Here is a 576,716-nt window from a genome sequence, read left to right on the forward strand (position 1 = left end):
GTCTCCTGTTACTGTCACCAGAGGGCACTCAAAAAAAGATTCTGAAGCGCGGTGCAAGATTGATTATCACAAAGCACAAATTCAACAGTAGAACTGTGGATACATGGAACTGTCTACCTGAAAAAGTGGTATCTGCAATGACACTGAACTCATTTAAGTCACGCATGAACAAGCACCGGCACAATGAGCCCTATAATTTTCTCCTTTACGTTTTTAATGTTACTTGATTGGACAACGATTGTATACAAGGACACGCCTCCAGAAGCCACTAGAGCTTACAACGGTGTTAATTTACATAATCATATAATAACATGATCAGTTTTCATAAAGTGTGTACTTCTTGTGAGCTACATGTACCTCCATATCTATGACGTCATTGTTATGTTAACTATTATGACGTCATAGACCCAATGTTGAATTGTTACGTCAACATCAAGCTGCTTCACAACCAGATTCTTGCTGCACGCTACTCATCTGCGGTATTGTTTTAATAGTGATTTATCAAGGAAATTGACAGCTACATCAAACTGTATCCGTTATGGAAGGTGAGTCATTGTGTCGAGTATTTGTACTGTGTAGTTGTAAGTAATTATTAAATGTATTAACGGATATCTGTCTAAAACAATCGACATATAGATTGATTGAAATACACTTACGGTAAACATACGTGTTTTGGCGCTAATCATATTTATCGCATTGCGCGCTGGAATTTATTCTTTTATAAAATATTGTTCATATATAAATAAGATAAGTAAATCTTTTATGCAGCAATTATAAATGAGTGAATACATTGTTCCACTAATTTTTTAAATACCGGTTTTGCGCTAAAATGTGATTTTGGCGTTTCGTTTACAGATATTTTCTTTCTTTATTAATTTCCTTGTGTTTTGTTTAGTTATCAACCAACCTACAGTGTATATTGTTTAGCCTATTCGAGATGTATTTTCCTCCTTTGAAAACCGTACATGTAGCTCCATCATGTAGGTCTGGAGATTGACAAACAACAATGAAATCTGGTCGAAATTGTTTTTTATTCATTACATTTATATATTCTGATTATCTCAATCCCAGCAATGGGTTTTGTTATATTTTGTAAGGTTTTATGACAAGTTCAAGCTACATCAAACTGAAGCACATAGCACCAAGCCCACAGAAAGGCTTCAACCATCGTAAGTAGATTAAGATCTCACCGAACATCTCGAGAAATCCCATCAATGCTCAAAACGAGATTAAAACAATCATTTTGATTTTGATAACACATCAACGCGATAGAAACTATCAATCACAATGAGTCGCTTCAATAAGTTGACGAAATTAAGAGAAAAATGAGTTTTGTTTTAGGTTTGAAGTTTCTGAACTGAATTCGTTGCCCCTGTTACATTACCGATATCGATTGTTTTCAGCTCCAATTGTTCCTCCTGCTCCCGCTACTAGAGAGGAAATGATGACTCCCGCCTGGTCAAAATATCTCCCGGATGTACCAGGTAAGGCTCAGTACATGTGCATACGCATCTCGGAAACTAATCAGTGATAAACTTTCACCCCTCCATCACACAAACAATTCTTTCATTTGTTCGCAATAATACCATGTCTGTTATAAATAGGGTTGTTTTGGAACTGCAAGGATAGTAATATTTTTGTTCTTTGTAAATAATAGATTAGTACTACAAATGTGAATATTTATTGTAAATTAATATATATTTATTCTAACAGAATCCAAATCGGCTCGAAGCAGTTCCCCGATCCTGGAAAAAGAGGAAACAGAACTAAGAGAGAAAAGCGACAATCGGAGCAAAATATGGCACCACCTCTTCTACAAGAAAGATTACTCTAAAACCCAAAACGGTATACAATTGTCATGGCAATATTTTACCTTTTGCGATTATATCCAAATGTTAGAGCTAGCATGTCTTAATTTAGAACATTCCTAGGTGTACCTCAAGGAGATGTCATCAGTCCTTCATTTTATAACAGTTAGAGCTTGATAATCAATTTTACTAAATGTATGGGTGTATTTGTAAAACATCGAATTGACGATATTAATTTTCATTATAGAAACTGGATGGTACAATGTGATGAAGAAATACAGGGCGACGAAATCGTTACACGACATTCTACTTTCAGTAAGTACATGTAACTTTGCCTGAACAACATTCCAGATAGGACTACTTGTTGAAGTTATTGAATTCCGGATGTAAGGCTGAGATATGTACGGTCTAGGATCTGAGTATGATTAGTGTAATTAGTATGATATATACATATCAACACTATATCTATAACAAGGAGATCACTATTGCACAATGTCTATTATCCACTCCATGTACCAAACTGAATTTAAATGCAGAGGTGAGTTTCTCGGGGTACAGATGGTCTTGATTTGTAACTATTTTAAATTAATAATGATTGATAGCGGATTTTGAAAGTGCAACATCCACTGAAATTTTAACTTGATATTCCTTACAATTTTGATTAAAGGTAAACTGGTCATGTATATATGTTCTATATGCAAATATTTACGATAATTTATTCATTTTCAGCGTAAAATAAGAAATGACGTCCCCGCTTCCCCAGCCATCGGCAGTTACAGCGCATGATCGAACAAACAGATACCATGGTGATGTTTTACGGACAATTCAAAGAGAATTAAAATATGTTGGACACATGATTTCTGACGTTCTGACGTTGAAAGTCTACAAGAGCAGAAACGAACGATTCATGGCACATATAATGAACTCTTTAAGAATTGTTTTTACATTTCTTGTCCGCCATTTTAATAAGAACCCCTACAGACACATTCTTTACATTTTGATAGGTATATATTAATTTTATAGATAACAATATTAAAGACAGAAATGTATTAGCTACATGTTGTTTCTGTTATATGATAATATCACGCATGTTCGGAACTTACACGAAAATCGAGGCAGTTTTGTAATAATTGCTCATTAAAAAGACATTTGCCGGGGTAAACTCATATATAGACCATGTCAAAGAGTTCGCTTCTATGTAATCTGCTAATTATTATTTTGGTTTTGGATCGCTACATTAACTTGTTTTTAAAAGAAGAACTTCCGGTTCATGATTGTTTTCTAATGCAGTTAAATTTAACAGTAGGGGTCGCATAATCAAACCAAAATTTCCGGGAATCACTTTTTGGGCACAAGATTTCATAGAGAGGTGAATGGTTCGAGCCTGCTGATTGGGTATTAATGGTCCATCAGTTTCAAATGTTTAATGTGTGATTAAGACAATAAATGTAGACGTGAAATATGTAAGGACATTTTGAATTCTTTTCAACCTCTTTCCGACAGGGGAAGGGAAATAATCAAAATAGCAATTTTATGAAAATTTTATTCAATTTTTAGTGCAAAATTCAACAAGATATGGAACCGCCACACAAACGTTTAGGAAGATGGTACTTTTTTAACGATTTTTTTTCACAGTTGTGTTTGATGACTCTCTTCAAAATTAATGTTGAATGACCTGACTTGAAAACTTCATCAAACCTGGACAGTGACAAACGTTAACATTGGCGTCTATGGAAAATCATTTGGTTCTGCGGTCTCTTGTATCTACCGTTAAATGCCAAACAAACACATTTGTAGAATTGTAGCTGAGCAGTAATCAATTTCACATTTCTTTTGAATCTAACCAGTAAGACATAAACGTATATGTTTTACTTATGTTAACACGACACAATTACTATTTACTCGAGTTAGTAAAATGAAAGTAAGGAGGGTTCACGGAGGGACCAAAACAGCGCCCTGCTGGATGAAATGTTTAAAATTAAATCCATGCAGTAATATAAAAATAATTATACGTAATATGCTCTTCAACAGGAATATGTTTTGACCCATGTAACAGTAAACTATTTTTTGTAATTGATAAATATGTTCAAATGCCACTGTTTATTGTGTCCATGTCCGTATTTGCATTCTATGTTCCAATGATATAACACCATCAACTTTACGACGAATCCGTTACAGGCCACACAACAAGGTTTTAATGATACTCGCAATTGGATCAAACATGAATCATGCTGTACAAACTTCAATTATAGTAATCCACATGGCGTCAATGTATCTTGGGTCAACAACTAGTTTCTAAAAGAAATTTGATAAGTACATAATTACTTGATAGATATTAACTCCCTTGTATATTTCTGAGGTAAAGCAATACAGAAGAGCGACCTAGCCCCGGGAAGTACTTTCATTACGCGGAAAGCCCCTGTTTATAATCATACATAAAGAAATAAAAACCAAATATATTCTAAAATTGGTTCATTCAATATGGAGAAATCAAGGTAAGTTTCAAATGTTTGAAAAATAAACACGGCTAAACTGGGTTAGAGATAAAGCTTTTGGGATCCTCCGGAAGCGTCTCTTGATCGGAAATACTAGAAGTAAAATCAATGGCAAAATTGTCGAAAAACCTGCAAGATTGACATATACAAAAATGGCTTATTCTGCTATTGGCATAGGAATTGTCAAGTTCAGGAAGGTTTAAAAAAGAAAACTGAGTAGAGTGTTTCGAAATTTTGGTCAAAAAATCATGCAAATTTCCAGGTAAATTGTAAATGTTGTGCAGATAAATTAGATGTATACTTATTACAGGTATTTATTACAGTTAAATGACTATACATGTACTTAGAATTCTAAAGCACGATGTAAGTGTTAAACTCGGTGGTGAAAATGTTTGTCGACGACGCTAAGCTGATGAAAGGTATTGGATGTGTCAGAGACAGACTAGACCTACAGAACGACATCGACAATATCAGTAAATGGTCTGAGGCATGGAACATGAAATTACACCAAAAACTGCAAACACAAGTCTATTGGAAATCCAAAATTAAAATGACAACATCTGCTACAAAATGGGCACAAATGAAGAAATAATCAAATGTAGTTCGGAAAAAGATCTTAGTGTTACATTTGACCCTCACCTCAAATTTAGTCAGCATGTGAATAATTCAGTCTCTTAAGCCAACCGAATTACAGGATTGATATTCAAAACATTTAGCTATATCAACAAAGACATGTTTTTGAACCTTTAAAAAACTCTTGTCAGGCCTCATCTGGAATACGGATCATGCGTATGGAACCAAATTTCTATTAAGGACCAGATTTTGATTGAAAATGTCCAGAGACGAGCTACAAAAAGAGTGAAAGTTTAAACAACCTGACATATGAACTACGTCTCAGATCACTAGGAATACCAAGTCTTCAGTATCGACGGAAACGAGCAGATATTGTCCAGGTCTACAAAAAATCAATGATATCGATATTATGGACAAGGACAAGCTCTTTACAATGTCTCCTGTTACTGTCACCAGAGGGCACTCAAAAAAAGATTCTGAAGCGCGGTGCAAGATTGATTATCACAAAGCACAAATTCAACAGTAGAACTGTGGATACATGGAACTGTCTACCTGAAAAAGTGGTATCTGCAATGACACTGAACTCATATAAGTCACGCATGAACAAGCACCGGCACAGTGAGCCCTATAATTTTCTCCTTTATGTTTTTAATGTTACTTGATTGGACAACGATTGTATACAAGGACACGCCTCCAGAAGCCACTAGAGCTTACAACGGTGTTAATTTACATAATCATATAATAACATGATCAGTTTTCATAAAGTGTACTAATCTACTTCTTGTGAGCTACATGTACCTCCATATCTATGACGTCATTGTTATGTTAACTATTATGACGTCATAGACCCAATGTTGAATTGTTACGTCAACATCAAGCTGCTTCACAACCAGATTCTTGCTGCACGCTACTCATCTGCGGTATTGTTTTAATAGTGATTTATCAAGGAAATTGACAGCTACATCAAACTGTATCCGTTATGGAAGGTGAGTCATTGTGTCGAGTATTTGTACTGTGTAGTTGTAAGTAATTATTAAATGTATTAACGGATATCTGTCTAAAACAATCGACATATAGATTGATTGAAATACACTTACGGTAAACATACGTGTTTTGGCGCTAATCATATTTATCGCATTGCGCGCTGGAATTTATTCTTTTATAAAATATTGTTGCATATATAAATAAGATAAGTAAATCTTTTATGCAGCAATTATAAATGAGTGAATACATTGTTCCGCTAATTTTTTAAATATCGGTTTTGCGCTAAAATGTGATTTTGGCGTTTCGGTTACAGATATTTCTTTCTTTATTTCTTTCCTTGTGTTTTCTTTAGTTATCAACCAACCTACAGTGTATATTGTTTAGCCTATTCGAGATGTATTTTCCTCCTTTGAAAACCGTACATGTAGCTCCATCATGTAGGTCTGGAGATTGACAAACAACAATGAAATCTGGTCGAAATTGTTTTTTTATTCATTACATTTATATATTCTGATTATCTCAATCCCAGCAATGGGTTTTGTTATATTTTGTAAGGTTTTATGACAAGTTCAAGCTACATCAAACTGAAGCACATAGCACCAAGCCCACAGAAAGGCTTCAACCATCGTAAGTAGATTAAGATCTCACCGAACATCTCGAGAAATCCCATCAATGCTCAAAACGAGATTAAAACAATCATTTTGATTTTGATAACACATCAACGCGATAGAAACTATCAATCACAATGAGTCGCTTCAATAAGTTGACGAAATTAAGAGAAAAATGAGTTTTGTTTTAGGTTTGAAGTTTCTGAACTGAATTCGTTGCCCCTGTTACATTACAGATATCGATTGTTTTTAGCTCCAATTGTTCCTCCTGCTCCCGCTACTAGAGAGGAAATGATGACTCCCGCCTGGTCAAAATATCTCCCGGATGTACCAGGTAAGGCTCAGTACATGTGCATACGCATCTCGGAAACTAATCAGTGATAAACTTTCACCCCTCCATCACACAAACAATTCTTTCATTTGTTCGCAATAATACCATGTCTGTTATAAATAGGGTTGTTTTGGAACTGCAAGGATAGTAATATTTCTGTTCTTTGTAAATAATAGATTAGTACTACAAATGTGAATATTTATTGTAAATTAATATATATTTATTCTAACAGAATCCAAATCGGCTCGAAGCAGTTCCCCGATCCTGGAAAAAGAGGAAACAGAACTAAGAGAGAAAAGCGACAATCGGAGCAAAATATGGCACCACCTCTTCTACAAGAAAGACTACTCTAAAACCCAAAACGGTATACAATTGTCATGGCAATATTTTACCTTTTGCGATTATATCCAAATGTTAGAGCTAGCATGTCTTAATTTAGAACATTCCTAGGTGTACCTCAAGGAGATGTCATCAGTCCTTCATTTTGTAACAGGTAGAGCTTGATAATCAATTTTACTAAATGTATGGGTGTATTTGTAAAACATCGAATTGACGATATTAATTTTCATTATAGAAACTGGATGGTACAATGTGATGAAGAAATACAGGGCGACGAAATCGTTACACGACATTCTACTTCCAGTAAGTACATGTGACTTTGCCTGAACAACATTCCAGATATGAATACTTGTTGAAGTCATTGAATTCCGGATGTAAGGCTGAGATATGCACGGTCTAGGATCCAAGTATGATTAGTGTAATTAGTATGATATATACATATCAATACTATACCTATAACAAGGAGATCACTATTGCACGATGTCTATTATCCACTCCATGTACCAAACTGAATTTAAATGCAGAGGTGAGTTTCTCGAGGTACAGATGGTCTTGTTTTGTAACTATGTTAAATTAAAAATGATTGATAGCGGATTTTGAAAGTACAACATCCACTAGAATTTTTACTTGATATTTGTTACAATTTTAATTAAAGGTAAACTTGTCAAGATTTCTAGGTTCTATAGGCAAATATTTACGATAATTTATTTATTTTCAGCGTAAAGTAAGAAATGACGTCCCCGCTTCCCCAGCCACCGGCAGTTACAGCGCATGATCGAACAAACAGATACCATGGTGATGTTTCACGGACAATTCAAGGACAATTAAAATATGATGGACACATGTATTCTGACGTTCTGTTGTTCTGACGTTGAAAGTCTACAAGAGCAGAAACGAACGATTCATGGCACATATAATGAACTCTTTAAGAATTGTTTTTTTACATTTCTTGTCCGCCATTTTAATAAGAACCTCTACAGACACATTCTTTACATTTTGATAGGTATTATATTAATTTTATAGATAACAATATTAAAGACAGATATTTATTAGCTGCCTGTTGTTTCTGTTATATGATAATATCAAGCATGTTTGGAACTTACACGAAAATCGAGGCAGTTATGTAATAATTGCTCATTAAAAAGACATTTGCCGGGGTAAACTCATATATAGACCATGTCAAAGAGTTCGCTCTATGTAATCTGCTAATTATCATTTTGGTTTTGGATCGTTACATTAACTTGTTTTTAGAAGAAGAATTTCCGGTTCACGATTGTTTTCTAATGCAGTTAAAATTAACAGTAGGGGCCGCAGAATCAAACCAAAATAGAGTTCCGGGAATCACCTTTTGGGCACAAGATTTCATAGAGAGGTGAATGGTTCGAGCCTGCTGATTGGGTATTAATGGTGCATCAGTTTCAAATGTTTAATGTGTGATTAAGACAATAAATGTAGACGTGAAATATGTAAGGACATTTTGGAATTCTTTTCAGTCTCTTTCTGACCGGGGAAGAGAAATAATCAAAATAGCAATTTTATGAAAATTTTGTTCAATTTTTAGTGCGGAATTCAACAAGATATGGAACCGCCACACAAAAGTTTAGGAAGATGTTACTTTTTTAACGATTTTTTTTTTCACAGTTGTGTGTAATGACTCTCGTCAAAATTAGTGTTGAATGACCGGACTTGAAAAGTCCATCAAACCCGGACAGTGACAAACATTAACACTGGCGTCTATGGAAAATCATTTGGTTCTGTGGTCTCTAGTATTTACCGTTAAATGCCAAACAAACACATTTGTAGAATTGTAGCTGAGCAGTAATCTATTACACATTTCTTTTGAATCTAACCAGTAAGACATAAACGTATATGTTTTAATTATGTTAACACGACACAATTACTATTTACTCCAGTTAGTAAAATGAAAGTAAGGAGGGTTCACGGTTGACCAAAACAGCGCCCTGCTGGATAAAATGTTTAAAATTAAATCCATTCAGTAACATAAAAATAATTATACGTAATATGCTCTTAAACAGGGATCTGTTTTGACCCATGTAACAGTAAATTATTTTTTGTAATTGATAAATATGTTCAAATGCCACTGTTTATTGTGTCCATGTCCGTATTTGCTTTCTATGTTCAAATGATATAACACAATCAACTTTACGATGAAGCCGTTACAGGCCACACAACAAGGTTTCAATGATACTCGCAATTGGAACAAACATGAATCATGCTGCACAAACTTCAATTATAGTAATCCACATGGCGTCATGTATCTTGGGTCAACAACCAGTTTCTAAAAGAAATTTGATAAGTACATGATTATTTGATACATATTAACTCCCTTGTATATTCCTGAGGTAAAGCAATACAGAAGAGCGACCTAGCTCCGGGAAGTACTTTCATTACGCGGAAAGCCCCTGTTTATAATCAAACATAAAGAAATAAAAACCAAATATATTCTAAAATTGGTCCATTCAATATGGAGAAATAAAGGTAAGTTTCAAATGTTTGAAAAATAAAAACGGCTAAACTGGGTTAGAGATAAAGCTTTTGGGGTCCTCCGGAAGCGTCTCTTGATCGGAAATACTAGAAGTAAAATCAATGGCAAAATTGTCGAAAAACCTGCAAGATTGACATATACAAAAATGGCTTATTCTGCTATTGGCATAGGAATTGTCAAGTTCAGGAAGGTTTAAAAAAGAAAACTGAGTAGAGTGTTTCGAAATTTTGGTCCAAAAAATCATGCTAATTTTCAGGTAAATTGTAAATGTTGTGCAGATAAATTAGATGTATACTTATTACAGGTATTTATTACATTTAAATGACTATACATGTACTTAGAATTCTAAAGCACGATGTAAGTGTTAAACTCGGTCGTGAAAATGTTTGCCGACGACGCTAAACTGATGAAAGGTATTGGATGTGTCAGAGACAGACTAGACCTACAGAACGACATCGACAATATCAGTAAATGGTCTGAGGCATGGAACATGAAATTACACCAAAAACTGCAAACACAAGTCTATTGGAAATCCAAAATTAACATGAAAACTTCTGCTACAAAATGGGCACAAATGAAGAAATAATCAAATGTAGTTCGGAAAAAGATCTTAGTGTTACATTTGACCCTCACCTCAAATTTAGTCAGCATGTGAATAATTCAGTCTCTTAAGCCAACCGAATTACAGGATTGATATTCAAAACATTTAGCTATATCAACAAAGACATGTTTTTGAACCTTTAAAAAACTCTTGTCAGGCCTCATCTGGAATACGGATCATGCGTATGGAACCAAATTTCTATTAAGGACCAGATTTTGATTGAAAATGTCCAGAGACGAGCTACAGAAAGAGTGAAAGTTTAAACAACCTGACATATGAACAAGTCTCAGATCACTAGGAATACCAAGTCTTCAGTATCGACGGAAACGGGCAGATATTGTCCAGGTCTACAAAATAATCAATGATATCGATATTATGGACAAGGACAAGCTCTTTACAATGTCTCCTGTTACTGTCACCAGAGGGCACTCAAAAAAGATTCTGAAGCGCGGTGCAAGATTGAATGTCACAAAGCACAAATTCAACAGTAGAACTGTGGATACATGGAACTGTCTACCTGAAAAAGTGGTATCTGCAATGACACTGAACTCATATAAGTCACGCATGAACAAGCACCGGCACAGTGAGCCCTATAATTTTCTCCTTTATGTTTTTAATGTTACTTGATTGGACAACGATTGTATACAAGGACACGCCTCCAGAAGCCACTAGAGCTTACAACGGTGTTAATTTACATAATCATATAATAACATGATCAGTTTTCATAAAGTGTACTAATCTACTTCTTGTGAGCTACATGTACCTCCATATCTATGACGATTGTTATGTTAACTATTATGACGTCATAGACCCAATGTTGAATTGTTACGTCAACATCAAGCTGCTTCACAACCAGATTCTTGCTGCACGCTACTCATCTGCGGTATTGTTTTAATAGTGATTTATCAAGGAAATTGACAGCTACATCAAACTGTATCCGTTATGGAAGGTGAGTCATTGTGTCGAGTATTTGTACTGTGTAGTTGTAAGTAATTATTAAATGTATTAACGGATATCTGTCTAAAACAATCGACATATAGATTGATTGAAATACACTTACGGTAAACATACGTGTTTTGGCGCTAATCATATTTATCGCATTGCGCGCTGGAATTTATTCTTTTATAAAATATTGTTGCATATATAAATAAGATAAGTAAATCTTTTATGCAGCAATTATAAATGAGTGAATACATTGTTCCGCTAATTTTTTAAATATCGGTTTTGCGCTAAAATGTGATTTTGGCGTTTCGGTTACAGATATTTCTTTCTTTATTTCTTTCCTTGTGTTTTGTTTAGTTATCAACCAACCTACAGTGTATATTGTTTAGCCTATTCGAGATGTATTTTTTCCTCCTTTGAAAACCGTACATGTAGCTCCATGATGTAGGTCTGGAGATTGACAAACAACAATGAAATCTGGTCGAAATTGTTTTTTATTCATTACATTTATATATTCTGAGTATCTCAATCCCAGCAATGGGTTTTGTTATATTTTGTAAGGTTTTATGACAAGTTCAAGCTACATCAAACTGAAGCACATAGCACCAAGCCCACAGAAAGGCTTCAACCATCGTAAGTAGATTAAGATCTCACCGGACATCTCGAGAAATCCCATCAATGCTCAAAACGAGATTAAAACAATCATTTTGATTTTGATAACACATCAACGCGATAGAAACTATCAATCACAATGAGTCGCTTCAATAAGTTGACGAAATTAAGAGAAAAATGAGTTTTGTTTTAGGTTTGAAGTTTCTGAACTGAATTCGTTGCCCCTGTTACATTACCGATATCGATTGTTTTCAGCTCCAATTGTTCCTCCTGCTCCCGCTACTAGAGAGGAAATGATGACTCCCGCCTGGTCAAAATATCTCCCGGATGTACCAGGTAAGGCTCAGTACATGTGCATACGCATCTCGGAAACTAATCAGTGATAAACTTTCACCCCTCCATCACACAAACAATTCTTTCATTTGTTCGCAATAATACCATGTCTGTTATAAATAGGGTTGTTTTGGAACTGCAAGGATAGTAATATTTCTGTTCTTTGTAAATAATAGATTAGTACTACAAATGTGAATATTTATTGTAAATTGATATATATTTATTCTAACAGAATCCAAATCGGCTCGAAGCAGTTCCCCGATCCTGGAAAAAGAGGAAACAGAACTAAGAGAGAAAAGCGACAATCGGAGCAAAATATGGCACCACCTCTTCTACAAGAAAGACTACTCTAAAACCCAAAACGGTATACAATTGTCATGGCAATATTTTACCTTTTGCGATTATATCCAAATGTTAGAGCTAGCATGTCTTAATTTAGAACATTCCTAGGTGTACCTCAAGGAGATGTCATCAGTCCTTCATTTTGTAACAGGTAGAGCTTGATAATCAATTTTACTAAATGTATGGGTGTATTTGTAAAACATCGAATTGACGATATTAATTTTCATTATAGAAACTGGATGGTACAATGTGATGAAGAAATACAGGGCGACGAAATCGTTACACGACATTCTACTTCCAGTAAGTACATGTGACTTTGCCTGAACAACATTCCAGATATGAATACTTGTTGAAGTCATTGAATTCCGGATGTAAGGCTGAGATATGTACGGTCTAGGATCCGAGTATGATTAGTGTAATTAGTATGATATATACATATCAACACTATATCTATAACAAGGAGATCACTATTGCACGATGTCTATTATCCACTCCATGTACCAAACTGAATTTAAATGCAGAGGTGAGTTTCTCGAGGTACAGATGGTCTTGTTTTGTAACTATGTTAAATTAAAAATGATTGATAGCGGATTTTGAAAGTACAACATCCACTAGAATTTTTACTTGATATTTGTTACAATTTTAATTAAAGGTAAACTTGTCAAGATTTCTAGGTTCTATAGGCAAATATTTACGATAATTTATTTATTTTCAGCGTAAAGTAAGAAATGACGTCCCCGCTTCCCCAGCCACCGGCAGTTACAGCGCATGATCGAACAAACAGATACAATGGTGATGTTTCACGGACAATTCAAGGACAATTAAAATATGATGGACACATGTATTCTGACGTTCTGTTGTTCTGACGTTGAAAGTCTACAAGAGCAGAAACGAACGATTCATGGCACATATAATGAACTCTTTAAGAATTGTTTTTTTACATTTCTTGTCCACCATTTTAATAAGAACCTCTACAGACACATTCTTTACATTTTGATAGGTATTATATTAATTTTATAGATAACAATATTAAAGACAGATATTTACTAGCTGCCTGTTGTTTCTGTTTTATGATAATATCAAGCATGTTTGGAACTTACACGAAAATCGAGGCAGTTATGTAATAATTGCTCATTAAAAAGACATTTGCCGGGGTAAACTCATATATAGACCATGTCAAAGAGTTCGCTCTATGTAATCTGCTAATTATCATTTTGGTTTTGGATCGTTACATTAACTTGTTTTTAGAAGAAGAATTTCCGGTTCACGATTGTTTTCTAATGCAGTTAAAATTAACAGTAGGGGCCGCAGAATCAAACCAAAATAGAGTTCCGGGAATCACCTTTTGGGCACAAGATTTCATAGAGAGGTGAATGGTTCGAGCCTGCTGATTGGGTATTAATGGTGCATCAGTTTCAAATGTTTAATGTGTGATTAAGACAATAAATGTAGACGTGAAATATGTAAGGACATTTTGGAATTCTTTTCAGTCTCTTTCTGACCGGGGAAGAGAAATAATCAAAATAGCAATTTTATGAAAATTTTGTTCAATTTTTAGTGCGGAATTCAACAAGATATGGAACCGCCACACAAAAGTTTAGGAAGATGTTACTTTTTTAACGATTTTTTTTCACAGTTGTGTGTAATGACTCTCGTCAAAATTAGTGTTGAATGACCGGACTTGAAAAGTCCATCAAACCCGGACAGTGACAAACATTAACACTGGCGTCTATGGAAAATCATTTGGTTCTGTGGTCTCTAGTATTTACCGTTAAATGCCAAACAAACACATTTGTAGAATTGTAGCTGAGCAGTAATCTATTACACATTTCTTTTGAATCTAACCAGTAAGACATAAACGTATATGTTTTAATTATGTTAACACGACACAATTACTATTTACTCGAGTTAGTAAAATGAAAGTAAGGAGGGTTCACGGATGACCAAAACAGCGCCCTGCTGGATAAAATGTTTAAAATTAAATCCATTCAACATTTCCGCCGGTTTGCCCAAGTTAATTTTACAAAGAAAGGTATAGTAACATTACCTAGACAGTTCCGGTTTTCAGAGTAGACAGATTCCGGATTATGCAGGTTTTGGGTACTATAGTTTATAAAGAAATTTGCCGGGACCAAACAAATTAATCGGTATAACATAAAAATAATTATACGTAATATGCTCTTAAACAGGGATCTGTTTTGACCCATGTAACAGTAAATTATTTTTTGTAATTGATAAATATGTTCAAATGCCACTGTTTATTGTGGCCATGTCCGTATTTGCTTTCTATGTTCAAATGATATAACACAATCAACTTTACGATGAAGCCGTTACAGGCCACACAACAAGGTTTCAATGATACTCGCAATTGGAACAAACATGAATCATGCTGCACAAACTTCAATTATAGTAATCCACATGGCGTCATGTATCTTGGGTCAACAACCTAGTTTCTAAAAGAAATTTGATAAGTACATGATTATTTGATACATATTAACTCCCTTGTATATTCCTGAGGTAAAGCAATACAGAAGAGCGACCTAGCTCCGGGAAGTACTTTCATTACGCGGAAAGCCCCTGTTTATAATCAAACATAAAGAAATAAAAACCAAATATATTCTAAAATTGGTCCATTCAATATGGAGAAATAAAGGTAAGTTTCAAATGTTTGAAAAATAAAAACGGCTAAACTGGGTTAGAGATAAAGCTTTTGGGGTCCTCCGGAAGCGTCTCTTGATCGGAAATACTAGAAGTAAAATCAATGGCAAAATTGTCGAAAAACCTGCAAGATTGACATATACAAAAATGGCTTATTCTGCTATTGGCATAGGAATTGTCAAGTTCAGGAAGGTTTAAAAAAGAAAACTGAGTAGAGTGTTTCGAAATTTTGGTCCAAAAATTCATGCTAATTTTCAGGTAAATTGTAAATGTTGTGCAGATAAATTAGATGTATACTTATTACAGGTATTTATTACATTTAAATGACTATACATGTACTTAGAATTTTAAAGCACGATGTAAGTGTTAAAACTCGGTCGTGAAAAATGTTTGTTAACGACGACGACTAAACTGATGAAAGGTATTGGATGTGTCAGCTGACAGACTAGACCTACAGAACGACATCGACAATATCAGTAAATGGTCTGATGCATGGAACATGAAATTACACCACCAAAAACTGCAAACACAAGTCTATTGGAAATCAAAAAATTACACATGAAACTTCTGCTACACAAAAATGGGTAACAAATGAAGAAATAATCAAATGTAGTTACGGAAAAAGATCTTAGTGTTTCATTTGATCCCTCACCTTCAAATTTAGTCAGCATGTGAATAATTCAGTCTCTTAAGCCAACCGAATTACAGGATTGATATTCAAAACATTTAGCTATATCAACAAAGACATGTTTTTGAACCTTTAAAAAACTCTTGTCAGGCCTCATCTGGAATACGGATCATGCGTATGGAACCAAATTTCTATTAAGGACCAGATTTTGATTGAAAATGTCCAGAGACGAGCTACAGAAAGAGTGAAAGTTTAAACAACCTGACATATGAACAACGTCTCAGATCACTAGGAATACCAAGTCTTCAGTATCGACGGAAACGAGCAGATATTGTCCAGGTCTACAAAATAATCAATGATATCGATATTATGGACAAGGACAAGCTCTTTACAATGTCTCCTGTTACTGTCACCAGAGGGCACTCAAAAAAGATTCTGAAGCGCGGTGCAAGATTGAATGTCCACAAAGCACAAATTCAAACCGTAGAAACTGTGGTATACATGAGACTGTCTACCTGAAAATGTGGTTTCTGCAATGACATATGAACTCATTTAAGTCACGCATGATACAGCGACCGGCACTGTGAGCCTAGTAATTTTGATCCATTGATGTTTTTAATGTTACTTTATGGGACAACGATTGTATACACGGACACGCTACAGAAGCACACTAGATACATTACAAACGGGGTTAATGTTACATTATTCAGATTATGACTTGATCAGTTTTCATCAAGTGTACTAATCTACTTCTGGGGTGTAAAATGTACACTCCATTTCTTTGAGTCAGTGTTATGTGTGTATCTTTTATTGACGGCATATTTACCCATGTTGAATTGTTACGTCAACTTCATGCTGCTTCTACCAACCTGATTCTTGCTGCACGTATCATCTGCGGCTATTGTTTTAAATAGTGATATTTCAAGCACAATTGATTCAGCTACAGTAGAACTGTATCCGTTATGGAAGGTGAGTCATTGTGTCGAGTATTTGTACTGTGTAGTTGTAAGTAATTATTAAATGTATTAACGGATATCTGTCTAAAACAATCGACATATAGATTGATTGAAATACACTTACGGTAAACATACGTGTTTTGGCGCTAATCATATTTATCGCATTGCGCGCTGGAAATTTATTATTTTATAAAAATATTGTTGCATATATAAATAAGATAAGTAAATTTTTATGCAGCAATTATAAATGAGTGAATACATTGTTCGCTAATTTTTTAAATATCGGTTTTTGCGCTAAAATGTGATTTTGGCAGTTTCGAGTTACAGATATTTTCTTTCTTTATTTCTTTCCTTGTGTTTTGTTTAGTTATCAACAACCTACAGTGTATATTGTTTAGCCTATTCGAGATGTATTTTCCTCATTTGAGAAACCGTTACATGTTGCTCCATGATGTAGTCTGGAGATTGACATACAACAATGAAATTGGTCGAATATGTTTTTTTAATTCCAGTTACATTTATTGTATCTGAGTTTCTAGAGATATCAGTACCTTTCCATATCTATGAACGTCATTGTTATGTTTAAACTAGTATGACGTCATAGACCTCCAATGTGTTGAATTGTTACGTCAACAGTCAAGCTGCTACACTACCATCATTCTTGCTGCACGCTACTCATATTCGGTTTTGTTTTAATAAGTGAATTATCAAGGAAATGACAGCTACATCAAACTGTATCCGTTATGGAAGTTGAGTACATTGTGAGGTCCAGTATTTGTACTGTTTAGTTGTAAGTAATTATTAAATGTCTTAACGTGTATAACTGTCTAAATAAATCGTACATATAGATTGATTGAAATAGCACTTAACGGTAAAACATACGTGTTTTGGCGCAAATTCACTCATCATTTATAATTGCTGCATAAAAGATTTACTTATCTTATTTATATATGCAACAATATTTTATAAAAGAATAAATTCCAGCGCGCAATGCGATAAATATGATTAGCGCCAAAACACGTATGTTTACCGTAAGTGTATTTCAATCAATCTATATGTCGATTGTTTTAGACAGATATCCGTTTAATACATTTAATAATTACTTACAACTACACAGTACAAATACTCGACACAATGACTCACCTTCCATAACGGACTACAGTTTGATGTAGCTGTCAATTTCCTTGATAAATCACTATTAAAACAATACCGCAGATGAGTAGCGTGCAGCAAGAATCTGGTTGTGAAGCAGCTTGATGTTGACGTAACAATTCAACATTGGGTCTATGACGTCATAATAGTTAACATAACAATGACGTCATAGATATGGAGGTACATGTAGCTCACAAGAAGTAGATTAGTACACTTTATGAAAACTGATCATGTTATTATATGATTATGTAAATTAACACCGTTGTAAGCTCTAGTGGCTTCTGGAGGCGTGTCCTTGTATACAATCGTTTGTCCAATCAAGTAACATTAAAAACATAAAGGAGAAAATTATAGGGCTCACTGTGCCGGTGCTTGTTCATGCGTGACTTAATATGAGTTCAGTGTCATTGCAGATACCACTTTTTCAGGTAGACAGTTCCATGTATCCACAGTTCTACTGTTGAATTTGTGCTTTGTGACATTCAATCTTGCACCGCGCTTCAGAATCTTTTTTGAGTGCCCTCTGGTGACAGTAACAGGAGACATTGTAAATAGTTTGTCCTTGTCCATAATATCGATATCATTGATTATTTTGTAGACCTGGACAATATCTGCTCGTTTCCGTCGATACTGAAGACTTGGTATTCCTAGTGATCTGAGACGTTGTTCATATGTCAGGTTGTTTAAACTTTCACTCTTTCTGTAGCTCGTCTCTGGACATTTTCAATCAAAATCTGGTCCTTAATAGAAATTTGGTTCCATACGCATGATCCGTATTCCAGATGAGGCCTGACAAGAGTTTTTTAAAGGTTCAAAAACATGTCTTTGTTGATATAGCTAAATGTTTTGAATATCAATCCTGTAATTCGGTTGGCTTAAGAGACTGAATTATTCACATGCTGACTAAATTTGAGGTGAGGGTCAAATGTAACACTAAGATCTTTTTTCCGAACTACATTTGATTATTTCTTCATTTGTGCCCATTTTGTAGCAGAAGTTTTCATGTTAATTTTGGATTTCCAATAGACTTGTGTTTGCAGTTTTTGGTGTAATTTCATGTTCCATGCCTCAGACCATTTACTGATATTGTCGATGTCGTTCTGTAGGTCTAGTCTGTCTCTGACACATCCAATACCTTTCATCAGTTTAGCGTCGTCGGCAAACATTTTCACGACCGAGTTTAACACTTACATCGTGCTTTAGAATTCTAAGTACATGTATAGTCATTTAAATGTAATAAATACCTGTAATAAGTATACATCTAATTTATCTGCACAACATTTACAATTTACCTGAAAATTAGCATGATTTTTGGACCAAAATTTCGAAACACTCTACTCAGTTTTCTTTTTTAAACCTTCCTGAACTTGACAATTCCTATGCCAATAGCAGAATAAGCCATTTTTGTATATGTCAATCTTGCAGGTTTTTCGACAATTTTGCCATTGATTTTACTTCTAGTATTTCCGATCAAGAGACGCTTCCGGAGGACCCCAAAAGCTTTATCTCTAACCCAGTTTAGCCGTTTTTATTTTTCAAACATTTGAAACTTACCTTTATTTCTCCATATTGAATGGACCAATTTTAGAATATATTTGGTTTTTATTTCTTTATGTTTGATTATAAACAGGGGCTTTCCGCGTAATGAAAGTACTTCCCGGAGCTAGGTCGCTCTTCTGTATTGCTTTACCTCAGGAATATACAAGGGAGTTAATATGTATCAAATAATCATGTACTTATCAAATTTCTTTAGAAACTAGTTGTTGACCCAAGATACATGACGCCATGTGGATTACTATAATTGAAGTTTGTGCAGCATGATTCATGTTTGTTCCAATTGCGAGTATCATTGAAACCTTGTTGTGTGGCCTGTAACGGCTTCATCGTAAAGTTGATTGTGTTATATCATTTGAACATAGAAAGCAAATACGGACATGGCCACAATAAACAGTGGCATTTGAACATATTTATCAATTACAAAAAATAATTTACTGTTACATGGGTCAAAACAGATCCCTGTTTAAGAGCATATTACGTATAATTATTTTTATGTTACTGAATGGATTTAATTTTAAACATTTCATCCAGCAGGGCGCTGTTTTGGTCATCCGTGAACCCTCCTTACTTTTCATTTTACTAACTGGAGTAAATAGTAATTGTGTCGTGTTAACATAATTAAAACATATACGTTTATGTCTTACTGGTTAGATTCAAAAGAAATGTGTAATAGATTACTGCTCAGCTACAATTCTACAAATGTGTTTGTTTGGCATTTAACGGTAAATACTAGAGACCACAGAACCAAATGATTTTCCATAGACGCCAGTGTTAATGTTTGTCACTGTCCGGGTTTGATGGACTTTTCAAGTCCGGTCATTCAACACTAATTTTGACGAGAGTCATTACACACAACTGTGAAAAAAAAAAATCGTTAAAAAAGTAACATCTTCCTAAACTTTTGTGTGGCGGTTCCATATCTTGTTGAATTCCGCACTAAAAATTGAACAAAATTTTCATAAAATTGCTATTTTGATTATTTCTCTTCCCCCGGTCAGAAAGAGACTGAAAAGAATTCCAAAAATGTCCTTACATATTTCACGTCTACATTTATTGTCTTAATCACACATTAAACATTTGAAACTGATGCACCATTAATACCCAATCAGCAGGCTCGAACCATTCACCTCTCTATGAAATCTTGTGCCCAAAAGGTGATTCCCGGAACTCTATTTTGGTTTGATTCTGCGACCCCTACTGTTAATTTTAACTGCATTAGAAAACAATCATGAACCGGAAGTTCTTCTTTTAAAAACAAGTTAATGTAGCGATCCAAAACCAAAATAATAATTAGCAGATTACATAGAAGCGAACTCTTTGACATGGTCTATATATGAGTTTACCCCGGCAAATGTCTTTTTAATGAGCAATTATTACAAAACTGCCTCGATTTTCGTGTAAGTTCCAAACATGCTTGATATTATCATAAAACAGAAACAACAGGCAGCTAGTAAATATCTGTCTTTAATATTGTTATCTATAAAATTAATATAATACCTATCAAAATGTAAAGAATGTGTCTGTAGAGGTTCTTATTAAAATGGTGGACAAGAAATGTAAAAAAACAATTCTTAAAGAGTTCATTATATGTGCCATGAATCGTTCGTTTCTGCTCTTGTAGACTTTCAACGTCAGAAACAACAGAACGTCAGAATACATGTGTCCATCATATTTTAATTGTCCTTGAATTGTCCGTGAAACATCACCATTGTATCTGTTTGTTCGATCATGCGCTGTAACTGCCGGTGGCTGGGGAAGCGGGGACGTCATTTCTTACTTTACGCTGAAAATAAATAAATTATCGTAAATATTTGCCTATAGAACCTAGAAATCTTGACAAGTTTACCTTTAATTAAAATTGTAACAAATATCAAGTAAAAATTCTAGTGGATGTTGTACTTTCAAAATCCGCTATCAATCATTTTTAATTTAACATAGTTACAAAACAAGACCATCTGTACCTCGAGAAACTCACCTCTGCATTTAAATTCAGTTTGGTACATGGAGTGGATAATAGACATCGTGCAATAGTGATCTCCTTGTTATAGATATAGTGTTGATATGTATATATCATACTAATTACACTAATCATACTCGGATCCTAGACCGTACATATCTCAGCCTTACATCCGGAATTCAATGACTTCAACAAGTATTCATATCTGGAATGTTGTTCAGGCAAAGTCACATGTACTTACTGGAAGTAGAATGTCGTGTAACGATTTCGTCGCCCTGTATTTCTTCATCACATTGTACCATCCAGTTTCTATAATGAAAATTAATATCGTCAATTCGATGTTTTACAAATACACCCATACATTTAGTAAAATTGATTATCAAGCTCTACCTGTTACAAAATGAAGGACTGATGACATCTCCTTGAGGTACACCTAGGAATGTTCTAAAATTAAGACATGCTAGCTCTAACATTTGGATATAATCGCAAAAGGTAAAATATTGCCATGACAATTGTATACCGTTTTGGGTTTTAGAGTAGTCTTTCTTGTAGAAGAGGTGGTGCCATATTTTGCTCCGATTGTCGCTTTTTCTCTCTTAGTTCTGTTTCCTCTTTTTCCAGGATCGGGGAACTGCTTCGAGCCGATTTGGATTCTGTTAGAATAAAATATATATCAATTTACAATAAATATTCACATTTGTAGTACTAATCTATTATTTACAAAGAACAGAAATATTACTATCCTTGCAGTTCCAAAACAAACCTATTTATAACAGACATGGTATTATTGCGAACAAATGAAAGAATTGTTTGTGTGATGGAGGGGTGAAAGTTTATCACTGATTAGTTTCCGAGATGCGTATGCACATGTACTGAGCCTTACCTGGTACATCCGGGAGATATTTTGACCAGGCGGGAGTCATCATTTCCTCTCTAGTAGCGGGAGCAGGAGGAACAATTGGAGCTGAAAACAATCGATATCGGTAATGTAACAGGGCAACGAATTTCAGTTCAGAAACTTCAAACCTAAAACAAAACTCATTTTTCTCTTAATTTCGTCAACTTATTGAAGCGACTCATTGTGATTGATAGTTTCTATCGCGTTGATGTGTTATCAAAATCAAAATGATTGTTTTAATCTCGTTTTGAGCATTGATGGGATTTCTCGAGATGTTCGGTGAGATCTTAATCTACTTACGATGGTTGAAGCCTTTCTGTGGGCTTGGTGCTATGTGCTTCAGTTTGATGTAGCTTGAACTTGTCATAAAACCTTACAAAAATATAACAAAACCCATTGCTGGGATTGAGATACTCAGAATATATAAATGTAATGAAATAAAAAACAATTTCGACCAGATTTTCATTGTTGTTTGTCAATCTCCAGACCTACAATCATGGAGCTACATGTACGGTTTTCAAATGAGGAAAATACATCTCGAATAGGCTAAACAATATACACTGTAGGTTGGTTGATAACTAAACAAAAACACAAGGAAAGAAATAAAGAAAGAAAAATATCTGTAACCGAAACGCCAAAATCACATTTTAGCGCAAAACCGATATTTAAAAAATTAGCGGAACAATGTATTCACTCATTTATAATTGCTGCATAAAAAGAGTTACTTATCTTATTTATATATGCAACAATATTTTATAAAAGAATAAATTCCAGCGCGCAATGCGATTAAATATGATTAGCGCCAAAACACGTATGTTTACCGTAAGTGTATTTCAATCAATCTATATGTCGATTGTTTTAGACAGATATCCGTTAATACATTTAATAATTACTTACAACTACACAGTACAAATACTCGACACAATGACTCAACTTTCCATAACGGATACAGTTTGATGTAGCTGTCAATTTCCTTGATAAATCACTATAAAACAATACCGCAGATGAGTAGCGTGCAGCAAGAATCTGGTTGTGAAGCAGCTTGATGTTGACGTAACAATTCAAAAACATTGGGTCTATGACGTCATAATAGTTTAACATAACAATGACGTCATAGATATGGAGGTACATGTAGCTCACAATGAAGTAGATTAGTACACTTTATGAAAACTGATCATGTTATTATATCGATTATGTAAATTAACAACCGTTGTAAGCTCTAGTGGCTTCTGGAGGCGTGTCCTTGTATACAATCGTTGTATCCAATCATAGTAACAATTAAAAACATAAAGTAAGAAAATTATAGGGGTGCTCACTGTGCCGGTGTGCTTGTTCATGCGTGACTGTAATATGAGTTCAGTGTCATTGGCAGATACCACTTTTTCAGGTAGACAGTTCCATGTATCCACAGTTCTACTGTTGAATTTGTGCTTTGTGACATTCAATCTTGCACCGCGCTTCAGAATCTTTTTTTTGAGTGCCCTCTGGGTGACAGTAACAGGAGACATTGTAAAGAGCTTGTCCTTGTCCCATAATATCGATATCATTGATTATTTTGTAGACCTAGGACAATATCTGCTCGTTTCCGTCGATACATGAAGACTTGGTATTCCTAGTGATCTGAGACGTTGTTCATATGTACAGGTTGTTTAAACTTTCACTCTTTCTGTAGCTCGTCTCTGGACATTTTCAATCAAAATCTGGTCCTTAATAGAAATTTGGTTCCATACGCATGATCCGTATTCCAGATGAGGCCTGACAAGATTTTTTTAAAGGTTCAAAAACATGTCTTTGTTGATGATAGCTAAATGTTTTTGAATATCAATCCTGTAATTCGGTTGGCTTAAGAGACTGAATTATTCACATGCTGACTAAATTTGAGGTGAGGGTCAAATGTAACACTAAGATCTTTTTCCGAACTACATTTGATTATTTCTTCATTTGTGCCCATTTTGTAGCAGATGTTTTCATGTTTAATTTTGGATTTCCAATAGACTTGTGTTTGCAGTTTTTGGTGTAAATTTCATGTTCCATGCCTCAGACCATTTACTGAGATTGTCGATGTCGTTTCTGTAGGTCTAGTCTGTCTCTGACACATCCAATACCTTTTCATCAGTTTAGCGTCGTCGGCAAACATTTTCACGACCGAGTTTAACACTTACATCGTGCTTTAGAATTCTAAGTACATGTATAGTCATTTAAATGTAATAAATACCTGTAATAAGTATACATCTAATTTATCTGCACAACATTTACAATTTACCTGATAAATTTAGCATGATTTTTGGACCAAAATTTCGAAACACTCTACTCAGTTTTCTTTTTTAAACCTTCCTGAACTTGACAATTCCTATGCCAATAGCAGAATAAGCCATTTTTGCATATGTCAATCTTGCAGGTTTTTCGACAATTTTGCCATTGATTTTACTTCTAGTATTTCGATCAAGAGACGCTTCCGGAGGACCACCAAAAGCTTTATCTCTAACCCAGTTTAGCTGTTTTTATTTTCAAACAATTTGAAACTTACCTTTATTTCTCCATATTGAATGGAGCCCAATTTTAGAATTATATTTGGTTTTTATTTCTTTATGTATGATTATAAACAGTGGGCTTTCCGCGCGTAATGAAAGTACTTCCGGGGGCTAGAGTCGCTCTTCTGTATTGCTTTACCTCAGCAATATACAAGGGGAGATAATATGTATCAAATAATAATGTACTTATCAAAGTTTCTTTTTAGAAACTAGTTTTGTTGACCCAAGATACATGACGCCACTGTGGATTACTATAATTGAAGTTTGTTGCAACATGATTCATGTTTGTTCCAATTGTTCGAGTATCATTAAAACCTTGTTGTGTGGCCTGTAACGGATTCGTCGTAAAGTTGATGGTGTTATATCATTGGAACATAGAATGCAAATACGGGACATGGACACAATAAACAGTGGCATTTGAACATATTTATCAATTACAAAAAATAGTTTTACTGTTTACATGGGGTCAAAACATATCCCTGTTAAGAGCATATTACGTATAATTTTTTTTTATGTTACTGTATGGATTTAATTTTAAACATATTATCCAGCTAGGCGCTGTTTTGGATTTATTTTTACTAACTGGAGTAAATAGTAATTGTGTCGTGTTATTGTCGATAAGTAAAAACATATACGTTTATGTCTTACTGGTTAGATTCAAAAGAAATGTTTAATAGATTACTGTCAGCTACAATTCTACAAATGTGTTTTGTTTGGCATTTAACGGTAGACTACTAGAGACCACAGAACCAAATTCATTTTCCATAGACGCCAATGTTAACGTTTGTCACTGTCCAGGTTTGATGAAGTTTTCAAGTCAGGTCATTCAACATTAATTTTGAAGAGAGTCATTACACACAACTGTGAAAAAAAATCGTTAAAAAAAAGTAACATCTTCCTAAACTTTTGTGTGGCGGTTCCATATCTTGTTGAATTCCGCACTAAAAATTGAAACAAAATTTTCATAAAATTGCTATTTTGATTATTTCTCTTCCCCGGGTCAGAAAGAGACTGAAAAGAATTCCAAAATGTCCTTACATATTTCACGTCTACATTTAATGTCTTAATCACACATTAAACATTTGAAACTGATGCACCATTAATACCCAATCAGCAGGCTCGAACCATTCACCTCTCTATGAAATCTTGTGTCCCAAAAGGTGATATCCCGGAACTCTATTTTGGTTTGATTATGCGACCCCCTACTTGTGAAATTTTAACTGCATTAGAAAACAATCATGAACAAGGAAGTTCTTCTTCTAAAAACAAGTTAATGTATAACGAATCCCAAAACCATATATTAATTAATTAGAAGTATTACATAGAGCGAACTCTTCGTACATGGTCTATATATGAGATTTACCCGGCATATGTCTTTTTAATGAGCAATTATTACATAACTGCCTCGATTTTCGTGTAAGTTCCAAACAATGCTTGATATTATCATAAAACAGAAACAACAGGCAGCTAGCTATAAATATCTGTCTTTAATATTGTTATCTATAAAATTAATATAATACCTATCAAAAATGTAAAGAATGTGTCTGTTAGTAGGTTCTTATTAAAATGGTGGACAAGAAATGTAAAAAAACAATTCTTAAAGAGTTCATTATATGTGCCATGAATCGTTCGTTTCTGCTCTTGTAGACTTTCAACGTCCAGATACAACAGAACGTCAGAATACATGTGTCCATCATTTTTTAATTGTCCTTGAATTGTCCGTGAAACATCACCATTGTATCTGTTTGTTCGATCATGCGCTGTAACTGCCGGTGGCTGGGGATGCGGGGACGTCATTTCTTACTTTACGCTGAAAATAAATAAATTATCGTAAATATTTGCCTATAGAACCTAGGAAATCTTGACAAAGTTTACCTTTAATTAAAATTGTAACAAATATCAAGTAGAAAATTTCTAGTGGATGTTGTACTTTCAAAATCCGCTATCAATCATTTTTAATTTAACATAGTTACAAAACAAGACCATCTGTACCTCGAGAAACTCACCTCTGCATTTAAATTCAGTTTGGTACATGGAGTGGATAATAGACATCGTCAATAGTGATCTCCTTGTTATAGGTATAGTGGTTGATATGTATATATCATACTAATTACACTAATCATACTCGCGATCCTAGACCGTACATATCTCACCTTACATCCGGTAATTCAGATGACATCAACAAGTATTCATATCTGGAATGTTGTTCAGGCAAAGTCACATGTACTTACTGGAAGTAGAATGTCCGTGTAACGATTTCGCTTCATCTTAGATGTCGCCCTGTATTTCTTCATCACATTGTACCATCCAGATTCTATAATGAAAAATTAATATCGTCAGATTCGATGTTTTACAAATACACACCCAGTACATTTAGTAAAATTGATTATCAAGCTCTATCCTGTTGACAAAATGAAGGACCTGATGACATCTCCTTGAGGTACACCTAGGAATGTTCTAAATTAAGACATGCTAGCTCTACACATTTGGATATAATCGCAAAAGGTAAAATATTGCCATGACAAATTGTATACCGTTTTGGGTTTTAGAGTAGTCTTTCTTGTAGAAGAGGTGGTGCCATATTTTGCACCGATTGTCGCTTTTCTCTCTTAGTTTCTGTTTTTCCTTCTTTTTCCAGGATCGGGGAACTTGCTTCGAGCCGATTTGGGATTACTGTTAGAATAAATATATAATAAATTTACAATAAATATTCACATTTGTAGTACTGAATCTATTATTTTACAAAGAACAGAAATATTACTATCCTTGCAGTTCCAAAACAAACCTATTTATAACAGACATGTATTATTGCGAACACAATGAAAGAATTGTTTTGTGTGATGGAGGGGTGAAAGTTTATCACTGATTAGTTTTCCGAGATGCGTTATGCACATTTACTGAGCCTTAACCTGGTACATCCGGGAGATATTTTGACCAGGCGGGAGTCATCAATTTCCTCTCTAGTAGCGGAGCAGGAGGAACAATTGGAGCTGAAAACAATCGATATCGGTAAATGTAACAGGGGCAACGAATTCATTTCAGAAACTTCAAACCTAAAACCAAAACTCATTTTTCTCTTAATTTCGGTCAACTTATTGAAGTCGACTCATTGTGATGTGATAGTTTCTATCGCGTTGATTGTGTTATCAAAATCAAAAATGATTGTTTTAAATCTCGTTTTGAGCATTGATGGGATTTTCTCGAGATGTTCGCGTGAGATCTTAATCTACTTACGATGGTTGAAGCCTTTCTGTGGGCTTGGTGCTATGGTGCTTCAGTTTTGATGTAGCTTGAACTTGTCATAAAACCTTACAAAATATAAACAAAACCCATTGCTGGGATTGAGATACTCAGATATATATAAATGTAATGAATAAAAAACAATTCTCGACCAGATTTTCATTGTTGTTTGTCAATCTCCAGACCTACATCATGGGTAGCTAACATGTACGGTTTTCAAAGGAGGAAAATACATCTCGAATAGGCTAAACAATATACACTGTAGGTTGGTTGATAACTAAACAAAACACAAGGAAAGAAATAAAGAAAGAAAATATCTGTAAACGAAACGCCAAAATCACATTTTTAGCGCAAAACCGATATTTAAAAAATTAGCGGAACAATGTATTCACTCATTTATAATTGCTGCATAAAAGATTTACTTATCTTATATATCTATGCAACAATATTTTATAAAAGAATAAATTCCAGCCGCGCAATTGCGATAAATATGATTAGTCGCTAAAAACACGTAGTTTACCGTAAGTGTGATTTCAATCAATCTATATGTCGATTGGTTTTAGACAGATATCCGTTAATACAATTTAATAATTACTTACAACTACACAGTACAAATACTCGACACAATGACTCACCTTGGTTTCCATAACGGATACAGTTTTGATGTAGCTGTCAATTTCCTTGATAAATCACTATTAAAACAATACCGCCGCAGATGAGTAGCGTGCAGCAAGAATCTGGTTGTGAAGCAGCTTGATGTTGACGTAACAAATCAACATTGGGTCTATGACGTCATAAATAGTTAACATAACAATGACGTCTTAGATATGGAGGTGGTACATGTAGCTCACAAGAAGTAGATTAGTACACTTTATGAAAACTGATCATGTTATTATCATGATTATGTAAATTAACACCGTTGTAAGCTCTAGTGGCTTCTGGAGGCGTTGTCCTGTGTATTACAATCGATGTCCAATCAAGTAACATTAACAACAAAAATGAGAAAATTATAGGTGCTCATCTGTGCCGGTGCTTGTTCATGCGTGACTGATATGAGTTTCAGTGTCATTGTCAGATAACCACTTTTATCAGGTAGACAGTTCCATGTATCGCTACAGTTCTACTGTTTGAATTTGTGCTTTGTGATAATCAATCTTGCACCGCGCTTCAGAATCTTTTTTTGAGTGCCCTCTGGTGACAGTAACAGGAGACATTGTAAAGAGCTTGTCCTTGTCCATAATATCGATATCATTGATTATTTTGTAGACCTGGACAATATCTGCTCGTTTCCGTCGATACTGAAGACTTGGTATTCCTAGTGATCTGAGACGTTGTTTCATCATGTCAGGTTGTTTAAACCTTTCACTCTTTTTGTAGCTCGTCTTCTGGACATTTTCAATCAAAATCTGGTCCTTAATAGAAATTTGGTTCCATACGCATGATCCGTATTCCAGATGAGGCCTGACAAGAGTTTTTTTAAAGGTTCAAAAACAATGTGCTTTGTTGATATAGCTAAATGTTTTTGAATATCAATCCTGTAAATTCGGTTTGCTTAAGAGACTGAATTATTCACATGCTGACTAAATTTGAGGTGAGGGTCAAATGTAACACTAAGATCTTTTTTCCGAACTACATTTTGATTATTTCTTCATTGTGTTTGTGCCCAATTTTTGTAGCAGAAGTTTTGTCATGTTAATTTGAATTTCCAATAGACCTTTAGAGTTTTTGCAGTTTTTGGTGTTCTAAATTTTAAATTTCATGTTCCACCCATTGTCTCCATGCCTCAGACCATTTACTGATATTGTCGATGTCGTTCTATGTAGGTCTAGTCTGTCTTCTGACACATCCAATACCTTTCATCAGCTTAGCGTCGTCGGTCAAACATTTTCACGACCTGAGTTTAACACTTACATCTCGGGTGGCTTTAGAATTCTAAGTACATGTATAGTCATTTAAATGTAATAAATACCTGTAATAAAGTATACATCTAATTTATCTGCACAACATTTACAATTTACCTGGAAAATTATATATCATGATTTTTGGACCAAAATTTCGAAACACTCTACTCAGTTTTTCTTTTTTAAACCTTCCTGAACTTGACAAATTCCTATGCCAATAGCAGAATAAGCCATTTTTGTATATGTCAATCTTGCAGGTTTTTTTCGACAATTTTGCCATTGATTTTACTTCTAGTATTTCCGATCAAGAGACGCTTCCGGAGGATCCCAAAAGCTTTATCTCTAACCCCAGTTTAGCCGTGTTTTATTTTTCAAACATTTGAGAAACTTACCTTTATTTCTCCATATTGAATAGAACAATTTTAGAATATATTTGGTTTTTTATTTCTTTATGTATGATTATAAACAGGGGCTTTCCGCGTAATGAAAGTACTTCCCGGGCTAGGTCGCTCTTCTGTATTGCTTTACCTCAGGAATATACAAGGGAGTTTAATATGTATCAAATAATCATGTACTTATCAAATTTCTTTTAGAAACTAGTTGTTGACCAAAGATACATGACGCCATGTGGATTACTATAATTGAAGTTTGTGCAGCAATGATTCATGTTTGTTCCAATTGCGAGTATCATTGAAACCTTGTTGTGTGGCCTGTAACGGCTTTCATCGTAAAGTTGATTGTGTTATATCATTTGAACATAGAAAGCAAATACGGACATGGACACAAGAAAACAGTGGCATTTGAAACATATTTATCAATTACAAAAAATAATTTACTGTTACATGGGTCAAAACAGATCCCCTTGTTGAAGAGCATATTACGTATAAATTAATTTTATATTACTGCATGGATTTAATTTAAACATTTATATCCAGCAGGGCGCTTGTTTTGGTCCCTCCGTGAACCTCCTTACATCATTTTAACTAACTCGAGTAAATAGTAATTGTGTCGTGTTAACATAATTAAATTAAATAAATGTCTTCTTTTGGTTAGATTTCAATACGTGTGTAATAGAATACTGCTCAGTTACAATTCTACAATGAGAAAAGTGAAATTGATTAACTGCGCAAATGTGAAAATTGATTACTGCTCAGCTACAATTTCTAACAATGTGTATTTGTTTGGCATTTAAACGGTAAATACAAGAGACCGCAGAACCAAATGATTTTCCATAGAGCCAATGTTAACGTTTGTCACTGTCCGGGTTTGATGGAGAAGTTTTCAAGTGGTGGGTCATTCAACATTTAATTTTGAAGAGAGTCATTATCAAACACAACTGTTGAAAAAAAAATCGTTAAAAAAGTAACATCTTCCTAAACTGTTTGTGTGGCGGTTTCCATATCTTGTTGAATTCCGCACTAAAAATTGAAACAAAATTTTCATAAAATTGCTATTTTGATTATTTTCTCTTCCCCTGTCAGGAAAGAGACTGAAAGAATTCAAAATGTCCTTACATATATTTCACGTCTACATTAATGTCTTAATCACACCATTAAACATTTGAAACTGAAGCACCATTAATACCCAATCAGCAGGCTCGAACCATTCACCTCTCTATGAAATCTGGGGTGAGGTAGCCCAAAAAGTGATTCTTTCGGAATTCCCGGACACTCTATTTGGTTTTTGATTCTGCGGTCCCCTACTGTGTTAATTTTAACTGCCTTAGAAAACAAACGTGGAACCGGAAATTCTTCTTTAAAAAACAAGTTTAATGTAACGATCCAAAACCAAAATAATAATTAGCAGATTACATAGAGCGAACTCTTTGACATGGTCTATATATGAGTTTACCCCGGCAAATGTCTTTTTAATGAGCAATTTATTACAAAACTGCCTCGAATTTCGTTGTAAGTTCCAAACATGTTGAATATTATCATACAAACAGTAAACAACAGGCCAGCTAGTAAATATCTGTCTTTAATTATTGTTATCTATAAAATTAGATATAATACCTATCAAAATGTAAAGAATGTGTCTGTAGAGGTTCTTATTAAAATGGTGGACAAGAAAATATGTAAAAAAACAATTCATTAAAGTTTTTTTTTTTTTTCATTATATGTGCCATGAATCGTTCGTTTTCTGCTCTTGTAGACATTTCAACGTCAGAACAACAGAACTTCAGAATACATTTGTCCAACATATTTTAAATGTCCTTGAATTGTCCGTGAAACATCACCATTGAATCTGTTTTGTTTCGATCATGCGCTGTAACTGCCGGTGGCTGGGGAAGCGGGGACGTCATTTCTTACTTTACGCTGAAAATAAAATAAATTATCGTTAAAATATTTGCCTAAAGAACCTAGAAATCTTGACAAGTTTTTTTTTATTTTACCTTTAATTAAAATTGTAACAAATATCAAGTTAAAAATTCTAGTGGATGTTGTACTTTCAAAATCCGCTATCAATCATTTTTAATTTAACATAGTTACAAAACAAGACCCATCTGTACCTCGAGAAACTCACCTCTGCATTTTAAATTCAGTTTGGTACATGGAGTGGATAATAGACATCGTAGCAATAGTGATCTCCTTGTTATAGATATAGTGTTGATATGTATAGTAGTCATACTAATTACACTAATCATACTCTAGATCCTAGACCGTACATATCTCAGCCTTTACATCCGGAATTCAATGACTTCAACAAGTAATTCATATCTGGAATGTTGTTCATAGGCAAAGGTCACATAAGTACTTACTGGAAGTAGAATGTCGTGTAACGATTTCGTCGCCCTGTATTTCTTCATCACATTGTACCATCCAGTTTTTCTATAAAATGAAAATTAATATCGTCAATTCGAATGTTTTAACAAATACACCCATACAATTTAGTAAAATTGATTATCAAGCTCTACTGTTACAAAATGAAGGATGATGACATTCCTTGAGGTACAACCTAGGAATGTTCTAATTAAGACATTGCTAGCTCTAACATTTGGATATAATCGCCAAAAGGTAAAATATGTGCCATGACAATTGTCCTTATACCGTTTGGGTTTTAGAGTAGTCTTTCTTGTAGAAGAGGTGGTGCCATATTTTGCTCCGATTGTCGCTTTTCTCTCTTAGTTCTGTTTCCTCTTTTTCCAGGATCGGGGAACTGCTTCGAGCCGATTTGGATTCTGTTAGAATAAATATATATCAATTTACAATAAATATTCACATTTGTAGTACTAATCTATTATTTACAAAGAACAGAAATATTACTATCCTTGCAGTTCCAAAACAAACCATATTTATAACAGACATGGTATTATTGCGAACAAATGAAAGAATTGTTTTGTGTGATGGAGGGGTGAAAGTTTTATCACTGATTAGTTTCCGAGATGCGTATGCACATGTACTGAGCCTTACCTGGTACATCCGGGAGATATTTTGACCAGGCGGGAGTCATCATTTCCTCTCTAGTAGCGGGAGCCAGGAGGAACAATTGGAGCTGTAAAACAATCGATATCGGTAATGTAACAGGGGCAACGAATTCAGTTCAGAAACTTCAAACCTAAAACAAAACTCATTTTTCTCTTAATTTCGTCAACTTATTGAAGCGACTCATTGTGATTGAATAGTTTCTATCGCGTTGATGTGTTATCAAAATCAAAATGATTGTTTTAATCTCGTTTTGAGCATTGATGGGATTTCTCGAGATGTTCGGTGAGATCTTAATCTACTTACGATGGTTTGAAGCCTTTCTGTGGGCTTTGGTGCTATGTGCTTCAGTTTGATGTAGCTTGAACTTGTCATAAAACCTTACAAAATATAACAAAACCCATTGCTGGGATTGAGATACACAGATATATATAAATGTAATGAATAAAAAACAATTTTCGACCAGATTTCATTGTTGTTTGTCAATCTCCAGACCTACATCATGGAGACTACATGTACGGTTTTTTCAAATGAGGGAAAATACATCTCGAATAGGCTAAACAATATACACTGTAGGTTGGTTGATAACTAAACAAAACACAATGGAAAGAAATAAAGAAAGAAAAATATCTGTAAACCGAAACGCAAAATCGCACATTTTAGCGCTAAAACCGATATTTAAAAATTAGCGGAACATATGTATTCACTCATTTATAATTGCTGCATAAAAGATTTACTTATCTTATTTATATATGCAACAATATTTTATAAAAGAATAAATTTCAGCGCGCAATGCGATAAATATGATTAGCGCCAAAACACGTATGTTTACCGTAAGTGTATTTCAATCAATATATATGTCGATTGTTTTAGACAGATATCCGTTAATACATTTAATAATTACTTACAACTACACAGTTGACAAATACTCGACACAATGACTCACCTTCCATAACGGATACAGTTTGATGTAGCTGTTCAATTTCCTTGATAAATCACTATTAAAACAATACCGCAGATGAGTAGCGTGCAGCAAGAATCTGGTTGTGAAGCAGCTTGATGTTGACGTAACAATTCAACATTGGGGTCTATGACGTCATAATAGTTAACATAACAATGACGTCATTATGATATGGAGGTACATGTAGCTCACAAGAAGTAGATTAGTACACTTTATGAAAACTGATCATGTTATTATATGATTATGTAAAAATTAACACCGTTGTAAGCTCTAGTGGCTTCTGGAGGCGTGTCCCTTGGTATACAATCGTTGTCCAATCAAGTAACATTAAAAACATAAAGGAGAAAATTATAGGGCTCACTGTGCCGGTGCTTGTTCATGCGTAGACTTATAAGAGTTCAGTGTCATTGCAGATACCACTTTTTCAGGTAGACAGTTCCATGTATCCACAGATCCAACTATAAAGAAGACAAACACGAACATTCGCACAACATACAGATGGGCATAGCTGTTAATGTTAACTTGTATCACAGTTCTATCTGTTGATTTGTGCTTTGTGACATTCATTTTTCAATCTTGCACCGCGCTTCAGAATCTTTTTTGAGTGCCCTCTGGTGACAGTAACAGGAGACATGTGTAAAGAGCTTGTCCTTGTCCATAATATCGAGTATCATTGATTATTTTGTAGACATGGACAATATCTGCTCGTTTCCGTCGATACTGAAGACTTGGTATTCCCCTAGTGATCTGAGACGTTTGTTCATATGTCAGGTTGTTTAAACTTTCACTCTTTTTTGTAGCTCGTCCTCTGGACATTTTCAATCAAAAATCTGGTCCTTAATAGATATAATTTGGTTCCATACGCATGATCCGTTTTCCAGATGAGGGCCTGACAAGAGTTTTTTAAAGGTTCAAAAACATGTCTTTGTTGATATAGCTAAATGTTTGAATATCAATCCTGTAATTCGGTTGGCTTAAAAGAAAAGACTGAATTATTCACATGCTGGACTAAATTTGAGGTGAGGTCAAATGTAACACTAAGCTTCTTTTTCCGAACTACATTTGATTATTTCTTCATTTGTGCCCATTTTGTAGCAGAAGTTTGTCATGTTAATTTTGGATTTCCAATAGACTTGTGTTTGCAGTTTTTGGTGTAATTTCATGTTACCATGCCTCAGACCATTTTACTGATATTGTCGATGGTCGTTCTGTAGGTCTGAGTCTGTCACTCTGACACATCCAATACCTTTCATCAGTTAAGCGTCGTCGGCAAACATTTTCAACGACGAGTTTAACACTTACATCGTGCTTTAGAATTCTAAGTACATGTATAGTCCATTTAAATGTAATAAATACCTGTAATAAGTATACATCTAATTTATCTGCACAACATTTACAATTTACCTGAAAATTTATCATGGATTTTTGGACCAAAATTTCGAAACACTCTACCTCAGTTTTCTTTTTTAAACCTTTCCTGAACGTTGACAATTCCTATGCCAATAGCAAGAATAAAGCCATTTTTGTAATATGTCAATCTTGCAGGTTTTTCGACAATTATTGCGCATTGATTTTACTTCTAGTATTTCCGATCAAGAGACGCTTCCGGAGGATCCCCAAAAGCTTTATCTCTAACGCAGTTTAGCCGTTTTTATTTTTCAAGACATTTGAAACTTTACCTTTATGTTCTCCATATGAATGGACCAATTTTAGAATATATTTGGTTTTTATTTCTTTATGTTTGATTATAAAACAGGGGCTTTCCGCGTAATGAAAAAAAAGTACTTCCCGCGGAGCTAGGTCGCTCTTCTGTATTGCTTTATCTCAGGAATATACAAGGGAGTTAATATGTATCAAATAATCATGTACTTATCAAATTTCTTTTAGAAACTAGTTGTTGACCCAAGATACATGACGCCATGTGGATTACCTATAATTGAAGTTGTGCAGCATGATTCATGTTTGTTCCAATTGCGAGTATCATTGAAACCTTGTTGTGTGGGCCTGTAACGGGCTTCATCGTAAAGTTGATTGTGTTATATCATTTGAAACATAGAAAGCAAATACGGACATGGCCACAATAAACAGTGGCATTATGAACATATTTATCAATTACAAAAAAAATAATTTACTGTTACATGGTCAAAACAGATCCCTGTTTAAGAGCATATTACGTATAATATTTTTATTTTTATATTACAGTATAACTTGTCTAAACCGAACCCTGTATAAACCGGAAACTTTTATATATACCGATTAATTTGTTTGGTCCCGGCAAATTTCTTTATAAACTATAGTACCCAAAACCTGCATAATCCGGAATCTGTCTACTCTGAAAACCGGAACTGTCTAGGTAATGTTACTATACCTTTCTTTGTAAAATTAACTTGGGCAAACCGGCAGCAATGTTTTCACAACATGGGACTGATCATGAGGCGCCTAAGGGGATTTACCTGTACCGGTATACAAAGGGTTAGATGATGACAACTTTTCACTTTTCATTCGACGGTTTTGTTACATGTACATTGTATTTGTGAATACTTTTCACGGTCAATTCTAACAATTGTAGCACACCGAGAGAAATGGATCGTACATGTATACACCTCAGAAACCAAGAAAAGAGTAGGATGGAATTCTGTATTCTACCATGTACATATGTGAGAATAAATGTTTGTGCTGTAATAAAAAAATTCTTCTGGTGATTTTCATGTGAACATATTGTGATAAGGTTCTATCCTCTATTAACCGGACACCTGTATAAACCGAACAAATAGACTGGCCCTGTTCACATCCGGTTTAGACAAGTTATACTGTACTGAATGGATTTAACTTTAAACATTTCATCCAGCAGGCGCGCCGTTTTGGTCCTCCGTGAACCCTCCTTACTTTCATTTTACTAACTCGAGTAAATAGTAATTGTGTCGTGTTAACATAAGTAAAACATATACAGTTTATGTCTTACTGGTTAGATTGAAAAGAAATGTGTAATTGAATGATTACTGCCTCAGCTACAATTCTACAAATGTGTTTGTTTGGCATTTAACGGTAAATACTAGAGACCGCAGTTAAAACCAAAGATGATTTCCATAGACGACAATGTTAACGTTTGTCACTGTCCGGGTTTGATGAAACTTTTCAAGTCCGGTCATTCAACACTAATTTTGACGAGAGTCAACACAACACCAACTGTGAAAACCGATCGTTAAAGAAACCATCTATCATTAACTTTTGTGATGGCGGTGCCCCTAAACTTATTCGTTTTGTTGAAAGGATTCCTTACCTTCACTTGAATTGAACCATTTAAAATTTAACTCGAAAATTTTAATTCAATTATGTTGCGATAATTGTCGTGTTTTTGACCTAATAGTACAGATTTCATACATATACGTAAATTATTGTTAATGTCCTGACTTTTTAACTTAGGTATAAACGAAAAATTTTGAACAAAATTTTCATTTGAACATCTATACTTATTGTTACCCAAATTTTTATCAATGAAATTACAACTAATTGAACAGGCTGTCATACTGTACTTTTACATTTTTGTGTTTCATTAAAGTGATTTAACAAAATCTATTGATTAATTGAACGTTTTTCCCAAGTAATTGATACATTTTAAACTGTTACAGCAGGGCGCCCCGTAATTGTTTTTGGTCCTCATAGTAACACGTAACCCTCCTTACTTTCATTTTACTAAAGTAATTTCAAACTTACGAGTAAATAGTAATTGTGTCGTGTTAAACACATAGCAGTAAAAAAACTCGATATTATTGTGTCGTGTTTATGTCTTACTGGTTTTGATATAAAAGAAATGTGTAATTGATTACTGCCTCAGCTACAATTCTACAAATGTGTTTGTTTGGCATTTAACGGGTAAAAATAGAGACCGCAGAAACCAAATGATTTTCCATTTAGGACGACAATGTTAACGTTTGTCATGTGTCCGGGGTTGGATATTTTTCATTTTCAAGTCCGGTCATTCAACCACTAATTTTGACGAGAGTCATCACCACACACAACTTTGGAACAAAAAAATCGTTAAAGAAGTACCATCTTCCATAAACTTGTTTGGTGTGGCGGTTCCATATCTTGTTGAATTCCGCACTAAAAATTGAAATAAAATTTTCATCATAAAATTTGCTATTTGGATTATTTCCCTTCCCCTGTCAGAATAGAACGACTGAAAGAATTCAAATGTGTCCTTGATATTTCACGTCTACATTTTATTGTCATATTCACATCATTAAACATTTGAAACTGATGCACCATTAATACCCAATCAGCAGGCTAATTTTAACACCTGCATATGAAATCTTGTGCAAAAAGTGAACCGGAAGTTTTCTTGGTTTGAAAACAATTTAATTTGAACTGCTTAAAAACAATCAATGAATTAGCAGATTTCTTCTAAAAACAATTTTAATGTACGATCATAAAACCAAAAAAATATAATTAGCATTATAATAAAACTCGCCTCGAATGGGTGTAACAATTTAACAAAATACTTGATATTCTAAGTTCCGATCATACTTATAATAGTCAAACAAAACAACACGGTACATGTAGCTAACTAAATATTTGTCTTTAATATTGTAATCTATAAAATTAATATAATATACATCAAAATATAAAAAAAAATATGCCTGTAGAGGTTCTTATTAAAATGGCGGACAAGATATGTAAAAACAATTCTAAAAGAGTACATTATGTGTGCCATGAATCGATCGTTTCTGCTCTTGTTGACTTTCAACGTCAAAACAACAGAACGTCAGAATACATGTGTCCATCATATTTCAGTTGTCCTTGAATTGTCCGTAAAACATCACCATTTTATCTGTTTGTTCGATCATACGCTGTAACTGCCGGTTGCTGGGGAAGCGGGGACGTCATTTCTTACTTTACTCTGAAAATAAATAAATTATCTGTATAAATATTTGCATTATAGAAAACATAGAAGAAATCTTGACCAGTTTACCTTTAATCTAAAGTTGTAACGAATTTCAAGTTAAAATTTCAGTGGATGTTGTACTTTCAAAAAATCCGGTATCAATCATTATCAATTGAACATAGTAACAAATCAAGGCCATCTGTACCCCGAGAAATTCACATCTGCATTTAAATTCAGTTTGGTACATGGAGTGGATAATTAGACATCGATTGTGCAATAGTGATATCCTTGTTATAGGTATAGTATTGATATGTATATATCATACTTCTTTATTACACTAATTATACTCAGATCCTAGACTCGTACATATCTCAGCCTTACATCCGGATTCAATTACTTCAACAAAAGTAGTCCTAATTGGAATGTTGTTCAGGCAAAGTTACATGTTACTTTACTGAAAGTATAATGTCGTGTAGCGATTTTGTCACCCTGTATTTCTTCATCAACATTGTACCACCCACTTTCTGTAATGAAAATTAATATCGTCAATTCGATGTTTTATACATACACAATACATTTAGTAGAATTAATTAACAAGCTCTTAACTGTTACAAAATGAAGGACTGATGACATCTCCTTGAGGTACACCTAGGAATGTTCTAAATAAAGACGTGCTAGCTCTAACATTTGAAATGTAATCGCAAATGGTAAAATATTGCACATGAAGATTGTCATACCGTTTTGGGTTTTGGAATAGTCTTTCTTGTAGAAGAGTTGGTGCCATATTTTGCTCGAATGTCGCTTTTCTCTCTTAGTTCTGTTTCCTCTTTTTCCAGGGGCCTGCAGGTTCGATTCGATTTGGATTCTGTTACAACATAGTATATATATCAATTAACAATAAATATTCACATTTGTATTACTTATCTATTATTACATGAAGAACAAAAACATTACTATCCTTGTAGTTCCCAAACATATTTATAACAGACATGGTATTATTGCACGAACAAATGAAAGAATTGTTTGTGTGATGGAGGGGTGAAAGTTTATCACTGATTAGTTTCCGAGATGCGTATGCACATGTACTGAGCCTTACCTGGTACATCCGGGAGATATTTTGACCAGGCGGGAGTCATCATTTCCTCTCTAGTAGCGGGAGCAGGAGGACCAATTGGGGCTGAAAAATCGATATAAGTAAAATGTATCAGAGCAACGCATCCAATTAAATCAAACTTCAAACCTAAACCAAATCACATTTTTCTATTTATTTCGTCATAGAATTGAAACGATTCATTGTGATTGACAGTTTTCTTTCGCGTTTTTTTTGTGTTTTTCGAATTAAAAATGATTGTTTTAATCTCGTTTTGAGCATTGATGGGATTTCTCGAGATGTTCGGTGAGATCTTAATCTACTTACGATGGTTGAAGCCTTTCTGTGGGCTTGGTGCTATGTGCTTCAGTTTGATGTAGCTTGAACTTTCAATAAAACCTTCAAAAAGATAACAAAACCCATTGCTGGGATTGAGATACTCAGAATATATAAATGTAATGAATAAAAAACAATTTCGATGTGAGATCTTCAGGATTTATACATATGATAACAACATGTCCATCCGTATCAAAGACTATTCGTAAAATTATAAAACAAAAAATGTAGATGAGAAATATAAGTTAACGATACTTAGTTGTTCACTCTGGACCAAGCCACAAAATTGGTATGATAACCAATTATTGAAACGCGCGTTCGTTGGTGTCCGCTGACTACAGTGACACTGTATAAATAACTATATATAACGAGGATTTAAACTCGTACCCGAAAACAAAGATATATTATTATTCATGAAGGTACGTTAAACTCTTAAAGTTAATGTTACAGTTAAAGAGGGTTTAAATAGGCCTACCTGGTAAGTAGGGAAGATGTCGTGCCCATTCTGGGGTCATCAGGTCATTTCTACTGGCCGGGGGAGGATGGATGATGACATCTGGAAATATAATTAATCAGAATATTTTATATCATTTATGTGAATTACGAAATTATCTGAAATTTAAAATAACGCTTATATAATTTGAACAACACTTTTATGTCCCTATCCCATTAATAACAAATTGTGTAATGTACTCGTATATCAATATTGTAAATCATACAGAAACTACGAACACATGCAAGTGTCTTACACATTACTTAGCTAACTATATATAAATGTATGCTTTCCTATTAGATCGTTGTGTGTATGTACCAATCCAGACAATAAATGACCTTATTATTTTCTATTTCTTTTTTTCTTTTTTTTCTCTCTCTTTTTCTTAATTCTTTTATTTGTTTATTTATTCATTATTATTAATGTCCATAATATCCACACACAAAGTGTAAATACAATAAAGTAATAACCTTTGAATTCAAACTTACCAAAATTGTGACCGCTCTGCGGGTTTGGCGCAATCTGCTTCAATTTGACTCTCTCCAGAAAATCAGCTTAGAATAAAAAAAATATCAATCTCCATAACAATGAAATTATTAAGTAAATCGTAAATATCAAAACGTTTAATAATACAAACAAAATATCCCACATCTGTTGTATACATTTAGTATTATATATTGGTTCAAGAACATATATATATAAAAGTTTGAATTATGTTTTCAATTATCTATATAATCGCCCATGTTCTAAACAATGCCCTTTTGCGTTGTGATTTGTAAGTGATTCAACTTCTCTCATATTTCGATTTGACAGTAACAAATGCATGCCAGCATTTTCGTCGCAAAGTCGACCAATATATATACGCAAAACAAAATCGAAGCGAGATAGTATGTCGGTCAAGGGAGAGATTCAAACAAGATCTTATAGTCTTAGATCACATAATAAGGGTTACGGTAGATTGACCTGTGGTCCAAAGGAGGTTCAAATGATACAAGGCAAATGAAAGACTTCTATATGAAATAACTAACGAAATATTTGTCTGATTCCAATCTCGAGATGATCTAGCAACGAAGAGACAAACTTGCCTACTTGAAAAGGGAATCAAAAAAAGAAAGTCACGGGTCATTATCACGATTTGTTTGATTGTGATTATAATAAGCTTGATGCGACGTATGCTGTTCCGATGTCATTAAAAGTATCCTTACTGAGATAGCACTATGAAATTGAGTTCCACTTTTACAAAAAGGGGACTGTTGAAAGGGCATGAAGCAATATAAAACTAAAAAGAAACTTAATTAACTTACCTGCGCTGATTCTGAATGTTTTGCCCTTCGTAATAGAGCCTAAGAAAACTCTAAGTTGTTCGTCCAGTATTTCTCTAGATTTAACAGTGTCGATTTCGGTCCATGCCGTTTTGTTAAAATCTGTAACGAAAATGCGGAATATAGTACTTAATGTAAACGCACACTTTTTACGTCAATAGTTGCACACTGTACACGCGGCAATCTACATTTTACATACAATAACTTAATCCATCAGACGAAAGATCTCGAGTATTTTGTCCAGTATACACGAAAGCTTAATAAGAGTTTGTTCTTTGAAGTGGTAAAACTCTCTTAGTAAAACCGGGTTAAAAGTAAATTGTGTAAGAATACATATTTACATATCTTATTTTCTAATCGCCTATTTATTAATCAAGACTATGAAAATTTATACATAAAACCAAGTTACAGGTCTACTGATAACAAAATAGGGTATATCCAAGACAATGACTTACCTGCCATGACTGGTATGGCTGGCTGTAGTTGTAAACTATTTTCGTAAAGTACTATCAAAACAACACCGCAGATGAAAAGCGTGCAGCAAGAATCTGGTCGTGAAGCAGCTTGATGTTGACGTAACAATTCAACACGGGGCCTATGACGTTATAATAGCTAACATAACAATGATGTCATGGCTCTACGGAGGTAGCTCACTACAGAAGAGCTGTACAATTTCTAAATTTAATTAATGAGCTACTCTGAATTCTGAATATAGGATGTAAGTAAAAAGTTTTCTTTTCTGCTTATGCCGTTTTCGTTTATGCAGTTGTACTTTAACTATACCTATAGAATGTCTGAAAATGGTAGGTGGGCACTTTGGTGATCCAATTGTAACTCAGACCCATGTGAAACATCCTAGGTATTCGGTGACACCTATGTAGAAACATCTTGATCTTCTGATTTTCTATTCAGAAAAATACTTTTGTAGTCTTTTAAAACGGTATTAACTTTAAAATTATATATAAATTTTAGTAAGTATGTATTTTGTAAATGGTTTAAATAATTTATGATAATTAAATAATAGATAAATGTACTCTTTGTTGGCCAATTTGGACTGTACATTGACCTAGATGACGATCGCTTACTCTGCTGTGAATGACAATGGTTTTGGGCTTTCTCGTACGCATTTTCAAACGCTCAATTTATGTTATACATTTTTTTTCAACTTGATACTGCTATAGATAAAACACTTGAAGAAAGAAATGACATTGCCGTGCATTGATTGTCACAGTTTGAGGCCGGATAATTTTACTGTCGATCTTGACCAACCTCGGATGAGTCGAACACCTCGAACTATTGACCTGGTCCTCTGCTGTTCAAGTTGAAGGGGTTTTACTGTAATTACTGTACCTAAGCAGTAAAGTATATGTCTTCCCAGGAAAAACCTAAGGAGCGCTTAGAAATGCTAGCGGGACTTAAAATCTCCCTTTTTTCCCTTCTATTACACTAAATTAGTGGGAAACATATTATCTCTCATGGACTACAAAACAAACCTCTTAAATTCCATTTAAAGGTAAGGGGATAATTAGTAAATAGTGTTCTTATGACTTAGTTTCCTCTTGTATCACTCAATTTGCCTTTATAGAAGCAAGTGGTTTTAAATTAGGGCTTAGAAACAACTTAAATTCATCACTGTGTCGCTGTTTGATATTTATTTTCCACTTGGAATACTTAATTGGCCATTATCCTTGTTGCAATTAAGAAAACACATTACAAATCCAAATGAAGCATCATTACATATAATGGTTTATGTATTTCTTGTTTAGGGGGCCGCGGTGGCCGAGTGGTTAAGATGTCCCTACATATTACCATATGCCCTTACGTCTGGGATGAGAGTTCGAAACCCATGTGGGGGAGTTGCCAGGTACTGACCGCTGGTTGATGGTTTTTCTCCGGGTACTATGGCTTTCCTCCACCAACAAAACCTGTCACGTTCTCACATTACTCTGGCTGTTAATAGGACGTTAAACTAATAAAACCCTGTTTCTTGTTTAGACTCCACTGTTTGAAATCTTCTGAATCTGGTTTACCAAATGTAGATTTCTACTTGACAGTTCAGCAGTGTCAATACATCCAACAACAAATATGCCTCGGTGATGTTCTCCTTTTTTGAAACTGTTCTTTTCGGTGCCATGGCCACATATATCTGTGCAGCTTTAGCTGGGGTTACAAGGTCTTCTGCAGGAGAGGAATTTGTTGCTGAATTGACGCTGCTAACATCGCCTGATTTTGAACATGTGTTGTCCTATGAAATAAGTTCGTTGAAATCCTCAAAAAAAAAAAAAGAAGAAAGAATGTGCCCACATTGGCCCCAGATCTTCAACTTAATCAGTCCAATGTAGAAGTGAGTGGACATGAAAGTCTGATATCTTGCATAGTAGAGCACTTCAGCTTGTTGACAAAATGACTGGCACAGCCAATATCAGGGCGGCACCATAAAACTATTCTCAGACAGATTTTTTACTCAAGTATATGACTTAACATAGACTTGAGTAAAAAATATGTCTGAGAAAGTTTTATGGTGCCAGGCCCAGACATGTCTAAGGATTGTTGCAACTGGAGGAAAATGGCTTGTGAAGGTAAAACAAAAACGAGAAAAATGTATCAATGGCAACAATCCGCTCAAAACTGGATGCCAAAAAACAGGAGAAATGTTCAAAACTCTGATGCTTTCTACTGCCATCGACATGTTTTGGTATCCTGTTTAAGATTTAAGGAATTTGGTTAAACTCTCGTTTACAGTTACAAGATGTATCCTGATTGAAAATGGCGGGGCTCTGTGCAAAACGTCAAACCATGATGTAAGTAGCATTTTCATGACACCAAGAAGGACACGTACAATGTACATGTACCTGTACAATGCATATAATCCTGACCGCACTCGTCCCACGGACAAGGTTATAATTACGTCCTTTGATACAATACCAGGAACAGGGAACTCTTTCCGTTTTAGGTCATCTGACACGAAGGGTCATGACCTATTGTCATCATGCTTTGTCCGTCGTCGTGCGCCGTGGGCCGTCCGCCGTGCGTAAACTTTTCATTCAAACAACTTCTTCTCAATAACCAAAAGGTCTACGGTACTGATATTTGGCCTGTAGCATGCCTGGACAAATGGCTACCAAATTTGTTCAAATGAATGACCTTGATCTTTATTCAAGATCACAGGGGTCAACTAGGCTAAAATCTTTAAACGACTTATTGTGAATAACTAAGAGGCCTAGGTCGTTTTCGATTATACGGTTTAACTGGTTGGACCAAGTTCGTTAACGGATTAAAGACGGACCTGGTGATTTAATGTTGTTTTCAGACGAGCCTTGACAAAGCTCTCACAGGCCTGTAGCAAAACCTGCAGGTCCGTCAGGATTTATCAACACATGAAATATTAGTGACTTTAACAAACGGTCCAACCGGTTATTCCAAATAAACGAAAACGGTCCTAGAGACATGATATTAAGCCTCTGGCATGCTAGGACGAAGGGCTACAAGTTTGCTCAAATGAATGACCTTGACCTTCATTCAAGGTCACAGGGTAAAACAAGCTAAAATATCTCAATGACTTCTTGTGAATAACTAAGAGGCCTAGAAATCTGATATTGGGCCTGTGGCATGCAGGGATGAAGGGTTACCAAGTTTGTTCAAACCTTGACCTCCATTCAAGGTCACATTTGGGTCAAATAGGCTAAAATCTTTAAAACGACTCATTTGAATAACTAAGAGGCTTAGAGACCCGATATTTGGCTTATGACATGCTTGGATGAAGGGTTACCAAGTTTGCCTGCTATGCTGTGTTACGTATATCCTATAGAATGGCCATGTTCACGAGTTTTACGTTAACGTTGCTCCCCATGGCCAGCTGGTGTGTAACAACATGGACATCCAAACTTGTCATTCACCTAGCACTATCATGCGGACAATCTTTGCACCCTGTTCTATTTGATATGAAAAGCCTGCAACATATAAAAAAAATCGTTCTAGAATGTATATGCATAGACTACAAGTTTCTAATATAAAAACAAGATAAAACCACAACTAAGCAATGATGTGACCTAACCTCCATTTAAAAAAAAAAATGTCAAACACCTTTCTAGCGTTATATACATGAAGGTATATTCCAACGTTTATAGTACATTATTGTATTATGTAATAGAATACGAAGCTATATAGGCATAATGGTCAAGTTATATAAGATTCAAATTTCCACTACATATGTACTTGGTACCACCTACATGTACCACGTTTTACGCAACCAAAAGTTTAGTCCGTTAAACCTGCCTATATTATTAGGTTTTTTTATTGTTTTTTATTTGCCTAGGCCTAATATATATATTTGGCAAAAGAATGCCTAACAATATAGGCAGGTTTAGCGGACTACCAAAAGTTATTCTTGGTTTATTTCTGTCAGTTAAAAGTGTTTGAGATGGCCAAATTAATTGGACAACTGAATTGAGTTTTGAGATGGTCCCCCTATGTCCATATACATGTACAGTGGAAAGCTTGTCGTTTAAAAGTAAACGATATAACATTGCAAGCATTAGATAGACGGAGACAAAAACAAAATATACAGCACGTAGCCGATTTTCTGCTAACTTGCATTGCTGTTAGTTCTGTAAGGGACTCGATATTATTATATGTAGCCTACCAATCATGTTAGGCTTTGCAATATTTGCCGTGACTTTCTTAGTGGCATTACTGGGACTCCTGATATATCTGTATCCGGTAGGTATAAAGTTTAGACAAGTGATAAAAGATGCTGACCAAGTAACGAGACCTGAGCCTTTGTACTCAAGATAAAAAAATATACCTTGCTAGCTTACTATCGCTGTGTCTAATGGCAGCCTTTATTTTTTAATTCTCATGCTTATGTTTCTCCTCGTGCAAAACAATGAGACGGCAAAAACGATGTAGATCGTACTTGGTCCTACAGACAGATATGTATATCAGAAGAATTTTGGGTTTTGTAGTAAAAACTTTTTGCATGAACATAGAGCATCACCACCCTAACATTTTCACATCGGGCAAAGCAATTTTTCTCAAGATGGCCGCCAAATCCAATATGGCTACCAGGGAGTTAAAAATCCAAGATGGCTACCAAATCTAAGATGGCTGCCATGATTTTTAAATATGTGGGTGCACAATTTAGAATTTCACCAATACTTTGATAGAATTTTCACCAATATTATCACAATCACCTCAACATTTGCATGATGCAGTACTGGTGCATTTTAGGTTGTTCTTTTTACACTTGCAATGACCTCTACAAAATACTGTTTTTATGCCAGTTTCAGGGTTCTCACGAAGTTTTTTAATAGATGGTTGAAAATTAAGAATAAGGTGGTTGAGGGCCACAAGCCCCCATGGGGGCCAATACTTATTTCTGACAAAAAATAGCCGGTTGTAAACAAGGAAATACACGGTAGTTTTTGGCGGCAACCGGCTTTTAATGAGAACCCTGCAGTTTGCTGTAATCCATGTAGGCCTATTTTATATGGCATTCAAGTTAGAGTATTATTGCAGTCGGTCATATTTAAGAAAACAAGTCAATGTTGATTCTAAATGATCAAAAATGAAAAACAAGTGTTTAAGAAAAAGAAGAAGAAGAGTGCATAAGCATTTGATTATTACTTCTTTTTATGTAAATGGTAAATAAGTAATGTACCAATTTTTCAATTGGACCCATGTATATCTGAAATTGATCAGCATGTAACCACCTGCTATCATGCAAAAAATCAGGCTTTTACTACGGACAGACTAGTGTTATTATTATGACATAGAATCTACTTGTGAATATGTACATCATCATCGCTAGACAATTATAGGCTCCTGATAACATTATACTCCATGAGTCATGAGTGTAATGTAATTGAAAGCCTTGGCTAGCGAAGATGCATGTACACGTACATTATTGTTAATATTTTATTTCTTATTATTTTCACGGTACATGTATATGTATACATAACGTGTATAAACATATATTAAGTGATTTAGCTTGATATAAATGTTCATGCCATATTACACACACTATATATATATATATTTACACAGTTAAAATGTACATGTACAATGTATATATATATATATATAGTCTCCAGCTGCAGGCTTACAATTAATACAGCCATCGTCAGCCAAGCATGAAGTGTCCAGCAAGAGCATATTTAGTACCAATTTGACATGGTTAGGCTATCTATCAACAGCTTGTAATTATAACTGTACATTTGAACTAAATATTGATTATTAACTTTATACAGTAAATGTGTTTAACCATGCTATATATCATAATTTGATATTAATTAAGTTTTATCTGTTTATGGGTATCATATACCACAGGCTCCTAAAACTAAATTGAGCTTTAGAAAATTTAAAAGTGCAAGTCAGGTAAGCTAAGGAGAGAGCCAGAGGTCAGGAGTATATAGTTTAGTACGTCCCTAGTGGAGCATACAGATGGGATATATGTGATATGATAACATATATACAGGTATATAGGCCATGGACGCCTCCAGTGTCGACCTTGTGGTCTTTAGCTATTGATATATGATTGTGCACTATATTTCATGACATTTTAATTCAACCCTCATGTTCAGTCCAGTGAAGCTCTTAGAAAACAAATGACCATGCAGGTTCTATTTTTGCACTTCCTTAATCATGCATATGATACCATTATTAATTAGTCTGCATGCAAGATTATAATACAATTGTATATTTATAAAATGTAGTTTTAAAAAGGAAGAGTTATTCCTCTTAGCTTGATTAAAGGCTTTATATAGTCCACATGAATTGTCATGACCATGCAATAAACCACGATGTTTATCTTTACCAATTGGTATGCATATAATTGTACAGTAATCAGTGTCTGATAGTTACTCTACGTGTCCTGGAATTCAATTACACATTTTTTATCCATATACATGTACAATGTATATCCTGCATTTAATGTATAATAGTTAATATTGAATTCAAAATTATTGAAAATCATCAATTGTGCTTCTATAAAAACCAAGTTATATTATTAAGGATCAAGAAAAATGATTTTATGATGGCAAAATTAAAGTTCTGAATTAAAACATATAATATTTAATTTGCTGCTTCATGATAACTATGCCTTGACCACAAGTGTTCCAACCGATATATATATATATACATATACATTAAGATATAACAGACGATCCATAGGATAGGTTGTTTAGCTGACAATGCAGCTATAAAGAATGCATTATTTATATTCATTGGATTGCAATAATAATTTGCAAAACAAAGTATTTGACAGTAATGTTTTAATTTTGCATATAATTTCAGGGGTCTGCTAAGCCGAGCACCATTCCTGGTTTGGAACCAACAACACAAGAGTAAGTTACAAATACAGTGAGTCAGCTTACAGCTGTTTCCCAACATCAGGTCACATTAATGTACGTACACTATATATAGGCCAAACAGTATAAACATACCAGTACTTTCCTATTGTCTCAAATATGTGTAATAAACAATATTAATTTTAGCAGTTGTCTTAAAAGGCTAGCAGTTCCTGTATATTGTAAATGATTAGTTTGAGATTTATAGACTATGAAAAAAGTTTATTTCTCAAAGACATGATTATAAAATATAACAAAGAATATATTAGAATAGATCAAAATTCAGATTGATATGGCCCTGCAGGTAGGGCGTTAGAATTGTACCTGCTGCCCATATTGCATGATCGTAAAAGGCGAATAAATTTAGGATCTGATCTTTTCTCTTCTTCCTAATTGACTTTATCTTTCCTAATGCCTCCCTTTAATTGGCACCGCCTCACTTTTGGCCTTGAGTTGAGTTGAGCGTTCGCCCCTGTGAGGAAGGCTCTGGGTTATGTCCCCTGGTCAAGACTAAAGTCTATAAAAGTGATAGTTTCTGCTCCTGCTTAGCGCTCGGTATACAGGGATTGGGACGAGTGGAGGATGTTTCTTGGTGTCTTCAGCGGCATGCTTCAGTGAATTAGCATTATAAAAAGGGTAACAGTTCCCCTATACAAGAAGACACAACACATTCATACTGCAGTCTCCAAAAACACGCACCTCGCACTTCACACTCGCTACACACTGCATACATTGGAGGCCGTCCTTAGATGACCCTGCTCTGGCTGTTAAAAAAACGTTAAAATAATCAAGCAAACAAACGAATCAGATAGATAGTAAATGGCTGGTAATGAATTGAATATTAAAGGAAAAATAAGTAAACAATATTGCGAAAAAACAATATGTGAAACAACAGAATTGCATTTATAATTATGTATTTACATTTACTTGTCACTTTTCCTACATAAACTAAACAAGGCAAAGTGAAGAATATGAAAGTATAACTGACACCCAAAACGTGACCATTATGACGTCACTAATGTTGACGTGGTGACGTCAACTGATCACCGTCAAAATGGCTGTTCCATCTTGTTGATTAAATCGTCGTTGGTAAACGGTTTTCCTAGTCTAGCTTAAACAATGTTAATGCAGAGACCCTAAAATGAGTTGATAATGTAAATATAAGCATTAAACTATCTTCCTATGGCATGTATGGTCTATGTAGATGCCAGAGCTTTGCAGACAATCATCTCATAATGCGCTAGCGCGCATTATGAAGATTGTCTGCAAAGCACTGGATCTATATAGACCATAGATGCCATAGGAAGATAGTTTAATGCTTAAATAGATAGTTTATTTTCACTGGATGAGAAGACTAATATCATATTATATGTCATTGCTATATTTTTATCATACATTTTGTTTGTCACCGTTATAATTGTGATCTTCTTGGTATATAATATTCTGGCTTTGTATATCAATTCTGGTAAATTAATTTTTTGTTAAGTTATCTTCCCTCGAGGTTAGGGATAGATTGTGTTTTCAATATTAGTTTTAGTGCAAAAAAACGTGATCTTAATTTTCTCTGAAATAATTATACATGCATTACATTGTTTTCTCACAAAATACTAATGCCACAAGTTCAGATAACTCTTTAATTAATATGTAATATTGCAAATATATATTAAAATTTTTGCTGATACATCACCTCACTACTATAGGGCCTAATTTTTCTTTTCAAAAATCGGATGATAATGGTCCATGTTTATGCTGAGTAATTTCAGATTTTGAGAAAAAGATTTTTGATCACATTGCTTTTGATAAAACTTTTATGTATTTCGTGTCGCTTTCGTAAAAGTCAAATTCTAAGTCCCAATGAAAAAAAATAAAAGCAATTGACAGGTTTTACAGTAATAATTGATGGTATACTACGGTGTTAAATGATACAAGCTTAATTGCCACCTTCTTTTGAATAACTGGATAGATATAACATGTAAAACACTCAACAAATAGTGAGATCTTACATTTATAACAAAATTATTCTTAATATCTTGTTGATGAGCATGTGGTCCTCAATTACATACATAGATTTATGTTTTATATACAGTTAATTGTTTTATATGCAACCAATTGTAAATTATTCTTTTGTAGAATTTTAACTTGGAAACGTGTGAGTGGAGAAAACTTCAAATTTTGGGCGAAACTATTAAGGAACATTGCATGTGCTACGCAAATACAAAATGTAGTCTTTCCTTTTGTTTTCAAAAAATACAAAACATACATATGTTGTTTTGAGTCCTGCTTATTGATGATTCTACTTTCCATTCTAAGATATATTTGTTATTATTTTAGCTGCTTAAATAGGTATTTCTACAGTACTTGACGATAAACTTTATTTTATCTAATGATGTTCAATGGGTTAGTGCTCAGTTGTCCAAAGAATGGTGCTTTTTCACATAATAAACTTCTCAAATAGATAAAATCTTTAGAGTTATTATTTTATCATCCTCGATACTCCAGGGGTAATACTATTACTGATGTTATATAATCCACCCTCGGACTATCTCATAGTAAATCTGAAGGCAGTTCAAGAGAAATAACCTGACCAATCACAGGCCTGCAAAGACTTCCTTTGAAGCTTACAGATAGAATGATGCCCAATCTCAAAGCCACACAGTCAACCACAGTGTAATGTTACCTGATATATATACAATTCTTTTGATGTACATCTAAGGACTATAAATTACCTGTTCTGTTGCCTCCAGTTTTACTATGAGATAGTCCAGAGGTGGATATAACCCCTGGAGTATCGAGGATCTTGTATCAACATTGTGTGATATTTCGTAAAAAGCTGCTTTGAAATCATGTGAAATGTTGTTTTGATTAAGTAATACTAATTGTATAAGCTGAGGAAAGTGAATTATTAATCCTCTGCCAGTGATACCAGAGGGGACTTCAATCTTATCCATCCATGCATCTACCGGACTTTTCTTGCATCTCCATTAAATTGCTTCCTGTATCATCACCAAATGAAATTTCAGTGTGTGTGTTGAATCTTGGTGGGTTTACAGGGTTATCAGGTCAAGGTCGGTTATCAAGTCAAGGTCGGTTATCATTTTAGAACATGATTGTCAACTACTCTAGTGGCTTATACCGTCTTCATTGCCAGGGGAAATACCCTGACCGATATGGTGTTTGTAGTAGAGCTGTATATTGAATACATTAATTCGGAAGAAGGTTGTTATGGTATTGCAACTGAAGTTTTGAAATATAGGTATGAAAAGAAAAACAATTCAGACATCAAATATTCATTTATTGAAAATTTTGATTGGTATCAAGACAATGTTTCGAAATCACTAATGATAGTATTAATAAGAAATAGACTCTTACTACATTAGGATTACTATAAATATATAATTGTATATTTTATATATTTTGTGCATCAGCTATCTTTGCAGATAGATCATATGAATGCATTCCTGTTTTGGAAAGATTATAGGAATTTTCAATATCCCTTATTTTTTACATTTCATTCTTGAAAGCTTGTCAGTAAGTATGTAATTGCAAAAAAAAAATGCTGATAGATAATTTGAATGTTTGGTTACACTTAAATCAAATTCATAAAAAATAGAACCACAAAATAAAAACTATCACAGAGGTTTTTATAGTGCTATAACACAGAAAAATCAATACAGGGCTATACGCATCCCAAAGGGATATGAGTGCAGTAAGATCTAGATTTACTATCGATTAGTCCAACCTCCCGGTAATTGTGACATTATATTTAGACCGGATTTTGATGACATCATACATGTAACCACTGGAAATTGGGACTTATATATAATCGATGGTAAAAGATGCTTTACCTATGGTACATGGTTTTGGAATTTCTGAACCCCCATAACACACTGTATGGGAACAGATAGGTACATAGATACTGTACCATGCCTGCAATTAATGGTCACATCTTACTAATAGGTAGCCAGTTATTATAAGTAATAATAGGTCTACCATATTTATATCCTTTATTGCCATAAGCTAAACTTTGAAAGAACTAGATGACAAAGTTCCAATTTTAAAGACTTTGAGTTGTCTTAGCTTGAGAGAAAGAGACATGTATCTAATTTTAAAGACTTTGAGTTGTCTTAGCTTGAGAGAAAGAGACATGCATCTAATTTTAGAGTTGTCTGAGCTTGAGAGAAAGAGACATGTATCTAATTTTAAAGACTTTGAGTTGTCTTAGCTTGAGAGAAAGAGACATGTATCTAATTTTAAAGACTTTGAGTTGTCTTAGCTTGAGAGAAAGAGACATTCATCTAATTTTAGAGTTGTCTGAGCTTGAAAGAAAGAGACATGTATCTCATTTTAAAGACTTTGAGTTGTCTTAGCTTGAGAGATAGAGACATGCATCTAATTTTAAAGACTTTGAGTTGTCTTAGTGTTTATGAGAGAAAGAGACATGTGTCTAATTTTAAAGACTTTGAGTTGTCTTAGCTTGAGAAAAGAGAAAGATATTTAAGACTTGAGTTGTCTTAGCTTGAGAGAAAGAGACATGCATCTAATTTAAAGACTTTGAGTTGTCTTAGCTTGAGAGAAAGAGACATGTATCTAATTTTAAAGACTTTGAGTTGTCTTAGCTTGAGAGAAAGAGACATGTATCTAATTTTAAAGACTTTGAGTTGTCTTAGCTTGAGAGAAAGAGACATGTATCTAATTTTAAAGACTTTGAGTTGTCTTAGCTTGAGAGAAAGAGACATGTATCTAATTTGAAAGACTTTGAGTTGTCTTAGTTTGTGAGAAAGAGACATGTGTCTAATTTTAAAGACTTTGAGTTGTCTTAGCTTGAGAGAAAGAGACATTGTATCTAATTTTAAAGACTTTGACTTTTGTTGTCTTAGCTTGAGAGAAAGAGACATGTATCTAATTTTAAAGACTTTGAGTTGTCTTAGTTTGAGAGAAAGAGACATGTATCTAATTTTAAAGACTTTGAGTTGTCTTAGCTTGAGGAAAACAGGCAGATTTATTTTAAACCAACAGCTGTTCAACTGTATAAAACTTTAGCTCGCTAGCTACGATGATTCTTCTGGATTCATTATTCCGATCATTACTACCTGTTTTTAAATATATATATATATATACAGCTGGAAACAACCCAGAGCACCTGAACAGGAAAATGAAACTATACCAGTATGGGAAAACCCAGTAGTCAAAAGGTACTATATAATGTATATGGCATGCACCAGGTAAGTAAATGTGCTGCTGTTAACATTTTACTGCACCTTTTGTGCACCGTAATTCGGTATAACCTACATTTACTCTTGTGTAGGGAGATTATGTTGATGTAAAAATTTAAGACGGTTCCAACAGTCATATGAACACTTGATAGATCAGAAGATGCTCTACCAATGGCGCTAATAGGCACCAGGTTGCTTTCCAGAAGCACTCAACATACAGTGTACTGTACCTATCAAAAGCTTAATGCCCTCACATACAAAATAATAGTACATTTATATCAAATTTGCACCTCACAATCAACTATTCAGAAATAAAACAAAAATAAAATTTTAAATAAAATCAGTTATTCTCTTTTGTCAATTTAAAGCACAGATATCACAGTCAAGTTGACTATCAATTTTGATTTAACCCACTGGGACTTGGCACAATTCTAACCAATGGTTAATATATTAAAATGTATATAAAGATACATTTACATCTATTGTTACAGTAGAATCTATAATATTACATATTGACTTTTGGTTGGAAATTTGTGCCAAGTTCCTGTGATTTTACCATGAAGCCAAAATACCCAAAGAAAATATTTACATAAACCTTCAAACAATTATTGGCTAAAATTATTTAAATTTCATATGATTGATTAATCATTTAAAGATGCTACAGCCGCTGACGATTGGTATGTTTTCTCTATCACATAAAAGAACAGACAAATTAGTATTTTTCTTCAGTTACAAAAGTTACCTACTTTATACCATTACCACCATTAAAAAGTTTGAGCTTCTTATTTTACTTCAACATAAAAAATGTGTCTTGAAAAAGAATTGATGGCACTATGCTCTATAGGGAATGAAGTATTGATTGTCCATGCATCAATAGCAAAATAGATGATTTTATATGTATTTTTGTGTTAATTAACACATATATATACACACGATTAAACATCAGTTATAGTTCAAATGAATAGTATCGTTTATGCTTTGTCGGCGGGTGGAGCATCTTTAATATTCACACACATAATTAATGTCAAAGAGTACATATAATATGAGCACTTACAGTAATGTATATCAATTTAAATCACTGATTTCCAGAATTACTATAAAACCACAATATCTCAAAATATAGACTAAGTGAAGGTAGTATACACACGAAACTATCCATTTGTAATGTGTTAATAATGTACGTACCATGCTGATTAACTTACTCATTCTACCCTGAAGTCGCCTTTAGATTGTTTTAGATGAAAAGCCGGACTAGTCCATTTTCAAATTTCAGGGGTGAAAGAGTAAATCCTCTAACATTGCTTGTGCAATTCAAAGATAAGTATTCGATAGACGTTACATATCATATAAATGTTCTGCCTCATCTGATCACACATGGGATGAGAAACACATTAAATACATACAATTTTATAGCTTATCATCTTCTTTAATATACCGCAAACCAACTTTCTTTTGCTGCTATTAAATTTCATGTTTACTATTTCAAAACAAGTTTGTGAATATTAACATTCACAGATTTTAAGATTGAATGGAGTCATTCTTATCAATATAAATGATACCAATGTTTCATTGGATCGTAAAATTCACAAAATTAAATTGCACACGAAAGTAAGCTGGTTAACAATAATATGAGATTTGTTAAGAATGTTTAATACTATGGGAAAAAATCTATGTATCACAATAATGATTTAATTGACCTAGCGTCCAGTTTGATTCCATGTCATCAGCATTTTATATACATAATGTATAAATCTGAAATGAATACATGCATGTACAGCACAGTAGGTCATGAAAAATGAAACATGATTATATATCTAAAACTCTCTATATATCGTCTTTTTTAAAGGCCCACTACCTTTCCGGAGGAAAACATAAAGGTTTCTTAAAAACATTAATAACATCAGAAAATATATACCAATGGCCTAAGATGAGGTTACAACACCAAACATATGCAAGATTTCCTGTGTAATGTTTGATAACAGTGGAGAGTTATTTCACTGTTTTGCTGTCTGGCGCAGTGATAGTCAACTACTGCGCGGTATTTAGGACGACGGCGGGAAACATAAGACGACCCGCGTTATGAAAATTAACATTTTATTTATTTTAATCAAATTGTTTAGAATGTGATGACACGTGTAGTATTAACGGTAAGTTAATAACTTTAGCGACTATACAAAAATATCGATCTCGTTTTACTTTCCCATTTTAGAAACTAAAAGCCGTTTTGGAAAGGTAGTGAGCCTTTAAAGAAGACTATTCTAATATATAAATGATGAATGTAATATTTATTTATTTATCTATTTATCTATTAAAAATTGATTTAATTTCTGTTTCTGATATCACAGGAAAATTAATTGCGAAAGCAATTTGTTTGAAAAGCAACTAGTTTAACATTTACATTTCTTAAAATATTTAGCGTATATTACATGTATAGTACTAATATAGACCACAAATAAAATTGATATGTACCTGCCAGTGTATCTTATGTCTTTGCAAATTATAGAGTTACCTGCCCTTGAGAGTAGGTATTGATTGTGATGTCATGTGTTTGCGACCATAACATCATACATTTCAGAGAAAATGACGTGAATTTTGCTAACAAAACAATGACATCACAACTGATACCTACCCATAAGCAAGGCAGCTATTTAATTAACAAAGACAGAATGGATATACCAGGTATACAGCTAATGTATGTGGTGTATTGATTTTCTGAATACAAATTAAACATTAAAGCTGGAGTAACAAGCATGAAAGTTCTGATACAAAAATGTTTTTGTTACCACTACCAAGAACAAGATAAAAATTCAAAATGCATATGTGATTGCATTATCCCAGGTAAAGATATTTCAAGTACAGTCAAACCTGTCTATAAAGACCACCCAATGGACAGTCAAACCTGTCTATAATGGCCACCCAAGGGACAGTCAAACCTGTCTATAAAGACCACCCAAGGGACAGTAAAACCTGTCTATAAAGACCACAAGGGACAATCAAACCTGTCTATAAAGACCATCCAAGGGCAGTCAAATCTGTCTACAAAGACCACCCAAGAGACAGTCAAACCTGTCTATAAAGACCACCCAAGGGACAGTCAAACCTGTCTATAAAGACCATACAAGGGGGAATCAAACCTGTCTATAAAGACCACTCAAGGGCAAGTCAAACCTGTCTATAAAGACCATCCAAGGGCAGTCAAACCTGTCTATAAAGACCACCCAAGGGCAGTCAAACCTGTCTATAAAGACCACTCAAGGGAAATGGATGTCTTTATCACAAAGTGGGGTCAAATTGTGTTATATTAAAAGGATCATTTGGGACCCTAAAATAATATGATCTTATCTATAAATTGTCAGTCTTTATATAGAGATGGTCTCTAAGACAGGTTTAACTGTACATGTTTCATGTTATAGATAATATTTACCATATCAAACTGATAACAGGGTACATGGATGGGACCGCTTATATCAAGCTCAAGTCAATGAAAGCAATGTAAGATTGTAAATCATGATAACATTTATATGTTTCTATCAACCAAGTACATCATTGACAGGAATTTCAAATCTAAACCTTCAGATCAACATCACAATTTAGTCACATTGTAATACATTGGGATTTAGTAATCACAAATTATCCCAGAAACACAAGAGACGAAGGATAACAATTGTATGACACATGCCTTCACCGGGCCTCAGACTCACAATCTACAGCACCATAACACCTAACCAGACATATCTGCAGTTTACATCACTGCATCACATCCATGTCCTCTATATGTATGACTGAAATAAATCTGTATTAAGTAGATTCCTTTAAAACTTTGTTTTATGTATGATATGGCAAACCTAACACATGTGACACAGCTGTGCAACACTTTTGACACCAGTACATTTATGAACTATACTATATATTTTCCGCATTATACCAGTGTATGTGTGGCAGTTAGGGAAGGTATACTAAATATAAAAGACAGGCATAATTTTAAGCTGATTAAAGAACAGAATCTTCTCATGTCATTTATGTAGTAACTGCCTGTGTGTTTCTTTCAGAAATGTTTCATCTTCATCCATCACCAGACTATCCACATTTCTTGGTACACTCGCGTCAGGATGGTCTTGATCGTCAGATCTGTATACTGGGACAGAATTCTGAATGTCTCGGTAACTGTTCTGGTGGGGTACAGAATTCCCGCCCTCTCCTGGACGGGCTCCTGAAACAACAATCTGATGTGACTGATTAATACTCTCCTCATCTGCACTTCTCTGTGTCTCAATTTCCCTTTGAAATTTCTGATGATCAATATTTGGAGGAAGTTCACTTTGTTTGAATAATTCATCATCTTCTGCTTGGACAGCAGTCGCAGTGACATCACCACTTATTCCATCAGAAAATCGTCCACCAGCGGCAGAAAGTTCTTGTGGAGCAAGATCTGGAATTTGTTGATTCTTTTCTGACATAATGTTTTCTTTAGTTTTGTTTTCAGATAAAGTTGATTTTCCATCAACAGTCCCTTTCAAGCTTATGTCTGAGCTTTTGACATCACTTTTCTTATCCTCCTCAGAACCGCTGGCAGCAGCACTACTTATATTCCTCTGTTGTTGCGAAGCAGATAAAGTGCATACACTGTCACTTCCATAAGTGGGTACACTTCGCTGAAGGTTACGGAAACTTGATAGATTTGGCTGTGTTTGAATTTCCTGTTGGAATTGCAGCAATTCCTGATTCAAAGGCTTTTCACTTCTGGAATAGTTAGCATCTTCTTGCACTTGTATTCCAGATACTTCACCATGTTGGGTTTGAACTCTCTGCTGGAGATCAAGGCTGCTGTTGTGCTGTGTCCTAATTTCCTGTTGTAACTGTACTATTTCATGATTCAATGGCTTTTCGCTACGAGAAAAGCTGGCATCACCTTGCGCTTGTCCTACATTTGTATCAGGTTGCTCCCCCATTGAGTCAGTCAAATTTAAGTTTTGAATTTTGTTTGAAGCGTCTGAAAGAGCAGTGGAGGTCATCGTTGTTTCAACGTTTCCTTCTCTTAAATTTGCTGAAATATCTCTAGAAAGACACTCTACATCCATTTCAGAACCTTTCTTTTCTTTATCTGATACTGCTTCTAGTATTTCATTACTTGGGTCCATTTCAGCACTGCTCATATCCGCCATGGAATCATACTTGTCATTCTTTATGGACTTCGAGCTATATCCAGACATTGTTGAGAATGTCTCTAAATTAGCTTCACATTTTAACTGTTCATGTTCTTGGGCCTCTCGACACACTGGAGCAGATACATTCTCAATAACTTTTTCTTGATTTTCCTTTTCTAGGCTCTTAGTATTGATATCAAGTGAGGTTTTGTCTTCATACTGGGGCGATTCCCCTCCTAGTTGGTTTAAAGAATCCATTTCAACGTTATCATTATCATACGCCTCAATGTTCGGCTGTAACTCTGTTCTTCCTATGATAATAAAAATAAACATACTCAATGAAAACATATAAAGAACTTGATAGGATCACATTGCAATTAAAAGAAAAAGCAGTACAAATATTGAGTAAAACACCTATATATCTATCTGATTTTAAGTGCAAAACTAAATAGGCTTTTTTATAACCATTTTTATCTGAGTATTTATTTAATTTTCAAATCTTATATCATACCTTCAAGTATGTGTAAAGCTTCATTGCATCCAAGTTCTTGTAGAATATCACATAACTGTTTTACAGTCATCTTTTTTTCGTCATTAAGCATATCCAATAATGCTTCTGCACAGTTTGTTTTGTTTTCTAAAGTCAAGAAATAATTTTAAACATTATATTGGTTTCTAAATGGACCCATAGTAATCTTGGACGCCAATAAATCGGAAAATTCACGATCAGCTGGACAGAAATGCTTTAGGAACAGATTTGATTAATGACAAAGCGAGGAATGCAGCATTCCAGGAAATTCTGAATCTGGATGGTTTGGGCTGAGAAGCAGGCATTAATACATTTTCATTTTTTAAAACTTGAAAAACAATTAACAAATTAATACAGATTAACACTTCAACATTAGTCACATAATTATTTTATTATAATTGACTGATAAACTTGCACATATATTCTCACCAATTGATCTTATTTCTTTTCTTATTAGCCCAGCTTTTTGTCCAACTCTCCTCCATAAAGGTTCTTCCCTTCCACGAGACAACACTGCTGTTAGCTTACTGAAAACTTCATCCGGTAGGTCCTCTATAGCTTTATCACCTACAGAAGAGTTTTTTTTATTTGTTTCGATTTATGATAAAATGCATGCAGACACAAATCTTCCCAATCAATTGATCACAAGAATTTAGCATGATTAGTAGTAATTCATATTGGTTGGTCACCAATAAATATCAATTGTGTGTTTTCAATCTTTAACTTTTCTTTATATATCCTAATTGATTATATATCCTTTTATTTCTTTTCTTCATCTTTAGGTATATATTATATATCTTGATATCTTTATTGCTCTTTCTTAACAATTTTAGCTATAATGGTAAATAGAAGTTATAAATGCTAATGCCAGCCATGCATTCCAGTTAGTGGATACATGAACATATACAAATGTATGTGTATATATAAATTAATATTGTTTTTGTTATATACATTACCTTCGATAATTGTGGGCACTTGCTGATTCAGAGGCTGAGATTGATCTTGCACTGCTGACCTGAAATTTTGTCTTAAGTTGTTCTGGCCCATTTCACCTATTCCAAGTCTCTGTTGATGATCAATATGTTGAGGCAGCTGTCTTCTGGACTCTACTTCCGGAAGTATTGAGTTTCCTCTGAGAACTTCTGCTATGCCTTGTCCAATTAATGAATATTCCTTTTGTGCAGCCATGCCATTAGATTCAATGTACTCTTCATTAACCTGTGTATCTGGTGGGTTTAATGGAGTTACATCTATATCAAGTGCATACTTGGTTTTGTTTGTGGAATTACCCCCCCTGAAATTAATTTCTCCTTTTCCCGGATCAGGATTAGGATGATATCCATGTCCTGGAATTCCTGGGATTACACATGGTTGTCCTGGAAGGAACTGTGGACCTGTTTGTGTAGGAATCGTTGGTTGGTAAGGTTGTGGCCATGTATATGTATGCGTATGTGGTGAATGTTCATAAGTGGGCATATGAAGCACAGATTGATGTACTGCACCAGGTAAATGATATTCATGTTGTCCATTTCCTGGCATATGATGCGCTTCATTAAGCTGGTGGTGTCGCTTTCTTGCTTCGAGTAATTCTTGTGATGAAGACAGATTTGCACTCTTTATCACATATTGCGATTGTTCTGCATATTTTTCATTTTCTAAAATTACTAAGAAATCAAAGAAACATCTTCTAGAACGTTTACTAATGCAATCCAATAATTTGTCCATTCCTGCAATTCCACCACGCTGATTTGTTTGGCATTCTACCTGCTGTCTGTCACTGACTGACAACTCCGATAAATTATGAATTATATTTAATGGATCGATTTTCTTTCGTAAATATGGCGTATACTTCTCTAGTAATTTGCTTACATCAATTTGCCTCTGATAAATTAATTGGGCGTTCATCGCTGCGATCGTTGATGCTTCAAAGATCAAAATAGTTTGGGAACTCCCTCAACTGATAAATTCCCAACTTCTTACTTTTACTTTCGGTTTACTTAGAAAAGGGAGCAGTTAGTATTTCAACCAAATTTTTTTTTTTACTTGTCTTACAGTAGATATCTAGTAATAAATTATATATTTATTAACTTTTCAAATATAATCAAACTTAATATTGCCATATGTCAAAAAAAAAAAAACTTTTTTTCTGAAGGGGGAAATAACATATTACAGTGATGTTTACATTTACGTACTGTGTGCTCCCTGTTTAGGAACTCTTCAATTGTGAAATCCAAAAAGTGTGTATGGGGGAGTGATCACCTGTTTCAGAATAATATGGAGCTGTCACCAGCTGTAATCGACAGTTTATCCGTTGTCGGTGACTCTGCACATGTTCCCGATAAATGTTACCAGAAATTACTGGATGCTGCATTTAACGGTATTGTGGATTCGGAACAAAGAAATCGAATATCAGTTAATATGAATTTAAGGCAAAGCCTCAGAAGAGCGCAGCTACATGTAAAAGATTATAATATCATAACTTTATATTGTCTATATTTTTCTACGAAATTAACAATAAAATATTTCACTGACATGCACATACTATCAATAGTTAGAAAGAATTAAAAATAATCCAAATGAAATAGTTCAATATACTTCAATCTTGTTTTTATACTTCAATCTTGTTTTTATCAGATGCAGAGAAAACTTGGCAACATGCCATGCTATCAAAAATACGCGCGAATCTGTGCCGTCATCTTTGGCGTCAGGTTTTGTGACGTCACTGCTGACGGTGCTGTGCGCTTGAAAACATACACAGTATATATTGGACCAGTACATTTATTGCGTTGTTCTTGTATATGTGTAAATTTAGACTACTTACAGTAATTTTAAGGCGTATACTGATAAAACATTTAGTCTAGTACATAATTTTCAAATCTCGTCGTGCTGATAACGAGAATTAAAAGATGGCTGCCTACATGGAGGCGGGAGACTTTTCCCGCGGGACACAATTTCAAAGTCCAAGGGGTACTGGAATATATTGGAATCTATATGCACACACACGTGTTATGGTTAGTAGAGCTTCGCTCTACGCGGCCTTCGGCCGCGCAGAGAGCTGCGCTCTTAATAATGACTGTCGACAGCCGCTCTCGGCTCTTACAAAAATACCATTGATAATTATGTGCAGTAATAGTCCGCTAAAACTGACCAATGGTATTTTCGTAAGAGCCGTGACCATGCATGCCTGATATTCACGTTACATTACAAAGAACCATAATCGCAGGCCGCAGTTTTAGCGGACTAGTGCAGTAAGTCACGTGAATCTCTGGCATGCATGGTTCTATGTAATGTAAGCCGGTTATTTTGCTAACCTTGTAGTACACTACGAAATGTTTCAAAACTCTCATGTAGCTGCGCTCTCATTCTCGTCGTGTTAATTAGGATTGTTATCTCAGAAGGAGATTAAAACTGTTTAAACTTGAAGTCCGATCATCGATTTTTACTAAATGCTATTCTTCAACATTTGTGTCTAGCAGTTGTCACATACAAGTCAGAAAGAATTATTCGATTGGATTAGTTCAACTTTTTTTTGACTTGGTTCTCTCCAATGTAGAAAACTTGGCAACATGCCAAAAAAAGCGTGGGAATGTGCCGTCATCTTTAGCACCCAGCTTCCTGATGTCTCCGCTGACAGTGCTCTTGACAACACACAGCCATTATATCATTTTGACCAGTACCTTTATTGTGTCGTTCTTGTCTAAAAGTTATCTAAAACTACTTACAGTAATTTCAAAGTGTATCCTGATAACAAGTTTTGTATTTAGAGAAAATTTCAAATCTCTTCCTGCTGATATCGAGAATTAAAACATGGCTGCCTGCATGGAGGGGCAAGACTTTTTCACGGGACACAATTTCAATGGTAAGTAGTGTTGTATAATCGGCTAAAAATGATAATCGATCATCGGTTGGAATCGGAAGACTCATCCGATCCGATAATCGCACAAAATGATCGGTTCAATTTTCTATTCAAATTGCCTATAATCTATATATTAAAAGCTTGTTTTGCACTCTCTGTTATGAGCAGTGGATAGAATGTTGAAAACAAAAATTTCTGGCCTGTTTTTGACTGTATTTGGTGAAAATTATTGACATGGAGGAATGTTAGGGAGTTTTCAGTGTATTTTAGGTTTTTAATAGAAAAATATTTGATTCCCAATGAGTTTAATTTTTTTCCCGATGATCGATTATGACATTTTCAATCGATCATCGGATCGGTTGAGGGTCATCTAGCCAGTTAATCGATTATTGCCGATCATCAATACAATTTCAATGTCCAAGGGGTTCTGGAATGTATTGGAATCTATATGCTTACACACGTGTTATGGTTAGTAGAGCTTCGGTCTATGCAACCTTCGGCCGCGTAGAGAGCTGCGATCTTATGAATACTAAATGTGATGAATAGAATCTTACACTTGTGGATATGAAAGTTGAACTTGTTTGATACAAACTCAGATAATTTGACAAATTAGCTTTATATGAAATATTTCGCTGCATGGTCCTAAATGAATTCCCCCTTTATCTTTATTTTAAAAAACCAGAATATTTGAATCTTGAAAACTCAAATAATATGATGTAAATTTTTAGTCCAAATGCATATGACAAAAATAATAGATATAATGTTAATATCGTTTTGGTTAATATAACTCCAAGTGACATTTCTTGGACTAATAGATTGCCAAAAATGCTGATTTCTTTCTTCATACTTCTGTTAAATATTTAGCAATTATCCTGAGTTATATTGTAGCAACAATCATCAGTGATCAGCAGCGTAAAACTGCGGTAGATGTACATGTACACTCTACTAACATAAACATTATTCCGACTGACACAGCGACATGGTCCACAGGTGCTCTCAGACAGTTGTCATTTGTGTGATCACTCGAGTCGAACTAATTGTATCTTTGGCTGTAAACAATATTGATTTAGTGCTTTGAACTTTTTACTCAGCAAAATAGACCTTACGCTGTTCACAAACCACCAGTGATCATGATAAAACACTATTGTTTGAGACGACATGTAAAGATCAAGTTACGTTTTTATTCAACTTCATGTGAACACACATGCCTCGGTTACATATAAATTATATATGATGTCTGCTATTTATATCATTCTGTTACATCGTGTGTGAATAAATCAATATTTTGTATATATAATAAAAAATTACGTATATGGTTTTATATTTATAATATTGCATCCTTCGTCGATGATTTTGAATTGACATATTACTTGCCTATATCACTTTACAACACCGACCTATTATATACTATAAAGTACCTAAGGAGATTACCAGTGTTTACTTGAGAGCTGGCTTAATTTGATGGCTTAATTTGAACACTTGGATAACTTGAAGTTTTCTTGCAGTGCCTTTAAGTTTGTTTTAACCGAGTTCCACTCTACATAGCCACTCATACAACATCCTCTATAAACTTTATTTAAAGAGATTAAGAGAAAATGAAAATAATCCTTTTTTTATATCAGATTGCTAAATCATTTTCATTTAATCCAAGGAAGACTGCTACAGGTAAGCTGCAGCTTCCAATAGACACACTAATTATAATGTATTCCTTTTAATCTTTGAATGTAGGAGAAGCAGCATTCAGTGGTGTTGACCAGGCAATCTTAAAAGAGGCATATGCGGGCCTAGTGTCTTGTATTATTGAGGCCACTAAACATGATACAGAGGCTGCCTCACTGGAGTAAGTATTCCCACTATCCTATAGAATTAGGTCTTTATAGACATGTATAAGCATATTTAATACTTGTTTATATCAAGCTGAATGTGTTCCATGTTCATGGGAACATTTTAAAAACATATAAACTTTTACCCAATATTATTAATAGGGCCAATTATCAAAATATATAAATTGTAATGCTTGTACGTTTGTATATTTATAATAATCTACATGTTGTATTTGTAAATTACTCTAGATTTGTGCAGATTGTTGTATTTGAGTTAAATGCAATTCAGATTTATCTGAAATTGAAAGCATCATCTTTCATAAAGAAACTGTTATTGTTTTGACCTCATTGTTTCAGGGCTGTGTTAGAGGACTGTAAGTTTACCGCTGACAGAACAAAGGCCTTTATAGCTAGTTATCAGGTAAATTCATCCTAATTCACTCTGATCAAATTCATCTGTTCATGACTTGTCCTTACCTCCATTATTAAGTAATACTGTAAATGACACCATGAACAGATGATTTTAATCATGAATGTATTTTTGTCTGATAGTTATGCTCTGATTTAACTTCTATAAATAATAGTTACATTTGTCTGTGAAACTTGTATTTCAACTACATCACACATTATGATGTTTTGTATAGCACATCAATGAGACAATCTGCTGCTTTTTCCCTACCGAAATTTACACTTTAATTGTCAAACATTTATAACACATGTACATGTATACTTAACCTATAATAAAGTGTTAAGTTGTTTATTGTTGTTAATATCACACAGATATCAAGTGTTATTTTCCTGTTGTAGGAAAGAAAACAGATCTTGCAGATCTTACTCGGAAAGTAAGTAACAGTAATAAACAATGTGTTAGATAAGTACACAGATAAGTCTGTACAGAAGGTAATGTTTCAATCTCATTAAAATCATCAGTTTATGACTTTTTCATTACCTTTGATGTTTTGGCATAATAATTGTTTACTATAGGAGACGAGGCCATGAACAGGTGATTTTAATGAGATTCATAGAGTTCCAATGAAATATTGAGTTATCTCCCCTTGTTGTGTAAATACTTCCACAATTTGATCAATTTGTTTGTATTTTATTCCTAAAATTATTACCCAATAATATTTATGATCTATGAAAAAGATGTCAGGTTAAGGTTTTGATGATAGTGAAGCCAGCTAGCTCACCTAAGGAAAACTACCAACCATTGACTTGTTTTCTTGCCGACTGCATGGCCGTTTTTGAAGGCCTAAACTTAAAACACAGTGAAAGTGGATTTTAATATCAAATACAATTGAACTTGTTAACTAAACAGATATACAACTTGATTAATTTATTTAATTTGATAAGAAGCACTTTGTTGGTGTGGACTAACAATTGTAACTGTATATTTTATGTAAACGTAACTCCAATACTCGATTAACTCAAAGTGTTTATCAAGGCTTGGCTGTACCTTGGTGGTCCTATTTTTGATTTGATTAAATTATTGTCATATCAAGAGTCAGGGTCGTTTAAGGACATGGTTAGTTTAGATGGTGAAGGAGAACTGGAGTACCAAGAGAAAAAACACCAACCAGTAGTTAGTATCTGGCAACTGCCCCACATAGGTTTCAAACTTGCTGGCCAGAGGTGGACTGGAGGGCTTGTGGTAATATGTTGGGACATTGTAATCACTCGGCTATCATGTGCATGTCTAGATCAATATACTTTGACCTCAGATTTCTATCTCCTAGCACCCAGATAATTGTGTAGTGGTATCAGAGTTACTCCCCATTACACTTTGTACAGTTTTTGTGATATTTCATTACAGCGTCGGAGTAACTCCCCCACACATTGTACAATATCTGTGATATTTTGTTACAGCGTCAGAGTAACTCCTCCACACATTGTACAATATCTGTGATATTTTGTTACAGCGTCGGAGTAACTCCCCCACACATTGTACAATATCTGTGATATTTTGTTACAGCGTCGGAGTAACTCCCCCACACATTGTACAATATCTGTGATATTTTGTTACAGCGTCGGAGTAACTCCCCCACACATTGTACAATATCTGTGATATTTTTGTTTTGTTCCCCCACAATTGTACAATATCGGAGTAACTCCCCCACACATTGTACAATATCTGTGATATTTTGTTACAGCGTCGGAGTAACTCCCCCACACATTGTACAATATCTGTGATATTTTGTTTACAGCGTCGGAGTAACTCCCCCACACATTGTACAATATCTGTGATATTTTGTTACAGCGTCTGAGTAACTCCCCCACACATTGTACAATATCTGTGATATTTCATTACAGCGTCGGAGTAACTCCCCCACACATTGTACAATATCTGTGATATTTTGTTACAGCGTCGGAGTAACTCCTCCACACATTGTACAATATCTGTGATATTTTGTTACAGCGTCGGAGTAACTCCTCCACACATTGTACAATATCTGTGATATTTTGTTACAGCGTCGGAGTAACTCCCCCACACATTGTACAATATCTGTGATATTTTGTTACAGCGTCGGAGTAACTCCCCCACACATTGTACAATATCTGTGATATTTTGTTACACAGCGTCGGAGTAACTCCCCCACACATTGTACAATATCTGTGATATTTTGTTACAGCGTCGGAGTAACTCCCCCACACATTGTACAATATCTGTGATATTTTGTTACAGCGTCGGAGTAACTCCCCCACACATTGTACAATATCTGTGATATTTTGTTACAGCGTCGGAGTAACTCCCCCACACATTGTACAATATCTGTGATATTTTGTTACAGCGTCGGAGTAACTCCCCCACACATTGTACAATATCTGTGATATTTTGTTACAGCGTCTGAGTAACTCCCCCACACATTGTACAATATCTGTGATATTTTGTTACAGCGTCGGAGTAACTCCCCCACACATTGTACAATATTTGTGATATTTTGTTACAGTGTCGGAGTAACTCCCCCACACATTGTACAATATCTGTGATATTTTGTTACAGCGTCGGAGTAACTCCCCCACACATTGTACAATATCTGTGATATTTTGTTACAGCGTCTGAGTAACTCCCCCACACATTGTACAATATCTTTGATATTTTGTTACAGCGTCGGAGTAACTCCCCCACACATTGTACAATATCTGTGATATTTTGTTACAGCGTCGGAGTAACTCCCCCACACATTGTGGATGTGGATTGGAGATTAGACTATTACATAAAGGTCAGTGTACAATTATTAAAAAAGGAAAAGAAGAAAAAAAACCAGCAAAATCATTTGATATTGTTTTGTTAAAGAAATATAATTGTGTCCTAGGCTCTGTTATGATGTTAATTAAGCCCCATCAACCAATCAGTGAAACAAAATTACACTGTACACTTATTAGGTATGTTCAATGAATAATTGTTCATTAATATTGTTTCCTGTTTTAGAACAACCACTTAGAAAAAGTAAATGAGGCTGTCTACCTGATATCATTAAAGACAGAGGTAAGAGAAAATAGACACGCAGTATGTGTTTAGTACATTGATTAGACAGTCTGGATATCAGTTTTATACCCCTACAGTTGAAATTCTATGGTTGTATACTAATTACTTATCACTGAGAAAAAAATTGCTAAGAATTTTTTAAGAGAGCTCAGTATCAGTATTAATTGGAATTACTGCCTTCATTGTGGATTAAACCCAGGACATCTACTCCTATAACGCTTATTAATAAAGCTAAAATGAACATTTCTCTAGCCTTACAGTATATTGCAGTAACATGGACCTGACACAGTGTATGCCCAAGAATAAAACAGTATTCATTGACCTGACCCTCAGACAAATTTCACAAAATTATTATGTCATGTCATTATTATAAAAGTGATCCAAGGCTCGGGTCAGTTGTTTTGTTCTGAGTAATAGGAAATGTTGAGTCCCAGTGGTTGAAGCTAGTAATTATAATGTACATCTACAAGGATAATAAGGGTCACATATCTTATTCTGATATTGACAATAATTTACCGGCGGACTAATTACAGGTACCAGGGAAGCCAGGTATCCAGGATGTACAATTCTCGTGTACACAGGAACAGCTACAGGTGAGAACGCTTTGTCGTAATGTCACCTTAAAGTAGATCAGTCGTCTTCAGGTGTTTCAGCAAATGAGAAATACTTTTTTTTTTAACAATCAAGATGTTAAGCTATAAATATAAAACCATTTTAACCTGTCCAGCTGAGATTTGTACTATCAATTCAGATGCTTTGGCATTTCATAGATCTACAGCCCTTATTTGAAATTTCTTTTTTATTGTTAATGGAGGGGAGGGGCCAGTTTTTGGGTTTTCACTATTAAATCATTATTCCTTATATTTTCAGGATTTTGTTGGAAAGTTAAAAGATGCTACCAAATGTCTAGAAAAAATCAGTTCATCACAATAGAGGATAATGCAAGGAGCAATTTGTAAAGATCCTTAAGTACTGTCTGGGACCAAATAACAAGTATAGAATGTGTGTGGAAATGGAGTGAAAGGTGTGCTTAAATACACTGATATTTTTCATAATATTTCCTGCAGACATTTTAAGTTTGATATTAAAATTTTTTTTTTAGTAAAACAATCTAAAAAGTTCAATATGTGTAAACACAATTATCTTACGGATAATAGTATTTTGCTAAATACAATACTTAAACATTTAAATACCAGGTATGTAAGTTTGAAATCCAGATATGCTGCTGAAGGAACATAATAAGAAATTCTTTGGTAGATCAATGTCTCTAATATTGTATTTCTTGCTCAGAATATGCTAGAAAAATGAGTTTAATCACAGAAATTTGAAAATCATGTTTTGAATTGATAATAAAAAAGAACAATAACTAATAGCTTACTGAAATATGAAAAAATACATATTACACTCTTTTGTAATTTTATCACTACTTATACATAATATTTTTGTTATTCAACATCGAAAATGTTGTACACTAGCTGGTATACCATTTTGAGTAGAATCAAAGATTTGAGAGGTGTTTTAGCAGAGTGAGAATCTTTCATATATGTGTTTCTAGATAATAGAATGAGAGAGTAGATGTTGCCGCATTTTTAAAATGAATTCAGATGTGTATGATATACATTAGGATGAATGAAATACGCTGCTACAATGCAGCTGTATAGGAAGTTCGGTATAATGTTGACTATCACAATATTCCTGTGGCATTGTTCATTGTACGTCTCTTACATGTATGTTACAGAAATATTTATGTACCAATCTATTGCAACATATTAAATCCAAAATGAACAAAAATAAAGTTATTAAATACCCAAATACTATATTGTTGCTTTCTTTTCTTTAATTGGAACTATCAAATCTAAAATGCATAATAGTTCACCTTTTAGATATATGTATTAACTCTGGAGTTTATGTGTCACTAACTCAGGTCATTTTGAGGTTGGGGTCAAATGCGCCCTGTACAGTTTTAAAAAATTAGTAAAGAATATTACATGTAACTATGAGGGAACATAGGTTGACGAAATGGCCTTTAATTGTTAGAAGTGTTACACACCACTTCCAGTTGACTGTACATACTGTATATAAAGTGATATAAGTACCAGGATGGTAGCAAAAAATCATTTCAAAATGTATCCTAGTTTTTGTAGAAAAAAGACAATTGTGCCCTGCATGTTACCCCCATATTTGAAGATTTTAATCTGGTTCCTTTGTAGATTTCTACAACGTTCACGCTATATATGATCGATATTTGCGTTGGCATCAATGAAGCTGTGACCGCTTTCTCTTCCGGACCACGTGGCTTTGTCTTCATTTGCTGTTCAATGAACATTTTTGCGTACCCATATACTATGACGGTACTTTGACCGATGTTTGATGGTTGGTGTGCTTTAATATCACTTTGGAATGAGAATGTCTTATACAGACAGTTTAGCAGGTTAATGGCAGTCAAGGACGTACAATGAGTGTATTTCTTACAATCCCACTTTGGAATGAGAATGTCTTATACAGACAGTTTAGCAGGTTAATGGCAGTCAAGGACGTACAATGAGTGTATTTCTTACAATCTTTGGGTTTTTTAGCAGCATATGTTAGGTAAAACATGATTCCTGACTAATAAATTGCGATCGTTAAGGTTTATTGTCTTAGAACGGGAAAAAAACTGAACGATATGTTACAATAAAACGTTAGGTGGCGTTTAGTTTTGTCTCGTATAAGGAACACAAGTTAGAAATTGTCTTATGAAACTGATTTTCCATTCAATGAAACCTTAGTGGCGTTTTACTGATTAAAAGCACTTAATATTTATATTCCAATTTAACTACCATGGAAGGATTTGAGAATGTGAATTGTCTTTCCATAAAACATTGTTATTCAGTATACTAGCCAATCACGCACGCCGAAACAACATTTAATTTTATAAAAATCAGGAGTAGAAAATTAACGGAATGGAATTTAACATGAACACATTAGCATGTGAACCAAATTCCTCTCTCATACAACATTATAAATAATCAAACATAAATTGATGAACTAGTACTATTCATATATTGATTCATTACGCATGTGCAATTGTTTGCTAATGTATCGTTACACCTTGTCTTCTTATGGAAGGCCGTTTCAGGATAAAATACCAAAACTACTTAAGTGTCTTTTTTTACCACTTAAGTACTTAATGACTTTTAGGTCATTATGTGTTGTATTTACTTAAGTATTGTTTAGTTTTACTTAAGTGTAACTTTGGTTCTTGTTACTTAAGTACATTTTACATAATCATCTAGAAAACACCCACGAACCAACTCGCCCCGTGCAAAAGTAATGAGAAGCAGAAGTTGGTTGAATTGAATCGTTTCTGGGCACGCGTGAAGTTGGTTAAAACAACGAAGTACTTAAGTAGATATGTTAAACTACTTAAGTAGACATTGGTTAAAGCAATGAAGTACTTAAGTATATATGTTAAACTACTTAAGTAACAGTTGGTTAAAGCAATGAAGTACTTAAGTAGATATGTTAAACTACTTAAGTAGACATTGGTTAAACTACTGAAGTAGAAATTGGATAAAACAATGAAGTACTTAAGTAGATATGTTAAAATACTTAAGTAACAGTTGGTTAAAGCAATGAAGTACTTAAGTAGATATGTAAAACTACTTAAGTAGACATTGGTTAAACTACTGAAGTAGAAATTGGATAAAACAATGAAGTACTTAAGTAGATATGTTAAAATACTTAAGTAAAAGTTGGTTAAAGCAATGAAGTACTTAAGTAGATATGTTAAACTTGGGACGAAATGGCAGAGCATATTTGCAATTATGTGATGTACAATATTTTTCATTATGTTGACATGGTACATGTAATGGCAAAAGGCAAACACATAATGAAGTTAAACAATTATGTCATTATGTAAACTTTTTACTTAAGTGCTTAGATTCAACACTTAAGTGCGAGAAAACCTGACCATTATGTACATAATTGACATTATGTACGTATTTTAGCACTTAAGTACGAAAATTATGTACTTAAGTGTGAAAAAGAGACACTTAAGTGGACATAAAAGTTACTTAAGTTTTTAAAGTTATGTACTTAAGTAGTTTTGGTATTTTATCCTGAAACGGCCTTCCATATCTTCTTTATTGTCTTGATACAAATGCGCCCTGTACAGTTTTAACAAATTAGTAAAGAATATTACATGTAACTATGAGGGAACATAGGTTGACGAAATGGCCTTTAATTGTTACAAGTGTTACACACCACTTCCAGTTGACTGTACATACTGTATATAAAGTGATATAAGTACCAGGATGGTAGCAAAAAATCATTTCAAAATGTGTCCTAGTTTTTGTAGAAAAAAGACAATTGTGCCCTGCATGTTACCCCCATATATGAAGATTTTAATCTGGTTCCTTTGTAGATTTCTACAACGTTCACGCTATATATGATCGATATTTGCGTTGGCATCAATGAAGCTGTGACCGCTTTCTCTTCCGGACCACGTGGCTTTGTCTTCATTTGCTGTTTAATGAACATTTTTGCATACCCATATACTATGACGGTACTTTGACCGATGTTTGATGGTTGGTGTGCTTTAATATCACTTTGGAATGAGAATGTCTTATACAGACATTTTAGCAGGTTGATGGCAGTCAAGGACGTACAATGAGTTCTTACAATCCTTGGATTTTTAGCAGCATATGTTAGGTAAAACATGATTCCTGACTAATAAATTGCGATCATTAAGGTTTATTGTCTATGTTACAATAAAACGTTAGGTGGCGTTTAGTTTTGTCTGTATAAGGAACACATGTTAGAAATTGTCTTATGAAACTGATTTTCCATTCAATGAAACCTAAGTGGCGTTTTACTGATTAAAAGCACTTAATATTTATATTCCAATTTAACTACCATGGAAAGATTTGAGAATGTGAATTCGTCTTTCCATAAAACATTGTTATTCAGTCTACTAGCCAATCACGCACGCCGAAACACATTTAATTTTATAAAAATCAGGAGTAGAAAATTATCTGAATGGAATTAAACATGAACACAATAGCATGTGAACCAAATTCCTCTCTCATACAACATTATAAATAATCAAACAAATTGATGAACTAGTACTATTCATATATTGATTCATTACGCATCTGCAATTGTTTGCTTATGTATCGTTATACCTTGTCTTTATTGTCTTGATACATATATGTAGTTCTGGTTCATCTCGTACAATCCACTCAACTATGTCGTCCGTATACAGAATAATTTTAACTGTCTATGCTAAGATATGGACGTCGTTTTCAGACTTTACTGTAAAGGACGACATTATCTCACAATTTTCATGCATGGAGAATTTACTTCCAAGTGATTCTCTCCAACATCGGTTGATGTTCCGCAATGCCACCTGAAGAAGTGGCTACTGAACTTCACATAACAACTAACTTACTTCGTAAATCTATTCATCGTCACAGTATTCCACAATAGCCGAGAACATACCAGCGTATCCTTGCTATATGTAGAACTTGGTAACACATTTCCACATTTGCTACATGCCACGTTTTGCGGTATCCACATGGAATTTTAAGAACAAATACTAAGATACACATACATCATGATGGTCTATAATTTGTGCCGTGCATCTGTTTGTATACCTTAGAATGTGGCTTTAGTTTCTTCGGCCCAGAATAAACTCGTTGAGACGATGAGTTATTGTTTGGGGATAGCACACGCATCGCATCTGAAAACTGCTGTGATGATTGCGGAACCAATGTCTTCCTTTTAGGTGTACCTTTATAACCCCTTGCCTTTCCCGCCATTTTTCTGTCAGCAGACGATACTTCACCGAATACAACATTTGACGGAAGAAATTCAGTGAGATCTACATCATCCGACACTGAAACGAAACTTTGATCGGATTCTAACCCCACACTTCCATCGGAATCGTAATTCTTTGTTTCTTTCTGCCAGTAATCGGTTTCATCATCATCCGATATTTCGCCGTTTTTCTTAGATTCTTCTTCTTCACCGTCTTGATCGTCTACTTCTCCTGCACCCGCTAGTCGTACGGCAATCTCCATGTCCGCGTCGTTTGGTTCACGGCCAAGATATTCAGCCATGACGGCCTTAACCTTATCTGTGTTAGACATCATCGATGTTAACTGCTTCTCAAGTTTTTCTTTCTCAGTCTTCTTCTGTTTGGCATCTGTCTTAATGTCTGCGATTTTCCCCTCGACATCACCGACAAAATGAATAAAATTTGGCCTCAATTCTAGCTCTAATAGAAAATCTTCCTGAACAACAGATTTCTGATATTCTAACAAACCTAGTTCGATTTGTCGTTTAGTAAGTTCCTTATCAAGTGTTTCTGCCCTTTTAGACAGTTCTGAATGCTGCAAGCTACCAGGTGGTATTCCCGCAATTTCATCAATTGTCTTCTGTCTTTCGTTGAGATATTTTGAGAACTCCTTCTGTGCAGTTTGAAGTTTACTATCAGCTTTTTCGAAGTTTGCATTGAGTTTATCAACCCTATCTTCCCTAGCCTTCAATGTCTGCATTTCCTTGGTCAGTTCTGTCATTTGATTGTCGTGGGATTGAAGTAACTCTGTAACATTGACAATCCTTGCCTTTATTTTTGCCATGTGGTTGTTATAAGTTTTTGTGGTAGCCTCCCTCATTTTTCGTTCGGCTTCCTCCATTTCTCGGGTGTCTTCTTTCTGTTCTTCCGCATCAGCAGGTGCTGTTACATCTTCGTCTTGAGTTATCTTGCGACGAAGAGGAAGTCTGCCTTTGTAAATCCTTTCTGCAATTTTGATCCATTCTCTGGACAAATCGAGTGCTCGATAACATTTTATAAACACATCGGGAACAACTCGGAACACAAGTTCGAATGGAGCACAATGTAAATAATGTACGACCTCATGGTGACTGTCCTGGTCAAAATATTCTAATTTCTGATCATCTTCCTCCAATAGTCCTGTCCATTTAGACATTGTTTCTTCCAACTCACTAACAACGTTTTGTATTCGTTTCCTCTCATTTTCTTTCGTAGCCTCTGGTTTCCTTTGATTAGTTTTTGGAAGACGATTGGAATTTTTCACTTTTTTATTTTTCCGTGTTCCTGCCACAGTAGAAGAATCCGTGGATGTATTGTTTTTGTCGTTGTCTGTTGGGCTGTCACTACTCTGTGATTCGGTCGGTTCATTTGGATCATAGAAGTCTTGGAGTAGAGATTGGTAAACGTTATCATAGAAGTAAGTCTTTGACTCACGTAAATATGCCACATCCTTTGCAAACGTTGCATAGTGCCGCAAAGCCACAATTTGCCTATCCGTCAGTTTTTTCCACCTCCTGCCTCAATCACTTCTAGTCCTTTAATGATCTCACGAACCTGTTTAAGAGAAGTAATGTTCACAGTTTTAGTTACTTGTTTGGCTTTGGAAGAAACATGCTCAGTTTTCTCGTTAGAGCTATCACTACTTTTTGACGACTTCACGGAGGCACGGTCTGAACTTTTATTTGACTTGTCACTTTTTACGCTTTTATTATCGACGTCCTTTTCTGAAGCACCTTCGCTTCCATCTTCATTTTCACTTCCGTCCGCTTTGCCTTTCTCCGAGTCATTTCCATGATGATCTGTTGTTTCTTCATCCTCTTCTTTTGTTGCGGCAGCCTCCGCTAGCGCAGCCGCAGCAGCTGCCGCCTCTTGTGCTGCTGTTTGAGTTCGTAATTCCGTCGTCACTATTCGGAGTAGGTCATAGACACGATCCATAGAAAACCTGGAGATGGCATGACGGATAAGTTTCTCGAAGGCCGAGAGTTTCCCTGGAAGTTCTCCACGACCAACATAATCGTCTCCTGGCGGACTAACCACTACCGGTTGTGTCTGAAAATACAAAAATGAAAAGAACTGTTAGTCTGTAGTTAGATGGATTATTTAAATTCAAATGTCGACTCAAACATGAAATTTACTTCTGGAAAATTGAACTTCGTGATTACAGTGTATTTAAGGGACTGGATCGATGCAAGCATAATTTTTAAAGAAAAATATATCGGTGAGGTATTGTGATGAATATATATTTCAACAGTCGATATTATCAGTTTCGTCAAAGTTTCTTTAAACATTTACCCGCCTTTGTTTAAATTACTTTCACATATCTAGTCACAGTCTGTTGAAAATTACATCCTATTAGGTATATACCATGTTCTCCAAAGACATTCTTGTAAAAGTGTCCCATAGCCTGTTTAACACATACTGATATATGAACGTATGCGGACCTTACGAAGTGCCACACGAGTGTAATTGTCGTAACAATCTAATAGATAGGACCATGTGATTAGTAGATATTTAATATCGAGTTACCAGGTCGTTGCTTTTGACTCGGTGCCATGTATTGTCTTAGGGTCTAGCCAGTCATACCCATGACCATATCGAACTATCAAACGGCCCGTGTGAACCATGATATCGGTCTATACTTCGTGTGAATCTATACTAGTGTGACCCGTGACAATCTTTATACTCCTTACGATCCCGCTAAGATGATAATTGTATGTCACGCGCCTGTCTGTTGATACATGTTTAATTCATTATTTTGTCCATACATAAACAGTTGGAAGCATTTGCTGTTTGTGTTTAGAGAGATGGACATGAGTGTTAGAGTCATATTCCAGATATCGATAACTGTATGTTATCAAGAGTTGCATTTGTAACTCGCGCTTTAGTTCGTTCTGTAAACTTTGTTATACATTAATTTGAATGAAACTCAAAAAAATAATCGTTCATTGAATGCTCTATCACTGACACAGAATAATACAGACAGCGGGTTTTTTTTTCAAAATAAACCTCATTATACTAACATCATGTATTGTGAGACATATGTACAGTAATGGTCTCTCAAGATAATTTTTGAGAACGTGAATCTAATAAAAACCTAATAAACAGCAACAAAACGGACTTTGAACGTGTCAATTTGTTCTATATATAACTGTGAATAAAAGAGAATTCAGTCTTTTAATCTCAGAACGACTATATACATTATGTCTTTTTAATAGCCTTACCGAAGGTCATACCTATTTATATAGCTACTTATGTATTCTAAAAATACCTCACTTTTATATACCCCATGTACTGATCGTGTAAGTATCGATTACGCAATTAAGTGGTTTATATGAAAAAAAAATGTTTTTATACATCCGAGCAATTAAGTTCAGATTACAAATATATCTATAAAATGTAGAAGGTCATCGGGACCAGAGAGTCCGTTAACTATGACTGTATGGGATATCTGTTAAAATTGAATTTGGAGAAATCTTTTCTTTGTCAACATACAGTTTTCAAAATAAGCCAAATCTATATAAAACAAAACAAAACAAACAAAAAACCATGAAAATGTATTCCCTACATCACGATGTTTTAAGGTTCCATTATCACGAGAAAAAAATCAAGTGATGCAATGCAAGTGATATTATTATTTTTCTATTTTGTACGATATCGAATTTCTGAAAACAAAATGTAGATTCAACGATTTTCTTCACTCTTTGCATAAAATTTAGAATTGGAAATTAGTATATTTGACCTACATCAAATTTTTCAAATGAAAATATCACTGATACAGTATTAAACTGCTTTAATACTCTCAATGCTATTTGTTTTTTAACAACTGAAGCAACGAACAATTTTCGGAAATATGTTTCAACTTTTCAACTAAAGAGTAAGCAAATATCTTCAATATTCTAGCTTTCTTATTGCAATTTTTGAAGTTTGGAAGAAATTAGCAAAGGTGCACGCTATCAATGGCAATGTATCGATCGATAGATAAGTTTATAAAATGTCTAGATAAACAAAACATTTTTAAGGTAAAGTATGGACTGTTTGTCAATGTGGTTTTTCTCACTTAGATGATCTTCCCAATAATTGCGACTCTCTTCCCCACCACTTGACCCAATTTGTATGAATACGAAACACTGACAAAACGTATTTACAATTCACTAGAAATATAATAACCCTCTCCTTTGGTGTATCCGAATCACTTTCCTGACGTACTTTAGATCAAGTTGTGTCAACAGGTGTTGTTTGGTAATAAAATATTTGTTCTATGTGGAATATATTAAGGTGCTAAGCAAGGATGGGTTTCTTACCAGGTACTGACCAGGCTAATTGACATTTTTTTCAAAAACTAAACCTGAACGTTATATAAAACTTTAGATACCATTTTGTATTGGCGATATATGTAACTTAATACTTATACCTACGGGTGCGGAAGGGTTTCAATTTTATTTTATTAACGTACTTCTCCTAACATACAGTAAATTGGTATGGATAATGTACATATGCGTTTTTATTGACTGGTATTATGTACTTTTAAAAATATTTTCTACAGGCTTCCTTCCCTCTGTTATATCAAATCACATTTGATAGCTCTATCGCATGATATACAATGTGTTATTTTTGCCTAGTGCTTTTTATTATCTATGATTCTCCATTGTAAAAGTGACCACTTATCCAATACACAAAACTGTCTGTCGTGCACAGTCTTTTAAAGAGCCCTGCAGGTAGGGCGTTGTATAGAATTGTACCTGCTGCCTCTATTGCGTGATCGTAAAAGGCGACTAAATTTAGGATCTTATCTTTTCTTTTCTTCCTAACTGACTTAGTCATTCCTAACGCCTCCCTTTGCACCGCCTCACTTTTGGCCTTGAGTTGAGCGTTGGCCCCCGTGAGGAAGGCTTTGGGTTCTGTCCCGTGGCCGAGACACACCAAAGTCTATAAAAGTGGTAGTTTCTGCTCCTGCTTATCGCTCAGCATACAGGAAGTGGGACGACTGGTTCGCCTGTTGTCAGTATAATGTGACCGGGTGGGGTGTGTTGCTTGGTGTCTTCGGCGGCATACTTCAGTGATATAGCACTATAATAAGGGCAACAGTAGTTCCACTATACAAGAAGACACTACATGAATATACCGCAGTCTCCCAAAACTAGCACCTCGCACAACATACACGCAACGCACTGCATACATGGAAGGCCGTTCTTACATGACCGTAGCTGTTAATAGGACGTTAAATTAATCAATCAAACAAACAAACAAACAAAACCATTTAAAGAACTGGTGCATTTCGGCATACAGATATCATCCTAAAGAGATATCGTCATTTTAATGGCGAAACCTATATACAGTATGATATTCCTTCCCTTACTTTAAAAGATACGGAAGATAATATGTATCTTTATAATGACCACCTGCGTATTAAGAACATTTAATTGGGGGTCCCACATGACCATTTATAAAACAATTTGCCTGTATATTAAGATCATTTGGCTATAGAGACCGATTTTCCCTTGTCCTCTAGGTTGTCTTTATAGACAAGTTTGACTGAATGGGCCTACGCTTTTGTCTGATTTAATTGTTGATAACTACCTCCTCTTCTATAACTGAATGTGGTTTTATTGTTTATTGGAAATAAGATATTTAGATATGAAATGCTTGCAAATTGTGTGACATCTGGAAAAATGATATAAAAAATGATGTTGAAAACTAATATACATATAGCTTATCAAAGAAACGAAATACATGATTATGCATCATGACCATCCTCGGTCCTAGGTGTTCGTTGCACTATCGTTTACTAACCCCTGGGACCATAGGCCACATTTGTACTGGTAAATGAATAATTCATTACCGAAATCCTGATCATTTGATTGGCTCCGCTAAAACCAGACGGTTGCATTCAAATTTCGTGTTTCAAAACATACTCTCGATATGATTTGGTACACTTTGTTTATATATTTCAAGGACGTAGATGATATATACAACATATGAACGTTCTTTACAATTTGTAATACATTTAATACTATTCGCGACTTCTACAAAACTTTACATTTGGGATTACTTTTAAATTCAGTTTTGTTAACCATGTGCATTGTTTATGTTTGTTTATGATATATGTTTGATAAGATATACTTGTTTCTCAGCTCAAAATAGTCGTCTGCTACCCAGAGCACTGTCCTGTCTTTATGCACGTGAAGGCTGACATACCTGTGTCATGATTGAGTGCATTTTCAGACCGATATCATATAGTTTTTCACTTGATACACAGGTACTTGACTATTTATATAAGGACGAACTCTATATATGTGACCCAGTATTACATATTCATGTGTAGAGGTGTCATTATATCGATACACTCAAAAGCCTGTTTATCAATAGTGACAGTTATTGATTCATATCAATAACTGTGTATTAGTGGAAGTATCAATTAGTTTAATCGTTTAAAAACTTACCCGGAATTAAAAGCAATAATTGAACACATAACACGTGCTTTGAGCATGGTCTAGTTGATCGTGTGACCACATCTCAAATAGTCAATTGGACGAGTTACGCGTGCAGTGAATTATTGATAAGTAGATAAGTGATCAACTCGACTTACAAAAGGGCGCTGATAACTTGAACACGCTTGTTCATTGGTAAGTAGTTTTATGAATATTTAAAACCACAGCAAATGCTGCCTATGGTCCCAGATAGTGGGACGTACACCTGGGACCGAGGATGCACTATGACATAAACATTACATTACTGTTTATTAGTACATATGTGTCGTTGAGTACACATGAATATTTATGCATACTTTTATGGAATAATATATTTTGTATTACATACAGATATTGTATCCAATGGTTGCACTGTCAGATATAACGATTAGGATATACTGATAAATAAATGTCGTGATAATTTAGTATGTATATAATGTTATAACAACACAACAACATGTTGTACTTATATCGGTTGGTTGATTAGGTACAACGCACTAAACAATATTTACATTTATCACATAACTGGCCTGTCCAGCTATGTCATACGGTCATGTCATTAATATCGTAAGACTTATGTGTAATAACACTATTGTGACGTCAAAAGCAGTTTTGACGTCATAATCTATATATGACGTCGCATGATTGTCTCAGTAGACGGAAACGTTACACCCGAGCCGGAATTCTACTATTTTATATAGAGACGAAATCCATTTTTGTTTACTTTTATTTCTATTGTTGAAAGTTATGTGATAAATAGAATCTTACACTCTTGACTATGTGATATGAAATTTATCAAACTCGTTAAATAATCGGATATTCCACTCGCCTAAAGGCTCGTGGCATATTGAATTATTGAACTCTTTTGATAAACTCCATATCACATAGTCACGAGTGTAAGATCCTCTATTTAAATAGATTTGTACTAAAGAACAAAATGTATGCCTTTTTTATATGAAATATCGATTTTTATTTGTCGAAACTCGATGCACAATCTCTAGTCGTAATACCTTTAACATGATGATTCAATTGTTTATGACTTGTTAAGGGTAGATTTACGATACATGTAACATGAAGTGTTGTTTACTATCCCAATACTGGATACAATCATGGATTTTAATGAATATCCATTTAGCCTTGAGTAGGTCCCCATTTAAATAACCTATGCCATCTCATAAGACATTGACTTATAACATTAATATTGTTTATTAGTTTCTTTTTACCATCTAGCAAACCATACCTATGCGCCATAATTTGATTTTAATTGCTAAATGTTAGCTAGTATCACGTTTCATCACGATTTTACTATATTTGAACACCCTATATTTTCTACTCCTTTTACTGTCCACGTTTTTCTTTTTTTATTGTAGATGATAACTCTTTACTATATACGCTAGTTTTACTCGTCAGTAACGATTTCTTATTACAGTACAATATTGCACACTTATTGCACAAGATTACCTTTTTGCACATGCTATCTGCTTACTGTAATGTGCATGTATATATAGACTTTTTACATGACGTTTTATCACATAATCCGCCTGATATCCAGTGACTTTACCAATGTAATATTATTGCATATGACACTAGTATGCTATAACCTGGACCATTGTTGATTGACTGGAAATACATTCTGATGTCATTACATGACAGGAAACAATGGCGTGACGTCATAATTCGAGGACGTCGTGACAAAATGGCGGCCTCCGATTAATTTTTGCAACACATTTAGACGTTGAAATGTAGGTTGGCATAATTATGTGATAAAAAGTATATTAAGTTGTAATTTTGCTCACCATGTCGCGCAGAAATAAGAACTTCTAAACTCATTTCATACATATGTAACATGCCTTATGAAATGAACCCTAATTTCATATCATATATTTATTACTTAGTACTTGCCTAGTATTATAGTACATGCATATAAACACCAATTTCCATAGTGTTAAACGATTACATTATAATTTTTGCATTAATAATGAATACTTTTATATTTTATGTAATAACTTATTCACGAATACGATTATGTAATTCTTATTGTTATATCCTATTAGTATAACAATATGCTTATCTTACCTTAATGATCTTCTCTATATCACTTGATACGTCATTGGTGAGCATATTTCCCTTTAGTTGTAGTTTGATTCCATTAAGAACGTTAACACCTTAGTCTTTGATCTCCTTAAGTCTTTACACTGTACACGTGTTTTAATCAGTCATGTACCCAGATAATGGCTTGTGAATCAACATTCCAAATAATCCATATTCAGAACATTCACGTTTTTGGTAAGTGTTATAGTACACTCCATGAAATACTGGATGTAAATGTTTGTCACTTTCATTGTTCGGTTTCACTAGTCACGGTTCTGTTTGAATTCCATGATTGTTTAGCCATCGATTAACCTGAAAGACCAAGACATTAAAATTTAACGACATATATCCCAATACATAATGGAAATAACAAAACTATCGACCAAATATTGAAAGGTAACAAGCTTGCATAGTCTACACGTACGACCAGAGCATAATGGCCACACAGCGTTGTCAGACGAAGTGTCAAGGCCACTTTGGGGTAAAACTCTAGTGGGTACATAAGTCTATGTTCAGTCGTACAATTGTATATGGATCTATTTACGTTCAGAATTAATTCGATAACAGGGATTTAATTTTCTGGTATGAAGGCTCTTACACTTTACTGAGGTGATCAGGAGTTTTAGGGCATGCTTGGTGGAGCGTTTGATTTGACTGTGTACAGTATTTAAAGTGTTATTATATACATATCAACTGTGCATATTTGTGACACACATTATCATATATCTTGCTTGCTGGGCAGGAATTAGTTTTAATTAACTGATATACATTGCTTTTTATATATTTAGTAAATGCAACTGTATATTTACTATAATAGGTTATAAGCTATACAAATCAAATTTTGTTTATGGTATGAATTATAGATAAAGCTTAAACGATTAAACGGTTGCAACATTAACAAGAGGCCCAAAGGGCCTTGACGGTCATCTGACTACCTTGGCAATGGTAAAATTGTCAGGACCATGTCAGGATCATTTTCAATTTCTTTCAACAAATTTTATTTCTAACAAGAGGCCCAAGGGCCTTTACATGTAGGAAATTAATTAGACATAGTGTCATGGTAGCCATCTTGGATTTCGGATCGACCCGAAAAATAACAACACTTTGTCGGGACCATGTCAGGATCATTTCATGCAAGTTTCAGTCAAATCGCACCGGTAGAACTTGAGAAGAAGTTGAAAATGTATTTTCAAGATGGCGGCTGTGGCGGCCATCTTGGATTTCGGATCGACCCGAAAAATAACAACACTTTGTCGGGACCTTGTCAGGATCATGTCATGCAAGTTTAAGCCAAATCGCACCAGTAGAACTTGAGAAGAAGTTCAAAATGTGTTTTCAAGATGGCGGCTATGGCGGCCATCTTGGATTTTGGATCAACCCGAAAAATAACAACACTTTGTCATGACCATGTCAGGATCATTTCATGTAAGTTTCAGCCAAATCGCATCGGTAGAACTTGAGAAGAAGTTCAAAATGTGTTTTCAAGATGGCGGCTGTAGTGGCCATCTTGGATTTCGGATCGACCCGAAAAATAACAACACTTTGTCGGGACCATGTCCGGATCATTTCATGCAAGTTTCAGTCAAATCGCACCGGTAGAACTTGAGAAGAAGTTAAAGATGTATTTTCAAGATGGCGGCTGTGGTGGCCATCTTGGATTTCAGATCGACCCGAAAAAATAACAACACTTTGTCGGGACCATGTCAGGATTATTTCATGCAAGTTTCAGCCAAATCGCACCAGTAGAACTTGGGAAGAAGTTCAAAATATGTTTTCAAGATGGCGGCTGTGGCGGCCATCTTGGATTTCGGATCGACCCGAAAAATAACAACACTTTGTCTGGACCATGTCAGGATCATTTCATGCAAGTTTCAGCCAAATCGCACTGGTAGAACTTGAGAAGAAGTTCAAAATGTGAAAAGTTAACGCACGGCGGACGGCGGACGGCGCACGACGACGGACGAAACATGACGACTATAGGTCAAACTGACCCTTTGGGTCAGATGACCTAAAAACCGAGATAGAGTTGCCATCGAAAAATCGTTTGATAATCATAGTACGTTTTCCTCTTGTTTATCTGATATCTTGCTTTAGTTTGACGGAAAGAAAGAAAACTAAGAATACAGTCCGGTAAGGATATCCCACCCGAGTAAATAATGCTGGATTAATATAGCAAATGGTTATACTTGTACTTACCACTAGCTTAAGCAGGTAAATTCCTGATAATTATTCCGTATGCTATTTTCGGTATGTCACTCCCAAGCTCAGACCTGCACAACCGATATGATCCTATCGTCAGCAGCAAATTTCATCTGGTTGCGCGGGGTTTGTAATCTTTGCCTAGCTCAGCAAACATCCACACCAAGAACAGGTTTAACATCGCAGCTTGTCACAAGAAAACATTTAAAAGAGAAATGTACACTTGTTATCGTGTGTCTATAAAGACATTTATCAACCCGCCGACACAGTGTCAATATGTGTTCGTACCTAGAGGTCTATAGAAATAATTGTCCTAGTCTAACAACACCAGTAAGGTACCTCAGAAACGTTACCCTATATCAATACCCAGTGTTCACTGGTCAGTCTGCACAATTTTAATTACTTTATAATTAACGGTCTGTAAATTCTGGTGAGAGACGAATCTGTAAGTATCAGTAAAAGTGCAGAAGGATGTCGACATCCAAGACAAACACTCCTGTTACCGATAATGGTCTGAAGAGCAAAAAAGTTTGAAGATTTTGTGTAATTGTCTTTGCTATTGAAATCGGTTATTGAATTTTAATTTTTAAAAGAGTCTTTTATTTGCTTTATGATTTATCAATAAAAATGTTTGTTTGATAAAAAGTATTTCATTTTCTTTTATTATTAAATTGTTATACTGTTTTTCAGCATCATGATATTATGATATCATTCTTTTTGGTTTTGTGTTGCATTTTTGGCTTTTATTAAGTTATGTTTTTAACTCATCATCGTTCTCTCATGAATACATCCCTATAATAAGGTTTTTGTTCCACCATACTACGTTAACTTTGCCTAGGAGTGCATATTACATATTGAAAAATTCAATATATTTTTTTAAAGATAATGTGCGTGCATAAAGCCTGTGTTTATATTAATTCCTTCTGCACGAGTATCTCTGTACTTACATTCATTTTTATGTACGAGTTGTTTTACCATGAAAAGAACCTTTGAGTCAATACACCTACAGATAGGTTGTTTCTCACTAATGTGATTGAGTATTATGGAGGGCTGAAGTTGGTTGCGAGTTCCTAGTTCCGTTTAATAAACGGAACTAGGAACCAGACCCGAGTTCCGTTTAACTTAAACGGAACTAGGAACTAGGAACTCGCAACCAACTTCAGCCCTCCGAGTATTATAAGCACGTAGAGATATATAGCACCTAGATATGTAGTGTTTATCAGGCATGCTATACTGATATAAGGATCTAATACCTAATAAGTGTCGATAACTAACTAGATTTTAATATTTGATATTGCGAATTGACGGCAGAATGGTTACACGTGTGTATATATAAATATCAGTCTCCGAAAGAATGCACACTAAGGCAGTCGGTGTTTAGTTTGATAGTGACGTATCTTGTCTAGATATACTTCTAAAATATTAGGTTTAGCGTCGGTATGAAATCATATGATGTGTATTTGGTATGTATGGCGGTTCAATAACTAGTGCTCTGAACTTATGTTCACACACATTAAAATTGAATCTCATGATTTCGATACATTATTGTTATGATTTATACCGAAATGTTCAGCAAACACTGGTTTTATAAACATTGATATCGTCGGGAAAATGGAAAATAATAATACTGTTATTTTTCATGGTTAATACCATTTTGCTGGGTAAGGGGAGATACATGTAATTTATATAACAATTCAGCTAGAATTCCAGACACAGTCTTTGGCTCAGATGAAAAACCAGTTCTGTTACGTATTTTTGTTCAAAAGCGAAATTACTTTGAAATACATGGGATGTGAATAAACGTGGTACATGCTGTATTCAATGGAGAGCGCAAAAATAATAATAACAAACGAAAAACTTCAATTTTAATTTATGTATTTTATGCATAATCAAAATCATAATTGAGGATAAAAGGAGACTTAACAACTCTACTGAGATAAATATACTTTCATTACAACAAGTAACACGTTTTACAACTTTTAAATAACATTTACATTGTACAATTGACATAAGAACTTCTACTTCCAGAATGATTTATTGGAACAGTTTTCACATCCCTTAAGATAAATACCAAATTAAACATTTCTTAAGCACAAACAATAGAACAATAAGCATAAAAAAACATTGTTGTATCCAAGTTTTAATTCACAAAACATTATCATTTATTATGAAATGACTATTACTCTATCCAGGAAGCGTGAAATTGCAGGGGAAAGCATTCTCAGTATTAAGAGGTCAAAATAAAACAATAATATTTGCAAAAAATATACAGAATACACTCAAAATGACCTTTATTTTGATCTGGTTATGACACATTTTTGTTATGGGTTTAATGGTCCTCAACTTTAAACAATTAAGCATTACCATGACATTGTGTCGTCATATTATTTCGTCAGATATATATACAAAAACGCACTTGTTATATATTGTAATTTAGATAAGAGGCGACGAAATCCGACACAGTCCAAGCTTATTACTCACATCATTACATCGTCCCAATTTGTTGACGGCAAAATTAAAGGAAGTCTAAAGATATTTTTGTCTTGGCCATTAGTCAAAACATGGTATTTTTATATAAGCTTAAAGTTATCATATAATGATATGGTTTTATCTATTTTTAATGCAATTTTTTAAATATTATTTTTGAAAGCACCAAATTAAGTAATTTTACCTGGTTTTTTCCCGAAAATCATACAGCACATTAAAAACTTGAAAGACATTTTTGTTTGTTAACAAAATATATCAAATTAGAATGCATTTGTCTTTTAGGTTCTCATATCAAATGGAACAAATGAAGCGAATTTGAACGATCAGATAGGCATGTTTTTTTATTCCTTTGTTTGGAAGGTGACACGTGTAGTATTAATGATAAGCTTTTAACTTTTGGTCTCTAAAAATTATCAATATCTTTTTACATTCCTAATTAAAAAAAATAATCAAAACCTGTTTCGGAAAGGTAGTGGGCATTTACACTGTACTAAGTTTTTGGCACTTGGGCACTTCTTTGATTATCCTCATGTATTGGCTCACCAATCAAATCTCTAACATCTGAAAGTTCGTCACAAACATCCATTGCCTCTTGAAAGGATGGAATCATGTTTTTCATCGCTGAAATTAGTTTCTCTTCCCTGCGTTTTTGAATTTCTAATTCGGCCGTCTTTCGATTCAGCTCTTCCTGTAGAATTCTTATATCTTGCTCCCTTTTTTCAGCTTCTCTTTCTTTCTGTTGTAATTGTTCTTTTAGGTCTTCACATTCGGTCGAAAGTGTATCAACCCTCGAACGTAATTCAATTAGTTCTATTTTGAATTTTCTCTCTGTCCGTTCTTCTGATTGCTGTATCTCTGCTTTAACTGACCGCATCAATCTTTCCTCTATTCCAGCCGTTGCACCTTCCTACAAAAACAAGTTCTTAAGTACATATGTATCTTCTCGTTCACGTTTTAATTCAAATATTCTATTCTAATTCTAATTAAACTGTATGTTTTTGAGTTTCTTATAGGCCACTATCATGAGTCTTCACGCCAAATTCGAATAAAAACTTAAAGCACATGGGGAGGTGTAAATGGCCTATCAGGGGTTTTCTTACCTCAAGTCATAATGCGAACTAAAACAGGAAGAATAGAAAATGGCAAATCTGTTTCAGGCGAATGAAAAACATTATCCGGTTGTCCAACACAATAGTAAACACATCAACGGTGCTTTATGAGCTCGTCGATAATATTCTAGCGAAACATTATTGTGGTCAGTCAAAAATATCTTATGTCATAGAATTACAGTTTAAACTAGTTCAAAGTCGCGGCGACATAATGCCACGTTTTCAGCCTTACGACAATTTCATGACGGTTTGACTTTATGGAACAGTTTTCGCGGCGCAAAATAAGCGAAATATAAGTTGGTTTAAAGTGTACAAATTTATCAACCATTGCGAAAACATCACTTAAAGACAGTTTCGTTGTATACATGTAAAAGCATTCATGGTTTCAAGGTTGCTGTGGGAACACGAATACAATTACAGCGAAATATGCTCAATAATCTAAGCATCACCGTAACAAAATATCCTAGAGGGATCTTGGCGCCCACCAAAGATGATCTATATCTAGATGAATCTTTTCTCTGCGTTTCAAACTTCAAATGTCGAAATCCAAGATGGCAGCCTGTCGGCCATCTGGCTCACCAATCGGTCTCAAATCGAGGGCATATGTAAAGCCTATACATATGAAATTTTAAAATAAACCCTTCATTACTTTCTAAGAAATAGCGGTAACAATCTTCAATTACCAAAAACCAAGATGGCAGCCGGTCGGCAACACCGTCGACCAATCGGTCCCAAAATGTGATATGTACGATAACGGCCTTGGGAAACCTACGTGTATCTATGAAATGTGAGACAGATCAATTCAGTACTTTTTGAGAAATTGCGGTAACAAACTTCAAGTATCAACATCCAAAAAGGCACTCTGCAGCTGTCGGCCATCTTGCTTTACTGATATGTCCCAAAATGCAATATATATAACCAGGGCCCTAGCGAAACCTACATACATTGTATGAAATTTAAGAAATATCCCTTCGATTCAGTACTTGTTTGAGAAATAGCGGTAACAAGAATTGTTAGCGGACTGACGACAGATCACGGACGAACCGCGATTTGAAAAGCTAACCATTTGATGATGGTGGGCTAAAAAGATGAACTACGAAAATTTCAACAAACACAATGAAATGTTTTAAAATTATTAACCATGAAAGAAACTGTCTACGAATATTTCATGTTATACAATAATTTATGTCACACTTCTATAAGTATGTGATCATTACACATTTTGTAAAGATATACATGTATGGGATGAAGGGAAATTTCATTTCATCATAGTTATTCACTTAAGCATTGAAGTCACTATTTTTTAATTTCATCGGGGTATGAAATTTTGTTTGCAAACTGTGTGAATCCGCGTAGCGGATTCTCACAAAAGTTTTCAAACAAAATTTATTTCATACCCCGATGAAATTGAGAAATAGTGACTTCAATGCTTATAATTAATTTTCCAGGCTACTTTATACGTACGATTCCATTAATTTTTTTACTAGGGATTATTTTTTTCCAAATCAATACGCAACGTCAATGTTTCTATTTTGACGTCACGATAACGTCGAGTTTCGGCGCCATTCTCGAATTTTTTTTTCATCGTGGAATGAAAAAAATGAAAAGGCCAATCAGAAAGCCAGAAACAAAGAGAAAATTAATTATTACACTATATTAAGTTGTAATTAAAATATTGGTTTCTCCATGTGCCTCGGTGGCTGATTGGTTTAAATGTATTGACCTATTACCACAAACCCTTCACCTCTGAGTCGCGAGTTCGAATCCCATGTGGAGCAGTTGCCAGGTACTGCCCTCTGGACATTGCATTGAACGTTTTATACAACTATCAAACGAATAATACAGAACATTACATTTAGATACCCTAGCATCATGGAAAAAATTTTGATATACATGTATATCGGAAATGCGCAAACCGATGATATTGAAATAACGCCAGGAGACAATCAATAAAGCAAATGTCAGGTATATACATTGTAAGTCAAATCATGTTATACGAGGTGGGTTAAAATCATTAAGATAGATTTGAAGAAATATCTAACCAAGATCAGTTTTGGAAATTAAAGATTATAAATAAAATGCAAAGACTGTAATCAAGTAGGGAGTGTGAGAGGTAAACACAAATATTGTTGATAAAATAAGGTTAATTGTATATAATTAGTTGCCATATTCGACCATATAAGCGATTCTCCCCCTTTTTTATGCCTCAGTTTCATTGACTAATTGCAGACTGAACATATGAAAGTCAATGGTTTCTTTATTTGATTTATTTTTAAAATTGATTTATGACTTGCTTTGTGCAATAATTTGATAAAAATCTAAATCCAAATTTGACCTTTTAGACGCTCTCTTATAAATATGTATATATGTATATTTTTTCATTTGTCGAATACGGTAATTACAACTATTCAATCAAGACAACTTACATTTGTTACACTCATATTAACGTTAACGCCATCACCTGGAAAGTATAAAGCATTTAATTAGTATCAATTAGTATCACGTACTAGTGTTTTAAAAATCACGCACGCATGATCATCAATGATCAAACAATTCAAGGTTTATGTATTAAGGGTATGAACTCGGCGGTACAGAAAAAAGGACCTATTTTTTTAAAACCATGAATTCGTTAATAAATTGTGACGCATATCTAACCTTAAAGAGAAATAATTTATCATTTCAATGAGTTCTTGATGAACAAAATTGGCCAAGTATTGATCAAGTTATGGCCTGATGAATCGGGAAATTTATGAAAAATATACTACATTTTGTAGGTAGACATTTTCCTGTCCGCTTGAAATGTCGTCTCACCTCTAATCTCAAAAATCAAGCCGAAATCACAAAATTTACGCTACGCTTATGAACAGAATATGGAAATGAAACAGAAAAACAGAAGAAGGGGGAGTATATGAAGTTGCGGAATGACCTGTAAGAACGAGAGAAGATAAAAGTTCCACTGCACAATGATGGGCTGCGCTCCAATTGTCAACCTGGTGCGACGTCCAAAGCAATCTGGTAAAACGGAAGAGGAGGTTCCGGGACACAAACGCAGAAACTACAGTCTCCAAGCATCAGAGGGGGACGAGGGGAGCAAGGTGGGGGAGGTAAACTCGCAAAGGGAACTGGCGACGGACCAGACTGTGTAAGGAGAGGAGAGAAGAAAACGTGAAAAATGGTCTGGGAGTTTCAAAAAGGTAGTAAGTTATCAAGAAGGCACGAGCAGGATCAGCATATGGACTCAACGGAGTACCATATAATGTTTACAAGAACTGCTGAGAAGGTTATGGGTTTTTATTTTGAAGGTTTGGACATGAGGGCGTTTGGCAGAGCGCTGGAATAGAGCAGGGCGGTGCTTCATACCAAAAGAAGATACCTCTAAAGACATAATCCAGTTCAGGACCATATATACGCTGAATACAGAGGGAAAGGTCATGCTAGTCATCTTAGAAAGACGATTGATGAAGTACATTCTGGACAACAAATACATAGACATTTCAGTGCAGGAGGCAGGCATTCCTGGCGTATCTAGATGTTTGAAACACACCAGCGTAAGAACTCAGAGAAGCATGGGAGAATATTGTGGTGCATTGGCTCGACCTGGCCAACGCGAACGGTTCCATACCCCATAAACTAGTAGAGGTGACGATTGAATGGTATCATGTGCCCGAGAAGTTTAGAATTCTTCTACGGACTATTTTGACAGTTTCCAGATGATTTTTCACTGTAGGAGAATCACAGCAGTTTGAACTTGATCATTAAAGCTGTTGAGAAGATGAGTAGGGATCCGTGCCCGTCAATAGGCATTAGACAACCACCAACCAGAGCTTTTATTGATGACATGACGACAACAAGAATAGAAATAGGTCTTGATGATCACTTTGACCCGCATATAATTCAAACCAGCTAAGTCCCAGAATCTCAATCTCCTCCTAAAAGCAGGCAAGGTGAAAGAGGAAAGGTTTAAGATCGGAGGAGTGGACATCCCAACAGTCACAGAGAAGCCAATGAAGAGCCTTGGCAAGCGGTTTGGTGTTCCACTCAATAACAGGAGGAACAGAGTGGTAGAGATGATAAAGCAGGCAGAGGAATGGATGAAAGCAGCCGAGAAGTAAAGTAGACTACAAGATAAATTCAAGGCTAATACATGCCAGTACAGTGCACTTCCCAGACTCTTAAGGTCATCGCACGTCTACAAAGTACCACTTACATCTGTAGAGGCAATGGAGGGGATGGTCAGCGAACACCTTCCCAGATGGCTGAGCATTCCACGCAGCTTCAGCAGATAAAACTCCAGTTTCCACTGAAATCGGTTTTGGAGGAGTTCAATGTTACTAAAGTGTGTCAGGTTATTATGTTGAGGAATAGTCAGATCGCACAGTCAGAGACGCGAGGGTCGCTACGCGACAAGGAAGGAACGTAAAAAGGCTTTGAGAGAAGCAGAGACAAGACTTCGACACAAAGGTATCGTAGGATCAGTGACATCAGGGCGTTTTGGCCTGGGGATCAACAAATGGCGAAGACGTGGAAGTGCAAACCGACGGACACATAGGGATATTGCCCAGGCAGAGATTAGATCAATGGATGAGAAGGCTAGGTAGGTGAAGACAGTGAGTATGAGACAGCAAGGTAGCTGGATTCACTGGGAGAAAATGGGACTGGGGAAAGTATCTTAGAATGATATTTAGAAGATGGAAGGTCTCGGGCTGAGTTTACTGCTGAAGTCGACCAACGATTTACTGCCAAGCCCAACCAACCAATTCACCTGGGGAATCAAGGACAACGCCGAGTGTGTACTTTGCAAGAAACCAGCAACATAGTACATATCTTCACACTATGCCAAGTGACACTTTTAGATGGCGCCGGGTCAGTAAAGTTGTATTTCTTGTAATTTTCACCATCATAAACTCTAAAAAAACATGTATGAATATGGATGCTTATAATTGATGGTTCAAATCCATGAAAGCACCAATATTCTATTGACATAGCGGTAAGTGTCGCATGAAATATCACATGTTTTTAAAGAACCACCACAGTAAACGCCATGTTTCAAACTTTCGGGTAATATTGGAAAAACAAGTTGCATCACGTGATCGACATCGGCGATACCCGTATAGATCGGAACCTTCCGAGCCGTACCACGTGGTCAATAGCGGCAATACCTGTACAGATCGGAACATTTCGGATACTTCCGAGCGATTTTAAACGTGTACACCTTAAAAATCAATATTTTAATTTAATTGTTTAATAACTTTGCGAATACGAACTTTACAAAGGTCGGTAAATATCGAAAGTTTAAAACTTAGAGAGGCAGAGAAAAATATGTAGAACACTTTAAATACTTTTACTATGCAAAAAATACAAGTCACAGACCATACAACTTTAAGGTAGGTCCATACATTTGAAAACTGCCAATTCGCATGACGCAACACCTGAAGATGCGGAGGTTGTTTTGAATTCGAGATTGGTTCCCAATATACTACGACATTCCATTTTGATATTCTTTCCAAAGATCAAAATTGCCCACATATGCAGTAATATCAAATGTCTAAAATCATTAAATAAATCAACTGTCTCTGAGTTTCTGATGTCCATGTTGTATTTGGAATTGAATGTTCAAACACCGGAAAGATAAATAAACAGACATAATCCAGATCACAAAAAAATATGAACTGATGTGGATTTTTTTGCGGCTTGGTTTTCAAAAATTAGTCAATTACTGACGCCAAATTACCAAGGTCAATATTATAGTCACCGTCGATACCTCAGAGATTATAAACACGTATAATTACGATTTCTACATCCTAAGGGGCAGCATCCTGAGGTATAGTCCTCGCGAGGGGACACCGAAGAAAGCTACAAGACAGTCAAGAGGAACAACACCCCCAGAGTCTCCCTAGAGAGGGGAAGAATGAGAGGCTCATACGGACAGATTTGACGGATACAACTATGAACAGTGCACGTATAACGGTCGGACCATTCAATCAACACTAGATGGAGGGACAGCAAAAAACCAAGTGCAAATATGGAAAGGTTTACAAGAACATGAAGGGGCGAAAAATACATGTACATCAGTAAATGTCGTGATGCAATTAAGGGACCACTCAGAGATAGCGCACAACTTCGGTTGGTGAGAAGTAGGAGGCTGAACTGGCTGAGGTATTTAAACTCCGGGAAATCCAATCAGAACCTAGAGGGAGAATTTGATGGCCAAAGGCGGAGGACGTGAGTATATGGAAGAGTTTTGATGATGATGTTGGTGTCCAATAGCCAATAGACGGGAGAGGAATATTCGGCAGTGTCGTATGGAACTCAGGCAAATAAACAAAGAATTTAGGAAAGCAAATGAGTATGAGAAATTAAGAAATATAGGTACTGACAGATGATGTAAGATCAGAGTTGTTAAACTTAGAAGGACAGAAAATTTACGGAGGACAAAAGCAAAGAAGGAGAAGAGCAGAAGGGAATTTGTTAAAAATCCCTTCAAATTCACAAAAGAGTTGCTTGGAGAGGAAAAGTCTGGAAGACTCCACTGTTCAAAAGAGGAAGTGGAAAGACATTTGCGGGAAACACACTATGATCCACAGCGTGAGGAACCTTTAGGCAAATGCCCAAGAGAAGTAGATGTGTAACAACCAAGAATACTCATGAATGAAAAAGAACTCTCATGGAAGGTAACGTCCGAATTGTGTAAGTGTGAATGAAGTGACCACAAAGTGGCAACGACTGGAGAAGGGAATAATGGCAGGCTGTACCATATCGCCAATCATATTCATCATGAGAATGAGCCTGGTAACTAAGGCCGCTGAAAGGGAAGCGAGAGGTCCAAAGATGGAATCTGGAATATACCAACCTCCCTTGAGAGGCTTAATGGATGAACTGGCGTAACGACAGCATCCCACGTACAAGCCAGAAGGGTATTGACCGCACTGGAGAAGACTTATCATGGAATCGCATGAAGTTCAAGCCTCGCAAGTCATTGGGCCTTGTCTTGAAAATGGGACGCACTTGATGAAGTTGTAGGTGCAGGAAATCCCAACAATAGTCAACAATCCTATCGAATGCCTAGGGAAGTGGTTTGATGAATCACTGTCAGATATCAACAAAAATGGCTCTGTCACAGGCAAGATCATGAATGAAAAAGGTGGATAGAAGCGGACTACATGGAAAGTACACTCACGTAAAATATTTTTCACTCTACCTAAAATAAAATATTTTTTGTTTTACATAAATAAATATATGTTTCGCTCTACATTAAAAACTATATTTCTGTGTTTTCGTAGTGCTACTGTAAATATCACCAAAAATCATCATATTACGTATATCCATTGAGTTATAATGACACTTATTCTTCGATCCTATCAAAAATATCATCTTTACAAATAGAGTTCTCTCCCCTCTGCTCTACTTCTATCTCTTATTTTAACCGTAAGTTGTGTTTGTGTATGCTTAAATAGATCAGTTCTTAATACTAGTTATATGCAGCATATTTTATTTTCTAGCTTCAATATTTACTACATAACTATTGACTACTTATTCTATCCCTTTTAAATCACACTTTTAAAGTGTATATACAGTCCATTTTTTTCACTTTGCTACATGTATGTTGGCATATATGTACAATACACTCTCTAAGTGTTTTAAACCTGTTGTTCAGCAATACATGTGTGATATACTAGTATTTATTATCAACCTAAATAATAAACCTGCTAACTTTTCTGTGATACATATAGAATATGTGCTGCTTCATTTTAGTTCAGTATTTTGTTTTTAAAAATTGTCTTGTTACGCATGCTTGCTTTACTTACCCGCATGCTGCATTCGTATTCTTACTTTGCTTGTCGCAATAATAGCTCTACAGAGCTAATGTTGCTTGTTATTCAATATGCGAAGTTTAATAAAAATTCTTGTATCTTGTATCGATTAAATGTATTGCTAACCGGAGGGAAATAGCAAGCACAAATAAATCATTACATTTGTAAGGTGTAATCTTTCATACTACATGAACATTTTAAATTATAATGCAAATATTCCTTTGTAACAAATATACTAATTCTCCCTCTATTACCAAGTTTTACGAAACAAACAACTTCATCTTACCCAACCAAAGTTTCAATTGACACAGACTACAACTAATTTTTGCACAGGTAAATTTCGAGTAATGTTATATAGCATCAACAGCGCTTGGGCTGGGAAGTCCTAAAAAAGTCAAAATGGAGACTATAAAATTCTTTGAGGAAGTAAAAATATTAGCTAATTTACCTAAACATTGTATACAATTTGATATAGAATTTTTCCATGTATGTAATGGTACTGCTTATGATGCAGAATTGAAAATAAATATACAAACCTGCTCTGATCGTGTTTACGTAACTATTATACATGTTGATTTTGAGAGATTCACAAACACTTAGACTTCTCGAGTTTAACTTCTGACGGAATGCGTGTATGCTATATTTAGGCACTTGCGATCGCCGAATTGAGAGATTGAAAACCAGGTTACAATGTAGTTTTTTCATCATATTACATAGATATACCAGTGCTCACTCTAATAAAATAAGACAAATTTAATTAATGACACTTTACAATTTGAATTAAACTCAATTATAATCTTAAATAAATACGAATACAAAATAACAACAAACGTATACACGGAAATATATATATAGCCTTTACAACGATTGGTATTTATTAACGTAAGATATGTCGCAAGATACCACATAATGTGTATATATATTCATTGATTCGGTGGAGTGAACTTGTTGCACTCCGTTGGTGTTGGAACAGGCAATAGAACGCAAACTCCAGGGGCGTAGCTAGAGTCTTTTACATGTGCAAGCCCAGGCGAGGGGTCTGGGGGCCGCCTAGGCCCCCAGCGGGTCCAGGGCAGCGCCCTGGTTAGGGGGTTCAGGGGGGCGAAGCCCCCCGACGGAAAATCGTTTTAAGGAAATGTTTAGCACCGAAAATGATATTTGATAATGCTTGGTATTGCTAAACTATATTTATTAAAATCAAAAGTATAGGACTGTTTTCTACCTGTACCTGATAATTATGTGTTAATGTTTAGTACTTAAAAAGTATATGAAAATCTCATGATAAGTCCTGCATGTATCTTGAGTGACTCTAATGGGATTTGATGATAGATTGACGGCACTTTCTTACGTTATCGAATTTTTTTATGTGTAAAAATCGAATTATACATATATGTGAAAAAATGAATGAATATAAAAACAGCGCCTCATATTGTAAGGCATAAAAGTCGCACTGATTGAAAAAATAGTATTTTGTCTTCTTAAAGTCTTTCTTGACGGGAAGTTTTAATTCTCTATACAATGTATCGCTCCAACAAGAGTATGTGTCAGTAGATTGTGCATTTACTAAATAGAATCTTTTCCGCTAAGCCTGCCTATATTATAAGTTTTTTTTTTGTCTAATATATAGACTTTATATTTGGCAAAAAATAAATAAAAAGCCTAATAATATAAGCAGGTTTTAGCGGACTATCTAAGTAGAATCTACTCTGTGTCACTATAATTTGCGAGGTGTCACTTTCGATATTTCATCTGTCGTCCTTTGACTTTGCGTGTCTTTCGTTTTGATATTGAACAAGCCATCTTGTGTCTTAGAAGATTCATATTAACGCATAACGTATTTTTCAGTATAATTAATTTTAGATAAATCATCTACGTAAACGTTTAGGTTATTTTACTTTGATTTTAATTTACATTCAAGACTTTGACGGATCTACATAGATGTTTTAACTTTACAAGACAATGAGTAACCCATACTAGGATTTTTTATGTGCAAGCCCGGGCTTTTTTTTAAAGAGCAAGCTACGCCCCTGAACTCTGATAACATCGACGATTTAACGATCGATTTTAAAAAGTTGCTCGATCTCTGGCAAGCTCTTGTATTTGCTCTCGATTTATTGAAAATGTACATGTATGTAGAAACCGAACACGTGTTTGTACAGTGTTTCTTGAAGAGGTATCCCATGGGAGAATAAACTCAAACACGTCAGTTAGTTTGCACGGAAGTACAACTGAATATTCTGATTTCATTGCATTTTATAACATTATATGGACACATACATGCAAAATCTAGCAAAAGCGGTGCTGATAGCCCACTTAAACCTATCGATCATGTACAGATACGGTCGATAGTTTCTGAAGATTACGAAGGTTGTCACAAAATATTATATTTATATATATACTTTAACCTTTGATACTAGCTTATAATCAAATCAGTGCCAGTAGTGCTCTCTGTGGTCGATAGTCTCGCAAATTGTTCGAATAACTAATTCGTAGTTCATCTTTCAATTACAGTTTACTAATTTTCTCTCCGTTTGAGTATGCTTTATTTCAAAGTACTTCTCAGAGAAAGCATTCGAATTTTAGAAAACAGAATAAACAGCAATTACAAACAGCACCTTTGGACACGGTACTGTATGGCTTGTAGCGAGAAGACTGCATATCATGTTGATAGCGATTTTGGTTTTATATGTTGGATTAATCAGTTTGTCTGTTAGTGAATTAAGACCCTTTGTAAGCAGATGGATAACTTGGATAATGGAGTTATTGCCCAGAGAGTTTTTGATGACACCATTAACACTACATATATACAGGAGCATTTTTCTGAAAATAACATTTGTAAAAACATCTTTAGGAAGAGCAGTGAAAAAACAAGAGAATTTTCAAATAATTCCAGAGGAAATAAGCCTCCAGGGAAAGCATAAAGTCTCGTATGATAAAACCTGTGGTGTTTATGTACACAAACTTGGATCGGTATCCCTAAATCCCCCAATGTACCAATTCAATTTTCACTGAAAACAGACATTATCTGAATGTTGAACAATCAGAAACCATGGAACTTAAAAAATGATCCCCAACAACACGATCTCCATTGACTTTATCGTTTGATATCATTAAAAGTGTAGTGGATAAATCGATTGATCTGTGATCCCATGATCGGGTGTTCGATGCGCGAAGAGGTGATAATTATATTTATTGTCATTTTTAATCAAAGCGTTTCAATTTAATGAAAACTGAAACGTTACAGTCAAAAACCTAATTATTTTTAACACGTACATGTAGAAACTTCGAATTACATACAAACTAGGATTGAAATGATGAAAATATTGAAATGATAAAAATATAGCTAAACAGGTGGTATTTTACATATACAATGTATATAGTTCATCTTTATCGTGGTATATATATGTCTATATAGAATAGTATCAAGCTTAGGAACCCTCATATATGTTTACTCAACTTTTAGCCCGTTTTGATTTATTTCTTCTCGTTTCTGAGATCCCTAATAGTTTGAACCGTTCGTGGTGAGCATAGCTAAGTCTACGAGAGTCGAAATCCAGAGAGCTTAGGTTTAGACCTTCCTCTTTCTGTTGCGTACGCTGTTGTCCAGGACCATTTGTAAATCATCACTGGTGGACGCGTTGTCGATACCTATGTGATTTGATTGGAGCACGTTTCTCTTGAAGGGTCTCACGTCTCATAGTGAAGTAGAAAATGTTCTTTCTTTTCATCGGCCTTGTTGCAGAGCTGACATGTTGCATTGATCGTATGTTGCATGAAGGCTTTGCGGTTTGTTTGTAGTATATATGTGTCCATCACAAGCTTGAATGCCTTGTCACGTCTGTTGGGTTTCCTGGGACTGTCCTGAGTAGCGGATGAATCTTCGCGACCTAAAAACTAACTTTCTCACATGCTTTTTAGAGACAAATATTTCAATGCTTGAAGAAAAATCCAGTCCTTCCAGTACTAGTTGATGACCTTCTCTACCTGAATTTTCCAGCGAGATCGTGGAATGGACTTGTCCATAATATAAAGTGGGTCCGGTTAATAGTTTCTATCACTTTCACATCTCATATTGATGAACCAGCTGGATGAGTTTGTAGGTTGTACTCGTAATTGACGATACGCAAGTCATCTTCCTATGCTGCCGGCCGAGAATTTGGAGATAACGCCGACAGGAGCTAGGATCCGCTTGTGTATTTGGGCTACAACATGCAGGATTCCAGAGAGTATGTATATTGCAGCATCTGTGGTGTTTATTGGAGGCGATAACATCTATTTAAGAGTTTTCTTGAGGAAAATCTCAAACTTCGTTAGGTCGTTTCCTGTACGAGTGCGACTATCAGCCCGTCCTCCAGCAGATTTATCCTACGACGGAGAATGTTGTAGGTCTTTCATACTCATCGTTGGACGTTTCAAGCTGAGAAATGTATGTCCACAGTTGAGTCTCTTCATTCTCAACAGTTTGAGGCTTGCGGTATTCCTATTTTTTCAGGTCAATCTCCTTCTGCTTATCCCGTTTGTTTTTTAATTTAATTCTCGCCTTGGATTCTTCATTTCCGGATCTAGATGGTGTTTCCTTAGGGCTATACATATTGGCCGTTTTAACTGCATCAGTACCTGGCTTTGAAGTTGTCACGCTTACAGCAGGATAACTATCAGGCGCATCCTGAAGTCCTTCGGTGTTGTTCTCATCCAGGTCAATATCAACTATACCTCTACTGCATTGTTCATAGGAAATGCCACGTTGCACATCATTCGCAAGACAGCCTAAGCAATAGGTCTAATCGTTTGAGACGATAGCACAGTTTTTGTGGCACGAATATTAGCATATGCCAAATACCTCAGGAGTATGATCCAGAGGCTCGTTGAAGGTAACACATTGCGTGTCCATACATATTTCATCGGTAAGCGCAGACATGACGATACTCGGGTTACAAACAAGTGTGTTCTGGGAATAGTATCGGGCAGTGTGAATTTACTTGACGCAGTCGGGTTTGTCGGTAATAGCTCTGTTGATAAGAGACCAGATGGCAAGAGTAGTCGACTTAGTAGAGCGGTACGAGCATGTGTAGTCACCAGCATCACCAAGTTCCTCAATTTCAGTGAGATCCTGTGTTACAGTATGCTGGTTTGGTTTGGCAGTTCCTACCGCACTTAACACATGCAATGTTCTCATTAATTCTCACCTTTGTGGGGCCTAGTGAGGGATTACAGTTTGTTTTTGTCCGCTTTTTGTCCATCAAGCCGATAAAATGTTGTGATATAGATACTGTGTTCATCAAACGCAGAACGCGTTTGACGCATCGTACGGTTGAACACAGAGGTGTTCCTTTTATTTACAACGTCCAGCATGAGCGCGGCCATGTTGGAAAATGGCGTTACGGGAGACCCAGATCAAGGTTTGAAAACAAGTTGAAATATGATGTTCCTCACGTTTAAAAGGCATTATCTGAAGATACTGCTTAATAATGAAACACTTGTTGAAGCCTCAAATATCTTAAAAGCATAAAATATCACGATAAAAAACTCATAAAAGTTCAAAATGTTTAAAAGCTTATGGCCTGCGAATGACGTCACGCCAAATCTCGTTTTGGTAAAAAGTTCAAGTTCGTCAAGTGGGTACAGAATGAAACTCCTTCAGGGAAAGATATACAATAGCTAATATACAAGAGCTAGTAAATCAATTAGGGCCCCTGAACTGGGTCGATTTTTGATCTTTTGAATTTGATAAATAGGAATATAGTTTTATTTGTTATAGATATAGAATAGGACGAACAGTTTAAGGTTTCTTCGTGTCAGTAAACACATTCATACATGTGCAAGTGAAGTTTTTAATATTGTTCCTATTCCTATTTACCAATCTACTGAGAATGCTGTTGAGAGAGAAGGAAAAGAATCAAAGTTAATATCTTTATTAAAACCAAGTTTAAATAGTTCAGTTTGATTAATTTGTAAGTGTATGTTCAATGACTTCTAATGTGTATTTCATGACGTCAGAGTCTATTGTTAGCTGCGAGGTTGCAGATTTGTTTTAGTTTTGGTTTTTTTTCGTATATATCTATATATACAAAATAAATTAATGTAGAATATCCTCGTGATGGAATTATGATATTCAAAAGATTACGCAATACAAATCTCAGAGACGCCCACTTGGTACTGGACCTATCACCCACGGCAGAAAAAGCTTACAGGATGAGGACCGAGGTATTTCCGGGGAAGGCACCACCGTCGATCAGAGCATTTAAATTAGACTTTACGTCAATTCTGCTGTACGGTCGCTATCAACGCCAAGTTACTCGTGACGAGCGGAACATTCCTGCTTTTGGTATCGACACCACCTATCAGACCCTCCTACATGTATCTTTGAAGAATGGAACAATCCTCCGGGAGTAACCGAACATGAGACTCAACAATCAAAATACGAAGACGTTATGAAATCCGTTCCAATCAAGGTACAATCCAAGGCGAAAACTTTGTTAGAACATCTCAGGAAACCTACGGATCTCGTCCGAAACGACAGAGGAGAAATCAAAATCGCAGGAAAGAGTATTACCCGCTCTAACAACGTAGTGGATCTGATCAAAATGCATTTAAAAGATTATAAAGACTTCAGACGCGTTGGCGAAACTGCATTCACTAAACGTTCTCCGCAGTCTAGTCGTGGAGTCGAAGGGAGGACAGACGGGTGGACTCGCGTTACCATCCCTCCCGGAACCTTGGTGCTCAAACCCGTTAATCGAATCGAACTCTAATGGCAATGTGCGAGGACTATCTGAAAAGGATTATTTACGATCCCGAAAACCATGCCACCTATGTTCAGTTGGCATCGATACGTTGTATAGAGCCGTCAAAAGCGAGGGTAAATTTGTACTGGGAAAGGCAAAAGTAAGAAATTCGCTTCTGAAGCAAGAAAACTATGCAGAACAGAGAGAGAGGAAAGGAGGAAGTTTAAGCGCAGGCGCGTCGTGGCTCCCTTCGTCGATATCAACACATGGGCTATTTCGTCACACAGAATCTGGTCAAAGCCTATTTTGACTCTCAAATCTCGCATCACGCAGTCACAAACAAACTCCGTATTTCCTAAAGTTATAACCGCACCCATCATCGTAGCATCAAGAGGCCTCCGGCGACAGTGCGGAAACGTAACTCTGCCGAACTGTGGAAGATATAATACGAACCCAAATTTAAGCGTTCCTCCACCCCAAAGCCACTAAAAGTGTGTGACATGGTGAGGGTAATGTTTTACGCCGTCCTTTTGTAACAGCGACATTATGACGAACGCTGGAGCCGGAAATTATATGTGACCATGGATCGGTTTGCCGAAGAAGACATAGGCCAACCTCAAAACAAGCTGAAAGACTACTCCAGTGGAAAAAGTAATTCGCAAGAGAAAAAGAGCGAAAAAGACGGAGTACGTATCTTGTGAGGTGGAATGTACGGACATCGATATACAATTCGTAGATTTCCGAAGACACCTTCAATATCTATTGAAGGACAATCGATTCGGCATAGTCCACATAACTGTCCATGATGAGCGTTCGCATGGTTCTCAAGTCTACGGATATATAGTTCGAGGGTTCACTCATGATTTCAGAGTAAATCTACCGAAATCATTGACTTTGCTCGGCTACTGGACCGTATCAATGACAAAATTTACGCTTCAACAGTCAAAGACTTTTACCGATCCAGAATTGTTAGAATGATCGGACTTGTGTGATGCTTCCATCTTGGTAGAGAGTGAACTGCCATTATTGAGGCGTCTGTACCTGGATAACGTCATATATCAATCACCGTATTCCGTATCCTTGCGAATCGGACAATTCGGTGACGTTCAAATCTATTTAAGGGATGGTAACACAGAACCCGCTTCATTCCTCATAGGTGAAGTAACGGTGACGTTGTTACTGAAAAGATAGCCATTCCACTGATTTGTTACGTTGGGGTCGAGATATGTGTGGAATCCAAAACTTGGAAAACATTTAGTAAGAACATGCTGGAGTGGTCCAGTGTATCGATCCAGGGCGGTACCGTGCACGTGGTCGTCAGAGTGGACGAGGCATCGAGCTAGAGAGAGGCTAGGGTGTCTGATGATATCTGCGCATGCGCGTGGTAAGATGGACGTGTTAAATTCTCAGGTGCCATACTTCGAGGAAAATGTTTAAAAAAATGTGTTATTCAAGCAATGAAGAAAGCCTTGTGTGATGTGAATATGTTTATTAACTGGGTCATGGCGGACGGACTAAACGGAGGAAACGGAAAGACGGGTCAGGAGTTACACCACCTAGTAAAATACAGGTAACGTCTACACACATTCCGCATGACAATATGGCGTCTCCACGCGCCTCTACACCGTCCACATCAGTAGCCTCTTCAGTAACCGCGACACCGGTCAATCAAGTGTCAAGTCAAGTGTCGCCACTATTATCTCAAACGATATCCCATGCACACTCTGCTCTATTTGGCGCCAGCCCGTCAAATTCTGACTTTCCTATATCACCTCAAATTCAACAAGCGCCTGTGTCGCACCCCGGGCCCATCATGTACCCACCATATATGGCCGGACAACCTACCCGATTCCAGTTACCACCACCGACACCACCTGCTGTCCCAGATATTGCAATGCAAATGATATTTAGTAATATCCAAATACTCAGTGACAAGTTAGAAAAAATTGACAGTTTTATGGGTGAACAGTTACCGAAACTGGATTTATTACAACAAATTCACCAAAAATTTGAGCAAATGGAGAAAACGATTGTAAACATGACATGTGAAATAGAAAACTTAAAAGAAACTGTAACTAGACAAGACAAATTGTTACAAAAACAAGAAGGACACCATTATGAAGTGGAAAACAGAATAGCGCATGTGGAACGTGCAAATGAAAGCTTGGAATACGAAAATTTCACATTGAAAGAAGAAGGGTTAAAACAACAAACACACAATATGAAATACAATTTAATTTTCAATGGTATTCCAGAGACACAGGCAGAACATACAAACGATGGACGAGAAACAGAATTGGTGTTAAAAGAATTTGTGAAGACATATCTAAAACTAGAAGACGCAAATGACATTCCATTCCACAATGTACATCGACTCCGTCCCCGCTCCGATGGGAAGCCCAGGGGAATTATAGCGAAATTGTTAGGTTCGCGGACCGTGAGCGAGTGTTAAAAGCAGCGCCAGAAAACCTTAGGGATCTGCGACAGTATTCTGTCTTCCAACAATTCCCACCTGAGATCGCGCAACGAAGAGCCAACTTGTACCCTAAAATGAGGGAGCTCAAACACAATGGTAATCGGGTTAAATTGGTGTACGACACATTAATTGTTAATGGCACCCCGTATGAGGCCCCTTCGTCATCGAACGCGCCACCACCCGATCGACCAAATAGGCAAGTCCGTTGGAATGGACCCGACCATGACAGAGGACGACCTCGTGCACGTGAGGAACGGGTAAACCAAATGTAGGACAGTCGCCCAGACGACCCCGGGACGGGCAATACACAAACTGATCAACTTCACGTTGGTTTTTTGAACGTCTGCGGGTTAAAATCAAAGTTAAATAACCCTGATTTTCTGTCTTTGATTACAGAATATGACATTTTTATGTGTGTGGAGACGAAAACCGATAACCTTGATGAAATTGTAGTACCCAATGGTTATAATTATCATTTGACAAATAGGATGAAGTGTAAAAAAAAGTCCGGAGGAATTATTGTTATATATAAGCAGATATTGGCTGATGTTTTGCATTTTCATAAAACCGAATCGGAGTTTGTACAGTGGTTTGAAATAACTAAAAACAAATCATTAATACATAACAATGTTTTATTTGGATGTGTGTACATTCCTCCAGAATATTCCAAATATTCGTCAGAAAATGCCTTTACCGATTTGGAAGATGAATTGATAGCACTTTCTAAACATAATCATAACATAATATTAACTGGTGATTTTAATGCAAGATCAGCGACATTATCTGATTATATTGTACCGGATGAAAATCTTTTTGGTATACTAAATATTTCTGATAATAATAATGATAGCAATAACATGTATTCAATTCAACAGCTTCTTGATCAAAATGTTCCTTTAACTAGATATAGCATGGATAACAGTAATCCAAACAGGTAACACGACTTATTGAGTTATGTAAGCGATGTTCTATATTTATAGATAATGGACGTATAGGAAAAGATATATATATATAGGAGAAACGACATGTCGAGATGTAAGCGTGGTAGACTATCTTCTTTTGTCAGCTGCAAGTTTTAAGTTTGTATCTGACTTTGAAGTCTGTGAATTTAATCCGATGTTCTCCGATGTTCATAAACAACTTCACTTCAAAGTAAATATTAACTATGAAATTTGTTCGCAATCTAAAAACCAAGTAAGTAATTGTCCTAGTGTTAAATGGAATTCTATGAAAACAGACGATTTTGTATCTGCTCTTAATTTAAATTCGAATATTGAATTACAAGATATTAATGCAAAACTAAATGAAATAGTGACACTTACTGATGTAAATCATACAGATATTAACAATATTGTTGAGGACTTGAGTAAAGTTCTGACGTCTACAGCGTCAAATGTATTTGGTGTAAACCAGGCTCACAAAAGTAAAGCTTGTAGTAAACAAAGTAAGCCATGGTTTAACAAAGAATGTAAAGTAGCCCGTAACGCATTTAATTATATTAAAAATATCTATAAAAATAATAAGTCGAGAGAAAACAAAACACAATTAAATAAAAAGGGAAGAGAATATCGAAAGACAATTCATATTAATTTTAAAAAATATCAAGAGAAATGTGCGAAAGAACTGAGAACGCTATCAAGATGTAATCCTAAGGCTTTTTGGAAAACTTTGAATAAATTTAGTCAGTCGACAAAGAAATCCCCTTGTATTCCCTTAGATATTTTCTATAGATATTTCAAAAAGATTAATCGTGGTGATGATGATGATGATGATGATGGTGATGATGATGATGATGATGATGATGGTGATGATGATGATGATGATGATGATAATGGTGATGATGATTATGATGATGGAAGTGGTGATGATGATGATAATGATAATGATAGAAGTGGTGATGATGATGATAATGATAATGATGATGGTGATGGTGATGATGATGATGATAGAAGTGGAAGTTAGTTATGATGATGATGATGATGATGATGATAGCGACGATGATGATGAAGTTAGTAGTGATGCTGATGATGATGGTGACGTTGATGATGATGGTGATGATGGTGATTATGATGGGGATGATGATGATGATGATGATGATGATGATGATGATGATGATGATGAATGATGATGATATATTGAATAGTGAAATAACCGAACTTGAATTACGTAATGCTATTAAACAGTTAAAAAACAATAAGGCCCCTGGTATTGACATGATATTAAATGAATACTTAAAAAACTCTCCGCCTGAACTATTAACTATATATTGTAAACTTTTTAATGTCATTTTGGATACAGGATTATTACCTGAGAGTTGGACTATTGGTATTATAAAACCCATGTACAAAAATAAAGGAAGTGAGCAAGATCCGGATAATTATAGAGCAATAACCCTTATAAGTTGTCTTGGGAAATTGTTTACTTCTATCATAAACACAAGGTTGAATAAATACTCTATTCAAAGAAACCTCATTTCAAAAAATCAGGCAGGATTTAGAAAGAATCACTCCACGATGGATAATGTTTTTATTTTGCAATCTCTGATATCTCTATATCTCGCTAATAATAAAAAGCTGTATTGCACTTTTGTTGATTTTCGAAAAGCATTTGATACTGTGTGGCGTGTAGGTTTATGGAAAAAGATTAGGAAAAGCAAAATAAAGGGAAAATGTTTTAAAGTAATTTATAATATGTATGATAATATAAAATCTTGTGTACAATACAATGGTCAAATATCTGATTGTTTCCCGTGCCTAGTTGGTGTCCGCCAGGGTGAAAATCTATCCCCATTTCTTTTCTCAATATTCCTAAACGATTTAGAACAATATATGGAGGTTGCAGGAGTTAGCTCCCTTGAGACAATCGAACAGAAAATGTCTGATAAATTAAGCATATTTTTGAAAATATTCATATTACTTTATGCAGATGATACTGTGATACTTTCCGAAACACCAGAAGGTATGCAAAACGCACTAGATATTTTTCAACAGTATTGCGATACATGGAAACTTCAGGTAAATATTAACAAAACTAAAGTGTTAGTGTTCAGCAAGAGGAAAACTAAACAGGTGTATAATTTCGTGCTTAACGGTCATGTCTTGGAAACAACAGATACTTTTACATATTTAGGCATCACTTTTAAATATAATGGTAATTTTTCCAACGCTATTAACAGATTGGTTGACCAAGCCCAAAAATCAATATTCGCTATATATAAAAAGGTGCGTAACCAAGCTATTCCAATAGATTTACAACTAAAATTATTTGATTCGTTAGTTGAACCAATACTGCTATATGGTTCCGAAGTTTGGGGGTATGGGAATTTAAAGTCAGTCGAGCAAACACACCTGAAATTCTGCAAACGAATACTTAAAGTCAGAAGTAGCACTCCAGATTTTATGGTGTATGGGGAACTGGGAAGATTCCCACTCGAAATAAATATCAAACTGAGAATGCTGTGTTTTTGGAATAGACTTATACAAAATGAAAATAAATTAAGTAGTATACTTTATAAACTAATCTCGAAGTTACATTTCGAAGGAATATACACATTTAAATGGATATCTTTCATTAAAAATATTTTTGATGAATCTGGTCAGTCAAATGTCTTCCTCAATGAAATACAAATGAGTAACAGTTTTTATAAAAGTTTTATGAAACAGCGCCTTCAAGATCAGTTTATACAAAAATGGTTCTCAGATGTGGAAAATTCCTCAAGAGGGCAAACTTATCTAATATATAAAAAAGAATTTGGATTTGAAAATTATCTTATAAAATTATCGGAAACGAATAGAGTATACATAACTAAATTCCGTACATCAAATTTAAAAATTCCAATTGAGACTGGAAGATGGCATAATGTTGAGAAACGTGAAAGAATATGCCATTTATGCAATGAAAATATCGGGGATGAATTTCACTATCTTTTTGTATGTAAACACGAAGAAACAAAAAATATACGTATTAAATATATCCCACAGTATTATTATAGTAATCCCAGTCTTCATAAGATGGGTGGCCTTATAGGTATTTGTAATATCCAATTATTAAAGAAGGTGTCTCTATCCATTAGAAAAATGATGGTATTTTTGTAGATGTGAATAAAAGTTATGATAGTAGTACGGTATAAGTATTGTTAATTTCCAAATTAATTGTCCATATTTTAGTAATTGGTAATGATATATATTGTCCATCCTGCCACGTGCAGTTGAAAATGTAACTTGTAATTTTATAATCCATGTAACACATTTTAATGTGTCTGGGAGACTATTATAAAATCTTTAAAAAAAAAAATGAGTAGAAAAAATGCAGTCGTATAATGTGTAATATATGTAGTTCTACATGGACTATTTTGAAAATATCACTGAAATAATTGTACAATACTTGTGTTATCAACTTTTATTTCATTACAAATGGTTATGCTAAGGCACGAATTTAATTATATTCTGAATACCCAAAGCTGAATCTGCCAATTAGATCAAAACACACACAAAACAAAACGGTTCCATGGTAACAATTTAGAAAATCCCAGAAGACATTTAGGCCTAGACCTAAACACAGGGATATGAGAATTAGTAACAGATTACATAATCATGTGCCCACTAGAGTGACCTTAGACCATTTTAGACGTTTTAGAGGTCTAAGATTAAAAAACGATAAAAATCATCTACTCTACATGATACTATATGCGAGAAAGGTGGAAAGTCTTAGACTCCAAATATCTTACCCGCCTACATTTAGCGACTAAAAAACACACTTCCTAGATCTAGTACATCGTCATAAAAACGGTTTACTACTCGTTGGAAGAGCGGATACTTTTCCTTTCAAAATCAAGCTATACATCTATAGCTCCCAGTGCATAAGATAGGATGTGCACCCCAAAATAATTGCAACATAATTTTTTCTTTGTTTTTCATACAGATCTGACTTTGTTTTATACAAGAAAAAAAGTCGCCCAAAATAAAAACTTTGGGGAAAGTGTTTTTCTTGACCCCCAAAACGATTAGAAAAATAGGGATTAGTTTCAGCAGGGACTTTTAAAGTCACAATATGGGACAATATATATATATATATAAGTACAAGTCTCATATCAAATGTACACATATTCACCTTGGATAACCCAAGATTGCATGGCAAGATAATGAACTAGTACATTTCTACTGAACTTTATTTCTTATCAAGCTAAGTAAAATTGAACATGTACTATACATATGTGTTATAAGTGTTGAATGGAAACTGATCAAATCTTACCAGGGTGAAAAACCCTGCATTATATCCTTAGGGGATGAAATAAAAGTTAATGGGTATTGATTCATGCAAGCGCAAGAGAAAATGAAGTCGGTGAAAATTTTAATATGATTTCTGTAAAAAGTTTTGACGAAACATATATATATTGCTGTTAATACAGTTGAAGTCTTGTTTATGTTAAAATTTTGTTGAGATACAAGATTGACACATATATATAGAGGACACCTGAGTTTTACCAACCAACATGTGCTGACCCTGACCCCTATTTCTTACTTAGGTTTACCTGTCACCATAGTTATTGGTACAGTGGAACCTCCCGAAACCGAACCTTCTCAAAACCGATCACCTCTAGAAACCGAACATGGATGTCATGTACGGAATATATTCCTCTTTATTAATAGTAAATAAAACTTCCCAAAACCGATCCCTCCCAATTCCGAATACCGGACCGATTTTGAGATCGGAATAGTCAACTGTTACTAAAGTACACTTCTGAAAACCGGCCTTACCTGAGCGACACCGAGAGCTTGCATATTGAGGTCTGATCAACTGACCGTGAAATACACACATACCTGTATCCGGGGTATTCCCCGAACACCAACTCTGGGTAGGGTGGGGTGTTTTCATAGGGGTTAAGGTGTGTTGATAGGGAGTTATAGTCTATCTCAGAATTGTTCTCAGTGCAAGATCACAGGTAAATCTCAGGTAAATCAACTCACCAGGTAGGTGATCAGCAAATCAGTAACTGTTATTCTCAAGATGCTGCAGAATGGTGTATAAAACAGAGGCATACTTCAGAAAAAATCGTACTTGCCATGATATTTGAATATAACGTTAAATTATCAACTTGACTTGTATTTGTACACTTTCAAGCTTTATAAGTGTAAATATTTAATAGAAATACTATTCTAGATCATTCAATTTCATCATTTTCTTATACTTTTTATACTTTCTGATTTATTTTAGTTTTCAGATTTAGATTAATATACACTTTTTAAAACATCTGTACTAGAATTGTTGAATTTACAGTTTATTATTGATCTATACTTGACTGTGTTTTTTTCAGTTTTCAAGGATGAGAATCCTCCTCTTTAATTCAGAGGATTTCGTCTGATTGGGCAATATTTAGGAGAAACAAATAATGTCAGATATGATCTAAAATATCATAAATTGACCCTTTTAAACACTTAGTGGAGGGATTTCTCTTATAAGTGAAGATGTTTCCTCCCTTTGTTGATAGGATCGATCACTTTTTTCATCTATTTTCTGTGATATAAGCTTTTGATCGAGTAAGGCATTAAAACCAGAGACTTAGATATAATGTCATATATATATTATACCTAAGTCTCTCTTAAAACTTAATGTATAAGTTGAAAAAAACATATGGAATTAAAGGTAAACTGTATGATTGGTTTGAAGCCTACTTATCTGACAGAAAACAACTCGTATTCATAAACGAATATCAATTACCCGGTAATCTAATGAAAAACCGATAAATGCTTGAGTACCGCAAGGTTCAGTACTTGGTCTTTTCTTTTCCTATTGTTTATAAATGACTTAACAGATAATGTAATATCTTATATAAAAATATTTGCTGATGACACATCTCTGTATTGATAATGATGATGACCTTTTACTGACAGTAATACATGCAGAGTTTTTGGATGATGATCTATCGTCAATTTCTTCATGGGCTGATAAAAAAAAAGAGCATGGTCGGATTACATCTTTAATATTTGTGAAAAAGTTTCATCAAGACAGAACTTATTACGAACATTGTAACATTAAACATTAAACATAGAATATACAGACATTATTTGGGATACCAGAACGGAACCATTGACTTGATGACATAAGCCGACTCATGATCAGCATCACAGCTGCTGCACCTTGCTTAAATTGGCAGGAACTATTTTGCATATCAATTCAATCAAAAAAATATTTTATTTTATATAAATCATACAAAATGAAATTGGGTAACAGGCGGTGCCTATATCAACCCTTTCCCTCTTCCACTAGTGTACAACATTTTATACAAATTAAACATTAACAAAACTGTAGTACACAGAACTGTATAATAGTTACAAACGCAATTCGTTATATAAACCTTACTGGAACAATATCTTACAGGAGAATTGGATGCATTATGTTCATGTTCAACTGTAAAGCGTATTGTGATTAAAGGAAAACTTACATAATTGATAGAGTAACTGTTTTATGTGAACATTTTGAAAGTATGTCTTCTGATAATCAACTTATCTTTTTAATGAATTGTGATGTTTTACAAGCTAGTCTTTCTAAATATATCTTTTTAGCGATGAGGAGAACTTAACTATAACTTTAACTGATAATGTTGTTTTATTCACATATATTGTTCATAATTTTAGTACATTCGTGTCTCGTAAGCCAATTAACGGCTCAGCATTTTTACTAATGAAGAATATTATTTTAATTGTAGATGTTGTGTAAAAATGTGTGACATTATTATGCATTATTATTATTATTATGTATATTATCATAGGTATGAGTATAAAAATTACCTGGTTGAAAAGTTACCTGAGTTGGTGTTAGATTTTGAAACAGACTATAACTAAACTTCAAAGGGTTCCCTATATAAACACCTCCCTTTGTCTTTACCAGAGTTGGTGTTCGGGGAATTCGCCCTGTATCCATAGTTGTCGTATGCCATGTCCTGGGGCATGAATACAGGTGTGAAAGCTATAGGTATATGAACACGGTAATTATACCAGTGATGATGGTGTAATTATTTAATTATGTCAATTGTTTAGATATTTAACGAAGGTCTACCACGTGCACTGGCGATTTGTTTACTGTAGGAAAACAAGCAGAGATAGCCTAGTAATAAAGAGAAAGTTTTGTATTCATTTACATATGAAGTTGTCCTGTAGATAACGTAAATAATCTGTATGAAGAAGTCGAAGCCATGCATGTTTTAGAAGATGATCATGTCAAATAATGACCGGCATCGACTGATCATCGTGTAATTAGACCATATTCAATTAATTTGATTCTTGACGTAACCGGAAGCGATCGGCCGTATGTAGTTTAGTGCAGACGAGAACATCCCAAAGAATATTAACGTAACTCACTACGTTTATAAGCAGTAAAAAGGTCGAGATTGCTGTAATCCACTCTTTTTGAACGTATGTTTCTCTCTTTTGTGATAACATTCACATTAACAATCAATATCGGACGGTTATAACGAAAACTAGGCATACAGGCAGTACAGTATAGTGTAGAAAACGACTTCCGATCAATTAAATCCGGATCGTAATGATCGATATTCGGTTCACTTCTCCAAACCGAACCCTCTCTAAACCGGCCAAAATTCTTTGCACCACCCATGATCGGTTTCGGGAGGTTCCACTGTACAAAAGGAAAAAGCCTTGAAACCATGTTTACTGCCTAGTGGCAGCTAGATGCTACATTTGAGGTGATCAATCTGATAAAATATTTATCCAGTCCCATCACCCTAAGCCTTCATTCTGACCTTCCTATCTTAATTACCATTTATACATATAAGTATAATCGTGTAAACTAACTAATTGATAAATTTAAGGGACAATTCACTGAAGTTAAATGCATAACCATCAAGCAAAATATTACATAAAGCTGTTGTTCTACATCCCTTAAAAATATGATAAAAAATATTGACAAATTCCATGATATTGTTTTCAATTTTAATTGCTATCGTTGAAATTTCAAATCATAAAGCTGAAACAAGTACAATATGTACACTTCTACACTCATACCTGATCTAGATTATGGTAAGGTATACTGATGTGACAATTAGCCATATCAGGGAGTGTTTTATTAAGTTAAGAAATAAAGTTACTTTTCAGATAAGATCATGCAAGCATCTGAAAACTGTTGGACCGATTTTAGTAGTTCTAGACATAAGGTGTTTTACTCCTCTGACGCGGGCTCAAATTCGCTCTACAAGACAATAATTACCAATTAAACTGACATATTGTACCGCAAATTTGAAATTGCGGTGATTGCGGTGATCGAGCTGTTCTTTGCAAATTGCAAACACCAAGACCACTGTAGACAATTGCTGACAAGTTGCAGTGATACTTGCAGCCACTCCAACTTTCATTAGAGCCCTTATCGATGATAAAAACACTACTTTTTGTGGATTCTCCATCCTAAATTATCCCTTTGATTAATATCATCATTCCTCTGTAACATCCCCTTTCTCTGTCCTGATATGATTATAGCTGTATATAATCAGACATTATATTAAGGAACAACTATTGTAACAGTTCCTGGTTATAAAATTATAATTATGGAACATTTGTACTGCTGTAGATTTTAACTGAATTCTAAAATGCATTAAATTGAATAGATTCATTTTAAATGCATGTTAAACATTTAAGCGTTCTCAGATGAATGACAGAAAATAAATCATTAAAATTCAAATGAATTTAAATCATACATCACAATTCCATTAACTATCCTGATTGTATGTTGAATGACACCTAACACCTATACAGCCTGTTTTTCATTTCCTGTCATAAAATATCATTTCCAATATATATCACGAGTCAAAACTTTACATAATAGATTTATGATTGTGATTTATCTTTTGTTTTTTCTGAAGTTTATTCACTATAAATTTTGAAGCCTTTGACATAATACATTTATCACTGATATTGATTAATGAATTAGGATGTTAATATGCTTTTATTTAAACACATATACTTCAAAAAATGAAAACGATAAATTAAGATTGTACATAGTGCTAGCATAATTATTTTTGGCCTTGGCATGCAATCTGTGTACATCAGTAATACACTAATTCCAACTGTTCATGAAAGATACTGTGATTACATTATTTGTCCGATTGTCTTTTACTTTGAACAGTCTAAACGTAAACACATTTATAATATCAAAAATTCAAATGCAAAATTAATACAGGAGTGGATCACCCATACCAAAATAAAGTACACAAAAGCATACTTATATGATGCCTTTAGCGACATATTTTAGTACTTTAAGAAGAATTGCGGAACCAAGAAATACTGAAATAACTTGCTAGCTGTTACCTTTTTGGTGCATTTTGTAGTTTTGCTGTATTTTTCAAATTTACTGGGAATGTTTTATCTTGTAATAGCAGAACTCTTTTCCCATTTTATAATGTTTTTTTTGCTGAAGCATATTATTGCCTCATGCCGCAAACAGAACACCACACTCGATCAAATTAATAGTGACAATTAAGGAGGGGCAAACTAGTTGTCCAACTCCTTTAATGCTGAGCACTTTTAATTAGCAGGAACAGAAACAATCACTTTTATAGACTTTTGTGTGCCTTGGCCAGGGGACAGAACTCAGAGCCTACCTCTCCCAAGGACGAGCGCTCAACCAAAGACCAAAGTGAAGTGATGTCAAGGGAGGTTTTAGGAAGGGAAAGTAAATTAGAAGGAACAGCAAAGATAAGATCCGAAAATTAGTTGCATTTTATGAGCATGCAATGGGTACAACAAGTACATTTCTTGTGAGTAATGGTTATGCCATTGGACAAATCAATTTCACATAACGGTTCTGGGTGAAATATAATTTGATCTTAAGATAAACAAAACAATAAACAAACAGCAAATATTCCCTTACCGAGTGTACGTATCTTTGTAATTATCCACCTTAGCTAATTTTGTTACTTTTTCAGAACAATAGCATATTCTACAAAATGACATGTATTAGTATAGGACTCTATGTGTGTTCTAAGGTGAATTATAACTGAATCATCTTTTGATACAGTTTGGTTATACAATTACTATTTGTACAATTTATTAAATACATAAAGTTCACACGTAATTTTATCCAATGCTCATTTACATTCATTTAACATTCAAAAACATTCTACTAATCTGCAGTCTTGTGGCAGTTTTAAAATAAGCAAGCTTACAGTAGATCACAAATTAAGAACTTAATTTAGAGGTTTGATATATACATGTTATATGATGTACAAAGTTTGGTTCCAGGACCAAGGTCACTGTGCCACATGCATATGGAGACGAAATTGACCATTTTGTGTGTGTTCTTCATAAGGTTTCATTTTAGAGGTCAATGAATAAGGTTTATAAATGTGTTTAATTTACATACTGGATTCTGCCATTGTGCAGGTGTCAAATAAGACATATCCTAAAACGCATTTGTTATATAATTGTTCCGTATTGTTCACATGATTTCTGCACCTGTGGTGACTGAGTCAATGTTTAAATTCTCATTTTATTCACTTAATATTTTAAAGGTAAATTTTCAATTTCATGTAGACCATTTATCTCTTCAAATCTAAATTCATAATAATATGAGTATACTGTAATTAACAATTCAATTCTATTTTCATTCTTAACATTAAAGAATAAGTATAGGCCTCTAATTTTTCAAGAATTGAATATAGTAGGAATCTAAAGGTGGAATAAAATAGGGTTTGAGGGAAGTAGGGATATAAGGACATTAATAGAGATAAGGATAAGGTGTTTTTGTTCTGAAGTTGGGCTTGGAAGAGGTTAAAGTGAATAGTCGGGTAAAAGAATGAAGACTAAAGTAGGTAAAAATGGTGTTGATATATCCAGTATCATTTCTTATGAAATAGAAAAAAAAAATCCTACCAAAATTGCTTTGCATGCAAAGAAATTAGAGTTCCCAAACAGCCCCACTTTCAGAATTTATTTTTAGAACTATGCTACATTTACCCGGGACTATTCCATAATTTCAATGGTCCAAACTGGACAACATCAGCAGAACTTGACCGTCGTTTTGATATCTAATGACTTTTTGGAGGCCATGCAATGAACGCATTTAGACTGGTTTTCATTACCAGACTATTCACTTAAACGAAAATGAGATTGGATGTTGTTGGTTCTAAGATTGGGAATTGGAAACTGGAATCAGACATTCTCATCATAATTATTGTATGATATGTTAGGGTCTAGTGTTGCGTAAGTTTTTTTTAAATGTACTGTATAATATTATATAAAAAACATACACTTGCTTTTCATTATGAAGCATTACTTAGTTAAAAAACAAGTTATAGAACTTATGCAAATCACTTTAATGATGGCGTGGTCATGCAGGTGACACCTGACCTTTTCATATCTGTGCTTGAGATAAAACCCTGGCCGGGTAGGGGAAAGACGAGTAGTACTATAACCCCTACACTGACCACAGAAACCCTGGCCAGGTAGGGGAAAGACGAGTAGTACTATAACCCCTACACTGACCACAGAAACCCTGGCCGGGTAGGGGAAAGGGGGAAAGACGAGTAGTACTATAACCCCTACACTGACCACAGAAACCCTGGCCGGGTAGGGGAAAGGCGAGTAGTACTATAACCCCTACACTGACCATAGAAACCCTGGCTGGGTAGTGGAAAGGCGAGTAGTACTATAACCCCTACACTGACCACAGAAACCCTGGCCAGGTAGGGGAAAGACGAGTAGTACTTATAACCACTACACTGACCACAGAAACCCTGGCCAGGTAGGGGAAAGACGAGTAGTACTTATAACCACTACACTGACCACAGAAACCCTGGCCGGGTAGGGGAAAGACGAGTAGTACTATAACCCCTACACTGACCACAGAAACCCTGGCCGGGTAGGGGAAAGGCGAGTAGTACTATAACCCCTACACTGACCACAGAAACCCTGGCCGGGTAGGGGAAAGGCGAGTAGTACTATAACCCCTACACTGACCACAGAAACCCTGGCCGGGTAGGGGAAAGGCGAGTAGTACTATAACCCCTACACTGACCACAGAAACCCTGGCCGGGTAGGGGAAAGGCGAGTAGTACTATAACCCCTACACACTGACCACAGAAACCCTGGCCAGGTAGGGGAAAGGCAAGTAGTACTATAACCCCTACACTGACCACAGAAACCCTGGCCGGGTAGGGGAAAGGCGAGTAGTACTTTTAACCACTACACTGACCACTACACTGCATGATCACAGAGTATGTACAGTATATCATGTGCAACGTGTGTGATTGTATTACGTATAAAAGAAACAAAAGAAGTTTGGATCAATAACATTTGTGAATGAAGAATAAACATTAACTTTAAAATGCTGAATCAATTCTCGTCATATTTAATATATGATAACAAACAGCTGTACAAATAATGGTGGTTTATACAAGTGGAGTTGTATTTCTCCCTGTTGTATTACATGTGTTACCGTCTAAAAATAACTTCAAGGATGCGTGACATACATTTTATAATAGGAAGGTATAGGTAATAGAAATAGAATAAACTCGTACCATATTCAACCCAAGAATGAAGCGCCCAGGGCATTTAAAATATTGAAAAGATGAAAAGGTGCTAATCAGACTAAATTATTGCAAATCTATACAGTTTTGTGTATAGTTTGTCTTTATATATGCCTGGGCATTGAAATCGAGCCCTCAAAAAAGGGAGGGGCGCTTATAGGGACATGGGCGCTTATTGGGTCGAATACAGTATCTGCTTTGAAGAAACTCCACACATTTATATTTAGAACTTGACAATTTGTAGCTATTAATATGCCTGCATGAACTATGCAATTTATACAACCTGTTGTAGGGAACAATGGTCAGCTTAATTAATGAAATTCAAACCCATTTCTTACTGGTTTAACTATTTTTTGGCTTTTGCATGAAGCTGCATGGCTTCATAATATATTTGAAGTCTCTTTATTAGATACAAATTCAAAGAATTATTTTCTAAGGTTTTTAAGAGCAATATTGCCCTGAAAACAATTCCATATTATCTTGTTAAGCTGACAATACTTGTATGTCAGAATGAATACAGTAGCTGATTTCTTGAGAGAACATTGTCAACTTTACATTTGTAACGTGAATAAAAAGTTTGAATGGACATTGGTTATTTTCATATGCTTTCAAATATTTGATTTGAAAAAATAACTGTAAGTTCTTTGTAAATTAACATGTTATTAATGTTGAAATTAATTCTGTTGACTTTTGTTGCATATACAATGTTGTGTAAATTTTATTTCATCGTCTTGTTAAGCTGACCGTACTTTTGTTAAGGATGACCCTTAGTGAAGGTCGCAAAGTAATAGTGACAACCACCTCAGTTAAAGCTGTAAAGTAAAGTGTTGACAGACTTAACTTATCTAAGAAACTGAGAATATGCCTCATAGGCACAACGTATAGGTCATTTAAAGTTTTTTCCTTCAATTTTCTGAATGAGGTAGTTTTATTGTAGGTACTAGTTTTAGTAGTAGTTGAATTGGTGTTGTTGATCTCGAAGATAACAGGTACTTGTATCTCAATTGGTCGTGTTCAGCGATAGTAGGTAAATACTGTATCTGTCGTTAATTTTACCTGTGTTGTATATAAGGTATAAAGCACAGGTACGCTACACAGTACACGTGTCATTGCGTAAAAAATATGTGTATTATAAATCTAAGAACTGCTACGGGATATAATTTGGCTCATCAGCTGGTTCTGAGTTAGACCGTCTGCTCTGACAGATAAGGTCGGAAAGCTCAGGATATATATAGTCCAGTGTCATATGGATTGTATGGGGAATTAAATCCTGTATATATAGGTATGTACTACAATACAGAATCTATTTATCAATACATGCTAGATTTAATTGAGTAGGGATCGTTAAAAGTTCTATCATTCAAGTTACTTTTGGTTGATTTAAAGTCTCTATTAGAAAGCTATAGTATAATTATCTCATATATGAGAAATACGTCAATCACTTATGGTTTTGCTTCTAGCGGTGAATTGACAGTGTGATTGTGACAACAAATGTCCTACATTTGAATTGATCATATATATAGACTAGCCCAGTACAATTGAGATTTAAACATGTATAACTTATTAAATAAAGCAAACATAGGTTGAGTACTTAGCTATATTGGATGACGTGTCTGTTAGAAAATTAGAATAATTAAACCAGTAAAGTATATTGGATGACATGTCTTTTATAACATTTATTAAACAATCAATTGATAACAAATATATTCATAGATTAAACTATATATATTAATCATAGATTCTCATTAACTGTCTGGAATGTAGGATTTAAAACACATGTACAAACATTGAAACATAATTAATATGTAATTGTAATGCATGTAGATTGATTGGATAATGTATGAATTTGTCTAAATTAGAACCGCCTTGATCTGTTCGGCCACAGAATATTTTATTATCCATATGCTATAGGCTATAAGTAAAATGTGATAGTTTACTCCAGGACAAGGCTATCATAGAGAATCTATGTATATATACCTACAGTACATAGCAGTGGGATGATGGGGAAGCTCTGAGTAAATATTTATTCATTATATCTTTAATTAGCACCCAGGGTCAGAGCGGTTTGTACTTGTTTGATCCATCGACAGATGTGTAGGAGTATCGCCCTGCAGTAGGCTGTAAACTCACAGTGCTATGTGTGCTGGACCTTAGTTTTCTTGGTACACATTTTCTTCTGGAACTGGCAAGTTTTCATGTATGTATATAGGTATAGAGTTGGTATATATATGAATTAATAGTTCATTTGTTATAAAAGGTCAATTAAGGTGACATTATGTATATTTTTTACATCTAATTATAGGTTGTTATCTAAAAATGACATATAGAACATATAAGTAGCCCTAGATTCTTGATAAGGTCATACAGAAGTTTAATGGGTCTAAATTATTGTTCTAAAATCAATTGTAGGGTCGAAATACAAAAAAATCTATAATTCTTAAGAGTTATAAATATATCATAAATTAACGCTCAGTTGATTTAATTCAGCAAGTAGGACCTTGTGTAACATAAAGAATTCTTTTTCAGCCAGAAAATTGATTGCAAAATGCATTCTTAGTCATTCTTTTTCTAAATACAGTGTAACAATAAATGAACCACTTGTGCTAATATTAATTGAAATCTAGGGTAAAGTTCATCATTTTTGCCAAGTTAATTCCAGGTTTGAATAGAGCTTTTAATAGTCGGTACAAGACGTGTTATTAACTAATATTGATCTTGTGCAAATTGAATTGCAGATTTAAATTGGAATCTGTATAATAAGAATATATTAAGCTAGCGTTGATCGTTACCTTGGGTCCAGCATATAATCTGTTGGAAACTTATGGTCCATTATTTACTTCTGTCAAATTCCTGATGTGAAATGTTTATTTTTGATAAAAATTACATATCCAAAGTTTGTTTTACTTATCAATTCCATAGCAAAAAGTGAGGCAAAAACAGATTTTTTAGAAGGATTTATGTGAAATTGAAGATTATTCGTTGGATTATTCATACCTCTTTGGGATTTACCTGGATTTACCTGGAGTTTACCCGTGGGATTTACCTGTCATTTCTGACGAAGGCTGGCATCATGAGTTCGGATACAGCCTCAGATTTTGACTGTGGGCAGCTGTCTCCTCACCAAGTTTTGAAGCACAAGCAGCGCTTCAAGGTCGAAACGGTAGGTATACAGACCCCACAGGACTTCTAAAATTGTAACCAGTAATAATTGATTTCCAATCAACCTTCTGGTGTTTTAGATATGTATCAGTGTAATATGATGTGTAAATATGCCTGTAGTCAATTTTACAAGTGATGTGGAACTAAAACAGCTGAATAACTTAAAAATAACAGTGCAAATTTCAGATTGATGTTAAGAGGTTTTCTTGTTTCATCAGAAATTGACCCTGTTTTGGAATTGAGACATTTTAATGCAATTTCCACATGTTGTATTAAGATAGAGTCAGGAGCTCTAATTCTAATGATCTTAGAAGAAGATCAGGTTTAGCCTGGATAGTGCATTATTATTCACAAACAGTTTTGATATTTAAGATCCCTAATATCCATGTGAATACATTAATGGGACTTAATTTAGCTAATTTCCCTTTGGGATGTGATGATATTAGTCCTGTTTTGAGTCTGACTCCCAAAGGTCCGCCTTATAATGTAAAACACTGGCCTCATCATATCATTATCCCAGTCTCTATACTGCTGATCTGTAAATGTCCGAGCAGCTGTATAAATAAATACAGAAAGCTTGGAAACATCAAGTACAATACTCAGGATACCAGACTCACGACCATTCTGGTCCTAAATACGACCATTCTGGTCGTCAATGTTCCTGTTCTGGTCCCCTAGTTGTTAAATGTTTCCTAGTTTTAAGGGTTAATTCCTTAGTTGTTATAAAAGGGTCGAGAGTTGATAAGGGTCCCCTAATTATAAAATGTTCTCTTAGTTTTAAGAATTTCCAGGTTGTTAAGGGTTCCTTAGTTGTAAAAGGTTTTTTGGTTAAAAGATATTTCCAACAGTGATAAAGATGTACCCTTGTTTCTATTAATGCATGTTTAATTCCCAGACTGTTTCAAGCTTCTTCTATTTGTAAACGCTTCATTACTTTATAAAGTTCCCAAATTTGTAAATGGTTTAGTTGAAAACGCATCCATTTCTCCTTTGGCTGGCTCATTGATTAACTACTAACTGTTTGAGAAGATATCTTTGAATGACTTTGTATTTCAGTGGTTTTACACATTCTATCGTTAAACTTTTATATGGATAAGTGATAGGGTATGCGTTGAAATGTGAGATATCTAATATCTATATTGAGATATCATCAATAAATATGTACAAGCAGGGAACAGCTGGTTAAGGCTCCCGGAGATTAGATATATACTAGGAAACAACAGACGACCTTGGAATGAAACTCAAGGTTATGGGTCTGATTGGGAGGTGTGTAATGGGTAAAGTCTGATAAATGTAGATATCATTGGTGTTAGGGGTAGGGGATACATCCAGGTAAACAATTAATTAATTATTACCTTATCAGGTAAATATTTATTTGTTAGTATCAGGTGATTCCTGACAGGACTTTAGTGCTTGTCTCCATCTGTCTGTATAGATGTTTGTTTCCAGATGATAACTTGAAAATTGATTAATGGATTTTATTGAAAAAAAAAAACCACAACATGATTGCATTTAGAGTCAAAAGGTTGACTACAAAGATCACAGTTAATCATAGGTTATTTTGCTAGATGGTGTGCATGTTTTTTGGATGATACATTTAAAAAAGGTGATGAATATGTGCAAACTTTATATACAAAGTTTGGTTCTGAGGTAACACATGCTGGGATTAAGGTTGGAGTCAAAAGTTCAACTATCAAGGTCACTCGGCTACTAAACATTTTTTTTATCAAACTGATTCTAGATGATATCTTTTTATAAAGAATCTCACGCATGTATAAAGCATTGAATTATCTTTGATAAAAGTTTCAGAGTTGTTATGATAATAAGGTCAAGGTCAATGTTGCTTTTTATAGAAAATCATTGTCAGCGCTCTGGCGGGTAATTCATTTCTGTATTGATTTCAACCAAATTATCAGGTGATAACCATGGACCAGTTTGAAATGATTATAGAGTTAAAACTCAGATATCTCAATGAATATGTAGGCAGCTGAATATATAGTGGTCTAGCTAGAATATGAACTATCACTATGGTAACATAAGAATATGAAAGGGTAAAAAGGTAAACATTTTTAGGTTGTATAGTTAATTTAGTTGCACGTAATTAAGTCTACTCTATGAAGAAAACAAGATGGTACATTAGTTATAATTGGTTGTTTTGGTAATGGTTCTTGACTTCTTGGTCTTCTGACTTCAGATAATTTTGTTTATGATTTTGTTGGAAATGGCCAAAGTCTGAAATGAAAACTGCACTTGCGTTGCAACAGTCTTGTTCTTGAGGTCAACAATCAAAGAAGTGCATCTTTTTCAACAATTATTGCTCAGGCAATAACATTTAAAATGTTATACATTTATAACGATGAATTTGTGTTGGTACTTCAATCACTTATAGATGATGTACAGTACGTGTAATGATAGGAGGTCTAGCTTTTTGACCTCAAGTCGAAGTTGAACTCATTAAGTTCATTGAGTCAAAGTTGAAACAGTAAAGATGCAATACTTTTCCGTTGGTCCCTCTATTTTCTAAAATTTAGAGGAGGCTCTGGGACACAACAATACAATTTTAAAACAAAAATTAAATGTCTCATGAATAGGTTGAAAACATTTCTATCGTAGTGTCATGTAGCCATAAAGTTCAAAACATTTATATGTTATCATTACTTCATTGTCCAAAGGTTTATGTCAAGAAAAAAATGTTTTAAAGTATAATCGGAGCGAGGTTACACAAAATGTCATAGCTTGAAGATTTCTGGAAGTTTATAAAGTTCATGTTTCTGTCAAATTCACTGTCAATAAGTCTTTGTCACCCTTCAGTACAATTTAGGTCAAACTTTAGGGTGAAATATAAACATTTATGTTAAAAAGTTTCTTATTGTTTTAAATTACGAAAAAAAAGGGTTAGAAAGAAAGACCAGTTACTTAAAGTTGTGTTTGTTAGATTTGATTAGCCTACAAATAATAATAGGAGTCAGCATATTTGACATACAGTAGAACACTACGCAGATCAGCATGTAATTATGATATATATGGCTACATTACACTGCCTATGATAACTTAACGACCATTTTATGACACCCAAGTGTACTTTAGGGGGCCAGAGAGTCTACAGATGTCAGCTTCCTGGAAACGCACTGTTCCTCGGATGAAAAATTGTGTGTCCCATATACAATTCATATATTAGCTCATCTTAATATGAATTTAGTGCCCTTTGGTTTGAGATATATTTATTATACATAATACAGACTCATTTTTCAACCAGACTTGATGTTTAAAATATTCTTTTGATAAAGATATACCAGCTTGCTTTACAATTGTACCTGGACATGTGTGAAGACTGTGGAATGTAAACCTTGCAATCATAAAAATTAGCCTAGACCTTGAAACATAGGACATATAATAGATGTATGAGATGTTAAGGTTATCTGACCTTGACCTTGAAACATAGGACTTATAATAGATGTATGATATGTTAAGGTTGTCTGACCTTGCCTTGATACAAGGGACCAATAATAGATGTATGAGTTGTTAAGGTTATTTGTGACCTTGACCTTGATACAGACCTATAATCATCAAGCCTTCAATGAGAAACATCTTAAGAAACGTGAACAGCAATAGATGTGGAAAAAATCTCACTTTTTTGTTTGGTTGTGGTGTGTGAATGGTCAAGGTATCCTGTTACTCTATCACTATAGTCCACCACCTCTGTGTAATGTGAGCATCAGTTTGAGCCCATCAGGGACAGTTGTCAGGTTCTGACTGAAATTTGGTGGTTTTTCTCTGGGTAATCCAACTTTCTTCAACCTAGCTCCTAAACCTAGCTGGCACTGCATCCTTAAATGACTGCCTGGCTATGAATTGAAGTTAAACAAATACCTACAAAATGTGTAAATATCAATGTGCAATATTAGGTCATTAATAAATATTTCTTTTATGTATTTGAAGGTATTTTCCAACAGTCCACCTCAATCAAAAAACATTTGAAAATAGAAGATACCTGTATAGTGTACTAAAATAATACAAGTTTCATTTTTTTATTCAATATATATATACCAACCATGAAATCAACACAAATTTTTACACAACACAGAAAATAATGTTTTTTTGTTTACAATAAAAAATTGTAAAATCGTGACTTAATTAAGTAAGATTTTATTATTCGAGCCTAAAAAATTAAAGGTATGTCTTTCTTGAGCTTTAGAGCAGTTCAACGACCTTATGATAATCCCTCAAGTATACTTTCAAGGTTTTTCAACTTTGATGTGGTACTGTTAAATAAAATCACAGTATCACTTTAAGAAAGGAGTCTTTTATATCTTTGTTGACACGTCTGGCATTGGGTTCGTTTTACTTATCCGAGACAACAGATAGAATAGTACTGAGATTTGGATCTTTTATAAAAAGCTTTTTAGTAGTATTTATCCTTGAATGACCTTCAATAAACCCTCTAAATTATTCTAGATCAACACCTCCTCACAATTCCAAGGCCTTCCAAATTGATTTGTCTGGTTTTCGGACATTGGGTATATCAACGTTAAATGACAGTGGTTGTTTATGATTTTAAATGAATGTCAGTTTAAAGATGGAACATCTTCCAAAATTGTTGGTCCGTTCAGCTGCTTTTGATTTTTAGGACATGTATTAGTTTAAAGATGGTACTTTTGAACATTCTAATGAAACTATTGGAAAGTTATGTTAATAAATGGATTTAATGGTGTGCTATTTGTAAGAGGTTTCTGAGCACATCTTTATAGTAGTGTAATGATAGATGTTAAGTACATAGACACAATCAATTTGCATTGGATTTAATAAAACCAAAGTACTGTTTACATGTACTTTCATTTGAGGGGGATGGAAAACTGACATCTGTGGACATTATTGATTGGCACATTTACATGTTGAGCATATATATAGACGGCCATTTTATTGATATTAAGGAAGGTCGTAATTGATTCTAGATACTTGAACTATAATTAAACAATTACAGAATGTACCGTCTAAAATATTGTACAATAAATGCAGGGAGAACAACAGCTGAGCTGTGATGTAGAAATAATTTTATCACAACCTTTAAAGCATAGTCTTTTCCCTCGGAAACGATGCATTAGCTGAACAAATAATAAAAATAAGCTGTTAAATACGACTCAAAATAAAATCCATAAAGCGAAACAAAGAATTATTGTCTGTGTTTTGGACAGTCATTGCCATTATAAATAAGATATATCTCTTCGGGTTTAATACTTTCCATTTAAAAAAATAAATTGGTGAAAAGTTAAGACTGTTGACATTGTGTTACAGCTGTTTATAGGATTATATTATCTACATGTGAAGAATGTCTGAAGGTGAATTGTAGGTGAAAACAGATTTCCAAAGATATCCAATGATCGTGTGTCACCAACAGATAGTGCTATCTGGTTACCTGTGGGTTAGTAGTAGTGAATGGACATCTTAACTGTCTTTTGTTTGTGTATAGATCCATGTATCTGACTCGTGTTTGAACTTTTATCATGGATATATAAGTACCTAAAGTTTATATGTTATTTCCACTAATCAACAACACTTCTGATATATATTTCTGTTTTGTATGTTAAGTTACGTAAGCACTAACACAAACATATTATTTATTGACATTAGTATTCAGTATCCTCCATTTAAAGTTTCTAATTTGTTAGAACTACGATTTGATAATAATAATAATTGTTTTGCGACTAGATGAGACCTGGACAGATGTTGAACTTTAGCTCTAAACATGTTTGTATTCCAGACATGTTATATTTACATGAACATTTTACACTTTTATATACTCAGTAGATAGGTAGAAAGTGTTATTTAGTAAGCAGCATGATTGGTTGAAGTGCCTTATTGAGCAGATCTGAATTGCTGATGGTTGAAATAAAACTTGTTAGAGCAGATCTGGACTTTGATTGGTTGGAAGTAAAACCTAGTCAGCAGATCTGGAGCCAGTTTCATGAAACCATTATCATGCTCAAACTCAAGATTTTTTTACTCAAAATTCAAATATTGTATCTCACCAGTTTAGTACTACATGCCTCAGGTCGTATTCATGAAAAATTTATATGCCTCAGAATCTTGAGCACGTTCTCAACTTCCCCTTGAGTATAGTTCTATCCCATGCTCAATAGTTCTATCAATAAGTTCGCAAGATGGCCAGGAGGTTAGATTTGTGCAACGTGAATTAAGAGGAAACGTGTTCTCCAAGACCAAGGGATTATTCGTGGGACAGGACAAACCCCTTATGAACTTTTCTCTAAACGAGGACGATAGTGACTTCCGCTCGGTTTAGGTTTAGACCAAGATAACGATCATTGTGTATTGTAGGTTCTAATAGAAAATGTTTTGTAACATATGTACGAAACGCAAGCCTCGCGCTTCCGCATCTATTGCACGGTGCTAGTAACATTAAGATTTTTAGCAACAGTGCGGCGTTCCAGCAGTGATTGGTTGATTCTTTGAACAGGATTTCACAGCACTCCATTAGCAGGTTTGTCGCGGAGTGTCACAAGAGCTTTGACCAGTCTTGTGAAAGTTTTCATCAATTTCCCGACTGGCAAGGGCTGGCAACTGGCGGACAAAAACAGTCAAACAAAGAGTTTGGTCAAGAAGGTAAGATCGTGCATGAAAAAATATTGTTTTCTAACAAAAAAAAGCTCACAATATATTGAAATAACAGACAGTTACACCACGCCCGTCCTTTCAATACTAACACTGTCAATTCCAAACTTCAACGGTTAAGCGGAAGTGACGTCAGTTGATGACGACGCGGTGGTAAGTAAACAAGCACCTTGGTGACAACAGCTACATGCTAACTTGAGTTGAACACTAAAGTTGTTCATGGTTGTTCGTTTGCACTATTCACATATTACATTTGATGTAATTAAATTATACACATTCAATGCGACTACAGTATATGGAACTAATAAAAATGTGTTAATATTCATAAACTAATTAATGTCAATTATAAACGCAACTAAAAAGAGTTTGCATTCAAGTGTCAAGATCATTAGTCCGCAGTCTTATTAATGTGCCGACACGACGTTTGTTTGTGACTTTAAATACAATTGGAAAGGGCCTCAAATTATGATCAAACATTTTTGAAAATTCAAAGTATATTTAATATAGACAAATAACGAACGCAATATGGACAAATCATAGCAAACTTTCGATACATTTTTTAGAATAAGAGTGGAGATTGATAAGGCTGAGTACATGTAATACAGTAATGAAATACAGTAGTTAGTTTGATATTTTTCAATTTGCCTAAATATCGCGTCCGATTTGACGAAAAGGACATATGTTTAAAAACATTGAGCCAAAAATCGATTGAAAATAATTTAGAATAGATAGAAAAAAATTCTTAACCCCATCCCTCCCCCTTATATGTTTGTACAAAATATTGGTTGCTATATTTACTCTATATTCATAGAACCCTGGTAAAATAGTTAGGAGTTGTTGTTTTTTTTTCTATACCTGTGACGTTATCGTACTTGCTATAAAAGAAGTTAATATTGAAACAATCACAGGTGTTTGTTTGTATAATTGAGATAGCACCTACCTGTGTTTGAGTCTTGAACAAAACAATCTGACATACATTGATGTGAAAATTTGGTTGATGTAAAATTAAACGCCCCTACACAGAACGAAGCTACTTCCTGAATAGAAAAGGGTAATCACGTACAGGTTAAATTACGAAATAAAGATTTCTTCGATTAAATGTATGTTCATAAACAGGTCACAGTGAGGACAACTCCTTAATGAACTGTCTTTCAAATAATAAATATCTTACCTGTGTTGTCTTGAAAAGGTTATGGAATGTATTATTACTGATTACAGTTTTTTTATATGCAGGAAAAACTTTGATGAAATAATTACATAATAAGCTATTAAATTTGTGATTATTATTAAATCGTGCCTTTTTTTTTTTTAATTATGGTAAGTCACTATATTTCACTTTCTTTTAGTGAAATTTTCACTTTTCATATGAAATGAATTATAAACAACATATTGTAAGTGTTAATGTGAGTTTCTATTACAATCTTGTAATTCAGCATATAATAAATATGATTTCACTGTTACATGTAATGTGTATTATGAAAAACAGGCAATCTGTGATGGCCAACTTGAGGATAACAAGCTTTCAATGCATACACTGGCAAGCAGTGTTCCATGACTCCAGGATTTGGAATTACTCTGCATTGAAAGACCAATTTGAAAATGGCTAATGAGTCAAATTATATCTTTAGCACAGTTGATTCGAAGACGTTCACATAATTTTTTCTTACACTTACAATATGGTGATTTGATATCTCTACATAGATAAAGTTTGATAATGATAACAAGATGTTTATGTAGGCTAATTATTTAAGTTTTGTTTGATTTTACAAATAATTGAAAAAGTGGGGTGTCATCTTTTAATTACATAACAGGAGGTTCATGATGCTGGGAGACTCTTACGCATTGCCAGATGGTATATGATGACAAAATACCTTCAAACCGGGTCACAGGAACGGTTCAACAGCAGCCTGTGTAGGACCAGAGTTACCTTCGGAAGTATTGGAAGGCCAGATTTCTTGCCTGAGATGAATGCAGTGACTGTGACATAGCAAGTATTATATTGCACCAATATAGGTTCTCTAAGGATCGGACATCTTGGATGTGGAGATTGATAACAACAATCAACTCCATATCAAGATCAGGGAGAGTGTACTTGCTCAGCCAGATGGAAAACTTTTAAATCATTTTTGCAAGACAATACTTTTTCAAAAATAAGTCAAACTCTGTTTTATGTATCACTTCTTAGGTGTACTTTAACATAACTATAGTTGATAAAAAGTGTGTTAACTGTTGAGTTGAGATTGTTTTGTAGCCAAAATTTACAATACAACACAAAATTCTGTAATTATATATAGTCAACAGTTATACTAATAAGACCATGCTTAGCAATCTAATTAAAATTATGAGAAATTCTGCTCCCACTATGCTGTTGACGTTACGGATCTAAAAATTCCTTAAAGGGTCCATGACAATGTAAGAACTTTTAGAGGCGTAAGGTAGAGAGTATTCGTAGTGGAGCGGATATTACAAGTCTAATTTTCAAATTGCATGCAATGACACTTTGTATAAATTATTTGTGTTAACAGTATACTTTTGACATTTTGAAGACTGTCGCTTGTTTTAACGAAGATATAAGTTAAATTCATGTACATTATAAACTTGAAATTCGTGCTGTAAACTTCAAGGTCCAGTTGGCAAATTTTATGTCAAGCACTTGATTTCTTTTTCCAACTTTTCACTTTCCGTTTTGATTCTTTTTCTGTCCTTCCTTTTATTTTCTCTATTTCTTCTTGTAAGCTCGGGTTGTCCATGAAGGAGGTTTTTTTCCCTGTGTTATTCTGAAAAGCAATGAACCTCTATCACATAGGTTGAATTCAATACAAAAGCATTGCAAATTGATGTGCAGAGTTTGATCTCTATTATTTCCTAAAAGACTCACAGATCAGGCGATTTCTGGGATTTTGTTACATGAATCATAAGTTCAGATGTTGTTTTTAAAAAATACCAATATACTAACTTTTTTTGAGATGGCTTCGTTTAATGTTCAATAATCACAGCAATTTATGTTCTTGATTTAATCTCATTTGGAATATTGATTGAAATGTTTCAAAAATTTTTTATTACTACTTCTGGATTATCATCATTGTGATGGTGACAAACGTTTTCCTGGAAAAAAATAGGAGAAACCAATTCATTACCTCTTACCAGTTATTGCAAAATTAAATTTTAGTACACAATAAGAAATCAATTAACTTTAATAGACTTACCAAAATTAATTTATCAGATCCTTGCTTTTTCCACTGGTTGAGAGAACTTTGAAAGATGATTTGTTTTTAAAAGAGTTGGGGGAGTTATTCAATATTAAATACTGGTAACATGTAATTCATGATACAAAAATAATGAGTGAGCAAATTGTATTGTCCGTTATAGTTAATTGATTATCTGAGTGTGTTTGTTGATACAAAAAACTGCGAACTGTATATAATTACCACTGTAACTACATGAGCAACGTTAAGGGCATCGCCTGAACATGATGGGGACATCCCATGAAAACATGATACAGTGTCAAGCCACGGGAAAACTTATGTAGGTCATGATTCTGATTAAACACATTTTTCCACGACTCTTACCCCAGGAGCCCGAGAGGTGGGACAAAAATGCGTACAAAAATGGCTAAAATTAAGAAAAAAAACTCTTCATAAGTTTCATTCTGTATCCGAACTCAGGTGGACCATAAGGCCCATGGGCCTTCTTGTTTTAACAATTGAATGCAACATGTGGAGATTAAAACCGTTCAGCAGTTCAACGCTTTCACAGTTCGAGATCCTTTATTTACTTACATGTAGTATTTCCTGATCCATTTGTTGATGGAAGTGCATGATGGAAAAAAATGAGATAGAAGTCAATATAATCTGGGTGACTTGTCTATTTTGGACATATAAAATCAATATGTTGTAATTGTTTTGCGACTAGAATTTTGACCTTGTTTTAATTGTGAACTTTAGCTAAAACATGTTTGTTTTATAACTTGAAATTCCAATTGGTGTAATAAGTCTGACGTATTAAGTAGAAATCTAAATAAAGATTGAATTTAATTCAGGTTACATGGCTATTTGACATGGAAATTACACTATTATTATATACTCAGTAAAATAACTTATCTTTGATATTCTTGTGATTCTTATAAATAAATTTCTCATAGTACTTTTCCTGTATTATACATAAGAAACACATCTTCTTGGGCTCTGTTATTGACGAACTAAATAGTAAGCAGCTATGTACATTGTGTTGGTATGTATATATATTAAAATATTATACCCCACCTAATTTGTGGACTTACCCTCTGTATCTATCCAACTAGGGAATACCACATCATTCCAGGCCTTGAGCCCTGTGCAGCTAGAATTTATCTCTTCAGACTCAGCAGAAAGGGCTTTCTGGTGGTGGTCCCGACTCACCGTCCCAGGGTGTCTGGCACTTCATTCAATTTGGCCTTGGCATACAATATATTGATGAAAACTATTAATGACATACAAAATTACAAAAGTCATCAATTTTGTATTTCACCATTTGTTTTAATGACTTTCTGTTTAAATCAAAAGCGCTTTATATTGTTGTGTTCTTTCTTCAATATGTTCAAAGTAGTTCTGTACACCATTTTGCAAGAAATTCTGCATGAAAGTTTTATTAAGATAAAACAAGTCACACACTTTTATTTTTAGTTGGGATAGTAGTTGTTTAGTTAATTAAAAAAAAATAATACTGAAGGTACCACAACTGTTTGATATTAAAGAAACTATTTATGTTTACTTGAAAAAAGATATATATTATTAAACACTTCATGTGTTGTCATTACAATCAGCTGAGTTGTAGGTGTTTTTACTGGATATTTTTAATTTAGATTAGTTAAATAATTACCTCTTTGTTGGCTCGGTATTGTAAATACTTTTTCTTTAGTCTTTAGTCTCTCTTCTACTAGTTCTGGAAATTGCCACTTAAATTACTTTTACTTGAAGTTGCATTATTTATTATGTTCAGTCTGCAGGTTCAACAATACAATTTATGGCACTTACATTTTTTAACAAAACGAACCACTTTCAGCCCTATCATGTGACAACCAAATGTAAATTCTGAGTTGTTTTTCACACTCTTACATGGAAACAAATATGGAATGCGTGGTTTTTTTTTTATCCATTTTTCTGTAGCGGGATTGGGACTGGGTCGATCTTAGGTGACAAGGTAAATGTTATTGCTCAGTCGGTGTTGAGCACTCGGCTAGTATTCTGAGGGGGTCATGGTTTGAAACCTAGCTGGTCTGGCCGCTACCAATTTTCCTTCTCACTGTTACATTTCAATAAATACTAGTCACGTTCACTAACATGTAGCTTCATTTGTATACTATGCTGACTGGACAGCAGGGGCATTATATTATTTACGTGCTTATCTTACAGTACATATCCTGTTGAAATAAAAGGCTTATTTACTTACTTGTAACTTTCTCTATCACTATCAATAAGTCTTTAAGTTATGTTGAAGTGACCATTAGGCCCCATAGTTGTACAGGATGATTTGGCAGCTGTGAAAGCTGGCTGGTGCATGTGTGTTTTTATCATGATACTTACGAATTTTGGACCTGGGTGTTGCTGTCCTAGTTAGCAGTTTATTTGTGATGCACGGCCCAGACATTGATCCAAACAGTACATTTTCGTTAGAATGTACTGCTTGGATCAAGGCTGCCTCCTCCTCCGCAGTCAACTCAGTCTTTTTTTCTTTCTTTCCTGGCCCAACTGTTAGTGGTGAGAACATAGTTCTCAGAAGTTTCGTGATAGGAGTTTTGAGTACGTTCTCACCGGAGCACAGTTTGAGCTTGAGTATAAAAGTTGAGTATGAGAATTTGGTTAGCACGGATCATAGCACCTTTGACTCTGATTGGTTGAAAAGACTTTAATTGGCAGCTGTTGATAATGATTGGTTGAAAATAATCATTATCATTAGCAGCAGAGCTTGGGAATCTGAATAGATGATGAAATTTTGTTAATACCAGCAAATAAATTTTGTTGGCAGAAATATTTGTGTAATACCGAAAGGAAAAAATAAAGAAGAATATGTACTTTATCTTTACACATTAATCAAGTCCATTTGTCATGTACAGTTAACGAAGCTATCACAGGTCACCTCATTGAATCATTTATTTAAAGTGACCTCTGGGTACCTGGACACTACAGTAGCATGTCTGTAATGTAGACTATATGTCCTAAAGGCACCCATAACAGCTGATAAAACACTTCATTTATAACATGGAAAGCTGCATTGTGTATTATCCGCACTATATTATCTACATTAGTGTGTGTAAATATTACCTCGAATGGCTGAGAGGTCGGCCGAGGTTATCGCCAATGGCTTCATTTCAGACTGTAGGGCTACCTGATAATTTTACATGATGCTACAAGTTTTCATTTAAGAGAAGTTTTTAAAAAGCCATTTAGACTTTATATGTTCGATAAACATAAAATGATTTGAAGAGAGATATGAAGTGTTAGATTTTAGTTTGAAGAGTTTTTAATGGGAGATTTTATCTCAACCTTGTCTGTTTAAATGACTCTTCAGGATCGTGAATGGATTACTCGTTCAGGAAGGATGAGTGAATGCTTATATTCTTTATATTTTAAAACCATTTTCTAAATTCTTGTATGGTGCTCAAGAATTACAATTTTACTCAATAGTACATGATGATTAAAGTTTTGTAACTATTATTATAATGACTCTGTTTATTTCCTCTTGGAATAATTGTTTAAAAGTCCTGACTGACTCAGGGCATTTGACACAATGGGGACAACCTACGTCATCGGAAGTGATATCGGGCACACAAAAACAATGAAAAAACGCCCGCTTCAAGATGAAAATCGGCTGAAATTATGACATAAAAGCAATGCATCTTCTAAACCTATCGCGCGTCAAAGACAGTGTATTGTTAGAGACTCTGTGAAACTATAAGATATCGTGAAACTAGCTCAGATAATGCAAACACCTCGACACAATATTTTTCGACAGCAGGGATATCGGTCACATTTTATTCAATAAAACGTAACAAGTTGTAAAAAAATAAATTTTGCTGCCACAAAACCGTCCCATTTACTAATATGTAATATATGACTATTGAAAGAAAATATTTCATTCATTATATCTTCTAGTGGAGAAACATAGACGGTGCTTAATTAGAAATTATGAAAGTGATATCGGTCACACTTAGAACTTTAGGGGTAACGGTCACATCCAAAATTACGAAAACTGAATATTACAGCATTGTACATGTAGTCGTTATTTACGCATTCATGCAACTCCAGTGGAAAAGCGCCAATACACTTTTATTGAATTTATCTGATCTTGAAAGATGACTTTTTAACCGATTATCAGCAAATGGTTGGCGAGCTATAAAAAAAACCTTTCCCCCATTGTCATCCATCCGTCTTTTGTTTCTGTTATTTCTCTGAAAGTACTGGAGGGGTTTCATATGTAGATCCAGTTATGTATAAAATATTTCGGGATCAATCAGAAATCGAGATGGGAAACAAGAAAACATCATTTGTTTCGATACAAATACATGTATTTGCCAGAGAGTATTAAGGATCTATTTTAAATTCCATATTTAGAAAGTCATCTTTCTTGATTCTAATAGTTGAACTTGCTGCTATGGTTCAAATTCCACATGTGAGCATAGTTATGCATATTTCATTTTGGGACCGATCCATTGACACAATGGCCAACTGGTAGTCATCTTTGGTTTTCATATAGGAGTTATTACCAATATTTATGTACTTAATGGACCTTCTGGAATTTTATAAGTACTATCTCTCTCTTTACCATTGTTGTGCATAATGCACCAATTAAAGCACGGTAGTCGACAACTTAAAGTTCGTTGCCATGTAGACATACAATTATCAAATATCTTGTTTGATATAGATATTTTGATATTCATTTATGTCATAGGGTTGTATTTATTAATGCTCATTTTTGGGACAGATAATCTTGGAAATTTTTGACTTCCACGGTGCTTAATAGCATTCATATACATGTAGATATATTTACTTTTTCACTGCAACCCCACTATTTATACTTACCAAGTGCATTTGACATTCAGGGGTGCATGATCTGCTATCCGCCTATTTTCGTGTAACGTCATAATTTGTGTGCCATCGATCACATTAACTATAGTTGTTTCGTCCTTGACGATATTGCTTTTTTCCTTAGATATGCAAATATCTTTAAATGTTATCATACAATTGTTATCAAATGAAAATGCGTCCAGTTGACAATTAGGGGAGCATGAATGCCAACTGGACATCGGCTAATTCAACATGAAGCGCTAAAGATATTGGACCCACATATCAAATTGACAAATTTGCAAATACAATGGCAGACGTCACGATATTTCCTGGGCCTCTTGTTATCGACTGATTTGCTTTTATAATTTGTTTGCGTATGATCATTTGTGATATTGTTGTTAAGATATATTCTATTTACCTTTTCAACCGTTATAGTGTGTTTATTTGTATAAAGCAAATTATTGAGTTGAAAATCTATCAGTGAACTGTCATGAAGAACTGTACAAATGCTATCAGCTAAAAACCCTCAGTGATCCTGTCTATCATGTATTCACGTATCTCTGTTGCTTATAGATCAGTGTGGTTTTCCTTTTGTTTACATCGGATGCCTTTACATCTTTAAGTTTTATGTAGTTTCTTATATACTGTCACTGCGAAGTTTTTAAATTTTACTTTAACACAGAAACGTACTTCAAATTAGTACAATGGTACTACATGGAGATGTAATTTGTCTTGGTAAGGGTTGCCCCAGTTCCACTTTGCTTCAGCAAGCATTCCACGCAAAGGCAATGCAAGAACAAATGGGTATGTACAAATACATGTATAGACAAAAACAAAACAATATACAGTGTACGAATAACCAAAGTATTCAGCAAAAAAACAGTTACGATAATAGTTAATGATGTTTCATGTATCTCGGTGGTATTTCCTCTTGAATGATTAGATAAGGAAAACCAAGCTGCAATATTTCAGCAATCTTGACGAAGCGACAAACCATTTTAAAAACTTTGGATCTGACCGTTACCATGTGAACGACATTCTTTTCAAAAACAACAAAACGAATCGGATAAAAATGAACTATAGTTACTACTTGAAATATAAGGTAATTTATATCAGTAAATATCAATAAAGTTACGAAATTTACACTTGACATATTTTCAGTGAATAAATTGTGACCGATAGCCACGCTGTCAAAACAAAAAACGGACGGATGACGAGCAATGGACGAAAGGCGATTTCAATAGCTCGCCAACCATTTGCTAATAGTGGGTTAAAAGTCGTCTTTCAAGATCAGATAAATTCAATAAAGGTATTTTTTGCGGCGTATCCAATGGAGTCGCATGCTGCTTAAATTTCAGTTTTAGTTAATTTGGATGTGACCGTTACCCCTAAAGTTCTAAGTGTGACCAATATCCCTTTTATAATTTCTAATAAAGCACCGTCTATGTTTGTCCACTAGCAGATATAACGATTGAAATATTTTCTTTCAACATTCATATATTACACTTTAGTAAACGGGACAGTTTTGTGACAGCAATATTTGTTTATTTACAACTTATAACGTGTTTGTGAAAAAATGTGACCGATATCCCTGCTGTCGAAAAATATTGTGTCGAGGTATTTGCATTATTTGAGCTAGTTTGACGATTTCTAATAGTTTCACAGAGTCTCTAACAACACACTGTCTTTGACGCACGATAGATTTAGAAGATGCATTGCTTTTATGTGATAATTTCAGCCGCTTTTCATCTTGAAGCGGGCGTTTTTTCATTGTTTTTGTGTGCCCGATATCCCTTCCGATGACGTAGGTTGTCCCCATTGTGACAGTTATCATTTGACAGTAACATCATGTTTTTTGACTGTTCTCACTTTTTACCAATATACTATCCTTATAATGAAAATATCCTAATCTTTGCAAATCTTGTGCATTATAACAGCTGCCCTTAATTATTGACTGAAGAAAACTCTCTCTTTTCTCTTCTTTCTAATTGGTTCTTTTTCACTCGATCATATCTCTAGACACTGCAGTCTCACTTTTGGTCTTAATCAAGTCTTCAGTCTTTTTGAAATCTATGCCTTTAAGTTTAGATATTGGATTCAAATTCACAATCCCTAGATTTACCTCTGGTTTGAATTCTATGTGGGGCAGTGGCCAGGTACTGACTGCTGGTTAGTGTATTTTTTCCAGGTACTCTGCCTTTCCTCCACCAACAAACCTGGCACGTCCTTAAATAACCCTGGCTGTTAATAGGACATTAAACTAATCAAACCAAACAAAACCAATATCATATCCTGGCCTTACCAAAGTCTATGGCAATAGGGTGATCGGGTGGTGTAGGGGTTAAGCCAATCCCCTTCCATCATGCCGGCCGGGGTTGGATCCCCAGCACGGACATGAAAAGGTCAGAAGTCACCTACCCGATCACATGGGTTTCCTCCGAGCATTCCAGTTTCCTCCTTCTCTAAGGCTCCTCACGTGCTTTCATCCGGGCCATCGAAAATGATTTGTATAAGTTGTGTAACTTGTTTCGCAATTGATGTAAAATAAATAAAGTTTATATTTATAGCAATAGTAATCTTGCTACACTTGGGTATTCAGGTAATATCATGACTAGTTGGCCACTGTAAGTATATTTTGTTGGGATATGGTGTTCTGATTGGTGTAATTAGTAGTATGGTTCAGTAAGATTGCACTGTAAAGCAATATCTAACTATCGTAGCCGACTAGAGCAACAGTAGTTGTTGATGGGATAGTAAATATTGGTGCAATCATAACTGATCAGAATTAGATTTGAACTATTCAACAATTTTTTTTCTGAAAAAGTAAACCATGCAGATTTTTAGCTCACCTGGCCCGAAGGGCCGGTGAGCTTATGTCATGGCGCGGCGTCCGTCGTCCGTCGTCCGTCGTCCGTCGTCCGTCCGTCCGTCCGTCCGTCCGTCAACATTTCCTATAAATCGCTACTTGTCCTAGAGTTCTGCATGGATTGTAACCAAATTTGGCCACAAACATCCTTGGGGGAGGGGGAACAGAACTTGTATAAATTTTGGCTCTGACCCCCCAGGGGCAGGAGGGGCGGGGCCCAATAGGGGAAATAGAGGTAAATCCTTTAAATTGCTACTTGTCCTAGAGTTTGGCATGGATTGTAACCAAAATCAGCCACAAACATCCTTCGGGGAAGGGGAACAGAACTTGTATAAATTTTGGCTCTGATCCCCCAGGGGCAGGAGGGGCGGGGCCCAATAGGGGAAATAGAGGTAAATCCTTTAAATCGCTACTTGTCCTAGAGTTTGGCATGGAATGTAACCAAAATCAGCCACAAACATCCTTGGGGGAAGGGGAACAGTACTTGTATAAATTTTGGCTCTGATCACCCAGGGGCAGGAGGGGCGGGGCCCAATAGGGGAAATAGAGGTAAATCCTTTAAATCGCTACTAGTCATAGAGTTGTGAATGGAATGTACCCAAATTTGGCCACAAACATCCTTTGGGGAAGGGGAACAGAACTTGTATAAATTTTGGCTCTGGCCCCCCCGGGGGCAGGAGGGGCGGGGCCCAATAGGGGAAATAGAGGTAAATCCTTTAAATCGCTACTAGTCATAGAGTTCTGCATGGATTGGAACCAAATTTGGCCACAAACATCCTTGGGGGAAGGGGAACAGAACTTTTATAAATTTTGGCTCTGACCCCCCCGGGGGCAGGAGGGGCGGGGCCCAATAGGGGAAATAGAGGTAAATCCTTTAAATCGCTACTAGTCATAGAGTTCTGCAGGAATTGGAACCAAATTTGGCCACAAACATCCTTGGGGGAAGGGGAACAGAACTTGTATAAATTTTGGCTCTGGCCCCCCGGGGGCTGGAGGGGCGGAGCCTAATAGGGGAAATAGAGGTAAATCCTTTAAATCGCTACTAGTCACAGAGTTCCGCATGGAATGTAACCAAATTTGGCCAGAAATATCCTTGGGAGAATAAGAACTGAGTTTGTATAAATTTTGGTTCTGGTCCCGGGGGGCAGGAGGGGCGGGGCCCAATAGGGGAAATAGAGGTAAATTCTTTAAATCGCTACTAGTCATAGAGTTCTGTATGGATTGTAACCAAATTTGGCCACAAACATCCTTGGGGGAAGGGGAACAGAACTTGTAAAAGTTTTGGCTCTGGCCCCCCAGGGGCAGGACGGGTGGGGCCCAATAGGGGAAATAGAGGTAAATCCTATAAATTGCTAAAATAAATTGTCCTAGAGTTTTGCTTGGATTGTGACCAAATTTGGCCGCAAACATCCTTGGGGGAAGGGGAACAGAACTTGTATAAATTTTGGCTCTGACCCCCTGGGGGCAGGAGGGGTGGGGCCTAATAGGGGATTTAGAGGTTAATATCAAAATTCCTTCAGAAAAGAAACAATGAACCTGTATTCAGAACATTACTTGGCATTACAAACCAGGTGAGCGATACAGGCCCTCTGGGCCTCTTGTTTTTTGACAATTTAATGATGTGAGAATTGAGGTAGCTTGAGTTTGTTTGAAGGAAACTTTTAACCAAACATTTGCTTCAAACTGGAAAGTATAGTTTGTTAAGTGATATTCATTTTGAAGAGATTTGTTTTGTTTCACTAGCTTTAACATCAAATTGAAAACATTAACTGCCAGGGTCATTTAAGGATGTTGCTGCAGGTTTGTTGGTGGAGGAAAGCCAAAGTACCCAGAGAAAAACCGTCTACCAGCTGTTCATACCTAGCAACTGCCCCACATGGGATTCAAACTCAAATTCCAGATGTGGAGGGCTTGTGGTAATTAATATGTTTGAACATCTTAACCATTTGGCCACAGTGAATTTTTGAAGAGCTTTATACACTTTTTACCCCTTGCAAGCTGCCTGGTCATTTGCCTAATGACAGTGACCTAGCTAGTGTACACATTTCACTGTAGTCATCAAGACGTCACACATGAAACAGTTAATGGTTGTGTAACAAATATCATTACATAACTTTACCTACGCTAATGCAGATCTATTTCTGTTTGGAATGAATTAGAATGCCTGCTTTAATTACCTTTTGATTTCAGGAAATGTCATTTATGTTTGCTGTTTGAGGACTTGACTTTGCCAGAGGTCATTTTAGGATAAAATCAGTAAAAAGAAACTACAAAATGAAATAAAAATTACCCAAATTATTCTGATATTGATTCTTTAAATTATCTGAGATATTTGATGTATCGTTTTTATGAGATATGAATTGAAGGTTTATATTGTTTTATGAGATATGAATTGAAGGTTTATATTGTTTTGATGAGATATGAATTGAAGGTTTATGTTGTTTTGATGAGATATGAATTGAAGGTTTTACTGCTTTATAAATCCAATGTGTCAGAGGGTGATAAAATCATTTATTATATGACTGGTGCTTTTGCTGTATTTTGATTGGTCAATACGTTTCTCAGAAGTATTCATCAACTATGATATCAACCCCGCATTCGGCGGCAAAAAGTTATCAACCCTCGAAAATGATATAACCCTCGGCCTCCGGCCTCGGGATATATCACTTACTCGGGTTGATAACTCACCGTATCCACCTGAAAATAGGTCGATAATTGTATAATGTTGTGGTCCAGATTAAATCGTTTGTGGTTCATTTCTGGTTTGTCAAATAGTTCTGATGTTTTTATTTCATGAAAGTCTTCAGATGAATTTTCAACCTCATGGTGCAGTATTAATTAAAATGTCCTTTGATCACTCCCTCTTTAGTCCACACAATCTCTAAAACATTGGTTTTGACATAACATACAAATTCCATTTCCTTAATGTAGCATCATCCAGGAGGCAGTGTGGGGATCAGGATAACATTGGTTTGAGTCACAGACACTAATAGATGCAACCCTCATGATCAGTGCTGCCATTTGGAGACAAAATAAATTTGATATAAAATGAGGGTACATTTTATGTATTAATGAAATTTATCTAGAATCTGGATACCTTTTGGTAGGGTGTTACTTTATATACATGACACCAGGGACACTATTACCAGACCTGCAGCGTGATTTTTCTCTGGGTACTCTGGTTTCGTTCGACTCCTCAGAATGATACGTTTCAAAATTTGTTTGAAGTTATTGCCAGATAGATATTATAATTATGTTCATCTTATCTTCCTGATAGTATCACAGTCACACCTGCCTAACCAACCACCTCTGTATAAAGACCACTTTCTCAGGGTCCCGGATGGCTAATTTCAATACAATTCAACCTGTGTATAAGGACTTTTGGCTATAAAAACATTTTTCTTTGTCTCTTGGGTGGTCTTTATAGACAGGTTTGACTGTCTCTTGGGTGGTCTTTATGGACAGGTTTGACTGTCCCCTGGGTGGTCTTTATAAACAGGTTTGACTGTCCCTTGTGTGGTCTTTATAGACAGGTTTGACTGTCGCATGGGTGGTCTTTATAGACAGGTTTGACTGTCCCTTGTGTGGTCTTTATAGACAGATTTGTCTGTCTCTTGGGTGGTCTATATAGATAGGTTTGACTGTCTCTTGGGTAATCTTAACTATACAGGTTTAACTGTCTTGGGTAGTCTTTCTAGACAGGTTTGACTGTCCCTTGTGTGGTCTTTATAGACAGGTTTGTCTGTCTCTTGGGTGGTCGTTATAGACAGGTTTGACGGTCTCTTGGGTGGTCTTTATATACAGGTTTCACAGTCTCTTGAGTGGTCTTTCTAGACAGGTTTGACTGTCTTTGGTAGTCTTTCTAGACAGGTTTGACTGTCTCTTGGGTAGCTTTCCAGATAGGTTTGACTGTCTTTTTGGTAGTTTTTATAGACAGGTTTGACTGTCTCTTGGGTGTTCTTTACAGACAGGTTTGACTATATATGTACAGATACACATCTGTAAAAGATATCAATGTGTTTGAAAATATCAAGCTTGAAAAAAATGAATAAAATTAATTATTATCCATAAAAATTAGACATGAAATATTTCTGATTTTCTGATAATGGATTATGATCGTGTCGTGAAATTCATTTTATATTCTAATGTATTGGATGCTTATCATATGGTGATTTTGATTGATGTAATATTTGGAAATTAATGATTTCAGACTTACATGATAGATGTATAGTTGTTAGATGATACATAGACAGAATTGATCACTTTAAGAACAAGAGAAACACTCTTTTATCCTCCATTGTTTCACCAAAATCGGGATATTAATTAGCATGTGTCTGTTCACTTGGCTCAAACACACAAATTAATGTTCCCATAGGCCAATGATAAAGCTGAATATGGCGGTAAAGAACAGAGACGTGTGACTTTTTGGTCAAACAAGACAAGTACAGGTGTAAGAAAACAAATCTGCTGTCACTTTAAATTAGCCCCATAGGTTTTTGTTTGAAAAGGAACATTTATATTGTGTCTGACAAATGTCTGTACATGTTTTTTTCCACTGGGCTTAAGATCTCCGGACAATGTTGTCTAGACTGATGATAAAAAAAGTATTTGATAATGTAATCCTTTGAAGGCAGATGCCTGGCTCTCTCTGAATTATTGGTTTAACATATATATGTACACGTAAATTTTGATTATGAAAAAAATTGATAAAGTGAATTTTTGGAGTGAAATTAATCTTTTTGTTTCAGTTCAAGAATGTCTTCTTCATTTCATTAAACTTCAAGACTGTCAAACTGTTTGGAAGACTTTTTGGTTTTTGATTTAAGTGCTTAAAGATTAAAGTTGAATTTAATTTGAACAGAAACCATGAAAGTTTATAGTGTTAATAGCAGTACTCTATGTATAGGAAGCATGTAGCCTTAAACTATAAGTGGAAAGGGAGATAACTCTGGAAGCCTTATGTCTAAATCACATGCAATACTTGCACAAACACATCATACCACCTACATCATCCTATTATAATTTTTAGTCTTGTAGAACTGTATATTAAATAAAACAAGCCTTCAACACAGGATATCGACACAGGATAGATACTTTTCCCTTTGATTTCTGTAGAAAGCATATACTTAGTTTCTTTTAACCAAACATTCAGTTTCTGTTGACTCCCATTTATAATTAAACATCTACAGTAGTTTGCATGGAATGAAGAACTTTTCAAGTAAACAAAAAAATGTTCATGGAAACAAATGAATGCAAGATACCGTCATTAAGTCTCTACATGTTTGTTGTGTTTGATTAGTTTCATGTCCTGTTAACAGCTTAAGTGCCATTTAAGGACAAATAATTGCTTGGATTAGATGGTGGAGGAAAGCCAGAGTACCTGGACTGGAGGAAAAAACACCCACCAGTGGTCATTATCTGCAAAAGCAACGGCCCCACATGGGATTTGAACTCACAACCCAGAGGTGTAAGACTTGTAATAATTTTGTTGGGACATCTTGACCACTCATCCACCAAGGCCCCCAACTATGGGAGATACAACATATTTTAGAAAAACAATGTTATTTGGAAACTAACATATGTTAGAAAAACAATGTTATTTGGAAACTAACATTTTTTTAACAAACACTGCATGTGCAATAGAATTTACTTAAATGACAGAAATGTTTATTTTGACACAAAATGTCATGGCCCATGCAGATACAAAATTTGATTCAAGGTCTTGCTGATGCTGAATTTCTGTACTGATTAGCCCGTGGGAGTTAAAGATAATGTAATGCTCATGTCTAGATTGATACAGCTAGATTTTCAGCTATTGAATCTAATTTATGAAGCCTGAAGTTACGAAGAAAAAAGCACTTGCTCTCCTGGCCCAAAGAAAGTTTATTCAAATTGAAATTGATTATTCAACCAAGATGTGGGCCAAATAAATTTGCCTAAAAAAGCAGCGATTTATAAGATTTCTTCTTAAAAAAGTCGCCAGGCTTGTGTCATGATTTCCGACTGTCTGGCTTAAGATTTATAACAGATGATATAGAGGACAGTACAGTTCCATCTGTTATGAACAGTTAGCTTTATAAAGGTCCATAACAGTAAAGAAAGACAAAGACTAGCTAGTATAAGTATTTCAAGTTAACCATTATCTCTATAAGATGATTACTTAGCTTGTTTCATTGCAACGTCATTTGAAAATGAGATAAAACACTGGTTTTTCTTTCATTTATTGCTTGACATATTTTACGATTTTCGATGTCTGCTTTAAAAGAGTTGACTTCATTGTTGCCATTCTTAGCTGGACTGCTAGTAGTTTGTAGATTTGTAAAAGTGACCTTTCTTGTTGTTTTTGTCAAATAGACAATTCTTTAACAGGACCACCACGTTGATAGAGTCCTAAGACAGATCATCCAAAGCTCCCGGTGTTCACCAGAAAACAAGTATGTTAAGTTGTATTGTACCACCGATTTAAGGGCAATAACTCTGTCCAACTGTCAATTTCTTTTTCTTGTGGTGCCTACTTAGTCTGACAAATTTAGAATTGGACAATCTAAGCCACAGGAGAGCTTCCAGGAAAGGAATGGTCTGAAGAAGGCCAAGGACTACCCTAAATAAAACAATTTGTTACAGAGTATACTTAACAGCTTCAAGCAATGCTTATATTTGGTATACATTAGAACTAGTTAGGGATTCCTCTAAGGAGGTATGCAGGTGCTTTATTGTCACGTTCACTGTTGTTTTTATGCTATTGTTAAGCTTGCTTCATCGCTATTTATGGGAATTGTGTGTTTTCTTGTTCCATTTTTGTCTGAATCGGAATTAGGAGTTTAACCTTCTAATGTTACAGTCATAATAGAGATAGTTATAAATGTATAGCTGAATGGCTTTCTTGATCTCTTGGTTATAACAAAATTAAATGAATAAAAACCCAGAGGAAACTTGTAAAAGGAAAACAATTTTTTTTAATCAGATAGAGGACAAATTCCTCATTGCAAGTTTATTTCATGAATCTTCTCTCATCCACTATGTATATACATATCTAAACTCAACTTGAATGTCCTGGATAAATTAAAAACAAATTATTTTGCATGTTCCCATGCTAACTGATCTTTCCATTCAAACTGATCTATTTTAGCCAGAGTCATTATATATTATTTATGAACCACTGTAGGGATAAAATGGATTCTTGTAAATGCTTCAGAGCCAATGAGCTGTGCACTGTCTTTCAAAAGTTACTTAATTCTCAAAAGTCAAAGGTCAAATATAAGTTAAAGTCTTGGAGTAATCTAATGTCATATCATGATAAACATCTGAACTGTTTATTGATTATTGATTCCCCTGCAGCTACTAGATACCCCTTTAAATTACATCAAAATTACAATTGTATTCATGTTTCAGCCTTGAGAATTTGGTTTTATCAGTGCAACATACAGATTAAGAGATAGTATAGATAGCAAGAATGTATTGAAGAATTTGTATTTGTTATCATGAATGAATCAACAAAGCAACTATTTGAGCTTGTAGGACTAGTACAAGTTTGTGTAGATTAGATAATGTTTATCACCGATCACTATAAACTCATGTGGTCTTCTCGTGGAGTTTGATGTTCTCTTTAGGGGACAGCGACTCCATACATCTTAATGAGTTGTCATCAGTACATTAATCTCGAAGCACCTTGGGGAGAGCAACTCTAAGCGAGTTGTCACCATTACCAAAAACACCATGAATAACAGCAAAATTTAGTATTTCTGTAGGAAAAGGCTAGTTTTTAAAAGAAATATATTCTTTAGCTGATGATCGCGAAAATTGTGGTGATAGATTTAAGCTTCCCAGACTTTTGAAATAACAACACAAACAGTGTCAAAAGATGACACAGGTAGCTTAATCACTCATTAATAATTAATTACTTTTTGATTGCCTTTGTTCCTGATTAACGAACATGTGACACTTTGATACATGTTTGGGTTGAAATTACTCGCCTGTAACATTGATTTCATTGATGCCAATGGAGTCGTAACTCTTTCAATGCATAAACTGAATACAGATTTTTGTACTCACTACACCCTTTCCTGTTGTCCTTGTACCTTATTGACTGTGACATATATCACATGGAGCAGTATGTATAGTGTGGTATTGTCCCAAATCCATTTGTGAGTTGACAATATTTTTGAGACATGTCCAACAGTTCAGTAAATTTTAATACAGCTATTGCAGTTATTTGCATAACAGTTCGCTTATTCTCCTGTCCTATTTTTAGGTTTGACCAAGTGTTATTATTTCAAGTGATAGCGAAATCCAAGATGACCGCCGTGCAATATAACTGAAACTTTCCTGAAATAAATAACAGATCATGGTCCTGACCAGGTTTGTTATTTTCTGGGTCAATCTTAAATACAAGATTGAAAAAAAAACTTATTTTGCGTAGCTCTATTTAAGTTCATTCCATTGATGCTGAATATTTATAAGAAAAAAACATGGCCCTTGAAAATCCAAGATGATTACCAAAGTCACCATCTTGAAAAACATATTTGATTCTTTCCTATTCATTTATGACAAGGTTTTCAGTTGACTGTTAATTAAGGCCTTTTGTTTCCTTCTTTGCTCCATGTTCAATATCTTTGAATTCATGTCTTTAAAATTAGTGCTAGAACCGGTAACCGAATAACCGTTTCACTGTTCGGTTTAACCTTGTATCCAGTTAGCATTTTAGCTATCCGGCAACCGCCATATACATTTCATATGTCAAAAATACTTCTAAAGTAATCAAATTCCTGTGCTAATGTTCGTTTTCACCTATAGTATAAGGTATATATGCTTTCAGAAGTGTAATTTTGTAATGAAATTAAAAGTGTTACGACAACAGTGTTGTTATTGGAAACTGAGTAGTCAAAAAAACCGCTAAGGTTTGTTTTGGCTTCTATGCAAAACGTTTCAGTGAGTGTGATGTGCGCAAGTGCCATGTGCAGAAGAAATCATGTGCAGGAAGTAGGCCTACTATGACATTGTAAGTGTTTACACAGATTTCCATTCACCGTCATGGTTTTATTCAAAACAAACAAAATAATCTAATTGAAAGCAATTCATGATTGTTTCCTAAAAGATGTACGTGAGCCATTGTAATAGAATCCAGACAAATTATGACAAATTTATGGCATCGATAACAACTGTAACGTTACTTAAACAGCGACGGTTATCCGGTAACGGTTCGGTTAATCTGATCCGGTTAATCGGTTGGCATTTTTACTAACCATTCCAGCACTGGTATTTAAAATGGGGCATTTATTTGGACAAATCATGTGAAGTACAACACTGTGGAATATATCTCCTGTAAATGTTGCATTCATTATTTCAATATAAAAAACATTGCTCTGATTAGCCTCAGTAACTGTTTTCCCAAGTCCACTAATTGTTGTGACGGCAGTCATGAGAAATTTCCAATTGGAGTTACGATGAGAATGTCTGAGAGACTATGTAGAAGGTTAATGAGGGTAGAGAAGATCCATTCTGTGTTGGCGTAATATCTCCGATTATTACTGCCATAATGGCTGCTGCTTTAGATGTGACTTTGTTCGTTAATGCTGTTCTGTAAGGGCCAATTTTCCACAGTACTTTTCCTGTATCTTGTCTCCAAGTGATTTGATGAGGTGGCACAAATCTCTATCTCTATAGCCAGAGCACTTAATGCTCACATTTTCATTCCGTTTCTGAGAAATGTACATCTTCCATGAAAGCCTCAGTTGGTGTGGTTCTTCCATTGGAAGAGGCTAATACTGCGTTTTACTATCTTTGTTCACGTCCTGTTTTATCTGTCAGTATTCATGCCATATATGGACAAGTTAACAATTACACCATTATTCATGCCATATATGGACAAGTTAACAATTACACCATTATTCATGCCGTATATGGACAAGTTAACAATTACACCAGTATTCATGCCATATATGGACAAGTTAACAATTTTACCAGTATTCATGCCATATATGGACAAGTAACAATTACACCATTATATTCATGCCATATATGGACAAGTTAACAATTTTACCATTATATTCATGCCATATATGGACAAGTTAACAATTTGTAGAGTATTCATGCCATATATGGACAAGTTAACAATTACATCAGTATTCATGCCATATATGGACAAGTTAACAATTAGACCATTATTCATGCCATATATGGACAAGTTAACAATCACATCAGTATTCATGCCATATATGGACAAGTTAACAATTACACCATTATTCATGCCATATATGGACAAGTTAACAATTACACCATTATTCATGCCATATATGGACAAGTTAACAATTACACCAGTATTCATGCCATATATGGACAAGTTAACAATTACACCAGCATTCATGCCATATATGGACAAGTTAACAATTACACCAGTATTCATGCCATATATGGACAAGTTAACAATTACACCAGTATTCATGCCATATATGGACAAGTTAACAATTACACCAGTATTCATGCCATATATGGACAAGTTAACAATTATACCCAAGCTTGTGTGATGTTATGTCTTATGTTATACCACTTTCTTTTTTGTAAGATTTTTCATGTTTGTCAAAAACTCGGGTCAAGGCTAGCTATTTTACTCTGTGTAAAATATCCATTGCTGTTTTCAGAAAAACATTTTTGGTCAAAATGTTTAAATGAAACTGTTATACACATGTACAACATAAAAAAGATAGCTTGGTGCCATTTATGCCTTTAAAGGTACATTGTAGCTATTAAGTGTTATTGATGCATTTGGTCATGGTTTATTGGAGTTTGAGTTCAGATGTCATCATTTCTTTCATGCCTGTCCTCATCTGTAGAACATTACAATATTGCTATGTAGTTTGCTGTTTCTAGACCTTTACTTATCCCCAGCTACAAATAAGACGCGGTGACGTTGTGTTGGGGACAACTCACTGCCTTCGTTAGATTAATGCTTAATGATTAATTAAAATTAGGTTTTTATTTTTGATATAGTTCCTTCTGGTTATCTCCCTATCAATTTCACAGAGCAGAGAATCATTATCTGGGAATAAATATAAGGTGTTCTTGTCCACTCCGTGTAGACTATGATAGAAATCAAACTCCTATGTAGGTCAACATGGTAATAACATTGCACAACTATCCAAGACTTTGTGTTTTCCTTCGAAATGAGGTCATGGTCAAGACCGAATGTTTCAGGAACATAAAAGCAACAGCACTTTGAAGGCTTTGACCTTTAACAAACAGTACTTAATGGCAGAATATGCTGTTGATGTAGCAGTTGCCATGTTAACCAATATTATATAAGAAATGTTAAAGTTATAGCAAGAAAACTTGTACGAGTTTTCAAGGAAACACATAATACACATTTAGAAGCTATAAAATAAGGAGATATTGATAATATTGGCTTTATTTGGATGGAAGGCTTCGGGAGGAATTGACAATAACATATATGAATTATCTCATCAGTCTACAAAAGAAATTTTAAATGTCACTGAAGACTGAAATTGGGTAAAATCAAAAATTCACTGCTACGTATGATATTAATCTCATAAAAATATATCCCATCAATATCAATGCATTTGTATCAAATTCTTTCTTGTGATAATAAAAAATTGTCCCATTTGTCCTTTATTATCTGAATTTTAATTTAGTATTTACCTCCTGTACATGTGGATTTGGAAAAGGGTAGAGAAAACTGAAATATATTAGCAAAGCTGCTTTGTAGCAAGAAGTGATTGGAAAATTCATACAGAAATTCGCTGGTTGTTATAATTAAACAAGTATTTTACACCTGGAATGATTTGCAAACATAAGCCTTTTGACAAGTTGATAATTTATTTTTAGCTCACCTATTGGAAGAATAGGGGGAGCTAATGTTGTCACCCCGGCGTCGGCGTTAGCGTTGGCGTCCCATTTCACGTTAAAGTTTTTTAGCAAGTTTCTGTTTCGTCAATTGTTTAAGCTTAAGTCATCATAAATGTTTATGATTTTATTTTCCTAATGTGTATGGATGCTGAACGTGATAATACAACCAATTTGGGGCCCTTGGGTTTTTTGAGTATGTTAATTTGTCATATTTCCATGTTAAAGTTTTTGAGCAAGTTTCTATTTTGTCAATTGTTTAAGCATAAGTCATCATAAATGTTTATGATTTTATTTTCCTAATGTGTATGGATGTTGAACGTGATAATACAACCTATTTGGGGCCCTTTAGGTTTATTTTGAGTCTGTTAATTTGTCATATTTCCATGTTTAAATAGTAAATACTTCAACATCAACTTCTTCTGAATAGGCGAGCTTTGCTGTTCTCCAACAGCTCTTGTTTATATGTGAATCAAAAAAGGGCAATTAAGAAGTAGGCATTTGTTTATTTGGTGTTTTAATTCAATTGATCACATTTAATTTTTGTTGACAATATGTTACCCTTGCATTAGTTAGAATCTCAGGTGTGGTGTGTGAATGTTTTGTTGCATTGTTTACTGATATCTTATACCGAAACTATAAATCACAGATTTAAAAAAAATAGGTTGCAAAATGATTAACAGATTTTCTTATTTGTTTTTCAGGTAAGTGGCAATTTCTTGTTGAAGATGCATACAGTTTTCCTTCATTACCTGCAATACTTAGTCACTGAAAGAGGTTTTGGTAAGATGGACATTTTTAGCCCACCATCATCAGATGGTGGGCTATTCAAATCGCTTTTTGTCCGTGGTCCGTCGTCCGTCCGTCCGTCCGTCCGTCCGTCCGTCCTTCCTTCCGTCCGTTAACATTTCTTGTTACCGCTATTTCTCGAAAGGGCTGAAGGGATCTTTCTCAAATTTCATATGTAGGTTCCCCTAGGGCCCTAGTTGTGCATATTGCATTTTAGGACGATCGGTTGATGGCCGCCAGGCCGCCATCTTGGATTTTGATAGTTAAAGTTTGTTACGCTATTTCTCAGAAAGTACTGAAGGGATCTCTCTCAAATTTCACATGTAGGTTCCCCTAGGGCCCTAGTTGTGCATATTGCATTTTAGGACCGATCGGTTAACAAGATGGCCGCCAGGCCGCCATCTTGGATTTTGATAGTTAAAGTTTGTTACCGCTATTTCTCAGAAAGTACTGAAGGGATCTCTCTCAAATTTCACATGTAGGTTCCCCTAGGGCCTAGTTGTGCATATTGCATTTTAGGACCGATCGGTTAACAAAATGGCCGCCAGGCCGCCATCTTGGATTTTGATTGTTAAAGTTTGTTACCGCTATTTCTCAAAAGTACTGAAGGGATCTCTCTCAAATTTCACATGTAGGTTCCCCTAGGGCCCTTGTTGTGCATATTGCATTTTAGGACCGTTCGGTCAACAAGATGGCCGCCAGGCCGCCATCTTGGATTTTGATAGTTAAGTTTGTTACGCTATTTCTCAGAAAGTACTGAAGGGATCTCTCTCAAATTTCACATGTAGGTTCCCTAGGGCCCTAGTTGTGCATATTGCATTTTAGGACCGATCGGTTAACAAGATGCGCCAGGCCGCCATCTTGGATTTTGATAGTTAAAGTTTGTTACCGCTATTTCTCAAAAGTATGAAGGATATGTCTCAAATTTCATGTGCAGTTCCTTTCAGAAAGTACTGAAGGGATCTCTCTCAAATTTCACATGTAGGTTCCCCTAGGGCCCTAGTTGTGCATATTGCATTTTAGGACCGATCGGTTTAACAAGATGGCCGCCAGGCCGCCATCTTGGATTTTGATAGTTAAAGTTTGTTACCGCTATTTCTCAGAAAGTACTGAAGGGATCTCTCTCAAATTTCACATGTAGGTTCCCCTAGGGCCCTAGTTGTGCATATTGCATTTTAGGACCGATCGGTTAACAAAATGGCCGCCAGGCCGCCATCTTGGATTTTGATTGTTAAAGTTTGTTACCGCTATTTCTCAGAAAGTACTGAAGGGATCTCTCTCAAATTTCACATGTAGGTTCCCCTAGGGCCCTTGTTGTGCATATTGCATTTTAGGACCGTTCGGTCAACAAGATGGCCGCCAGGCCGCCATCTTGGATTTTGATAGTTAAAGTTTGTTACCGCTATTTCTCAGAAAGTACTGAAGGGATCTCTCTCAAATTTCACATGTAGGTTCCCCTAGGGCCCTAGTTGTGCATATTGCATTTTAGGACCGATCGGTTAACAAGATGGCCGCCAGGCCGCCATCTTGGATTTTGATAGTTGAAGTTTGTTACCGCTATTTCTCAGAAAGTACTGAAGGGATATGTCTCAAATTTCATGTGCAGGTTCCCTTAGGTCCCTAATTAGTTGTCCCTATTACATTTTGGGTCCGAACGGTCAACAAGATGGCCGACAGGCCACCATTTTGAATTTTGATAATTGAAGTTTGTTACCGCTATTTCTCAGAAAGTACTGAAGTGATCTGTCTCAAATTTTATATGTAGGTACTCCTAGGACCTGCATATTGCATATTGGGACTGATCGGTCAACAACATCTTTGATTTTGATTATTGAAGTTTGTCAGTGTTATATATCTCAGAAAGTACTGAAAGGATCTTTCTCAAATTTCAGATGTAGTAATATGTAGTAAAAAGTTGAAAAGCAGAGAAAAGATCCGTCTTTCTATTGTCAGACATAGATCATTCTTTGGTGGGCGCCAAGATCCCTCTGGGATCTCTTGTTAAAACTATCCTGCTGAATTATATGCAGTGACAGCACTTACTGTTGTATAAGGATACTTTGTCCCACTTTAAACATGTAACGTACCTAAAAAGGTCACACGCATGGCATTACATCAGGATTGCATGCTGTCGGCGACAGTGACTATAGTAAAGAAGGATGTTTGCCACATGCTTAACTCTTCTAGATATTGTTTATAGTCATGCATTTAGAAGATTCTGAATCGACTCCTTTAACTAAATGATTCGTGTGATATTCCAATAATTTGAGGGTTGACTGTCCTACTGATGGTATAGCTGGAGTATTCAAAAGAATTGAAACTGCTTGAATATTTTTAGTATAAGTTTTGGTAAACTAAAGTTGGAACTAAACATCTATCAATGATTATTCATTCTCAAGTTGAAAGGAATGGTTGTATATCTTGAACAAAATTTGTAGAATGAAATGGTTAAGACAAGATTACTGTACATGTATGTATAGTGCTTTAAAATTGCGGGTCAATATTTTGCAGTTTCTTATACCAAGTATTCGCTGTGGTTTAATTTTGGGGTTCACTAATTCCTATATGATTCTTTACACTTTTGCTCTTTAAGGTACATCGAATATTTTGCTGGTGTTAAAATTTTGCGAATCATTGAAAACCGGAATATATCGAAAACAAACAACTTGAAAGAATTAGCCACTAGTACTATATGCATAATAATTGTTGATTGAGTTTCTGCCTTTTCTTTTAAAAACAATCCTCATTGCTGGTTCTGAAACCATTGTGGTGGAAATTAATCCTGGGCATGATATACTTGAACTTTCAGTAATACTGTATGTGAAAATAACCCCTAGAAAAATGTAGTGTTCCTATTTCACCTTACTTAAAGAACATGTCTACGTTGTCACTTTAATTAATTAACTAGTTTTAGAAATCTAGATTATAAATATATATATAGTACTGTGGATATATACTTTCATGCATTAAACATATGACCTAATTTATCAACTAAGATGTATCAGTTGTAAGTTATATGGTAGTTGAGAGCTTATTAATTGCATAAGATAATTCATATGAAACAAAAGCCCTTTTCTGATTCACATACATAGATATTACGTTAATGCGGGACATGTTTTGTAATGTAATGATCAATGTATATACCGGTAAATGTATCCAATAATTAGCCATCTGAATGCATAATGATGTTTTAAATAATATTTGATATATTATCACTTCATTGCTAGTTAATGTATTCAGATGTAAATTTAAGTTAAAATGCATGAAGTATTTATTTGGAAAGAGTCTCTGAAGCTATTATAAAAAGTAAGATTTAATATTCCTTGTATGAGCATTTGAAGTGAAACCTGCTTTAGTGCATGATCACCTCTGTAAACTGACCACATACTTAAAATGACCACTTTATCATTGGATCCATCATAAAGGTCAGCTTGACCTTTGTATGTGCAGATGGATGACAATGTAAAATTGTCATTTTGGCTGGCTTTGTGCCACTCACATTTTATTTTGATATTAAGTCAATAGCTATATCATGTGTTTCAGAAAGGATAGATATCATACAAAATCAAATTTTAGGCGGCGCAACTTTAACAAGAAAGTGTGCCAATTTCTGCCACATATCTTTCATTGTGTTTCTTTTTTGGTAAGAATTAAAAACAGACAGTTTTAGCAGATGAGGTTGATTTTCTGTCAAGGATGGATGTTCGGTCATTGTGGCCTACAAATCTTTATTTAAAGACAGCCATTTTGTCAAATGTTTATGTAATCCTGCTGTTGTACTAGCTGTGCTTACTGAATTCACATTATTGTTTACTATCAGGAAGTTTCAATGGATATCTTGTCGGCCACTGCAGCCAATGAAATTTAGCTGCTCCAGGTTAGACCATACAACACTTAGGTGACATCTGTAAAAAAATATACATGGGCGAATTATCACTAGGTGACATCTGTAAAAAAATATACATGGGCGAATTATCACTAGGTGACATCTGTAAAAAAATATACATGGGCGAATTATCACTAGGTGACATCTGTAAAAAAATATACATGGGCGAATTATCACTAGGTGACATCTGTAAAAAAATATACATGGGCGAATTATCACTAGGTGACATCTGTAAAAAAAATATACATGGGCGAATTATCACTAGATACCAGACTGTGACGAATATCAATCAATTGATGGCACCAAATCTTTATCTTTCTATAATTCAGTATTTATCAGGGGAGCAATAGTGCAGGCTAGAGAAAAAAAAAGTAATGCAATTATCAGTTCCTTTAAGCCATTAGGTCCCTTGGAAGTTGTTTGTTCTACTGCTGTTTGAACGAAGAATTAAGCCTAGCAAGGATTTGACATTGGGTAAATAGGAAGCATAAATAATCTATGTATTTGTCCAGTATGGCTCAAACATTTGTCCGGTATGATAGTCAAACATTTCCTCAATCAAATGCTTGTATCAACAGTTATTAAGCAGAGCTGATGTGTTTATTTCATGCTTTAAAAAGGCCAACCAAAGGAGTATCTGGAGAAAATATTAAATATTTCTAATCTCAGATGACCCTCGCTGTTAATGGAATGTTTAAAAACAAAAATAAACCCAAACTAACCTTTAGATTAAAAAGACAGAAGAATTTAAGAATACAATTACTGAAACTTAATAAATGGTAAAGATCACAGAGGCAAAGAGTTTCAAAGTTGCCTCGCCTGATACAACTTTATTTTAGACCCAATATTTTTCTGTATTAGGTCAGTAACAAAATGTGTGACTAACAGTATTATGTATCCTTTTGTAGCAGACGGATTCAGGCTTCTAATCCAATCATATTCCACTTTGGAAACCTGTGAGATTATGTTGTAATTCGTCACTAGACACAGTGCTCACTGTGCCAATGTTTGTTTAGTAACATTTCCTGTGCAATAGACTTTTTAATGCTTCTGCTATCAGATGGGAGCCACCAACATCTGGTCCTGTCATGTACTGTCTTGGCCTGTCATGTACTCTCTTGTCCTGTCATGTCTCTTCTGGTCCTTTTATGTACTGCCTGGGCCTGGCATGTACTGTCTTGGCCTGTCTTGGCCTGTCTTTTACCGTCTTGGCCTGTCAAGTACCGTCTTGGCCTGTCATGAACCGTCTTGGCCTGTCATGAACCGTCTTGCCCTGTCATATGTACCGTCTTGCCTTGTTCTTTCCTTCTTTGACGTTCTATTCCTGGAGGCATTTATGTAATTACAGACATTTTTAGTTTCTGATACAAAAAAAGCACTGTGTGAATATGTCATCTGCCTTGTATCTAACCAATTGGATAATCTACTTTTTACATAGGCATTGATCTTGGCAAATACAGTATACTTTAATGTTGTTAAATTTTGTGTGTGTTAAATTTCGTGATTTACTTCTGTTTCACGAGGGCTTACTTTTGAGAATCATATTTGAAATCTTCATTCACACAACAATCGGGACTTGGCTGCTGATGAAAATTTGGGGTATTAATTAGAGATATTGTGAAATGGAGATACTCTTGTGTGTACAGACCAACCTATTGTCATGGTGACTTAATTTGACATTCATGACAATTTGTTTTCTTGATCTGCTGGTAGTCTCTTAATGATTTTACTCTACTTGTGTTTGAGACAATATTGTAGCAGTTTTATATACTTTTGTGATTTCCTATAGCCCATAAAATACACAAAAATAAGTTGGTTTACAGTATATGGTAGGGACATACGACGACACAATCTATTTTGGTGTAACAGTCTCAAGTCAGACAGATAATGAATGTCCTTAAGCACTGTTGACCTTTGAAGTTGATCCATGGCTTTTAAGTAAATAGATTTTTATTCTTGAGGATTTGCCGATATGATAAATAGTAATGAGGTTCATGACTGACAGTTTGTCTGATGTTAAATATAATTTTGATCTGTTTGAAAAGAATGAACAACTAGCACATAGTATTTTCTATTTTAGTTTTTGCAGGTTAATGTTATTGGTATATTATATGCATTGTGTACCAGTTCACATCAGTAGCTTGGGGATATAAAAGAACTGGTCACAACAGCTTGGTCATAGAAATCTTATTTTGTAATGGTGCTTTTTCTTCTCTCCGAGAGACTGTAATCATTATATAATTTGTCAATACCTCTTTTGACACTCACATGTGTGCCCAAGTTAATATTTTTTTTTTAAACTAATTTTTTGCCTTTGATAAGATGAAGCATAATTTGGTTCTGTCCAGAGACATGCAAAATCTATGAAAATTGTAGCTGCTCCACTTGTAATTATATTCCTAATTGCAAATTGCTATTGAAAATGGTCTCATTAGCTGTGGTTCTTTAAAACAATTAAATGTTTATTCTTTCCAAAACAAAAAAAATCACTACTAGTCGCCAGTATTTCTGATTAGAGAGCATTTAACTTACACACAATACCTTTTTTATGTATAATTAGAGATGCTGGTAAATACAATAACTTGGTTCAGTTTCATGCTCAAGTTTTGATTAGCTCTAAGTAGCCTTGGAAGAATTAATTGTCTGGGATGAACGTCAGATTGTGAGGTTTTTGTATGATCCCTCAAGGTTTTAATTGGCTTTTTGGGAAGCTGAGATAAAATTATGTGTTGTTTGTCCTTAGGGAAAAATGCCAAAAAAAACCCAAATAACCTCATTGGATACAAAACTAATACACAAAAGTGTCCAAATATATTACAATCAGACCTCAAGAATCACCTCTTGATTATGAGTTTGAAACCTTTAGTCATGGTGCAGTTGTCAAGCTCTGACCTTAAGATTGATTATCAGGTTTTCTCCATGTACTCCAAACGTCAACAAAACCATTATAGCAGATGTAAAGCAAAATAGAGCATAGTTAACCCTTAATTATAGATAGGAATTAATGGATTTTTGAAAAAGGAAGGTGTTCATCTAGTACCTGAGAAAGTGATTAATTAGACACTTGACATCAAGTGCTGTTGATTGAAGTTTAATTTGCAATATAGACTGTTTACAGCTGTAGCCTCTGTGAATGCATGCAGTCTTTTTGAATACCTTAAGCCACTGTGAATACCTGAAGCCTCTGAATACCTGTAGCCTATGTGAATACCTGTAGCATCTGAATTAACATGTAGCCCCTGTGAATACCTGTAGCCTCTGTGAATACCTGTAGCCTCTGTGAATACTTGTAGCCTCTGTGAATACCTGTAGCCTCTGTGAATACCTATAGCCTCTGAATTAACCTTGCAGTGGCTGTGAATACTTGTAGTCTCTGAATTAGCATGTAGCCTCTGTGAATACATGTAGCCTCTGCATTAACCTGCAGTGTCTGAATACCTGTAGCCTCTGAATTAAACTGTAGTGTCTGTGAATACCTGTAGCCTCTGAATTAAACTGTAGCCTCTGTGAATACCTGTAGCCTCTGTGAATACCAGTAGCCTCTGAATTAACCTGTAGTGTCTGTGAATACCTGTAGCTTCTGTGAATACCTGTAGTGTCTGTGAATACCTGTAGCCTCTGAATTAACATATAGTCTCTGTGAATACCTGTAGCCTCAGAATTAACCTGTAGTTTCTGTGAATACCTGTAGCCTCTAGTTTGTGTGAATACAGCTGTAGCCTTCGAATTAACCTGTAGCCTCTTTGAATACCTGTAGCCTCTATGAATACCTTTAGCCTCTGTGAATACCTGTAGCCTTCAAATTAACCTTTAGCCTCTGTGAATACCTGTAGTCTCTGTGAATACCTGTAGCCTCTGTGAATACCTGAAGCCTCTGAATACCTGTAGCCTATGTGAATACCTGTAGCATCTGAATTAACATGTAGCCCCTGTGAATACCTGTAGCCTCTGTGAATACCTGTAGCCTCTGTGAATACTTGTAGCCTCTGTGAATACCTGTAGCCTCTGTGAATACCTATAGCCTCTGAATTAACCTTGCAGTGGCTGTGAATACTTGTAGTCTCTGAATTAGCATGTAGCCTCTGTGAATACATGTAGCCTCTGCATTAACCTGCATTGTCTGAATACCTGTAGCCTCTGAATTAAACTGTAGTGTCTGTGAATACCTGTAGCCTCTGAATTAAACTGTAGCCTCTGTGAATACCTGTAGCCTCTGTGAATACCAGTAGCCTCTGAATTAACCTGTAGTGTCTGTGAATACCTGTAGCTTCTGTGAATACCTGTAGTGTCTGTGAATACCTGTAGCCTCTGAATTAACCTATAGTCTCTGTGAATACCTGTAGCCTCTGAATTAACCTGTAGTTTCTGTGAATACCTGTAGCCTCTAGTTTGTGTGAATACAGCTGTAGCCTTCGAATTAACCTGTAGCCTCTTTGGATACCTGTAGCCTCTATGAATACCTTTAGCCTCTGTGAATACCTGTAGCCCTCAAATTAACCTTTAGCCTCTGTGAATACCTGTAGCCTCTGTGAATACTTGTAGCCTCTGTGAATACCTGTAGCCTCTGTGAATACCTGAAGCCTCTGAATTAACCTTGCAGTGGCTGTGAATACTTGTAGTCTCTGAATTAGCATGTAGCCTCTGTGAATACCTGTAGCCTCTATGAATACCTGTAGTCTCTGTGAATACCTGTAGTCTCTGTGAATACCTGTAGTCTCTGAATTAAGCTGTAGCCTCTATGAATACCTGTAGTCTCTGTGAATACCTGTAGCCTTTGTGAATACCTGTAGTCTCTGAATTAACCTGTAGCCTCTGTGAATACCTGTAGCCTCTGTGAATATATGTAGTCTCTGAATTAACCTTTAGCCTCTGTGAACACCTGTAGTCTCTGAATTAACATGTATACGTAGTGTCTGTGAATACCTGTAGCCTCTGTGAATACCTGTAGCCTCTGTAAATACCTGTAGCCTCTTTGAATACCTGTAGTGTCTGTGAATACCTGTAGCCTCTGTGAATACCTGTAGTCTCTGAATTAACCTGTAGCCTCTGTAAATACATGTAGTCTCTGAATTAACATGTATACGTAGTGTCTGTGAATACCTGTAGCCTCTGTGAATACTTGTAGCTTCTGAATTAAGCTGTAGCCTCTGTGAATACTTGTAGCCTCTGAATTAACCTGTAGCGTCTGTGAATACTTGTAGCCTCTGAATTAACCTGTAGTGTCTGTGAATACTTGTAGCCTCTGTGAATACTTGTAGCCTCTGAATTAAGCTGTAGCCTCTGTGAATACTTGTAGCCTCTGAATTAACCTGTAGCGTCTGTGAATACTTGTAGCCTCAGAATTAAGCTGTAGCGTCTGTGAATACTTGTAGCCTCCGAATTAAGCTGTAGCGTCTGTGAATACCTGTAGCCTCTGAATTAACCTGTAGCGTCTGTGAATACCTGTAGCCTCTGAATTAAGCTGTAGCCTCTGTGAATACCTGTAGCCTCTGAATTAACCTGTAGACTCTGTGAATACCTGTAGCCTCTGAATTAACCTTTAGCCTCTGTGAATACCTGTAGCCTCTGAATTAACCTGTAGCCTTTGTGAATACCTGTAGTCTCTGTGAATACCTGTAGCCTCTATGAATACCTTTAGCCTCTGTGAATACCTGTAGCCTCTGAATTAATCTTTGGCCTCTTTGAATACCTGTAGTCTCTGAATTAACCTGTAGCCTCTGTGAATACTTGTAGCCTCTGTGAATACCTGTAGCCTCTGTGAATACCTGTAGCCTCTGTGAATACCTGTAGCCTCTGTGAATACCTGTAGTGTCTGTGAATACCTGTAGCCTCTGAATTAACCTGTAGCCTCTGTGAATACCTGTAGCCTCTGTGAATACCTGTAGTCTCTGAATTAACCTTTAGCCTCTGTGAACACCTGTAGTCTCTGAATTAACATGTATACGTAGTGTCTGTGAATACCTGTAGCCTCTGTGAATACCTGTAGCCTCTGTAAATACCTGTAGCCTCTTTGAATACCTGTAGTGTCTGTGAATACCTGTAGCCTCTGTGAATACCTGTAGTCTCTGAATTAACCTGTAGCCTCTGTAAATACCTGTAGTCTCTGAATTAACATGTATACGTAGTGTCTGTGAATACCTGTAGCCTCTGTGAATACTTGTAGCCTCTGAATTAAGCTGTAGCCTCTGTGAATACTTGTAGCCTCTGAATAAACCTGTAGCTTCTGTGAATACTTGTAGCCTCTGAATTAACCTGTAGTGTCTGTGAATACCTGTAGCCTCTGTGAATACTTGTAGCCTCTGAATTAAGCTGTAGCCTCTGTGAATACTTGTAGCCTCTGAATTAACCTGTAGCGTCTGTGAATACTTGTAGCCTCAGAATTAAGCTGTAGCGTCTGTGAATACTTGTAGCCTCTGAATTAAGCTGTAGCGTCTGTGAATACCTGTAGCCTCTGAATTAACCTGTAGCGTCTGTGAATACCTGTAGCCTCTGAATTAAGCTGTAGCCTCTGTGAATACCTGTAGCCTCTGAATTAACCTGTAGACTCTGTGAATACCTGTAGCCTCTGAATTAACCTTTAGCCTCTGTGAATACCTGTAGCCTCTGAATTAACCTGTAGCCTTTGTGAATACCTGTAGTCTCTGTGAATACCTGTAGCCTCTATGAATACCTTTAGCCTCTGTGAATACCTGTAGCCTCTGAATTAATCTTTGGCCTCTTTGAATACCTGTAGTCTCTGAAATAACCTGTAGCCTCTGTGAATACCTGTAGCCTCTGTGAATACCTGTAGCCTCTGTGAATACCTGTAGTGTCTGTGAATACCTGTAGCCTCTGAATTAACCTTTAGCCTCTGTGAATAGCTGTAGTCTCTGAATTAACCTGTAGCCTCTGTGAATACTTGTAGCCTCTGTGAATACCTGTAGCCTCTGTGAATACCTGTAGCCTCTGTGAATACCTGTAGCCTCTGTGAATACCTGTATCCTCTGTAAATACCTGTAGCCTCTTTGAATACCTGTAGTGTCTGTGAATACCTGTAGTGTCTGTGAATACCTGTAGCCTCTAAATTAACCTTTAGCCTCTGTGAATACCTGTAGTCTCTGAATTAACATGTATAAGTAGTGTCTGTGAATACCTGTAGCCTCTGTGAATACCTGTAGCCTCTGTGAATACCTGTAGTCTCTGTGAATACCTGTAGCCTCTGTGAATACCTGTAGCCTCTTTGATCATGAATACCTGCAGTCTCTAAATTAACATGTAGTGTCTGTTAATACCTGTAGCCTCTGTGAATACCTGTAGCCTCTGTGAATACCTGCAGTCTCTATGAATACCTGCAGACTCTAAATTAACATGTAGTGTCTGTGATTAACTGTAGCCTGAGAATTAACATGTAGCCTCTGATATTCTGAATGTTGCTTTTTATGGCACTCCTTTGGTAATATTTTTATAGCCAGCTAAACACCTGCTAATTAGTTATTGGCAATTCAGATTATGTGGCCAAATTGATAATACATAAATATTGATTAAGTTATTAAGGTCATGATATTATATAAAGACTACTTATATAAGCTTAGTATTTTACTTATGGTACACAACATTGTGGTTTTACTAGAGGGCACCTTATACAGATTAAACCGATGTCCTTTCACCTGAGGAGAGAACTTGTACATGCGACCATCAATATCATATGTTTGGTTCATGATACAAAAAGTCAGTGCCACTGCACCGAGAACTAAACTTAAGTTTGTAATTACAATGTTACAGTTAAAATCTGCAAACATTTGAACTAGCTGAATTAAGCCTGGAGTACCACAAGCAAAAGTAGTAATTAACATACTACAGACTTATATTAATTAGCAAAACCCTAAAGAAATGTTAAATATAGATATAAGAAAGTACTGAGCATTCAATTATAACTTGACCATTGTTAACAAGTGTTATTCTACAGCATAATGATGAGGAAGAGACTGATAATTAAAATGTTGTAATATGTTAATATGCAATGAACTAAAAACGGCTATAGAGCTGAATGAGCAAATTTGGATGAGGCATAACATTATTGTTAAAAGCCAACATGTTAATTAATGAACAAAGACCTATAGCTAATTAATGAGCATTAATGAGAGTGAGACTAATTAAGATTACTGTGAAAATTTACCAACCTGTTAATTAGCTATAGCATATCATAATGCAGAACGCAATTGACCAAAGATGGTACAGTTAAAGTTATATGCGCCATATTTTTCGTATTCAGGAATCAAGAAGAGCTTTTAATATGTTATTCATCACCAAAAGGTACTACCATTTTAAAAATTACAGTGCTTTTAATGCATTGGTTTTAATTTTACAAACACAAATAAGAGCAGAAAATGATTTTTACAAGTACTGCCAAAAATCATTACCGTATGCGACCCAATAAGCGCCTATGTTCCTATAAGAGCCCATCCCCTTTTTGAGGCCCTGATTTCAATTGTCCACGCATAAATAAAGACCAAAACCACAAAAAACTGTCTAGATTTGCAATATTTTCGTCTTATTAGCACCTTTTCATTTTTTAAATTTTCAAACGCCCTGGGTGGTTATTGGGTCGAATACGGTATATGTACATCTATATTGAAGGGAAATGTCTGTACCTACAGTCAGACCATGAAGCCAAATTGTGGTCTACAATAATGGCAATTTTATTTCACATTTTGACAGTGTTATTAGTAATTGTAAAGTGATTTCTGCAGGAAAGTTTCCATCTAAACATACATAAGGCATAAAAAACCACAATTTTACATTACGTAATGTCTGTGGTGTAACTAACGTTTTTAAGGCATCTGAAGCCATTTGGAAAATTTTCACGACTTAATTCAACAAACTGTATATTTTCCAATTGATTAATGAAGAAAAATTAACTTGCCAAAATGTTCGTCCAGTTACGGCAAATATAATTTTAAAATTTGTTGTAATTTTAGATCAAAAGCCTTGAGCAAGGATCAGTTTATGACATTTAGACTGTAAACATTGTAGCTAAACTTTATCAATATGTTTATGATGAATGAGAGGAACATTTGATAATTTTGTACAATTAACTGTCTGGTCCCTTCTGGACCCTCGTTATATTATATCATGACAACATTCCTTGAGAGCCTCCTATTGTCATCAAAAATAATCTTTTTTTTTTTTACAATGACTCTTGTGACGCAATTCATTGTGGAGTATGACTGCGTTAAGTGTCTGTTCAGTGTAACTAAAGAACAATGTTCCTTATCAGATCCTTCTAGTATGTACAAACAAATACAGCAGATTTATATGCTGTGTATAATAAATCGGTGGACTTTAAAATTTCCATTGCTCGGTGAACTCGTGTGGCTTTCAGGCGCGTGTTGGGTGTATAACAGATTAAAATAATATCTATTATACCTTCTGTATATCTTTAATCTGTTTATATATTCAATGGTAAGCAAATGTTATTAGATCATGTCGGCAAATGTTCACAGTTTAGAATCATATAAAGGACGTAGTTGTGTCCACGTGTTTGCCGTGTTGTAACGTCGCACGTTTTTATTGCCTGTTGAATACTTGTCTTATTTCAAAAAAATAAAAACTGATTTGAAACACTTGATATATGCTGAGATCATTCAGATTTTTTACCCCATAAGTCAGTATGTTGGCATCGGATCAGCGCATGTAATCATTTCCATGACCTGTATAAACAGTGTCCATTTTTTGTGCCAATCTAAATCGTATTGAAAAGATTTGACTTAAATCAGGAGAATACTATCAAGTGTTTTGTGATATATGTTTGAAGTGATTTGATAACAAGATAACAGATTGTTTGTATATTGATTTAAAGAGTCCAATGTGGCAGTGGAACTTTTTTATGTCTTGTCCCTGCATGTCCTGTTCTTTCGTGACCTAGTTCCATGATGTTTTCATGCGGAGGCAATATTGCATAATTTATTATTCATTCATAAAAACCAGAGTTTACATTATTCTCAAAACCTGTAAATGTATTCAAATACTTGAATGACACTGTCTATAGCTCTTTTCATACAATATTTTTCCATTGTAAAATTTTGAAACATTTTACGATCTGTGAGATGATATGCATGATATGTCCTGCGATGCATTCATAAAATTATTGATTTTGACCGTACAACAGATGTTAGTTACAGAGAACTTACAATAGGCCTACATTATACCTGTGATTTACTATCTAGGTATACATACAGAAGTTTATTGCTGTAATGCATTATGTAGTAGACTTACAATAAATCAAGCCATATATTGCACAATGAGCATTGTATGTGGGGTAACAATTTGTTGTTGTTACGGAACTACATTCACTTTTGAGTCATTACTTATGGACGTTTTGGGTCAGAATATTAAAGGCCAAAGCATCGGATCTTTTTAAGAGTATAGTAAACAATCAGGGGTTTTCAGTTCTCTGCAACTTATACAAGTAAAGTCATTTTATAGTTGTCTTTTGTGTCTTTAAGGTGATTGACATTTTTCAAAGTGAAAGAAGAATATTTAAAAACATTTGAACAGACAGAAAAATAAAGGAATTAGAATATCAATGTTTCTCTGAAAATCTCTCTGGATTTTGAAAGTTTCATTTGGTTTAAATCTTAGTTTAATAAAAAAAATCATTTTCAGTTTCCAATTCCATTATGTTTAACTGAGTGTGACATTCACCCCTGAAGACACCTTTGGATTCTTCTAGTTCAAGGACAGGAACAGTCTATTATTGAATCCCAAGGGTGAATGGGTCAAGGCACATTTTGCCAGTATCCTCAGAATCTGGATATCATTTCCTATTGTTTTTAAAAAACATTAATGGAGATCAATATCTTGTTGTAGTTGTTAGTTTAGATCCGTCCAGGGTCTCTTAAAGCATGACAAGAAACTGTTGCTATCAAATGATATTGCAATTGTCAGGGTACAAAACATGTTTTTAAGGTGAAAAATTGCAAAGAGAAGAACAAGGCAATTAATGTTCACAGATCAAAAGTTCCAGCGATCTTTGGAATGTTTTTTTTTTCTCAACTTCAAGGATAATTCTTGTTGGAAACTTTAAATTGGCAAAGATATCATGAAAAATGCATTGCCTAATAGATGTCCATCACTGCTTTTGAAAACCAGTGTGCAATGGTTCTTTTCTATTCTGATCTGGGTGATTTTTCACGGCATTTCAATGGCAGATGCCTGTGAGCCTGATCACCTCCGACAGTTGATCTCCATCTCGGTGACAGTAATCACTGTAAGAAAAGTCGTAACGACATTATTTGGACACCCAATGGCATATAAAATGACAAAACGTGTTGCGGTAATGGTCATGCTTGAGTGAATCTTGATGACGAGAAAGGGCATTAGGAGCCTCATAGTAAATACACTACACATTTGTGTGCCGTTGGCAGAAAACATATTTAGGACTATCTTCATGGTCAAGTGATAATGAAAAGCTAAAACAACTTAGTTGTTAAGATTTTACTTCAATTTTCTTTCATTCAAAATCATTGCCCCATGACTTTGCAATTTGGATGCAGTTGTGTAAGAATGATTTTGTGAAAAAGATGACATCTGGAGCCTCCGAGGTTATATCACTTTGACTACTAGTACAACTAGAGATAAAGCTCGAGTGTGTACTGAATTCCGGCCATTCAGACTATCTATATCACTGGAGATATATAAACACAATACTGCAGATTAAATCACGCTGGTCTCAACAGCACTGTTCTTTTGGATGAAGCCGAAAAAAGGACCAGCTAGATTTAAAATGTGTCGCACTTGATCGCACCTGACTGCTTATGAGTTAGCTACGGCTGAATTCACCTGGCTTAACATTTTATGTATATATATATAGGTTGATGTCGACCTTATTATACATTTCCCCCTTGGTAAAGACAATAGAATTAAATTATCTCGTTAACTCGACACCTATATTAAAATCTCTGTACTAAGTGTGCCATACTGTTTTGAATTTGGTCGCTGATAGTGGTGCCGGATTATAATACCACTCAGGGGATTAAAAGGTACAGGGTGCTCTCGGATTGTAAAGGACTACATTGGGAATTACAGAACTTTGAACAAACTCAAAGGACAAATCAAAACACACGTGGCATTTCCTTCAACAACCTATCACTCAAAAGTTACATTACAGGGAGTGAAAAGTGCCCATATTTCGGATTTCATGTTCAACAGGAAAAGCTTATGGATTTACACCGCTAAATTGGTTTTACTATCACAGGTCTATGTTATATTCACAGAAAGGAATCTAATTATTTGTTCTGTTTAGCACCAGAACGATATAGTAGAGACAAAAACACTGGACATTGTGGCTTTACGACGTTGCAGTGGCTGTGTGTTTGTGGAGTACATGGTTGTGTATAGTGTGTGGTGCCCCAGTCTGTAACGTTATGTCTGTTAGGAGTAGCAGTAGTAGTAATTCTACCATTGGTAAGATAGCTGGCCACCTCAAGCCAGTTCAGGTACGATCAGGAAATATGCCACCAGTGTTTACATTTACCGTAACGGATTGTAGTAACAATGACAATGTGTTTGACCAGGCTCTACCCCCGAGGGGTCGGGTGAGGTCCCACTCTAACCCCCACCCTGAGTCGCGGGATCAACAACAAAAGGTGGGTGCTTCTTTTTTTCCTTCTCTATTTCTTTACTTTTCATTTGAAAGCCAATTAAATCCAGTATCATTCTTTAAAATTTGAAATGATAATAAATTTATGTAAGATTTTGGGAAAAATCCAAACTTTTAAAGAAATAATAGTACTTATGTAGCCTGAAGTTGTGGATATTTTGGTTAAGGAATATAATGACATGCATAATATATTAAAGCCGTGGGAAAAGACTTCTGACTATATACATTACTAAGTGAAATGAAATAATACCCCATGGAGACTGTCTGAGGATTATGAACATGTAGCTAATCTGAGAGACCTTTCAAATATCTCAGCGACTATAATATTTATGGTCAGCAGATTTTAATGTCTCCATGATAAAAAAGGATACTGGAATCAATGAGATCAATGATAAAGGTCTATATATATTCATGGCCGTTATTTGGTTATTAGCATCTGAAAAATTACTGTCTATTTAATGTGCAACGGCTATCAGCTGTGATGAGCTTAACTTTATTGGATGGACTTAAGAAACCCAGCTACTGAAAAAATAACATGTAACCTTCATATGTGGTTACCTCTGGTCAATCAGCTGAGCCATAATGTGTAATAGAAATATTAAAAAGAAGCTAACAATATAATGTGTATTTCCTTGAAAGATTATGTAAATAACATGATCGTAAGATTTCATCTATGTGTAAAATTATTGTTTATGTTAATACATAAAGCTGACAATGCTTATTTGTTTACTGCATGCTATGCAGCACTTGTGGCCTTGAGTATGGTAAACTTAATCACAAAATGTGAAAGAAAAAAATACAAATGCAGAAAATTGTTTAAATTTGATTTAATACTTGCATATTAGAAAAAATTCAAAGAAATTGCACTGTGAATATTGGCATTGTGATAAATTCAGAAAAGATATGAGGAAAAGTTATTTAACATATTATGCTTTTGCTGTTGTAAGCTAACAAATCTGATGTCAATGCTGAAGGTTACCGTTCATATTAATAGTGTGAAGGAAATAGTCATTTTCTTTAACAATAAACAGCATCAGAGTAATGGTCTGGTGATGTTTATGGGTAAAACATTAAAACTATTTACTGTTTACATGACTGATGCGTATTGACTAATGATAATGTAAGAAAATACAGACACCATCAATGACTTTAACAGTTAACCAAGCAGTAAACATGATCAAGCATGCCAGATACTTTGGACAACTTTAAAGACACTTGTTCTTAACTTACACTTTCAAGCTCAAAGAGACTGTTATTTGAATTGAGAAATTTGATTCAGACTTAACTAATTCACAAATGGAGAAAATTAAGGACTACATTTGTAAAAGTTACTGTGTAGTGTTCATGATGCTCGTGCTAAAGTTTTACTGTAATGGTTTAATTCTAACGCTAGTCTATAGAACCTGTAGCTAATTGATACCAGCCCACCAGCCAACATGTGAATGATAACAAGGTAAATAGACTAATGTTTCAAGGTCGGGATCACCTCTGGTGTTCTTTTTGGTCCAGTTTATTTTTTCCCATCAAAAACACAAACTTCAAAACACACACCAACATCACCACATTGTCTATTAGACAGGTTTATGGAGACTTATGGGGTATTTTGATGCTCCCCTTCAGCTGCCACTTTTCAACTCCATGCTTTGGCACATAAATGAAGCATTTTAATTATTATTGATCATACAAAAGTACATATGGACCTTTTCTCAGCTTGCCAATTTTCCTTTTATAATTCATTAAATGTGATGTAACAGCATACTTGGATTGTTAAGTTGTTAGGCTTCATTAAGGATCATGGTTGAGATACAAACTAAAATCCTGCTTACAATTCCATGATGTTACAGATGTTCTAACCATGAATGCTGTGTAATTGAAAATATTATAGCTATGTTTAAGACATTTGATTTATTTTTTTCCCAAAAACAAAAACGCTTAAGAATTCATGTATGAGGTATTAAATGGTCACCTCTGAATTGGGGTTGTTGTTTAGATGACTTTAAATATGTGTATAACGATTACATAAAAGTTGTTGGTGAACAATGTTGCAAAATTATAAAGTAAAATGAGTTTTTTACTGAAATTACTGATATTTTACAGCTGTAAAGCATCAATCAAGCCTTATAGTGATGTACGGTGTTTGTCAGATGGCCATCACTGCTATATAGTACGCTCTATGTAGGACAAGGAGGTAACTAATCTGTATGAGGATTTGAAGGACACATTCAAGGTCAAATTTCATCATCTTCCTGTATACTCACCTAATTTGTGGCTGAGGTCGATGTGTTTGTTATCTCAGATGTTAATCGAGATTCCACATTATATCATCCATAAATTACAGCCATTTCTAGGTTGTTGTTTTTTTTTCGGGAAAATACAACCTGCTAATCTACAAAAGTAAAACTAAGAAATATGGAAGAAAGGCAAAGGGAAGCAACTTATGATAAAGGATTGAAATTCTCCAAAGAAGTATGGCCGAAAGGAAATAGTTATATATACAACATATATACAAGTGTAGCCTTTATGATAAAAATAATTACATGTACTAGGATTGCAGGTATAAGCTAAAAGGGAGATAGCTGCGAAACCTCACAAATATAATATAAAAGGGGAGGTAATTACCTTACCCCACAGATATTAAAAAGGGAAATAACTACTAAACATTGCAGGAAAATTGTATCCAATCATATAACACGTATAACTTTACTTCATAGATAAAGCCTGAAAGGGTAGATATTTAACTATTAAATCTCACAGGTATGATTAATCTCACAGGTATGATTTAAAGGGAGGTTACTACTAAACACCACAGGTATGACGGCAAGGAGGATAACTAATTTTCCTCACAAGTATCGAAGTTAAAAGGAGACTAGTACCAAACAAAACATTACGGATATAAACAGTACTTATTGCATAGGTTAATGACATTAAACTGACAAAACTATCAAATCTCACAGGCAAGATATAAAAGGAATCGAGATAACTATCATGCTTCACAGATATGATATTAAGGGGAAATAACTACTATTAAACTAACCTTAAGGTAATCATGACATGTAGGGGAGATAACTACCAGTCCTGTTTAGGTATATAGTAAGGTATAGCTTACGCAGGTATATCCTATTACTGTTTATGATAGATGTGTATTGTGTGTGACCTTGCTATCTAAACCCTAATCACCTATTGTTGTTAGAGGCACACCTGGGACGTCACAACATTCTATGACAGACGTCACAAAGATCTGACTGATATAGCCGTGAGAGCAATATTGTTTATCAAATCTATATATTGGAGAAAAAAAGTTAATTTATTAATCAATGAAGTTATTTATAGAGAGTTTGTTAGGATGCACTTTTAAATATGACAATATCGCAGAGAAAAATTAATTTTGATGTTTTTGTTTTATATTTCCTTTCTAGATGTTTTTGGTTTCTCCATTAATGATAAGCTTGCTGTATGGGAACTTTTAAAACACTTAAAACACTCCTAATAAACAGCTTTCCTGTAGGATAGCAATATAAACATTGTACTGAAATGACACCTGGGATTTCTGTCCAGGTGTAATACGTCTATTTTACCTGTGTGTTATGCTGATGTGGGGACAGTTGTGTGTTAAATTGACTTGTTCTAATTGTTCAGAGCATTATTTAGAAAATGAACTGCTGTTTTTTTTATCAAACGGTATATTTAGTGGTGTGTTATTGTGTTAATGCTCTACTGGAATCAGGGACTATAGTTATAAAGAAATCTTCATTATTGTGTTGATACAGGTATTGGAATGTCAGAAATCGACTGACTTTCATGATTAAAGCTATAATAAACATTTTTTTATTGGACACATGGTGGTGATATTGATTATTTTTTTATAAAAATAATCTTGGCAATTGAATCTGTCTTTTGAACAATTTGGGCTGTGCATATCCTGGTCATCTGTATTATGATACCTAAGATGTAAATGTAATCTTTCCCTGGTATCATGATACATAATATCAAATGAACAATTGGCCTACTCTAAAATTACAGATATTCTAAAACTTTCTTTTAAAAGTTTTCCATTAAATTGCATTTGTAACAGCTTTATGCTGAAAATTATAGTGTACACACTGAAGTACTTGGCTGCCCAGTTTGTTCCACTGAATGACCTTGACCTAATTTCATTGTAGAAGGGTACAACATAATGACCAAAAAAAAAAAAAAAAATATATAATTTAAATATAAAAATAAATGTTTTGACATTATTGTTGAGATTTTGTAACCTTGAATTTAAGTAGTAATAATGATATAGAGTCTTATAAAAACACATTACATTACAAATATTTTCTTGTAATAGGCTCAGTAAATGGCCCATTGCTGTTGTATTATTTCAATCTTTATTCTTGAGGTTATCTCCAACACTCATACACTACATTATTGCACAGTAGCCATGGTAACCTGCCAAAGTGATGGTACCTTATCTAATAAGTAGGGACGTTATATTGCTCTTATGACTGGAGTGACATCTTGTTGTATCAAACATCGTCAAGCTGTTTATTGTGTAGTGTACTTACGAAGCATTTAGAACTTTAATCTAAATTTTAATGGAATTGTCCCTGTTGTTGTGATGGTTTAATTCCATATAAGGGGCTGGAATACATATTTTGTGCTGACAATCTATCTAGACTTGAAGCTACCTGATCCTAATGGTATATAGACCACCAGGTATTCCGATCTGATGTATTGTTGTTTGGTTGTGTCTTCATATTTGTTTGTCATATTACCATATTTGATCCAATAAGCATTCATTGGGAACAGTTGTAGACCTGTCACAAAATCCTTGTCCAAATTAAGCCACAAATCAAAACATTTTCAAAGGAAATAAAATAAGAAATTCTATGCTAGTAATTCATTTAAAATCAATATAATTATAAGTAATTTTCTGAGACCTCAAAAATATGAGGGAAGCTCTATCGATGTGGCGCTCTTTGGGTCGAATACAATAGCTAAGGCTTACCATTGATAAACAAGATATCGCCAGCAGAGTGTATGATCAATGCTGGCAAGAACAACAAAAACCTTACAAGATTCGAAATTGGTTTCAATATTGAACACATATGGGCCTTCAAGGTCAATACAAAGGAAGTCAGTGAAGGGAAATGATGAAAACTTTTGAGATTTTGAGATTCAACACACTTGACATTTCAGAGCTGCAAAATTTCAATTATAAGATCATTCTGTTAAACACTAGGCTCTAACACAATACAGCATTACATGAAGCTCATATCTGGTGACCGACTTTTGACTAAAATTTTGTTGCTGAACAATCCTATCTCTATAGTGATGAATATATCCTTTTAACCATAGATTTCTACCAATAAGCCCATCTTTAGTGATGAATATATCCTTTTAACCATGGATTTCTACCAATAAGCCCACTTGAGTTATGAAGATATCTTTTTAACCACAATTTCTACCAAAAAGCCTATCACTAGTGATGAATATATTCTTTTAACCATGGATTTCTACTAAAAAGCCTATCACTAGTGATGAATTTTAACCACAGATTTCTAACAATACGCCCATCACTAGTGATGAATGTATCCTTTTAACCATGGATTTCTATCAGTAAGCACATCTCTAGTGATTAATATATTCTTTCAACCATGGATTTCTATCAATATGACCTGTATCTCTGTGTTTACAATCTGTAATAATAAGCCTAATGATAGCCATTGTTTTAAACTCCCTATCTTGGTTCATTATAGCTATCATCAGTTCCAGTGTCTGTGTACATGTTTTGTAGCCATTAATTCTCCCTATTCTGTTGGGTTATGTCGAGGGATTTATGTGTAAAGAGCGATGAAGGTGATGGATTGAGAACATTAAGTAGCCAATGGACTGGTCAACAGGATGGTCAGTAAAGGTGGACAATTAAGAGCTTTATGTATACACACCATCACATTGGCAGCCTGTTCTCATTACACAGAACTCAAAGTCTAGAGGAATACAACACGTTTCTATCACCTGTATTCATGTCTCTGTCTAATAGGTGTAGTAAACAGTCTCTCACACTAAGTTGTTAGGCTAGTTTCTTCTGCCTTAATTAGCAGCTCTCATGTGGTATATAGTATAGAATCCTTGTGTGTCCATCCCAAAAGAGTTGTAAGGTGCTGATATATAAAAAGATATTTTCTGCTTATAGTTTCTTTTGATGCACTGAAGCTCTAGCCTTTTCCTAGAGCCCTTCAAAACCCCATATTCCCATCCTCATTTCTCAGACCCGTTTCCTTTCTATTGTTTCCCAAAGTCTGTTACTCCATTCTGTTAACAAAGCCTATTAATACATCTGTAAAATATTTAAACATTTCTGCACATTTATTAGCTCACCTGGTCCAAAGGACCGAGGTGAGCTTATGGGATACCGCAGCGTCCGTCGTCCGTCGTCCGTCGTCCGTCAACAATCGACTTCTTCTCCATAACCGCTGGTCGGATTTCAACAAAATTTGACTGGTAGCATCCTTATGGGCTTCTAACTGAAAATTGTACAAATGATGGGGCTGACCCCCCGGGGGCCTGAGGAGCGGGGCCAAAAGGGGTCAATTTGGCTATTTCCATATAAACGACTTCTTCTCTGAAACCAAGTATGGGATAGCACCCATAATGCAATGGTAGCATCCTTATAGGGTGGGGATTCCAAATTGTACAAATGATGGGGCTGACCCCCCGGGGGCCTGAGGGGCGGGGTCAAAAGGGGTCAATTTGGCTATTTCCATATAAACGACTTCTTCTCTGAAACCAAGCATGGGATAGCACCCATTATGCAATGGTAGCATCCTTATAGGGTGGGGATTCCAAATTGTGCAAATGATGAGGCTGACCCCCCGGGGGCCCTGAGGGGCGGGGTCAAAAGGGGTCAATTTGGCTATTTCCATATAAACGACTTCTTCTCTGAAACTAAGCATGGTATAGCACCCATAATCCAATGGTAGCATCCTTGTAGGCTGGGGATTCGTCCGTCGTCCGTCGGCGTCCGTCTGTCCGTCAACATTTCCTTTCAATCGCTACTAGTCATAGATTTCTGCATGGATTGTAACCAAATTTGGCCACAAACATCCTTGGGGGAAGGGGAACAGAACTTGTATAAATTTTGGCTCTGACCCCCCGGGGGCAGGAGGGGCGGGGCCCAATAGGGGAAATAGAGGTAAATCCTATAAATCGCTACTTGTCCTAGAGTTCTGCATGGATTGTAACCAAATTTGACCACAAACATCCTTTGGGGAGGGGGAACAGAACTTGTATAAAATTTGGCTCTGACCCCTCGGGGGCAGGAGGGGCGGGGCCCAATAGGGGAAATAGAGGTAAATCCTTTAAATCGCTACTTGTCCTAGAGTTCTGCATGGATTGTAACCAAAATTAGCCACAAACATCCTTGGGGGAAGGGGAACAAAACTTGTATAAATTTTGGCTCTGACCCCACGGGGGCAGGAGGGGTGGGGCCCAATAGGGGTAATAGAGGTAAATCCTTTAAATCGCTACTAGTCATAGAGTTCTACATGAATTGTAACCAAATTTGGCCACAAACATCCTTGGGGGAAGGGGAACAGAACTTGTATAAATTTTGGCTCTGATCCCCAAGGGGCAGGAGGGGCGGGGCCCAATAGGGGTAATAGAGGTAAATCCTTTAAATAGCTACTAGTCATAGAGTTCTGAATGGAATGTAACCATATTTGGCCACAAACATCCTTTTGGGAAGGGGAACAGAACTTTTATAAATTTTGGCTCTGACCCCCCGGGGGCAGGAGGGGCGGGGCCCAATAGGGGAAATAGAGGTAAATCCTTTAAATCGCTACTAGTCATAGAGTTCTTCATGATTTGTAACCAAATTTGGCCACAAACATCCTTGGGGGAGGGGGAACAGAACTTGTATAAATTTTGGCTCTGACCCCACGGGGGCAGGAGGCGCTGGGCCCAATAGGGGAAATAGAGGTAAATCCTTTAAATCGCCACTAGTCATAGAGTTCTGCATGGAATGTAACCAAATTTGGCCAGAAATATCCTTGGGAGAATAAGAACAGAACTTGTATAAATTTTGGCTCTGGTCCCCGGGGGCAGGAGGGGCGGGGCCCAATAGGGGTAATAGAGGTAAATCCTTTAAATCGCTACTAGTCATAGAGTTCTGAATGGAATGTAACCAAATTTGGCCACAAACATCCTTTGGGGAAGGGGAATAAAACTTGTATAAATTTTGGCTCTGACCCTACGGGGGCAGGAGGGGTGGGGCCCAATAGGGGAAATAGAGGTAAATCCTTTAAATCGCTACTAGTCATAGAGTTCTACATGAATTGTAACCAAATTTGGCCACAAGCATCCTTGGGCGAGGGGGAACAGAACTTGTATAAATTTTAACTCTGGTCCCCGGGGGCAGGAGTGGCGGGGCCCAATAGGGGAAATAGAGGTAAATCCTTTAAATCGCTACTTGTCCTAGAGTTCTTCATGGATTGTAACCAAATTTGGCCACAAACATCCTTGGGGGAAGGGGAACAGAACTTGTATAAATTTTGGCTCTGATCCCCCGGGCGCAGGAGGGGCGGGGCCCAATAGGGGAAATAGAAGTGAATCCTTTAAATCGCTACTAGTCATAGAGTTCTTCATGGATTGTAACCAAATTTGGCCACAAACATCCTTGGGGGAAGGGGAACAGAACTTGTATAAATTTTGGCTCTGACACCCGGGGGGCAGGAGAGGTGGGGCCCTATAGAGGAAATAGAGGTAAATCCTTTAAATCGCTACTAGTCATAGAGTTCTGCATGGAATGTAACCAAATTTGGCCACAAACATCCTTTTGGAAGGGGAACAGAACTTGTATAAATTTTGGCTCTGGTCACCTGGGGGCAGGACGGGTGGGGCCCAATAGGGGAAATAGAGATAAATCCTATAAATCACTACTTGTCCTAGAGTTTTACTTGGATTATGACCAAATTTGGCCATAAACATCCTTGGGGGAAGGGGAACAGAACTTGTATAAATTTTGGCTCTGACCCCCTGGGGGCAGGAGGGGTTGGGCCCAATAGGGGATTTAGAGGTTAATATTAAAATTCATTCAGAAAAGAAACAATGAACCTGTATGCAGAACATTACTTGGCATTACAAACCAGGTGAGCGATACAGGCCCTCTGGGCCTCTTGTTTCTATGTACTCCCAGTAAAAATCCTTGACCCCAATCCTAACTTTGTACACCATGTGAATGTCCTTGATTCCAATCTTTTCTCTGTTGGCCCTGTGATTGTCCTTGACCCCAATCCTTCTCATGTACACCCAGAGAATTTCCTTGACCCCAATCCTTCCCCTATACTCCCAGTGAATGTCCATGACCCCAATCTTTTCTCTTTATTCCCAGTAAATCCCCTTGACCCCACCCAATCCTACCCCTGTACTCCCAATAATGTCCTTTACCAAAATCTTTCCTCTGTAATCCAAATGAATGTCCCTGACCCAAATCCTTTCCCTGTACTCCCAATGAATGTCCCTGACCCAAATTCTTTCCCTGTACTCCCAATGAATGTCCCTGACCCAAATCCTTTCCCTGTTTTCCCAGTGAATGTTCCTGACCCAAATCCTTTCCCTGTACTCTCAATGAATGTCCCTGACCCAAATCCTTCCCCTGTTCTCCCAATGAATGTCCCTGACCCAAATCCTTTCCCTGTTTTCCCAGTGAATGTCCCTGACCCAAATCCTTTCCCTGTACTCCCAATGAATGTCCCTGACCCAAATCCTTTCCCTGAACTCCCAATGAATGAACCTGACCCTAATCCTTTCCCTGTTTTCCCAGTGAATGTTCCTGACCCAAATTCTTTCCCTGTACTCCCAATGAATGTCCCTGACCAAAATCTTTTCCCTGTACTCCCAATGAATGTCCCTGGCCCAAATCCTTTCCCTGTACTCCTAATGAATGTCCCTGACCCAAATCCTTTCCCTGTACTTCCATTGAATGTCCCTGACCCCAAATCCTTTCCCTGTACTCCAAATGAATGTCCCTGACCAAAATCCTTCCTCTGTACTCCCAATGAATGTCCCTGACCCAAATCCTTCCCCTGTACTCCCAATGAATGTCCCTGACCCAAATCCTTTCCCTGTTTTCCCAGTGAATGTCCCAGCCCAAATCCTTTCCCTGTACTCCCAATGAATGTCCCTGACCAAAATCCTTTCCCTGTTTTCCCAGTGAATGTCCCAGCCCAAATCCTTTCCCTGTACTCCCATTGAATGTCCCTTACCCCAAATCCTTTCCCTGTACTCCCAATGAATGTCCCTGACCCAAATCCTTCCCCTGTACTCCCAGTGAATGTCCCTGACCCAAATCCTTTCCCTGTACTCCCAATGAATGTCTCTGACCCAAATCCTTCCCCTGTACTCCCAATGAATGTCCCTGACCCAAATCCTTTCCCTGTACTCCCAGTGAATGTCCCTGACCCAAATTCTTTCACTGTACTCCCAATGAATGTCTCTGACCCAAATCCTTTCCCTGTACTCCGAGTGAATGTCCCTGAACCAAATCCTTTCACTGTACTACCAATGAATGTCCCTGACCCAAATCCTTTCCCTGTACTTCCAGTGAATGTCCCCGACCCAAATCCTTTCCCTGTACTCCCAGTGAATGTCCCTGACCCAAATCCTTTCTCTGTACTCCCAGTGAATGTCCCTGACCCAAATCCTTTCCTTGTACTTCCAGTGAATGTCCCTGACCCAAATCCTTTCCCTGTTACTCCCAGTGAATGTCCCTGACCCAAATCCTTTCCCTGTACTCCCAGTGAATGTCCTTGAGTCAATCTGCATCCTCTTGTTATTTTGCCCATTCTTCTCGTTAAGCTGTTATTGTCTGATACACCCCATCATGTCATATTTAATTAGTGTGCCTGTATAACACATCTCTCTTTTCTGTAGCTGTTCCACATGTAACCCTTATTATTTATGATGATAATTAGATAAATAAATACTATCATATATTTTCTGTAAGGCACATTGTTTTTTAATGTCACATATGAATAAAAAACATTTGTTTTGTTGATAAATGGAACATTATTACCTAACTTGACATGTTTTTATATACGCAGGTCTTATAGCTATAACTCTCACTCACCCAAATGTAAGTGTTGTAAATATTTAATGTTTATTCTTACAAAGTGCTGTATAATAAATAAAAACACTAACAGTGAGAAGCTGTACCTCCAATATCTATGACATGTTCATGGGCTTATTAAGCTTATTAGTTAAGTAATGAAGATAGATATACATGACATCATCATATGTGGCATGGATTTATTTTTAGTGTCTTAGAAGCTCAGGCCTGAAGATAAATAGGATGAACTTATTTATATCATTTAAATGCAGGAATTATGTAGAGATTAGAATAAAACATGAAAATGTCATTATACTGGTGGTATATGGTACTATATACTAGAGTTATGGTAAATCTGAGGACAATAGTGTAATATTTTACATATATGTTGCAATAAGCATGTGTAGGTTCTGAACTTTAACTCATATTTTAATGTTTTTGAATGTCTTACTCTAAGTAAAGTTTTTGAAAATAATTAGTGGTGATGACGATGGATATGTATTAAATGAAGATAACATTTGTGATGTTTGTAAGGCAGTAAATCTGTTTTATGTATAAGGGAGACAATTACTTTTGTATAAGGGAGATAACTGTTTTAAGTGTAAGGGAGACAGCTGTTGCATAAGGGAGACAATCACTTTTCTACAAGGGAGATAATTGTTGCATAAGGGGGGCAATTTTTTTGTATAAGGGAGATAACTATTTTAAGTATAAGAGAGACAACTGTTGCATAAGGGAGATAATTACTTTTGTATAAGGGAGACAACTGTTTTTATTTATACAAGAGACAACTCTGTCTTATTTGATTACTCCAGTTATTTGCCTAATTTCATTCGGGAAAAAAAGACTATGCAAATGAACGTAATTCACTTTATATATCGTAGTTAAAAAACCTTCCTAATATGATAATATGATGTAACATCTGTTAGGCAGAATTTTTAGCATTTGGAAGGTGTAAATGTTAGGAATGATCTAATAGTGTGAGCTGGAGTGACATATTGATTTTAGTACCTGCCAGTACCACATTTCTAGTTTGGGTGTGATTCATTTGGGCAGTATTATCATATGGGCTATAAATGTAGACATGTGGAAATGCAAGTATTGATTTCCCCTTAGCAGTTTGCCTTGTTTCTATCTAAGTTGCTCCCTTTGTGTCTGTCCATCATCATTCATGAGATAAAAAAGTTGTTACTAACACTTTCACATTGGTGCCACATTCCATTAAACTCCTATTACTCCAGGAATATCCCCAGATGTGCACAAAGTTGGTGACTTAGAGCTGATATTTTGTGAAATCTCAAATTACAAAGTCAGGACTGTAGGATTTTGCACTTTACTGTGTTAAAAGTAGCGTTTTTGTGGTGAATGAAACGATGTCTTGCCAGGAAATATTGCAGCGTGGATGTGATGATGTCACAATGTTAGGGTTGTACAGCTTTCTAATTGATCAGAATAAGATGTCAGGATGAAGTTGTCGGTGAAAACTCCCTCAGGTTCGCTCTTGTCATTTATATCTGCTGGGAAAATTTAATGGTTATCAGTTGCGTGAGAAAGTTGCTTGAAATTGCAACCTCAAATATCCTTCTGAGGGATCTTCTCTAGCATAAATCTGTCCTTTGAATTGAAAGTAAAGTCTGTATGATGTTGCAATAGCAATTTTAACAAAAACTCACCATTCTATTAGTTAGTTTTACAGCCATGTGCCTTTGGATGCCAGTTATAGACCGACCTTCCTCTTTAAAGTACTTTTAGTACTGGTGAGCCATGTACTCTTCTTCTCTTACACCATAGCTGACATTCTGCAATTATAGTCACTAACATTCCAAATCTTAGTCCCAGCTATTGAAAAGCCCTGTTTCCCCCACTTTGACTAACCTTTTCATCCATACATTGATCTTATGTGTATATGTAAGCTTTAAAACATCATTCATGATCAGAAAATGTATCTTAAGTTTCTGAAAGTCTTGGATTACAATGTTAAGAATTTGCTTCTACCTAATTTGTTAGATCTCGAGCTTTTGTAGCTTGACCTGTTTCAAGAGTTTTGTATAACATCCTTATAATGTTTACAGGGTTGCTACAAATCATTCTTTTGAATTCGAACAACGGTTAATAAAACAGATGTAAATTCTAGCATTTAGTTTTAAAAGAATTTGTTTAATATCCTTTTAAATAAACAATCAGCATAGCTTTATGACCTTGATCTAAGCTCATAGTTGGCCACAAACATTGTATCCAATGACAGAATGTTTAGAAATTCTTTGAAATCTTTTATAGTTCCCCTTTAGTGTGTATTGACATGATCACTGCAATTTCCAGGCCTTTTGGGCCTCTTGTTTGAGAATGTGTTATTACACTTGTTGATAAATGTTCTTTGCAGCTGCATTAATTAACCTTTAAGTTTTCCGATTATAAAAAATTGTCAACCATATACATCTAGCCCACTATATTATTAGAATGAGATATTTTACTGCAAAAAAACATTCTATGCTGCTATTTAATCAATTTTTACCATGGAAATCTTGAAACCAATAGCAGTTATCCTAAAAATTGTTTACCATGTTCCTCTTAAATTTATTGTGTTGAGACATGTTTATTGCACATGAAGCAGATTTTAATGATTTTGGTTTCCATGGCAACTGAAGTGATATTGATATATATAAAATGAAGCTATTTTAATGTTCTTGCTTTTAAAGTGTACTTTTACTAACACCTTCATGCTATTACATCTATCTACCTCCTCTAATTCTGTTTTATATCCTGGCAAGCAATTACTTTTCATTTTCCTTCCTACACTGTATTAAGGCAATATATTTGAAATTGCCATCAGTAAAATCAAGAAAGTCATATCTTTGTGTATTGAAGACCATACATAAACCAAACTAGCTTTTGGAGTGCTAAATTAGTAATAAACATGGGTGTCATATTTCTATATTCGCCTCAATTTGTTTTATATCATAGTCATATTTTTGTTACTAAATCCTGCACCTGATGATAGAAATAAAACTACAAAAAACTTTTATAAATCATTTCAAAGTTTGATTTAAGATTTCTTATCAATCATTTCAAAGTTTGGTAAGATTTCTGATCTAAGAAATGAAAGAATATTGTGCTATCAAAGGGAATTGCAAGGTTCTAGCTTCCATTAATACAATTGGGAGACTGCGTGGTCTTTGAAGCCGTATGCGATGTTCATGAATGTCTTGTTTCTTCTCAAGACCATAAATATGTAACTGATTGGGAATTATTCTGTATTTCCATATTACAGAGTTATCTGTATGTTATAGCTTAACATGTCCAGTGTGTTAGGTCTATATACAAATTGCATCTGATATGAGGAAATAGTGATTCATGATGTTTGACTTTGACGTAAAAAAATATGCACTCCCAATTGGTTGTAGAATGTATTTATATATATGTTGATGTACATAAATTGTCATCCTTTGTTAAATTATGTTCTTTGATATGTTATAATTACTAAACACAATGTATCATATGCACTATGTGTTGTTGATCCAAAGGTTCAATTTGAATTTCTTTTTGAAATTGTACTCGGTTGATGTTATATATATGTATGTATACTACTCAGTTGTCACCATTGCTCTAACCTACTTTATGATTGGGTTGTAATTTGTCTGTCTGCTACTTGAGGGGATGATGAATTATATTCACCTTGTCATCTGAAAAAGGACCATATTTCACCTCGACATAGGTTTTATGGTCCGGCTCATGTGAAACGATCATTTCAGCAGGATCTGTTGTAGTTTGTCATGGCTTTGTCTCTGGAGTCTGGACATCAGGCCTGTCTAATAGGTGTGGATTGATGAACATGTTGGTATCAGACCCCTGATGTTGACTGTGATGGTACTGATGTGACAATCATCTACAGCTGTTTTTTATCTCGTATCTCGATTGTAAATATCTGCTGCAAACATGAAAATTTATGTGATATGGAAATTTTGCTAGTTATTACAAGAACGGTAGTAGTCTGAAAATTTCCCCCAGCGTAATATTAGATGTATAATGAAACTATATGTGTTGCGAAAAGATTAGAGCATATTCATCGCCAAAATAACAACACCATGGCATATTTACACACAGAGATAGTGAAATGTCGAAACACTTGTGAATAAATCATTAAGTTCACAGTACAGATATTGAGATTTTACATGAAACTTTCAGTGTGATCAAATGAAATAATCATAGATTTTAGGCTTTCAAGGCTTTGTGAAACTGTTAGAAATATTTTTGCTCTACTGTCATTAAATGATATTGCACAAGGCAATTGAATTTTGGCATAATTTGACTTTAAACATATTTCTTTTCCCAGTTATTATATTCCATGACACTATACCAGGTACCTGGAGAAATGATTTGGTACTGTTCTAGCTGAGATGTAAATTAACAAAGCAGTATTCCAGATTCAAATAAAATGTAGTTAATTACTTGCTAATCTTGCTATAAAAGCACTCGCCCCTAAATAAAAAACTAGGATGACTGGTTTGTCTGTAGTTGATGTAATGTGACCATATGAGGTGTTATTCTAGTTGACGTCAGTGGCATATATTAATTAATTAATATTAACTTATGTCACAGATATGCATAATTGTGGTAAAGATAAGAAACGTTAAGCCTCAAATTACCTGCATGTTGAATACATGGGAGGTATGAAAAAAGACTTGTACAATTGATTAGATTCATTTTGTCTTTATTCATAATTAGATGCATGAATATCATTTAAATACAAATGAGTGTCTAAAGTTCATTTTTTTTTTTTTTTTTCAATATTGCTTAATTTCTTAACTTTTGTCATTTGCTGAAAACTATATACTCGAAAGTCGAGTCATCTCCAGCAATCATACTGACACAAATTTTGCTTTCCTTTCAATTATCTTTGGTTCAATTTCATTTCTTGGGATAGCTATGAGATTTTTGTGCCATGTCAAAAATTTATCAAAAAATCCAGATTTGCGTGAATTGACAAAGAGATTGCATGTCACTCTCCAGAATATTGCGTCTTAGACTATTTGCTGTGTATAAACAAGAGATCTGTGATAGCATGACTGCCATATTGATTTGGTTTCTGGAGAGAGAAAAGTAATTGAGAAGTTCATATTGGTGTGAACGAGGTCTACATTAAGTTTTACGATGGTCCCGATGAAATGATTTTGGCCTCATTAGGTGCTGTTTCCTCCGTGAAAAAGATAGTAACGGAGAGACAGCTAGGATTCTATTGGATACGGTGCCAACACAGCAATATCACTACGGTGTAGAATGGGTCAACCACACCGGGAGGACCTTGGTAACAGGAAATGGAGCTCTGTATGAAGGATTGGATGTACTTAGTCTTACTTATGTGTTGCTTGTTACAATTACACCCCCTCCCCCTCTGGCCATTCAGTGTGGTAGGATCAACAATTTACTCGGTCTGCTTAAAGGTTGCTTGGAAAAGCTGTTGACTCTCCATGCCATTTGACATTTATCAAGGTTTCAAATATAAATAGGATCATAAATGAGTTTTTATTTCATGAGATTTTTGATTTTCATTTTTGTGAGCCTTAGCAAGCAAAACAAAAACTTTGAGATGAGCTTATTAAATTTTTCTTTGAAATGAACAAAAAACCTACAATATGAAGAATCTCAACTTCAAAATGTGTGGAAAAAATCCAGTAGAGGCCGCCATTTTGACATGTCCTTGAATCCTAATGTCACATCATGACAACACAATGAATTTTCAACCAATGAAAAGCAATCAAGCTTATATTACACCAGTGACATATGCAAAAATATTACACAGGTGAATTTACTGGATATCATCTGCAAGGCAGATTTTCTGATAAAACTTGCTACTTTTGACCTTGGAAGGAGTAAGAATGGTGAATGCCATCATCAAATATAACTATTACACTAGAAAAGAGAAGTAAACATAAAGAAGTACATAAAAAATCATTAAAACCTAAACAGTTTATGGATTTTATTTTTTTAAGATTTTTGTGCAAAATAAAATTATTGTAGTTGATTGTCCAAATGTCTTGTGTGAATACCAATTGAACCAATCAGAGCAGTAGCAGACGGTCGTTATAAACAATGCCGTGGCAGACAATTGCATTTGTGCTGCGGGTACTGTTGAAGCTGTTAATTATTCCTGCTCCCCTCCATTGACAAATTCTTCACATCCAGTTAATCAGGATCCACATATACGACTGGAAATTTCATTTTGGTTCTAGTTGTTAAGCTTGTTTTTCAGATGACTGCAATGCTCATAGACCTTTGTAAAATAAAATGCACTTGCTTGGATACACCAGTGCCTTATATCTTACAATGTATATATTTCATACAGGGAAGATGGAGCAACAGAACTGCAGTTAATTGAACTTCATTGCAGACAAGAGCTTATTCCCAAATTATAAAATGGACTCTCGATAATAAGAATCTTGCATTTGCAGCCAAAAACAGCTGTCAGAATTTCAATTGTTTTGGACTGTCAGATTCTGTTTCACTAAGTCAATAAATTCATTCCTTAAAATGATATTTTCATCCAGATTGTGAGTTTTGTGTATCAGTGTCCCGATTATCGCTGGTGCACTGTACTGTATGGGCTAGATACCAGACATAGTCTTATTATTATCAGTTAATACAAGACAAGGACGTATTATCATTGAGCTTATGATTAGAGCAGTACAGACATGGACATAAAGTACCAAACACTTTGCATCAAGTTTTGACAGGTATGGACTTATTACCAGACATGGACTTACCAGACATGGGCTTATTACCAGAAGTTGGCTGTTGGCTCATTACCAGACATGGGCCTATTACCTGCAGACATGGACTTATTACCAGACATGGGCTCATTACCAGACATGGGCCTATTACCAGACGTGGACTCATTACCAGACATGGGCCTATTACCAGACATGGACTAATTACTACACATGGGCTTATTTCCAGACATGGACTTATAAATAGACATGGACTTATTACCAGACATGGGCCTTTTACCAGACATGGATTTATTACTAGACATGGACTTATTACTAGACATGGGCCTATTACCAGACATGGACTCATTACCAGACATGGGCGTATTACCAGACGTGGACTCATTACCAGACATGGACTTATTACTAGATATGATCAGGTGGTGTAGTGGTTAAGCCACTCGCCTTTCACCTAGCCGGCAGGGGTTCGATCCCGGGGTTCGATCCCCGGCACAGACGTGAAAAGGTCAAGGGTCACCTGCCCGATCACATAGGTTTTCTCCGGGCACTCCGATTTCCTCCCACACGAAGACCCCTCGCGCGCTTACATCCAAGCCATCGAGAGTATTTGCATAAGTTGTATAACTTGATTCTCAATCGATGTAAAATAAATAAGTTTATATTTGTATTTATTTATTACTAGACATAGACCTTTTTGAAGCATACATGGGCTTGTATTTTTATGTTTAAACATTATCAAGATAAAAGTCATAATAAGTATGGATTCATAATGGAATATGATTTACAATGTAGCGGTTAGAACTTATTCACGCAAACCTAGATGCTGTTTTGTAAGCTAGACTAGATTATCTGTATAGAAAAGTCCCAATAGATAGGAAGCTATCACAACCAAGCACAAGTACATTTGACTCTGGGGATTTGAAACTGGTGAAAATTGATTTGTCCAGGACAACAAGTTTCCATTCCAGCAATTACCAAAATCAAATTTTGAATGTGCGTAATTTCATTAGTACTGGTGAAAGACGATAAAAACTTGTGGACATTAAATCATATTGGAAATTTACTCCATGTGTATACCCTATAGAAAGGCTTCTGATAATTCAATTGTAAGATTTTATATAGAGATATCTGTGTTCTTTGGAGGGTGGGTGGAAAATAGCAAACTATCAGGTTTTTTGGATATCAACATGCAAAATGTCCATTACTGTTACAAAATTTATTTTCTGTGTTTTTTCTCCTTATATATATGGTGAAATCAAAATTCTTACAAAAATATGCGAAAACAATGTAGATATATATAGTTTAATTACACTCCATGGACCTGTAGCTTTATATTATTTTGTTGTGTTAGAGACATCCAATCACATTTTGCCTCAAGTTGAGTCGTTACTTTGGCTCTGGCATATGTATATATCCCCCTGGCTGAAAAGCACAGTTCCTCAGCTCCTGCTTGGTGCTTAACATAAAGGGAATGAGAAGACTACATGGTATGCCATATTGTATAATGTGATTGACTGGGTTGTGTTGTTCAAAGTCTTTGGCAGAACATGTACAAGCTGTTTGCACTATTACAAAGTGACATATAACAATAAATTAGTAGTCAGTATTCCAAAATACACACATACTTCATGCATGCAATTTTTAATGCATCACCTATATGTATCATGCATATAAGTATACCTGTGCATAAAGAAGAATGTAGTCTACCCCTTTTTCTACTACCAACTGTCAAATCAAAGTAATATTTCCCATTCCTGTCAAGATAAACATTTGCTGAAGTTAAAATTTAGCATTTGAATAATGACTTTCCAGCAGATAACCCTATATTATCTGTGTGAGAATGCAAAAGTTTGAACATTCTTATCTTGAAAAAAGTTTGAAGAGTTCTCTAGAGATGTTTGTGCATTGATGCTTGCATGAGAAATTGGTAAATGGATCTGGATTCATTTAGTGTCGCTCCACAAAGAAACAAACATTTCATTTCTTTCTTTGACTGGAACAAGGAGAGAAAGTAATGTGATTGCAAGGCGTCAGATTTCCATTGGTAACTGTATTAGACAGTGAAAGAGATGTAAAATAGGGGCAGGGTGAAATGGCTAATATAATCAGTATTCACTTGTTAAACATAGATATTGATTGAAGACTGACACATTTCTGCTGTCTCATTTCACTCTATCATGCTCCTGTGTTTATTCAGGGAAATGTTCGGTAGGGTTTCCTCAAGGTGTTTCCGACTGTAGATATAAACACTGTCAACTTCACATCTCACCAACATCCATTATTTATGTATCCTTGTGTGTTATACAAACCAGTAATACAGATGATGCATTATAAATGTGTCTTGTTTGTTAAAAAGTAACTAATTATTCTTTTATGAACTTATTCTTCCTGAACTTAAAAATATGCTGAAGGTTTTAAAGAACCACTTTAAAGGTAACCTCAGTGACACACATCACAAATTATAATATTTTTTTTTACTTCTGTTGTCTATATATAATAAAACTGTACCTGTATAGTGTTTAGCATAAATGAAGTGGGAAGACTGGTTAGCCTGTTGTCAGTATAATGTGACTTGGTAGGGTGTGCTGTTTGGTGTCTTTGACATCATGCCTTTACATATAGTTAAGTAGTTATAAAGGCAAAGACAGAAAATACTTACCCCTATCCCTCCCCTCCTATCCCAGATGTTCTCTTAGTTTCTTTGTTCAACCATCCAAGATGACCATCACTGCCTCTGGTAGATTTAACTTCTGTTAGTAACAGCAGCATTATCTATATAAATACAGACATTAAATATATCTATAGACATTTTCTAGCCTAAAATTCGCTGTCAGACAGCTACCAAACTTCAGTAATCGTAAGGGACAAGGCTCAGAGATTATGTTTGTTATTTTTTTGACAATCGAGTTTGACAATTTTGGCCTCTATTTGAACTCCATCATAGTTGTGTGTTACTTGAATGTTGCAGTGAGACAATAAACTTACTGCTTGTTGTGAATGTTAAAGATGGGGCTGTGTCAGGGATTCGGAATATATTGGGGATTAAAAACAATAAATGTGTGTATCAAAAACTAAAGCAATGGTGGACATTATAAAAGATATATGCAGGCAGTAAACCTATTGTCTATATAAAAGTGCTAAATATTGTTTAAAAAATTATTATACAAAATGTCTATCTTGAAGTGATGTAACATTGGAATCAACCTGTAAGTTTATATCTAACAGTTCTCATTTATAGAATAATCTGGAGCGATTTAAATTTGCAATGGAGTGTTGATGCCAAAACCCAAAATAAACATCTTGCGAAATATGCAAGTATGTGCTGTAGTGTGATTCTATTTATAACTTTAATGTAACAATGAAACAATAGTTTACAGTGTTGATAAACTCAATGTTTTCAATGGAAGCCTTAAAATCAAGTGTTACGTTTTGGAAAATTTCAGTACACACAAATTCACAAGTTATTAAGTGTATAGGCCCTTATTTTATTACTATTTTCCTTGTATGTATTACATTTTAACTAATTGAAGTTTTTTTTTCTGTCTTTTCAGGTAAGTGCCAATTCCTTATTACCATGGTGTCAGGCCTGAAGAAGGCTGGGGATGACCAACCACTACATATCCTGGCAATTACATCGGGGGAGCTCGAAGCTTACTGTACAATCTATACAGTATTGTACAATACTCGCTTAGTAATATATCTGGCTAATGTCCCATTTCTCGTTTGATATTTCAGGAGACTTTAAAAATATATCCTGAAGCAAACATATACCACTGGCCCTTTTGTCATCTGACCAGTTGAAGTTGCTTATCGCATCCTATATCCAATGACATATACAACCCATACTACTGGCCCTTTTGTCATCTGACCCTTAATTTTTTATTGCACCCTATACAATATCATATACACCCCATATCTCCTGATAACCTAACCTGGATACCCATAATTCCTCTCTCTTCCTCTTTTCCATAGTCCTTCAATGTCTCCTCATGGGTTACAAATGTAACAGAAGAAACCCTTGAAAGTCAGTGTTTGCGGTATCAAATTTCAGTGATGTACCTCAATAGCTGTGCTTTACTAGCTGTGTGCTACATGCCTAATGTCGATTTAATGTCGCAGCAATATCTACTTGACATTTGATCATTAAATACCAGATAAAATATTGATGGACAAAACACAGCAAATCATGAACTTTTTAGGCACAGTTCGTAAAGAAAACAAATTGATGATGGTATTAAAAGATATATCTTGATGATCTTTTTCGCTAGATGAAACTTTTATCTCCAAATTAAATCTCACAGTATAGGACACATTGTACAGTTCATCTGCAGTACAAATGTCTCTGACTTTTGTAATTTGTACGAGCTATATCTTTGCAGGGCTCTATCTTGTGCCTATACCCGACAGTACTACTCAGACGATAAATAAAACCAAAGCAATAATAAATATTGATGTGTTCGTTTATCAATAGATGGATGACGATATAGATTAAATAACAATCTTGGAGAAAGAAGATATATGTACATATAGTATTATATCCTTGTTGGTATATCTCTTGTCCTAGAATTGACAAGCTCAATACTATTTGTAGACTTCAGTTCAAGTTTCCTTGACATTTTAACCATTCAAAAAGAACTTACAAAACATCTAAGATGAATGACATCCTTACTGAGATGTAGCTCGTGTGTCTGTGAGCTATCCGGCTGCACTTGGTCACTCACTAGGCTCTGACAATGCTCTTTTCAAATTTTGAATGTCAATAAACAAATTTTGATGCCTTAATGCCATGAGATTTGGGGAGGGGGGTGGTAGTGAGGGAGGGACACAGGATTTATTGTTATCCATAATTCTTCTGTACCACTAAGACCTGTCTGGTCTTGTTCAGATTTCATTAACCAGGCAGGGTGCATTTATATTTAACACACATGTCTAGTTTAATTTAGAATAAAGTAGTTGTGATATCATCTATTGGCACCAACAGTTCCTGGTTGGTAGAAAATAGAACAGCATATTTAAAACTTTATATTTATTTCTGTTCATTAAACACCAGGTTTATTTCTAGCCCAAGATGATTAAAAGTTTAATTACAAAACCAGACTCAGGAAAATTTTTATTACAAACTTTGTTAAGTCAAGTTGGCACTAAAGGATAATTGGAGATTTCCAAAGCTGCTGGGATTTCTCGACAAGTTCAGGAAGCTCCTGGTAATTAAACTCAAGATTTATTTCATCATTTACGGCTTTAATTGTAATGTGTCCAATCATCAAGAATTTCACAATTTATTTCTGACATTTTCATAGTCTTCTTGATAAGTGCACTTGACTCTCCTCTGTAGTTCTTCAGAGATTTAAGAGATTTTAATTTCTAATTTTTAAATTATCAATTACTCATTAGTTCCTGACAGTGCAACAGTGTTATTAAACAAAAGGAATGAAGGTGAGGACAATCATAATTAAAAAAAAAAAATTTAAATAACAAAATATTTTTTTTAATGTGTCCCCAAGGATGTAGTCCTTTTTTCTCTCTCTCTGGCAGTATCTTCCAGTCAGATAACAATATAAAAAGACCAAGAGGCAAAAAATATTTGATATGCTACAATCTCCTGAAACTGATATAATGTTATACATAGGGCATACTTTAATTGGATGTTAAACAATATCCTTAAACAGTCTTGAATCCACTTATTACTCAGAGCCCTTAATTATTTAAAAAAAAAATGAAGTGGAGGTCAATAAGACCCTAGTTTATAGATGAACTTGGCACTAATAATGACAGAAAGAAATAAAAGAAACTATACAGTACTGTTTGCATTTTCTGTCTTGCATTTCAGAAGCTTAACAAAACATTTGTACATCAGATTCACTTACTTTGAATAAGTATTGTAATGTCACATGTATCCATGCAGGTATGTGGTTTATGCCAAAGGAATCGCATGAGCTGCATTTTTATGTACATGTATGTAACAAGAAAAACTTATGAATTCTGTTTTCATTTGTCTACAAGAGTTATGCCTCTTCCCATGTAGCATGATTTGTCTGGGCTCTTGAATTTATAGCAGCAAAATCATCAATCATCACATGCACAGCTATCTATGTACATTCAGATAATTTTAAAACCAAAAGACAAAACAGGATCTTGCATATTTTGATTTTGTGTTATACTTAGATTTTAGTGTTGCACTTAAAGAAAAAAGGTAACAATTTATATTTATAGAATAATTATATATATATATATATATATAGTCATTATCAATGACTGTACTTTGTTTGATCTTTTCAAAACCAATATAGAATTAATTAATTGTGCCAAAAAATGACTCAATTTGAGCTAAAATTAAGAAAATGATGAAGATAGCTTTTGTTTTCCATGTGAAAAAAAAATAATCCAAATTTACTTCACACTGAAGTAAAGTTTCTATTTGGAGCATACCCAAAGCAAAGAAAAAATAAAATAAAAAAAAGACCCAGTATGTAGGTCTTCTTTGCCATTAAAATTTACATTGGCAATAAACATGGTCTTATATATCAGCCATTAAAATTTACATTGGCAATAAACATGGTCTTATATATTAGCCATTAACATTTACATTGGCAATAAACATGGTCTTATATATCAGCCATTAAAATTTACATTGGCAATAAACATGGTCTTATATATTACTATTAGCCATTAACATTTACATTGGCAATAAACATTGTCTTATATATCAGCCATTAACATTTACATTGGCAATAAACATGGTCTTATATATCAGCCATTAACATTTACATTGGCAATAAACATTGTCTTATATATCAGCCATTAACATTTACATTGGCAATAAACATGGTCTTATATATTAGCCATTGACATTTACATTGGCAATAAACATGGTCTTATATATCAGCCATTGACATTTACATAGGCAATAAACATGGTCTTATATATCAGCCATTGACATATACATTGGCAATAAACATGGTCTTATATATCAGCCATTAACATTTACATTGGCAATAAACATGGTCTTATATATCAGCCATTGACATTTACATTGGCAATAAACATGGTCTTATATATCAGCCATTGACATTTACATTGGCAATAAACATGGTCTTATATATTAGCCATTAACATTTACATTGGCAATAAACATGGTCTTATATATCAGCCATTGACATTTACATTGGCAATAAACATGGTCTTATATATCAGCCATTAACATTTACATTGGCAATAAACATGGTCTTAAATATCAGCCATTAACATTTACATTGGCAATAAACATGGTCTTATATATTAGCCATTAACATTTACTTTGGCAATAAACATGGTCTTATATATTAGCCATTAACATTTACATTGGCAATAAACATGGTCTTATATATTAGCCATTAACATTTACATTGGCAATAAACATGGTCTTATATATTGCCATTAAAATTAACATTGGCAATAAACATGGTCTTATATATTAGCCATTAAAATTTACATTGGCAATAAACATGGTCTTATATATTGCCATTGAAATTCACATTGGCAATAAACATGGTCTTATATATCAGCCATTAAAATTTACATTGGCAATAAACATGGTCTTATATATTAGCCATTAAAATTTACATTGGCAATAAACATGGTCTTATATATCAGCCATTAAAATTTACATTGGCAATAAACATGGTCTTATATATCAGCCATTAAAATTTTACATTGGCAATAAACATGGTCTTAATATCAGCCATTAAAATTTACATTGGCAATAAACATGGTCTTATATATCAGCCATTAACATTTACATTGGCAATAAACATTGTCTTATATATCAGCCATTAAAATTTACATTGGCAATAAACATGGTCTTATATATTAGCCATTAAAATTTACATTGGCAATAAACATGGTCTTATATATCAGCCATTTAAATTTACATTGGCAATAAACATGGTCTTATATATTGCCATTAAAATTTACATTGGCAATAAACATGGTCTTATATATTGCCATTAAAATTTACATTGGCAATAAACATTGTCTTATATATCAGCCATTAACATTTACATTGGCAATAAACATGGTCTTATATATCAGCCATTAACATTTACATTGGCAATAAACATGGTCTTATATATCAGCCATTAACATTTACATTGGCAATAAACATGGTCTTATATATCAGCCATTGACATTTACATTGGCAATAAACATGGTCTTATATATTAGCCATTGACATTTACATTGGCAATAAACATGGTCTTATATATCAGCCATTAACATTTACTTTGGCAATAAACATGGTCTTATATATTGCCATTAACATTTACATTGGCAATAAACATGGTCTTATATATTGCCATTAAAATTTACATTGGCAAATAAACATGGTCTTATATATTGCCATTAAAATTAACATTGGCAATAAACATGGTCTAATATATTGCTATTAAAATTCAAATTGGTATTAAACATGTTTAACTACTATTGAATTCAACGTTGCCTATAAAAATAAAGGTCCTCTTACCAATAAAAAATTTAAATTGGAAGAAAGCATGTTTATATGCCATTCAATTCAACATTGAAAAAAAATGGAAGGTTGCAATTATTTACATGCTATTCCAAACATATATTTCTCTATTACTATTGAAGTTTATACTCAGCATATTGTATAAAGTTTGTAAGAATACATCAATTACTTAAATCGTGGACCAAATGGAAAAGTTTCCAAAGTTTATAATCTATTAGTTATCTATAATGAGTCCCTCACTTACTTACTAAGTATCATGTAAACTTATGATTGAGCAAACATCCATGGGGAATAACTCTGTCAGCACTAGATCTACAACACATGTTAAATCTTTGAATTTCTTTTTGTTGAATATAAATGAAGTTAACCTGTAGATACACCCTAATAAAGTCAGTGGAGCTCGGGAATGTAGAGGTGAATATGTGGAGTTCCCTCTCAGATATACTGGTATAGTGTTATATCTTAATTCATTACAGATCTTTTCAGTGTCAAAATATAATGTATTGTATTCTGTAGAATTTGTTATTTTTCATAAACATGTTTTCTTTTACATTCTTTTATAATAAGTCATTATTATATAAAAGTCAGTATCTTTGGAGATAGTTAGTGTGATTAATCCCACAAACTGATCATTGTACATGATCATGTTTTGTTTTGGCTGTTATGAAGCAGTAAAATAATTGTGTGGTATTAATGTATTTACACTGACAGCAGAACAAGAACTAGTTTTCTATGAAACATCACCCATTGTAATTGGTGTATACATAGCCAGAAATATCCTGTGTGCAGTTTAACGAGAAGAAATCTTTCTCATTAATTTAACACCATTTACCACATTCAATTTGAACTTTGTTTTGAAAAATTTGTGTAACTTGAAATGAAAATTATGCCTTGCCACCATGGTTTCACACCTTTTATAATGAAATTTCAATAAGGCAAGGTATTTTTTTTTTTATTCTCTGAAGATATTTATGCTATGAATTTTTGAAGGCAGAAACAAAATTATTCAAGGGAGGTAACTCTTTTGACTCTATGCAACAAAATGGAAAGTTCATGACTGTGAACAGAACTACACATAGTGTGATTCAATTATTATATGCTCAATGAGATATACCTGAGTAACAGAGTTTACGCCCAATATTACACCTCAGGTAACATCTAATTAAGTTACACTCAAGATTACACCTGAGATACAACACCTAAGTTACACCCAAGATTATACATGCGGTAACACCTAAGCTACAACGAAGATTACACCTGAGGTACATGTAACACCTAAGTTACACACAAGATTACACCTGAGGTACAACACCTAAGTTACACTTAAGATTACACCTGAGTTACATCTATATAAAGTTTACACCTGAGGTAACACCTAAGTTACACCTATATAAAGTTTACACCTGAGTTAACATTTGAGTTAAATGACTTTGGCCATCTTTTCTTCCAAATCAAAGGAATAAATTAACTTACGACAAACAAGATTGAGGCCTATATATGTCCTGATTGGCATGTCAGCCCGTATTGGCTGTGATGAATTATTTTAGCTCTGTGTTTAAATATGGTCACTATAGTAGAGGAGAGTTATGGACCCAATCTCCACTTGGGTGTTCTGAAATGTAATTGGTATACTTAATTAATACCTATTCCAGGTGCCTATTTGACCACCTGTAAACTCAACAGGTAAAGAATGATCAATCAACATTTAAATAGAATAAGACAACGTACCTGGATTTAAAGATAAACTAAAGGTAACTATACATTTAAAAAACTATGGCACTTCTATCATGTCTGCCAAAATTTTACCTAAAAATAAATTTTTTGGCACATGATAAGGTATCCAACAATGATATTCCCTATTGTTATACAGATCAAAATAGTGATGTATTTATTTCGATGAACTGTAAGTAATTCCCTATATGGTATCGGGGTTATGAACTTCTTATAAATATAGCCCTGCACACAAACAATAAAAAATTAACAAAACGTTTAGATATTGAGATCACTTATACAGTGCATAGGAGTTGTTTGTATGATCTGTGTGTAAAACATATAAAGGTCATATGTAGGATACACCCTTAACTGATTTTACCACATAAACATATCCTTACTATAGGAAAGCACCAATTTTAATTTAGATCAGTATGTATATGATAAATTAAGAGTATTACCAACCCCATTTCCCATTTAATTGTCACAATCAGAAATGAAATAAAGCATTACAGATTTCAGAAGTTTATTGCGTCAATGGATGAAAATATTGTCGGTTTCTATGCACATTTGTACCAAGGGTATTGATTTCTGAATGGTTGGTGTTTTTAAAAACCAATTTTGTGAGAACCATTAAATTACAACAGCATCTTTAACATCTTTATAGAACTACATGTACCAGACTCAGCTTGTTATACCAGACAATTTCTGTTTATCAAGTTATAGATCTTTAACAGTAATGGCCCACATTGAATCTGATCTCTATCTTTATAGTTACCCTCACTCTAGTATTTTCCTGCAAGAACGGAATTGGGGAGAAATTGCTTCCTTATTTTAATTCTAAATTTGACTTGTTTACCATAATTATGATACTTCATCTTCATATAACAGTCCGAGTGTCATCAGCTGAAAATGAAACAAAACAGTTATGCTTGGTTTAGGGATAATTTCCTTTGATAAGAAATGAGTTACCTGGTATGGCAATTTTTGCAAGAGCTTGCAAGATCATGGACAGAATCATTTAAGATTGAAGCCATTCAAACTCCTAAAGTAAGTTTACCAGACCTCTATTAACCTCTGATTATAAAATCTTCATACCTCAAAAGCAGCAGTATTGCATGTAATATTTTTCAGCGCATTTTCTAGTCAGAAACAAGTTTTCATTGAAACAAAATACATGTACAATAAAACCACAAGTTCCATTTGGGATATAAAGTGACAATCATAACCTGATCATCCAACTCCGAAGTTTGAGTGACTAATCAGAAATAATTTACCTGGTTTGCCGTTGATTTTCATTCAATCTATAAAATGTGCAACGAAACAAAACTTAATGTAACTGTTTCGGGTTTGCCACAGCCCATTTGGGAAGATGCAGTATAAATAGCAAGAGATTTTAAAAATAAAACAGTATAGGTGTTTGATTACTCTTGGTAGACTTCCACGTAAACGATAGTTAGCATGCATGAGTTTACTTGTAAAGATTTAATTCATCGGGCCAATCTCAAGAACTTCCAAAACCGTTTCCAAATTTTTGTACCATTCTGATTTTCGTTGGAAAGAATCATTGAAGATATAGTTAGTTACTAAAAGTTAGTATGACCTGATTTCAAATGGAGGCAGGGTATTTATGTTTTACAGACATTTTCTGAGCTTTCAAAAAATAATCCCCCTCCTCTACAATCTCTCACAATTCCTCATTCCAAAGTCTGTTGATTTATTTCTTACAGACATTTTCTGGACTTTCTTAAAATAATCCCATCCTGTAAACTTTACTCTCACAATTCCTCATTCCAAAGTCTATACGTGGCAGAAAAATCATGAGTGGTGAAAAGTACATGTATATACACTCTTAAAATGATCATAAATGCTGATCGATGCCATAGATTATTGACATTGATTTATGAAATAAATTTGCATTTAATATATATTATACCAAATTTAAGTTCAATAATAATCGAATAAATCAAAATTCATTTTAATATGAAATTTTTAAAATGAGGACATCTCATTTTTCCATATCGGTATTGAATTTAAATCCATAGAAATAGCTGTGAATGCTTTTTGATATCCTGTGAGTAGTGAGGGCCAATTGAGATATAATTGAAAGGTAATGGCATGCAATTTCCAAGTAATTTCAATGTGAATAAGATAATGGTAAAGTAATTTGACTTCCTGCTGAGTGTTGTGGATCCCATTAAGTGCTGACAATACAACCTGGTGTTATACAGTTTTGTCAGTTGATCATTGAAAGTATAATACAACTATAGGTAAAGGGTTGTTGTCCTAAAACTAAAACAGAAATTGCACATATAAACTTGGAATAAACTATAAATTCAAGAAGAGTGTATCATATCTTACTGTAATTGTGAAATAATTCATTCCAACTTATATAATATATGCTTCTTTTGTATTTGTATGGAAGCTGCTAAATGTTCTTGCTGAAGGAGACAGTTGCAGAGGCACTTATCTAAGGTCTCGCACAAGTAAATAAGATCACATTATAATACATTCTTCAAATAAATATCAGATATGACAACAGTTCACCTACACATTGCAATCAAAACACTGACTTTCTAACCTCAAGCAGACTACTTTCACATGAAACATTTGTTGATATATTTGCGAGAGACTCCAATATGTTTGTGTTGGTCTGAAACACATATGCACTACATACGGGAACTAAACTGGGCACCAAAGGGAAATGGCGCTACTGAATCATTTTGCTTTTTAAATCAAATTTCACAGATTTATTGGTAGAAAATATGACATAATATAACTGCTTGACAGTATATATGATCAAGATGTATATCTATGTCTAGTTGGGGCCACGGTGGCCGAGTGGTTAAGATGTCTCGACATATTACCACAAGGCTCCCTCCTCTGGGTTGCGAGTTGGAATCCCATGTGAGGCAGTTGCCAGGTACTAATTGCTGGTTGGTGGTTTTTCTCTGGATACTCCGGCTTTCCTCCACCTACAATTACCTGGCATATCCTTACATGACCCTGGCTGTTAATAGGACGTTAAACTAATAAAACACAAACCTTATGTCTAGTAGTAGAATATTGGAAACCTTAACTTACAATACAACCGTTAGACACCCATGAGATTGAGAGCTACATGTATAATGGTAGATATAGAATTAATCTGACTATTTTAAAAACTCTCAAGATAAACATTAGAAATATTTGCATGTGTTGCATGACCAGTGATTCATGCTCTTAATTTGCTTTGTTTTTGTTATAATGAATGATGTTGAATAATGTTGTTTTGACGTGGTACGGGTTTAAATATTTGACATAAAGCTGATGATAGATACATATACCGGCTCCATTACATGTTATTCATTCCGTCATGCTCTGTGTACATATGTATATGTCATGTGCATTGTTTATTTTAAAGGGACACGCCACTTTGTCAACAAAATGTATTGTTGATGTTTTTTCCCAAAGTTATTTCAATATCGTGTGCTTTAAGCCAAACAATTGAACAGGTTATCTGCTTAGAATAATTAGCGATTATAGCTGGATTTAATGTCTGTTGGAAAATTGTTTTTAATCCAGACAACTCACTGTTCAATACACATCCCATAAAAGAGTTATCACGGTTGATTGGTTGCGGATTTAAGGACATTGAGCAGTAGGGTTGATATGAATAGCGTTAGATCTACCTTAAACGCTCTGTCCACAATACACAGAAACCATATACGTATGTAATCATTGGTAATTGTAGACTTGGGAAGCAGTGATTTTGCTGGCTACAAGTTTCTATCAATTCTTTGAAGTAGGTAATGGTGATCATCAGCATGTGGGAGAAGATCACAAGTTAAATGTGGTGAACATATAGACTACTCCACTGGCGTACCTTATTGTTTGTTTAAATACTCCTGCAGTTGTTTTGAATTCTATTTCTGTTTGGCATATAGAGTTATGCCACCGGAATATATAGGCGGGACGGTTTCTTCATGTGGATTAAATGTTTATCGGTCAGATTACGTCATGTTTTGGATCTATTTTAAAGCAGGATGTTCTTTTGACTAAGGATTTTTTTGATACATATATATAGAAGAAAAAAGTTGATTCAAGGTCATGAGCCATACTTGATGACAACAAATATATATCGCCGACAATTAGGCATATATCAACATTACCTACATGTGAAACATAAGTCGTTAGAATCTGTGTTTGGATTATAATCGGTATTTCAATAAACCCCGTCTGAGTCTCTGGGATAGTGACTGATACACTAATGCTGATCTCGACGGAATTCGTTCATCAATATCCAAATATCTCCTGCACTGGATTTTAGTTTCAGCATGGTAAAGTGAATTATATAGCCATCAAATCGACCATAGGAGTTTTGATTATTTTTTTCAGCTTCAAATAATGAAATTGCTTTCGTTTCACTATTAGGTATGTATTGCTATAATTTGAAATTGTCTTGTTGGAGCTATTTTCTTGTGTATGAAGTTAATCTTTTATTGATGTTCAAAGTATTGATTGTTATTGTAGAAATAATTGATTATTTAGGCTCCGAGTTATATTTTGTCAATTGCTGTAATGTGTTTTTGCTGTTCATATTGGTTAGTGTTTTTAAAGGTAAATATTTGGATAGATATTGACCTACATAATGGCACACGTTTAACTGTAACTAAAGGTATGTGTTGTATTGATTTTATGTGTAGTCCCAAGCTTTATAGTCTATTTTACTATTCTACCTGGCTGACGATCAATGTAATCAGAAATGCCAGGTCATATTTGTTTCAAAGACTAATTATTGGAAAATTATCAAATAGATTAGAACTTAGCTGTTACAATGTTTGGTATGAGGATGTTTGTACCTCTCAGAAATTCACTCTCTAATTATCCCCTAAACATTATTTCTAATCGATGGGAGGTTTACTGCTGCAATTGTTTGATGTAGGAATTTTATGTACAAATCTATGTAGTTGTACAGACATGCTGGTTGGTACTCCATCTGCTGTTGTTTCAATGACAAAGTCATTACCTATTTGTGTTCCTGTTTGTTATATTGACATCTAATATGTCTTTAATTAAATGTTAATGTGGTGAGAATCGACAGGATTCAAAACCACTGGCAACCAGGTGGCTTGATTGGTAAAGTGTCTAAGAGTTTAGAAAGGTTTCAAGTGGAATAACAAATCTGGCAGGAAAATGGAAAACTTCTTAAATCTTAATGGTTTGAACACCTAAGAGCATTCTTGTATTTTGGAAGCAAAAATGTACACCATGGGAGCAGAGTAATTGGGAAAAGGCTGGGGTTTCTATCAGCAAGCATGTAAGTGAAATTGTTTGTCTAAAGTTCCTAGCGTGTCATGCAGGTTCATACCACTTAAGTCTGGCTGTATCTGTTCTCCTACCCTGGTGATCTATGGTAAACAATTAAAGCTTCATAAAGTATTGTACTCATGAATATTAAGGCTTTAGATTGCTGTTACTGAATTACTCAACTATTTTGTCAGCTATGCTTTGTTTCACAGTGGTACAGTATTTTTGGTTTGATTTTATAGCCATTTCTGAGTTATCAAACTTTTGTTTTGAGTCAAATCTGAATAGCATGGTGATTTCATGGATTCTGTTGGGAGCAAATTCAGAGTTGGTTGCTTTGTTCTGAGTGAGCTCTGAGTTGATGGAGTGTTGCCTTGTTTTGAGACAGCTCTGAGTTGATGGAATATTGGCTTTTTTTGAGTCAGCTCTTAGTTGATGGAATATTGCCTTGTTTTGAGACAGCTCTGAGTTGATGATTTGTTGCTTTGTTCTAAGTGAGCTCTGAGTTGGTGGTTTGTTGCCTTGTTCTGAGTGAGCTCTGAGTTGATGATTTGTTGCTTGGTTCTGAGTGAGCTCTGAGTTGGTGGTTTGTTGCTTTGTTCTGAGTGAGCTCTGAGTTGATGGTTTGTTGCTTTGGTCTGAGTGAGCTCTGAGTTGATGGAATGTTGCCTTGTTCTGAGTGAGCTCTGAGTTGATATTTTAACTGATTGTTTTGTTTTGAGAAACATTGAGTTTCTTACACAATTATTTTGTTTAGAGATTTTGTTGAGTTGAAAGTTGAATTTAAACTTTAGAAGTCCATATATGTAACTGATATTTGTTGCAGTTATTGTGAAAAAAGACCAACATTGTTGTTAGCATGGATTTCGATAGCTGTCGCTATCGATGTCTCTGCAAGGTGTAGAAGCTTAGAAAGTCACCTGTATGTTTTATGTATCATTTTTGAGCTCACCTGGCCCGAAGGGCCGGTGAGCTTATGCCATGGCGCGGCGTCCGTCGTCCGTCGTCCGTCGTCCGTCCGTCCGTCAACATTTCCTTTAAATCGCTACTAGTCATAGAGTTCTGCATGGATTGTAACCAAATTTGGCCACAAACATCCTTGGGGGAAGGGGAACAGAACTTGTATAAATTTTGGCTCTGACCCCCCGGGGGCAGGAGGGGGCGGGGCCCAATAGGGAAAATAAAGGTAAATCCAATAAAACGCTACTTGTCCTAGAGTTCTGCATGGATTGTAACCAAATTTGGCCACAAACATCCTTGGGGGAAGGGGAACAGAACTTGTATAAATTTTGGCTCTGACCCCCCGGGGGCAGGAGGGGCGGGGCCCAATAGGGGAAATAGAGGTAAATCCTATAAATCGCTACTTGTCCTAGAGTTCTGCATGGATTGTAACCAAATTTGGCCACAAACATCCTTGGGGGAAGGGGAACAGAACTTGTATAAATTTTGGCTCTGACCCCCCGGGGGCAGGAGTGGCGGGGCCCAATAGGGGAAATAGAGGTAAATCCTATAAATCGCTACTTGTCCTAGAGTTCTGCATGGATTGTAACCAAATTTGGCCACAAACATCCTTGGGGGAAGGGGAACAGAACTTGTATAAATTTTGGCTCTAACCCCCCAGGGGCAGGAGGGGTGGGGCCCAATAGGGGAAATAGAGGTAAATCCTATAAAACGCTACTTGTCCTAGAGTTCTGCATGGATTGTAACCAAATTTGGCCACAAACATCCTTGGGGGAAGGGGAACAGAACTTGTATAAATTTTGGCTCTGACCCCCTGGGGGCAGGAGGGGCGGGGCCCAATAGGGGAAATAGAGGTAAATCCTATAAAACGCTACTTGTCCTAGAGTTCTGCATGGATTGTAACCAAATTTGGCCACAAACAACCTTGAGGGAAGGGGGAATGAACTTGTATAAATTTTGGCTCTGACCCCCCGGGGGCAGGAGGGGCGGGGCCCAATAGGGGAAATAGAGGTAAATCCTATAAATCGCTACTTGTCCTAGAGTTCTGCATGGATTGTAACCAAATTTGGCCACAAACATCCTTGGGGGAAGGGGGAAAGAACTTGTACAAATTTTGGCTCTGACCCCCCCGGGGGCAGGAGGCTGGGGCCCAATAGGGGAAATAGAGGTAAATCCTATAAATCGCTACTTGTCCTAGAGTTCTGCATGGATTGTAACCAAATTTGGCCACAAACATCCTTTGGGGAAGGGGGAAAGAACTTGTATAAATTTTGGCTCTGACCCCCCGGGGGCAGGAGGGTGGGGCCCAATAGTGGAAATAGAGGTAAATCCTATAAATCGCTACTTGTCCTAGAGTTCTGCATGGATTGTAACCAAATTTGGCCACAAATATCCTTTGGGAAGGGGAACAGAACTTGTATAAATTTTGGCTCTGACCCCCCGGGGGCAGGAGGGGCGGGGCCCAATAGGAGAAATAAGAGGTAAATATTCAAATTCCTTCAGAAAAGAAACAATGAACCTGTATTCAGAACATGACTTGACATTACAAACCAGGTGAGCGATACAGGCCCTCTGGGCCTCTTTTTTGAATATCTTGCTTGATCAGCTGTTTTTGTTGAATTTGTAATTAAGATTGATATGCTATATAGTCTATAGATTACCTATAGCGTTTATGTGTCATTTTAGTGTATGGAATCATGGGTAAACATCTATTGGAAATGTTTAATTAAATCATTCACCGAGAAATTAACCAGGGTTTCTTTGTAGGAATATTCTTTTCAAAGTTTTGCTTCTGGTTAAAGAATAGTGTCTTGCATTAAATGTTAGTAATGACTTGAGCATGTTTGGATTTGAATAAAAGCTTTGCTTTCAAATGTAAATGTCTTCAGTATAATTAATTGTAATGCTATATGCATGAATGCAGGCCTTTAAATTTCTACTTTTTGGTATTGGCATTGCTTGGGAAGTTTACTAAAGCCATTATTTCTTCACATTTCATAAATGTATTACTTGGACTATTTAGGTAAATAATGTATGCATATTAACAATCGTTTTATTGACTTATCAGTAGTCGTATTGTTCACCAATATTTGGTCTGTTTCACTGTAGGTGTTTTGAGTTGAGGAATATTTCAATAAAGGTTGATTATTATGAAAGAAATTTTTCATATTATATGTCAATACTATGGAGATAATTTTTCAAATATTTTATGATAGCTGATATTAAGGAAAACTCTTACAAGTTTAGTTGAAAAAAAATGTATTTTGTTCTTCATCTATACTGTCTTTGTTTATTTGTCAATAGTATTCTGTGGTTATGTATGACAGTTCTACATATCTATGACAGAAGAATATTTCAAAGTCTATGGAATTCTCTTCTTAGTTGTGACAATTCAATTTTGAAGTTGAATGGTTAAACTGGTTGACTGATAGCTATGATGGTTATTACTGTTGAAGAGTTGGGAAATGGTATCCAGCAGTTGGGGATTTATCATCTGATGATTTCTGAAGGAAACATTTAATATTAAACACTACATGTAACCAGCATCTAAAGATTAGCTTGGACAAATCGTTAAACCGGCTACTTTATCTACCAGTATTTATGTTTTATACTACAAAGCAGCTTACCATGTCTTTAGAGGATAGCTAACCGACTGGAACGCTCTATAATGTGCTACTGATAACACTGGCAGCTAGCAACATTGATTTGGTACAAGTTATGATCAGGAGGCAATGATCAGAATCCCATACATTCTAGTACCTTTTCAGGAGCAGCATGGCCAAATTGTCTGTCTGCATGTAACATATAATGGAACACACTTGAGTCATTATAGAAAACCAGGCAGGATTTCCATGTATAATTGTTTTGGCAAAGATGGACATAGTTTTCTGTAAAGAAAATATGTCCATATCTACAATTGGCAGAGCAGACTTTATAGACACCAGTTTTAAGGCTTCAATCAAATTCCCTTTTATAGTATGTCTTTGTGCCTACTGTCCTTTGATCTCCCTATAAGGTTTTGCCATTTGTGCCTTTTCTGGTACCAGATATTGCCTGTTGTTCAGCTTCCTATAAGTTCTTGTCATTTGTGCCTTTTCTGGTACCAAATATTGATTTTCAGCTTCATACAAGTTCTTGCCATTTGTGCCTTTTCTGGTACCAGATATGCCTGTTCAGCTTCCTACAAGTTCTTGTCATTTGTGTCTTTTCTGGTACCAGATATGCCTGTTCAGCTTCCTACAAGTTCTTGTCATTTGTGTCTTTTCTGGTACCAGATATGCCTGTTCAGCTTCCTGCAAGTTCTTGCCGTTTGTGTCTTTTCTCAGGTACCAGATATCGCCTGTTATTTAGCTTCCTAAAAGTTCTTGTCATTTGTGTCTTTTCTGGTACCAGATATGCCTGTTCAGCTTCCTGCAAGTTCTTGCCGTTTGTGTCTTTTCTCAGGTACCAGATATCGCCTGTTATTTAGCTTCCTAAAAGTTCTTGCCATGTGTGCCTTTTCTGGTACCAGATATGCCTGTTCAGCTTCCTGCAAGTTCTTGTCATTTGTGTCTTTTCTGGTACCACATTTTGATTTTCAGCTTCCTACAAGTTCTAGTGAAATGTGTCTTTTCAGGTACCAGATATGCCTTTTAAGCTCTGTTGAAGTTTCATTACTACTGCCTCTTTGGAAGTAAGGTAAACAATTAAGTCCAATGGCTCCCTTTATGTTTTTATTTGGCTGTTTGGCGAAGGAATGTCTGTATAGAAGCCTGCCATGTTATAAAGGCTGTAACCCTGCAGTGAATGTAAATACTGAACAGTTGTAAAATTTACTAATGTTTCTCTTACACCATTGTTATATTGATATGAACTTGGACTTGAACTCTGTTAAACAGCTTAAAGTCAGGATTACAGGTGATTTATTTTGAAGGTCCCATTGGCTCCATACAGCATTAGCATGTGTAATTATGTAAAAGTACTCATGAGGACAAAACAATTAGGATATTAAGGACCAATATAAGAACAAATGTTTACATTATGTAAGTGATCAACTACTTACCAGGTTATGTACATTAAATCTCCTTATTTACTGTGGTCTGCAGTAACCCATCTTACAAGAAAACCTTTAAGGTCCAAGTTCATATGTTCTTGTTCATTTGGCATCATGTCTAAGAATACTAAAATTAACCAGCCTTAATTGTGATATTTTATTGAGCCTTAATTTAGCATTTTAGGATGGTTTGTACAATAGCATTGACCTTCATTCAAGGTAACTGGGGTCGAATGAGCAAAAATTTAAATGACTTTTTGATAAGCACCTTGGACCCTAAATTGGATTAATATGTTGTACTGACTATACGGTGTATAAGGCTGTCAATATAAGATGGCAGAATCAAGTCCAAAAAGCTTCAATAAAATACCATATATCTAATATAAATCATTTAGGCATAATATCAATGACAAAGTTTTTCTGTTATGTATAATTTCATTTGTAACTGAAGGAGACAGGCCAATATCGGGCCCTTATAGTATTTGTTGATAAGGTATATTTTGTTTTTATTGGCCAACACCTTGGATATGAAGTTGTGTTGAAGACTTATGTGCACAAATTTTATCTCTGCCTGAGTTTGTGAGGTTTCTGTCCTATAAATGCATAGGACAGGTAAAGTTGACCTATTAAATGTTTATACGTATCTTATACAACATTGGCAATATATCATTCTTATATTTACACAGGGAGAGATATCTGTTTGAATTTTATGGCTGGCTCTTCTTACTGATACTTGAATTTGTTTGATCTGAATTTAAATTCTACAAGAACTGTGTTGCATGGTTGTTGTATGTATCAAAAGGGAAATAAAGTGTAATAGAATATTGAAATGTCAGCACCACATATATAGACAAATGAACCAAGCTGTTCTAATAGGATTATGTAGGAGATCTTATAATGGATAAATTTGGAATCGGAATATGCAGTATAATTACACTTGCATTAAATGAGAAATCATTGAGAATGATGTAAATTACACGATATAGTAAAACCTGCCTTACATGACCATTGCACCTCTGTATAATGACCACCTGCTTAGTTCAGAGCTCTTTTTTGGGGGTTTTCGATAAACAATGTCAACACCTTTGTATAAAGACAACTTGATTGTATAAAAAGAGCGCTGTAGTTAGAGCCATCCTACTATCCTGATTGAAGCTGCAATTCACAATTGAGGAGATTCTGAAATATTTTTCCTGGCATCAAATACAATACTTATTAAATAAAAGACTTACTCAGTTTATATTGACGTATTAAAATCAATAGATTTGAAGTGGTATTACATAATGTTTTGTTTACATTTAACAGGCTGTAACATGTGGTTCCCCTTGATGTGGTGAGGTTGGTATGATAATCTTAATCTGAATCATACCCTTATAGTATAAAGCTGGCCACGGCTATCTAAGTTCAGTTATCAAACAGCTGGCAACATATAAGGACACTGCTATCATATACCACACCAATACACCTTCTTATGACAGACCGATACGATATTGTTTCTCGGATGTATATACGATTTACTGGAATTTCGGAACTCTTCTGTCTTTACGGTGTGTTTGTATGAATCTAAATGTGTTTTCAAAGGATCTACATGGAACTTATATGTGAGGAGTTTGTATTTCGTAAAATTTAAATGAAACAATCTCTATAAATTGTAAAAGTGAAAAAAAATATGAAAAAAAACCTTCTGTTAGTTGTGGATTTCTTTTTAACCGAATTAATTATTTCACAAAGAATGTTTTATGTTTAACATGAATTATAACAGATGTGACATGGTTCTATAAATTTGGATGATATTGGATGAATTCTGATTGTATTCTCTTTTATCTATTTACATAGAAATAGTCGGAACAGTTTTGTTCATAGAGCTAGGTTATATTTCTATACATATAGTATACAGACTTTTCGTAGTTGCTCCCAGGTGTTTCGGTGCTCAGGTAATTTATACAGTTAGGTGATACTCAAATCGTTTGCAGATTTGCATGTATGGCATTTCGTGTTTTGTTTTTTCTGCCAGAGCTTTGAAGTTTTAAAAACAGTTGTGCATGTTGTTTGAGCACATAGACGTCGGAGTGCATTGTCTTGTCAGGGTTTTGACAAATACTGGATGCTACACTTGGACCCCTAGGAGGGCCATTCTAGTATATACCAACAAACATCACTAATGGGTATTGATGGCTTTTGCAGTGAGACATGAAATGGCAAAAAGGAAGAACTTGATGTGAGTGTTTCAAACATGAATGGTATAGCTGTGCATATTGCAGATCTTTAGAATCATGTATTTGGGAAGTCTCTTAAAACCTGATCAGACGCAGGTGTAATCAGTTTTTATATGGCGGGAGATTTTAGCTGGGGAAGATTCTGATTAGAAGGAGGGCAATAAATGAAAGGAGATTGATTGATGTTCTAGTGGTAATTCTTGCATATGGAGATATTCAGAACAGATAAGAACATTGAGTCACTGTGTATGATTCTGTTACAATTCTTTCTGTTCAGTTTTGGAGTTGCATGTGTCTCTTTAAAGATGTTATCTGGAAGATTCACAGCTGTTGAATTATCCTAATTTCATCAGGGATTGTACAGAATTTTTATGGAATATAGTATATGTTGAGTTTTACGTATTGTTTCAAAATTTGATAATTTTTCATTTTTATTTTTCAATATTCCAACTTTTGTTTTGACATAGTAAGAACTGTTTGTTATCTCATAATTCTTTTCTCTTATGCTTGCAGAGATGCTAAATTACTATTTGATAATTGTCATATGATTCAGACTTGTTGATTGAGTGTCTGTTGAGTTACAATAAATGTTGTTCGGTGATGCTCTATGTATTGAATGAAATCCTCTCTTTTGTTTGGTGATGCTCCATGTATTGAATGAAATCCTCTCTTTTGTTTGGTGATGCTCTATGTATTGAATGAAATCCTCTCTTTTGTTTGGTGTTGCTCTATGTATTGAATGAAATCCTCTCCTTTGTTTGGTGATGCTCTATGTATTGAATGAAATCCTCTCCTTTGTTTGGTGATGCTCTATGTATTGAATGAAATCCTCTCCTTTGTTTGGTGATGCTCTATGTATTGAATGAAATCCTCTCCTTTGTTTGGTGATGCTCTATGTATTGAATGAAATCCTCTCCTTTGTTTGGTGATGCTCTATGTATTGAATGAAATCCTCTCCTTTGTTTGGTGATGCTCTATGTATTGAATGAAATCCTCTCCTTTGTTTGGTGTTGCTCTGATTTCTTGAAGTATGTAAGCTGTGGTGTTAATTTGTGCTGCTAGTTTTATTGAAATAATCTCTGGGTGGGTGCAGCTTTCTATTTGGATTTGTACTAAAAAAAATTTTACCTGTCAGGTAATGCTTACTCCTATGAGACACCTGGTCTCATTTTCTATGTTCAAGGAAAATTAATACAAATCTATAATTTGTTTTATCTTGTAAAACTGCAATTTTTTAAAGAGGGCTGCTTTGTTTGACCAAACTTACTGATAAAGAAGCCTAGAGCTATATATTTGCAAATGATTTCAGTAAAACATGACACATATTTTCTAAGACAATCTTACAAGAGAGTTCCACAGACGGAGGAAGTGGTTTTTTTTGTTGACATAGATTTTCCGCACTAAATATAGGTTACAATGTATCTAATAATTGATTTGGATTCACTCCCTATTGTCACCAATGGGTAGTTCTCAAATCATTACTAGCCTATAGACAGAGACACCTAGTGTTGGTACATCCGCAGGTGCTGGTTCTGGGTAGAAGTTCTGACGGCTGATGTCTTCGTTAACGAACCTCGAAGGTTTAGGTGGTCTCTCCAATCAATACTGTCCTTCATTAATTGCATTAGATTAGATTGATTTATGGTCATGAGATAAGAGTCAATTAAAGCTTTAGCCTTCCTAACTGTGACATTTTGGGATTGTATTTAAAAGGTAAAAAAAATGTCTACAGTCGTTTGCGCTTTACGTTCTTCGAAGCTTCACATACTATTTTGATGCCTCGGTCATTATAACAAGATGGAAGGTTCTATGTAGCTTGTGCCCGTTTGATTGAAAGGCTCTAGAGCAAACAGTTTCATCAGCAATATAGAGTTCCTATGCTTCCAGCTTCTTGTATATTTTATAACACAGGACATGGTGTTTGGCAGGAAGGATGGATTTTTTCTTTCTCATGACATCATCAGTCTTTGCTGTTGGAACTGTTTGGAATATATGTTCTGATCTTTGACCTTTGAATGGGCATTCAGACATGAGGAAGTTATTATCAGTTGCCGAGATGGTGAAATAAATCTTTTATAAAGGTATTCTGTACAGTCTGTTTTAACACAATAATGGGATCGCTCATTTCCTTCGAGACTCTGTTACAAGTCTGTGTTACGTTGTTCAATATTAATGAAGTTTGCTGGAAAGAAAGTCCTTTGAAAGTGACCAGAAACACGTTCTTGGTGCTGTAATTTGAAAGTGTTTTATCATTTTAATGTGAAATACTACGCTTCATTGACCAGGGTCATTGGACTGTCAAGGTCAAGGTAACTAGTCTGGCCAAGGTGAGTCCTGAAGGTGTCCGTCTGAGGTAACAGGGCACTTAAGAGGAATTATGGTGCCAGAATAGGCCAGATTAATCCAGGAGCCTGTGTAATGGAACATATAAAACTTGGTAGATCTGTATAAGTAGTTTATATAGGCAGTGGAATAGCAAGGTGAAAACCATTTGTACTTTTAATTTGTACATATATTTTACATCATACCAAATGTACATATGAAAGTTAACCTTTCTGATAATGTTTATAAGGTTGGGAGAAGTAGTTTGGCTATACAGGCCCATTGGAGCTCTTGTTCGAGATAAACTGCATATTTAGCAAAGGATTTGTTTTCTATACTGCAGTAGATGGTGGATATAGAAGGACTGTAAGTGCTGTGTCTATACTGTTACTATACATGTGGTTGGCACCTGGATAACATCTCCGATAACATCACTGACAATGGAAATATTTAACTGTAAGGATTAATTCAGCATTCTTGGATTGATGTTTGTGTGCATATGATAAAACAGGTAACTTTACAGTAAATAGTGTGTAAATATTGACACCTGCAGTATTGCAGATTGACATATTAGTTACATTTCTATTAGGCTTTAGATATCAAATATAATCTGTAAGATGCCCAGTAACAATATAATATAACAGAACTGTTTTAGCAACTATTTCATTATATTTGGCTACATTTGACTGGTCTAATTTATTTCCTGCATTTAAATAAAATCTCAAAAAGGCCTTTGTACTGGAATTGAAAATGCAAATTGACTGGATGACACCTAAAGTAAAATTGAAAAAAGGGGTAAAAACATCAAAAAGAAGTATTTGGTTTGTTTCCTATTCTAATAATTTGGTTTCTATGGCAATGATTACATGTAAATGAATGGTAGGTGAGGAAGTCGATGTGAGGAGATGTATTCCAGGTGGGAGCTGAGGTGTTTTTCTCGCTCCAGATGTTTATCTGCTTGATCAAGCTGTATGCAGGCGGTGCCAAAATGTCAAGTTTACAAGTTGTAAGTTTGGGTCAGCTTGTAGAATAGGAAGGTTTCTGGGTTATCACAGGAAATTCATCAAATTGCATCAAAAGATATCTCTTGGAATACAATTACAGCAGAAAGGTGATACCCAAGAGGATGTGTATTGGACTCTGTTTACTGATCGATGTCTACAGTTTCAACTAATCCAATTGGGAATGGAAGGAAATGGTTCATTTCATGTCTGTGGGAACCTTGAAAATTAAGATATTATTGGATTTCATGTTATTTTCTATAAATGATTTAACAGTTATTACATTCATCATCAAATCGTCAAGGTGTATGGTCTTCAGAAAGTTATACAACTTCTTCAGAAGGTGTTATTGTTTATTCGGTCTGGTGTTTTTTTTTCTGAATAATAAAGATATGATTCTAATTCATTCTCAATTCGGCTTTTAAAACTTGCATCAGAATCCTCAACTTATCACTTATCTAAATCATTATGGTACCAAGTTTCTCCTCTGATTATTTAATCTGAACTATTATGCAGTTAATGGTTTTTTTCCCCAAGTTATCATCTTAATCATTATCAATGGTGTTTTTATCTACCTTAATTAACTGTCTTAATTTACTATCTTATTATCAGGTTCCTCATCTAATCATCTTTGACTTCTATGTTTAACAAAATTAATTGGATATTCAATATAAAATAGGAATTAAATTGTATGGTCAACATCAGATAGTAACATAACTTCATCAAAGTATTCATTTCATCACAATTTTCATTTCTATGATGTCAGTTTCAATGAAATATTTTGTTCTGTATATTCATCATTTCCTTATCATATACTCATCTCATTGTTAGACCTTCTCATCTATCTGTCACAGATCTGTGAATGAAATAGCTAAAAGTACCTGCTTCAGTTCTGATTACAAGTGCTAATATTTTGAGTGAGGTATCGTTGTTTCTCTTTTGACAATTAGCCTGCTAAGTAGATGAGGAGGGGATACAGGAGGGGAAGTAAGATGTTAGCTGATAAAGTATTTATAGAGTACGCTACAAACCTAGGTACTGTTGTTTTTACCTACTCTGCAGCTCAGTGTGTGGTTATGCTCGGTTAAGTAACGTACACTACTTGTTATTTACCCTCAATTCAAGTTCCGCTGCGTTATTGATCACAGTTTATATACTGGATTGTTTATTTATATGATACACCTATTGGATTTGCTGAGTTGGTGTCCGAGGACAGATAAAAGAAGACCTAAGGAGAACAGAAGTTGGTGTGAGTTTCCACTGAACATTGATGGTCGTTGTCGGGATCTACTGATCAAGATTCTATCATCACAATGCAGGATTACAGTGTTTTGATATGTGATTGAACATCGTCGTAGGTAGCTGGTGCCATAGTGTACGTAGAACAGCTAGTTCTTATGATTCAATGGATGATTGTTCTATCTATAGGAGTTTGGGATTTGAATGTCTGAGCTTTCACTGTTATCTTGTCAGAAATAAGCATTGTATGGCATCACCTTTTGTTTATCAGCAATATTTGACCATGGAATTAGTCATTAGCCAATATTTGACCTTGTAATTAGCTAATATCAACCAGTAATTGAACATGTAATAAAACAATATTTTACCTTTGAATTAGACTTTGATGTTTAACCATTTAAAGCACAAAATAATTTTATTCTATGAAATTGTATTTCGAAATTCATAATTGATAACTAAATAAATGGTATATTATGTTATATTCATCATTATTTGTCTTTGGGCTTTGTTATTGAAGTTCATATCTCCCTATACAAGTTCCATATTATGTCAGTAATATAAATCAAAATCATCCTAATACAAAATGATCCTTATATTTTATACATTCATTAATAGCAAATATACTGGGTTGTTAACAGTAGGCTCTTGACTCTACATATTCCTAATTGTAAAAATTAGTTGCCTTTCTTCATAGGTCTTTATAATAAGTGAATTATTAGGCTAATTGGTCCCAATTAATGTAGCTGAGATACAATGCATACTTGTTACTGGTTATATAGAGGAAGAATATGCTATAATAGAAGTTTCAATTCTATGGAAAGGCAAGTATATTGATACAAATTGATTGGAGATTTAACGGAAGTTGGAAGATTAATAGAAGCCAGGAATTCAATTTGTTGTATAGAAATAATTGATTTATTGCATTGCAGGTCTATATATATATATAGACTTGACCTTATACCCTATAGAGTAAGCTATAGAAGTTACAAGATTGTGATAAAGAGAACTTTATATGCTTCAGTTGCTGGGTAAAACAGGTTGTGTTTTATAGAGGGAGAATTTAGGTCATGCTGGCCAAAGTAATGGACATTTTATAATTATCTTGTCTGAAAATCAAGTGTTAGTGTGAAAGATGGTCTGTCCGAATTGTGTGAAGTGATACATATATATAGCAGTATAAACTCCTGCCTTGTATTCTGTGTTTTGAGGGGTATATAAGTTTCAGCAGGGAATCTGTTTTATTAGATTTGCTCGGTATGTGTGCCATTATGTGGTCTTAACATGTTTTTTTTCCGAGGCTAATGATAAAAATTGCACTATAAAGCATCTCTATATATCCAGTAGAGTTAATTAAGTCAGTGGTTATAGCAGAAATGTTTGCTGAATGAGTTTAGCTTGGATTAGGCAGGAAAATTAAGCAGGCATATCAATGGAGTTTCTGTGTTACTAATTTATGCTGTGTGTCATCAGTATCTCTGTAAAGCTGATTTTATTTAGGGTCATTCTGATACCAGAAGTTGTGCATTTTTTGAAAATTAGTAAATATTAAAATCTTAATGGTGAATTGAAAAAAATATTTATTCAAATTGCAGGACTATTTGAAATCCAGTGTTTATCTATGCAAAATCTCTGGCATGATATCTGCAACTGCCAAGATGCCAACTTGATCAAGTGATATCAATCAAGAACATTTAATGCTGACTATATATATATATATATATATATAGCCCCATTACTGCTACTCAGAACTCAAGATTTACTTCTCAACAACAACAACAAAAAACTCAACAGCAGTGATATTTTTTTCTAATTGGATTTCATAGCTTAATGTCGTTAATTAATGGTGGATTATTTCTTTACTTCGGAGTTTATGGACATGTAGATTGAATTGAAGCAAAGTTTATTGATCATTAGAAGGCGTCTCCAATTTGTGAGAAATATCAAATGTACAGATTCGTCCGGAAAAGTATAATTCTTGCCAAAGTTAATTTCAAAATGGATGATCAGAGCGGTAAAACTTAATTTGGAATCAATGTTATCTTGACAAAGGAGTCAGACCTCAGTGATACATACTTAAAGATATTCGTTGTTCTGTTGGATTAAAACCATCACTATGAACTACCTATCACCTCCAGAACGTGGTCAGAAACCGCGACGCCGATCCTTGGCGCAGCTGTATGCGCTACCCGTCATTCCCGATAATGACGAACCTGTGGATTTTAACCAAGAAGAAGTACGTCAGATGATGAAACGACAAAGTAAACGACGAGGCTCGTGTCCCGTCAACCCAAAGGTAAGACATGTGGTTCTGCACCAATGAATTTGTTTTGAGTTTCGATCAGCTCTCTTGCCAAAAGAGCAAGTGAAATTATGATGTGACATGAGAATTGCATGTCAACTCTACCAATTTTCTAGCATTAAATGGAAATTTATTTTGGTTTTTGCCTTAATTGTTGCTCTTCCTACCCAAATCCCAGCATTTCAAGAAAAGATCTAGCATTAGATACAGAGGCTATTTCATGTTGTTGGGCTTCTGTTATTTGGCATGAGTATAAATGTCATGGTTTTGTATCTTATCAATCTTAGTAGAATTCACCTTTTCTAGCTTAGAGGTAACAAGGTCATAGTGGGGAATCTACATGCTTCTTTTCAAGTTCCATTTAATCAGGATGTGCAACATTATGGTTATAAGGAAAATGCAAGAGTTTCCAGAGAAAAACCAAAATCATTTGGTCAACACCTGACAAAGATCTTTAGATTGTACATACAAGCTACAAACTTGCATCCAACTGTTGTGCGGTTAGCAGTAGATTAGCTAACACCGACTCTTTACTGTGATTTAAACTACACTGTAAAATCATTTTGTATGTTTGATCAATGTCACCTAAAGTTTGATTCAAAATCATATAATGCTTTAAATGTTTGAATAGGTATAGCCTGCATGTCCTAATGAGACATCTTTTAATACAGTTGTGTAATTCATGTTCACTTTATTGTTATATGTTGGAGTTCAATGGGTACTCTGGCATCTAGTTCCAGCCATAAAATGATTATTTGGTACAGTTTTTAAAGTCCAATGGAGTCTTGTCATAAATTAAACTTGGTACACATGTTAAGTATACACAAGTATAATTTGATTGCTTCATAATTTTTTTTTTTATTACGAACATACCATCTAAATTTTTATTGAAATGTTATGTAGAAGAACTTGGTAATGACCTGGTAGAAGTTCTGTTCTAGGTCATCCCAAGGTACCAAAATGGTTGACCTTGTCTGTCCTCCAAGGTCACAGGGGTTAAATACTTGATGAGTATCAAATGACGAGAACATTTAGGTCAGTGGACCAATATCATGTTTAGACATGATCAGAATGAGATCAGTTTGCTCAGTAGAATGACCTTAACCTACCTTCAAGGTCATACTGATCAAATTTGTTGGATAACTTAACTATTTCATTGCTCAGCTGATCAGTTTTTTATCAGATTATTGAGGCTGTTATACCATTATACAATATTTCATAGATGTAAAAAGAAGCTCGATACCCAGCACCAGGGTTTGTTTCATGTGGGCTACAAAAAGACCATCTCATTGATTTGAAAATTGGAATGGCAGTAAACCTGTAAACATTGTCGTCTGATAGATGTTGAGCTACAATAAAGAGTTCAGACCAAGGGCAAAGGGTGATATTAACATGGAGGAGTTAAGTCTAGGACATTGTGCAAGCATTGTAAATCTATACCAGGTGATAACATTACCCAGCACATATGGCTATAAATCACTGGTAACTCCTCTGTAGATGATATTAAAGTGAGTGAAAAGGAGAATTGCTCTTTTATTGTAGCAGGTTGTTTGTATGGATTTCAAATCTTGTCATTTAGGATTATATAACATGAATTATTTTTTTATTTGATATATAATAAAAAAATTTCTGTAAAACCTAAAAACTAGGCAGTAAAGTATTCTTAAATGATGTATCATCAGGGATACTATAGAACCTGTGTACACCGACAGCTAAGAGATACTTTGTTGTGTAAGTCAAATCTAAAATCAATGGTTAATTGTACTTTTTACTAATGTTGTTTTTGGTAAATCATATTCAGTGATACCAGTATTAAAAGCCTGTCTAATCTGATGTCAATACAGCCTGTCCAATCTGACATTAATAAAACCTGCCCAATCTGACACCAATAAAACCTGCCCAATCTGACACCAATAAAACCTGCCCAATCTGACACCAATAAAACCTGCCCAATCTGACACCAATAAAACCTGCCCAATCTGACACCAATAAAACCTGCCCAATCTGACACCAATAAAACCTGCCCAATCTGACACCAATAAAACCTGCCCAATCTGACACCAATAAAACCTGCCCAATCTGACACCAATAAAACCTGCCCAATCTGACACCAATAAAACTTGCCAAATCTGACCATCCTTTATGCCAATACTTGCATATAGCCTTCAGTACATTCTCATCCTGTTGCTTAAATCATATTATGTCAGCTTAGTTAAAAACAGATATTTTACAGCTGAGGCATAAAGCTTTTGAGGTCTTGAGAACAATCAGTAGTGTAAAGTTATACCTGTCAGTATAACAATGAGTGTCATATATGTGAAAGTAAAAGATACAGTAGTCAGAAACCTCAGCTGGCATCATTTCAGGGATTGAAATAGCCAATACTCCTTGTTTTGTAAAGACATACTTCTAATTGTTCATTGTACCAGAAATAGAAGCTTCATTAAATCTTTCTTCTGCAGCCAGAAAAGAATCACTGTCTGCACAATTAACCATTGTTTGTTTGCTCTGACTGACATGTGGTGGTCTTCTCCAACTAATGTTGATGCTGCTATATTGGTTACCAATCTGACAAGGGCAAAAAGGTGAAAGAATTCACCTTGAACTTTTACCTTTTCGCTGACCTGTCATGGAAATCATCTCTCTGTTTGACTTTCAAGACAACAGTTACATCATAGTCAAAAAGGATTTGCATAAAGAAAGAAACCCAATTTATATATCCACATTAAAAATTCTAAAACTTTGTCTAATTTTGTTAGTAACAATGAACACAACAAAACTCTTAAAAACCCTCTGTTGCTGTGGTACGTAATAAAAAGGAAGAACATTTCTCCTTTGCAAAAAACAAGATGTTTTCTTGAAATCAAGAAACAGACAGGAAGACTGGAAGATATGGTGCTTTACTCTAGTTATAGGGCTCCTGTACCGTATTTCACCGCAAATAAGACCCCCCTCCCAGAGAAGAAATAAAGGTCAAAAGTGGTGGGGGGTCTTATTTGCGGACAACCCGCCTGATAACATCGATCTATGAGGTCGCCATCTTGGATTTTTTAATGTCCTGTCATCGTTGTAACAGTCGTATGACAGATGGGTAATAGCAAGATGTTCAAGTATTTATAATAATAATGAAGACGCATGAGTAAAATTAAATCAAATGTTATGACAAATTAAAATATAACTTGTTAAACAATATTAGGGCAGTTGTAACGTAAGTCTGAAAGGAACGCACATTTTTGCAAGAGTCACGCGGACATTCACCAATGAATCAAAACGAAGAAACAGCATCATAAGCAATGTCATTTTAATCTAGAAGTTTTAATAATCGTATTGTTATTTTAAAATATTCAAATAGGTTATTGTTTACGATCACAACTACATCTCCGTCTTAGTAAACACGTGAATCAATCGCCGTGAATCGGAAGGACGATCGCCGTTCAGACTCAGGCCTATTTAAAATTCACTGCAAAAGTTTACATATCAAATTTGTTTATAGACAGAAGAATTTACGTACATTTGTCTCAGTCAAATGAGCAAACGATCGTGATTTAACTTCAACGTGCCGACATGCACTGATGCAGTTGTTTGTAACATCGTACACACATGTGTAGGAAAATGGCGCCGGGTTGAAGCCATACTTTCACATTTTCACACCGGGTCGTGTTTGGGAATTTGATCGGTATTGCTATTGATACGACGATAGTTTTTGATAATATTTCAGATATTAATCCAAGTATTAACTGCATTAAAACATCGTAGCAAGTATTTTTGTATCCAGAGTAAAATACGAAACTTTGCGGCTAATCATATTATACTGACTGCGTAAACAAAACATGGCGGCCGAAAAGTAAAGCATGGTTTCTCCAACTGATCGTGAACTACAGGTACGTTACGTTCACAAATAAACATATTTGAAACTGTAAATGTCTTAAGTAGATGTTTTAGGTAATGATTGTATTAAGTTAGAATCCACGAGTGCAGAAACGATCTGCATCAATGACGAATATCTTTGCCGATGCATGTAAAAAATGACAAGCCGTACGAACACTAAAACGTGTTGAAGTGTTCATGGAAACAAATATCGGCGTATTTTGTTGAAAATAGCCTCCGATTAAATATAAGCACTGTTCACATTTCGTAGTTATTGATAATTAAATCACCCGTGAATTAACTTGAATTAAATGACAAAAATAACAAGCACACAAACAGTTCTTTACTACGTGATTTTTCTATGCCGATAAAATAAACAAAAAAAAAGTTCCGATACAAAGTCATTTTGGTGATATTTTTAATTACTCCATTGCTCAAATCCATCATCCAGTAAACTGAAAAAATTGGTGGGGGGTCTTATTTGCAGACATCCCCCCTAAGTCTGAAAATGTGTCAAAATAGGTGGGGGGTCTTATTTGCGGGAGGGGTCTTATTTGCGGTGAAATACGGTATATTGTACGGTAACCAAACTGAAGCTTCTTATTTACTGGGATGAGGTGTGCTCATCAGGACACCACTATCAGTATAACAGTACAATGTAAACATTGTCGTATTGATCCCATTGTTTACACAACAGATACACAGTATTTGATTTTATCATCTTCAGTCAAATATCAAAGAACAGTTACTGTCTGTGTGTTGTGAACATGGTTAATACATCATCGTCATAGACTGATTATAGTCAATATGATGACGTGAACTACAGTCTCTTAAGGAGCTCGAGTATGTCGGTCAAGGAGTGATATGATGTAATAATTAGCCTGAAATGATATATACACATATAGATTCAGACTTTAGTCTAGGACTACCGTATCTATCATCAAATCAGTACCTCAATGTATAAGGGGAGGGCCATATATAGCCTAATACAACCAACCAGAGAAATCTTTAAGTTAGCAATAATGTGACTAGGTGTGGCTCAATAAATGTTTTAATTCTTTCAAGAAGGTTGAAGAAACATATTTTCATCTGATATGCGTATTACTGCATTATTATTGGGGCTTAAACTTAATTACTCTATCTCAATTATCCTAAACAATTGCTCTTTTCCTGAGTCTCTCCTTTCTCTTTCCTCCTAGTCAGGCTTCCTCTGCCTATATTAATTATTCCTCTCTACCATTCCTTTTAGTCTTGACTCTTTATCCCCTTTTCCCATCCATTATAAATCTTCTCACTTGATCCCTTCCCCTTCCATTGGTGGTTTCTCTTATTTGTCACCATTTTTTATCCCCTGTCTCTTTCCTTGCTTCCTTTTTGAATCCTTTGGGTCCTATCCATTTTCTTCCCATATTTTCCTTCTCTTAACTCTTTCCTGGCCCCTCCCCCTTTTGACTTTTATCCATCTCTTTGACCCTTGTCCTTCTGTGTCTTTGCTTTGATTGTCCATCGTAGCCTTTTGGCTCTACCATAACTGGACCGTCCTTAAAATAAAACGGCCTATTGGCAGATTTTTGTCTCCTTCAAAAACAGAATATGTCAGTCCAGTTAAATAGAAACACATTCATAAATCAGATACATTTAATTTATGATCCTTCATGATAGACATAATAGATGAACACAGCTCCAAGTATCTATACTGATGTAGCAGTGAAGATTTTTTGACCAATGCTAAAGGGGAAAATCTGTTTGACCAATGTAAAGGTTGAATTTATGCTTATTGCTGTAATGCATCACTATATATATGTCAATGTTTCATTGTGACTAAAACAATTTGATAATAACTTTAAACACCCATGTAGCCATTACCACTCCACCCCACTACCCTAGTATTACAATAACCCTACGATTGTGTCATTATATTAAAATGTAAAATGTGTATTCTCTTTTTCTGTATTTTCAGGTAAGTGGATTTATCTCATAGTACTTAATAGATGTGTTGTGTTTGACCATGAATGGACACCAGACAAGGCCATCAATCAAATGCTTGTATGTAGATGTTTTAATTTTAAGATCATTATTTTAATTTCAGAGGTTTTTTCAGATAACACATATCTTTACTGATTTGCGTTGCTAGAAGAATTACTCACTTGATTTTATCTGATGCAGCAAAGTGTCACATCAGCTGTTGACAGAGAGCTTTTTTTCTAAAGGCTAAAAAGCTGTTGCAAAGTTAAATTCATTCAGAATATGTCAGTCCAGTTAAATAGAAACACATTCATAAATCAGATACATTTAATTTATGATCCTTCATGATAGACATAATAGATGAACACAGCTCCAAGTATCTATACTGATGTAGCAGTGAAGATTTTTTTACCAATGCTAAAGGGGAAAATCTGTTTAACCAATGTTAAGGGTGAATTTATAATGCTTATTGCTGTATTGCATCACTATATATATGTCAATGTTTCATTGTGACTAAAACAATTTGATAATAACTTTAAACACCCATGTAGCCATTACCACTCCACCCCACTACCGTAGTATTACAATAACCCTACGATTGTGTCATTATATTAAAATGTAAAATGTGTATTCTCTTTTTCTGTATTTTCAGGTAAGTGGATTTATCTCAGAGTACTTAATTAGATGTGTTGTGTTTGACCATGAATGGACACCAGACAAGGCCATCAATCAAATGCTTGTATGTAGATGTTTTAATTTTAAGATCATTATTTTAATTTCAGAGGTTTTTTCATAGCACATATCTTTACTGATTTGCGTTGCTAGAAGAATTACTCACTTGATTTTATCTGATGCAGCAAAGTGTCACATCAGCTGTTGACAGAGAGCTTTTTCTAAAGGCTAAAAAGCTGTTGCAAAGTTAATTCATTGATTGTTTTACAAAAAAATATAGGTACAGATTACTAGTTTTGGTCTTAGGAATGCCCAGAATACAACTTTTATATTTTAATTTATTGAATGTTTTAGCAATAAAATATAGATACAGAATATTAGTTTTGGTCTAAGGAATCCCCAGAATACAACCTTTATATTTTAATTTTGCTGAAACTGATCAACAATGGCTGTATTGATAACCTTGAAATATGCCCAAAGAATTGTTGAATGATTAATAACGACGACCTAACCTATTAATTTTGCGAGTCTCATGTTTTTAGCCCACCATCATCAGATGGTAGGCTATTCAAATCACTTTTCGTTCTTGGTCCGTCCGTCTGTCCGTCCATCCTTCCATCCGTTAACATTTCTTGTTACCGCTATTTCTCAGAAAGTACAGAAAGGATCTCTCTCAAATTTCACATGTATAGGTTTCCCTAGGGCACTAGTTGTGCATATTGCATTTTGGAACCGTACAGTCAACAAGATGGCTGTCAGGTCGCCATCATGGATTTTAATACTTAAAGTTTGTTACTGCTATTTCTCAGAAAGAACTGAAGGGATCTCTCTCAAATTTCACATGTAGGTTCCCGTAGGCCCTAGTTGTGCATATTGCATTTTGGGACTGATCAGTCAACAAGATGGCCGCAAGGCCGCCATCTTCAATTTTGATAGTTGAAGTTTTTTTACTGTTATTTCTTAGAAAGTACTGAAGGGATATGTCTCAAATTCCATGTGCAGGTTCCCTTATATTAAGGTCCCTGGTTATGCAAATTGCATTTTGGGACCGATCGGTTGACAAAATGGCCAACAGGCCACCATTTTGAATTTTGATAATTGAAGTTTGTTACCACTATTTCTCAGAAAGTACTGAAGCGATCTGTCTGAAATTTTATATGTAGGTTCTCCTAGGACCTATATATTGCATTTTGGGACCAATCTGTCAAGAAGATGGCTGACAGGTAGCCATCTTGGATTTTGATAATTGAAGTTTGTTAATGTTATATATCTCAGAAAGTACTGAAAAGATCTTTCTCAAATTTCATATGTAGTAATATGTAGTAAAAGTTTAAAAAGCAGAGAAAAGATTCCTCTTTCTATTGTCAGACATAGATCATTCCTTGGTTGGCGCCAAGAACCCTCTAGGATCTCTCGTTAACTCATTCATCCCTATAGACACATTTAGGCTCTTCTAAATCAAAGACTAGACCAGCCCATAGCGAAATTTCAGAGATGATGTGCTGTCATGGCAAACTTGACCATTGGGTGATGTACAATAGTAACAACTAAATAAAATGTCTGACGTCCACACATAATACCAAACAGCAGTTCATCGGCCAGGAAGTCAATACCTAAATCAGGATTTACCATCAGATTCAATCGGATGTATATGACATATTACTGTAATTATAGAACAAAATATCAATATCTGGTCAAAAGTTCATAACTGACTTGATAACTTGCAAATATATAACTGATCAATAAGTATGTAATTATTCTTTCTTTTAGGTTATATACAGCAGTTGTTGTCAATTCATAGGTTTTTGTATTTGTAAATACTTTAAACAAGGTTTGTAAGCTAGGAGAAATTCATTTTTGCTCTGTTGATAGTTAGGAGAAGCATAATCTATATACATGAGATTCCTGGAAGTTTTATCCTTTATCACAGAAAAACAGATTCCCCGCTGTTCTATATTTTAGTCACTCAGTATGTATTAATTGATACAATGTTATGTATTAAATGATTAATTGTTATATGCCTATCAGCTGCTTGTTTCGGTACAAGATTTTGATAGTTTTCGGTACAAGACTTTGATAGTTCCCTGTGTAAGGGGCTTCTTTTTGCTTATTGTGGAACAACTGTGATGATGGCTACAAATATTCTTCTTGTTTCCTTCTCCCACTTTTCATCTCAATATTAATTGCCTCCATATAAGCATTAAACAAACCAATAACAAAAGCACGACACTGATTGTTGTTCTGCAGAAGGTTCCCTTCCTGTTAAAACATGTCAACAACACTATGAGTAAATATCAGTTTACTGGAAGAAATTAACTCTTTTTATGTATTTACTTGGATCCTTTGTGAAGTCACTGTATTCTTTTGGATCCACGACCGTTTCCATCAAGATCTTCACCAATTTCCACATTCTAGGACAATGTACCTTAACACCCCTGTAGTGATAAAGGCACCAAAAGTAAGAGACTAACATGATATGTGTGGGATGGTAATTCTGTTTGATGTCAGGCCAACTGTACAGTGGGATAAATAGCCAGTATGTAGTTTTTCGACTCTACAGTCAGATGGTGACCATGCAGTGAACGGCTACTGAACCTTTGATAACCATACACAAACATTAGAGAACTCTGACTGAACATCTGAAGCAGCTAGTATATAATATGTTTGACACTACAATGGAGAAAAGGTTTTTACCAATACAGTGATTGACTTCTTACAGCAGAACTATGTCCATGCAGAAAAAAGAAGCATCCATGTATAATTTTGGCACCAAGATATATTTTCTCTTCATGCTCCGTGTTTTGAGCATTTGGCACCAGTGACTAATTGTCGTTGGGTGGAGTTGTATGTATTACATGGCAGAACGATAATTGAAGGAGCATATATCTTTTAGGTTCTTCACAATTGATGTACTTTTTCTGAGGTATAAGGTCTTTATTGAAAGTGAAGTAATTAGTGCAGGTTATATGATTTTCAAGTTGCTTGAAATAGCTTTCCTGGAAATGAATAAAAGAGCCCTAATTATACATTATCAAATAAACAAATAATTAGATAGAGGGGCCTTGACGTAGGTTCTACTCAAAGAATCAAAAGTCTGATATAATATAATCAAATGAAAATACTATGTGTGTGGTATATAATCCTCACCAGGATTATTTCATTATTCCTTTGAAGTTCCAAAACTGATGTTATAAACATCAGTATGGGCTATGGAATATTATATGCTTAAGTTTCTTACAGCTTATGTAATATATTTTGCAATTTCAGTTTGAAGTTAATTTCGCATAAATAAATTTTCGCAGATCCAAAATCGAATTGAAACATCTTTGAATGTTACTAATTTGTGGAGATAAAATTTTGCGTAATCCGCACATTTGAATGAATACTTGAGTGAGATGCTGATGTGAGTTTCAGAAGATTTTATCCAGTACTGCCATGGCTTTGTCATCAGGTAACTGTATCACTACATGTTACATAGACATGTTATTTTGACATGGTAGATTGTTTATAGCTGGGAGGAATGATGTGTTTTATAATTAGGAGATTTCTTCACACCTTTTGGTAAAATATGAATTCCTGACAGAACATTTCAGATACAATTCTTAGATTGTTTTAGGACTACATGGAATACTTTCAATAAGAAACTGAGGGTCTCATACCATGGAAAGACTTAGTAGTTGATCATTTAAGCCTTAACATTTAGGCAATATGGTTCAACTCTTGAGATGCTCAATCTTACCAGTCAGATGATCTGAGATCCATTTTCTGTTTTCATTACAGGAATATGACACATAATATTAAATTTCAAGATAACAAAGTTCATGTAATTATGATATCTCCAGGATAAGCTAGATTGTTACTGATACACCATTCCTTGTTGTATATAACTTTCCTTGCTGTCTGTGTCGGTGTTATATCAGATAACCAGATAATTCACTCCTCAGCGCAATGAAAGATGATCCAAAAATAAAAGTAGAATACCTACAAATAACAGTGTTAATGTGTATAACAGGGGATGTGTTGGTATTGTGTTGATGTTGTGTTGTAAACATCATTTCTAAAAGTCTACCTATCTCTGGAATGGCTGGCTTCCAAATCACTGTCGGTCTCACTGACAAACAAACGAACCAGGTTGTTTACAGCATATGAGAGTAAAAATGTACATTGTAGGGGGATACTGGTTATAAAACATAATTTATTGGATGGTTACGATCTTTACCTCATATCCACTAGCCCTCCACCTCTGGTTTGTAAATTCCAAACCAACCTGGGACAGTTTCCAGGGACAGACTGAGAGGTCAAGGATTTTCCCCTAGGTACTCTGGCTTTCTCCCCTTCACTTTCTGTGTGTCTCTAAGTAACCATGAGTGTTTATGACAAAATGATCTCTTAGCTTTACCTAGTAACTCACCAATAGCAGTCGGCGACCAATTTATTTATACAATTTTGACCTATTTGAATCAATAAAATTCAAATATAAAGAATGGAGACATTAAAACAAAATGTACACATTAGACATAAATAAAATGCTTATTAAAAAGTTAACTACTTCTGTGGTTTTACTTACAAAATAATAAATGTATTTACAATCAATACCTCCCCATAGGGGAGATAAATCAATAATATGCCAAATGCAAATGATATTCTGATATTTTGATTTCCACAAGAAAATTAACACTTGTGATTTTTTTAAATTTCAATATGGGCTATAACAATTGAGGAAAAAAAACAAAAAAAATTCAAATGATCAATCTGAAATTATCATATTCTTTTTTACATTAACAAAGAAAAACTTATTGCAAGTAAATTTTAGATAAAAATTAAAATACATGCCAACTTTTCAATTAGAAGATATTTTGTTACACTTTTAGAATGATTTACTCAGCAGCTGCAGCTTGTCTACAACCAAACCAGCGATAAGTTATGTCTAAACTCTATCTGTTTTACATCATAAGTCACAGCTGCTGTCGATTCTGCTGACCCCCTAAGGCCCTAGAAAGTGTAGGAAGTCCTGGGTGTAGCTTGTTAAATCTGATAACAACATGCATAACTTTACTTACTATCTGATACCCGAGGTATTATTTATTATTCTACTTAGCACACAGATACAGTCAGTATATTACATCATATAGAAATGGTCTCTATGATAGCAAATTGTTAGATTAGAAGAATTCAATATATATATATACACTTTTGTATGCTACAATTACAGTGTGACTTGTATAAACCAGCATATTTGGTTGGTGTAGCCAGGTTTCTAGATTATACAGGTTTTGATTATTATATATATTAATATGATGGAATATAAGACTTTTTCATATGTGGATATGAAGGATAGGGATATTCTACCCGAGGGTCACAAAATGTAGTAAAACCCGAGGCTTGCCATATGCCATATAACTATGCCGGAATACACAGGGATCCGGAGTAGACAAGGGTTGGTTTTGTTATACTTAAGTATTTAGTATTTATTGGAGTTACTGCCCTTTGATAACCATTTCTTAATTTAGCCTGGTACACATTGTAGTCTAGCTGTGTCTGATAAATATTTCAGTAGCTCACAATGCACTTCCAGAATTTAGAAATGCTTTTAGAGAAAACATTTGACTCACATCTGTTCCTGAACCATGAGTGTTCAAACATTAAGCAATCAAATTTAATTTGGTCTATGAAGTTTTATAGCCTTTTCAGAATAAGTTGCTGTAATTGACCGGAACACCACACGTGTATTCTAAGGTTAAGTAACACAGTTAACACATGATTTACTTGTATGAATAATTAAATTAAATTCAAAAAAAAAAAAAAGAATATACTAAAAACAAAACTAAAATGAAACAATATGTGAGAAAATATTGAGGAAACAATGACGACCAAACAAAAATATGTTAATATATGTTATAATATCAAATGAACCATATCACCTTCTTCAATTAACAGTTGTGTAAGATAAAAATATGTTAGATTTTTTAACGACTTGGCTACAGCAACTAAGAGCATAAGAGCTGTGATAGATATGAAATGTTGTATTTGCCGGAATAAGGGCCCCTCCCCATTTCTGGAGAAGAGTTATATAAGCACCCCCATGCCATGGATTTAACAATGTTTTATAACATGTGATGCCTCTAACATCAGCCATGTATCTCATATTATATGAAATTGTGAGTCTTTAACATGTGACTCATGACATTATAATGTGTCTCAAAGGACAAAAAGCATATACAAGTTTACTGTAACAGATTAATGTACCATGATTACAGAAAAATTTAAAATATGACTGACATTTTTTCATCCACAACTTACATTTTGGTTCATTTATAAGCCCCTTCTCCACTTTGTTACAATTATTCAAGCACCCTGGGTGCTAATTATAGCGAATACGGTATCAAGACACCATAACCACTTAGCCTCCCCAGACTAGAGATAGAGCACTGTATAGTAAATGTCCAGACACTGTAACCATTCTCCATAGACTACCAGTGGACATGTTATAACTCTTGAAATTTGGAGAAAGTTTCTACCATCCCAACTGGTTTCATCATTCTTACATAAAACTTACATTTATCTCCTATGTAACCACTGATTTTGGCAGCAGTAGTAACGGGCCTATGGTAGGCCCACCCTGATTTACATCACTACACATCCAGAGTCTGATAGCCATAACTGTTTATTTTCCTATTAAATGTAAACCTGCCTCCCAGCGGGCTATAATTGAGAACACATCACAGTGGTTATAATATCTGTTTTCTACTACCAATAAAATTGAGAAATAAGAGAATTCGCAGAAATTAAAAACTATATCTCTCATAAATTCTTTGAACAAGTTTATAAAAAACAAGGTTATAAAGTATCTGTAAGATGTACGACTGATTCTTGTATACTTGAAAGTCTCCTGTAGCACTGGAACATTTAACTGATACAACAACATATAATATACGTTTTATCATGGTGTTTTATCAGGCTATATCCATTCATTCACCTTTTTTCAAGATTTTTGTTTTAATTTCCACTCACTTATAATAATACAATGTAATTCGCAGGTTTTCGGCCTCATTGGAAGTCAGGAGACTTATGGAGAGGCATTGATGGGCTCCGTGATTGCGGTGACTGATAGGGGTTTTTTAATCTATGGATCATAATCAACATTTTTTGGCTAAAGATATGTAAATAAAATATTGATGAACACATTTCTGTTCAACTTGTTAAATATTAATTAACATATTAGAGCTAACTTCATTTAAATACTGCATTGTAAAATATTATGTGTATTTAAAGGGACATAACTCTAACTTCTGAAGTCTTGGATTTTTACATTTTCTAGGGGAAGCAACTCTGGTTTCCATATGTTGTAATGAACTTGGATTTTTTTTCTGTGTTTTATTTCCAAAAGAAACATGGTTTGAATATTTATTGAAAATTGGCTTGATTACTTGTATTCTAAGAAAAAGGCAGAAATGGAACAAATGAATATTTGATTTGAAATGCCAATTAACACATACATCTGGACATTTTCGTTTTATGTGTCAGCAACAGACATTGATAAAATTGTGCCAGAAGATTTGTGGCTCAGTCTGATTTCTTTGTGTGTCAGTAAAGAAAAAAATCTTATTAATATCTGAAATCTGGTAATGGTTTTGTAGATTGGAACAAAGATAGAGGGGTTTCAATTTGTGAAAACATTTAGTAGGGATGTTGTTTAACCACGTTTTATAGCAACTTGTGATATATCTAACATTGAACTAATTGTATAGCTATATCTCTTGACATCATTATAATCTTTTTGAACTGTTTACCAAATGAAAGGCTTTTTCATTTTATTACTGATATTTCCACCCCAAAAAACACCCCAATAAATAAAAACTGTAAGAGAGAAAATTTAAGTAGTAAAATGCAAACATATTTTGAAATAAATACGTTCTCTCGCTGCCAAAAAACAAGAAAAACAATTCCATGACTAACAGATTCTGAAAAAGAACTATGTGTCATCCAGGATCGATTTGCTCCTATAAAAATGAGAGTGGTGGAATTGAAACCATGGACCGTCTGCCTCTTTACCTTGGAAAGTAGAGTGTTGGAAATTAAACCATGGACCGTCTTCCTTTTCACATCTGAAAAGGCTTAAACAGCGCTAATGTAGACAACAGTTTGATATCCCCGATCTAGTATATTTCACATGGAACATATTAGTTTCCCATTGGTGGATATTGATGACTGGGCTCTCCAGACTAAAATGTGTTTTATGGTCAATAAAGTAGAGGCTACTTTTCCATTGGTCCATTGGGTAACATTGTGTATAGGGGTCTGGAGTAAAGACCATCCATCTCCGTGATGGATTGTAAACACACGAGTATCTCACCACAACACTGTCGCTCCACCATTGGTGGGTTTTGGTCTTTTTGTTCTTTATTGAAAATCTAGGCCAATGGGCAATTCTACCAATAGGCAATCCTACCTTAGGCAATTCTACCAATAGGCAATCCTACCAATAAGCAAATCTACCAATATACCGACAGACAAATCTACCAATCGACAATTATCTATCAATATAGGCAAATCTACCAATAGGCAAATTCATGTAAGTGATTAATTTGTCACTGACTGAATTAGCATATTAAGTCCTCTGTCAGCTATTTTTTAAATATATATAGGTAACAGACATATGATAAGTGTCTCCTGACATCGAAGTCTGTGAGCCATTGATGCCCTACTGGACCTTTTTTAAAGATTTTGCTGTAGTGAGGAATGAAACATACCACACCGTAATGTAGGATATTCTGGAATTAAACTACAAAATATTGCAGTACTCATCATGCACATACATATCTCGTGCAGAGGAGATCATTTTTATGGAATTGCTAATGCGACATCAGATAAATCAAATCAAAGCAATTAAGCTACTAACAAGAACAATATGGCTTGCATTGACTCACTGGCCATCTTAGAATAGTTAAAATCCTGTGCCCAAAAGAACATTTACCATTCTATATCAATGCATAGTAGACCATGTGACAGAAAAATTAACTCTAAAAACACTTCATTTCATATATTGAGAACCCGATATTAACTAAACAAAGGTACTCTTGGCGTGTCAGTAATTGAAGAACATTTTATTTTTTTAATGTTTGCCTGAATCTAAATTTTCCTGCACATGTTGTGGCATTTAATGACTTGCAGATAGAATTTTCTTATTTCTTTAACGGGTCATTTATGTTGATTTACCCATTTTTTGTAACGCAAAGTAATAGGAGGACCGTACTCGAGTATAACAGCTAAAGTAATAACAGAAGTACTTTACAGTGGCACTTTATGTTTTATCTAAGTGAGAAGAACAAGTCATTAATGTTGTTTTTTTCCCTGTACTGATAGTGAGCCTAATAGAATCGGTAGATTTAGCTCTGACAGACGATTCTTTGTGAGACTCCGAGGAACCAAGGCAATTGTCCTGTCCAGCACGCTACATAAAATAGGTCTTTATAGAACATTGATGTAGAAAAAAAGGGGCAAGATATCTCTAATCAGAAACCAGCATCAGATGCATATTGTCCCCAGGGAGATGGTTCATCATGTTGGAAGGGAAGCCATGGTAAATGTCACATATAACCCAACTCCTAATGTACTGGTGCTTATACAGCAGGATTGATATGCTTTTTAGCAGATTCCACGGTTAAAATCTTAAAAGGTCCTAATTCATTGATTTCTGATTGGAGTTAATTGGAATTGGCGAAGGTTTTAATTGATTTTAGCTTACAGCAAATGCAACACAATACAGCTGAAATTATGGTGTATTTTACTCCAGTAAACATACTTACTCCACTGTATGATATCTTGTTTGTGATCAGATGCTATTGTCTACCGTCTGTTCAATTGTATGTAAGGCAATACTGTATCAGAAGACAGACAGTAATATATGTAGCGATCAAATTAGATTGCCAAAAAATCTAATAAGAAAATTGATTTTTTTTTCATTCAAGTGACTTTTATCACCAAAAAACAAGACAAAAACACCCAAAACAAAATGTAAGAAGAAAACTACACAGGAGAGAGTTAATCAGATTTGTCAAGGACCTGTAGCATGTTGATACACCATATCTGGTTATTTACCACAGAACAACTCCAGGAACTGGATAGATACATGGAACCAAATATCAGAGTCTCCGAGATTATTTCATTATCGGCATGTATAGTACTCCAGACTAAAGCAATGGACAAACGAAATGCTCGCACAGTGAGCAATCTGAATTTACCAAGTACCAGTTAAATTCAAACATACATGAAAAGCTTCCTAACAAAAAGTATGTGGTCGCTTTGTAGGTAAGAATGTCAAAGATTAAGGTCACATAAAAATAACCCCATAGTTAACAAGAGAAAATTAAATTCAAACAAATGCAAATTCAAACTAACATGAAAAACTTTGGAAAAAAAATGTGCAATTGCTTTGTAGGTGAGAATGTCAAGGTCAAGGTCACATCCAACAAAAAGAACCATTGTCTTCAAGAGAAAATTAATTCAAACAAATTCAAATTTAAAGGAAACTTCAGAGTCCTTTCTATCTAGGCCCAAAGGTCATTGTCACTGTTACTACAAATAAAGTTTGCACTTCTTTATGATAAGTTTTTGTCACAGAGTTATAAAAATGTTCTGATAACAATACGGGTACTACAGATTTAGCAAGAGCAATACAGATGTAGCAAGACCACAATATAACATTTACATAGGGTAGAATTGTCAATATTTCTGTCCAATATTGGCCATGGTCAGAGGTTTGTACCCAGACAGACATAGTATGTATGTAATCTTCATTTCCTGTGTAAACGCACATGACAAAGATAACAATGGTGTGTCCGTATCGTTTACTCGTCTAGAGCGGTATCATCTAGTCCCCAACGAGTCGGGAGATCAATATTCATTGTTGGCAATCGGTGGTAATGATTAGAAACTGCCACAACATCGTCACATTCTGTCAATATCTTATCTCATAGAAAATAATCATACAAGATCTGTTTGTTCTTACAATCTGTGACTGTACAAATATTATGTTTTCATATCCTATTTCAGATATTCTCTATTAGTGTAGAACTATGTGCTTTAAATTTACACTGAGCTTGCCTATAATCCATAAGGATTGTTTCATTTCTATAACAATTTAGATATTGTTTATAGACAGTAGTTTCATATAGTAGCTAGGGATCCCTAAATTTATATAGAAAAGTTTTGTTGCATCCATCATAAGTGACATAGCAACATCTGCATGGACTTTTTCTTGCAGGCATTTTTTTTTTGAGAGGGTCAAACTAAAGGAGAGGGGGCTTATTGCTGAGCAGGGTCCTCAATTGCTGGTAGAATACATTTACAGAACCAACTTTTAGCCACATAAATAAATAATATATTTATATATGTTACTTACCATTAAAGTTTCATTGGAACCACTGTGTGCAAACACCTATTTTCTAAGATAAGTTATTTTTTTCTTCATTTTATTTTTTTAATTTTCAGCACAATTACATGACATTTAAACACACCTACTACACAGTCTGCTGTTTAATCAGTAACAAACTGGAGCAGCTAGGTAAATACAAATCACTGTAGTTTGGTAGCCATTTCTGTACAGCTGGTATTGATATTTACTCTTCTTTGAAATATGATTTTTGAAGTGATGTTATCTATAACAATAAGGGCTGTGTAATCTGACTAATATTTACATCAGTTATTGGGAAACTGTCAGCTATTTCAGGATTGTGTATTTTGTTTAATCATCTAACAAAAGGCTATGTATGTAATTAGGTCTGGGAATGAAATATTACTTCATGCATGTTAATTTTCCTATAAAGGAGCTGATTTTGGAGATAAAATGATACAGTGTGGCGTCATGCCTATTTTAGTTCGGCATTTGTTGGGTTGAATATTTACATGCAGCTCTGAGGTTTCATGGTTGAAAGGCAGCTGAGTTTAATCAAACAAAGTCTTTCAAAAGGAAAGTTAATTAACAGGAAAGTTTCTAAAAAAACAACACTCACACAAACATAAGCAGGTTGTTAATAAAGTTTAGTAAACAATTTGTTCTGTGTAACCTGTGTTATATTTGTGAAACACATAGATGACAGGTGGTAGGTTGTAGACAGGCAGAAGTTCTAAGATGTTATAGACAGTTAACTGATTCTATCTATATATGCTATGTCCTGGTTACAGCTTAGTTACGTCATTTAGGAATGTGCAATTCAGATTGGTGACACAGGTAAGCCAGAGTTCCTAGAGAAAAATCGTTAGCTGTCAATTATTAACAAACAACTGCCCCATGTTTGTTTAGTGGCATATGAATAAGGAGTGCATGATTATAATTGTAGAATGTCAGACACCTTAACCACTTTGGCCCTGCTGCATTAAAACATGTGTTTTGTGTATTTAGATAGGAGACAATCACATATATCACAGGAGGTTGTATATATGTAAGTAATTAAGTAGTATTGAACAAATGATTTTAAATCACAATGTACTCTTATAACAAAACTCTCGCAATGAATCATTTGAGACTGAGCTAAGCTATTCTTTGATATTGCCATAATAAGGCATGAAGAGAAGCATTAACTTTAGTGTTGTGTGATAGATCTGACACAATCAATATCAATAAAAAGGAACTTTATACCCTGATTTATTCATAAAGTGCATGAGGCAAGAGTTTACATTACCTGTGGTGGGACCGATGATCCAGGTTCATACGGAGTTCTCCACATGTAAAACGGCCATACATCATATGATACTCGAAAAATGAAAGTACGGGGTAAAGAAATATATTGGTTCTATAACTGATGCCATGTACTTTATCAGAAAACAAATACTCTTGTAAAAATCCTGTTAATGGCTTGGTTGGATGTTTGTGTGATGCACTGAAGAACTGGGGATCACTATGATTTCATCTCAATCTTTTCAATTTTCTTTTGAGAGGGAATCATTTTATAATCATAAAACTTTACTGGGCAAATGATATGAATCATGTATAAAATGTGTTCATCTGGAATTCTTGACATTATTCAATGTGTTTTACTGGTTTTGCAATTCAATTTTAGAACAACAAAATCCAAGAAAGATGGCTGAAAACGGAAAGGACTTTCTCTGGTTTACTGGTTTTGCAATTCAATTTCAGAATGCCAAATCCAGGGAAATTGATTGAAAATGGAAAGAAATTTCTATCCTTAAAGAAAAAATCACAAAATGATATCAGGACTGTCAACATCATAAGCTACTATTACCTTAGGGGAGATAACTTACAGAGGATGTATATTAATGAGAGATTCTAGTGCAAATACTCCATTGCTGATACTAAATTCAAAATTCTGTATTTTCTGATTTAAGGGAACTGTCATTTTCAAAGAGATTTTATTCAGCATAAACGGACACTGCGAATAATAGAAACCAATTTCTCTGGTAACTCTAGATCAAAAAACACCTTTGCAAAAGTTGCTTAAACCTTTCTTTTTTCTTTAGCAAAAAAGAAATGTTTTTAGCAGAACACACCTAGTGCCCAACAAAGTCACTTTTTTGTCCCTTGAAAATTACGATATCTACAATAGCGCATACGGCAAAATTTGAAATGCTTTTAATTGCTAATAGTAAACAAGAAAATATTAAAAGAACATGATAGTTCTTCCACATATCCCTCCCTATTGCTCAAGGCCATAACCAGGCCATTATTTTTTCTGTGTAACAATTGGAATGACAAATGTGTAGGAACTTGAATTCCATTTTGATTCATATGGATTTGATAGCTCAGGTACCGTATTTTCCCTAATGAGGGCGCTGGGCGCGGGTAAATGGCCGAGAAGGGCGCCGTTATTTGAGACCTTTTTTATATGTTTTTTTCTGAAACAGACTATAGTCATCTTGCTTTTAGTTTCGTATTTTTCTGAAACTTACTATAACCAACTAACGTTTTGAAGTCAAGTAAGTATTGATATTACATAATTATGAAGAATTGTATGCACCAGAAGTATTAAACATTGGTTAAATATGCCTGTTTCACGGAATTTTGGCATTTCATGCTAGCCTGTTTGTTTACCATGCGTACACAAAATGACGGACGGTGCTTTTAATCGCTACTTTCATTTTGTGGCAGATAGGAAATGCCGACAAGAGCACACAATAAAATGCTTAGAAATGATAACATTCCTGTTATTTAGGAACTTTTATCATAGATATACAGTAAGTATTCATAAAACCTGTATAGACATCGCTAAAATGTTGTTGCCATTTAGTTTGCATACATGTGTGTGGGACATTCAAGTGACACGTTTTGTTTTGAACATGACGTTCTCGCTGTTTCTATGTGTAAACTTTGCAAAGATGTCCTAAGATGTCCAATGCAATAAATTTAGTGCTATACAAGCTGGTCGGATATCTGTTAAGCATCAGATTGATGTGAAACAGTATTTTATAGCGTCTGCAAAGACAAATCGTCACAATCTGGTACAAAAATTGTATGAAATTATTTGATTTTTCTCAGCAAAAAACGTGGGGGCGCCTTATTAGAGGAGGCGCTCTTAATAGGGAAAATACGGTATTTAGAATGAAAAAAAAAAATGAAATTACAAATTTATTTTCTTTCTTCAGCCAAAAAATGTGGCATAGCAAAAAAATGCTAAAATGAGTGCTTTTATTTTAGCAATTAGTGTCTTCCATTAGCAAAATACCCAAAATGCTGTCCAGTGAGTGAGCACAGAATTTTTGTACTGAATGGCTTCTGGAACTTGTACCAAGTGCAAAAGTCGAACAGAGAATGATCTAAATCTAGTGACAACTATAAATCAGCTTTCATGGATAGATATATGTAGTAAATTATCAGTAAACTAGGCTAAAGACATCCCTTCATTTATGTAATGGCTATAGGCATATGGTCTTTTGTTGTTTGTACAACAGATGTACTAATGATAATGTATTACATTCTTATTAAACTTGAAATTGCTTTATAATGATGCATTATACAACAGCTTGTAAACTTGTATCGAGCCAAAACTGGAAAACAACTTGATGAATGAGACAAATAAATAATTCAGTTTCCAAATCCGAGGAATATTGATTCAAAAGGCATTTCCAGAATGAAAACTGTTACGAAAATTGGAGGGTAAATTTTGGTAAATTTCTCGTTTCCATCGCATTTGATTGATGATCATTGAAAGAAAAAGTCTTGAAAGCATTTTGTTATAGTTATATTAATTGTACTCTATGGATATGCAATACTGCAACCAATCTTATAATCCAATATGATTTGTAATTTCTTCTGGTATGTGAAGTAAAAAGCATAGACAGGAATGTCATACAACATTACAAATCATCATGTTTTTGTCCAAATCTAAACCTCGCAAGTGCAGCATCTCTGTACTAATCTGAAATGACAATACATTATTTTTGTCCCGGACACTTGTATCCATACCCATGGCTGTTTTTTTGTGTTTGGATTATACATTCTTTAGTCTAAGAGCTAGCTAGCCGATGGCCGAAGTTTCAGTGGCAGCCTTGCTTCACATCCATTCTTCTTGGTCTTCTCAATGCTAACTTTACAGTCTTTATAAAAACTGAAATTGAGATACCGTATTCTATTCAATAAGCGTCCATGTCCCTTTTAGCGCCCCTCCCCCCTTTTGATTCCTCAATTCCAATTGCCTGGGCATAAATAAAGACCTAAAAAATCAAAACTGTATAGGTTTGCACTTTGTTTTTGCAATGATTTTGTCTTAGTAAGCATCTTTTCATTTTTTCAATTTTCTAAATGCCCTCAGGGCACTTATTGGGTCGAATATAGTAAGTAGAATTTTCATGGAAATATTACTATTCAGTTGAAATTGAACTTATCTGTGTGCTTGCATAGTGTGCTCTAAATAAGTCCTAAAAAATAAGACGTTACAATTTCGAGGTGTGATTGAGTTACCACGGTCTCCTGGGCATCAGTTTTAAGTTTGTCTGAAACTATTCTAGTGACAGTAATTATGTAGCATGATCTTCTATGTTGTTCGGTGATGACAAGCATATAATTTACAAGTTCCAGCCTCCAGCTACCTCCCGATTCAATGGTAATATTATATACAAGCTCTGATCCTGACATAAATACCTTGAGGACCAGGGTATTTACTGGTATTATCAGTATTGGATTATACTAATCTGATAGGTCTAGCTCTGTCAATAGGGAGCAGACTAGACCTTTCTGTACCAGTCTAACAGACTCGGTAAGCAGACTGGTGATGCAGGTAATAAAATGATGTAAGTTATAACATCATGGCCTTGCAAGCTATCAGCATGGCATTTATATTCTTTGTAAGACAGGATTGGTGTTGTCGGGCTTTCCATAAATTTGCAAGCTTTGAGAGCATCATTTCCTTCTGTCATGTCCTTCCTTAGTCTGTATGGTGTAGTTTATAAGGATAGGAGGTCAGAGAGAGGGAAAAAAATGTCTGTTTGGACAACATTGAAACCATTTTATGATCAAAACTGTCAATATCTGTTGTAATGCTCGCCTTGTCTTATGGGCATCCTGATTTTATGTAAAGGAAGACACATTTATGTTTTACCAGACAACAAGAGGAAGGGATCATTACTTATATGGCCCCAAGTTCATAGAGATATATCATAGAAAGGGGGAAGGGAGTTATTGCTAATATGGCCCCTAGTTCTTAGAGACATATCATAGAAAGGGGGAAGGGAGTTATTGCTAATATGGCCCCTTGTTCTTAGAGACATATCATAGAAAGGGGGAAGGGCATTATTGCTAATATGGCCCCTTGTTCTTAGAGACATATCATAGAAAGGGGGAAGGGCATTATTGCTAATATGACCCCTTGTTCTTAGAGACACTTCATAAAAAAGGGGGAAGGGCATTATTGCTAATATGGCCCCTTGTTCTTAGAGACACTTCATAAAAAAGGGGGAAGGGAGTTATTGCTAATATGGCCCCTTGTTCTTAGAGACACTTCATAAAAAAGGGGGAAGGGCATTATTGCTAATATGGCCCCTTGTTCTTAGAGACACTTCATAAAAAAGGGGGAAGGGAGTTATTGCTAATATGGCCCCTTGTTCTTAGAGACACTTCATAAAAAAGGGGGAAGTGGATTATTGCTAATATGGCCCCTTGTTCTTAGAGACATACCATAAAAAAGGGAAGTGGATTATTGCTAATATGGCCCCTTGTTCTTAGAGACATATAAAAAGGGGGAAGTGGATTATTGCTAATATGGCCCCTTGTTCTTAGAGACATACCATAAAAAAGGGAAGTGGATTATTGCTAATATGGCCCCTTGATCTTAGAGACATATCATACAAAGGGGAAGTGGATTATTGCTTATATGACCCCTTATTCTTAGAGACATATAAAAAGGGGGAAGTGGATTATTGCTAATATGACCCCTTGTTCTTAGAGACACACCTTAAAAGGGGGAAGTGGATTATTGCTAATATGGCCCCTTGTTCTTAGAGACATATATCATACAAAGGGGAAGTGGATTATTGCTAATATGACCCATTGTTCTTAGAGACATATAAAAAGGGGGAAGTGGATTATTGCTTATATGGTCACTTGTTCTTAGAGACATACCATTAAAAGGGGAAGTGGATTATTGCTAATATGACCCCTTGTTCTTAGAGACATATACAAAGGGGAAGTGGATTATTGCTAATATGGCCCCTTGTTCTTAGAGACATATCATACAAAGGGGAAGTGGATTATTGCTAATATGACCCCTTGTTCTTAGAGACATACCATAAAAAGAGGAAGTGGATTATTGCTAATATGACCCCTTGTTCTTAGAGACATACCATAAAAAAGGGAAGTGGATTATTGCTAATATGACCCCTTGTTCTTAGAGACATATAAAAAGGGGGAAGTGGATTATTGCTAATATGACCCCTTGTTATTAGAGACATATAAAAAGGGGGAAGTGGATTATTGATAATATGACCCCTTGTTATTAGAGACATACCATAAAAAGGGGAAGTGGATTATTGCTAATATGACCCCTTGTTATTAGAGACATACCATAAAAAGAGGAAGTGGATTATTGCCTGTTGATTATGTTAGTGTAGTTCAGTTCAATGAATGATTGGGTGGCTTTCAAATGAAGAACACACAGAAGTCTGTTTAGTCATGATCCAGGAGTTTCACAGACTTTACGAAAATGACGTGCTAATGATTCCTGTTGTAAACAGTCTGTCTTTGTTTAAAGAGTAGCAATTTGTGTGTGGTTGTACAAGTGTATCTTCAATCCAAACTCCTCATGTACATGTGTTATGGAAAGTGTAAGCAAATCACAAAAAGGACTGCCTGCAGTCCAATTAAATCAATTAACTGATACATCTTTCATTCAGGACAATGAACTAAAATTTAATAATGTAAATTGAAAGAATGCTTTCAGATGCAAAGAATCACATTTCACAGTTTCGGAAATTATTTCAAAGCCATTTGTGTTTTGAGTAATCAAAACAGGTCCTATAGTCCTTTTGGTTTCCTGTGTGATATACCACTTACAACTCCAACTTTTCTTTTGCAATATTATATTGATATTTGCTTAGGACAGAAAATACAATACCCATGCATATGAAAGTATTGACTGAGCTATGACTGTAATACCTGTCATTAGTAAAGAATTGAACATATGTACATTATTTATCCTTTTGCAAGCCAAAGCTTATAAATTGCTTTTCGTGGAAATATTCATTATTATAACTAGCTGTTTCTTTATCCTTGCTACATTGGTTGTTGATGTAACTTCGAACTTTGCTATTGGTGTATCATTGGTACCTTGGCTATTGTTGTATTCTTGGTACATTGGCTATTGTTGTATCCTTGGTACATTGGCTGTTAGTGTTCCTTGTTACATTGGCTGTTGCTGTATCCTTGGTACGTTGGCTATTGTTGTATCCTTGGTACATTGGCTGTTAGTGTATCCTTGGTACCTTAGCTGTTGCTGTATCCTTGGTACCTTGGCTGTTGTTGTATCCTTGGTACCTTGGCTGTTATTGTATGCTTGGTACCTTAGCTGTTGGTGTATCCTTGGTACCTTGGCTGTTGTTGTATCCTTGGTACCTTGGCTGTTGTTGTATCCTTGGTACCTTGGCTGTTGTTGTATCCTTGGCACCTTGGCTGTTGGTGTATCCTTGGTACCTTGGCTGTTGGTGTATCCTTGGTACCTTGGCTATTGTTGTATCCTTGGTACCTTGGCTGTTGTTGTATCCTTGGTACCTTGGCTGTTATTGTATCCTTGGTACCTTAGCTATTGTTGTATCCTTGGTACCTTGGCTGTTGTTGTATTCTTGGTACCTTGGCTATTGTTGTATCCTTGGCACCTTGGCTATTGTTGTATCCTTTGTACATTGGCTATTGTTGTATCCTTGGTACTTTGGCTGGTAGTGTATCCTTGGTACATTGGCTATTGTTGTATCCTTGGTACATTGGCTATTGTTGTATCCTTGGTACATTGGCTGTTGTTGTATCCTTGGTACCTTAGCTATTGTTGTATCCTTGGTACCTTGGCTGTTGTTGTATCCTTGGTACGTTGGCTATTGTTGTATCCTTGGTACATTGGCTGTTAGTGTATCCTTGGTACCTTGGCTATTGTTGTATCCTTGGTACATTGGCTGTTGCTGTATCCTTGGTACATTGGCTATTGTTGTATCCTTGGTACATTGGCTGTTGTGTATCCTTGTACATTGGCTGTTGCTGTATCCTTGGTACCTTGGCTGTTATTGTATCCTTGGTACCTTGGCTATTGTTTGTATCCTTGGTACATTGGCTATTGTTGTATCCTTGGTACATTGGCTGTTTGTTGTATCCTTGTTACATTGGCTGTTGTGTATCCTTGGTACATTGTGTGGTGCTGTTTGTATCCTTGTTACATTGGCTTGTTGTATCCTTGGTACATTGGCTTTTGTTGTATCCTTGGTACCTTGGCTGTTGTTGTATGCTTGGTACCTTGGCTGTTGGTGTATCCTTGGTACCTTGGCTGTTGTTGTATCCTTGGTACATTGGCTGTTAGTGTATCCTTGTTACATTGGCTGTTGCTGTATCCTTGGTACCTTGGCTGTTATTGTATCCTTGGCACCTTGGCTATTGTTGTATCCTTGGTACATTGGCTATTGTTGTATCCTTGGTACATTGGCTGTTAGTGTATCCTTGTTACATTGGCTATTGTTGTATCCTTGGTACATTGGCTGTTAGTGTATCCTTGGTACATTGGCTATTGTTTTATCCTTGGTACCCTGGCTATTGTTGTATCCTTGGTACGTTGGCTATTGTTGTATCCTTGGTACATTGGCTGTTAGTGTATCCTTGGTACCTTAGCTATTGTTGTGTCCTTGGTACCTTAGCTGTTGTTGTATTCTTGGTACCTTGGCTGTTATTGTATCCTTGGCACCTTGGCTATTGTTGTATCCTTTGTACATTGGCTATTGTTGTATCCTTGGTACTTTGGCTGGTAGTGTATCCTTGGTACATTGGCTATTGTTGTATTCTTGGTACATTGGCTTTTGTTGTATCCTTGGTACCTTGGCTGTTGTTGTTGTATTCTTTGTACATTGGCTATTGTTGTATCCTTGGTACCTTAGCTGTTGTTGTATCCTTAGTACATTGGCTATTGTTGTTATTCTTTGTACATTGGCTTTTGTTGTATCCTTGGTACCTTGGCTGTTGTTGTATCCTTGTTACCTTGGCTGTTGTTGTATCCTTGGTACTTGGCTTTGTTGTATCCTTGGTACCTTGGCTGTTGTTGTATCCTTGGTACCTTGGCTGTTGTTGTATCCTTGGTACCTTGGCTGTTGTTGTATCCTTGGTACCTTGGCTGTTGGTGTATCCTTGGTACCTTGGCTGTTGTTGTATCCTTGGTACCTTGGCTGTTGGTGTATCCTTGGTACCTTGGCTGTTGGTGTATCCTTGGTACCTTTACTGTTGGTGTATCCTTGGTACCTTGGCTGTTGGTGTATCCTTGGTACCTTAGCTGTTGTTGTATTCTTGGTACCTTGGCTGTTGTTGTATCCTTGGTACATTGGCTGTTAGTGTATCCTTGGTACCTTGGCTGTTGTTGTATCCTTGGTACATTGGCTGTTGGTGTATCCTTGGTACATTGGCTGTTGTTGTATCCTTGGTACATTGGCTGTTGTGTATCCTTGGTACATTGGCTGTTGTTGTATCCTTGGTACGTTTGCTATTGTTGTGTATTCTTGGTACATTGGCTGTTGTTGTATTCTTGGTACCTTGGCTGTTGGTGTATCCTTGGTACCTTAGCTGTTGTTGTATCCTTGGTACCTTGGCTGTTGGTGTATCCTTGGTACCTTTACTGTTGGTGTATCCTTGGTACCTTGGCTGTTGGTGTATCCTTGGTACCTTGGCTGTTGTTGTATCCTTGGTACCTTGGCTGTTGGTGTATCCTTGGTACCTTGGCTGTTGTTGTATCCTTGGCACCTTTACTGTTGGTGTATCCTTGGTACCTTGGTTGTTGGTATATCCTTGCTGTTGATGCATCAGCCTGTTGCCTATCTTAGGTATCTATCCTTACCCTATGACCATTGTTGTTTGGTGTTTCTTTGCCATCTGTCCTTATATGAACCAGATTGTTGACACCAAGACATCTGTACTCATATGACCTTCACTGTTGTTGGTGTCTCCTTGACATTTGTCCTCATATGACCTTGATTGTTGCTGTCTCTTTGACCTTATATGACCCTGACTTTTATGCTGCATCAATGAGATAAAGACAAAGTAATGTATTGGTCTGAAATGAAATACTACTGTCTATTTGAGTCCGATGTTATGTGCTATTTAAATTTTTCCTGTGCCTGTTTTAGGGTAAATATGGTGTATGTCTTGTGATCAAACTTCTTATTATACAGTATGCATGTTTCATCTGATCTAGTTACTACAGCAGCCAATGTAGCAATATCAAATTACTTAATTGTATTATGGCTGCACTCTGGTGCTTATATTCCATGCAGCCTCTGTGCAGATGAATAAGTCGAACAGCGGACAGTGGACTTATGCTACTCTCCTGGTATAGATTGGTCTTATTATAGAGTTATTTGTTAAATATGTATATAGTGATTGAATTGAGCTATATTGTTATTACTGCATTTTGACTCTTCATATAAACACTCATATTGAATTTATACAGCCATTTCTGATACGATATGGTGCAGAGACTGGCAGAAATAACAGGTTGGTGTCTTGAGATGGATGCAAAAAGAATGAATTGAGAGCACAATATATTGATATGCGAATGGATGTTACACACCTGCTGTTGTTACATGCTATATAAAACTGGAGAGATGTGGGCAAACTGGTTTGACCTTCAAACAGTTAAGTGTTGTTCATGCATACAGTACAGGTACGTGTGACCTTAAACAGCTGTTACAAACTCAGCTCTTCTCAATAAATGTACTGCAGGTATCACTGTACAGTATAATTTTGTGAAATGCTAGAAGACTAAAATCAATTTGGTAGTATCCAAAACTACTTCAAAGAAAACATGTCCTTCCTAATCATTTGAGTAAAACACATTTTGTAATCAATGGATTGCCTTGGAGAAAGGGCGTTTAAAATTATACCTGCTGCCCGCATTGCATAATCATGAAAGGCGACTAAATTTAGGATCATATCTTCTCTCCTCTTCCAACCAGACTTTCTTTTTTGACAATACCTTTTTTTTGGCGTTCAGCAGAGCTTGTTGTCTGAGGGAAGTTCTGGGTTCTGTCCCCTGGTTGATCTTAGGAGATACAACATTGTCTATAAAAAGTGGTAGTTTCTGCTTCATGTCTGAAGGTGGCTAAGAGGCTGAATATTTCTAAAATAAGAGACAGTCATATTGATTAAGTTCAGTTTGATAACTACTTAAAGGTTGAAATGGCAGGTCCATGAAGCCTTTTATAGTAGAATCTGTGTTGAAACTTGACATATTGGTTCTAGTTTTAACTCAGGTACGGTTGCTTCCTGTACAAAACCGATTGTGTGATAGAAATTGTATACCAGTGTTTACCATGTATACCAGTGTTTGCTGTACAGGGGAAGGGACCTTGCTCATTGTCACCTCTAACAATAAAGAACTCTTGGTACTTTGCTATTTATTATTCACGTGTCAAACGAACTCCATGTAACAATGTCTGACCAACAGATCTGGACCATAGATCTTGTAATTGTACAAATATCTGCTCTAATGACGACTGATATTATCTGTTCGTTTATGCAATATGATAGAAACAATATACCTTCAAGGCATAGTTCAAAAAGGTATCCGATGCCATTTAGCATGCGTCAATCCTGATGTTTTTCATGCAGGGCGGCCATAGCTCAGACTTTATAACATTTTGTTTCGTTTAATTGTGTTTCTTGAAGGTGACAAACGAACTGGTCTCTGCTGATATGTGAGTACAGCCATCAGATACTTAAAAAAAAGAGAGATACCTTCATCAATACATCTCTGCGGTTGTACAGTTAGAAATAACTTTCATAGATATTTGTAAACTTTTGAGTAATCTATGTTGCTATTTGGCATGAAATATATATATCAGAATTCTAGAAAAAAAAATCTTTAACTTTGATCTGCTAAAAAATTTTCTTTTAGCCCAATGGTAATGGAAAAAAGTTATATAGATTCTGTGATTTATCTTGTAATGATTTTTTCTCTCAAAAGTCATGACATATTTATCATACAAAAACCCATGGCATATGTTATAGTTTTATGATTTTATCTGTTTATTTTCAAAAACACTTATTCTTATTCAATGTACATTTAGGAGATTGTCCTTGACTCTCAATGAAGTAGGCCTCTGTCACGTATTGTATAGAATATTGACTAGTTTATGGTGCAAATAAAACTCATTTGAAAAAGTTTAAAACGTACCAGAGTTCTGCAATGATACAGTTTCACTGATAATAAAACTTTAATGATCCAATAAATATGTATGTGTGTATGATGACATCTGTCACCGAGTGCTATCGACTGCTTATATAACTGGGGTGTATCTACTAAACTGTCCTACTGAGAAGGAACAGGGAACTAATTGAGGAACACCCGGACTTTTAAAACACAAGATCAGGACATACTGCACAGTTTCCACTGATAGGAATCTCTGTGTGTACATGTACTAACATCAGTAGTACTGTGTATGAGATATCAATGAAGAGCTAACCAGTGGAGCAGAGCTTTGTTTGGTCTGGCCCTGAGAACTGGGTCATGTGTCCTTTGTGACTTCCATGTGCTCACACACAGCAGTTAGTAGTGTCTGCAGGGAACTATAGCCGGCTTCTGTACCACATGGTAAGTAGATACCTTATACCATCTACTGTTTTACTGTCCCAATGGTCATCCTAGGACCCTGTGTGGCAATGTCATTGTTGTGTGGTGATGTTACAGTGAGTAAACTTCAGTAAACTTCTGAGCATGTTACAGTGAGTCTGTGAAAGCTTTGTGTGTTGTGATCAAGTATGGTCCTACTGTTCTGTGCTATTTTGGTTTCGTTTTCAAATACAAGTTTTAAGTAAAGCAATTTCTATTTGGAATTTAAGCTTGTTATATTGAAAAAGAAAATTATTACATTCCTGGGCCAAAAGCACAAGGAAAATATCAACAGACATTGTTTATTTAGATTGTTTCTGTTTGTTTCTCTAGTTATGATTGATCAGATTTCACAGTTCAGAACTACTGTGTATATAGTCTTTACCATTAGTGAGAAATGTTGTATTCTACTATACATCAGGGTATAATTACAGTCTTTACTCTGGCTATGGATTGTTGACTTTGAAATTGTGAATTTAAAACCCCTAGTGGTTATGTAATATATGTGACATAGTGTTATGTGCAGGCTGTGCTGATGGCATGAGGTCTTTGTTAGAGAGATTTTAGGAGGGAAAGTCTTGTCACATGTGGGTGATTTTGTGTGTGAGAGATTGATCATACATGCATGTGTTGCAGGAATGGATTGTGGTCTGACTATGGGAGATGAGAGAAGAGATGGTGGGGGTGGGGATGGATGGGGGGGGGGGGGGGGGAGGTGGGCATGACAGGGTATAAGGATAATGGATGTTATCACTATATCATTGGATGAGAGTAACATTTCAAATATTTCATATTTAATACAGCGTGAATGGCTAGTGTATGATTTGAATGCAAAATGTTAATCACATGTATTCAGAAAACTAAATGACTTTTAGCAGGATGTAGTGTGTATGCAAGTTAGTTGAATATATCAGATTTATGAGTGTGTCTGAAACGGATATATTATGGCAATGATTTCGTGTGTAGGTACAAAGAAAACACATTAAGAAATTTTTGCCTATAATTTGGCTCTTTTGGGCTGGAATATTCCATAGATTACTGAAGTACCATTCACAAAAAGTATCTCAGATATTGAAAATTTAGTATTTAAAGGTTTTGGTTGCTATTTGGTAAATATCTTTTTTTTTTTAAAGAACCATGCATTACTTAATTAATTTGAATAAAAAAATCATACTAATAAATGGAGGATATGATTTAGTAAAAGGCTAAGTAACTTTAGTGGGTAGGAGACATAGTATAGGAATCAGACTTTCATTGCTGTAGAGATGGTCACCATTGTCTGACCACTGCATGGTAATTTACCTAGTGCATGTGGTATTGCTGTAGAGATGGTCACCAATGTCTGACCACTGGACATTTCCCTACTGCATGTGGTATTGCTGTAGAGATGGTCACCAATGTCTGACCACTGGACATTTCCCTAGTGTATGTGGTATTACTAAGTAAGATGGTCACCATTGTCTGACCACTGCATGGTAATTTACCTAGTGCATGTGGTATTGCTGTAGAGATGGTCACCAATGTCTGACCACTGGACATTTCCCTACTGCATGTGGTATTGCTGTAGAGATGGTCACCAATGTCTGACCACTGGACATTTCCCTACTGCATGTGGTATTGCTGTAGAGATGGTCACCAATGTCTGACCACTGGACATTTCCCTAGTGTATGTGGTATTACTAAGTAAGACCAAATTGTCTTCAGTTGGCTCCATCTGTACAAAATTAATTAAACTGTTCCTTGATTGACAGCCAAACTGTCACCAGTACCATAGGAAATTAAACTCATGTCAAATTACATGTCCTAAATAGATTTGAATTAGATAAACTACTGCTAGGCAGCTGCTGTGTCACCATAATGTCCAACATTATTCCTCAGGAATTACCTAAGCTCTATCTGTTGGAATTGAATTAAACGCTTCTGGAGCTGGTTTGAAAGTTATAGTCGTCATTTGGATCCACTTGGTCCTGCTGAGTCTCAAGATCTCATTAACCAAGGATGACATTTTATTGGAAGGGTATTATAGCATCCATTATAGGGGTTGTGATGGGGGTGTACTCAGTGAGGGTTTCAAGGTCAAGGTGGCATTACATAGACTTTCAAGGGGAAACTAACATAATATACATCTCTAATGTTTGATTATTAGCTGTCATGGAAACGATTAACCAATTATCAGATCTGAAATGAGCATGCAATGATACTACAAATGACTGAAGCATTGAATCAGAAGGTCCTGCATTTAAACAATTGTCTTTTGCTTTTGTCCGTTAAAAATGCTGAGTGACCCTGAATGTTTGCCATGGAAATTAACTGTATTATTGCCCTCCAGATCTGAACAACAACAACAGTAGCAAAAGCAACATAAAACATGGTCAACACTGTACTAAATTACTAATAGAATGTTTTAAGTAAGGTGTTACCATATATAGGATGGACCATAGTCAGAAAGTGTGGTGACAGAATTATTTCTCAGTGAGGTCAGTAAATCTTTGGTCATCTCAAGGTTAGGAGTATTCCAACTTAACCCCTCCTATGGTAGAGCTGCTTGTGTGGTGTTTTTCTGACAGTGTTCAAATGAGAACAGCTATATTTGTACTGTTCAACCTCAGATGCTGCTGACAGGAAGCTTAATATTACTTTTCACTTACAGCTAATTACAGATATTAATATTATAATGTACTAGTTGTAGAGAAATCAGGAAAATATTGTTAGAAGGTATGGAGATAATCATGATTTTTTTTTGTCAGATGCTGCTGACAGGAAGCTTAATATTACTTTTCACTTACAGCTAATTACAGATATTAATATCATAATATACTAGTTGTAGAGAAATCAGCAAAATATTATTAGAAAGTATGGAGATCATCATGATTTTATTGTCAGAAAGCAAGTGCTTTAATTGGTTTCATTAATACCAGAGATAACTATAGACAGGCTATCCTCATAATATTGGATTTGCAGCCATTAAATTAATGTCATATTAACAGCCAGGGTACATGCCAGGTATAGAAGATGAAGGAAAGCTAGAGTACCCACAGATAAACTACCGACCATTGGTCAGTACAAACTGCACCAAACTTACGGTAAGGTGATTTGATAGGCCAAGGAATGTTTGTAACCACAACAACTTAGACCTTGGCATTTCTCTATTACCTTAAGAATCATAAAAGCCTTAAATATCAAAACAATTTCAACTTCAATCAGAAGTTCCTTTAGTTTGGCAAAGCAAAATTTTCTTTGAAAAATAAAAAAAAAATTTGATGAGATTCCACAGGTGTCTGTCAATTAACGGCCTTGGTACACTGCAATAAACTGATGCAAAATTGCATGATGTCAGAATAAAAAAAAGAAAACTCATGAAAAAAAAACCACATGAAAATTTCAGTGTTAGAAAGTGCACAGTGAGCATAGGAGAATGTGTTAGGTTCAAATCTCCTTACAAATTCTACTACACGAACTTGTTGTTACGTACATAGATAAGTTTTGGCCTGTGAACAACGCAGTAGCGTAATTTTTTATCAGGAGTAAGATAAACTCTGTCTGGAGTAGTGTGGGCTACTGGCACCATGTGATGGACTTCTGAATAGATAGCTGTTCAACTGTTTAGGTCTCTGATCACTACATCCGACAGGGAATTAAACGGAAATATTACATAAAAAAAATATTTATCTTATTGAAGTAAATATTGACATTTAAAATGAATGATAAAAAAAACTTTTAACGCCCAAAACACAGTGTAAAAAGAGATTGGTCAAATAGTTAATCATGGTGAAAACTGAATAACAAATATAAAAATGTGAACAAAAATCTAGCCTTTTAAATAATGAAGATTATATCCCTGTAACATGTACTACACGTACATGAACATGTAATGGTGCTGTCTGCCTGGATATTGGATAGTTACATAGTTTTGACGTTGGGTTACAAGAAAGACTCTGGAGAATTTGTTCTTCTGTTTGCTTACCAAATGGTTTTGGCATGTGACAATACATCCAGTAGAGGTATGTTATGTAATCCTAAGGTTATCAGTTTGTTTGACAAGTCTGAGATTCACTCTAAGGACAAGAATTTGATAGGCGTTCCTCAAGGGAAACGCTGGCTATATGGCTTTTCCAGTACTGCACACAAATAACTAGCTGAGTGTGTAATAGTTGGCCAAGTTGTATGCTTTTCTTGACATCGCGTTTGGAATCAATGATATTTTTTGTTAGCTAGACCATTCCAGAGCTGACAAAGAGACAACAAGTCTATGGATTTGATTCAAATTCTGTTCATAGATATATATTTTGTTCAAATCTTCTTGCCTGAAGTTGTGTTGCAGAACCAGACTTTTCATCTAGCTGTAATTGAAGTATGGTGTAATGATATCTGAGCTTTTTGACGACAGTTTTCGTAGAATTCCTAAATTTCTACAAAAAGACTAATGAGATCTTTTTTCAAATGGAATTGCAATGATATAGTTGATGATAAAACACCATTTCGTTGTGCCTAGAGAAATTTAATAATCTTGCTGCATTAATTTAACTGTATGTGTGCTCACATCTAATAGGAAAAACAATTCAAATCCTGTGACTAATAAATATGTGCTGATTATCACATACATTGAATAATTACAAGCTAGCTGGAAGGATCACCAACCATAAGATTTGATACACATTCCAAGAAGTTCAGGTATATTTACTCTCATATCTGGACAGCACCTCCGGCTATTGTCAAGATGATATCAGGAAATCTACTGGACAGTAATCATAGGTCATACATATAGAACAATACTTAGTCAGTTATATAGTCAACTGGTGATTGGATATCTGGTAAAGGGTGAGTATACACTAAATTACATAAGTAAATAGACAAAGGTTTAGTAAAAATAAAACTTTAAATTTGTTACTTGATTTTCACCCTTGATTTAGAATCTATCTCTAATTTCTGTAAAATAGAACTTTACATTTGATCCTTGATTATCTCCCCTTGATTTAGAATATAACATTAATTATTAATTAATATAGACCTTTACATTTGATGCTTGATTATCTCCCCTTCATATAGAAACTATCTTTAATTTCTGTAATATGAAACTTTATATTTAATGCTAGATTATCTCCCCTTATTTGAACTTAAAATTCATGACTTTTCAGTACAAGCTGAATAATGTTAGGCATTAGTATTATATACAGAAAATCTATTTATAAAACTCTTGTAATTAGAAGTTTATGACACCTAGAGCAGCTGGGTAAGGTTTCTTCTGGGGTGAGCTCAGGTCACAAAAGTAAGTATTAGGTGTGAATATAGGTACTGGTTTAGGGTTTTTATGGGGATGTACAACATCTGATTCCTGTGTATTATAGCTAATGTGGTGTAGTTAAATATCTTGTGTCAAGCTTGTTAACCACAAAATCAATTTTTTCAGTTCTGTGAAAAGAAAACACAAACAGAATTTAAAAGAAAGGGAAGAATGGTTTTGAAGGGGAAATATAAAAACTTGATCATATTAAAACGATCCTTCTTTCAATATCATTCTGGAATTTCTTGAAGTTAATTAGCTACTTAAGATAGCAAAGCTTTGTGGACACATAGATGTTTCCTCCATAAATCAAACAAAGAGATTGAAAACCTCTTCAGTGTTGTTGTGATATAGAGTTGAGATTCTCCACTGTTAGCTATCATACTACACAGGAATTAGGGGTCAAAATGTTGTAGAAAGTACAGCAAAAGTAAACTAAACATAGGATTTACTTCCTGTGACTGCTTTGTGTACAAATTATAGGGCCAAGGCAGAGATACTAGTTCTCTATAGTTTGAAGCAAGGAATGAAGAATATTGGAAATTGGGTCAGTATCCAGAAAATGTTTTTAAGTATGATTGGTGTCCTAAGATATGATAAATAACATGTTGATAGCTGTGAGGTGAGAAAGCGTTATGAGGAAGAGATATGATGATTTGTGATTCTAACGAGGCCATGCAGTAGATATATATTGGCATTATATTTGTATTGTACGGAAGAGAGTTGAATGTCATTTATTCATTCATTTGAGAAGATGTGTTAGATTTTATATTACAGTCAAACCTGTCTATAAAGACCACACCCAAGGGACAATGGAAAAACGGTCCCTATAGCCAAGTGGTCTTTATATATATTTTATACATGTCAACTTGTACATATACATATTATTAGTGGCCATTTAGATAAGCAGGTGGCAAGTTTATACATAGGTGGTTACTAGGCAGGTTTCATTGCAGTTGGATTGCAAATAGAATAAAAAGACATTAAGAACCTAATTGTATTGTTAATTGACGTTTTAGGAAGGACTATTTCGTTCCATCTAACATCACCTTCCTCTCTGTAAGTCTATGTAGATGTATGGTTGTAATATGTATAGGCTATTAGCTTCCCTTTTATACACTATGTCCTAAAGCAAATGGTGGGGCCGCGGTGGCCGAGTGGTTAAGATGTCCCGACATATTACCACAAGCCCTCCACCTCTGGGATGCGGGTTCGAATCCCATGTGGGGCAGTTGCCAGGTACTGACCGCTGACCGGTGGTTTTTCTCCGGGTACTCCGGCTTTCCTCCACCAACAAACCTGGCATGTCCTTACATGACCCTGGCTGTTAATAGGACGTAAAACTAAACAAACAAATAAAGCAAATGGCAGAAAACTTTTAAGATTTGTGATTGCTGAAGTTCTAGAGGAATCAATGTAAGCTATAAGCTTTGATTTATATAAGTGGAATGCCCCAACATGGAGTAGAATTTCGAGTCAATAATCAATTAAAAATCAGAGATGCTTCACTGCTTTAAGGATTCTCGTATATGCCACTGGAGCAGATGTCCAGTAGAGTTTGGAATCTTGACCAGTGGTCATTTTGAGATTGATCAGATCTTGGGGAATCACTCACATTTATTGGACTGAATCTGATCTGTATTGGTGTGGTGCTAGGTACTGAATTACATCCGGGCTATGTAATTATCAGAAGTTGTCTAGGGATGGACACTGATAAGGACCTGCATATAGATTACCTAAAAAGAGGTGGGGGTAGGAGAAGTAGATACTATCTCATCTCATCAATGGGTGGATTGAGAGAAAGATAGATGGATGAAGAGATGAAATAGAGAACGAAAGATAGATAAAGAAGATACAATAACCTGAAGAAACTATCAATGATGCAATTGGGTTCTATCATTGATGATTGAGGGAAAGATAGCAAAAGGGAAAGAAACAGAATGGAAAGAGATAGAGGGAAAGTATCTCACGGCCTTTAAAAGTATAGGGTAAGATAAAATGAAGGTGAATTTTAGATGAAGGTATAGAAAAGTGAAAGATGGAAAGGAAGTAAAAGATGGAGAAAGAAACCAAAGTAAAAGAGAACAGTAGATTCACAAGATTAGGACTTACTTGAATAGGGGAAATTAGAATGAATGTTAAAAAAAAGAAGAAAAGAAATGATGAAACATTAGGTTGGAAGATTGAAAAACGTAAGATGGAGAAAGTGAGAGATTGTACAAGAAAAAGAAGAAAATAGGGAAGAAGAATGAAAAAAAGAGAAATGGAGAAAAGTTTGGGAAAAGAAAGAGTGGGAAAAGAAAAAGTGATCATTGATGATTGATTTTAGAATGTTACAGAAAAGGAATAATGAATAAGAGGTATGGAAAAGGATAAAAATTTAAGTACAATATGATAATAAGAGGATGAAAAAGGAAGAAGGAATTTCTTCTGAAAGTGTAAGGGTCAGTTAGAATTAAAGCTATTGTGAATGCACCCTATGTGGTTGTGAGAGAAGACAGATAGGCTTGTTTTGGAAGAATGTGCACTTCTTAAGTTTCTGTGTGGAAAACCAATTAGTATTTATCAATGTGTTTAAACTATTATGCATCAAATTAAATCTAATGAAATATTTATAATTTCTAATTGAGATAAATCGCTCCAATTATACATTGAGAATCAGAATTAACAGAAAGCTGCCTGTATGATAAATCAATGTTTACATTAGCAGATATAGAGCTGTTGTGTTCCAAATGATGATTCAGGTATTTCCAATTTCAGGAAAGTCTAAAGTGCCATTTTGAAGCTTGAATACACTGTTTTAGATATTTATTATTTCCAAACACCGGATTATCCTAGGCAACTCAACAGAAATTTTTGTTGATTTTCATTCAAGACGTCATGTGATACAAGCCTGTGGTGTTGATTTCACGGGATCGTGTAGAATCGCGGTGACGCAGCTTCGGAATTATTCTATTGTATAGATCATAAAAAAATTTCTCTGGGTACAAGAGGAATATATATATACCGTGGATTGTGTTTTCAAACCTTGGATTACAAGTGTGAATTTCTTTGGATCTCAACATCGCATCAGGATGGCACAAAAAATGGTAAGACTGCATATATGATATTTCCAATCATAATGATATTTCAATTATATTTGTAATAAAATTTTGTATCCAAACCATCCCCCTTCCTTCAAAGACTTGAAAAAAGCATCATAATTGTAATTTTTATGTTTGTGTTTTTTGCGCATCTTACATAAATGAAAGCGTGAACCGTAGGTTGGTGACTTTTCCCTGGGTACTCTATGTAGGTATACTTAAATGACTGACGGTTATTATCAAAATGATGGGTAAAAAAGATCAATGAGAGAGAGAAGAAATCAAATTGTTCTTGAATACCAGTATTTGACAATGATGTAATACTTGATTATGTATTGATTGGCCCAGATTGTGTTGTAATTTTCTGATCATTGCAATAAGAACATATGACCTGAAGTATTTTGATAAGGACTTGAGCTGTTTTATTGATTATTTCACACAAAAAAAATCCCAAATAAAAGTTATAAATACGTTGGGTCACGTTTCTGATCAATGTGACTTCATTTCCTGTATCTGAAATGACTCTATACTCTTTGGTAGGTATAGATATATAATAACACAATATTGTACGGAGATTACAGCAGTTCATCACGTAAGACTTTTCTTTTAATTCAAATGTGTGTCTTGAATATTAAACAACATGCCTCCATGCATACATTCTACAGGAATCTTCTGTTTATATATAGAATTAGAAATAAACAGGTATAAAAACGAGCACCCAAATTTTACAAATCAGGATATTAGGAGGCTCACTGTAAGTCCATGTTGTAGTATACTACCACATGTTTGTGTGATAGAATACAATTACAATTGTCATAGAGGTCGCGGTGGCCAAGTCTTGACCTTACATATTAGCCCAAGCCATTCATCTCTGGGTTACAAGTTTGAATCTTCTGTGGGGCAGTTGCCAGGTACTGACCACAGGCCAGTAGTTTTCGCTTGGTACTCCGACTTTCCTCCACCACATAAACCGGATATGTCCATAAATGACCCAATCTGTCAATAGGATGTTAAATAAATCAAACAGAAGCAATTGTCATATCAAAACTTTCTATCTCATACAAAATTAAAAGGAAAAACAAAACATATAGTAAAAATGAATTGTAGCTAAAGGCTCAATGTGTTTTGGCTAAAGATAACTTATCAGTGAATCTATTTACTCACTCAAACAATCAATTTAAAATCAAATTAAAAACTCAATTATTTTCCATGGTGTTGTCATGCAGAAAGACTTAATTTGATTGGTCTGCAAATTCTTGCTCTTGTTAATCAACAAATAATTTCATTTTTGAAATCAATCTTAAAATGTTGAAAAACTCTATGAGTTAGCTGTATTACAACTAATTCACCCCTGAATATCCATCATGAACTGTTCCGGCCTTTGTATCAGAAGAGTTTAAATGTGTCTTAAGGGGTGAAAGAGTTCAACATGAAATAATGTATAGCAGAATATTTTCGCTAGGATGATATTTTGGAATTTCTGTCTTATTTATAATTTTCAATGAACAGACCAACTACACTTAGTACAAAGTATTTAAGCCTAAGGATGATTGTCATTTAACAAGGCCATATAAACTCATGCAAAAGACTCAGAAAAGTTAGTGTTCTGAACTTTGTATTCATGTACAGACGTTTTGGATCAGGATAACATCAGTCCTTCCCCATGGATAAACGTTTATGTTATATATGCAGACAGAATTATTGATTCCAGGACAGATTAATGAGGCACTCGTCAATTTGACCCAATATTGGTGACAGTTTCCGCAGGTTATTGGGACAGTCCACACATTGGCATTTTTTAATCAGCTTGGAATGACATTTAGCATTTTGATATCAGAAGGGGACATGTTGTCCGTGGTGTTAGGAGGGACGTGGTGTTTGTGGTGTTAGAAGGGATATAGTGTCCATAATGTCAGAAGGGACATGGTGTCATATGGTGTCAGAAGGCACATGGTGTCCATGATTTCAGAAGGGGCATGGTGTCCATGGTGTCAGAAGGCACATGGTGTCCATGGTGTCAAAAGGGACATAGTGTCCATGGTGTCATAAAGGACATAGTGTCCATGGTGTCATAAGGGATATAGTGTCCATAGTGTCATAAGGGACATAGTGTCCATGGTGTCAGAAGGGACATGGTGTCCATGGTGTCAAAAGGGACATAGTGTCCATGGTGTCATATGGGACATAGTGTCCGTGGTGTCAGAAGGGACATAGTGTCCATGGTGTCAAAAGGGGCATAGTGTCCATGGTGTCAAAAGGGGCATAGTGTCCATGGTGTCAGAAGGGGCATGGTGTCCATGGTGTCAGAAGGGGCATGGTGTCAATGGTGTCAGAAGGGGCATGGTGTCTATGGTGTCAGAAGGGACATGGGTGTCCATGGTTTCAGAAGGGACATAGTGTCCCTGGTGTAAGGAGGGACATGGTGTCCTTGGTGTCAGAAGGGACATCAGTGTTCATAGTGTCAGAAGGTTGTGGTGTTGTATCACCACTAGGCTGGGGCTGATGTGACTTGAGTAGTTAAGATGTCCTAACATATTACCACAAGCACTCCACCTCTGGGGGGTAAGTTCAAATGCCATATGAGGCAGTGGCCATGTACCGACTGCTGGTTGGTAGATTTTTTCTTGGTACTCTGGCTTTCCTCCACCATTTAAACCTGGCACATCCTTATTTGACCCTGAATTTTAATGGTACATTAAACTAATCAAATAAAACAAAACACCAACACCAGCTAAGGACACCTATAGCCAGATAAGGTTTGTTACTGTCAACACCATCTGGGTCAGAAGTACTGTTTATAAAAATACTATTATTGTTTGTGACATTTGGAGACCATATCCTTGTGTTGTTTGTCAGTCCAAGTTTTCATCACAAATGCTTTAATTTTCTTCAAGTCTAAGTTTGCTTCCAGGTTATATCTAGTAAGAGCCGCAAGGCTAATGAGAACTAGAAAATGTCAGCTGAATTAATTGTCGGGATGCTTCCAGAGATACAGTTGATGTTGAGTTGTCAAGGGTAATTTTGTTAAAACCCTAAAAAAGATGTATTTTGCTTAAATCATTCATACTTGATAAGGTATTTCAATTAGGTAATGGGCTTTGATAATGGAACCAGCATGTCTCTAAGAGATTTGATTTAAATTTCTAGAAAAAAAAATTAACTTGTGGGTTGAGCTGCTGCCACTGCTACTGTAGCAAGGCCAGTTTGTTCTAGCAGTCTAGGGTTGTCACATCCTTTCTACATACCCAGCATCTGCCAGGAGCTGATTAATTCTAAACATCTTGGCCTTGACCAATTTTCAAGGTCATATGGCAATTAACATTAATTTAATTTTTGCATTGAATTATTTTTCAATAACCCAGAGCTTTGAGCATTATGATAATTGGCCAATAACAAGCTTTGGCATCTCTAGATTAATGACTTTGACTAATTCTAAAGATCATATATGTATAGTGATTCTTCTCTGTGACTTTGAATCAGACTGGCAACATGCATCAACTTTGATGCCTATATTATCAAGGATTATATACATTTAGCAGACCACACAATGAAAATATCTGACTTCATAATGCTATGTAGTGTAATGTATTCGGACAATACAGTATTACAACAAACTCTTCCTTCGTGCTGACCAATGTTATTTTGGATATAACAACAAACATCAGCTTGTCCAGAGATTCTATGTAGTATTGTACATTGTATCTATGTATTTGATTGAGCCTAATTGAGACTGACCATCAGCCTTTGTATTCACTACTGACCCTGTATGTACAACAAGATAGACCTAGATTGATACAGAAGATGTAAGGTGTAGTAAATAAGAGTGGAAAGATGATAGACTTTTCTGGTGGAGGATTAAGCTGCCATTAACCATTCTCAATATGTCTAGGCTTGGTAACGGTCAGTACCAGCTAGCTCCTTCAGAATTCATATATAATATTTTGTTCTTCAAATATGTGAAATTTCACAAATAGGTTGATAACACACCCCTCATAAAACTCATGCTAAATCTCCTCTTCTTTCTTCCACTTCTTCCCCAGTTTATCTCCCTCATAGCCTTACCAAATTCTTTATAAATGTTCCACATGTGATTTCCAAAGCTGACTATACATATTGAACTGACCTGTGGTCAGAAGAATGCCAGCTATGCATGTAGTGTCTGGTCTAGGTAAAGAATGATCAGAGGAAGCAGAACACCCTAACATTGAGGGAGATATTATACTGGAACAGGGTCAGTAACACCGTAATTATTCACAAAAACAGCCCCTCTTCTGGTGTAGAAGTTTAACAATGACTTATTGGTGAAATTGACAAATCATATTGCAAATATATGAATCTTAAGGAAGAAAATATCTAAGATCTGCCAAGGTCAATGACACCAACATACCTTCAAATATGCTATTAGAATCTAATTCATATAACTCAAGATAGTATATATATGTAGTAAAATATGTCTATACCGAATGCTTACAACAAAGTCATGGTTATAACACAGTAATTTTCATTGTCCATCAAGGATCCTTTAAGATATCAGTAATATATGTATATAATGAACTCGTATGCTTATAACAAAGTTATTTTGTAGATGACTCAAAAGATTTGTTATAACAATGTTTAACTGTTTTGTGCTTGGTTCAAATCCACCTCTTTCTACATTTCATTTAATCATAGCAATATTGAAACTAATGAAAAAAACTCTTTTATCTCTTTTTTGTTGCAGTAATGATGTAGAAGTTGGGAGACAAACAGGCAAATTAAAAATATCTTCGACAACTATCAGAGTCTTAGCTGATAAAACGTTTGAAACTGATCAGAAAGGTTGATTGAAACAATGATTAGTCAGAGGAAGTTGGATTTTTCTTGATTTGGTGTGAATTGTCTTGATCTGAATTAATTGTTTTTCTTCTCCGCTGTCTTAATTGCCATCTTTAGTACTCGACTCCATTCAAGTATGGATTGATGTGAAGCTGATTTGTAAATTGATTTGAAATCTGTATTTGAAGTAGTTCAACCCATGATTTGGTTTTGTTTCTCGTTATTTTTCTTGATGACTTGAAAGAGTTTAGATTGCGTCATCGTAACCATCACTCCAACGATTAAGCAACTGAATTTTGAATCTTATCTCTTTTTCATTTTGTTACTTTAATGTCTTCATTGACAAGAGCTCCACACCTTTAGACGAAGGCTTTGGGTTCTGCTTTCTGGCCAAGACATACATTAAGTCGATAAAAGTGGTATTTTCTGCTCTTGCTTAGCCCTAATTTACCATAAAGGCAATGGGACGACTGGTTTGCCAGTTGTCAGTATCATGTGACCAGGTGGTTCCAGTAAGATAGCACTATAAAATTGGAAAGAGCTCCATCGTTATATCGTCAAGCTGAACCTTACCAGTCTCCTAGCATCATTTGAATTCAACACAGTTAAAATCTACAATTGAATGTACTTTATATAAAATTGCCAATTATTGCAACATCATGACTGCCCTGAGTTGAATTCCTTCCGAGATATATCGCTTTCCTGTACAGTCATATGCAGATTATTACATTATCTATAAACATTGTATAATGATTCAACATTTAATTGGTTTTTGATGACCTATCTTTTTATGAACTGAGCAATAATCTGCCATCCAAAATCCATTAAGTGTGATATTGAATCTCAATTTTTAAAAATCTTGTTATCAGCTTATATGTGTAGATGTGTGTAGAATGGTTATAATTTAATCTGTCTCCAATTGCTGCACATATCAGTAGCACAAATGGCTTGATATAATGTGTTTTGGAGAAGATCTGTACAATCATGTTATACTCTTGGGGATTACAGAGCCCTGGTCTGATGACACGAGTAATTGTCATTAAACTGAAATAAAAAATAGAAATGATGCTGATGAAATGTTAGAATTGTACGACACATCATTCTATCCATCTGATTGTGAGCCTGTGCTATCTTCCTTAAGTAGAGAACATATGTCTACAGCTACTTTCCACTGTGATGAAACTGCTGAAACTTTTTTTTTTATTACCGTATTTGACCTAGTATGTGCCCAGAGCTTAACTAATTAAAGGGAATAAGGAGGAACTTCATAAGGCCAAATGTGATCTACCCTTTCACAAAATCATTACAAAAACGTTAAAGCCATAAATAAATTTGCAAAAGAACCTGTTTGTTGTCATATTTCCGGCATGCATTTACTTCGATGTAAGTATAATTAGTGCTTCAAAAAGGGATGTTGCTTCAAAAAGGGATGTTTACTGTGTCAGATATAGTATATCAAAGTTTATATAGTGTCAAAGGATAGCTGATGATAAAAATGTTAGAATTTTGTTTCTATTTGCTTTTTAGTCGAATCAATCATTCATTATTCATAGAAGCCAAAAATATCTGAAAATATGGTTTTCTAGTTCTATGTTTATTAAGTTTTCTACATAGAATAAATATTTCATAAAGATAAGCTGCCAGAATATAGAATAACAGAGAATGTTGGAATCTTGAGCAGTCAACCCGCATATGGATTGACAATAAACCATCTTATTCACTGTAGCGCATAGGGCTCTGTGATATTTTATTGCCTGGTAGCACGGGGGCCTGTCACATTTTATTACACACTGTAATGGAGACGTTCCTCGGGCTACTTTTCTCAGATTTCTTTTTATTTGCAGAAATTTCCCTGTTTGAAGCCTTCCGTTCAGTTCATTCTTGGTATCAGATTTATGCTGAAACACACCAAAGTTTTGCAGTTGTACTGAAAATAATCTGTACCAAGCAGCTTACTTTTTATGAATTTATTGATTGAATATTTGATATGTTGTTCCAGAATAACATAGGTGTTTTGTCCAGAGTTTATCTATAAACGCTGTCCAACATTGCATATACAACTAAGCTCTTCTAATTTAATTACTACATATGTAACTTTGGTGAACTTTGCAATGGCTATGTAATAGTCCTTGAACTTTGCAGTACAACATAACTGTGTAATGTGGTTAAGTGAAAGATGCTTTCTAAAGTTGTCAGTGACCTTCAAAGACCATTGTTGTGACACTGTTTATGTGTGACCTTTAAAGTATTTACTTTTTAGTCAGCTATGACCTTCAAAAGGTACATCAAAAACTAGAATTACCTCTGGAAAATTCAGTAACACATTCACTGTTATGACCATGTACGACCTAATGTATATAAACCTCAGGGGCTTTTTAACTTGTCCTGTATTCAGGTGCATGAAATATTGATGTACTTTCTTAATTGATTGAGCTTCATCCAATGTATTGTACGTGAAAAACTAATATTAGTCTATCGAACAAAAGTAGCAACAAGGTATTGAATAAATTTAATTGATTTTAAAATTGTGGTTTGATGGGTAATAATGAAAACAATAAATCTAAATGTATTATTTTCTTAACATAAAAAAGTTGTATCAGTAATGATTTTAAGCCCCACCTTAGTCTTATAGATGTTCTTCATATTATCCTGATCTTAGCCTTGTAGATGTCCCACTTATTGACCCTGACCTTACCCTTGTAGAAGACCCACTTATTGATCCTGACCTTAGCCTTGTAGATGTTTCACTTATTGATCCTGACCTTAGCCTTGTAGAAGACCCACTTATTGACCCTGACCTTACCCTTGTAGAAGACCCACTTATTGACCCTGACCTTACCCTTGTAGAAGACCCACTTATTGATCCTGACCTTAGCCTTGTAGAAGACCCACTTATTGATCCTGACCTTAGCCTTGTAGAAGACCCACTTATTGATCCTGACCTTAGCCTTGTAGAAGACCCACTTATTGATCCTGACCTTAGCCTTGTAGAAGACCCACTTATTGATCCTGACCTTAGCCTTGTAGAAGACCCACTTATTGATCCTGACCTTAGCCTTGTAGATGTTTCACTTATTGATCCTGACCTTAGCCTTGTAGATGTTTCACTTATTGACCCTGACCTTACCCTTGTAGAAGACCCACTTATTGATCCTGACCTTAGCCTTGTAGAAGACCCACTTATTGATCCTGACCTTAGCCTTGTAGAAGACCCACTTATTGACCCTGACCTTACCCTTGTAGATGTCCCACTTATTGACCCTGACCTTACCCTTGTAGAAGACCCACACTTACTGCCTTAGCCTTGTAAGACCCACTTATTGGCCTTGACCTTAGCCTTGTAGATGTTCCACTTATTAACTCTGACCTTAGCCTTGTAGATGTTTCATTTATTGACCCTGACATTAGCCTTGTAGATTTTCACTTATTGACCCTGACCTTAGCCTTATAGTGTTCACTTATTGACCTTCACCTTAGCCTTGTATCTGTTCCACTTATTGACCTTCACATTTAGCCTTGTAGATATTTCACCACCTATTGGCCTTGACCTTAGCCTTGTAGATGTTCCACTTATTAACTCTGACCTTAGCCTTGTAGATGTTTCATTTATTGACCCTGACATTAGTATTGTTTGAAGTTCCACTTATTGACCTTGACCTTGGCTGTGTAGAGGTTCCACTTGTTGACCCTGACTTTAGCATTAGGTTCCTCTTATTGACCCTCACTTCAGCCCTCTAAAGGTTCCACTAATTGACCCTGACTTTAGCTTTGTAGAAGTTTTTACTTATTGACCCTGATCTTAGCCTTGTAGAGGTTCCACTTATTAACTCTGACTTCAGTCTTGAAGAGGTTCCACTTATTGACCCTGACTTCAGCCTTGTAGAGGTTCCACTTATTGACCCTGACTTCAGCCTTGTAGAGGTTCAACTTATTGACCCTGACCATAGCCTTGTATAAGTTACACTTATTGACCTTGACCTTAGTCTTGTAGATGTTCCACTTATTAACTCTGACCTTAGCCTTGTAGATGTTCCATTTATTGACCCTGACATTAGCATTGTTTGAAGTTCCACTTCTTGACCTTGGCTGTGTAGAGGTTCCACTTGTTGACCCTGACTTTAGCATTAGGTTCCACTTATTGACCCTCACTTCAGCCTTGTAAAGGTTCCACTTATTGACCCTGACTTTAGCTTTGTAGAAGTTCCCACTTATTGACCCTGACTTCAGTCTTGAAGAGGTTCCACTTATTGACCCTGACTTCAGCCTTGTAGAGGTTCCACTTATTGACCCTGACTTCAGCCTTGAAGAGGTTCCACTTATTGACCCTGACTTCAGCCTTGTAGAGGTTCCACTTATTGACCCTGACTTCAGCCTTGTAGAGGTTCCACTTATTGACCCTGACCATAGCCTTGTAGAAATTCCACTTTTTGACCCTGACTTTAGCTATGTAGAGGTTCCAGTTATTGACCCTGACTTCAGCCTTGTAGAGGTTCCACTTATTGACCCTGACCATAGCCTTGTAGATGTTCCACTTATTGACCGTGACTTAGCCTTGTAGAGGTTCCCACTTATTGACCCCGACTTTAGCTTTGTAGAAGTTCCCACTTATTGACCCTGTCAAGTAGAGGATCATCAATCAAGGTCTCCACACCCTGTCTACTACAGAGACCATTATGGCATTACCTGCAATGGAGGTTGTAATTAAGTCTAGGTATAGACATATTATATGGCTGTGTCTCAATCCTAATGATGAAGGTAAAGGTCAACACTTTGCCTAGCACCAATGTTAATGACACTTTAATAAAGGGGTAAAGATGTACATGAATTGGTGGCTTTGGTCATGATTTAGGGTACAACCTCTACTCAGACTTTCTGCTTTATCAACAGAGACTAATGCGTCTGCAGTTACAGTGATGTTACAATGACTGGATATGAGAGACTCAATATAATCAGTCAGAAGGAGATGATAATTTTTTTATCGGCACTTTAAGAAATTGAAAATCAGAGACCATTCCTTTGAACATGTTAAGCTAGTGGAGATTTATTGTGTGATTAAAAATTTTGAGGACATTTTTCAAATCATGGAAACATTCTTTTAGTTTTTTAAACATAATATTTTACTCAAGAGGAGATAATTCAGAGTAGTAGACCAATTGTAAAGAATTTGATTTCTTGGAAGGTTTTATGAGCTTGACAATGTCTCTATTTTAAATTCTTAGATTAGTGTAATTTTTGCGATAATGTATGCAAACAAGTATCAGTAAAGAACTTGCTGCGATAAAGGATAGAAATTTTCTAAATGTTGTACTGAATCAATAAAAACCTGATTTAGAATCAATTTAATTTCTTAAATCAGCTACCACTGAATTTTATCAGGACTCTTCTATAAATTACTTCAGCAATTTCAACAAGAAGCAGAGCAAAATGACTCCTTTCACAATCTGAAACAGTTGATGATTGCAAGTTTCACTAGAAATTAATAGAATGAATGAGTGGAATTGCTATTGCATAAATCTTGACTTGAATGCAAATGATCAGTTTTTCCGTTACGTGCTGCACAATCAAAGATCTCCAATGGATTGACTGGGAAAGGGATGTACTGCTAGCTGTGCATATACCACCATCATCCCTTTTACATATCTATTCTGTATAGCCACAGTTTTCTTTTACAATCTGAGAGAAATAAGATTCTGACGATTTAAAATCTCACAATCTGGCTTGAGCAAGAACATGCATATTTATTTTACACATTTCTCATTTATTCATGTGTCAAACTCGATCCACCTCCCAAATCCTTTAGATATGATCCCACCAAGTATATCTGGCTGTATATTATCATATATATTAGTTGTAATTTCACATAGAGTGCTATATAAATATGATTGGCCTTGTCTGGTGTGTCCTTTCTTTTAGCATATTTTAACTTAAATAATGTTGGAGTTAGCTTACATGCTTGGATATAAAATTAGCAACTCTTCTAATTATTTGAAAATTTTTCATGGAAACATTTGAAATTCCACAAGTCTAAAGCTTAACAAGGCCTGAAGTTTTTGTTTCCAAGCTCGTGGCTTCAATTAGTAGTTTTTAGATCTAAAAAATATAATATGTTTATCTTTACTGTAAAATTGGCATTTTAAGTTTTTGATGTAAAATAATTATTTTTAGGTTTTCAATGCATTTGAATGTAATACTGAATTGCAGGTCTATTTACGTCAAATACGGTAAGATTGATGTGATGTAGTGTATCCCTAATCCTGGTAACATCTGCTTTCTCTGATACTTACGTTTGTTTCACATTTTGTCTTTACAGGTAAGTGTTGATTTCTCACGTTGTCACAAAGATCCTGTTGCTGTTTTCTCTGCCGGCGTTCTTAGCCGGATTAATTTGAGTGATGGCTTTCACCATTCAAACAGGTAGTATTATGAATAATTGTTGGTCATAGAGATTTTTCCTCCACTGACAAAATTAATAGAACTAATTAATGTACCATGTGATACCTTTATAACGTTTGTGCGTGTCTAGTATCTCCAGAGGTGATGGAACATAACTCTTCCTGCTGAAATGACATTGGCGCAGGATATCATCTTTTTGTGTCATTCCATCAGCAATAGAAACAAAAGTTCTGCACAAACATACTCGGGTATCACGTGCTATTCTAAATGTTCTTCATGATCAAGTCTTTAAAAAGGAAAAGTGTTCCACTCTCTAATATTTACACAAAATGACAAATACAGTTGGCAGTCACCAGAGTATGACTGCTACATGTTTTTTATGACATCATTATAATTATGACATCACAACTGCCATGCCAGTTATGATCCCAGAAGATGACAATTTGGATGGCTATTTCATCCTTGAATGATAATAACATGTGTATAGTCATTATAGTTGCAAAATCCTATGAGATGTTTCTAAGAATTTTTGTCAACAGTAGGTCTAAGCATTAAAATGTATTCAGTTGGCTGTTATAGGATCGTAATTGCCAACCAGATAAAAACAAATTCAACCTGAAGGGCTGCAGCATCCATTACTGCCAACTGAAAGTAGTTCAATGCTTATAACGACAGTGGTAGATAATAGCTAGGATATGTTCAGCACAATTCAGTAAAATCATGATATGGACCCTGTTATACTAAAAGCCTATTAGATTTGTGTTACAGAAAGATGGATGTCAAATGCCATCAGTAACTATACCCTTTATATAACTTGTAAATCAATCAGTAGATGGTAGGATACGATTCATTTGGTATCAATTGTTGTATGTTAGATTATTTTATGCAATGCCTATCAAAGCTAACATATACAACAAGCACCATTGACAACATTTGTTTACCCATTGTGTTACCAGATCATGGTACTACTTCTGTAGATATAATGTGGGGACACGAGAGACTCTCACCAGTAGGGTCGGGACAGCTGTCAGGTTCTATAGAATCTGAGATTATTATTGATCATCAGATTCTATTACTGCTATTGTTCAATACACTTTTGTCCTTCTCTTTTCCCTGTCTACGATATTTCCCTAAAAATATCTTTCATGTCTAAAGTTTTATTTAATGCTCTCCTGACTTACTAAGATTACTCACCATCAGGATTGATTGCATGGACAGATTTTATGTTCAAAATAGAGTAAGCAAAATTATCTTTTACCCAGTTAATGTAATTAAAAACATTAGTTATCTGTAGAAAACTTCAGAAAGTTCGATCTTGACAAGAAACACTTTTGAAATATTAGTGGGTATTAGAAACATAATTATACAACTTTTATATTTAAGAATTGGACCATTTGACTTTTTAACTTGACATGAAATACCTTATTTTGGAATTTTGTTACAAAAATTATCTTGTCCCATAAATTGCTTACTTTAAATGTATATATACTCTTTGGATTGCCACATAGATTTGACCTTTACTATGTGTTTGCCTTGAATGACCTTGACCCTTACTATGTGGTTACTTTGTTAACTTTTAGCCTTGACCTATTTATGTGCTTTAGTTGACCAATCTACATGATCTTTGCGAAAGTATGACATATTGCGGCCCTAAATGACCTTAGCTGCTGACCGGCCGTAAAACAAGTCAAACAAAGCATTAGAATTAATTATTTTAATTGTTCATTGTAATACTATGGTATAAGATACAATGATATCAGAAGTGTTCCTATTTGAATTTTTTACTCTGAAGGCCATCCTAGCTTCAGTGATATGCCCACTGGAATGAAGGCACACATTAATTATTGTTATATCACTCTAGGAGCCTGATTGACAAAAACACAAAGATGACTTTCAACTACTCCATTAAGAAGACAAGTTTTAGAAATTACCTGTTTTGGATTTTGACAACACTTGAATGATGAATCTATTAAAATTAGATTAGATTTGATGAAAATTGCTCTCCGTTTACACAGCCAATGTTTGTGTTCTGGTAATAGTCAGTGGTGCTAATGGAGCTTAATGAAGCCGAGGTGGTACCTGGTGAAAGATATTACTGTTAACATTAGACTGGTAGTTCTTCTCGGATGACATGGAATCCAGAATGGGTTCAAGAGGAACAGCAATTCAGCATCAATTGTTATGTGTAACAGAAGTTATTTCAAAAGGAATGGCAATCACATTAAGATGGAACAAACTATTCCTTTTAGAATTAATAATGTAACCGCAAGCAAAATATTCATAGGATTGGTTTGATAATCATATTTCTGTTTCTAAAATATCAGCAAATTTGTTCTGTGGTGATCAGGATTTGAAGACATTTGTACTGTAAAGTGATTGATTTTGTTAAAAAAAAGTCTCCGTAAATAGATCTTAAAACCTTTTATCAGATAAATGGATGCCATATTAGATGGAAGATTCTGAAGTTTCAACATTTAATGACATTAAACTTTGTATGTCCCTGTGAAGCTATGGGAGGAGAATGACCCATGTCTGTTCTATTCCGTCTTCTCTACTAATGTCACTTTAAGGTATTCAATGCTTACTGATATTTCTTGTTAAAATCTTAGCTGATAGTCACAATAAGACTACAAACTTTTAAATTCTGAACTCGGATTGAAAAGAACAAAATACATAGGTAGTGGAAATTTGGTACCTCAAATGACATAATAGGAAAGACTCTTGTTCTCGTAAAATGAGTAAGGAATTCCCAGACCTTGAACAGACGTTTTCACCTTAAAATCATGTTTGGATTTAAATTAACTTGTCAGCATCAGCTAATGTCATTTGACCAAATTAGAGGTGAAACAATTCCAAATGGCGTCTCTATAAATTTTAATAGCATCTCCCGTTTTGTCGTTTTTGCAAAGCCAATATTTAGAAAATTTATCCGGAAAGGTAGTTATCAAAGCAAAAGAAATAATTGACCTGTGTACAGTAGATCACAGCTAATATTAACAGCTATTATCAATGTCCAACCTTGTCCATTTGTATTAACTGGTATCGCTGTTTAAGCTGGTATATGTTCTCTGGAGATTGTTTTTTCTGTGCATGGCCACTCGTAGGAAATGATTACATGGAGTGTGATGTCGGGGGACGGGAGAGTAGTGGTTGACAATGAGTTCGTGGCAGGACCACCTCGAAAACTTGTCATTTGTCATCATCAGCATCACATCCTCCTGTGTACTGTTTCTTGTTTTCATGGCTGAAGAGTTCCCAGGAAATCGATAGAAAGGCCTTATATACGATGTCACTAGAGAGCATTTATCTCGTATTTACTGTTATGTCCGGGGATTCTCATGGATAGGACTTTATCAGTCGCAGAAATTAGGTATCTCCCGGATAGTATTTGTAGTATTAGTTCAAGGTTTTATCTCCTAACAATGAAATCAGGGTTTGTAAGTTTATATGCATGGATTCTTGACTTGGTTTTTCCTTTCAAGCTGAAATATTCCAGGATTTGTCATTTATAATAGAAAATGATAAGAAACAGTTGTAAAAGTTTTAGACTTGATTATTATACATACTGATATGCCTATACATATAACTGGATATGATGCTCCAGCATTCATAATTTCTTTTGTGCTTTCAAACTGTTTGTGTGACAGGATTGATGTTGACTGGAAGGAAATTTTTGGTTGAAGTTAAATGTCTTAAACATGGTTATAACAAACCTCTGGGGAACATCAAAATGACTTCATTATATGAGCTTTATAGTTTGTTATACATATCTCAAAAAAAAAAGGAAAAAAAAGGAACCTAAACTGGGAATGAAAAATACTTTTATAGCCAGAAATTTGTTGTAAGCATATTCGTTATGATATGTTGTTTCACTGGAAGACATTTTCATGTCAAAAGATTGTGCCATATATTGATGGTAAAAAACTGCTTCCCGTTGCATTTCAAGCTAACTGTAAAATCTTGCAGCTGTAGGTTAGTTTTTGTTCTGAAGATACATGTATCTATATTGGCAGTGTATCATAATACAATTTAATTACTTCTTCCTGTCATAAATAAAACACAAATTAACAAAAAACAACAATTGTCAGATGTATTGTTCTGATTTAAATAAGATAAAAGATAAAATAAGAACACCTGATCTGGTCCATTTTATTGCTGTATTACAAATTGTGTTCAGGAAGTTTCACCAGAAATACATACATTTGATATTCAACATGTATATAAAATTACACGTTATTATGCAACGGCTGTAGAGATACTATTGTAAAGAAATTGAAAGCTACCGTAGTGATGTTGCTATGGTAACAGGAAACTTGCATCATAAAATTCAGTTAGAAAATAAGTTTTTTATTTCCAGTTGTAAAATCTACAAACAAACATTAGCATATATCTCCACCCTAATCCCTAATAAAGCAAGGAAATGCTTGTGACTTTACGCATGATCTAAGATGATTGTGGTTATGCTAAGTAGATGGGCGGGCGGAAGGAACACTTAGAAATAGACAGAAATCATCAAGGAAATAAGGACCACTTGTATTATTTATGAATGAAGTTACAGACAACTACAATGATATGGTAGTGTAGTATTTGTTTTATTGTATTGTTTAACAGCAATATCCATCATCGGAAAAATAAATTATGAAAGAAAAAGAAAAATAATTAAAGTATAAAGGAGTAGGTACAATAAGGGGCAATTATGGCCCCAGAATGTATAGAAATTCAAACAATGTCAAATCTCACAAACACAGCTTTCCAAAAGAGTTGAGTATCGATATTTTCGCAATCAAAGATGATTTTCCACTTACAGTATTTTTAGATGGGTTAAAAGACGATATATTTAGGCCATTTCATGCATTTTTATACATTTTCTTGCAAAAATGGCTTGAAAAAGCGTAGTTTTCACATTGGCCGCAGCTTTGTCCAAACACCATTTTTTGTCAACAGAACCAACATAAAAATTTAAATCTTTATGCAAAATGTCGAATTTGGACACAAATGCGGCCAATCCGAAAAAAAGAAAATTCTATGAAATTAACGAACCAGAGATCGCAGCGGCGGTAATAATAACATAAAACGGTATCGGGCACGGCTATTATTTATCCGGAAAAAATAAATCGGAAACATATTCAGTGTGCATATATGAACTAAGGAATAAAAATAATATTAGTAATTATTTTGATTAGTTTTATGACGATGTATAAAATTATTACTCCGTGCAGTAAGCGCCTTTCTCAATTTTCTGTAGCGAAAACGTTGCGATAAAAATAGTGTCCGTATTCTTTTGCCCGGATTACGGTCCCGCCTTTATAATGTACTCGGTGTTTTGACACAGCGTAACTGGCGATGTTTACACTGATTTTCTATATACATTGTCTTCCCGGTCGTTTCAACATGGATCGTGATGTTCAATTGAAGAATCAAGTATACTCTTCTTAATATATATAGTCTATAGATTTACTACTGTATATCTCACGAGAAGTATTTTGATCATAGATGGGACCCCGTCAATGACCTGACATTTCGGTACGTCACTGAAAATTCGAAGCCATGTATCGTTGGTAGGCCAAGTACAGTAACGTTAACGTTCAGTTCAACATAGATCATTCCGTCATACAGTAAATCCTATTCATTGACACCATTTTCATGTATAAGCCTACGTGTTTTATGTGAAAAATGTTCATTTTTTAATTTTGAAAATCTGAAAAGTTGGCGATTCTACAGCCAGGCCTACTAAGCTTAGCTAGACTAGAGTAGTGCAATACGGTAGGACACTGGACATGGGTTTAACTACTGTAGTTATTTTATCTCTATATGTGATAGATGTATTTATATCATAAAGGCGTTATATACCTTTATATAATAAAATCTAATTGAGCAAAAAATTGTTTACATTAGAGTGCTACAGATTCATTTTTTCAACTAATTACGAAGCATGCATATGCGTGGCAGTTGTGACGTTCTGTCCCCTGTTCCGAAGGTAGTGAGTCCGAATCGACATTTATACATATATATATTTTTTAATTTCTGAACCCCAACTTTTAATGAAATTATCAATTCATCCTTTCCTAAAAAATATATATATATTTATATATTAAAGACCCATTACCTTTCCGAAATAAACAAAATAATATTATTTCAATGACATTAATTGTGTAAGAAAATTATATTTATCGATGACCTAACACAAGGCTTCAACACTTTACAAATGCAAGCTTTCCTTCGTAATCTATTTTAACAGTTCGCTGTTTTGCTGTCTGGCGCAGTCAGGACGACGGCTAAAACATAATACGACCCGCGTTATGAAAATAGCATTAGGGTTATTTTGAATAAATTAGTCAGAATGTGTTGCCAATTGAAGTATTAACAGAACGCTAATAACTTTTGCAAATCTACAAACTTATCAATCTCGTTTTACTTTCCAATTTTAAGAATAAAGAGCCCTTTCGGAGAGGTAGCGGGCCTTTTAGTAATAATATGTTAGGCCTATACCTACATGTGTTATTTTAGTATGCCTATAGTTCCATTTACAATTTAAAATATTATATTTAGAAATATTGAACCAGGAACATTCTTAACTCATATATAACCGTATGTGAATATGTTGTTCAATCTATTTTTCTGCTTTATTCAAGTTGACATAATTAAACAAGAGGCCCAGAGGGCCTGTATCGCTCACATGGTTTGTAATGCCTAGGAATGTTCTGAATACAAGTTCATTGTTTCTTTTCTGAAGGAATTTGAATATTTACCTCTAATTCCCCTATTGGGCCCCACTCTTTCTGCTCAAGGGTATCAAAGCCTATAATTTATACAAATTCTGTTAACCCCAAGGATGTTTCTGGGCCAAATTTGGTTAAAATCCAAGCAGAACTATATGGCTATTAGCGATTTATAGGATTTACATCTATTTCCCCTATTGGGCCCCGCCCCTCCTGCCCCCGGGGGGGTCAGAGCCAAAATTTATACAATTTTCTGTTCTCCTTCCCCCAAGGATGCATTTCTAGCCAAATTTGGTTACAATCCATGCAGAACTCTAGGACAAGAAGCGATTTATAGGATTTACCTCTATTTCCCCTATTGGGCCCCATCCCTCTTGCCCCAGGGGATCAGAGCCTAAATTTATACAAGTTCTGTTCCCCTTCCCCCAAGGATGTTTGTGGCTAAATTTGGTTACAATCTATGCAGAACTCTATGACTAGTAGCGATTTAAAGGAAATGTTGACGGACGGACGACGGACGCTGCGCCATGACATAAGCTCACCGGCCCTTCGGGCCAGGTGAGCTAAAAATAATAATAATAAGGACACCATTACCGTAGTCAACATATGTACAATGTACATACTTCCCGGTAGTTATACATGTAACCATTGACTTTACTGTGATCAAATGTTAAAATGCATATACATGTATACTACAACTTGTTGTACGTGGTCTGAGCGTTGATTATATTTACATCTGTATGGTAGGATGCCTAAGCGATTAATTTTATTTGATTGTGAAAAAGGGACACTTCTTAATGAAAGACTGTATGGTTGCCATGCTACCAGTATTAATACTAAATATTTAGGAATAAACCACTGCAAGGACACTGGCGTTGCTTGTCAAAAGTAATTTCTTACATTAAAAGATCATGCTTGAAAGTAAATAACATAAATACAGCTTATTAATTGATAAGAAAGGGTAGATCTATGTGACGTAACGTAATTCCCAGAACAGGATACAAACCTCTCGAACACATTGAAAAGGTGCAAGTCCGAAGTCACTTGCGCGGTTGAAAAATGCTTGTAAATTAAACATGACCTGCTGTACATGTATCTAAATCTATAATCTTTGTTTATTGCGCTTGGAAATATTTACATGTTAGAGTACTGCCGATTTTACTTTTGTAAATAGCGAGCGTATACATGTAATAAATATCGTTAAGTAGTACCGTAGTGTAGTAGTGCCATAAGATTGTGATTATATTACGTCGTTGCTATCCTTTTGGGACTTTGATATAAAATTCCAGAAATGTGAAGACTGCCCTGTTGTTTTTATTTCTACGCTACCCTCAAATAGAATTAGATGATTAAATAATGTCAGAATAATACCGACAACTGAAATACAGAAATGGAATGAACAGACGTAAAATTAGATTGATTAAATATGTTTAAAATCTCATTATTTTGTGTTTTTAGTGTCTAGAGTGTTGTTGCTATGGAGAGAAAATGGTTGCTATGGTGTAACTATGGGCTATAATATGGTTAAGTGTTGTGAAACATGACATGGTTTCGATGATTTCTTATACACATCACAAAGTACTAACTTTCTTAAAGTTTCCACCTTAATCTACACGTTAGAAATTTTTAAAAGCAATTCAAGTGTCTGTTTTAGCATCAATACTGTATGCTCGTTGCCAGGCCCGTTGCTAGGCAACAACATAACAGAATGTATTGAAAGTGTGCATTTTATAATTCCCATATATTGATGTATATATAGTATCAAAATAAAGGCAATCTCTGTTGGGGCCAAAATTGACCTTTATTGCACCTACTCCTTTTATAATAATCTAATGATTGAAATTTATTATTTACATGTGTATAAGTATTGGATTCTATAGTAATCTATAATGAATGAAATGTTGGGATAATAGTTTACATGTGTATAAGTATTGGATTCTATAGTAATCTATAATGAATGAAATGTTGGGATAATAGTTTTACATGTGTATATAAGTATGTGGAAATTAATGTATAAGTATTGGATTCTATAGTAATCTATAATGAATGAAATGTTGGGATAATAGTTTACATGTGTATAAGTATTAGATTCTATAGTAATCTATAATGAATGAAATGTTGGGATAATAGTTTACATGTGTATAAGTATTAGATTCTATAGTAATCTATAATGAATGAAATGTTGGGATAATAGCTGGTTTACATGTGTATAAGTATTAGATTCTATAGTAATCTATAATGAATGAAATGTTGGGATAATAGTTTACATGTGTATAAGTATTAGATTCTATAGTAATCTATAATGAATGAAATGTTGGGATAATAGTTTACATGTGTATAAGTATTAGATTCTATAGTAATCTATAATGAATGAAATGTTGGGATAATAGTTTACATGTGTATAAGTATTAGATTCTATAGTAATCTATAATGAATGAAATGTTGGGATAATAGTTTACATGTGTGTATAAGTATTAGATTCTATAGTAATCTATAATGAATGAAATGTTGGGATAATAGTTTACATGTGTATAAGTATTAGATTCTATAGTAATCTATAATGAATGAAATGTTGGGATAATGGTTTACATGTGTATAAGTATTAGATTCTATAGTAATCTATAATGAATGAAATGTTGGGATAATAGTTTACATGTGTATAAGTATTAGATTCTATAGTAATCTATAATGAATGAAATGTTGGGATAATAGCTGGTTTACATGTGTATAAGTATTAGATTCTATAGTAATCTATAATGAATGAAATGTTGGGATAATAGTTTACATGTGTATAAGTATTAGATTCTATAGTAATCTATAATGAATGAAATGTTGGGATAATAGTTTACATGTGTATAAGTATTAGATTCTATAGTAATCTGATGAAGATCAATGTCTGTTTGTCATTTTTCAGAGAGGAGACTACAGAAGTAGTATTTCGTACATATTATAGTTTTGTCATACTGAAACGATTGATGTTTATTATAAGATTTTATAGTGCTGTTTTTCTGAAATGTTTCATCAAAGATTAGATTGACAAAATATCAATTGCTATGTGTTATCATATTGGATGAAGTATCTCAGACTTTTATAGTGCTTTAATTCCACTGAAATTTCCGATATCCAAATGATATCACCATATGTGACTTTGTTAATATATATTCTTAAGAAAATGTAAGCAATCCCTTTAGTTTTTGTGCTGATTTGTTTCAAGATAAATGAGGCTTTGAAGCAACATGCCATTCATATAGTTTAGAGTGCAGGTTATTCAAATCCTCATGATAAGCCCCAGTTAGTTACCCCAAAAAATGCTCTACAAAAATCATCTCCATCTTAAATTAAGCAATATTGAATTCCAACCACAGTCTGGTGCCAGTGTAGGTGAATATTTATGTTGGCCAAAAGAATATTTGATTATTCAAAGAAAATTTTAAAAATGTTTAAGTATAGATTTACATTTCAGTACTTATTTATAAAATTATATCAAAGGCTATAAGCAATGATTATTTTTGATTTTAATCATAGTGTGGCATAGCTAAGAGAGGAAGATATTTTATCAGATTATCTTTTCCTTTGATGATATTTTTGGATGAATTTTGATAGCTATACTTTAAATAAACAAACTATTACTCATGTAGATATATATTATACTGGTGATGGGTAATGTTGGTTTGGAGGAGAATCAGTGAATTATGATTTGAAATATTCAAAATGTATTTAGTGTAACAGATTATTTAATTAGCCTTTATTGTATGTAATGGGAAAAAATATCACGCCAATTGGATATAAAAAGTTCTACAAAATAATTAGAAGTATAAAAATGTTTCAGATAATTCAGTGTCCAATATGTTTCATCTGTTTCTATGAACATTTGATGGGATAATTATAAATTCATCATTAAATATTTATAGAAAGAGATAAAGACAACTTGTTTGAGCTTCTGTATTGTTCACATTGTAAATTGTGTTTTGAGACAGCCCCTCACTCTTGTGTTATTTAGGGAGATGTGTATTGAAAACATATAGCCATGCTTGGATAGCTTCCTGTAAAACTGGGCTTTTAACTGATATCTTTCTTGCATATCATATTTCAAAAAACACTATACAGTACTGGTATGTAGTTATTGAAAAGAATTATAAGCTTAGTGAAAACATGTAATGGAAGCCATTTAAGTAAAAAAAATATTCCAAATCTTCAATGGCCAAGCTTTTAGAAAATGGTTTTCAGTTGTTGCTTGAGTAGATATGTCTTAAGCACTTTTAAACAAGGTGAAATTCTAACCAGGTAATTTGAGTTATATACAAGATTATGAAGGCAACAAAATTGTTTGTGCTGCATGCCTGCACCTATAATCTGCCATAATGACATGTTCCATGTAGCTTGAATGAGGTGGAGATCTGCTTTAAAAATCTTTGCATTTCCCTGCATCAGGAGTTATTTCTGGCCTGGCCTACATCCACAAGATCGTTTAGTCTGTTGCATGCTGAGATGAGTGGTTAAATTGAATTTTCAAATGAATGGACCTCATGACCTTCATTCAAGGTCACAGGCCTGATTGGTGACATTATTTATCTGGTACTTGACCTGAGGCTTACTTGGGGTGAAAGACTGATCGTATTTATTGAAAGGAATGACCTTGATATTTAAAGATGCTCCATCGCTGACAGAGCTTAAATGATATTCATCATTTGAACAATAATTGGTGTTTAATCGTGTATATATATATATATGTCTAATTAACACAAAAAATAATATAAAATAATTTATCTTTCCTTTTGTACATGCGCAATCAGTATCTCATTTCATATAGGATATTATACCACAGAATTTTTTTCAGGATGCAATTAATTATTTTTTTTTATATTTTGAACTTAAAGTAAAAGTGAAGCTCAAACTTTTCAAGGGTGGTAATGGTGTAAAGGTAAGTAACTTTTGTAACTGAAGAAAAATACTAAATCGTCTGCTCCTGTTTTTGATAGTGAAAATATACTATTTGTCATCGGTGGAGCATCTTTTATGAAGTTTAGAGATATCTAGTATAAATAAAAGGACTTACAAAGAACCAATATTCCAGGGATCTTATTCAAATTATCAATATGTCATAAGAAACTGAATACACATCATACTTAAGAATTGTCTATTAGAGGTTGTTTATTAGAGGTTTTGCAGGGGTTGGCTATTAATTGACTTATCATTTACCACTGCTGTCAATCTCAGGTTTGAAATTATTATTGTTGCAATAGATGGAGCATAAATAGTAAACTGACTCAGAATGGTTTTCAAAGCTTTAATTTGTGAACCGTGCAGTGTAACAATATACACAGCGCGACAGGAATACTGAGTTTTTATCATCTCTTCTGCTTTCTGCTATAAGTGTTTGTGGCTGAAGATATCATAATCATACCCTTTGAGACAGCCCCTGATTGTAGCAATGATAAATAAACACCGGGCAAATGAACCATGACTGCATGAGGTCATAGGTCAAGGTCACTTAGAGTCTCTGGAGTAAAAAAACGTAAACAAGACCGCCATCACATGGCTATGAACAAAGAGCAGGTCTGCCGCCTATAGCTAGTTGGTAGTGATATAGTGTGGCTGCTGCTGATGAGAGGGAAATCACTCTCAAAGAGCAGACGTGATCCAGACTCAGTCTGATTCATTCAACTTCTTTCAGCTCAATACGAAAGTCAAAATATTTTAAGCTTGATTCAAAACTGTTTTGATACTTTACATTTCGTAAAAGAAATTCTTCTTTTGTGATTTTAATTGTTGGTAAAGAAGATATTTTGAGAATTATATCTCGTTCTGCTTTTATCAGTTAATTTGAAATCTGCAGTGTTGAAGCTTGTGCATTGATTATACTTTTATTCTATTGTGCGGGGGAAATTGGAAAATGACTCGACTGAACACAGATTTAACAATCAATTGAACTTTGTGATTATCTCAATATTGGCGCCACTAAAGCTGTGTTAATTTTCAATTTCAACAACTTTTTATTTTCATCAGGTGAGATATTTAGCTACAGCTGATAGTGTTTAAGAACTGAGACTTTTCTAATCTTTCAGAGAACTAATCATCCCCAATGTTTTATGCATCATGTGGATTTTTTTTGACAGACCAGGAATCGTTCAGTGATTGACAAGGATGTGTGATGTAGTGTTAGAATTCTCTGAATTGGTTTCCTGTAGGTGTGAAGGTAATTCTATGGTTGGGAGCTACCAGTGTTATTAACATTGCCGGGGACGTTCTTGTGTGACTTTTTCAGGATTTTCTGACTTCAGTGATCAGTCTGTGATATTGATTCATAGAATTGGCTTAGTGTCTTAATCCAGGAGGATTTCAGTAAACATATAGTGGCTACAAACGCTGTTTGGCTGGGGATTATATAGACGCCAACAAAACAAGATGTGTTAAGTTCATGACATATTCATTTCTGGCACAGAGACATTTTACTGGGAAATTCATTTTGTGGATTGACAGAAGAGTCATTTGTGCCAATCAGCAGTATACAGGTATCTATTTTTCATTCCATGAAAAAAAAAAAAAAAAATCTTTGTTTTAGGGGAGATGTTAAGAAATTAAAGCTATTGTTTTGATTATCAGTTTTATGAAATTAATTGCTACAGTGAGCCTGCCTCTGAAGGCTATTAATTAATTTTATATTGAATGCAAGAAGTCTAATGGTCTTTATAGTTATAATATGTCTTATACATTCAGGTGTAATGGTGTTACAAGTATGAGCCATGTGGGACCCTGTAAACAATGTGGTCTTATATAGTTACTAACGCAGGTTTTACTAATATGTTTGTATGAAAATATTTTTTTAAGTGATGCTTTAATATTTGTTCTTAAAAAATCCAAGTTTATTTTGCCCCAAAAAGCCAAACCATTCCAGTGAAAGACTCGACAGTGTAATACATAATTGACTCGGTATCGCAGTTCATTACACCATGGATTACGTCATTCATTAGGTGATGAATCACAGTTTAACCAGGGGCAGGTTGAACTGCTACTATATTTACCCATAAATGCAGGGTTGTGTAAAAGCTGCCAGTCTGTGTTAATTAATACTATGATTTATAATGGCCTCAGTTTAATAGGTTTATCAAAATAATCTGTTTTAATGTGAATGTTTTATTCATCCCTTAGGTATACACAATGTCTCATTGTGGCCAGTTCATTTCTCCACCATCCCCTCCCCTCTTCCCCTCTACAGCCCTTCCTGATACCCCCTAACACACATGCACACCCCTGTTTCCCTTACCTCACCCACAACTCTACTGACTAGGGCTTATATAGGCTTTGCCTGCTGCCCAATCCAAAATTGAATTTTTTCAATTAAAAAAAATATTTTGAAATGAAATGCACACCTGTAACATACCAAACACCCAACACCCTCCTTTTACATCACACCTATCACATCCCCCCCACCAAACCCCCAACTTCTCACCCATCTCCAACAAGCCAATGTTGTTGTAAGGGCATTAAAACTGATTTCATATTATTTAAGTTATTATTGATAATGATTGGAATGTAGTATTGATTTGTTAAAAGGTCTGGCTGAAAATTATGTCATACACATGTTTTTAGATTTCCGTTTAAAATTTAACACCATTTTAGTGTGTGTTTCTTGTCTCAAGGCAAGAGAAGACAATGTAAAATATTGATTTGCTAGTAATAAAGGAAATAAGGAATGTGGGAAAGATGGCACGAATATTTTTTATGTATCAGAAAAATTAGATGATATAAACAAACACATTTTTACACTTGCTATATGTGTAATCTACTTCATATCTCAAAATGAAGAGGATATTGTACTGTAAATCTTAATGGAGTATCTCAGTTAACTGATTGTTGAGTGTGAAGTTTGGCATGAACAAATTAACTATACCAAGCCAACAAAGTCTTCATGTTTACAAGTACAAATAAAATTTTATTTTGCTTAGATACTGAAAATGTTTACAGGGATTGTAAATTTAAGTCAGGAATTGACCTGATGAAATTGAAGTGGCCAAACTTAATATCAGACACAATATTAATCAGAGTTTTGATTTCTGTTACTGGTAGGTTGCTGTTGTGATTTTTGTTACAGGGTCTTTTGGGAGAAACTGAACACATTTTGAAAAAAGAGGTTGGAGGGCAAAGGGCGACAAACAGAGGATATATATAATGATGAAAGAAGGGTAAATTAAGGGACCAGGGGCAAGGGGAATGAGGAATTGAGGGGTAGGGAGGCAAGCTGGGATAAAGGGACCAAGTTCAAAGAGACAAGAGAGACTAAAGGGCAAGAGTGAGTCAGAAGGGCAAGGAACCTGGAGAAATAGTAATTGGGCAATAAGGCCAGAAAAAGGGAAAAGATGCAAGAGGGTTCAAAGGCAAAGTGCATGAGGGACAGAAGGGCAGGGAGCATGATGGATAAATTGGCAAGGGAATAGGTAAGAGGAATCAAAGTACAAGTGGTTGGCAAGTAAGAGGAATCAAAGTACAAGTGGGCAAGATGGACACAAGAGGCATGGATATAGAACAAAAAAAACTAGAGTGAAAGACAAAATATAGGGCAATTAGACATGAAGACGGCAAAACAATTTTAAAATGAGAATTGTTCTCCCGTGCTTTACCCGAAGTATTAAGCAAGGATTTGATGGATGCAACGAGGTTGAACATGGACCTTAGAGAGAATAAGAAAATTCAGTTTAAGTTACGTACAGTAGTTGTCGAGTGTTTTGGTGAGGGAATGATGTGGACTGGTAAGATTTGATAATAAAAGGTGAAAAGGTATAGACATTGCTGAAAATCTAGCAATCAAAATGCTATGTAGGAGAGAAAGGAAGAAGGTGTCAGACTGAGTTAGAGAGTCATAAATATTGTTTTACTTGATTTACATAAAAAAAAAAAAAACAATGTTGAGTTGTTGTATTGAGCAGACCAAGCTCATGTATGGTTAGCATACCATTGACTTACACCATGATTATTAAGGTTACTTTTATTATTATTTGGATGTCATATACCATAATATTTTATTACAGGGGGGATAACTTCCAATAAACAGAGTACTACCTGTTGTAAATACTGAGGCTATATTTAGAAATTTTGACCATAAATGAGAGGGACATGTGGTTTAGTGTACCTGTAGAGCAAACTTTGTCCGGTTATAAAGTATTAAACATTTCAAGTACCCAGGTAAACCATATACATGCCCTAGGTATTACCTTAAACACTCAAACACACGGCAGTTTAAGACTGTTAATAGAACGCCTAGATCTAACTGTGATATACAAATCTTATGAAATGTGCCAGAACTTTTAAACGTGGCATTCATTTATTTATGATTAGAAATGTAACTCCGATTTCAAGGTTTCAATGTGCGGAGTCTGTTTACATAGTGGAAGAGGCGTGGTGGATGTACCTGTAGATTCGAGGCCAGACATTCATAACACTGTTCAATATATTGGAAGCTTTCTCATTTTGGAGGCCGATTGGGGTCATAACATTACCTATATGTGTGAAAGTGAGATTTCTTGCTTTCACCAGATAGACCTTGAGGGATTCAGTATTTTGACATTTCCATCTTATTTTTTTTTTTTTTTTTTTAAATTTTTTTAGAGGTTCTAGTGATTTCACGCTATTAGCAAAATGAATTCACACATTGCGTAAAAAAATCTTCAGCTACTTTAGTGAGTAGTAGCATTCAGTGTAGCTGAGTGAAGACCTTTTGTATCAAATAACACTCGGTGACCTAATTTCTCGGTGTATATAGGATTTTACCTACACAGGTATTTGGATTTGTTGGTAAACTAGGGTATCACAAATTAAACAACATGTGTATGGAGTTGTAACGGGAGGAAAAAACAAGAAAGATTGCAGACGATTCTAGAGGGAGCTGTGTCGGATTATTTCTTGAGTTGTGAAATTGTGTCGAGGAAACATGAGACGCCGTTTGTCAGACTCAAGGCAAACCTTTACCCCTGGGGATAAGATTCCATCTCGTAGAGTCTCGGACACTCGACCACCAACTTTCCATCATGAGAAAGTTCGGACCAGGAGGTGTTCAGACACGCGAGCACCATACTCATCTGGGTATGATCCTAGTCGGAATGGGGTAAGTTGGATATGGGGGTGTCATCTCAATGTAACCAAAAGTTATACTTGGCAGTGGCATTCTACTGTGCTGAAAGGCAAGTATTGGAGAAATGGCTTTATTATGATTGTATGTTGGTTAGAAAGTATAGAAAATGTCAGTCTTTTCAACATGCTTAAAGGTGAATGGGTAGGAGTGGAGTGGGGGATATGAGGAGATGCAGCATCTTAATACATCTAAAGGAATGTCCAGTTGTATCTTTTTTATGTTTGATTAACATTAATTATCAACCAACCAACCAACAACATTAAAGGTGTTCTAAGAAACCGAAGAAAAGTTTTGAAATCTTTGGTTATACCTGGCCTCAGACTGTACCAGTTTATAAATAGATTGTAGGATATATTGAGCTCTGTGTGTAGAGGTGAATTACCTATAAATAACTGGACAATATGTACGATATGGTCAACATGTTTGTTTAACTTATAATCACTAAAGCCCATAGGTCAACACTGCTGATCCTTAACTCTAATTAGCAAGTTAGTTTATTGAAATTATCAAAACAGCTATAAAACATTCTGATGCTTGTTTATTGCAGTTTAGGAATAAGCTCACGCCATTTAAAAAAAAAGTTCATTTTCAAAAGTGTTGATCGAAGCATGTATTTAGATAAATAACTAATTCTTTAAAACCACTACAAAGCTGGATTTACATGAATAGCTGGAGAGTTTACCAAAAGGAAATCTGCTTTGTGATTTTTAGATCATTATAAGTCTAATACTTATCTGGGGCAGTAGGATTATTATTCCAATGATGCTGATCATATACAGAAAAAATGTAGTTTATAGTCATAGTCACTAGTAAGCACTCTTACCTTGATCCCTGCTGAGCACAGGATCAAGATTTAGACACTATGATCTGTGTGTATAACTGTGCTTCCCCCATAGTCTTCCTCAAAAGCCCCCATAGATATAGATACTAGATTCAAATTAGAAAACAGGGTTTCATGAGATGTACAATTACTGCTTGTCTTATTGCTACACATCGTATTCTTATAAACGCAAAACTGGGATGACTTTTCAATTAAATCTGCATCATGTAAATAATTTGAAAGCTTGGAGACGCTATTATTTTGGGAAGCAAATACAAATTGCCTCATCTGTACCGTATATCTATCTATACCGTATATCTATCTATCTATCTATCTATACCTATGATAAAACACAAACTCGGTGTTGGAGACTTTTAAGATAAATTTGCTTTCCAATCTACTGGTCTACGTTCACAAAAACATTATGAGACTAATAATTTCTCCATGGATATGCTAACAAATGTATAAAACTGACAAATTTATTTTGTAGCTATGGCATTACACAGAATTCAATTACGTTTGTTGTTTGAGGAGAGAACATTGATTGTGATAACATCTTTAGTATTAGGATAAAACCAGCCTACAGGGATAAATTTAAATCAGGAGGCGTACACGATTAATACAGAACATTTGTAGACTTACCCATGACATTTGTTGGTTCTCTTCACAAAGGTCCTCTGTACTGTTGATAGTTGATTGATTGTTATTGTTTTGCTGTAGTTGTTTGAGAAATTGATAATTATATATAGTGCAGACTGGTAAATTGTTTGTGCAGTCAAAGTGCAAAACTTGAAGGACAATTAGGTTCAAATTATTTATTACCTCAAAGGGAAGCACTGCTGCTGGTCCTGGAGTCATTGAATAAGTTCTAAATTCAGCTGCTTTGAAAAAAAGGCAGCAACTATTGTAGATCTCAATACAAAAGTCAATGTTCATGATGCATTACCAAGAGCATCATGTTTAAAACGTCATATCCAACTTTTATGTAAACCTATTTGAACTCTGTTCAGAGATATATACACATTTCCCAGTAATTAACGCTTCCTAAAATATTTTCATGGTATTGCTACCTATTCAAATGAATTTTCCTTTGGTAGAATTAATTGTTTTTACAGTACAAAGCAGATTTATTGACTGAATCAACAACAGGAAATAAGAGCACAAGGTAATATGGACTAAATAAAGTTGCCTAGCAACACCACTGTTCCATAACAAGATTAGAAGATTCCATTTGTCTGTCAAGGTCACATAGAGAAAAAAAGATTTTGGTAAACATTAGCTGAAGACTAGTTTTAGGGGTTATATTGAATTGATGGTAATTGAATTTTCTTTTGTGTCTTTCGAATGAACATTGTCTTTGTAGTAGAAACAAAAATAATGCCATTTCCTCTTGATTCATCTTGATTACACAATTCATGGAGAAAGTTCCAGTGCAAGACTCAACTATTTGTGCTTTCGGCTTAATCATGTGGCTATCAAATTTTTTTAATAGACCAAGCTCATTCATTTGTTTCAGGATGTACAAATTGTTGTTGTTGGTCATATTTGTGGCTTACAGATAAACCAACAATTTCTTTAGTTTACCCTTCATTTGTGTTCTGATCTTGCAGGTTTCAGACCAACAATTTCTTTAGTTTACCCTTCATTTGTGTTCTGATCTTGCAGGTTTCAGACTAATAGTTTTTTTCTTTTTGGCCATTTTGTAATATGATCCTGCAGATATATCAGCGCATTACTTTTGTTTTCTTTTTAGCCATATGTTTGGTCTGATCTTGCAGATAAACAAATTTGTTTTGTGTTGTTTTCGAATTGATAAGGTCACCAACTGAAAGGTTGTTTTTAAATGCTCTAGAGCATTGAACTTTTGGAGAATAAAGCTCCATAGTGTATTAGGAACTACAAAGATATTCAGGAGGCATTAATGGGTATTTAAAAACCACAAATGAACTTATCCTAACAAAGTTCAAGTTTTTTACAAACAATACAGACTAAACAAATTGATCACTTAATTTATATAAGAATACATTGAGTCTTGTAAAGACAGCTTCATTTGGTTTTGAAAAGATAAAAGGTTATTTGTGTGCTTGTTGTCCAGTAAAGTACGCTAGATTCATTTATGTATGCAAATCTAGCACCTATTTAATTGGTAATTGGTGTCATTTGTATTCTGAAGTCACTGCTACCAATGGCTTAACAAAAGAGAGTTACGTCCATCCATAAAACAGTTGTGGAATAATAAATACTGTATCTGAAGGGCCACAGTGGCCAAGTGATCAAGGTGTCTGAACACTGGTAGCCACCCTTATCCACCTCTGGGTGATTAGTTTGACCCCTAGGTGGCGACAGTTGCCAGTTGCAGAATGTCTGAGATCGTAGATGTTTCTTCTTTCCATACTCTGTCTTTCCTTCATCTTTAAAATATATGGCACATTCTTGAACCAAAACAAAGTATACCGAACCAAGTATCAGTGTCTATAGCTGGTTCATCAGTAATTTCATACTACACTGTCTTCATGTTATAACCATAGTGTACTTAATTTAATCTGTATGTTAATTAAATGAACCACTTTATACGGAAATCTTCTGCTTTTAAGACCAATCTATCGCTTATTGAAAACAGCTGCTGCAGAAAGAAGGCTTTCTGAAAACATCTACGTACTGATCCTTTGAGCGAAAGCGGTGAATTAGACGAAAACAATACCGATGATTGGTAATCGATCATTAGGTTGTATACTCGATATGTAAACACATCATCCACTGTCATTAGAATTACCTGTACAGAACATTGGTGACAATTGATGGATGATGATAGTAACATTTCTCGTTTAGAAAGTCGATACAAGATAACTGTGTCAGGTGAAGCGAGGGCTTCTTCATCACGTAAAGGGGACATAAAGCATTACAGACTGTAATTTGTCTTAACGAACACGAAGCAAAATGGTATTTTAAATATAGCAGGCTTAATTGGTTAGGATAGTGATATTCACATTTATAGCTGACCAAAGTAGAATGTTCAAAGGGACGGTTGATTGGTTGTATAGTATAGGGGGAGATAACTTTTCCTTCACTAATATTTAATTGGTGATGTGTTTCTTCAAAAGGAAACCTTCTACATTATAAGAAGTAAATGGTTTCAGGGGAACATTAGCAAGCTAAATACAAAAAAGCTATATTGATTTTTAGACCCTGACAAAAAATTGTTTTAAAATTATGGGGAAAGCTTTTAAAGCAATTGATCATGTTTTGACAAATTAAGTGTATTGGGAAACAGCAATGCTTTCTTTTAGAATCCGTTAAAGTGTTGGCTTATTTAGCATACTGACTTGACAACAATAAAATAGAGCCATTTGTTTGTTTAACATGATAAAAACAATTGTTATGTGTTCCGCCTGCTTATCATATAAGGAAATGGAAATGCTTATTCTGCTTGTTTTAAACTTGACCTGCAGCACCCTGGAACAAAGTCAACATAAAACGGCCATTACTCAAGGTTATCTCCTGAAGTTCTCTATACAATTACTGTAACAATACAATGCTAATGTCCTGTAATGTACTGAACAAGCTGATCTACAAATAAAGAAAAAGTTTATCAGTAAGATTTCCTTCAGCTGTAAAAACTAGATCGAATTAAGCTATTAAAGAACAAAACAATCAGCTGTCACATCAGAGAAATTCTGAAGTGAACCGTTACTGGTAAGAGTAAAGAAATCCAGGTTTATTGTGGTAATGTCTGACTCAGAGATAACAATTTATTTACGAGTAACTTTATCCTGCTTGTCAATTGTAAACATACCATCTATGACTGATAATAAAGCTTTGAAAATTTGAGACCTGATATGACCTTGACTGTTAATCAATTTACAAAATGATCTGTCCAAGGTCATTGTCAATAAATAGTTTCATGCAATGTTTTCCCTTAAACATGATGTTATGCAAGATAGGTTATACAAGATGTTCAGAAGCCAAGGTCATACAATGTTCAGAACCCAACTTGTCATATAGTGTTCAGGACAGAACATCATACAATGTTCAGAAGCCAAGGTCATACAATGTTCAGAAGCCAAAGTCATACAGTGTTTAGAAGTCAAGGTCATAGTGTTCAGAAGCCAAGGTTATACAATGTTCAGAAGCCAAGGTTATACAATGTTCAAGAAATATAAAGTCATAGAGTGAAGAAACATGTAACCCAGGTCTTATAGTATTGATACAAGGAAATGTTGTGTTTAGAATTCCTGTGATTTCTACAGAAAATAACTAGAGTTCATCAGTTACAGCAGTTATTTCATATGTCTGAGTACAAAATAAATCTTTGATAGGTTTTGACAGATTTCATCAAATCATTTGTTAAAATTGGTATCAGCCACAGATTGTATTGCTAGTGTGTCTGACATGTTTTATCCGGGAGATATTTGGAGAGGGGTTGATTATTGTTTGTCGTGCTGTCTATCCGACCTTTATCCTTGGGTGGTATATATAAATGTAGATGAGGGATATTATTGGAGATTTAGTGTCCGCGGGATGTCACCATGGCTATTGCCCTTCATTTGGATAATTAGGTAATTTATACATAACAATGGTTGGTCAACAACAGAAAACAGCTTGTGTATTGCTTCTTAGATACAGATGTTTACTGTAAGTCCAAAAATATCAAAATATCTACTTGAAATATAGATCCAAAAATATAGCAATCAAAAGATGAACTGATTCAATGCTGGCAAGCTTATCCATAGTTGGAGTTCTAAAATGGGAGAATAATTAACATATCACAATAAGCATATAAAAGCTGTAATATTATCTTATTGCAAAAACTGTTTTCTATTTTCAATTAAGAAACTAAAAACTATCTGTAAAGTAGACAGTGTTGCCTTGCCTGTTTTAATTCACTGTTGAAGTTGAGCAGTCCATCACCATGTGTACAGCCATGTACCTAAAAGCTTGGAGCACACATGGCCTATCCAGATGACCTCTCCTGATGACCTCTGTGATCCCTAGTGTTTTACAAAGCTGCTCTGAATAATTCATCACCATTTGACTGATGATCAGGGTTTCAGTCTGACCTCTAGGGGTTGATGACCTTGGCTTAGCTGTAAATACATAAGATAAATCACACCTTACAGGGATTACTGTAATACATTGGAAGCAATGTTTGACCTTGAAACGCATGACACTCTAGTTGATGTAGACTAGCAACCTGTTGCTAGAATATCAAAAACATCATAAAAGTATAATTTGATAATTGTTGTCCCTGCGACATATCTAATCCTAGGTTTCAAACTATGGGGAGATAATCCAGTATTAGAACTCTGTAGAGAAAATATTATCAATAACTATAGGGTGTGGTTTAGACTGGCCACCAGTCTCTAGAATATTGAAAAAATCACGTAAATTTGGCTTGATTATTTTTGTCTCTGCTACATGTCTGATTCTAGCTTCAAGGTAAGGGGAGATAATCTTGTAAAGAACTCTGCTGAGAAAGTCTTATCAACTACTTAGGTATGGTGGATAGACCAATGTTCTCCTCCTGTGACAAGTACTCACACCTGCCAGATTATCATCTCCAATAATTCTGCTGATTAAGTTGGTGTGTTTTAAGATTAACAATTCAGTTTTCTGTCATAAATTGTCTCTATTGGGGTGGAGTAATGAGGATCATGGGACACTTTTTCTAGTGTTGTCATAAACTTTTAATTGATCATGTTCTGTAATATGCAAAAACATCTTTCTGATTAAATATGATCATGACTACATTTTGATAATCTACTGAATCCATATAGATCTATAACTACCGGTACCTGATAGTTGACTTCATTATGTACTTGGAAAATTTGATGATGCATCTGTGAAGGGAAAATGTGAAAAGGTTTGTCAAAATTATTTAGGTTATTTTGCTGAAATCTGAAGCAATTTTCTTTTTTTTATTTCTTTTAAGAAGGTTTGCTAACAAAAACAAACAACAAATACAAAATATCTGCTGCAGATTTTGCACGGCTTGGTTGTGAAGTGTTGGCATTAGAACATCTGTTGTGGTTCAGAGGTTTTTGTCGTATTATTTCTGTTGTGACAAATGTATCTATGGGCTAGGTCAGGTATATATATTAGATCATATAAAGTCTGCTGGTACTGCTGTGGTGTTTACTCAGTCATGGCATGAGGGTCAGTCTTGCGACCATCGACAAGGACCCTCAAACATGAGGGTCAGTCTTGACCATCGACAATGACCCTCATTGCCTTCACCATCAGGATCAATATGAATAGATCAAGTCTCGGTCACTAAATCTGATCTCTAAAACCCATTACCAGCTGAAACCAGACCTGGAGAGGTTTAAAATGACATACCCCCATCTTCACTGGTGGTAAACTATGTATAATGGTTATTAATGACAAGGATGAGAGGTCTGCTCACATCGTTCATATATGGTTGTTCATCACCCTAACACTTGTATCTTACCAGCTTCAGAGAGAAGGACCTCCAGATCTCCGATGATGATTTTATATATATATATATGTCTGAAGAAAGTTAAAGTTAATATCACTAGGTCAAGACACACCACTATTTGGTCTTCCTCTCAAACCCTTCAGAATGAAAGCTTCAGTTAGGAATCATATGCTATGATGAATGCCACCCACCTTGCAATTTCAAAGGCTTCTGTTATCATAAGGCTTCAAAAAGGTATTGTCTACATTATATGGAGGGTACATGTTAAAATGTCATACAAAAAAACTTCTTTGGACACAGAAATGGATATGACTTATATATAGAATAAAGTGAGTTGTTATTTGTCTGTTTTCTATCAGACGAACAATGCTTTAAGTGATGAAAATAAAATCATAAAAAGTAGCAGACGTGCAGAGATTTCCTCAATAGAATTGATAATAATGTTCAAAGTGTCTGGTTAATATAGCTGGTTACACCATACATAAGTACTGAAACTCTATGTTGCTATCATTTTCCAATATAATCAAATAGAGCTTGTCCTCGTAAAGCTTGACTACGCTTTGAAGGGCTGTTCACATGCAACTATTCGTCAGGATTTTGTAACTCTATCATTTACCAAGAGTATTTGTCATAGTATGAACCGCAAGACAAGGAGTTAGGAGATAGCTAATGGAAACATAAGTGGGAGGGATCTTTGTTGTCAGGAAATTGTGCTGCTGGAGAGGGCTGGGGTAAAAAACATTTCAAGGCCGATGTATATTGATCCCTGTGTAGCTGTAAACAGGTGCTATGGTAAGGGCGTAAAATGTTGGTAGGGTTTACTGATACCAGATCATACCCTACAGACATTACTGGGCTGGTTTATTCTTTCAGGCACGAACTTCCTCTTCCTGTTTGGAAGGCTAGGTTGGCGGAGTAGTTAAGGTGTCCGACAATCCTACGTCTTTAGGCTATAGTGGTAACAGTAGTGCGATGTCAGAAACTCTTCCATTTAGCCCATTATTATTGACCGAAATGGCAATGAATGGTTTTGAATGGTAGTTGATATTTTGCAATATAGGTCAGGCTTCTTTCGAGGACTAACCTAGATAGCTTAAAATTTTCTAGTCAGTCACAGTACTCTCAGGCTTCACTAGTCAGTAACAGTACTGTCAGGCTTCTGTCAATAGCTTTACTAGTCAGTAACAGTACTGTCAGGCTTCTGTCAATAGCTTTACTAGTCAGTCACAGTACTGTCAGACTTCTGTCGATAACTTTACTAGTCAGTCACAGTACTGTCAGGCTTCTGTCTCTAGCTTTACTAGTCAGTAACAATACTGTCAGGCTTCTGTCAATAGCTTTACTAGTCAGTTACAATACTGTCAGGCTTCTGTCTCTAGCTTTACTAGTCAGTCACATTACTGTCAGGCTTCTGTCGATAGCTTTACTAGTCAGTCACAGTACTGTCAGGCTTCTGTCGATAGCTTTACTAGTCAGTAACAATACTGTCAGGCTTCTGTTGATAGCTTTACTAGTCAGTAACAGTACTGTCAGACTTCTGTCAATAGCTTTACTAGTCAGTCACAGTACTGTCAGACTTCTGTCTCTAGCTTTACTAGTCAGTAACAGTACTGTCAGGCTTCTGTCAATAGCTTTACTAGTCAGTCACAGTACTGTCAGACTTCTGTCAATAGCTTTACTAGTCAGTCACAGTACTGTCAGGCTTCTGTCTCTAGCTTTACTAGTCAGTAACAGTACTGTCAGGCTTCTGTCAATAGCTTTACTAGTCAGTCACAGTACTGCCAGGCTTCTGTCGATACATGTAGCTATACTAGTCAGTCACAGTACTGTCAGGCTTCTGTCTCTAGCTTTACTACTCAGTCACAGTACTGTCAGGCTTCTGTCTCTAGCTTTGCTAGTCAGTCACAGTACTGTCAGGCTTCTGTCAATAACTTTACTAGTCTGTAACAGTACTGTCAGGCTTCTGTCAATAACTTTACTAGTCAGTAACAGTACTGTCAGGCTTCTGTTGATAGCTTTACTAGTCAGTCACAGTACTGTCAGGCTTCTGTCAATAGCTTTACTAGTCAGTAACAGTACTGTCAGACTTCTGTCAATAGCTTTACTAGTCAGTCACAGTACTGTCAGACTTCTGTCAATAGCTTTACTAGTCAGTAACAGTACTGTCAGGCTTCTGTCGATAGCTTTACTAGTCAGTCACAGTACTGTCAGGCTTCTGTCGATAGCTTTACTAGTCAGTAACAGTACTGTCAGGCTTCTGTCAATAGCTTTACTAGTCAGTAACAGTACTGTCAGGCTTCTGTCAATAGCTTTACTAGTCAGTCACAGTACTGTCAGGCTTCTGTCAATAGCTTTACTAGTCAGTCACAGTACTGTCAGACTTCTGTCTCTAGCTTTACTAGTCAGTCACAGTACTGTCAGACTTCTGTCAATAGCTTTACTAGTCAGTAACAGTACTGTCAGGCTTCTGTCGCTAGCTTTACTAGTCAGTCACAGTACTGTCAGACTTCTGTTGATAGCTTTACTAGTCAGTAACATTACTGTCAGGCTTCTGTCTTTAGCTTTACTAGTCAGTCACAGTACTGTCAGGCTTCTGTCTCTAGCTTTACTAGTCAGTCACATTACTGTCAGGCTTCTGTCAATAGCTTTACTAGTCAGTCACATTACTGTCAGGCTTCTGTCAATAGCTTTACTAGTCAGTCACATTACTGTCAGGCTTCTGTCAATAGCTTTACTAGTCAGTCACATTACTGTCAGGCTTCTGTCAATAGCTTTACTAGTCAGTCACATAACAGTACTGTCAGGCTTCTGTCGCTAGCTTTACTAGTCAGTCACAGTACTGTCAGACTTCTGTTGATAGCTTTACTAGTCAGTAACATTACTGTCAGGCTTCTGTCGATAGCTTTACTAGTCAGTCACAGTACTGTCAGGCTTCTGTCAATAGCTTTACTAGTCAGTCACAGTACTGTCAGGCTTCTGTCTCTAGCTTTACTAGTCAGTAACAGTACTGTCAGACTTCTGTCTATAGCTTTACTAGTCAGTCACAGTACTGTCAGACTTCTGTCAATAGCTTTACTAGTCAGTCACAGTACTGTCAGGCTTCTGTCAATAGCTTTACTAGTCAGTAACAGTACTGTCAGACTTCTGTCTATAGCTTTACTAGTCAGTCACAGTACTGTCAGACTTCTGTCAATAGCTTTACTAGTCAGTCACAGTACTGTCAGACTTCTGTCTATAGCTTTACTAGTCAGTCACAGTACTGTCAGACTTCTGTCAATAGCTTTACTAGTCAGTAACAGTACTGTCAGACTTCTGTCTATAGCTTTACTAGTCAGTCACAGTACTGTCAGACTTCTGTCAATAGCTTTACTAGTCAGTAACAGTACTGTCAGGCTTCTGTCTCTAGCTTTACTAGTCAGTAACAGTACTGTCAGACTTCTGTCTATAGCTTTACTAGTCAGTCACAGTACTGTCAGACTTCTGTCAATAGCTTTACTAGTCAGTCACAGTACTGTCAGGCTTCTGTCAATAGCTTTACTAGTCAGTCACAGTACTGTCAGACTTCTGTCTCTAGCTTTACTAGTCAGTAACAGTACTGTCAGGCTTCTGTCAATAGCTTTACTAGTCAGTCACAGTACTGTCAGGCTTCTGTCTATAGCTTTACTAGTCAGTCACAGTACTGTCAGACTTCTGTCTATAGCTTTACTAGTCAGTAACAGTACTGTCAGACTTCTGTCTATAGCTTTACTAGTCAGTCACATTACTGTCAGGCTTCTGTCAATAGCTTTACTAGTCAGTCACATTACTGTCAGGCTTCTGTCTCTAGCTTTACTAGTCAGTCACATTACTGTCAGGCTTCTGTCAATAGCTTTACTAGTCAGTCACATTACTGTCAGGCTTCTGTCTCTAGCTTTACTAGTCAGTAACAGTACTGTCAGACTTCTGTCGATAGCTTTACTAGTCAGTCACATTACTGTCAGGCTTCTGTCAATAGCTTTACTAGTCAGTTACAATACTGTCAGGCTTCTGTCGACAGCTTTACTAGTCAGTCACAGTACTGTCAGGCTTCTGTCGACAGCTTTACTAGTCAGTCACAGTACTGTCAGGCTTCTGTCGATAGCTTTACTAGTCAGTCACAGTACTGTCAGGCTTCTGTCAATAGCTTTACTAGTCAGTCACATTACTGTCAGGCTTCTGTCTCTAGCTTTACTAGTCAGTCACAGTACTGTCAGGTTTCTGTCAATAGCTTTACTAGTCAGTAACAGTACTGTCAGACTTCTGTCAATAGCTTTACTAGTCAGTCACATTACTGTCAGACTTCTGTCAATAGCTTTACTAGTCAGTAACAGTACTGTCAGACTTCTGTCAATAGCTTTACTAGTCAGTAACAGTACTGTCAGGCTTCTGTCGATAGCTTTACTAGTCAGTCACAGTACTGTCAGGCTTCTGTCGATAGCTTTACTAGTCAGTCACAGTACTGTCAGGCTTCTGTCTATAGCTTTACTAGTCAGTAACAGTACTGTCAGGCTTCTGTCAATAGCTTTACTAGTCAGTAACAGTACTGTCAGGCTTCTGTCGATAGCTTTACTAGTCAGTAACAGTACTGTCAGGCTTCTGTCGATAGCTTTACTAGTCAGTCACAGTACTGTCAGGCTTCTGTCAATAGCTTTACTAGTCAGTAACAGTACTGTCAGACTTCTGTCAATAGCTTTACTAGTCAGTCACATTACTGTCAGGCTTCTGTCAATAGCTTTACTAGTCAGTCACATTACTGTCAGGCTTCTGTCAATAGCTTTACTAGTCAGTTACAATACTGTCAGGCTTCTGTCTCTAGCTTTACTAGTCAGTCACATTACTGTCAGGCTTCTGTCAATAGCTTTACTAGTCAGTCACATTACTGTCAGGCTTCTGTCTCTAGCTTTACAAGTCAGTCACATTACTGTCAGGCTTCTGTCAATAGCTTTACTAGTCAGTCACATTACTGGCAGGCTTCTGTTGATAGCTTTACTAGTCAGTCACAGTACTGTCAGGCTTCTGTCTCTAGCTTTACTAGTCAGTCACATTACTGTCAGGCTTCTGTCTCTAGCTTTACTAGTCAGTCACATTACTGTCAGGCTTCTGTCAATAGCTTTACTAGTCAGTCACAATACTGTCAGGCTTCTGTCTCTAGCTTTACTAGTCAGTCACATTACTGTCAGGCTTCTGTCAATAGCTTTACTAGTCAGTCACAGTACTGTCAGGCTTCTGTTGATAGCTTTACTAGTCAGTCACAGTACTGTCAGACTTCTGTCGCTAGCTTTACTAGTCAGTAACAGTACTGTCAGGCTTCTGTCACTAGCTTTACTAGTCAGTAACAGTACTGTCAGGCTTCTGTCAATAGCTTTACTAGTCAGTCACAGTACTGTCAGGCTTCTGTCAATAGCTTTACTAGTCAGTAACAGTACTGTCAGGCTTCTGTCACTAGCTTTACTAGTCAGTAACAGTACTGTCAGGCTTCTGTCACTAGCTTTACTAGTCAGTCACAGTACTGTCAGGCTTCTGTCAATAGCTTTACTAGTCAGTAACAGTACTGTCAGGCTTCTGTCAATAGCTTTACTAGTCAGTCACAGTACTGTCAGACTTCTGTCAATAGCTTTACTAGTCAGTAACAGTACTGTCAGGCTTCTGTCAATAGCTTTACTAGTCAGTCACAGTACTGTCAGGCTTCTGTCAATAGCTTTACTAGTCAGTAACAGTACTGTCAGGCTTCTGTCTATAGCTTTACTAGTCAGTCACAGTACTGTCAGGCTTCTGTCTATAGCTTTACTAGTCAGTAACAGTACTGTCAGACTTCTGTCTATAGCTTTACTAGTCAGTCACAGTACTGTCAGGCTTCTGTCAATAGCTTTACTAGTCAGTCACAGTACTGTCAGACTTCTGTCTCTAGCTTTACAAGTCAGTCACATTACTGTCAGGCTTCTGTCAATAGCTTTACTAGTCAGTCACAGTACTGTCAGGCTTCTGTCTCTAGCTTTACTAGTCAGTAACAGTACTGTCAGACTTCTGTTGATAGCTTTACTAGTCAGTCACATTACTGTCAGGCTTCTGTCAATAGCTTTACTAGTCAGTTACAATACTGTCAGGCTTCTGTCTCTAGCTTTACTAGTCAGTCACAGTACTGTCAGGCTTCTGTCAATAGCTTTACTAGTCAGTCACAGTACTGTCAGGCTTCTGTCAATAGCTTTACTAGTCAGTCACATTACTGTCAGGCTTCTGTCAATAGCTTTACTAGTCAGTCACATTACTGTCAGGCTTCTGTCTCTAGCTTTACTAGTCAGTCACAGTACTGTCAGGCTTCTGTCAATAGCTTTACTAGTCAGTAACAGTACTGTCAGACTTCTGTCAATAGCTTTACTAGTCAGTCACAGTACTGTCAGACTTCTGTCAATAGCTTTACTAGTCAGTAACAGTACTGTCAGACTTCTGTCAATAGCTTTACTAGTCAGTAACAGTACTGTCAGGCTTCTGTCGATAGCTTTACTAGTCAGTAACAGTACTGTCAGGCTTCTGTCGATAGCTTTACTAGTCAGTCACAGTACTGTCAGGCTTCTGTCTATAGCTTTACTAGTCAGTAACAGTACTGTCAGGCTTCTGTCAATAGCTTTACTAGTCAGTAACAGTACTGTCAGGCTTCTGTCTATAGCTTTACTAGTCAGTAACAGTACTGTCAGGCTTCTGTCGATAGCTTTACTAGTCAGTCACAGTACTGTCAGGCTTCTGTCAATAGCTTTACTAGTCAGTAACAGTACTGTCAGACTTCTGTCAATAGCTTTACTAGTCAGTCACATTACTGTCAGGCTTCTGTCAATAGCTTTACTAGTCAGTCACATTACTGTCAGGCTTCTGTCAATAGCTTTACTAGTCAGTTACAATACTGTCAGGCTTCTGTCTCTAGCTTTACTAGTCAGTCACATTACTGTCAGGCTTCTGTCAATAGCTTTACTAGTCAGTCACATTACTGTCAGGCTTCTGTCTCTAGCTTTACTAGTCAGTCACATTACTGTCAGACTTCTGTCAATAGGTTTACTAGTCAGTTACAGTACTGTCAGGCTTCTGTCAATAGCTTTACTAGTCAGTCACAGTACTGTCAGGCTTCTGTCTCTAGCTTTACTAGTCAGTCACATTACTGTCAGGCTTCTGTCTCTAGCTTTACTAGTCAGTCACATTACTGTCAGGCTTCTGTCAATAGCTTTACTAGTCAGTCACATTACTGTCAGGCTTCTGTCTCTAGCTTTACTAGTCAGTCACATTACTGTCAGGCTTCTGTCAATAGCTTTACTAGTCAGTCACAGTACTGTCAGGCTTCTGTTGATAGCTTTACTAGTCAGTCACAGTACTGTCAGACTTCTGTCGCTAGCTTTACTAGTCAGTAACAGTACTGTCATGCTTCTGTCGCTAGCTTTACTAGTCAGTAACAGTACTGTCAGGCTTCTGTCAATAGCTTTACTAGTCAGTCACAGTACTGTCAGGCTTCTGTCAATAGCTTTACTAGTCAGTCACAGTACTGTCAGGCTTCTGTCACTAGCTTTACTAGTCAGTAACAGTACTGTCAGGCTTCTGTCACTAGCTTTACTAGTCAGTCACAGTACTGTCAGGCTTCTGTCAATAGCTTTACTAGTCAGTAACAGTACTGTCAGGCTTCTGTCAATAGCTTTACTAGTCAGTCACAGTACTGTCAGACTTCTGTCAATAGCTTTACTAGTCAGTAACAGTACTGTCAGGCTTCTGTCTCTAGCTTTACTAGTCAGTCACAGTACTGTCAGGCTTCTGTCTCTAGCTTTACTAGTCAGTAACAGTACTGTCAGGCTTCTGTCTCTAGCTTTACTAGTCAGTAACAGTACTGTCAGGCTTCTGTCAATAGCTTTACTAGTCAGTCACAGTACTGTCAGACTTCTGTCAATAGCTTTACTAGTCAGTAACAGTACTGTCAGGCTTCTGTCAATAGCTTTACTAGTCAGTCACAGTACTGTCAGGCTTCTGTCTCTAGCTTTACTAGTCAGTAACAGTACTGTCAGACTTCTGTCGATAGCTTTACTAGTCAGTCACAGTACTGTCAGGCTTCTGTCTCTAGCTTTACAAGTCAGTCACATTACTGTCAGGCTTCTGTCAATAGCTTTACTAGTCAGTCACATTACTGGCAGGCTTCTGTCAATAGCTTTACTAGTCAGTAACAGTACTGTCAGGCTTCTGTCTCTAGCTTTACTAGTCAGTAACAGTACTGTCAGGCTTCTTTCTCTAGCTTTACTGGTCAGTCACAGTACTGTCAGGCTTCTGTCAATAGCTTTACTAGTCAGTAACAGTACTGTCAGGCTTCTGTCAATAGCTTTACTAGTCAGTAACAGTACTGTCAGGCTTCTGTCTATAGCTTTACTAGTCAGTAACAGTACTGTCAGGCTTCTGTCAATAGCTTTACTAGTCAGTAACAGTACTGTCAGGCTTCTGTCAATAGCTTTACTAGTCAGTCACAGTACTGTCAGGCTTCTGTCAATAGCTTTACTAGTCAGTCACAGTACTGTCAGACTTCTGTCGATAGCTTTACTAGTCAGTAACAGTACTGTCAGGCTTCTGTCGATAGCTTTACTAGTCAGTCACAGTACTGTCAGGCTTCTGTCTATAGCTTTACTAGTCAGTCACAGTACTGTCAGACTTCTGTCTATAGCTTTACTAGTCAGTAACAGTACTGTCAGACTTCTGTCAATAGCTTTACTAGTCAGTAACAGTACTGTCAGGCTTCTGTCAATAGCTTTACTAGTCAGTCACAGTACTGTCAGGCTTCTGTCAATAGCTTTACTAGTCAGTAACAGTACTGTCAGACTTCTGTCTCTAGCTTTACTAGTCAGTAACAGTACTGTCAGGCTTCTGTCTTAGCTTTACTAGTCAGTAACAGTACTGTCAGGCTTCTGTCAATAGCTTTACTAGTCAGTCACAGTACTGTCAGGCTTCTGTCAATAGCTTTACTAGTCAGTAACAGTACTGTCAGGCTTCTGTCAATAGCTTTACTAGTCAGTAACAGTACTGTCAGGCTTCTGTCAATAGCTTTACTAGTCAGTTACAGTACTGTCAGGCTTCTGTCTCTAGCTTTACTAGTCAGTAACAGTACTGTCAGGCTTCTGTCTCTAGCTTTACTAGTCAGTAACAGTACTGTCAGGCTTCTGTCTCTAGCTTTACTAGTCAGTAACAGTACTGTCAGGCTTCTGTTGATAGCTTTACTAGTCAGTCACAGTACTGTCAGACTTCTGTCTCTAGCTTTACTAGTCAGTCACAGTACTGTCAGGCTTCTGTCAATAGCTTTACTAGTCAGTCACAGTACTGTCAGGCTTCTGTCAATAGCTTTACTAGTCAGTCACAGTACTGTCAGGCTTCTGTCAATAGCTTTACTAGTCAGTCACAGTACTGTCAGGCTTCTGTCTCTAGCTTTACTAGTCAGTAACAGTACTGTCAGGCTTCTGTCTCTAGCTTTACTAGTCAGTAACAGTACTGTCAGGCTTCTGTCTCTAGCTTTACTAGTCAGTAACAGTACTGTCAGGCTTCTGTTGATAGCTTTACTAGTCAGTCACAGTACTGTCAGACTTCTATCTCTAGCTTTACTAGTCAGTCACAGTACTGTCAGGCTTCTGTCTCTAGCTTTACTAGTCAGTAACATTACTGTCAGGCTTCTGTCTCCAGCTTTACTAGTCAGTCACAGTACTGTCAGACTTCTGTCTATAACTTTACTAGTCAGTAACAGTACTGTCAGGCTTCTGTCGCTAGCTTTACTAGTCAGTCACAGTACTGTCAGGCTTCTGTCGATAGCTTTACTAGTCAGTCACAGTACTGTCAGGCTTCTGTCTATAGCTTTACTAGTCAGTAACAGTACTGTCAGGCTTCTGTCTCTAGCTTTACTAGTCAGTCACAGTACTGTCAGGCTTCTGTCTCTAGCTTTACTAGTCAGTAACAGTACTGTCAGACTTCTGTTGATAGCTTTACTAGTCAGTCACAGTACTGTCAGGCTTCTGTCGATAGCTTTACTAGTCAGTCACAGTACTGTCAGGCTTCTGTCGATAGCTTTACTAGTCAGTCACAGTACTGTCAGGCTTCTGTCGATAGCTTTACTAGTCAGTAACAATACTGTCTGGCTTCTGTCTCTATCTTTACTAGTTAGTAACAGTACTGTCAGGCTTCTGTTGAGCCTACAAGGGAGTGCTATGTAATAATCAGTAGTTGTAATACTGTTCAATGAATATTTGATAACAGGTAAAATCACTCTGTCTGGTTTTGTAATGGCACAGTAGGCTACTGTAAGTCTTCTGACTCCGTCATCTATTCAGACGACTATGTGATATAAAACATACTCCTGAGGCAGACATAGGTTTTCTGGATCGGCCAATTTTAATTGTCTGTTTGATATAAAACATTAACACATAGGGTGGACAAAGGATTTTTTATGAATGTATTGTAACTATAGTCATAATGTGGTAAATGTATTATATCAGTTTTGACAACTAGCTATTAGCATCCTCCCACTGCTTTTCATACTAATAACGCTTCATCTATGTCTACCAAACTATATAATAACCAATACACAATTTACTCGGTAATATTTAGAAGTATTTGCTTTGCAAACTTTTACTAGAAATAATTAAGCCTAACGATGAAAGGGAAGCTTGCAATATTTGCCAGATATGATTAATAATAAAAGAAGCAATATGGCAAGTTCATGTTTTGTATCAGAATGGTAGAAATATGAAAAAAAGCTAATTAAAGATTTGCATTTACAATAATTTTTGTATGAATAGATTTGTACTAATGGTTTTTTTTTCCTTCTGTCTTTACAGGTAAGTGAAATGAGTGATGTGATGGCTATAATTTGGCAGGGTAGCTGGTTTGACCTGCAGTACCTGTAGTCATACATATAGTTGAATATAGGTCACTGTGATTTGAGAGAGAAGTTCAGGATGCTGGTATGATCCACATTAATGCATCAGAAAACTATGAAACAAACCAGGTTACCGGTAAAAGCCTTGCAAGGTAGTAGCCATTGCATATATATGTCAGCAATAAATAGCTGCACTCTTTATTCTAGCAAATAAATGACTTCATGCTGCAACTAGTTTTTGTGTAGCATGCTAGGGTTTTCAACAACAACAGAAACCAATGGAATAAAAAAAAAATGAAGTGGGAGAGGATGCTTGTATATTCATGGATGCACTTAATCGCCCTCTTCATGAAAATGATTTTCATTGATTTTTGTTCTTCATCAGAATAATACATTATGGTGTTCCGTAATGATGTCCTTGCAGCTAACTTTGTCAGTGGTAAACACTTGTCTGATCTCTACAATCCAGGAAGTCACAAAAAGCTCCAGAAGATATTTAATCCTGTGTACAGAGGTCATGTGTACTAAAGCTTAAGTGATTATGTACCCCAGGAACAATATTTGTCAATGGAATCAAAATGTTTGCCTTTGAATATTCAGTAGATCTTTCAAAATAATGTAGTCATTGTGTAAATGTACCATAATTCTTAGTCAACAAAACTCTTTAGTATAAAATATCAAAACTCTTAGCCTTATACTAAAGAAGTTTTTTGACTATGTCCATGTTCATGATGATAATTTGTATTTGTGGTCAAATGACTTCACAAAGAAAAACAAACTATAAGGTCTTTTTGATTCTTTTCTTAATTGTCATGGTTATGTTTATAAATGAATAAAGAAGCCAATAGATAAATTAATTGACAATATATATATACTCTGACGACCTAGATCAATGTAAAAGTCCCAATGAACTTTTGACTGTCCATAACAGAATTATTTCTTATTCATATTTTGATAAAGACATGCAAACTGCTGATCTAAAATCAAGTTTCTACCAAGGGGACAAAGCAAAAGCAAAAATGGTCGCTCTTTTCTCTTGTTGACAAAAATTGATCACATATCTAACTACCGGACAGGAAATCCATATCAATTTATTTGTGCTTTCGTGCTCATTGATGAGATTCTGCGTGGGGAAAAAGAATGAAGCATTAAGGTTAGATTATCTGTATGCTCAGACCTATAAGGGACTGACAAGTTGATGTCTGATATCTTTAGATTATCTCCCTTGGTAGTTTGAACTTCATCATTTTATCCAAGTTGGTCAAAAATGCACCCAAAGTTAATTCCTACTTTGTGAGATAAGCCTACAGAGTGATTGTTTTCTATTCATTACTAGTAAGGAATATTACAGACATTTGAGATTAGTTGTTTGGAGCGAGGTCTGTTCAATAAAGAACAGGCATGCAGGTGACCTGATTTACAAGCTCTGCACCCTATGGTAGTAACAGGTGCTAATTTTGGTACTTTGATTCCATCCAGACCAGACATTGTACTTGTAGATGTGGCTCCCCCTGGTGGTTGTTGAAGGTCAAAAGGTGGTTTAACAGTAACTGTTTACAGTTTATACTCACAGAATCCCTCAAAACCCACAGTAGGGGCTTCTTTATAATACATGCATGTGTTTTGTGTTAATTACAGTAGGAGGATCTCATTTAGTTGACCTATTTGATTCTGATAATAGCATTGTCAGAGAAGGTTAGGAGACTATTGAGGAGGTACCCCTTAGGTATTAGGGATTTGAATGGAGAGGTACCCCTCAGGTATTAGGGGTTTGAATGGAGAGGTACCCCTCAGGTATTAGGGGTTTTAATGGAGAGGGAGAGGTACACCTCAAGTATTAGGGGTTTGAATGGAGAGGTACACCTCAGGTATTAGGGTTTTTAATGGAGAGGTAAAATGAGGGGTAGGAGTCAATAGATAAAGGGTCGATTGCAATTGTTATTAGTCCACTTGTAAAAAACATCTCTAAGGTGAGGAAATTCTCAAGCAAAATTTTTTTTTCTATGGAAATTATGCGGATTGTGAAAAAAGTATTCCTCCCCTTTTTTGAGACCTCGATTTCAATTGCTGAGGCATAAATAAAGACCAAAACTACACAAAACTGTATAGATTTGCAAAAATTTTGCCTAATTAGCACCTTTTCATTTTTTCAATTTCTTAAACGCAAACGCCCTGGGAGCTTATTTGGTCGAATACAGTATGGATATTTGGAAAATTTGAATGGGGTGGATATTTGGAAAAGAAAGAGATAAGGAAACAAAATTTATAGGCTTGATGGAGGAAGGGTGTGTCTGATATTAAAGTGGGAAGGGAAAACAACATTTATATAGACAGTTTAAGAGGCATTAGGGTGTATTCACAGTCAAAGATTGAAGAAGGGGGCAGGGGATTAAAATAGGGTGAGGAAATGTAGGGACATCAGCAGTAGGCAAGGGGAGATTTCAGATAGGGGGTACTTGTTTTAGAAGTTACGAAGGGTTAATAAACTGGATACAAGACCACATACGCACTTCATCATTGGGTTTATGTTGTAAAAACAAGCAAAAACGGTGATGTTGAGTTATTGTAAAACAGAAGGTGTTCTTCCAATAGGTCTTGATTCAGACATGGTCGTGTTTACATAGGCACCGCTACTGGAAACGTACAGTATAGACTTGGTTAGCTTCAAAGGTATTCACTTCAGAAAAAATGTCGTGGAATTCAAATATCAAACTGACATTTTATGCAATAATAACAAACAAAACATTGCTATTGTAAACGCAGAAAGAGAACTGGACATATTGTTTATGTCAGACTTAATTGAATCTAGTAGTTTATTATTTAAAATTGCTACAACTTTGAACACCTTCAATGTCAGGATTTTATTTGGATAGTGGATACAAAATTATCGTCTGTGTAACCAGTATTATGCAATCTGATTTAATTGAGATTCTCGGGTGTCCCATTTGGCTCCTCAGAGTTGGTGTTTTTAAGGAAGGTTATTTTCCAGGGCGATGCAATTGTCGGATCCTTTGTGTTTGAATACCTGTGAATAATTAAAGATTCTATGCCAATGTGCTGATGTTTCAAAAAAAAAATCTTACCAAGCAATACACAGAAATAAGATATCACTGAAGGCTGTAAATAGTACTCACTGGCCTTACCAGATTGGGGATCAAATGGGTTGTCACCATAGATAAGAAAATTTAGGAGTCTTTGTAATGCCTTTATCTACCTTTTGTCAAAGCTTATCTGGAAAGGTAAATTGATAAATATATATGTCATGTATTTATATGTATGTAGGCCTATAACACTTCTTTTAAAATTGAGTACAATTTCTTGTGATGATTAAGATTCCATTTAGAATGTTTTTTACAACAAGGCATGCTGCCATTTTCCTGTAGAGATTTCCATACTATGTTTGAGTGGTAGTTGGGTGTACAAGAAACCTTAATTGAGTCATGGTAATCTTGGAACATGTCGAAGTCGGAAACTTACATTGATAATTAAATGATAACTTGATGAAAGTTGGAGAATGCTTAAAAAATATCAAAACTTAAATCAGAACAGTTTTACTATACCATATTAGAAGTAAGTATTGGTATCAATTGTCATTATTTTATCATAATAAGATTTTGATATTCAGAATTGAGTTACATTAATGAAAGCTTTTAAATCAATTTCTAATATTGTCAAAAAAATCAGTAAAATGACCTTAAAATCTAGTAGCTAAAACTGGCTTTGGAAAAAAAAATGAACACAAATAGAGAATTTGAATAACATTTTTCACAGACTAATGAATATTTTTTTCATTTTTACAATAAAAGCAATAAAAAGTAATAAGTGAAAACTGATATAGAGAGGGAGAGAAAAACAACAACATAAAAAATGTATTCCTGATGAAATCCATAACATGAGATAATTAATCTTTCTTGTGACTTGCCTACAGGGGACTGTAGGTTTACACATCACAAGATGATTAACTCATCAGTATAGTCTAGCTAATGGCTACATATCCAGATGTTAAATAGACCTCTAGAGACTATAAGTTATTGAGCAGGCCATTTACACAGAGTTATCTCCCTTCATTCTCCATAGTGTATTATAGTAATAACATAATTGATTGTTCTGTCAATGCTACTGTAGAAATAAAGAACGAGGCAACAGTATTTGTATTAAAATATAGAAGGATATCCAAAATTGTCTCTATTTATTGCAGTTTATTGTATAACAATGTTTGTTCAGTAAAAATGAGAAACAATTAAAAGTATATAATGCAGTTCTGGTCTGCTGAGAAAACAAGCAATGGAGTTCTGAGACCTATGGTCTATTTCTGCATGATGTAATGAGATTAAGCTATCAATTTCAATGCTTCCTCTCTGGATATATTGCCTGAAATTTAATTTCTCTGTGAATATGTTTCCCATGTGGTGATCAGTTTCCTAAATACTGGTGTTAAACTCTGTGTTATTTTGTCCATCCACCAAAATGATATCATGATTTTTGTAAATTTATCTTCCGTAATTTCCAGTATATCGGGGTAAAGTGATAAAAGAGAGAATATTGTTGAAATTATAACAATTTAATAGTATCAAGGAGGCATGTTTTGGTTTTGAATTTGCCATATTTTACCCAATAATTGCCCAGGTATTTCATGAACGTAGGATGTTATGGATCACAAACAACATTAGATTTTAACTTTATTTGAAATTGAATAAAATGTGAAAATAGTTTCTGTGCCACGTACAACTGCTGTATTTTATATTACAGGTTTGAAGTATTGAAACCATTCTTGGGACCTCGACTGTGTTGCTCGCAGTGCTTGATTACATGTTTATAGAAAATGTCTTGTACTATAATTTATACCCTTTGAAATTTATTCCCTTTGAATTCTACCCTGGTTAAGATTAGGTCTTGTCTAGCTGAAATAGAGCTTTAAATCCATGGGGTAGTATTGAAGTGTTTGGCAGTTGATTGTATGGTGTAATTATGAAAGATATGTCTCATTATTCAATGTGTATGTCATAATTAAGACCAGAGGATCTGGAATGGCACCAAGTATGTACGGGATAACATCACAAACTATGTGTTATTCATAAATCTCTATATTATATATATATACCCGTTACTAACTTGGAAAAATGTTTTTGATGTCCAAAATAGCTTTGACCCCTCTTTTGAACAGATTTAAAAGATACAGGATCTACAGTTTGTAATATTATATATAAAGACTTTTGTAAAATATTGAATGAAGAGTATGTATATATGCAGAGTAAACCTGTCAAAACTGTAAGTACAGTAATTAATTAAGATTGAAGATAGCTAGCCAAATAGATTTTACTCTCAGATTCATCTGTTTATTCTAAATTTAGTGAATACACTACTTTGCATGAAATTAAAATTATGAATTTCTTAAATTGATCTTTTTTTAAGACCGGGAAAGGGGGGTTACTTCTCATAATTGTCTTGAAGTTTAATTATGGATTTTCTTGCCTCAATCTTCTTTAGGCCAGTTTATATTTCCCTTTATTTTGAAACTGTATATGACAATGTTATTGTATATAGACGATAGATATTCGAGGGAGTGGGCTAATTGTTTTTCTGTACTTTAAATATGTTTGTTGATGTCAAGATGACAGTTTTTTATGCTGATTTGAGGTGTCTAAAGACACAGATGGTCGATGGGGTGTAGATGGAGTCTGACAGTCTCTATACATTATTCATCAGTTACAGTCTGAGCTACTGATGATTGAATATGGGGTAATGTACTGTTACAGTTAGGTAACAATCTACAGCTTGGCTCATGGGGAAAGGGAGATAATTGTCTGTGACTTTAGGGATCAAGGGAAAATGGAAATACACAAAACAAATGTGTTATTTCTGTGACTTGGCTCAGGGGGAAAGGGGAGATAAATTTCTTCATGGGACTGAACTGGGTCAATTATTGGTGACCAGCAGTTCAATCTGTAGAGCATCCGGTTAGTGTTCACATGTTCCAGGTATGAGCTCTTTTCTGTCGCTATATTTACTCTGAGATATCTCAAATTACTTTGTCTCTAGGGTGTGATTCAGGTCCTTTAGACCTCTTGGTTCATTCAACTTATCAATGAATGTATGATGCAGGTCCATTTGACCTTTTCCGTCCTTCACTATAGCCATGGTGTTGACCAATAAGTCTGGACATAAACTGCATAGCGCTGAGGTTTATGGACCCTTGGGGCTGAAATTCTCTGGTCAGAACTGTCACAGATGGCAAAACACACTGGTCATTAGGTCCTAAATACACATCCACACCTAAAGGGTAACCAAGGCTGAAATTGACCAATGGTCAGTTAACTTATGGCCTCATACACTGCCTGTTGACCATTGTCAAGTCATGATTAGTTTTATGTATCTGCATATTGTTAGTGACACACATGGTTTGCTGGACTAAGCAGTTACTAGTGTTGTGTTCTGGTAGGCAGTATTTTATCTGGCAGTGGATGGACAACCAATACACATTGTGATGCAGACTTCAGGGGCAAGGGCACTGGTCAGTTAGAGTTTGAGATGTAAGCTCACACCAATAATGACCAGCAGTGTCCAGGGCTTTAATAACTGCATAGTCAACACTTTATGAAGTCAGCTGACCATATTCAGCAGGACACATATAATTAATTCTGTGTTGTGATGGATGGCTCCTATTGAATTTACATCAAATTAACATGAATGTTCACTAAAATTATTCTAATTCATGAGCTGTTTAAAGAAAGAAAAAGATGAACTTGTGGCTTACAATTACATACATACATATGTAAGCAGGTTTAAGAATCATATATTATCATGATTTGTCGCACACCTCGGACACATGTTCATAAAGGAAGATTCTGTTGGGATCTTGACATAAGGACGATCAACAGTTTTCCAGGATTTTAATTACCTCTTGCCAACAGTTGTTGCTACATCAGCTATATTGTTATAGATTGGATATTACTTCAGTGACAAGATCATTATATAGCTACATCATTGTGGAATTAACATTACAAAATCATCCCTCTTTCTAATAACATCCTAATCATTTCTGACTGGACATGGTGGCTGTGAAAAGGTCAACAGAGGTCACGAGAGGCTAAAAGAGATCATTCTAACAATTAATAGCTGGTTTGATGATAATTCATTCTGACCTCCTGGATACTTGTTAACTTAGAAGTTGTCCTTAAGTCAGTAGAGTTCTACACATTGTTCTGAAGGTCATTTCACTGTGGACACTCATAGTTGACCAAGAGTTTGACCAAGGTCATCATTCCCAGCTGGACACTACAGGACAGACTTGACCAGTCTGTTGACCAGTATGGTAAAGGCTGGTGTCCAGCTGTTGCTTTGTCTGTGTCTGAGCTGGCTCGTACATATTGTCTTTGACTGGACAATCCAAGTGATACAATATCTGTCAAATGGAATGTAACATTTCACTCCTGTAAAGTCACTGTGACAATATTCTACTTACTTAATTGACACTTACTTGAATTCAAAGTAAAAAACAGATACAAAGAACTTAAACATAATCTGTAAACGCTAACAAAGCTTCTGTGTTAGACGACGTCTCTGAGAGCTTTTCTGATGTGTTGTTTATTCAGAACTATAGGGTTGATGATCAATCTCTTGTTATCATAATGGCAGACATCCGATTCCATTCTTGTTGATGACTGTATGAGGGTAAAATTCTTGCTCCTTTATAATATCAGGAACCCGTTACCATGTAGACGTGTCCCACATCATATTCTGTCAGAATTGATCAAAGTCAGCCGTACGTTTGTGTTACGTCTCAGACAAAAATGTTGGATTTTTTACATGGATTGTGTACAGTTTAACATTTAAGGTGTTCTGAATTCTTATCTTCATATTTGATCATCATGAGAATTTCTAATTTTGAATCGTTGGACGTAATCAATAAGGTATTGAATCTATAAATAATCTATTGGATCGTGTATAATATTTGTGTCACATTGTTTGATTTTCGTTATATGGTTTGATTATTACCTCCATATTGTGACAGAATAAAATCTGAAATCTCCACAATTTACAATGATTATGTAAGCCAGTATTTGTGGAGACAGCTGGTAGGTCTGTGATACATCTGAATGCTCCAGCTTGTTTGCAATAATTCTGAAGCAGTTGGAAGAGCAACCTGTTCAAAAGTGATTCAGTTATCAGGAAGTGATTTGCATTTGTAATTCTGTGGTTTTGATTTGGATTCTGTCTTCATATCTAACTGTGTTATTCACTGGATTACAATGGAGGAGAGACCAAAGACTATACCTCTGTGCTGCAACACTAGGACCACGTCTGATATCCCGATACACTGTCCTCAGGTACGGTAGCATGTATATCAGGATGATGCATGATTTTTTTTTTGATTTTTTTTTTTGTCAGCTGCATGAAAAGTAATATTATGTATTACAATATAATCTACTTTACTCCTGAAATTCCTCAATATACTATTTCAGTGAGGTTTAAGTGTGAATTCAGGAGTCAGTTTCTTAGATATATGAGTATATGCTTTTAATATTGCTGGGTTCAAACTAAGGGAGATCATTTGCATCAACATTCAAATATTAAACTAAGGGGGAGATAATCTATTATAAGATAAAAAAAATCTTTTAAACTATGGGAGGTAGTTAATATAAGTATTCAAATTTGAAATCATCTTGTAAAAAAATCATCTTGTATTATGAATAAAGTTTCAAACTAGGGATATAATTAAATCATTATTTAAAATTTTGATGGAAGGGGAGATAATCTAGAATTAGATATATAAACATCATTGTTCAAGTTTTCAAGTAAAGGGGAGATAATCTAGTTTCGCTTGTATAAATTTCTACTTGCTTTTGGGATAGATTTTTTGTTTATTTCCTCAATTACTCTGAACTTGTCATTTCCAAACATTAATGGAGCAGCAGTGTCAATGACATTGGTTTGGTTCCTTGGGTTTATTTGTAAACATGGTTAGACAAGATGTGGTGTGCTCAAGGTTATCAACGTTTCATTTACTCCACTGAGCATCAAGAGGATCTGTTTACATCTTCACTGATATCTATACCTTCATATCGAAGCCTGATTATCTTTTAACATAAAATAGTATAATTTTTAAATTAGTCTTTTACCAAAAATTAAGTAAAATAGAAAAAAAATCATCCAATCTTAGTGTGTTGGAAGGGTATTTTGATTCAAGTTTCGGTTACATTACATTATTTTTGTGGAAAACGCCCACTCTGCATGTATTTACAGATGTGTTGTTGATTGGTAAGTTGACCTGATGTGTAAACAAATTTCTGCCCTCTGGTTCTCTTTAATCTCAGCTTGACATACAACATGTACCCATATTGCTTCCTCATATTTATCTGAAAAGATTTGTCATCTTACCTCACCCCCTTACTGCATGTACTCATAAAGGATTTCTTACGTGTGAAAAATTATTAACCAAAAGATATGAATATAACAAGACAAATAGGGTTTTTTTTTCCCCCGAAAGAGCGTTTAATGAATGAATATATAGATAATGTATACTGTTTAAATTTGGAGGAACGAGGACAAAATGTTGTGTGATCAAACTGACGAGGCTTGGTGTTTTTATGTCCAGTCTTGCTAATGGCCAGAATGTTTTTGTCAATAATGTTTACACATGGTGCCTCTCATGGTGCTATACCATTGGACCAGCTGATGATGTCATTTGTATATCAACACTACTCACCTTAGGTCAGCCTAGCAAAAAATATCTTAAGTGTATAGAATAAAAGTAGAGTTGCAATCATGAAGCCAACATAGTTAAGCTATCAATGCTTACATAAACTGGTCAATGATGGTCAGACTAACTTGTGGTCATATCTATTGATAAATCTATTGGTCAAAAGTGGTGCTAAGAAATAGCACTAGGAGTAAGACTGACCATAGAATGACTGGTCATTCAGCCTGTATTGACCATAACATCACTGGTCATCCAGCCAGCAGACTCAATACAGTTAATTCTGTATTTATTCTCTATGAAGGGAGTTGTCATCCCAAGGTAAAAACATTACATAGCCATCACATAAAGATTGATTTAATTCTTATAAAACTTATTTGATATTCTATTTTTTGATCAGCAAGATATTTAATGACCATGCTTATTTCCTCTCATAGCTAGTGCAGCTAGGTGTATATTTAGTGGTGCTTGATGATTTATAGAGAACTAGTGATGCATTATATTGTTGAATTGTGTTTCAACTTGTGGAATCTCTTGGGGATTTATTTTTGAAATTGAGATGACAATTTACTAGAAATTTGATATAATGTTCAGAGTTTACATGAAATGATTTTACTAGATTTACGACATTAAGCCATGCTGTAAAACCTACGCAGTGTACGTATACATGTCAAGCTTTTATACCCTCCCATATTTGGTTAAGGTTTATGACAGTTTAAAAGAAGATATTGATCCACGAAAAAAGAACATTAATCATTATTTTCAATACATAGGATTATTGGAAATGGAATTAGAAGTTTTTGTCTGTGACATATGATATACCAGACAAGAAGAGGCGTTTATGATTACAATAGAACTGTAACAATAGAGACTGGGGAATGGGTCTGTCTTTTCAACCGAAGACAATATATATGTGAAAGTATGAAGTGCAGGAGTGTATATATATGCTGCCATTCATGGTTTGTTTTTTGTTTTTGTTTTTTAGAGAGGGAGGGGGTTGCTTTCTTTTCATTTGATAAAAACTACAAACCTTGTCATATTGTGATTTTAACTTTACTTATATTTTCCATTGGCATTATTCATTTCCATTAAATTTAATTGTATGAATAATTTGAACTGCTTTATTGCATACGATATGAACTCTCTCCCCTGTTACCCAGTATGTTGTGTGTGTAAAAGCTAAAAGATATCCGATACTGTTACTCACCGTTACATAACACCGATTGATAAATAGATTACACAGCCAAAAAGTATTGTTAGCAACGTTATAATTTTGCAACAGTGGCATGTCTAAAACATTCCATATTAGATCTATTATGGACTTTTCCCAATAATAGAAACCGTTTTGATTAGAGCAATCTTTGAATTTAATAATAAATTTCTCCCGAACATATGGCTGGTATTGACATTCCCATTGACAGTCACCAGCCTATTTGTACACACTGGAGTGTATACACCCGTACATTAAAAGGTCAAGGTAGCATGGCTGATTAGGGTAGGACCTTGTCTGATTGTTGTCCTACCATTGTAAGTTACGTACACCTAGTATACCTATAAGTAGTATATAGTACACCAGGGGAAACCTCCCCCTGATTTCTCCGAGGAAGATTGTTAATTACAGTATCAACTAAGAAAGCAGTGTGAATGTACAGCTGGAAACTGTAAGTTCATTAAAGTTTAATTATGCATTATGTAACGAAGCTGCGGTGCGCTTCGTTGCTATATATTCCGGAAATTATATTAACCGAGACTTTGGCGGGAATTTGCTGTGCACGAGATCTCGGGACTGCGCCGAGGCTTTCAGTTTTCTGCCGGGCCTTGAGAGGTGAGGGTTGTGTTTTTGAAACCTATGTAATTTTTATATATTTGTCGCCCATCCTTTCCCTAATTTGCTGTTATCGTATAGTATGGAAATGCATCAACATTACTGTGTGTGTATTTTTCGCTGTCAGTCGATATTTTTGCTATATTTTTGAGGTTGAAATACTTGTGAAATTGTGCAATGTCGGACTTGGCATGTCTCGCTTTTAGACGGGTTTCGATAGTATTTAAAAGTCTTCACTCTTGTGTTGAGAGCCGTTGGTAGGCTGGAAAAGAGTGGGAGCCTCCTGTGTTGAATTTCGGGGTTAACCGTTAAGGAGATATTTTGAGAATCTTCGCTGGAGAACGGTGTTTGTGAAATTGGAGGTTAAGCTATCGATAATCGGCCCGGTGTGTAGCGCCACGTGCTCGGTCTTTCATTGATGGGTAGGAGTTAATTCTGGTAGCGAAAACGTGAGAATATTAGCAGCAAAATTGTCCATTTCACAGTACTTCCCACTGAGCCACGCGGGTATTTTCTTGTTGTCACCTTTACACATGTTAAATATTAATAAACTGTTAAATGAATTTGATGTCGTCCATTGTCCATACTCACTAGTACCTTTGAATATTGTAGCGAGACATAGGAATCTGCAAGCTAACGCGGCAGTCGAACCCAGAGCAAAACAAATTAATTGTATCATTCTTACTCTACGCTAATGACTGCGGTCGTAGCGAAACAAGTCGTTACAATTTGGCGCCCATGTAGGGACCCTAATTATCTAATTAATTAATTTGAATTTTTGATTGTTGACTTACTTGCTCGTTTATTTACTACGCGTTGTGACGAGTCCCTGTGTTTGTGAAATTTATACAGGTGTACTGTTTACGTTTCGGTTGAGTGGTTACGCTTGTGTGTATAATTTCTCAGGTGTGAGCTATTTATAGCTTGCACTGTGTTTCTCTATTGTGATTAACGAAACTTGTGTAGGCGTTTCACATTAGTTCTGGTGAGAATATGGACAGTGCGGATTTGGGAAATGAAATATAGGCCTTACAATCCTGTGTAAAACTTTCATTGCGAATGCTCATGGGAGGTGTCGTGTAACAGGGCATGGGGGAAGGATGGGCGACAGTATCACTGGGGAGGCCGCTCATGGGTAAAGGGGACTTGGTAGGATTTATTGTAGTAACTGATACGGGGTTAGAGAGTTAAATTTCGAAACTGATAAGGCCAGTACTGAAAATACAAACTTGTAATTTGGATATTTGAGGGGTTATTATTTAATAGTATTGATATTACAATTTGATAGGACTAACATTTGTTGTTCAACTTGTTTTTCATATCTGCTGCGTACTGGTGCCCCTGACCTGGGGGGAGGAACTAAGGAAGAGGACCCAGGCCCCTGTGTCGTTGCTGGTGCCACAACGTCAAAGCGGTTTGGGGAAATGTGCGCGGCCCTGCCTGGACCCAGACGTCCTTACTGTTATTCCTGGAGTACAAAGTGTGATATAGAGTGCCCGGAGGAACTTTGATGTGATAAGTATCGGGACATTGGGGTGTTGCTGCTGGCCAGGGTAACAAAAACCCCCAGTACTTGATTCCAGGGAATTTCAGTGTTACACAAGGAGAACATTATAGTTTGGGCCCGATCGGGCAGGGTAATAACCCCGAACCGCGCAGCACAGGGGTCTGGAGGACACCGTGTCGACCCCTGAATATCCCTTCCCCCAGGGGGCATCAGAACTATTGGATAATGTGCATAGTGAACATTCAAATTTCAATGTATTGATAAGTATTCCTGAAATGTTCATATATGTTTTATATTTTTTTTTCATTTCGTTATTGGTAGGCTAAATATAGCTATAGTCATGTAGTGTTAGGTATAATTGGGGGTTGGGGGGCTGTTTATAATATTGTCTATATAATGGGGGTTGTAATGTAGGTGGGGGGGGGGGGGGGTATATAATGTTAGGTGTAATTGGTGGGGGCGACCAGGGGCATGTAGATAAGACTGTAGGTATAATTGTAGTTAGTTAGGGAGAAGGTCCAGGTGGTTGGGGGTGTCTCAGCGGGGGGTAAGAGTTAACATGACCAACACCTCGAGGTAACCCTAACAAGGGCTTCTCCTATTCAAAATTGTTGGGGTAGGTGTTTTTGGCTGTTAGGTATTCTGGCCACTGTGGGGACTATGGTTCTGGTGGTTAGAGTTGATACGACCAACACTGGGGTCTTGTACTCACGTGGTCAGACTTAATTAGTTTGGGAGGGAGCTAAATAAGTAACGGGAAAAGTCTCTGGTCGACCCCAAATTTTCATTGAGTTGGGTTAAGTAAAATCATAAGAGTGGCTTCCCCAGTCTTGTAGGATCGTTTAGGGCCCGGTGGAAAACTTTGTTTTGTTAATTGTATGTTTTTGTATTTGTGTACTTTTTTTTTCCCATAATGTCATATTTTTTTCCTTTTGTTCTAAAGTCGTGTAAAAAGGAGGTGGTGTCCAAGGCAGAAAGAAAAATTATCTATGGGTACTTTTCTGATTTTGGAATAGTCTTAAAGTATTAAGGAAATTTAACTTGGTTAAAAGACTCTTGGGACATTGTTCTGTTTTTTTTTTATATAAATGCTGGAATCTTGTGAAACCCACAAGGTTAATGACAGCAAGGGATTATTACGTTTATCTATAATCTTAAAGTTTTCGTGTACAGAGTTCCGGGACATGGAGCTTAAACTTTTTCTGCCTTGGAAAATTATTCAACTCTCTAAGTTATGTTTGGTGATGTCTAACTTTGCACAGCGGAAAGTGTAACGCGTGCAAATATATATGTTAGGGGTAAAATCAATTGCTGATTGATGTCCATTTCACAATAACAATTATTATGGTCTCACCATTGTAATACTCGACAACATCTTCTAATATACATTTATTGCAAAAGTAAGCAAGGGTGCCTGTTACAATTCTTTTAGCACCCATTTCTGCGCTGAAATTCTCCAGTCTGCTCCGAGGTCACTTGGCATTGTACATATGTCAGATGGTAGTACAATATATATATACGAGGCATCTGCAGTTGATTGCTAGGGCTGTAAAACAGGTATACAAAGAGAAAGAAATACAAAAGAAAAGGAATGAAAAACAACCATGCCCTAAGCTATATATATATAATCGCTACTAAGCAGATGTGATTGATGTACTCGTAGAGAAAATAAGTGATATTACAGGTGAGCTGAGTATTGAAGTTTGCTAGCCACCAGCTACTACCTATACCAAGGGCACATAACTCATGTGACTCTCTGAGCTGTCTGGGGGTTTCATAGCTTGTCTCTGACAATACTACATTTAAAGTGGAGGTTTTCGGGTACGTACCAGTGGTGTTACGAAATAAAGATATAATAATTGAATATCTGGGAAAAAAAACCCTTAAAGATAAATAAAAGATAAGGAAATACTTGTGTAATTGGTTGAAAATGAAAATACGTAGATTTGTACAGGATTGCTTGATGAAATATAATACTTTCATTGTCTTAACCTCTGATGCGCTAGCATTGTGGTTATTTAGCAAGAATATCAATGTTGAACATCTTAGGGATAATTAATCGGTGATACTTGTACATGTTCTATACTTGTGATGTGATATAATTAATATTGTGTACTGGCATTGGGATGATTGTTATCTTTTTAAATCCCAATTCCACTTCAGGATAATTGTTATATAGAGAGTCCACCTCCTTTGATTTTTTTTGGTACCTTGTTGTACAATTGTTTTGTTTTGTTTTTTTGTTGTTGTACATGTTATGATGGAGATTTTGGCCAGTGAGGAACAATTTAAGGATAATCATTAATGACATGTTCTATCTCCTGTTTAGAATGGCCGCGGTATGTTGATGCAGTTCTCACATTATTTTTTTTCGTGTAGTAAATTGTTAGTGGCTGCGGGTCGCATCCTGTCTAGGTGGTTGGGGGGACAATATAGGTAGTTTTTTTTTTCTTTTTCTTTTTCCTTAGCTGACGTTTCCTTATTAAGGCATGTTTGTCTTTGTGCAAAATTTTGGAATTTTATTTTTTTTTTTTTTTCTTGGATTACCTCCCTTTATTAAGAGATGTTTGACTCTGTATACTTAAGGTTTTTCTTTCCTTAAATTACCTCCCCTTGATGGGTTCTTTAAAATTTAGTTTGGTTTTTTCCATTCTATTTTTATTCTAGTTCGAGTTCGTGAACTGGATACTTCCAAATTCGAAATTTGTGCATCTTGCTTTTGGCTTTAAATGTTTCAACTTTTGTTAGGAACTTTTTGGGTTATTTTTTTTCCAAATTATCTCCCTTGGATCAGTTTTTACGGCTACGGGTCGCAGCCTGTCTAGGTGGTTGGGGGGTATGTAACGAAGCTGCGGTGCGCTTCGTTGCTATATATTCCGGAAATTATATTAACCGAGACTTTGGCGGGAATTTGCTGTGCACGAGATCTCGGGACTGCGCCGAGGCTTTCAGTTTTTCTGCCGGGCCTTGAGAGGTGAGGGTTGTGTTTTTGAAACCTATGTAATTTTTATATATTTGTCGCCCATCCTTTCCCTAATTTGCTGTTATCGTATAGTATGGAAATGCATCAACATTACTGTGTGTGTATTTTTCGCTGTCAGTCGATATTTTTGCTATATTTTTGAGGTTGAAATACTTGTGAAATTGTGCAATGTCGGACTTGGCATGTCTCGCTTTTAGACGGGTTTCGATAGTATTTAAAAGTCTTCACTCTTGTGTTGAGAGCCGTTGGTAGGCTGGAAAAGAGTGGGAGCCTCCTGTGTTGAATTTCGGGGTTAACCGTTAAGGAGATATTTTGAGAATCTTCGCTGGAGAACGGTGTTTGTGAAATTGGAGGTTAAGCTATCGATAATCGGCCCGGTGTGTAGCGCCACGTGCTCGGTCTTTCATTGATGGGTAGGAGTTAATTCTGGTAGCGAAAACGTGAGAATATTAGCAGCAAAATTGTCCATTTCACAGTACTTCCCACTGAGCCACGCGGGTATTTTCTTGTTGTCACCTTTACACATGTTAAATATTAATAAACTGTTAAATGAATTTGATGTCGTCCATTGTCCATACTCACTAGTACCTTTGAATATTGTAGCGAGACATAGGAATCTGCAAGCTAACGCGGCAGTCGAACCCAGAGCAAAACAAATTAATTGTATCATTCTTACTCTACGCTAATGACTACGGTCGTAGCGAAACAAGTCGTTACATTATAATTTTGTTTTATAAACGTAAACTAATGTATATATATTTATTGTACATATTGATGATTAAAGTTCTATATTTAGATTGGCTGGTGAACATACAAAGGCATGAATGATTTTGGAAGTTAAATAAACTATGTGATCATGCAATAAAAGATAAAACAATATGGGCTGTTTGCTTCATGTGGCTGTAGTATTTAATAACACAATGATATAAATCAATAAGTGAAGGAATACCCAGTTGTAAGTCAATGTTGTGTAACTCTTGTAATATTGCAGATTATATAGTGTGATGGTCTTGGACTCTCTAAGGCTGTCGGAGTTATCTCCCTTGTTAAGAAATTTGCTTTGAATCTGTATTTTACATGGCATGGCATTTATGTACTAAATAACCAAGGTTAATTTGTAAAAAACAAAATTGTCCCGATTTGTTTCTAAACAAAATTGTCCCGATTTGTTTCTAGTTTTAATAATGTTTTTAAGCTACTATTACAGATAGTTTTGGTCTTTTTTGGTATCAATATGAAGTAAACAGTTTTGAAAGCATAATCTGACCTATTATTATAAATGATTAAGATATATTACAGTATGAAATATATGATTTTCACAAAAAAAGAAAATCTCTAATTAGTACATTTTGATGGTATAGCCATGATATGGGGGTGGAAGGTGCATGTTATAGACTAAGTAAGGGATCAATGTCTGTCTTGTCCCATCCTGTGCTATGTTGGTGTGTGTAGTAGTTCATCTTTATTTATATCTCATAGACATTGTTAGTCTTATGACTGCTTTCTGACACCATGGTAGACCAGTTGGGGTCAAGGGAGAGAACTGTGGGAGTCTTGGCAAGTTTTTCAGTGATAAAAGCATTGTTAATTAAGACTGACAATGGATGTACGCAGTAATGATAATTTATAGGAATGCTAACCGTCTGCACAAACATATAGGCAAAGAAATGTTAGCTTGATGAGAAATTTTTAATAAAAAAGCCATTATGAATTGTCTCGACTAGTAGAAGGGCAGAGTATAGTTAGCTTGGTAGGATATTTTACAATTAAAATATAAAGAATATTATCAACTTTATGAGAAAAATTTGACTGAAATGAAATTAAAATCTTCAGGACATTTGGTTGGGAAATTCAGAATTTAATTTGAGTAATTATATGACTGGGAGCTGAAATATTTATTCATTTATCAATGGCATTTGCTAAAGCTGATCAATCATGTTGTTGTCAACCGTCTGCATAATGTAGATGTACACAAAAGTGCACTAACAACAACAGGTATCAGATACATCACTGACTAGCCTACCTGCACATTTAAAAGTCGGTCAGTAGCAATAATATGACTCAGTCATGGATTATTGAGCATGTCGCTGACTCCTACACAAACACCTGAACAGATACATTGTATACCTATATCAATATATATGGCATTCACGCACCTATAATTGTCGTCACTGCGGCCACACATTCCCCTGTACTCACCTTATAAATTTGTCATTTCGTTGGACGGACATATTTATAATGTACACCTATTAGAATGAAGAATGATTTCCTCCCCAATTAATCGTCACAGAGTGAATAATTAATTATAAAGTTTAACTGGTGATTAATAATTATTACTTATGTACTGGTGACTTGTTTACTTGTTATTGTAGAACAAATGTATAAATATCTTAATTACCGTATCATACATAATACTGACTCTTACACCATAGACATATAACAGTTATGACAGTCTATATACGGGGCCGCGGTGGCCGAGTGGTTAAGATGTCCCGACATATTACCACAAGCCCTCCACTTCTGGGATGCGGGTTCGAATCCCATGTGGGGCAGTTGCCAGGAACTGACCGCTGATCGGTGGTTTTTCTCCGGGTACTCCGGCTTTCCTCCACCAACAAACCTGGCACGTCCTTACATGACCCTGGCTGTTAATAGGACGTAAAACTAAACAAACCAAACCAAACCATAGACATATAGACAGACGCTACATTAAATTTATTGAAATTACATTTCAGCACAAGCCATGTGGCTTTGATTCCCAATGCAGTGATGGAATTAGCCTGAAATGATTAAAATAGATGACCTTAAACTGTATAGAGATGATAGAACTAAGTCTGGTTAGCTTTTCAATATAGATTCAATATAGTATTTAGGATTTATTACTTATGGGCAATAATTCAGGGAGAGTACAGTTTTGTATATATAACTTCATATGATTATTGAAAATTAGCGGAAATTAACACTTTTTACACCCATAGAAGGTGTTGATTACACCTTTCTTAAAAGACTTGAAATTTTGTCCTAAATAGATTTGTTGGTGATCCAAAACAAATTTGTTCATGAGTTTGTTGGTCATAGATTGTAAATTAAATTTGACTAAATGTTTTGAATTAGATCTCTGCTCAATAAAAATTTTCAGGTGCTTTGTATACCAAATATCATATCTGGTTTGGTTTAAAGGTATATAATATAAGTATAAAATTTTACAAAAATCTGCTATTGTCATTTAACGGAATTTCTTCTTAATCAAATCTTGAGTATTTGATAGATTAGAACAAGATGCAAAGAAATCATACAGATCTTTCATAATGTCAGTTCTGCTATAATTGTCATAAAATATTATTTCATTCAATTATAAATGAAACAACGTTATGGTAACATTTAATGACTTGTATTTGTATATTTAAGAGGCTGAGTATAAGATAAACTTAGGCTATTTGAATATATCTTTTGTCCTTGGAGTTTGACGATGACAGGTAACAGATCAACAGCAACAGTTTGTGTCCCCAGACGTATATGAAAGTCAACCTCAAATTATCATTGTAACCTTGAGAGTTGAACAATAACACAAATAAAACCTGTGTATTAGACATGTGTATGGGGGCTGACTTAATGACAGCTAAGGAGAAATATTTCTAACCTTCAGAAGGTAAACAAGCTACAGACATGTATGGTTACAACTGTATTCATTTTAGAGGAAAACATTTATCAAAGCTCACCAGAGGTCAGCAAGTGCAAATCCTGTTACAAAAATAGCCATGATGCAATACATGCATATAGATTACTTGTGGGGTTCAGCAGCTGCAATATATAGACTGTGGACTAATGCCACCTGATCCTGAAATTCCAAAACTGAATTATCTCCCCTGAATTTGAATGAACATAGGATCAAATATGTCACTGAGATAATTAAAATTCATCAAGTAAAATATACCGTAGTGATAATTTTAACATTCTAGAGATTTTTTTCCGCAGTCAACTAGCTTAAATAAATTTTATAATTGATATTTTAAGAGCTGTGTTTTATATCTAAGCATTTGGAGTTATGATCCTTTTCTGTATTACATATTGAGAGTTGTTGCCCTTGGCAAATCATAACTTTGTCCACTCAGCATTATTCCAGCAATACGTCCTATCAATCACTCTAAAAAATAAATAATTAACTGAACAAAATGATATAAAAGTGATGGCATTTCTTATTGAAGATGAAGATTCCTGATGTATATATTTGTAAGATTTATAATTTTCATGCATGAAAATATGATACAGTTTAATTTCACTGGCTTCCACTAGAACTCGATTGAAATCAAGGCACCATGTTATGTTAAGTCAACAATTTATGGTTGTTACAAACAGTAAATTGAGTTAGTGGGTCTTTAGTCTGGGTCTTTATTCATTGTAATTAACTTAGAGATTTTGGATTTCATTGATTACACACATGAACTAGAGGAAATTGACACTTTTGACAGCCTGATAACAATACAATATTTACAATACACCATTGTTGTTGTAGTGATACTGTAAGTGAACATGAATGTAAGATCATTACCGTTCATGTCAACGTATTTATCTGTATCAGCTGGTAAACATTGCCAGGTGCAGAGATAATAGATTTGATAGTAAAATATCTATTTTTCTTGGAGCAAAATAAATTTATACATTCCTGTTTCATCCTTGTTATAGTATATGTACCTGGAGTAAATTGAGACAACAGAGATATATACATCAATTGGTTTTACTTTTGTTTTGTTTCTAATTTTACAAAGTTCTAAGTTGCATACCTTGACAATTCTTTAGACTGGATTGATTTCACATCACCATGGACCATGCAGACATGATCTTTATGTAATGGAATTCTCAAAAGGTTCTTTTCTTGTTTCTTGGTGTAATTTTGCTTTAGTCTCAGCCACCATGGCTACCAGATTAGAGAGCTTATTGTGGTAGAATGTCAGACACATTGACCACTTGGCCACTATATGGCCAACAGATTAGAGAGCTTATGGTGGTAAAATGTCAGACACCTTGACCATTTAGCCAATTGCCCTCTTGAGATTGATAATTTAGTACATCATTGTGATAGGCTATGTGAGTACACAATAACCAATTAGATATCGGGACACAATAACCAATCAGATGTCAGCTAGACACAATAACCATGCAATCAGATGTCAGCTAGACACAATAACCAATCAGATGTCAGGACACAATAACCAATCAGATATCAGGACACATTAACCAATCAGATGTCAGCTAGACACAATAACCAATCAGATGTCAGGACACAATAATCAATCAGTCATTCATCTTGGCTGGTTTTAACTGCATATCATCTGCATTAAGCTAAGAGGATAAACTATAAATCTCCAACAGGAAGCCATTTTTATCACTACCTAGTCAACCAGAATATGGCCTGATAGTAATGACAGAGTCATTTAAAATAGTCAGCTACATATCTGTATATTGATACATTGTATGTTATTCATGCATCATTCATATGACTGTAGACATCAAATCTTATTCATTAATCATTCTGACAGAAACGGATCAAGATCTGAACCTATTGAGAGTCAATAAAAAAAATACACGCATTGTCAAATATGGAAATTAAAGAATATAAAAAACATGAATTAAGTGTTTCTTCATGTGAATTAATATCTTCAAAACAATAATGGTCTTTTTGTCATCATCAACATGGATATTAAAATGAAGTTGTTATTGATGACAAGTTATTCCTGGTGCATGTAATAATATTGCATCAAAACATCTTTGTGCATGTCCATAAGTATGAAAATCTTCAAGAACATTCAACAATATTGTCAACAAACATTTATTTGAAGTCATACATTGAGAGCTTGTTGAACAGTTTATTTTAGTTCAGCCACTGTTTGTTGGCGTAATAAAAACAAATCGTGATGATGAAAATTAGAAACTCTAAAATATAATGTATAATTTATGCACATATTAATTAGGAGTGATATGTTAATTTGTCCAGGAAAGACAAAGCAAAAAGTTAATGTTCTGACTTCAAATTTGACAGCTGGTTTGTGTGGGACGATGTGATTATTTTCTGAGGAAGGCTACATTTGTTTATCAGTAACAACGATTCTTCTCAATACTTGGTTCAGTATTTTTGCGAATAATTCTCTATCAGGAATCGGCGGTTGTGTTGGGAACTTTTCAGAGATCTTGAGCAGGATTTTTGACCAAGAGAAATCTGCTGTTGTGAATACTTACCTGTTTTACCTGTAACTAACAAACATAATTATTGTATAATTTTGTGTAATTATACATACTAATTATTGTGATGTCTCAAATTGTATTTGTTATCCATATAATGCTGAAAAGCAGTTTTATTTAAGGCATAGCATTGCATGTACAATACTCTTTGTAATAGTAAGTTTAATATAATTCAGAGATATTAATTGAAGGTATTTCTTGTATCTTGGTAGTGTGTTCATTGGTGAACAGAAAACTAAATTTGTTAGAACATTAAGGAACTGTTTGGAGTTTCTCAATGGAAAGTATACAGGTGGATGACCTCTGGGTTTTGTGAATTGATAGGTGTATCAGCAGGTTGTCAAACTCTACTTAGATACTAGGAATATAGACCTGTAAATTGACACGTAACAGATGATTATCATCAGCTGGGTGGATAGCCATGAAGCTTTTCTGGTGTTTGTGCCAACCAACATTCTTGTTTATATTTAGCCTATAACTTTAACATAAAGATGAGATCATGTTGCTGCTGTTTACTTTAACAAGAGAACTGAAACAGTAGTATCTTTGTTAAATGTTTTACTGTCATTTATAGACACCTAGGAAGGGCTTATTACCAGGCATGGGCTTATTACCAGGCATTGGGCTTATTGCTAGATAATGATCCTAGTAATCATCTACAAAATCATTGTCATAAGTTGTAGAGTTTTAGTAAGTGTTTTCGTGAACGTAAAAACTTTCTTGATGTTTTTATGAATGTTTGCCCTGCTGGGTTTGTTTGTGCTTGTATTTTGTGGCCAATTCTTGGCAATGCTTATGTACATAAAATGATATGCAGTGGTCTAGGGAGTATTCTGGAAGTGTTTCAAGTCACTGTCTAGATTATGTTACCATCTGTACACCTCTATTTCACTACACAGCAAACAATTTAAACAAAGAACAACCAGGTTTCTTAAGAATCAAAGTCTCTATTTCTACTGTGCCTTTATTAGAAAAAGAAAATAAAGATTAGATATTGATCAAATGCTGCAATGCTGATGAAATGTAGGTAGTTTTTGGAAAGTTTCATTGATTTATGAACTGTATAACTTTTAAATAGTTTATAGGTTTTTTGATGAGGAACAATTAGGTTCCTTATAGCTTAAAATTGAAAAAAGGGGAATTGATATAGTTATAGGCATTTTATGATAAATTGGTTTGAACAGCTGCATTTGTTTGACGGTACTATCATTTACCACAGGAAACTAGGGGAGATAACTCACAAATAATCACATTTAATTAGATATATGTCGTAAGACAAATTGCATTGTGTCAGCGAGTTAATTAGATGAGAAAGGAATACACCACATCACCTTCACTCTGACGCATGTAATTATAACATGATATAATGTTCAAGGTCACAGGGGTCAAGGCCATACCTACTTATCTTAGTTATTTGAATGTTCTATGTAGAAGGTATTTTGAGTTAATTTTCTAATTAGAAGTCATTATTGCTGGTACATGATACTATATTTCTTCCAAAGGTGACGGATGTTGTCAAACTTGCACAATTTTCAAACGTGTCAAGGTCAAATTTGGCCTATATGTACATACAGAACTGATGTGTTATGTAACGTAATTATTAATCGTTTATCACTGATGCTCTGGGCGTGTATGTTGACTAACGATGTGTGCTCTCCTGGCAGTAGTAATTCTGTCACACTATAATCCTTATGATTACAAGTTTCCATAGAATCCCTAAGTAATCTGGATTTGTTCTCGAGTCTCGGTAAAAAAAAAGTCATGAATTGAATGTCAGCTGCAGTTTTTCGAGGGTTAAGTAAACAAAAGTAGTACTTTTATAGGTTAAAAATATGTTACAAAGGGGTATAGTGCCAAGTCAAACATTGGATAGGCCATAAGATTACAGAAAGTTAATAACAAACTGGAGATATTTCAGGTGTAGTGACGGTAAGTCGAGTTGTCGGCATTCCGTGGATTTCTCTAACTGTAGGATGTATAATAAGTGTTACTGTGATTTGGATGTGTTTATATGTGTGTGGTAATTCCTTTGATGTGATGCTCTCATGATGTAATCCAGGTTGTTAATCGGTATATGTGTATAGAGTTGAAAAGGTCCTGGGTTTGAACCTCAGTCTGGCTGCTAAAATTTTGTTGGAGATTTCTATATAGTTTGTCTTCATCATGATGTCAGAAAGGAAGGGGTCAAAAGGAAATGAATACTAAATCTCTTGAAATATATAAATAATGCTGAATCTAACACAACGTAAAATAGAACTGGATCTGTTGGGAGGAACAAGCACAGTCAGACCTGTCTTTATTACTAGATTGGAGGCCTCCAGTTTGAATACTTATCTGGTCTGGAGAATAATGTTTCTCACTAGGGATAACAAGTTGAGTCTATACTTTATTAGCATTATTGAAATTAATTGTATTTTATTTTTTGCCCCCCTCCTCCCTCTTATATTCAGTCATGTTCAGATTACATATTGAAAGCTGGGTTATTTCTAATATTATTCTCTGTTACCTGCCTATGCACTTTGAAATTTTTCTTGGGGTCAGATTTAGACACAGCATTATGGGAAGAAGTAGATGTCTCTAACATCATACTCAGGTACCTCAATTGAGATAAACGTTTTAAATACCAATTTCGTACCAGTTTATCATAGAACTCATCTTCAGATCTATTGAAGTTGATCTTGGTAAATCTGTAGTGTAGGTTAAAGCTGTCTACTAGATTTTGAAGTCGGTGAAAGTCAACTTCACTCTCAGAGCTGTCTAGTTACAACCATGTGTTTATACCTCTCTGGGTATTTGATGAAGTTCGTACAAGAGATATAAGTTTTTGTGGACCTCTGTCAGGTACATACACAACAGTGTGAACATCTATGTTCCTATAACCAGTTTGGAGCTGTTCGTCCTGAATCAACACCTTGGAAAACCTGCCCCTAGTTCTAGCAGAGGATAAGAGTATTGTACGTAGTAAAACAGTACGGATACGCTTGTTTTTTTACTGATGATAATGTTCAACAATCGTGCTAAGGATGAGATTTTGGGATAATTGGCGCCGTTTAAGTACAGCTGTGATGGTTTGTTCTTGTGTAACCCAAAACACATGCATTGCCTCACATATGGTGTATTTCCCAACTCTCGGGGAAGCAGCTCATCTCGGTCTCGGCTTGTTGTTGTGGTTGTTTCATGTTTCCAGGTTTTGATGGAATTATTTCAACAGATACACGCAACTTTGCACACCTAAAGTGTTAAACCATGTTTCAGAGGTGTTGAAATATCGGTTAACTGTCTCGTTTACTTCCTGGAAAGTATAATTAGTCGGAGCCATTGCAAATGTTTGTGTATTGTATTCACCATGAGGATGTGTTTATTTTGAAGTGTTGTTTTTACTTCAGTTGGAGGGATAAAGTTTGTATTAGAAGATTTTTTAATTTCTTTTTTAAGTTTTAGATTTTTATTTTTATTTTTTCATTTATCTTTCTTTTTTTTTTTGTGAAAAAAAAACAACAACAATTTCTTTCATTGATATTTCACCAATAATCAACAATTTATTTATTTTTAATTCAGAATTTTTCATTATATTCTAAAATATTTCTAAGGGTTAAGGATCTTATAGTATCTATAGCAGATTTGTGTTTAAGCCAGTGTACTTTGTGAAGAATGATTGACCAGACTTAAGTAATGTGTATATAAGAATTGGTAATGGATTGAGCAGACTCTGGTTAATGTTTGAACCCTCAGCATGTAATAGTGGATAATGTGTTCTGATCTACAAGTCCAGAGTCTGGTGGTATATCCCTGGGGCTGTTTACTTCAAAAGAAATGTTAGAAATCCACAGGTCTCTTCCTATTAACAAAGCTATTAATTAGAAAAGAAACCACTTAGTTTTTTCCAGCAGCTTTAAAAGTATATGCTTATATGAGACCAAAATTCATTTTAAATATTTTGTTAGATATATTTAAATTGTTAGATTAAGATAAAGAGAAATATTTCAAATTCATAAACATTTGATTTTTTTATAATTCAAATTCTGTTTAACCAATTAAAGCTTTTCGTGCTGTAATGTTGAATTCAATTATTCTATTCGTTATTTGCTTTCATCAATGTAAATAAATACGTTACCTTTTCTCATATTTCAAAGTGAAGTCATACCTTGCCAAATTCTGACAAATTTTTCTCTATTTCATTTTTATCTTCTTTTAAATTAAAAATTGTTGTACTTCCCAAGGTCCTTGAGCCTAGGACATTTGTCTTTGTTTATTACGACGTACTCTGACGTCATTCGTTACTACAGTAAGTTGTATTACGTAAGGTATATAAGTATATATCATGTAGGTTTATTATACTCGTTAACAGCCTAGTATTTATGTTGTACCTGCTCGCCCAAAGGAGGATAGTTGTTTTTGTTTAGAAATGAATATCTGATGTAGATTTCTCACCCAGGGGTCATGTTCCAAGTTATAATCCAAGTACTGGTCAAATTCCTCTAGGTCACCTCTTGTCGGACAGGTGAATGACATTACCGCTGTAGTTGTTTGCTGTGTACATTGTCCATGATACATATACATATATATCTCTCTGATGTATTCATAAACGATGATGAAACTGGCTTATATAACACACAGTATGCAATACACAACAGAAGGTTTGTGGTGTAACATGTGAAAATGCACATTGTTGTTCTTATGAAGGGATTACTACTGGTTATATAGTCAGTGTTATTTGAATAACGTTTGATTATCGTGTCAGAATTCCTTAATACAACTTCTGTCTATGAACACTCTCAAGGATAGACTTTCAATCTATTTGATCTTATTGTGTGTGTATATATATATATACAAACAGATATTTAGCCATTCTAAAGGGAACGGTCAGTTTATGTGGTCAGTTTATGTGGTCAGTTTATTTAATGGATTTATGTTGGAGTGGTCAGAAGGAATTCTCTGTGATATTTCCCGTGGATTTCTACTTTCATTTCTGTGAGGAAAAATTCATGATTATGTGTGGAGTTGAAATTTCTCCTGTGTGATAAGCTAATCAACCTTGAGTAAGAATGGTTGGTCCTTGTTTTAATGGACCTAGATGACAATTTTTTGTTGGATATGTCAACCTTTATCATGTGGATGCCTGTCTGGATTCATCAGTGTTGTGTCTGGGTTACAGTGATCAAACCATAGATGGAATACTAATTATGATACAAGTTTAGGTACTTAAGGACGACAGAATTGATCATCACATTATTTCCTGATCCAAGTGGTATTTTCCTATGATTTCTGGTTTCATTTCTTCAGCAGAGATAAGAATTGTGTTGGGTATGTGCCCCTTTGTGGTCTCAGTAGGAATCCATTACTACTTATAGGCACAGTCAGGTAGGTGGTAAATTAGCAACGGACAAAAGGATGAAAAAGTTCAGATAGAGATGTATGTACAGAAGTCTATCCAATGAGTGTCCAGAGTGCGCTAGCAACTTCAGAAAATTAAGGAGAACGCTTATAAGGTTGAATTGGGTACATGAATTACAGTAATATTATACTTCTGAAGGATGTTATGGTACCAGGTTGTGTATTTATAGAAAGCTTAATCCTACGTTCTTCTGTCTTCCATTTGTTTTCATCCGTCTTTCCTGTTTCAACCAACAGCTGGTCCTGGCCCAGAATGTGGTGATTTTCAATGGTATCAATATTAACTTCAGTAGGCACAACCAAATTTCTTCTCTGAGGTTTCAGAATCTTGGCAAGGTTTACAGTTGAAATAGTTTCTGTGGATTTATTGTGATGAATGGTGGCCAGAAAGCTGTTTAGTATAAGTAGGCTGTTTTTATCATTCGCATCTCAATTTGACATTAGCGTATAGGTATGAGTTCTGGTTAGTTTTGTTCTATCATAATCTGATTTACATGCAAAGGTAGAATTCTGCAGTGATGATTACATGTACAGTATTTTTATCCCATACGCATCCATGTGCACTTAAAAAAAAAAAAAAATAATAGTGGTGCTTAATAGAACCAATTTTGGACGAGCCTTGCACAAAGTAAGCAATAAATCAATTTGACAAAGATATTGATTAAGGAAACCTTGAAAATTTTTATTTTTATATCATTTGAGGTCAGTAAAATTGAGGCCTGAAAAAGGGGGATGTGGTGAACTTATTATATTGGGTTGAATAGGTATGGTATGTTGGTCTTTTGACTTCTAGAATATGTGCTACATGGTAGCCCAGATTATTGATAAATAATAATATAAAAATGTCAGTCTAAATTCAATGAAAAATTTGTTTTAGACTAAACAAAAATGTTTTGAATTTTTACATTTGTAAATTTTGAACTCTAAAGTAGCAAATTTGAAAATGTTGTTTCAGTGAATTAAATCATATTCAAGGTCGTGAAGTAATGTATCGGCTAGATTTTTGACAGAAAAAAAAACAAATGTTAAAAATGGATCTTAAAAAACAAATGCAATATATTGTATCATTTATTTCATAATGAAGATATGAAAGAAAACTTTGATGACACAAAATGCTTAGTCAGGTAGTTTTTGCTGTGTTAATCCTTTGTTATACTGGATAAGTCTTTTGTCACACTGTTATAAGTCCTACATGTTCTGGGGCTTTTGGGCAGGTATGATAAGTCTGTAATGGTGTTAGTTTGGCGTGGCCGTATGTCATGTTTTGGTGATGTATTTAAGTATCTCGGGGAAAAAAACATCGCAGAAAAGGCCAGTAGGTCAAAATTTTGTCTATTCTGCATTTTCTGTCTGATTTAATTTGATATTTTTATTGGTACCAGGTATATGAACCTAAGCAGATGCACTCGTAGTCTGCGTACCAGGCCTAAGTTCCTAAAGTTTGTGTAAAATGTTAAAAGATAGTGCACAGACATAATCTGTTTTTGAAAGAAGATAAAATATATTCTATTTTATTCCAGGATATCTTGAAACCGTTTTTCCCGGGGTAAAAGTATAACATTATGAAGTGCACCTTACCTATGGAGAGATTTTTGACATTAGTGTTTTTGTGATTAATGTATTGGCCTGCTGGTTATAACAAAAAAACTTGATGAATGTGGTTCTTCCCATCGCCTGATTCAAGGCAGGATTACTGTCGCATGGCAGATGATTACCTAACTTATTTGGTGCCGTCAGACGTATTAGGGTGATCTGAAAGGAGTATATACATAAGACAAAATGACAAATTTGTATGTTTATTGTTTGAAATCGCAACTGGAAAAATCATGGATACAGGAGCAGACTTCAAAACCATCGCCAATCAAAAAGGCAGAGGTAATTTTAGCATGGAAAACTATTTTTACATGTATTTTTTTTCAGCATCAAGTGAGATAACTCTTTGATACATTGTCTGTTCCTTTTGATTGATCATATATATATTGAAAGTAATGTCAGAAGGTTAAAGACGGAATCTCATATGTGCACATCATCACCTTATTTTAATTTATACAAATGTATACTTGAGTGATATATTGATCATCAAAAAGCCTTCAGTAGTCTGTATGCATGTTTATTTTGATAAATATCCTGGTAAGATAAATATATGCACTTAAATGACCTGAATGAATGAGAATTCAACTTGGTGCTCAAACCAAACTGGAGCACTTTTGTTGGTGTAACTCTAATTTGCTTTTGAACATAGGCACCTGTAAAAATTAGTGAAACCTGCTCTCTAATCTTACTGGTGCACCTGGGCTTACAACAAAGCATGTTTACCCAGTCTGAGGATGCTAATGGTTGTTACAGTATAGGGGAGGGGTGTAAAGGGGGGAGACGGAGTAATGGGGGGGAGTAATGGGGGAGGGTGTAAAGGGGGAGACAGAGGCAGTATTCTAGAGCAACAGGTTGAACAACATGTGAAGAAAGCCTCTTCTGATGAGGTCTTTGAACATCTGTACCAACTTTATGAGAAGTCTCATTACATCTTCACCTAACAGTCATAAATGGCCTGTCTAGACTGGATGGGAAAATATCAATGTCTTCATCTAACAGTCATAAAGGGCCTGTCTAGACTGGATGGGAAAATATCAATGTCTTCATCTAACAGTCATAAAGGACGTGTTTAGACTGGATGTGGAAATATCATGTCTTCATCTAACAGTCATAAAGGACGTGTTTAGACTGGATGGGAAAATATAAATGTCTTCATCTAACAGTCATAAAAGGCCTGTCTAGACTGGATGTGGAAATATCATGTCTTCATCTAACAGTCATAAAGGGCCTGTCTAGACTGGATGGGAAAATATCATGTCTTCATCTAACAGTCATAAAGGGCGTGTTTAGACTGGATGTGGAAATATCATGTCTTCATCTAACAGTCATAAAGGGCCTGTCTAGACTGGATGGGAAAATATCATGTCTTCATCTAACAGTCATAAAGGGCCTGTCTAGACTGGATGGGAAAATATCAATGTCTTTATTTAATAGTCATAAAGGGCCTGTCTAGACTGGATGGGAAAAAAATGTCTTCATCTAACAGTCATAAAGGATCTACTCTGTTCATCTAACATAGGAGGCCTCCCTCCACATGTCACTAGTATAGTGTCATCTCTGTCTGCCTTAACACCTGTCATCCATGAACCCATCTGTCATAAGGGGTCTGTATAGGAGAACAAGATATAGAAGTCAGCAAAACAATGCTGATAAGGAATATAAAATAAACCTTTCTTATGTAGATTGACATATTGCTATACTACTGTATATAACGTTTATAATCGCTGCTATCAGCATCCAGGAACACCATTTGTATTGAAATCTCTCACTGTGGTAGCCATCAGCTACAACATACATTGTCACATCCCAAAATAGGTTACTTGTGATTCCTCAGAATGGTATGCGGTGAACTTTATTAGCAACCAAAACATTACAAACCATCCCAGATTGTAAAGTTAAAATCTTATATTGAATTTTAGTTGGCCTTTGATATATATATGCTGTAAAATTTATTGGTGACCATCTACTTCTAAACTGATCAAGTAAGCTGATATATGATATAGCTTGAGATAAATGACAGTAACTGTTTTAGGCAGCATGGTATGTATCTCAGATCCTCAGGGTTTGGGTAGCTACCAGACACTCACAGAGTGCAATAAAGTATGTCTCAAAAACAGCATGTTAGCACTAAAACCACTCATCAAACAAACAACTTCTAGGTTCAAAGAAAAGAACTGCATGTATAAAAAGTTTTGACCTTTTGGTACAAATGTAGTGGCTTCAGATTCCAATTTACAGAGCAGAGACTAGCATTTAACAAGTACAAAATATAGCTCACCTTGAGAAGAAATCCATTTGGCATGGGCCGGGTGATATCTCTTTTCATATGCACTTTGTTTCTGTGATATATACTTACTTGTAGAACATACACCTACAGCCCAACATCTGAGATTAGATATGTAAGATGGATGGGGTTTTTTGGTAGCCTGTGAATTGAAAACATCAAGAGAAAAATGATAGGGGAAAAAAATGAAAGTATATGGAGAAATACAAAATGTCCCACACATAGTGATGTTAGTATAGGCCTTTCAGGTAGAGTTTGGTTCTGTGTTAATGAAAGCCATCAGATACTACAAGTGACAGTCCTGTAAAATTCTTCTTTGAAAATAGAAATAAATGCGGTATTAACCCAGTAAGTTTCCTATCCCAAAGTGCCCCTCTCCTTTACAAGGCCTTGAAAAGTTCACTTACCTTGAACTTAAATTTTAATGCAGACTAAACATAATATATTTTATTTCTTTTGCAAATTTTGACTTGATCATGTATATTGATATTGTCAATGTTCTAAAATTAGTCCCATTAATCAGGCCTTAATATTCTCAATTTATGAGTGCTCATATTGAGTTGATTATTGTAATGGAATTTGATGAATGGTCAAGTTATAAAAAAACTGTAACTGAAATGTAAATGAATATATGTATTTGTATATTTTCAGGATTTAAGTGCTTTCGCAATGCCGCTCCTGGAACCAGATGTTCGGGATGTGGCGAACGATTTTCCCGATGGTGAATTTCGTCCACGGGCAGGCTCAACAGGCCTAAGGGGCCTCTTCTCAGGGAAAGCCCGTCAGCGGAATAAATCGGGTGATGACTTCAAGGAAAGTAAAGGGACGTCACCCTCAGGGAGTCATAGTACTTCTTCTAAAGTGAAAAATTTCTTTGATCAGTTCCGACCTCGTTCTAAATCGGATTTATCAGGTGTTAAAAAACCAGGCAAAAAGCACAGTGCTACCTCAGCAGCCAATAAGATGGACCATTCTATGGATGAATCGCAATTACGGGATTCGTTAATGAATGCACGATTGAATGACCATGGACCTAAACCCCAAGGGGCCAGTACGCCCATGGGGCAGATCCTTGAAAACCAGTTAATGGTTCCCGCAACAGACGGTCGAACTCGACATGCCTCGAGTCCCGCAGATTTTGTGTTGAATAGATATCGTGCTCGTTCAAATTCAGATTCAAAAACAAAACCTCCAAGACGACCTCTAGTCCACCAGGTAAGGGTTTAATCTGTTTTATTTGTTTTCTTTTTATATCATATGTCAGGTATTTGATAGATCAGTTTTGAAATTGCATATTTCTTAGCATTTATAGTAATATCTTCATTTCTATAATAGATGAAAATTATGTTCTTACTATCATATACTATAAATATCAAATGTAATTGGATGTTTTGCAATTGTATTTATAATTATAAACCTGATGTCATATATTTATTGATCCTGCACGATTCCATATCAGTGACGACAAGCATATTTTTGGGAGTTTTGAAGGTTATCTCCCTTATACTGTAAATGTTTGACTGCCTTGTGATTTTCCACCTGAATGTGTTTCAGAGTAGTATAAGCCCGCCTAGTTCTCCGTTACGTAAGTACCACACCCAATTATCATCTTCATCATTTTTGATATATATATACATATGTGCCGTTATCATAATAATAAACACCCAGACCAATAATTGGGTTGATACAGATTCATAGTGACTCAAATACACATACATGTTACACACAGGACAATATACCTTAATTTATACAATAAACACTAAATATCGTTAAATATGAAGGAGATAGATTTACATGCTGTGTAGATTTCATCCAATCCAGCAGAACAGGTGATTAGAGAAATATTCCACACAAAGAATATTCAGAGTACAGACATTGTTTTTGAAAAAAAATATTGGTTTAGATTTATTATTGGTATCATATTAGATATGAAGCTGGTGTGAGGAATTACAATAATTGTATATTACTTCAAGTGGGAAGAGAGGAGAACCTCCTGAGAACATCTACTCTTCATAATTGGGTCAAATACGATTGTTTTATAAAATTTGGATAAAAAATATTATAAAATAAGGATAATAGAAATATGAATGGAAAAAAAAAAGAAATAAAAACATCAATTATGAGATAAGAATTTATTTCAAATGCTGTTATATCAGTTCTGTCATCCACATTGCCATATCTGTGTAATATGGTTCAGCTACTAGATCAAATCTTATAGAGCCATTTCTGATTATTCTGACTGAAGGCTTTATATATTCAATTTATTTGTGTACATAATATAATTCTTGGAAAGAAAAGTCGGCAGACTTTGTAATGAAGGCTTGAAGAAATGGCTATTCCACTGAGAAGGACACATTTTAGATTGTATAATTTCTTTTCCTGGATTCATCTCCGGTGGGAAATTAACGGAGACTGTATATATTTGCTATTATGACAAGATGTGACAGATTTTCCGTCTCTACCATGTGTTTCAAAAGGGAGATCTTTGTGTCTTTTCAAACCATTCTTTCTTTCCCCTGCCTTTTTTCTTTCTTTTTTCAATAACTTTCTTTCTGACCTATAGATTTTTTTCTCTAACAGTTTTTTCTTTCTAATATATAGATTTTTCTGTGTGGCTCCAATGTTATATAATTTATTCACAAAAGCCTGGTATAGAAGGACAAGCCATAAATATGGCTGAGAAAAATAAAATATCAGAAAATGCTTTAAATTACAACATATTTCATTTTAGATTATACAATATTTCAAGCTACCATCATATGACACATTCCTCACATGTCACATACGTTTGTACAGACGGTTTTCCCTGTCTCGGTGGTATACACACAGTTTTCCCGGTCTTGGTGGTATACACAGGACCAGTGACTGGTAGCTAGTTATTTATCCAGCACATTGTGTGTGGACTATGATGTATTGATCAGATTTGTGTTGACCCTTGGGTAGACTTGACAGCAGGCCACCTCACTCAGCTGTGACTGAAAATATATCACAATTGTGGGTGGTGAACGTCTGAAATTGTGTGTCATTTCCATAGCAACAGGGTATTCAGGTGTGGCAGAATTCTGATTGGTGTGGAACTAACTGCTGCTGCTGCCATTAGGCTTGGCTGGACATCCTTGCATCATTTTGGGAGTCTATTCATAGAAATACCAAATCATTGCTGAAACAAAACAGGAAGTGCTGAATGAATTATGGGAGATTTTGTTTGTGTGTATGGAGTTTGAGGGTGTGTATATCATCTGCCTTGCATCATTGGAGGAGCTATTTTTAGAATGGTGTTGTGCCTAGCTGATTTCCGACTGTTTGCGTTGTAAATAAACACGGAATTCTGCACCACAGGATTTACACCTCTTTGTGATCAGGAAGTGATTTTCCATTCAATAACCAAAACCAGTCTGTCACACTGGGGGCGGAGAAATCTACAATAGGGGCTCGATCAAAGAAGCCAGCATCTCGCACAAAAATGGAAAAAAGCACCAGTATGAATAGAAAAAGTGAAATTTCTATAGCTGATGGAATAGAGTCAGGTTAGTATGGTGTTTATATAAGGATAACAGACATACGAGTGTATGTGTGTATAATATCACGTAGGATAGATCTATATACATGCATGGTCAGTCATGTGAATCAGGATATGATACTCGGTGAAATGGCTGGATGCATTAGGCCTAATTAATGTGAGGGGGAAATACATATACTGTATGTGTATGTACAATTTGGTTGGTATATAAGAAAGGAGAACTCATCTGCTTGTACCATTTGTCTATTTGACAATGGGTTGTACAATTTGCCTGTTTGACACTAGGTTGTACAATTTGTCTATTTGACATTGGGTTGTGCAATCTACCTGTTTCACATTGGGTTGTACAATTTGCCTGTTTGACACTGGGTTGTACAATTTGCCTGTTTGACACTGGGTTGTACAATTTGTCTATTTAACACTGGGTTGTACAATTTGCCTGTTTGACACTGGGTTGTACAATTTGTCTATTTGACACTGGATTGTACAATTTACCTGTTTCACATTGGATTGTACAATTTGTCTATTTTACACTGGGTTGTACAATTTGTCTGTTTGACACTAGGTTGTTTAATTTGTGTATATGACACTGGGTTGTACAACTTGCCTGCTTGACACTGGGTTGTACAATTTGTCTATTTGACACTGGGTTGTACAATTTGCCTGTTTGACACTGGGTTGTACAATTTGTCTATTTGAGATTGGGTTGTACAATTTGTCTATTTGACACTGGGTCGTACAATTTGTCTGTTTGACAATGGGTTGTACAATTTGCCTGTTTTACATTGGGTTGTACAATTTGCCTATATGACCCTCGATTGTACAATTTACCTGTTTCACATTGGGTTGTACAATTTGCCTGTGTGACACTGGTTTGTACAATTTACCTGTTTCACATTGGGTTGTACAATTTGCCTGTTTGACACTGGGTTGTACAACTTGCCTGTTTGACACTAGGTTGTACAATTTGTCTATTTTACACTGGGTTGTACAATTTGCCTGTTTGACACTGGGTTGTACAATTTGTCTATTTGACATTGGGTTGTACAATTTGTCTATTTGACTCTGGGTTGTACAATTTACCTGTTTGACACTGGGTTGTACAATTTGTCTGTTTGACACTGGGTTGTACAATTTGTCTGTTTGACACTGGGTTGTACAATTTGTCTGTTTGACACTGGGTTGTACAATTTGCCTGTTTGACACTGGGTTGTACAATTTGTCTATTTGACACTGGGTTGTACAATTTACCTGTTTGACATTTGGTTGTACAATTTGTCCCTTTGACACTGGGTTGTACAATTTGTCTATTTGACACTAGGTTGTGCAATTTGTCTGTTTGACACTGGGTTGTACAATTTGTCTGTTTGACACTGGGTTGTACTATTTGCCTGTTTGACACTGGGTTGTACAATTTGTCTTTTTGACACTTGATTGTACAATTTGTCTATTTGACACTAGGTTGTGCAATTTGTCTATTTGACACTGGGTTGTACAATTTACCTGTTTGACATTTGGTTGTACAATTTGTCCGTTTGACACTGGGTTGTACTATTTGTCTGTTTGACACTAGGTTGTGCAATTTGTCTATTTGACACTGGGTTGTACAATTTACCTGTTTGACATTTGGTTGTACAATTTGTCCGTTTGACACTGGGTTGTACTATTTGTCTGTTTGACACTGGGTTGTACTATTTGCCTGTTTGACACTGGGTTGTACAATTTGTCTGTTTGACACTGGGTTGTACTATTTGTCTGTTTGACACTGGGTTGTACTATTTGCCTGTTTGACACTGGGTTGTACAATTTGTCTATTTGACACTGGGTTGTACAAATTGTCTGTTTGACACTGGTTTGTATTATTTGTCTGTTTGACACTGATTTGTACAATTTGTCTGTTTGACACTGGTTTGTACAATTTGTCTGTTTGACACTGGGTTGTACAATTTGTCTGTTTGACACTGGTTTGTACAATTTGTCTATTTGACACTGAGTTGTACAATTTGTCTGTTTGACACTGGTTTGTACAATTTGTCTGTTTGACACTGGTTTGTACAATTTGTCTGTTTGACACTGGGTTGTACAATTTGTCTGTTTGACACTGGTTTGTACAATTTGTCTGTTTGACACTGGGTTGTACAATTTGTCTGTTTGACACTGGGTTGTACAATTTGTCTGTTTGACACTGGGTTGTACAAATTGTCTGTTTGACACTGGTTTGTATTATTTGTCTGTTTGACACTGATTTGTACAATTTGTCTGTTTGACACTGGTTTGTACAATTTGTCTGTTTGACACTGGGTTGTACAATTTGTCTGTTTGACACTGGTTTGTACAATTTGTCTATTTGACACTGAGTTGTACAATTTGTCTTTTTGACACTTGATTGTACAATTTGTCTATTTGACACTAGGTTGTGCAATTTGTCTATTTGACACTGGGTTGTACAATTTACCTGTTTGACATTTGGTTGTACAATTTGTCCGTTTGACACTGGGTTGTACTATTTGTCTGTTTGACACTGGGTTGTACTATTTGCCTGTTTGACACTGGGTTGTACAATTTGTCTGTTTGACACTGGGTTGTACTATTTGTCTGTTTGACACTGGTTGTACTATTTGCCTGTTTGACACTGGGTTGTACTATTTTTGACCTGTTTACACTGTTGGGTTGTAAATTTGTCTGTTTGACACTGGTTTGTACTATTTGTCTGTTTGACACTGGGTTGTACTATTTGTCTGTTTGACACTGGTTGTACAATTTGTCTGTTTGACACTGGTTTGTACAATTTGTCTGTTTGACACTGGTTTGTACAATTTGTCTGTTTGACACTGGTTTGTACAATTTGTCTGTTTGACACTGGTTGTACAATTTGTCTGTTTGACACTGGGTTGTACAATTTGTCTGTTTGACACTGGGTTGTACAATTTGTCTGTTTGACACTGGGTTGTACAATTTGTCTGTTTGACACTGGTTTGTACATTTCTTTGACACTGGGTTTGTACAATTTGTCTGTTTGACACTGGTTGTACAAATTTGTCTGTTTGACACTGGTTTGTACAATTTGTCTGTTTGACACTGGTTGTACAATTTGTCTGTTTGACACTGGTTTGTACAATTTGTCTATTTGACACTGAGTTGTACAATTTGTCTTTTTGACACTTTGTACAATTTGTCTTTTGACACTGGTTTGTACAATTTGTCTATTTGACACTGGGTTGTACAATTTGTCTTTTTGACACTTGGTTGTACAATTTGTCTTTTGACACAGGTGTGCATTTGTCTTTTGACACTGGTTGTACAATTCCTGTTTGACACTGGTTGTACAATTTGTCTGTTTGACACTGGGTTGTACAATTTGTCTGTTTGACACTGGGTTGTACTATTTGCCTGTTTGACACTGGGTTGTACAATTTGTCTGTTTGACACTGGGTTGTACTATTTGTCTGTTTGACACTGGGTTGTACTATTTGTCTGTTTGACACTGGGTTGTACTATTTGTCTGTTTGACACTGGGTTGTACAATTTGTCTGTTTGACACTGGGTTGTACAATTTGTCTGTTTGACACTGGGTTGTACAATTTGTCTGTTTGACACTGGTTTTGTACAATTTGTCTGTTTGACACTGGGTTGTACAATTTGTCTGTTTGACACTGGTTTGTACAATTTGTCTGTTTGACACTGGGTTGTACAATTTGTCTGTTTGACACTGGTTTGTACAATTTGTCTGTTTGACACTGGTTGTACAATTTGTCTGTTTGACACTGGTTTGTACAATTTGTCTGTTTGACACTGGTTGTACAATTTGTCTGTTTGACACTGGTTTGTACAATTTGTCTGTTTGACACTGGGTTGTACAATTTGTCTGTTTGACACTGGGTTGTACTATTTGTCTGTTTGACACTGGGTTGTACTATTTGCCTGTTTGACACTGGGTTGTACTATTTGCCTGTTTGACACTGGGTTGTACAATTTGTCTGTTTGACACTGGGTTTGTACTATTTGTCTGTTTGACACTGGGTTGTACTATTTGCCTGTTTGACACTGAGTTGTACAATTTGTCTGTTTGACACTGGTTTGTACAATTTGTCTGTTTGACACTGGTTTGTACAATTTGTCTGTTTGACACTGGGTTGTACAATTTGTCTGTTTGACACTGGTTTGTACAATTTGTCTGTTTGACACTGGGTTGTACAATTTGTCTGTTTGACACTGGGTTGTACAATTTGTCTGTTTGACACTGGGTTGTACAAATTGTCTGTTTGACACTGGTTTGTATTATTTGTCTGTTTGACACTGATTTGTACAATTTGTCTGTTTGACACTGGTTTGTACAATTTGTCTGTTTGACACTGGGTTGTACAATTTGTCTGTTTGACACTGGTTTGTACAATTTGTCTATTTGACACTGAGTTGTACAATTTGTCTTTTTGACACTTGATTGTTGATTGTACAATTTGTCTATTTGACACTAGGTTGTGCAATTTGTCTATTTGACACTGGGTTGTACAATTTACCTGTTTGACATTTGGTTGTACAATTTGTCCGTTTGACACTGGGTTGTACTATTTGTCTGTTTGACACTGGGTTGTACTATTTGCCTGTTTGACACTGGGTTGTACAATTTGTCTGTTTGACACTGGGTTGTACTATTTGTCTGTTTGACACTGGGTTGTACTATTTGCCTGTTTGACACTGGGTTGTACTATTTGCCTGTTTGACACTGGGTTGTACAATTTGTCTGTTTGACACTGGTTTGTACTATTTGTCTGTTTGACACTGGGTTGTACTATTTGCCTGTTTGACACTGGGTTGTACAATTTGTCTATTTGACACTGGGTTGTACAAATTGTCTGTTTGACACTGGTTTGTATTATTTGTCTGTTTGACACTGATTTGTACAATTTGTCTGTTTGACACTGGTTTGTACAATTTGTCTGTTTGACACTGGGTTGTACAATTTGTCTGTTTGACACTGGTTTGTACAATTTGTCTATTTGACACTGAGTTGTACAATTTGTCTGTTTGACACTGGTTTGTACAATTTGTCTGTTTGACACTGGTTTGTACAATTTGTCTGTTTGACACTGGTTTGTACAATTTGTCTGTTTGACACTGGGTTGTACAATTTGTCTGTTTGACACTGGTTTGTACAATTTGTCTGTTTGACACTGGGTTGTACAATTTGTCTGTTTGACACTGGGTTGTACAATTTGTCTGTTTGACACTGGGTTGTACAAATTGTCTGTTTGACACTGGTTTGTATTATTTGTCTGTTTGACACTGGGTTGTACAATTTGTCTGTTTGACACTGGTTTGTACAATTTGTCTGTTTGACACTGGTTTGTACAATTTGTCTGTTTGACACTGGGTTGTACAATTTGTCTGTTTGACACTGGGTTGTACAATTTGTCTGTTTGACACTGGGTTGTACAATTTGTCTGTTTGACACTGGGTTGTACAATTTGTCTGTTTGACACTGGTTTGTACAATTTGTCTGTTTGACACTGGTTTGTACAATTTGTCTGTTTGACACTGGTTTGTACAATTTGTCTGTTTGACACTGGGTTGTACAATTTGTCTGTTTGACACTGGGTTGTACAATTTGTCTGTTTGACACTGGGTTGTACAATTTGTCTGTTTGACACTGGGTTGTACAATTTGTCTGTTTGACACTGGTTTGTACAATTTGTCTGTTTGACACTGGTTTGTACAATTTGTCTGTTTGACACTGGGTTGTACAATTTGTCTGTTTGACACTGGGTTGTACAATTTGTAGATATGTATAGTATGTCTTTTACTGATAGTTTTGCAGACCATTCTTCATACTTTGTATACAATAATATACCTAAGGATATCATTTTAAAAGTTATAAACAGATGTTTAGATGATCATATTTCACTACAAAAATAAACATATGAGTCATAATGACTGAGGTATATAGGTAATGTACAATTGTAGAATACAAAACACCTCTGTTCCATAATGAAACAAAAGTAACAAAGGCATGTAGAGATGATCAATACTACACAACATTTATCAGTAATTTCTGTTTGACTGATGCCATTACAATCATATACCATATTCGACCCAATAAGCGCTCCTCCCATTTTTGAGGCCTCAATTTCAATTGCCCAGGCATAAATAAAGACCAAAACTGTATAGATTTGCAATAATTTCGTCATGTTAGCACCTTTTCATTTTTTTCAATTTTTTTTAAACACTCTGGGCGCTTATTGGGTCGAATACGGTATTGCTTTGGAAACGAGAATCATATTGAATAGTATAAAATTGAATCGTGTCATCCACAATCTCCAAAATATTTTTCCTTTGTTACATTTAGTGACTAATAATTCATGATTTGATTTCATTTAGTACACTTTTGAGTTTGTGTATGGCATATAGATGCACCAGCTGTGGTGCACTTGATTATGTAAGAATAGGCTTTGTTTGAAATAAGCTGTTTCTCTTTAGTATGCTGTGTTATAACGGAATCATCTACCTTGTGTATAAATAGAAGTTTCTACAGGAGGTGCTTTAATTATCTTGATGCTCTTTTCCTCACGGAATCCCAATATTATCCCTACATTTTCCATATATAGCACCCAATCCTCTTAGACAATGGAGGAAAACTCGGTTAATTTATCCATGTGTCGGTGACACCAGGGTCTCCCTTGCCTGTTTGTTAGTATCGTGATTTCGCCAAGCCACCATCAAGAGCCTTGATCAAATAATGGATTGAAACTGTCGCTAGTGGCATTGATTTCTAAGGAGCATCACTTTTGAATTATAACAATTTATTATCGGGAGGCCAAGTACAAATATATCATCTCTACCAATGTTAGTAATGAGCTTATCATTAGGCCTTAACAAATAGGTATCTGTGTATAAAGGGCTTTACTCTATACTTAAGTTATGAGTGATTTCACAAGACTTAATTTACAATTGTACTGATTCTGTGATTATTACTCTAACTGAAACTGAATGTTATACATAATTGACATAGATTTGACCATTTGACCAAGTTTGACCTACTGGTTTGACCAATAACGTCTTAATTTATCTGGCTCATGTTTTTCCTTTGTCCTTTAATTGACCATGGTCATTAAAGGATATTCCAGGTTAAGGAGGTACACACTGGGAAGGGAGACAACTAGAAAGTCAGGAATTACCAACTTATGTCAGTACCATTATCTGGCCACCATGAGTAGGGACACCTTTCTGCCACCACAGCCTTCGTGTGTGGTCACTGATAGAGAAGACGCTTATTCTTCCCTTACACCTGGTCTGTCATGTCCAAACTATTGGTTTATTGTTGCTTTTAAATCATAATTTTGTTATTGTCATGCTGGTTGACATTTAGTTTGTGTGGTGTTTACACATTACATAATCTAATTAAGACAATAAATAAACTGAGGTAAACCCATCGGATTGTGTTTATGCCTCATGGATATATACTGTAGCAGATCAGACCTCGCGCATATTTTTACGGAAATGATGGAGTGTTCCCCAATTCCCTTGGTAATTACAGTGTGTGGTTTACCACTTCTCCTCTTTACTTGCACAGCAAAGTTTTCCGATAACCATTTAACAAAGTCTGACATTTATAAATGGCTTTGACCTTTGACCTTGAGTGTATTATATTGATTTGGCAGACATTGAACTTTCAACTTCTCAGTGCAAGAACATATGTTGTAAACATCATTTATTTTTTTGCTCCTGAAAATGTTTTCAGGGGTTTGTTTTTCCTAGAGTTGAATCAAGCACTATACTGACCCTGATCAGTCAGCCTGTGCACATGCACATCCTGCTTTCTCATTACTCTTCATACGTTTCCTCGTCTTCCTTCGTAAATGTGTACACGTTTATTGGTTCTTTATTTCGATGATGTTTTCTTCTATTTGGTTTATTTTGATGTTTGCACTCTAATTATACCACAGAACAGTTAAGAGCAACAACTCCAGTTGGAATGGAGCGTAAAAAATCATCAGTAATTGCAGAAATGTCTGGTACAATGCAAGACTGATCTGAAAGCAACTGAATTCATTTTCCAGATCGACTATTCATGGCTTAATGATGAGACATTGTCATTCATAGCAACACACATCCATTATTCATGGTCAGTAGAAAAAGTGGGCGAAGACCCTGTCAACTCTGTGTCCCTTGTTTTGTGTAGGTCCAGTAGCCGTGTTAACTATAGTGTAACTCTCCAACACAATATCCTGTTGGCTCCTACATTTCATACCACAAGGTTTGGCGGTACATTGCCTGTGCTCACTAGTTACTGAATTTCAATAATTGCCTGTCTAAACCATGTTTTCTGATGATTTGAACAAATTAAACGGAATGCAGGGAAGATAAAAGGTTGATTGCTGTGTGGGGACTGTTTTGTAAAACCGCGATTTGATTGTTTTCCACTGCTTAGATTTATGGTTGGATCCATAGGATTAACTAGCTGGTGTCACCAGTAGTAAACAACAGTATTATTCAATATAGGCACAAGATCTGTGTGAAAATCGATGTGAAAACAGACAATTTCACTGATAGTAGGGTCTGTCACATTGATTGTTTGTGACTTGATATTTGAAGACTGTGTAATTATCTTAACAAAAACATTTACTGGTAAGTTGTAGTTGTAGATAATGGGTAGGTAGAGAAAAATTAGGTCTAATTATTCTGCTCTAGAGCTATAAGAATGTGATCATTATCTATACAGTAGTAAACCTTGAGTGTTCATTATCTGTCTAGAGGTTATTTGAAAGCTTGGCACAGCAAAGGAGCTTCTGATCTCAACTCCAAGTTGTTCGGATCATTTGAAACAATTATAGCCACAATCTCAAAATTTGTATTGCACATTTCTATCCCATCTTTTATTGTGCTGTGTCCCTAGTCCTGTGCTATTCTATCCCATCTTTCTTTGTGAAGATGTGTGTTTTATTCTTGCTGACATGAGCTACTAAGCAAATAAGCTACTTGTTTGAAGCCATATCATAATGTGATTGTTTTTCCTTGTAGAGTCGTAACATTGTACAGCTATATAACATCAGGGTAACCCACTGTACACTTAAATGGAATGATAGCAAATCTAGGAATGGAGCATCAGTTAGGCATCAAACATAACCAATAGTTTCTGTTCGTCAGTTAGGCAAAACACTTTAGGTTGAAATCTCTGGGCTATGATCAACAGTTAGGCAGGTACTAGTGCCTCAGTCTCTATCTGTGTCATTCCAGATTACTGGAGGCGATCCTGTCCTGGTTTATATTTGATCCCAGCAGTATTGATTTCTATTTGAAGGAAGACATTTCAGCAGCAGTTTCTATGGAATATATACTTAATGACAGTGTCTGGGCAGCATCCCCAAGACTCTGATCCAGACTAATCCAAGATAAAATCTCAAGCATTGTTATCGTCTAATGCTAATTGAAACAACAAGACTATATTGTCATCTGATGAAATTGTAAAATTACATTGCCATGGTAACACACAGTAAAACAGTGATCATAGTCTATAAAAACAGGAGTGATACTGGATTATCTCCCTTAGTTTAATTTTGGTTGTGTGACCTCTAGACATCTAGAAAGTAATCATTTAGTGAACCCTGATTTTATTCCTACTTATAATAGATATATTGTATCACCATAGATACTGGCAAGTTCTCGCCAAGTAGCAATTCTCGCCATCACATATAATGTACTTGTATGATCAAAGTCGAAATGATCAAATTTTGAGACAATTTTCTGTGGAAATCCACATGGTAGTGTCTTCTCTTAGAAGAAGGCTTTATTGGCTAAATTTGCGTGGAAATTGTAGATACAGATGCCATGGCGAGAACTGGTAACCTGCCAGTAGGTCTGATAATATTCTGTATAATTGTAATTGTCATAAAAAAAAATAAAAAATTACAAAAGAAAAAAAGAAAAATACTGACTACCAGTAGTCATATGGCTGGGAATAAGACTAAAAAACTGTCAGTAGTTATATGGCTGGGAATAAGACTAAAAATCAACAAGGAAATTACTTTGTTCTATTGTAATATTAATTGAATGGAAATTGAGCTGTTTCACCTGTGCATTTCCTTCTGGTGACAAATTTTCTAGTCCTATGTGTTGGCCAATTGTCTGGGGACTCCAGCTGTCTAATCTAGTTGTCTAATCCATACCTGGCCACCAAGGTGACCAAAAGGTCATTGGTCACGGATATAAGATGACATATGTCTGATCATGTGACTAAGTACTAGTGCACTTAAAAAAGTATTTCAACAAAATGTTTAATGAAGATAATTTTTATGGAGGCGCAGCCTGCCATCATGTAATCACTCTGGTTTTCAATTATCACCGGAACACTATACCTTGGTAATCCTATCGACAGTTTCCGGAACTACGGGAGATAACTTTACACTGTGTATTGCAACGTACGTTGTGTATTATACAGCAGTCAGAGGTTCTCCGTTTATTACATGTTTCAGTCACATTATAATTTCCCACTTAATTACTTTAGACTTATTTTCAATGTTACAATTAGTTATTAGTTATTCTCACCGAAAGTGTGTCTCAATATCGGTACTTATACTAGTGAGTGCGCTGCATCTAGATCTGTTAGCCTTACTAACCTACGGCAGACTAACTTGCAAACCGCGAATCTAACAGTAATTGCATATAAACTTGTTTGTAAGTAAAAATAATTCAACTGACAATAAATGCCTTTTCAATTACGTGTATTTAATCGAATATTGATAGGCCTATCCACTAATATTTTATAAAAATGAACTAGAATTCCCCAAACTAACGAACATGTCAACAAGAACAGTCCGTACAAAGGGAGACAACTGTTACAAACTCTGCCGACGCACTCCAATGCAGAGTGTTAAATCACACATGTGTTCACTGCTTCACTCATGTTACCGGGGACGCCATCATGGCTTCTGCTGTTGATATTACGGTATATATTTGTAATTATAAGTACGATGTCATGATATTTAAATATCACAGGCCTAAAAGGATATAATCTGACAATGATTTTGACGATTTTTTATTCAATTTGACCGAACGAAAATCTGACGTACATGAAAAACGGCGAGGTCCCGTACTATCGCCATTACCTGACGCCGTGTTGGTCCTGGAATGGCTGGCGAGTTTACAGCCGTGAGTGTTGATAATTTTGTTAAAAACTTGCTGTCAAAAATTCAATAATCCTTTAATATGTTTCATTTACAGTTGATCAGATCATTTTCGTGCATTTTTCAACGGCAAATAATGTACTAACATCCTACAATAAACACATTACTCGGAACGATAGAAAGTGAAAGAAGCGGTGAACGGACGGTGAATCGGCACGGACAAAGCAGCAATAACAGTGTTTTACAGAGCAAATATATTGATGGAGCCACGATACAAATATTGATTAGTTTGTTTACGATATTTCAAGTAATTTGCGCATATATTGTGTTTAAGTTATAAAAAATCGGCAATATTTTGAGTATTTCCGACAGAGAAAATCGCCCATTTTCTGGCATGTAAACGTTTTAATTAATTTTTGAAGTCCTCATGTCGAATAATATTTGGAAATAATAGCATCACTGTATAATTTGATTCATTCTGAAGCAACATTATTAACAAAACATTTCTCAAAAATAAACATAAAAGTACGGCGGCACAGAAGTGACACGAAAAATATTTTTTTTAATGTAGGACCCAAAAAAAAAAAAGATTTTATATAGGGTGAAAAATATTTTTTTCTTTTACGTGCTCACGTAAAACTTATTACGTGAGCACGTAAAACGTTTACGTGCTCAAGTAAAATAGTTTGTGTAAGACAAGAAATATTTTTTATGTATGGTGAAAAATATTTTTTTATGTGGGACGAAAATGTTTTTTTTTTTATGTAAGACAAAAAATTTTTTTTTATGTAAGGTGAAATATATTTTTTTCTTGTTTTAACAATATCTTGTTTATTTGCAGATGTTGTATATTCTATACAAAGGGATATTCCGTTAAGATATTAAAGGATTTGTGCAGCCAAAATATTGTTTTGATAATACGTCAGGATATTGCTTTGGATGAATGAAAAATTAAGTCCCACCCAACGAATCGCCTAGCTTTTAGCGCTATCGGTTGGTTTTGGTCGTGATTTACGGGTAGTGTCGACTACGGTTCAGAGATAATGAGATACTGATGTAGATATTTTCAGTTTCAAAACATTCCATTTACACCATTTCAAACATTCAAACAAGCATATATCTAACTTTAGATTAGATAATCTGTCCAATTTGATAGCGATATCAAAATGATGTTCGGATCAGTCTGGACTGAGATTTAGAGAGCATATTATATAAATTTCTGTGTAATAAAAAAAACCAGTATAATGTAACACTATCTTATTACTTATTATTGTTTTTTATTTTATCATATATCAATATAGGGGTATCTACTCGTATATCGATTAAAAATTGAAAGCGACCGCACAGTCTGAAAAAATAGTTTGTTTTGCTAATATCTCAATATCTAGATCTTTTATAATATCAAAAATAAATTCTTTCTACCACATGTTGAAACGTTTTACGGTATTGTAATAAATGTATCTCAATTTATTCGGTTAGCAACACACAACACAATGTTGGTAATGATCAATCATCGGTGTGTATGTACAGAAACATATACACCGTATACATATATGTATATATGTTTCTGGTATGTACGTCAATACTTTAATAAAGGATTTCTGAAATTGTTTCATAAAATTTCATTTTACAGTCACAAACTTTGTAATTCACAATGTATCAAAGATGCAGACTACAGGAAAATATTATGTAATTAAAGCTTATTCGTTGCTCCTCGACAAAAAAAATCGAAACTTTTATTTCTGTGTGGATTTTCTTTCATAATTACACGAAGATACCTGTTATTAGAGCATAAATTAGAGTATTTGAAACATCGAATTTCACTCTTTTAGTTATTTACATTCGAGCCAAAGTTATTGTATGATTAACTTCACTCAAAAGTAATCATAAAAAATCGTTGATCGGCTTTTCCTGTGACCGTCGATGTAAGTGATAGCACATCAGTTATAGTACAGCTATAAGCCACGGACTATTATGATGTCACGGTTGAGAGCTAGAACATATGCATAATCGGGCGGTCAGAAGTTTGGACCTCGATATCGACGGTTTACAGGTTATTCCGGTCGCGCGCGGCACGGATAGGTTTCTACACGTGCTAATAAAGCCATTTCCAGCATAAACTGAAATTATAATTTTTGACTGCACAATTCCTTTAACTAGTACTTTCATTGCAACAAAATGTAATATTCCAATCCAGTACTAACTTCTGAAATTGAAATCAGGGGTATCAATGTTTATAATATCCTGAGTTGGGTTAGATGTTTTAATGGAATATCCCTTGAGAGGAAATTGGACATTGATTTCAACTTCACCTTACACTGTTGTTAACATTGACAGATTGACACTGGATTTGGCAATATTTGATTGTTGGGTTCATTAATGGCATGGACGGCCTCCAATGTATGTTGTGTGTAGCATGCACAGACTGCGCTGTATTTGTTGGGTCTTCTTGTATAGTGGAACTCTTGTCCTTTCATTGTGCTACATGTATTATGATATCACTGGAACATGCCGCTGAAGACACCCAAGCATCCCAACACACCTGGTCACATTAAACTGACAATGGGTCAGCCAGTCGTTCTACTGCCAGTATATGCTGAGCTCAGCAGGAGCATAACTACCACTTTCATACACTTTGCCCAGATGGTAGAAAGTTCAAACCATGATTGAAATTTCAAAACATGTAAAAACCAACACAAACTTTCAAAAGGAATATATATATTAGTCTTGCATCATTTTTATTCTATATATCATTATTCATTGTTCATATTTATTTCGCATACAATATTTTCAAGATCTTTGGAGCATTTGTTTTTAACAACTTTATAAGATTTAACATTTCCATGATTTAACCAATTTGCAAATATTTGATCCACATTATTCTATAATAAACAACAGTCATTCTGCGAAAGCACAGAATTTTCAATCTGTTATTTCAATCCATATTGATTGGAAATAACCTGAACATGTACTATTACCTCTTTTATGATATATCTTTAATATTTCAATATATCATTACCCTGTCTAGAATCTGAGCTACGCCTCCTTCAGTACTTTCAGTACTTTGATTTTAACAAAATTTTAAGGAAACTCAGCACTTGAATATCCTTACCATTCAGAAATGAATACCTAGTAAAATGTTATTTGGTCATAAGATCACAGCCGCCATCTTGAAATCACATTTTGAACTTCTTTTCCAGTTCTAATTGTGCAATTTAGCTGAAATTTGCTAGAAATGATCCTGACTTAATTGTTCCCTTGTTAATTTTCATATCAATCTGAAATCGAAGATGGCCGCCACAGCCACCATCTTAAAAACACATTTTGAACTTCTTCTTAAGTTCTACCAGTGCAATTTAGCTGAAAATTTTCTAAAATGATCCAGATATTGTCTTGACCAAGTGTTGTTATTTGTTGGTTGCTCCCAAATGAAAGATGGCCACCATGACACTATATCTAATCAATTTTCTCAAAGCCTGCTGCTTATGTTGTCAGATGACCATTAAGGTCCTTTGGACCTCCTGTTTGTTTTATCATCCCTTATAAGCGGTATTGTAAATTCCTATTCCATTTTAAACCTATTTTCAGTATTTGAATTGTACATGTTTATAACATATATATATATTTTTAAGAAAGCAGTCAAGCTGTAGGATATTGTCTTGCCTGTTTCTAGACAGAAAGTGTATTGTGTTACCTAAAGCAATTATTAAAACTTCCTGATTTTGGACTCACTATAATCTGGCTCCAGATCAGGTGTGGAGTCAGCAGGTTCAGAAATCAGGGAGCGCCAATCCTCACAGAATGTCACCAGATATTGCTAATGATGGGTGTTACTATGGCAACAAGTTAGACTGTGTATCGGGTAACCATTTCAGCAATCCTGGTGGGTATCGGGTACCAAATGATCTAGCTTTTAACAATTGAATGGAATTTATTGTGTAGTCTGCCATTGCAATTGCAAAATGCAAATTACAGGTTACACCATGTTGGTTTTGATGGTATCCATGGAAAATAGGACTCCTGCAATAGTTACAGACTCTTTTGAATGATCAAACTTGACTTCATGAACACCTTGCTTTGGATTTTTTATTCTGGCACAAACATCAATGTTCAAGGTCACCTTTACTTAAAATACAGAGAAATGTTTTGTTTCTGTGTGATTAATCCAAATGGACTGATCATAGACCTTGGTGGACAGCATCTGTGGGGAAAGTGTTTGTTGGTTCATCTGTAGAACATCTCTATACTATAAACAGATAAAGACAAAGATATTGTACTGGAAACTTTATTGACAAGAAAGGTGGTATCAGACATACATCAGAACATTTTAATAAGGAATACCTCCAGTTCAGCTAGAATGTGTTTTAAAAATGCTTTTAATATCAAAACTGAAGGTAGGTTTAGTTTAATTATAAGTTTAACGTCCTATTAACAGCCAAGGTCATTTAAGTATGTTGATCACGTTGGTTTGCGGAGGAAAGCTGGATTAACCAGAGAAAAACCACCTCCCTGCAGTCAATACCGGGCAATTAACTGCCCTACATGGGATTTGAAATCATGTCTCTCGATCATGTACATAAAGATATGTTCACAATGTAGGAAAATTGAAAATTGTTTGATTTAAATATACCAATACTTCATTTTGTATGATTTTATGCTAAACAGTGAAAAGTTCAATGTCACCTTGGTTGAAAAAAATCATTATTCTTAGATCACATCTTCATGAATTATTTATTTACAAAAATAAATATCGTCACAACAGATGTTTCAAAGCAATTAGTTAAAGTTGAGATTAGGAAGATAAGTTTTACAAGGTAATGAAAAAATATACACCTTTCAACATCCAGAGATCAAAACCAAAAATGCTGATCTTTAAAATATAAAGTTAAAAATATAAAGTTTCAGTCAGATAGTTGGACACTTATCAAAACTAATGACGTTGAAAAATTCCAAACCACTATTAAAAAATCCAGGTGGTTAGCATAGGTTGCCAAACACAGCATGTGGATAGTGAAACATGCATATAGAGGGAGTATGTACTGTGTGTGGAAGAGGGAATGGAGGCTGTGTGAAATGTCAGGGTAGGTATGGAGAGAGCTAGATTCCCAGCTGGTTAACATGTAATAGTGGATATTTATATACAATGCTGCATGGATTTTAAATATCAAGGCATTTACAAGTTGCAGAAATCTGTAAGTGTTGTAGAGTTGGCATATTCTGTGTAAGGATGTTTGTGTAGCTGAAGGTCACTGAAGTACACTGAAGTACACATAGATGGAGAGAGATGCTACAGCTTTAGCTACAAGTATGTTGGAGTTATTTCCCTTGCAACTGATTTTCTTATAAGGGAAGTAACTTCTGCATGCCTAACCTTCTCAGCTAACAATTTTGGAATTGGCTGTCTCTCAAAAAATTATTTTCATTTGTGCTCGTAGACTAAAAATAATCATGCAATTTGTATTTGGAAATGTTATTTTAAGATGTTTTTTGGGCCATTTATATTACATAATATTTACTAATGGTTTCCATAAATATCAAATTATGGTCTGTGTACCAAATCATGAAATATTCATAATTATCTTATTACATAAAATTCCTAATATCTTTTGTGACATTTATTCTCTTCATGCATTAATCTGAAAATTATATCTATGAAACCATATTTTACACCTTGTTAAATGCTTAGAGTTACAGAATGGATAAATTAATCCTTACTGAATTCACTGCCAAATATTGATTATACAGTACAGCCTAGCATGGCTGCCTGGTAAAGGTGTCAGTTGTCTTCCCTTGTCTATCATATCTTCTGTGTTGTGTCATATATTGGACACTCAGACGTAATTCCATAAGTTTCCTTGTTATGGACAGGAAAATATCTCAAGATAGACTAACAAATTCAGTAAAATATATGTACTTAATATTCCTGGCAGCTCACCAGTGTTTCTCTATTACCTAATATTTACATTTGACTCATTCATCACATGTCCCAACTTACACAGCATGAATATATATATGTGAAGAGATATATATACATATGTCTCATATTCTTAATTTACATATATAGTCTTAGAGGAACAATAGTTGATATGTAAACAAACATCACATATGTAGTACGTAGAGCTACAAAGATAAAGCTGAGTCATATTGAAGAGAAATTGCTTGTGATTCAAGGAGTGAGAGACTCTAAAATGTAATTACTATGAGGAAAGGGGACAATATCTATGTATCTGTTATTTCTAAGGTGAAAAATATAGAAGATTGGGGAATAAAATTTTATCAATCTCTTTTAGAAAAAGAATAATAAGCAGTATGTTTTGTTGAATTGTAACATTTGTTAAAAAAAAAAAAAAAAAAAAAACAAGAAAAAAAAAGGTCAATGTTCGACTGTGGTATCTAGTGGTCATTTTCATGTGAGGAATATGTAAAGCTAGCTGAAGAAAACTGGAATGTAAAGATAAATGAGGTTACATCCATCTTTAGGTGTCTGTACTAGACAATGATTATCACCACTTTGATGTGTGATTATATGCTGACCGAGTATATGTTGTCCTGGCGTCCACTTGTGATGTCCAGACTGGCCACATGACAAGTTTATGTTGCCTTAGGTAGAATATGTAGTGGCGAACAAAATGCTGTACACATAAATGTCTATAATGGATGAGTATTACAAACATTTTTGTCACAGCAAAACTGAAGCAAATCTAAAACATTAAATGGAAATTATCTTGGTTCAAATCGGTCAAGTTTTCCCTGCAGCCCAAGATATTTTTATTGATTTTCACCTGGACAAATTCATTCACCTGGACAAATTAATTCACCTAGAAGAGTATTATATATATGTGTGTGTATACAATTTCATCTGTAAAGTGCTTCAGATCTGATTCATCTAGACTCTTGCAGTATATTGTATAGAAAACTGTCGACATCAGCGGTTTTATGTTGTGTTACCTATAAGCTGATAAGCTTACTATTATCTAGGTCAGGTACTGTACACTAAATAAAAACATCATATCGATAATATCTCATGGTCCGCTCTAATCTCTATAGTTATGTTGTCATTGATAATTTTGTATCGCGAAACATGTGTCAAAGAAAAACCATTAACCTGACAGAATTTGACATCTTTAGGTTATTATAGGTGTAAATCTTATTCATCTTAAGAAAAAGTTAAAGTGGCATTCTGTACTCGGAAAAGAAGTTGATATGTAAATCTGTTTTTTTAAAAGAAAACCGCTATGACAGATGTATTTACAGAAAAGAAGGTCAAGCTTTTTGCTTTTATGTTGTTAATGCAAATTGACGGATTGATTTTCCGAGCTGTGACCTAAAAATTAAATAAACAAAACATATCTGGATCGTTATAAATTCTATTTACCCCCAAATGTAATTAATGAACTGTTTATTCAAATATTTACCACACACCGATATGGAGTAAAGTATATCATTAACTTGGAATATTTGAAAGCCTATCAGCGGGGAATACTGAGCTACCACAGAGGACCAGAAATTCATCAATATATTAATCAATAGATCTCGATCTCTATCAGAGTAAAGTACCGTATTCGACCAAATAAGCGCCCATGTCCCTATAAGTGCCCCTCCCCATTTTTGAGGCCTTGATTTCAATTGTCCAGGCATAAATAAAGACCAAAAACTGTATAGATTTGCAATAATTTCGTATTAATAGCACTTTTTCAATTTTTTAAACGCCCTGGGCGCTTATTGGGTCGAATACGGTAACTTAATGTCCACAATTTTGTTTCCTAACCTGATCATTTTATCATGTGTTAATCAATTATTTACTGTCAAGGAAACCTCTCTATAAGGTCACCTCTCTAATACAATCTCTACAACAGAAATCTGTGTAAAAAGGACACTCTCTACAGCGAACCACTAACCTGTATATTAGGACCATACATATAACTTTAATAGACTGTGCACTTTTACATTTAGGGGGTATTGGGTTTGTAGTATTTTAGAAATTATACCATAAGTATAAATATTCCTAGAAATTAGACCCAAAGTTTTTTGTTTTGTCAGTCACACATGATTCTAGAATTTCCGTATACCAGGAATCAATATTAATTGTGGCTGCAGTGATTAATTGATTTGTTTGGTCAATGAAATTTTGTAATAAAAAAAGCATTAAAAATGTGATAAAATTTACACTAAATGAATATGCTAAACAATAAATACATATTTAATATGTGATAAAACCTACATTAAATGTATTAAATTTGTGATAGCTGTGTTGAAAGATCAATAAAATCAACATTTTATACATTATAAATAAGTGTGAATAATGGAGTAGGTATATATAATACAGATGCTGATCTGTATCTATTGTAGTATCATACATCAACTTTGTCAGGCTCTGGTAAAATGTATTGATAAAAAGCTGATTTTTTTTTCATTTTTAAAAACATTTTGTTAAAGTCATAATTTGCTTTTGGAAGCTAAAATTTTCATGTGAAACTATCACTTAAATCTTTAATTCTCCCATTATTAAATGATTTTTCATGTCCAATTGTGACCCATCACAAATTTCACATTGAGAGTCGGAGAATAGGGCACCTTTAATTCTCATACATTTCTACGTTTATCTTGGTCTTGTAGTGATTACCGTTGAGAAATCCTAAGATCAGTATTAACCCTGTGTTATACCATTGTGTCTTGTAGCAGCTGATTTATGTACATAATAAAAGGTATATTACTATATGTGGTACGGCCAGCTGCTCCATAGATTGATATCATGGCCACCAAACTCTCTTCCTAGCTCCTCCCTTGGTCCTTATACTGGAAAATTGCAATGACAAAAAGTGCATCTATGTGTTTCAAGTTTTCAACCTTCAAATGTGCAGAAATTTTGCATTAAAAAAGCAATCCTAAATAGAAGAAAGTAAACAACTTGATGGCTTTGGTCACATGATGAGACTGTAGATATTGATTGTATAAAGATTATATGAGTGACACATCAGATAGGGGAGCTAGCCCCGCCTTATGTTAGACATGCTAACAGTCATGTGACACGGAGACATAGTATGTGTTAACTCCACATAAAAATGGAGCTGACCTCTTTTCTGGGTAAATAGCCCATCTGGTATTAAGTTGATCCGAAATATACAAGACAAAAAGAGTTTCATTTTGTTCTCAATTTTTCAGGCATCTCCGATAAAAATATAAGTATATATAATTCTTACATGTAACACTTAAATGTGTCGCACGGCCATGTTATAAACATCGTAAGACACATGTGTAATACATTTGTGATAGTCACTTTATTATATTGTAATCAAAAATATAACGTGGCATGATTGTCTTCAGAGACATAAACGTCACATTCGTGCTGGATTTCACGTGTCATTTATAGATGTGAAAGTAAAAATGCCAATCTTGAAAGATCCTCCATACAATCAAGGGAGATAAATGATGCTCACATATAAGACAGTTGTATAAAAATAGGGAGATAAATTATACACATATTGCAGAGCTGTAAAACCAAGGGAGATATAGCTGTGTAGCTAAGGGAGATAAATCATGTTCATATATATGACACAGCTGTAGAACCAAGGGAGATAACTGATGATCACATATAACACAGCTATGTAACCAAGGGAGATAAATGATGTTCACATATATAACACAGCTGTAGAACCAAGGGAGACATATATATAACACAGCTGTATACTGAGGGAGATAAATGAAGCTCACATATAACACAGCTGTAGAACCAGGGGAGATAAATGATATTCATAATTATATTATATAAATTATACACACATATTGCAGAGCTGTAAAACCAAGGGAGATAAAGCTGTGTAGCTAAGGGAGATAAATCATGTTCATATATATGACACAGCTATAGAACCAAGGGAGATAACTGATGATCACATATAACACAGCATATTCACATATAACCCAGCTTTGTTACCAAGGGAGATAACTGATGTTCACATATAAATGATGCTCACATATAACCCAGCTTTGTGACCAAGGGAGATAACTGATGTTCACATATAAATGATGCTCTCATATAACACAGCTATGTAACCAAGGGAGATAAACGATGCTCACATGTAACACAGCTATGTAACCAAGGGAGATAAATGATGATCACATCTATCACAGCTATGTAACCAAGGGAGATAAATGATGATCACATCTCTCACAGCTATGTAACCAAGGGAGATAAATGATGCTCACATGTAACACAGCTATGCTACCAAAGGAGATAATTGATGCTCACATATAACACAGCTTTGTAACCAAGGGAGATAAATGATGCTCACATGTAACACAGCTATGCTACCAAAGGAGATAATTGATGCTCACATATAACACAGCTTTGTAACCAAGGGAGATAAATGATGTTCGCATATAACACAGCTATGTAACCAAGGGAGATAAATGATGTTCACATATAACACAGCTATGTAACCAAGGGAGATAAATGATGTTCACATATAACACAGCTATGTAACCAAGGGAGATAAATGATGTTCACATATAACACAGCTATGTAACCAAGGGAGATAAATGATGTTCACATATAACACAGCTATGTAACCAAGGGAGATAAATGATGATCACATCTATCACAGCTATGTAACCAAGGGAGATAAATGATGATCACATCTCTAACACAGCTATGTAACCAAGGGAGATAAATGATGCTCACATGTAACACAGCTATGCTACCAAAGGAGATAATTGATGCTCACATATAACACAGCTTTGTAACCAAGGGAGATAAATGATGTTCACATATAACACAGCTTTGTAACCAAGGGAGATAAATGATGTTCACATATAACACAGCTTTGTAACCAAGGGAGATAAATGATGTTCACATATAACACAGCTTTGTAACCAAGGGAGATAAATGATGTTCACATATAACACAGCTTTGTAACCAAGGGAGATAAATGATGTTCACATATAACACAGCTTTGTAACCAAGGGAGATAAATGATGTTCACATATATAACACAGCTGTAGAACCAAGGGAGATAAATGATGCTCACATATAACACAGCTATGTAACCAAGGGAGATAAATGATATGCACTGGATCATGCATATATACACCTTCCAATTTGTCAAAAGAATTTTGCAGTCAGCTCAATTGAATTGATTTTATGTATTATTTAAAATTAATGTCAGTGACATCAGTATCTCAATTCTGTATTAATCATGTAACAATAAGATGATACAAATAGGCATTGATATTATATATGTGGATGATGTAATACAAATATGTAAATACTATATGACAGGTCCTAATACAGATGTTATTGAACATGAAACAAAACTCTGTTTCTGTTTCATTGGATTTCAATTAGAACTGAATCTGTGCATTAAAATGTTTGTTTAGTGATGTTTATTGCATAACATCCAAGATGATTCTCTCATTAGCTAATTGTTCAAGAGAAGGTTTCATCAATTTCCAGCAAATCTCTTGACTGGGCTATTTTTGTTATATATATATAATTTATATAGATATTAAACATATTTTCATTAGTCATTTGCTTAACTAAGTTGAATTATGTCAAACAAAAATAGCTCAAATTATGATGAAGTGCATCATTTAACTAAGCTCTTAATGAATTAATTAATTTCCAAATATATTTCATGGTCTCACAATATGGTAATATGTTCCATCTGATAATAAAATTAAATTTATTTTAAGACATATGACGTTTGTGTAATTTTATAAGAAAATCTGTATATTATGTATACTTTCATACTCAACAGATACCAACATACATAGATATAACACATATAAGCATTGTGGTTGTTTACATACATAATGTATTTATAGCTCTTGTTATGTCGATAAACAGTATGTATGTATATCACGTTTGGGTTTTTAAAAAAATTGGCCAGCTATCTACCTAGAATAGCACCTAAAATAGGTATATAGGTAAATTTGTTGATTTTGAGCTGCAAGTATTGACCGAAAAATGTAGATGTTTTTAGCAGGACTCTGTGAGGAGAAAGGTCATCTGATTAAAATCAGTCAGCCAATGAGATCACTTTTCTAGAGCTCGGGAGTTTGTATACACACACACACACAACACACACTGTATAGTGTATTGATACCTAGTCACAAGGCCTTCTGAAGGTAAAACCTACCAAGCTGTCTGTCCAGGTATACTGCAAAAGGACACTCATACAAATTAAAATCCCAACCGCTGCAAATTATAATTGGAAGCGCAATACTACTGTTAGGCTTGATGCTGTACATAGGAAGGTCAGCGAGATATCAGTGCTTGAAGGATTTGGATGTAAATCTGACCTGATCTGGAGAAGTGCCTTGTTTTCTTACTCAAGTTTTCACAGCCGACACTTTAAATCCATCTTTAAGACGTCTTACTTGAGATTTGGATATTTGACATCATGAGCAAGAAAAGGAAGCTGAGTCTAAGGCTTAGGATAAGTGAGTATGGTTCTGATTGTTGATCGTCACGCCCAGAAAATGAGCTCTTTTGTTGATTTGTTTACGATTTTACTGGTGGCCGCATGGTTGCGTGTGCTGTAAGTAGGTCAGGCATGAAGTTGTTTATGGGTGCAAGCAACAGCAGGATAACCAGGGGTATTATCCACCAGAAAATCAATAAACCATTCATATACGATAACTGGATAAATTATACTGCCTTGACCGCTACAGAGATATACTGGACAGCTGACCGAGTAATGATTTTTTTTATGCTAGATGGGTATATTATATATGGAGAGAAGAATGCTAGAAGACTTTCTCAGCTGTGCACAATTTCCTGTACAGGAAAGCTTTGAAGTGATCTCTGTAAAAAAATTATATATTGACCTACTTTTGTATATTTTCTGCAGGATTTTGTATATAATGTATACAAAGATATGGGTGTTATTTGTCCAGCCTTAAGATTTGATGATCAAGTTTTGCAGAATTTATGTCCCTGATAACACAACAGGATGAACTAATGTCAAGGCCAGCTCCTGAGCTCCATATGAAGAGGTGTTAGAAAAACAATAATGTTTAAAAATTATAATAAATTAACAAATTCATGTGGATGATGATGATCTGCTGATATTGTAGTTTTAATTCTAAAATCAATATAACTGTTGCACGATTTTCATCTGCAACATAGGATGTTTGATTTAATTGACAGAATTTCATCAGCTTATTTCTGTTAATAATAAGTAAATCAAGATTAAACTCTCACATGGGCAGACAGTTCCGCGTTGATTAATATTGATCAGAGGTATTGTTGCTTTGTTGCAGTAAGTTTATTTACTATCATTAAGGGGAAATGGTTTTCCTATCATAGAGTGATAATCGATATATTCTTAATTCTTTTTATTGGGGATGCTGTTGTTTGATCAAACAACAATAGAAATCTGATTTGCTTGTGAGAAAATTACAAAGCACCATTAAAATGTTGGGAGTTTTTTATACCCTTTTATGGTACAGAAGATTATATTGACACAAATGTTTGAATATGAGATGGTGAAATCATACACCTTAAATCTCGATAGATTAAAGTTTGCCAATTTATACTGTCATGTTGCAATGTTATCATCATCTAATCCATAGCATGTGTGACAGTGATATTGTAGTCTATATGTCTATATGTGAGATGTATCATGTAATTACAGGGAAACGCGTGTACAGTGTTACAAGTTTAGTGGTTTGGTAGGTTGCAACAACTTCACTTTTTTCTTATGTCAATTTCAGAAATATGGATGGGTGATCAAAATGATTTAAACTTAACTCCATATCTATGAAGTTTCAGGCTTCATTTAGAACCTTGAATACTGTAAGGACTAATGCTGCCTAGAATTACCTCCCTTATATGACCCCCTAGAGTGACCTCTCCCTACAATGACCACCCTAGAATGACCGTCCCAGAATGACAGGCCTAATACACTTCTCTAAGTTAAAACATATGTCCTTTGATATTACAAATGTTACGTATACATACCTTTCTTAAATTTAGTGTTTCTTACAAAAATGTTGACGTTGATACAACATATATATTTAGGTTAAAAGTGATAGATTGATCTATGGCCAAATCATGTTATCTGACTTGCCTGCAGAAATTTAACTAATTGCCAATTTACTTATCTGATTATACACAAAACAAAATTGTTCAATGTCAGTCTACACCAGATTGATCTCAAGGTCAGTTCTAAAGTGCATACTTAGTTATAGACTTGCATAAGACAATTACGTTAGGCAATGTATGTTTAATTGATGACAGATGGTGTTAAGTTTATGCTTCATTATGATAAGTTAAAACATATAATACGAAAAACATGTGATGGTTAGAGGTTTAATTGACGTTTTTTTCTATAATTAATTAATTAGCATTTCGAATTACACATGTTTCTTTTTGTCAATTAAGTATATTTACAAACATTTACATGGGAAGTACTCAAGTCAACACTAAATCAAAATATGTTTTGTTGAAATTCAGCACTTGGGGTGCAACAGCTGTCTTTACGATGTCGGACCATATGCAGATAATTAAAGTATTGTAGACAACGATTGCATGATCACGATTTATAAACATTAACACTGATAAATTTGGGGGATGCTTGTATATCATAAATCAATATTGGGATCAGTTTCAAGTTCAAGAGGAAACTATAGGGGAGGTAACTCCAGTGTTTTTTGTTGTATTGGTCCTAGGTCGTTATGCTTCCAAAGTAGTAAAAGTGAAATGTCTTGAAGAAAAGAGGGAAGAACTATAAATATACAACAAAATTGTTCTTGATTGATCTATTGTAATTGACGATATAACGAGATATTGCACAATATGTCTGTTATTTGACAATTTTAGGGGCCATGTTGGCCAAGTGGTTAAGATGTAGGTCCTGACATATTATCACAAACCTTCCATCTCTGGGCCGCATGCTCTAATCCCATGTGGGACAGTTGCTGATAGCTGGTTGTTGACTTTTCGCTCAGTACTCTGGCTTTCCCTCCACCATCTAAGCCTAGTTTGGACTAAACTAACCATGGCTGTTAATTAATATGGGACTTAAAACTAATCAAACCAAACTATATTGGGCATGGTATTAAAATGAGTAAGAAATACCCCTCATTAAATTCATAACTCTGATATGATAAAATTATTTATTTTGAATATACGATAGTCTCTCAGAGGAATTCATCTCTATCATATCAATAAGATATTTACAGCCTGTTTTTCTAGAGGTAAACCATAAATTATTTTTAATAAACATGTTTTTGTCACGTGAACTCTCAGTCATGATAATAAATGTTTTATTTTTCACTTGTTAAACCTAGAGCACACACCTTCAGGATGTAACCAGTTGTAAACAACACGATAAATCTGACAATAAAACCACGTCATCTGTCAGAATTCTCTAATTACCCTCCAAAATATTTACTTTATCATCTTATCTTACAAATTTTTAGTAAAATTTTAAAATGATTGTCTGATTAAACGGTAACTAGACGACCAAATTTTAAGGTATTGAGACAAGACTATTTTTTAGCTTCAGTTTGATGATATCAATTTAAATGTACCTTTAGAGAAAGAATATCAATTTCAAGAAACTACATGATGTTCACAGAATACTAGATAGCCACCCAATTGACAACTGTGTGTGTCATGCCGTTGTAGTTAATGTTTCTATAGGTACTCTTGTTAACCAAGATACTATGATGGACAAAGCCTTTACGATAATTCATTTCATTAAGATTTGATGAGGATCACAGAAACGCAGGGAAAAAACAAAACAAGCATGCAAACATGTATGGTACAACATCCAGTGGTCTAGCATCAATGATTTAATCAACAAATGTCTATAATTCTATTTTATTTTATATCCGCCTTTCCTTTTCTGCAAGAAGTAGTTGACCTGTTATGCTGTTCCATAAATTCCTTGCCCTTATGCTCCAATTATCAAAACCCTATTGTACTCCACCAATTTTGTTGAGCTCCATCAATCAGAGTTAAATGTTATGCTTGACGAATCAGATCTTGGTGAGCTCCACCAATCAAAGATTAATGTTATGCTTGACGAATCAGATCTTGGTGAGCTCCACCAATCAAAGCTTGTTGTGAAATTCACAAGTCATTTAATTTGGCCACCAATACAGTAATATATTTCAACAATCATATACCATGATAATAAAGGAGAATATACAATTCAAATAGAACTCACTCTTTTTCTTATAATGTTTCATCACAGAAAACATGAAGACATAATGAATAAATTAATTTTAGACATGGGCAGGTAACTCCTCCCTCCGGAATCCAATCCAATCTAAATTTGTACAAGTAATATGAGTATGACAGTTATGTGACCTTGGTTAGCAGGGCTTTAAACTTCACAGGAAGTGTGCTTCAGAAAACATTGGCCGCATGTCCTGGACAGGAAGGAAGCTTGGTGAACATGACAGACATATTTGTGTTATTCAATCTCTGCTAGCCCAATCAGGCTGATGGGTTCAGTGTTAGACATGCTCGGGGCATGCAGGCCTGGCCAGCAAAGTATTCCATCCAAATATGCATGTCAAAGAAAAAACTTTCCTTATTCTGTCTCTTGGAAGATTTCAAGCTGTTATTTGCCCACACCATGGAATAAAAGGGGACAGTGTTGGTATCAAAATAATGCCTTAATTTTCAATGATAGGATAGCTCTGTTTGTAGTTTTGCATGATAGGGCTAATGGGGAAATAAACTGGTCTGTCCTGAAATGGATCTAATGGAGAAAAGGACTGGTCTGCCCTGAAGTTGCTGCATCCTCAAGCAATATACTTTGTCCATATTTTTTGGCATTAAAATTGTATGTTCATTTAAGAAGCCACCAGCTACTACATGCTGACAAATTACAATACTGGAAAATTAAGAAATGAGCAAAGGTTTTCAGTAATTGTGACCATATCAAATTCCATTCACAGAAGTTGATTGTACCAGATTATGCAGACAGCCATTTTATCACTAGATTTTTTAAATGCCTGGATTTCCTCCAAGGCTATCAATCTGTAAATATAAAGCTTTAATGTATATAAGCTGTTGCCGATAACACATATCATATTTAAATGTTTACTTTGGTATGGGGAAGTTGGAGGGTGAAACAAATGATATCTTCTCGGTGTTTGTGAAATGGGACCTTGATATGTGGATCTCCACATATACAGACTACTTGTCATCACTGTACACTTCTGGGGTTATATAAGGGTTAAACCTATACTTATGAATTATTTATGACAGGAAGTTGGAACTATATGGAAGAGGTACATGGGGTCTTTAAAACTTTCCTTGTTTTTGTTTACCAGCCGGGAAAGGCAAGATTTCATGTCTGTATAAATGATTGGCACATGTGACTTCTCAAAACAACTTGAGAAATTTAAATAGTTTTTACTCCAGTTGATGAATATTCATCTGCAAATGAGACCTGCTCTTTTTTGATTGGCTGCCTTACATATTTGTAGGTCATGATTAGCTGTATTACAATATACCACTATAGGAGCTTGTTATGTTGTGTTACAGGTAACTGGCCTTGACCTAATTGTGACCTGGCTGCAGAATCTCTGCTGTAAATATCCCCAAACGTTGAATGACAAAATTTAAAATGAATAAACATTGTCAGGATAATTGTAAGTGAAATGTTTTAAAATTACTTCCATAAATATCTCATTGTAGGATGTCCTTTTAATTTCATGGTATGGGTTTGAAATAAACCACAAATGTATTTTATTTGTAAGCTAGCTAGCCCATGAGGTATTAGGTTTATACATTAAGTACTCTAAATATAGTAATAGATAACAAAAATAGACTAAATGACACCGAGGTAGTTTTCAAATAACTATTCTCTCTTTGAAGTTTGATGAAGTATCAATTTGGTAAAGTACATAATATTTTCACTGCCTCTTCTTCATGCAGAATTAGTATTAAAATTGTTCATATATCTTGTATGTTTTGGGTGAAAAATTCTCTTTTATGTCATATATTAGATTAAATATCAGAAAATTCTCTCAGGTATGTTATTTGGTCAGACTACCTGTCGGGTTTGGGGATGAATTTTAAGGTGAGATATGTTCCAGAGGAAAACCAATGCAATGTACCTGCATGATAACTGCCCCACTGAATTATCTGGAGAATGATGTAGGGGGAGGGAGGGGTAGTAATGGTAGAATACCCAACACATTAACCACTCTTCCATCGCAACAGAACAATTGAACCCTACCAAAAGTTGAGCGTTAATAATGAAATTGTGAAAATAACCATTTGGCCAGTCTAACCAACAAGTGAAGGGCTTTAGTAACAGTATGTCAGACACATTAACCACTCTCTGCCGTCGCAACTAAGCAAGATTGCTACCAGAAGTTGAGTATTAATAAAAAAAAAATGGTAAAAATATCCATTCCGACAGTCCAACCCACAAGTGAAAGGATGTCAGACACATTAACCGTAGGGCCACCACCACACAGTGGCCGTCGGGGCCGATAGTTTTAGGTGAGACACTATAACCATTTTGAGATAATTGGCCACTATACCTTTACCTGTAATTGAAATTAGACTCTAAAAAAGGTTGTACCAGTTAGGTGTTAAATGCTGTCTGCTATTTGTAAACCCGCTGACATAGTATTATGTTAATTCCTAGTGTCAATATTGGTAGTCTTAATATGGAGTGAAGTAAGGTCACTGCATTACACACACTAATGTGTATTGTGGACGGGGGATCAATGCTATATATATATGTGTGTAAAATGTTGTACAGAAGATGGTGGTTATTATCAATAGTTAATATTAATATATATATACATGTATATATGCCTGTGACCAGTTACTATATTGTTGAAATTTTCAATAAAACACCATGGGCTTTACAATTTTGGTTTCAATGATTTGTCTAAACTTAGAAGACCCATGCTGCAAATATCAGAAATCATTTGAAATGTTCTAAGTGTCTATCTCGATCTTCTGGCCTGTTTCTTCTCGCCTGTCTTGTCCCACTTCGATATATAAAAATACCCGTAATAAAAAATTGTTTTAATAAGTTAAGAAGAAAAATAAATATAAATTATAATGTGTTATGAGAGCTTGGTATTTACAATAGCTAGTCACCAAATAGCTTTAGATCGATCATCTTCATATTGTTTATAATGATGCATCATCTCATAATGATATGTTGTTGATGGCATTTATATAAAAATAAATGGGCGTTTGTGTTTACATTTTGGTGGTTACGCTATTTTATACCTGGATGTGGGATGAGATTTGTTATAAGGAGTGCTGCATTCTAATTGTATGCACAGGTCAATTTTCACCGAAATTAGATATCTGAATCGGTGAGCCGATGGCAATTTAAATCTGCTTTAATTGATCTTTTTTTTTTAAATTTTTTATAGGTAAAAGTGAAATCATTTGAGAATCTGAATTCTAATGTAAAATAGATCTATAAATATATATATACCCTTATATAAAGATAAGTATACTTCAGTATATATATCATTCTAAGATCCATGATTTTATATATATACGCTGTAACGTGACCCCAACAAACAAGAGAATCACACACACACACCCTATTTAATAGCATATTTTGTGTAAAATTAGGGAGAAAAAATGTTAAATTTAGACATCCTGAAATTTATCATCAGAGAAATGTAAATCCTCAGGTTATATAATCCTGAACATATACATGCATATATTTATACAATGTGACATTTACCTATACGACCTAAGCGTACCAAATTTAAGGATAGATTAGACATTAAATGCTGTTGAGTGTGAAAATACACTGGTGTGTCTAGTTATAAGAAACATCACAACCTCTTAGCATTTCAACATCTATACTGCAGGGCATGAATATAAGCAATTTTTGGATTTGATCAAAGACTAGCTTAGACACTTGTAACTGTAACCTATTCGCTGTTTCTATATCACTGTTTGCATGCTGTAACTTTTGTATACAGGACTGTTAAGTACACCAGGTTTAAAGTGACTGTAATTCTGTGACACCTTAGACATTGCCTGGTGTATTCCTAGTAAGTTACATCGCACTGATACGTCTGTTGACAGACAATGATATTACCATAATACGTGACTTGGTGTTTGATGTTTGGTATTGCTGTAAAATTATTGGCACACATTGGTATTGGTAGATATTTCATATTCCTGTATCAATCATTGCTGTAGATATGGTGTCAGCAATGCTCTGTTTTCGTCCTGTAAAGGACAATATTGTTAGGGGTAACTGATCTTATTTCAGATTACAGGCCTTTGTGATGATCATATATCTATGAGTGGATGAGACATTTGAGTTGGTGAGACTCTAGACTTTAAGTGCAGCTGTACGTAACTCTTATTATTCGTAACTCTTATTATTCGTGCTGATTCTTTTTTTTAGAATGTTCTGATTGGATTAAACTTGATCACATGACATTGAATAAGTTAGATGTTTCCCCCGGAATTGGAAGGCGAGGGAAATAACCCCAGGGAAATAACCCCCGAGGGAAATAACCCCAGGGAAATAACCCCCGAGGGAAATAACCCCTTGGAAGCTCCGCACGTGACCGGAAGTTGACGTCATCTGCAACGTCAACCAACAATGGCAACGGTGTTGTTTATTTTTTTGTAGCCCAACGAATTTAACAACGTTGTTGTTGGGAAATATCTTCATGGGTTCTTTTAACAGAGATTTTTTTTTTTCTTTTGATTTTGTTCGGTATAATAAAATAATTATGGCCCTCTGTGGAGGGATACATCTAGAATTGTCTCCCTGGAAAGAGTTATTTTCTCAAGGGCGAAAATTGTATAACAACGTTGTTGTTGGGAAATATCTTCATGGGTTCTTTTAACAGAGATTTCTTTTAATTTTGTTCGGTATAATAAAATAATTATGTCCCTATGTGTCGGGATACATCTAGAATTGTCTCCCTGGAAAGAGTTATTTTCTCTCGGGCTTCGCCCTCGAGAAAATAACTCTTTCCAGGGAGACAATTCTAGATGTATCCCTCCACGTAACTCTTATTATTCGTAACTCTTATTATTCGTGCTGAATTCTTTTTTTGTATCGTTGTAAATCCTTCATGGTCATTGTAGACACTATACCTGGTGTTCACTGTAAACAATCAAGGCAAATACACTTTTACATCATTTCCCTATAGATAAATAACCATCCCTGCTATGTAATGGTATAAAAAGACAAACTACACATCTGCTAGTGTCTATATAGATTAGTCTTAATCAGCTGGAAGCTTTATATTCAGAAATTGTGTCTGTCTTCACAGCCACCTGAGACTTAATACCAAGCCTTAATACATCTAAGACTAAGCTATCAGCTGGTTCCCAAACTGTTGTGTTGATTCTGCAAATCAGACTTCAAAATCTGTCTTTGTTTTCAAGAAGTCTATTGCTCAACCCCTAGAATATATTTTTCTTTAATAATTTTACTGCATCTTCAGTCAAACCTGTCTATAAAGACCATCCAACAAGCACCCAATTAAAGGACTACTGGTCTTTATAGCTAGATGGTCTTTATACACAGGTTTGAATTGTACTGAAATTGGGTATTTGGAACCCAAGAAAAGTGGTCTTAATACAGAGGTGATTGTTAAGGCAGGTTTTACTGAAGAATGTCCTTCCTAAAGAATAAGTTTTAGAAATGTCTGCATATTAGAATGTCACTTTCCTATATTAGACTATACACAAAGGGGGGAACTCGTAAACACTGACCTAACCTTATTAGCACTTAGTAACGATGTCCTTGACTGCAGTTGCATCGTTTCATGTATTATAGAGATAAATTGTGATTACGACATGATAAAATTACCAGCAATCTTGAATGCTAACTTTTCAATAAGAGGATTACTTCATAGGCAGATTTTTTCTTATCCTGATTTGTGAGCAGATGCTTGTGGCTACCAAGCAACAGTAAAATCAAACCATTTCCCATCAACACTGTCACTCAATTATTAAATGATGCTTGAGGGATATGTCGCATCATCACAAATGATGACACGAAAACCTTGTTATTCCTCGTACAGAGTGTGAATTACCCAAGGCCTATAGCACTCTGATGTTTCTGTTATATTTCAACATTATTGAACTTGAAGCTGACGTCACAATAGCACCTAGAACTCATTGCTGGACATTACTTTCACGATTACATCAAATTTCATAAATTATAATTAAAAGAAACACTATGATGGGTGCGATTTTGTTCCTGTGGTGGCTTATCAAACTTTTCTGTAAGTGGGTTGAAATATTGAATTATAAAATTCTATTCTATTTCAATGATTGATGAACAGATCCAAGATTTGTACAATGTCAAAATTATACATGGTTGATGTTTTTGTCTTTACAGTCTCGCCCCTCAAGTCATTTTCTTCCTCGTCGTCGGAGCCTAAGTCTGCCCCACCAACAGTGACGCGGCCACCAACATTGTCAAACAATGATCACACCCACGCCATCCTCTATAAAACAGACAAGGTAAAGTTACATAGTCAACTTGTAGCTATAAGAAGTTTACTATTTAACATTAAGCAGAAACAGACTACTTTTCAACTTGTATTTATAGGAAATTGCCTATTCAACTTTTAGGTATGAGAAACAGGCTATTCAACTTGTGTATAGCTATGAGAAACAGGCTATTCAACTTGTAGCAATGAGAAACAGGACATTCAACTTGCAGCAATAAGAAACAGGCTATTCAACTTTTTGCAGCTATAGAAGCAGACCATTCAATTTGTAACTATGAGAAACCGGCGATTCAACTTGTAGCAATGAGAAATAGACTATTCAACTTCTAGGTATGGGAAATTGCCTACTTAACTATGTAGCAATGGGAACCTGCCTATTCAACTTGTACTTATGAGAAACAGGCTATTCAACTTGTAACCATGAGGAACTTGCATATTCAACCTATAGGCATTAGAAAAAGCAACACAGTCAACTAATATTGGGAATTAGAAATTAGTTGTCTGAAATTGGTTTTCTGAACTTGGAATGAAAAACTTGCTTTTCAGTTTCATATTATTTGGAATAAGAATGTGTATGTTAAGCTTTTATAAATGAGGCAATATATGCAGTAATAATGTTTAAAAAACTGGCTATTGAATTTGAATTACATAACTGGTCATTCAACTCTTTACACAGAAACAGATTGAGATGTGGTTTCCCACTTATACATTCAATGTATGTGGAAATGTTTTGTTGTGAATGCCACAATCATATCTCTATTATCTATTCGTTTGTTACCTGAAGGCTTTGTTAACCTTTTATCTTAAAACGCGAAAAAAGTGTGTATTTATTTTACTTACAAACGAGACCAGTAAGATAGTAGGTTTGTTTTCACTTGAGGGATATATAAGTAAGATTGTTATTGTAAAATTCAAATTAAATGTGCTAGATAAACATCAAAATGTTAAATTTGGCGACATAATGTGATAGCTTGGAGCATGAATGATATGTGGAAATGAAGACATTTACATTACAAAGTGTTCTGGTAGTAGTGAACTGCATGTCACGTTACTGTATGTTAAGTACAAAGCTCTATAAATAGTGGTAGGGGTAATTGTGGTTAAGTTTGATGGATACATTCATTAACTGTTCATATAATTGCAGTCTTTTGCCTCGTTGAGTTAAGAGCTAGCTGCCTTGATTCACCCCTGAAGACACATTTAGACTCTTCTAAATCAAAGACTTGACCAGTCCATTATAAAATTTCAGGGATGAACAAGTTAATTACAGTGCTCTACATTTTGTTTATTGATACACATCACTACATCTTTTATTTTATATTAACCTATCTAGAACGTAATCAATATTCTCTTACTATTTTGTTATTGATGACCTTGAAATTACTACTGGTGCTGGAGGGGATTCAGTTTTACCATAAACAAACTCTACAAATTATCTTGGGGAGTTTAAAAGGTCAAGGGCATTGTCAAGATTTTCTTGACATGTCAGTTTTGATATCAAAAACACTAGAAATGTTATCTGCCTTAACATCATATAAGAATGTAAAAGACAGCTCAGCTATAAAGTGATCTACATATACATAAAGGGATTCAGAGGTCAATGACATCAGTAAAAGCCTTTAAATAAGAAAATTCCGGATTTAATGTGTAAATGAATTCAACTTACGTATCATAAAAAGAAGCTACGTACAATGGAAAGCTTTGTTGTACTGGCTGCAAAATATATCTTTAGAATATTTATTAAAAAGTTTGCATTTTGAAAGATTCATATTTATATTTTTTCAGTTATTGGACTCAACAGAAAAAATGGAGATAGAAGACTTAGGTAAGAAAAAATGGAGATAGAAGACTTAGGTAAGAAAGCTATTTTATATAATATACATTGACAACTGGCAGTAAACAGTTACATCCGAGACAACAAGACTCAGTACTATTAAGCCCCTTACACCATTCCATTATTCATTTAGAGAGAAGTTTGTGTCAAGTTGAATTTCAAAATTGTTGAGTAAATGCGAAAACCTGTTAGTGAAATAGAATTATAATATCCTAGTAACTCAAGTTTTAGAATCCATACTCTGGTAATCATCATTGTCACAATCTAGCAACCATCATTGTCATAATATGGTAATCATCATTGTCACAATCTAGTGACCATCATTGTCACAATATGGTAATCATCATTGTCATAATATGGTAATCATCATTGACCATCATTGTCACAATCTAGCAACCAACATTGTCACAATCTGGTAATCATCATTGTCACAATCTAGTGACCATCATTGTCACAATCTAGTGACCATCATTGTCACAATCTGGTAATCATCATTGTCACAATCTAGCAACCATCATTGTCACAATCTAGTGACCATCATTGTCACAATCTAGTGACCATCATTGTCATAATATGGTAATCATCATTGTCACAATCTGGTAATCATCATTGTCATAATATGGTAATCATCATTGTCACAATCTGGTAATCATCATTGTCACAATCTAGTGTCCATCATTGTCACAATCTAGTGTCCATCATTGTCACAATCTGGTGATCATCATTGTCACAATATTACAACCATCATTGTCACAATCTTGCAACCATCATTGCCACAAACTAGCAACCATCATTGCCACAAACTAGCAACCATCATTGCCACAATCTAGCAACCATCATTGTCACAATCTTGCAACCATCATTGCCACAATCTAGCAACCATCATTGCCACAAACTAGCAACCATCATTGCCACAAACTAGCAACCATCATTGCCACAAACTAGCAACCATCATTGCCACAAACTAGCAACCATCATTGCCACAAACTAGCAACCATCATTGCCACAAACTAGCAACCATCATTGCCACAATCTAGCAACCATCATTGCCACAATCTAGCAACCATCATTGCCACAATCTAGCAACCATCATTGCCACAATCTCAACCATCATTTGCCACAATCTTAGCAACCATCATTGCCACAATCTAGCAACCATCATTGCCACAACTAGCAACCATCATTGCCACAAACTAGCAACCATCATTGCCACAATCTAGCAACCATCATTGCCACAATCTAGCAACCATCATTGCACAACTAGCAACATCATTGCCACAACTAGCAACCATCATTGCCACAACTAGCAACCATCATTGCCACAAACTAGCAACCATCATTGCCACAAACTAGCAACCATCATTGCCACAAAATAGCAACCATCATTGCCACAAATAGCAACCATCATTGCCACAACTAGCAACCATCATTGCCACAAACTAGCAACCATCATTGCCACAATCTAGCAACCATCATTGCCACAATCTAGCAACCATCATTGCCACAAACTAGCAACCATCATTGCCACAAACTAGCAACCATCATTGCCACAAACTAGCAACCATCATTGCCACAAACTAGCAACCATCATTGCCACAATCTAGCAACCATCATTGCCACAAACTAGCAACCATCATTGCCACAAACTAGCAACCATCATTGCCACAAAATAGCAACCATCATTGCCACAAACTAGCAACCATCATTGCCACAATCTAGCAACCATCATTGCCACAAACTAGCACCTGTTATTGGCCAGGTATAAAAACCAATTATTGCCATAATCTAGGAGTCATTATCTTAATAATCCTGAATAATTTCTCAATTCTTTGTCAAATGAGTCCTATATTTCCTAGTCCATCATCTCTATGCATTAAGTATTCTAAGCAGGTTTAAAGACAGCTTTTCAACAATAACTGTATGTTCCCTATTATCTTTGTGTTCTAAGTATAAAAAACTTCTATGAAAAAAAGTTAGATATGTTTCCTATCTTCTGTAGCGGGTTAATGAGTTGTTTCTAGAATAGTTCTTCCTTATCATTACTTTTATTGAGTCAATCACCATTGGCGAAGGCTTTTCTGTCAGTTCATAGATTTAAAGACATTACCCCTACACATTAATAGTCATTAGCGGAAAAGGTCAGCCCAGTTTTCTCTCCATTAATTGCAAACTTACTTACTGGGTGTCACAAACGAGATTTAGATTGATGGTAGACAGTATCACTTGCATCATTCCTGCAGGCCAGCACACCAGATATATATACATTTCTGATCAATATTTATTTCTGGAGGTGTCTGATGAGATTATTTACTGGCTGTACCGATATCTGGCTGGTGAGATGATCACATTAGTGCTACAGGTGGCTACAGGGTTAGACCAGTATACCACAATATACACTGACCCAAGGTCATTCTTCCTAGTCTGCAAAACTTTAAACAAGATAATAGTTTTAATAATCTTATTGACTGGCTTACAATTAGGAAAAAAACACTACACTTTTATTTATAAATCTGTTTCCAATGTCAGCTGAATGCTTTTAAATTTTCCTTTCTATAGTCAAGGATACACAACACAAATATAGTGCAGCCTCCCAAAACATACAGACATTCACATACAAAACACCAATATACCGCAGCCTCCCATAACATACAGACATACACATACGAAACACATTAGAGGCTGTCCTTAAATAATGTTGAATCAAACATCCCTTCATTTATTTGTAAATTTATCAACATTCTTTGGAAAAGTCCAACAAGGGAAAAAAATACATGTAACTTCATTGATCACCCCTGAAGACATATTTAGATCCTTCTAGTTAAAAGCCTGGAAGGGTCCATTTTAGAATTTCAGGGGTAAATGACAGAGTTAATTGGTGATGTTTGCTGAATCATTGTCCTTTGAATCATTGAGACAGAAACTCAGTGTTATATAATGGATATATCCTTGATGCTCCAAGGGTTACTATCACTGTCGTAATATCTAACTCTGGACCATCTCATAGTTAAAAACTGGAGGCAGTTCAGTAGAAAAACTCTGAACCAATCACAGGCCTGCAGAGACTTCATTTGAAGATTAACAGAGAGATCAACGCCCTACTTCAACACTTCTTATAGCTACAAGTTGACTATGTAAGCAACACAGTCATAAACAGCAGTGTACCATTAAACGATTCTTTTGATGTACACCAAAAGATCAAATTCTGGATCTTCTGTTGCCTCAAGTTTTACTATAGATTGTCCAGGGGTGGATATAACATCAGTGATAGTAACCCTTTGTGTACCGAGGATGATGATGGTTATACCACTGACATAACATACAGGTCTGTCATATCAGTTTCGGTAAAGACTGATCCATTTCTCATCTGAATTTTGAGTTATATGGCTAATGTCCAAGGTGACAGTGTTAAATTAGCATGGAAGCCTCTGAATTGGTAATGAATGTAGCATTGAAAAATGTTTTTGCTCAAACCTGTCTATAAAGGCTACCCATTGCAATTGGACATGGGAAAATGGGTCCCTATAGCCAGATGGTCTTTATATATATACAGGTCAAATTGTGTTTTAAATGACCATTAGGTATCTTAAAATGGTCTTAATATAAAATGCAAGTGGTTTAAAAGATGGTCACTAAGGCAGGTTTATTTATAGTTTGCCATAGAATTCAAATATCAGGCTTCTCTAGTTGGACAGATATGCTAAGCTTATTAAGTCTTGTCCAAAGGATTTTAGTCAGGTCTGCCCTGGTTCACCAAGGATTTCCTGGAAATTAGCCACTGTGGTTTAATTAGTGTTAATTGAGGATGTGAATTAGGAGTAACTACATAGCTGGATTTTCCTCTCCGGACACCTGTGTGCACCAAACAGTTAATGCATACATTCTTTGCTCAGAAATCCTACAAGTTTACTTGACACTGTTCCCTCTAAAAGTGCAAAAAAGACATTGACAAAGTATTTACTTTACCATCCTCTGGGCTGTGTAAGGTTTTCTGGTGAAAAAGATATAGTCAAGTAGTTTTTAAAATTTGTATAAAGGATACATACATACTCTTATGTAAAGGACTTGAATCTGTTGAGAATGAATTTAAAAACAGGACATTTACAAGGAGAGCAAGCCATTACACCAAACTAGACGGAGTTTAAACAGTTTGAATAACTGGATGGTTCTCGTTAGGATATGGTAATATTGCAGGTGTTACGCACTCAACAACCAAGTTAGACTGGCACAGGTTGACCAGGTGATTTAGTGGAGCTGGAGATAAGGAAACATTTGTTTAGGCAAGATTTATAAAATATTACATTGATCTGTCATGTAAATAGGGATGTATCTAGCTCATTGAAAGATTTTGGCTGATCAGCAAAAGGCTCGGTGAATACCGATCAGCCGGAAATTTGTCATGATGATAGAGGTGTCCCTATCTACTTGAGAGACCTATTACTTTTCTCCCGTTTATATACTTAGAAGAAGATAATGAAATCTCAGCTGTTTAAAAGCATTGTCATTACAGAAAGGGAGAATTCCACTATCAAAAGAAGACACACATGAATACAGAAAAGTCTCCTCAAACACACACATATTCTCTATAGTTTAGACACATTGGGTTCCTTGATTGCTCTGACTGTTTTAATTCAATAAGTCCATTATAATGATAACTTTAAACTTTGAAAACTAAAGTTGATACAGCGTCACTGCCAGTCAATATTGATGACTAATGAAATTTGTGTTTATATCAATATCCTATCAACAGTTTGGGGTTATTTAAGGACCTACTTCTCCGTGAAGTGCATGTGTGTTTTGGGGGTATATGTACCCTCACAATCAATCAATTATAACTACAAGGAGTCAGCAAATATCTAACTCTCTAGGCTGAAGGCTTTTATAGAACTTTATAGAAACTGGCAGAGATTTTTTTTCTCAACTTCTCTTGTCCCTAAAGGTATTTGAATTTTCTGCAATTGCTGACTCTGCAGTTAGCCTAAACGTGACAGTGATCACATGTCCTATGAGATTGAATAGATAATGATCAGGTCTCACTTAATGCTTACATAATGTACAAACAGCTTACTCTGTAGATAAGGTAGAATATGACACGTTCAGGTATTTATGTATAACTCGGACAGTTGTACAGGGACTTCAACCTCATTAGCTACTTAAGGAAGACCATCAGTTACAATGATGTAATCAGGAAACTCAGGCATTGTTATAATTGGATGACAATTATAGAAAAATATTGAGACAACTAGTCATATCATTAGCTTCACTACTGGGAGAAGACTTCATATGTATGTAAGGCTAAGTTCCTTTATGCCTAGTTCATGATTATCTCCCTTTAACACATTGTTTATAATAAGTTTGATGACCCTGGCTGTTACTAGGATGTTAAAACAGCATCAAACTAACCAAACAAAAAAACAACAAAAAAAACCCACACAAAATGTAGGCCTTGATATGACTAGATTACACAGCTCAGCATTGCCTTGTTCATTGTGATGTGTTTTGTGACTTGTCATATTAATCAGAAAGTATAAGAATCTTTATTATTCAACATGTTGTTTGATAAAAAACATTTTGTGTTTTTCTGAAAAGAGTTCAGTATTTCCCGATGTTCCCATTTAACCAAAACCTTTTTTTGATGTTTAAAAAGTAAATTAATTACTGTGACATTTTTGAAGTGATGACATTATATTTTGATTAATTAGTGAAATCTTACTTTTAAGCCATTTTTATGTCTGGAGACATACATTATTTTTTTCTGCCTTACAATGTGAACACACGCCAGAATCGTGTTTGAGGGAGAGCTGAAAATAAATTGTCACTATAATTAGATGTCTTCATTGCCAGGCACTTGTCACTGGGGTCGTGACCTCTGTTCAGAAGCTCTACATTCGTCTGTGTTATTGTTGGTCGTGTGTTTTATATGGTCTAGTCTTACTGATTATTTCCACGGGACTTTTCTTTATATAGATATTTCGATTGACAAGTAATTTTGATCATTTCAGTGCTGTTGATGTTAATTATATTTATTTATCAACTTTGAAACCACCCTTCATGAAAATATTGGGACAAAGTTATGAAATTCAATATTACAAGTACTGAAAATATAAATAAATATAATAGTTTTTAAATTTTTGCATCTTATACTTGCTCTGACATTAAATGCATACATACACTGAAATGGGCGTGGCTGTAAATCTGTCTGTTGATTTGGACATTTGATAATTGTTATACAAGTGTATTACAGTGAGATTGCACTATACAATTATATTAGTGTTAGGTCCATGCTATCATTCATCCCTGAAGACACATTTAGACTCTTTCAAATCAAGGACAAAAACAGTCCATTGTGAAATTTTAGAGGTGATTGAGTAAGGCACTGTGTGTTTCACAGGTACGGACAAATGTCCCTTGGATAAACCCCCTAGACACTAATGGGGAAGAGGACAAGGTATTTCCTACTTCATATTCAAAATTTATATTTAGAAAATTATTAAAAGGCCATGCGTAAGTTAGTGGTTAATCAAAATATTTATTCAATAGAAAAAAAAAAAGAAAAAAAAATTAAAGTTCAAAATCATGACATATGATAGAAGTATTTTAGAGTCATTAGTTAAACTCATTCTAACTGCTTTCTTTGTCTGCAGATTTCAGATTCCATTGTGCTTAACCTCTCAATAAAATAATTATAATACTCTGCTAGCTGTCTAGATTCTAGTGACCTACTTCATAAACACGATTTGGAAATCACAATTTAAAAAGTCTGACATTAATTGATATTTAAGTGTCGTATGTTTTATGACTTCGTGAACACTCTATGCGTTAATAGTTTAATGTGTCTAGTTTTGAAAAAATGAATGAAAGATTTAATGCCCCAAGCACCTTTGCCCTTTCTTCAGCTGCCATTTTGGCAAATCGAAATTAACATATCATGATTCTTCTCAGGACTTCCATCATGATGCAGGTGGTACGTCTGTCAATTTTTTCTTAGACAAGAAATTATCAATATTTGTAAATGATTGATTGGTCCCCAGTGAGTTTATCTATAATCGTACACAAAAGGAGACAACAATTACATGTATATAGGGGCTTAATTGGCTCTCTCTGAAATGTTTTGTGATATTCTACACTCCAAGACTCAGGAATATTATCCACCCAATAAGCCCCCAACCCTATAAGCAGCACTCCATTCTTTGTGAAGCCTCATTTTTACTACATTGACTTAATGGCTTTAATATTCTGTGCAGAAATTAGCAATAATTTTGCGAATGATTATCCCAAATTTGGTCCTAATAAGCGCTTCTTCATTTTTCAATTTTTTAACTGCGATGGGTGTTATTGAGTGGAATACAGTGCATGATTTAGGTTGAAAACTGATTTGGAAATTAATAGGGTCATCAATAGGCTATAAGACAATTGACCAGTAAGTGATCATGGCAAGGTCAAAGTTCAACCAGTTTATGTAAATTTTGCATAGCATTAATTCTTCCATCTTGTAAAGAATTTTAACTTTAATCATATTTTGTTTTTGTCTTTCCAGATGAGAATGAGGACCAGGTATTTGTAAAATTCATGAGAGCACACAAGTGTTATGACCTTATACCAACCAGTGCCAAGCTCGTCATCTTCGATACACTCTTAAATGTGAGTAAATATTGGAATCCAAAGTGTTATAAATGGTTTATTAACTGTAAATCAACTTATTTTCCTGTGCGATTCAATTTCGCAGATTTCGCAAGTGTTAGAAATCACAAATATTACCATGAAACTGTTTGAAATAGAGGTTAACTGGCACTCCAGACATCTAGATCGCAAGTTAATCAAATATCTATGGAAACAACCTTAGTTACAAAATCACGAAATGAAGTTGGGAGAAAAAAAGTTTGTATGTTAATGTTTGTATATCTTAAAAGAGGCTATGGCTGTCCATGTTTGGACTTGAATCATGAACCTAGATAGGTCACATGTTAATCTTGGTGTGGGGATCATGGAGTAGCAACCAGCTACTACAATTTGAATTTCAGTTCAAAACCAAGACCTGGAGCTGATATCAGATTGTAAGGAAGTTTTGTTTCAGTTAAAGATGAAATCAATTCCCCATCAGAAATATCTTTCAATGATAAAAAAGAGAAATGGATATCTATATAGAGGATTGTATAATTCTGTTCAAGATTTTTAACATGGAGCTGTGGTTCTTTTTAAATATTGTCATAAATAGGTTTATGAGGTACTTTAAAACTCCATTCATCATTTTACTGAGGGACCTTGTCATCAGAAATCAGAAATAAACAACAAAGCCTGTTTTGTGTGATCTAAATGGGGAAAAACTTGACACTTTAGAAACACAATATGTTCAGTCTGTATGAACAACAAGCACATATGTTTCTAAAATACCATTTGGTTTTATTCATTGTTGACTGATGAGATTTATAGAAATGATTGTGGTTTGTGTTTCTAACAATGGTAGGTCTGTATTTCATTAAATCTAGTATTGAGTATAAACTACATAACAAACCTATACTAGGGGTGCTTGTTGCCATGTAGTTAAGGTATGTGATGTTCTTCCACTAGTTTGAATGGCTAGGTGGTTCTGAAGGTGTCTGACGTTCTACCACTAGTTTTTCACCTCTGGTAGAATGGCTAGGTGGTTAAGGTGTCGGACGTCTTACCACTAGTTTTTCACTTCTGGATCAGGGGAGCTGAGTTGTTAAGGTGTCTGACATATTCTACCATTGGCCTTCTATCTCAGGTCTGGGTTGGCTAAGTGGTTAAGATGTCTGGCATTCTACCATTAGCTGTCTATCTCAGGTTTGTGGTGGACAAGTAGTTAACGTGTCTGACATTTTACCACTAACCCTCCATCTCAAGTTTTGGGTGACTAATTGGTTAAAGTGTCTGATATTTACCCAATAAATTTCCCATATCTGTATTGGGGTGGCTGAGTGATTATTGAACTCTTACATTCTACCACATCAGTTCTTGACCTGTAGGCTGTGGTTATTGAGTCCCACTACCTCTCCAAACTTCTGCTTAAGATGACCAAGTGATTGACAATCTGGCACTTCTATTTCAAGTTGTGCTGGCTGAGTGGTTAAGGTGTCTGAAATATACCACGAGTCCACCTGCCATATCTAATATTGCATAACATATTAAGATGTGATGAGGAGAAAGAAGACTTTCCAAACTGAACTCTTAAACAGAAGTGAACTGTACTGCTATCTCTACTTTAGATATCCTAATATTAAAGATGCTTGCCTATAAATATAATAGAAAGTATTGTGTTTGAGTAATGTAATCTTCCAAACAATGGTTTTCTGTTTATAACTTTATATTATAAAGCCAAACAAACATATGATGTTGAATCATAGAACGATTCCAGTGCAACCAACAAAGCATAAAGATAGATAGATAGATAAACCACAGTAAAGTTCACTCTGGTCTGTAAGAGTGCATCGTTTTCTACCTAATTGACTTACAAACGGATTTCAAGATTCTAGATAAAGACTTGTTCATGTTATAAGCTCAGTATTGTGTATAGAAAGTATATAGTAACAGTAACATTCTGAAGGTTACACAAAAGGCTCAGCTGGCTTCTGTAAGAACACTTTTGAAACATCTTTATCTTGTGAACTCTTTGAACCTTCCAGAGTAAACACCTCGAGGCCAAGCATTGTAGTGAACATGAAGATACTTGCCTGAATGTATTGCACATGTTGAGATTTATTGATAAACTCTTGGAAAACATATTCTAATAGTGGACAAGGTTAAACATTTTTCTGAGCCAGATCTTATCTGACTTGACCTGTTGATTGTTATGTGGGTGAAAGTTATGGTGTAGGTAGCTAACAGACATTCCTGGAGAGTATAGTGGTAACCCAGAGTTCATTTGTGACATGTATCTGTTCAACTTCAAGCATTCAGAATTAGATTAAATAGAATCATAATGGGAAAGACCTTGAAACACTTCTCACCCAAGAATGCAATCTCACTAAAAAGGGTTCACTGTCAGTAACAGGAACAAATCGTCAACCCTACTGACAATTGTTCTCAATTGTATGCCTGCCATGCAGCATCAGCTGCTGGCCAATCCTTAAGCACAAAACCTCGGGTGAAGTTGCTAAACTTATTTCTATCTTAGTTTAAACTTATTGATTTCTTCAATGTAAAAATAAAAAGAAATTGGAATTTACATTGACAAATCATGACACCCTGAAGTCTACTTAAATACAGATGTACTTTGTTCCAAGAATTCCAGTCTTTTATTACAACAACCACTGAAAATGTGTTAGAAGCAGTCTGTATGTGTACTGAAAACATGAGGTTTATGTTAAGTTTGACTAAAACTTTGAGTAAAACCAAGGGCCAAAACTCCACATGGACTTTGGGTAAAACCAAGGGCCAAAACTCCACATGGACTAGCTGGAGAAAATCCAAGGGCCAATTCATGTTTTGACTAATAAAGACTAAAATAAAATTAGCAGCAATTACCATCTTAATGTTGTCTGATTCCAATAATTAAGGATCAAAACTAAGAAACACATGCTTCAAACCTATAGTTGTATGATAAAAAGAAATATTATCAAACACTCCTTCACACCAACATTCAAACTATAGACCCTATGTATAAGGATTACCTCCCCTTGATATAACATACCCCTTCCGGTCAGGAAGAAAACTTTTGTATATGATGAAATACATTAAGTAGTTGTGCTTGAAAAGAGTTTTGGGCAAAGGGCCACTTCTGGAAATGTAGAAAGAAAAAATATGTTATTTCCATTGAGGCAGCTAGGTCAAGGAAATAGACAGTAGAGCTGTACGTATAAACAGTGTGTACTTGTAGGCCTACGTTATTTACCAGATTTCTCAAAAAATAAAAACAGGTTGTGGGCTTGATGCCAGGGGAATTGGCAAAAGGTGTCACTTGAAAGATGAGAAAATTGTGTGTTGAAAGTTTTGTAAAGACTCCAGTTTTCAGCACTTACATGTTGGAAGTTGTTTGAGGCTGTTAACATCACACCAGTTATAATATCAGGACTATAGATCATCATTAGTGAGTTCAAAGGAACACATAAACTGGCTCAATTCAACATATCATCAAAGGATGAACCAGCTGTTCACTAGTCTGGAAAGTTAGCGAAAATATTGAGATTGATTGTCAGGTATACCAACGTATTAACCTGTACTACTAGCGATCCACCTCTGGATTTTAGGTTGAATCACTCATGGGACCATTGCTAGGTACTGACTATAAGGCAGGTGATTTTTCTACAGGTACTCTGGCTTTAACTAACCAAGCTGGCACCTTTCAGAAACATAGCTGGCACATTTCTAAATGACCCTGGCTGTTAATAAAACAAAAAACACCAACAAAACAAAAAGAACAAGGAAACATACTGTTTCCATACTAGTCAACAGTTGCCGAGTCTCATAAAAAGCAAAGGCCATATATTGAGGACCTGGTGGCCAAGTGGTTAAGAAGTCCTGACGTATTACCACAAGCCCTCCACCTCTAGGTCGTGAGTTTGAATCCTATGTTGAGCAGTTGGCAGGTGCTGCCCGTTGGTTGGTGGTTTTTATATGGGTTTAACTCTGGTATCCCACCCCACCCCCACATCTAAACCTGTTATGTCCTGAAATGACCTTGGCTGTTAATAGGACATATTAAATAAATCAAACTAAAATAAATATTACAGCTAATATTATAAGGTTCTCATTAACTGTATTTGGTTATGTAATGTATGGTACAGTAATCACTCTTTTGTAATTTAAGTATGCTTGTATTGCGATTGGTGTAGTGATTACTGTAGGATAATTACTAGTGTATTACATGATGTGTGGTTCAAGACTAATTACTATACTTATTATATCTGTGACAATTTCTGGCACTGTCAATGGACCAGACCTGGAGCTTGACTTGCTAATTAAAACCACCCAATCATCATCGTAACGCCCCTGGGACTGATGACATTAGTAGGACAACGTACCAGTTGGCTTCTGTGTGCATCGTCATCACAGCATTACGGGTGAAGTGTTGCACAATATTTGTCTATCTGCCAGACAGAGCATAAGTGAATATCATCAATGTATTGGGATGAACATGAGGAGGTATATTTGTGCCCCGTATTGTGTGGTTGTTTATCAGAAATGAAGGGTGATGCATAAAATTATCTTTGTGAATTTCAACTGTCAATACTATGTGTCATGTTGGTTGAGAGGTCAAGGTGTCTGCCATTCTAATTCTAGCCCTAGGGCATTAGAATTATACATTTTGCAAATATTTATATCATGATTGTAAAATGTGATTAAATTTAGGATCTTGACCTTGAGTTGAGTGCTCGCCCCTACGAGGTAGGCTGTAGCTATCAGTTCTGTCCCCTGGCCGAGACACAAAGTTTATGGAAGGGGTAGTTTCCTCTCCTGCTAAGAAGTGGAACGACTGGTTGGCCCGTTGGCAGTATGATATGTTGATCATTGTTTTGGCAGGTATGCTTCAGTGAGATATTAACCACTATACCTACCATGTGGTTTAAGTCAATAGACTTATTCTGCCACTAGTCCTCCAGACCACTCCATTTTAACACTCCACTACCATGGAATTTGAAGTGATCTGTTAAACGAAACAAAGTTTACAGGTTTACCTCTGTGTACTCTGGTTTTAGTCTCTCCCACCACTAAAAACTTACCAGTACACAATCTTAATTTACGTTAGTTGATAAGTAAGCATGAAACAACAAACCAAATACCCACAGAACATTCTAGTCCTTCAGTTACAAAATTTACAAAAATGATGCAGACATGTTGTTTTTGTATACATAACTGACAAGTTACAGAAACCTCAAAAACATGAAAACAAAAATTATTTCTGTACACCTTGTCAGCGATAGATTTGGGGAAAAGTTTGTGATCTGTAGAGAACTGATAGGCGTTGTCAGTTACTTCTACGGTCTGACGTCTGTAGACATAATTCTGACGGTAAACACAACCAAGGCTTTCTCTACTCGTTATGAGATTAATTAGGATTGACACGCTGAAATAAAGAACATGTATTTATGATATGGGATTCCATGACATGCTTATCTTTGTGTTTTTATCTAACAAGCCGTTATATTCAATTTTATTGCATCTATAATGAGCTTAAACTATTTTTTTCTGCCTGATTATAATGAATTGTGAGAGTTGTGGCCCTTTATTGTTAAACAGTTAAGGCCCACTACCTTTCCGAAACGGCTTTTAATTTTTGAAATGGGAATGTAAAACGAGATCGATAATTTTGTATAGTCGCAAAAGTTATTAACTTACCGTTAATACTACACGTATCATCAACTTCTGAACAATTTGATTTAAAATATTAATTTTCATAACGCGGGTCATCTTATGTTTCCTGCCGTCGTCCTAAATACCGCCTGGTAGTTGACTATCACTGCGCCAGACGGCAAAACAGCGAAATGACTCTCAGCTGTTGTCATATATTACGCAGGAAATCTTGCATATGTTTGGTGTTGTAACCTCATCTTAGGTCATTGATATGTATTTTCTGATGTTATTAATGTTTTTAATAAACCTTTATATTTTGCTCCGGAAAGGTAGTGGGCCTTTAATCTTTAAAATGAAAAACTGAGAATATTCCAGAATCCAAATCTATGTTTTTTACCCTCAGATACATTTTGTTGTAATTATCAAAGTTTTTAATTTGATATAACATATTGTATCATTTCAGGTCAAAAAGGCCTTTTTTGCGTTAGTGTACAATGGTGTGCGGGCAGCCCCACTCTGGGATAATGTGAAACAGGATTATGTTGGTGAGTACTTTAAAGCTACAACTCATTCAGGCTTGCTCTTCTAGATTCTTAACAATTTCAAGGAAATAAACGATCATGTCACCAATAGTGTTATAAGAACAAGTCCTGATTATTCAATGATTACAAATTGCTGAATTAAAATGTGAACTTTTCCATATTTACTTGGACAAGTAATTCAAAATTTTAACATAATATACCATGGCCACAGGTAGTCAACTTCAGAGTTATTACGGTTTGAACACCGTATTAGTTTGTATTTTTACCTCATGTTCTGAAACACCCAAATGATCCATGCTCTAAGTTGCCATGAATGCTATCTGTTTTAGCTGTTAACTCAAGTTTAAATGATTTGATTTTTTTTTCTGATTTGTCTATCTCTCACTGTAGATGTATATCATGATTTGTCGCATTATTTTCCCTATGATGCGGTTTATAGATAGCATTAGCTCAGTCTCAAATGTTTTTATCTCCATAGAGATGTTGAGATTTTTGTAGTCTTTTGCCTAAAATAGGGATATCAACATCTCTGTATTACGTAATTTTGTGGGCTGCACATCTTTGTAAACAAACACTTGATATAAAACACTTGGCGTTACATTTCCCTGATAAACTAAAGATCTGTTCAACTTAAGTTTCATAATTCTAAATATTCCATATAAAATCATGCAAATACAAAAAAGTCTGCTTTTGGCTTCTAATTATCTCTCCTAACAGTCGAAGGTTTTCGTTATTAAGAGTTATGGGTGCGAAATATTTCCCTGTAGATTATAGATTTCTTTCAATATCATATAAGGATAAACATCACAGATATTGATTTTTTCACTATTCTTAGAGAATATACAAAAGGAATTTAACCAGTCTACACTCAAATGAAAATATTAATATTTATTTCACTGAATGTTATTGATTATGGGACTTAATTAGTAGAAACGCATATTGAAAGTTATTATATGTTTATAACATGTGAATTATAAAGAATATTTATTTGATATTTAAAGAAACTTAAGTAATTTCTTCATACCTGTGTTATTACCTGTGTTATATATTTAAAGAAACTTAATTGATTTCATTCCAGGTATGCTGACAATTACAGACTTTATAAATATCCTACAGAAGTACTACAAGTCTCCAGAGGTGGGTCTTTGTGTTCAAGTGAATACACAAATAACAGGAATGAAAACGTCAATGGTCAAAGTCTCAAAGTTTGTGTTCAATTCTTGATTTATTTTTAGGTCATCTGATCAGGATGACCTATAGTCGTCATGTTTCGTTCGTCGTCGTGCGCCGTGCGTTAACTTTTCACATTTTGAACTTCTTCTCAAGTTATACCAGTGCGATTTAGCTAAACTTACATGAAATGATCCTGACATGGTCCTGACCATGTATTGTTATTTTTCGGGTCGATCCGAAATCCAAGATGGCCACCACAGCGGCCATCTTGAAAACACATTTTGAACTTCTTCTCAAGTTCTTTCGGTGCAATTTGGCTAGAAATTTGCATGAAATGATCCTGACATGGTCCTGACAAAGTGTTGTTATTTTTCGGGTCGATCCAAAATCCAAGATGGCCACCACAGCGGCCTTCTTGAAAACACATTTTGAACTTCTTCCCAAGTTCTACTGGTGCAATATGGCTGAAACTTGCATGAAATGATCCTGACATGGTCCCGACAAAGTGTTGTTATTTTTAGGGTCAATCCCAAATCCAAGATGGCCACCACAGCCGCCATCTTGAAAATGCATTTTGAACTTCTTAGTTCTGCCGGTGCAATTTGGCTGAAACTTGCATGAAATGATCCTGACATGGTCACTACAAAGTTTTGCTATTTTTCGGGTCGATTCCAAATCCAAGATGGCCATCAAAGCCACCATCTTGAAAACAAATTTTGAACTTCTTCTCAAGTTCTACTGGTGTGATTTGGCTGAAACTTGCATGAAATGATCCTGACATGGTCCCGACAAAGTGTTATTATTTTTCGGGTCAATCCGCAATCCAAGATGGCCACCACAGCCGCCATCTTGAAAACACATTTTGAACTTCTTCTCAAGTTCTATCAGCACAATTTGGCTGAAACTTGCATGAAATGATCCTGACATGGTCCCGACAAAGTGTTGTTACATCTCTGGTTGATCCCCAATTGAAGATGGCAACCATGACACTATATCTAATTAATTTCCTATATGATTATTGCCAAGGTAGTCAGATGACCGTTAAGGCCCTTGGGCCTCTTGTTTCTTTGTGTCATTGTTCAAATTATAATTTTTGATGTCATAATTTGTTTTCATCATTATTATTAATTCATTCTTTTATGTCTTTTAATTGACTATGCAAGTAAATGATATTATGTGTTAAGCTGGCAGCAGGCAGTGGTATAGAGTAATAAACGTCATAAAATGTTATGATGCTGATGAATAATGCTAATTATGTTTTAAAGATCATTTAACATACTGTATGATTTCCATTAATTATGAAAATGGTTCTTTAGATAATCAAAATGTGTTTTATTTCAGGCACGAATGGATGAGCTAGAAGAACACAAGATACAGACGTGGAGAGGTATATACCCAGGAGCTTTTACATACAATAACTCCAGAACAATTAAATATCAATAAGTATAATTAGGATGGACTATCAATGTGTGTGGGCTTCATACAAACTGGACCTTTTGCCAGATTGGTACAGAACGTATATGATTAAAACAAAAATGAACAATTATGTATGTCATCTCATATAGAGTTATATAGTCTTGATGGCTAAATAGTTAATTATATCAACTTCTGCTCATTATTCTATTCTGGTGGTCAAAGGTCAAGGCCAATCATTTAACAAATTCTGTTTCTACAACTTAGGTTGATGATGGTTTATTATGATTAATTTGATTCAATAAGATAAATTGTAAGGTTACTTTTCCTTGTGTTACAAATTTAATTTGATTTTTTACCCTTGCAGAGGAACTGAAGGACAAACAGAAACCATTTGTGTATATTGATCCAGATGCTAGTTTGTTTGATGCCATCAAGACCCTTATTCACAAACATGTACACAGATTACCGGTTATCGACAGACCGACCGGCAACGCCATCTACATCCTCACACACAAAAGGATCCTCCGTTTTCTATATTTATATGTAAGTTATACTGACTGGCATCAAAGACAAGCAAAACATCTGCCTGTGATTAACACAGTCATATTGTAGCTCAAAGCCGAAATACACTCAAATTATGTATGTATCTTTGTAGTATCTATATTGTCATCTTTAATCTAAAGAACCATATGATTTTTAGTGTTCTTATCTTCAGTGGAACAGGATTGGCATGTATTTATGTTTCAATCTAAAAATTCCTGTCAAATGATTTATTAGTATCAATGAATTGCTATTTAAATCTTGTATTTGCATGATCTTATTGTGCTTGTTACAGATCAATGAACTACCAAAACCAAGCTATATGCAGAAGACATTGAAGGAACTAAATATAGGAACGTATGACAATGTTGTCACTGTAAGTTATACAGGATCATAGTAATTATGTAAGACTGGTTTCATTTTCTTCTAATTTCTTCGATCATTTCTGTTTTCTTTTCTTGGTCATAAACATCATTAAATCAAGTCCAAATGGATGATGCCAGGCGTTATCACTTTGCATTAAGAGTTTGAATTCAGGCTTATGTATATCCTAATAGAACACTACTATCAAAGTACCAAGTAAGATGGAATTTTCTCACTTTCATGAAAAAATATTTTTACTTCGTACCAGGCGAACAGGGATACACCACTGTTCAAAGCCCTGAACATGTTTGTGGAACACAGAATATCAGCACTGCCTGTCCTGGACGCTGATGGACGTGTCGTCAATATATACGCCAAGTTTGATGTCATTGTAAGTAACATGCTTAGATACTGCTCCTAGTTATAAAGTAATTCTTGCAAAATGAGAAGACGTAATTGGCCTTTTACACAAATTTTACAGAGCTTTATAACTAGGCTTGCTATGCCAGAGCTATGCCTGTTATTCAATATATTGGAAAACATTTACACAATTTTGAATTAAGATTAAAATTATAAATCAGATAAGAATTACAATATAGCAATGTTCTTTGTTTGAATACAGGGCTCTTTGTAGGGATTTTTTGTAATTATTGATAATATTGCTTGTTTTGATAGAATCTGGCAGCTGAGAAGACATACAACAACCTAGATATTACAGTGGAACAGGCCTTACAGCACAGAGAACAGGTAATACATGTCAAGGGGAGGTAATCTGTCTCTTTATAACATGTCAGGGGAGGTAATCTGTGTCTCTATAACATCATATCAGGGGAGGTAATCTGTGTCTTTCTAACATCATATCAGGGGAGGTAATCTATCTCTTTTGAGCAATGTATCAGGCGAGGCCATTGTCAATCTGTGTATAGCATATTAATTATATCAGAGAAGATAATCTTTGTAGAGAGCATCATGTAAGGGAGAAAATTTTCTTGGGTAAGTTGTTAAAAGAGACATTATTGTCTCATGTTTTTTGTCAATTTGGTGGGAAATAAATTTTGCCTTTCTTAAAATTGAGTTGTATTGTAAAGAAAGGAATTATTTCTGAAATCTTTGGCTGGATAATAAAAATCAATACATAAGATGGACTTATTGAGATATTTGAAGGAGATTTATTTGTAATATCTGTTTGTAGGAGATGTGGTTTGAGGGTGTTGTGACATGTCAGGAGACTGATTCCTTAGATTCCGTTCTGGAAAAGATCGTTAGAGCAGAGGTAAGATGCCACACTTGTCATGGTTATTAATTAAAGCTGCATAGAAAATAAAAGAAATAGACGAAATAAAAAGAAAAAGAAAACATGCTTTCCATAACCGTAATAGACTTTATTCAAAATGAAATTTTGATATAAATGCCCTACTAATTGGGCCAAATCTACAGCGAAAGGACTTTAACCAGTTATGTTACAATAATATTAGAGATATTACTTAAAGCTTCAAAGTTAATCCCATCTACTGTGTAGGATACACTGTATCAGAACCTTCTCAGTAAGGATCTGAATGATGTATGAACTTGACCTTTCAGATACATCGCCTGGTTATCACTGATACTGACCGCCATGTAGTTGGGATCGTGTCTCTGTCTGACATACTCACATTCTTAGTTCTCGCACCAGCAGGTAAGTACTGGGAATGGGAGGGGGGAGCTAGGTTATAAGACTCGTTTATATGTGGATATGAAGAATAGAGATATTCTACCTGAGGTCACAAAATGTCATAAAACCCAAAGCTTGCCTAGAGTTTTACATTTTCTGATTTCGAAGGAAGAATATCCCTATCCTTTATATCTGTTTGTATCTTTTAAAGTAAAACTAGCTGAGTTTTTTTAATTAAAAAATGTAAAAATTGTGCTAAGAAAAATGTAATTTTGTTGACGCTGTGACGTCACGAGGCTCAGCCTCAGGAGACATGAGTGTATTGCCCGAGACTAGCCAGTAGTACACCTGTAGGTATGAGAGATATACTATATTAACTATATGTTTGTCTTAGGTTGCGTTGCCTCCTATGCTTTGATACATGAAGGCAGGGCATTTATATTAGATCAATGTTTCAAGTTTCAAAGGCAAGCTTTGTAAATTAAGTATCATGCTATAGCACTAGTAATACTTTTACCTGATCTTCGATCTATAAATATAAGCAATCGACTTCCAGACCACCTTGACTTTACACTTCCATCATTCATTGATTTTCATTAGATCAAATATCTCCTTTAATGTTAACTGCATGATACATAACTCCATACTATAACATTTACCAAGAATATGTTGCATTCAATTTGAATCATAGTAACTACATTCAACATCATTATATTTGATGATTCATGCATCTTTTTTTACCTAGGTTTTGAACCATCATCTAAAAGATCCTGAATCCTTCTGAAGGTGGGCTATGGATAAGATAACGTTGATTGGCTAGTTCAACTAGAGGAGGTACAACTGTATAGCCCTTAGGGCATGAAGCTGTCAATCAGTGAGAAATCTGGGCGGAGCTTCAGATATCGGAGCCAATCAGAAAGGGTTATACTGATTGGTCCAACCATATATGGGATGACAGTCGGCCCTTTATCCGGATGCGGCGTTCAGACTCGAGGGATGAGCTTCAGAGCAGTATTCGACTTAGAGTAAACCATTGACAGTTGATTGTGACGACATTTAATTCTTTTTATATGTGTTTAATTGACCACAACATTGATGATTAATATGAAAAATAGTGAAAAACATATTTAAAGATGTATTTATTTATTACTTATTTTTCTGAAAATGAATATTCATAAGGGCTGCAAAATCATTTTATGAAAAGCCATTTCTTTTCATCAGACACTAAATACAGATGAGATAAACAGCTGTGATGCAGAGAAATCTAGCTGACAGTATTTATAGTGTTCTTCATCAGTTAATATCAGGCATCTACTAAGCTCAGTATGTGTTTGTCATCCAGATTATCTTGCAAATGGAAAGATAGATGATTCCTGTTATTGATAGGAAAGAATACATGTCCATCCTGGGTGGAAATGTCACAAATAGCACCAGTTCTTGTATGTCTCAATATCAAATATTTGTAACAAGGGAGGTAACTAATGTGCTGCTGAAGAGGTGTGTCAGTGGAAGGGAAGTAATTCACATCATAATTTGAAAACTAGTATGCTTAGCAAACCATAAGATTCATTTTATCAGTCTATGTTGATTATATGCTTCAGTACATGTTTCATTATTTGGTTTTTCCTACCACATATTTGGTATTTGCTGCCATTTGTCTTTATCCTGACAAAATTTCTGTTTGTTGAAAACACGAGCATTTTCCATTTCTGTTGGAGAAATTTCACCATAAGTATCCACACTGATATTGATATGTTTAAATAAATATCATTTGATTGTGATTCATGATTAGTGTAAAGATTGTTAATTGTAGCTCATTAAAAAAATCAATATAATTTACTATATATGTATCTTAATTTTCATTCAAACAAACAACAAATACTTAATTATTGTTCTTATTCCATCATAGCGAAATGGTGAAGAAATGATTTCAATTGATTATATCATTATTGTCACAAATAGAACAAGAAATAATTTGAAATATTTATATATATATATATATACATGTATATATAAAAGAAAAAGCTAATTTTATATAAAGAAAATATCAAAAAGCTATAGAAAGCAATTTTTCCTTGTATATCTTAATTCTACATTAGAGTCTTATCAAACCAATTTCATTCTAAACTGGAATGATATAATTAGTTCATTCATTTTTTTTTTTTTTTTTTTTTTACTTTTTTTCATTAATTATGACAATAACCTAGGATCATTTTCTTTGAAAACATTTAATGGAGCCCTTCGTAAGTGTAAGAAACTTTCATTTAAAAGTGCTCAAACCTAGACCTATAGGGTCTGTTAAAGATTGCTGAAAATTTTAGCCCATTTCAGTCTTATTGAATGCTCCAGCATTTGGATGTTCATTTACCCCTGAAATTTCATAATGAACTGTTCCAGCTGTTGAAACAGAAGAGCCCAAATGTGTCTCCAGGGGGTGAATATGTTAAAGCTAATGATTTGTATAATTATTAGTTGTAAATTGATATATTTGGGGCTATAATGGACCATATTGAGCTATGGATGCCTATAAAAAGATAAATTCGACCTATTCAGTCTTTCTGTAACAAACAAATGGTTCTTCGGAGGGGATCCCTTGTAGTCTGTGTTACATTGATTTTCAGTGATCTCGTTGATTCTGTTTGTACATTGTTCATGTTTATAGTCTTTCTCATTCCATTTTACCAAAAGCCTTTCAAAAAAACCAAAAAAAACACAAAAAATCAACAAAAACCCTAGCAAAACCATTGATATTTAAACAACTTTGGTTCAAAAAACATTCTTACAATAGGTAAATTACAGTAAATATTGTATTACATATATGTAATTCCAAAATATGGATGAAGTGCTTTACGATTTAATTCTAACTTTGAAATTGAATTTAATATTATAATGGAATCACTAAATTATTTTCAACATTGAAATACTGTATTCATTTCAAATGTTTCAAAGAAATAATGTGAATTGATAATCTTTACTGTTTGAGGCTAATTTGGAGAAGAAGAAAAAAAATATGAAAATAAAAAATATTATTCACCTAAACTTTTATAATGAACTGTTCCAGCCTTTCATTTGGAAGAGTTCAAAATGTCTTGAGAGGTGAATGGGATAAATGGGATTTTCACATACTGTGATAACTGGTAAACTGATGTTTTCCATTTACCATGTAATTTAAGAAGAGGTTACATATTTTCAAATTTGATTAAGAATATAGTCTTCTGATTGTCATTTTTGAAAGAAGTGACATTTAAATGTTAAAATTTATTTTTCATAGGCCAATTAACTTCTAATTAGCTGCTTCATTGTTTTGGGCATTAGATATTTTGCCTCTTCAGTGTACTTATTCTGAATACCGTATTTGACCCAATAAGCGCCCAGGATGTTTAAAAAAAATGAAAAGGTGCTTAATAAGACGAAATGATTGCAAACCTGTACAGTTTTGTGTAGTTTTGGTCTTTATTTACACCTAGGTAATTGAAATTGAGGCCTCAAAAAGGAGGAGACAGGGACATGGGCGCTTATTGGGTCGAATACGGTCTTGAGCATGCAAAAATTATTGTCAGATACGGTGGATGAAGCTAACAACAGATGGTGTAACTTGTTGAGATATTTAATTGACAATTAACTTAACAATACAATTGTTATTTGGATTGGTTGCCGTGGTGAAAATGTGGTGTAATTACGAACAATTTCTTCCCTTGAAATTAGAGCATACATGTAGATTTTATAAGGGATTCGGAGATTGCTACCAAAGATACCACCACAAACGTGCAAATGTTGATTGTTTATGTGTTTTGAAAATGTGGTATACATGTGTCTTACCAAGTCAGACCAGGGTTTGCAAGGTTATAGGTCAAGGTCATGTTATGTATAGGAGCCATATAAAGGTTATGTAGTAAATTGTCTTTTTGTTTGTTTTTTTTTCAACTTTTTTCTTTTAGAAAGCAAATTTATATAGTGAAATGATGCATTTTAATCACATCCATATCAGGGTGAAATCCTCATGATTACATAGATATGTACCATTATTTTCATACGACAAATCAAGATTTTTAATAGATTACTCAATTTTAAATGTCCATATTTCCCCATTTATTGTACAATTATTATAATTTCAAAATCCTTTCACATTTCGTTATTTTTATTTTTCAATAAATCTGCTTACCATTGAAAAAAATTGTGATGTTTACTTTTTCTGATTATGAAGCATAAACGTAAGTAGATGGTGGAAAGCGAGGATTTATTTAAATTTGTCTTCTATTAGAGGAACATAAATATAGAATTATCTGCCCTTGTTTTCCCTGGCCTGGCTTGGCTCATTGATGTTTGTACATAACTGTTATACAAATGAAGTTAGAATGAATGTTTTGGAAGATTGTACATATGTTATTTCTGAAACATAACTCAATGAATTGAAAATTTGTGATATCGAAATTTGGTTATGATTTTTTATTTCTTTAAGAGAATGTTCAGTATCTATTTTTAGTGTGATTCTAAATATTGACAAGCTCAATGTTTCTCATTATAATTTTCTGGAATTTTTTCATTCAGTTTAAGTTGAAAATATGCATGGGTTGCATTTCTTTATGTTTTTCTTGTGCAAGATAATTTTTTCACTACATGTATATTCTTTTCAGAAACAATATCGACAAGTGTTTCAAATAAGATGTTGTACTGATATATTGCCTTTGCAGAGAGTTGTCTCCCCTTTGCAAATTTGTAAAGCATGAAAGAGATTTTTGAATACACCAACAAAATAATTATGATATATATACAATGCAAAAAAATTTGCAATTAGCTCAAACGATTGACAGGATATCTTAATTATTAATTAGTTTTAATGTGTTTATGTTTTCAAGTTGTTAAAATGCATCATTGTGTTTTGAAATGTGTGCGGCGGATTTATATGTTTTGATGGTATAAACGAGAATTAAATGACTGGGGTATGCGAGATGATTTGTGTATGTCTGATGAGGTCCTAGACGTATGTATAGAAAACCATTATGCAAGGGTTCATATAAACAAGAGGTTATTAGGAGATTTTAAAAATTGACAAGAATCAATTAAAAGGAATACAAATTGATCCCGTTTTGTTGTTGTTTTCTTTGATTTGTACTTGCTTGGAAGATCATGCAAATATTAGAAAAAAGATTAAAATATGGGATGTTTGAATCTAGGTCATAATTATGTTTCTCAAATAAACAACACAATTTCACAGTGCCAATATTACAGATAATGAGATCAATTATCCCAAGGTTGAAATAATGAATGGAAAATGACCTTGCCAACACACATGCAGATGGAAGAATCGGGAAAAATACACATTTCTGTCAATTATAGTGCCATATGACCAGGAATCGAACCAAGGTCTCCAGTATGAAATGCTCCGCCAGCTAAGTGATAGATCGTAATTTAATACCATGTACAACCCATACCAACACATTTTATACCAATATTATGACCTTTGACCTGTCTTGAGAATCTATGGTTTTGGTGTTGGTTTGAGTATGATCTTCTGATATTGTCACAATTTTGACATTTCTAACTTCGAAAGGTAGTTTTTGGTTTACTGAATCAAAATCTTTTACTCAAAAAATGTACAGAGACAACAAATTAGGTACAAGAAAACAAAAAAACGGGTTTCAGTAGAGTAAATATCTCTTTATCAGCAATACTTACTGAACAGATCTCGGTCATAGTTTCTAAAATAGAATCAGTTGACATCAGACTAACTTCATAAGCTTGACATGCATGTGATATAATGACAGTATAGGAACACAGGATATCAAGGATTAACTTCATATCACATATTATCATTTGAGCAAACTTGGTAGCCCTTCATCCCTGCATGCCACAGGCCCAATGTCAGGTTTTTAGGCCTCTTAGTTATTCACAAGAAGTCGTTTAAAATTTTAAAAATTTAGCCTTTTTGACCCTTGTGACCTGTGACCTTGAATGAAGGTCAAGGTCATTTATTTGAACATACTTGGTAGCCTTTTATCCCATCACGCCTCAAGCCAAATATTAGGTCTCTAGGCCTCTTAGTTATTCACGAAAAGTCATTTAAAGATTTAAACCTATTTTACCACTGTGGCCTTGAATGAAGGTCAGGGTCCTAGTATGCTACAGGTCCAATATCAGGTGTCTAGGCCTCTTAGATGGATGGATTTGTCACAATTTACGATATCTCAGAAAGAAAATTGCTTACTATTGTCAGTGTGAATATGAAACACATGTACTGAGAATACACAATTTAGTTCTAGTTCGGGTTAGCCTAGTGGATAAGGTGCTGGATTTGTGACTGGAAGGATCTGAGTTCAAATCATGCTAAGGAAGGATTTTTTTCTTTTTAATTTTGACATGTAGCTATGAAAAGCAACAGTCACAACACAGTTGGACGCATCCCACCCTTCCACATACCCTGCAAAACTTTTCATTTGACTTATAATTGGGAGAAAAGTTCTTCTCTGTGCTCATGTCTGATTTGCATATTTGCCACACCGACATGGGAGATAATTCCATAATCTGAATGGGAGATAACTCTTCCCTACTTCCCACAGTAGACAATAAATTACTAATCAACATCAGTTTACTGCACAAATCTTATTCAGACCAAATGTGGACATATTTCAAACTTTGGGACTTTAGCATTATACTGATTAATATGTAATTTTGAATGACAATAAAAGTTCATGACAATACTGGGTATATTATGTCCTGATATAATTATTATCCATTGATTGGAGATTAGGCATTGTTACCCTGTTGGCCTTCATTTGTCCAGCATTGCTTTCCAAGCCACCAAAACAATGACTTGCACCTGAGTTTCGTTATTTAAAGTGGATGATCCATGTGTAAAAGGCAGGGTTTTTGCCAGGCCTTAATAGGGTCCGGTAAAAGGACCCATACCCAATTGAAAAATAGCACTTTATTTTCCTAAATTAAGTAAAATTAAATTAAAACCCCAAATATGATGATGTCTTATATTATATACCTATGACATCAGTAAAATTAAATGTAGAAGCTGAAACAGCCAAAACTTCTTTGTTATTTAATTTCCCCATTTTGATCTTATTTCAACAAAACTGTGATGAAAATTTTAACAAAATAGTGCTGATAATATTTCCCCAATTTTTGAAAAACACAGATGGTATTTTCCCAATTTTTGCTTCGGGTCCTTTTCCCGAAACAGCTGGCAAAAACCCTGGTAAAAGGACCTGGTTGGTGTGGTTTGTACATAGTGTTAAATACGGGTGTGGTTTGTACATAGTGTTAAATACGGGTGTGGTTTGTACATAGTGTTAAATACGGGTGTGGTTTGTACATAGTGTTAAATACGTGTGGTTTGTATATAGTGTTAAATACGGTCTTTGTCACTCAGCTGACGGAGCATCTTCTACACATGAAAATATTGACTACATTGTAACAATCTGACTGTTATTTTCTAGAGATAGTTCTGTATACATTGTTGATGAATTTCTTTAATATAAATAGTAAGGAAGAATATGGATGCAGATTTTCATAATGAAAGGATTGAAATCAATGAAAAAAAATCAACTGTTTTAAATATCGTTGATTTTATTTCATTTCATATTCATTTCCTTTTTTTTTTTTTTTTTTTTCAAATTTATCTTTTAAGATATTTTAAGAATATATTACCACATAAATAATATTACATATATTAATTAGTTGAAACATTTGCAATAGATTTCTCTAAAAACTTCTTCTTTTGTCATAGTTCAAGTACATGTATGGTGGGTGGAACTAAGTGACTCCAGAACAAATAATAACAAGAGGCCCAGAGGGCCTGTATCACTCACCTGGTTATTGTAATGCCAAGTATAACTGCAATAGTGTAGCTCAAAAGACTTTTAGACAGATAATTGTGTCGTCTTTAGAGCTACAAATGGTGCTTATTACTTCGATGGCTGAGAGCGGCCTACCATTATTTTTTATAAAATAAAAATGTTATGACACTTTTTAGACGATAAGAGTCGGGCAAATAATTTTTTAATTAAAAAAAAATCTGTCATGACACATTTTTTACTGTGAGGTAGAGGAATGAGAGGAATGTCAATGCGATACAGCACCGAAGGTGTTCTGTTCTCAGGTTAATCGGCAGGATTAAGTTGATGAAAGGCGGCAAACAACAGTATTTATCACAATATGAAATAGAAAAAATGATAATTCCCGTCATAAAAACGTGCTGTTCCTAACGGATTGACAATGAGATGAGAGAATATTTATACAACGCTGATTAACAAAATGAAAAGTAGAATTTTAACTTTCATAGCGAGTAGGTGTAATACTTCATGCAATGTTATCGTTTTACTTCTGAATGATTATCTGGAGAAATGTTACTTAGTATCCAAAATATCTTTAATTATTAGATGAGTGATGCTAGTAACATTATTGAAATAATCTATTGGTAGCATAGTTCCCTATAATTAAACATATTATATTCAGGGAAAAAAAAAGAAAATTAGTATCCTTACCACCAGAGTCTCCTGTAACGATTGATTACACATGGATGACTCGTAAGTTTTTATTGTCTGGTACTCTAAGCCATACGGTAATAATTACAAGTGTAAGATTGATAAATTACATATGAAATGCAAAAATGCATTGTAAAAAGCGTCCTGTTATACGAACTTTATATTGTAACATCCAATGGGGAGTGCTTATATTTGTATACCTTCGGATTTTTGAAATACATTTGACATTGGGGCTTTCAACATCTCATTGCCCAGTTTAAAAAATAAACGACTTTTTTAATGTCATAGAAACTTTATTGCTTTTCTGGTGCTATTTAAAAACAACGATGTTGATACTTACATATATATGCTGTATAGTCTTCAAAACACTGAATTTTGCTATAAAACAATGTGCTGTTATGCGTACCTGAACCCAGACAAATTAATTACAACGGTTTTATCATCTCTAAGGTATCCCACAAAACCTGATGACCGTGAGAAAGCATTTGAAAATTACCTTTGGGAATCCTGTTTGAATGTTTTGCTGGCAAAGTATACTAATTGTCAAGGATCTTGCATTGGAAAGGTATTCGTAACCTTTGATGAAGTTTCACTTAAAACCCTTGACAAATATTTCTTCAGACCTGAATGGTACTGAAATGAATTTGTACCACTGTCAAATAGTATTGCTGTTAAGTTTTTTAAACTTCCGATAAAATATCATTATCCGTTCTTTTCCTTGCAAGGAGTTGCTTCCTTTTTAGACGGGACTTCCTCCTCGCCTTCCTCTGTCTCGGGGAGGGGGCTGAGATGTGGGTGAATCTGTACTCAGTCTGAGTGGCCAGTCGTCCGGACATCTCCAACATGTCCTCTATCTGTATGGGTCTGTTAACGTGCACTGTCCTCTCACCGCGTACTGGTGCACCAACTAAGAAGCTGGCCTTTACACCCACCCCCTGTGTGAAAGAAAAAAAAAACATATGACTGATTATCACAACAACACAATTAAAATGATCACATTTTTTAAATACATTAGCAAATAATTTAATTAATGCATTTAACTTTCGCAACTATACACTGGATTTAAATGGTAAATTATAACAAGAGGCCCTGAGTGCCTGTATCGCTCACCTGTTTTTAACACAAAGGCTTGCAAGCCTTTGGTTTAATAAAATTATATATGGCTGACCTGCTAATTTAAATGCGGTTGACCTCTAATTTAAATGCGATTTTTTCTTTACCTTCTTCTTGTTCATACCTACATGTATCTCGGTTTCCGCTTGTCGGAGCCATATATATATATATGGTAATCTAGACAGTTAAATATACATGAATTACACTTTTACTGATATTATGCAAATATTTTACATACGTTCATGTCATTTCCAATGTATGAATGTTCCATCTATTTTGTATTGTCAAGCATTTTTAATTGATGTCGTAATTGCTAGCAAAATAAAGTATTTATCTATTAAGAAGTTTATTTCTTATCATTCTGTATTTTGTCTGATATGGATCTCATCTACAGATGGATTAATATATACAAGAATTAATTTTGTGCACAGCTCTTACATCATTAAACAAATGTCTAGATAATTTTAAGCTGTAGAGTAGACAATATTCTATAACTTTACACAAACCATCTGTAGATGAGATCAGGAAAGTTCAAAGAAAAAATACAAAGAACAGTGTAAAAAAACTTTTGGACTGAACTTGATTAAATAGCAGTCCCACAAAAACATACATGACTTTCTATTTAATTACAATGCTTAAACTACATTGGTTCTTATTTTTAAAATCTACTTTGAGCTCTTAATTTACAATGTAAAATAGGATCTCAAAGTGGATTTGGGCAGTTAAACCAAGAGTCACGATCTTTACGCCTAAAGTACAGTAATAACATTACATAGGGTTATATAATATGATTAGGCCTTTTCAATTTTGTAATTCAATATACTAGTTTTAAAAAAGCCTAATAATATAGGTAGAACAAATCTACATGTAGTTTTAGCGGACTAGTGCTTTACTTTGCAAATACTGATAAAGAATCAAACGTGTATTTTACAGTGCCGTTGAAGAATTTCATATTTTAATTCGTCAAAACTTATATTTTTCAATAGATAAATGAAAAAAAAAAACTGTTCTGACAATATCAGGATGTCATTTGTGTTTTGGGGTAAATCGTCGTTAGAGTTGTTCCCCTTTGAATGATACCAATATTATAAAACCCGAAAATTAATAGTGTTTTTGTGTCGTTTTTATGTGTTTTGGGGTATATTTGGATGTTTTTGGGTAAATCGTCGTGCCCTCAAATTTCAAATTCGTCTCCATGGACATGACCTGCTGTTTCAGTTAATCAAATTTTTGCAATTTACCCCGTTCTTAAGATGTCGCATTTCGTAAATATGTTTAAATCAAAGTGATTTACGATCAAAACTGTAATGTGTTTTCGGAGGAAATTGCGTTTCCCCCCATTTTTCCTGATATGTTATAATTGTAACTAATATGAGTAATTTGATTATTTATTTATTTACAGTTTCTTTATTCTACATTATTCGTAATTAGAAAGCGGCTAAAACATCTTAAAATATGCATACACGAAATAGTTTTGTATAGTCGCTTGTTTTAATTCAAAAAATTACTGTATAGTCACTTGCGGAAATCTCTCATTACAAATCGCTCATATTTTTAATTTTCAGCAATTTTCAAGCAAAGGGAACTTACATATGATATCGTTTAGGCCACAGGATGTGTTCAGCATTGAGAAACATATAAACAAAAATGTAAAGTTGCGTAAATCTATTTTTTATGATTTTATTCATGGAAAGCTCACTTTTTTATTACGTGATGCCCGGGCGACAAAGATTTTGAATATGCACATGCCAATTGATACAGACGTACAAGGGTAGATTAGATGCTCATCACTATCATCACTAATATTAATCAGCCTATATATGTTATGATTTAAAAATAAAAATATGTGAGTATGTATGCATTTTGACCACAACGTCATTAACAAAAAAAAATTGTTTGTTATTTTTGTGTCTTGATACTGGGACAGATTGCCTCGAAAATTTGACATTATTTTTGTCCATTCTAATGGAATTATTCTTTTCCCTATAAGAAGTATTGGACACCAACATATATTTACGCGTGCTATTAGATTTAACTTATTTCGCTGGTGATAAGAAATTGTGTAAGAAATCAATCGCCGCAACAATGGCATTATAGTAAAAAGTTTAAATAACGAAATTGAATCCCTGTGGAATAACGTTAGACACGAAAATATGAAAATAATTTTTTAAGTGAACAGCCATTTCCAGCGTAAGAAATATGGAACTTATAAGTAATTTTCGTTTATGATTCTAGAAGGTTTTGTTTTCTCCGTAATTCTGACATTTTGTAAAGTGATGACAATTCCATGGAAATCCAAGTTATACCTGAAGTATCAACATGGTGCATTCTATTGCATTTTTGTTGCATTTACTCCATCTAATGACTATATATGACCTGTACAATAAAGTTGATTAAACGTTTAAATTGATATTGTATTTGATTACTGTTAGACTGATTTGTTTAATTTGTTAGCTTCAGAGCCTTTTATCACTGAATATATTTACTCTTTATAACAAGCGACTATACAAGTGTCATAATTCAGGCAGTTCCCAATAACCTTGATAATTTATTTCTTTTATTTTCCTTCAATTTTGGATATACCTCCCCATTAAAAAGGTGTACCATTGGGATGCCTGCTCGCATAAGTTAAAAACTACAAATACATATGATATCTGCTGATGAGGATCAGTCACAGACTGGGCCGCCACAATTGGATCCTAGGAAAACAGTCCATTAGAGTGAGAGGACAAGGACCGGAGGTAAAAGGCAGTGAAAGTAGTCTGACCACGCCAAAAGGCAGCAGACATGATGTCCTGGAACCAGGACCCATTATGGAGAGCCAAAGGAACCGCAAGGGTTCTAACCTCATGGGCCATCTCCTTGTATTTCGCTCCAGATTGATAATTAGACTGCTCATAAGCAATCCTGATCACCTGACATATCCATCTGGAGATGCGCTGGGAGGAGAAATCCTGCTAACCCTGTTTTATGGGCAAGAATAGTACATCGCCCCCTTGTTTTATCAAGGGAAAACCTAAGCGTCCGACTGGGACAAATCAGCCGATCATTATCCATCGACTCAATAGAGATTGTGCATCTTTACCAAGAAGGCAGGATCAGTGAGTAGGATAACAGAGCTATATCTGGCCCAACGAAGCACGAAAAGTGAATAGATGGATATCACTCCTCCTACGGCCTGAGGCAAGAGCAACCAGGAAGCCAAAAGTAAAAACCTTAATTGAGACCGACACCAAAGGCTCTTAAGGAGCCCCTTTCAGTAACACAAGTGTTAGATTCCACTGTGGAGCTAACTGCCGTACCCTAGGCCTGTCCAGACTGAACCACCTAATCAAGGCAGACAAAGAGTTGGAAGACCCTAACTCTGGTCTATAATGAGAATATAGTACACTGGAAATAGTCATGCGATAGCCTGCAATAGTACCAGAGGCAAGTTTGCGTTCCATAAACAAATAGAGAAGGGAATCCGCAATCAGCTGGATAGAGGCATTGACCTGTTCAATCTTCTTGTCAATACACCAATCACAGTTATCTTCCATGACTGTTAGACGGCAGGTGAGGAAGACCTTATTGGTCTAGCGATGCGAGCTGACACGTCTCAAGAAAAGCCTGACTGAGCGAGGCCTCATGAGATAGCTTCCACGCTCGTGAATGGATCTTCCGGGGCGAGGCTGGCGCAGGAAATTGATTCTGAGTGGGAAAACCAGAGGAATATCCACCAACAGAAACGACAAGAGCTCCGGAAACCAGGATTGTCTCGGTCACAGGGCGCTATCAGAAGGAGGGGAAAATGATGCCCCCGAAACTTCAATTAGAACCCTGCCCATCAGGTTGAATGGAGGGAATGCATAAGCCTGTATCCCCTCCCAATCCAGAGATAGAGCGTCTACAGCCCAAGTCATTTGGTCTGGCACCGGAGAGACAAAAGTGGACGAATAGTTGTTCAGGGAAGTGGCGAAAAGGTCTATATGAGGAATGTTCCACACCTAGCAAACGCCCTCGAAGATCGGGGGATTTAGCTGCCTTTCTGTCACAACCGGCCTGCGGCGCCTGGAAAGAGTATCCGCCAGAACATTCAACCTGTCAGGAAGATGCTTGAATAAGAGAGTCAACCGCATTTCCTGACAGAAGAGAAGAATATGAATGACGAGGGCACAAAGGACGTGGGATTTTACCCCCAACCCTTTTCTCCAGGTAGAGTTGTCCGTAGTCACACAAACCACCTTGGAATGTAGAATCTTCTGAAAAGCCTGTAAAGCCAACCGAACAGCCCTTATATCCAGCACGTTGATGTGCTCGGAGACATGACCCACAGACCACTCCCACGACTGGCAATGGCCGTCGAGGTAAGCCCCCAAACCTGTCATCTGTGAACAAGGTCATGGTGGGAGCTGACTTGGACAACGGAACCCCTGGAGAGCATAATCTTTCAGAGTCCACCACCGAACAAACTCCTTTATAGACTGGTTGAGAGGATGCCACGCCTCCCATTCCCTGCTGGCAGGCACCCAGTTTGTGAGGAAGAATATCTACAAAGGTCTGATGTGAAGTCTCCCTATGGGGACCACATCTGCCAGTGAGTTGATATTACCCAGAAAACTGAGAAACCAACGCTGGACAAATGACCAGTCAAGAGTAGGTCAGAGCAAGAACTCTGGCCTTCTCGGAACTTTTCCCAAGATGGAAGGGAAATATCCCGAAATTGTTTCACAGGAAGACAAAATCCTGAGAAGAAAAACCTTGGACTTCTCTCTGGAGGGAATGAAATCGACTTTGAGCAAACGTTTCAGGACCAGACGGGCGTTCCGCTCAAACGATTCCTAGACTAGGTGGAGTATGAGGGAATTGTCGAAATAGATGTGGGCATTTATTTTCCTGTAGTGCTGAAATCCTACACTAACCTGCAGCAGCTTGATGAAAACCAAAGGAACAGTCGTGAGACCGAAAGGATTTAGTTTTGTGGTAATGAGCTGTGCTATACCAGCGTGTCTTCAGGACAAAAAAAATCAAGGATAATATTTCGAACACAGTGGTACGTTTCGTTTTAGTACGAGCCGAAAAATTTATGAAAATTCTATGTTTCCAGTTGTTCACTAAAAGAGAGTGGATTATTATGGTGCTAACCACGTTCTAGTTGTAATTGGGGCCGCGGTTGCCGATTGGTATGATGTCTCGATATATTACCACAAGCCCTCTACCTCTGGGTCGCTTGTTCGAATCCATGTGGGGCAGTTGCCAGGTATTGACTGCTGGCAGTGTTTTTTCTCCGGTCACCCCGCCTTTCCTCCACCAATAAACCCGGCACATCCTTACATGACCCTTGCCGTTAAAATGTAATTGTAATTGGGAACTGTCTGAATCAAAGATCAGAGAAAATGTAATTCGTGTAATAATAATTATGGGATTTTTATGAAAAAATCAATAATTCAAAGGCAAGAGATAAAGTTATAGAATTAATAGAAAAGTTGGATTTGGTTGGTGTTTTAAGAGAACAGCATAATAAATTGAGGCGTTATACATGGCGAAAACATTCACCTGTAAAACTTTTGTTTGTTTGTTTGTTTGTTTGATTAATTAACGTCCTATTAACAGCTATGGTCATGTAAGGACGGCCTCCCATGTATGCGGTGTGTTGCGTGTATGTTGTGCGAGGTGCGTGTTTTGGGAGACTGCGGTATATTCATGTAGTGTCTTCTTGTATAGTGGTACTGTTGCCCTTTTTATAGTGCTATATCACTGAAGCATGCCGCCGAAGACACCAAGCAACACACCCCACCCAGTCACATTATACTGACAACGGGCCAACCAGTCGTCCCACTCCCTGTATGCTGAGCGCTAAGCAGGAGTAGAAACTACCACTTTTATAGACTTTGGTGTGTCTCGGCTAGGGGACAGAACCCAGAGCCTTCCTCACAGGGGCGAATGCTCAACTCAAGGCCAAAAGTGAGGCGGTGCCAAGGGAGGCATTAGGAAAAATAAAGTCAGTTAGGAAGAAGAGAAAAGATAAGATCCTAAATTTAGTCGCCTTTTACGATCATGCAATAGGGGCAGCAGGTACAATTCTAATGCCCTACCTGCAGGGCCGACCTGTAAAACAATCTAGACTAGACTTTTTTCTTGTTTCTCGGAACTTATTGCCAAGTGTTTCTGATGTTAGTATTGATGCAGGTTATAGGTCTGACCACTCTTTTCCAAAAATTGTTTTAAAATTTAATGATTTCAAAAAGGGTAAAGGGCTTTGGAATTTGATAACTCTTTATTACATGATCAAGATTATTTAAATTTGGTGAATAATACAATAAATGCTGTTAATTACAATACTGTCTTCCTATATATAATTTAGATTATATTGTTAATATTCCAGATAGTAACCTTCAATTTGTAATAAATGATCAACTTTTTCTTGAGACACTCCTACTGGAAACAAGGGGCAAATCAATTTCTTATTCATCTTATAAAAAGAAACAAAGTTTGTTGAGAGAAAAAAATCTTAGAGATGATATAAATAAATTTGAAAACCAGAACGCAGTTGATACAGAGGAATTGAATAGAAAAAAAAAGGAATTAGAAAAAGTTCGGTTGGAAAAACTTAAGGGTAGTGTAATTCGGTCCAAAGCGTTATGGATAGAGGAGGGAGAAAAACCTACACAGTATTTTTTCAATTTGGAAAACAAGAATTTTGTATCAAAAATCATTCCGAAACTTGAGAAGGAAAATGGGGAGTTTATTACTAATCAATATAAAATTCTTAGTGAAGTAAAGACCTTCTATGAACAATTATACTCTGTCGACAATGACATGGAAGAAGTAGATTTAGAAGAATTTTTAGATGGTTTTGAAGTTCCAAAATTAAAGGATACAGAATCTTTAAGTTTGGAAGATCTAATAACATATGAGGAGGCATTAGTAACACTTGAAAATATGAAACATAATAAAAGTCCCGGGTCAGACGGGTACACATCAGAGTTTTTCAAATGTTTCTGGAAAAAATTATGATTTTTTGTTGTCAGATATATTATTCATGGTTACTTAAATGGTCAGCTTTCAATTACACAACGTCAGGGCATTATTACCTGCATTCCAAAGCCAAACAAATAAAAATATTTCATTAAAAACTGGCGTCCCATTTCTTTATTAAATATTGTTTATAAGATTGCCTCTGAAACAATAGCTGACAAATTTAAAAATATTTTGGATACAATTATAAATTCAGATCAGATTTGTCTTATTTCTGGTAGATATTTAGGGGAAAAGACTAGATTAGTTTATGACATCATGCAATACACTGAGGAATTTGATATCCCTGGAATGCTGTTAATTCTTGATTTTGAAAAAGCTTTTGACTCAGTGTCCTGGAAATTTATTGATGAAACTCTTAAATATTTTAATTTTGGAAAGAGTATTAGGAATTGGATAAAAGTTTTACATTGTTATGATAGCTCCGCAATTAATCAGGTAGGTAATTTGTCTTCTTTTTTTAATATTATGCACGGTTGTCGTCAAGGCGATCCAATTGCCCCTTATATATTTGTTATCTGTGCAGAAGTTTTAGCCATTCGTATTAGAAATAACAGAAATACTGTTGGTATAAATGTAGAAAATTGTAATATTTTAAAATTCTCAATATGCTGATGATACATCCTTAATACTTGATGGTACCGAAAATTCATTAAGGGCTGCAGTTATGGAATTAAATAAAATAAATACAGGAAAATCTCAGGTTATTTGGATTGGTAGTAAAAAGTATAGCAGTAATACACTAATGTCAGGCTTGAACTTGCGATGGGGGGATACTAAATTTACACTTCTAGGTATTGAATTTCATGTCAATCTTCACAAAATACCAAAATTGAACTATGATAAAAAAATTAACTAAAAATATCTATTGCAGACATGGAACAGAAGGAAAATTTCACCAATTGGTAGAATTTGTATCATAAAATCTCTTTTGATCTTTCAATTAAATCATCTTTTTATCTCGCTTCCATATCCGGATGAAGGTTTTGTAAAACAGCTCAACAGTATTCTTTTTAATTATCTATGGAATAGTGGTTCAGATAAAGTTAAGAGAGATGAAATTATACAAAATTATATGGATGGAGGCTTGAAAATGATCAATCTCAAAGCTTTTATAGATTCATTAAAAATTGGGTGATAAGGAGAATAAGAGCTAATGGTAAATGGTGTATGATTCTAAACTCTAAAGTTAATTTTCATCATTTGGCGAATTAGTAAGATTTTGACAAATTGTAGAAATGCTTTCTGAAAAGATGTTTTTACAGCTTGGTACAAATTAAGATAAAAGGGGAACCAGTTAAAAGCAGAAGAATACTCTGTATTCAAAATTCCAATTTGGTACAACAAAAATATTATTGTTGGAAATAAAACTGTTTTTTACATATCTTGGTTTAGAAAGGAAATCATAACCATACAAGACATGTTAAAAAGTGTTTCTCCATATTCTTTCTTTACGTATGATGAATTCTGTAATATTTATGATGCAATAAGTAATTATCTTCAGTATCATGGACTTATATCTAGCATTAAAAAGTATCTGAAAAATGTACATGTACCAAATAAAATATTATTTCACCCAATTATTCCTTTTAGCCTTGAATTAATATTGAAAAATAACCGTGAAGTCCAAGATTTTTACAGAGTTCTAGTTAAAACTGATACGGCTTTAACTGGCCAGCATAAATGGAGAACCTCTTTTGACTATGCTCAGGAAATGTGGAAACAAATATACAATATACCATTCATGTCTACTAAAAATACTAAACTTCAATGGCTTCAGTTCAGAATTTCCCATCATATTCTAACAACTAATACATATCTTTGTAAAATTGGTCTTTCAAATAATTCTCACTGTATGTTGTGTGCATTAGAAAGGGAGACAATCACACATCTTTTTTGGGAGTGCTCTGAAGTTCAGAACTTTTTAGTCAATTTTGAAAACCTTTTGGATATTCTTTTTATTCCTTTTGCTATTAATAAAGAAACTTTGCTTTTTGGGGAAACTAGATCAAAATTGTATATACCATAGAATTGATAATGAAATTGTTCTTTATATTAAACATTATATTCACAAAACAAGATGCTTACATGGTTCATTAAAGATAATTACTATGTTCAAAAGTATATAGCTTTTGATAAAGGAGAAAAAGAAATTAATAGATTCATTAAATATTGGCAAAAAATAGTTAAAACTAGTAAAATTTGCAAACCCCTGACAGTTTGTCCATATTTTAAATTGAAATGAAATAACTATTTATACATGTTTTTCCATGTGTCATACTTGCACTATGTATACATTTGTATAGATCTATGAAGTGATATCCATTTTCTGTCCTTTTTTCCCTTTTCTATCTCTCCCCTTATGTTAATTGTTTATTAATTAGTTTATATACCATCCCTCTTCATACCCTTATCCCCCTTTACCTCCTTCCCCTTCCCCATCTGTTTTTTTTTCTTACCCCCTGCCCCCTTTTCATAAATAATGATAAAAAACAATGTAATTTCTAGTGTATGAGAGGAAAATGCCAGAATGGAAGGAAATTGGAGTAATGTGCATGTATATGTGGCAAATAATGTCATTGTTTGGAAAATTAAAAAAAAGATAAAAAATTAAAAAGAAAAAATTATGAGATTTTTTTTCTCTATGAGTAGTGTTGGGAGGGGAATGTCCACGATTCTTCTGCTAAAAAACATTAAATCCTTTTAGAATACACATATGTTTAGAAAAGAGTCAGTTCAATTTAGTAAAACTGATACAATGTGTTTTGCCAGAAAATTTGGAGTTTTAATTTATTCTTTTTAAGTTTTTTTTTGCCTTTCGGGGAGGGGGGATCCCTCTCTTTTTAAAACCTCATTGATGCGATCTATCTTTTTATAGTACACATATGTTTACACAAAGGTAAGTGCAATTCGAAATGACTGTTACAAGGTGATTTGTCCATCAATTTTTTTTTTACTTGTGATAAAAATTGACATTTATCGATTTTTTATGGGAAAAAAGATGAAAATTTCATTGTTTTCCCGTCATTTCACAAAATTGAGAAGACGTAACGTCATTATTAAGATTTAATCGTAATCAGCATGTTTCAATCATATCAAAAATGTGTTTATTTGCCTCAGATTGTTGTTTGGTTCTCTATCTATGCGCATATATGCGAATGTGTAATTTTGGCCAATTTTGATATCTGAAATCCAAGATGGCCGCCATATGACCCCCGTGGGACATTAGTTGTCAATGGCAAAAAGCATAAAATGAAACAAGACATCATACCGGTCCTACAAACATGTTTCGAAAACATAGGAACCTATTTCTCCTCACCCACTACTTGCGTTTCTTAGAAAGGGTAGTCGTCATTTGTTTGAAATCTAGATCTGCTTGGATACAATATGCTCACCGATCCCTATATAAAGCGTGTGAATCGACACACGCGCGCTCAGTCACGAACTTATCCACCTAGTAGTTGTCCACAGTGTATCACCTTCTAATACATAAGCAAACCCCTTACCTGTAAATATGTACAGGGCTTGTTTTAGCAAGCAAACATGTCAACTCCTCCAGTCCGTCATTAAGATGTTTTACAAATTGAACTTTCCACACAAATGAATAGAAATCGTAATAGTAGTTCGTCCACATATCACCACGTATATTATCATACCCGATGTACTGGCCACGACTGGCCACGTGCACGTGACCACCTGTCCCGGACAAGTAACGTTGAACGCTTCCATATATAAACTACCGAAGGCACACACGTGTACATGTGCGTGTAATATCTAATGTAATTAGCTCGTACTTGACATATACAGTGTATTGGGATCTAGCTGACAATATTACTACTATTTTCAATTTGAAAATATTTTCAACTATTATCATTTTCGAGTTTGTTTACGTTATAATCAAAATGGATCTCGCTCTTGGATAGAAGGTATGAATTCGTTCATTACTTTTTATTCAATATATATATATATATATATATATGTGGTTCTTAGAAACTTTATTTAAAAAAACATTGAAAGTACTAATCATTTTATTCTTATGGTGTTAGTTGTTCCACCTTGAACAGCGAGCGTTCGACTGATTTCACGTGTGTGTGGTTCACGCGCTTTATATAGGGGTCGGTACCCGGCGTTCTATCTAAGCAGATTTAAAACAAAATGGCGACTGCCCGTCCTTAGAAACGCAAGGGGTTTTCTCAGAAACATTTTGAAATAAAAATATTAAAAAAAAAAAAAAATTAAATCTCAAATGTATAATTTTTGACCTTGCATTGACAGCTTGAAGCCTTCGTCTTAATCCATTTGACCGAGACAACCTTTGTTTGACACAGACAGAAACTTACTGTTTTACGTCCGTGTTTTGTTTCCAAACTGTTTGAATGGTAAAATTGACACTAATACATTTGTTGATCCATTTTTATTCGTATCTTATTCGTTCTGATAAGCAATATAGTAAGGACGGTCGTTTCCTCAGGAAGATTCCATACTTTATCTGTTTGTACATACATTTCTTTTACTGTTTTTACAATCTGTTCAAACTCTATGATTCATTTTGAATCGTTTTTTGCTATGCTCTTTGACTGACATTAATGGAATTTCCTAGCTTTACGAGGAGAACTAAAAATACATGATTTTTATAGAACATTTTTGGTCTGAGAGGTGTCCTGAAGCTCGCCAGACTTCTTTCTAAATTGCGTTATTATAATAGCTTTATATTTTGTTGTGAAAGACTATTACCAATTGCTCAATATAACATTTGTTTAGTTTATTGCCTCAGTAACATTGCAGTTAGTTAGTACATACACCGGACACAAAAGTATCTTTGGGTTTCTTCTATAATTACTATGTTTTATGTGGTTATTGGATACAATACATAAATACGAATACGTGTTTGCAGTCATCAGAATGGATTACATAGTTCTTTTCGAGTTATACATTTTTACAAAATATGTTGTATTTACATGTATGCGTTTTTGTCGAAACTGTGAAGATAAAATCATTTACAATACGAATGATTCATTCACTTTCATTTTGCTGTCAAAAGATGAAGGGGCTTTTATATGTATTTTTATGCCACTATCAAGGAAACCAAGAGCAGTTTTTGTAATTTTCTTATTTATATATTTCATCCAATTTAGGCAAGCTTTCATCCAGAGAATGTGGACTGTGTATAGCTTTTATTAGATAATATCGATACCATTCCATTCCCAAGTGTTCTCTCCATGTGGATGTTAACTTAGTGCTGTAGAGTAGACCGAATCATGTTCATTGTGTGTTTTTTTTATATTTCTTTTATTTTTCCATTTTATCATACATGTATAATACACAACATTATATCAATCATACTTCCACAAACAAACAGAAAAAAAACACACACGCAAAGACACACATACTCCTCACACATATAGTCATATAAACAAAACACTGCACAAAAGACAACACTAAAACTACATTTTACAAAACAACAATGTACATTAGAAAAGCATTTAGATTAAATTATATAGCTTTAAAGAAAAAAATAAGACTATGGTGGTCAACTACTTGGAAAAATATACCTGGTAAAGCATTAAGAAAGAAAGGTATGGTGACATTTTTTTTTTTTTTAAATAATCATGATAATTCTAGTAAACTTTGCCATTTTACCCATTTCCTGTCAAATTTGACTTTCAGTATATTATCACTAATTTGTATATTAAATTTCTGAATATTGTACTGATCTTTAATATGATTTATGAAAGCTGTAATGGATAATGGTGTTTTTAGACATCTGGACTTATATATATACCATTTAATCATAAGAATTATTTCATTATCAATTTCGCTATTTGTTACTCTATTATGAAATCCGAAAAGCAATGTTTCTTTATTGAATCTAAAGGGAATTAGCAGAGCATCAATAAAATATTCCAAAGTGTTGTAAAACTCTTGAATTTTGTAACAGTTCCAAAATACGTGCTCAATAGTTTCTATTTCATCATTACATAGCGAACAAAAAGGGCTTTCTGTAATACCTAATCTAAAAAGATGAACATTTGTTGTAAGTATGTGATGGTTTATCCTAAACTGTAGCCACTGCAATTTTGTATTTTGAGACACAAGAAAAGGGGTTCTATAAATCATTTTCCATTTATCATTGTCAAAGTTAAAAAAGTCTTCCCATTTTTTCCGTCCTGTTGCAATAGTGTCATTTGAACTGAGTATATTGTAAAAATCTTTTGCCCCTTTTTTACTCTTAAAAAATAATCTAAGATATATTGGCATATAAGGGAAATTTAGAGTTACATTTGTCAGATCATGATTGGCAATAAATCTTCTAACACTAGTAGCAATGCCTTCAAACTGGAGAAAGTTGATTTTTAAATCATACCGTTGACAAAATTCGTTGAAAGTATATAAAATATTATCTTTTTTTATAAAATCATTAACTACAGAAATCCCTTTTCTGTACCAATCGTGATAAAAAATGCTTTTGTTTTCAATTTTGAATAAATTGTTATGCCAAATGGGTGTTTTTAATAATGATTCAACACCTTTTTCCAGTGATGTATTTTTTTGTTCTAACATATACCAAGCTTTTAAAACATCTTTCCAAAAAAGATTTTTACATTTTTTTTCACAATGAAAAATATATTCATTTCCACAATATGCTAGTTTATTCAAATCAATAAATGTGTTAACAATGGTCTTATATTTACTATCTCCAGTGAGAAGTCTCCTTATCCATGTTAGTTTTAGAGAAGCAATGAAAGAATTAACATGCACCATATTAAGACCCCTTCATAATATTTCTTAATTACCACATCTCTTTTGATTTTGTCAGTTTTACCATTCCAAAGGAAGTTGAAAAGTTCTGAATTTAGTTTTTTAACGAAATCATCACTAGGATTAGGTAAAGAGATAAACAGGTGATTGAATTGAGATATTAGTAGAGATTTTATAACATGTATTTTACCTATGGGTGTAAGGATTCTTCTTTTCCAAGACTGAATAAGAGATTTTAATTTAACAAGTTTTTTATCAAAATTTAGTTTTGGTATACGATGAAGGTCAACATGGAATTCTATGCCAAGGAGAGTAAATTTAGTATTTCCCCATTTTAAATTCCACTCAGGATAGAAAATTTCATCACTATATTTTTTATTGCCAATCCAAATTATTTGAGTTTTGCTAGAATTTATTTTCAAGCCAGATAATTTAGCATATTCTTTTAATTCTTTCATTGCTTCTTTAAGAGACAATTTTGATCCATCTAAAATAAGAGAGGTGTCGTCTGCATATTGTGATATTAAAATTGGCTGATTTTCTACACTGATACCTTTTATGTTATTATTATTCCGAATTCTGATGGCTAAGATTTCTACACAGAGAATAAATATATATGGAGAAATAGGATCTCCCTGACGGCAACCACGTTTGATTTCAAAAAAAGGTGAGAGATAGCCCCCTTGATTGACTGCTGAAATTGCACTATTGTTTAAAATATTTACCCATTTTCTCAGACTATCTCCAAATTTAAAAAAATTTCAATACATTGTCCATAAATTTCCAATCAACTGAATCAAATGCTTTTTCAAAGTCAATGATAAGTAACATACCCGATAAATCATTTTCGTCTGCAAATTGCATCAAATCATAAATTAATCTAGAATTTTTACCGATATATCGACCCGATATAAAACCCGTTTGATCTTTATTAATCAACTTATCTAAAACAAGTTTTACTCTATTTGCTATTGAACCAGACCCAATTTTGTATATAACATTTAGAAGAGAGATAGGTCTCCAGTTTCTGAGAAATTGCTTGGGCTTATCTCCCTTAGGTATGCAAGTTATTATCCCTTGTCTCTGAGTTACCGATAATTTTCCATTACTATATCCAAAATTTAGTGATCTAACAATAAAATGACCTAAAAATTTCCAAAAACATTAAAAAAATTCAACAGTGAAGCCATCCGAACCAGGACTTTTCTTATTTACATGTTTTTTAAAGTTTTTGCTGCTTCACTGTATGCAATAGGACCTTCTAATTTATTAGATTCAGAGTTATCTAACCTGGGTACTTCACACTGAAATAAGAAATCATCTATGCTTTTTTTCTTCAATATCTGTATTATTACCAAATGAATAAATTTCTTCAAAAAAAGATCTAACTTCATTAAGTATTTCATCCTGTTTTGTAACAATTGTCCCATTATCTTTCTCTATTTTTGGAATGATTTTAGATGTAAAATTTCTATTTTCCAAATTCAAAAAGTAACTTGTTGGTTTTTCCCCCTCATCTAGCCATTTTGCTTTTGATCTTATAATACTCCCCTTGATTTTCTTTTCTCTTATTTTTTTCATTTCTTCTTTCTTTTCATCCAGTCGCATAAAATCTATATTATCTTGGTCTTCCAAAAGCTTAATTTCATCATATAATAGTTTTTCTTTTTGATCCTGTTGTTTTTTCTTAAATGACGAATAAGAAATAGTTTTGCCTCTTATTTCAAGTAATAGAGTTTCTAAAAATAGTTGATCATTAATTTGAAATTGTATATGGTCATCAGGAATTTGGTCAAGTTTATCTAAATTATATATTGGGACAGCATATTGTTTTTTTATGTCTAAAATGAGTTTCTCTATTGTTTTAAGATATTCTAAGTCATGAAGAAGTAGATTGTTAAATTTCCATAATCCCTTTCCTTTTGTAAAATCATTAAACTTGAATGATATAACTGGACTAGAATGATCTGATCTGTACCCAGGCTCGATATCTGAGTGATTAATACTAGGTAATAAACTTTCAGAGACCAGGAAGAAATCCAAACGTGCCTGCTTTCTAGGGTTCCTTTTTCTCCATGTATATCTACGAGTATGTGGGTGACTGTCTCTATAAATATCTACTAAGTTAAGCTCCTCCATCAATTCTTTAACCCTCTCCCTAGCCCTTGGATTATTTACCTGTTTGTAGCTATCATCATAGTCTAGGTCCGAATCAAGTATTAAATTAAAGTCCCCACAAATTATATAATTACCATGGAATTCATTCAAAGTGTCTGATATATTGCTATAAAAACCTGGTGAATCTGTGTTTGGACCATAAAGTGTCAGCAAAGTTATTTTTGTGCCCTCTATTTCTAGCTCTAAATAAAGAAAATTACCAGTCATATCTTTTTTCTCTCTCAAAATTTTAAAATCAAAATTATTATTGAACAGAATAACCACCCCTCTAGAATTTGACTTATAAGAGCTAAAACAACATTCAAAACCCCATTCTGATCTGATAATATTTTCAATGTCTGTAGTAAAATGCGTGTCTTGGAGACAGCATATATTGTACTGTTTACTTTTTAAAAATGTAAAAACATCTTTTCTTTTATTTTTATCCCCTAACCCTTGACAGTTTGCAGAGATTATTTTGATACCTTCCATAGTACGGTTATATACCATTCCATTCCCAAGTGTTCTCTCCATGTGGATGTTAACTTAGTGCTGTAGAGTAGACCGAATCATGTTCATTGTGTGTTTTTGACTATGAGGAGCCCATTCCATTTACTGCTAGGACAGTCTGGAACCACTGATTAACCTAACAAACCAATGTACAGGTGAGGACGTATGAGCCGGGCTCCGGGACAGTATATATACCACTTGTCGGATTATGCTCTTTTCCATGGTGCAGTTTATTAAAGTCGTACACAATTGGCTGATTTAGGCGTGATAAACGTCACTTGAGATGCAATATCTCACTATTAAAGGAGTAGTGCAAATGTTTGATTTTTATAGAAAATTCGCGGGTTGATCTCCCTCAGATCCGTTCTGTCAACTGCTCAGTCATCCTATGTACTAGGTCTTACCAGACTCCTCATGCCACGAGATCACAATTACATGTGAAAAAATGGTATACTTGTTTACCAGATTCAATAATCCAGATAGGATAACTCTGCAAATATGTTTTATAGTGTAACCAGATATTATTCTTGTTGTTTGTAACACATGAACAAGAATTTCTCATCAAGTGTTTGATACACATTTCAACCATCCAAATGCAAGATGCTGGACGGGAGCGAACCTGTGGTTGTGTTACAACCGTAAACACGAAACATATTGATTTGTTATTTGAAATGTTTTAACCACAAGTTCAACAGATCATTTAACTGTGCATCAGGTAAATTAAACTTAGGTCAAGTGGCATAAAGCAAGAAAACGAGAAATCAAGTCACCGTAAAAATAAGTTGTTTTCCAGGGAACAACCAACTAAATGAAAAAAAAAACACCTTTGAAATGGTCCCGGTGTATACAAGATTGAGCCCAGGATAGAATTCCAACCCGGCCTCTGAATGGCTGGCTAATTATGAATTCAAAAATGAAAATGTTTACTGAAAAAAATTATTCCTAGATAACCATGATATAAATTTGGAATTGAGATTTAGGTTAAAAATATCCATTTTGACGATGGATAGGTAAAAACATGAGAATTTCACGATTTTTTAGTGCAAAATGCGCCTGATTTCAACATGGCTACCCTGGTTGGAGTTTAAGCTGAAGGACCCAAATTGTTTTTCTATCTATTGTATATGAGAACCTGATTTTAATTATAGAATACAATAGCTAACTAATATTCCTTTGTTTTAATAATACATTACAAAACTTTAAAGATGCTCCACCGCCGACAGAGCATAAATGATATTCATTATTTTAACAATAATTGGTGTTTAATCGTGTAAATATATGTCTAATTAACACAAAAAATAGTATAAAATAATTTATTTTGCCTTTGGTACATGAGCATTCAGTACTTCATTCCATATAAGATATAGTAACACGGAATATTTTCGGGATGCAATTAATTATATTTCATGTTTTTAACTTTAAGTAAAATTAGAAGCTCAAACTTTTCAATGGTGGTAATGGTGTAAAATAAGTAACTTTTGTAACTGAAGAAAAATACTAAATCGTCTGCTCCTGTTTTTGATAGTGAAAAATTACCATTTGTCAGCGGTGGAGCATCTTTAACAAACTATAACACTATGGTCTATATAAAATCATTTAATTGGTTGTTCTCTTTATTCCAGTAACTTGAGATATTGTGTCATTTATCTTGTGTGACATGATGCCTAAGTAAATAATGGCGATAGTCCAAAAGACACCAATCTCCTGCATGAATAACAAACACGTCTACTCACATGGGTAATAATATGTCTTTTGTTTGTTTGTTTGATTTATTAACGTCCTATTAACAGCTATGGTCATGTAAGGACGGCCTCCCATGTATGCGTAGTGTTGCGTGTATGTTGTGCGAGGTGCGTGTTTTGGGAGACTGCGGTATATTCGTGTTGTGTCTTCTTGTATAGTGGAACTATTGCCCTTTTTATAGTGCTATATCACTGAAGCATGCTGCCGAAGACACCAAGCAACACACCCCACCCGGTCACATTATACTGACAACGGGCGAACCAGTCGTCCCACTCCCTGTATGCTGAGCGCTAAGCAGGAGCAGAAACTACCACTTGTATAGACTTTGGTGTGTCTCGGCCAGGGGACAGAACCCAGAGCCTTCCTCACAGGGGCGAACGCTCAACTCAAGGCCAAAAGTGAGGCGATGCCAAATGAGCACAAAAAATAATTTGAAAATGAAACATTAAATTATGCAAATATTATGAGCTGAAAGTATATACATTTCTCTATAAAGAATTTGAAGAAAATATATCAGTAGATGAAATTACGAAAATTCAAAGAAAAAAAGTGAGTAAAAAAACCCAGTGACGAATACTTTTATCACATGACTGTATTTCCTCCATGGGTCAGTGAACAGGATAGTGTAACAAACGAACGCAAAGGACGCTGTTACTCTTCTTTTATTTTATCTATTTCAGTCCAGTTTCCATCCAGAGAATGTGGAATACGCATAATTGGCAGCAGATAGGATCCTTACCAGTTGATTGCCACGGGTGTTACCGATACGGATGTCGACGTAGTCGCCCTGAATCAAGTTGATTATGGCGACGGACGTACTTTGGTGACGATCATGAAAGTCTTCTGGTTCGAGCCACGAGTACGCCATATAGAATCCATTTGCAGTTAACACAATCAGAAACCACTGACCGGCATCAGCAATCGTTGTCCAGGTGAAGACATATGTTCCAGAGTCCGGGATAGTATACACTCCACTTGTTGGGTTATATCCATTTCCATGGTACAGATTTTTCTGTTTGTACACTATTTTTCGTGGGCATTAAAATGTGCGTCGTTGGCGACTAAATTTGTCGTCACTATGTGGAGCTGTAACACATAACAAGATCAGAAGACGATTTCCTGTAGTGCGCGATTTTAAAATAAAACAATCGGGCAACATAATGGCATCTGTCGATCTTAAGAACACGCGCCTCTGAGGTTTCAGTCACGTTGAAGTCTCATTTTGACCTAGATCACAGAAGAGTTGAGATTTTCAAATAAAAATTGTCAATATCGCTAGCAAGTGACCAATTATAAATTTTGTTTAAAAATCTTACGTTTATAATGGATTCTTGGAGTGTTGTTTATGTCGGCTGTTTGGTGTACAACTGGATTACCCATCTCTTCATTCTGATGGTAGTTGGTCCTGGCATCATGGGGAAGATCAGTTCTGTTTTCAGGAACAAAAACGTTAACGTTCTGACGAAGCGGAGTTACGTCGTTTTCGGATAATTGAGACATTGATGTTTCTAAAGGAGTGTCCATGAACATGAACTTCTGTTTAAGTCTTAACGATCCTCACAAACATGGTGGCCATATCACTGTTTAGAGAATTACTGATAATCATAAACTTAAGACTTCCTTATCTGTTTGACCGAGACGACCTTGGTTCGACACGGATGGAAAATAAAGGTACGGTGGAAAATACTGTCTAATGTCTGTTTTTTGTTTTGTTACAAAAAAAGAAAGTTTAATATGTAATACGTGACGCATTCTTGCAACAAAGAGGAAAATGACACACTATTTTACGCAAATTTGCTATTTAATCCATACAGATTCCACATGCTATCTGTTTGTATTAACAATATGTTTTGTGCTGGTCTGTATGATCTGTAAACCTCCCATATATGTATATATTTTCAAAAAGATCGATTGAAAAAAAAAATCCCAAATAGGTTACTAAGTTAGGGCTGCGAGATAGCTATATTAGGAATATGAAATATATAAGTAAGGGCCCTAGTGTATTAAGTTAGGGTCCAACATCACTACGTTAGGGCCCTTAGATATCTATGGTGGGACACTTGGTTAATAAAATGAAAATAGAAATCTTTGTATGGTCATAATTAGACATCCTTCGAAAATGTAAAGATAAGTACATGAAGATATCAATGTTTCAGGGGTGCCAATCTACGTCATCGATAGGTTGTTGTATACTCCATTTTTTGTAAAACGGCAGCCATATTGATCCGCTTCGCCGGTAAGTTCGCCATATTAACCACATATAACAGCCACCAGTGTTAAAGAGACAAACGTGATTTTCCCCGAGACCGAACCTACAAAAAGTCAATATTTGTTTTGTTATATGAAATGATTCAATAATACAAGTTTGTCTACTTGGAACAATTTTGAGGTAAGGACAGCGCAATGACTAATTAAACAAAAAGTCAGGTGTTCAACGTTCTCAGCATGACATCGCATTTTGTCAAGACCTGTCCGAGCGGTCTAGACCAATCAAAAACCGGCAAAACTCACAGTCATAACATGAAATGTCCCATACAGGCCAGGGGAGGTATACATGTATGCCCTCATTGCAACAAGGTTATGAATAGTCAGTCTCTGTAAACCAGACATCTATATACGCATGGAGGTGGGAATAAGAATTTTGCATGTGCAAAATGTGGTGCTGCCCCTTTTTTTACTAATTATGAACTTAAACGACACCAGAGGAGAGAGGAGAGGTTGTTTTCCATCACATGTAAGGTATGCGAATAATCCTTTGAGACCAAAGACAAACTAAAGGATCATATTGGGACCCATGACACGGAAAATGCAGCTTGTCATGTATGCTATATAATGAGGAAAAACGGTATATAGCTAGTATATTAATAATCCGAAATAAAAGGCCAAAATAAATTCAAAGTAAAATCAAAATCATTTCTATGGAATATATATTCAGCCACTATAGGGCCTTCTTCAGTCCGAAATAACACTAACACAACGTGTTTTATGGAATATATATTCAGCCACTATAGGCTTTCTTCAGTCCGAAATAACACTAACACAACGTGTTTTATGGAATATATATTCAGCCACTATAGGGCCTTCTTCAGTCCGAAATAACACTAACACAACGTGTTTTATGGAATATATATTCAGCCACTATAGGCTTTCTTCAGTCCGAAATAATACTAACACAACGTGTCATGTATGCAATATTTACTTTAATTTTTTTTAAGTTTAGAAACAGTTTCATATTAATGCTGAGTAAGACACTCTATACCAAATAATTTGTTTAATTTTTTCATGGTTGAACAGTATCGTTTTAATGGCCCACTATGGTTTCGAAACAAAATTGACATCGGAAAGCATAAAACGAGCCGCGTTATGAAAATGAGCATTTGATTTATTAAAATTAAATTGTTAAGAATGTGATGGTAAGTGTAATATTAACGGTAAGTTAACAACTTTTTGTGACTCTATAAAATTATCAATTACGTTTTACATTCCCATTCAAAAAAATTAAAGTCGTTTCGGAACAGTAGTGCCCCTTTAAAGTTTATTGGTTAACAACTTCAATGTATAAGAACTCCAAAGATGGAGTTACATCACCAAACATATCCATGATACCTTTTGTAAATCTATGTTAACAATCGGAAAATATGGCGTTAATTACGACGACGCCAAGGAAACATAAGACGACCTGCGTTACGGAAATTAACATTTATATGTCCCAAATTGTTCGTGGTGTGATGCTGAGGGAAAGATTAAAATAAGTAACTTACGTTTTGAACTCTAAAAAATTATCGAACTTTTTTTACTAGTGCAAATGTACATTGCTACACTTTTCCTGTTTATAGACAATACTTATTTACCTTTAAAAAGTGTAATATTAAGCAAACAATTTGAACCTAAAATATAAGAACTCATAGTGATACGAATATCTAGAATTACAGTGTATATATTTTCCTTTTGTATTTGAGCAAAATAACACTACATTAAGTCAATCAATGAGGAATACATACATATACATGTGTCCCTGTGTTGTAAAGCTGGCCTGTGGCACAATGCGTTTTTATTACTCATCGAAATTGGTCACTGCTCAATACACTGGTGGAATATTATAATGCTGGAAATATTAATTCGACACTCATTCTAACTTTGTCAATAGAGTTATGTCCCTTCGTTGAGACGACATGACATGAAGAAATGGTTGTTTCCATTTTGGAATACCCCCCTTTTTTAACTTGTTTTGTATCTTGCGTACTGGCCAGGGTTTACGTTAATTTAATAAACTTGAGGCAATCATTTTTATGTAGAGGTATGTAATGGATAATACGTCAGGTAGAGATTTTAATTTCAAACAGTTTTGTTGCCTGAAAAATATCTATTAAAGTGTTCCTTCAATATCGGACTAAGAAAAGTTAGATTAAGTTGAAAACGTTTTTCACCAACCATCATTCAAATTGCTGAAACCCTAAACAAAATCAAAGTACTGAAAGTACTGAAAACACAGCGCAACACAAAGAGAAAAATTTAAATGAAATAAAATGTCTTTTCATAATTAGAATACATGAGCCATTATTTTTTAACAATTTTGCCCATATATATTGAAATAGTTTGATTACATGTTCTGTATTTATACATTCATATATGCATACACTTGTATAACCATATCTATATAATAATGTATGTTTTATAAGAGTGACTACCAGGACAATACAATGAGGCTAATCCTGTTACATAACCACGAAGCAAAATATGACATAAATGTATTGTTCTACATTCTTTATAGAGCATATAAAAATATTGCTAAATTTCATAAGTATTTAATTGATATCGATGAAATTCTAAACCGTTGATCAATATGATATTCAGGCATAACATGTATGCTGTACCCATACCCGAGCCAAAGTCAAGTACGTTGAACAAATGCAATACACTGAGGAGTTGGTGAAATTAGATTTAGACAGGAACATGCATCTAAACACACTTCTGTAAGAAAGATTTGAATAGTTCTAGACAGGATTTTCTTTACTATGCTGACAAGGGCCAGGGTTTAGCAGTTTAACCAACTAATCTAACTTCCGTTAGAATTGGTTTCTTTCCGATACAATGCAAATTTTAAAGTACTCTTCGACTGAATTGTCTCTTTAAACTTCCTTTCAAATTTAAATGTTTCAATGGATCATTTACAGTTGTGTATGACATACAAACTGTATATATAATACTTAGTAGTATAGAGAATTATCATTACGGTTTAAAGATGCTCCACCGCTGAAAATGGTATGTTTTTCCTATCAAAAAGAGGAGACGACAAATAAGCATTCTTCTTCAGTTACTTACTCTACATCATTACCACCACAGGAAAGTTTGAGCTTCTAATTCTACTAAAGATTAATCACAATTGGAAAGTTTGAGCTTCTAATTCTACTAAAGATAAAAATAACATTAAAAACAATTAATTGCATCCTGTAAAAGATCCATGGCACATTGTCCAATACTGAATTAATAGTCATTGTGCATGCTCCAAAAGCCAAATAAACTATCTTATATTATTTTTGTATTAATTAGACATATACAAACAGAATGAACACCAATTATTGTTAACATTAATCGTACTGTTTATGATGTTCGCAGTGGAGCACCTTTAAAGGTTTCAAACTCAATTATGTGGAGACAGCCATTAAAGAAATCAATATGCCTATTAAACTGATTACAAGGTGAACGAAAATTATGCGATGTGACCATCATGTCCTTGTAGTTAAAGGTTATGACAATGCAATTGGACTCAATTTTGGGAGTGATATTTCCTTTTCTTTTACATCATTTTTTTCAACAGGAAAAGCAGAGTAAACATTTTTCCATTTTGATCTCTACAACTTTGCATTCTGTTGTAATGCTATTATAATAAACATATTTTTTATTGTATAACTACAACAAAGCAATTACTTTGAGACGAGTTTGTTACACTGGACTTCCATTAGTCAAAATTCAGAACAAAGTTACGATCAGCAATAAAGAAACTGACTAACGGTACCATTTTGAAATCACAGGGGCACAAAAATATGGTTATACTATTGTTGATCTTGTAAGTGGTATCAGCACCTTATGTCATATCCTAATATTAGGATATGATGCACTTTGACTATTATACTTAATGAATAATTTACTAGCCCCTGTGGTCTAACCTAGTTAATTCAAAATATTTTTTGTCCAAAGAGATCTTTGAAATTTTGATTTTGATATACATAGAGGTAATTAACAGTTTTTAAAGCTACTAAGACATTATGTTTTACTGTTGACTTCTATTTTCAACAATGAAATCTGAAGTAGATGTATTTGTTGCTTGAATGGAAGTTGAAATCACTGTAACCTTCCTGCAAGTATCCTTTTTGGTCAATATGTGATGTGACTAAGACAATTTGAAATGATAATAGTAAAAAACAAAGAAATTTAATCTGTTCATGTATTGCATGTTTATTTTTACATCTATATTATATTAAAGGAACACATGAATATATTTTCAGTTTTAGGATATAAATAATGCTGCAGCCTTTGCAACCATTTTTCATATTCTTGCAAATAATGCCTGCAAATATCAGGCAATGTAAAACCTCACACATTTAGCATCAAATTGTTCTTAAATGTAAATGTATGCATTTATAATACATTTACATAGACGGAATTTGAAGCAATACCTTTACGAGTGCTGAAGTTAACTTGCCATCAAGAAAGTCTTTAAATACTTATTAAATGTAAACATCAACAATATGGAATTATCCATGATAAGCATTACTGTAAATATCCTGCATATTTAAAACAAATAGAAATCACAGACAAGGATAACATCACAATTGTACTACGGTTAAATAACATGTTATGCACAGTTTTGTAGTCACAAGGTTATTGTATTTCCATGTAATATCTTTTTTTTTTTATAATTTACATTTTATTCAGTTTTTTCATCAATACATGTAATGTATACAAGATAACTGTGATCAATGATCATCATACATACTTCATATATATTTACTCTTTCCCACGTGTGTAATCATACATGTACCCTTACACTCGTGCATAGCTTTTTCTCATGCTGTATAGATTATCAATATACATACCCCGGACATAAAACACTCTTCTTACTTGCTTAGATTCTTTCCTGGTCATTAAACTTGCATTCACATACCCACAGTACTTTCTAATTGTGTAAGTACATATGTATAACATTTTATCTATCCATACATTTACATTAACATTTAATATGATATGTAATATTTCTGTTATTGTTGAATTGTGTAAATGTTGCATTTTGCGCTGTCAAATTTCTGCTTATATAACACTGCTGTTAAGAATAGCATATTTTGTTTAGCTCAAGTCTACAACATTATTTAGTTAAACATATAGAAGGTAAATTGATATGTACCTCATTCTTGTAACATCATCTTAACATGCCATTCAATTTTTGATATTTGTTATTTATATTGTGGAAATTGGCCTAAATACATACAATTCAGAAATTAACAAAAAGAGATATATCATGGATTACATGCATATTGGTACACATGTCTTTCAATAAAATGTTCAATTCACAGAATGTAATATGTAATAATTAATAAGTAAAAATACTTATTACAGAATTATAGCTGCATAATCATGTAGATTCTTCTCAAGCAATTAACAATGATTTTCACTCCAGCCAAGAATAGATTATTTCCATGATAAAATTGAACTCCTTTTGCTGCTAGTTGATAAATTGTCTCGTAGAATTTTCTATTATTTATGTTAGGTCATTGTTCAGTCTCACAAGGGTAGAATTGTTGACTTGTCAAGTTTGTGATTCCAGTTCATTAATCTTTCTTATCTGGAAGAAAAGAAATAGTTTTCAATGAGTCAAATATGCATCATTATAAACACATTAGTTTCCTATTGTTGCTATCACTTTGTGAAAGTCTGGGAATGTCTTGCAAATGCATCAAACAATTGCTCAAATATATTACTTTTAGCAACATTTTATTTATACATTAAAATTAACATGTAAGTTCGGAAAAAAAAGTTTTGTAATACTTACCAATATAGAATTTTCCTTATGAATTTTAAAGGGGATTTATCTATTCATGTTGTTGTCAAGTCATGTACCATTCTCCAAAACAAGTATTTGTGCTGAAATGAAAGAAGATGAATTGTTAGAATGAAATGACTGTTAGTATCATTTATTATGATATCTTTAATGAATTGTTAACATACCTTAAAACAAGTGATATGCAGTGCTAAAAAAATATCAATTTGTAGTATACTTTAACATATCTTTTATTATTGTCTACTTTCCATGATAAAAGTATCCTAAATGACATTGTAAAACAGATGTTTCCCTCGCATGCAAATTAATATTAGCTTATATGGACTATATCTACCTTGAGACCTTGTCTCTGCAGTGCCACTTGTTGATATGGCAAGATATGATGACATCTGGCGGCTAAAATATCTAGACATCTCTTGATCTGTGATCTTTCCGAGGATAAATTTCCTCAATGGTGAAAGGATTCCATAGTTCCATGGTCCTTTCCTTCAGTAATGCTGGGTCGCATCACCAGTAGTTGAATTATGGACCAGGTTATCTGATCATGTGAAGGTGGTTGTTTGCCACCTTCGTATATTGATCTGCCGAACTGTTCAAGCATCATGCTCTCAGGTTTCTGGATCTGTTAAAATATGAAAAACACTGCACTGATAGGACAATAAATATTTCCAAAGCCAAAGGTAGCTAGCACTTTAGTTATACTGGAACACTAAGACAGAGGGTTGCCGGTTGGTAGAATGCAAGAGAAACACATTTTCACTTTGATCTGAGCAAAACTTTTAACAAACATATGCACTATTTGAACATCATAAAACAGGGTTCACATGCATATAAACACATAAAAATGTATCATTATATGATGATAGTGGTATTCAGATTAATGGAGTTCGTCGAGTATCGTAAGGTTTGAGGTGGAAATTTTACGACACCATGATAAACCAAAGTATAAAGGTAGCTGATCAGTAAAACATGCAAAAAAATCATAGACAGCTCGTTAAAATCGTTCCCTTGTATGTGGTTGTCACTCATATCATTTCAAATTTTAAATGTCTAGGCGAATTGAAGAGCGCACAAGCACTACGTAGTAATCTAAATCTTCAGATGAGCATGATTTGTAAAGAAAATAATTGACATGAAAACATAACAGCACAGATCTAGAGAGGCCTCGCAATCATAAGCCAGTTTGCCTTTGAAGGCTATTATTTATATGAGAATCGTTTACACATCAAGGAATAAAATAATAAATTCTAATCGATCATTGATTGGTTTAAATAAAACTGATGAGGACCACAGGGGCCCGTAACTACTGTTTATATTATGATATATATTTTCAGTCAATGGGTATACGTATGTTATATCCAGTCCCAATACTGTGATATATAACGTACCCAGTGATTGAAAATATATCTTATAATTAATATATACAGTAGTTACGGGCCCCTGTGATTGGTCCATGAATTTCAATCGATTCCCAACACTAGGTTTATATATGTCAGCTTTCTGTTGGTCAATATTGTTCATGACATATATCAGTCTATCTAGATGTACGGTACATTAGATCCATCTTTCAACTATCATTTTAGTGCCAATCATTATCACTGATCAGTTATTAGAATCATATTTGAATTTTGATAAGATAATGATAATCATAAGGATTAATTGAATAAGATTGGACAGGTTTTTTTTTGTGTTTTTAACCTGTTTTGTATTTTGTTAGCCAAATAACACACCTTTTTGCTCAGGTATAATCGTAAATCAAACATTATATGGACTAATTTTAAATTCACATCATGATTTAATTACAATCTCAATATCTGGTTATAAGAATATAAATTTCATCTCTGAAAAACATGAAAACATGACATAGTAGCCTGAAGATGTCTTAAATATGAAAGTACACCACAAATTTAATGTCATTTGAAAATTTGATGGTCTATTATTATATAAACTTTAATCTTGAGTTCTGCTTCAATTAGCCAGATTATCATTCTGACAAAAAAATCTCATGCACAATAATTTCAAATGAATGAATGATGCATTCACATTCATCAAATAGATGCAGTTTACATTTCTCCAAAAATAAATATGATTTAACATTTGTAAATTCTAGTACAGGACTAAAAATAACCAATGAATAACACAATAAGATTCCAGTGAGGTGGTTAAAAATCAAAATTAATTTGTCCCTAGAAACAAGATGGGGTAAACTGGCACTGAAAACATGTCGAAATGGGACATCTGGTTGCATATTTATATTGTCAAATACATGTGTATTGGGATTACAACTGAAACACTAAATATTTAAATTCTAGCTAAAGATAGAATAGGCTACTGGGATGCTGTAGTCATGAACGAACATACAGTAGTCATGATTTGGGCAAAATTTAATTCTTAGCTATGCATCTAGACTGGCCACCAACCCCTAAGTTGCTGATAAGACTTGCTCAGCAGAGTTCTTTACTAGATTATCTCCCCCTAGTTTAAAACTTAGGATCAGGCATGTAGTAGAGACAAAAATAATCAAGCCAATTTTTTGTTTGTTTAATATTCTAGAGACTGTTGGCCAGTCTACTAAGCATCTCATGAAACCAGATATATGTTTCTGATGAAACACATTATTTCCAAATAAAACAACACTATCATGAAGCATTTGCCAGTAGTTCCAGACATTCGGAAATCTGGATTCACAACAGAATATGTACACAATCACGACTACTGTTCCGTAACGACTACTGGTTGGGTCCAAGTTAAGTAGTATGCGTACATTGTAGGCACGTTGATTAGTCGAGAGTTAATGTCGACAAATCGGCGTTAATTTAGATGACAAGTGTCGTCAAAGCCAGCACCTGCACTTATCAAACGTCTTTCAGTCGAATCCTATCAGAACTGGGCAAATGTCAAAAAATTATCGTCATTAACTTACATAACGTTAGATACTGTGATAGATCGGTACCTCAGTCAACTGTCAATAACTTTGGATGTTGAAAATGTGCGATAAAATGGATCTCGCAAAAGTATTATTAATGAAATACAATATCCAGGCATGTAAAATATGGTACACAAAATGTTTTCTAATACATTACTTACATTTTTAGCAGTCGATGATTTCGTCCGGGTCGAAGGTGGAAGAATCTTGCAGCGAAGACATCCGGAACTCCTCGGGGAATAAGCATAGATTCTCGGGATAACACCCGATGAGTTCGGGATGGCAGCGAAGACTGATTAAAATTAATACGCGATGGCAAATTAGTTATTAACATGTACGAATTATTATTATACACATTAGGCTACCCGATTAACAATTTAACAATTTAATTTATTATGTAATTTGATTTCTCCGTTATTCTTCTCCGTGCACAATAATAATGTTGCATGTGCAGAACATAGAACTATATTTCAGGTAACGATATGACTGTAATACGGTCTAGCTACACTATGTAGTATAAGGTTTCCGTTGAAATATATTAAATACGCATTTTTCACATTACGATGCTAATCTGCATTCAATAAAATACAGCAAACACTTATTGTTGTTTTATTGATTTTATTTACTTATTTAACGCAATCAATAAAATGATTAGTAAAGCAGTAATTGGAAGACAGGATTTTGATTGGTTGAAAGGAATGAACGGAAATTTATGAATGGAAATTTATGAATGAAATGGTTCGCAAAATCACCGCTAGATGTCGTTGTGGGGCAAGTCCTACTACGGTATATTCGTCTTACAAATCGGGTCAAACCAGACGGCATTAACCCAAGCGCTATGCTATAGCGCTGTGTTAAAAAGTATGATAATGCTATTTATTTTGTTTTTCTAAACATTCTATACGTAAACATTCAAGAAGTGTTTGTTTCATGTCTCATCATTTGATGCGGTAATTCACACGTGTCACTATGGTAGTTACATGTACATTGCTTTAGCATTATAGATGTAAATTAGTATTAGTGTGAACATCGCTGTGACGACTGGTCGATATTTAAAGTATTATAGAGTGCTGTTACATCAATTATGTATATATGTGAAATCAATTTGAAGGCAAAATCTATATGCTTGGTATTGCTTGCTTTATTAAAATGTGGTCATAGACTCGATGCATATGGCTGTTTTGTAGTATGATAATAAGTGCAAACTAAGCACAAAGGCACTTCCTATCAGTTTTGCTTGAAATGTGCATCCAGCTGATAAAGAACTCTTCAAAACTAAAGGTTTTGCGTAAATACGCAGGATCCATAGATGACAATATGAATGTTTGAAACTAGCTGTAAATCTATTCTGGGATTCCCATTCTTTCGGAAGGTAGGATTTTCGATTGGTTGACGCGAGCTTTCTCCCATCTAACTCCTGGACTAATATCTGAATATGACCAGAAACAACTGATCTTCACAGTATAAAGATCTATAAACATGTCGATACGTTTTGTTAAACTACCAGATATTTCTGTTGTCCTCATTACTAAGTAGAGCTACATATGTATATGGGCTATATGTTAGAATTTACACACATATGACATATACTCGAATGGACGACTTCTGGACACTTTCATTGTGAAATATCTCCAGATAGCAGTTAGCAATGAGTCCAGACTCTACTACAACCGTGCTGTAAAATACGTTTATACCACAACCGGGTCACCAAGATTGGATTTCGGCATCGTGGTAGGTATAACGTACAAACTGATGTACCAAGAAAGCATTTGAGATCATTTTGTCACGTAATTGACAAATAAGAAGAGTTGAATGTGTCAGAAAAAAATTTATTACGAAGAAAACCTGAATTTCTGTTGATATCGACATACGATTATACTACAACCTAGCTACGGCTTTGGTATGTGCACCAGATAATCTAAGAAATCAGATAGTATACAAAAGATATACGAAGCGGATCAATATGGCTGCCGTTTTATAAAAAATGGAGTATACAACAACCTATCGATGACGTAGATTGGCACCCCTGTGTTTAGTATCTGGATATTGATGTATTCATTTATGTCATAAAAAACACCTAAAAACACTTTTTTTCTCTGATATATTATAAATGAAAAATGATATATCGATCCAGTTCAGTGAAGCTTCCATCCTGAGAATGTGGACTCCGCAACGCTTTTATCAGATAGTACCGATACTAATCCAGAAGCCCTCCCCATGTGAATGTTAAGATAGTCTCCTTGATTCAAAGTAAGAACGATAACTGCTGTCCGTGGTTTGGTTCCGACCTCGAGGACCCCATATAAATTCCATTTACCGATAGGACAGTCTGCAACCACTGATTAACTTGAAAAACTGTTGTCCAGGTGAGGACATAAGTTCCGGACTCCGGGACAGTATATATCCCACTTATCAGATTAGATCCGTTTCCATGGTCCAGCTTCTCCTGGACGTACACCATTGGTTGGTTTGGATGATTGCAAACGTCACCTGACATGGTAACGTGAAACGCTGCACGCTGGTTGGGTGAAGGCTCTGATATACCTGCAATGTAGGTAAAACATGAAGACAATATAGTAGGCGAGTCGCATGAGAAGTTGCAGATATTTTTAGCCCTCCATCATAAGGGTGGGCTATTCAAATCGCCTTTTGTCCGTCTTTCCGCCCGTCCGTTAAAAAATCTTGTTTGTCGCTTTTTACCAGAAAGTGCTGAAGGGATCTTTCTCTAATTTCATGTGTAGCTTTCCCTAGGGCCATAGTTATACATATTGCATTTTGGGATCAATCGGTCAACAAGATGGCCGCCAGACAGCCATCTTGGATTTTGATATTTATATGTTTGTTATAGTTTTTCTCAGAAAATGTAGAAGGGATCCTTCTCTAATTTGTAGGCTTCCCTAGGGCCATATTTATGCATACTGCGTTATGGGACCAATTGATCAACAAGATTGCTGCTCGATTTTGATAGTTAAAATTTGTTACCATTACTTCTCAGAAAGTACTGAAGGATTCGTTCTCGAATAATACATGTAGGTTCCCCTTGGGCCTTAGTTGTGCATACTGACCTTTGGAACAAATTGGTCAACTACATGACTGACTGGTTGCCATTTTGGATTTTGATTGTTGAAGGTTTTTACTGTATTTCTCAGAATAAAGGTTCTACTTGGACTCCAGTTGTGCATAGTGCATTTTAGATTCATCTTACAAAACATAGATCAATGTTTGGTAGACGTCAAGATCCCTCTGGGATCTCTTGTTCGTTATTATTATTCAATGTTCGTAAAATAGCATGTGATAAGCTTCATGGCTTTCAGATATGACGTTAATGTGTAAAAGTTTCAAGGATCCACACCTCTAAGTATTCAGTCTCGTTGAAGTCTCGTTCCGATATAGCTCAAAGCAGTTACGAGATTTTCAAATAAGAATAATAGAAAGGAAGTATTTAGTTTTAATTTACACAAATATTTAACAATTAAAGTATTGTTATATTGCATTTATTGGAGGTATAAATGTAATCTGGGTGGCAGATAAATAGAATAGCGCCCGTTCGGAGGTATAAAGTCATCTCAGAATTATCGGTTTTGCCTAAACAGTCTGTTGTCATTGCATTGTCTCTGATGTACCTGATTGATGTAAAAATAACGTTTAAATCATTGAGAAATAAAATTTCTTCATTCAAATCACATTTTCTCTTCTTTGGTATAAACATGATAAAAAGTGGCATTAAAACTAATGCTATCCAAAAAGCCACAAGGTACCAAAAAGGTTTTCAAGGTACTTCTTTTGTAATCTTCCTTCAATATGATGCATTTTCAATATCACATTTGTTCATTGATTACCATGTTAGAAGTATTTTGACTTCTGATATAATTATTGGAAATAATCTTAAAGTGTTATTGAAACAATTCATTTCTCAAAGGCTTGATAATTAAATAGAAAGAATGGTTTTATGATGTTAATAAATCTTACATGTGAAATTCAACCATTTTATCAAGTTTTAATAGACTACTGTGTCTAGCGCATACATATATTAACTTGGTAGCTCTTCATCCCAGCATGCCGCAGGCCCAATATGAGTACCCTTGTCCTTTTGGTTCTTGAGAAGTCGTTTAAATATTTTAACCATTTTGACCCCTGAGACCTTGAATGCAGGTCAAGGCCATTCATTTGAACAAACTTGATAGCCCTTCATCCCAGTATGCCACAAGCCCAATATCAGGTGTCTAGGCCTCTGAGTTATTCACAAGAAGTCGTTTAAATTATTTTAACCTATTTGACCTCTGTGACCTTGAATGAAGGTCAAGGTCATTTGTTTTATCATACTGCAGGCCCAATATGAGTACCCTGAGTGTTTTGGTTCTTGAGAAGAAATCTGTTAAAGATTTGAGCCTTTTTGACCCCTGTGACATTGAATGAAGTTCAAGGTTCTCCATTTGCAGACACTTGTTAGCCCTTTTTTCCAGCATGCTACAGGCGAAATATCAGGTGTCTAGGCCTCTTAGTTATTCACAAGAAGTCGTTTAAATGATTATAGCCTATTTGACCTCTGTGACCTGGAATGAAGGTCAAGGTCATTTATTTTATCAAACTTGGTAGAACCTCACCCCATCCTACTGCAGGCCCAATATGAGTACCCTGGGCTTTTTGGTTCTTGAGAAAAAATCTTTTAACGATTTTAGCCCTTTTGACCCATGTGACCTTGAATGAATGAAATTCAAGGTTGTCCATTTGCAGAAACTTGCTAGCCTTTTTTCCCAGCATGCTGCAGGCGAAATATAAGTACCCTGGATCTTTCGGTTATTGAGAAGTCGTTTGAAGGATAAGTTTACGCACGGCGCAGGACGACAAACTATGCATGATGACAATAGGTCATCCTGACCCTTTGGGTCAGATTACTTAAAGGGACAATTCACTCAGACTAATTTTTTTACATAACCAAGAAGCAAAATATGGCAAAAATGTATTGCTCTACATTTCTTATGAAACATATAACACAAAATATCAACAAATTCCACGTATTTTAATTGATACCTTTGTAATTACAAATCGTTGATCAATAAGATTATGCAGGTACAGTATGTACAATGTACCCATACCCGAGCAAAAGTCACGCACGTTAAACAAATGAACTACATAACCACTGTAATATTAACGGTAAGTTAACAACTTTTTGTGACTCTATAAAATTATCAATTTAGTTTTACATTCCCATTCAAAAAACAACTTCAATGTATAAGAACTCCAAAGATGGAGTTACATCACCAAACAAATCCATGATACCTTTTGTAAATATATGTTAACAATCGGAAAATATGGCGTTAATTACGACGACGCCAAGGAAACATAAGACGACCTGCGTTACGGAAATTAACATTTATATGTCCCAAATTGTTCGTGGTGTGATGCTGAGGGAAAGATTAAAATAAGTAACTTACGTTTTGAACTCTAAAAAATTATCGAACTTTTTTTACTAGTGCAAATGTACATTGCTACACTTTTCCTGTTTATAGACAATACTTATTTACCTTTAAAAAGCGTAATATTAAGCAAACAATTTGAACCTAAAATTTAAGAACTCATAGTGATACGAATATCTAGAATTACAGTGTATATAGGAGGTTTTTTTTCGATATACGTACAAATTTTAATGTTCTCTTAGACTGAATTGTCCCTTTAAAAATCCCACTTGCCTTTTGTATTTGTTAATCGTTTCATCTCAGCGTGTTTGCTGTTTGCTTGCACTCAAACACTACACATCATCTAAATGCTTTAAATGATATGACTAAAATGTGGAACAGGAATTTCTGGATAATTTTACGACCTTTTTACACAGAAATTCACAGCTCACAGACAACCTGTTGGGAAATTTAAGATCATTCAGACAATTTAAAATGAGGCTGCTTGATAGGGAATGGGGCCGTTTAGCGGCCTTAATCAGCCTTGAATACTAATGTCAATTTGTCATAATTTATTTTACTATTTCATTGTAAACTATTTGGGTAAAATTATTTAACTACACTGTACATTAAATAGGCAACTCAAAACTTATTAGACAGGAAGGCATGAATTTGTTTTGGCACTTATAAAAAATTCAAGAGGTAAGTATTATTCAGTACGTAGGCAGTCAGTCAAATTATTTAAGGATTAAAGTCTCTTTCTGGTGGTTCTATCGAAGGATAAAGTTGAGTAGGGTATCGATATTTGGAATGGACCGCGAAGCGGTCCATGAAACAAATATCGATACCCTACTCAACTTTATCCTTCGATAGAACCACCAGAAAGAGACTTTAATCCTTATATTTACAGTCTTAACTATTATTTTCATAGCTCAATGTTTACCCTTGATAGGGTTTATGGCATTTATAAGACTAAAATTGAATTATATCGTTTGGTTCCGACAGGCATTTCGAACAGCCACTTGAAGTGGCGGAAATTCCCGCCAATTTATCAATGAACATACCAATAAAATGAGTTCCGTCTGATGAAGCATATATCTGGGGTTTTCTCGGTATGGAACTATAAATCATTTTATTTATCTGTTGTTAAAAACACCATGGTGCAAAGCAGTTTGGTTTTAATATTTTGCTTCGTATGATTTCACACGCTTACACAATTCATAACGTGGCAGGATATTTAACGTAGTTGTGATGCGGCGTCCGATTCAAACCGCCTGTGTCAAGGAGGTGTGACAAACAGAGAGTTTCTTCAATTTCGTGATCACTTGAGTTCTACTTAATCAGTTCACGTTTGAAATTTCTTGAATACACGGATGTTTACATAGTTCCATGTCATTCTTTCCGGATTTTAGAGATTTTCAAATGTATCGGACGTCGTTTCGAGGAACATGTACAAACACAGGTAAGCTTAGGCCCACTACTTTAAACGTTTACTGTACCGCTCTCAAAATGTTAGCTTATTTATATTGTTGATTTAAACACTTCAATAAATATTAGAGGTATCTATTACAAGTAACGTAAAACTACAAATGAAGGATTCCGTTTCATTGATATTTCGAAACACCCAAACATACATTGTGTATGTAAGTCCCACTCTCGCCGATTCACAGTAGATTCTATATAACGTACAGGACTTGTCTGTCCGCCGAGGTGAACAAAAATGCATTGTCGTGCTAGGTCGTTTTGGTTACACTTATCCAACTCAAATACTGACGTGTTCTGACATATCTTATCGATTCGCGTACAACCAAAGATGTTAAAAATACGAATATAATGTAGATCTAGGCTACATGTTGTAGAGAACAACACAGACTCACAGACACACAACACGTAAACATTGCGACGTCATCGGAATGTGCAAAACTGTATATTATACAACATTATTTATTTATCATACGCACGGAAGCATTGCTCAAAGAGGTACGGTAGTAACATAAACAATGTAACTTTTCTACATTTGTATTTACACACGTACATGTATATGTGTTCAAACCTATTTTGATACATGTACATGTTCATCGAACGTACGTTCGGTTACTGAAAACACCAAAAGTTTCTGATTTGGACCATCATAAATTCATCCGCGCGGCTCCAAATTGCGCGTGACATACTCAATCTATCGAGAAATAAAGTTGAGTAGCCTTGGGTTGAAATCAACGGGGTTTATGCTATCAGTTCACCACTGACTGTAAATATTATGACATAATGCCAAAACTTCTTGTCTACCAATCTATCAACGATAGAAGAACAGTGATGATATGCAATCTGTAAACAACTAGGATCTAAACCAAATATTTCAGAACATCAACATTTGTTGACACGGTGAACATCCATATAAATTGCATGTATATGTATGCACATTCCATGTAACCGAAAATATCGGACGGGTTGTCATAGAACATTTTATAATTTATTCAAGACATCCTCCATTTTTGTTCCGTACCCCATTTTAGTTGTAATATTTCACGGCTTTCTGTTTGACTTCATACTGTTCTCTGCCGACTCTGGGATCACGAACAGTCTGTGCAGAAACATATCTGGTCTGGGTTGCAGTAGTTGTCGGAGATAAAGCTATGTTTGTGATGTAATGTCTCTCAATTAGTGTTTTATTTGAACGGTAGGTATCGCCGATGCCCAACTTCCAAATCGAAGCAACTTTGTTTGATTAATTAACGTCCTATTAACAGCTATGGTCATGTAAGGACGGCCTCCCATGTAAGCGGTGAGTTGCGTGTATGTTGTGCGCGGTGCGTGTTTTGGGAGACTGCGGTGTATTCGTGTTGTGTCTTCTTGTATAGTGGAACTGTTGCCCTTTTTATTGTGCTATATCACTGAAGCATGCCGCCGAAGACACCAAGCAACACACCCCACTCGGTCACATTATACTGACAACGGGCAAACCAGTCGTCCCACTCCCGTTATGCTGAGCGCTAAGCAGGAGCAGAAACTACCACTTTTATAGACTTTGGTGTGTCTCGGCCAGGGGAAAGAACCCAGAGACTTCCTCACAGGAGCGAGCGCTCAACCAAAGGCCAAAAGTGAGGTGGTGTCTAGGGAGACCTAGGAAGAACAAAGTAATTTATCGTCGTTTACTACAAATGAAATATTTACAAAGCTTCCAAACCACCTGCCCTGATTGTGCAGACTGAATATCATCCACCTAAAGGCGAATACAGGCGAAGCAAGTTCTCGTCGTTTACTACAAATGAAATATTTACAGAGCGTCAAACCACTTGCCCTGATTCTGCAGACTGAATATCATCCACCTAAAGGCGAATACAGGAATTAGCACCCCAGTATACAAAAGGAAAGGAAGCAATATCGAGGCCAAGAACTATAGAGGAATTATCATCACTCAGATCTTAACGAAGGTACTAGAGGCTCTCATACGCCCAAAAATCGAGCTGATCCAAAACCCACTCCATTGAGGCAAATTGATTACTCTTTTGAATGTTTATAAAATAGCGTAAGGTACCATAGCTCGTAGATTTAAATTAGCTTCGGGTGAAATCATTGATACAATCAGACTGGGTATTTAAAAGAGTGTTTTATCGGCGAAAATACCAGACTTGTCTATGATGTCATGCAATATACAGGAGAAAATTATATTCCAGTTATGTGTATGTTTTTAATGATTGATTTTGAAAAAGCGTTTGATTAGGTCTTTTGATTTTGTTATGGAAAAAGTAGTACTTTTTTGGTTTTGGAAACAGTATTCTAATTAAACGAGGCTATTGGTCAAGGCGACCCTATCGCTCCTTATATCTTTATTCTATGCGCAGAAATTTTGGCAATAAATTACGTCATTATGCTATGAAGGAATAAAAAAGAAATGATATTAACGGCTTTCTTAATACGTAGATGATACCTTACTGGCGCTAGATGGTTCAGAGAGATCAGTGCAGTATATGCAAAAAAATCCAGCTAAACACATAGCCACCATCAAAAAACACGCGTAAGGCACCAAGGACTGGGTGAAAATAAGTTGTAGCGATGGAAATCAGAAGAACAGTAAGCCTTCAAACTAAGTGCAAACAATGGAGACGATAGAGAGTATAAACAAGATTGGGAACCACATAGATAGAAAAATACTTAGTCAGATATTGGTCATCTGAAACCTTGCCGACGTCTGTATGATCTGAAGAAGGAATTCATACATACACATGAGGAATAGGGTGGCTTGTGTTCCCAGATACCATAAGGTGACATGTGTGTCTAGATATTCCAAAGTGGTTAACGATAACTTCAGAATTCAATAGGAGTTACGCTGTGAGGAAGGATTGGAAAGAAGGATTTTGTTTGTTTGTTTGATAAATTAACGTCCTATTAACAGCTATGGTCATGTAAGGACGGCCTCCCATGTATGCGATGTGTTGCGTGTATGTTGTGCGAGGTGCGTGTTTTAGGAGACTGCAGTCTATTCATGTTGTGTCTTCTTGTATAGTGGAACTGTTGCCCTTTTTATAGTGCTATATCACTGAAGCATGCCGCCGAAGACACCAAGCAACACACCCCACCCGGTCACATTATACTGACAACGGGCGAACCAGTCGTCCCACTCCCTGTATGCTGAGCGCTAAGCAGGAGCAGAAACTACCACTTTTATAGACTTTGGTGTGTCTCGGCCAGGGGACAGAACCCAGAGCCTTCCTCACAGGGGCGAACGCTCAACTCAAGGCCAAAAGTGAGGCAGTGCCAAGGGAGGCATTAGGAAAGATAAAGTCAGTTAGGAAGAAGAGAAAAGATAAGATCCTAAATTTAGTCGCCTTTTACGATCATGCAATAGGGGCAGCAGGTACAATTCTAACGCCCTACCTGCAGGGCCATGGAAAGAAGGAAGACGAAGTATTAAGGTTTAGTTGAAGATAATAATACCCTAGAATGTAGGAATGGGTGTTCCTATTTCCTGCACCTTCAACACTTAAAGCTATTGCCAACACTGGAAGTGATGGGTATTGACAAGAAATCAGCTGTGGATCTACTATCAAAACCAGAATATAAGACGCCTGATTGATCGCAGTAAACGCGACAAGGTAAGAGCTGGGTGTTACATGTATCCGCAGATGGGCAGTGATTTGGACAATCGCTGTTGACTTGCGACTTCGATCACTTAAGAGTAAAATACAACAAGAGGCCCATGGACCTTAACGGTCATCTGACTCATTGCACAAAACAACAAAGTCACAGTATAAAGTATTGGTTAAAGATTAATATAAACAATACGAGGAACTCCTTAGTTGAATATGTAAGTTTCTGAAATAGGTAAATGTCATTTGTTGAACAAACTTGGTAGCCCTTCATCCATATATGGTTGTAATCCATTTATGGATTAATATAAGGAGGAGTCAGATTTTAAAGCCAAATTTCAGCAAAGCTTCCATTTTGGACATCCGCCGTACTATCCCCATGGGTCTTAGCTCGGTCCTTTATAAAATATGATTGTCCTCACCTGAAGTTCCCCCTTCTGAATCAATTAAAACCCCTATAGACCAATTTTCCTTGAGATCGGAGACTGAAACCTGAAAACAGGAAGTGGGTCAGCGGCCATCTTGGAATACTAAAATCTTCACGAAAACGTTTGCATGTTGTTCGGCATCAATTTAAACCCCTACAGACTAATTTTCATTGAGAACAGAGACCGAAACCTGAAAACAGGAAGTGGGCCAGCTAAAATTAAGAAAATTTGCCCTTTTTGGGGCCCCACTCCTCAGCCCCTAGGGGTCGGACCAGACTCATTTATATAAAATATGATTGTCCTTCCCCAATGATGTTTCACACCAAATATGGATGAAATTCATCCAAGGATGAAGGAGGAGTAGGATTTAAAAGCTTAAATTAAGAAAATTTCCCCTTTTGGGGCCCCGCCCCTCTGCCTCTAGGGGTCGGACCTATCTCATTGATATAAAATATGATTGTCCATCCCCAATGATGTTTCACACCAACTATGGATGAAATCCATTCAAGGATGAAGGAGGAGTAGGATTTTAAAGCTAAAATTAAGAAAATTTACCCATTTGTGGCCCCACCCCTCAGCCCCTAGGGGTCGGACCAGGCTCATTTATATAAAATATGATTGTCCTTCCCAAATGATATTTTACACCAAATATAGATGAAATCCATCCAAGGATGAAAGAGGAGTAGGATTTTAAAGCTAAAATTAAGAAAATTTGCCCTCTTTTGGGCCCCATCCCTCAGCCCCTAGGGGTCGGACCAGGCTCATTTATATAAAATATGATTGTCCTTCCCAAATGATATTTTACACCAAATATAGATGAAATCCATCCAAGGATGAAAGAGGAGTAGGATTTTAAAGCTAAAATTAAGAAAATTTGCCCTCTTTTGGGCCCCATCCCTCAGCCCCTAGGGGTCGGACCAGGCTCATTTATATAAAATATGATTGTCCTTCCCCAATGATGTTTCAAGCATGATGTTTATGTATCAAATACTACAAAAGCATAACTACTCTCACTATATTTGCAGATAGGTTCCTCCTGTATAGGAGCACCTCTGGGATGGAGTCAAAACAATTGATGAGAGTATCCTCCAACACTCAAGCGAATTTCATGTACAGTTAGATTAATAAGCACATGTATATACACACAGAAATCCAGGTTGTCCATGTAAGCTTACGCAGCATATATCAAATGAGTCACTTGGTGCTGGTCTCAACCTTCTACGATTAGCTAAAGGATTGCCAAGCGTGGCTTAAAAAGCATATGAGTATAGGGCAGACACCACCACAAGCAGATCTATACAGTTCACATATAACAAACAGGTCACAGTACAATATGAAGGAAAATTTTACCACTGTTGATCTACATGGAAACCTTCTCATCTCTTCCTTCGTTTTGGTTGAAGCTCTAGCAGTTGATATCGTACAATATGTAATCTGTAGCACAGCATCCTTTCATGATAGTCAATTTTTAGGTTAGCTTTTTATGAGAAACCTTTTGTTGCTTGGGCTTCGGTAGAAACATAGTAGTTGGGTAATATCGGCTTCATTATTGATATGTAATGCATAGTCTTGGATACATGATTCCAATTATCTAACTAATGATGCATTGCTGGTAGAGAGAAGACTTGGTCCTCAACTTCCTTCATAAAGAGCTAACATATCGGAGACACATTAAACTGTTTGAATGCTTCCTGTTAGTATAGAGAATGTAAGTTCCCGTGGCCAGTTTCAGCTTTGTATTGTTTGTCGGTTTGCTGAGGACGTAGCTTACAACAGAAAAAAAATGAGGCTTGCCTGGAATATACAGTTTTACGTTTAGGTTCTTTGGAGAGCTGTATGATTCTGCTTGCTCAATAATTCGTTCCTTCCAGTAAAGTTGAATGGTTTTCTTTACGAACGTCTTCAAACTCTGGATTTTTGGTCGATTGTGTAAGAGCTGCACAGCCTTCGATAGATGATATTTCGCAAATAAGAATTTAACCTGTGTGAACTAACTCCTACTGCTAGTAGGCTTGACTGCCAGTTGCCTTGCGGCGAGTTTTCTCTCTAAGCTACCAGACCTTTGGTTGATAATAGCACCATAGTGGGTCAAGATTTTCCGATGAATCTGTCCCTCGGCGGGAATAAGACCTGTCAAGATGTATACTGCAGGGTCCGCAGTGGTTACTGGTAGAGAGAACCTTGCTTCAGAATCTTTTTTCAAATATAGATCCAGTTTACTTAAAGAGACACGGAAGGTGTACACACCTGCATGGACTAGAGTAGGATTGGTATACGTACACCCTGATACGATGGATTGATGTTACTGGGTCAAGTCTATTTTTACCATGTAGGCCAGGTCTCATCAGGCTATTCATACGTCTTCTAGGTTTTCTGGATGTAGACTGGGAGTCTCTGATCATTCCGAGGTGCCCTGTGGATTGTTGAATTTCAATTCTTTTATTCCCTGAGCAGTATGAAGAAGATGAAGCTTCGCCATTCTACTTGACCGCACTTTGAATATCCTTATTTAGGTCTCTTACCAGTTGCCATGGCTTTCCATTGATACCATTTATATATAACGAGGCAGTTGTGATTTACTACATCGAAAGATGATTTTGCATCCAGGTAGGCTGTGTATGTTGGGATAATCCTATCCTTGGAATCCTTTGTTAACTCTTCATGGTGGCTCATGACAACGGGGAAGCATTCCTAGTGAATCGTCTCTGTATTTCACTCGTGACGATTCAAAGATTGCCTCCACTCTGTCGCGAAATAGGAGTTCAAGTGTCTTTGTCACTACGGGAGTGACCGTGATCCCTTTATAATTCTTCGCCTAAAACTTGCTGCCCTTGGTTTCTTATAGATAGGGGTGATGATGGCCTGTTTCATCACAGGATGTATAGTTCCTATGGCTGAAATGGCATTCATTATCCCTCTGAGTAGTGGAATGCACCTATCTCTCGCTATCAACAGATGTTCCGCAGCTATAACGTGGGTGTCCTCTGCCTTGTTTCTGTTAAATGAGGCAACAGCTCTCCTGAACTCATCCTGGGTAAACCTTAGAGGAAAGGATTCCTTCTTACAGAGTTCAGCTATGGAATCTACCACCAGCTGGACCTGATTGATGTATGAGTTGTCGCAGGAGTCATGGTCTGCAGATTGGGCCAGAGAGGAAAAGTGTTTATGCCAACCCTGCAAAACGTCTGTTTGACCACTTGATACAACCCCGTTCACCCAGATCTCCGAGACACAAGAGCCTAGATTCCCTCTATGTTTGTTAATCGGAAGAAAAAAATATCTGCATATCGGATTCCCTTGCTTCCATGATCTCTTGTCTGCTATCTAGCTTCTGCTGTGCTATAGCTAACCGAACCAGACGACGGAGTTCTTTACGGACCTCCTTCCTGGCCTTAAGATGTTGTTTGTTGGGGTTAATTGGTTTTCCCTCAGCTTTCTACCGCAATTGATATTTCTGTTATGCTGAATGTTATGGCCAGCTTTGTCATCATTTCATACTGGTCGGCCCTGCAGGTAGGGCGTTAGAATTGTACCTGCTGCCCCTATTGCATGATCGTAAAAGGCGACTAAATTTAGGATCTTATCTTTTCTCTTCTTCCTAACTGACTTTGTCTTTCCTAATGCCTCCCTTGGCACCGCCTCACTTTTGGCCTTGAGTTGAGCGTTCGCCCATGTGAGGAAGGCTCTGGGTTCTGTCCCCTGGCCGAGACACACCAAAGTCTATAAAAGTGGTAGTTTCTGCTCCTGCTTAGCGCTCAGCATACAGGGAGTGGGACGACTGGTTCGCCCGTTGTCAGTATAATGTGACCGGGTGGGGTGTGTTGCTTGGTGTCTTTCGGCGGCATGCTTCAGTGATATAGCACTATAAAAAGGGCAACAGTTCCACTATACAAGAAGACACTACATGAATATACCGCAGTCTCCCAAAACACGCACCTCGCACAACATACATGCAACGCACAGCATACATGGGAGGCCGTCCTTACATGACCATAGCTGTTAATAGGACGTTAATTAATCAAACAAACAAACAAACAATTTCATACTGGTAGGTGAGATACTATTCTTGGACGAACAATTACCTGCCGTACTAAGCGAAACTGCTGTTGTAAGGGTTGAATTAAAAGTCCTTATAGCAGCGTATATATCAAGGCACGAGTCTCTTGATGATACTGCAGCTTCCAGTCTCTCTATATCAGCTGATACCAACACTTGGTACATGTCGTTGTCTACCTTGTCCCACTTTGTGTTTGTAGAAACAGCTTTCCCCGGTTGGATTTGAGAGTTCCCTATCTCTATCAGGACAGTTGTTAAAACCGGGTAGTGTTTTGATGTGTTTGTAGCCAAGTCATTAATCACGTGGGTATCCAGGAGAACCAAGTCGTTTTCAACCATAAAGTCGTCAAAGGTTGATGTATGTTTACCATGTAGGTAATTGAATGTGGGCCTTGTCTTTGTATGAGACATTTTATGCTCCTGTGAAAATTCTTTCAGTTTGTTATTTCTTCAGGCTGGTTAAGTCCTCTTTAAAGTCACCACCAATAATGATAAAATGAGAAGAGCTAAATTTTACTACAAGTTTGTGACGTTGTTCTAGTGTTTCTACGAACTTTTCAGTTTCGCCAGATGAATTTCTGTATGGCTTGTGAACTGCAACTACGATCGTAGATTTCCCCTTCGGAAGCATTTCAACTGCCTGTATCCTGTTACCTTCATTATCTAACCTCCTGATATGCTGATCCAGATCGTAAGAAGCGACTAAATTTAGGATCTTATCTTTTCTCTTCTTCCTAACTGACTTTGTCTTTCCTAATGCCTCCCTTAGCACCGCCTCACTTTTGACCTTGAGTTCAGCGTTCGCCCCTGTGAGGAAGGCTCTGGGCTCTGTCCCCTGGCCGAGACACACCAATGTCTATAAAAGTGGTAGTTTCTTCTCCTGCTTAGCGCTCAGCATAACTGGAGTGGGACGACTGGTTCGCCCGTTGCCAGTAAAATGTGACCGGGTTGGGTGAGTTGCTTGGTGTCTTCGGCGGCATGCTTCAATGATATAGCACTTTAAAAAGGGCAATAGTTCCACTATACAAGAAGACACAACACGTACATATCGCAGTCTTCCAAAACACGCACCTCGCACTTCACACACGCTACTCACTGCATACATGGGAGGCCGGCCCTACATGACCCTGGCTGTTAATAGGACGTTAAAATAATCAAACAAACAAACAAACAAACAATCCCAGTGCCAGAGAAAAGTCACACCCCCATACCCCTGAGGCATCTGGCTAGGTGTTATATGATCACCACCGCCTTTTTGTGCCTGTTATGCCTGTAGAGTTACATACCTCTTCCAACAAGTCCAGGTGCAAATCAAAGAACCAATGTTCTTGTATTATAAAGCTGATATTTTGTTCATCTCAGACAGTTCGCGAATAGCCAAAGCAGAGGTATGTATGTATTTGCAGTTATAGGTACCCAGTATGAATTCCTTTTTTGTGAATCTATTGGAGCTTTCATCAGTTTGGAGTCAAAAGATCATCATGAGTACCCTGAAGAGGTGTAGTTTCAATATAAGAGGGATATTATGCTATATCAGCCGTGTCTGGAGCGAGTGATGTTAGAGATGGCCTCTCAATAAAAAGACTGCAAATGATGATGCTCCTTGACCAAAATGCATAGGAGTTGCACCAGTATAGTAGATATCCTGACCTATGTATATATCCGAGTTCCTGAAGTATTATGTGTGTCTCTCTGACTTACTGTGCTATAATGCACATCCCGTGGAGTATCTTGGAGGTAGGCTCCATTGGGAATGTTACTATGTGGACAGTGAGAAGATAGGGAACCCGACGAGATTCCGCCATGGTTAGTAGGGTAGTAACCTGAGTTTACCAAATAGTGGAGGTCTGTAGTGTCGATGGGTTGAACGGGGATTCCTTTATGTATATTCTCTGTGCTATGCAATAAATCTGCGGCTTGGCTCTGTGACCCTGTCCTTGGATATTCAGTAAGTTCTTTTAAAGCAGTTATCTGCTTTTCGATAGTGTTTAGCACCATCCTTGAAACTCTGCCATTGACTTCAAAGACTCTCTTCAGATTTGGATTACTTAAATGTTGGGGTTCTGTCATCCTTTATTCGGTGTTTTTTACCTCTTCATTTTTAGATGTTGCCTCCATACACGCGAGCTGTCTTCATAAGATATTATTGGACTTTTCTAGATCCTCTACCAATTATTCAAGTTGTAGGATATAGGATCTGAAGTAGCTATTTTCCTTCTTGGCTACTTGAAGAGATATCTCCTTAGCCTTCGAATTATCTTCCCTTAATTTTGTCTCAAACTATTTAAGCTCTTTCTCTTTTTTAGTTAATGCGTTATTGGACGGAGTAGGGAATTTATTCACCTCGACTGTTTGGAGTGTGACGCTGTCTCCTGGGCTACAGTCCAGCCTCAATTCCTTTGGAGAAGTCTCATCCTCTTCCTTAGCGGAGTTATCTATAGTTTTGGTTGATGTAGTTTGGTGCTCTTTTTGTTGGTCTTCAGTAGCTGTACATTCTAGACATATATTATAATCACAAGTTCCCTTTTAGCACTGCCGATAGCATGACTTGGAACAGGTCCTGCATGAGACTTTCAAGCCATCCTCCAGATTGAAAGCACATACCATACAGCTGTCGTTGTTACTTTCCTCATGGAGTATGTTGGCGGCTAGACATGAAGAGTTACTCTGTCCTCCCTTTAGGATAGCCTGCTGAAGAGGAGAGCAAGCTTCAGAAGCTTGGAGGAAATCAGATCTACCACAAGTCTAGTGATTGAGTGGCCTCATGTGCAGCAACCTCTTCCTCGGACAGCTTAGCACACCTGTAGTGTATCCAGTGACTACCGTCCTCACAGAACGCAGACCTTGACAGACATCTTCTGCTGCACTTTAGACAATTTGCAGCGGTCTCTTCATCAACACGCCTGTGTTGCATGGTGGGTTGCAACATTCAGTAGGTTACTCAGTATGAATGGACCTCATGGTTGATTTACTACGTCGTGCCGAAGGTATACGGTGTTCTTTAATTGTGTCCGCAATCATACTATTTAGTCGCTCTATATCTAATACATTTGGAAGCTTCTGTTTTAGCATAGGGATTACATGTTGTGTCAGGTCAACATCTGAGAAATGTTTCATATCTTTGCCATTTAGCAGTAATCTTGATGTAGTGAGATAACCGGAACTTATACAATGTTAACATTGGTTTTTGTTGTTGCTGCTGTTGTTGTTGTTGTTTAAACTGATTGATAAGTGGTCAAAAAACTTATAACAAATAATAGTTTGCTGTTGGAAAACATTTTCGCTGCGTCAAGCCAAATATGAAAAATTTGCTAAAAATTCACTATTATTGAGCTAAAAATCCGATTTTTTTCATTTCCTGGGTAAAAATCGCAACATATATTGCAATATTTGGTCCTGATATGTATTTGTTGTTCTATGGTGGTCATTTTGATACCTTATTTGTCTACTTCGATTGAAAAATGTCAATGTTATATCTATTTTTCATTTTGTAGTGAATGTTTGTGTCTTCGGCGGCATGCTTCAGTGATATAGCACTATAAAAAAGGCAACAGTTCCACTATACAAGAAGACACAACACGTACATATCGCAGTCCAAAACACGCACACCGCACATGGCGGCCATCTTGATGACGTCATAATCGGAAGTTCATCCCAACTTATGCAATGTTAACATTTTGATTTGTTATCAGTGGGTCATAAGGGTTAAGAAAAATATTGGTTCGGAGGTTTGGGGGTGGGGTGCATGTGGGACCCTCCTAGCCCATGGCCTATGTGGTAATACAGAATAATAATAATTAACTTACATTATATATAAGAATAATAATAATAAAAATACTGTTAGATTTATCTTCATAATTCCAACTGTTCTGAAATCAGAACGACTTCTTTAGTGTTCCAGCAAATTTGTATTTTGTAATTTACTTTTGGAGAGAAGTCCCTATTCACCCGATGCAAATATTCACTTGGAAGGTCTTAATCAATACGGTGATAATTCCCAATGGAAACAAGTGTTCTGACGCCCTTCGAGGGTTAAGTTTATTTTACGAATTTAAAGTCAACAAAAGAATCGGAACAATATCAATAAACAACGCATTTTTGGCACTAATATCGACATTAGTCGGACAGATAACAGATAATAAGAATTTCCTGCAATAGTTGCGATAGAAAAATATTACGATGTTAGTAAATAAGTGTTTAATTTCTTTCGTTTGATTCAAATTCTAAATTTGATGATTTGATCCCGAACATTCCAGTGACGTTACTTTTAGTAGGAGTAAATAAAACGTCAGTCAGTCCCGCCAAACAGTGACGTCACAATCACCGGAATGACGTTGCTTACATATTTCCCACGGTAGTTAAAAGGAGTACAAACTTATTCGATTTAGTGAATGTATCTTTTCTTGATCATCAAAGAAGCGTTTCGCTTTTGAGCAAAATCGTGTAAATAACAGGCAATTTGCTTTCGTGTTGAGTACCTGTCCTACCTGCTGCCCCTATTGCATGATCATTAAAGGCGACTAAATTGAACATATCATCTTTTCTCTTCTCTCTAACATACTTTTCCCTTCCTAATGTCACTCTGACACCGCCTCACTTTTGGCCTTCTGTTGAGGTAAGCTCTGGGTTCAGTCTCCTGGCCAAGACACACAAACTTTGCGCTGAACATTTTGAGAGTCGAAAGACTTGTTTGCCCGTTGTCAGTATAATGTGACCGGGTGGGGAATATTGCTAGGTGTCTTCGGCGACATGCTTTAGTGATACAGCAAAAATAAGAACATGAGAGTTTCATGGTTGTTTTTTCTGTGCAGAACCTTTCATACAGATTCGATAGGTAATCATGGAGGACACGGACTTGCTTTTCCTCGCCGTCCACTATTTGCTGCGTTCCTTTTTCCTGGCATGTGGCGACTAACGTTGTCTCGTTCGAAGAAGAATTCTTAAGCATGTTACATATACTTACATGATTTATAAGTCCAAATATTGATGAAGGAAATCTAATAATGGAACTTGTACATTTAGTGAAGAATGAACGTGTAGATTGACCAAGACATTTCTTAATACTGCTTATCATTATGCCAAAAAGTGAAACACGCAGGATACCCCTTGAGGGATTTCCACCTCCTGTTTTGCTGTTTCCAAAAAAGGCTGATCTTGTACGAACTTTTAAATGTTTGTTAGATATAATTTGAAATAAATTTTGGTAAATTGCCACGAATTCCGATATCATGAAGGTCTTTCATGATACTGTATTGCCGAGTTGTGTCGTATGCCTTTTCGAGTAAAGAACAAGACCACCAGATGTTGGCAAAGTTTCAAGTCTAACTATGTGGTTTACTGTCCCTCTTCGCTTTCTAAACCCACCATGAAGAGGACTAAGATAGTGTTTGATTCAAGAAATCAAACTGATCTCTTGCATTTAACAGTTTAAGCGAAATAGGACGATAATTATAAGCTCATGTAGTATCCTCCCCGGGTTTCAGAATAGGTATGATTGTTGAATATTTCCCAGAGTAGGGAATTTTATCAGAAGAATAGACTATATTTAAAAGATAAATGTTTTATGAACTGACAAAGAATTTCATCTGGGCAAGCTGCATGAAAGGGGCTGCCTTTTGCGAAACATGGAAAATGAAACAAGGACATAGTCATTCAGATCCCCCGCTAATGGAGAGCTAAATCAATTAATGCATTAATTTTATATGCTAGTAAGAGTATAGGGAAAGTATTTTAAAACCCAACTGCAATTGAAGAATATATACAAAACATATTTGTTTTTTTTAACAAAGTGAAACCAACTTTGAAAACATTTGCTTCTTTGAAAAATACCAGAATTATTGATCTTAGCTTTAACAAAAATTCAGCAGCTAACTGCGATTTTTGATTTGTTTTAAACAGCGACGAGTTACATAGGAATTAAGTTAATGTTCATAGTAATTGAATTTGATATATCTGAGTTTTACTGCATGCATATTAAATAAAAAGTAAAGCATAATACAAAATTAGAAGTTCTACATAAAATGTGTCTATGAAGTTTCATGGAAATATCTCTTCTGGTTTTAAATGTTGTGCTCCGGAAACGATTCTTACCCAAAAATCTGCCATTTTCAGCAATGTTTCCATGGTTACAGAAAAAAGTACAAAAAGTGAAAACCTTAAAATAGCAAAAGGCACTACTAGACCATAAGACCAATGTGTGTATGAAGTTTCGTGGAAATATCTCTACTGGTTTTAGAGTAATGCTCCGGAAACCATTCGTACGGACAAACAGACGGACGGACGGAACCCATTTGTATATCCCCCGCCAACTTCGTTGGGCGGGGGATAATAAACAAAGCCAGAAGAAGACCGAAATAACGCCCTGTTTGGTGGCCCAACACCACAGATTCAAAATCAAAAGGTTGTGGAATTTGAAGTTGATAACCTGGGAGTCAACCACACTCAATTCTTCCGAATGTCTTCCTTGACACCACCTCACTTTTGGCCTTCGGTTGAGCTCTCGCCCCTGTGAGGTAGGCTCTGGTCATATCATGATGTCCTAATCTCCGGGTATCTGTAAACAAGAAATGATGCATGTCGGTCATGGACACCAGAGGGCCCAAATTGACAGTACTCCTTTGTTGTAAATCCTGCACTCTGTAACATATAATTTCACATATTGATAATAACGTACCGATAATTAGATGGTATCATGAATTAAGATTATTGGTTTGATATCCGTCAATGTACATACATACGCAAAACACTCACATAGACGCACTGGAAAGGTAGCTGTACCAAAATGATAATGCTTTTTTTATATAAAATTAACGTCCTATGAACAACCATGGTCTTAAGGACGGCCTCCCATGTTTGCGGAGTGTAGCGTGTACTAAGTGTGTTTTTCGGGAGAATGTTGTTTATTTATGTAATGTCTCCTGGTATATTTATGTAATGTTTTCTTGTAAAGTAGAACTTTTGTTCTTTTATAGTGCCATGTCATTGAAGCATGCCATTGAAGACACCAAGCAACACACCCACCCGGTCACATTATATACTAACAACGGGTGAACCAGTCGTCTAACTCCCGGTATGCTGAGCGCCAAGCAGTAACAGAAACTACGACTTTAATAGATTTTGGTGTGTCTCGGACATGGGACAGAACCACCCATAGCCTACATCACATAGGCAAGCGTTGAACAGAAGGCTGTGACAATGCCTCTGGCTGTAAAATATAATAATAAATAATACTTATTATTATAAGCATTTAGGTCACGTTCATACTATGTATATACTAAAGTAGGGGATGTATTGGATATTCATCGATTCTGCTGTGAATTTGATATTTAATACTGTTTAGTTATATTGCCATGTAGGTTAGCGATATAAAACATGTACTATAAAATGCATACACAGGTTTGAAAAAATGATTTGTATAATAATTTGTTTGCTCCATTAACAGTATTAGGCACCAATTGTAGCTCTAAAGACGATACCGTTTTCTGTATAAAGTCTGTTGAGCTACAATATTGCAGCTTGTTTTACTGTGCGGTCCTTTTATTGTCCATATATATAGGGATCAACCAACTAAATAAAAAAGACCTTCGAAATGGCCCCTGTATATACAAGATTGAGCCCAGGATAGAATTTTAACCCGGCCGCTGATTGGCTGGCTAATTATGAATTTTAAAAGTAGAAATGTTTTCTGACAGGTAATTATTCCTAGATAACCATGATATGAATTTGGAAATTCATATTGAGATTTAGGTTCAAAATATCAACTTTGATAATGAATAGGTATAAGCATTAGAATTTCAGGATTTTTTAGTGCAAAATGCGCCTGATTTCAATAAAGCTACCCTGGTTGGAGTTTGAGCAGAAGGACCCAAACTTTTTTTTCTATTTAGTGTTATATGAGAACCTAGACTTTAATTATAGAACACAACAGCTAACTAATATTCCTTTGTTTTAATAGTACAGTACAAAACTTTAACAAAGTTTAACACTGTGGTCTATGTAAAATCATTTAGTTGGTTGCTCTCTATACATTTGTATCAGTATCAGTACTTTCTGTAAGTTTGAAATATAAGACATGACAATATCAATACACATTTCCAAGACTTTTCAATTCAAATCATATTAAAATACGGAACTTGTTTTTCTCACTAGACTCCCACATATTGGCTCATTTAATTGCGAGATCTTGTACCGTTGCACAAATAGATTAGCAGAGGGAATGAAGGATACGTAGATTTTAATATGCAGCTGAATAAAATGTATAATCATCATTTTATTAGTCCGATCGTTCTTTATTTCGTTCATTCATTGCTCTTTTTTCGTTTGTTTGCTCGCTCGACTTAAAAAAAGGGAAAGAAAGGGTATTCAAGCAATCGTTTGTTCGATAACATTACTTTAATCTAAACTGGGTGGAAATCCCGTATTTTGATCGCGATCAAATCTAGTTTTTAATATTTTATCTATACGTAAAATTGGAAACTAAAACTGTTCAAAGCTTGTAATGGTGTAAAGTAAGAAACTTTTGTAACTGAAGAAAAGTACTTTATCGTCTGCTGCTTGTTCTGATAGAGGAAAAATACAATTTTTCATATTGTACAAAAATATGATTTTCTATGATATTGTTGCTTCGTAACTGAAAACAAGAGGCCCATGGGCCTTAACGGTCACATGAGTTAGAATATATAATGAAACAAATTAAAGACATATAAACACTATATGCTGGCCTTGAAGTTGGTCAGTGATTTATAAATTTGACTTTTTAGACTATGAAGAGTATTTGCTTCCATCAAACCTATGAACTTAAGAGGGGATTTTTTGAAATTTTAATCATTTTGACCCTGTTTGGTCCTGCCCCTCTGGTCCCCCATAAAAAAACATGAAAAGAATTTAGAAATTTAAATAGAGGGTTTTGAAATACTAATTAATAATAACCCTAATGACTGAGTTTGGTACCAAAAAACAGGAATTATAATTTCTAAGGAAATGTTAAGTTGAAGGTCTTATTCTACGGTCAAAGGCCAATTGGTATGAAAATGGGGAAAAAGCAACAAAATACGTTTCTGATCTGGAAAAACGCCACTTTGTCAATATGAATATAACAGAATAAATAAAAGATGAGGGAAATATACTAGATAATCAAGGGGAGATGATTGAGGCTTAAACTGATTTTTTAAGAATCTGTATAATTCTAAACAAGATAGCGTTTTTTACCACAATGTTCAACTTAGTAACATAGATAAAAACACTTATGAAGGGGAACTTGCACCATCTACATTGGCAAAAGTAATAAAATATATGGATAATGGGAAGAGTTCGGGCTCTGATGGTTTTATTGTAGAATTTTATAAGTTTTTCTGGAAAGATTTAGGATGTTTTTTTTTACTTAAATCTATAAATTATGCATATCACACTGGGCAAGTATCTGCTTTTGAATGCCAGGGTATTATTTCATGTATCCCAAAAGATGATAAAAGTAGAAGGTATTTGAAAAATTGTCGACCTATATCCTTTTTTAATGTAGACTATAAAATAGCATCAGCAGCAATAACTAGTAGAGTTAAAAAGGTTCTCCCGAATATCATTAGTGAAACACACACAGGCTTTAAAGGTGTGTTCATCGGAGATAAAACTAGACTTCTTATGATATCGTGATTCTGTTGGAAGAGAAAAATCAGTCAGGATCATTGTTTATTTTAGACTTTGAGAAGGAATCTATTGAATGGAATTGATACTGAGCTTTAAAAACTTTTAATTTTGGAGATTCTCTTCGTATATGGTTTGAAATATTTTATAAAAATTCTAAAAATTGTGTTATTAATAATGCTCATTTGTCATAATACTTTAGTTTGAGTAGAGGCTGTCGTCAAGGTGATCCTTTGTCACCTTATATGTTCATAATTGGGGTGGAACTGTTAGCATTATCATTAAAGCCAAATAACAGTGTTAGAGGTATCGCTATAAAAGGTAACCAGTTTCTACTTGGGCAATATGGTAATGATGCTTATCTCCTGATTGATGGTAAAAGTCAGTCACTATACACTGCTGTTCAGATACTTGAAGATTTTGCTTGTGTATCAGGATTGAAAATAAATTTACAAAAATTCAGTGTCCTGTGGATTGGTAACAAGAAATACTCCAATGCCAGAGCATGTCCTGAATTAAATATAAACTGGTCTTCTGCAAATTTAAATTGCTGGGTAAAGTATTTTCATTAAAGCTGAAAACATGGAACAAATAAATTATGATAACAAACTCTGTCAGATAAACAAACTTCTAAGATACTGGACTTGTCGAGATCTTACTTTAATTGGACGTATCACTATCATAAAACACTCATATTATCTAATTTTGTACATCTGTTTTCGACTCTTCCAAACCCGTCTAAATCTTTTATTACTTAGTTAACAAAATCTTGTTTGGGTTCATATGGAATTTTAAGTCCAAAACATTAAACGTGACACTCTAATTGCATGTAAGGAAAATGGAGATTTAAACATGACTCATGTTTTATCCTTTTTTAAATATTTGAAAGTGAAATGGATCAGGAGAATATTTGAAGATACTAGAAAAACCTGGAAACCCTTACTAAAGAAAATATTGCCATTTGAAATTAATTTGTTATATGACCTTGACAGTAGTAAAATGAAAGAAGCAGGAGAACAAATTAAAAACCCTTTTTTGAAAGATCTGATAGCAGTTTTATCAGAAATACAAAGTAAGCCTTATACCCTTGCAGAATACTAGGTGAAGTTTGGTCAATTTTGTTCCGATTAAAAAGATAAAGTTTTGTAACATATGGAAAGAGCAACACAGTCTTGGTACAGTTGGTTATCTATTTCAAAATGGTACAGTAAAAGAATTTCATGATATGGATACTATTCCTTATCTAGATTTTATTCAGTAATATGCTATAGTAAATAAAATATATAGACATTGGGAACAAGTTTATCGTGATTCTGTTGAACATAATAAAACTGTAACACCATCCAGGAAAATAGATATTATTTCCCTTTTATTATGTAAAACTGACTGGATCTACTAGAAATGTGTTGAATATAATATGAGAAAACCGATTATAGTAATGATATTAGTAATGATTTTAATTGGTGTGATGTGTATGCAAATGCATTTAACGTAGGTCAATAATTTTGAAAACCGCGCCAATTGATTTGACGCTAAACCGGAAGCTGCCGAGGTTGTTTTGAATTCTAGAATGGTATCCGATACGCTACGACATTCCATTTGGATATTTTTTTAATAGGTAAAAGTTGTCTACATCAAATATTGAATATTTAAAATCATTGAATAAATCAAATAAAAGCAATGAAGTGATTATGAGATGCTATCTCTTGAGGTTTTTGCGGTGTCTGTCGTAAATAGGAATGGATTTTCAAACATAAGTAACGTTAGTCGCAATAAATGATAAGAGGGGACCAGTCCGGACTGAAATTCCGGAAATCTAACAAAATTGCCTATACGGGTTTCCTTAAAACACAAAATTTGGAGAAAATCATAAAAATAAAGAGACATAATCCAGATACATGACAAAAACATATGAACTGATGTAGAATGCTTTTGTGTGGCATGATTTATAAAAAAAATAGTCAAATATGACCCATCTTAGCCCTGAATAAAATGAGGGTAGGGTTGTGAGTTACAAACTTTAAGCTTACATTTTTGAAAATGTGATCGAGGACCCCATGTTTTTATATTATTTTAGAAAAGTATATTACCTTGGGCATATCATATACAAATATTGTGAAATTGACATGGATTTTCATTTCCTTTTTTGCCTATTCATTGATTTTTTAAGGATAGAAAATATGGCAAAACATGATAATTACGTATAGATACGGTCTTTCGAAATAACGAAAATATTTAGCATTTGTAAAAATACAATAGTTTTGTATATTGCTCTATCGTTAGAAATTAAGGACAAAAAATCAACAGGATTGAATAACAGAAAAGATATTTTTACAAATTTTTAGGTCACCTGAGACGAAGTCTCAAGTGACCTATTCTAATCGCCTTTTGTCCGTCGACGTGCGATGTCCGTAAACAATTTACATTTTCAACTTCTTCTCAAAAACCACATCCTAAGGCATAAGGCCAATCAAAATTGTGAATTATATGGTCCCCACCTCCCTGGGGGCTGTTGGAGGGGCAAAACAAAAGGAGTAAAATTTACTATAATTTCAAAAATCTTCTTCTCCACTCACAGATGTGATGGAATCAAATACTCTTCATAGATAGAAAGGTCTAAAGGTCCTTTACAAAAATTGTGAATTATATGACCTTGGGGTCTCAGGTTTCCCCTTGGGGAGAGGGTTAAGTTTACTATAGTTTATGTAGGGAAAACACATTTTTGAGCATTATTTAGTCATTTGTAAAAGAAAATGAGTCAAATGTTGTAAGAATTATCCCAATGGAAAGGCCATTGAATCCTATTAACAAAGTGTCCATGACTGACTCCCAGGGGCCTTAGGGGTGGGGCCAAAAGGGGTCAAATAAGCTAAAATTTCAAAAATCTTCTTAAATTCTGGAACTGGTAGAATTTAATACTCTTCAGAGATGGAACGGTCTTAAGGTCCTTTACAAAAATTGTGAATTATATGATCCTGGGGTCTCATGTTTCCCCCTGGGGAGGGGGTCAGGTTTACTATAGTTTATATAGGAAAAACACATTTATGAATGTTATTTGCTTATTTTTTCATTGGAAATTAGTCAAACTGGGTAAGAATTATTAGCCTGAGATAGCATTTTATCGTTATATCCATATTGGTCCTGGTCGACCCCCCGGGGCCTTAGGGGCGGGGCCAAAGAGGGTCTAATAGGCTAAAACTTCAAAAATTTTCTTCTGAATTCACAGATTTGATGGAACCAAATACTCTTCATACATGTACATTGGAAGGTCTTAAGGCTTTTGTTTGTCTGTTTGTTTGATTAATTAACGTCAATGAACAGCTATGGTCATGTAAGGACGGCCTCCCATGTATGCGGTGTGTTGCGTGTATGTTGTGCGAGGTGCGTGTTTTGGGAGACTGCGGTAAATTCATGTTATGTCTTCTTGTATAGTGGAACTATTGCCCTTTTTATAGTGCTATATCACTGAAGCATGCCGCCGAAGACACCAAACAACACACCCCACTCGGTCACATTATACTGACAACGGGCGAACCAGTCGTCCCACTCCCCGTTTGCTGAGCGCTAAGCAGGAGCAGAAACTACCACTTTTATAGACTTTGGTGTGTCTCGGCCAGGGGACAGAACCCAGAGCCTTCCTCACAGGGGCGAACGCTCAACGCAAGGCCAAAAGTGAGGCGGTGCCAAGGAAGGCATTAGGAAAGATAAAGTCAGTTAGGAAGAAAAGAAAAGATAAGATCCTAAATTTAGTCGCCTTTTACGATCATGCAATAGGGGCAGCAGGTACAATTCTAACGCCCTACCTGCAGGGCAGGGTCTTAAGGCCCTTTACAAAAATTGTGAATTTCATGGCCCTGGGATCTCAGATATTCCCCTGGGGAGGGGGTCAAATTTACTATAGTCTATATAGGAAAAACACATTTATGAACATTATTTGCTTAGTTTTTATAGGAAATTAGTCAAACTGGGTTAGAATTATTAGCCTGAAATAGTATTTTAACACCATATCCATATTGGTCCTGGCTGACTCCCAGGGACCAGAGGGGCGGGGCCAAAATGGCTAAAATTTCAAAAATCTTCTTCTGAATTCACAGGTTTGATGGAACCAAATAATCTCCATAGATTAAAAAGTAAAATTTATAAAATCACCGACACTGACTGACTTCTAGTTTGGTTTTGTTGTTTAACCTTGGCAAAGCAAATTGGAATTTTAAGCTTAAGGTTTGGTAACATAATACACTAACTATCAAAATAAAAATTCTAATACGAAAGTTCAACTTCAAAGTTTATTTTATTTCGTAAATATTTTTTATAGATTTGAACCAATTTTGCAATGCTCTTCCTGTAGCAGCCAGCACGCAGGTGACCGTCAAGGCCTCTTTTTCTTTTTTTCGGTCAGCAAATTTGTATGGATGGTATATTTCAAGCTCAAATATCTCAAAAGGTAGTTCAAGAACACCCATTTTTCTTTAAAGATTTGAAATCTGAATGAAAAATGCAAGAAAATAAGACATGTTAGAAAAAAATTACATGGGCTTTACCAAAAGTATGGAGCTACAACTTTACAATAAAAAAAATAATCAGATAATTCTTACAACAAACGATGTGTTAGTAAAAATGGAACTATCAAATAACAACATTGTACATTTTGTAACAGGGAACCGGAAACTTTAAGGCACTTGTTTTCGCAATGTTATTGTGTACAAAGATTATTTGAATAGTTTAGTGCTTGATACAAAGAACACAACAACACACAGCCTTTCTATAATTTTAACGATCAGGATATCATTCTGGGAAATCCAAAGTTTGGAAAATTGTTAAATCATTTTCTTATTTTGTTAAAACAGCATACAGTATATACTATTTTCGTATGAAAGATTCCATTCCAAATTTTGGAGCATGATTTTTATTTGCCTAGGACAATAGAGAAAAAATCGGGGAAAAACAGATCTTTACAACTTTTCGAAAACAAATGGAGAGCATTTGAGCAATCCTTTCACATAAGGTTATGAATTTCACAATATTGAAAAGTTATATATCAAATCTTAAAGGGTTTGTGACACAAAAAGTGATAAGTTGTCTATAGACTGGGCCCCCTTTAAGATCACCGAAATAGCCCACTCCATGGAGATGGCAAATACACACACTGAGATACCAGGCTATACATAGGGCCATCTGTGCAGCTGACCGATATGCAAAAATTTATTGCGATAACGAGGCTGTCAGCCAGCACACGTCACTGGTTCACCGACTGGCTCACTGCTGCTGATGAGACGGACATGAATAGAGCTAAACACCTAAACTTACAGTTATCTTATCATGTGTTTCATATGAAATAATTACAGGCTGTCAGTATAAATTCAGTGTGGTGCAATGTGCTGCTTATGGCTGCTATAACAATCACTGAAATGAAATAAGTTAAAATTAAAATAAGTTTTTTTTAAACGAGTTCTTTCGCTTTCAAAAAAAGAAGAGTATTCAAAATACATGGTTGCATTATATAAGTGTCAAGTTTGAGCTGACAGAAAATCATCATTTGTGTGAATAGATGTATTATATGGAGGCATTAAATTACTCAGGGTCAATTTAACTCATGTTTGAAAAGGTGACCTATTATCTATGACCTGATGATGGTATCTATTGTACATATATGTTATAATTACTCAGCCCGGTCTGTTAGTAACCATTATACATGGAATGTGCCTGTTTCAAATGTGTGTTTACTTGTAACAACTTAAGGACAATTTATCATCACCATTGCCTGCTACTTAATTACTCATACAAATGATACAGTACACATTATTAAATAGACAATTTCATAATATTAGTGATAGTATCTGGCTGTATAGTCGTATAAATACACTATATCGAGAAGAGGATTGATGTAATGTATATAAATATTGCAACGAAAGTAACATTTCATAATAATAAATATATCAATAGGTAAAATTAATAACAATATAAACAATTTACAGAGATGTTTTTTATTGAAAACTATGCAATTGACATAATATATCTCACGACAGCAGACCGTAGATTCCGATTCCGTAACCATTGGACAACAGAAACCACATGAACACCTGTTGAAAACAAAAATTACCGGTATAACAAAATATGTATCCACAACATAAAATGGAAAAAAAATTTGGTAATTGAACCATGTAATTAGCTTTGTCTCACAGTAGTTACCAATGTCATTATTATACATTCCTCTGTTGTTAAGAATACAATCCTCATTTACCGAATTCTTCAATTGTTTATTGACATAGTAATAAAGTGTATTACACATTGTTGTCATTGATGTTAATAAAAAAAAAAAGATTTTATTGAGATACATGTATATTTGTAATATGTAGGTATGTAAAATTAGTATAGTAATTTTATAAGTTGTAAGTCACTGATATCAATCATACAAATGCATTTAGGTTAATGCATTTATATAGGGATTGGATTTCGTTTTTATGTTAACCATGCTTGTATGGAGCAATTCCTCTAAGAATATATTCTATGGGGCGCGTTAGCGCCCCATATTGAATATATTCTTAGAGGAATTGCTCCATACAAGCATGGTTAACATAAAAACGAAATCCAATCCCTATATTTACACTCACACGACTTTTTATTTATATTTTATGCAATAAAATCGTCATTTGAAAGTGACGTAATTATTCAATAAAAGTCGGTCAAAAGTGGGAGGAGCTTACTCAATTGAACAGCGAATGATGACGCTTCACGTAAGGTAGAATTATTCATCCGCGACGACAAAAAAGTTCAATATTTTAGTGTAAAATAAACATGACAAACAAAGTAAATTTCATAGATAATTTTATTTAATCAGATCAGAACTTTAAATATATATTCAATTTTGCTAAAAGTTAATATATAGCGTAATAACATAAAGAATTTGTACACGGCCACATGTGTGAACTCGGTGACCGTTAGGCCTATTGTGCAGCGAGGCGAAGCTGACGCACGCTTACACACTGGAGTTTGCCGAAGTAGTCGGACACCGATTTTCAAGTAACTCAATGTGTTTGAATTGTCGTCTGACTTGACGGTTTTACATCCTTGGGAGCCATGTGATTATATAATCTACGCTTAGATCCATATCGCCATCGATAGATGAAACAAATTCACTTGTGTTCGATGGATACAATGTATTTGTGGTGACGCGGAACTGTCAACACGTGGATTATTAGCGGTGCATGTTTTATAATACACATGATTAAATACTCAAAGAACAAAGACAAGAGGATATGTTTATAACTGACCTCTATCAGAGGGTCTCACACCCGTCTACCCCAAAGACTCGATCGTAGGACGAACATAGGCACAGAGGTAATGTTTACATTTGACATCCATCATTTTTAACAAAAATGAAAGCACGTCGCCCCGGTCGGGATATTTTTCCGTTTCTTTATACAATTGTTAATTTAAAAATTGTTTGAATCATATATAAATATAAAACATGTATATATTGTTTACATTTTTCCAAAATTCTATGAAAAACAACAATATACACGTAATGTTGCGTCAAAATGTAAACAAAGCCATGTGTTTCTTTTTTTAAAAAGTAGTCCTTTTACGTTGCACAGAACATTTCCTTACGCAAGTTCAAAGTTCAATGTTACCATGCAGTTATGGTAAACAAAATCGGCTAGTATTAACGTATAGTGACCAAGCCTAGCAAGTGTAAATATAAAGTAATAAAAGGAGAAATTAATTGTTCTGAATGGATGATTTTAATGTAAAAAAAATAATTATGTAATATATATTACAGATTATATTCACTTATTAAAAAGAAATTATCTGATGAATATCCACATCTATATTTAATGCCAATAAATTAAAATAATAATAGATCTATTACGAACCATGCTGTGTTTGTCAACCGATCTTCTTGGTTTTCTTGATCAGCATCTGAAACACCTGGGAATGTTACCCCCTCCTCTGTTGAAAGAGAATTATCAGTGTTCATCAAAAGGTCAAACTGGTATGGGATAATGTCCAGAACAAATCCCAAAGCAGGGATATCACTGTCATTGTTTTCCACTGCAGATATTAAAAAAATACTAGAAGACTCTGTAGTTTTTTCTCTCTAAATATATAGTATTTACAGCAGACAGCAGAGCATGGTAAAACGGATGACGCGTTGGTACCACGTGACTGGCTAGCTCATTAAAGTTTTCTCCACCGCAGCAATTTACCCTTACTGCCCTTAAAGTAGATAAACAGCTTTGCGGAGTGCTGTGAAACGTGTGTCGGCCAACATTGATGGGGTCAAACTATCAGAAAATTTATAAAAAGATTTTTGTGTCACAAACCCTTTAATATTAAATTCGTCCCCTTTTCATAGGCATAATAACTATTATCTTTGGTTGTGGGGGAGGGGTGTAAACGCTCTATTGCTACGGGGAGGATCACTCTTACTCTCGATCTACTATATAAATTCATTTCGATTAATGAAAGGCTTACCACATTAATCAATTATGAAAAAATATGAATAAATGAATGTTTACATAAGATTTCATAAGCATACATATTTCAGATCTGAGAGTAGTTAGAAAGGAAGAATAGAATGAAACTAATGTAGTAAATTTAAGCGATATGTGTGATGTGTGAGATCCCCCCCCCCCCCCCTGAATGAAGGCTGACCCCAAGGCCCCAATCTTGGCAGCCTTCAACTTATTGAGATATGTCTTGGGAATAAAGAATGTTTTTGGGTTTTTTTAAGAAGAAGACGAAAAATAACTTAAAAAACCTAAAAAAAACATGGATTTAATCTACACCTGTACACAAAGTACTTGATAAGAATAAAAATTGCATTGTCTATTTTGTCGGAAATCTTGATGTCATTTTTAAAACTAAACCAAAAAGCAATCTTTCATTATTAAAGAAAAATTGAATTCTTAATTCATTAGAGAGTATTTCCAAACTGTGTAAAAAAAAATATATATATATAAAGAATTTTTCGTAACTTTAAAGTGAATTTTGAAATATTAAAACATTTCAAATGATTCAATTGAACAAAGCCTTCCCATTTTCTCCTCCCCGTAGGAGTAATGCTATTTTCCTCCATTATATTGTAAAGATCATATGAAATATTTAATGTTAGTAGAATAAAAGGACATTCAATTTAATATTTTTTGGGGACATCTTCATTCATGTATTCTCTGAAAGCAGATAATAAACCATGATATTTTAATAAATCAGTATTTAAACTGTTTTTATTCTTATCTTAAAATAAATATTATTGCTATCAAACCAATACAATGAAGATTCTTTATGAATTAATGTCTGTTTTAATACATTATGCACTAGTGCACGACGTTTAGTCATTTGAAAATAACTAGTGTACGTAGTATAGCTGTGTAATTGTATGGAGTAGGGTTAGTCAAGAACGACTTCGGTTTAAGGACTTATTTTATGATTTATGCATCCATTCTTTTAAGCAGAAACTAATGACTCCATTAGTTTGTGGGTAATTGTGAATGATGAGGATGAATTCGCTTGTCATATATTCAATTAAAGGATTGTGGAGACTCCAATATGCAACTATTGCGGGAAATGTTTCAAGACACGGTATGATTTGTTACTTCACGGGACAAAATAATCAAATTCACATGTAATCACTGTAATAGAAAAATCTGAAGGTCACATATTGGCTGCAGGAACACTTTCGAACAAATTCAAGAAACCAGGTGAAACGCCTACAGGAAAGGATTTCCAAAATATGAATACTGCAGCGTCTGAGAAACTAGCCCTTTTGTTTAGGAATGTTCATGCCATTGCCAAAAATGTAAGGCCTAATATCGATTTTCAATGGATGTAATTCATGTAATTTTTTTGTTTGTTATATTAATTAACGTCTTATTATCGGGGTCATGCCAGGACGGCTTCTCATGTATGAGGTTTGCTGCGTGTAGGAAGTGCGGGTGTGTTTTTGGAGACTGCGGAATATTCGTGTTGTTTCTTCTTGTATAGTGGAACTCTTGCCCTGTTTATAGTGCTATATCACTGAAGCAAGCTCCCTGTATAAGTTTTACTTTCATCATACAGATACAGGACACACAAACGCAGGCTGTCCATTTCACATTTGAGTAGGCTTTGCACTGATGCCTTTTAGTGTGTTTTTAGATGAATAAAGGCCTTCTTTTTAATATTATCATTTCATAGATATATGAATGTTATTTTCTAAAAGTCATATTGAATTTCAGCATCATGAAAGAGTCAAAGAATGTGTTTGTTTGCTTGTTAGCTTGGTTAATTAAATCAACGTCCTATCAAGGGCCAGGGCCATGTAAGTACGGCCTCTCATGTATGTAGTGTGTTGCGTGTATGGAGTGCATGGAGTGTGTTTTGGGAGATTGCGGTATGTTCGTGGTGTGTCTTCTTATAGTGCTATATTACTTGTATAGTGGAACTCTTGCCCTTTATATTGTGCTATATCACTGATACATGTCGCCGAAGTAACACACCCACCCGGCCACATGATACTGACAACGTTCACACCAGTCATCCTACTCCCTTCGTGCTGAGATCCAAGTAGGAGCATAAACTACCACTTTTATAGACTTTGGGGACAGAGCCTACCTTACAGGGGCGAGCGCTCAACAGAACTAAAGTGGGGCGGTGTCAAGGGACACATTAGGAAGAAGAGAAAAGATAGCTGTTAATAGGACGTTAATTAATCAAACAAACAAACAAATAGTTGCCGTACATGATCATGCAATAGGGGCAGCAGGTACAATTCTAACGCACTAGCTTGTTTGTTTGTTTGATTAATTAACGTCCCATTAACAGCTATGGTCATGTAAGGACGGCATCCCATGTATGCGGTGTGTTGCTTGTATGTTGTGCAAGGTGCGTGTTTTGGGAGACTGCGGTATATTCATGTTGTGTCTTCTTGTATAGTGGAACTTTAGCCTTTTTTATAGTGCTATATCACTGAAGCATGCCGCTGAAGACACCAAGCAACACACCCCACCCGGTCACATTATACTGAGCATAAACAAAACGAACAAGAATCCCGTGTGTCTTAACGGTCACCTGATTATGAATTCTGATACTGCCAGAAACTAAGACATATACACACTATATATATTGGCCTATTGCTCTCATCAGGCTCTTGAGTCCAGTGATTTTATCAATTTGACCTTGATTCCATCACATTAAAAGGTCTTTGAATTTTTAGTCATTTCGACCATTTTTGGACCCACCCCTCTTACCCTGATGTCAATCTTTGTCAATTTATTCATTTTGGCCCCTAACAGCCACCTGGGTGTGTATGCCATATAAATAATTCAAAATTTGGATTGGTCTTCTGCTTTAAAAGGTTTGTGCAAAATTTCATTGAATTTGTTTCAGCGGTTATGGAGAAGAACTTAGTCTCGGCTGGCCTAAACATGTGGCAGAAGAATTGTCGAAAGGTTGAAGATCAAACAAAAAAACAAATATACGTTATAGTATAATCTTCAGTAAACTTTGTCGTTTAGGTGCAAAGTTTTGAAACGTTTTGGTGACTGGAACACTAATGATCGATTATGATTTGTTGCCACTTGAACGAAATGTGGCGGTTTATTCAAGGCGCGAAGAAAGTGTCTGAAAATAACTCAAATTCTAATGGTAAGAGAAGATGAAATGCAATAAACCCAACGATAATATGACCAAAATAAACGCGTGACAGTATACAACCAATGGTGGTCAAGCGAGTAATGGCCTACATATGACCATGTTTGCTGTTTTGTACAACATGAAGGGCTATATATTGACTATACAGACCATAGCTCTGTTCAAATCCTGATTTTCTCACTCTCGCTTCAGGGGGTACCTAGCTAGTTCCGGTGTCATTACCACACGGTGATAAGTAAAGCATTTGATAGGGTGTTGCATTATGGACTATTATATAAATTAGAATATTATGGTTTTAAATGGAAATCATTTGGGTGGTTTAGAAGTTTTCTCTATTTTTAAAACTGTTAATGCTGGAGTCCCTCAGGGATCTTTCTTAGGTCCTTTTTATTTGTATTATATATAACTGATATAAATTATATTTACTATTGATTGCACATTGTTTGCATATGACCCTTCATTAAGTTTTATGTAAGGCCAAAACATTTTTATGTTTACGGTTACCGACCGACCCTAATTTTTTACACCCGACCCTAAATTTTTTCCCAACTTTTCTACGAAAACAATTAAAATCGGCATTCCGATCTCAGACTCCGGTTCCGGCCATTAATTTAGAGTGGACACTACAAAAAAAAAATCCTACCGACCTACCTACCCTATTTTTTTGCCTCTGTAACCCTAAACAGACATTTTTTTTTTAATTTTTGGCCTAATTGATAATAACCAAAGCTAAGCTGCCAATACACTTTCACAAAACCTTTCAAAAAGAAGTACCTAGGCTCTGCTATAGGACATTAAGTTTAACCCCACAAAAACTGAATATTAATAATAGCTTTAAAGAAACGAACCGTCATTCATCCCGATATATACTTTGACAATAACACTGATACAACCAGCATACATACTGGCCCTGCAGGTATGGTGTTAGAATTGTACCTGTTGCCCCTATTGCATGATCGTAAAAGGCGACAAAATTTAGGATCTCTTTTTCCTAAATGACTTTATCGTTCCAAATGCCTCCCTTGTCACCGCCTCACTTTTGGCCTTGAGTTGAGCGTTCGCCCCTGCGAGGAAGGCTCTGGGTTCTGTCCCCTGGCCGAGACACACCAAAGTCTTTAAAAGACGTAGTTATACAAGATCGTAAAAGGCGACTAAATTTAGGATCTTATATTTTCTTTCTCCCTAAATTACTTTGTTCTTCCTAGTGTCTCCCTTGACACCACCTCACTTTTGGCCTTGAGTTGAGCGTTCGCCCCTGCGAGGAAGGCTCTGGGTTCTGTCCCCTGGCCGAGACACACCAAAGTCTTTAAAAGACGTAGTTATACATGATCGTAAAAGGCGACTAAATTTAGGATCTTATATTTTCTTTCTCCCTAAATTACTTTGTTCTTCCTAGTGTCTCCCTTGACACCACCTCACTTTTGGCCTTTGATTTAGCGCTCGCCCCTTTGAGGAAGGCTCTGGATTCTGTCCCCTGGCCAAGACACACCAAAGTCTATAAAAGTGGTAGTTTCTGCTCCTGGTTTGCCCGTTGTCAGTATAATGTGACCGGGTGGGGTGTGTTGCCCGGTGTCTTCGGCGGCATGCTTCAGTGATATAGCACTATAAAAAGGGCAACAGTTCAACTATACAAGACGAATATACCACAGTCTCCCAAAGCAGGCACCTCGCACAACATACACGCAACACAGCGCATACATGGGAGGCCGTCCTCACATGATCATAGCTGTTAATAGGAAGTTTATTAATCAAACAAACTGTTAGACATTTAGGAGTTTTACTATCTGCCGATTGTAAATGGACTCATCATATAAATTATATATACCAGAAAGCCTTTAAAAGGATACATCTTTTTGATATATTAAAAAAAGTTTCACGTAAAATTCTTTTAAACATTTAAAATAATTCTTACTTATTTCAGAATATGCAGTCAGATGTTCTATGGGATAACTGTACTGAACAGTGTAAACTTCTGTTGAGTCTGTTCACTAAGAAACAGATAGGATTACAATGGGATTGCGTAGAGGTACCTCCCATGATATACTTTATAAAGAACTAACTTGGGAATCTCTCTCTAATCACTGTCAAAAACACAAACTTAATATACTCCGTGGTCTTGCTCCACGGCATTTGAAAGAAAGTGTACAACCATTTTATATCGGCATGCAAATGAGAGATACCCACTAAGGACGAAAAGATATTTTCAATATCTCTATGTGCAGACCTACTATAATAGCTTTTCCCAAATTCCCTTAATTCTTTCGCTCTAAACTTTGACTAATCGAATTTTATTTTGTTGCACAATTGAAAACACTCCTTTATAATATCAATAAAGTGAAATTTGATATAGCAAATACATTTATAAACCAAGGTTTTTGAATTATGAATATTACTTGCATATTTAGCACCAGCTCAGAAACTCTTCTAAAATTCTAAATTCTGGCCTATTTCGCGATTATTTTAGAGATTCACCGATGTGTTCAGCTATCTTTTTATATGCCCATTATTTGATAATCGGAGATCATGGTTCGCCCCTGTGAGGAAGGCTCTGGGTCCGTGGCCGAGACACACCAAAGTCTATAGAAATGGTAGTTTCTGCTCTTGTTTAGCGATCAGCATACAGGGAGTGGGACGACTGGTTCGCCCATTGTCAGTATAATGTGACCGGGAGGGGTGTGTTGCTTGGTGTCTTTGGCGGCATGCTTTCAGTGATAAAGCACTATAAAAAGGGCAACAGTTCCACTATACAAGAAGACACAACATGAATATACTGCAGTCTCCCAAAACACACAACTCGCACAACATACACACAACACACTGCATACATGGGAGGCATTCCTTACATGACCCTAGCTGTTAATAGGACGTAAATTAATCAAACAAACAAATCGCTCGGAACCAAAGTACGCAATCCTAATAATCTCCATTCACATTTTAACACATAAAACTCTATGCCATGGCTGTGACCTTTATGATGTATGTACTCAAGAAATTTTATACAGAACACCGAATTCCTCAAAGGAACTATATATCAACATCAAGTAGAAAATTTTGGTTTGCAATATTATTTAACGAAGCGGTGACCTAACCCATTGATCAGAAGTATAAAAACAGTATAACAAGTATACGATTAGGTAGTCATAAGCAAAATATTGCAAGTGGTAGATTTTCAAAATCTGACACGACCAAAAAGAAGTCTGTTCAGTTTGTAAAACCAATAATATAGGAGATGAGTTTCATGTCATTCTTAAATGTCCTTTTTATACCCAACAACGTGTTAGATACCTGAAACATTTTTTTATCATCCAAGAGTATTCAAAACTTATTCAATTACTCAGTGTCAATAACGTTAAAGATTTAAATAATCACATTTTTTACAACTTGCTTTAAAGAAACATTCTCAGTCTCTTAAAATACCGTAAATGTATAGTATCTGATGTATAATATGTGTGTTTAATTATATACATTACTCTCCTGTACATATAGGGATTGGATTTCGTTTTTATGGACATAAAAACGAAATCCAATCCCTATATTTACACTCACAAGACTTTTCTTTTATATTTTATGCAATAAAATTGTCATTTGAAAGTGACGTAATTATTCAATAAAAGTCGGTCAAAAGTGGGAGGAACTTACTCAATTGAACAGCGAATGATGACTCTTCAAGTAGGATAGAATTATTCATCCGCGACGAAAAAAAAGTTCAATATTTTAATGTAAAATGAACATGACAAACAGAGTAAATTTCAGTGATAATTTTATTTAATCATATCAGAACTTTAAATAGGTATTCAATTTTGCTAAAAGTTAATATATAGCGTAATAACATAAAGTATTTGTACTCGGCCACATGTGTGAACTCGGTGACCGTTATTGTGAAGCGAGGCGAGGCTGACGCACGCTTACACACTGGAGTTTTCCGAAGTTGTCAAAACACCGATGTTCAAGTAGCTAAATTTGTTTGAGATTGTCGTCTGACTTGACGATATTACATCCTTCGGAGCCATGTGATTATATAATCTACGCTTAGATCCATCGCCATCTATAGATGAAACAACTTCACTTGTGTTCGATGGATACAATGTATTTGTGGTGACGTGTGACTGTCAACACGTGGATTACAAGCGGTGCATGTTTTATAATACACATGATTAATTTCTCAAAGAACAAAGACAAGAGAATATGTTTATAACTGACCTATCTCTGTCAGTGGGTCTCACGCCCGTCAACCCAAAAGACTCGATCGTAGGACACAGACACAGAGGTAATGTTTACATTTGACATCCATCATTTTTAACAAAAATGAAAGCGCTGCACGTCGCCCCGGTCGGGATATTTTTCCCGTTTCTTTATACAATTGTTAATTTTAAAAATGTTTGTATCATATATAAATATAAAACATATATGTATTGTTTACATTTCCCCCAAATTCTATGAAAAACAGCAATATCCACGTAATGTTACGTCAAAATGTAAACAAAGCCATGTGTTTCTTTTAAAAAAGTAGTCCCTTTACGTTGCATAGAATATTTTCATACGCAAGTTCAATGTTACCATGCAGTTATGGTAAACAAAATCGGCTAGTACTTACGTATAGTGATCAAGCCTAGCAAGTGTAAATATACAGATGTGTGGCCGCACAACGTTCCAAACACTGCGTGCGCACATCGTGCATACATCGTGTGCACATCGTCCGCACAGCTGTGCGGTTCGTATCGCACACCGCACAGCTGTGCGATCGGGACGATTTGGTCAATCAAATTTGCGAAATCGATCCATACACGGGCCGTGTTGATGAGTCTAATTTACTTGTACTGTCATTTCAGTGATATCTAAATGTAATACTTAATTTCTGTTTAAACATATGTTTCTACACATGTAATATTTCATCATCACATTTGAAGTATATATAATTTTGATTTATTCGTTAAATTGGCAGTTTGGGCGATCTCTATATATATTATATATAAACATAAAATCTATATTAAGTTGTGTACATTTATTAGAAGATTAAATAAATTTGTTAACTAAAAGTGATGACATGAACATAAAATAATGTGAAGTGTCATATATAATTCATGTTGTCAAGAGACATTTTAATTATACATGTAGATCTGTTTTAGTTTTTATCCATACACATAAGATACAATATTTTATCATATTACATGTACAGTACGTAGATGTACATGTACATGTGTATTATACCCAATGTTATAGGCACAAAAGTCTGTCACATATACTTATATATATATGTACTGCACATTGTACATACATGTGTATGTACGTGGGGATACAGGTATACACTCTACCTGCATACACGAAATTATAGGCACATAGGGCTGTCGTTATGGTCACTTGGCCTAGGGTTCTTTTTCCCTCTTTTCCTATTCCTCCACCTAAGAAATTGACACCTTACCTGAGATGATGATCAGTCAGGCGTCACAGGTAAGGTATACCTATTTTCTTTATCTCCAGGGGGTTCATTATAGCATTCAAATCAATTGTATGTGTATTTCGCCGATCTGACAATTTAACTAATATCCTGGCTCAGGTATACGTATATACTAGTCCAAAAGATCTAGCATAGAAAAGGATGTGAATACCTGGATGAACGTACGTAAAACCAGATATTTAGATAATACACATTCTTTGTAAATTTCAGGTAAAATCTATAATCTAGCTAGAATAAAGGTAGCTACATATGTAAACTGTATCTTTCAAACGGTTTTGCGTATAGTTAAGTTTGAATATCTAAATGTAATTTCTCAATGAGACCACATGACATTAGTTTTAATTAGTAAAGCTGACTTGCTTCAAAATGTTTTTGTTTTAGTTATTTATAAACAATCAAATTTTAAAACTGAAATATTGTAACAATAGAAACAACATAGTCTGAAGAAATTTAAAATCAATAATGTAAAGGTCTAATTAACCGGTACAGTAGACTGTTTATCAGCCCCGAGTACGTAAATTGTCAAGTAAACAAAACAAAACTAAACACATATTTATTATTTAATGGATATCCTTTATTATCACATTTAGATTTACCATGTCTTCAATACAACAGAAATAAAACGTTAACCCCATCATCGTTTCGCTTGTTTACTCAATAAAATTGAATTCCTAAATTTGTATCAGCCACGATAGCTATCGCCCAGACACCGTTTATATCGCACAGACCGCACATCGTGCATACATCGTGAGCACATCGTCCGCACATCGTGTATCGTTGTGCGGTCACACAACTGTATTTAACTTTTTTAATATGTATCAAAATTGCACTTTGTAGCTTATAAGCCGCAAGGCTTACGGAATAAATAAATTGAATCAAATTGATGAAGAAATGAATACATATCAATTGCAAGGTATATCGTATATAAGACCACACTTAGGAAACTCAAAGGTTTTTTTTGTTGTTGTTTTTATTATTATTATTATTTATTTATTTATTTTAGATTATTTTCTACGTTGATAGGTTGGTAAGATACACTAACAATATTTATTAACGATTTAATTATATTAAATATTAAAAATATTTTGTTGGTAATTGTACCATACCGAATTGGGGTGGAGATAGCTATCATAGGCTTTGCCTACTGCAATATCCATTTGTATAAATAGTATTTTTTCATGCTTTTACAATTTTAATAAAACGGCAAGGTACGCGATATTTTTTTATTTTGTGACTTTTGGGTAAAATATCCCTATCCTTTAGTCCATGCAGAAAAAAATGTATCGTTTTATGGTGTTTTATTCCCTATGATGTAAATTTTTCACATCGAAACGACGAATATCTACATGGAATAATACAGGGCCAAAAGGCCCTAATGGTCATCTGACTAAGTTGCAGCCAAATTGCACCAGTAGAACTTCAGAAGAAGTTCAAAGTGTGTTTTCATGATGGCGCCTACGGAGGCTATCTTGGATTTCAGATCGACCCGAAAAATAACAATAATTGGTCGGGCCATGTCAGGATCATTTCAGGCAAGTTTCAGCCAAATCGCACCGGCAGAACTTGAAAAGACGTTATAAATGTGGAAAGTTTACGAATGGCAGATGACGACTGACAAAACCCTTCGGGTCAGATGGTCTTATGATGAAATAATGATCTGTGGGCAATCAGGTGAGTCCATAATTATATAATCTGTAACTATTTTTCGGATCGTTGTGGGGATTATATATATATATAGAACATGTATTAAGAAACTTATCATCCTATATGCTTACGGTATGATTCGAAGTATACATCACGTGCAGTTTACGACGTATCAAAGTCGTACAGTTTATATATGCAAGAACCGATCAATAAGTGTAACAAAAATGAACAAGACACCATTAAATGAATTCCAGCTCATAAATCTCATTCATTTCGTGTTCATGCTATACGAGATGCTAAAGGCTGATCAATAGTGAGTTTCAGTTCTAACCAAAAGTCAAGATTTTTAACAGCACTTTTCTCATTTTATTGACATTCCCTTCACACCGCGTGTATTGTTCACGCTACATGCAACATAAGCAAGCTCATACATTGTACAATATCAAATACGTATCCAAGGACCTAGTAAAATACCTTATATTTATACTTAATTTAGCATTGTTTGTTTCTATTTAAACATGTATATTACATATAAAGTAATGCAAATTTCATATCGTGCATGTATGTAAAGCAAAGAAAGAAAACATTGGACATGTACATAGCAAAAGTTTGTTGGAAGGGAATGTGTACTGAATTAATTAATATAAGAACTCAGTAAAAAAACATTAATGTTTCATAATATTATTTCGTTCATGCCGACGGGTGCATTACTGGCTGGTCTCATGCAATACACTCATGTCGCCTGAGGCTGTAATATTGTAATATATAGCTACTCATGCAATACAGTCTCGTGACATCATGCCTTCATCGAAATTACTATATTTTCTCGGTAGAAGCTAGGATTTTTTTTACAATAAAAGATGCAAAAACCGGGATTTGAGTTTAAAGACAGCACCTAATTTTCATGTTTGGAGAACTGACTTGCAGTCGCGGGTTTCTTCGAACTTATTTCGAAATGGTGGTATATAATAGCTCTATAATTGTTATAAAACGTCGAGGTATGAAAGAAAAATACTCTTACATATGTGGATATGAAGGATAGTGATATTCTACCCTCGGGATCACAAAATAGTATAAAACTCGCGGCAAGCCTCGGCTTTTTCAACATTTTGTGACCCTCGGGTAGGATATCCCTATCCTTCATATACACATATGAAATTAGGAGTCTTATAATATATACTAGTATCTATGTCAGGAAAGGATCAGTTTGCCTAAGACAAAACCACAGCATAAGGCAGATAGACAATAAAACATATCATTTTTAGCAAATAATTGTTGTTTATAATTCTTACTGTTTATGTCAAATCGTGATCTGTGATACACATAAACCGGTAAACATATATGCAAGATGTCCGGTAACATAAAACCAAAATTTCGTAGCTTCTGGTACATTTTCCCTTCACCTAGAAACATTTGTACAAAAAATTGATCAACGCCCCCTATGAGCAAATGAACGGCACTAATGGAGACAATCGTTATAATTTTAAACTTGTCAATCTCCTGAGTTATTGAGCAAAGCTGCAGGATAAAGTACGCCGAGATAAACTCCGTGACAGTAAAGAAAAACTGATGGGTAAATTGATCGTAAAAGTCATCATTGAAATAGTTAAGGTAATTCCACCACGAATAATATATAGGGTATACGTCCATAAGAAATAAACACATCATGGACAATCGATATTCTCTGGAGATCAAGGTCACCCAAAGAAACTTCAAAGCTTCGTATGCGCCGATCACGTGACAGACTGTGATGATCCAGATGAGAAATGTCTGTACTGTTGCGTTAAAATACACGTGCTTGTACTTGATGACATCCTGATTCTGGTAAGTTCCTGGAAAATAAAAAAAACAATCATGATTATGTTGCTGTTTTGTAACATTTCGTCGAAAAAGCTTTCCCGTATGTCTTGGATCATATTCCAAATGAGTACAATCATATATGATCTTCTCTGTCTTAGACGTATCGTGTGATTGTGACACTCAGCAACTGTATACTTTACCCTAACACACAAAACGTGGCCATCGCGCCACAATTTGCTATTCAAAAATCACCGCCTACGATAACAAGACTCAAGAATGTTAGACTCACTAAAATCTATAACCAATGTAATGCTGTAAAACAATGGAATTTGATATGTTCTGCATATTCGAATAATTGCACAGATAAAAAATTATCGTGGTTTTGAAATTATGACAAAAGTCGCGAGCGACAATAGATTTTTTTTTTTTTGCAATAGAAATATAAGCAAAATCGCGAAAATACCTTATACCACAATTCGTTAACGGCATTCTTGATTACGATCTATACCAACTAAGATACAGATGGTCGCTCTTAACGCCTAAACAATAAACTTTATCTATTTTACATCGATTGTGAAACAATAGATATAACTTTCAATGCCCTGGATGTAGGCACGCGATTGGTCCGGAGTGCCCGAAGAAAACCCAAGTGATCGGTAGGTGATACGTCCGTATGGGGATCGAACCTCTGTTGGCTAGGAGACAGACACTTAGCTGAACCACTACTCCAACTTATAACCAATAATTATTAACCCTATTCTCATTGCTTTTGTGCGAGTTTTAGCTTGGAGAATTACGCCAAATTTATCAATAATTTAGCAACTAGGAAACAAAAAAAATGTGTTTTGGCAAGGAAAAAATGTCCCGTTTTGTAGTTAAGCGCACTATTAACAGCCATGGTAATTTCAGGACGTGTCGGGTACAGGAGGTCGATGAATACCGGAGTAATAAACCGATAACATGCATGTCAGTACCTGGCAGCTGCGCATGCCCGACATGTTCATGAGCTGTGGACTCGGTGACCAGGCGTTGATTGTTTGATGTGAATGTGTCGGGTTTATTAATTCGTGTAGTCAGCTCTGTTGTGCTGACGAACCTGATTATCTACAAGTACAGTACTACAAAACCACGTTTAACTTCCGTTTCACAGACGACATATCCGTTACTTCCGGTTGCTGGTGTCGCCCCCTTATTCACATAACACAGAACAAGCCATCTAGTACTTACCTTTAAATACGGTATCCCAACACGTACATCTACATTGTTCTTTGTCTACAGGACTTTTATTGGGAACCCACAGCTTTAAGTGGAATATTCCTGTAAAATACAATTTTTCAATGGACGTCATTATCCGATTTGCATGCATATGCATGTTTTATCAAAATAAACAAATGCATTTATATCTAGACAGTGGTGGAATACTCTGGATATATTTATATTATATATGTATGATATTTTTATTTTCAGCCAAAAGCCAATACAGATATTTAAAGAATGCACTGACGTCCTTGACATCATATTTCGACAAGGTACGAGTCTTCAGCAAAATATTTAGATATATTTATTTTGATTTTACATCCTAGTCAAGGTCATTTAGTTTAAACCATCTTTATTTTTCAAAAAGTAATTTGTTGTATCACATTACAATTATAAGGATTCAGAAAAACGTATTGATATACTGATACAAATCTGTCTCCTTAAAAGTCATTTAAGGATGTGCCAGATTTAAGATGGCGGAATTTTATATTTATCTCGGACTCAATTTGATACCTAAAATAAATTCTACTTATATCATAATTAAGATGTCCCATGTTTCAGTCATAAAATGATATTGCTGAGCCTTGGCGTTCATTGGGATAGTATTAACATCTACACACAAGTTTCGCGAAAAAACCAACGAAGCGAAACCTCCTTAAATTTAAACAGGTAAATGTATAGAGACGACACAAAAGTAGAAATAAAATGCAATTTACATCTAAAATGTGACAAGTGTGTAAACAAGAAGGGGGCTATAAATTGAGACAGTCCAAGTGTGATAGGAATGTACACGTTTCAAATTTCAAACCTCGGTACATACTACTATAGCGGGGCACAGGACCTTGATATGTATAAGATCACCTGATCAAACATGTAAACTAGATTTACCACTTTTCTACATAGCTGCAATGTACATGTGTATTTGCAGATAGTATTTGTACATTAATATCACTACGTGTACATAATTACACATAAATACAGAAAAAGAATTAATATCAGCTATTAGTCTGTTTTCCAATCCTGTTATGTCACTTGTTGAATTAGGGGACCAATTTACAGACAACACTGAACACCGCGTGTATCGCCATTAGTGTGTAATCCGAAGAGGACCATGCGGGCTCTACGTCATCATTACATGGGTACATGTTTACCCAAAGTATAGTCTGCTTCACAATAATGCCTTACATTACTTCCCCCTTTGTTGGGCTTTAAATGTACTCTCTCAGGTATTGATAATTAAAATAACAGTCTACATGACGATAATATTTTTCAATACGCAAACCCTTTGAACATGAATAAACTAATTCACCTCATTAAGGCAATTTAACTATAACTATTAATCATTAACTACGCATCAACTGAAATCATACTTAAACCAAAATGATATGATTTTACACTAATACTATAGAGGCGTGGCATTAGGATTCCAAATTATAGCACAGAATTGTAATTCGAAATTGAACACAGTTTTAAAGGTCCATTTTCACTGGAGGTTTTGACAAACGACCAGATCTCGTCACAGTCACTGTACACGGGGAAGGGATTCCTCCTCCTTCGACATTGGATGTTTCTTTGAGGTCGATATCGTCATCGTCAGATTGTTGACTTAGCTCATCGTGGATATAACCAGAGACTTTGGTCAAATGTCTCCTGTAACGTCGAAGTACACCTTTTGAGGTGTTGACTAGATTTGATCGCAGAGTTGTGGATGTTGATTTCACAATCCCCGGAATACGAGAGTCCCGAGTTTTTATCAACACATTGTCACCGAATGTAAGCTCAGGTTTAGATCTAGCTCTGTGATGTTTGACATAATTCTGTTTTTGAACCACTTTACATTTCATGTCCGTAGTCCGAAATCTCTCTTGTCCGTCACTGGCTGGAATGAGGACGGATGGATGTATGGGTAGGGTTGTTTGGAATTTCCTGTCCATTTACAACTGGACTTTTACCTTGTTCGAGCGGAGTGCTACGGTATGAAAGTAGTGCTAAATATGGATCCTTAGACTCATTGAGGAGTCGCTTAATTGTCTGTACTGACCTCTTCGCCTCCCCATTACCCTGAGGGTACCTGGGGCTGCTGGTTACATGTTTAAAACTGCAATTGGTGGAGAACTTTTGAAACGTTTCCAAAACATACTGTGACCCGTCGTCTGATACCACAGTCTCTGGTACACCATGTCGTGCAAATATAGATTTAAGGTGATTCACGTCTGAGTGGGAGGTAAAACTGTCCTCTACCAGGGCAATTTCTATGTAACGCGAAAAAAAGTCTTTATCGCGCCAATGAAACAAGTCAGAGCCAACCTTTTGCCAAGGCCTTTTTTGTGTTTAGCGCAATCAACACAGTCGCGAACCATATTTCCAATGTCGCGACTCATTCCAGGCCACCAAACACCAGCTTTCGCCAGTCTTTGGCATTTTACGATGCCTTGATGTCCTTCATGAATTTTTGACATTATATCGCTTTGGATCGATTTCGGGATCAAAAGTCGAATTTTTCGCAACAAGAGTCCGTCCTCAATATTAAGTTCTTCACGAACCGTGCAATAGGGAATACTTCGAGTAGATAGTCGCGACTTATCCGGTCAACCTTCTCTGATGTGTTTGATTAGCTCAATATATGTTTCGTCGTTTTGCTGTTTTGCTGAAGTGGCGGGAACTTGCGACACTACATAATCAACGTGTGCGGCTACCTCGTCACCGAGTTTCTCATCAATTTCGTCAATGTCCTTTAAGGGAGAGCGAGATAGTGCTTCCGTGACACGAATAGATGACTCTTGTCTAGGTGTGTTCACCATTTTGTACGAATATATCATCAAACGCACACGGAATCGTTGAATTCGTGGTGGTAAATCGAAAAACTGTTTATACCCGAGTAACGCGAGTAAAGGCTTATGATCGGTCTCTATCACTATGTCCATCCCGGTGATAAGATCACTGAATTTATCACAAGCCCATGTGTTGGCGAGGGCCTCTTTTTCCACATGCGCGTAATTAGTTTCCGTAGGCGACATTGCCCGAGACGCGTATGCGACTGCTCGCCAAGGTTTGTCGCTGTCATCAACAGGTTTTTGTAACAACACTGCCCCAAGTCCGTACGATGATGCATCAGCAGATAATTTTGTTTATGCGGATGGATTGAACAGCGCCAGTGTTGGTGCTGAACTAAGTTTTACTGCTTTACTGATACCATGGCTGCGTCCTGAGTCTCACTCCAATACCACTCGGAGTTAACGCTCAGAAGGTCTCTAAAGGGTTTCGTAAGCTCGGCTAACCTCGGGGAAAACTTTCCAAGCTGATTTGCCATTCCGAGAAATTTACGGAGTTCTGTAATGTTTTCCGGCGATGGCATGTCCACAAGCGCCTTTATTCGTTTCGGATCTGGCTTTAAGCCTTCACTGTTTATCACGTGTCCTAGAAAGGTGACCGAAGACCTTGAGAACTGGCATTTGTCTTGATTTAAAGTTAGCCCGGCCTGTTCAATCTTCACGAGAGCGGCGGTTAGTCTAACATCGTGGTCCTCCTGTGTAGACCCGAATCCGTTTGGCAAATGACTCCCTCTTGTCCTTCGAGAATCTCCGTCATTTTCCGCTGAAAAATTTCATGCGCGGAGGTTATAACGAATTGGAGACGATGATACCGAAATCTTCCGAAGGAAGTAATAAAACAGGTCAACATGGACGTTTCTTCGGAGAGCGGAATTTGCCAGAAGCCTGAATCACTCAATTGACTGAGTGTTTGGTCGACAGCTGGCATCTGACGAATCTCGCGTTTAACAGCCTCTATAAATAATACCTAGATTCACCATACTATTAAGTTCATTTTTAACTTTCGGCATGTACGCTATTGCTATTCGCCTCAGAGTAGTAACGGCATGAGGTACAGCATCTGACTTAAGCGTAATACGATACGCACCATCAAATTTTCCAAGACCACAGAACAACTTGGGTTTTACACTCACCGGTCCGACTAACCTAATCAAGTCCAAGGATTTTATTGCGGGTCTCCCCAATTTTTTTACAACATAGATGTCTTGTAGCACAGTACTGCTCTTACCTTTCATCTGTCCTTGAAATTTTCCTATCACACTTAGTTTCTGCTTATCTGGACCTACCAGCACTTTTGTAGACTTTACCAACGGTTTACGGATTCTGTTGTACAGTTTCTCAGGGATAACCGTTACGTCCGCGGCGGTATCCATTTTAAATGTTACCTTTGTTTGCTCAAGTACTAGATTTATCGACCATTCGAGGCCCATATCATTTTTGTCCGTTCCGACTGACACTAGAAAGGCTGTATCATAACAGTCTTCATCAGAATCACTTTCCACGTTGAGTTCGTTGGTTTTTCCTCGCCGACGGTTGTGCCTGTGGCTTTTATTTCTACACATTTTGTTGTAATGTCCGATGTCCTTACAACGGTGATATTTCACAAGTTTCGCGGGATACTGATCAAGCTTGTGTACATCATGGCCACATCGGTGACACTGTCCTTGACTTTCTTGACCTTGACATTGATATTGCGGTTTATGCTTTGATATATAGGGTTGTCGATGATCATGGTCATGGCCTTTATTTCTTATGTGAAGTCTATCGACATTTGCAGGGGTTGGGGTTTCAGCGTTTCGGACTACAGACTGTTGCTTTTTGACAGCCTTGACGTGCTTGTGTAACAGCTTTTTCTAAAGTCAAATTTGCATCAAGTTGTATTTCTCAGACAGTTTCACATTTTTCAGTCCAACCTGTCCCTAATCATCTCCTCTCTGCAAGTCACGTAATTACAATGTTCTGACAGGGCATGTAACGATGTAATAAATGTTTCAACATGGTCATCATCGTTTTGTTTATGTTGGTTTAATTTGGTGCGCTCAAATAAGATATTTCGACGGACCACAATATAACCTTCAAATTTATCTTTCACAGTTTCATAGACTTTCTTTTCATCTTCCGTAAGTTCAAATGACCGAATATTTCCTCAGCCTCCGGACCCATGGAATAAATTAATGGGTTTACCTGGAGAGCTTCGTCCTTTCCCGACAGCCCTGATGCCACCCGAAACCGGTCAAAACGTTTTTCCCATTTCATCCACTCCTCCAGAGCTTTGAAATTAAACTTTTCCGGTGGGAAAATTATACGACGCCATGTCTGCTTCAACGATTACCTAGGCGAGTTTATCCCACACTTCTGACAGCATGTTATGTCACTGGTTGACATTAGGGGACCAGTTTACAGACAACACTGAACACCGCGTGTATCGCCATTAGTGTGTAATCCAAATTTAAAGAAGACCATGCGGTCCCTACGTCATCAATACATGGGTACATGTTTACACAACGTATAGTCTGTTTCACAATAATCCCTTACATTACAAATCCTAGTTTCAGATGTACTTCTATGTATAAATACATACATTGTATTAGAGTCTACTTGAATCAAATATCGTTTAAAAACTAAAACAAAATATAGAATAATTTGCATTAATCAAACGTACAGTATGCCCGAGCTGGAAAACATACAGAGACTCTGTAAATCGGTCTGGGGCATTGTGCGATGTAATATTAATCAAACATACTAGTACGTCTGTATTGGAAAAACATGCCGAGACCCTGTGAATCACTGGCTTTAGAGGGTTGGACGATGTACATGTATCATAAATCATGCAGCTGGTAGCTCAGTATCAATCGGGCTGTAAAATCAAAGTGTGGTAAGATTTTATCACATAATGCATAATTAAACCACTTATACAGATTGGACGAAATCCTGTTTCACATAAAACTTCTGCAAACATAAAATGTCTATGTTGTCACCTTACAGAAAATAACATACAGCGCCGTTTGTCATTGTTGAGGATGTGTTATCAGTAATACATGCATATGTATCTTACAAAATCATTTTATAAATTCTTCGAAGTCTTGGGTATGTTTATGTACTTTGTGGTTAAGTATTGTATCAGAATATTAGACAAAATCTAAATGTACATGTGTGTATTTATAACGACACTAAGTTTTATGACACAGACTATCGCCCGGACACTTTACCTGGTTGTAAACATACAAGACTTTTGTTTGGAAGGTAAATATGGCGCCTTATTTCAATGTTTCTATTTTAGACAACACCACTAGTATTAGAAATAAAAGTTGCTTTTATTTCCATATGAACTTAAAAAAAACCCTACTCATTGTTGAAATAATTCGAAGACTAGGCTAAGTAAAGTTAAATATTCCAATAAATCGCGTTTACATACTTACCAAAGGTCATACATTCAACTTTTTTGTGAAAATAGCTCAGTAGTATATAGTCGCAATGCACATTTATAAGTGTTAAATGCATCATCATGCATACCTCTAATGTAGTCACTACGCATGTGTCACAAACATCTAGGCATGTGACTCGTAACCACAACGCAGGAAGTCGATATTTCATAACCAACACGTATACATTGTGCATACATAATATACTCAAAACTCTTATTTTTCATTCTCAGATTATTTGTCCATGCCAAAAACAAGGCTTATAATCCAATGTATATGCAGAAATCCGTGTCACTTTTTACAGATAACAGTATTTTAGAGCTTGCACCAAACCTTTCGGCTCATTGGGTAACATTTTCCAATCTGATGAAAATACAGATCCTTATAATAGAGGAATGTATTTATGCATCAATTGAAAACGCCATATCGTCCCAGAATACATATAAAATTAGCTTTCTTGTGCTCTTTTGGCGAGATGACTACGTACACGAAAATAATTCTGAGAGCTTTTTAAAACTATTTCGTCCCTTGAAATTGACTAAAGATTCTGCAGGCAGGGAATTTATGTCGAAATCAAGGTCTACAGTATTTCAACATTTACACTAAAACCTTCATTTCCCACCGCCGACGCCGACGTCAGGGTGATTCCATATAAGCCCCATTCTCTTCGTGATGGGAGCTAAAGATGAAAAAACATACAACATACAACCATACTGGACACTAATCCATCACGTATGGAGACAAATTATTATATAACACCACTGTGAGTTAATTCTCGCGTGCTGTACAACAAAGCAACTGATCATGAATTACCTGTACATTCTTAGGATGATGTGCATTAAGTAAAAACTTCCCCGATTTATTGCAGTAGACAGTTTGTTAATCGTAAATATAACTCGCGATGGTTAGCTACATTTATATGGATATATACACAGCTCTATTTTGTCACAAGCATGACACATTCAATCCGGATACATTTCGAATAAAATTTGTGTTGTGTATTCATCTTAAACATTCATGTACACCCTCTTAAGTCGGAGGTTCCGGCTACTTAATTATACCCCCCTTCCCGACCTAACTGGAGCTACGGATATACACACATGAATGTTTATCATGAAACCGAATTGTTTATACATATTGTACATTGTAAAATGTTTATATGTCGCCTGTATGAAATTGCAACATACCCCTTTATCCTATAAAATCTCTCACTAAGTCGATCATGCCACTTTTATTATATAATGAAAACATTGACAGTGAGCATAAGAGTAGTTATGGAGTGCTTCCGACCTGTACATATACTGCAAAACAATCGTGATCTTACAATACAAATCCAATCCTACTGACTCGCCGTCACACTTGACGATCACGTGTGTATAATATAACCTAGAGCTCTATATCCGACACACACGGGTACTCACCGATATGTAAATATGGCACAAGGATCAAGAATAATATTCCCACAATCCATGGTGCCACCAGCTGCTTCCATGTCATTTTACTGTAAAGTCATAAAGTCTCACAGCCCTACCGAAGAGATGCTCACACCACCACTACTAGTGGAAGGGCTGGAGTATCGATCTATATATATCCTCGACAGTCAAGTCTTCGATTGTACATATGTCCACGCACACTAGCTATGAGGGTCAGCTTTTCTATCTGGGGTTTAATTTACGTTCCCGATCAGCACAAGCTTTGGTTTTAATTACAGGCTTTCGATCACTGTCTTGTGTTTCACAGTCCCAAGTTCACAGATCTGATCGATAAGTTGTGTTTATGTTTTGTGCATTTAATTCTTGACGATTTACTATTTTAATGTGAGCGACTGTTCCGCTTCAATAGGGGATTCCGAGAGGTACATGTACGTGTGTATATAGACTATTACCCTGTACACGGTGTCCGTCTCTCGTTCGTGATTATACCAATACATTTTATCCTGCAACTGTCCCACATACTGACCGATAACTACTGCCGGATAAACTTGTGCTTTATCCGTCAATACGATATGCTTTATCCGTCAATACGATCACGTGAATTTGTTCCATATCTGACGGCACTTTTTCTAACTTGACCCAGATCTTGAACCTTCCGGTGAATGAAACGTCATTCAGTCCCGCTAAAACGTGACGTCACATTCACCGAAATGACGTCATTTTTACGATATCGAAAATCTCGTATGGCGGTGCCGTCTTTTTCTTGGCTCATGACAAAGGTATGTATTGTTAAGTAATTCTTTAATGGGTATTTATTGTTATTTGAGTATTTTCATTTTCTTTTAGTGATATATCACACTGAATAGAATTACGGTGACTGTTTGTGAATGCGCTTATTTATTTCCCACGGCAGTAAAAAGGAGTGCACTCTCATTCGGTTAAGTGAATGAATCTTTACCTCCGCATCAAAGAATCGTCTCGCTTCGAGCGAAACAAAGTAAGGAACTGTCAATTTGCTTTCGTTTTGAATGCCATAATGGTTGCAGGATAAACAGAATACACGGTTAGTATCTTACAATACAAGGTTTATTTTGGTGCTCGACACGGAAAGCCGAGATGACTCGGCAAAGCCTCGTCATCTCGGCTTTCCTAAGTCTCGCACCAAAATAAACCTTGTATTGTAAGATACTAACCGTGTATTCTCTATGTATATATTCAACAGATTTTTAATGACGTTGACAGCTACGGCATACATCCTTGATATCCCAGGGGTTACTATCACTGCCGCAAATAGCCAGCCACGCCTGCACTTTGTGTATCTCATATTAAAACTGAAGGCGCAGGTAATTCGGTCCTTCGATGTTCTCAGAATAACCAAATAACAGCACAATGCACGGGATCTGAGAATTAGCTACAGATTATAATCATGGACCAACCAGAGTGCCCTAAGACCATTTTAGACGAGCACCCGCAAGCTACATCAAAGGCTGCGCCGGCGGATATCAAAGAAAAATCAGTCGTCGCCCAACGTCACGGTCAGTGAACAAAGACAAAAGTTCCTGCCTTGTACATCCCGAAAACCCAGTGTGAATTATCCTTCTCTTATACGTCCTTGCATGTACATAGTACGTTCAATGAAATATTTTGATCGTCTACTGTTGTAAACTTAAAGATGCTCCACCGCCGAGAGAGCATAAATGATATTCATCATTTGAACAATAATTGGTGTTTTGATAATGTAAATGTATGTCTAATTAATACAAAAAATAATATAAAACAATTTATTTTGCCTTTGGTGCATGCGCAATCAGTACTTCATTCCATATAGGATATAGTTTCACGGATTTTTTTCGGGATGCAATTAATTATTTTTCATATTTTCAACTTGAAATAGAATTAGAAGCTCAAACTTTTCAACGGTGGTAATGGTGAAAAGTAAGTAATTTTTGTAACTAAAGAAAAATACTTAATCGTCTGCTCCTGTTTTTGATCGTGAAAAAATACCATTTGTCAGCGGTGGAGCATCTTTAAAATATGCCTGCTCGAAAGGTAGACCGCTAGTCTAGGACTGCAGTTGCCATGGTCACTTGGACTTCAAACTGTTCCATCAACTACACGGGTATAGGAGATTTCAGAAAAGATGGCGTGACGTCACAGAAAGTTTACATCCGGGTCCTCAAAGGTACAAACACAATATGAAGACTAATAAAAACAATAACAGATACGTACAGCACTGCTACAAAATCGATACTGTGGCAAAAGTATACACTTTCATACTTGCAAATTCTGACATTAAAATAGTTATAGGAGATTTCAGAAAAGATGGCGTGACGTCACAGAAAGTTTACATCCGGGTCCTCAAAGGTACAAACACAATATGAAGACTAATAAAAACAATAACAGATACGTACAGCACTGCTACAAAATCGATACTGTGGCAAAAGTATACACTTTCATACTTGCAAATTCTGACATTAAAATAGTTTCTTATCGTTTCAGAGGTTACAGACATTTATATTTACAATTTCTTATTGCTAAATATATTTGTGTAGATTTAGTGTTGAGGCCAGCTTGCGAAGCGGTGCCGGGCCGTCACATGTACACGCTTTTTGTTCACACATAGAAATCCATGTTGTGAAAAAGTTATGAATAAATAATTGATTTCAATGTATCATATTTCTGTAATACACGGAAAATCTGTTCATAACACTATTTAATCTAAATATAACGAAATGTGAACCACCTGGTCAGACCACGGCCGCTCGTGCATGGCTTCGCCGGTAGATCACCTCGGTCAACAGCCAATAGTTGGGAAATTAATAATATTTATACGTAATTACCAACGTATATCTCAATAAGTACTTGTAAAAGATATATATTTCGTTATTTCCTATGTATATCTGGTTTTAAATAAATGGTATAAACCACGGTTACACATAAATGAAGATGTATGTGTACGTACACGTACAGTATTGCTGCCGATATCTCGAAAAATAAAATAGTGAAATCGTTCAATTTCATGAGTTTATTTTTTAATTTTTAGTCACTTTTATTCCATGTGCCGTTATGTGAAATGCCAAATTGAGGTGATATTACTTTTAAGTAATTTGAATGCATGTTAGATAGACTACATTTAGATTTATGAATTACAACATAGCTAGATCGTAATACTAGAAATGCCGACCAGGACACATTGCGCACGGCATCGAGAATCCTAAAATACTCGAAGTTTTGTTTTAAAATATGATAAAAAGAAACTATAAAATGACTCATTTGAATGTCATAAACTAAATTCCAAAATTTCTGACGAAAAAGTTAACCAGAATATATAATTTTGTGACTCTGAAAAATGACGAAATTCGGGATCTCGGCAGTACTGTACGTAATGGCTGCCGTGCGCTTGGGGTAATCTACGAAGGCAAATTTTAATTTAGTCATAATCACACATCGTAAGATGTTTTACCAAGTTAAACTTAGAAAACAGTAATCGATTATTAAAATGTCATTATATTATTTGGGAAAACTTGGAATTTAATATGTAGTTTCTGATAATTTTGTAACTTCTGTCAATGTCACACGTATGTCTAATGTCGACCGTGTTTTTACTCGTGGCGGTCGAAAATGGAGTATAAACAGAGTAAAATATATGAATACCAGATGTTTATATCTAAATGTTTTTGTTAAATATATTTATTTACCCTTTTTATAATTAAAATAACGCAATAGTTCTCGGATTGTCGCACTATTTATTACAATAGAATGTAAACAATCATCGCAAGCGGCTGTGTTCCCACTATGTTTATGTGTAGATATACAGAGTTGTACCTTTGTGTGACCGGATGTACCTTTGTGTGACGTCATCGCCATCTTTTCTGAAATCTCCTATAACATTGGTCAGACTGGGGCCTGAGGCCTTCACTGGGCCCCCTTTAATACATGTATGTTCAGTCAGGTGTATCACAGATCTAGACTAACAACACCTTATCCCAACCCCAGGAGGTCCATTTATATACATGTAGCATGCTGTGTACTTGGGTGGCAGTCTCTCGACATGTATACATTGTACTCATCACACAAATACGTACAGCTATACAACAATGCTAGCCAATAGAGATTTGTATTTTAACTGGTGTTGCATTTTAATTAATTTGATAAAGAAGCTTTATTATAAAAATTTAAAAACAATCAAAATACTAGTTTATTTCTAGATTATTGGATATCTAATTTCATTCAATTGCTTTTTATTATTTTTTTTTGTGCACTGGCTTTATACATATATAACCTGATTATTCTGACTATATATATATATAATACAATATTATGTTGAATAAGTACCTTATCTAAATTAATTTTGATCATTTATATATATATATGTGTGTGTGTGTTTGTGTGTGTACATGTATTATTAGTAAATGCATGGTTGTGACAGGCATGCTTAATTTACGCATAGTTACAGCCCCGTCAGCTCTACTTCACGACTGCCTGTCATGACAATAATTGAGGTGTATTCAGCATCACTTGCTATGTTTTGCGAGCTAGTGTTTACCTCATCCCAATCCTCCCCAATCTATCCCCCCTGGATACGCTGAACATGTTTACCCAGACTCCCCAACATGCATGTACACGTATCTAATAAGAATGGTATGTATGTGTTTCAAATAACCTTCATTGTATATGCTTTTTAAACGGTAAAGTATTTGTTTGTCTTAACAAACTTTCATTGAAACAATTCTAAATAAAAAATAAATAAATAAAAAAACATGTACAAAGATACTGCCCCCTTTCTCATAAAGCCTTGCAAACACAGAAGGCAACGACTCTGCCCCCTGACCATCTATCGATAGTCATCTTGAGGTACAGGTATAGCTGGATACTGTGGATTACCTGTATCTTTGACAAGTTATAATTATTGGACCATGACGCAATATACGGTCAAGATAACTTGCGGGGTTAGGATAATAAAGATATGGTGGTTACCGGTAATTATTAATAAAAACACAAGCTGAATTGGATAGACAAGCCTACAATAAGTGGAAGACGTTACATACTTATTCTGCAGGATCCTTTATAGACATTCAGTTTTTAATAAAGGATACATTATTAAGCTCTTTTTTGTCCACTTCTTTTAGAACTTTAGATAGCAAAGAAAAATAATATAAAAAATGTATCTATTTTAATGAAATTAAGTCATTTTGCAAGGGTATCGCTAGATAAATAATGGATATCAGAGACTTAGATACGTTGCTGTTGATATGCATCAAATCTTTTTATTTAAAGTTATATGTGACGTAACTGGGCGAAGATTTTGACATGTTATTTTTTTCTTCACTAATCTATTGAAAACCATAAAGTTTGATGAATAAAGCTGTGAAAATCATTCAAATGACTTCAGATGTGTAATAAACGTTAGTTGCAACACAGAAATTATGTACTTTTAAAACTGTTGTTTTTATACCTTATGTATGTTTATATGGAAAGTTACCTGCAGAAATCACTTTACAATGACTAATAACGCTATAAAAATGTTAAATGAAATTGTAGATCACGATTTGGCTTCATGGTCCGACCGTATGAACTCATTTCACTTCACTATAGATGTTAATATAATGATTTTTGGCAGTACTGCCAAAAATCATTTTCAGCTCTTATATGTATTCGTAAAATTAAAACGTAAGCATTGAAAATACTGTAATTCTCAAAATGTTGGTAACTTTTGGTAATAAATAACATATTAAAAGCTCATATTGATTCGTGATAATGAAAAATACGTCATATATAACTTTAAAAGCTATGCATTAACCGGTATATGATTGTATTACTGATAGCTTCTTATAAAATTAAAAGTGTTTCAAAAGCACAATAGGGCTGGTTTTTGCTGCAATTCAAAGTTGTTTTTGACTTGTCAAAATGCTTGTATTTCATGTAAATGCCATATATATTTAATGCAATTTACCCATAAAACATTGACTTTAGAAAACGTAATATATTTTAGATATGAAATGGAAACTAATGATATAAAATTTACTAAGACAAATCTCTGTAGTTATATATACTGTACACTAAATTGTAGATTTTGTAATTAAAAAAAAAAAAACATGAAAAAATATGATTATGTATTATTTCTAAGTGAAGAATGTTTTCCTCCACCTATCCCTAGCTGTAACACATCACCTTGTCTGTCTAGGTCTGAATGTACCTGGACACCAGGTCTAGATCTACCCGTAGTGGACACCGTGTTCACACGTAATGCACTCCGTGTCTACCTGTAGTCTAAATCTTGTGCACTCCATGCCTACCTGTAGTCTAAACCTCGTGCACTCCGTGTCTACCTGTAGTCTAAATCTTGTGCACTCCGTGCCTACCTGTAGTCTAAACCTCGTGCACTCCGTGTCTACCTGTAGTCTAAATCTTGTGCACTCCGTGCCTACCTGTAGTCTAAACCTCGTGCACTCCTTGTCTACCTGTAGTCTAAAACTTGTGCACTCCGTGTCTACCTGTAGTCTAAAACTTGTGCACTCCGTGTCTACCTGTAGTCTAAATCTTGTGCACTCCGTGTCTACCTGTAGTCTAAATCTTGTGCACTCCGTGTCTACCTGTAGTCTAAAACTTGTGCACTCCGTGTCTACCTGTAGTCTAAACCTCGTCCACTCCGTGTCTACCTGTAGTCTAAATCTTGTGCTGTGTCTACCTGTAGTCTAAATCTTGTGCACTCCGTGTCTACCTGTAGTCTAAATCTTGTGCACTTCGTGTCTACCTGTAGTCTAAATCTTGTGCACTCCGTGTCTACCTGTAGTCTAAAACTTGTGCACTCCGTGTCTACCTGTAGTCTAAATCTTGTGCACTTCGTGTGCACAAGGGTGTAACCTTTAGTCTACTACCAACTGTACTAAACGTTGTGAAATTTAAGGTAAATATCTTGGGATATCTGGCTCTGTTCGCCTACATATAGATAACAAATCTATATTTTTGACTTTTTTTTTAGTATTTTCTGCTTAAAAATCGTATGGAAAACAGTTCTGTTATTATAGAAGGGGATATAACTCTTACACTCTTTGTCATTACTGCCACATTAACGCTATTCCACAGGAGTTATTCCCCTTGGTACCATTTTTATGATAAAATCACAAAAACTAAATTAATTTCCAAAATTTATTTATTATGTTCAATCTTAAAATAAACATCCGTCAAAGTGTAGAACAAATTAAGCTTTATGTGTAGAACAAATTAAGCTTTATGTGAATGGAAAATGAATTCACGTTTTGTACATTTTATGATTATATAGACATGTACATGTAAAATTTGTGACGTGTATTTGATTCCACCGCTGTCAAATGGTATTTTCTCTATCAAAATCAGGAGCAGGCGATTTAGCATTTTTTCATCAGTTACAAAAGTTACTTGCTTTACACCAATTAACCACCACTGAAAATTTTGAGCTTTTAATTTTACTTCAACATAAAAATACTAAAAAAATTAATTGCATCCCGAAAAAAATCAGTGGCACTTGTCCTATATGGAATGAAGTATTGATTGCGCATGCACCAAAAGCAAAATATTTTGTGTAAATTTGACATATATATACGCAATTAAACATCAATAATGCTCTGTCGGCGGTGGAGCATCTTTAATAAGGATAATATGCGGTTCTAAAAATAGATATTTCTATACAAAAAGTTTACATTGTTAGTTTTATGAGAGAAGCATTCAATTAATTTTCATTAAATACATGTACAATGAATTGTGCATTCTTAATTGTTTCCATATGACAGAAAACAAATTAAAACATACCATTTTCCATTAGAATCAATAACAAAAGTTGCTACTAAAATCGATCATATTATTTATGACATTTTTAATATAAAACGCATGTAGCCAGGTAGTATCATAATTAGTAGTTGGTGGTCTACAACCAGCATCACTACATCTGCTGCCCCGATTTTGTATCAATGCTAAAAGTCATTAGTCGCCTGTATCCCGAATCATCACATGTGTACCTATTATATTAGAATGCACAAAATACGATGTATAAGCAATGACATACAACACATATGTCCAGTAAAAACAAAACTTGACATACAGGTATTATTGATTTCACATAAAAACACGAAACCTGTCCCAGCTTACTTACTGTAACCGTTAAAAAAAGAAGAAAAAAAACAAAAAAACCGAAACCCTCTTCCCATGGGTTATCTAAAGTGAATAGTCGGGCAAAGAAAACCAGTCTAAATGTGTTCATTGGCCTTCCAAAAGTTCTCACATATTAATACGACGGCCAAGTTCTGCTTACGTTTCCCAGTTCTGACCATTAAAGTAAAGGGAAGTTGAAAGCATTGAAAGCGAGGCTGCGTGGAAATGTAACCACGAACATAGTCAGCCGGGGGACGTTTTAGGATTCATATACTTTAAAATAATTTCTTCGTACGCAGACAAATTTTGGTGAGAGATTTTATTTTTCTATTTCATTAGAAATTATACTGGATACATTCACACCATTTTTACCGACTTCAGCCATCCTTGCCCGACTGTTCACTTTAACTTAACAACGTCTTCGGAGCCAGATAGAAGTGAAATAACTTTTACGGAATAAAGAAAGAGAATTTTTATGTGGTATGGTTTAATTACTGTATCATTGTCCGTGTTTGGCCGAGGACTGAAACAAATCACGTTTGGTTGAACAATATTTAGCTTTGAATTTTCTAGAACTGTAAAACATTCTGAGTTGAACATTCTAATAATAACATCTATGGAACGGAGTACAATTACATACTTCTCAATGTCTAATTCGTTCTAGGAACATTGGTATATTTAAGAAAATATAAAAACGGAAATATTGCTATTGTAACTACCTCGCAAAGTACAAGTAAGTAGCTATGAGTTGGAAAATGATTTTTGACCAGAAGTATACAGATATGTGTAATGCAATAGATTGATACATAAATCGATTATCGATGTACATATCGGCTCATCAGTACATTGTTATTTCGTTCATTGATACAGTATTTAATAGTAATGTTAGCACATGCAATGAAAGTAAAAATCTCTTTTTTACAACCAACACTAATGTAACACTTACAACGCGCATCCACGTGCGGTATCACACTTATTTCAAATCCTGATCATTTGTTGGAGTAGGGTTATATGTTAATTAAGCTTAGATATATAACAAAATTGATACTGGAACGGAAACTGAATCTACATGTATAGTATGTAATGTGCAATTCAATATTAGATTTAAGCACTTCCCATTAAAAGATTTGTTAAACATAACGGATAACAATTCTATTTGTAGACATGTACAATAAACAATTCACATATCTCTACAAAATACAACAACTATGAATTGATCTCGATTTCACAACACATGTATATCATTTATGGCGGATTTCCTCCTAATATTTGGTTGCTAAAAATGATTTCTCGAAGTTTACGCTTAAAATAAAGACTTTCATATGAAATACATGCATGATATAGATGGGTTCTAATAGAAGTCAATATATATATGCCTGAATGCATTCAAAGGTGTTTTCAAAAACATTCGGAAAGGAGGGGCCCGGAATTAGATCCTAAGTTGGTTTATATATTATATCATTCCCCGAGTTTCCGGTAAGTTTTCGTTATCTCCGTACTTGCATTCCTGGACGGACATCTTTGTACATACAACTCTCGGGCTTCATCTGAAAGATACAAAATAAAGTTGAGGTTGTTAAATAATCTCTCAACCATAAATGATAAGATATTTATAAACTATTCACCACAATCGCTCAAATAAAAACCATATCCTTTCAATCATCTGCCTTAAGTCTTTGAAAAATACATTCGAATATATTATGTATTTAATTCTTAATCGCAAGGAACTGGTTAGATTTCCTGCACACATTTTTCCATTGAAAGTTCGTGCATGTTTGTTTAAGGAACCACTGACGATATTGGACAATGTTGTGCAGCTCATTGTAGAACTATAAAAAGGGCAACAGTTCCACTATACAAGAAGACACAACATGAATATACCGCAGTCTCCCAAAACACGCACCTCGCACAACATACACGCAACACACCAATACATGGTAGGCCGTCCTTACATGACCATAGCTGTTAATAGGACGTTAATTAATCAAACAAACAAACAAAATCATTGTAATTAAGTCTAACACAATATATATTTTTGTGTAATGGTTTATTGTGAAAAAGTGGACAATTTTACAGCATTATTATTATTCTTTTACAATTTTTATAAATTTAAGTCCATCCAATTATGAAAAGCGAGATTTAAAAACGTAACAATGTGCACATGGTAAAGCAATTTTGCAGAAATTGTCAGGCTTGCTTTCCGTTTTAGCAGTTTTAAAGACTTAAACAGACAACAGCTGCTAGCCTATGTGTTTTGAACATACTTCATATCCTAATCTTAACTTCTGAGTTGCAGTGATAAAGTTATAATATAGGAGCAACACATTCGCAGATACAAACTTTGAAATATTTCATGACTAACACTCACATATTGTATTGTTCCCCAGAATTATCAATAGTCTTGTTGTGGTTTAACACTACCGACAATATTGACCTCCTCGGTTTTTATTGATTCTACCAGTATGTAAATCCTCAACGGAGCATTATGACGTCACCATAGTACATTAAATTACAAATGTAGTGACATTTTTTTGATTTTGCTTAAAAGATGTGAAATATAGGCAATTTATAGCAAATAGAATCAGTATATTTTCTAATTTAATGAAAACCAAGTTACCATATTTCCACAAAATAGTGTGGAAGAATATATAATAAAGTAATATTCGCTATTGATGGAGGCAGCCAAGGCGAAGTTTTGCCTCCGTCTCTTTTGTAATGAAAACCAAGTTACCATATAATTGATTTAGCATTACATTAAAAAGTCATTGTCGTTGATCGCTATAAATCATGGAGGTAGACAAGGTGGAGTTTTCCCCCGTCCTTTTTTGACGCTATTGACGTTATCACTGACTTTATATTGTAGCGGTCAGAAGTCAACGTCATTGAACGTCTGTTTAAATTGGTTTTTAAATTAGAAACAATACTGATTTACCGTAAACGACAATACCCAGAAATTTAGATTGGTGTTATATCAATATCAGGGTGGTGGTAACCTACAGAATCAGGTGGCATTATATTGATGTAAATGACACAAGAATTCCTCCTAAAACACTGGCCTCCGTTCGCCGAAAGATTTATAGCGTTTTTTATTATCGTCATATACTCCATTTGTCTTCTTTTATTTTCTGTTGTATATAATATGTTCGTTATGTTTTATGTATGTTTTTTCATTTCTTGCTTTTCGATAAAATGAGCTAGAGAAACGTATGCGTATTCTTGATTTGTTTTTAGTATTTACTACAGTGAGAACAACTGTAAGTAACTTAGAGCAAAACATTCTCTTCTGCATGAATTGTTATAACTTTTTTTTTTGCAATAAAGTTGAAATTTATTGTCTGACTGCGTTCTCATTTCTCAAGCTCATATATATCGTAGCTTTGACATAGATATTCACTAGTCTGTTCTATCAAAGTGCGCACGTGTGGAACACGCGCAGTCAAGCATAACGCTAAGCATGAACTCTCTAACGCTAGGAGAGCATGCAGATACAGTTGCTTCAACAGCTGAAACGAAAATTAATGACTTTCAGGAAAGAACATGATGTTCGTCCACACAACTGTGTTCACGTTGTTGTCATAGAAACGAGATGAAAAAAAGGAGATTGACAAGATTCCCATCGCCAATTCTTACTCACAAATCCAAATTATTTTTTCTTCCGTTTTTATAAGACATGTATATAGGCACCTGTGGCAGACAATCAGTTAAAAAAACAGGATTATCGTCTTTTTATATTTGAATAGGCTTAAAGTACATTCTTACACGGTTTTCTCCGCTGTTTTGTTTTAAAAGAATACATCGTTGTTAATCTACATGCGACCTTCTTGCGCTGTTATAAACTACAGACAATGAAGTGGATTTCAGCACCATATGCTATTATCACTCTTACCAACAACAACTTACACACAAGTTATGTTGTTATTGTATGTTTGAGGTGTAACAGAGATTAATGTTGAAATTTTTGCAATAAAACTCGATATCTGTATCCATGACAACCACATCCATTATATCGCTATCGGATCGCACCAATCCCTCAGAACAAACAAATGATTTCTCATTTATAGGGTTCGTTTGGTTACATATCAGTTCATGTTTCTTTGATAAAGTACTACAGTGTATCACGGGACATGATGATAACTCCCATATGTTACAAGCTCCAACATGTCAGATTAAATGTGGAAAACAATAATATCATATAGGCGTCTAAACAAATGTCATTTTTTCATTCGCAGTTGATATTATATGAATTCATATGCACTAAATACTGGTATTGACTTCATATCGCATTTTCTCCCCTGATAACTTATCGTGGCAAATTATTTTCTTATTAGTTGTCGTGCAAGTAAATCACCAACTGTCATTGTGAATAAATTTTGATATTTGTTGCGTTGCAATATACATTTATAATTTGCTTGTTACGATCATTTTTGTTTAAAAATTGACGAGTTCATCTTTGAACGTAAACAATGCTGTAATGATTTTGTAGAAATAAAAAGTCCTCAAGGAATTTAGAACTTCACGGGATCAGAGCTAATTGTAAGGATTGGCTTTATACGTTATGGAGTTAAAGCAAAAAAGGTTTGAGCGTAAACAGTCTCGTTGAATTTTAGACTGCACTCTGATTCTCCATTACATAGAAAACCTATCCTATCTAATCCTTCCTTACAATGACAAGATGTAAGGTAAGAACTGGCCCCGATTTCTCAAAGCAAACTTCAGTCAAAAACTGACTTAAAGATGCTCCACCGCAGACAGAGCAAAAATCTCCAACTTTTCAGTGGTGGTAATTGTATAAAGTAAGTAACTTTTGTAACTGAAGAAAAATACTTAATCGTCTGCTTCTGATTTTGATAGTGAAAAAATACCATTTGTCGGCGGTGGAGCATCTTTAAGTCATAAATTTTCACATAAGTTACATAAGGAGAAAATCTTAAGTTTTGACTTAAGTCTGCACTTTGTTTCGAGAAATCGGGGCCAGACCATTAATGATTTATTATATAAAATATTCAGTAAAGCTATTTTTCATTACACGTATTAAATTAATCATCTAAATGTATATTTTATACCATTTGGGATACATTAAGTTTTACGGTTACATGTCTGATTAATTTGCTTCATAATCACAGGATAAAGATAAATAGTGATATAAAAACTACAAAATAGTACTAAATGATTAATCAGTCAGTCAATGACTGATTAAAGTACATAATCATATCTTATATGCAATATTATTTATTTGTATCATTAATCAAATATATATCTACACTGTCTTGGAAGTGAATGTAAATGTGTTTGATGTACATAAAATCATTACAATCTTGTTGAAATTGAAATTGAACTGGTGGCACGAGGACAAACGATAGATAACTTGGAAGTGACACATGTACAGCTGCAGGGGACCATTATGTGTGAATGATGATCTTATTAATCTCTGTTGTAACATATTGTACATTATTGTAAAATCTCCGTTATACAAAATTGTAATTTGTCAAGGAATAATGAGCAAAAATAACCAGTTTTTTAGTTTTGTTTCCCAATTTATCACTAAGATAGTAAAAATTCCCATAAACTGGCAAGCTAACTTCGCAGCGTATTCTGAAAGTATCATTTTAGGATATGATAAACCTCTGGCTGAATAAGATTTGTCACTAAATCTGCTGATAGATGATGTTGTCTTTTATACAGTACACGTATGTACAGAGTCTATTATCAACCCTAATATATATTAAGTTTGACCGTGTAACGATATTTTACCATCCGTTACATGAAAATGTTACTTGAGCTTGTCAATGGTAGTTATGATCAATGATCAGTTAAATGTACACATACGAGGAAATATTTTGAATATTTTACAAAAAAATAACGCTGATAGATTGTATCACGACGATATTTACTCCTAGCGAGGAATACGAATGTTATTTAATCACGTTTATTTTTGTTGTGGTCGTGAATACTGATAAAATAACAGTATAAAGAACCTGATTATTTTTATCGTATCTTCTTATTGACAGAATCATGGTTATATATTTTTGCTGTTGCTTTCTTGTATCGCTGGGGGGTTACTTTCAGCAACTAATATAAATCTTTTGTATAGGAATGATAAATTTTTAGTAGCTTATTTTACCAAAAATGTCTATCGAGAATTAACGGGAAAATGCATTTTTATTAATTGTTTGTGTAAGCTAAAACAACCGATGTTAATTAATATTATTATATGCTGTTATCTTAAAGGATTCTACTTTGAATATACACGTGGAAGAAATAACATTTGTTTTACATGTTATGCCATGTATATGAAGATTGGACTGAGAGAATGACTACTTCTGGAAAAAAATGTATGTATAAAAAAAAAATAAAATAAAAGTAAGACTTGATTCACTTATATCTAATCTTGTATCTAAATATGACCCCAATATATAGGAAGATAATTGACGATTTTTGCTGAATTAATTAAAAAAAAAACCCAAAACATTTAAAACATTTATGAACAGTGTGTAGCTGAAAATCACAAAGATACGGTCCATACTGTTTTATTTGAGTTTATCAAATTATCAGTACATTCCGATGATTATACATAGATTCTTATCTGCAGAGTAGGTTCATGCAGTTTATTCAGAAAACAAACACATTTAATTGTGTTCGAATCTATTCACATCATGGAGTTTAAAAGGGTATAGAAAACTTACTGATTTTAGAAAAACAAGGATTTCGAAATAGAGATAAGCGCTATGTAGTGATGGCATTTGTGCATTTATGCGGTAACCAATATATGTAGTTAAACAATACTGAAGTAACAGTTTATTGTCTAATTGGTTTTAAAACAGTTCTCTCTTTACGCAATTGTTGGTTTTTTGGTAGTTTTTAAAAAAATATCCGTGAAACAATTGCATATCGCTTTAAATAAAACTATTCTTTTTTAAATATAAAAATAGTATTTTTTCAATCAATATCATGTTCTGATGTCTTTTCTCTGTTGTTTACCTTTTCTTGGATTGACTACCATAAGAAGTCCTGAAACAATGTTGATGTATTCAAAGTCGTTACTAAATGTCTTTCTTTTATTTCATGCAGTAACAATGTAATTTCCCTGACTGCAATATGCAAACACTGTTAGTGCATCTAACAGATTAGTGTATCTATCGTGCATTTTGTGTATTTGTATGCAAGGTCTCTAATGCTGCCGACCAAAACAGACGTTTGGATTTATTTCTGTTGTCTTTGTTAGCTTCATCACTGTTGTAGCTGTTGCTCCCTTTGTTCTTGTTAATGCTTGTTCCAGTTGTTCTTGTGACTGTTATTTATACTGTTGCTATTGATGTTGGTGACTTTAATTGTTTAACTGCAATCCTTTGTTGTGTTGCATTGATTATGCTATCTTTATGTGTTGTTTTTTGACTATTGTTCTATTTTTACAGATAAAATGTATATATATATAGTAATCATATGTTTCAAAATAAGTTATACTAAGGCGGCAAATCAGAAATAACTTTATGTAGATGATTGTCTCGAAAATAGACTAAAGGTATAGTCGACTCGTTGGTAACTTATCTAAGTCTAATTCGTTGATCTCTTAACCACAAAACCAGAAATTCAAACTAACCCAAATCTTTTCATGTCCTAATCAGTCACAATTGCTTGTTTTATGGCAAGACTTACAATGTATCAGGGTTTCAGTCTCACAATCTTGTATTTTCCTTCGATAGATTGAAATGATATATATCATGAACTGTGAAATCGACACCGATATTATGTTTATTCTTTGAAACCTTCGTACTAATAGAAACACATTATAGAAAACAGGAAGTAACATTATCTGTTTACCTACAATAGATATGGTTAACTAAGGTTCCACAAATCTCGGAAGTTTGGTTGGCCTAATGGTGTTTGAGATATGTCAAGCTGTCATTCGGAACAGATGGGATGTAACCGGATAAGGCTATTTGTCATTCTAAACCTTTTGTAATGTGAATGAAATTGCACGAAAGAATCCGAACAAACAACTGCAAATATTCGTTTTGGTAACGGTACTAGCGTATAAATGGCTATTCACGTCAAAATTGGAATAGAGATCTGATTTATGTTAACTTCTGATACCAAATGTTTCGTTTTTCTCTTTGAGCGGCTGCTCTCATTAGGTGTGGTGTCTTGATAGCATCATTCGGGACGTGTTTCTCCTGATGAAAGGTGTGAAGTTTTTTTTATTACCATCTTTAAAAAATACAACTGTTTCATGCGTTTCTCAAGACACAGACAGTGTATGCTATGCAATAAATGACGGAAAGATTTTATCTGAAAGCCGCAAGTAATTGGTAAATTAGATATGACCCTCCACCTCTGTCGATAGGAAGTATTCGAGGGAAATGGCTATAAATTACTTTGATGGATTCCGGAATTACACTGGACCGTCTTATTTACAAACCTTTAAATGATAGAGATGAATGGTGAGAGGATTCCAATGTGTAATTAATATAGTTTTAGCAATTAAAATATTGACAAATTTTACAAGTTTTACGTCTTAAATTTGATTAAGCAGACAATTGATGTTTCATCAAAATAAATGTTCTACTCGATTTATTGATATGGATACTTATTTCAAGTCCGGAGCTATGTTTTCAAATATTTTATCACTTATTTTAAAATAATAATTTACGATATTATATTAGTTGTTGAGTTACCTCATAACTTCTGAAGATAAAAACAAATATATAGAAGTAAATAACTAGAATGCGTTGTTTATTTACAATTTAATTTTTTAACTCACGATTGCACGTTTCACAGCATGTAAATGCAGGAAAGGAAATAGGGTACTGCCGATAAGGTTCGCATATATCTGTAACTACAGTACCGCTGTATTGTAAACAACATATTATTTAATATATTCTAAGAAATACACAAGTCATATAAGATGGATTTTATGTTTTTAGCAATCTGATTAAAACACAGATCCTTATCACTACTCCGTTCAATAGAGGATCTGACAATATCCAATAAGGGGTCACGTCCAGATGGCCTTTATACCACGTGTACTTCAGAGCAAATGCAGCTTTTACACCTTACAACATTAATTGAAAACGTCCTTTCGCCCCAGTATACATATACCATTAGCTTTGTCATGCACTTCGGGCGAGATGGCTACATACACGAAAAAAATTTGGACAGCTTTTTCAAACTATTTCGTCCCAAGTCAAGATTCTGGCAGTGTCGATTGGCCATATCAAAAGGTCATCTTGACGTGACCCCTAATGGGATGTTTTCAGATCCTCTTATCCAACGTAGTGAAAATAATGATCTGTATTTTAGTCAGATTGTGTTTTTAGAGATACTAATTCTATATCGTTTAGTTTATGTAAAATTATTTGATATAAAAACTTAAAAAATTCCAAGGGTCATATTCTCACGAGTTGTGTTACATATGTAAGTATACCATTTCAAATTACGATACAAACATTTAAACTGGATTAAGTTTCCAATCAGCATTTTCATTGACATATATTAGGCTCTTATTTCTCGCACATGCAAAAAGAATGTCAATATCAAAACAAAGAAACCAGAAACACATAATATGTGTCTACAGCTTGACCTGGGAACTGCAGTTTAACATACGGTATAGTATCTCTGACACAAAGGTTTAGGGCCATTCCAGTTCAGCCGTCATATATTCATCAACTTTAGCTTTCGTCCAGAACTAAATAAACAACATTGCCGATGTCCAGTTTCTCCTAATGACCATTGAGTTATTTAGGGTCGTGACCTTCAGATGGTCAGTGAAAACGACCCCGGTGTGTTGTTTCTATACGGTTTTGTTTCCATTTCTAAAATTTCCATACACAGTTTAGGTTATCCTTTACACCGCTTTTATATTACACAATAACTTTACACCAAACTACTGGGAAACGGTGTATCGTGTGAAAAAAAGGTGGCAAACAAGATAAAATGTTTAAATATTTAGAATGGCATTCTATTGCTTACTACTACTAATATGAATACTAAACATGTTTAGTTCTGAGTTGATACTTTGTGACAAAGGATGGTTACCGTACTGAAGTACGTTTCATGAACAGATATGAAAATAACCTCACTTTATATCTTTTGTGTTTGAGTATTTCAGTATTTTTTTACATTGGCTAGTATTCCAATTCAAATAATTCATTTTTGAGTGTAATCAACCTATATATATGTAATTTTAGTTTAGATAAAGAGAAGTTAGTTAGTAATACACATTTGATTTGCGAGTGTAACACTTCTTTTCTTTATTGCGATTTAAAGCCAGTTTTTTATGGTTTTACATTGAAAACATTGATTAAAACTGGAAAAGACAGCACGGATAACAGTTTACAATATTGAAAAATCAAAATCTTGGAAGTGAACTGTATCTGTAATAAATCTTTCCAAAGAGTGCTGATTTATAAAGTACAATGTACGACAAGCTAATGGCTGCTTTGATTAGACAGTGTTTACATGTATAAATCATCATATGCATTACTATCTCTTTGTAAGAACATACATTTGGTGTGATAACAGTGTGTTGACAATAAGAAAGACGCTAGTTGTTTTTTTTATTCTCGGAGCGAATCCTTTTCTTGAAATCATGTATCTATTTATTTTGTTTTGTTAAACAATAAATGTGTAATGTTGGAAACGATCCAGATAGATGTCTTTACTGATAACATGTTTGTTTGTTTTTAAAAATGTTTGATGGTAACTAGACGGATACATATAACAATGTAAATGGCATAGTTATGATAAGCAAGATATTATATACAGAGTTAAGAAAACATGTGACCTTGATTTGATTGGATAAACTCACAACGGAAGTATTTACATCATTGTCACATGAGTTGTTTGTATTTACTTTCCCTTTTCTTTTCTATATCGGGAATTGTTTGTGTTCTTTGCATCAATTATTGCACCTTTATTTGATAAATTGAATCTAATAAGAACAAAAAAAAAAAAAAAAAAAATAAGAGCAGAAAAATATCAGCATCTACATATGAGACATATTTGTTGTCCACTTTAAAAGTATAACTCGGTTTCATCTCTTTTTAAATAAAACTTACATATATGTTTAAAAAATGAATGAGGCATTGCTTTATTCGAAACATTAGTTTATCAAACCTAAATTGAAACTACACTGTAGATACTTTTTACTAATTAATGAAAACTTAATCATTAAATTCATTGTAACCTACAATCATACATCCAGTCATGACATTTTAAGTCGTTAGATCTTCAGAATGTATTGATTTAGGCCGAGTGAAATCAGCACCGATTACCGTAAAATGGCTCGGAAATCGTAAATAATTGTTTACAATTTTTCATTCCCTACTCAATACTCTAAATATATTATAACCAGTGTATGTAGTCCTTAAAAACAAAATAAAAATAGGATTCATTTTGTGTTTAGATCTTCAATATTATCTATTTAATATAATTTGTAACTTAACTAGTCTCCGTGGCAAACATTATGAAAATTTGCAATAAATTAGAGATTTTCAAATGTCAATGTATTGTGATATATATTTCCGTTCTGTATCGGTGTTGACATTTATCCTTTGCTGGTAATATTGTGATGCGGAAAACGTCATTTATATACAATGGTAAATAATTTGACATTTCAAATTCAAATTGATTATGACTAGTTCAAAATAAAAGTACGGTGTATTCCCAACATTCAATGCAACAAACACAGATCAATGTCAACAGACAATCTTTCCGTCTGAATCTCTTTTCTGTTTCTAAACAAGATATTACTTCGGTTACATGCGGAATCATGTATTGGTCTGGTAAATACTAAATCTTTTTTAATTTCCCTGTCCTTTCATATTTGCGGTTTACACTTTTACATGTTATGTTACCTATTGTTTTTGTTATTTGAAATATGATATTGAAAATATTTTCTAATGTATTATTAATATATATATCACGAACATCTCATAATTTTGTGAATATAAATCCAACTTATAAAAAAATGTTATCAAAAAATTAATGACATTAAATACAAACTACATATAATACAAGGGATGGATTTAAAAAAATAGTTATCGGTTTGCGGACTGTATATAACTATGGTATAGATCTATTTTGATGTCAAAATACAGCCGATACGCTTGTAGACAAATTATCATGATAAAATCATCATTAAATGTGGCATTTAAATACCGTTTTAGCACATGGAAAACAGCTATTATTTCATTTATCTATCATAAACTTGGAATACTCAATTAATTTAATTATGCCCTATAATTATCCTCCAGCTCCTATATCGAAAACAAATACGTAGCCCTTTATTTACTAGTATGCCTTTGACCCCTCATCAGCAAATGTTAATTAGCACGTGAGAAATTAAAAGAATTCCTGGGGGACATCCCGGCTGTTTACGATGTGGGTCAATAAAAACTCCCGATGGACACAGAACGGTCATGACTGCTGCAGCTGCAGCTACCAGCATTTGGAGAAATTGGATTCTACATGGTTGACTAGTTTACGACTGTAGTAATTATCTATAAATATTCCACTGAATTGAGTATCCCTGTGATCATTAAATGGGACCCAATACCGAGAGTTACTTGCTGGTGGACCGGGAAATTGTTTCGTAGCTAGATAAGTTTGCTCGTTTTATGTGTTGTCTTACATACATTTGTACTGCTGCAAATCTCAACTTGTTAAATATAAACGCGATATTAATTATGAATGTATTCAATATTTTTTTTAGTTCTTTAAGCAAATGAATGATGAAATAAAAACCATGAACATCAAATCGAAACTGTAGGAAAAGTTTCTTCTGAAATGTTAATTGTTAAGATAGTACTAATTCTAGACTATAATATGATACAATAATTTCTTTTTTTTTCTTGATTTACAATATAACTCCCCGAATGATATCAAATGAATAGTCTCACTATTACAAGTTTAGTCTTTATGTTATCTAGATAAAATGGCTAGTTATTTTGTAATATCTACTCAATCTCAATTCACATTAATCTCACCCTCTACAAAATCAAAGAACTGTAACGGTCAAACCTGTTAATTGATTCTAAATAGTTTATCTTAACGATTGCTTCAAATTAAATGAAAATCTTCTACTTTCTTTTATGTAAAAATAATATGCATACTAATGTTTCTTTCAAAACACCGAAGTACGTATAAAACAAAGAAAAAAGAAACATTTTCTCTGAGCAAACCTGCTCTTTATTACATTGTACTTCCGAAACTGGACTTTAATGTCAAATAATATTTTAGCTTGTTTTTACAAAAATATACTGACTATATATAATATAAATACTAGCCATTTAAGTTATTTTACTTTTATCTGTTACAAACAATTATATGTTTATCACTATTTGATAATCATAGATTGGCAAACTTTCCGTTAATTAAATATTTTTCCTTTGTTATATATTATAAAATCAATGATAAATCGAATATGAATGTGGTGATTTATTATTGAACATAAGTAGGAAAAACTATTTTCAGAATAAAAAAAGTTCCCGTAAATGCGTTATATAGGAACGCAGAAGAAAGTATGTCCATTTTGTATTATAGTCGGTTTTCTTTCTCATTGAAAAATATTATTATGTATTCTATCATGTTAGAAAAGTATCACTCTGATTTATATAGACCGTCTGAACTAACCAATTTTAAAGACAATAAACATCAATTCCTGAATTACTGAAAATCATAGAGAGTTTGCGCAGCGTTTTCAAATTACAAATTGAAATGTAATGTGACAGTCATGAAATAAATGACTGAATGAAATTCTTCTTATAAATATTATCTAAAAGGAATGATAATAAATAAGGAAACCATATAGAATATTTAATGGAATTTCTCAATCAATTCTACACCCATAGATCTATTGCTGTATACCGTAGTTGCCATAGCCACGGTCCAGCTACTTACCGTACGGGTCCTTGAAGCACTGAGACAAAAGGTACACACAGGTTTTGGTACATTGTCTAATCCTCCACGTAACATCGCCTGATGTTTTACACACGGCTGATCAATACACTCAGATCCAACCATCAACACAGTGTTCAGGTGAGCGATATAACTCGTCGCCAGTCTCAAAGTTTCAATTTTGGACAATTTTCGGTCCGCTGGTTCCGTCGGGATCAAAGTCCGAAGCGTCACGAAGGCCGTGTTGACGCTATGGGTTCGATCCCGCTCCCGTGCATTGGCCGCCAGCCTTTGTTTCGGTTGGGATTCAAATAAAAAATCAGTTTGATTTAGATCCAACTCCCCGTCGTCCGGAGATACGACTCGACACTTTTTATTATTAGATTTCTTGTTCCCTTTTCCGGTTGTAATACACTCCTCAGTCGACCCGATGCTGTCACTGCCGTCTGAGTAATGAATGTTGTCCTCGCTCTCACTTTTTTGTTTGTTGCTACTACAGTACTGACTGGATACTTTCATAGCCTTTCTCATTTATAAAACTTCTGTTGTGCTCTTTCTCAACACAATGTTATGAAATTTACGATTTTCGAATATGGTAAAGAAATTGAGAGGAAAACTTCTGAAATCAACGGACGTCCCTCATAAAGCGACTAGTGTGTAGAGCATCTAAATCACCATTCCATCTGCCTTCCTCTTATGCTTGAGTACAACAGGTTACTCTTCTGAGTGTCAGATCCTGAACCTGGAAGCGATTCCCCCTCTTGTTCCCTCCCACTTACAACCAGTAATGGACGGGATTATATATGCCACAATTGTGACTGTACATCTACGAAAGTACCCCAGAGTCACGCCAGAACAATGTAAAATTACTACTAGTTACAATACCAATTTCCTGACAACATCAACACCACTTGTACGTTTGACATTACATTTTCGTGAAGCCCCTTTGATAATTGCTTGTAATGAAAATGACGGCTAGAACATGCTCCGGTAACTCGTTGATGGAGATTTAGCGATGAAAGGGGGCGTGGCCACAGGGGTAATTTGTCATTGGGCTGTCAAATTTGTCTGCTTCCTCATGCCCAGTATGTTTACATCCAACATCAAGCGTCAAAGCGATATGGACAATTTACTGTTCTTCTTGTTTTCTTACCGAGTTAACTAACTAACTTCTGAAACTGCGCATTGTATTAACTGTTGCAATGCACGGAGAGAGTTGTATCTCGTAGTCTATTTACAAATTTTAATAAATTAGTTTTTTTTAATCAAATAATGCATTTTGGCGAAAAAGAAAATAATGATGATGTCCACTCATATTATTTCATTTGAAATAATAATTTATTGGAAAAGGTGGGAGTATTGTATCACATTGTTTTGTCTTTTTAAGAATTGATTTTGTTTTTTGACGGTAACAATTTTGTACCAATGTGTACAACGGAATTTGCATTGAAAATATGACGTCATTTTGCATGTATGGTGATTATGAAGTCACGAAACTCACGTCAAATGATGACGTCATAATCACCGGGGAATGGGACCAATCGATGGAACACCACTCCCCTCTCCCCACACTTGACTAGCAATTGCGGTTTCCTTCGAACTTATTCAAAATGGCAAAATATTATAGGTATAAAATTGCAATAAAACTTTCATATGTGGATATGAAGGATAGGGATATTCCACCCCTGGGATCACAAAATATTGCAAAACCCCTGGCAAGTCTTGGGTTTTACAACATGTTGTGTCCCTCAAGTAGAATATCCCTATCCTTCAAATCCACATATGAATCAGTCTTATATTATTATATATGAATACATTGACGTTGCGTTTAAATGATTTCTTTCGTCTGCGATTTTAGAGTGTGATCTTCTGAGTGTAATCGATAAGAGTGAATGTCCAGAGGGCCATATTTGCTTTGTTTTCTGTTTCGTGTCTGTGTTCCGCTAGGTGAAAACAGAACGCACAAACATTGCTTTTGGAACAGAGCAATACAAACATGAGTAACAGTGAAAGGTATTCTACCCACAATGACCAAAGTTGCAAAATCTATAAAAACAAGACTCCTATCAATATTTGATAAATTACATTCAAATAATGTATTTTTGAAGAAGAAGAAGAAGGAAGAAGAAGAAGATGACGAACAAACATAACCTGTACTACTTAAAACTTCTAGAAAGCTAGGTAAGGAAATTCTCGGTGTCTGGTAGGTTTCAGAAATTGAAAAAAAAGTACAAAATGAAAAAAATAACAATAAGCAATACAATACACAGCTATGGCTTAGTCTAAATATCCTCTGTTCGTAATTTCTTTTACCGAATATGCGTTTTGATAAACGAGTTGCCTTGCATCCCAGAGAAGTTGAAACATAAATGCATAAGGAATTTCATGTTTTGATAGAACTCTAGTCCCTTATAAAGTATTATCTCATTGAAGTATGGTACATACAGTGTTATAACAAACCTCACTCGGTCACATTATACTGACTATGGGATAAAGGGCAAGCTGAACAGGGGCAGAAGCGAATACTTGTATATATAGACAAAATGTGTATCACAGTCAGAGATCAGACAACGGTATTGATTAAGATATTTTAGAGATTAAGAAGGAGGTCTTTTAAAAGACCCAACAGTTCATTAAATGAGATAATAACTTGAATGATAAAAATTTTATTTAACAAGTTAAGTTATTATACATTTACAGTAACAAAATATCAATTCATTTGTTAGCTTTGCGTTTAGAACGCCTTCTTAATTATAATACAAACGGTTCTAAAACCAAAAAGTGATCAAGAGCAAAAAACGTCCGATGTCACGTTGTTTATACAATTGTACGATCAGTTTTCAACTACAATGTAGTTGAAAGAAAATTATATTTCCATAGAAATTATTTTGCTTTTTGAAAAATTCTAACGATAATTTTTAAGAAGTTGTGCTTAATGAAAAAATATCGGAAATTCCGAATAGTACGTTAATTTCAGGAAACAATTTTGATTTAAAAACACGTCGATGTTTCTCTTATAATATAATCCAAAACGATGGATATGTAATTTTTTTTTTAACAATATGACAAAGTCGTGATTGGTGATACTGGCGGAACGGGTTCAATCTAACTAAGATTTAGGGTTTTTTGTCGCTTGATATTTCGTTCGATATTTCATAATTATTTCAATGGTTTTTTACATGTTACACATGTACAACAACACTATTATGACTTCACATATAGATCTGACGTCATAATATATATATGATTCCCATGATTGTTTTAGTAGACGGAAACGTCACATCCGAGGCGGATTATTACCGTTTTATATCGGTATGAAATTTAAAGTTTTGCTTATATTTCTATCAATAAAAGTTATGTGATAAACAGAATCTTACACTCGCGACTATGTGATATGGAATTTTTCAAACTTGTTAAATGATTTGATATACCACTCGCCTAAAGGTTCGTGGGATATCAAATTATTGAACTCGTGTGATAAATTTCGTATTATATGGTCATATAAGATCCTCTATTTATAGTAAGTAGATTGGAAAGAAAAAATATCTTATGGCCGCTTATTTACAAGCTTTTCGTTATTTTCAATGTAATCGTGAACAAATTAAATGGTTTTAATTTTTCCCATTCTGGCTCTTAGTGTATAGATGACTAAATCAGTTTTCAAAACTTCGCGGATCATTTTCACGATCAGAGCAATGTCCCGCGAAGTCACCAAAGATACCGCCCCCATCAAATTAACTATTTTGAATAACGTCGACGATAAAAAAAAATCTATCATTAATCGCTTGGTGGTTTAGATCACTTTCACTTTGATCTCTAACATTATTTAATATACAATTTAAAATAAATCCATCAGATTCAATGTTGAAAAAAAAATGTGTTTTTTTTTCTTTTATTATCTACAAAAAATGGCGTACTTGTTTGCCATATCAGAAATATGCATATCTAGCAAAAAAAAAAAAAAAAAAAAAAAAAAAAAAAAAAAAAAAAAAAAAAACACCGCAATATGAGATAATTGAATACGCAAAATCAAATTTGTAGAAATTACTTCAGGATTTTTTTTTTACCTCAAAACTTAACAAAAATGTTTCATTATTTTGTGTTGAATGTAAATACATCATTATCAAAGTGTTTTATCCGCAGTCAAGAAATATTGCGCCAATGCATCTCTCCCATACGCTAATGTTGTATATCCTTACATTCCAATCAACCTAGAATTATTTCCAATGAAGTCCAAAGGATCTAAACACTTTTACAACTTTCTTATTAAAAACAATGTAATTCCAACTGGACAGAAAAAATGGAATAAGACTTTTGACTTTGACAATCCTACTTGGAATAAAATTTTCAAACTTCCTTTCACTATCATTAAAAACACAAAGCTTCAGTGGTTTCAGTATAGAGTGAATCATCATATTCTTACTACAAACTCTCTACTTTTTAAATCTCATGTTGTCATTTCTCCATTATGTGTTCTGTGTAATTCTGAAACTGAGACTATTATACATGTGCTGTGGGAATGCCAAGAGGTTCAGAACCTTCTTTATACTTTTGAATTTTTTAGATGCACTCGTCGTTCCCTTCAGTTTAAATAAAGAATCATATCTATTTTGTCTTCTTTCACGGAATCTGAAAAATAATGGGATGGATAATGAAATTCTCATTATAATCAAACATTATATTTACAAGATGAGATGTCTGCATAACTCCTTAAGTGTAAATACTTTAATCAACACTATCAAGGACCACTATAGGGTACAAAAATATATAGCCACTAGTAAAGGTGATTCTGCTAAAGAAAGGTTTGATAAGAATTGGAAGAAATGGGAAAAAACTGGCAGCAAGGTAAAAGGTATACATTATTTGCCCAGATTTTTTTTTTTTATACTTCTCTTGTTTATTTATCTTCCTGACCTTGAATATTATTGCCACAATTAATCAAATTTTGCTTTTCTTGCAATATTTGAATATTTGATGTCTCTTAGTTACACCCCACCTTTCTCTGTCTGTCTGTCTGTGTGTCTAGTCTGTCTGTCTACATGTCCGTCTGTCTGTCTCTGTCTGCTTGTCTCTGTCTGTCTCTCTCTCTCTCCTTAGTTTTTGGTATGTTTGTTTGTACACAAATCAATTAAAAATATTTTAAAAGATAAAACTCATTCTGGTCAATTTCGATGCTTACATGTAAAATTTACCGTGATTACCTCATACAATTATCTTTTTTATGGATGATGTCGTTGTGGGTGATATCATATATAATGTAATGTTTGAGGATAAGAGGATATGTGATAACTTTGATTATGATATCAAAATATAAAATTTATTGACCATGATATTAAAATACATGTAGTAAGGATATTTTGACAATGATGATGATCATGGTAATGATGATGCGAATTGAGTGATGATGTTAGTGTGCAAAGCTGTAACTATAGTGATGCTGTTTACTGAGTGTGTTAATTGTAATCAGATATAATTTGCTACAGAGGGATTTTGTGATTAATGAATGACATTGCATATTGAGTGAGAATATGTATGATGATGATGATAATGAATGAGTGAATGAAGACTATGAATGATATGTGCGCTGATGTCTAAATGTAATTTTTACATTTTGAAAACTTCTGAAAAATAAAAGAAAATAAAAAAAAGAAACAATACAGTGTATGACATTTTCCCCAATATATATTAGATCTTATCATTGTTTCAAAATCCCCGGCGTTGTTATTGAAATCATCATATTGTTATTTCATTATTACAGTACATAGCATTAACTGTTAAGTATATATAATTTAGTCAAGTAGCTAAATTTCACATCTCTAGTTAATTCCGCGAGGAAGATACATTCAGTATGGCTACGCTATTGATTTTTTTAAGGCGCAGAAGGTAAATCAAATAAATTTCATTTCCGTCTGAATCATACTCTTTTGTTACCAACTATGATTTTGTAATAAATAAAAAACTGCATTATTAAATCTTACGAAAAACATATTTCGATGTCACTTAAAAACTCGCGTCTGAAATTTATTATTATAAAATCGACGTTTTTATACCAGAATTAAGCTACAAAAACTATGCTGTTCATATTTTTCCCTGTTTCAGGACGCCACCCCAATAAAACCAGATTAGAACGGTTTGTGAGGTCCTGTCCCGAGGGATTTGGTGCAAGGGAGGCCAAACTCTCAGTACGATGTAGCTAGTTTTCGTCTACAAATCGCAAATTACATATGCAGATGCTTTCATCTACCGTTAAATCATTTTTCCAAGTCTTCAGAAAACAGGCGTTCATAGTCTTCGTGTCCAAAGTAGTGTCATCTTAATCGAACCTTAATAAGATTAGTTGTCCTGTTTACAAAAGTGATTTTATGTAATTATCATGTATTTGAGTTAAGCAGAAGTATGAAATCGAAATTGTGACGTTTGATTATCACAGAAATTCAAACATATCTAATTCTCGAGAAATAAGCTTTATGATACTGTAAGTGTTCTAAGAGAAAGGCAAGACAAGATTTTCCTACAAAAATCCATTTTTCCTAATTAGTTCCAGTATGCTATAGAATTAAGCTTTTAGAAATCTGTGCATCTTCTACAGCATAATATCAAGTTTCAAAAATAATCATAAGCTGAAATATGTTTTTTCATTGGTATTGTAAGTTGTAAAATCCGAACTGGTCCATCGTACACACATAAAAATTCTAAAGGAACTTACATAGAGATGCTAAGTTTGAAAGCCTGGATATTATCGAAATGGCAGAATGAAAAGATCAACAAAAGATTTTTTGAATAAAACTTTAAATGTAATTAATTCTCAATAATGTACCATTTTGTACGATAATATCATATAGCCAACATAAATATGATAATAGGGTTATGTTAAAAAGTAAAATGCATCCTGTTAGTGTAAGAGTATTTTGTAATATTGATGATCATTACATGTTTGACTTATAATGTCTAAATACATGTAGTTAGGCTTTGATAATCATCTTGGGTCTTACTTGAAAACAAACAAACAAAAAAGTAAAACAAAGCGAATGAAAATGAAATATTATAATTCTATATAACCACATGTTTTTACGATCATTACCTACATTACATATATCTTCACAGTTGCTTTTGTTTTAATAGTATTCTCGTTTCCATAAGTTTTCCTCCCAACACACACGTTTATTAATGTAATATATAAGACATTTTAAAGATGCTCCACCGCTGACAAATGGTAACTTTTCTTTATCAAAAACAAGAGCAGACGACTGATTTGGTATTTTTCTTCAGTTAAAAAGGTTACTTACCACAATTGAAAAAAAAAATCTTCTAGTTTTACTCGAAGGTAAAAATATCAAAACTAATTAATTGCATCCCGAAAAAAATTCATGACACAATATCCTACGTAGAATGTAGTACTGATTGCTCATGCACTGAAAGTAATATAAATTATTTTATTTTAATTATTTTTGTGTTAATTAGACATATATATATATACACATGATTCAACACCAATTATTGTTCAAATGATTGGTATTATTTATGCTCTATCGGCGGTGGAGCATCTTTAAAATAAATTGTTTACATTCGGAAATGGACTGATACAATAAGAGGCTTCAATATGAATCAACTCCCCGAGAAAATATTTTAGGGTTAACTTTGATATTTGTTATGGAGATATACTCTGAGTATACTCTATATGAATCGCAAAGCAACAATTCATTTTTTTGTTCCATAAATCCATAACATAGTATTTAAATTAATCCCTGTAATTCAATATACTATAGATACGTATTTCCAAAATCAAATTCATTGATACGTCGTTGATTCATTTGTACGTCGTTGTTTCATTCTTCAGACGAGACGTTGCAAACGGCAACGTCTTTTATGGACTGATAAAGTAAAATTTAATGTACCAGGCAACCTTTTTCTGTCAATGCTGTACTATTCAATAATATAAGAAGACTATGTTAATTAACGAAGATCCTCATAATGATGATAAAAATATAGTACATACTTGATATTTTTATGTTTTATTTTTCAATTATGCATTCGTCAAATGCTCATTCACAATTTCTCTATACAAAATTAACACATTATGTATATTTTATCATCTTTTATCATTTTTTTCGTTTTTTTTTACCTTTTGTTGATTCATCAAAGTTAATGATTTTATGTCCGGTAAAATAGTACTCGCTTAAAATTTTTTGTAGTCGGTATTTTCTCTCGGTCGGTTTTTCAGCTCTGCTATTTTCGTCATATATACACACATGAAGAGAACATGTCTGATTTTACGATATGCCATTATTATATATTTTTTGTTTTCGTTCCAATAATAGCTCGCAGGTGACAGTTTGCGCACATGCGTAGCAGGAAAAGCTGAGAGAATGTTTCGTGCTAGCTGCACCCGGCTAATTATTGCTTGGCCTCTGATCTCCGTTTGTAGGAAGTCACGCAAAATTTCATCCATCAAAATATTTCAAATATGTGTATAATCAGTTGTTCTTGTCGACCTTAATTGCTTTCCCAGAGCAATATATCGACACCGCTAACCCCAGTAAGGGCATTTGTAAGGTATTGACCGCAGGTCGACGATTTACTTTCCTATGTTCAAATTCAGCAAAACTGGTCCAGATTATCAATTACATTTTAAGAAAATTCAGTTGAAAAAACCAGGGCGAAACATCCCAGTTTTATTTTCAAGTTAATTAACAAAAAGAATATGAAAAGCCATCTTACATTAAGAACACATTAAATATTCAAGATTCTGCTTCTCTTTGTACAGAATCCTGGTAAGTCATTGAATTATCGTGATTGCTGAAACATAATACAGAATAAACAGCAAGTTGTAGTCGGCTTATAATGCTTGCCGTTACACCAAGACGACATATGCATTGTATATTGCAGCAATGGTTATGAAGGAGTCAGTACAGACTATTTCAGTACTCGCTGTTTTTCTAATTTGAGATTTTACATTATGCGATATAAAAGTAAAAGCTGTGCTCATGAACTTCTTTCTAAATGGTAATAAAACTAGAAAAAATAATCGCATTATATAGGTTGTACTGTATATACAAATACATTTGTATGTTAACGCGTATTTTTCTCGTCCATAATATAAACACGTTTTAGTAACAATACCACAGTTTTCAAACTTCCAAACTGTAGCTTTATGTTAATTATATTTATATTTGTGTAAAAGCAGCAGTTTAGCTCAACCTGGCAGCAAAATATAGAAAAAAATTAAAATGTCAAAAACTAAGATATATTTGTATATTCATGGATTTTAACATTTTGTGAAATAAATATAGTAAAATGTCAAATGAAATATATACGGTGGTTGGCATGCTTTTATGGAATTACCTCCCTTTTACCGGGTACCCGGGATCCAATAAAAAGGGACATAATTCTGTCAATACTACAACGTTGTGATCTTCGTGTCTGTATAAAATATCGGTATTATTTCAATACTTTTTCGGATCCATTATCAGCCTTTTGTTATGTCCTAGATTTAGGTTTTATGACTAGTACTGTAACAAAATTATCAATCCCTTAAAACTCAATTAATCGCTCGTTCTCACACGTTCCATACCTTATGTATGATACAAAAAGAAATGCTGTTAAAATGCCTGAAATATAAGATTTGATAAACCAGAACCCATTTCCGTTAAAAATACTCCACCGCTGACAAGTGGTATTTTTTCTCTATCAAAAACAGGGGCAGACGAATTCGTAATTTTCTTAAGTTACAAAAGTTACTTACTTCACACCATTAAAGATAGAAATTTAAAAAATTACTACTTGCATCTCGAAAACAATTCATATTACTATAGCCTATATAGAATAAAGTACTGATTGTGCATGCACCAAAAGCAAAATAAATTATTTTACATGTATTGTTTTATTTGTTAGTTGTTGTTCAAATGATGGGTATCGTTGATGCTCTGTCGGCGGTCGAGCATCTTTAAATATATTAAATAAAAATATTATCTTTATATAAAAATATATATTTGTTGTATCTTTCGATAGCGCTTGTAGCTAGGATGACAAACCTAAACATTAATCCCCTTAAAATCCCCCAGTTAGGATTTCTAATAAAGATGCAGCTTTACGATTTTTCGTGAAAGTTCAATTGAGGACAGCAATTTCGCCACTGACTTTGAATTTTTTTTCTATGATACATACACGCAGAGATCATTCATAACCAAATACTTACGTTCCAAAATAGCTTGTAGCCTTTACCTTCCAAAATAGCTTGTAGCCTTCGTCCTATTTATAAATGACATTGTTTAAAATATGGTATTATAGTGAAGAATTTCAAGGTATGTACTGAAATTGGTAAACCCATATACTACAAGAGTATAAAAGTGTTTTATAAAAACATATTTTTAAAAACGATGTATTATTCAGTGTGTGGTTGACTGATAATAAGAGGTTAGATAATTAATCATTGTAATAATATTTTCGTGAAAATTCGAGGTTAATTTTATTCCAATGTAATTATTTTTGTTTAATCCAATCCATACCATAATAAGGTTAAGAAAATAGCACCTTGCAAATTAGACCTTGTTTACATGTAATTTATCTATTTTCATCCTTTTTGTTTTTTCCCATTTGCAATCAAAATAAATAAATATGGGTCAAATACATAATTCTAACAGCAAGCAAAAAATTACGACGAATTTTCGAGGCGATCTTCAACAAATAAAATTGCATATTATGGAAGGTCACAATTGTTTACAAAACATAAACAATGAACACATACAAAACATGTAGAAAATAAATAAATAAATATTCATATAATGTTACCATGATTAAAGAAATGAACGCCTACTAAAGTGTTAATCGCGATTCGATTTTGTTTTTCGTCTGTGATTCTGTGATTTTATTGGTTTTTAATCTTTTACAGGGAATCGTAATTGATGTAGTAATCGTAGCAATACCACTATTAAAGTACACCTCTATTCACTCCAACATTGCAATAGGTTTCATTTAAGGTAATCAAATATGTTAAAGCAACTATACTCACTAATTTAGATAATGTTATACGACTATAAAGTGCCTTATTGTTATAATCTCTTCACACACTAAACAGAGTCTAGGTTAAAGAGCCGATGATAATCCTCCCACTAGAATTCGAATGTTTAAACAATTATCATACTCTGTGTTGTGATAAAGGAGGGACAAATTTGATATCCTCGCGAGTTCCTCCTGCCTCTAGCACTCGTGAAAACCTGTACCATTTGGAGACAAAACTTTAGTAGAACATCTTAGAATTAATTGGATGGGAGATCAATATGACGTGTCCCAGCCTTGTATACAGCTTGCTGAGTCCTCTGTCATACGTGTTACCGGGTACGGAAGGACGGCTGGGTAACGCTGGGCATTGTCGAGATAAGCCAGCCCACCCTATCATAGAGCTCATATACTGTAGTGAGGTCGCGTGGCGTTACTATAAATAAATTCGTATTACAGCAGACGTGAAGTATACAAAATGTCTGTAAAAGGTCAGTGTAAATCTGAGGTGTTTTGTCATTCATGGGTACAAACATGATTTGTGATTTTTTTTATGTTAGGATTCGAATCTTGTATCTGACCTATGTTATGCTGTTTTGTAGTATGTGTAAAGACGTTCGATCAACAGATATCTTTTATTAAGTTTTAAGTAAACAAAACACATTATTTTATCTGAAATTACAAATAAAGATATGAAATATCGGTTATGACTTTAAGATGTATTTTTTACTTTTTATTTCAAAAGTATGACGAAAAGTGCATAATCAAGTTCTATGGGGTATATTTAATTCTTGCCACCTGTATCATTCAAATAACTCTTTTCTCATCTCATACTGATAGCATGGACAAATGGCCAAAGGTGTTTACATCAATAATCCATCTTATTATAAACTGGCTAAAAGTAATTACGACATGTTTTGCCCTATATGCAACGCGTATTTGTTATAATGTCAATGGTTAAGTATATATTATATTTAGATATACTTTTTTATTTTGTTATTGTAGCATTTATCTTTTTAATTTGTAATTGCAGTATGGAATGGAAAACTTTAAACTTGTATCGCGTTTATTAAGTTACTGTAGTAAAGTAATATGTTCTCTTGATTTGAATATTGACGTTAAACTATGATAAGCTTAATCATCTTTTAAATAACTGGGGTCAGATTCTTGTTGACATGCTGCAACAATCGAGTTTAAGATACAAAATCAAACAATATCAATTTGAATAGTTTGTGATCCACAAGACAGATTATTATTGAATTGTTTTAGGCAAACACAAACCCCAACAGCATTGTATTATTTCATCATTTACTTTATCAAAAGCGACGGAGTTCATCCTAGTTGGCAGTATAAATGAGAATCAAGTCTGTAACACTTATGTATATATTTATATATATATTTATTTAATAAGTTATATAATAAATAGGTTATGAGCTTAATCAGTTACACGTATATAGCCAGGTTTGAAATATATTTGGTGAGGACTGACAGTTGGTAACGATAGAACAGTGACTTATAAACAGCGTAAAACAATAAGAAAACACATGGATAAAATAGTGTGGTAAAACTAGATAGAGCTCTATAATCAAAGTAGGTAAGAGATAGATATTAACGTGTAAATGAACCATAATGAGGAAAAAAACGGTATACAGCTAGTATATTAATAATCCGAAATAAAAGGCCAAAATAAATTCTAAGTAAAATCAAAATCATTTCTATGGAATATATATTCAGCCACTATAGGGCCTTCTTCAGTCCGAAGTGTAAATGAACGATAGAGGCATCTCCATTAATCCTATAGGAAGCGATAGGTATACGGATTGTATCTTTGTTTGTGTCATATATGTATTAATCAATTCGTATATGTATTTTATGTTTAATGACCGGTAAATATATAACGTGTTTAAATATAGCAATATATCAACAAGTGTATTTTCACTATTACAGTAAGGTACTATGTAGTCCCAATCCATTTCTCAGTATAATCACTATTACCTAACATTCTTGGTTTTTTGCTATTGTCTTCTAAATTCTAACTATAAGTACATATCAAAACTATCAAAAGCATATTCAAAATATGTTCTCGATTGACTAGAGTTTAAAACATTATCTACCTACAACCTCAGTCACTCCAGTGTGGTGAATATGAGCTACATATACTGTAGGTAAACATATCTCATCCTGTGAAATTATCATTACAATGAAATGACATCTCTATGATTAGAACAGGGCTTTACTGCCAGAGGGTCTGCTCATTGTTTCTGTATATATTACTTAAACACCTAATTTATTTCCAAGCATACCCACATCAGGAAAGGTAATTATTTCTACAGTAACATATATTGACATCTCGAAATATCACGTACTGGATACCCTTTGTGTAAACACGGTGTATGGATACGTGGACTATGTGCTTTTCTATAGGCTGGGTAAGCCAACAACTGCCTAATGTAAAGTGACAAGATTGAGAAATGTGAAGGTAAACCCGCGATCATTGTGAGTAAGAAAAAACCGTTAAGTTGATATCGTGACGTAATAAAAGCCTAGAGACAAAATAACACCTTCGTGCACGAGGAATTCCATTGCATTTTTTTCGAAGTGACATTTATTACGGGTAAATGGATAACGGTTAGGAGTTTTATTTGATTGGGGGTTCCCAATAGTCAACAAAAAGGTCGCCATGAAATTGGAATTCTATATTATTGTCGTACACGTGCGTTCGAGAAGGAATATTGAAGGTAGTGACGTCACTTTGTCTCGCAGCTGTAACCAATGTTTTATTGTCCCGCATTACCTGTGGTTAGCTATATCTCGTTTTTACTGTTATACGGTTATTTATTTATTTGTAAACTTGCAAAAATTGAATAGTGACACTTTATATAATTTTACATAAGGAAAACATGTGATGAACATGTGATTCTTATAAATTTGTGAGAACGTACAAATGTAATTTGAAAGCGTATGTCTTATTAGATACATATATAAAGTTTTCATTTTTTTTATTGATTGTTAAACAAACATAATATAAATATATGTTAAATTTCAGTGCCTTTGTGTTATTAAGACTGTAAATAGCGGCACGATATTAGTGTATTTGTCATACAAAGATTGAAATTCAGCGGTCCCTTGGTTACGCATTGTGGTTTTATACCCCTGTCAATGTTGTTGGGCTTTTGTTAACCTATTCGGACGATATTCTATAGAAAACAGGACGTCTGGCTCTTTTAGGTCATTATGCATACAGGGGACACACGTGTTTGCATAATTATTATTTATGAAAAAAAAATTCTTCACGACTTTTTTATGAAAAAAAACCCGCTCTAGCATATATACACGATAATGGTCAAGGTAATGACCGATTACCCACTATCTGACACGATTTGTTTCAAAGTACGGACAGCATAGTACATGGTGCCCGTAATATTATATCTGCATAATTACTTTCATCATCTCTGGACATTTTCTAGTTGACGTGATATGTCGATTGTTATTCTTATTTTGTGATCTCCTCTTACGTTTTAGACATTGAATGGACGTGTATGGGCCGCCACGAGAGTCATGACCCGGGTAAACTGAGCTTTGGTTAGTATTGCGACCCGATATTAGCATTGCCTATAGCAAAACCGGCCAGTAGTATCGCCAACAATACACACGACAGATGGGACCTTGCCTAGATAAGATTGTGAATCTTTAAACAAATATATCAAAAACTATTAGTTAACTGACATCCACATTGAAACATAATAAAGGTTTCATAATTGCGTCAAACGTAGAATCTTTGTTAATGAATATGTAAATGAATTTTACAATTTTTCCTAAAAAAATGATGATTTCAAATATTCTCTTTTGTTTTATACATGGCAAATCTAATAAGTTCCTTGAAACGTACAATTTAAGATTATCATAAATTGTGCTGACGTCTTGTAAAAGCAATTAAACGAAAAGATCGCTTTTATATAATCTCTCCTTTGATAGTTTGAACAGACATAAAGCGCTGCACACTTAGAACATTCGAACATTCATAAATTATATAATGGTTTTCCCTAGCGTACCTACGAGACATTAATTGTCTTTGTGTGTTGTTTAACCGGTTAACTGACGTCCAAGTAATTAATTTGATCACTCAAATACGTTCTTACTCTCCACTTGGTCCGCAAACTACATACCCATCGCTTAAGCACTCTATGTATTTCCACAACGCAAATATTTCGCCGACACCTTCTTTCATTGTAATGCATGGATGGCTTTCAGCCGAGACATAGCTGCAGTAAGCGACGCATGCGCGTGTGGCTTCCCTTTGTCGTCGGCGGAGGGAAATTTAAACTGCTCTAAAACTTTCAAAGTTTTTCAAAGTTTTCGCGTTACTTTCGCGCCATATTTAGACTCGCATAAACGAATTAAACTCACAATTCAGAAACCATTGGCTACAATAAACGTTAATATGTCAATATATGACGAACGGGTGAATACAATACTTGAAATGAGGTATTTATTCACGCTGTTTTTGAGTCGTTGTTTGCAACGAAATAAACACAAAACAGCTGTATTTCACTAGCACACGTCCATTTTTCTTGTTTCTAAGACAACTTAAATTATTTATATAACCTTTGACATTAAATCCCTCTTGGTTTCACTTTCCTAATGGAAGCTAGCGGTGCCGACCACCGTCAGACGAACCAGTGCGCACACTTCGTGCAAACTCCCAAAAGCCTCAAACACTTGAATTAAAATTCATTACCCGAAATAAAACTTCTCTACGCCGTGATAACCTTATATAACTAAGCAGACACTTGAGGTATCGTTTGTTTTCAGCTAATTCATAACTTTGCTAATATTCTCTAAAGAAAAACATCTGCTTTTAACTCTACTTGCATGCAATAACTCAAAGAAAGACGTTTCTGCTTTTTACACATGCAACCTCTTAATAATTAGAAAATAACAAGGGGTCTGTTGTGAAATATCAGATTCCTTTTATCCTCGTTTGATTAATTGGAGTTGAGTCTATCATGGTTTGAACAGGGTGCATTCAAGTCGGGATGTTGAACCGCTCGGCCTAGCCAGGTGCTTAGAGGCAAAACGCGTGCATGGGTGGTAGGAAAGTTACCCTTAACAAAGAGAGCCTGCGTGACATTAGATAATGTCTAGTTTGCTCATATCTTCTACGTAATTTTAGCGAAAGTTTAACAATCTCTGGCGACGTATACCTATTTTCTCTTTGGCTAGTTGGCGAGGGATATGACGCAATTATCCTGAAGTCGCGCGCGTATATTTGACGCGGAAGTTTTGCGCCCACGTTCAGGCGGGTGTTTTCTCTGCCTGGGAGAACGATGGAAAGTGGTCACGGGTTCTTTAAGACACAAGTAAAACTAAACCTTTCTGGTTTGTTAGTCTGTAACTTCATTGTTTTATAAAAGAGCGACGCCATATAAACGCAGATGTATTGAGGGGACCTAACTCGCAGGTATGTATAGGCTGGTCAAAACACGTGATGCAGGCTCGCAGCTGGTCACAGGAGCTACAAGGCTATCAGAAATTATTTTCATATCGTCTGCCAAAGATGAAATTTTATGAAAATATGTATTTTCCATCTGCAAGTGCTTCGTTTTCGGTTGATAACATGCGTTAGAAGAAATGCGTCTGAGGCGCTTATGGACAATAAGAGTACTTGGTGTTATCTAGATTTTCCGACAGCATTGTAAACAAACTTTGTATATAATCAGACACCTGCTCTGATGACCCTGACGAGGGTCAAATTTGAAATAAAACGCTGTTTTTGAAGCTTCGGGATGAGCATCAGGTGCGCTGTAAACTGTGGAACTTTGTTTTAAAGTACACTGATAATAATAACTTATTTTCTTTTAAACTTTTTAAGTGCAAACAGTTGTTAAATTCAAAGAAAGATTTTGAAATACTTAAATTGGAACGAGCAGGGCCACTTGATAGCGCAGTTTTCGTTTTGCGTCTATTGTTCATATATTGCATTGCCTGAATGATCATTTGAAACATAATTTAGATATCAATTTCAACATTTAAATAACGATAGAAATGTTGTTTTTTGGTGGCGCTCGGATTCATATTTGTTGCTTTTTAATGCACATATTAAAAAAGTGCGCCAAATACAGAACTGCATCAACAGCTAAGTTTATGCCACAAATAAACCCAGTAAATTGCCAATAGTTTTGTAATTTTATGGGTGTTGGTTAACTCCGAACCTCCTGAACATAGAAATACCATCTTGACTTTGTCTTCGTGGAAACTAAGTTTTAACGAATTACCTTTACCCCGCTGTTAGAAAAACAATTCAAATATGGCGGGAAATGGTGATAAAGAAAACTTGCCAGCGTTAGTAAACTGTTGTGAATAACTGTAGATATATTGTAAGGTCAACGCCTGAACAGGAAAAGATAATATCAGTATGCCTTTTCTTACTGATTTGGAACATTTGATGTATATTACATACACTTGGTGAACAAGAAATTAGTTCGTTGCATATATGCTCACGGAACATGTTGGAAGATGCAGGTGATTAGAACACATAAAGTATTCGATGACCCTGGAGCCTGTGACCTAGATATCAAGACGTATGTGTTGTTGAAATTAGAATGGTACTTCTCTATGGTCTTTCTTGCGTAAACACACAATGCAGTTGTTATTGCCTTAGTTTACCTGTGTTTTTGCTGAAATACAAACTCACAAAATTCCTGTGCGATGCTTTCAAAGTAAATATCCAATGTTTTTTCCCCTCTGCCTTGGAAAATCTCAACGTCGGAGCGCAAGATTATATGAGATCCATCATCTTACCGTAAACGGCAAGGGCATGTATTAATAGTTTGCACAATTCTGTGTTCGATATATCAGTGAAACAGATTTAGCGGAAGTGTATGGATCTAAATAATCAGAAATCATGTGTACTATATTGTAAACTAACGTGCGTAACCTTCTGCTGGGGATGTTATTCGTATAGGAAATCTTACCTGTCTATCCTGGTTATGTTTGAAACTGGCAGGCGTGCAACTGGAAAAAAAAAGAAAAACACCAAAAGAAATCAGTATGAACAATTACGGTTTATTAAATCTAAGTTGGTAAGTTTAAGCTATTTTTGTCCGAAAAGAAATATTTCTCATTCGAATTTCGAAAGATATTACCGTCTGGGTCGACGTAACCATTAAATGTACACGTCCGAATTTGGAACATTCAGGTAATGTCAGTAAGTCGTATGTTCTAGGAAAACTACAATGTATTCGTATATGGAGTATCTATGTTATATACACACATCTTTGTGTCTATATATATATATATATCCATTTCATTCCTTGAGCCACAACTATCTGTCAAATTGCCAATAGACCTTAGTCTGTTATATGGACTTATAGGTACCAGTGTAATAGTCTGGACACGCTAAACGGTCGCGTCAAACTCATCAAGCATACACAAGAGTCGTTGGCAACATTCGCTTATCTTGTAAATATTCCGTAATTATCTTTAAGTTATCTTAAGAGAAATATTAACAGATATTAAATTACATGTAATATTGCAACTTTGTTGAAATAGGTACTAAATTCAATACTGAACTGTAACTGTAATATTTCAACTTTACACGATACATTTTAACAAACATCGTGAAAGAGTTGATACAGAATAATAATTGCATTTGCACCCTAGTATTATATGTTCCTTAATGGGTTTATTACAATATCAGATTAATTGAAATTAGAAACACACCATTTACATAATATTATAATAAGCTTTATGTTTTCGATATTTGGTATGCGCCGATTAACGCATGTGCGGCACATGTCGGCAACACTAGCATTGCTGTCCAAATCACACGAGAACTAATTTTCAAATGGTTCTGGAAAATGTTAATTTTAAGACGAAAGAGACTTTCACATTTAATTTTTAATATTTAACCAAATACAAAGGATATTACAATTTATTACAATGTATCCAACTTCTTACTACAATGTACAATGTACCAAATACTTCAATGGTATGGTCAGTATTGCCAAAGTCATCATTACATGCATTTACGCTGTAACTTATTACCAATGCTAAAATTGTAACAATAAAACATAACTTGATCATTCCTTTAGACACTTTGACGTCACTACCACTGATAAAAGTTCTAGAAGGAGTGGCTTTCCTGGTGCGATCCCCGTTGTAATCAGTAGATGTTATCGTCAGTATAAGACGTCAGCTTTGTTTTTGTATGTGCACTAGTTGACTCAGTTTGGCTACTTACACAGAATATAACATATATATTTTACTTTGTAAACTAATCTTATTCCACAGAACACGCATTTTCTTTAAAGTCAAGATTTATTTGCTTTCTACGAAATTTGGTTTTGTCTTAGAACAGGGGTCAGACTGAGGAGCGCCTGTCTGATGGGTGAATCTCGTACCAATACACGTGGCCGCAGTAATTATTGAATCTTTCGGTTTTGACATGCACTTCTTTGCAGAGAGAATACGAATTTAATTTAAGTATCATGTGCAGTGCCTGATAAGATGCTTTTGTTCTTTGTTTCGATGTCCAAATTTAAACGACATTTTGAAACAAGTACCCAGGGTTTTTCGGCAGTCAACAAAACATCTCTAAGTAATAAAACCGGGTCGCTGTGCTGAATATAATACCCCAACACTGAGGTCAGCAGATTTATAATTACAGCTTAGGCTTCAGACAGCTTAGCTGCCCATCGGTCAGTCTAGTGTGGACAACATTCGGACGCGGTCCGGCGGAGGAAGAATGAAGAAACCATTGCCGGTCTGTCATATTTGATTAGTCGCGTGCTGCCTCACGAGATCTTGTACGAGCGCGTGGCACGTGCTGGAAGGTCATTCGAGACAAAAATGTCGAGCAGAAACCACTTGAAAGATTTCGTTTGATTGTATCAGTTCGTAATTTGAAACAACCTTATGTCCGGATGTCACGAACGGTACTTTATAAAGATTAGTAATATTGCCCCATATGAAACATACTTCATTCAAAATAATAGAGTTTTACAATATAATGTTATATGGTAATGACCACAGGCATCCATAGGCGTGTAATTAGGGGTCAGTTATATTGTTGAATTGGGATAAAAATGACCAACAGCGAATATAATTGATAAAACGGATTTTACGACACCTTAATTCCTGTTTGACAGTTTGATACATCAACCCCCTAGGTCTATAATAATCAGACCCCATTGTGAAGATTTGGACGACTAAGAATGGACAGAAAAAATAAACAATGTAGGACACAGCGTAAACAGATATTTGGGTACAAGCTTGACCAAGCCATTGTTTGGGACGAAAAATTAACTACAGTGGTCAAGTTTGGGGCCGGGATATCGGCGCTCTGTGATCCAGTAACTAGCTTGGTTGTCTAGAAGATTTCTGTTTAACCATGTTTCATTCGAAATGTATCGGACTTATCTTTTTTCGCAAATACATTGTACGAGGTATTACATGATATTATTTTAATGTACAAATTACGACTAATTAATAATGAACACAGCATACCAAACTACATTTATAAAACCTGTTTGCATTTGAATTTTATTTTTAGAAATGTAATAAATGCGTCATTATAACATTAATATCTTAAGACAGACTACTTAAAATCAAAAACATAATTGGCGTTTAAGACGTGATACAATGTACCTACTTGAGTTCATTGTTTCTTTGTCCTACTTCTAGAATACAATTCAATTGAGTTTTTGATAGATGTATAACTAGTTTAGTTTGTGCTATATAATGTACATGTGTATTTGCTGTTCCAAGTGTACAATAGTAAAAGGCGACTTAATTTGGTGTCTTTGTTAATGTTCTTTCCTTCAAGTTCGATAGAAATATGGACAGGTATCACAGGTATCTTCAACGACTTACAAGCAAACACAAAATGCTTGACTCATTGCATACAAGGAAGGTCCACTTTGAATTAGTTGGCTGTTGATAGGACATTAATTGAAATAAACCAGTTGACAAATGAAGGATTCAACAACATAGTAAGGATATATACCTATTAATGCATGAGAGAATGATGTAGGTTATATGACTTTATTTTGAGAAATACTGTGAAATCATTTATTTCGCTGGTCTTTATTTTCGTACGTTACACTATTTAACAATTTCGTTGGTACGTAATTTTGTGGTGAAGAGAATACATTGTTTACAATAGGCCTACTTCGTTGGTATATAAAAATTATCAAATTATGTGGGGACACAATTTCATTGATTTTGATTAAAATCGAATGCAACGAAATAGAACACCCCACGAAATATGAAAAATTGAACAATTATTTCATTTAAAAAAAATTATAATAAAAGAATTATAAACATAAATATGGTATAAATAAAACAAATAATAATATTTTATCAAATGGATCGGGCGAAGCCTACATAAATCCTTTCCAAGAACAATTATATGTTTTCATGAATGAATCGAAATAATGTGCGATAATGGACAAAAGCCAATTATTACAGTATAACACTTTCTGAAAATGAATAAAGATATCATTTAAATTATAAAGCATTAGTTATTTTTTAATATAACGTGATTTTTCCACCAACTTCATCATGTACTTTCGTGTTTAATTACGTATTTTATAGACAGAAGAGCTGTGCTCGCCCAATACGGCATCGTACGATGACAAATCGATACGTACGCCCCCTTTAAAATTGGTGGTGTAATTGTACATACAAGGTTTTTGAGATAGAGAAGCCGCCGAATCCTCCTTTTATACCATTAAGGTAAATATTGGATATTTGTTGAAGGATTTTCGCCCTCTTCATCATCTCATTTAGGAGTTGTGAATTTAATCATCATTGATTTCATTTTCAAACATTAGCACGTGCGTTATGCTTACTCATTAAATATTGAGTTTCCGTTATAATTCAAACACCAGTGGAAACAAGTTAGCACTATGGTGAAAAACGATAGTTCATTCCGGATTCAGGTATGTTTACTTTGAATCCAAGTTGAGTACGGTTCCTTCCTGAAGTATGTACTCTCGCTGTCCGAGCTTGCTTTGTCTCGCCGATCCACATACAATACAAGAGGATTCGGTGGTAAATTTGAGTATACCAAACCAACTAGCAGCCACTATTGAAGTACGAACCATATCCGATTTTATTTGGATAGAGTAATTCAGATTTACTCAGAACTAATCTTCTGTCTACGACCATGCAATTTTGGTTACACTTCTGCAAAGTGTTAAGCATGTGCATGTACTAGTGGGTTACATGTTTGACTGTAGTATCGTTACTCTCATTGAACTAATACATTTAATTCATTTTCGGTGCAAAACAATGGATCTGATGATGAACAATAATATTACAATAAGTCCCGTAAATATGATCAATTATGACGACCACATAGCCTTGTCATCACATGTCAGATTCGAGATCCTTCGTTCATTATGTCTTATTCATAACAGTAATTCTGTTGAAATAGAAACACAAAACCCGAAATCTGCTGCAATAGAAAAAGGTTCTTTTCATTGTTTTGGTAAAGCAGACATCTCTTACAGTGTCAGTGTGAGTTCTCGAAGCTTCCACATCAAATGTTTAAAAACTATACCGAAATAAAAATATCGATTTGAAATTGTAATAAAATGACGTCTGTCGATCAGACATCACAAAGATTTCATGCGAGTATACCTTGTAGAGAAATAAATATTCGAAATGTATTAACTGAGAATGAAAATATTTCCCTAGCTACTCTTAAGACTTTACAATTTTTGTATTAGTATGTGGTGTAACAAATGACCAACAAATACAAATTTTGAATCAAGATTTAACATAATTAACCTAGATTTATAAGGCAGATATGGAGATGGACCAGAGAACGCTGACTCCTCGGGAGATCACGGTTCTATTTTCCCCGGTCCTGAATTATACAAGTATCATGAGGAGGTAATCTCAGTTGTCTTTTGTTTGTTTCGAGCTATTTGGTCTCGTCAATTTAGAGAATCTTTCTAAACACATCAAAATTCCGATCATTATATCCCTTTTATATCAACTATAATTTGGAAAAATGTTATCATTTTGATATGCTCATCAACTTTTATACACTTTAAGTAAAGACATGGATTGCTGTAGCTTGAGACCGCCATAAAGTTACATTTCTTTTATTTCTATCACTTTCTGTTTTATTATATATAAGTTATGTCTTACATGTATATCTGAATAGATAATAACCAAAGCGATACCATCGATATGTGATAATGAATGCACTATGAATTGCTTTGCGCACATGTATATCCCGAATTCGCGAAGCAGGAATGAGATTTGGCAAATGCTCACACCTGAACCATGGAAAGATAGTGAGACGAAGACCTAATGGAGAAATTGTCAAATAAGGAAATATCTTATGCTTTTGTGTAAGGATCATGTGCCTTGAACTAAAATTCTAATATTTATATTACATGTATCAATAAATTAATAAATAAATACATAAATATGAAATCGCTTTTCATATTTTAGGCAGTATACGCAATCAGACATAATAAGAATTTATGGAATCATATGGTTTTTATAAGAAGCATATTACCTTAACAATATATTTTTTTCACGAGCGGGATCAGACATTACAGTGATAATGAGACAGCTAGTTGTCTTCGAGACACTATTCTGTTCACCATGAAATAGCATTGATTTTGTCTCCAGGCTTTGACCAGCTGGTTCCGATCGGAAATTTCCCGCGCCGATCCATGGAAAGAGCAAAGAAAACTCCAATACTTTAGTATTGACAAAACTCTACTGTAATTGTAAAGTGTGCTGTACAAGTTTAAAAGGGAAATGTAATTGTGTTTAAATTGTCGGAACAATCAATTAGAAGTAATCAGTTCAAACGATATCTGATAATCACAAACAGCGTGTGTACAGACAGGACCGGATCAACCTAATTACAAATTATATCTGTGTTGGTATTGACACTATCGCCTACGTGATACTTGTTTTTGCGATTCTATCTTTACATATGCCCTCGTCTTTATTTAACGGATAGATATGTAAAGAATTATCAAAAAGATTTCTTGTATCGTCTTATAACAAAAATATTTTTTTTTCTAAAGTGTGGTTTTATTTACTAGAGAAAATGAAAGACTATTATAAAGATTATCCTTTTTATATTTCGTTTTCAGATTCCAAACAACCAATTTGTGCAATTTATAATTATTTCCTGGGAAAAAAAGATAATATTTTGACTCGAAATGCTTTACGACAAATAATCTACAGTTCTTTATTCATAATATTAAAAAAATTTCCGTATATCACTACGTTCAATAGTACATTTGTGATCATTTAAAAAAAGCCAAACACTGATGGTCTTTATTTGACGACGTCACTTGCTGTTTAAGCTTGATGACAGTTCTATATGAAGGCATAGAAATATTTGCAAAACATAAGGGAGAGAAAACCAAAATCGCTATTAGGACCATTTGAAGGTACACATTGGGTAAATGTCTTAACAATGATAGGTTACGGAACAGGTGAGACGGTCATTTGCTTTGTAACGTGATCTGAGCTAGCCCTCCACTGGGTAAACATTGGAATTATTAATGATGCAAGGGGCCATTCAGCAGGTATCTTATGACCATGAAAATTAAGCTTTGTAATAACGAGTGTAATCCAGCGGTCATTTGTTCGTGTCCTCTGCTAGTTAATGTACACCGGAGTTTGTTTACATAGCGTTGTTATGGCGTCATGAGGGATTACTAACGGCTTCCCTTTAAATACAGGTAAAGCGATGATCCGTCAAAGCCGCCATGTTGGATGGTGATTGATGGGATAATTTGTTAGAGATATCTGCAACCGGACAAATACGACCGGTAGTTAATTTCTCTGTAACATTTTATTTCGATGTAGTAACGAAATGATGCCTTTGAATTGTTCAGAAATGGTTACCTGGGTTTGAATAAAAAGGAACGCGCTACACAGACACTTAAGTTTTCATTCATTAACATTGCATGGATACCCGATTTAATATGCGTTGTAAATGAACCATAAATATTTTAAATTGACCGTGAAAATCATGGTTACGCTTCACGGATGATTTCGATATCAGAGGCATCATCTGAAATGATACCTGTATGTCATTTGTAGCGTAATACGACGACCACCGTTTGATTACTATCGCAGGGTGTGAATATCAAATGCTAAAATTGTAACTCGAAGCTGTCTCGCGGTTATAAACCAGTACCCGCGTATCCGACATACAAATAAGTATGGTTAAAATTGGAAAGAAAGACAAAATACTAGTACATTTATGAAAATATTTATTTCTGTAAACTGTAGACTAGAAATGTAGTATTGGTGTATATTGTATAAGTTTGATATCTATAAGATATTACCACTTTAAGTACGCATATTGCAGCAGTCCCGGTTATGCTATCCTATACACAGGTAATACATATACACTAGCACTAATATACAACGAGATAAAACGTTTGACGATGATTAATGTATTTTGAAAATTGATTTACTATTATAATGATAAAAAATGTATCCAGAAGTTAGAATGCACAGCATGCCTTATCCTACTATATATCTGGGATATAATTGTGAATTTAGACCTTTCCTTACAATGGAAAAATATGTTTAATTTTTCCATAGATTATTATCATCTCAATCAAAATACATAAGTAGAACATTTATATTTGATCAATAAAAATCAATAATAACTAATATTATACAGAACAATATATTAATAATATACACATTAATACATTTAATCAATCTGGGAATAAGATTATCACATTTGCTATTGTAGATTTACAGTGTATGTACACTTGACAATATCCAATACTCAAGTAAGGGCAAGATGAATCACTTGTAGCATATATTCAGACATCATGCTTTATAGGAGATATTCATTTCAGTTCGATAATAAAAAAAAAATACATGCGTGATAATTATTTTTGTGAAATCTAAACAGAATGTTAATAAGGTGTTACTGGAAAATGGTTGGTCAGATGTGAATACATAAACATACAATATCGAGAAATAGATAAATATAGATTGCTACTTGATATTTAACATTTCTTTCATCGAATTCTTGTAACTGGATTTGATTGTATCAAAATACACATGAAGACAGCGCTGGGTAAACATAATGATAACAAACATAGATACATTCTAAAGATCACAAAGGATTGGTGGAATCCGCTAAAGCAGGAAAGTCTGTGTCTGTTCGAGGATTGTTATTAGATCGGGGAACTTCCGGCGTCCATATTTTTGCCACCATTATATTTTTCCGTCCATCTGATGGCCTTTTTTCATCTCTCCACGATAAAGAGTGTCCTGTCAGGGGCGGTAATCCATACAATTCACTGTCTTCGACGGATGAACCTAAACACGTGCAAAAACAAAACAATTAGTCACGTGGTTGTCGACAACAATTTATTATTATTAGATGAATCGGCGCCCGTTTGAAATGAGTCGTAGATAAACATTATAGAGAGACGGCAAACATTAGCAGTCGTCAGCAAACAAACAGTGCGTTTCAAGTAGATAGCGATGCTCGTTTCGTCGCTTTAATTAAGACTCGCTTTACCAATAAATTGCACCATCATGTTTATTTGATAAGTTTGGGAATGCCGAAATTTTCCGTTAACGACCCTTATAAACAGTGCCACCCCATAAGTCATGAAGATGTTGCCCAGTTCGAAAACAATACATACTCGAAAGTGACATCCATAGAAACATTAATGTCAGTATGCTCGTGTGCATGTGCTCTTAATTTGTTTGCATTTTATCGCTCTTAGTTCCATCTTAAGATAAATGAGAAACTTTGAAATGATAAATACTTTTTTTTTCGAAATGAAATATTCATGGCCAAATTTTGCATTTAAGTAACTTAGTGTTAATTGCACATGTCTAGTACTTCATTTTAACTCTGGTAGGGGTTGGTGTGGTTCATCGTCAGGCAAATTCTGATGTTACAAAACAGTGTTTACATTTTGTCGCTCTTAGTTCCATCTTAAGATAAATGAGAAACTTTGAAATGATAAATACTTTTTTTTGAAATGAAATATTCATGGCCAAATTTTGCATTTAAGTTACTTAGTGTTAATTGTACACGTCTAGTACTTCATTTTAACTCTGGTAGGGGTTGGTGTGGTTCATCGTCAGGAAAATTCTGATGTTCTGTGTTTGTTTAAACGTCTAAAAAATTTATAAAATTCCGACAAGCTATGTCATAAAGAAAGAAGAGCATTAGAGCAAGGAAATAAATGAAATAAGTTATCGAATAAAAACGCCTGACTTTATCTAACTGTTGTTACCCATATAACAATGCGTTTTTAGTGTAAATAGCTTAACTTTAGTCCAAACCTGCTATGAGTTGTTATATATATATTTGTATAGAAGGTAATTGCAATGGCATTGAATGTGCAATATATAAAATATATTCAAATCTTGATATTAAATAAATTTTATTAATATGAGTGCTAATAGTGATTTTAACGGCATAAATCATGATATCAAATAAGGATATTATATCTTTAAAGACTTTTTTTTTCTCATTTGGTTTTTGAACTGTTTCTTTATTATTACTTATCAAATTCCCGTCGGAAAGTCACAAACCCCTTGTGTAATGATTACGAGGGACACTTACAATGTAATACTATTTTAAAAACATAGAAATTAAAATTTCTCGTTAGAAAAATTTTGAAAATTAACAGTAAGCCATAAAAGAAAAGCTGATGATTATAGTTACTTATACAAGTGACATAGGAATAATGTACTTACTAGTATGGTAATGAATTATAACTTTCCGAGCCTGTAATCCCGAATTTGGATTTAATCGTTCTTGATTCTCGGTGTCAGCCTGCACTAAATCCGACAGGAATGAAATATATCCAATAGCTAGTCTCAGAGTGTCAACTTTGGAGAGTCTTTTTTCATAAGGTAATGTTGGAATATGTGTACGAAGTCCTTCAAATGCTTCATTTATTGACTGCATTCTTTTTCTTTCTCTTTGATTTGCAGCTTCTCTCTGTTGCACTAGCTGGTAGGGACATCGTCGTCGTTTTCGTCGCCGTATTCCTTCATCTCTACTCCGGTTACTTGAGGATAACGAGTCGTTTGAAAATGGTGAAAGACTGTCACTAAAGGATGAATAAGGCGACACAGGAGACAGGGAAAAATCTTCATTGAGAGCAGTATCAAAATCGTCAAAATCCGTTTCATCCATTTTTGTATTTATATAAGTTTTGTTTATATCATAATATAATTCATAATAAATACAGTCAGTTTATCTCAAAGACATCATGGCAACTACATTCTCGGTTCGGAAATAATTCTCCTTCATCTTAAAAATTAATGAAAAATCTGTTTATATTATAATCCTCGCTATGTAAATAATGCGCTCGTGCTGATCACATTGAGCCAATCAGATTCGTCGAGTGTCGCGTGCCGGGCTGGATATCAAGGTGGTAGTATGCATACACGCGACCTTTCCGACCAGACACGCCCCTATTCATTTCGAAATCTGAATTATGAATCAAATGCATCGGAAAGCGGAGATTTACAGTTTTTTAAGTGGTCACTTAACACATTGTCACAACAGCTTCGTCTTGTGGCTACCATTTTACTACCCGTACCTCACGTACATGTATATCACGATACAAAAATAATTTTTCTAGTAGAAAAAAAGACCGATGCGACCTGCATCAACTTGAACAATTTATGAAATTGTTTATTAGTAGTTGCAAAACAGGCCGAATAACAAATTTTATTTCTTTTGATTTAAATTATCAATAGGCGGGAATTGTAGATTTGTATCGGGGTCGACACAACATTTCTATTGTCTTAGTTAAAGATATGATGTTCGGATAAGACGCTCATATATTTGAGAATAGATTCCTGAGCTTTCATCAATGTTTTACCAGTGTCGTAGTCTAAAGGAAAATTGTAATGGTATGTTTTGAGTTTAATCGACATTAATGAAGATTTTTTTTTATAATTCAGTTTACGTATGGTTTGAGTTTAATCGACATATCCCTAATATGGAAACAAAGTTTAGTACACTGTTTTGAGAATGCATAGGTCAAATTTAAATTTGGGAATAAGCAAGTCAGAATATCTTCATCCATGCCGACCTGGCAACACACGGTTAACTGATTTCCTATTATCGAATATCATAGTATTGATTGCAGCAAAGAACATAATAATTATTTTATTGTTATGATTTAATGAATGATTAAACAAAAGGTATTTTGTTATCCATTTTTTGGGGTACGCTACATATAATATATTATGGCATTCACATCTCATAATGTTTTGTAAGGTTTTTGACATAATAATAATGAAAACAACATATGTTTGTATACGGGTTGTATATATCTATTTTCGAATTTCAATCAGTCCATTTTAATTTGCATAGAATCTGTATACATAATTTTAGTCTGTGCCTTACCGTTCATTTACAGGTACTGAAGTATCGAATATGTGTTTAAAAATATAATTTTATAACTATGTCAAAATATGATGTATATGTATAGTATAACTGTTGCCACGTTGGAACAATACAATGCACCACACACTTAATGAAATACATGTTAGCCTATACCATATTACCATTTTATTTAAGGTTTGGTCTTTATAGCATCTGTATTGAAAATTTCATGACGAATGTTGCATTATCACAACACTGTTATTGCTTTCCATTTTCTATTTTAAAATTCATAGTATCAATACCCAATTTCAGACATATTCTAAATCTTATTGACCATTTCCCTACCAAATATTCAAATGAGGGAACAAATGAAATTCTATGTATGGTAATATCATAAGGCGATATATGACTGAGAATTTAAATCACATTTCTGTCGCTCTACTGTCAACAATGTAGCTTTAACGTAACGACCGATATCGACCGACCCTGGGAATTTTCTTAGATTTCACAAATGGCTGATGACAAATCACTTCTTCAAGAACCGTTACTTGGCGGGTTGTTATATCATGTGGTTTTAATGCAGTTTGATTTGCCTTGAACGATTTATATCGTTGACAAATGTAAAATGGCGTCAGGTTAGAAGTAATTTAATTTTATTGATAACGTTTCATCCCTGTAATTTTGGTAATAGTTGTCACCATAGTTAATTAATCAATAATTAATGAATATGGATTTGATTTAATAGCACAATTGTTGAACTGACAATAAGACACTTGTATAGCGTTTGTATTGATAACAATCAACATTGCCTAATCATTCATTTATATTTTTTGCTAGTGGATTTGTTTTAATTTCATGATCAGGAAGAAATTAGCCTTTGTTGAATATATTAATGCTTCATACATGTATGTATGTTTTTACCCGTGAATGATATTGTCCGTCAACTCTCGGGTTGACCAGCCAAATTCTTTCACTTGGGTTGAGATATCCCTGTCCACTTGGGAGATCCATGTAAGATTCTATTATTTTATCCTTTCTCCTGAATTGTAATCTTTGACCTATGATGAATTATATATTATGCTAAACCCTTCTTTTTCGGTGTACATTGTAGGCTATATAGTAATAGAAATGTACACTTGTTTTCATATTATCACACAATAATAGAAATGTACACTTGTTTTCATATCATCACACAATAATTTGCATGCTTTTAATAAAATGTAATTAATAAATACTATTTCTATAATACTCTACAATAAAACAGAATTATATAAAGTTACATACACAACACATTCAAATTCAAAGCATGCAAATTGTTGTGGAATGTGTTGTGTATGTAACTTTATATAATTCTGTTTTATTGTAGAGTATTATAGAAATAGTATTTATTAATTACATTTTATCAGTTTGATGGCAATATAGGATGTCCGTAGATTTTTCCTTTTTCAAACTGTAACATTATTTTAAGATTATTTGTATTAAGTATCCTGAAATTATCTCATGAAATGCAAATATGCCTACTTGGGATTGGTTTTTAGAATGCACACACAATTAAACTGATCTCAATTCATTTTTTCAAAACAGATATGCTGGTCTCATAAACATCATATTATGCCTTTTCATTTTGTATGCTGTCAACTTTTCTATTTGAAAGTGTTGTTTTATTAGCGTGTATTTAAAATTTCTTTATGACTGACTCCATTTTATCACTCAATACTGATCGTGCTGGTATAATAAATAATTCTTTTTTTCTCAGAACATCGCAGTCATAGTTATTTATTTCAGTAACTCAAGGTTTTTACCTTTCATTTATACATGTGTATGAAATTCATTCGCTCCCGTATTACGAATAAAGCAATTAGAAAATTGATTGTTATTTTGAATGACAAATCAAAGGGATCGATTGAATTTGCAGGTGGTGCGTTATAGGAAAAGAATACTTTTAAATTAAGAGAAACATAAAAATAAATTTAAAACTTTTAAAAGATAACTTGAACTGCTTGGTGTGTAGCATTTAATAAAAAGGCATTTATATGTAATTCTAAATGTTCCTTTCAAATTCGTGATGTAAACAAATGGCATTACCTAAACTGTATCATTACACTTTAATACTAACCCTCTGTTGACAACATTTGTGTTGTACACCGTTTTCCCCCTTTAATCCGTAGCATTGTTGAAAATTACAAAGATTAAATTTTTTTTTTACATCAAAACAAAGGTTAAGAAGCCGAAATCAAAAACAATGAAAGAATAAGCTATGATGCAAATAGTGAATTGACCGTTTGTGTAAGTTTCATCTTATCTTATGGTGAGAAATTTCACGACAAATAACTTCCCTTAGCGACCACTTCTGTATGAAGACCACTTGCATAAAAAGACGATGGTCCCAAATGACAAATTTGAACACAATTAACTCAACTTGTGTACAAAGACCACCTGGCTACATGTATAAAGACCAGTTTTCTGTATAATCTCAGGTGGCTAGTTCGAAATCGATATGGTATAGTTTGGGGATAATGTTCGGAAATATATAAAGGTTTGTTGGAAGCTTTGATACAGCTCTAGACACATATAATTGAAGACATGTTATCTGATTTTACATATGCTAATGTATTACCGAAATATTATGTAACATATGACATATATAACATATGAAAGTCAGATGAATTTTCATTATTTCGTATCGTGTATTGTGATGAACATATTTATTATTAATTATTACTTAATTATTATTTTATTAGTATTATATCATATTATAGTATCTATTATTAATAGTATTGAGTTACATGGCAATATATTATTATGTCGCAGTTAATCGTATGTTCATTGATTATACAACATTGCTTTTAATATACTTATGATTTTATAGGTTATTTTGTTTTGAATATAAAATTATGTTTTACTTTTAATTACTAGACCTTCATTTCATAGTATGAATTTTACTTATATATACATGTATATACAATTTGATTTATCAACGATTTTCCTGATGACACTTTACTATTATAATAGTTCTACACAAATCAATATATAATATATCATTTGAAATTAATTACAGTTTCAACATAGAACATTAATCGATATTCACTGATTCGACCGATGTTTCTACAAAGAACTACAACAAAAGTAGCGGTATTGATTTCCGGAGTGTCGTAGGATTTAACCTAGCTCTGTGTTTCAACACTTATCTTATTGATTGGACTATTTGGATCTTTCCTTACTTTGTTTTCCTTTGAGGCATTGGTTTGACAAAATTTCAAATATAAGGAGTGGTAGTCTAAAGGGAGACTAATCTTACAAAATGTTATACAAACGTTTATTACATGTCATCATACATGTATCCGTATGTATATGTTATTACCACATAAAATATGATCATATAAATGCTTTATAACATCAAAAGAGCGTTTTTTGTTCTGGATGTATATAGAAATCTTTCCATTGAGTACCCGCAGTGGTAATAGGGAGAAACATCTGACACCCCCATATTGATTGGCCTTCATTTTCTAACGTAACAATCTACTCAAATCGTAAATCAGAAATAGCTAAATTCTAACAGTACGTTACCTCTATGTTAAAGCAACAAATCTATCTTAAAATCTTTATTTGCGTCCATCCAATGGCTCATTTCAGATGTGGCATGCCATCAGTGATGGCTACTGTCCAAAACCTGCATGCCGCGTCATTTTTCGATAACATAATCGAGATTTTAAAAAGTACATTTTATCTGTGTCCGTAACTCGACACGCGTCACTCTTATTGAAAGATGATAAAACCTCACTGTCTATTTTCGAAAATGAAAAAAAAATCAGAACAGATAATTATCCATAAATCTGGCTTGTACTTTTAATTTCTGTCACACGCTGCAATGACATTCGTCGGGAGTTTGCATCTAATGCTATTCTTGAAATTGTGCCAAAATAATACGTGTTTTTGGTTCATAGCCAAGTCAAGAAGAAATCCATTTCCAGGTAATTATATTGTTCTGCGTGAACGAAGCAATGTAGCTGTCAACATCTCATCTACACGTCAAAACGCAACATGAGAAAATTTTGATTCCTAAACAAAATTATATATATAAATAGCATTTCTTGCTACCAGAAACCGTAATGTCAACATTCTATTGAAAATCCTTAATGTTGTACTAGAATCATTTCGTAGAAACTATTTAAATTTGTAATACTGATAAAGGATAGACAATATACAGTTTTAGATCTGCATCTCTTACAATGCTTACAATGTATGTAGGATAATTGTGATTCCAAGAAAACGGCATTTTTCAGCTTCTGTCAATTCATCAACACAGTGTTAGTTCTTACGTTATTGTTACATAAGTAAGTTACAAAACAATGCTGATGTAGCCTAATACTACAGAGAATATAAAAATTAGAAACATTCCTCTTACATGATCTTTGAATATTCAGATTTATATTGGCATTGTGACGTAAAATGTTGATTACGACATACTACCCTTCATAGAGAAATCATGTGACACTTTAACTGTACTAGAAAACCTCAAATCTTTAAATTTAGAACTGTTTACCATGCATCCATGATATTGTGGTTCACATATCACCATTTGAGTCCATGAAGTGTACACATTCCTATCTACAGAGTACCCACCTATCACAATATTATCTTTGACCAGGGATATCAAAGCCAAGATGTTTGCACTCGATGGTAACTTTATTATAACTGTACTACCTCATGCTACGCTATCATAAAATCTTGGTCAACAGATTCTGTCTCAACATATATAGCAACAATTTCGTCATGACACTCGCCGTTATAACACTAAGTTACCCAAGCTATCACTGTTCCAAGAATTTGTGTAGTGCAATATTACTGGTATGTGTTAATTTTGAATTAATTGTATAATGTTGAGAGTGCAAGGTGGTAATGTGCTTAATAAAATAGGAAATTAATAATTCACAAAACACCAGCACTGCGTTACTTGTGAGTGAATTTAATCTAATTTTACAAGATATTATTTGCAAAACACACTCAAATCAAAATGACTAAGTACCGTTTATTTCAATGAGTCCTAGATTTATAAATGTTGGGGTTAATGGAAACCGGTTTGTGTTCTTTTTTTAACATTTTGCTAATAAAATCATCGTGATATTTTTTGTGATAAAGAGGGTATGCAAGGTGTTGGCCACACGCAAATAAATCGTGAAGAATTGAAAAGAGAATTTCATAAGAATGGCGATGTTCAATGAAATTTATCATTAATTGAACCAGTCGACAATTAAAGGGGTTTTAATTATTTGCTTGACTTTGATGCCGTATAATCAATGCTATCAATACTTAATTAAAACAAAAACATGTTCTTTCATTTAGGCTTGTATCATATAAAAAAAATGAGACAAATTATTATGATACTAGTTCGAGGTAAATATATAGTCAAATATGCAGTACCGATGTCCAGCTTGATATAAAGGAAATATATTTAAAAGACCGTTGCACGAGTCTCTCATTGAAATTCAGTATAATACATTTGTATATTATTATGATGTTTTAAAGAACACGTTTTTGTGCATGGCAACTATTCTAGGAACATTATAAATAAAGCTCAATATTTACTATGTGATAAGGTATTGTTTTATTCCTATAACAATGATTAATCTGCAACAATGCAATTCGCAGGAAAGTATTATGAATCATAGGTGCATTAAAGAAACAGCATCCACAGCAGCCTCGTGTAGAATTTTTATTATTTTGTCACTCTCCTAGCTTTATAGTGATTAAGTAGTCCAGACACAATAGGTCCTTGGTGAAGCATGTCAGGCCGGAAATGTACGACCCTTTTTAACCCCTAATTAAAGGACTATCCTTGTTAACATGATCAGGTGTAATTTATCAGAGTGGGGTCGAGTTGTAGTCCGGCACACATATGGAAAGCGGTATGAATCATATGGAGAAACCTACTTCTAAAATAATTGAATAGAATATTGATAGAGAATATTGATAGAATAATTGAGTAAACACCTACCACCCAAAGACAGAAAAAGTATTGACAATATGAATTGTATTGAAAACATTTTTTTTATATAAAGATCATACACATGAGATAGACAATAAAGACACGTCATTTTTCAATTTCCAAAACACATTTAAAATATGAGTTTAGAAAGAAATCCCAGGAGCAATTAAACATCAATTGGTTTCTTTTTTTTTACTTTGTGATATGCTATACTGTAAGTTAACAATAAAGCAATATCAAACTTTTTATGACACAAAAGGTATTGCCCATAAAAGCGTAAGAAAATAACTTTTCACAAAAATCTCAAAATGGTCACAAAGAAATATAACTGCAATATATGTTAAATCAGTACTCTATTACTATTTGATATGAAATTTTACCCGTTTTCTTATGTTAGTTATATTTATATGCTATATATATTTCCAAACTACTATGGATGTCGACAAACCATCAAAAGTCCGACTCCCTTGTTCCGTTACACTGACATCACTGGCCTTCCATAGTCCAGATTTCTTGTGAGGACCCGACGACACATTTTCTTTACAGCTCTGACACGCGTCAAAGTGTTAAGTAGAAACTTGTGAACGAATGTCATTTAATGAATTTCGTTATAAAAAGCTATAAACATAGCGCTGATACAGTTTTCTTTCCTGCATGCTCCAATGAATCGTAACGAAAAAAACTTAAAGATGTGTTTTGGATCAGATATCGTGCTCGAACGCGCCCTCTCCATTTTGATTCATTTCAATTGTAGATGAGATTGCCCAGAATGTGTTTGAATAATGTGATATCAGTTCTGTTTTGTAGAATCCAAAGTTATGTGTTTGATCAAGGGACGATTAGATTTTATGAAGTTATAGAAGTGCAGTTTGCTAACATTATTTGAAACGTATATTGTGTTGCATTGTCAGAATATTAGCATTGCATTCTGTGTAGAATACTGCTGCGCCCGTACCATTCCTGTTGTATATGATGAAAATATCAATGTCCATTATCATAAATTATTCTTGTACATCAGACAAAATAGCCTATAAATGTGTCAAATCGCACACGACCCTGCTATAATCTCAGATCACAATGCTTCTCGGACAAATTAAATGGACACAGGTCATTTGTTAAACCACCAAATAATTTCTGATTTTAGCACTAAACATGTCAACACCGCGCTAATAAGAATATCAAATATGATCATTTTGTCTAAGTTAAACAGCTTTAATCAGAGAGCCCCGAATGTGAAAATAATGTAAATATGAGCACTGAACGTTTTAGTATTTCATCTATGCTCAATGTAGTAAACGCCAGGAAATCGCAGACAATTATATGTTGATGATGTTTTTTTTATATGTGAATCCATATGTTTTGATGCTTCAATAAACAATTGGCAAGTATTTCCCAACTATGACAATGCCAGGCGTAATGCATAATGGCGGATAAGCTGACAAGATCAATAGTTATCCAATATATAAATAGAATCATTCCGTATACACACAGGGTGTAACAACGAAATCCCAACCCGAGGGGTAATTCATGAACGTCCAACCAGAGGCTTGCCGAGGGTCGGACATTTATGCCACGCCTCTTAGGTAATCGTAAAATAGTTCTTTTTCTCTCATATAACTGTAAAAAAAATAAAGTTGAGACAACTAATAGCATTAAAAGAAGCATTTTCTTTGTCATAAAGATATGGTTGGGTCAACTTCATGTTGATATTCATGACTTCTTCGATACTGCAGGCCACGGAAACTTTACTGCATGAAGTCATGACGTCACGTTATTCATTTACCGGACCTGTCATAACCTAGGAATCTCTTACGGCTAAAACCGGTGAAAAATCAGTGAGAGTGGTGGGAGAAAATTACTTCGCCGAGGTCTTGTTTCCCGTCAGCATTGTAAAACAAATGAATGAGAAAGATAAAGTTGCGGAAGGACTAGTTTCAAAGGCTGTGCATTTTAGTACGTTAGTACTATTCCTTATTTTGATAATAAACAACGTTCAGATATGCATACTTTTACGAGGACAAGTTCAAAGTTATGTCAATAATTCAGCTAAGATGTAAAAATGCTTTCCTTTCAAGCTCTAAAAAGCATATTTACTTGAAACAAAGTTACAAACGGATACAACTTCAACCCGCGTTGATAAACGACTGTCATGCCAATTTCTTGTTATAGGGATTGGATTTCGTTTTTATGTTAACCATGCTTGTATGGAGCAATTCCTCTAAGAATATATTCTATGGGGCGCGTTAGCGCCCCATATTGAATATATTCTTAGAGGAATTGCTCCATACAAGCATGGTTAACATAAAAACGAAATCCAATCCCTATATTTACACTCACAAGACTTTTCTTTTATATTTTATGCAATAAAATTGTCATTTGAAAGTGACGTAATTATTCAATAAAAGTCGGTCAAAAGTGGGAGGAGCTTACTCAATTGAACAGCGAATGATGACGCTTCACGTAAGGTAGAATTATTCATCCGCGACGACAAAAAAGTTCAATATTTTAGTGTAAAATAAACATGACAAACAAAGTAAATTTCAGAGATAATTTTATTTAATCAGATCAGAACTTTAAATATATATTAAATTTTGCTAAAAGTTAATATATAGCGTATAATTACATAAAGAATTTGTACTCGGCACATGTGTGAACTCGGTGACCGTTTTTGTGCAGCGAGGCGAAGCTGACGCACGTTTACACACTTGAGTTTCCGAAGTTGTCAAAACACTGATTTTCAAGTAGCTCAATGTGTTTGAGATGTCGTCTGACTTGACGATATTACATCCTTGGGAGCCATGTGATTATATAATCTACGCTTAGATCCATATCGTTATCGATAGATGAAACAAATTCACTTGTGTTCGATGGATACAATGTATTTGTGGTGACGCATAAGTGTCAACACGTGGATTATTAGCGGTGCATGTTTTATAATACACATGATTAAATTCGCAAAGAACAAAGACAAGAGGATATGTTTATAACTGACCTCTATCAGAGGGTCTCACGCCCGTCCACCCCAAAGGCTCGATCGTAGGACGAACATAGGCACAGAGGTAATGTTTACATTTGACACCCATCATTTTAAACAAAAATGAAAGCACGTCGCCCCGGTCGGGATATTTTTTTTCGTTTCTTTATACAATTGTTAATTTAAAAATTGTTTGAATCATATATTAATATAAAACATGTATATATTGTTTACATTTTTCCAAAATTCTATGAAAAACAACAATATACACGTAATGTTGCGTCAAAATGTAAACAAAGCCATGTGTTGCTTTTAAAAAAAAGTAGTCCTTTTACGTTGCACAGAACATTTTCATACGCAAGTTCAAAGTTCAATGTTACCATGCAGTTATGGTAAACAAAATCGGCTAGTATTAGCGTATAGTGACCAAGCCTAGCAAGTGTAAATATATTCTAATAAACATTCGGTAAGAATGTCACACCATTAATGATCAGTATTTGTGGTTTTTATTAATATTTGAAAACAGTCTGATTAAAAAACAGATCCTTATAACCACTTCGTTCAATAGAGGATCTGACATGTTCGGATGACCTTTATGTACTTCAGTTTGAATGTATTTTCTACACCTTGCCACATCAATTTAAAACGCCATTTCGTCCCATATACAATATATAAATAGCTATGTTTTGGTGTTTGGGCGAGATGACTACGTACATGAAAATATTCTGACAACTTTTTGAAACTTTTTCGTCCCCAGACAAGATTTTGGCAGCAGCAATTTTATTGGCCATATCCAAAGGTCACAAAAATGTGACCCCTAATGTGATGTTGTCAGATCCTCTTATCAAACGTAGTGATAATAAGGATTTGTTTTTAATGAGATTAAATTGAAAACAAAAAGAAGTCTAGACAAGCATTTGGACTTTGATCCACAACTGATTTTCCACTAGGCGTGGTATAATAAGCGATATGTCCGTAGCGACCCTTACGTTACTTTGTAACATTTATACTGGCGTCTAACTTTGTAAAATGTGTAAGAAAATGTGTACGAAACACAGTCGAATTCGTGCTCTAGTGATTCTGAGCACCCAAAATGGCAAAGGACCCTGAATGCAAGCAGATTTACGGGTGCGCGTTTTTGCACAGTTCGTGATGAAGTTGTGGACGACACAAGGGATAGAAAGCCATACACACTGTCCACGTGTCTCTTTGGCTTCGATATCTACCAGATACTTTATTCAAAAGTAGTAATAGAACGTTAGTTGATAAGGTAAAACTGTTAGAGGTTCCTCCAGACATAAAGCAATTACGACATGAACCGTAAGCCTGGCACCACACCCTGTTCTACGGTGGTAACGCACATGTTTCTAATCTAACTCGTGGTCTCGGATCGGTAATAAATTGCAAAAACAAAAACCCTAACCTATTTAAGTCTTAATTGAATCCTTTTTGATAACTTGTTGAATACGTCTTCCATGCGTTGGTTTAAACTTATTAACGTTTTGCTGATCCTAATCTACAGTGGTTTGAAATACGATATGACAAGCTTCTTACAACTTTGATGACAGTCCCATTAAACTGACACATGACAATTAAAAAGAAATGATTACGACTGTAATGACTTAAAACATAGGTTGTTTGTCTGCCAACTGTTTCGAACCTCCATGATCTTGTCTTTGCGTGCTTTAAACGAAACCAAAATGTCCCCCGGCATTATCAAGACGTCTGTATAGAAAGAATCCTGCAAAAGGCTAGTAAAATTAAGTCTCAAACGGGGAAAAAGAGAAAGGGATAAATCAACTATAATTATGTTTTAAATACACCAACAAAGTCTGTTGCAAGGTAAACGGTTCCTAATAAGATGTAATTATAACGAGTCGTGATTTGTGTTTTAAAATCCCTACGGAGTAACAAACAAGTAGACGATTTGTGGAAACCCTGGTGTTACTTTGTGACACAAACAGATTCACGAGGTACATACCTATGTACATTGTACAATTTGAAGTAATTTAAACAGATATGAAATCATGATGGCGATCAGTATTTAAAACATAATCTCATGTAGTCTGAATTATTCTGCCGATGTATCGTCTTTTTATAAGCGTTGATGAAAGAATGGTAAAATTATGTGGGCTACCTATCACGTTTCAAATAACAAATATACTTTGGTGATTGAACAATTTTTGTATTGCCGTAAGTATATCGCTAATGCATATTTATTGCGTCAATGGCGATATGTTTCACTTTCTAACAGACAGATTGTCACAGCCTTAAACATGAATATCTCATATTGATACTGGTAGTCGTCACAGATAAGCCAAGATTGTACTGTTGGAAAAAAACCCATAACTGTGATATGGGTTGACGTACACTTCATATGTCACGATTTCAAGAGTACAGTTTGCTTGTAACTTTTATTTTAATATATTAATTTGATATATTTTGTCGTGAAAATCACTCAATTTTGAAATATGTGACAGCCTAAAATTGCATTTATCAATATTATGTATACACGTGTATGAACGACTGGGTGGTCCTAGTACAACAAAAAGGTGCTATGTTCCCTATAACGAACGGGACCGAGTCTTTTATTTCACATTGCATCAGATGCGATAAGACAATAGTATCACACTGTCAGAACGACCGCCTTTTGTACATGATCATCACAAACACTTCACGTTACGTGAAATATAGAAAGGGGTTCATAAATAAATTAACGAGATATAGCGATAGATTAAATCATCATAAACCCGTTAAAAGACTTTACTGTTACTATTTCTAATCATTTACTATAGAATATTTTTTCATAATTATTGTAAATATGTCTTCGACTTCATCTACAAAAAATGTACATGTATATATCGAAATATTTAATACTGTAAAGATCATATCAGTCTGCTCTGAACAGAGATAACCAAACCGATGGAAGAAAATAATGTTGAAAACAGTCCATTTTACTGCCAATCTCTTGATTAACATCTCATCTTCACCGGCACAAATAAATATGATTGGACCCTATTGCGTCCCGGCACGCATTCTTGACGATGATCTTGACAGTCGCGGACTGAAACATATCGGTATTAAATCTTGCTAGTGAGTAGGTCAGAATTATAAAACTCAATTGCTTTCATTTTAGTGCATCTTTTTTTCTCAAACAGAGTCCTTTGATTTTAATTGGACAATGATCTCTGCTTATTCGTTTTCGTCAATAGATAATTGATCCGTAGCACGACAATTCATCGTGTCGATGACTCCTCTATGCTTGACGTATTTGCTATAAGGAGATGTGTACTTTTCTCTGATTATCAATAAACATCTTTGAACAGGTGATTTTATGACGCTTGACAGTTGCGTGCCTGACTAGCTTCAGTATTGCGAGATGATTTTATCTAGGGGAAATAACTCCGGTCATTATAGTGAGTACGCATACATTTAACTCGTGTACATTTGTCTTAGTTCGATTGACTAAAATCCACGTTTTTGTTTTTATTAAGGGGTGTCTATATTTTTATTGAAAATTTGGCCTTATCACTATTGTAAACAATCTTCGTTTTTAATATTTTATGTTATATGTTATTAATCCGGGATGCTTACTGCAGAGCATTTTTCTTATTTTTGGAATATTGTATGTCAGAGCATTTTCTCACCTTTTACCGATTTGTGGAAACAAAAGACAGTTTATTTTAATATGTTATGAAAATATTTTGACCAGTGTTTTTTCGGCTGTGGTAGGTATAATAAATTACTTTTTTGGTTATCTACAAAATGTAATGTAATGTGTGATATAGTATGATGTGAACTGTCGGAGGAATAACATTTACTGATAGGGTGGATTTTATTCGATGAATTTTGGTTCCGCATACGACTGGCCTTATCAACAACTAAAACTCTGAAATACAAGTGTTGTTTCTTCTTACTTTGATCTAATATTTCGAGGTGTACAGCGATATCGAATCTCAGCTCCGCCGATTACAACCTCTGAAGTTAATTTAAAAGTGCTCGGCATAAATTGACATTATTTTTTTTTAATTCGCTGAAACAGAAAGAATACGTTTCAAATAAAAGTGTAGGACACTTTAAAGACTAATGTTTTACAATACAAAGTATATACTCAAGTTAAGGAAAAATGGCGATTTTCCCAACACCGACATGAAAAATTTAAATGCGTAGAAATGCGTAGTTGGGAGTTAAGGGGTTAAGTATAGTAAAAGATAACAACATCTATAGCGTAGTAAGCAGTAGATTATACTTCACATTTGTACTTTTATTTCACATGTTCATTTGTATGGAAAAGATGCACTTGTGTTACCATATATTTACTGACCACTGTTCATGTAAATGACCCTTGCGGCCAGACACTGTCCCCTCGTCCAACCCAGCCCTTAATTGGAAAATGTTTTCATCAGTAGATCACGTGTGTTTGTTGTGGTCAGACCCCTGCTAACTGCAACAATTCATTGAATTGCAGTATTTTATCAATAATGAATTTCCCGACGTATTTCACTCTAATTGAGGAAATATGTCAGTTTCTCAACAAGAATATTTTTAAAGATATGACGAAGAAAATTACCTCAGGACGATACCGAAAGCATTTCACGCCTATAGCCAATTTGTCAATTTATACCAGATACATGTTGGCTACATTAAAGCCTGATTACTTTAATATTGTCATTATTAGTTGTATTATTTCCTCCCGATGGTCGATATTCCTGTCAAGTGGAAATAACATATTTCTATCTTTGCAGTGACCACGATGACCATACTCCGGCCAAACGCTGACCACTGGTCATCGACAATAGAAGACAAAGGATTATTTACCCTACGATAAGCGCGAGCAGGTGATAAAAGATCGGCCGCAAAGAATAGGTGAAAGGTCAAGTACAGGCCTTAAGGCCTCGCTCTCCGCGATTGTCCCTTCACCAGAAGGTCGACTGCCCCTCACACGGTGATTGTCAGTCCCTCGCAGATCGCTGTCTCCGTATCCTTCTCCTATCCCCTTTGTCACAGACCTGAGTGATAGGACCAATTATATTCAATTTACATATTTTCATGTCTTTGAAATCTGTTCATTACCGGTTTAGAATCATAGCTGGACCTCTACAACGGGAGATGCTAATCCAACTGCAGTTGTACTTTTCAACGCAATATAGTTCGTCCCTTCTTGTGGAATAATGGTTGTCTTTTTAACTGTAATATTTAATATAAGTTTGATCTATAGCATTTCTTGTCAATTAAATGAAGCAAACCCCTAAATTTAAACTAAAGTACATTAATTTGTATCCAAACCCCTAAATTAAACTAAAGTACATTAATTTGTATCAACAGCGCAATTTTAAAAATAATCTTTTTACAATAATCGGTTGTGATAGCACTGACAAATGGAGAATTCTAATTAGCTATTCAATATAGGAATTTATATTTCGACAATACAATGTATATTTTACTAACACTGTTTTTTCCCAAATGTTTAGTATATGCCTCTTAAACGTCTGGACCCACATATACATGTACGTATGTAATCCTTACCGGCTCCTCTGCGATAACCAGGGGTAACCAGGGTTAAAACAAATAGGATTCAATACCACAAGTAATAAAGCAAGTAATGAATATGAATTCTCTCAGCTGTATGCGATTTTCTAGTATTCTGATATCAAAATTAATTATATTTCTTTTGAAAATGTACTTCGTAACATTCCAAATGAACCTATGAATATAATGGAATTGAACTGTGGATATACATTGTATGTGGCATGTTTAGTACATATTACAAATGAGGACATGGTGAACAACTTCTAAATATCGTAATAGCTTAAATGAATGTATCAATAACATGTACATGAACCTTTAAAGGTCAATTCCACCAGGGTGATATAGATAAATGTATTATACCATATATATATATTGACTTGATCAAAGGTACTTTTTACATAAAATATGGATTAAAAAATGCGCCTGTTACTTAAAAGAAAAACAATGGCCATATGACATCACCCTGTAATACATAATCATACATGTATAAGTAACTCGGTATAGTATGTCTCAAATAGGAAACAGAAAGTTGATATGCAGTATTTTTGACTTTTAATTTTGATTTCTAAATTGCACAGGTGAATTTACAGGTTTGTTCTTAGAAATTTTGTATATAAACTTATTTCGGTAAAATGAACAAGTGGCTGATGCACTACAACAGTAACTACGCGCCTGGAAGTAAAATATAGGTCTATGGTCCTAGGTGATTTTGGGGTCAGTTTGCTCGTGTGCTTAAAAGTATGGGCCTTTATATAATTAGTCTTTCATTGTTGGACAATGCGAATATTTTCTGTCTTTAACTTGAAATATCCTGATTTGGCAATGGAGCATACATTTACACTTTCTTTCGAATTATTCCTTCAATTTAATTGTAAATGCAGTTACACTGTATGAGAATTTGCAATATCGTCAAGATTTGAATTGATCCACTCTGACACAATGTGTTACATGAGGACAAAGAAATACGTATGACATGATGGATACACAATTTACAAGGTATAAAAATATAGGTTATAATTTAATGGTGTTCAATTTAAAGTAATATCAACCTTCTTAGTAAAGGTTCAAAATTGTTCATAACTTAATTTTGCAGTATCACCAAACATGACAGATACATGATTATATCTAGCTCGCTCTATGATTGATCCCGTGAGCTTTAACCAGATTACAGGTAGACTCACCTGTCTGATTAAAGTCTTATCACACCACTTCAACTATACCCAAATTGTAATTTAATAGATACGTTTACCTGTCAAAGAGGAGATAACTCCGGCACGGATGAATTGGCGTTAATCCTTACCGATAGGCTTTATTGTTTGTTTAGAGCATGTCAGATTAATTCTGTACCTCTAACCATTAAAAATGCTATTCTGGAGCGTATACTGAGTTAATCTGTCGTATTTTCAACCAAGCATTATTTGTAAGCCTGTGTTCGTGATTCATTTTTATAAAACGATGTTTTTCATTTTACTCCAGCATGCTATCTCTGATTATCTATATTGTAAATACCTTTTAAGTGTGACCAGAGCCATTGTACTAAAATTCCACATATCACTCTGAAAACACCACTCTACCTGATTTATTCTCCTTCTAACATTTATTTCACTTTTAAATTAGGAAAATCAGAAATCAAAATTATCGTTTTTCCGCTTCGATTATCTCCATTTAGATCAGGAAATTAGTCAACGATCCTATAAAAGTAAATGATAAAACTTTGCTTACTCGAATCGTACTTAAAAACGGAGCTTTCGAGATATAAATGTATGTGGTTGCATGAATAAAACACGTTGACTAAAGGATATCCGATTTCTGAGAATAGATTAAGTTGATGAGTCCAACTGTATATAAAGTGTATGTGTAGAAAAAAAGGTGCTGTTTTAAATTGATAAATAATTTTTCAAGGTACATTAGGTGCAACAATACTGATTATTTTGTAATTGAACAATTTCCATGAACAGGAAAAACTTCCAGATGGTAAGATTGGCGGTACGGTAAACCTTCAACACCTGTGCGATTGTTACTTACGCCGACAGAAAGATTAAACGAACGAATTAGCAATCACATACAAACGAAATGTGAGAATGAAAGTAAGTGTTATTTACCGAAAAACGTACTCAGGAAATTAAGAAAATTTGCAAAATTAAAAAAGATCTTTAAAGAAAAACGCTCCTGGTAACTGAATAAATGGAGACATCAATATCATGTTCATTCAAGCATTTTACAAAGCCCCATCTACGGTAAATAAATTGACTTAGCGCTGTCGATGTTGACTTTTTGTAACAATTACTCCAATCCGCTTCCTATTCTATTTGGCACGGTTTTGTGTGTACAACAAAGCTATTTATCTGATAATAAAAGCAGTTAAATGCCTGATAAAGGGGTTATATTGTGTTAGAGTCGCATTGTCATAAGGCTATTCCTCACCTCTTTATTACAAAACAATGTTTTCGTATTTTAGTTATAAGCCTAGCTCCACATCACAGATAGGTGCGATATGCTTGCTGCTCTGGAACGGCGTGCTGACTCTGTTTGTATACCACTATGCAACATATAGGTATTATTTACAACACAAGCAACACATATCCGTTGACATGTTGCTGCTTTATAAATAAATTGTATGTACCGCAGCATTTATATAACAGTAATTCATTTCATCAACAATGCAAAGCTCAATAATGACGAAGTCGGAGGAAAATATGAGATGTATTTTCAGTAGTTATGTATTTCAGGTATCTTTATCGAACATCTCTTTATCAAATGTTAATACATATAATATTATATGAAGTTAATATGTAGAAATGTAAAATATATTGTCAATTTTGTAGAGTCGCATTTTATATCTTCAATACCGTAACATTTCACTTATCATCAACTTCTGAACAATTTGATTACAACTGGTTATTTTTACAACGCAGGTCGTCTTATCTTTCCCGTCGTCGTCCTAAATAACGCGTGGTAGTTGACTATCACTGTGTCAGACGGCAAAACAACGAAATGACATGGATTGCGCCGGAAATCTTGCATTTGTTTGGTATTGAAACCTCATCTTAGACCATCGATATGCATTTTCATATGTTATTATTGTTTTAGAAACTTTTAATTTTTGCTTCGGGAAGGTCGTAGGCCATTAAGCAGATATATTTATTTTGTATTGGCATCGTCCCAACAACCTGTGGCGACAGATAGAACGAAAATGGAAGCCCTAAAACATCAATGTTTCACCAAATGTTCTCATTTGCGTATTCGTATTGATGAGAAAATAGCGATAAATTGCCTTAGTAATCTCTTTTTTTAAAGAACATTACACTTTTCACTGGTATCTTACAAAAGTTTATCGTGAGGAAGAACTAACCTTTTTGTACTGAGAATTATAGCCGTTTGTATGACAAAGTCTAAAGTTATGAAATAATAAACTCTGAGTGTGTTGTATTATTTGTCTTTAAAGAGAAGCAAATTGTTTCTGATAACAACAGCAGTATTGAGTTTTCCAGATTCAGTTGACTCTCTCTTAGACATACTGTACGAACGATATCGAACCATAACATTTGTACCAGTTACTTTTTCACTGTAATCGCTCTCAATACAAAGACAAATTCATTATAAAAAGTTTCTATTATTTTCCTAGCTGAAGTACTTTATTGTTCATTGGTGTTGGTTTAAAGAATACATTTGATAATATTCTGTTTACTAAATTAATTTCCTCCATCGAATTATTGTATGTTCACGAAGGAGCAGACGACAGGCACATATAATTCGGTATACCCCCTCCACACCAAATATTTCCTGTCTGAAAAGCAAAGGGAGGGACACTACATGTACAATGACTTATAAAGTATGGACTAGAATACTTCAAGGACAATAACGAAAACAAACTTACTGAATACAACCGTTCATATAATTCTCCTCAGCCTTACACTCAGGAACAATATTGATATAATTGACGGTACCGTTTGGCATTGAGAAGTGGTTAAGACGATGAATTTACAATGCCTTCACTTGACCTATGTAAATGCATGCGTGGCAAATTCAAGAGACACTTTACGGCGCCGTTCTCCCCACGTGAGTCAGGTTGTCTAATAAAAATGTAATATTCACGATTCTAACAAATTTCACAAAGAATGGACATTTGTCTGTAATTTTGAATTGTAAACTGTTACCTAGTGGTATCTTCAAGCATATGTGTCAATAAACAGGTGACATCACCATACAAGCCATCCCCCTCCATAAACTATTGTGATAAAACCAACAATGCAATTTCACTTCTGTCAGTGATAATTTTCACTTTGAACAAAAGAAATCCCGAAATACTGAAAAAATAAAGCCGTGTGATGTTGTCATGGTATCAAAGCATTTTTTCGTTTTATGTAGTTGTAATATCGAATGGTGCAATGTTCTCCATTGTTACTTGGTCAGAAGGCCTAATATATGGTATACAGAGTTCATTCAATATATTTTATTGTTTAGACGTTATCAAAATAATCTGTTATTTATTCGCTAGGACAAGTATAACGATATAGTTCTAATCCAAGTGTTGCAACATTCCTATATCAATATGCCTGAAAATTTTTTATCATTTCATTCAGCTTGTTAAACACTCTGTAACTCCTCAATGTGTTTTCCTCATAAGTTTCATTCAACATATCAAATATATGGAATATCCTCTGATGCAGTTAAAAGAAAGTAAAGAGTAAAAATGTTTCAGGCTGATTATGTTTGTGGTCTTAACGCCAAACTACGAAGTTCAAACATGTTAAAAATTATTTTCTCGAACAGATGTTGAAATGTTTGACCTGTAAAAAAATAGGATTTACTTTTAACTACAAAAGTGGAGTGGAAAAAGTGGAGATTATATATATAGATATTCCCCACGTAAATGTTGGCATAACCTGCAATTAGCTTTGAGTTGAGATAACGATACCTTAAAATACTAACATAATAGCGCCGAGTAAGTATGATCTTTTATCGCCAAATCAAATGGATTAATGCTCAATGACATTATGGTGTTAACCGTCTGATGGTCAACTAGGTATACATAAAAAGAAGCATTTGCCATATTTTCTCCTAATCATTACAAAGTCATGTTGATTAAATATATATTTAAGAATTGCCGAACACACCATCATATTGTTAATCATTTTATGATGTATCTTAGTATCTGTGTAACATATTTATCATAATGTAAATAGGACGACTTGATTATATTTCATTGGCCTCTATTGACAGAATACTTTCCTTTTCTGGTTTATAACTAATTTTTGTCATTTTTTTTTCTTTTGCTGTTAAGTGTTTAGTATTTCAGATTCCTTACAATCATGTGGTGTTCATAATACTATTTTTTTTTATTTGGTTGATGACTAACGATTAACCCATTAACAATCTCCTGTATGCAATATGTTGCATGTGTGAATGTCTATATTTTGAGAGACAGGGTTATAATCATTCGAGATGTGCATCCAAGTATAGATATTGAAAATTTTGTCCCCGTTTTATAGGGCTATCTCACTGAAGCATGCACAGACGCTAAACAATAAATATACGACAGAACTGTTATATTATAACATTTTTAGATATCTAAGACTGTGTTTTTAATTCGAGGCGAAAATTCTAACTCTATACTTTTTAATATATATAATTTTGTCATTTATCCTGACTGTGTTTTACCCTGTCGTGACATTTAACGAAATTTATCCTGACTGTGTTTTACCCTGTTGTAAAAATGTGTGACACTCGAATAAATAAAAATTGTATTGTATTGTACGAACAAGGCAATCTATTGCAGTAGATCTCTTCATGTACGTCAAACAAATGATTTCGCTCGTAATTTGTGAACGTATGCAGATGGTATAGTACCTACTAACACCGTGTATCAGTATTATGCAATTGTAATTTCTAGACCTCACTTGATAGCAACGTCATTAATTGTTAGTGCCGATGAGTCCAGCATGAATGCATCTTCAAGCGCATTTACCCCCGTTCTACTTCAATTTGAGTTGTCATCGTTATCATTTGTAAGCACTGCTATTATTTAACCTACTTGCTACATTAATTGCTGCCAATGGTCTTTTAATTATTTCCTAAGTTCTCTTAGAGCGTTACAGAAGTAAACTTAACGATCTTAATAGACTGGCCATCATACTCCAAAGTTTTTGATAAGATTTTCTCAGCAGAGTTATACTACACTAGATTACGATGTTTTTATAACGATTATAGTATCAGACATGTCGCAGAGACAAACAAATATATAAAACATATTTTAGTGATTATTTTAATATTTAAGAGACTGGCTGCCAGTCTAAAATCCGATGTACAGTTGAAGCGTTAGTTCAAGGATTATAGAAACATTGATAATAGTATACCTAAGATATTGTAACAATCAAACATAATTAATTGTGCTGAAGTTTTGAATGTTTGAATATTATTGTACAAATGTAGCAGATGTTTGCTTAATATATGTAAAATAATGTATAAACACAATATAACGACAACAAAATTATAATAAATTTGCAGTTATGTATGGAAATGTGGTGGTAATGCCTCTCCATGTAGAGAACCACTGTAGGACACTAGGCTATCTTGGTTTTGACACATCAAATCGTAAATCTCTGATAAGACGCCATGTTTGTGATAATGAACACGCGACGTCCTGAGGCACGCGTCCCGTAAGTTACAATCCAGTTATAAGTTTAGATATACGTGTTATAGTGAAACCACACACCTCGTGTCAAATATAACGGTGTCATCTCTAGCATTACAAAGACCAACTCTAAGTACCCGTCAAAACTATCACCAAACCGTCGTATCAACAGGCATATCTTAATTCCTGTATTACCGGTGGGAGGAGTTTAGCAATTTTCTTAGATATAGGATTTAAATCCCTGGTGCTCACGGTTTAAAATTCCCTATGTAAGCAGATGGGGATGGGCGGAGCCTCATATTTGACGTGATCGATTTAACATGATTTTGACATATAGCACACGCACTAAAATTAAAGGTAACTCCAAGCTGGTAGCCGTTTAAAAGGTAGATAGTTCTCAAGTCGAACTTGAGCACGCGCCGCTGTTTTGATTGGTTGAGGCGTCCGGTGTATCCACGTGTGTTGTTGTTGATAGAAATATAATAAACCCGCATTACTCTTTATCGATATTTTAACTCTGTGCTGAACTACGGTCGGATATGTTGGTGTATTTATCAGTCAATTAATATTGAATCCAGATACTATTGACACGAACCCTATCAACAATTGTGTTAACGTTATTGAATAACGAAGAAAAGACAATATCAATCCAATGGAGATGGATACGTATTTGTACGGCATCGAAGACGACTTTTTGGACTTCTATGATCCAGCAGTTGACTACGCTGACAGTCTAGAATCTCCTTGTTCCACAAATGAATCAGACTCAGAAAATTTAAATTTAGAACATTCGTGCAAAGTCAAAAGTAGCAAGCGTCCTTTGAAGAGGATCCAGCAACGATCTGCAGCAAACCAACGTGAGCGAAGACGTATGAAATCTATCAATGATGCTTTCGATATTCTACGGGACAGTATACCTACCAGTGTCAATGCAGACAGAAGACTTTCTAAAGTTGATACTTTAAAGTTAGCTATAAGATATATCGGTTACCTAGCAGACATGGTTGAATCTAGCAACGAATATTCCAAGGACAGCCAACATTCAAAAGCCAATAGACCACAAGAAAAAGTGATTGTCAGATGTCATTTCGATGGTAAGTTTAATTAATATACCACATTTTTTAAATACGCAGATGATATGTATTACCTCAGTAAGAGTGGAAGGGATGTGTATCGTAGAAGAAAGGAACATTATAACGTATAACGTCCAAACATTATTTTGATCATGATAATTTAAAATATCAATTAATTTAAGTTTTTGGTAAAAGAGCACTTCGTAATATATGTATAAATAAAACCGATTTAATTTAATATCCTCAAATCATTTCCTCTTATCAAATTTGGAATTAAAACGTATTTATTCGCAGTGCAACATTGCTACAACATCGCTTTAAAAATGATCCACAAATCAAAATGAAAGTAAATAATAAGATGGCAATTCTTACTTCTACAAATCAATTGTAATTGTGAATCAATGAATAAAATATTTAAATGTGATAACAGTAGTTTAAGGATAAATGTATGTGTAAACATGACTTTGATATTATGAGAAGTTTTGACGGCTAGGAGTGTTGTTTCTGGTCACGACCCCGCGTGTTTGTAATGCATATAAGCAAGCTAGGCACGAGCGAGTCACGCGCCGAACAAGTCATGTACCATGGACATTCAAAATGAACTATTTATGATTTAAACGCGCCTAAGATTTGAAACAATCAAAAAGTCATATCTATTCACCGACAAGAACACATATAAAGTGATAGTTCTTAGAATAATTGTGTTTAATATTACCATCCTTGTGTAGGTTTTTGCTTACCGCATTATAAATAAATATTGATGTTTGGAATATTTGTAGACAATCGATAAAGTGTCGACCAGACTAAGAAAGCATCTCACTAGAGTTTTAAAGAGTAAACCAACATTCCATTGTTAAAGTATCGATTCTATCCTGTAAACGCTCCTAACGATTAGCTCTCAATTTAAATACTCCGAACCACTTATATTTACTTTTGCTCAAGGACTCGCTGTTAGGTATTGAGTTCCTTCAGAACCAGCATTGCATGTGTTTAGCCAATATTGTTAAAGGCCAATTTCCTATCCGTTCTTTTAAAACATAATTAAAGGTGCACGCGCCTAATACATTGATCCGTGTGATATCAACTTATACTTCCGAGTCTTATTTCCTCATTTCTGCATATGAATCGTCGCCATTTTACTGTATATCATTGGTAGAGCAACTTATACCAATGGCAATTACCGAAAGCATCCTTTCGTTATTATCAGATGGTACATTAAGAATGATACAAATTTTACCTTTATTTGCCCTTGATAGTTTTCCTTCTAAACAACACGTATAAAATACATAAATATAACTTTGACCACACTATAATGTATATTGAAAAAAAAAACCAGACAAAATCATGCTGTACTTTGACATTAGTTTTTCACAATCAGAACTGATAAATCTAATGAACAGAAAGAAACAAAATTATTTAGATTTGAAATTTTGGTTATTTCTAAGAAAACTTGCTCTAAATGATTTATATGTAACCAATCTTTTAATGATAATCTATGACTATATTTTATTCGTGAATCTTTTGTTGTTAAGTAGAATTTAAGCATTACAAAGTAAGGTGATGTTTACAAAATTACCAATGTGCTATATAACATATATTTCTTATCTTTCAGACTTTGCCAGTTCGTCCGATGGTTCAATGGAATACATGGGCCATTCCTTATCTTGGGATCACGCCGACCCAAATCCCGTACGATCTGTAGATAACAAACAGTGTGCCAAGGTATGGGTTCCAGGACAGCCATCAGAGACAGACTTACTTAACCTTTCTACCACATATTCCGGAGACTATGGATCGATGTCGTGACACAAGGACATCCAAATACCTTTAAGACAATCCTTTTAATTATTCAATACCATACTATCACAATCATAAGACCAATTTGTAATTTAAATGACGCTCATATATATACAGTGACATCTGCATGAGCGACCATGTCTGTGTAAAAACACAACGCTTATTATGACCATTTTCATTAGGTTTTAAATGTTCATTTATAATTTAATTTGTCCTGTTTATGAATATCACTTAGCTATATTGTCACTTTTCCATTGTCCACTGGGTGGTCTGGTACAAGTTTAAGAACATTGTCAGGCAATTTGCCATTTTAAGAATTCACACAAAAGAGATACGTAGTCAAAGTTTCCAGATGACTTTGGAAATTGTTTTTCATATGGATTGGTCACATGTTATGCATTAAAACGTTTTTTATTGAAAAAAGACATTCCGATGATAGTTTAATGGTTTTATAATTATTTTTCAATTCATTATTGTCATATGCAAAGGATACTAATATTGTTTTGCCATTGTATGTCCGAGTATCTGACGGGTCAGGTTCACGATATCATTCGACAGAGGCTGGTCCTCATATCGTTTCACAAATATCACACTCGCAAGTGTATTTCCATAGATGGAGTGTACTTTTTATATTTCTCACTTGACAAAAACATACAATCATGCTCCATCGCCTCAATACACTATGAAATTATGAATGTTTATTGTACAAATGTATAATCTTTATAGAAACTGTTATTTATATATATTTTTTATATGTGCTCGATGATATATCAAACCCATTAAATGGTGAAGATCAACTGACCTGTTTGTTTGTTTTTTTAATATAAACCATATGCAATTTTAACGTTGATATACTATATTTTACAATATAGCAGAATATCTGTAGCGCAAAATCCTCTTTGATAATTTCACTATTACAATGTATTATACCAATATCTACTAGCACGTATCACAGTATCACACGTATTAAGCTGAATGTTCGTAGAACCTTTAAAATAAATTTCATTTTATCACAAATGTTCCAATTAGTTATGAAAACTCATTAACGAAAAATGATTTAACACAATAGTCGAATGATTGCACGAAACAATGTGATAAGGCTAGGACACCTTTTTTTCGTTCCAAGACAGAGACTTGTATTTCGTTAGCGTCTTTCGTGCAATCCTTATCAATTAATTCACTGTAAACGTAATTGATGAAAGGTGACTTCATATCTTATTGACATTTATGCAATTTAGATTCAATTGAATGCAGAATATTTGAGCAATCGGCGAACAAGTCTGACTTTATTTGCTTAATATAATATCGGAAGTACTTGCTATTTCCAAAAATGACAAAATGTGTAGTTGTGTAAATATGACAGTGGCTTGATTCGATTTGATGCAAAACTTGTACCGAGCATTTTGATGACATACTTAAAAGCGTTGAGGTGATTTCTGCTCCTAATTTGACCGTAAAACACGTGGCAGCTGCCCTGTGCTGAAGTAGCCAAGCTAATTATAGGCCTCGGTATTGCTCAAATAAAACGCTAGATGTTTCTAATATGTTTACTCTAGCTTGATAATAGCGCTATCATTTTAATGAATATCGTTTATTATTGACAAAATATCTGTTAAATACATGCAATAGAAACGCCATCCATTTTTACATGTTCTAGATGAATTTCTGTCGTAGTGAACAATACAGGTCCTGAATTTGGGCGTATCCCCGCGAACCCAGCATCCTATTGTGTGACTGGCTAGCCGGCCCGGTGAAAAATAACTATATTGAGATTTTTAAAAATATCAACATAGCAGGTACGTGGAAGGAAATAATTGATTAGTTTCATGTTTAGAATAGTACTAACGAATAAGAATCATAACAGCTGTTATTGAAATTTGAATTAAATTTCGTTTATTGTTGTGACAGGCTTAGAAAACAACAACATACGATCACATTTTCGTTTGTTTGATTAATTAACGTCCTATTAACAGCCAGGGTCATGTTAGCATGGCCTCCCATGTATGCGATGTGTTGTATGCATATAAGTGCGGGTTGTATATTTTGGAGACTGCGGTATATTCATGTTGTGTCTTCTTGTATAGTGGAACTGTTGCCCTTTTTAGTGCTATATCACTGAAGCATGCCAATGAAGACACCAAGCAACACACTCCACCCGGTCACATTATACTGACAACGAGCGAACAAGTCGTTACACTCCCGGTATGCTGTGGGCTAAGCAGGGAGTCATAAATGAGGACATGAAAGATCGAACAAAAGTACTTATACTATATATTTCATGTATTTTGTCAAATCATGGATTCGTTTTCAACAAATTTTTATTAACTTTCGTGTGAACGTTGAAAAATATTTTGCAAAATATGTAGATATGTAAATTAGTCATTGCAACTATGAAGTAAGAAAACGAAGAACAAAATTAAAAGTAACCAACTTGTTTGAATCATTAAAAATGGTTTATTCAAAATTTAAATTTCTCTAAAGAGCAAGTTTTTTTTTTCTCGTCAGGTTATACTAATCTCAATGCTACATTGGCAAATAATTACAGCCAAACCAATTATTGTAAGCTACTACTGCGTCATTGCAGCACTACAAGACGAAGTACATGAATAAGAAAACGTCTAAGATGCTATAAAATAGAGTGTGTGTCACGAATGAGGTATATAGCATGTTGTTACAATACCTGAAAGTGACGGGTCATAAAATAAAAACAGTTATAATAGGGGGTGTCAAAATCCTATTCAAACACCTTAACGTCAAGTGTTTGTAGTAATGTTAAGATATGGAGTATCCTATGTATAAATGAGTTATTGAAAGAACACGAAATTCAATTTCAAGCAGTTGTTTATTGCATGTTTGTGTCACTCATGACCTTTCAAGCACTACTTAGGGATTTTGTGACATCTGAATCCATGACATATTTATACACCCAGTTTTGTTTATTTTCAAGGGGGACAGTTAGAAAAAGACCAAGTGTACTCAAAACGTATTCCCACTCAATTTTACGGATATTGCTGCGAGGAGTAACATATTAACCACACATTTGTCAATCACTTATTGGTTTACTGAAAATTATCAACTTCTTAATGTTGGACGGAGTAATAATTTTATACATCGTCATAAAACTAATAAAAATAATTGCTAATATTATTTTTATTCCTTACTTCATATATGCACACTACATATATTTCGATTTATTTTTTTCCGGATAAATAATAGCCGTGCCCTATACCGCATACTGAATATATTTTCGATTTATTTTTTCCGGATAAATAATGGCCGTGCCCGATACCGTTTTATATAATTATTACCGCCGCTGCGATCTTTCGTTCGTTTAATTCACATATTTGCTTTTTTTCGGATTGGCGGCATTTGTGTCCAAATTCGATATTTTGCATAAAGATTTACATTGTTGTGTTGGTTCTGTTGACAAAAATGGTGTTTGGGCAAAGCTGCGGCCAATGTGAAAACTACGTTTTCTCAAGCCGTTTTTGTAAGAAAATGTATAAAAATGCATAAAATGGCCTAAATATATCGTCTTTTAAACCATCTAAAAAACTGTAAGCGGAATTCATCTTTGATTGCGAAAATATCGATACTCAACTCTTTTGGAAAGCTGTATTTGTAAGTTTTGACATTGTTTGAATTTATATACTTTCTTGGGCCATAATTGCCCCTTATTGCACCTACTTCTTGTTAATTTATTTATGGGTGATCATACCTCGTTTGTACATGTAGTAAATTAGTATTGAATCTTAAAAAGTTCACTAAACAAATCTTAGATCATGCAAACCCCCAGTATTGTAAATGTATTAATTTTGTGTAATCAATTTTCGGCATGAAATGATATATTCAAGTCAACGTCCATCATTTAATTTCCACGGATGACATTGACGCAATCGTTGTTATATTCACAACAGAAAGAAAAACATTTCATTTTAAAGCAAAATTCTTGCTGCGAAAAGCGCTTAAGTATCGTTACTGCTTTTGTAAGTTTGTATGAATTGGCTAAACTATATATATATCTTAATGCTTTCTTAACGGTGGGATAAATTTCACTAGAACAAAAGGAAAACAACATGTGAATTTAGACGAGGAGATGTGAAAACAAACAGACGTGAGCCGGCCACGTGTTAGACATTCCGTTAGTCAGATGTGCAGTTCCCACTTATTCTGAGGACAAAATACCCTTGAGTGTTAAACACTAGATAACACGACGTAGAATAGAGTCCTTAAATATCTTTATGTAAAGGTATTTTGGTTTTATCGATAGGTTGATAAAGAAAGGTTAGTAAGTTAGCATTTATAAAACTTAATTATTAATACTTTGCATGCTCATGTTATATTTTAATTTGGAATTACTTTTCTAAAATATTTTAATCATATTCGAGTCTATGTTGATCTCACAAACATGTTTTGGATGGTATTTTTCAACGAATCATTTAATAAGCTAGTATCATAAAGATATCAGTTAAAAAGGATTTTGTTGAGAGAAACTCATTTGTACGACATAGAAGTGAACATCATAATGACAGTCATTTAGGAAATGTGTGTTTCATTGGCCTTCAGTTAAAGTCAGCTAATTATATGTAACGATATAAGTTTGTTCCGATTAGTCTGGACCTTTATCTTGAGGAACCATTAACAAACTATAATACACTGTCCTACCCAGTTCAAAATGGTATTGTTTTCGTTTGTTGGTCACTTGATATTATCACTGTATATGCTTTATAATGTTTGTAAAAAATTGAAAGTGCGCATTTGCATTAATCGATAAATTAATTAATTGATCTGGTGAGGTTGTAGTCTCACTGAATGTCTCGTTTCAACATTGCTCAAAGTTTTAAAGTCAATAAAACGTGTTGTAATGCGTTGAATCTGTCAAAATTTATGAACAATTGAGCATTTTGATCTTCAAACTTGTGGGTAACTACTGTAAGCAAATAAATGGGTTAAGGGTATTATTAGAATTTAAGTTTAGGGTATCAATTGGCAACATGATAACTAATTAAAAATAATAGGTCTATATCTAAAACCTACTTAATCTTGTCCTAACCTCTGCTTCTGCGTTTAGGCACTTTAACATACCTGGAACATAATCGTAAATAAATTACGGGTTCACTGTATAGTATTTAAAACCAAAGAATAGAAGCACGGGAATTATGTATCATTCCCATTCTGGGACAGACAATAATTTTCCTATCAGTTTATAATCATCTAATTGATGTATAACATATTATGTTATTACTATTAGTAAGTAGTCAAAATGCATAAAAGTTGAACATGGACATTGACAAACGGTAGACATTAAAGTCTATGGTAAACAATTTGATTCTATAGTCTATTTCAGACCATTCGTCCCGAAACAATCGATTACAAAATAATAATTTTTTAAACTTGTTTGAGTTCTTAGATATTTTTCATTTATTTTAGTTTACGGCATTATCGTAAGCATGGTAAAGATTATGATAAATCTTAAAAATGAAAAAAAAACCTGAATTAACCACAGGTTTAAGACGCGCGCAAAAACAATTACTAACAATACTGAAAGGTTGCTTACTTAGCCCTGCATCCCATTTCCAGAAAATGGGGTAATTAATTTTAAAATGCTCTGATCACCACAAAAATCATCCGATCTGAATATTTTTTAGCTTACATTGAAGACAATTCCTTACTGGTCACTATGGTATATGATATGATGGGATTATGGGCGAATTTTATTTCATATCGAAAGTTGAATTACGAAGATTCGTGTAAAAATCGTTAGTCGGAAAAGTACACGCTACATCCCCAGGTCACGATTCCCTAATGAGCACAGACCGAATAAAATCGCCATCCATTCAACGAATGCATCCCTGAAGTGCAGATCTTCAATATAAACTCACTTACTTATAAAAATTACACATTTGTATCCCTTAGCGATCCCCACGCTCCATTTATTGTCATGCAGAACAGATGATCACCGATCTCGGCAATTTTTTGTCTGTCGTATCCGATTTGATACAAGCTCTCTGATTGACTCCTAGGAGCGAGTGGACCAATCAGTGAGCTTGTATCAAATCGGAGACCAAATTCCTTTTACTGACATTTTTTGCCTGAGATAGCTGGACATTAATCATTTAAGACGGGGTATATTTCCAAAACGTTAAAACAAACTACATATAATACCGTGGGGGCGGGCAGTGTTCGGGTAAAGAAAAGGGAGGTAACTCAGAATCACTTAGATGAATATATTAGAAAACTGTTGTGTATTGAGTAAGTATATTATAGAGTTGATGCATGTATCTCTTAAATTCTCACATGATTTAACCACATTTATGTCAGATAGTAGACTACAAGCCAAATCATATAAATGTTGTTTCAATATACATATATGTAAAACACATATGTGTAAAATCGATTGGTTTGCAGGGAGCGTATTGGTTGACGTACAGTGTATGGGAGATAACTTGTGTTCCTGAGGAAGATAGCACGTTGAGTATGGTGGTATAAGGGACTTTATATGAACCTATTTGTTTATGAGAGAGATGGATTTATATTTGTTTAACTTTAAAACACCAATAAATGTTTTGTATTTGCTTAAAGATGCTCCACCGCCGACACAGAGCATAAATGGTATTCATCATTTGAACAATAATTAGTGTTTTATCGTGTATATATACGTATAATTAACACAAAAAATAATATGAAATAATTTACTTTGCCTTTGGTACATGCGCAATCAGTACATCATTCCATATAGGATATAGTGGCACGAAATTTTTTCGGGATGCAATTAATTATTTTTTTTATATTTTTAACTTGAAGTAAAATTAGAATCTCAAACTTTTCAATGGTGGTAATGGTCTAAAGTAAGTAACTTTTGTAACTGAAGAAAAACACTAAATCGTCTGCTCCTGTTTTTAATAGTGAAAAAATACCTTTTGTCAGCGGTGGAGCATCTTTAATGCAATACAAAAATATACCTTTGTTCACAGTTGTATCTAGATAAAAGATTCTTTTTCGTTTCCGGGCTAAAACTCCAAAACCGTTCAAGTAAGCTCCATGCAACTACATTTATAAGTGGTTTGTGCCCTTGTTGTGCATCTTGCTACAGCATACCGGTCGTTTTCTGTATTTTATATGCTATTAAAGTATTTCAATATGATCAAGGACAACGTCAATATTTATCTAGATATATAACCTTAAAGCACATTAGTGCTACACCAAAACAGAGTGACAATTACGACACTTTGTATGGATTTTACTTTCTCAATATTCGCAAACGAAGTATATGTATTTGGTGCTACATGAGTAATCGTTCAACTTCCCGCTCATATATAAACCAATGCATTGCTCAACGTCAAGACTATTCGGTTCATCAGGGTTCCAGAGTTCGTGCGTAATGGGTATCGATCCGCCATTGGTCATGATGTAGTTGTTTGTACCACTGAAGTCTTCCCCGTCAACCCAAACGACACCCACGACAGCTGTGAAATAATTTTGTTTTTAGGATTAGTACAAATAGGATTGCATATTAAACTGTATATTAACCTATTTGTTGATAAATTCATATTTTTTACTCTTTATTAATGATAATGACATGTTTTTTACTTATACGTGCGAGATTTTGATATTGTCTTAAATATTGTTATGAAACATAAATTTCAGCATTGTGTTTTTTTCTGTTGATGATTATGGAAGGAAGAATACACTAAAATTACTTTACTGTACGCCGGAATAGTACACTTTGAATATACTTTGCGGCCACATTAAATTAGCTTTACATTAAGAAGGTGACATTCTGTCAAATGAAGAGGAAAATCATCGAAGAATTTGAAATTTATTTATGTTCGGCGAAATATTTACACGTTTACACAAACAAATATTTCAGAAAATGTCAGATAAAAGTGCATAAGTATTTGTTAGAACTGTTACGGGAATATATATATTAAATACTCTTTGTGAATAAGTCAATGGGCGCTAGAAAGTAATCCACCAATGCTTCCTCAACGCTATTATTTCCTAAAATATCTAAAGTAATATTATTTCAGTGCTGCAGACCGATGTCGACATCAAATAACTTATTTCAAATGATAACACAATTCACTAAATTATTGTTCAGATTCAAACAACATTTTACTACTATTTTTATACATACATGACGGGTAGATAGCACTAATTAATCCTGTCACAGCCCCGATTCTCGCTACTGTATCCGCTCTAACAAGATGACCATTTTCTTTTTCACATCGATCAGCGGCTTCATACTTATTAACCGTCTGAAGTTTGAGGGAAAGACAAAGCCCCAACTCTAGGCTGGCGAAGCAATTGTAATCAACTGAAACAAGTTGTAAAGCATGAACATGGTAGTTTCTAAACACGTGATGAATCCGAAAGTATAATCAAAAACAAAAAAAGAAAAAACTCAAACACGAAATATAAACGACTGAATTCTAGTGGGTTAGTTAAGTTGGGAAAGCTATTTTCATACTTAACCATAAATATTCCATCATTCCGTGTTATGTTGAGATGGTTATTGGGGCAGCTATTAGCTTGTAAATATTTGCAACAACACACCAAGATCATAATTGTAGTCGTCTTTTACGATCATGCAATATGGGCAGCAGGTACATTTCGTCCTACCCTGCATGACTACTCTTATTCAACTTTGCAAAATTTAAGCTTGAGTATTGTAATTCCCGAAATTGTAATAGCTTTGGTGGTGGATAACATTAAAAGCTCGTCTTGATTCGTGAATATGGAAATTACGGTACATAAACGTTAATTATGATAACCGTTACCTGGACTACCCGGTTCTCGTTGATACAATTCCCTGCCCACGTCAGTTGCTATCTGTTCTCCAACAGTCGTTGTCCTGCAGTAGCCTCTGCAGCCCTTCGTGTTGGGGTTAAAGGTCATTGTCCAACAACAGAATTCTTTAGAGCATAACGTAGAGCAGTGAACTCGTCCCCTAGCTGTTACATCAAACATGGGCTGTTCAAATAATTTTCCTGACAGGCTACCGATGTGTCTCCATGTCCTTTCGTTGATTACAGCATAGGTTAGGCCTGTGGGTTTGTTAATGTTTGTTTGTTTGATTAATTAACGTCCTATTAACATCTTATAGAAAATATTGAATTATAATTCATGTAATACCATCATATTTTGCGCAAAACTTAAGTTGGGTATATGTTTCAAATACTTTATCTTTTCTTCATATCTAGGACTCTTTTTGTTATGCGTTGCGTATGGTGAGTGAACATACAAATGTATCTAATCAGAAGACCAGACGCCTGACCCCTATTTTGCTAAGCGCTAGGAAGAAGAGGAAAAAACATTTTCTATTATGGGTCTCGGCCAAAGAGCGGAACCTCAGAGGCTTCTAACAAGCCAAACATGAAATAATGTATAGAGAGACTGACACCATGTCCCATAAATTACTGGAAATTTGCGAAGAATATATATATGTATTCTATAATCTAACATATTATTGTCGATACAAATTTGTCAAACATTATCTTGACAAAACGAAATGAATAGTGTTTAAATTCAAATACGTGCTCCAAGGTAAAAATAAATTGGTAAAATAGCATGGTATTAAAAATAAAGACTAAATGATAAACATGACTTCGATAATTACATATAGAAGACTTTCTTCTTTCGAATAGCAAAATATGCTATTTAAAATAACTTTATTCTATTATTACCTAAATCAAGAAGCAACAATAATTATGGCGTAGACTATAAATAAATAAAATAATGATGTAATAAAACGTGATTACGCTGACACAACATATCCTCAATGGAATATTGTTGAATCACTACACGTATTGCAGAAATAATTTTCATGTTGTATACCGGATTTGTAATGTGAGTAACCTACAAATATACTTTTTTCCTGAAATGGAAATTAATATCAATAATTGCGTATTACATTTTAAATACATATATAATAACGATCTAGAAAATTAAAACATAGATAATGGTTTTTAATTATGATATACATTTCCTCTACCAGGTATTTTTTGTAACATACATTTATGCATGCTCTGTCTTGTCACATCAGGGTGACACCATTTGAAATAGTTCGAATGGCAAACTACATAATCTTCTTCTGATCTCGTATTGCCAAAATTTTTAAATTGGAGCTCGCACTTTCATTAAAATGCCGCCTTGAAATTTGTTCTACCCATGATCCTTTTGCTCCTATCAGTAAGGAGAAGTAATCCCTACAATGAACTCGGCTACTCGATCAAAAGGAGAAATTTCCTACAAAATATATGTGCAAGTATCGTTATGCATAAATTAGCTAAACGCTTAGCTACCTTTTAGGGAATAATAAACTTACCGATGGTTCTAAGGGTCAGAAAGAAGAAACCTATCATGATGTTCATCCCTCCTGTGTATTTATTCCACGACATACTGTGAATAAACGATACTATTGTAAAAGCCAAATAAAAACATGTAAACACGTATTGAATCAGTATTGATTAAGCAGTTTTTTGTTTAGATTTTAGTTCTGTATTTGCAGTTTGAATTATATCTAAATTGTGATTCGTAAATGTGACTTCTCCCATTTAAAATCAAATTTACAGTTCAATATATGACTAAACTCAACAAGACACTAAGAGCTTTAATGTAACTTAAATTATTGGCTGCATTTAAAAAAGAAAATATTAAGATTTGTTTTCAATATGGTGACTTTGGATCCGGAATGGAATGACAGTGCAATGTTTTTTTTAATTTTTTTTTCTTTCTTATCTTTTTTGATAACAACATATAGATATACCTATGATGGCGACTGTGGTGGTCATCTTTATAGTCGAATCGACCCCAAAATAATAATAAGTCGCAACTATATCAGGTTGATTTCAGAAGAAAGTTTAAGTGGCATTGCACAGTAGAACTAAGGAAGTTTTAAATGTGTTTCAAGATGGCGGCCATCGTGGATTTCCTATCTACACGAAAAATAGCACTTGGTCGAGATCATTTTAGGTATTTTAGCTAAATTACACTGGTAGAATTTGACGAGTTACTCTTTTTGGGAAGTAACCTAAACTCTAGCCTAACTGTCTCGAATTGCATGGAATTGTACAATTCACAATTCCTCACTTAAGGAAGATTAAAATGGGCCAAAATTGAAGATGAGTATTTCGTCAAAGTGTCAACTTCGAATACTTCAAAGATAATCGAGGCATTTTTATTGCTCCTCAACTTACAAAGTTATCAATATGAGCTTTGAATTTTGAAACAATTACTTATATATATATATATAAAGATATACCAAGAAAAAAGTACGTGTCCATGGAGAATTGAATAAATAAAAAATAAACTCAACGACCATGAGAACTTTCATAAAATAACCACTTCGTCAATAGGTTTCGTGTTATAAAAATGCATAACTTACCAATGGCAACCATATTACAACCACGACCATTATTACTTCTGCATACATTCCCAATCCAGATGAGACTGAACTATACCAAGTAATTCATTGGATGAAACTATATCAAAATACCCATATAGCTGTCCCCTGCTTGATAAGATAATGCGATTCGTTGTTTTGCTAACATTAAACACAATGATTCGATTCAAATGTTTCCATATGACATCGTTAATAATAAAACAGATTCTTTGTTTATTGTCAAGGCAGTTAAGGCGCCAACAAATGTTTTTTTGTTTTGCTGAAGTAAATTAATCTATAATATGACTGAAACTGTCGTCAGAGTGGACGACTAATGCCCCCGATGCATAAATCATAAGCCCACTACCTTTCCGGAGTAAAACATAAAGGTTATTTAAGGATAAACTTGAATAGATTTTTTATGTTATGGAGATATAACACAAAAATCTGAGTGTACTCTAAATAAACTGCGAAGCGATTTATGATGAGAGTACACTCAAGGGTTTTGTGTTATATCTCCATAACATAAAAAATATATTCAAATTTATCCTTATAATTCAATCTACTAAATATAATCTCTTCAATATTCAAAATTCATTTTTGGACTCTTTTGTCTATGAAATCATTATGCCGTAATCTCAGCCAATCAGAAGCAACGTTACAAAAGGTGACGCCATTTTTCCTTTATGGGCTGATAAAGCAAATATGTAAACCAATGAAAATGCTCGTAACAAGCAAAATTGAATTATCAAAAAATATTATTAACATCGAAAATATATACCGATAACCTAAGATCAGCTTATAACACCAAATATATGCAAACATTTCCTGCGTTATATATATTAATAGTGGAGAGTTATTTCGCTGTTTTGCCGTCTGGCGCATGATAGTCAACTACCGCGAGATATTCAGGACGACGGCGGGAAACATAAGACGACCCACGTTATGAAAATAAACATTTTATTTATTTTAATCCAATTGTGGGAAGGTGACGATACGTGAAGTATTAACGGTAAGTTAATAACTTTTGTGACTCTACAAAATTGCCGATATCGTTTACATTCCCATTTTAAAAATCAAAGCCTTTTTGGAAAGGTAGTGGGCCTTTAGGTAATAACTCAAATAATGTGAGTATGTGCCGTTACTATGCGAAAACTGTTAACATCCCATTTTTCCTTAAATAATCTATAAAAAATCATAAGTTTTGGCGGTGTGGTTGTTCGATGTTTTAGGCAGCACGACTGTTAATCAATTGGACGTTAATGTGATATAATAAATCATAGTGGATTAATAGAATATTGCATGGGCCTGTCAGGTGGACAGGGATATCTCAACCCGAGTGAAATATTGGCTGTTTAACCCAAGGCTTGTCGAGGGTTGATGGTCAAAATCTGTCAAGTTTGATTATTTTTCTCCCATACTTTAACGAGAAATGGTGAATAACGTCGGTGTGCGTAAAATGGTCGCCGCATGTATTGATGACGTCACTGTCTAGCGCGTGTGAGTTGTCTTTTTCATACCCCGGTAAAAGACAGAGTTATCTTTTCCCTAGCAACCGCGGGATAACCCTGTCAAGTAAGGTAGAAATATGCCTCTTCGTAAAAGTGCGACCTCTCGGTGTCGGGGAGACACTATAAGAGGAAATGTAATGGATACAGCAGATAAAATAATCTTAACGCCCCATCAGAAAGGCAGTATTCGGCGACAGAACATGATATCAAGTCCTGTATATTCTATAGAATTTTATGATCTTAATTTAAATATAAATATTCGCAGTGGATAATATAACATGCAGATTCAGAATATCCTAAAATGAGAGATACCTTCCAGTGTCCTTGCGGCAGACAGCCACCAAACAACTGCATAGCATATAAGTTACAAAATAGGATATATCAATAATTCATTAGTCTGACCTAAAATGATATCAAGCAAGATCAGTATGGTTTGAATAATCAACTTTGACATCGAAGCAAAGTCTATGTCATATATTTCATTATTCTAACTATTAATCATACCAACATATCTAACTAGGCGTATACTTTTATTGTTAATGCTGCTTTAGCTTTATTAAATTATTAAATGAAATGGGAATGACAACAATGTTTTACATCAGTGATATTATTGACATTTTTGTAGATCATTTTCCGCGTCACTTTTTTTTGTATATGATATATTGTGTGATGGTTGGCTCCGATAATGAAGATATGTAACAAAGGATGGCTTCTAAAACTGACTCTAATTTGTATGAATATTTCATCTGGATTATTAACGTTCGGGGACTGCCTTGCATTTATAGGAATATATTTAGTCAGTGGTGATTGTTTTTTTTTATTAATTAATGGGGTATCGAAAGCTAAAGTCACGTAAGGACGGCCTCTCATGCATGCGCTCTGATGAGTGTATGAAGGCATGTTTGTGCTTTGGCAAACCGCGGTATGTTCGTGTTGTGTCTTCTTGTATACTGGAACTGTTGCTCTTTTTAAAGTGCCATTATTTAAAAATTGGAGACCAATTGCTCTGTTAAATGTCACCTATAAAATAGCTTCTGGTATTATTTCTCATAGAATAAGATCAGTTTTAGGAAAAATTATAAATGAAGACCAGACAGGATTTTTATCGGGAAGATATATATATCTTCTTGTATAGTGGAACTGTTGCCCTTTTTTATAGTGCTAAACCTGAAGCATGCCGCGAAGACACCAAGCAACACACCCCACCCGTCACATTATATGACAACGGCGAACCAGTCGGAAACTACCACTTTTATAGACTTTGGTGTGTCTCGGCCAGGGACAGAACCCAGAGCCAGTATATGATGAAAATATAAGAACATGTTAATGTTAATAGATTTTGAAAAGGCATTTGATTCAGTGTCCTGGAGGTTTATTGATAGTGTATCAATTTTTTTTTAAAGTTGTATGGTCTATAACTTTCGCTCTTTTTGTCATAGTGAAATTTGTTTAAGTGTTATACATATTTTTTCTCCGTCAGTCTGAGGTTTAAACTTTCTAATTTTACCACTTTTTATAAAATTGCAGCACCGGAAGTATCTTTAATTATAAAAGTAAAAAATCTTTTTAACGTGTACACGTGAAAAATAGGCTCGAAAGATGCCGAATCATTCCGAACTCTCCCGAACATCGTCGCGACAATCTCGAAGTAAAACGAGAGTTGTGAAACCAAGAGAAAATATCAACAATTTTTCATAAACAAAATATGTGGTCGACCTCATCAGACTCTATCTACAAAGAAAATAATGCTCGCACATTACAATATTTGATACACACAACATTTTACGGTAATGTGTAAATTGGATGTTTCAAATACTCAATCTGTGGACATATACTAGCATGATTTGCTCATATAGGCCAGAAGGAAAACGTAAACAAACACATGTGTGCTTACGCTAGTTACCTGGCTCACCAAGTACAGGTCGTGTCGAACGTCAGTCACGTGATACGATTGGGAATCCGACAAAACCCGAAGTCACTGAACATGGCGGTGATTAAAGGCGCTTTATTCAAAACCAGGAATATATGATTCCTAGATTTCGGCTCTCTTATAGGCCGACATATGCTTTTGGGGAGCTAAATCATCAAGTTACATGTCAATGTTTAAATATCAAATGTTTAAGTTACATATCGTTACAGTGAAATTAGCAGCAATACAACTTTAACTTTGGAGAAGACATCAGAAAATGGGTTAAAATATTTCATTATAATGTAAAGTGCCTCAATTAATCAAGGTGGCAATATTTCTGAAAATTAGAAATTCAACGAGGATGTCGTCAAGGAGATCCGATTGCATCCTATCTATTTATACTATGTGCGGAAATTCTAGCAGCAAGAATCCGAAATGATATCGATATTAAGGGGGTAGATATTGAAAATGTTCCAATTCTAAATGTTCAGTATGCAGATGACACTGGGCTTATTTTAAACGGCCAAGAGCAATCGCTTAACGAGTCTATTTTCGAGTTGAATAGTTTTGCCAAAATCTCTGGTCTGAATATCAACACCAGTAAAACACAAATTATTTGGATAGGGAGATGCAAATACAGTGATGTAACTTTCCGCCCTGACCTAAACTTACAGTGGGGTAAAGATCAGTTTACTTTCCTTGGAATAGACTTTTCAGTTGACTTGAGTCAGATTCCTAAAATGAACTTTGATAAGAAATTAGTCAAACTTAAATCACTTATAAATACTTGGAAAAGAAGAAGTCTGACTCCATTAGGCAAAATCAATGTCATTAAGTCACTATTAATGTCACAACTAAATATAAATTATCTTTTTACCTTGCCAAATCCACCTGAGAAATATATTAAACAAGTCAACACTCTCCTGTTTGATTTTTTATGGAATGGAAAATGTCATAAGATTAAAAAAGATATCCTTATTCAAAATTATGTAGATGGTGGCCTTAAAATGATTGATCTACCCACTTTTATTCATTCTCTTAAGTTAGGCTGGGTAAGAAGAACAGTTTTTCTTCTTCTGGAAAATGGAATCTGATTCTAAAGTCAAATATAGATTT

The 576,716-nt window shown here is 34.9% G+C and overlaps 13 protein-coding genes, 3 long non-coding RNA genes and 1 pseudogene across 27 annotated transcripts; 6 read left to right on the plus strand and 11 right to left on the minus strand.

Annotated features, from left to right (window-relative positions):
- The first annotated feature begins 425 nt into the window (after window positions 1-425).
- Window positions 426-3,448, plus strand: LOC138314533 (uncharacterized). 2 transcript variants are annotated; one of them, XM_069254919.1, is made up of 6 exons: window positions 426-545; window positions 1,098-1,169; window positions 1,404-1,484; window positions 1,714-1,845; window positions 2,056-2,123; window positions 2,538-3,448. In XM_069254919.1, exons 1-6 carry the CDS (start codon window positions 539-541, stop codon window positions 2,592-2,594), a joined length of 417 nt encoding a protein of 138 aa, XP_069111020.1. In that variant the 5' UTR covers window positions 426-538; the 3' UTR covers window positions 2,595-3,448. The 2 variants fall into 2 exon arrangements, with proteins under 2 accessions (XP_069111020.1, XP_069111021.1); XM_069254920.1 differs by lacking the exon at window positions 1,098-1,169 and having other exon boundaries at window positions 444-545.
- Window positions 3,449-5,712: 2,264 nt separating this feature from the next.
- Window positions 5,713-8,132, plus strand: LOC138314531 (uncharacterized). 2 transcript variants are annotated; one of them, XM_069254915.1, is made up of 6 exons: window positions 5,713-5,862; window positions 6,416-6,487; window positions 6,722-6,802; window positions 7,032-7,163; window positions 7,374-7,441; window positions 7,857-8,132. In XM_069254915.1, the coding sequence occupies exons 1-6, from the start codon at window positions 5,856-5,858 to the stop codon at window positions 7,911-7,913; spliced, it is 417 nt and encodes a 138-aa protein (XP_069111016.1). In that variant the 5' UTR covers window positions 5,713-5,855; the 3' UTR covers window positions 7,914-8,132. The 2 variants fall into 2 exon arrangements, with proteins under 2 accessions (XP_069111016.1, XP_069111017.1); XM_069254916.1 differs by lacking the exon at window positions 6,416-6,487 and having other exon boundaries at window positions 5,750-5,862.
- Window positions 8,133-11,074: 2,942 nt separating this feature from the next.
- Window positions 11,075-13,724, plus strand: LOC138314529 (uncharacterized). 2 transcript variants are annotated; one of them, XM_069254910.1, is made up of 6 exons: window positions 11,075-11,194; window positions 11,749-11,820; window positions 12,055-12,135; window positions 12,365-12,496; window positions 12,707-12,774; window positions 13,190-13,723. In XM_069254910.1, exons 1-6 carry the CDS (start codon window positions 11,188-11,190, stop codon window positions 13,244-13,246), a joined length of 417 nt encoding a protein of 138 aa, XP_069111011.1. In that variant the 5' UTR covers window positions 11,075-11,187; the 3' UTR covers window positions 13,247-13,723. The 2 variants fall into 2 exon arrangements, with proteins under 2 accessions (XP_069111011.1, XP_069111012.1); XM_069254911.1 differs by lacking the exon at window positions 11,749-11,820 and having other exon boundaries at window positions 11,093-11,194; window positions 13,190-13,724.
- A 7,347-nt stretch (window positions 13,725-21,071) lies between these two features.
- Window positions 21,072-21,972, minus strand: LOC138314537 (uncharacterized). Its single transcript, XR_011207382.1, has 3 exons — window positions 21,903-21,972; window positions 21,624-21,691; window positions 21,072-21,208 (listed from the first exon to the last, which is right to left on the minus strand). It is a non-coding gene; the product is annotated as an uncharacterized lncRNA (long non-coding RNA).
- A 10,238-nt stretch (window positions 21,973-32,210) lies between these two features.
- On the minus strand, window positions 32,211-43,031 carry LOC138316450 (uncharacterized; annotated as a pseudogene).
- On the minus strand, window positions 38,978-40,061 carry LOC138314540 (uncharacterized). Its single transcript, XR_011207387.1, has 3 exons — window positions 39,958-40,061; window positions 39,676-39,744; window positions 38,978-39,235 (listed from the first exon to the last, which is right to left on the minus strand). It is a non-coding gene; the product is annotated as an uncharacterized lncRNA (long non-coding RNA).
- A 14,066-nt stretch (window positions 43,032-57,097) lies between the features above and the next one.
- Window positions 57,098-62,828, minus strand: LOC138314541 (putative leucine-rich repeat-containing protein DDB_G0290503). The gene is made up of 4 exons (XM_069254923.1): window positions 61,650-62,828; window positions 61,123-61,260; window positions 60,676-60,801; window positions 57,098-60,475 (listed from the first exon to the last, which is right to left on the minus strand). The coding sequence occupies exons 1-4, from the start codon at window positions 62,596-62,598 to the stop codon at window positions 59,034-59,036; spliced, it is 2,655 nt and encodes an 884-aa protein (XP_069111024.1). The 5' UTR covers window positions 62,599-62,828; the 3' UTR covers window positions 57,098-59,033.
- A 75-nt stretch (window positions 62,829-62,903) lies between these two features.
- Window positions 62,904-71,671, plus strand: LOC138314542 (COMM domain-containing protein 3-like). 2 transcript variants are annotated; one of them, XM_069254925.1, is made up of 9 exons: window positions 62,904-63,105; window position 64,914; window positions 66,278-66,389; window positions 66,730-66,793; window positions 67,180-67,214; window positions 69,533-69,593; window positions 69,803-69,859; window positions 70,393-70,452; window positions 70,730-71,671. In XM_069254925.1, the coding sequence occupies exons 1-9, from the start codon at window positions 62,968-62,970 to the stop codon at window positions 70,790-70,792; spliced, it is 591 nt and encodes a 196-aa protein (XP_069111026.1). In that variant the 5' UTR covers window positions 62,904-62,967; the 3' UTR covers window positions 70,793-71,671. The 2 variants fall into 2 exon arrangements, with proteins under 2 accessions (XP_069111026.1, XP_069111025.1); XM_069254924.1 differs by lacking the exon at window position 64,914 and having other exon boundaries at window positions 62,905-63,070.
- Window positions 71,672-74,606: 2,935 nt separating this feature from the next.
- On the minus strand, window positions 74,607-84,915 carry LOC138314543 (enolase-phosphatase E1-like). Its single transcript, XM_069254926.1, is given in 3 exon segments — window positions 74,607-77,181; window positions 77,184-77,726; window positions 84,221-84,915. Coding segments are annotated over 3 exon segments (2,316 nt in total). The 5' UTR covers window positions 84,266-84,915; the 3' UTR covers window positions 74,607-75,453.
- A 3,377-nt stretch (window positions 84,916-88,292) lies between these two features.
- Window positions 88,293-98,504, minus strand: LOC138314545 (dynein regulatory complex subunit 4-like). The gene is made up of 3 exons (XM_069254927.1): window positions 98,378-98,504; window positions 92,457-92,491; window positions 88,293-89,828 (listed from the first exon to the last, which is right to left on the minus strand). The coding sequence occupies exons 1-3, from the start codon at window positions 98,409-98,411 to the stop codon at window positions 89,412-89,414; spliced, it is 486 nt and encodes a 161-aa protein (XP_069111028.1). The 5' UTR covers window positions 98,412-98,504; the 3' UTR covers window positions 88,293-89,411.
- Window positions 98,505-123,631: 25,127 nt separating this feature from the next.
- On the plus strand, window positions 123,632-397,632 carry LOC138314546 (5'-AMP-activated protein kinase subunit gamma-1-like). Of its 6 annotated transcripts, XM_069254934.1 has the most exons (17): window positions 248,407-248,600; window positions 256,660-256,988; window positions 335,357-335,920; window positions 336,260-336,290; window positions 371,671-371,795; window positions 373,571-373,610; window positions 381,154-381,257; window positions 387,331-387,412; window positions 388,488-388,546; window positions 389,924-389,969; window positions 390,363-390,541; window positions 390,834-390,914; window positions 391,170-391,292; window positions 391,577-391,648; window positions 392,094-392,174; window positions 392,483-392,576; window positions 393,298-397,632. In XM_069254934.1, the coding sequence occupies exons 2-17, from the start codon at window positions 256,974-256,976 to the stop codon at window positions 393,324-393,326; spliced, it is 1,725 nt and encodes a 574-aa protein (XP_069111035.1). In that variant the 5' UTR covers window positions 248,407-248,600; window positions 256,660-256,973; the 3' UTR covers window positions 393,327-397,632. The 6 variants fall into 6 exon arrangements, with proteins under 6 accessions (XP_069111033.1, XP_069111029.1, XP_069111030.1 ...); XM_069254932.1 differs by lacking the exons at window positions 248,407-248,600; window positions 256,660-256,988 and adding an exon at window positions 123,632-123,736; XM_069254928.1 differs by lacking the exons at window positions 248,407-248,600; window positions 256,660-256,988 and adding an exon at window positions 169,816-170,427.
- Window positions 397,633-426,783: 29,151 nt separating this feature from the next.
- LOC138314548 (uncharacterized) lies at window positions 426,784-432,187 on the minus strand. Its single transcript, XR_011207388.1, has 4 exons — window positions 431,487-432,187; window positions 428,734-429,021; window positions 428,391-428,482; window positions 426,784-428,183 (listed from the first exon to the last, which is right to left on the minus strand). It is a non-coding gene; the product is annotated as an uncharacterized lncRNA (long non-coding RNA).
- Window positions 432,188-473,569: 41,382 nt separating this feature from the next.
- Window positions 473,570-486,560, minus strand: LOC138314549 (uncharacterized). 3 transcript variants are annotated; one of them, XM_069254936.1, is made up of 3 exons: window positions 485,393-486,560; window positions 477,689-477,778; window positions 473,570-476,493 (listed from the first exon to the last, which is right to left on the minus strand). In XM_069254936.1, the coding sequence occupies exons 1-3, from the start codon at window positions 485,466-485,468 to the stop codon at window positions 475,853-475,855; spliced, it is 807 nt and encodes a 268-aa protein (XP_069111037.1). In that variant the 5' UTR covers window positions 485,469-486,560; the 3' UTR covers window positions 473,570-475,852. The 3 variants fall into 3 exon arrangements, with proteins under 3 accessions (XP_069111037.1, XP_069111036.1, XP_069111038.1); XM_069254935.1 differs by lacking the exon at window positions 485,393-486,560 and adding an exon at window positions 483,969-484,093; XM_069254937.1 differs by lacking the exon at window positions 485,393-486,560 and adding an exon at window positions 483,293-483,876.
- Window positions 486,561-492,622: 6,062 nt separating this feature from the next.
- LOC138314550 (basic helix-loop-helix transcription factor scleraxis-like) lies at window positions 492,623-508,185 on the minus strand. Its single transcript, XM_069254938.1, has 2 exons — window positions 507,428-508,185; window positions 492,623-495,078 (listed from the first exon to the last, which is right to left on the minus strand). Exons 1-2 carry the CDS (start codon window positions 507,953-507,955, stop codon window positions 495,019-495,021), a joined length of 588 nt encoding a protein of 195 aa, XP_069111039.1. The 5' UTR covers window positions 507,956-508,185; the 3' UTR covers window positions 492,623-495,018.
- A 24,485-nt stretch (window positions 508,186-532,670) lies between these two features.
- LOC138316894 (pancreas transcription factor 1 subunit alpha-like) lies at window positions 532,671-535,685 on the minus strand. Its single transcript, XM_069258540.1, has 2 exons — window positions 535,157-535,685; window positions 532,671-533,755 (listed from the first exon to the last, which is right to left on the minus strand). The coding sequence occupies exons 1-2, from the start codon at window positions 535,599-535,601 to the stop codon at window positions 533,550-533,552; spliced, it is 651 nt and encodes a 216-aa protein (XP_069114641.1). The 5' UTR covers window positions 535,602-535,685; the 3' UTR covers window positions 532,671-533,549.
- A 22,671-nt stretch (window positions 535,686-558,356) lies between these two features.
- LOC138316895 (pancreas transcription factor 1 subunit alpha-like) lies at window positions 558,357-561,598 on the plus strand. Its single transcript, XM_069258541.1, has 2 exons — window positions 558,357-559,021; window positions 560,613-561,598. Exons 1-2 carry the CDS (start codon window positions 558,580-558,582, stop codon window positions 560,804-560,806), a joined length of 636 nt encoding a protein of 211 aa, XP_069114642.1. The 5' UTR covers window positions 558,357-558,579; the 3' UTR covers window positions 560,807-561,598.
- A 6,404-nt stretch (window positions 561,599-568,002) lies between these two features.
- Window positions 568,003-571,197, minus strand: LOC138316451 (uncharacterized). Its single transcript, XM_069258144.1, has 4 exons — window positions 571,125-571,197; window positions 569,578-569,844; window positions 568,952-569,114; window positions 568,003-568,277 (listed from the first exon to the last, which is right to left on the minus strand). Exons 1-4 carry the CDS (start codon window positions 571,195-571,197, stop codon window positions 568,046-568,048), a joined length of 735 nt encoding a protein of 244 aa, XP_069114245.1. The 3' UTR covers window positions 568,003-568,045.
- Between the last annotated feature and the right edge of the window lie 5,519 nt (window positions 571,198-576,716).

Source organism: Argopecten irradians, chromosome 2 (assembly GCF_041381155.1).
Source record: "Argopecten irradians isolate NY chromosome 2, Ai_NY, whole genome shotgun sequence".
In the NCBI taxonomy this organism is placed as follows: domain Eukaryota; kingdom Metazoa; phylum Mollusca; class Bivalvia; order Pectinida; family Pectinidae; genus Argopecten; species Argopecten irradians.

Excerpts from the sequence above, each read along its gene's own strand:
- LOC138314541 (XM_069254923.1), bottom strand. The coding sequence starts at position 62,598 with ATGAACGCCCAATTAATTTATCAGAGGCAAATTGATGTAAGCAAATTA. Across the intron at positions 61,261-61,649 it reads AGTGCCCACAATTATCGAAG|GTGATAAAGCTATAGAGGAC; the intron begins GTAATGTATATA and ends ACTCTTCTGTAG. Across the intron at positions 60,802-61,122 it reads AAAAGAAATAAGATCAATTG|AAAACAAAACAAACTGTGCA; the intron begins GTGAGAATATAT and ends TCTTGACTTTAG.
- LOC138314546 (XM_069254928.1), top strand. The coding sequence starts at position 170,206 with ATGTCTGTTAGGAGTAGCAGTAGTAGTAATTCTACCATTGGTAAGATA. Across the intron at positions 335,921-336,259 it reads GACGACCTCTAGTCCACCAG|AGTAGTATAAGCCCGCCTAG; the intron begins GTAAGGGTTTAA and ends AATGTGTTTCAG. Across the intron at positions 391,649-392,093 it reads CCTTACAGCACAGAGAACAG|GAGATGTGGTTTGAGGGTGT; the intron begins GTAATACATGTC and ends ATCTGTTTGTAG.
- LOC138314550 (XM_069254938.1), bottom strand. The coding sequence starts at position 507,955 with ATGAGAAAGGCTATGAAAGTATCCAGTCAGTACTGTAGTAGCAACAAA. Across the intron at positions 495,079-507,427 it reads GTGCTTCAAGGACCCGTACG|ATGAAGCCCGAGAGTTGTAT; the intron begins GTAAGTAGCTGG and ends TGTATCTTTCAG.
- LOC138316895 (XM_069258541.1), top strand. The coding sequence starts at position 558,580 with ATGGAGATGGATACGTATTTGTACGGCATCGAAGACGACTTTTTGGAC. Across the intron at positions 559,022-560,612 it reads TGTCAGATGTCATTTCGATG|ACTTTGCCAGTTCGTCCGAT; the intron begins GTAAGTTTAATT and ends CTTATCTTTCAG.
- LOC138314542 (XM_069254925.1), top strand. The coding sequence starts at position 62,968 with ATGGAGCTGTCACCAGCTGTAATCGACAGTTTATCCGTTGTCGGTGAC. Across the intron at positions 67,215-69,532 it reads TTGCAGATCTTACTCGGAAA|CGTCGGAGTAACTCCCCCAC; the intron begins GTAAGTAACAGT and ends ATTTTGTTACAG. Across the intron at positions 70,453-70,729 it reads GTACACAGGAACAGCTACAG|GATTTTGTTGGAAAGTTAAA; the intron begins GTGAGAACGCTT and ends TTATATTTTCAG.
- LOC138314533 (XM_069254919.1), top strand. Across the intron at positions 1,485-1,713 it reads ATATCTCCCGGATGTACCAG|AATCCAAATCGGCTCGAAGC; the intron begins GTAAGGCTCAGT and ends TTATTCTAACAG. Across the intron at positions 2,124-2,537 it reads TACACGACATTCTACTTTCA|CGTAAAATAAGAAATGACGT; the intron begins GTAAGTACATGT and ends ATTCATTTTCAG.
- LOC138314549 (XM_069254935.1), bottom strand. The coding sequence starts at position 484,056 with ATGATGATGCATTTAACACTTATAAATGTGCATTGCGACTATATACTA. Across the intron at positions 477,779-483,968 it reads AGTTGAATGTATGACCTTTG|GAATATTCCACTTAAAGCTG; the intron begins GTAAGTATGTAA and ends TGTATTTTACAG. Across the intron at positions 476,494-477,688 it reads TTGGGATACCGTATTTAAAG|GAACTTACCAGAATCAGGAT; the intron begins GTAAGTACTAGA and ends TTTATTTTCCAG.
- LOC138314531 (XM_069254915.1), top strand. Across the intron at positions 6,803-7,031 it reads ATATCTCCCGGATGTACCAG|AATCCAAATCGGCTCGAAGC; the intron begins GTAAGGCTCAGT and ends TTATTCTAACAG. Across the intron at positions 7,442-7,856 it reads TACACGACATTCTACTTCCA|CGTAAAGTAAGAAATGACGT; the intron begins GTAAGTACATGT and ends ATTTATTTTCAG.
- LOC138314545 (XM_069254927.1), bottom strand. The coding sequence starts at position 98,411 with ATGTATAATAGTTACGTAAACACGATCAGAGCAG. Across the intron at positions 92,492-98,377 it reads CGTAAACACGATCAGAGCAG|GTGATGGCGTTAACGTTAAT; the intron begins GTTTGTATATTT and ends TATACTTTCCAG. Across the intron at positions 89,829-92,456 it reads TTAATATGAGTGTAACAAAT|GAAGGTGCAACGGCTGGAAT; the intron begins GTAAGTTGTCTT and ends TTGTTTTTGTAG.
- LOC138316894 (XM_069258540.1), bottom strand. The coding sequence starts at position 535,601 with ATGGATGAAACGGATTTTGACGATTTTGATACTGCTCTCAATGAAGAT. Across the intron at positions 533,756-535,156 it reads TATAATTCATTACCATACTA|GTTCATCCGTCGAAGACAGT; the intron begins GTAAGTACATTA and ends GCACGTGTTTAG.
- LOC138314529 (XM_069254910.1), top strand. Across the intron at positions 11,821-12,054 it reads ACAGAAAGGCTTCAACCATC|CTCCAATTGTTCCTCCTGCT; the intron begins GTAAGTAGATTA and ends GATTGTTTTCAG. Across the intron at positions 12,136-12,364 it reads ATATCTCCCGGATGTACCAG|AATCCAAATCGGCTCGAAGC; the intron begins GTAAGGCTCAGT and ends TTATTCTAACAG.
- LOC138316451 (XM_069258144.1), bottom strand. The coding sequence starts at position 571,197 with ATGTCGTGGAATAAATACACAGGAGGGATGAACATCATGATAGGTTTC. Across the intron at positions 569,115-569,577 it reads ACGAGAACCGGGTAGTCCAG|TTGATTACAATTGCTTCGCC; the intron begins GTAACGGTTATC and ends AACTTGTTTCAG. Across the intron at positions 568,278-568,951 it reads GCTGTGACAGGATTAATTAG|AAATTATTTCACAGCTGTCG; the intron begins TGCTATCTACCC and ends ATCCTAAAAACA.